The following is a 576,716-nucleotide window of genomic DNA, read 5'->3' as shown; positions in this document are numbered from 1 at the left end:
TTGCCTGTCACCACACAACGTCTAAATGCCAACGAATTGTTTCCTATCGGTCGCTGGTCGCTGCCTTCAAGGCTTGTTGCCTTACACAGCACATAATAACTACCCGCAGTCGTTTCGGTTCCATGTGTATCCAACCGTATGCATATCGCCGTCCAAGAAACAGCATAGCAGCAGCATAATAAATAAACTGTCGACATACACACGATGAATAAGTAAAAAGTCATCCGAGACGCGAGAGCTAAAACAGTAATTGGAAACCATACGGCACGTGAGCGTGATATGCCGAGTCGATCGGTGGCAGGAATGCTAAATCGATGACTGGACACTCGTGGGATGTTATATAACATCTGCATCGAGCAACAAGAAAAAAAAACATTCACCTCCCTAAAAGCTATTTGACCGCGGAACTCCACCGCCCGAGTTGGGTCACCGTCCGATAGTGGTCCCACGAGCATAATATCCCGTTTTGCCACACGGCGGCCAAATCGAGTGCGATACTTTGTTTCACGATCCATGCTCAGTTCCACAGCTATTTGTGGCCGCACCGCGGGATTCCCCCTGCGTCAATACCTTCAGAATGCGTTCACATGTGCCGTGGTTGTGTGAGAATTTTAAATTAAATTAAAATACCTTCCGCCGCTTCCGACATGCCGACTTTGAAACGCTAGGGTTCGCCTGGTGATCGATCGGAGCGCACTAATTAGAAGGGTTCCACCGTTAAAGCCCAAACGATAGTGACGGCGATGGCGATTCGAAATTAGAGCACTGTCCGATATCCGATACTCGGAGGGAACCCAGAGCAGTCAGTCAGTGGCCGGGCCAAACAGGTCAAGCTAATCAAACGCTTATCGTTCGTTAGATTATTCAACCCCACATTAGCATAATCGATTGACAAAACAACAAATATTAACTGGCTCGCGAGTGGGATTAACCTTCGCGTGTCCGGACTATGGATGGTTGATTTGGAATCGATCTATGAATGAACAAGTGAGACTGAACTCTGTGTTTTCCGAGCTCTTCGAGATGGATAGAACAATCTACGCGTAACCCAAAACAACGCAACGTAAAGGTTAATATGGCTTCGTGTTCAAACAAGAGCAATGAATTTGTGTTCGAAGTTGAACGCGCTCATGTCGAGAACCGTAATTTGAATTGACATGAATTATGTTTAACATATAGCAGTAGTCAAACATCGAATTATTATGCGGCTGCGGTGGCAGTGTTAGGCACACATTATTTTGTGCGTTGTTGGAAGTCTTGTATTGATATCCATTTATAGAAGTGAAATGAGCTGTATGTAATGTAATTTATTCCGAGCATCGAATCGCAGCATTATTGGTCCCTTGGGACATTACAGATTGGTCGTTGCTAGGGTTCGTAAGTACTGTGCTGACTCATTGCCCCATTACATTAGAATATTATTATAATTAATTGGCTGTCTCTTTTGTCAGCAGGACTGTTTAATTCAATCGAGCGAGACCTAATTAGGAGCGCTGTAACAAAACATTATGAATTGCTCGTTTGTTATTCTACACGATTTGCAATACATTGCAATTGCCCAAATTCCAGGGTACGTAAAATGCATTTGAACACATGACATAGAAAATATGTATCGGAATTATTTTGTTTTACAAATTCATTTCCTCCAGTGGAAAGCTTATCTATATATATATATATATATATATATATATATATATATATATATATATATATATATATATATATATATATATATATATATATATATATATATATATATATATATATATATATATATATATATATATATATATATATATATATATATATATATATATATATATATATATATATATATATATATATATATATATATATATATAAATGGATGTCTGTCTGTCTGTCTGTCTGATTCTTATGGACTCGGAAACTACTGAACCGATCAACATGAAAATTTGTATGTAGGGGTTTTTGGGGCCGGGGGCTGCCATACAGATTAAACAAAAATTTCTACATTACTCGGGAATCAATCAAGCAAATGTAACAAAATTTGGCACATGGAGGTTTTAGGGTGTAATAAATGATTCTATGGTGCTTAGACTTTCCACCCCCCTCTCTAAGGGGGGACTGCCATACAAATGGAACATAAATTTCTGTATTACTCGAGAATTATTCAAGCAAATGAAACCAAATTAGGCATATTGGGGTATTAGGGTGTAATAAATGTTTCTATGGTAGTTAGACTCCCCACCCTCCTCCCTATGGGGGAGCTGCCATACAAATGAAAAACAAATTTCTGCATTACTCGAGAATTATTGAGGCAAATGAAACCAAATTAGGCATATTGAGGTATTAGAGTGCAATAAATGTTTTTATGGTGGTTCGATACTCCTCCCCTCCCTCTTAGGGGGGGCTGCCATACAAATGAAACACAAATTTCTGCATTACTCGAGAATTATTCAAGCAAATGAAACCAATTTGGGCATATTGAGGTTTTAGGGTGTAATAAATGTTTCTATGGTAGTGAGACTCTCCATCCCCCTTTCTATGGGGGGGGGGAAGCTGCCATTCAAAAGGAACACCAATTTCTGCATTACTCGAGAATTATTCAAGCAAATGAAACCAAATTGGGCATATTGAGGTATTAAGCTGTAATAAATGTTTCTATGGTGGTTAGACTCTCCATCCCCCTCTCTATGGGGGAGCTGCCATACAAATGAAACACAAATTTCTGCATTACTCGAGAATTATTCAAGCAAATGAAACCAAATTAGGCATATTGAGGTATTAGAGTGCAATAAATGTTTTTATGGTGGTTAGATACTCCTCCCCCTCTCTTAGGGGGGGCTGCCATACAAATGAAACACAAATTTCTGCATTACACGAGAATTAATCAAGCAAATGAAACCAAATTGGGCATATTGAGGTATTAGAGTGCAATAAATGTTTTTATGGTGGTTAGATACTCCTCCCCCCTCTCTTAGGGGGGGCTGCCATACAAATGAAACACAAATTTCTGCATTACACGAGAATTAATCAAGCAAATGAAACCAAATTGGGCATATTGAGGTATTAAGCTGTAATAAATGTTTCTATGGTGGTTAGACTCTCCATCCCCCTCTCTATGGGGGAGCTGCCATACAAATGAAACACAAATTTCTGCATTACTCGAGTATTTTTCAAGCAAATGAAACCAAATTGGGCATATTGTGGTATTAGAGTGCAATAAATGTTTTTATGGTGGTTAGATACTCCTCCCCCCTCTCTTAGGGGGGGCTGCCATACAAATGAAACACAAATTTCTGCATTACACGAGAATTAATCAAGCAAATGAAACCAAATTGGGCATATTGAGGTATTAAGCTGTAATAAATGTTTCTATGGTGGTTAGACTCTCCATCCCCCTCTCTATGGGGGAGCTGCCATACAAATGAAACACAAATTTCTGCATTACTCGAGTATTTTTCAAGCAAATGAAACCAAATTGGGCATATTGTGGTATTAGAGTGCAATAAATGTTTTTATGGTGGTTAGATACTCCTCCCCCCTCTCTTAGGGGGGGCTGCCATACAAATGAAACACAAATTTCTGCATTACACGAGAATTAGTCAAGCAAATGAAACCAAATTGGGCACATTGAGGTATTAAGCTGTAATAAATGTTTCTATGGTGGTTAGACTCTCCATCCCCCTCTCTATGGGGGAGCTGCCATACAAATGAAACACAAATTTCTGCATTACTCGAGTATTTTTCAAGCAAATGAAACCAAATTGGGCATATTGTGGTATTAGAGTGCAATAAATGTTTTTATGGTGGTTAGACTCTCCATCCCCCTCTCTATGGGGGAGCTGCCATACAAATGAAACACAAATTTCTGCATTACTCGAGAATTATTCAAGCAAATGAAACCAAATTAGGCATATTGAGGTATTAGAGTGCAATAAATGTTTTTATGGTGGTTAGATACTCCTCCCCCTCTCTTAGGGGGGGCTGCCATACAAATGAAACACAAATTTCTGCATTACACGAGAATTAATCAAGCAAATGAAACCAAATTGGGCATATTGAGGTATTAGAGTGCAATAAATGTTTTTATGGTGGTTAGACTCTCCATCCCCCTCTCTATGGGGGAGCTGCCATACAAATGAAACACAAATTTCTGCATTACTCGAGTATTTTTCAAGCAAATGAAACCAAATTGAGCATATTGTGGTATTAGAGTGCAATGAATGTTTTTATGGTGGTTAGATACTCCTCCCCCCTCTCTTAGGGGGGGCTGCCATACAAATGAAACACAAATTTCTGCATTACACGAGAATTAATCAAGCAAATGAAACCAAATTTGGCATGTGGAGGTTTTAGGGTGCGATAAATGTTTCTATGATGGTTAGACTCTCCACCCCCCTCTCTAAGGGTGGGGGGTGCCATACAAATCAAAACACAAATTTCTGCATTACACGAGAATGAATCAAGCAAACGAAAACAAATTTGGCATGTGGTGGTTTTAGGATGCAATAAATGCTTCTAAGGTGGTTAGACACTCCTCCCGCTCTCCAAGGGTGGGCTATCATACAAATTAAATACAAATTTCTGCAGAACTCGAAAACTGATCAAGCAAATGGAGCCACATTTGGCATGTGAAGGTTTTACGGGGCACGAAACGTTTCTATGGTGAATACACTTCTCCCCCTCTCTAAGGGGGGCTGCCATACAAATGAAACACAAACTTCTGCATAGCTCGAGAGTTAATCAAGCAGAATTTGGGAAGTGAGGGTTTTTGGGTATGAGAAATGTTTCTATAATGGTATGACACCCCTCTAAACATGACAATTTTCGGAAAACTCTGAAGGAAAAAGGGAAAATTCGGAAAATTAAATTCCCATATGGTCAATTAAAAGATGAACCAATGCACAGTTCGGCGATTGGACGCATGATCGTAAGTAAGAAAACGTGAATGTTTGGAGGTATTGATAACAAAAAATATATTTTGGGTGGGACGAAGTTTGCCGGGTCAGCTAGTTCGTTATAAAGTGTTTTGAGATGGAGAGTTTCAGGAAGTCAACTCGTTCCAAAGTGGCACCTTGGGCAGCGATGCATAGCTTCAGATGTGAGCCCCGAATTAAATGACATTAATTTAAATTGGTCATATGGGTGCGAAGTCGAAATTTTGAGGTGATTTTTGTAATTCTGTAACTTTGTTAAATATCAACGCATGGAGATGGATATGCATCATTTCGAAGCTTTAACTTTTGGAACATTCTGCGAACACATCATTATCTTGGTGTTTAGATACGAGGGTCACTATTTATATTTCGGGAATAGGAACAAAAACAAATAGTCAAGCTGCGAATATATTTTTATTGTTTTTCAAAGTACTCGCCACGATGATCGATACACTTTTGCATGCACTTAAACCAATTTTCAAAGCATTTATTCCAATCGATACGAGCCTTTTTTTTTGAGCGATTGTCAAATTATGTGGGATCCAACGTGAACATAATTTTCGCACAACTAAGTGTTCATTGGTTCGACAACTCGCAAGCAGATCGGACAAGTTTTTAATCGATCCAACAAAGGTGTTTTTTTCACATCGAATAATAGTGTTCTTTTTCACCGGTTGCGCTTGCGAGTGGAGCGAAGTTTAAAGTGGTGCGCGCTGAGGATCCAAATCAGACACATTCATCACACACGCCACACAGCCGCGGCAAGTAGAAATTTATTTTTCTTTTGTTTCCCTATCATTCCTTCTACCTTCTGTGCACGATTTACACCATTGTTCAACTTTGTGTTAACCAAATCGGCAAACGTTGGCATTAGGGGTGATCATTATTTCTTATATACCGTTGAACTTTTATTGGAATTTTTTTTTTTTCATTTTATCATTTTATTTAACATAAAATAAATTGAATTTAATATTCGCATCATAATCCTATAAAAAATATTTTTTTCACTCATTTATTTATTTTGATTATCATTATATTCTGTTCATATCGAACAGTTGACCGATTTTTTTGATATGGCTGAGGGCGGGAAGGATCCCCCATCGACGCCATTGAATATTTCCGATACCGATCCTCCTCCTGAAGAGCAGGAAGATTTTAGCAGAAGTTGAGGAAGAAACTTCTGTATATGAAGTAGGAAGTTCCGAAGATGAGGACATTGACGAAAAACAGGATTTTCGTCCAAAAGAATACCATGAAGGCTCCAAAGGCCCATTCATTGTATACTTTAGACGAAAATCTAAACCTCTCAATGTCATTCGTATCTCGAAGGAACTTACTCAGAAGTTTTCTGCAGTTACCGAGATTACACGGATGGGGCCAGACAAACTACGAGTTGTCGTCTCAAGCAGGACCCAAGCGAACGAAATCACGCGCTGCGACCTCTTTGCGATTGAGTATCGCGTATACGTGCCCTGTTGCAACGTCGAAATAGACGGCGTAATAACCGAAAAGGGTTTGACTCGAAAAGAGATTATCGATGGTGTCGGTCGCTTCAAGAACTCTTCACTAAAAACTGTGAAGATTCTTGCATGCGATCGACTGAAATCTGTGTCACAAAAAAATGACAAAAGGGTTCTCAATCGGACAAACTCTTTTCGTGTGACTTTTGAGGGTTCCGCCCTTCCAAACTACGTTGCAATAGGTGCACTTCGTTTACCTGTTCGGTTGTTTGTACCCCGGGTAATGAAATGCAATAAATGTATGCAACTCGGTCACACGGCCGCCTATTGTTGCAATAAAAAACGTTGCGCAGATTGTGGAGAGAGCCATGATGAGAATCCTTGCGCGAAAGAGCACAAGTGTCTTCATTGCGGCGGGACTCCTCATGATATTATTCAATGCCCGGTGTACAAACAACGAGGGGAAAAAATCAAGCGTTCCTTAAAGGAACGTTCCAAGCGGACTTATGCAGAAATGCTTAAGAGTTCCGTTCCAACGACTCAGGACAATCCCTACTCCATTCTGCAGAACGACGAGCCTGTTGCTGACGCTCCCAATGCAGGAAGTTCCGGTACATCGCAGGGTGCCGTCAGGAAAAGAAAAATTACTTCTTTTCCTTCACTCCCCAGAAAGACGACAGAAACTTCCCAAGTTGGAATGAAAACTCGAATTGAACGTGCTGAGAATAGACCGAAGCAAGTACCTCCTGGTTTAAGCTGTTCTTCCACGCACCAGGGGTCCTCAACACTTCCCGGAGCAGCACCCACCCGGTCTGTTCCATTTTCGCGGTCGAGGCAACAGCCACAATCTGGTTTGCTTGCGCTTTCTGACCTGGTGGACAACATTTTAAATGCTCTAAATATAAATGACCCTCTTAAAAGCATAGTATTATGTTTGCTTCCGATTGTGAGAACATTTTTGAAAGAAAAATGTGGTTTTTTAGCAGCGTTCATTTCCCTCGATGCCTGATTCAGTGCAAGAGGTCAAGGATTTGACCACTGTAATACAATGGAATTGCAGAAGCATCATCCCTAAACTAGATCAATTTAAATTTTTAGTTCATAATTCTAACTGTGATGTATTTTCCCTCTGTGAAACATGGCTTTCTTCAGCCGACGAGCTGAATTTCCACGATTTCAACATTATTCGCCTCGATCGAAATGACTCGTTTGGTGGCGTACTTTTGGGGATCAAAAAATGTCACTCCTTCTATAGAGTCACTCTCCCATCGATGATAGGCATTGAAGTTGTCGCTTGCCAGACACAAATCAATGGCAAAGACTTCTGCATTGCCTCGATATATATTCCTCCAAGAACCATGGTCGGCCGCCATCAGTTTTTTGATATCATCGCGGCATTGCCGGAGCCGCAGCTAATCTTAGGTGACCTCAACTCCCATGGAACAGCATGGGGGTCATACTATGATGACAGCCGTGCCACGTTGATTTATGATCTGTGCGACAACTTCAACATGACAGTTTTAAATACAGGGGAAGCAACTAGGATAGCCAACCCTCCTGCACGGGCAAGTATGCTAGACATATCACTTTGCTCTTCTTCATTATCCCTGGATTGCACGTGGAAGGTAATCCAAGATCCCCACGGTAGTGATCACCTGCCAATAATTTTATCGATCGCCAATGAATCAGGTTCTCGTGAGTCAGTCGATATTGCGTATGACCTCACGAAAAATATTGACTGGAGAAAATTTGCAGAAATAATATCTGAAGCACTTGTTTCAATGCATGAACTTCCTCCACTCGAAGAGTATAACTTTATATCGAGTTTGATTTACGAAAGCGCACTTCAAGCTCAAAAGAAACGTGTTCCTGCTACCACTTTCCGACGTCGTCCTCCATCACTTTGGTGGGACAAGGAGTGCTCAAAGGTAGACCTTGAAAAATCATCCGCTTTCAAAAAATTCAGGAAAACTGGATTAGTGGAATGGTTTCGAAAGTACCAAGCTCTAGAAGCCAAACTAAAAGGTTTGATTAAAGCAAAAAAGCGTGGATATTGGCGGAAGTTCGTCAATGGTTTGTCAAGGGAGACAGCTATGAGCACTCTTTGGAATACGGCTAGGAGAATGCGTGGCCGGAACCATACAAATGAAAGTGAGGAATACTCTGACCGTTGGATTTTCAAATTTGCAAGAAAGGTTTGTCCCGATTCCGTTCCTGCACAAAACGTCGTACGCGACATTCCGCTCCAAGGCGATTATGAGAATTTTTCGATGGTAGAATTCTCAATTGCACTTCTCTCATGTAACAATTCAGCTCCGGGGTCGGACAAGATTAAATTCAACTTATTGAAGAATCTTCCCGACTTGGCAAAACATCGTTTGCTGAACTTGTTCAACAAGTTTCTGGAGCTGAATATAGTGAATATAGTCCTGAATATAGTGAATATATATAGTTTCTGGAGCTGAATATAGTGGAGACAAGTGAGAGTGATAGCCATACGAAAACCCAACAAGCCGGCTTGCGATCACAATTCGTATAGGCCGATTGCAATGTTATCCTGTATTCGTAAATTGTTAGAGAAAATGATTCTACTTCGTTTGGACAAGTGGGTTGAAACGAACAATTTGCTGTCAAATACGCAGTTTGGCTTCCGCCGAGGTAAAGGGACGAACGATTGTCTCGCGCTGCTATCTTCTGAAATCCAAATCGCATTTGCTCGCAAAGAACAAATGGCTTCCGTTTTTCTCGATATCAAAGGGGCATTTGATTCAGTTTCCATGGAAATTCTCTCAGAGAAACTTCATAATCGTGGACTTTCACCAATTCTGAATAATTTCCTGTACAATTTACTCTCAGAAAAGCACATGTTTTTCAATCATGGCAGCTTGAAATCTTCTCGTTACAGTTTTATGGGCCTCCCACAAGGCTCCTGCCTAAGCCCCCTCTTGTACAGTTTTTACGTCAATGATATAGATGATTGTCTAACTAGAGATTGCACGTTGAGACAACTTGCAGACGATGGAGTTATTTCCATCACGGGTACTAATCCCGCCGTTCTGCAAAATTCCTTGCAAGATACCCTGAACAACCTGTTCACGTGGGCTCTCAAGCTGGGTATCGAATTCTCTACGGAGAAAACTGAAATGGTCCTTTTTTCTAGGAAGCACGAACCCGCCCAATTCCAGCTTCACCTATCCGGCAAAACGATCAAGCACTCGATGTTTTTCAAATACCTTGGAGTATATTTTGACTCTAAATGTACCTGGGGAATACACATTGCGTATTTGAAACAGAAATGCCAGCAAAGAATCAATTTTCTCCAAACAATAACCGGAACATGGTGGGGTGCCCATCCAGGAGACCTCATTCAGTTATACAAAACAACGATATTATCAGTGTTAGAATATGGCAGTTTTTGCTTCCGATCAGCTGCCAGGATTCATATTCTCAAGCTGGAGAGAATACAATATCGTTGCTTGCGTATAGCCATGGGGTGTTTGCATTCGACACATACGATGAGTCTCGAAGTTTTGGCAGGAGTACCCCCGCTTACTCTTCGGTTCACAGAATTATCCTCCAGATTTCTCATTCGTTGCAAGATCATGAATCCATTGGTGATTGATAACTTCGAAAATCTACTCCAACTGACTCCTCAGTCAAGTTTTATGTCTCTATACCATGAGTACCTTACCCATGAAGTGCACCCTTCACCGGGCATCTCCAACCAAGTTTGCTTCCCATACTTTTGCAATTCCTCTGTCAATTTTGATCTGTCCATGCGACAAAAGATCCATGGAATCCCAGATCATCTACGCTCCGATTACATTCCGGAGATATTTTCGGCAGAATATGGGAAAGTTAGATCTGATAAAATGTTCTTTACTGACGGTTCATGCATAAACGGGTCTACTGGCTTCGGCATCTTCAATGAAAATTCCAGTGCCTCTTTCAAACTCAAAGATCCTTGTTCCGTGTATGTCGCTGAACTGGTGCGATATATTACGCATTAGGGATCATTGAAACATTGCCCATCGACCACTATTTTATTTTTTCAGACAGTCTCAGCTCAATAGAGGCAATCCGCTCAATGAAAGTTGATAAACGCTCATCTTATTTCCTAACAAGAATAAGACATCTATTGAGTGTTTTGGTCGAAAAATTATTCAAGATTACCTTAGCATGGGTTCCCTCTCATTGCTCGATTCCGGGGAATGAGAAAGCGGACTCGCTAGCTAAGGTGGGCGCTTTAGAAGGCACACTTTTTGAAAGGCAAATTGCTTATAATGAATTTTTCCACATTCCACGTCAGTACACGCTCGTAAGTTGGCAGCGCATGTGGAGTGAAGATGAGTTCGGTCGTTGATTACATTGGTCTCGACGAGGGCATGGTTCAAGGGATTGAATGTAGGTCGTGATTTCATTCGCGTGATATCTCGGCTTATGTCCAATCACTACAACCTAAACGCGCATCTCTATCGCATTGGGCTCGCAGCAAACAATCTTTGTGATTGTGGCGATGGCTACCACGACATCGAGCATATTGTCTGGTCGTGTATCCGGTTCCATGCTGCTCGTTCTCAGCTCTCTAGAGCACTGAGAGCAAAAGGCAGACAATCGGATATCCCCGTCCGGGATATCTTAGGTAGCCGTGATCCTGATCTTCTGCTTCATCTATACCTGTTCCTCAGGAACGCCGATGTCAACGTTTAATGATTTTTCCTTCGTTGTGTCCCTGTTTCGTATCCCTCCTATTCGATCTATAAACTTTTACTTAGTCGCGGCAATACATACACACACTCTTTACAGATGCACGGGCCGAAGGTTGTGCAGTCCACTGATTATTCAACAAAAGCCAAAGGTTGTACCGCTCATGACAACTCTACACGAGCTGATGATTGCGCCGGCTAGTGACCATTCTATCCTGGATTCCTCGAGAAGACGCACCACGCTAGATATGGGGTACAGACTAGGGGGCGTTGCTGATTAATGGTCAGCTGCATCCCAATAGGAAGTATCCCGTGTCGGGCACAGGTACAGATCATTGAAGACAGCAACATCACAATTACGAAAACACTTGTAATACTAACCTCGAGCCAACCGCGAGTAATCGGTTACATATTACTAACATAGTTATAAGGCAAACATTGTCGAAATATTGAACTCCCGGCCCCGTCAGGTTGACGCCATATGAGCCTTAATAAAAATATATATTTTGGGTAAAAAAAAAAAAAAAGTGTTCATGTAAAATCGCATATATGCTGGTGGAACTAATGCTTAGGGATGCCTCAATCTCACAATAGGTTACATGACGATCTTGCTTAATCATTTCGTGCACAGCATCGATGTTTTCTGGCACTACAGTCGATTTTGGACGACCTTCACGAAACTCGTCGGACAGCGAACTACAACCACGATTGAATTCACTATACCAGCGATACACAGTGGTTTTTGATGGAGCTTCATAGCCAAAAGTCAAATTAAGTTGATTGACGCACTCTTGTTGTGATAATCCACGTCGAAAGTCGTAAAAAATCATCGCACGAAAATGTTCACGATTCAGTTCCATTTTTTTGCCGAGACCAAACTTTCAACTAAATATAAAATAAACAAATAGCGTCCGTATGACAAAATGTTCTGAGTACGTATATCGTCAAAAATGTCAAACTTTACGATGGAACCGTCAGATGGACTCACATGACATCAGTGTTGCCAATTACCGAAATATAAATAGTGACCCTCGTATAAGAAATGTAAAAACATTAAAATAAAAGCATACACAGCTTGATAGCTACAGTCCTTTTTTGAAAGATTATATTGCCCACCTATCACAAATCCTCCGTTAGAATTGAACGGGTCCATATATTAACTATTCGTCGTTAGATTCATACGTTCAAAAGCAAAATATAAATGTTTGAAATTCGTATAGTTATTCGCTAAATATAATGATCATACATATACACACTTGTGATAGAATTTCACTTGTGGAAAAATTGTGAACAGTAAACTAATCGGTAGCTTATGCTAATTTTTGACAGTAACAGTTTCGGGGATATTTTTTTATAATTGACAATATCGACATAAAAACAAGAAAAATAAAAAATAAAAGAAAGTTACTAGAAATCCTTTTACATCATCTTTTTATGCCAAAAAATCCAAAAACGGCATTAATTCTTAGTTTACCAAGAAAACAGAGACAAAGAATATTAGAATTATACAGACTTTATATTCCAGAACCTTTATCGTCTGGTAATTATCTAGAAGGTCGTTATACATTCTTCTCTTCGATAAAAGTCCCGAAAAACACGCAACAATTGCATGAAATGTAAAAAATATGTTTGTTTCGAGCATGCAGTTATGCTATGTTCTGATTTTTACTCCAATGAAACCACAATCAATTAATACGTTTTACTGTTATTTTAGAGCTCTTTATACTTCCATGAATTATATTCAGTTGCTTACTTTTAATTAATAACAGAGAAAAATTCGAATTTCGTTATTTGTGTTGTAGTATCAAAAATTACTCTATTTTGAGGAGACTGAATTAGATGGCTATTAAACCATAATAAAGACGAAGAAAACATATTTTTCGGAGTTTTTTCATTCAATCATACCCTCTTCTTCAAATAAATGCCAATAAAGCCTAAAAATACACAATGGCAACATTACAGAGAAGTTCAATTTTCGGTCTGTGACACCGTGCGCGAGTATACGTGTTATGATTTTGCACGCGAGTACAGGAGGGTTAAGTTTTCGAATTTTGTAAACAAAGTATGACATGACAAACTGCGTGATAACTGATGCCTAATCATTAATTATTAAATATAATATACATGCGGTCCATTTTTGAGATAAAATCGCTGAAATCATTTGATAGACCAAAGTTAGACACATTGGAAACAAAACCAATTGAAGAACAAACGTTTAAGAACCCAATTAAAAGTTGGCAAAAGATTACGGTGTGACTTTATTGGTCAGGCTGGCACCGGAAGTCCACTCCGGGACGCGATCCCACTACTGCTTACCGCGGAGACTTTTAGCTGCTGGTTTTCACCCCTCGCTCGGTCCATCTCTCTTTAGCCAACCTGAATGCATCGGGCTCCCCCGTTGCACCCATATTGACGGTTAGCTTAGTGCGGACGTCCCGTCAACATGGACTTACCCGGCACACAGTGGATCCCAACCTCAGATCAGCCCGTAATCCGACCCGTGAGTAGCCACGTTACAGGTGATGCCAAGCACCCAGTCGAAAGCAACTGTTATGAATGATGTTGTGTTTCGCTATGTTCATCGTTTCGAATTTCGACAGGCAAGGTTTATTGCTAGAGTATGAATGGAGGTAACATGAAAAAGAAAGAGGACAAAATAAAATCGATCGTGTCTCATACACCTATGAATGAAGCATAAGCTTTGTTTAAACTCGTTTGTTTTTTCAAAGGAAAATAAATCTATTTTGGTCAACAGAATGAGAAACTTGCTCAACAAACTTCAACTTTGGCAGGAGTAAACTCGCTGGCTCCATAGCTCAGTTGGTTAGAGCGTCGTGCTAATAACGCGAAGGTCGTGAGTTCGATCCTCTCTGGAGCCATTCTTTTTTTTAAAATTTTTTTGCGCGAGTTTATTGGTTCTCAATTATATAGTTTAGTTTTTATTTTTTTTTTTTATTTATCGATTATTTTAGGCAAGCTAGTGGAAAAATCAATTATAGCTTGGGCGTGATTCTTTTTTCGGACGAAATTTTTTATTCATTTTCAAATGAAATTAAGAAAGGATTTTGGATTCACGATATGCCACAAATTTTGAATATTAGTTGGATCAGTTTTCGGTTGACCAGATCATTATCTTGAAGTTTTTGTCTTGGGATCACTGTTTGACCACGCGAACGGTGTGCTTGTTGTCATTATATTGTCGAAAAATCAACCGTTTTTCGATTGGAACGTCGGCTGCAGTACATAGCTTAGTTTCAGTTTTCTAGAATTAATATTCAATAATCAAAATGATTTTTTGTTCTAAAACAATTACAAATTCTTTGTTGAACACTACATGTTCTTCTATAGCTAAACGAATATCGTTTGTAGCTCAACTTCATTTCATAACAACTTCTTCTATATGACGAACATAAACTTTTTATCAGCACACCGAAATAGATTTCGTTCACTTTGGATGACAAAATGCATTGAAGCAAAAATTTATTTTGTTCTTTTCCTTTTCTCGCGTTGCTTCAATTCATACTCTAGCAATGCAATTCGTAACACAGACGATCATGTTTGAATGTATGAATGAATGAATGTATACAAGTTCAAAACGATGAACATAAAAAGACACAACATCCATTCATAACAGCCCTTCGCATTGGATGCTTTCGACTGGGTGCTTGGCATCACCTGTAACGTGGCTACTCACGGGTCGGATTACGGGCTGACCTGAGGTTGGGATCCACTGTGTGCCGGGTAAGTCCATGTTGACGGGACGTCCGCACTAAGCTAACCGTCAATATGGGTGCAACGGGGGAGCCCGATGCATTCAGGTTGGCTAAAGAGAGATGGACCGAGCGAGGGGTGAAAACCAGCAGCTAAAAGTCTCCGCGGTAAGCAGTAGTGGGATCGCGTCCCGGAGTGGACTTCCGGTGCCAGCCTGACCAATAAAGTCACACCGTGATCTTTTGCCAAAATTGTTGTTGTGTGTAACAAATATTCGAGTTCTGCTAATTGCCGTTTGTTCTTTAAGTGGTTTTAGAAAACAATGAACTAGAAAAAAGACTCTTCTATTTTACACACAAAAGTGTTACCGCGAAGACCCATAAACACAGTTTTTCAGCGTGCTAATCAAGCAGCTTCAAAGCTGTAATTTATTAATTCGAATTCAGTTTTTTTTTCATTTCAATACAGATAAATATTCTTACATTTTCAGTGTTGTTTTTTCTTATTTTCACTGGGGTCTACCCGGCTCTAACCCTACTTTGGGTGATAGCAGGAAGGTAAGTATGGTAAGTATGACCTAAACATAAATTGAATTGATCAATCAAACCATAATTGTAATAATAAAGTACTCACTACTTTTCTTGCAGATTCCAACTATAAATAACTATAAGTTTCTACTAATATTTTTAATAAAATGGATTTCTAAATACAGACACTTCGTTTTGTTTTCAATTCCAAATACTAATTGTTCCCTGTTCTCTCCACGCATTTAGCTTGTTCGAGGGAACGGTCAGTGAATTCACTTCACTGCAGTGTGCCCAGTATTCCCCGCAACATCCCCCGACCCGTGAATCACTTCCGTTTCCGATGCTTTATCCGTAGCGCTGGTCGATCTAATAACGTCCAGAACGGCCAGCTTTACAGCGGGTCTGGCGAACACTCCTCTGGCAGTCTGAACCTTAACTCGTCTAACTTGGCCATCCTTACCTGGAAACGTCTCAAGAACACGTCCTCTCTCCCAACGATTCCTCTGGTCATCGTCTATCACGATCACCACATCTCCTGGTTTCAGCGGTTTAACTGACTCGAACCATTTCGTTCGTCGTGTTAACATCAGCAGATATTCGCGAACCCACCTGCGCCAGAATCCATCTACCATATGCTGAGCCAGTTTCCAACTGTCTCGCAAAGCACTCATGCCGTCTACCGGAACCGTCACAGGCTGTTTGATTCCATTTGAACTATATAGGAGGAAGTGGTTTGGTGTTAGAGCCTCTTGACTATCGACTTCCAGGGGAACGTACGTCAGTGGTCGAGAATTAATAACTCCTTCTGCCTCCAATAATATTGTCTCCAACACTTCGTCGCTTGGATGACGAGAACAGCCCGTAATAGTGCTCATAGCTACTTTTACCGATCTGACCATACGTTCCCAGGGTCCCCCCATGTGTGGAGCGGCTGGAACGTTGAAAAACCATGTCGGATAAAATGACGTGGTCCAGTTCTGTACCGTCAATCCGTATACAACGATGGAGTGGAGTTTATCGGATTTCGGTGGTGTTACATTACGAACCCGCTTGAGCAACGTATTAATAAGAAGTTCTGGTCTACCATACAATCTGCGTAGTGTCTCCAAGACGTATGGCACAGAAGCTGGTAGTAGTAAACGGCTCCTAACAATTTCCAAGGCATTTCCTCCAAGACTGCGCTGCAACCTGGCCAAATTCTCAGCGTCTGTGTAACCACATACTTCTGTTGAATTTTTAAATGAACTGATAAAGATGGGCCAATCCCGAGGGTCACCGGTGAACTTCGGCAGTTCCTTTGGCATAACCTGCCGAGCCGCCAACTGAGCGTTTGTAGGCCCAGGTAGAATATCATTCCCGACCCGTACGAACTCTGTCTCGGCGGTATTGTCTCTATGACTGGTGGAAGATTAGCTGACGCAGTGAGAGCGACTCGCGATATCAAACGGGGATGTAGACTGGATATTGACGTTGTAATTCCTGTGAGCATCGATGCGACGGAAATTACAGGTCCTGGTGGCCATAACAGCGGATGAGAGATGGTATTGGTCTCCGTAACAAAACAATTATTCGACGCTGCTACCGAAGTGCTCATTCTTGTCCCTGTTGCACCGACACAGTTCGATGATAGGCGTGTAACATTCGGGATAGAAATCACGCCCGGATTATCCGTAGCTGCAGGATTATTTATTGTATACATCGGAACTACATCACGATAGTGTATGGGATTTGTTGTTTTTGCTACAGCTATAGATCCCATCGCTCTATCCGCAATGATGGCTGGAGGTAGTTTTGAGAATTTTTCCAATGTGGACTCCTTCTCAGACACTGACAGCCCTACCAGGTTTCGGTTTAATTCTATTCGCTGAGACTTCCGACTAGCTTTGCTGATAGAAGTTCCGTTGAAGGAGACCGTTGATTTTGCTGCTCCTTTCGCTTCAGTGTTCGCTCTACAGCGTTCACACCTCCAGCTACGATCTTCAGCTTCGATCGATTCACTAGCACCTGCACATTGATAATGCTCCCAGGTTTCACAGGCATCGCAACCCACCATGTTATCGGCGCTGTCGGGACGGGTACACTTTTTACAATTCCGATTTCCTTCCTTAGCCGACGTACCGCCGTTTCGAATCTGTTTCGACGTGGAGGCGATCTGGCGTAGTGGTAACATCCATGCCTCTCACGCTAAAGGTCACGAGTTCAATTCTCACTCCCGACATTCTTCCAAAAATGGAAGTAAAAGTGACGAACCAGCCAAATGAGTTGAAAGTCACTATAATACAGATAAAAAAAAAAAAAAAAAAAAAAAGGTTCTCAAATGGGGATCAACACTAGGGTAGGAGCCTACCTGTTGGTCTCAAATGTTCCTATCTCACGCCTCCACGAAGATCATATGACGACATTTTTAGATCGGGCGTGAACTGGAAACACACACCTGGTCTTGGCTCCGAGAACGGGTGTCGAAAGTGGCTAAGTGAGGGGGTGCGAGCGAGTCAGAGCGCTATATCTCTCCCGGGGAAGGCCTCCCGGGTCATGGAGGCCTTGCCAACCCGCTGTCTCCCGGGCAAAGGAGATACACCCAGAAAATGGAGCTACGTTCACGAAGAATACTCAGAATGCGATCGCCCGAGGAGGGGGTCCCCGAACTGGAGCTGGTCCTGGAACGGGCGTAAGAGCGAGCGGCCAGCGGCTGGAGGGCGATGTGCAAGAGCGGGCCACCAGCCGGGTTCAACCCGAAGAGCTACCGCCACACGGAAACAGCAGCCATCGACATCACCAACGAAACGCTGCGCCTACGAGGCGTGTTGCGACTGTCAGACGACAGTCGTCCACACTTGTGGGTACTACTAGGCGACGGATCATGTGGACACATGAAATGAATGAATTCGTGATCCGCGCCTATTACATCTGCACTGCTTTGGAGACGGACATGAGCGGTCGCCCTCGAATACTCGCAATGTTCGAGGAAGCGTATCCAGAGTTCGTCGGGAGGCTTGACCAAAACGCGATGAACGCGAGGCGTAGAGCGATTGTACGCAACAATATGCTCTCCCAAACGCAAGTCCACGAGATCAAGCAGCAGGTGCAGAGAGAACTAAGCTCCAGAACAAGCAGAGCAAGCGATGTGTCGAGACGAAGTTCAGTACGGCTGAGCAATTCATTCGCGAGTGGGGCACGCGAATCAGCACCAGTGGAGGCCACAGTACAACAACCCCCTGAGCCGGAAGATCCACAGCCAGATCAACAACTACTACGTGATCTGGTCTTCCATTACGACGAGGCGATCTCACAGTTCCGCGACACGGACCCTTTGTCGCGCCCCAGGATCCCGAAGTTGCAGCATTCCCGCAGGCTGACAAGTGCAGTAAAGCTCATGAACGAGCACGTTCTTCCGCTGCACTTGGTTGATGCTGAGAACATGGAGGAGCTGCAACTGAAAGTTTACTGTGCTGCTGTGGCGACCGCCAAAAGTTTAGGATACCGTATTAGGCCAAGAGGCGGACTGCTCCAACATCTCCGTGAAAGGCGTGAGCCTCCATGGCGAAGGAGATTGGAGCAACGGATCCTAAACAAGCGCGCCGCAATTGGAAGACTGATGGCGTACAAAAGAGGCAGCAGATCGGCGAAATTATGTCGCCAAGTTGCTGTGATCGTGCGGCCTACTGAACTTCGCCAGCTGGGAGCTCACCAGCTGACGGAAAAACTCGACACACTGGTACAGCAATTGAGCGTCCTTACAAAACGGCTGAAACGTTACTCTGACTCTGCAAAGCGCCAGGAACAAAATCGGATGTTCAGAGATAACGAAAAAGCGTTCTACGACCACATTAGCGACGAGAAGCCCGACTACCGCGAAGGTTTGCCAGATATTAGCGATGTGACGAACTTCTGGGCTGGTATTTGGGAGACCCCAGTACAACATCGCGACGGGCAAATGTGGTTAAGACGGGAGGAGGAGAGTTGTGGTGAAATTGGAGAGATGCCAGCTATCGTCGTCGAAGAGAACGATGTCCGCGAAGCCTCGCGGTACCTGAGGAACTGGGCAGCACCGGGCCCCGATGGTGTTCAGAACTTCTGGCACAAGAAGCTGACCGTCGCACATCAAAAGATAGCTGAGTGCTTCAACAAGGTGCTACGTGACCCACACAACCTCCCTGAATTCGCCACCCGTGGCGTCACATTCCTCCTCCCGAAAGACAGCAACACATTGAACCCATCAAAGTACAGGCCGATAACGTGCCTATCGAGTCTGTACAAGATATTAAGCAGCATCATAACCGCCAAAGTTTCTGCCCACTGCGAACAACACCATATCATCGCAGAAGAGCAGAAAGGATGCAGAAAAAATACGCATGGCTGCAAAGACCAGGCCATCATCGACGCAACCATAGTCGGCCAGGCGGTTTATAATCAGCGGAACCTAAGCATGGCCTATATCGATTACAGGAAGGCTTATGACTCCATACCTCACTCGTTTCTCGTCCGGGTATTGGAGCTCTACAAAATTGATCCCGTCGTCGTTAGGTTCCTGCAGCATGCGATGAGGCAGTGGAGCACGTCTCTGCACCTTAGTGATGGGGAAAATGTGTTGCAGTCTAGAACGCTGCAGATAAAGAGGGGGATATTCCAAGGCGACTCTTTCAGCCCGCTTTGGTTTTGTCTGGCACTGAACCCCCTCAGTAGGACGCTCAATAGAAACGGTCATGGCTATAAAATAAGGTATGGCGACGGCGCCCACGAAGAAGTGACCCATACCTTTTACATGGACGATCTCAAGGTCTACGCTGATTCACGTCAGCGTCTAGGTGTAGCTATCCGGGTTGTCGAAGACATAAGCAGGGACATCTGTATGGAGTTCGGCCTCGATAAGTGTCGCTGTGTCCACCTGCTGAAAGGACAACTTACCGAATCCGGAGGCTACGAGGTCTATGACGGCGAGTTTATAAGAGACATGGTTCGTGGCGAATCCTATAAATATCTTGGATTCCGACAGCTCACCGGGATTCGCCACTCCGACATCAAGACGGAGCTGCGAGACAAGTTCTTGAGTCGAGTGAACTGTGTCCTGAGGACTTTCCTCAACGCGGGGAACAAGGTACGCGCGATCAACACATTCGCGGTTCCCCTGCTGACCTTCAGTTTTGGTGTAGTCAAATGGAGCAAAACTAACCTAGAGGACCTTGAGAGGAGGATGAGGAAAGCATTCAAAGAGGCCGGAATGCACCATCCTCAATCGGCACTGGAGAGAGTTTCACTACCACGCAAAGAAGGGGGACATGGAATCGTCGACATTTCTGCACTGTGTGTTGCCCAGGTACAACAACTGCGCGAGTACTTCGCAGAACGCGCCAACCAAAACGCGCTATACCGGGCTGTCTGCGCCGCCGACAGAGGATACAGCGCTCTGCACTTGGCGCAAGCGGAGTACCAACTCAACTGCAATCTGCAGACAGTGGAGGAGAAGATTGCAGCTTGGAAGCAGAAGGCAGTGCATGGTGCCCACCCCCATCAACTGGACCGGCCACACGTCGACAAGGCCGCATCTAATCTGTGGCTAACGCGTGGTGAACTCTCTTCAGTAGTAGAAGCCGACATGATAGCCATCCAGGACAGGATAATGCCGACGAGAAACTGCAGGCGGTACGTCTGGCATCAAGACGTTGATGACATTTGCCGGATGTGCCATCAACCAGGTGAAAACATAGAGCACATTATGGGAGGCTGTCCCGTTTTGGCCAACGCAGCCTACACCGAGCGCCACAACAACGTGGCCCGTATTGTTCATCGACAACTGGCGCTCCAATGTGCTCTACTGGAAGACAACGTACCAAACTACCGGTACCTGCCTGCACCTGTCCTGGAAAATGACCGTTTCAAGCTGTACTGGGATCGCACTGTTCTGACCGACCTCTCGATCCACCACAACCGCCCAGATATAATGGTTTACGACAAGAGCGACCGCAAAGTCACCATCATCGATGTCGCTATTCCACTGAACCAGAATCTGGAGGAGACCCACGGTCGCAAAATCTGCAAGTACCGACCATTGGCCGTGGAGCTCAAGGAACTGTGGGGGCTAAGGGAGGTCCCAAGAATTGTTCCAGTCGTTCTCTCTGGAACTGGAATTATCCCGAAGACACTTCTGGAAGCGCTAAAGGTGTTGAACATCGAGAAGGAATTGGCCGGCATCCAAAAGTCGGTCATCCTTAGCACCTGCGCGATTGTCCGACAATTCCTCGGTCAGGACTAAAACAGCACGAGCATGCAGATACGTGCATTCCGCAGAGCCTAGTCCCCCTTTGGCATTCAGAAGCCCGGGGGCAGGTGAAAATTCTGGCTAGGTTCGCCTAGTTAAGAAGTGAGATAAGTCTGCCTAAAAAAAAAAAAAAAATCTGTTTCGACGACATTCTGTCCGACGTTAGCTCTATTTTAATTGTTAACGTCGTGTCTACTAAACTCAATCAACGTCACAGACCGTGATAACTGAATGAAACTCCTTCAGCGACTATCAGCGATGTCTTCAAAACAGAAGTGTTTTAGCTATACTCCAGCGGATGTTATAGATGCAACTTAGCGAATGAAAATCTTTGAAGTTTGTTACCGCGAAGACCCAAAAACACTGTTTTTCAGCGTGCTTATCTAGCAGCTTCAAAGCTGTTATTTATTAATTTGAATTCAGTTTTTTTTTCATTAGAATACAAGTAAATATTCTTACATTTTCAGTGATGTTTTTTCCAATTTTCACTAGGGTCTACTCGGAACTAACCCTACTTTGGGTGATAAAGGGTGTGTCACATCAAATTGCATCACGGAAAAAACGCTGTAGAAATTCGCCCAGTAGACCGATCCTTTTGAAAATTTTAGACAGTAAAATAAAAACTATTAAACAACTTTTGGCATTTGTAGTAAGCAGTGGTAGTAAGCGCTTCTGTAGGCACTCCTTAAGGTAAACCTGCCCGTTTACCGTGCCGGTCATCACGAAGGGGGCGCTCCGCTTTCCGCAAGAGCAGATCGCTTGCCACACCATGTACTTTTTGGCAAACTTGGATAGTTGCTACTTGCGAATCTCCTCCGGAACGCTGAATTTGTCCTCTGCGGAGAAGAACAACAGGCCCGGCAGCTGACGAAAGTCCGCTTTGACGTAGGTTTCGTCGTCCATTACCAGGCAATGCGGCTTCGTCAGCATTTCGGTGTACAGCTTCCGGGCTCGCGTCTTCCCCACCATGTTTTGCCTTTCGTCGCGGTTAGGAGCCTTCTGAACCTTGTATGTACGCAGGCCCTCCCGCTGCTTGATCCGCTGGGCGAATGAACTTGACAAATTCAGCTTATTGGCGACATCCCGGACCGAACTTCTCGGATCACGTCTAAACTGCTTAACTACGCGCTTGTGATGTTTTTCACTGACGGAGCATCCATTTTTGCCGTTCTTCACCTTCCGGTCGATGGTTAGGTTCTCGAAGTATCGTTTTAGTTCTCTGCTGACCGTGGATTGGACGATTCCCAGCATCTTACCGATGTCCCGATGTGACAACTCCGAATTCTCGAAATGAGTGCGCAGGATTAATTCACGACGCTCTTTTTCGTTCAACGACATTTTTCCAAATTTACGAAAAATTGACAGTGAAGCATGGCCAACGTGATCTATACACTCTTATCTGATTATAAGCGAAAGCTGAAGATATAATTCTTAAAAATTAAATTTCTACAGCGTTTTTTCCGTGATGCAATTTGATGTGACACACCCTTTAGCAGGAAGGTAAGTATGGTAAGTATGACCTAAACATAAATTGAATTGATCAATCAAACCATAATTGTAATCATAAAGTACTAAAATAAAGGAATATTCTGTATATATGGCAACCCTGCATTGAAACTCAATTGCTTGCGAAACAACACTACTTTGTCATGAATGACGAGACATTTGTGAGTGTGGACTTCAAGTACACTCAAACTAGCGTTGGCTGAAAAAATGCGCAATAATGAGCTGTTTTAAAAGCTTAAAAAATGGTTTGTATGTATGCGAGCAGATATCTCTTCCTGTTTTCTTTTCTCATTCCATTTGGGATTGAGCAAAAAAAGTCCATACGACGTCAATGAGAATCGAGCCAAGGCCGGTTGGAATGCAAAGCTATTTCACACGACTACGCTATTCATATAGCTGCCAGTACTGTTATTTAGAAGGGTGATAATATTACACATCATGATAAAATGAAGTTGGAAAGTATTTTCTAAAAGAATGAAGGAGAACATGTCTGAGCCGTGTATTTGGCAAACTATACGAAAAGCTTTCATATGATTTCATTTAAATGTGTCTCCTGTTTCGCTCGCTCATATTGACTCTAGCATATATATTATACCAATGATATACATGTATTGGGAAAAAAAACATTTTCTATTATTTTTCCGCTCATTTAATGTAATTAATCGGGATGCCATAACATGTGCTAAAAACTAACTTTGGGTGTATATTCTAGAGAATCAATATTTCACTGCTAGAAACAAATTTGATGCTTCAGAGTACCTCAGGAAACAGAAATTGTCGGAGTTTGCCAAGAAAGTCTAATTTAATGAACAGAGCTTTTTGATAGAATGTCTCAAAATCGACTTCACTTCTAAAGTAACACAACAATCCTACAGCTTTCTGACCAGATTCAAGTTCATGCCATTACGCAAAGGACACATTGAAGTGGTACAAGACAAATGATGTCGGTTTCTTGTCGGAAGATCCGACTAAATCATCCAAATAATTAAATATTTTCATAATGTTTCATGCATTGATACCCTTTCGCGATGGGTCCCGACTATATACGACAATCACTTGGTGCATCATAGTGGCCACTTTTTTGTCCACAGAGGTTCACACAATATGGAATAAATACTAACGGGTGTTAAATAAAAAATGAGAATTTTTTCAATATCTTTCAGTAACTCAAATAAAGAGCGTAAAATTTTCTTTCTCCAAGAAAATTGCTCTTTGGGCTCCCTAGAAACAGTAGGCGTGTTTGGTTTTGCTAGTTTGAATTAAGTCGAAGTAAAAATGGCGTCGAAACAGCACGTCTCCGCGAACGCATTGTACGGTTCTACGAAACGCATTTCCAGCAAGGAAAACAGTTCACGGTGGCACATTTTAAGGAAGAAAATGTACCTGTCAGTACGGTATATCGTATCCTGGGTTCCCTCAACGTAGAGCGGAAAGTCGGAAGTGGTCGTCCGGTGACGATAATGACGAAGCAGAGGAAGACATCGCTAAAGAAGCTGTTTGACAACAAGGACGCAACCAGCCTGCGTGACGCCGGTCGGAAAAATGGCTGCTCCCACGTATTGATCCATCGGGCCCTCAAGATGGAAGGAATCGTCTACAGGAAGAAGACGAGGTCGCCGGAGTACACGGAGGAGCAGATTGAGACGGTAAATCACAGTGTCGGTGGATGACCAAAAAATACCGCGGGACACATGGCACGAATCATGTGTAATCTGTCAAGAACAGTGCGCTGAAAAATCGAACAGCAAAATCTCCCGTTGCCATAATGAAATTTTTGACGTAGGACTACGTCTAACCGGAAGATATAGGGGTGAAATGGAAATCTAGGCACTGAACAAGTAGGAAAAAATGCAAGATTTGGAACGCTTATAACTCGAGCATTTCTCAATAGATCGCAAAGGTTTTTGCATCAATTGATAGGAAATATATCTACGCATCTATCATAATGAATAACATTTCATTTTTCTTGAGATAAATAATTGAATAATTGTGAAATATCAAGCATTGTCCAAATGCACTATGTGCCCATTTTTGATTGGTCCATTCTGAGCTCCTCAAATCGTACCGACCAAAACGGGCAACCAGAGCAGCAGCGAAATAGAATGAAGCACGATTGGAAAGGAAAAAGAAAAAGACGGGTGGGTAATGTCGGGGACATAACCGGAGTGACGTAGGACTATACTAAGGGGACAGCTTTTGTTAAATATATATTTTAAATATATTGTTTCATTTTCATCTCCTACGTGAATATCTACCTATCTACCTGAAAAATGGATTAGTTCACTGTTTACTCTTTATGAATATGTTGATGGTTCTGAAAAGAACCTTTGGTGTTGTGTTTTTGTTATCACTCGATATTCCCATCTTGTTCGGTTAAACCTTCCTGTTTAGCTATTGCGTTTGCCACTCGCCACAGCTTTCACAGTTGGAAAATTTCTTCCCATCCAGCTTGTGACATGTTGTTCAGTAAATTACATTTAATGCGACGTGCCGGAGAAACACTTTGCCACTCACTGAAACTAATTGTTGCCTTGATGAGCGCCGAACCGAAGCTGCTCTGTTCTTGATGCGGGGTTTCTGATTGTCGTGAGCAGCTTTGCAAGCCAACTCGAGCACTCCGACGGCCGAAACTCGCTGTTAGGTATACTGGTGCTCCGGCACCAATCCGTTCGGCCTAGTTACCCTTGCGGAGCAATCAGTGAATGCGACCAACAGGGAACTGGAGACCCTACATTCATTACGATTCGTTCGCTCGTTGGATTCACATGCAGGCTAAAAAGGGTCCTTTTCAGGATCACAAAATTATCTTCAATGTAAAGAGTTTATTGTTTTGTTATCACTCGATTTTCCCATCTTGTTCGGCTAAACCTTCCTGTTTAGCGATTTGTTGCCACTCGCCACAGCTTTCACAGTTGGAAAATTTCTTCCCATCCAGCTTTGTGACATGTTGTACAGTAAATTACATTCAATGCGACGTGCCGAAGCGCCACTCAGTGTAGCATTGGAGGCGATTTTAACCTGTAATTGAACATTTGCGATGACAGTGGTACAGTGTCGACTTTCAATGTGAGGTCATAATTTGGATCTCTATGTTTACAAAAATGTCCAACTAAATAAATCGCATTGCATGTCCGTCCAATTAGCTAAATGTCGAACTAATTGTAAATTACTGTACTTTCAACCTGAAAACAATTTAAGAATTGGTGAAAATTGAATAATCAGGAAAGTCCCTGTGCTTATTGATAGTTAGTAAGCTCAGAACAACTGCCAAATTCACATACTCATCAGATCCTGGCAAACAAATTATGAAAAAATCAATTTATGTTTTATTATTATTTTGGAAAATGTTTTAGAAAGCATTGAACTGTATTTCCTAAACTCTTTTTTGGAAGGTTTAATGGCCCTGAAAAGCGCATTGTTTTATTGAATGGTTCCAATTTAGAAAACTTAGTACTCGTGGTTTTGAAAAAAAACCATTTCGAACGCCCTCGATGCCGCCTTGTTCTGGATATGCCACCAAAGCAGTTTGTATAAAGAACAAACATTTTTCTTCTGCTACCTGATGCCGTTTTGCGATTGCGTTTGCCACTCGCCACTCGCTGCAACTGCCTGTTGTCTTGATGTCCACCGAACCGAATGTGTTCTGTTCCGAATGCGGGTTTTCTTATCGTCGCGAGCAGCTTTGCCAGCTAACTCGATCACTTCGGCGGCCGAAACTATATAACGCCGGCTAGGTGGACTGGTGCACTGGTACTAACGCGCTCGGCCTAGCTACCCTTGCGGGGAACTCCAGATCAACACGGTTCGAGCGGGATTTTGCCTTTCCCTTCACTTTTCCTCCTTTACCATGTCCAGACATGGCTGCTTGGGTTGGTTTGTTGATGTGTTGTGATGCGAACCGCTATGGTGTACGGTTTGAATGAGAATGATCGTTACGGCAGCGGAGCGGGGATTTTTATGCTGACTGGCTGGCTCGAGAATTACGGATGTGTGAGACTGCGACCAATGTTTCGTTCATTTTTTTCTTTTTCCTTCCCAATCGTGCTTCATTCTATTTCGCTGCTGCTCTGGTTGCCCGTTTTGGCCGGTACGATTTGAGGAGCACAAAATGGACCAATCAAAAATGGGCACATAGTGCATTTTGACAATGCTTGATATTTCACAATTATTCAATTATTTATCTCAAGAAAAATGAAATTTTATTCGTTATGATAGATGCGTAGATATATTTCCTATCAATTGATGCAAAAACCTTTGCGATCTATTGAGAAATGCTCGAATTATAAGCGTTCCAAATCTTGCATTTTTTCCTACTTGTTCAGTGCCTAGATTTCCATTTCACCCCCTATATCTTCCGGTTAGACGTAGTCCTACGTCAAAAAATGAACGAAACATTGGTCGCAGTCTCACACATGCGTAATTCTCGAGCCAGCCAGTCAGCTTAAAAATCCCCGCTCCGCTGCCGTAACGATCATTCTTTGTGTGGACACCGACTGGACAACATCGTTGCTGGACGAGCTGGACGGCGAGGGATCGAGTGCCTTTCTCAAGGCAAGAGGGTGGAGGTGGTAGCGCTGGAGTAGAGTAGAGTAGAGTTTTCAAAGGGCCTTTCTCAAGACTAGAGACGAATGAACTGCAAAAGTTTAAAGTCTCTATAATACAAGACCTTCCTTCCTTCCGTAACGATCATTCTCATCGAAACCGTACACCACATCATTTCGCATCACATCACATTAACAAACCAACACAAGCAGCAATGTCTGGATATGACAAAGGAGGAAAAGTGAAGGGAAAGGCAAAATCCCGCTCGAACCGTGTTGGCCTGCGATTCCCCGTAGGTGAATTCGCCAATTGCTCCGCAAGGGTAGCTAGGCCGAGCGCGTTAGTTCCAGTACACCAGTCCACCTAGCCGGCGTTATATAGTTTCGGCCGCCGAAGTGATCGTGTTAGCTGGCAAAGCTGCTCGCGACGATAAGAAAACCCGCATTCGGAACAAAACACATTCGGTTCGGTGGACATCAAGACAACAGGCAGTTGCAGCGAGTGGCGAGTGGCAAACGCAATCGCAAAACGGCATCAGGTAGCAGAAGAAAAAAAGTTTGTTCTTTATACAATCTGCTTTGGTGGCAAATCCAGAACAAGGCGGCATCGAGGGCGTTCGAAATGGTTTTTTTCAAAACCACGAGTACTAAGTTTTCTAAAATTCCATAAAACACGGCGCTTATCAGGGCCATTAAACCTTTCAAAAAAGAGTATACGAAATATAGTTCAATGCTTTCTATAATAATATCCAAAATAATAATAAAACACAAATTGATTTTTTCATAATTTGTTTGCCAGGATCTGTATGTGGATTTGGCAGTTGTTCTGAGCTTATTGATAGTTGGGGACTTTCCTTATTATTCAATTTTCACCAATTCTTAAATTGTTTCCAGATTGAAAATACAGTAATTTACAATTAGTTCGACATTTAGGTAATTGGACGGTCATATAATGCGACTTATTTAGTTGGACATTTTTGTAAACATAGATCCAAATCATGACCTCACATTGAAAGTCGACACTGTACCACTGTCATCGCAAATGTTCAATTGCAGGTTAAAATCGCCTCCATTGCGACACTGAGTGGTGTTTCGGCACGTCGCATTAAATATAATTTACTGTACAACATGTCACAAGCTGGATGGGAAGAAATTTTCCAACTGTGAAAGCTGTGGCGAGTGGCAAACACAATCGCTAAACAGGAAGGTTTAGCCGAACAAGATGGGGATATCGAGTGATAACAAAACAATAAACTCTTTAGATTGAAGATAATTTTGTGATCCTGAAAAGGACCCTTTTTAGCCTGCATGTGAATCCAACGAGCGAACAAATCGTAATGAATGTATTTTTTTTGCCATCGCTGCCTTTTAACGCTCATTCGTTCGTCTCGTTGGACTCGCCCCTTTGGCTGAGTCTACCGATTTGTCTCTATCCAATGAGCATGTACCGCTAGAGTACAAAAGGCGCGGATCCGCTGAAAAATATATCATTCTCTTTCAAATCGTAAATCAGTGTGGTTGTATGGCATCGTTTCACATCACATCGCATCAACGGATTGGTGCCGGAGCACCAGTATACCTAATAGCGGTTATAGAATTTCGGCCGCCGGAGTGCTCGAGTTGGCTTGCAAAGCTGCTCACAACAATAAGAAAACCCGCCTACAGAACAGAGCACATTCGGTTCGGAGGCAACAACTAGTTTCAGCGAGTGGCAAACGCAATCGCAAAACGGAAGCAGGTAGAAGAAGGAAAAAGTTTGTTTATACAGACTGCTTTGGTGGCAAAACCAGCCACCGTAAAACATGGCGCTTTTCAGGGCCATTAAACCTTTCAAAGAAGAGTTATTGAAAGTTTTTCACCATACCAATGCATTCTAAAGTGACATAATATGACATATAATATAAACTGATTTATTTTGTTTATGCTTGTTCTTGAACTTATTGGTGGTTGGGGTCTTTTAAATTGATCATTCAGTTTTCACAAACCCATGCATGGTTCCCGAATTGAAAGTGGCTTCAAATTACAACACATTGTATGCAGGATTGCATTCACGAATTTGCTCGGTACCAAGAACTGCTTTCTTTGGTTGATAACTGATGTTGAAAATTGACTGACGTTATATCTGCATTGTATAGAAACATAACTAAGGAGCAACATGATGAGCTATGTATTTCCTGCTGCTCTGTTCTTATTTTAAAGGACTTTAATCCGAAGGTCATCCGTCCCTGTATTTACTGTTGGTTTTTCAGAACGCTTATAGCTCGCTTATTTCTCGACGGATCGTAGAGTTCGTCTCCAAAACCTCGGTTCTTTTTCATGTTTTATTTACTTTGTTTGCGGAAACTACAAATCTTACAATTCATTCGTCTCCGAAACACGGAAACAGTTTAAGGTACGGTAATGTGCTCAATAGTGAAATATATGATAGTGAATGAGCTGATGACCACCTATGCAGCCATCATTTTGATTGTACGATATGTGCATACGCCGAAAGATGCCCGGCGTTGAACATTTAATAAGTACAAAGTCTTCGGAAAAAAATCAAAAATCAACTATAAGACAGTGAGAAAAAATTGAGAAAGTTTGTAAAAAAAAACGCAAAAACACAACACCAAAGATTCTTTTCAGAACCCCCAACATGTTCATCAAGGGGGTCTTCGTAGCCACTTGGTTACGCGTTCGCTTACTAAGCGATCGATCGTGAGTTCAAACTCAGGGCCCTCAATTGACCATCTTTGTGTTGTTATAGAATAACTACATCCACGCAACCATCATCAGCTATGGAGATCGATCCACGGTGGAACAAAGATCGATTCATCCATACAACTGCTCTGCTCTGCAAGAAACATCGGGCTGCTGTTCTATAAAAAACCCAACAATGATCAATATCAACTGTCTCCGCTGTCCGGTCTGCTGAACAATGGAAGAACAGATAGAATACCCTTACGCCTAAATGGCTACTACAGTGTAATTTACCATAATGTAATGGAACAGGGAATCTAACGCCTAAATGACTACAACTTCTACTGTGTAATTTACAATTTATAGAAACATAAACATATGTACATGTACACGATAAAAAAAACCCGTCTCTGTTCAAGATAAAATGCTAATGAGCCTGATAAATAAATAAATGGGATAAAAAAAACATGTTCATAAAGAGTGAACAGTAAACTAATCCATTTTTCAGGTAGATAGGTAGGTATTCACGTAGGTGAAGAAAATAAAACAATATATTTAAAATATATATTTAGCAAAAGCTGTCCCTTTTGTATAGTTCTACGTCACTCCGGTTATGTCCCCGACATTACCCACCCGTCTTTTTTTTGTTCAAAAAAATCTTTCATCTTAGTATTTTTTTCCAGCAAATCTGTATCATCTGTATATACAAATTATGGGTTCGACTTTTGAGCATACACCCAACATAAATTTTCAGCACATGTTTTGTCATCCCGATTTATAACATTAAATGAACCAAAAAATAACAGAAAATGTCATGACTCACAAATACAGGTATAGCATTTGTATAATATATCAGTCATTTCATATCAAACCGATATAACGGTTCTCAGATTTTTATGAAAATTGGCAGTTTTGTTCCTCATCGCAAAATATCAGACCCGTATTTTTAATTTTTTTCATTAGTATGCCCAGTTCCTCTTTAGGGTGGTCCGAAAAATCTCTTTTCCGCCTTTTTCCCCAAAAATGACTTCTTTTTGAAAACTCATACCTTTTGAACTACTGAACCGATTCAGAAGATCAATATATCAAATCAAAGCCAATTACTTAGTCTTTTTTTGGAAAATGTCATGCTTGCCAAAAATTTAGATCTTCTTTTCGTAATTATTGATTTAATTTGTTTTTTGTTGTTTTCATGGCTTCGGATTAGAAGGCGCTTTTTTCAAATATTTTTTTTCTTGAAAGCTGAGGATTTTTAAGATAATATATATAGAGATAAGAAATTACATATATGGATAATATATGTAATTTCTTTCGTTTTTACGTTATGAATTTTCAAAACAAAGCGATGGTCTAAAAAATCAAAATTTTCCTCGTTTTTCCAAAAAAGACTTTTCGATTGACCAAATTGAAGCTAATGATCTAGTCTTCTTTTGTCGGTTTACAGATACACGGGCCAAAGGTTGTGCAGTCCACTGATGATTCAACAAGAGCCTAAGGTTGTACCGCTCATGACAACTCTACATGAACTGATGATTGCGCCGGTTAGTGACCATTCTATCCTGGATTCCTCGAGTCGAGAAAGACGCACCACGCTAGATATGAGGTACAGACTAGGGGGGCGTTGCTGATCAAGGGTCAGCTGCATCCCAATAGGAAGTATCCCGAGTCGGGCACACGTACAGAGCATTGGAGACAGCAACATCCGTCTTCTTTGAAAAAAATACTAAATTTGCGAAAAATTTTGATTTTCGTGATTATAATTATTGATTGTGTTAATTTTTCATAGTTTTCTCGATTCAAGATAGAGGGCATTATATTTTTTTTATATTTTATACCTTGTTACATAAAATACCAGAATTGTCCATTTTATTTTTTTCATGATTTTTCAAATTTAACTTGTTTTTAGTCTTCGTTGAACATTCCTATGCAACTAGCATCCAATTTTTTCGCAAGTGTTAGGAACTAGAAACCTAGGGCTTTTCAACAAACCCAAAATCGTTTTGATTATATGTGATTTTTATGACGAAAAATCGATTTGCACTTTCTAGTTGCTTGAAAACACCTTAAATTAGACAAACCAAGGTCATTTACCCTATCATTAATTTGATACGTCGATCGTCTGAATTGATGCGGTAGTTCAAAAGTTATGAATTTAAGGGAAAAAAAAGGAAAAACCAAACAAGTTATTTTTTTGACCACCCTAGAATGGGAATGCCCCCCCTAATGAAGAAAATAAAAAATACGGGTCTAATATTTTGCGATAATGAACAAATATATCACTTTTCAGAAAAAAAATTTAAATCACTATATCGGTTTGACATGGAATAGCTGATATATGGTATTGCAATATAAGATCAACACGAGCGAGCGAAACAAGAGACACATTGCAGAGTAGCACGCATTAAAGCTTTTCGCATACTTTGCCATATACACGTCCCAGACCGAGATAGATATAGATTCACGCTAAGCTCTCCTTTTTACTCTTTCCAACTTCATTTTATAATGAGGTGTGATATTATCACGCAATTACACAACAGCATCAGTAGCTATGTGGATAGCGCAGTTATGTAAAACAGCCTTGCATTAAAACAGCCTGGCCTTGGTTCGATCCCCGTTGACAATCGTTTGGCCTTTTTTTTGTTTTGGGTACAATACTAAAGAGATGAAAAAAGAAAAAAAGAGTTTTTCTACATGAAAAAGTATTTAAAGTAATGATTTCATATAATGAAAATAATGTTTGTAAAATTTCACGAACATTATATAAAATGGATCATATCTCGAAAACGTCCGAGAACGTCGAAACGACCTAAGATTAAACGTTATATACAGTTTTACATGTAGAATCGTATATAGATTCGTTTTATAGTATTACTTTTCATAAATAGTAAAGTATTGATATTCCAGATTTTTTTTAAAAAATCATATCTTCGTTTTGAAGAGTTCGAGACCGCACCACTATATTTCAAAATTTGTCGAATTAAAAGAGTTTACTAATAAAAATATATTTCATAATATTGAAGGGGAGATATCTTCAGATATGAGATTTATCAATATTAAATTAAATTTTTGAATAGGTTTTATCAACAGGGTATTTAAAAGGGTTTTTTTTTATCCAAAATGTATATTTTATTAAGGCTCATATGGCGTCAGCCTAACGGGGCCGGGAGTTCAATATTTTGACAATGTTTGCTTAGACTATGTTAGTAATATGTAACCGATTACTCGCGGTCGGCTCGAGGTTAGTATTACAAGTGTTCTCATAATTGGTATGTCGCAGTCTTCGATGCTCTGTACGTGTGCCCGACACGGGATACTTCCTATTGGGATGCAGCTGACCATTAATCAGCAACGCCCCCCTAGTCTGTACCCCATATCTAGCGTGGTGCGTCTTTCTCGACTCGAGGAATCCAGGATAGAATGGTCACTAGCCGGCGCAATCATCAGCTCGTGTAGAGTTGTCATGAGCGGTACAACCTTTGGCTCTTGTTGAATAATCAGTTTGTTGTTGTTTTACTCTAAACAGTTCAATAATTCCTCAACGACTTAACCATACATAATATTTTAATCGGATATTTTTATTTTGAGTTACGCTTTTTTGAAAAAAAGTTCGATGTTTATGCACACGCCCTCATAAAAAATCTGTCCTAATTAAAATTGGTCATATGATAATGAAAAATATGATTTTGGGTAGTTGCCACCATATATAGAAGGTCTCAAAAACATCAGAGAGGGTCGCGTTTAAATTTTCCGGTTGATTTGGCGTGGAATTACTCTATACATATTTTTAGAAGCTTTTTTTATCGCATAGTTTTTGTTCCTGTAATAACGGGTGTTCATAAAAATAAAATAAAATAAAGAATGATTTCAATAACTTTCTGTAATAAAAGTTAAGAGCGTAAATTTTATTCTCACCGAGAGAATTACTCTCTGAGCTCCCTAGAAACGGGTGATTCGTTACTTTTCGCTGGGGCGCTATCAGTTCGATCAAAGATGGCGTCGAAACAACAAGCACTGCGCAAGCGCGTTGTACGGTTTTCGAAACACGTAAAAGTCAAGGAAAAAAGTTTACCTTCGGGAAGAAAATGTGCCGGTGAGCACTGTTTACCGGATCCTGGCATGCCGGAACGTCGAGCGGAAGACCGACAGTGGCCGTCCAGCGAAGATCATGACGATAAAGAAGAAGGAATCTCTGAAAAAGCTGTTCGACAACACGGACGGTGCGAGTTTGCGTGACGCCGGCCGAAAATTTCGCTGCTCCAATTTCTACATCCACAGAACCCTCAAACAGGAGGGCATCGTCTGTCGGAAGAATACTAAGTCCCCAGAGTACACTGACGAGCAGATAGCGACAGTGAAATCTCAGTACCAGTGGCTGACGAAGAATTATCGTGGGACGTTGTTCGTGTTGAACGACTAGAGTTATTTTCCGCGCTGTCAAAGTACCACGTTCCCGGCAATGACCGGTACTATACCAGCGACAAGGCGTCCACAGTCACAGCCAGTGAAGTACAAATACAAGCATAATATTGAGAAGAAAGTTTTGCTGTATGTTGCAATATCCGACAAAGGGATTCCAAAGCCCTGGATTAACAAGCCGAGCGGACTTGCCATCAACCAGAAGATGTACCAGGAGGAGTGCCTGGAGAAGATTCTGGTTCCGTTATTAGAGGAACATCATTCTAATGAGAAGTACGTCTTCTGGTCGGACAAGGCATCTTCCCATTACGCCAAGAAGACGTTGGCGTACTTCGAGGAAAAACAAATACCGTACGTACCCAAGGAACGGAACCCGACCAACTTACCCCAGTGCCGTCCGATCAAGGATTTTTTCGGCTTCCTCGGTGCCCTGGTGTACAAGAATAATTGGCGAGCAACGGACACCAAGCAGCTGAACACGAGGATCCGGAAGATGGATGTCAGTGCCGTCCAGCGCTCTTGTGGGTGTTTGGGAGCTGGTTCGATGCCTTGCGCAGGACCCTATCCTGCGTTTCTTCGACCTGGGACTGTCGGTGTTTTCTGTCCTGGGTTTATAATTTTGGGGTGAGTAGTCACCAAATAAACACAGAACCAACTTGATAATGCACCACAGTCCGTTTATTTTACTTTAACAATCCATATATTAATAATTCATTACAACACAATATATTTACAGGTAATTTAAACAGGACATTAATAATTCCACCGTTGCAATGACCGTATTCCTTCCAATTCTACTTCTATAAACCTTCTATATTTCATCGTCCTTCGTGTTTCTTGTGATTTCTTGTTTGTCTTCCTTTTTCCTATCTCTTTCTCTCTCTGTTTTGTATCATGGTTTTTTTTGTGTTGGTATATTTCAGGTTTCCAAAGCCTACGAAGGTCACCCATGCAGCAAATTATAAAAGTGGGGGTTTACCGATGTAAAATATTCTCGGGTTGTTCAGTAACCAACAGTGGTAGTATCTCCACCAAGTTGCGTTGTACGGCTAAGCATGGCCCTTTGCCAACATTCGCTGATTGTTTTTTTTTTTTAAAATCAACCGTTATGTTTTAAAAAAGAAATACAGAATTGCTTGAAATATTTTTTTACAATACCACTGAAGAAATTCTCATTTTTTGTTCAACAGCCGTTATTACGTTTCAGCTTTAACAAATGTCAAAAAAGTTGTAACGAAAAGCGGACGATTTCCCACAGATTAATTGAATACGCTTAGACGAGCTCAAATGAATAAGTTATTAATTTATTTCATTACTTGCAATAAAGTCACAATTTAGTTCGTTGCGGTTACCGAATTAGCTCTCTCACTTTCAGTAGGGATTTTCTCCATGGAAGATTGTTTGTTCGTCTCCCACTTCTAACAGCATATGTGTGCAAAACTTATTATGCAGTGCAATAGAGAACGAGAGAGTAGAAGTGGAAAGTTGGTAGTTCGATGAACTTACGCAGTCAGCATCCTTCCGTCGGGACTTTCCTCGGGGGCACATGGTCTTCCGTGGTATCATATGCATTCTATTTTCTTCAAAACAGCTTAACACACAGCCTTGAAGATACACTCCACCATAGTTTTACTTTCTGATCAGCTAATGTCAGCTATTACGACCGCAAAGACATCGTTTCCGGGAAATATTACCCCGATGACATAATTAATTATGAGACTGTGGAATAGTTTTCTGTGTCATTTAGTATATGGTGTATGGGTAATTATCACTGAACGGGTTTAACTTGTTGATGTTACTATTATTGGAACCAATCTCATTATGAAAGAACTGATGATTTCTGTTCGTAAGCATTATTGTCAATCTTGTTAACCACATATTGTGATTGCATATTTTATTTTGGGGTAGAGAACAGTTTGTAAAAACAAATACAGTCAACTCTCCCTAACTCGATGTTCTGTATCTCGATATTTTCCTTAACTCGATGGATTTCATGGCACCTTCGATTTTACAAGCATTCTTCTCTCCATAACTCGATACCTCCCTTACTCGATGTGTTTTGATTCATTTTTCCATGGATTTTCACCTCCCTAACTCGATTGATTTTCGCGTACATGGTTTGTGCGTTATTACCGAATTTCAATTGCTCTTGAAAGTGAAGACGGAGTGTTAGTGTCATCAAACAATTTTTTTTCGAGTATGGAAAACCACGAGAAACCTTTCAAGCGAACAATCAAAACGCTAACCATTGCGCAACGTTTGAGCATCATCGAGCAGGTCGAAAAGTATAGACGGAAGGGGTCTGAAGCTGCAAATAATTTCAGTATTGCACAAAGTACGGTATCAATACTATTCAAACCAAAGTAAAAATGGAATCGGAATAGAACATTAAAGCTAGACCAAAAGTGTATAAGGTTGGTCGGAATCGAAAAGCTGGAGCAGTCAATGAATTTTTGTCTTATCAAGCCAGAGAGAATAATTTATCTCTCTCAGGTTCTATTCTTCGGGATATGGCTTGCGAATTTGTCCAAAAACTGGGAATTCTCAACTTTAAAGAACAACCAATATGGACGGAAACGATAAACTACCGTTGCTGATCAATGGAAAGACTAAAAACCACGTTTCAAAAAGAAGAAGTCATTACCAGTGATATACGAGAGCAACACCAAGGTCTGGATGGCCTTAATGCTTTTTGAGGAATGAATCATGCAATTTGACCAAAAAAATTCCAATGGAAATAGAAAGGTATTATTTCTGGAATTATGTGTTATGGTAATGTATCATACTTTTATCTATTTCTTCTCAAAGGTGGTCATGTTCGTTGATAACTATACAGCACACCCAAAATCTCTCCGACCAAAGCTCAAATCGATAAGTTTACATTTTTTTCCACAAATCTTTACTTCCGTAGCTCAGCAGCTGGACTTCGACATAATCAAGAACCTGAATCAGTACTTTCGCCATCTTCGATTAATTAAACGAAGATTGCAAGAAATGGAGGATATTTGTTCTTTTCAACCTTCATGTTATTCAGCATTCTTACTGTATTTTAATGCACTCTAGGACCCTTAAGATATACCGGTATTGGATGCAATTGAAATACTTTCACCCTCTCAAATCAATAAGGTTAAATCTGAGACTATTTAAAATTGCTTCAGGAAGCCGAATTTTCATGATGATGTTGATATTCCGCTGGCATAATTAATGCGTCGTGAGCTTGCTGATGTCGACAGTACAATACCGTTCGATTGCTCAATGTCTTTTCTTTTGATAATTAGTGCAAAAAAAAACAAAACGTGATTCGCTGTGATCTGATGTCAGATACCGATAGACAGGAAAGTGTTCAAAAAGCTGAGAAAAACGCTGAAGATCGTAGTTCTATTGAGATGGAGAATATTCAGGAAGGTTCAGATGATCGTGTCGAAATTAAATCTTCGAACGTTAAATCAAACCTGAAAAATATGTCCGGAATATTGAAATCAACCGAAAATGTTCCTGTGAAACATTAAATCTAGACCATTCGAACATTTCTTTGTGATTGAACATTTTCTGCGTGATCTTTACAATTTATTTTGAATAACATACTTAATCAATATTTTCTTTGTTAACCTAGTTCCTTATGCAGGTCGGTCTCGATTATATACAAATTCGATTATATATGATTCGATTATGTAAAATTTAGGACTCGATTGTATAGGGTAGGGCGGGGCTAGTTGGTCATAGGGGTAAGTTGGTCAGTGACGATATCTTGGAATCTGAGCGTCCAAAAAGTTAGCGATCTATGGATGAAAAATAGTGAATTGCTGATACAAAAAAAAATAAGCAAATTGTAAAAACTTTTTATTAAGAAGGTTAAAAAATACGGAAATGGTTCCGGATCATTCACGAATTTTCATGAATATTCTTTTTCATATAGAGTGGGGCTAGTTGGTCACACAACGCATATAAAATTTTCAGGTATGCCGTCTTTCATTACGCAAGCTATAAACAAATATAGAAAGCATATGTTTTACTGCTGTATTTGAAACGAGACAACCACCACAAGAACCACTTGCAATATAATTGTCATATTTATATTTTTTTCTGTTAAATTTTCATTAAATATAATAAACGCAAACATTGAATATCAGAACTCACAATAATGCATTTAGTAATGTGGCATACCTGGAGGCTATTTCTATATACTTTGGGGCGAACGGTACAAATGTCATCAAAACAAATGCAAGCAAGAATGCAAGCGGTTGTGCGTCGTAGGGATACCAGGTGACTTTTGACGTAGGACTACGTCTTTCATTTCTGTACCGGGGTATAAGTTCAAAGTTTCGAGAACGAGAGAGTGACGCTGGACTGCATGGTTTTGAACGTTAATACCTCTTTACCGGCTGAATGGAGTGGTATAATAATCACTTCATCCAAAAGATAAAATGTCAACGAATTATATTATTGTCACTTACTGGTCCAAAAAATCGTTTCGATAGCTTAAAAATATTGAAATCATAACAATCTAGCTCATTGATGATGATTGATGATCGCAATGTGTTCCCGAAAACGGACGCAAAATATAGGCACCTGGAGAAACCGTCATAGCGAACAATGCAAGCTGTGATTTGTTTTACTCGCTTGCATTAGTGTTTGGGATACCATAGCGGACACAGGTATGGCGTGAGTACTTTCACTCGCATCAGTTTCCGTTCTGCTTTCGCATGGAATAGCCATGAAAAATTGTTTGGGTGTGAATACGTCCGAGCGAAGGAATATTCGCACCCATTTACTAATTCGGCTTGGTGTTCCCGTGATGCAATCCAATAACATCTAGTGATGTCTAAATTTTTCATTTATTCGATTATCGATTAATCGAGCGAATATTTATTTCTTGTATTGATCACGTATCACATTCTGGTCGCGTGGTCTATCGGGTTGTCGATGTTAGATGGTTTGATGAAAAAATGTTGGATAAAAAAATTATATAGCCCAATTCTTAACCTAAAAATGCATTAACCTTAAGAAAGATTCCTTCTTTCATTAATCGCGATTGCAGTGACAATTATTCGATGTATTCATCTTTTGATTTTGAATTGTTCGATACATAATTACTCGATTAAAATTTCTGATATATCTGATATTCTGATATTAATCGAACGATTAACCGACGTCTCTAATAACATCAGCTTCTGTTCTACTTTCGCATGGAACAATCGTGAAAAATAGTTCGCGTGTGAATGCGTCCGAGCGAAGGAATATTCGCACCCATTTACTCATTCGGCTTGGTGTTCCCGTGATGCAATCCAATAGCATCCGTTTCTGTTCTGCTTTCGCATGGAACAGTCATGAAAAATTGCCACATCACAATAAAAACGAAATCAATTTTATGCGAGGTTATATAGACTTTATTTCGTTTTCACTGTGAAATGGCGCCCTCAGTTTCTATTCTGCGTATGGAGTGGTCATGAAAAATCTCGTGTCATTCTCACGAAAACAAAAATGAATCATGTATCAAGCATCTTCAGTTGTTTTTACAAGGCCACTGGATGTGAGAGGCCAAATTCAATCGGTTCGTTTCGGGACCACTAACAAGTTCGAAAGAGTCGAATTTTATGTTAATAACAATTCCATACTTATACTCATCCATCCACACACTAACAAGAGAAACTTTCAGCAATGTTTCAAAGTATTCATTCATTCATGCATTAAGAATTGATTCAGATCCAATTTCAAATAGATGATTGCCGAGCCAACGGTAGTCCTACGTCTATCTTGCGGTTTTATCACATATATAACCTACTTCTTGTTTTTTCAAAAGTTTTGACATGGTACGAGAAAATGTATTCACCATAATATCGGAGGAAAGTTCTTCACACAAAAACGGAACTGTGATAACTCTATTTGTTTATTTCAGCTTCGAAATTTTGGTTGTAAAAGGTATGTAACCGGAAAACCTTTGATTTGTGAAATGGTCGTTTGAAAGATTTAGGTTAATCTATTCTATAGTAGGGCATCAATAAGAGAAATTCAATGTCACAATCATTCGAATTTTCGAGCGCAAATGAACTAATGTCTTCTAGTGAGAATATGTATTCAAACCGCTTCGTTCGCTGAGACTAAAGACCTATTTTTTTGACGATATTTTCGGTCAATAGTTAAAATTTCATGAAAATAATATCTTTTAAAAAATCCACGTACGCTATCATACTGAAATGTCTTCACATATTTCATAATGTCTTTAACACTTTAACGCTCACGAGATTTCTCGTTTACGCGTTCCTTCTTCACGGACTTGTGTGAAATTATCGGATAAAAGTTTTTGTTGCGTGCACGTCTTTTTCTTTCAATTTTCTATCTAATGATCATGATTTTGAAGGTTGTTACTTGATAAACAATCAATTTATTTCAATTCAAATAATTCATTATTCATTAAATCCAGCAAGACGTTGAACAAAAACTTGCACGCAACAAAAACTTTTATCCGCTAATTTCACACAAATCCGTAAAGAAGGAACGCGAAACACGAGAAATCTCGTGAGCGGTCCGCAAAGTGTTAAGAGGGTTTGAACTTTTCAGTTCATTCGCCTCCAATATTATAATATGAAATGTCTTCAAAATGAAGACAGGTCTTCAAACCTGTGAAAGTGAAAGAGAGACGAAATCGCTAGAAAAGATTGTCTGACTAATTTTCAACGATGATAATTTGAAATTTTCATTAATTTGTTTTTTTTTTACTTGCTCATGACTGTTTTAACGGTTTTTGTTTTGATTTAATTAATTAATGTATAATGAAGAAAACTTCTAATGGAAAAACGCTTATTATTTGCTCAAAAATAACATGCCTATTATTGACCAATTTACCCCGTGTGTGGGGTTAGTTGGTCAATTTATTCTGAAATATAAAGACGTCAAATAAAAGAAAAATGTTAAATAATTGATTCTCTGGTTATTTTTCATTGAAAGGGTAGAAGGTAAGCTTCATTGTGGTACATAACATTCTAACGCAAAACTTCGTACTACAAAGTTATAACCAAAAAATGATCAACTAGCCCCGCCCTACAGTTTGAAAAAAAAAAAAATTTTTATAATTCAAACATGAATAATTTCAAGAAAAAAAAATTAACCTTTCAACATTAAAGTGAAATTTAAGTGGCTTTTATAAGTACAGTGGGTTAAAATTTGAGGATATTGATCGGGTGGCGATTTTTGAAGATATTGATCGAATTTTCATCAGGAATAGTTTATATCGATATTGCAGCGAAATTAAGAGAGATAGAAGTTGGGCGTCAAAGAACAAATTGTAGAGGGGTTGGAGAGCTTTAATTTAATTGATAGAAACAATCAAATTTAGTATGAATTTTTAGGATAAAATTAATAATCACAAATTAAAAAAAAACTTTCAAATTTTCCGCTTCCAAAATGTTTTTTTAATCCACTGATTTAGATGTTCCACTACTACATCCTGTGCCGAATTTTCTCATCTTTCAAATGAAAGTAACAGAATCGGATTACGTAGCGTACTTTTCTATGTTTGAGCCAACATAGTCCGAAACAAAGAAAAAGTTCTATAGCTCTGTCATCGTTGAAATTGTACATATGCGTAGAAGGATTTTTTTCGTGAAATACAACCGTCTATCACCTCCTGAGAGATACTAGAAAAAAATATTTTTTTTTATTTGAGAAAGGTGTTTTTTCACTTTAAGGGAATGAATAAAAAATTCAAATTCATACCATAATTGGGACACTTACCCTAATATATGACAATTTATGACATAAAAAAGTCACAGGAGGGTTGTGTCCGAGACACGACCGCATAATTGACGTAGGATTCCGTTAGTCTATATGATTTTTGATATGTTGGAAAATTAACATCGGCAAACTCTTTGATAATGATTTGGTGGCCCTGAAAAGAGCCGTTTTGTTTGGTTGTTTCGGTATTGTTTGTTCACTCCACCAGTGTTTACCGAGTGATGATGACAGAAGTATGGCAAACAGTCGTTGGATAGTACGTATCACATAAAAGATGCTGAAGTGGAACGAGATATGATGAAAACCGCCCTCTGTGATCCTAGATTAGATGCCGCCTGTGTTATGTATGGATGAGAAAAAAAGACTCACTAATTTATAATAATTAATTACCAATACCGAACACAATTACCAATTTTTCACATCAGTAAAAACATGTTACTTTAATGTAGAGAAAAATATTTGAAATGGAAAAGGTAATTTTCTTTTATAATTTTTAGTTTCTGAATGTTTATTCAACTCAATGTGAATTTTAATTGAACTAACAACACCAACACCTATACTATATATAGAGCATGTGGGAAATCACATTTTCTAATATTTCTTCACTTTTCCAATTTTTCTCGCCGTATGAACATAACAAAACAGACAGCTTAAACCGAACGACCCGTTCTCGAGCGGGAACACACCTTGGTTTTTATTTATGAAAATTGAAATAAATCGTTCCATATATCAAGTGATTTTTAACACAACAATTTTACACTTACACTTGTGCTAAATTTTTCACAATACACGATCGATCATTGATATGAAATTTCACGAAGCAACCAACACTAAAGTTCCAGATTAAAATTTTATTTGCTAGAATTAATCGTATCCCTCACCCAACCTGGAATATAAAAATGCCCCCGACTTGCATATATTGGCAATGCCGAGTACACTCAGGCAGCTTGGTTTGGATGTCTCTGTTAGGGAACACTTCTCGGTGGGAATAAAAGTTCCCTCTACTTTCATGTATTTGCAATGTTGATTTCCTCCAGGCAGCTTGGTTTTGATGTCTCTGTTAGGGAACATATTTCGGTGGGAGCAGATGCTCCCCCTTCATTCTTGTATTTGCAATGCCGATTACCCCCAGGTTGCTTGGTTTTGATGTCTCTGTTAGGGAACCGCCACATGTATCGTCAATTTCAACCAACCAAAAGAGAGTATTTCCGTTAGGATAGGGTTTGAGATTTTTCAATAGCTGGATAGTTAGTTTCATGACATATATTATTTTCTTCAATATGAAAAATTGTTACGGAGTGCCAGAATCGATTGACGCAAAAAATCATCAATCCATCATGAAATGACTGAGCAATAAGCGTTTGAAATTGGACCCCTCATAAAAAATCGAGGGGTTGTATCCGAGAAATGACCGCTTAGGACGTAGAACTACGCAATCTTTTCTTTTTTAATTTGTTGGTGTATCATTTCGTTTATCATTTGTTGCGAAAACGTCGGAATTTCATAAATAACTCTTTAGTGAAAAGTTCCGGGGACCCTGAAAAGGTTTAATGACTTGCGTAGTTTTGTTGAATCATTTCAAGAAGCAACGATTCTTGCTTGCCTTTGTGAGAACAATACACTAATTGGTCATATGTCGCAATTTGTTTCTTTAAAGCAATGCACGCATTACACTGAGTATTTAACGAGAGACATCATCAGTGCATCGCCATTAAACAAGGATTAAAAACTCGTCTAACAGATGCACACAGTTGTAGCGATAAAAATGAAACATCGCGAGTATGACCGTTTATGAAAAATCGTTTCTCGACTCTCGGTCAAAACCGTCAACAAAGCTAGTAGCTTTTTGCATCTGAACAGAGCCGATGCGCACGGTAGCAAATACGAATGGCAACTAAAAGTATCGAAGGTGTGCTATTTACATGTACAGGAAATGAACAAGTTCTAAGTTTCGCGCAACGAAAACAAGCAACACACACAAAGCCATGGCAAGCTCGGATGGTTGTGTTAATTACTGAACGAACCTGGCCGGGCAGCCTAGGGCACTGTCTTTTAGTTATGAATAAAACACTTTCTGGATTTTCTACTCCAGGAGATACTACCGTCCGCCTCCCTGGCTGACGATTGACTCCCCTTTATTTTTCTGATTCATCCTAACGAAACCTAATCTACCCTAATTCCTACCGACTGAACTCTCAGGTAGAGTTATCCGATTTTACTACCTACTCTACTTATATCTCTACCTATCCTATGATTCATTGAATTTTCCATTTGTATGGAAAATTCCGACATTCTTTTTTGAAAATCCTTATTGGATTCATCTTTACATTCTAGTTGGCAATGTAGTATTAAATTATTTATAAAGGGGCGCTGCATTACAATGCCAGTGCACTTCAAGTGAAATATTCGCTAGCGTTCACAGCTCGAGGGGAAACATAAAACACAAAGCGAGCAGGATAAACGACCTTTGTTTTTTCGGGCAAAGAAAGATTCTGAGAATTATCCTCAGATGAGATGCAATACTTATACGCTTTCGACAGCTAACTTACTATGCAAGCGTGGAGTTTACTTTACAAATATTCTCTTTTCGCTATCCCGCTTCGTTGTTTCTATTCTAGCGGCTGCATAAGTTGCCCGTTATTGACAGCTCTGTTCTGGAAAGCACACAAATGGACAGAACAAATGTATGGGGGAATGGGAATGCTTCCAATTTTCATCAATTTAAACCATTTGCAGGCTATAGGATTGTAATGTATAGCATATCAAACCAATCTTAGAAAAATTCTGATTCGATTGGTGTACAAATCGTTAAAATCCCTTCGCAGCAAAAATAGTTATTAACGTTAACTTTATTTCATAAAAACGTGACCTGTTTTCTGATTTGGCACCCTTAATGTAAGACGTAGTCCTACGTCAAAAAATGTTCTGTATTTCGATATCTCCCTAACTCGATGTTCCGTTTGGATATCGAGTTAGGGAGAGTTGACTGTAATACAGCACTGATGATGACCCAATTGAGACACGCACCAAAAATAATCCTGGCAACAAATCACGTGAATTCGCATCGATTCTAAAACCTCCGTGAAGGATGATGAAAACTAGATCATTTACAACAGGTCCTTTGAGGTCCGTTGAATGAAACAAGCAAATTGTAAACTCATATTCATACTCTCTAATAATGCTACAAATAGGATTAAATTTGCTTTCGGTGTTACGAGAACAACAACGGTGGAAAACTCATGGAGTGAAAATTGCACTGTACTGTACTGGCATAAATATTTTAAAAGGTTTCCACCAGAACAATTACGCAAACCAATAATTATTGATTTTCATGATGAAACTTCACCAACTTTTGTGCTATTTTGCGGTTTGGGAAAAGTTAATGATGAATGACTAAAAACAAAGCGCATAGCTTGGATCAATCTCTCCGCACATATGTTTTGTTCCACCCTCATACGACACGCCGCTGCTATTAGCGAACCTAATGCTCAACGAAAAGCGTTGCCATTAAAAATTGGACCCATTCCTACATGGTCGGGTTTTTTATTCGCGGTCCACACTCCGCACATCACACATTAGCGCTTACCATATCAGCGGTTAGTAGGAGTTCTTGCCTCATTTTGTCGTGATTTGGTTCATGATCATTCAATGCATCGTGAAATTAACGTTCTTTGTACCGCAAACCGTTAGCAAAGAGAAGGCATGGCACTGGCGGAGTTATCCATCAGAATACCTCAACTTTCGCCGCCCGGTGGTACCCACTCATTCATTCGAGCGTATGGTCACGAGGCCACAATGCAACATGTCCCGTGGCCCGATCCCCGGCGTTCGGATTGATGCCAACGACGCGCGCGAAAGGGGTTGAAAGTATGCCGGACCGAGAATGCCAATGAAACGGCTTCCTGTTTCAATTACACGTTGCTGGCAGAGAGAGAAAAAAAGCCCTGTTTACCACCCACCCATCAGAAGGGCACGGCGAAGTGAGGAAGAACTGGTGAAAGCGCGGAGGGATGACCACACGGAGGCGTGCGGACATGTGCCTCTAGTTTTAAAACGGTATTATTTCGTAATTAGCTGGCTGATTATCGGTGGTTCTGATTGTTTTTTGTCGTGTTGGAACCGCCATCCACTCGTTTGTTGACGTTGAGTTTTTTTTTGCCTCAACGCGAACCGACGTTGTTATAGTCTTATAATGCATTCAACGAACGTTCTCCTTTATTTGGTTTCCTCGAAGTCCGTCATGGCATGACAAATCGCAGGTGGTTCTCAAGCGAGCCGCCGTAGTTCACTGCCAGAATGGATAGAACGATAAACTCTGCCAGGAGCTGGCCGGTGGACAGTGGTATGCCAACTACGTATGGTTTGATGAGATGTTCGTATGCCAGTCACAGTGTAGAAGTTGGACGATCTGTAAACTCGAGTGTTAATTGCAGGGATGTTTTGAACGCTTCCGAGATTTGTATCGAATCACTATGAAATAGGTACACAGTATAACAGGCCGGCAAGTGGTGTTCATGATTCTTATTCTCTTGTCGTTCCAACAGTTCTTAATATGTTACCATCGGGTATATTGGGTCAATTTTTATACATGCAAAAACAGACAGGGTGCATGCAGCTAATCTATGGTGTATAGTAGGGTGCCAATGAATGTATGGGAAAAAATCGACCCTAAAATTTCAAAAAGTTACCCTATACAAAATGTTTAACACCTCGAAAAAACACCCTATGCCAAATACCAGCTAGGGGGGTCTTCGTAGCCACTTGGTTACGCGTTCGCTTACTAAGCGATCGATCGTGAGTTCAAACTCAGGGCCCTCAATTGACCATCTTTGTGTTGTTACAGAATAACTACGTCCACGCAACCATCATCAGCGATGGAGATCGATCCACGGTGGATCGATTCATCCATACAACTGCTCTGCTCTGCAAGAAACATCGGGCTGCTGTTCTACAAATAACCCAACAATGATCAATATCAACTGTCTCCGCTGTCCGGTCTGCTGAACAATGGAAGAACAGATAGAATACCCTTACGCCTGAATGACTACTACAGGGTAATTTACCATAATGTAAAGGAACAGAAAATCTAACGCCTAAATGGCTACTACTACTACTGTGTAATTTACAATTTATAGAAACATAAACATATGTACATGTACACGATAAAAATCCGGCTCTGTTACAGATAAAATGCTAATGAGCCTAATAAATAAATAAATAAATAGGATAAAAAAAAATATCCGCTCAATCGGACTTGAGGAAGAGTGGCGCAAAGCGCTCAAAGTTTTTTTTGAAAATCGAACAATCACCCAAGGGGGGAGTGCTTTAGGAAATCGGGTTTTTCGAAAAAAAATATTGATTTCAAATGTTTTAAAATTGCATAAAACGTCGAGATCTAGTGTCATCTCGAAAAAAAAATATCAAAAATTGACACTCTGGGACGTTTTTTTCAGAGTACGAGACGAAACATAGGGTTTTAAGTGCCAATAAAAATAAGTATCTCGATTTTTCATTCGGAACTTGTTGCGAAATGTTGATTTGCACGATAATATACCCTATGCAAAATATTAGCCCATACGAACTTCATTTATTAGTGTTGCAGACGTGAAAATTTGAGTTTTTTGAAAACCGAAAAATCACCGGAAATCGGGGTTTTCAAAAAGTTATTTTGATGCCAAATGTGTTAAAATTGCATGACACATCGAGATTTACAGTTATCTCCAAAAAATATTTTTTGTCAAAAATCGACTTTTCAGACGGAAAAACGACCAAGTGCCAAAAAAAACTTTTCTTACAATTTTTTCGGTATAACAGTAAATCTCGATGAGTTATGCAATTTTGAGATATTTGGCACCATCATTTTTTATGAAAACCCCGATTTTCGGTGATCTTTCGTTTTTCAAAAAAACTCATATTTTTACGTCTGTGACACTAATAAATGAAGTTCGAATGCACTAATATTGGGTTGAGGAAAAAGAAATGTCGTATATTGTCATTATATGGCAACACTTAAACATATCTTGTGTTGTACTTATCACATCGGGTCATACTATACGGCTATTTAAAGACGACAATCTGTGCTGCAAGTGTCGTTTTGACAGTGTTGTGATTGTCCTTTTCAGTCTCAAGTTATAGCGCGTCAAAGATGGAGTCCTCCAACCAAGAAATTCGCCATAGTTTACGTTTTTACTACCTGCGAGGTAAAACTGCAACGAAGGCGGCCGAAAAAATTCGTGTAGTTTATGGACCCGATACTGTAGCGATTCGCACAGCACAGCGTTCGTTTGATCGATTTCGTTCTGGTGTGGAAACCGATAAAATCGTTGAAATCATCCAAGTAGACCAGCATGTGAGGACTCGCTAGATTGGCCAGGAACTGGGTATAGACCATAAAACCGTTTGGAACACGAGTTGATGCAAAAAAATCTTTTAGACCGAATCAACGCCTGCGATGCACTGCTGAAACGGAACGAACTCGACCCATTTTTGAAGAAGATGGTGATTGGTGATGAAAATGGGGTCACGTACGACAACCTAAAGCGAAAAAAGTTGTGTTCGAAGCGCGGTGAGCCGGCCCAAACCATTGCCAAGCCCGGATTGACGGCCAGGAAGGTTTTGATGTGTATTTGGTGGGATTGGAAGGGAATCATCCACTATGAGCTGCTCAACTATGGCCAGACCCCCAACTCGGTTATCAACTGTGAGCAGCTCGACCGTTTGAAGCAGGCGATTGACCAGAAGCGGCCAGAATAATTAATAGGAATGGTGTTGTTTACCACCAGGACAACGCTTGGCCTCTCACATCTTTGATGACCCGCCAGAAGCTACGGGAGCTCAGATGGGATGTCCTATTGCACCCACCGTATAGTCCGGACCTGGCTCCAAGTAATTATTATCTCTTCCAGTCCATGCAAAACGCTCATGGTGATACTAAGTTGGCCTCAAAAGAGGCTTGCGAAAACTGGCTGTCTGAGTTTTTTGCAAATAACGAGGGGGGGTTTATAAGGGGGGGGGAGGGGTGTGGGATAATGAAGTTGCCTTCTAAATGGCAACAAGTTTGCGAACAAAACGGTGCATATTTGACTTGAATTGGATAATTTTAAGTATGTTAAATAAAGCGTCAAATTTCGATCGGAATACGACATTCCTTTTTCCCCAACCCTATATTTTTAAAAGGGTATATTATCGTGCAAATCAATATTTCGCAGCAAGTTTCGAATGAAAAATCGAGATAACTATTTTTATTGGTACCCAAAACCATACGTTTCGTTTCGTATTCCGAGAAAAAAAAAGTCCAGAATGTCCATTTTTGACTAAAAAAATTTCGAGATGACACTAGATCTCGACGTTTCATGCAATTTTAAGACATTTGGCATAAAAAAAAAAGTTTTTTCGAAGCGGTGAACATTTTTTATGAGGTAACTTTTTGAAATTAGAGATTACCATTGTCATTGGCACCCTAGTGTATAGTGACCGTACCTAAGGATGAATGACGGTATAAAGACGAATCTGAGAACGTTACCTGTGGGATACCAAGGCACGGGGACCCCAAATATACATTTGCTCTGACTGATTCATTACAAGGCGCCGGTGGACCGTTTATTCCCTTAGCTATTCGTAAAATATACATAAAAATGGCCTATGAAAATTCCAGTTCAAAACGAATGCACTAAGGCCGTTTTATATTATCCAGCACGTACCGACACCGGCAGACAAATACATGATGTATTCATATATGGCTGTCAAACAAGTCCTACGGTATTTTTTTTTTAAATTTTCATTTGTTCATAAAATTAGTTACAATCATCTGTTTTAAGTCAAATATGCGCCGTTTTGTTCGATGACTTGTTCCCAACGAGATGCCAACTTCATAATACCCCTGTTATAGAAGCTCGCTTACTTATTGGCAAAAAACTCGGATAGCCAATTTTCACAGGCCTCTTTTGTGGCTAACTTCTGACTACCTAGCTCGTTCGCCATGGACAAAAACAGGTGGTAGTCACTTGGTACAAGGTCCGGACTATACGGCGGATGCAAAAGAAACTCCGATCCGGAGCTTCTGGCGCGTCACCAAAGAAGTGTGTGGCCTGGCGTTGTCCTGATGGAAGACAATGCGGCCTTTGTTTATCAAAGATGGCCTCTTCTCCATAAGTGCTACCTTCAAGCGGTCCAGTTGTTGGCAGTACAGGTCCGAATTGGGCGTTTGGCCATAGGGAAGCAGCTCATAATAGATTATTCCTTGACAATCCCACCAAACACACAGCAGAACCTTCCTGGCCGTTAATGAGGGCATGGCCACCGTCTGAGCCGCTTCAGCGGGCTTCGACCACGACCGTTTGCGCTTCACGTTGTCGTAAGTGACCCACTTTTCATCGCCAGTCACCATCCGCTTCAGAAACGGGTCGATTTTGTTGCGATTCAGCAGCGATTCACATGCGTCGATACGGTCAAAGATGTTTTTTGCGTCAACGTGTGTGGCACCCATACATCGAGCTTCTTTGTGAATCCAAGCTTCTTCAGATGGTTAATAACGGTTTGATGACTTATCCCCAGCTCTTGGCCGATGCTACGGCTGCTACTATGCCGGTCTTTCTCGGCTAATTCAGCGATTTTGTCGCAATTTTCGACGACAGGCCTTCCGGAGCGTAGCGCATCTTCGACAACCTCTACACCAGAACGAAAACTTTGAAACCATCGTTGTGCGGTGGAAATGCAATCTGTATCGGGTCCATAAACTGCACAAATTTAATTGGTAGCTTGAGATGCATTTTTGCCTTTGTCATAGTAGTACTGTAAAATATGTCGGATTTTCTCTTTATTTTGCTCCATATTTGCGACACTATAACTCACGAACGACTTAACCAAACAAAACACTGTCAAGGACTATATTATAGCGCGCAAAAATACCTTTCCAACAAGCTATAGTATGATACAATGAATACAACTAGAACTACGCGCTTACAACGACACCTCGCGGAAATACCGCAGGACTTTTTTGACAGCCTAATATATTGATTAAACATTATTGATTAAGAGAAAACAAGTATAGCTCAGTGTTCAATGTGCCATTTTTGACGTAGGACTACGTCTAACCGGAAGATATAGGGGATGAAATGAAAATCTAGGCACTGAACAAGTAGGAAAAAATGCAAGATTTGGAACGCTTATAACTCGAGCATTTCTCAATAGATCGCAAAGGTTTTTGCATCAATTGATAGGAAATATATCTACGCGTCTATCATAACGAATAACATTTCATTTTTCTTGAGATAAATAATTGAATAATTGTAAAATATCAAGCATTGTCCAAATCCACTATGTGCCCATTTTTGATTGGTCCATTTTGTGCTCCTCAAATCGTACCGACCAAAACGAGCAACCAGAGCAGCAGCGAAATACAATGAAGCACGATTGGAAAAGAAAAAGAAAAAAAAAATGAATGAAACATTGGTCGCAGTCTCACACATGCGTAATTCTCGAGCCAGCCAGTCAGCTTAAAAATCCCCGCTCCGCTGCCGTAACGAGCATTCTTTGTGTGGACACCGACTGGACAACATCGTTGCTGGACGAGCTGGACGGCGAGGGATCGAGTGCCTTTCTCAAGGCAAGAGGGTAGAGGTGTTAGCGCTGGAGTAAATAGAGTAGAGTTTTAAAAGGGCCTTTCTCAAGGCGAATGAACTGCAATAGTTTAAAGTCTCTATAATACAAGACCTTCCTTTTTTTCCGTAACGATCATTCTCATCCAAACCGTACACCACATCAGTTCGCATCACAACACATCAACAAACCAACCCAAGCAGCCATGTCTGGACATGGCAAAGGAGGAAAAGTGAAGGGAAAGGCAAAATCCCGCTCGAACCGTGTTGATCTGGAGTTCCCCGCAAGGGTAGCTAGGCCGAGCGCGTTAGTACCAGTGCACCAGTCCACCTAGCCGCCGTTATATAGTTTCGGCCGCCGAAGTGATCGAGTTGGCTGGTTAAGCTGCTCGCGACGATAAGAAAACCCGCATTCGGAACAAAACACATTCGGTTCGGTGGACATCAAGACAACAGGCAGTTGCAGCGAGTGGCGAGTGGCAAACGCAATCGCAAAACGGCAGCAGGTAGCAGAAGAAAAAAGCTTGTTCTTTATACAAACTGCTTTGGTGGCAAATCCAGAACAAGGGGGCATCAAGGGCGTTCGAAATGGTTTTTTTCAAAACCACGAGTACTAAGTTTTCTAAATTGGAACCATTCCATAAAACACGGCGCATTTCAGGGCCATTAAACCTTCCAAAAAGCGAGTGGAAAACGCAATCGCAAAACGGCAGCAGGTAGAAGAAGGAAAAAGTTTGTTTATACAGACTGTTTTGGTGGCAAAACCAGTCACCGTAAAACACGGCGCTTTTCAGGGCCACTAAACCTTTCAAAGAAGAGTTATTAAAAGTTTTTAACAACACCAATGCATTCTAAAGTGACATAATATGACATATAGTATAAACTGGTTTATTTTGTTTATGCTTGTTCTTGAACTTATTGGTGGTTAGGGTCTTTTAAATTGATCATTCAGTTTTCACAAACCCATGCATGGTTCCCGAAATAAAAATTGGCTTCAAATTACACCACATTGTATGCAGGATGGCATTAACGAATTTTCTCGGTAGCAAGAACTGCTTTCTTTGGTTGATAACTGATCTTGAAAATTGACTGACGTTACATCTGCATTGTATAGAAAAATAACTAAGGAGCAACATGATGAGCTATGTATTTCCTGCTGCTCTGTCCTTATTTTAAAGGACTTTAATCCTGTGTTAATTTACTGTTGGTTTTTCAGAACGCTTATAGCTCGTTTATTTCTCGACAGATCGTAGAGTTCGTCTCCAAAACCTCAGTTCTTTTTCATTTTTATTTACTTTGTTTGCGAAGACTACAAATCTTACAATTCATTCGTCTCCGAAACCACAGTTTAAGGTACGGTAATGTGCTCAATAGTAAAATATATGATAATGAACGAGCTGATGACCACCTATGCATTCCCTATCACATCCATCAATTTGATTGTACGATATGTGCATACGCCGAAAGATGCCCGGCGTTGAACATTTAATAAGTACAAAGCCTTCAGAAAAAAATCAAGAATCAAGTTTGCAAAAAAACGCAAAAACACAACACCAAAGATTCTTTTCAGAACCCCAACATGTCCATAAAGAGTAAACAGTGAACTAATCCATTTTTCAGGTAGATAGGTAGGTATTCACGTAGGAGAAGAAAATAAAACAATATATTTAAAAAATATATTTAGCTAAAGTTGTCCCCTTTGTATAGTCCTACGTCACTCCGGTTATGTCCCCGACATTACCCACTCGTCTTTTTTCGACCGTGAATCGATCTCCATCGCTGATGATTGTTGGGTGGACGTAGTTATTCTGTAACAACACAAAGATGGTCAATGAGGGCCCTGAGTTTTGAACTCACGATCGATCGCTTACTAAGCGAACGCACAACCAATGTGGCTACGGAGACCCCCTTCATTTTTGATTCATCCCCTTAAAGTCAGAAAACACCATTCTCACATGAAAAAAAAATTATCCAGATTATCTCAGGAAGTGATAGTCGATCATATTTGATGAAAAAAACCTCCTACGCATATGTTCGAATTTCAACAATGACAGATTTATAGAACTTTTTTTTTTGTTTTGGACTCTGTTGCCTCAAACTGGCTCTACATTAAAAATTACGGTACGGAAGTGAATTCTGATGCTTTCATTTGAAAGATGAGAAAATTTAGTACAGGATATAGTAGTGGAACAACTACATTAGTGGATTTTAATAACCTTTTGGAAGTGAAAAACTTAAAAGTTAATAATTTTGATTGTGTTATTATTAATTTTATGACCAAAATTATAGGAGGTTGTGTCCAAGATATGACCGCATTTTTGACGTAGAACTACGCTGTTATTTTTTATAAGTCGCTTGTTTATACCTTCGGATATTATTCTATAATGCTGTGAAATTTTAGAAACAACTGCTTAGCAAAATAATCTCATTTTCGACCGACGCGCCGAAATCGCCTACTTCGCTGTTGTTCGATGCGGTGTCACATTCGCGAAGGCTCGGTTCAGTGCGAGCGCTTTTCACTGCACCAACATCGCGTGCATCATTGGATGACGCTTGCCTCGAAATTTTATTGCCCCTGGCAATGCGTTCGTTTTGACGTAGGACTACGTCTTTCATTTCTATACCGGGGTGTAAAATCAAAGTTTCGAAAACGAAAGCGTTACGCCGGAGACCGAGATTTTGAGCGTTAATAGCTCCTAAACAACTGTACGAAATGGTATGATAAACACTTCATTCGAAGGATAAAATGTCTACGCGTTCTATACTTGTTACTTTTTGATCCAAAAACTTGTTTCAATAGTGTTAAACTTGCTTTCAAAACAGGCTATTGAAATCACCAATCGGTATATAAGCGAGCGCCGCTCGGAAATCCACTCAGTTCTAATTGAACAGCGATTGGAGCATGTTGTCGCTGTTGTTGTTAAGCTTTTCGTTTATCACGAAAGCGCGGATGAACGGTGTCACCAAGAGCCTGTTTGTGCACCTTAGGCCAGACATGAATCCATAAGGAGGAGAGTGAACGGTTCCCCGGGAAGACCTCGAAGCAGCCGCTACACACACACACACACACATACACGCGCGGAATTCTTTCCGTTTGGATGCCATTCAGCATCGAGAAAGATCCGGAAAATAATCTGCCAGTTCCTCTGGGAATTTAAAAATACATTCATGTGAAACAGTTTATTTGAATGTTTTCTATCCATGTAACACTGTGACCAAATACATTTGGTTTTGTGATTTTTCAATTAATCGCAATTAACAGGAAAGCTTCTGAAGATTATTCTTCCCCATCAATAGGATATTTCCGTATCCAATATTGTATGCGCCCGCAATCGATTATTGCTCAGTCGCCGAAAGTTCCGAGCTCAGAGAGTTCATTCCCCTCTAGTTTGCCTTCATACTTAAGCGATATTCTGGTGGTGAAACGCATTCATTTTTCGTGAGGACATCGACAAGACAATATCGTTGCTGAGGATGCTGGACGGCGAAGGATCTCTGAAACGCAAGCAGTTTGTTTGAAACTGTGAGGGAGCACAGAGAAGCCGATCCTTCAGGAGAAGAGAAGGTGGCCATCGAAGCAGCCGCTACACACACACATACACGCACGGAATTCTTTCCGTTTGGATGCTATTCAGCATCGAGAAGGATCCGGAAAATAATCTGCCAGTTCCTCTGGGAATTTAAAAATTTCAATCAAGTGCTATTAACAGATGGTTATCGAGTTAGCATTAACCACTGGTGGGCTTCCAGTATCGAGGAAAATGTGCAAATATCTAATCGTTACTGAAAATAATCTGCCAGTTCCTCTGGGAATTTAAAAATACATTGTGAATACATGTGAAAGAGTTTATTTGAATGTTTTCTATCCATGTAACACTATGACCAAATACATTTGGTTTTGTGATTTTTCAATCAATCGCAATTAACAGGATAGCTTCTGAAGATTATTCTTCCCCATCAGTAGGATATTTTCGTATCCAATATTGGATGCATAAAACCTTGTACCTCCAACGTAACGCTCTCGTTTTCGAAGTCCCCCAAATATTCATTTATTCATTCATTCAGAATGGATTCAGATTTAACTTCAAACAAAGGATCACTGAATCAACGATAGTTCTACGTCACCATTGCGGTTATACCATAGATATAACCCACTTTCTGTTTTTGCAGGGCTCGAGCCTGCCTTCCTCTTCTTCTTGCTCATCACACACTACGCGAAGCGTTCAATTTATGACGCGAAAAGAAAAACACACGATACGAATAACGCGAAAAACGAAAAGAAAAAACCACACGACGATATCCAAGTTGGATTACCACTGGTGGGGTCCAATCTTAGATCGAAGCGCAGCGAAAGCAAAGTGAACTGGATTGCTCAACAGTTCGATGCCGAATGAAAGTTTGCCTCAGCGAGATTCACTGTTTATACTCTAGGCAAGTATTCCCTTCATTCTTCTACTTTTCCTTTGTTCACGGAGACCTTAAATCCTACGATTTCCTCTTCGTTGGTCGTCGATAAGTTGCTCGTTATTAGCAGCTCTGTTCGGGAAAGCACACAAATGGGCAGAACAAATGTATGGGAAAATGGAAACGCTTAAAGTTTTCATGAATTTCAACTATTTACAAACCAGGGGACTCTAATGTATAGCATATTAAACAAATCTTAGGGAATTTCCGATTCGTTTAGTATGTAATTTGGCAAAATCCGTTCGCAGCAAAAATAGTTATTAACGTTAACTTTATTTTATAAAAACGTGACATGTTTTTTGATTTGGCACCCTTAATGAAAGACGTAGTTCTACGTCAAAAATATAATAAACTAGATTGTTTCTATCAATCAAATTGAAGGTCTTCAACCGCTCTACAGTTTTTTTCTTTGACGCCCAACCTCTAGATTTCTTAATTCGGCTGCAATATCGGTATAATCATTTCTTGGTGAAAATTCAAGCAAGATGTTCAATAATCACGATTTTTACCCCACTGTACTTGTAATAGCCACTTAAACTTCACCTTAACGTTGAAAGGTTACATTTCTTCATGAAATAAGCCATATTTGCAATATTAAAATTTTTTTTTCCAAACTGTATATAATCGAGTCAAAAATTGTATATAATCGAATCACATATAATCGAGTCTGTATATAATCGAGTCCGACCTGTATTACATTGGTGAGTTTTTTTTTGACGTAGGACTACGCCTTACATTAAGGGTGCCAAATCAGAAAACAGGTCACGTTTTTATGAAATAAAGTTAATGTTAATAAACATTTTTGCTGCGAACGGATTTTAACGATTCGCGTACCAATCGAATCGGAAATTTTCTAAGATTTGTTTGATATGCTATACATCACAACCCTATAGTATGTATATGGTTTAAATTGATGAAAATTGGAAGCATTTCCATTTCCCATACATTTGTTCTATTCATTTGTGTGCTTTCCCGAACAGAGCTGTCAATAACGAGCACCTTATGCAGCCGCTAGAATAGAAACAGTCGGAAACGAATGAATCGTTCGATATAAAGTCTCCGTAAATAAAAGAAAAGAAGAAAAAGAAGAAGATGAATAGAAACAACGAAAGGGGATAGCGAAAAGAGGTATTTGCGAAGTACGTAAGCTGTCGTTAGCGTATAAGTATTGTATCTCTTCTGAGGAAAACTCTCAGAATCTTTATGTGCTTGAAACAACAAAAGTGGCTTATCGTTTTGTGTTTTATGTTTCCCCTCGTTCTGTGAACGCTAGCGAATATTTCACTTGAAGTTTATCGCTGCAACTAAGTGCATCTGTTAGACGCGTGTTTGATGCATGTTGAATGGCGATGCACAGAAGATGCCTCTCGTTAAATACTCAGTTCAATGCTTGCATTGATATGAAGAAACAAATTGCGACATATGACCAATTAGTGTATTGTACTCGCAAAGGCAAGAAAGAATCGTTGTTTCTCGAAATGATTCTACAAACCACGCAAGCCATTAAACCTCTTCATGGTCCCCGGAACATTTTACTAAAGAGTTATTTATGAACTTTCGATGTATTCGCAAATGATATCCGATTGCGTAGTCCTACGTCCTGAGCGGTCGTGTCTTGGTCGTGTTACAACCCCTTGAATTTTTTCTTTATTTCATCCATACATAACACAGGAGGCATTTCGTCACACAAGGATCACAGAGGGCGGTTTTCATCATATCTCGTTCCACTTCGGTATCTTTTATCTGATACCCACCATCCAACGACTGTTTACCATCCTTCTGTCATCATCACTCGGTCAACACTGGAGGAGCGCACAAACAATACCCAACAACCAAACAAAACGGGCCTTTTCAGGGCCACCAAATCATTATCAAAGAGTTTAATGATGTAATTCTTAAAACATCAACAAATAGCCTAACGGAATCGTACGTCAACTACGCGGTCGTGTCTCGGACACAACCCTCCTGTGACTTTTTTTGGACAAAGATCTACAAAAACTGCTATAACTCTTACAATTTCGTTATTGTTTATTCCTCATATCCATATCCTATATTTTCATGACTCCCCCTCCTAAAAGTCAAAATACGTGACTGAATCTACGCTCAATAAGCATACTTTGTGCGTTGTCTAAAATTTTCGAAAGGATTATCAAAAACCAAATCTGCACTCATATTAATCAAAATAATTTGTTATGTACAATTCAAGCCGGATATCGGCTTAAACACAGTACGAAAACTGCTATGCTGAAGAAGGTATTAAATGACATCGGGTTGATCTGAGATAAGGGACGATCAGTTGTTCTATTACTTCTCGATTTTTCTAAAGCGTTCGATACAATTTCCCACAAAATTCTATGCAAGAATTGACTCAAAATTTTGATTTTTTTAATCATGCAACCTAATTAAATCAATCATATTTAACAGGCCGAACCCAGACAGTTTTTTGTAATAGCGTGTACTCTAGATTCCTTCCTATACGCTCTGGAGTACCTCAGGGCTGAATTCTAGGACCAATATTATTCACCTTATATCCAAATGATCTTCCTGGGGTATTAAAACTCTGTAAAATTCGCATATTTTCTTCTTCTTCTTCTTCTATCGTGATAAGCACCATCCAGCGGCCAATTACCATTCTTCTATCATCATCACTCGGTTGCAATACTAATGGAGTGAACAAACAACACTCAACAACCAACCGAAACGGCCCTGAATTTTTTTTTCGAACATATCCAAAATCAGCATACTACAAGTTCAACGGAATCCTATATCAAATATGCGGCTGTGTCTCAAACACATCCCTCCTGTGACTTTTTGTTCGAGTTTAGATTGGTTGAACGAGCAAATTATGAAAACTGTTGTAAACGATGATATCGTTTTATGTTGATTGCCAATCGCTGTTCAAATTGTTGAACTTCGTAATAGTCCCAAGTTTTTTTCATTCGTTAGAACTCGATCCTAAGCCCATTACATACCAAATAAAAGCTGGAATGTGAAAGCTTGAAATTGTTAGCGGAAAAGAGGCAACTAGCATCGTGTGGTGAGCTCGGGAATGAAAGGAATCAATCACTCTGAACCATAATTTCAGTCTCAACAATGGAAGGAGGGACGTAATCTCTATTTCATTATGCTCGTCTTCCTGGCACATCTATTGACATCGGAGATGGAATTTATTTCTATTCTTTCTTCGACTGTTAACAGTCAGCATTTTCTCTCTTCCAGACGATACGATTGTAATCTTCCGGCAAGCAGTAAAACCAAGACATAACATCGAGACAGTTTATGAGCGCCGCTGCTGCAATTTGCGCGATTTTTCGATTACAACAGGCGCGGATTCAATGCTCGGCACAATTCCACTGCCGAGTGCTCGGGTATGTTAATAATGCCAAATCTCCTCAGAAGATTCCTTATTCAATGAATACATCGTCAACGTCAATTTAGGGTGTCAAAAGTGATTCCCAAGCAGCAAAAATTCATTTGCAAAATTTTCCACTATAAATTATTAGTATCATACTGAACCGTTTTTTCGTGTAACATAAATGTCTTAATGACAATCCAAATGAGTAGAATGGTCATAGGCTTCCGAAAATGAATTGCGGGTGAATGAATTATGCACAGCTCAAGACGACAGTCCAAATTTGGCCGACAAAGACTTCTTTAATTTTTACGATTACGATGAGTCATTTGTAGAGTGCGTAATTTTACGAGCTAAGCAAATGGGATTTTGTTTACTTTTCAGTGCAATACAAGTGGTTGATTGTTTCGGGATTGGTTTTATGGTTTTATCCAAGGCAAAAGGCTTTTAAATATATGTGTTTCCTCTAATCAAACAATCACACTCAGAAAGGTTAATTAAACAGAAACGCTGGTGGTTATTATGCTCATCAGCATGGAAACATGCAGTCAGCAATGTTATCATTATACTAGATAAATAATTGTAATTTCGCAGTGAAAATAAACTTGTGAAGCGACGCACGCTGCGGGCGTTTATGGAGTAAACATTGAATGATGCACTGAGAGCACAATGAGATGAGCTGATGTCGTCCGAGTCGACTGACTGAAATAACACATTTGATGATGCGACACAATTACTGTCACCACGGCTATCGTCAGCCATTAGTCGCTTAATCGGAAACCAAGCAAATATGACACAGTTTGATTAGAATTCAACCAACTATCGAAGAACGCTATTATTTAGTTTCCGCAACAGAGAGTTATGGTCCCGGAGAAAACCAAGTTTTTTTTACAGCCCAATCGCTACGCTTCATGAATTTATCATCACCTGTTATCAGGTTACGAAACTAGTTTCCCACTCCGTGGGTATTAATCCATCACCTCCATCGTTCGATTGAGCAATCCGACCAGCGACATACATAGGTGATAGAATGTTTACTCGATGATAAGATATCGGTAACAGCAATGGGGATAGCGTTAGTGCGGGGCCCACCTTCTCAGGTTGGGGAGTAACCGCTAACGACATCTAATAAAAGGGGCACAGTAAAGTTCACATCGATTTGGGAATGTGAACCAGAATACTAATCAGGGCGAACAAACGCTGAACAGACACGTGCCACAGGATCGACCCTGTGGAAATGGGTTATACTTCCTGAATTCAAAGCGCCCACGTTCGCACTTTGATTTTCCATTAATTGCCATTTAGGGTTTACTCGTTTCTAGCGGAAGTAACCATTCTTATGTAGATAATTAGTATTCTTCTGCAAATCTTACCATCGATCTCTTTCCGTTTGGGTGCTTTTGCAACCTTAATAAGGAGAAGTGTGGGAAAACGGGACAATTCTATTGGTTTGAAGAATAGTAGAACGTTTGGAAGTAGAACGCGTTGTACGTGGTTTTAAAGATCGGAATTATTACAGGGACATCGGTTCATTATCAAGAGACGAAGGTCATTTAATTTCTAACAAATTAGCCCAATGCAGGGTGACTTATTTGAAGTATTTCCAATTTCGGCTCTACCTTTGTTTTATTTATTTATTTATTCACTAGCTGACCCGGCAAACTTCGTCCCGCCAAAAATTTGTTTTGTGTTATCAATACCTTCAAACGTTCACGTTTTCTTACTATGAGCAAGTTCATCCAATCGCAGAACTGTTCGTCGATTGATTTTCTATTCGTCTCCGATGAATTTACTTTTTACTATAAAATTCCTAGTATTTCTAACAAAACTCATCATTATAATATCAGATTATTTTCAGACACAATTCTCGTTCAAAATTTTTCAACCACTTGTAAGTAGCATGTTTCTCCGTTACATGGATAAAATGTTTTATACAGAAAATATGATATTTAGTATAAAGAAAGCCCTAAATCGGACAATTCCTTCTTCGAGTTCTGCTCTTATCAACACATCTGGCGATCTTTTTTTTGTATAGATAGAAGAAGATATAGGAGTGCGTTTCATCACATTAAAATCCATTTCCAGTTTCGAACAAAGATCAATTTCGCTAGCGCAAACTTCAAATGGGCTAACAGCACTTGTCGCTATGTAATTGTAGAACATATGAGTATTTAATTTTCCAAATTTTCCCTTTTTCCCTCAGAGTTTTCCGAACATTTTCAATTGTCTTTTTTGGCTGGAATATTTTTGGTTGAAATATGTGTAATATTTTTATGTGACCACCTCTCCATTCCAGAAGAGAGAGGGTGTCATACCATTATAGAAACATTTCTCATACCCAAAAACCCTCCGATCCCAAATTGTGCTTGATTAGCTTTCGAATTATGCAAAAAATCGTATAATTTGTATGACACCCCACCCTTAGAGAGCGGGAGGAGTGTCTAACCACCATAGAAATATTTATTGCATCCTAAATCCTCCACATGTGAAATTTGGTTTCGTTTGCTTGATTAATTCTCGAGTAATGCAAAAATTTATGTTTCATTTGTATGGCAGCCCCCCCTTAGAGAGGAGGGTGGAGAGTCTAACCACCATAAAAACATTTATTGCACCCTAAAACCTTAATATGCCTAATTTGGTTTTATTTGCTTGATTAATTCCCGAGTAATGTAGAAATTTGTGTTTGTGTGTGTCAACGATGAATTCCAGATTATTGTTTTTTCTTCACATTAAATTTCTCGTGTCACCGTGCTATCATGATTCCAGCAGCGCTTGTGCTTTGGATCTACACACGTGCTCTCCAGCTGATGTTTTATCAGGGTTGATGGCAATAGCGTGATTGTCATTTTGTAATACGAGCAAATGTGATTTGAAGAATTTCGATAACTCATTGTACTCATTCAAAAAGGCTTCCAGCTCGTCGGAGATGCTCCCTGCTTTAGATGAATTGATGTTACTTGTGTATTTGTAGATGTTCAATGAAGCGGGCGTTACGCCATCAGTCATTGAACAACTTAAATGAATTCGTTCTGTTGAAAAAACGAACAACGGTTAAATTAAAGGGTGTATCACATCAAATTGCATCACGGAAAAAACGCTGTAGAAATTTAATTTTTAGGAATTATATCTTCAGCTTTCGATTATAATCAGATAAGAGTGTATAGATCACGTTGGCCATGCTTCACTGTCAATTTTTCGTAAATTTGGAAAAATGTCGTCGAACGAAAAAGAGCGTCGTGAATTAATCCTGCGCACTCATTTCGAGAATCCGGAGTTGTCACATCGAGACATCGGTAAGATGCTGGGAATCGTCCAATCCACGGTCAGCAGAGTACTAAAACGATATTTCGAGAACCTAACCATCGACCGGAAGGTGAAGAACGACAAAAATGGATGCTCCGTCAGTGAAAAAGATCACAAGCGCGTAGTTAAGCAGTTTAGACGTGATCCGAGAAGTTCGGTCCGGGATGTCGCCAATAAGCTGAATTTGTCAAGTTCATTCGTCCAGCGGACCAAGCAGCGGGAGGGCCTGCGTACATACAAGGTTCAGAAGGCTCCTAACTGCGACGAAAGGCAAAACATGGTGGGGAAGACGCGAGCCCGGAAGCTGTACACCGAAATGCTGACGAAGCCGCATTGCCTGGTAATGGACGACGAAACTTACGTCAAAGCGGACTTTCGTCAGCTGCCGGGCCTGTTGTTCTTCTCCGCAGAGGACAAATTCAGCGTTCCGGAGGAGATTCGCAAGCAGAAACTATCCAAGTTTGCCAAAAAGTACATGGTGTGGCAAGCGATCTGCTCTGGCGGAAAGCGGAGCGCCCCCTTCGTGATGACCGGCACGGTAAACGGGCAGGTTTACCTTAAGGAGTGCCTACAGAAGCGCTTACTACCACTATTGAAGCAGCACGAGGGCCCGACCATCTTCTGGCCGGATCTCGCTTCGTGCCACTATTCAAAGGACGTGTTGGAGTGGTACGAAGCCAACAGGGTCACCTTCGTGCCAAAGGAAATGAACCCGCCCAACGTGCCGGAGCTTCGCCCAATAGAGAAATATTGGGCGATTATGAAGCAGGCCCTCCGGAAGAACCCAAAAGTTGTCAAATCGGAGGCGGACTTCAAGAGAAAATGAATTTCTGTTCAAAAAAAAACTACAACCTAACGTTGTACAGAACCTTATGAACGGGGTAAAGAGGAAGGTGCGAGCATACGGGCTTGGGCTCGAAGTATGAATAAAAAGAAAATGCCAAAAGTTTTTTAATAGTTTTTATTTTACTGTCTAAAATTTTCAAAAGGATCGGTCTACTGGACGAATTTCTACAGCGTTTTTTCCGTGATGCAATTTGATGTGACACACCCTTTATTAGAATATTTTTGACACAAAAATAATAAAATCGCAATTAAAAATAGGGAATTGGAGTCAAAATTTAAGGTTATATGTATGGTATGAAGTCAAATTTTTGAAAAAAAAAATATCCAGACCTTTTTTTTCTGCATAGAGCCACCCTATTCGGTATTAAATGTATGGTTATCGGTATCCTACCGGTATCATATATAGTTTACAACCTATTCTCATACCTACCAAGTATTTTGAGTATAATTTCATCAAAATCGGTCGAGCCGTTTCGGAGGAGTTCGGTAACAAACACCATGACACGAGATTTATATATATATAGATATATATAGATTTTTGTCAAACAAATGTAGACTACACACCCAAACTAGCGTTGGCAGAAAACATGTCATCTTTGGCAGAAATTATGCCAATTAGTGTGCTGGAGAGTCAAAAGCTCAAATAATGAGCTGTTTTGAAAGCTTAAAAAAGGTTTGTATGTATGCGTGCAAACATCTCTCTCTGTTTTCTTTTCTCATTTCATTTTGGGATTGTGCCAAAAAAAAGCCCATATGACGTAAAGGGGGATCGAACCAAGGCCGGCTGGGATGCAAAGCTATTTTACACGATCACGCTATCCACATGACTAATGATGCTTCAGTAGTAGTCGTTCAGCAAATACGTGATAATATTGCACCTGATTATAAAATGAAGTAGGGAAGTGTTTTCTAAGAGTAAAAAAGGAGCGCATGAAGGAGAACAATATCTATATCGGTTTGGGCCGTATATGTGGCAAAGTATGCGTAAAGCTTATTTGTTGTTTGTTTCGCTCGCTCGTATTAGTCTTATATTGCTGTACCCAGAGTTGCCAATAATATTTTTCAAAAAAACTGGAAGATTGCTCCTGAAAAAACTGGAAGAAAACTGGATCCTGAAAAATCGTTTTATCTTAAGAAGTTCGGCTTTGCGTTATTCAAAACATTTTTTCGAGCAGATCAAAACAACGTTTCCCACTACTCGAACATTACTGTGAAACAATATTCGAGGGACTTCTACAGGGAAACTTCGATATAACGTCACTCGATATAACGTACATTTTACCTCGATATAACGTACACCTTTGCAAAGTGTAAAGGAAAATTTTTTTCGATATTTTTTTTCTGATAGAACAATGAATTATCTGTATTGTGATGCTAAAACAAGTTTTGTACCTTCAATCAATCACGCTGGTTTGGTGATTCCAGATTCTAAATGAATAAAGCTTTAATCAACAGTACGAAGGGAAACATCATGAGAAAGGCTGGCTTCGTCTTCTGATTGAAGTTATTAATTAACTTGACTAAAACAGCAACTCAATAATGTATTATAGACTACGTTTGTGAGTACTTTATTATGCTTCGAAATAACGTACAATTCGATACAACGTACAATTTTGAAATTGAAATGTACGTTATATCGAAGTTTACCTGTATTGGTTTCAGAGGATTTCTCTCGGTAACCTTCTCAGGTTACCTAAAGATAACTCTCCTCCGTCGCGATTTAATTTCTATAAAGCTTACGCATAATAGAACATAACTCCGGGACAATTGTTTCTAGAGGAGTTCTCTCGGCTTCTCAGGCTTTTGAAGGATAACTGTGTCCCTTCGAGATGGAAGTTCAATATAGATGAACGGAATATAACGCCGGTCCGATTGATTTTAGAGTTCTTCCGGTTATCATTTCAGGTTTCCCAAAGATAACTCTCCGCCATCGCGAATGGAGATCTATGAAGTTATGATTAACGTATCGCCGGTCCGATTGATTTTAGAGTTCTTCCGGTTATCTTTTCAGGTTTACCAAAGAAAACTCTCCGCCATCGCGAATGGAGATCTATGAAGTTATGATTAACGTATCGCCGGGACTATTGATTCTAGAGAAGTTCATGTTTTGCATGTTTTGAGCATATAATATGTATATAAACTCGAAGACAATATAGTACGACGCTGATTGGGTAGGCACGACACGCTCTGCGCACTAACCGTATTAAATTCGGAAGTACAGGGTTTTCCATTTCGGGTTTCCGAAAGTATACAGCCCTGCGCTGACAACCGTTTGACATAGCTGTCAACCAAAGCGTCATATCGTAAGTTGAATGTCTGCCATTTTACAATATGGATCGTTTTAGCATCGCACAACGTGTTAATTTTGTTAAATTATACTATAAAAATGATGAAAACCCCGCAAATGTTTTTGTTTGTTTCGAGCATTACGGTCATGGTCGATTTTGGTCGTCATGGACGGCCTACAGAGCACACAATCGCTAATGTAGTCCGTAAATTCGAACAAACTGGATCCGTAGCGGATATTGTGAAACCTGTGCATCATCGTAATGTGCGTTCGGCCGAAAATATTGCTGCCAGTGTGGAGGATGACCCGAATGTTTCGATTCCACGGCGTGCTCAGCAATTGGGCTTGTCAAACACATCATTGTGGCGAATTTTGCATTTGGACTTGCACCTACATCCATATAAAGTCCAACTGGTACAAAAATTAGAGCATACGTCGATTGGGTGAACGAACAACAGCAGCAAAATGCTGAATTTTCGCATCAAATTTTCTTCAGCGATGAGGCACATTTCGAGCTCGGTGGCCATGTGAACACCCAAATTTCCGTATATGGGGCTCAGAAAATCCACACGTGATTGTTGAGAGGCCATTGCATCCGCCAAAAGTCACTGTTTGGTGCGCATTATGGTCTGGTGGAGTCATCGGGCCGTATTTCTTTGAAAATGAGGACGGCGAGACGGTAACTGTGAATGGTGAGCGCTATGGCCGCATGTTAACCGATTTTTTTGGCCACAAATTGAAGATATGGATACGGATGACATGTGGTTTCAGCAGGACGGCGCCACGTGCCACACAACACGACCGAACATGGCCATATTGCGAACGAAATTTGAGGGACGCATAATTTCGCGTTTTGGTGATGCCAGTTGGCCGTCCAGATCATGCGATTCAGACTTTTTTTGTGGGGTTATGCGAAAGACCGTGTTCAACTCTCCGCAAACTCTTGAACATTTGAAAGACAACATTCGTGAAGTTATGACCGAGATATGTGCCCCATATGTGCCGAAAAGTCATCGAAAATTACCTGTTCCAGATCATGGTGTGCGAGGAAGCCCTAGGTGGACATTTGAATGATGTTGTATTTCACACATAATGGCACAAACCAAACTTTAATTTAAAATAAAAGTTTCATCGAAATTTGAATTCTAAGTGTGTTTTATTTCAATTTACTTTCGGAATTTAAAGTTGGAAAACCCTGTATATCGACCACTCGATGAAACGAAAATCTCATATGTCACAACACGCGGTATCCTGAGAAGGAAAACCTGTAAAACTAATTGAACTGTCTATTTATTCCATTTTTTATCACATCGGCCCGGCGATATATTCTGTTATTCCTCCCGCTTGCGCTTTAGAGAACTCTAATCTCGACGGCGGAAGGTCTAAACTCTACTAAGAGTCTACCCCCTTATTAAGCCTATCCCATTTGTAAACTCTCTAGGATTTTCTCCCTATAATGCTAAGGTTAAGTTTATTTGTTTCAATGCCTACAACAAAATCAACAAATCAAATCATTTTTAAAAGGAATACTACTTGATCCACTATTATTTTGACTTATACTGTATATACGAAGTATACGGAAACACTGAAAATAATTTTACTAAAAGTTCAGTTGCTCATATTGGACTCATCAAAGGAGGCAAACTCTGGCAAAGCAACGAATGCGGCAATCAATCCTAATGCGAGCGCAATTTAAATTCAATCCGTCCGAAATTTGATTTAGTGTCCGAAGTTTGATTCTTATTCGCTCCAATTGAAAAGCATTTTATTCGACGATTTCTTTGTGTTTTCAATAAAATAGGTACCAAAGTAGAAAGCTTAAAAGCATATTGAACTAATTTATTGAAAATATCAACCAAATAATACCTGTGCATAAAGTTTAGATCTGTTTTCTGCATCATATGCCTTAAGTGTCCGAAATATGATTCAGAACGGTATATAGTCAATGTTATATGTTGCACATAAAAATTTCGATGATGCTCCTCTATTTTTTATAGATTGTAAAACATCAATTAGAAACAAATTACCATGAAAAAACAGAAATTGAGTTATATCTATGGTATAACCGCAATGGTGACGTAGGACTATCGTTGATTCAGTGATCTTTTGTTTGAAGTTGAATCCATGCTGAATGAATGAATAAATGAATATTTGGGGGACTTCGAAAATGAGAGCGTTACGTTGGAGGTACAAGGTTTTATGCATCCAATATTGGATACGAAAATATCCTACTGATGGGGAAGAATAATCTTCAGAAGCTATCCTGATAATTGCGATTGATTGAAAAATCACAAACCAAATGTATTTGGTCACAGTGTTACATGGATAGAAAACATTCAAATAAACTCTTTCACATGAATGTATTTTTAAATTCCCAGAGGAACTGGCAGATTATTTTCAGTAACGATTAGATATTTCCACATTTTCCTCGATACTGGAAGCCCACCAGTGGTTAACACTCCTATACTCGCGCATTGGTCTGTCAGGCCGAGAAATCAATAATTCGTTCATTTCTCAGAAAATATCAACACTACGACTTTGCGATTGTCTCTAGCTTCGTTATTCGTCGTTCGTCATCATTTAGCGTATCGCATGTGTTGGTACGAAGGGGACATGTGCCACTTTTTTACACATTCGGTCTGACACACCGACGCGAGTATAGGAGTAACTTTTTTGGACAAGTGCCTTTTTTCATATTCTGGAATATTGTTGAATGAAATGTATAGATTAATGTTAGTGGCGTGGAATATTTATTGACGAATTAATGTTGGATTTACAACCAGATGGCGCAGCGAGTGAAATGAGGATGTTATGTTTTTTTGGTATGAAAATCGATCAAATTTTCTAGAAAAATCAGAACTTTTCTTCAAATTTCCCGGTTTCATGTATTCTTTCTGCATTAAAAGGTTAGAAAATCGCCATTTTACAATGTGATATACATATTTTGAAGAATGGCTTGGTATAAGTATCATAACTTTATTATTTTTCAACTAGGTAAACGATGAGTAGCATGTGTTGCACTAAAAATACTGCAAATCCTTCTCTTATCGGCCCCTACATAATCTATTATATCGGCCAATTTGATATGATATCGATTTCATCGCAATTATCCATAGTATCAATAACCGTTATGTATTATCAAACTTAAAATTTTCGAAGATTATCTATGATTTTGGTCAAATCGCGTGTTGAAACCATCGTAAATATACAAAACTCCCACTTTCTTACCATATACTGACGACATTCAATGGCTAAAATGAATCTAAATTGAAATAAAATGAATAATCACAACCGAATCTTGCTTTTCAGTGCGTAAAATAAACAAACACCCTCACTTTTGTGGTTCTGAGCTCTAATGTAGATGTCGCATGAGCTGATTCAGCTTTGCGTAAATTCGTCAATTGAATATAATGCATAAGATTATTACCGGACTATTCTTATTTGATTCCAGTCCTTTTTGTAACTATTCGTCGATATATTCGTCGTTAGATTCATACGTTCAAAAGCAAAATATAAATGTTTGGCTTTCATGTAGTTTATTCGCTAAATATAATGGTCATACATTTACACACATGTGAAAGAATTTCACTTGTGGAAGAATTGTAAACAGTAAACTATGAACTAATCGGTACCTTATTATAATTTTTAACAGTTACAGTTTCGGGGATATTTCTCTTATAATGGACAATATCCACAAGAAAACAAGAAAAAGAAAACGAAATTCCTAGAATTTTATGCCCCATCTAAAAATTAGCATTAATTCTTAGTTTACCAAAAAACAGAGACAAAGAATATTAGGAATATGCAAACTTTATTTTCCAGATTCTTTATCATCTGGTAATTATCTAGGAGGTCGTTATATATTCTTCTCTTCGATAAAAGACCCGAAAAACACGCATCAACTGCATGAAATGTAAAAAATATGTTTGTTTCGAGCATGCAGTTATGCTATATTCTGATTCTTACTCCAATGAAACCACAATCGATTTATACGTTTTAATGTTAATTTATAGCTCTTTATACTTCCAGAAATTATATTCTGTTGCTTATTTTTAATTAATAACAGTGAAAAATTCGAATTTCGTTATTTTTGTTGGAGTATCAAAATAACTCTATTTTGAGGAGGCTGAATAAGATGACTATTAAAACATAATAAAGACGAAGAAAACATATTTTTTGGAGTTTTTTCATTCAATCATACCCTTTTCTTCAAATAAATGCCAATAAAACCTGAAAGTTACACAATGGCAACATTACAGAGAAGTTCAATTTTCGGTCTGTGACACCGTGCACGAGTATATATGTTATGATTTTGCACGCGAGTACAGGAGGGTTAATGCTAATTCGATAACCACCTGTCAATAGCACTTGATTGAAAAATATTTGGTCACAGTGTTACATGGATAGAAAACATCAAAATAAACTCTTTCACATGAATGTAATTTTAAATTCCCAGAGGAACTGGCAGATTATTTTCCGGATCTTTCTCGATGCTGAATGGCATCCAAACGGAAAGAATTCCGTGCGTGTATGTGTGTGTGTAGCGGCTGCTTCGATGGTCACCTTCTCTTCTCCTGAAGGATCGGCTTCTCTGTGCTCCCTCACAGTTTCAAACAAACGGTTTACGTTTCAGGGCAGCTCTCGATCCTTCGCCGTCCAGCATCCTCACCAACGATGTTGTCTTGTCGATGTCCTCACGAAAAATGAATGCGTCTCACCACCAGAATATCGCTTAAGTATGCTTTTTGTGCGGGATTGAAATCGAGAGAAGGCGTGGTTTACGATGGCAATTTGGAAGGCAAACTAGAGGGGAATGAACTCTCTGAGCTCGGAACTTTCGGCGACTGAGCAATAATCGATTGCGGGCGCATACAATATTGGATACGGAAATATCCTTCTGATGGGGAAGAATAATCTTCAGAAGCTATCCTGTTAATTGCGATTGATTGAAAAATCACAAAACCAAATGTATTTGGTCACAGTGTTACATGGATAGAAAACATTAAAATAAACTCTTTCTCATGAAGTATTTTTAAATTCCCAGAGGAACTGGCAGATTATTTTCAGTAACGATTAGATATTTGCACTTTTTCCTCGATACTGGAAGCCCACCAGTGGTTTATGCTAGCTCGATAACCATCTGTTAATAGCACTTGATTGAAACATATTTGGTCACAGTGTTACATGGATAGAAAACATTCAAATAAACTCTTTCACATGAATGTATTTTTAAATTCCCAGAGGAACTGGCAGATTATTTTCCGGATCTTTCTCGAAGCCGAATGGCATCCAAACGAAAGAATTCCGCGCGTGTATGTGTGTGTGTGTGTGTAGCGGCTGCTTCGAGATCTTCCCGGGGAACCGTTTGTGGCATCACTATCCTCCTGATGGATTCATGTCTGGCCTAAGGTGCACAAACAGGCTCTTGGTGACACCGTTCATCCGCGCTTTCATGATAAACGAAGAGCTTCACCACAACAGCGACAACATGCTCCAATCGCTGTTCAATTTGAACTGAGTGGATTTCCGAGCGGCGCTCGCTTATATATCGATTGGTGATTTCAATAGCATGTTTTGAAAGCAATTTTAAGACTATTGAAACAAGTTTTTGGATCAAAAAGTAACAAGTATAGAACGCGTAGACATTTTATCGTTCGAATGAAGTGTTTATCATACCATTTCGTTCAGTTGTTTAGGAGTTATTAACGCTCAAAATCTCGGTCTCCGGCGTAACGCTTTCGTTTTCGAAACTTTGATTTTACACCCCGGTATAGAAATGAAAGACGTAGTCCTACGTCAAAAAAATTTAAATCATTTTGCGAGTGGATTTTGCATTCATGCTTCTGCTTTCGCCTCTCTCACACTGCGTCGTGATTATTGAAATAATACTTCCCCACGGATCGTCTACATCGCACGTGAAACTTGCTCCATTAGGTCCCCATCGTGTCGGGTCAATCCCAGCAGGAGGCTGTGAATCAGACAAAACTGGGGGATCAACAGATCAAAGACAGTGCGACGCGTTACGGCATTTGGTGGTGTGAAATTAAATTAAAGGCAGAGGTGTGTAGAACTGGCGCACGATCGGCACCATCAATATGAATCGATTATGGTTCCAACGCCCGACTAGCAACCAATACTCCATATCGACGAACATAATAATAATAGTTTGAATTGTCTGCCAACACTCCACCGTCGCTAGCCGACGCAGACGAAGGCTCCCAATGATGACCTACTGTACAAAACGGACCGCCGATTGGAGGCGCGAAAACATCGATTATTCCGAACCTTCACACACACCCGCCGGTCAAATCGGATCCCCCGCCGAATGGCGCAACGCGTGAGCATTACGAACCCACCACGGAGATAGTGGATTAAAAGCAAATCATCATAATTTATTAAGCTGACCACTCCGGACTCCGGACTCCGGACCGCCAGCTGTTGTGAATCGTGCCCAGATTGAGTGACTTTCGGCAGCCTCCCGATGGATAGACGATTAATTGCTTAATCAAGCTGTGTGCTCCGGTGGGATGACCTTTTACCAGTCTATCAACCGACACATAGTATCGCATGGTGGGCGCCTCTTTGGTTGGCATTGGGCGGACTCCGTCGCTGGATTTATGTCTCTTCTGCATGGTGGAGTTCTGTCATTGGAAACGTATCAACGTAATGGGAAAAGTTTTGAGACGGTATAGCTAAAATATAGGCCGGTTTTTTATCACTCAACACGACAATATTACAAATCAATTCGACAGTGCCATCCTCTCGATGCAATGGTAGATCGTCGAGGAAAGTGGTTTAGAACGTATCGATTAGAAATGAGTGCGAAATGGTTCGGCAAAGTGTATCCGAGCTACTTTTTGACATAGAACTACCTCTTTAATTTCTATATAATGTCACTCTACAGAATTTGAAATGAGACATGAAATGATTGGTTGGTAAACGACCGGCGACACAGGAGGATGGTGCATGCCCTGCAAACCATCCGTAAAAATGAAACTCATAGGGAAATTCACGAAAAAAATCGAGAATGAACAATCGTACTAGACTAGGATTGGGCAATTCTTACAAAAAAAATCGATTTTGACGAATCGATTTTCTAAACGGGCAGGGATCGATTCATTGATTGAATCAATTCCAGAGAATCGATCTTTGAAAAATCAAATACCTTTTTCTAATTTTTCTACTTGTTCTATATGAATGTTGTTTGTTCTTCAAATAGGTAATAACAATTTCATTCAAATAATAACAGCCAAAACAAACTTTCGAGCCCTAGAAAAAGGACATTCATCTTGTATCGTCATGGGATTATTTAATTAAGTAAATTAATTGATTCAGTTGGAAACACCAAGCATACAATTTCGTCATAATTTTCACTGTCAGCCTAGTGAATGTGATGGTGTGAATATAACTTGTGACTACATGTTTTGTAATGACCAAACTGACACAACTGCTTCTGCTAGATTTTAGCTAAGACAAGACGTGACAACTGGCTTCTTACTCTTCTTTCTACATTTTCGTCGACCAAGTGCTAGATAACAGGGAAGCAAGATTTGAGGTTGCCAAATGTCATCAAATTACGGGAGATTATTGACGTGGGACTACGTCTAACCGGAATATATGGGGGGTAAAATGAAAACCTAAACACAGAACATGCAGGAAAAAATCAAAGATTGCTTATAACTCGAACATTTCTTTTTTTTTCGATTAGATAAACAATTCAACAACTGCAAAATGTTAAGCGTTATCCAAACACCCCAACTGCCTCGTTTTGATTGGCCCGATTTACGGTTTCCCCAACACAGACTTCAAAACCAAGCAGCATTGGAGAAATCGGCATTGCAAATACTTGAAAGTAGGGGGAGCTTTTGTTCCCACCGAAATGTGTTCCCTAACAGAGATTTCGAACCAAGGTGGCTGGGGGAAATGACATTACAAAAACATGCAAATTGGGGGTATTTTTGTTCCGACTGAAATGTGTTTACATTATACAGTCTTCTAAACAAAGGTGTCGGGGGAAATCTGCATTGCAAATACATGCAGGTCGGGAGCATTTTTGTTCCGACTGAAATGTATTTCCCTAACACAGACTTCAAAACCAAGGTGTCTGGGGAAATCGGCTTTGCAAATAAATGCAAACAGCGAGTACTTTTGTATTCGTTTGCTTTTGTGCAGACTAGAGTATGTTTCCCTTACACCGTCTTCTGAACTTAGGAACCTGGGAAAATCATGCAGCCACTAGAGGCGAATGAACCTTCAAGTTAAAGTCTCTATAGAGTAATTCCAAATGAAATCGACAAATGACCAAACATGAGTATTTTTGAAATTTTATGAATTTGCTTATAATTTCTAACAACTTTTCCAAATACATCATCATGGTTAATTTTTTGACCTAAGCGTAACTTTTGAAAAGGGCGTATCGATTTGAGTAAGACAAATCTTTGATAATTTATATCTCAAAAACTATGAGTCGTACCGAAATAGTGTGTTATAGAGAGTTATAGAGAACTGTTTGCTTAATTTGAAAAAAATATTCACTGAGAAGAAAAATTAGTACTATTTTTTTTATTTACAAAATAAAATTTTAATTTGCGATATCAAAAAATATGTATTTTTTTATATATTTTTCAATTTTTTCGTATAACATAGAAGTCATGCAGAAAATTTAAAGAATGGACCCAAGATGGTAAAACTATTTTTGACAAAATTTGTGGAACATCGAATTTTTAGGAATTTTCGAAACTTCGAATTTTTGTATGTTAGCAATCATTCTTAGCCACAAAAAAATCATAAAATTTCATGAACATCACGGTATAACACAACAAACATATTAAAAGGAATTATTCACTATAAAAAAGACAATAAATTAGAAATATTTTTTTTAAATATTTCGTGAATGGCTACATTTAGAAGGAGATTGATAATAACCCTTTTTGTTTTAAATCACATCAGGATTCATAATTTGTGGGTAAAAATATGTATTTTGGATATTTCAAATTGAATTTTTATTTTGTAAATAAAAAAAAGAGTACTAATTTTTTTCACAGTGTACATTTTTTTCATTTTCAACCATCAATACTCTATAACTCTTTCTAAGACACTATTTCGGTACGACTCATAGTTTTTGAGATATATCAAAGATTTCTCTTACTCAAATCGATACGCCCTTTTCAAAAGTTACGCTTGAGTCAAAAAATTCCCAATTGCTGTGGAAAACTCATATTTCCTCTATCCCAAACGGAATACACACTTTCATTAGAATCAAAAATACAAGTTTTTAAAATCTGCACTTTTAGGACGATTTCATTTGGAATTGCTGTATAGTATAAAAAGTAGAAGTTGACGTTGTTGATTCACGCAAGCCCACGCATACGATGCACAATGATTAGGCAAAATTAGGCAAAATGTTGAGCACATGATTAGGCAAAATGTTGACATCCATTTTCTGCGATAACGTCGATTGATGCAACAATATGTGTTGGACGTGCATGTCAAAAACGAAACTGAAATGACTGAAGATGAAACAAATTCGCGGTTCGAGAAGATGTTGAAAGATGCAAACTTCAGAGAAAAATGTAAATTAAAGAATCGTTTGATAACTCTCACATATTTTGTCTCAGGTAGTCCCACGTCAATCTTGCGGTTATATCATAGATATAAGCCACCCATTTTTTCCCATGAGAGAAATAAGTGTTCTTTGTATGATGTATTTTCTGAGCAGTCCCTTTTTTTGTATTAAGTATTCAACCGAATGTCACATATATGAAACAATCAGTAATGTGGAGAGAGCAAAGAAAACTAGGAAACGTAGATTTGATAGCAGGAGTATGATATGTTGAAGTTCATTAATTAAATGCATGGTTCATTTTATTTATCGAGAGACTATGGGCCTTATTCCAGTATATACTTCACAATGAAAACGAAACGAACTACACGTCATCGTTTTACGAGTTAGCGTCAAAGATAATAATGTTTCCAGGCAGAATGAACATTTTTAAAATAGAAATTATAAATGAAATATAACTTCTCCGTATCAAATTAGTGTTCAATGTGAATGGAAAACTTGATTTTTTTGATGTGGTAAAAAATCTCGTACAAAAATTGTATCCGAAGATAATTTTATATTATAACTCAAACTTCAAACATTCACGTTTTCTTACTATGAGCAAGTTCATGGATCCAATCGCAGAACTGTTCATTGATTGATCTTCTATTCGACCCCGTTGAATTTACCTTTTACTATGAAATTCCTAGTATTTCTAACAAAACGCTTATCAGATTATTTTCATACATAATTCTCGAATAAATTCGAACAAAGATCAATTTCGCTAGCGCAAACATCAAATAGACTAACAGCACTTGTTACTATGTAATTGTAGAACATATGGGAATATAATTTTCCGAATTTTCCCTTTTTCCTTCAAAGTTTTCCGAAAATTTACAATTGTCATGTTTGGTTGGAATATTTTTATTTGCAATATGTGTAATATTTTTATGGGATCCCCTCTTCATTCCAAAGGAGAGAGGGGTGTCATACCTTTATAGAAACATTTCTCATACCCAAAAACCTCGAGTTATGAAGTTTGTGTTTCGTTGGTCTGGCAGCCCCCTTTAGATAAGGGGGGAAGAGTGTATACACCATAGAAACGTTTCGTCCCCCGTAAAACCTTCACATGCCAAATTTGGCTCCATTTGCTTGAATAGTTTCCGAGTTATGCAGAAATTTGTGTTTCATTTGTATGACAGCCCACCTTTAGAGAGCGGAAGGAGTGTCTAACCACCATAGAAATACTTATTACATCCTAAAACCTCCACGTGCCAAATTTGGTTTCGTTTGCTTGATTAATTCTCGAGTAATTCAGAAATTTATGTTTCATTCGTATGGCAGCCCTCCCTTAGAGAGGGGCGTGGAGAGTCTAACCATCATAGAAATAGTTATTGCACCCGAAAACCCCAATATGCCCAATTTGGTTTTATTTGCTTGATTAAGTTGCGAGTAATGAAGAAATTTGTGTTGCATTTGTGTGGCAGACCTGGTGCTCCGGCACCAATCCGTTCGGCCTAGTTACCCTTGCGGAGCAATCAGTGAATGCGACCAACAGGGAACTGGAGACCTGCACGGTTCGAGTGAGACTTTGCCTTTCCCTTAACTTGTCCTCCTTTGTTACGTCCACGATGCCGATGCCGTACAACCACACGGGTTTACGGATTGAAAGAAAATAAGATATTTTTTGGGGTCCGCGTGTTTTATACTCTAGCGGTACACACTCACAGGATAGAGACAAATCGGCAGACTCAGCCAGAGGGGCGAGTCCAACGAGACGAACGAATGAGCGTTAAAAGGGAGCGATGGCAAAAAAATACATTCATTACGATTTGTTCGCTCGTAGGATTCACATGCAGGCTAAAAAGGGTCCTTTTCAGGATCACAAAATTATCTTCAATCTAAAGAGTTTATTGTTTTGTTATCACTCGATATCCCAATCTTGTTCGGCTAAACCTTTCTGTTTAGCGATTGCATTTGCCACTCGCCACAGCTTTCACAGTTGGAAAATTTCATCCCATCCAGCTTGTGACATATTTTACAGTAAATTACATTCAATGCGACGTGCCGAAGCGCCACTCAGTGTCGCATAGGAGGCGAGTTTAACCTGAACAATTGAACATTTGCGATGACAGTGGTACAGTGTCGACTTTCAATGTGGGGTCATAATTTGGATCTCTATGTTTACAAAAATGTCCAACTAAATAAGTCGCATTACATGTCCGTCCAATTAGCTAAATGTCGAACTAATTGTAAATTACTGTACTTTCAATCTAGAAACAATTTAAGAATTGGTGAAAATTGAATAATCAGGAAAGTCCCCAACTATCAATAAGCTCAGAACAACTGCCAAATTCACATACTCATCAGATCCTAGCAAACAAATTATGAAAAAATCAATTCGTGTTTTATTATTATTTTGGATATTGTTTTAGAGAGCATTAAACTGTATTTCCTAAACTCTTTTTTGGAAGGTTTAATGGCCCTGAAAAGCGCCTTGTTTTATGGAATGGTTCCAGTTTAGAAAACTTTGTACTCGTGGTTTTGAAAAAAACCATTTCGAACGCCCTCGATGCCGCCTTGTTCTGGATTTGCCACCAAAGCAGATTGTAAAAAGAACAAACTTTTTTCTTCTGCTACCTGATGCCGTTTTGCGATTGCGTTTGCCACTCGCCACTCGCTGCAACTGCCTGTTGTCTTGATGTCCACCGAACCGAATGTGTTCTGTTCCGAATGCGGGTTTTCTTATCGTCGCGAGCAGCTTTGCCAGCTAACTCGATCACTTCGGCGGCCGAAACTATATAACGCCGGCTAGATGGACTGGTACACTGGTACTAACGCGCTCGGCCTAGCTCCCCCTACGGAGCAATTGGCGAATACACCTACGGGGAATTGCAAACCAACACGGGATTTTGCCTTTCCCTTCACTTTTCCTCCTTTGCCATGTCCAGACATGGCTGCTTGTGTTGGTTTGTTGATCTGATGTGATGCGAAACGATGTGGTGTACGGTTGAATGAGAATGATCGTTACGGAAGGAAGGAAGGTCTTGTATTATAGAGACTTTAAACTTTTGCAATTCATTCGTCTCTAGCCTTGAGATAGGCCCTTTGAAAACTCTACTCTACTCTACTACTCTACTCCAGCGCTACCACCTCCGCCCTCTTGCCTTGAGAAAGGCACTCGATCCCTCGCCGTCCAGCTCGTCCAGCAACGATGTTGTCCAGTCGGTGTCCACACAAAGAATGCTCATTACGGCAGCGGAGCGGGGATTTTTAAGCTGACTGGCTGGCTCGAGAATTACGCATGTGTGAGACTGCGACCAATGTTTCGTTCATTTTTTTTCTTTTTCCTTTCCAATCGTGCTTCATTCTATTTCGCTGCTGCTCTGGTTGCCCGTTTTGGTCGGTACGATTTGAGGAGCACAAAATGGACCAATCAAAAATTGGCACATAGTGCATTTTGACAATGCTTGATATTTCACAATTATTCAATTATTTATCTCAAGAAAAATGAAATGTTATTCGTTATGATAGATGCGTAGATATATTTCCTATCAATTGATGCAAAAACCTTTACGATCTATTGAGGATGCTCGAGTTATAAGCGTTCCAAATCTTGCATTTTTTCCTACTTGTTCAGTGCCTAGATTTCCATTTCACCCCCTATATCTTCCGGTTAGACGTAGTCCTACGTCAAAAATGTTAAGTTAGAGTAAGAAAGACGTGCTTCAGGTAAATAAATAACTCCAAGTAAAAATATTTCATTCAAATTCTAGAAATTTAAAACTGCATTCGGGCCGGGTAATCTGACAGAGATTAGTAAGCCTTGTTAAAAATTAGTTTCGTATCCAGACGTCGACATCGTTGACATCGACATCGTATCGTTGTCATCGCGAATACACTTCATTTCGTTTTCACCGTGAAGTGCATACGAGAATAAGGCCCTATAATTCAATCGGTCCAAAATCCTGATATCGTTTAAATACTATCAGTACTGAAGTGTTGATGAGATTATACATTCCCAAATTATAACATAGCCTTTATTCAGGTTTTTTTATATGAATGTATCATTATATGTTTATTCAGGTTCAAACATTCAGTTTGAATATTTTTTCTGCTTCCTAGAATGTTATTTGCTATTTGGTCCTAATTTTATTGCTAACTGATTTAAGGTTGAAAAAAAATAGAATGCTATTCTCTGCTAGGCCTCTACTATTATGCTATGCTGGATGGCAAGAGAATCACACAAAGGTGTAGAGTGGAAATTCCGATGCAATGTTTCCCTCTTTTCGGGTACTAAACACAGGACGTAGTAGAACAAATATATACAAAGAATCGATAATAAAAATGTTCACTAAATTGAAATGTGGATGTAACTTTTAATCAATTTTGAATATATTTGGCAGCACTGTAAATATGTTGGAAACCCCATTTTCGTATATTTATCTTTGTTAATTATTTTCCTCATCAACCAATCAGGAGTCGAGCTGCGAGTGGTCCGAGTTTGACAGAAAAAGTGGTCCGGACTCGGCCCCCTTTTATAATGTCTCGGCTCAGGATTTTAGTGGTAGTAAACAACATTGACAACCTTAAAAAAAATCGAATGTTGACATTTTGTTTATGAAATTTGTCATAAGGTTTTTGGCGAGATTAAAATTGATGTACACTGAAAAACAATTTGACAACAAGTTTTTCTACGATCGAAAAGAAAAGATTAGGTTTTTCGAGTACAAAGAATCGATCAAAAAAATCGGAAATCGGAGTGGAAAAAAACAATCTTCTAAACATCGATCCAAGATCGCCCAATCGTAGACTCGACCCAAGCAAAGAACGCGGACTGGCGATTGGAAACTCAGGACATGGAACTGCAAGTCTCTCAACATTCTTGCGAATTCTTTCGGAAACATTGAGAGCCCGCAATTTCAACATCGTAGCGCTGCAGGAGGTGTGCCGGAAAAGTTCGATGGTGCAAGCGTTTTAAGGTGAATATCCCGTTTACCACACCCAAAATTAAATTGTAGCACAGCTTTTGACATCCTTATTTATAACATTAAATGAGCTTAAAAATGTGTTACCCTCCCATACTGGTACAGTATTTTTATAATATACACTAGACAAAAAAATTACCGGTACAGAGTGCGAAGTCGGAAATTTTAAGTGATATTTGACATGCTGTAACTTCGTGAAAAACATATCATACATATTTTTATCTTGGTGTGTGTAAATGTAATGGGCAACAATATCGGGAAGAAATGAAAAATCGATTTTTCTTTGTTTTTTCAAGAATATTCTGGACTAACAAATTTTTTTGCTAACCAACTCAACAGCAAATCCAATCAACCTTATCAATCAGTTGTAGGTGTAGCTTCAAAATGATGCGCATCTCATCAATATGCGTTGATTTTTCACGAAGTTACAGCATGTCAAAAATCATTTAAAATTTCGGACTTCGCACTCTGTTCCTCCAATTTTTTTGTCGAGTGTATATGTCATAAAAAAATAAGAGCAATATGAGAGAGCGAAACAATAGAAACCTTACAAATAAGCAATCATCAGCCCTTTTCACATATTAGGCCGTCAAAAAAAAATCCTGCGGTATTTCCGCGAGGTGTCGTTATAAGCGCGTAGTTCTAGTTGTATTCATTGTATCGGGTCATACTATAGCTTGTTGGAAAGGTATTTTTGCGCGCTATAATATAGTCCTTGAAAGTGTTGTTTGGTTAAGTCGTTCGTGAGTTATAGTGTCGCAAATATGGAGCAAAATAAAGAGAAAATCCGACATATTTTACAGTACTACTATGACAAAGGCAAAAATGCATCTCAAGCTGCCAATAAAATTTGTGCAGTTTATGGACCCGATACAGTTTCCATTTCCACCGCACAACGATGGTTTCAACGTTTTCGTTCTGGTGTAGAGGTCGTCGAAGATGCGCCACGCTCCGGAAGGCCTGTCGTCGAAAATTGCGACAAAATCGCTGAATTAGCCGAGAAAGACCGGCATAATAGCAGCCGTAGCATCGGCCAAGAGCTGGGGATATGTCATCAAACCGTTATTAACCATTTGAAGAAGCTTGGATTCACAAAGAAGCTCGATGTATGGGTGCCACACACGTTGACGCAAAAAAACATCTTTGACCGTATCGACGCATGTGAATCGCTGCTGAATCGCAACAAAATCGACCCGTTTCTGAAGCGGATGGTGACTGGCGATGAAAAGTGGGTCACTTACGACAACGTGAAGCGCAAACGGTCGTGGTCGAAGCCCGCTGAAGCGGCTCAGACGGTGGCCATGCCCTCATTAACGGCCAGGAAGGTTCTGCTGTGTGTTTGGTGGGATTGTCAAGGAATAATCTATTATGAGCTGCTTCCCTATGGCCAAACGCTCAATTCGGACCTGTACTGCCAACAACTGGACCGCTTGAAGGTAGCACTTATGAAGAAGAGGCCATCTTTGATAAACAAAGGCCGCATTGTCTTCCATCAGGACAACGCCAGGCCACACACTTCTTTGGTGACGCGCCAGAAGCTCCGGGAGCTCGGATGGGAGGTTCTTTTGCATCCACCGTATAGTCCGGACCTTATGAACAAATGAAAATTCAAAAAAATACCGCAGGACCTTATGAACAAATGAAAATTCAAAAAAATACCGCAGGACTTTTTTGACAGCCTAATACTTTGTCACATACACGGCCCCGTCCGAAATGGATATAGATTCACGTTTATGCTTTCCTTTTTGACGTGGGACTACGTCTAACCGGAGTATATGGGAGGTAAAATGAAAACATAAACACAGAACATGCAAGGAAAAATGAAAGATTCCGAATGCTTATAACTCGAACATTTCTTACTGTATCGGAAAGATGTTTGCATCAATTGATAGGGAATATTTCTACGCATCTATCGCAATTAATAAAATGTTATTTTTCATTATATAAACAATTGAATAACCGTAAAATGTTAAGCGTTATCTAAACTCCCTAACTACCTCGATTTGATTGGCCCGATTTACGGTTTCCCCAACACAGCCGTCATAACCAAGCAGCCTTGGGGAAATCGGCATTGCAAATACATGAAAGTATGGGAATTTTCGTTCTCACTGAAATGTGTTCCCTAACACAGACTTCAAAACCAAGCAGTGTTGGAGAAATCGGCATTGCAAACACATGAAAGTCGGGAGTATTTTTGTTCCGACTGAAATGTGTTTCCCTAACATAGACCGCAAATCCATGGAGCATGGGGAAATTGGTATTGCGAATTAATGCAAGTCGAGGGTATTTCTTGTTCCGACCGAAATGTGTTTCCCCAACACAGGCTTCTGAACCAAGGTGGCTGGGGGAATTGGCATTGTAAATACATGAAAGTATGGGGATTTCTGTTCTCACCGAAATGTGTTCCCTAACACAGACTTCAAAACCAAGCAATGTTGGAGAAATCGGCATTGCAAACACATGAAAGTCGGGGGTATTTTTTTCCGACTGAAATGTGTTTCCCTAACAAAGACTTCAAATCCAAGGAGCGTGGGGAAATCGGTTTTGCAAATAAATGCAAACTGCGAGTACTTTTGTACTCGCTTGCCTCTGTGCAGACTAGAATATGTTCCGTTAATACGGAAAATCTAGCAGACATTAGAGGCGAATGAACTGAAAAGTTTAAAACCTCTCTCATTCATCATCAGTCATCAGTCAGTCAGCATACATTAAAGACGAATTAACTATCAAGTTTGAAGGCTCTATAATATATATATATATAGTATAAGTTGAAGTTGTTGATTTATGCAAGCAGGGGGTATTTTCCTCACCCGCATGTTTTTTTTTGCGCTCCGAAATGTGTTTTCCTAACACGGACTACAAAAACGGGTACGAACAAAACGCTCGGTTATTCAAGATTGCATTGAAGGACACGCCTTCATATCTTCTGCTCACTGAATTTCTGGCACTAAGTGCCTGAAGTTCATCAAATCAAGCAAATTCGCGGTTCGAGAAGTACGTGCACTTGAGAGATGCAAACTCCAGAGGGAAATGTAAAATGCAATAATCGTTTGATAATTCTTCCGTTCACATATTTTGTCCTAAGCATCATACCAAACGTGAAAGGACTGTCATTAACTTTACTTGTAACGAAGAACATAATCTATCACAATGCATGAATTGACCTTACATGGCTTTTATTCAATCTCTCTACTCACAAAGCAAATATATTAAATTCGATTGAATTCGGAAAACAAATGATTGCTAGGCTAAGCTAGTCCCACGTCAACTTTGCGGTTATATCATAGCTATAACCCACCCATTTTTTACTCTTAGAAAACACTTTTCATGCATACTGTTAAGATCCAACTTCATATTACAATGTGGTGTAATATTACCACTCATTTACGCACCAGCAGCAGTGGCTATGTGGATAGCGTGGTCGTGTAAAACAGCCCTGCATTTCATCTGGCTTTGATTCGATCCCCTAACTGCCGTTCAGTTTGACAGAAAGAGATGTTTGCTCCCATACAAACGAACATTTTAAAACCTTTGAAAATGGTGCTTTTTTGTTCATTTCAGCCTTCAGCACACGAAAAGCATGTTTTTATGCTGAAGATGATATGTTTTCTGCCAACGCTAGTTTGGGTGTATCCTCTAGTGTTTCGCTTATCAGCACATTTAGCGATCCAATTTGTTTTTTATACATAAAATATATGCATCTCTTTCTCTCAGACCGAACGTCAGCTTTGGATTGTTCCCAAAAAAGCCCAAACGATGTCAAGCGGGGATCGAATCAAGGCCGGACGGAATATAAGTTCGTTGCGGTCGTGTCCTAGATACAACCCCTTACAATTTTTTTTCTAAACTTGAAAAAGTTACTCGCCGGGCAGAACTTCGAGTCAAATGAGATGGTCATCGCCGTCACGGAGGCCTACTTTGCAGACCTCGAGAAAACGTATTTTTCAGATGGATTAAAGAAGTTGGAGCATCGCTGGGTCAAGTGTATGGAGCGAAAAGGAGGTTATCTGTGTTTCCCTAACACGGACTTCAAAATCAATGTGCCTGGGGGAATCCGCTTTGCGAAAACATGCAAGTCGGGGGTATTTTTTGGTGTTGAGTACTTTTGTACTCGCTTGTCGTTGTGCAGACCGGAATGTGTTTTCCTAAAACGTACTTTTAAACTGAGAAGCCTGGGAAAATCGTCATTTCAGATACTTGAGGTGAATGCACTTTCGCGGTTCGAGAACTACGTAAACATGAGATGTGCAATAATTTCAGAGGGAAATGTAAAATAATATGATCGTTTGACAATTCTTCCGTTCACATATTTTGGTAGCCCTAGGCATCATATCAAACGTAAAAGGACGTTCATTAATTTTATTTGTAACGAAGAACATAATCTATTACAAAAATTTCGATGCATTCTAAAATAATATTCGAAGTGGTAAACAAGTGGATTGCATAATATAATTGCGTAGTTCTACGTCGACAATATACGGTCGTGTCTTACTTACTTACGGACCCCTTACTTTTTTTGAATGAAAACAACGTACGTTTACTCTTAGCGGAAATAGTCTCATGCGCTCAATTTATTTTCAATAGAGTTTAACTATATAAAGAGCTATGCGTCTTCTATGACAATGTAATCGAAATCAAATTAGTATGAAAAAATAGTAGGATAATGATCTTGGTTTGTCCAATTTGGGGTGTTTTTACGCAACTAGTAAATGCAAATCGATTTTTCTTCATGAAAATCACACATAATCGATACGAGCTTGGGTTTGTTGAAAAGCCCCAAGTCTCTAGTTGCTAATACTACCATAAGGTGTTGAAATTATTCAAATTTTTATGTTTTTTAACGATTTTCCTCAAAGAAGAATTATGATCATGGTTTGACCACCTCTGATCATGGTTTGCCCAAAAAGTGATCATGGTTTGTCCGGTTTTAGAAATCTCCATTTTTGAATGAAAACATTCGAATTCACAATTAGATGTTGCATTTATCATTGCTTGAGTTTACTGTCATCATATTGATTCATTCATAATTTAGGCTTTCGTCAGAATATTGCCTTTTCTTGGGCATTTTAGAAGTGTTCACCTCAACACAATCAACACAGAAAAACCATACTTCTGCTATGCGCGAAGCACACCATAAACAAACATAAACAAACTGCAGCGCGCTAAGTGGTTGCCATAGAAATCATGTGGACAAAACAACATTATTGAATTGGACAACTCATGATCAGAATTGATTTCATCAAAATGCGTTAATTTAATGGTTTAGCTATGTAAATCCGATACAAATGGTGAACAAGCATGATGTTTACAATATTTATAAGTGTTGTAATCCAGAAAAGGTCTGAATACGTTACAAATAATCATTTGGTGATCGATTAAAAGTTAGCTCGAATGAGGGGCGCATTGACACAAATAGAAGGTGTATTTTATAATCCTTTAAAACATGTGATTTCGTAAAAATATACTATCAAACTACTATAAATCATGTAAGAGGCAATTTCATTTATATGTTTCGAAACATTCGAAGGCCTTAGTTGACACAGGAGCGCTGAATTAGAGCATTCAAAAAAGTGGGCAAACCATGATCATATTTTCGACTGGACAAACCAAGATCATTTACCCTACTGTATCCATTAGATATCAATTGGAAAAATGTGTCCGTGACTGTAATCCCTCGAATCAGAGCATCACCACACCTTCCGAGAATCGAGTTATGTCACCGCTGGATCTCAATTCCAAGGATGTCATCCGCAAGTATCCGGACAATTCCGAACGAATAAATATCGCCATGAATAGAAATATCATTTTATTCTTTCGCTCCATTTTAAATCAAGAATACCAACATAAAAATGGAGTGATGAGAATTTAACTATCACAAAAATCGAGTTCACCCAATATATTATTGCACTAGAACGAACGATGCATTGTCTTACATCAATAATCCGTTTCCACGCAATCGATATAAAGCAGCATTGGCAATTAAATTGTTTCCTGGCATACACGTAAACACCATTCATAGTTTGAAAAGTCGTGAAAATTTTACGGCCAAACAATGGCAAAACACATCCATTGTATTGCGGAAAAGTTTTTTCATCTTTCTAGTTTTGCATAGTGAAAATCTATGCTTCAAAACAAAATTCGATCTGCGTAGGTGTGGGGGAAAGGGGTTGTAGCCAGCGATTTCCTACTGTCCAAATCAATACCCGCAATCACTGCGCCCTGGTGGGAACTCAATTATGCTAATGCCACGGTTAGGTGTGGAGTAATTTAATTATGAATTTAATTTTCGCGGCAAAGTGGTTGATTAAATTCCGTTTTTCGAATTAGCCTCCATCGGAGGCAGTCTCCGAACCGAAGGGTTGTTGGATGGTGTAACCTTGTGAGCAGTCGTGAGACATGCTATCAAACATTGCACTTCAGAAACTCAATTGAGCTGAATGTTTTTTGCGTAATTAAAAGGTGAAAGTAGCAACAAAATTCAGGATTTTTATTCAGTTCCATCATATGGTTAATCGATACCACATTCAATTTGTCCTAATTTCAATGAAAATGTGTTAAAACTTTTTCACCGCAAACCAAGCCTATCCCTGACGGCTGCAGAAATTGTCGGCGCGTGCCATAAACTGAACTCACTTACCGAAATATTTTCTTCTTTCTTTTCGTAAACATTAAGCCAAACGTGTGCCAAAAGAGGAACGGAAATAGCACTAAAAAGGGAGTCGTAGGAACAAAACGAAACATTATAATTATTGCCGCTATCTTTCGCCCTCACTGAGCAAGAAGACCCAGTCGAACGCATACTGTACCTATGGCTGTTCCATTCCGTCAAGGTGGCACACGGCAGCGCAGCCGTGCTCATATCTCCAGATGGAACAGATGGTAGGCCCCTATGCCAGGGTGGTAAAATATGCCGCAGCAAGCTCCTGAAAGGAGTTTTTGGTGATGTGGTATATGTGTTTGTTTGTTACTTCTTCAGACGTCTTCAATTTTATCAGCTGTTCAGCATCGCCAACGGCTTTTAAAGGCGCTTTCAACTTCTGGTATCAGACTGACACATTGCCCTTTAAATTCTTTCATATTTCTGATTTTTTGAACATTTGAAATTGAACTTAAGCTTGTGTAGGCTGTATACACAGCAGTGGAACTCCATACAATTCACTAACTAAAAAGTGTCCACATTTTCATCGCTTGTTTACGTGAAGAATATAATTTTTTCAGGCACACTTGATTTGAGAGTGTATCGATTTCTAGCTGTCCTGACACAAGGTCTTTAATGAAGAATGAGAAGATGGGAAGGTTCATATAAACATGTTTATAATTACATAAGTTTATTCAAATATTAATATTGCCCTTATTTAAACATTCAGTGCAATTTTATCAAAATTTGAAAGAGAAATTAAAATTATTTTTTTTCAATATTTTGCTGAGATGGTTATGAAAAATCCATGATTACCCTTGCTTTATTATTTAACCCCCCCCCCCCCCTTATTTGTTAATTCTTCCTGCTTTTCGTTCTTTGACCTATCATTTTGACAATTCAATTTGAGAGGTTTAAAATTGCGACAAGATAGAAATTTGGTGTGAAAGAGCGAATTGTGGAAAATGAAGTCGCAAATTCTCTAAGCTTTATAATTAAAGTTTTTCTGTAGTATGAAATTTTTGAGTTTGCGTGAATGACAGATTGAAGTTGATTCATAGAAGAATAAGATTTCATTTGATATGACGATTTTTGAAATCAAAATTAATCAACAAAAGGCCCCAGTGGCATGTGCTGTACACAAAAGTCGTCTCCATTCACTTGAATTTCATATTTTTTCCCAATTCTTTACTTTCAAACTTATTTCAAGGATCAACATATCATATTTTTCCATTAATCCGCAAACATGCCTAGTAGTAACTTAAAAAGACCAAACTCATAAACGACAAAAAGTATATTTTTTTAATTGTATATTTTTTATATATTTTTCACAGTTTTACAGTACCATTTGCTTATTGGCGCTTTTTTAGTTGGAGTGCCTTTTGATTGGCGGTTCGCCAGTTGGAGCACGCGCCAATCAAAAAGCAATCCTCCGTCATAATTGTATGTCAGTTTTACTCTGTTGTTCCAATACCATTTTTATTGAAGGGTCTTTGCACGTTAAACTCAAAAAATGAAGGCACTGTATAAAAGTATTTAGTTTTGCATTATGTTTTACAAGGTGCTACTGACACTCGACCGCAACGGTTATGTTTTTAGCGCCATCCTAAAAGAGAACAATAGGAATAGAAGTTTTCTCCTACTACCGAATGCAAAGCTTTTTTCAAAGCTAATTTCGGTCTTAAATAAAGCGTTTTTTGCAGCAACAGTTGTCCGGACATCAGGAAAGGAGGAAGCAGCCGAGAAGCCCCCAACGGCCATTCAGGAAGTTGGTTCGGTCGGATTGGCCACTTTGACCGGCAGTTTTCACTGCCCCTTGCGTGTCCCACTGTTTGCACCCGTCTCATCTGCATCGTTTTCCTGCCAGTGACGCGCGATTTTGGCGCAATTTCTGCTCTTCAACCATCAGCAACTCAGGAGGTGTGAAAGGAGGTCTTCTTCGCTTCGTCGCTTCGAACCGCTGCGGCGATTGCCCTGCCGTCGGCGATACCCGGTCCCTTCCCCGCTACCCCACTACCATTAGGTGGTGAATTCGGAGTGGTTCTTCGGTACGATCGATGAGTGATAAAAACCCTTTCATTATCAGGAGTTAGAAAGAACAGGACGCCCATAGGGCATAGGTTAGATAATTTCTAAAACTTATCCCAAGATTTCCATAAGTGATTGCAATTTCTCAAGTGACATTTATTTAGTGATACTTAAAAGGTTTTCAGCAAGTGTTTTTCAGCCAGTGAATTTATCCGCAAGTGTTTTTTCCGCCAAGTGATTTCGGTGTTAGTTTTTTGTAACTGCGTTGGCATTGTCCCCCGCCGTTACTGTCCTCCGCCGTTTTCGTCCCCCGTCGCACGTCGTATATTCTACCTTGGTTCTTGAATATTTTTCCGCGCCTGGCTGTACTTCGATATAGCCAGGCCAGATCATGGCTTCCAGCAGCTCCGGCGCCGGAAGGCCAACCAATATTTATAATGGTGTTCCCACCACTCGTACCTCGCCCAGATGGGCGGACCCTTTTGGTGGCAATTTACAAATCTTACTTTTGAGAGCCACTGAAGGCAATCTTCTTCCATCGAATCCTTTTACTGTTTCCAAATCGATCCAAGGAGTGATCGGTAAAGAATTCAAAGATGCTAAACCTCAACGCGACGATAAAAATCGCCTTCAATATGCGCTACATCTACGAGATGAAAAACTCGTTCAATTGCTTCTGGGTACAAAGTCGCTGATCGACGAAACACCCATTGAAATTATTTACCATCCCACCTTGAACCAACGCAAATGCGTTGTGTCCTGTCGTGACGTAATGTTTTTAAACGAAGATGTCCTCCTATCTGAACTAGCCGACCAAAATGTGATCGGTGTTAAGAAAATTTTAAGATTTGACCCAGTCATGAAGGAAAGAGTTCCTACTTCTACCATGATCCTTACCATAAACGGAACAGTTATCCCTGAAGCAATTAACTTCGGATTCCTCCGTGCTCCAACCAGAAATTTTTACCCAAACCCGATGCAATGCTTCGGATGCTTCGCTTTCGGCCACACTTCCAAAAAGTGCGCTAAAAAAATCCAACTTTGTCGTAACTGCGGTGTAGCCCACCCCGAACTTAACACAAATACTAATGATAAAGACAAAATAAAAAAATTTATTTGCAATGCACCTGCTTCAATCAGTAGGAAGTGCCCAGCGTGGATCGCAGAGGATAACATCACCAAAGTAAGAATTGACCAAGGTGTGTCATATAAGGAAGCTAAATCCATTTTTGAGAATAAAAATGGTCCTTCCTTTGCTAGTAAGCTACAAGAAAGACTAGAGAAAATTCAGAATACAGGTTGTTCTCAATGCAAGTGCAACTGCACTCAGGCTAAGCCAATTTCTTCCGTAAAAGCAGTTCCAACTCCGTCCAGTAATCCACAGGAATCGGAACTCAGCACCTCCTCGTCAGATTCAGAATCCGACACAGATATTTCAATGGAAATTGAAACTACTCCCTCCAACAAGAGGAAGAATACAAACAAAAGGTCAACCTCAGATGAATTCAAATCATCAGAAGAGGAAATTTTTCGAGGAAAAGAATCCAATAGGAAGAAATCTAAGAACCAAAAATTCAACTCAACCCAACCATCCAACCCATCCAAACCATCCACTACCCTCCAACCATCCACTTCCCTCCACCCATCCACTTCACTCCAACCAACCACCGCATCCCAAACTAAAACCTCCAACCAATCCAACCATTCAAACAAACCCACCCCACTTGCCAACAAACCAATTGCCAACGTTTCCAAAAATGACCCTAGACTAAAGAACAAATCCGGCAAATCTACCCATTCCTAATCTCATAACCTTCTCCCATCTTCGAACCCTTATTTACTTACCTTAGCCCACTTACCTTCTTCTCATTTTTAGAATTCACTCCTCTAGCTAGTAACAGCAACCCTTAGTCCTGTAACCAAACACCAAACCGAAAACTTACTATTCAATGGAACTTCCGTGGGCTATCCACTTCCATGAACGAAATTAAGCTAATGTTAGCTGAGGAACAACATCTCCCACTAGCACTGGCTTTTCAAGAAGCTAAAAAAATCAATGTATCGCTCTTAGAGCGGGCGTTTGGCGGCAAATTTTCATGGTATTTCAAGGAAGGGCTATCCTCGGGGCTTTGTGGAGCCTGCCTCGCTGTCCTGAGTGACCTTCCTCATACCGTCATCCCCATAGCATCATCATTACAAATATGTGCGATACAACTGAAGGGACCTCTACAGGTAACCCTTGCTTCCATTTATATTCCCCCATTGCACAGTAATGACATTGAAACGCAACTTACGGATGCCATCAAACAGTTACCGCACCCATTCGTCCTGATGGGTGACTTTAACGCCTCCCATTCTTCATGGGGAGGAAACAAATGTGACAAAAGAGGTAAAACAAAAAGCTAAACCTCATCATAGTTAACGATCACCGTCATACCAGGATAGATATCCATCGCGGATCATCATCGGCCATAGACATCACGATTGCTTCCTGGGACCTCGCCCCCAGGTTGAGCTGGATCGTTGATAGTGACCTCAGAGGTGAGAGAGTGATCATTTTCCCATCCACATCCGAACCCTGTCAAGAAACCCAAACATTCGTTTGCGCAGGAAATGGATATACCAGTCGGCTGACTGGGAAGGCTTCGAATCCACAATCAACAGCTTACTTTCTGAACATGAAAGCTGCTCTGTGGAAGAATTTACCCACGCCATTATTTTAGCGGCTGAACAAAATATCCACCGTACCAGTGGGAAACCCGGCCGAAAGGCTGTCCCATGGTGGAACGATGCAGTTGCACAGGCCATCAAAAGGAGAAGAAAATCCCTCCGTATCCTACGACGCCTTCCTGATGGAAGCGCTTGCAAAATGATTGCCCTAACAAACTTCCAAACGGCTAGAGCTCTAGCTAGGAAGGTAATAACCGAAGCCAAGCAAAACAGTTCGATGGAATTTCTTGATGGTATCAACCCTAATACTTCGACATCTGAACTTTGGAACAAGGTCAACTTACTTAGTGGCAAGAAAGCTTCAAACTGCTATTCCCTCGAGATTAATGGCACCTTCACCGAAGATCCAGGCATCATAGCCGACCACTTTGCCACTATTTCAGCCACCTCCAACTACACTAACGAATTCAAGGCTATTAAGGCGGAGGCGGAACTTAAAGTTTTTCCTCCTGCTTCGGAACAGGTCCACAAATACAATGATAAGTTCTCTTTGGACGAGTTGTTATGGGCAATAAAAATATCCAAAAGCAAATCAGCTGGCCCAGATGGAATCGAATATCCGATGATCAAGCATCTACCTCTTCATGCAAAAATTCTACTCCTTCAGATATACAACGAATGTTGGGCTAACAGCTATTTCCCAGATGCATGGAAAACGGGCTTGGTAATACCTATCCCAAAAGTAAAGGAGAGTAAACGGGCCGCGAATATCTTCCGTCCCATAACCCTCCTCAACTGCTTAGGGAAAGTCTTCGAAAGAATGATCAATCGAAGACTTAGGACGGCCCTTGAAGAATGCCAACTATTAGACCCCAGACAGCATGGCTTGCGCCGAGGTAAAGGTACGGGCACCTACTTCAGTCAACTCGATCATTTCCTTCAAGAAACTATCGAAAAGGGCCACCACAGCGAAATTGCTTCACTCGATCTAGCCAAAGCCTACGATACCACATGGCGCCATAACATTATCGATCAACTCCACCGATGGGGTTTTGAAGGCTCCCTCTTCAACATTCTTCGCTGTTTCCTCACCAATCGAGGCTTTCAAGTTTACTTTGGAGGAGTACTTTCGGATCACCGTTGCCTAGAAAACGGAGTACCACAGGGTTCGGTTCTATCAGTTTCCCTCTTCCTCGTTGCTATGCAGTCGGTTCTAGAGGTTATCCCTAAAAACACCGAGGTACTGGCCTATGCAGACGATCTACTGCTGATGGCAAGAAATCCTTTCCCAGAAATGGCCCGCAGAAGACTGCAGGAAGGAATCTCGGCTGTTAGTAACTGGGCAAATTCCATTGGGTTTAAGTTTTCGGCAGAGAAGTCTAATATAATGCACTGCTGCAAATGTAAAGGTCATAGGTTTAGAACATGTCTAATCAATGGCAGGCCTATTAAGAGAGTCAGCTCAGCCCGAATTCTTGGAGTGCTAGTTGACAGTAAACTATCCTTCGGACAACACCTCAGAAATGCTAAAGCTAGTATGAAGTGCCGCCTGCGGCTGATGAAAGCTTTAGGTGGCCGATGCCGCTTAAGTTCTCGTAAAACCATCTGCAACATAGGCAAAAGCATTATCTTCTCTAGAATTCGTTACGGCATCGAACTTTTCAGCCGTGCCTCTTGGGCTCACTTGAATTACTTAAAGCCTGTCTACCATAATGTGATTAGATATGCATCAGGAGCCCTTCAGACCAGCCCAATAAACGCTCTGCTTGTGGAGGCTGGCGTAGTTCCTTTCGAACACTTCCTCACAAATATCCTAGCCACTGAAGCCATCCGGACGTCCGAGAAATACCCGGATCTTCTATCCATTTACTCCAGAGCCAACATTTGGCTGCAAAATATTAGCCAAGTCACCCTTCCGACAATTGCCCTATTAAGCAGAGTCGGTCAACGCCCATGGCACGCACATCCGCCAAAGATAGACTGGTCAATCAAAAATGCTGTCAGGGCTGGGGAAGCCAGAAGCATTGTTACGGCCTGTTTTAATAACCACCTTCATAACAAGTATCACACCCACCACAAAATCTTCACAGATGGGTCTTTTGATGGAAACCTAACAGGGTTTGGAGTTTTTGCCAATAACACGGAGCTAAAATTCCAACTGCCTTCCATATGTTCGGTATACTCCGCCGAAATTGCTGCTCTCCTTGTCGCGACATCACTCTGTGATAACGACAGTAAAGTGGTGATCTTCTCGGATTCCTATAGTGCTTTACGGGCGCTACAAAGTGGCGATAGTAAACACCCTTGGATACAAAGCATTGAGGAACAAATTACAGGGAAGAACATCACTTTCTGCTGGGTCCCAGGGCACTGCGGAATCCAGGGTAATGAACAGGCTGATCGTCTCGCCAAGGAGGGTAGGCTCTCCGAACTATGGACCACCTCCCCCCCAGCAAAAGACACCATCAGATGGGTCAGTCAATCCCTCAGATTGAGCTGGGAGAACAGTCTTCTTAAGAAGGATCAAGAATACTACCCTTCCCTGGAAGGATAGTATTCTCCGATCTACTCAAGTATGTCTGACACGTTTACGTATCGGGCATACATTTTTAACACACAAATTTATCATGCGTAGAATGGAACCAACACTATGTGAGTCGTGCAATGTAAGACTCACGGTGGAACACATATTAATCACATGCCCTAAATTTAATGCTTCAAGAATAAAGTTTCAGGTTGCAGACACCATAAGGACAGCACTATCGGACGACGCCGTCGAGGAAAAAAGGACCATCGATTTCCTAAAGGATACAGGTTTATTTGACCAGATCTAATGTCTAATTACTACATTTACCTATACTGATAAAATTTTGTTTGTCTTCTCTTCTACTTTCAGCAAAAGATGAGCAGGTTTTTTACGCCCCTTTTAGAAGCGAGCTCCTCAAGCACACTAAAAGGGGCTTTTTCCCTGCTCCAATTGTTTGGTTGTGTTTTTGACCCCGGGGCCGTGTAGGGTGCGGCGATACGACATACATCCATAGCGGTTACTAGGACTGGGTCGAGCGAGAATAACGAATTTTGCAATAGTTTTCTTAGTTTTCTTTCCAGTTAAATTTCCCGCCCTCAAGGGCAAGAGACGAATGAACTCTCAGAGTTTAAAGTCTCTTTAATTCAATACCGTTACCGTTATGTTTTACAAATTTATTCGTTTGAAAATATTTATTAATATATATACATATATAAAGTGAATTATATCACATTCACTATTCAAGGAAGTTAATGATATTTTGTAGCATCAATCCAAATGCAGTAATCCTAGTTATTATGGCCTCACTAAAAGACATGAAAAACAAAAAGAAAACGCGAACTTTGAAATTTGTGAACTATTGCAATTTCATGCCAAACTGATATAGTGGTTTTCAGATTTTCGTGAAAATTGGTAGCTTGTTTTCGTTATGGTAAAACATTGAACCTGTATTATTTTTTTTTTGGGTGATTCGATTTTGTTCACTTTTTCCCAAAAATGACTTTTATCAAAAACTCATAACTTTTGAACCACTAAGCCGATTCAGATGATCAATACATTTGAAGTTAATTAGCTAGTCTTTTTTTTTTTGGAAAATATCAAACTTGCAAGAAATTTGAATTTTGTTTTCGTAATTCTTGATTGTATCCGTTTTTATAGTTTACATGGTTTCGGCACCAACGGCGCTATATTTTTCTATATATATATATATATTTTTTTTTTTTAAACAGAAGATTTTTTTACACATTCACATTTTTTATTAAAAATTAGATATGTTCTTTTTTCTTTTTTGAGTTATAATTTTTAAAGTTAACCGATAGTTCGGAATATTAATTTCTTCCCCTTTTTCCTATTCTCAATAACACTTGAACTGCTAGAGCGATTCAGATGATCGATATATCAAATTAAAGCCTAGAATTTTTTGGAAAAACATTGCACTAGCGAAAAAAAAGTTATTTTCGTGATTAATAATTGTATCTGTTTTTTTTATAATAATAAAAAAAATTTTTTGCAAGTGTGAAATTATTGACTTAAATTAACTATGTCGATTATCTGAATCGGTTCAGTAGATCAAAAGTTATGTATTTTTGAAAAACGTCATTTTTGGAAAATAGGAGAAAAATTATTTTTTGAACCATCAATTAAATTTGAAAAATTATAATTTGAAAACGAAGAAGAACATTTTTGGATATGTTATCTACAAAATCCTCAGCTTTCGAGAAAAAATATAAAAAAATATAGCGCCCCTGAATGAAAACTATAAAGAACAATTACGATCAATAATTAAGAAAACAAAATTATTTTTTGTTGCAAGTATAGTATTTTTTCAAAAAAAACCTAGCTAACTGGCCAATTTAATATGTCGATCATCTGAATCGGTTTAGTAGTTGAAAAGATATGAATTTAAAAAAAAATATTTTTAGAAAAAAGGGGAAAAACTAGATTTTTTGAACCACCCTAAAATGGAATGGAATCTAATATTTAACGATAAGGAACAAAACTACCAATTTACACGAAAATTTGAGAACCACTATGTCGGTTTGGCATGGAATATATATAATACTAAAAAAATATAGTTGGTTAATTTCACCTGCAACTAAAAAGCTGATTACTAGAAACTAATTGACGTTAACGTTTCAATGCCTTGTAAATTCTGGATACAATACCAACAGAGGGTATTTTAAAAAATATAAATGGCTTTTTACAGGGTGTGTTCGAAACTGAAAAAAAAGAAATTAATTCAGAAATAATATTTTTATGTTGTTTTTAAGCGAAGTTTTATATTTCAACTGATGATTCCAGATGCCGCTGAATTACAAAAAAAAAGGATGGAAGGACAACTTTGGAAGAAGGAAGAGCTTGAAAGAGCAACGCAGGCCATCAAGAACGGATTTTCTTTGACCAAGCATCGAAAGTGTTTGAAAATGTTCGAAAAGCAGTGAAAATATCCATGCAGAATCCAAGATGGTCTCAATCTAATTTTTCTGGTCTGGAATCTGGCCAAGACACCTGGTATCGATCCCAGAACACTGTTACTGATTGTAACGTTATCCCAAAATGGTGGAGGCGATCTGGCGTAGTGGTAACATCCATGCCTCTCACGCTCAAGGTCACGAGTTCAATTCTCACTCCCGACATTCTTCCAAAAAATGGAAGTAAAAGTGACGAACCAGCCAAATGAGTTGAAAGTCACTATAATACAGATAAAAAAAAAATATCCCAAAATACTTTACATAAACATAAGTATGTTTTTTTCGATGATACACACACTGGACCAAATCACCCTGCATCAAATTTTAATGTCCAAAAATCATCTCTTTCATTTTATGATATATATGGTAATTTGAAGCTTGATATAATGATTAAACATTATTGAATAAGAGAAAACAAGTGTAGCTCAGTATACAATGTGACATTTTTTATTTAGACCGTATTGGTTTGGAAATATTAGGCGATTTGCTTAGGTGGTCCAAATTCCCCCCTTTTTCCCTACTGATGATTTTAATATTGATTGGGCCGAGCATAGATAGAAAATCTCTCGAATTGAAATCAATTACCCAAGCCGCTGGATTTAAACAAAGAATTATTGATCACACCAGAGTAACTAGAACTTCGACGACCATTGACATAGTTTTTACAAATTTTGACGATGGTGTGATAGAGATTGCTTATGATAGCAAAATCTCGGATCATGGAACGATTGGTATGATCTCCATTTTTTATTAAATGGTTTTATTTAGCTTGCCCTGTAATTTGTATGTTTGTAACATGTTTGTCTGTAGCGATTTACCACATCAATAGAAATTTAACCCCCTTCCTGTTGACCGATTGATCTGAAATTTGGAACACACCTTTATCTCTGTAGCAATTATAAAACTGCGTATTTAATGATTTAAAAAATCCAAGATGGCGGACGCTACAAAATGGCGAATTACATATTTTCTCTAAACTCCATCAATATGAGTATCAAACGAAAGGAATTGACTAGAAGAACACAGTTATTTTTGAAAAATGCGAATCAAAAATGACCACCACAACAAAATGGCGATATACAGGGTTTTCCAACTTTAAATTCCGAAAGTAAATTGAAATAAAACACACTTAGAATTCGAATTTCGATGAAACTTTTATTTCAAATTCAAGTTTGGTTTATGCCATTATGTGTGAAATACAACATCATTCAAATGTCCACCTAGGGCTTCCTCGCACACCTTGATCCAGAACAGGTAATTTTCGATGACTTTTCGGCACATATGGGGCGGTATCTCGGTCATAACTTCACGAATGTTGTCTTTCAAATGTTCAAGAGTTTGCGGAGAGTTGGACACGGTCTTTCGCATAACCCCACAAAAAAAGTCTGAATCGCATGATCTGGACGGCCAATTGGCATCACCAAAACGCGAAATTATGCGTCCCTCAAATTTCGTTCGCAATATGGCCATGTTCGGTCGTGTTGTGTGGCATGTGGCGCCGTCCTGCTGAAACCACATGTCATCCGTATCCATATCTTCAATTTGTGGCAAAAAAAAATCGGTCAACATGCGGCCATAGCGCCCACCATTCACAGTTACCATCTCGCCGTCCTCATGTTCAAAGAAATACGGCCCGATGACTCCACCAGACCATAATGCGCACCAAACAGTGACTTTTGGCGGGTGCAATCGCCTCTCAACAATCACGTGTGGATTTTCTGAGCCCCATATACGGAAATGTTGGGTTTTCACATAGCCACCGAGCTCGAAATGTGCCTCATCGCTGAAGAAAATTTGATGCGAAAATTCAGCATTTTGCTGCTGTTGTTCGTTCACCCAATCGACGTATGCCCGACGCATTCCATGGTCACCACGCTCTAATTTTTGTACCAGTTGGACTTTATATGGATGTAGGTGCAAGTCCAAATGCAAAATTCGCCACAATGATGTGTTTGACAAGCCCAATTGCTGAGCACGCCGTGGAATCGAAACATTCGGGTCATCCTCCACACTGGCAGCAACAGCAGCAATATTTTCGGCACATTACGCACATTACGATGATGCACAGGTTTCACAATATCCGCTACGGATCCAGTTTGTTCGAATTTACGCACTACATTAGCGATTGTGTGCTCTGTAGGCCGTCCTTGACGACCAAAATCCGTCCGTAATGCTCGTAAAACATTTGCCGGTTTTTCATCATTTTTATAGTATAATTTAACAAAATTAACACGTTGTGCGATGCTAAAACGATCCACATTGTAAAATGGCAGACATTCAACTAACGATATGACGCTTTGGTTGACAGTTATGTCAAACGGTTGTCAGCGCAGGGCTGTATACTTTTGGAAGCCCGAAATGGAAAACCCTGTACATGTCGAAAGCGAAACTGAGTGCCTGATGTTCATCAAATCAAGCAAATTCGCGGTTCGAGAAATACGTACACTTGAGAGATGCTCAGACGGAAACGTAAAACAAAATAATCGTTTGATAATTCTTCCGTTCACGTATTTTGTCCTAGGCACTAAACAAAACGAAAAAGAACTGTCATTAAATTTACTTGTACCGAAGAACATAATCTAGCACAATGCATGAATTGACCTTATACGAAATTATACAATATTTTTACTCACAAAGCAAATATATTGAATTCAATTGAATTCGGGAATTGTTTCATTCAATCAAAAATTTAATCGAAACAAACGAATGATTGCTACGCTAAGGTAGTCCCACGTCAACCTTGCGGTTATATCATAGATATAACCCACCCATTTTTTTTCTCCTTTAGTCGTAGACTTAAATCTAATTTAAACAATAGTTTGAGCCCGCGTGCGTTGAAACACATAGAAAAGCATGAGATTGAACGTAGGCAAAAGCAGTTTTCCGCGAATAAAATAAAAGCATTCCAAGGGGTTCGATGTGGAAACCGCAGTGAAGCTAGCGATAGCTCGACCAGAATACTTGTAAATTCATTTTCTCAACAGATAAATATAACAAATTTTCTCTGTGTTCTGGCAGATCTCATTGCAGATTCAGGTTGACACGTTTCACCCTAGGTTGAATGTAGGTCCTGAACGTTGTCAGGTACCTAGTAAAGCGGGAATTCCTTTGTAAATTCAAGGTTAGGGACGAATGCCCTTGAGGTCAAGTTCCTTTAAAAACAAGAACCGAACTGTAAATTCAAGGCTAATGCTGACATAGGTATTGGGCTCAATTCCTGATCGGTCAAGGTTTTTTTCGGGTAACTTTCTTGACATGCCTTGGGATGAGTAATGGGCCTGAAGTATCGACTAGAAATAGGCTTGGGTATGCTCAGGTGCTCGAACTAGGAAACGATAGCAGCGTGGCCGGCGATCTGATAAAGCGGGAATTCCCTTGAAAATTCCTGGCGTATACTGACATAGGTATTGGGTTCAATTCCCGATCGGTCTGGGGTCTTCCCGGGTTGGAAATTCTCTCGACATTCCATGGAATAAATACGTTTAGATAATGGCTTAAATTGTTTATTCGTTTAGTAGTTTTGTTCAATTTAATTTGCACACTATTAGTACCGTAATATAATTATTATCATTATTATCAATAAGAGGAAAATTATTTTGATATTTGCGGTATGCCTAATTTTCCTGGAAAAACCATTCCATAACACCTAACATAGTTCCGGATCAAGTGAATGCATTCCCCGGTTTAAAGCGTCGCGCTGTATGCGCCCGTGCAGCCATTGATTAAATTATTTTAATGAGAGGGAATTACATTTTCCAAACTCTCCCCTCTTCTCTGATTCATCATAAACAATTTCCACGAACTCACATCTGCCACACCGAGCATCCTTTTCGCTTGCTCGCTTCCCCATTAGCTGAAGTGCATTAGAAACAATATTTCTCGTTCTCGTTCCAACCCTCCGATCAAATGAGTGTTCAACAAACAACCGTTACTTATTCTCTATAATCACTGTTCCAACTTTTTTCCCCTATTACTAAAGCAACTTCACTTCACTGGAAAGGACTCGGTCGGAAGTTGGATATTGATCATTTAAAACGCTCTCGATTGTGCACTCAACTCGCATAAATTTACTGCGGACGACCGCATTTCAGTGGCCAGGAGTGTGTCATCCGAATCATGGAGGTACCTAATTAATATCCAGTGAACACCGCGAACAGAGTTTATTTTAGCTATTGATGCAAGTATCGAAGTAATGTTTGAATTACTATTTCATCTCGTCGAAGGTGAAATATTCGATAACTTTTACTAATTATTAAAATAGGAATTTCGGCCAAGAAATCGAGAACCAATGATAATTATTGTTGTACACCAGAAGCTTTATTTAAATAACACGTTTCTCAATATATTTGCTAATAATAGTTATAATGATTATTTTCTCAATGAATGAATTTGAACAAATTCAAATACCAAACCAAACTTCCTAATGTTATCAGAGATGGCGCCACAGGCTCCCATATAACAGTTATTATACTGTTGGTAAACATTGTATACATCCACTTCACACACCCTTTTGCTTGCCATTACTGATTCTCACTATTCGACGATAGAGGGTCTCCGTCGTCGTCAATCGGATATAACACATTCGAACTAGTTACCACCACGGCAGCAGCGGCAGTAACATCATTTTAAATTCGAATATGAAAGGTGGAAATAAAATCAGGCGCTCGGGTAATCACGTGTTCGAACTCCAAATAGGACAGCTTCCCGTCACCATCGACATCCGCCTCTTCGATCACTTTCTCGGCGATTTGCTGGTGCTCCTCCACCGTTAGGTCGTTTCTGGTTAGTGCAGTGATCACGTTTAGCAGGTCGGACTGGCCGATAAAACCGTCCTTGTCGTAATCTAAAATGGGCGCGGGAGAAATTAATTCCGCTTTTGCGGACATAATCAACAGACGGAAATGGATGTTGCGATTGTGATCTCAACCAATAAATGGATGATAATAGATTATTACTTAAATAGTATAATATTATCGGCAAAATTCTGAATGATTTTGTGGAGGACAGAAGCGACGGGAAGCGGTAAGACGGATTTTTTACTCCAGTTGCACTAAGAACCGGACACGATGACCGGATCGAGTAACTAATGTTCTAGGGTCGTCTCCTGGATGATCCAAAATGCTTTAATCGCAAGTAAACGCCGGTTTTAATCTGTCTACAGATATAGTTTCCTTTTTTCCATTTATGATTGCAGCGACCCCATAATAACAGACGGGTTCATTTACCCAAGTTTACGATAGGGCCCGATTGATGCAAAATATATACATCTTTATCGCACGATCCTTATTGCGGATCGTGTAAATAAGTTTCCGATAAGGTCGGGTCGATTCCGAGCCTAAATAAATACATCTCTCCTCGCACGATCCTTATTTGCGGATCGTGTGATTCATAGTTCGTTTTGACGTAGGACTACGTCTAACCGGAAGATATAGGGGGTGAAATGGAAATCTAGGCACTGAACAAGTAGGAAAAAATGCAAGATTTGGAACGCTTATAACTCGAGCATTTCTCAATAGATCGCAAAGGTTTTTGCATCAATTGATAGGAAATATATCTACGCATCTATCATAACGAATAACATTTCATTTTTCTTGAGATAAATAATTGAATAATTGTGAAATATCAAGCATTGTCAAAATGCACTATGTGCCCATTTTTTATTGGTCCATTTTGTGCTCCTCAAATCGTACCGACCAAAACGGGCAACCAGAACAGCAGCGAAATAGAATGAAGCACGATTGGAAAGGAAAAAGAAAAAAATGAACGAAACATTGGTCGCAGTCTCACACATGCGTAATTCTCGAGCCAGCCAGTCAGCTTAAAAATCCCCGCTCCGCTGCCGTAACGATCATTCTTTGTGTGGACACCGACTGGACAACATCGTTGCTGGACGGGCTGGACGGCGAGGGATCGAGTGCCTTTCTCAAGGCAAGAGGGCGGAGGTGGTAGCGCTGGAGTAAAGTAGAGTAGAGTTTTCAAAGGGCCTTTCTCAAGGCTAGAGACGAATGAACTGCAAAAGTTTAAAGTCTCTATAATACAATACCTTCCTTCCATCCGTAACGATCATTCTCATTCAAACCGTACACCACTTCGGTTCGCATCACAACACATCAACAAACCAACCCAAGCAACCATGTCTGGACATGGTAAAGGAGGAAAAGTGAAGGGAAAGGCAAAACCCCGCTCGAACCGTGCTGATCTGGAGTTCCCCGCAAGGGTAGCTAGGCCGAACGCGTTAGTACCAGTGCACCAGTCCACCTAGCCGGCGTTATATAGTTTCGGCCGCCGAAGTGATCGAGTTGGCTGGTAAAGCTGCTCGCGACGATAAGAAAACCCGCATTCAGAACAGAATACATCAAGACAACAACAGGCAGTTGCAGCGAGTGGCAAACACAATCGCAAAACGGCATCAGGTAGCAGAAGAAAAAAGTTTGTTCTTTATACAAACTGCTTTGGCGGCAAATCCAGAACAAGGCGGCATCGAGGGCGTTCGAAATGGTTTTTTTCAAAACCACGAGTACTAAGTTTTCTAAATTGGAACCATTCCATAAAACAAGGTGCTTTTCAGGGCCATTAAACCTTCCAAAAAAGAGTTTAGGAAATACAGTTCAATGCTTTCTAAAACAGTATCCAAAATAATAATAAAACACAAATTGATTTTTTCATAATTTGTTTGCCAGAATCTGATGAGTATGTGAATTTGGCAGTTGTTCTGAGCCTATTGATAGTTGGGGACTTTCCTGATTATTCAATTTTCACCAATTCTTAAATTGTTTCTAGATTGAAAGTACAGTAATTTACAATTAGTTCGACATTTAGCTAATTGGACGGACATGTAATGCGACATATTTAGTTGGACATTTTTGTAAACATAGAGATCCAAATTATGACCCCACATTGAAAGTCGACACTGTACCACTGTCATCGCAAATGTTCAATTACAGGTTAAAATCGCCTCCAATGCGACACTGAGTGGCGCTTCGGCACGTCGCATTGAATGTAATTTACTGTACAACATGTCACAAAGCTGGATGGGAAGAAATTTTCCAACTGTGAAAGCTGTGGCGAGTGGCAAAAAATCGCTAAACAGGAAGGTTTAGCCGAACAAGATGGGGATATCGAGTGATAACAAAACAATAAACTCTTTAGATTGTAGATAATTTTGTGATCCTGAAAAGGACCCTTTTTAGCCTGCATGTGAATCCAACGAGCGAACAAATCGTAATGAATATATTTTTTTTGCCATCGCTCCCTTTTAACGCTCATTCGTTCGTCTCGTTGGACTCGCCCCTCTGGCTGAGTCTGCCGATTTGTCTCTATCCTGTGAGTGTGTACCGCTAGAGTATAAAACATGCGGACCCCAAAAAAATATCTTATTTTCTTTCAAACCGTAAACCCGTGTGGTTGTACGGCATCGGCATCGTGGACGTAACAAAGGAGGACAAGTTAACGGAAAGGCAAAGTCTCACTCGAGCCGTGCAGGTCTCCAGTTCCCTGTTGGTCGCATTCACTGATTGCTCCGCAAGGGTAACTAGGCCGAACGGATTGGTACCGGAGCACCAGTATACCTAACAGCGATTATAGAGTTTCGGCCGTCGGAGTGCTCGAGTTGGCTTGCAAAGCTGCTCACGACAATCAGAAAACCCGCATCAAGAACAGACCAGCTTCGGTTCGGCGCTCATCAAGGCAACAATTAGTTTCAGTGAGTGGCAAAGTGTTTCTCCGGCACGTCGCATTAAATGTAATTTACTGAACAACATGTCACAAGCTGGATGGGAAGAAATATTCCAACTGTGAAAGCTGTGGCGAGTGGCAAACGCAATAGCTAAACAGGAAGGTTTAACCGAACAAGATGGAAATATTGAGTGATAACAAAAACACAACACCAAAGGTTCTTTTCAGAACCATCAACATATTCATAAAGAGTAAACAGTAAACTAATCCATTTTTCAGGTAGATAGGTAGGTATTCACGTAGGAGAAGAAAATAAAACAATATATTTAAAATATATATTTAACAAAAGCTGTCCCCTTTGTATAGTCCTACGTCACTCCGGTTATGTCCTCGACATTACCCACCCGTCTTTTATTTATTCTAAAAGAGTTTTATGATATAAAACGAAATAGATATACCAAACTTGGGTATAGAGAGATAGGCAGAAATAGAATAAAGTACAGGGAGTTCGTTTTTGGCTGTTAGAGGAAGAACATCGTCGCGTTTGTGATCGTCCGAAATTCCTGTTGTCTAGACCGCTAGGTTCACACGAGAAGTGAAAGAACGATTTATTGACGTAGGACTACGTCTAACCGGAAGATATAGGGGGTGAAATGGAAATCTAGGCACTGAACAAGTAGGAAAAAATGCAAGATTTGGAACGCTTATAACTCGAGCATTTCTCAATAGATCGCAAAGGTTTTTGCATCAATTGATAGGAAATATATATACGCATCTATCATAACGAATAACATTTCATTTATCTTGAGATAAATAATTGAATAATTGTGAAATATCAAGCATTGTCAAAATGCACTATGTGCCCATTTTTGATTGGTCCATTTTGTGCTCCTCAAATCGTACCGACCAAAACGGGCAACCAGAGCAGCAGCGAAATAGAATGAAGCACAATTGGGAAGGAAAAAGAAAAAAATTAACGAAACATTGGTCGCAGTCTCACACATGCGTAACTCTCGAGCCAGCCAGTCAGCTTAAAAATCCCCGCTCCGCTGCCGTAACGATCATTCTCATTCAAACCGTACACCACATCGGTTCGCATCACAACACATCAACAAACCAACCCAAGCAGCCATGTCTGGACATGGTGAAGGAGGAAAAGTGAAGGGAAAGGCAAAATCCCGCTCGAACCGTGTTGATCTGGAGTTCCCCGCAAGGGTAGCTAGGCCGAGCGCGTTAGTACCAGTGCACCAGTCCACCTAGCCGGCGTTATGTAGTTTCGGCCGCCGAAGTGATCGAGTTAGCTGGCAAAGCTGCTCGCGACGATAAGAAAACCCGCATTCGGAACAGAACACACTCGGTTCGGTGGACATCAAGACAACAGGCAGTTGCAGCGAGTGGCGAATGGCAAACGCAATCGCAAAACGGCATCAGGTAGCAGAAGAAAAAAGTTTGTTCTTTATACAAACTGCTTTGGTGGCAAATCCAGAACAAGGCGGCATCGAGGGCGTTCGAAATGGTTTTTTTCAAAACCACGAGTACTAAGTTTTCTAAATTGGAACCATTCCATAAAACAAGGCGCTTTTCAGGGCCATTAAACCTTCCAAAAAAGAGTTTAGGAAATACAGTTCAATGCTTTCTAAAACATTATTCAAAATAATAATAAAACACAAATTGATTTTTTCATAATTTGTTTGCCAGGATATGATGAGTATGTGAATTTGGCAGTTGTTCTGAGCTTATTGATTTTCACCAATTCTTAAATTGCTTCTTGATCGAAAGTACAGTAATTTACACTTATCTCGACATTTAGCTAATTGGACGGACCTGTAATGCGACATATTTAGTTGGACATTTTTGTAAACATAGAGTTCGGGGTCCAAATTATGACCCCACATTGAAAGTCAACACTGTACCACTGTCATCGCAAATGTTCAATTACAGGTTAAAATTACCTCCAATCCGATACTGAGTGGTGGTAATGCAACGTGCCATTGAATGTAATTTACTGTAAAATATGTCACAAGCTGGATGGGAAGAAATTTTCCAACTGTGAAAGATGTGGCGAGTGGCAAAAAATCGCTAAACAGGAAGGTTTAGCCGAACAAGATGTTGATATCGAGTGACAACAAAACAATAAACTCTTTAGATTGAAGATAATTTTGTGATCCTGAAAAGGACCCTTTTTAGCCTGCATGTGAATCCAACGAGCGAACAAATCGTAATGAATGTATTTTTTTGCCATCGCTCCCTTTTAACGCTCATTCGTTCGTCTCGTTGGACTCGCCCCTCTGGTTGAGTCTGCCGATTTGTCTCTATCCTGTGAGTGTGTACCGCTAGAGTATAAAACACGCGGACCCCAAAAAAATATCTTATTTTCTTTCAAACCGTAAACCCGTAAATCGGCATCGTGGACGTAACAAAGGAGGACAAGTTAAGGGAAAGGCAAAGTCTCACTCGAACCGTGCAGGTCTCCAGTTCCCTGTTGGTCGCATTCACTGATTGCTCCGCAAGGGTAACTAGGCCGAACGGATTTATGCCGGAGCACCAGTATACCTAACAACGATTATAGAGTTTCGGCCGTCGGAGTGCTCGAGTTGGCTTGCAAAGCTGCTCACGACAATCAGAAAACCCGCATCAAGAACAGAGCAGCTTCGGTTCGGCGCTCATCAAGGCAACAATTAGTTTCAGTGAGTGGCAAAGTGTTTCTCCGACACGTCGCAATCAATGTAATTTACTGAACAACATGTCACAAGCTGGATGGGAAGAAATTTTCCAAATTTGAAAGCTGTGGCGAGTGGCAAACGCAATAACTAAACAGGAAGATTTAACCGAACAAGATGGGAATATCGAGTGATAACAAAAACACAACACCAAAGGTTCTTTTCAGAACCATCAACATATTCATAAAGAGTAAACAGTAAACTAATCCATTTTTCAGGTAGATAGGTAGGTATTCACGTAGGAGAAGAAAATAAAACAATATATTTAAAATATATATATTTAACAAAAGCTGTCCCCTTTGTATAGTCCTACGTCACTCCGGTTATGTCCCCGACATTACCCACCCGTCTTTTTACTTCAAAAAGAATATTTCTAAAGATGTTGCCGAATGGAAAGGCAAATTTGCTCCAACAGTACAAGCTGATGATAAATTACAGAAACTTATAAGTACGATCGAAATTTGCAACGAAATTAATAATAGGATAGAATCTAAATTCCTCGCATTTGAACGAAGAATTATAGAACTAGAAAATGAGAAACAGCAGATGAAGGTGGATATAAAAAACCTTCAACATGAAAAATGCCAGTTATTAAACAAACGCTTTTGTTAAATAAAAAAAAGTTGCGTTACTTTCTCATGCTCGAGAGAAGCGCAACTGTCACCCTTAGTGGAGGAATTTTTGCTACTGGTAAGCGAAACCTAATCACATACAACACTCCAGAACTACATTTACTTTCTTGATGACTAAACAAGTGAAATAAACTCTTTTTGTTAATATCAACAACCTCGAAAACAGTAGCAATGCTTCATTATGATCAATATTAGCGCAAATGCAATCCTAGTTGACCTAAATCTAAATAACTTATAATATTCCAGTAATACATTCAAGATGCTTGGTATTCCCCAAATATTTTTTTGGAGCATAACCTTAACGCCTGCTTCGCCATAGCGTCAGTTTAATGCATTCTCAAAAGCACCAAAGAAGCCGTTTACATTTTCGACCGACGCACCGAAATCGCCTATTTTGCTGTTGTTCGTTGCGGTGTCACACTCGCGAAGGCTCGGTTCAGTGCGAGCGCTTTTCACTGCACCAACATCGCGTGCATCAATAGACGACGCTTGCCCCGAAATTTTATTGCCCCTGGCAATGCGTTCGTTTTTTGCAGGGCTCGAGCCTGTCTTCCTCTTCTTCTTGCTCATCACACACTACGTGAAGCGTCCAATTTATGACGCGGAAAGAAACGACAATATCCAAGTTGGATTACCACTGGTAGGGTCCAATCTCAGCGAAAGCAAAGTGAACTGGATTGCTCAACAGTCCGATGCCGAATGAAAGTTTGCCTCAGCGAGATCCACTGTTTATACTCAAGGCAAATATTCCCCTTCATTCTTCTACTTTTCCTTTGTTCACGGCGACTTCAAATCCTACGATTTCCCCTTCGTTGGTCGTCGATAAGTTGCTCGTTATTGACAGCTCTGTTCGGGAAAGCTCACAAATGAACAGAACAAATGTATGGAAAAATGGAAACGCCCAAAGTTTTCATGAATTTTAACCATTTACAAACCAGGGGATTCTAATGTATAACATATTAAATGAATCTTAGGGAATTTCCGATTTGTTTAGTATGTAAATCGCTAAAATCCGTTCGCGGCAAAATAGTTATTAACGTTAACTTTATTTCATAAAAACGAGACCTGTTTTCTGATTTGGCAACCTTAATGAAAGACGTAGTTCTACGTCAAAAATAAAGCAACAGAGAATCAACTGGAACTGTGCGCTAGTAATAACGCCGAGTTAAATAATAAAAATGAGCTTTTGGACAATCGATGTCGATGTCATTAAAGAACGAATTGACAACTAAGGAACAAGAAAAACTATGTTTGATTGACAAAAACAATTGCTCGATGGACGAAATAATGGGATTGAAAAACTCGATTGAGGCACTGGAAAAGAAATTGAAAAATTACAATGAAATCAAAATAAAAAACCATCATCTGAACACATTGATTGGACAGTTTCAGGTAGAATTGAACACTTTGGAAAAAGAAAAAACGGATCTTATCGTTGCTGCTAAAAAGAAAAAAATGGAAGATTGGAAGAACAACGATATGGAAACAAAGAAGAATAATGAACCAAAGAAATCAAAAAACAGCAGACAGGAGTCATTTATAAAAATAAGATGGTAATACCAAACAAGCTATCAAGCTAAATATCCCCAATATTTGGATATTTTAAAAAGGGGAAATGTGGGAAAATTTTCTAATTGATGTGGCTTTATTATTTTTTTTTTCTCTTCTCGAAACATAAAGTGGAATCAAAGAGGGAACAACTATTATTAACAGTATTCCATCAATTCTGTAAAAAAAAATGCTTATTTCGTTTGAAAAAACATTTCTATCTCCCATACTTCAATAGTATGATCAGGGAAATATGGGGAAATGCACTTATCGAATTTTAAATGTGTGATTTTGAAATTTAAACAACCACACTTTGGAAGTGGGATTTTTATAAAATGCAAAATTTGCAGTAAAAATTTATGAGTAATTAGAAATGTGGGTCAAAATTATATTATCAAACATATAAAAGAAATCAAATAGCGCGACAAATGCGAAGAAAATTAATGGAAGAGGCATACAAACCTTTCAAATATATGAAAAAAGAAATAAAAGAGTAAACAAGGGGATGTCAATAAACATATTATACAAAGAAATATTTTTCATGTAGCTGTAAAAACTCAACAAGGGTGGGCGATGGGAAATTTTATGGAGACATGATAATTTTTTTTTTTTTTTCATTCAGAATTGAAGGAATTAATTTTGATTCTATGAAAATTGCGAAAGTTGTACCATATTTGTCTACAGCCAATTTATAACAAGAATGTGTCCATCAATCGCAATAATAGCTTTTGAATGTACCGAAGGGCTGGAAATCCAGGATTTAACCCCTGTAAAGACGTTTATATTCAATAATTGCAACTAATTCATAGAAACTAGGAATGTGAAAAGCCAGAATAAAGAAAAGTATGTGTTGTAGAAAAATACAAATATTTAAAGAGTTTATATATCCATAATAAATAAAGTTCCAAGTATTTTCACAGATCCCACCTAGAACCTACAAAAGGAGGGGGGAGCGACCACATCCACAGTTTATTTTCAGAATCGGAGTCGGAGTAACGTCCCACATCCGTCAAGAAGAGGGATGGTAAGAAGGAACGGTAAGAATGGAAGGAATGGATGGTAAAGAAACAAAAATATATAATAAATAAATAAACGAAAACAACCATTTAAAAAAAAAAAAGAAGAAGCAAAGCATCATGAAAACGCAAAATTTGGCGTGAAAAATAGAGAAAAAAGGCATGTAAAACACATTGCTCTTGTGTTAATAATTCACCTGAAAAAAAAAATTTTTTTTTGAGAAAAAAAGGAACGTTATACAAAAAGAGAATATGTATGTAAACTGCATGAAAATGTAATCGAAATATATATAAGGTGTTGTATATAGAATGAATAAATATCACACGATGGTCGCTCTGATGGTGTGACGATGGACTTCCAACTAGGTGCAAGACGTGGCCAGGAAAGGCAAGGACAACACTCAGCATACCGCTGAAGGGAAGAGTAATGATTCGGTATCCCAGCCGGATTGTCAGGATGGATGGACGACGAGTCATGCGGAAGGTCGATGGTCAACGGTGTTGGGTGGTGTGAGACGATGGAGCCAAAACAACTTGGAGCAATTCGAGAGTCGAGGAAAGCGGGAATCGTGATCACCATCTGATCCTAAGGACACTGAAGTGAAAGTAGTAGAATTCATGATGGAACTGGATTCCATAATTGAAGTAATGACTTTGTACACTTTACGGTGAAGTAAAAGATTACAACAGTCTCAAAAAAATGATTATTTATCGCCGGAAGCTGATAATACTGTTAAAATGAACAGGAGGCACATGATGTTTAAAGTATTGATGAAAGATGAACGAAAAGCCATTAAATGAATGGAAAAACTATATTGCAAACATTACAATTGAAAATGCAAATGAAATTCCAAAAAACTGATAAACAAAATTAATTTCAATCAAACGATGGGAGGCGTGGTGGACTTATAAAGGTTGTTCAGGAACAGAACTCGGGAACACGAATCAGGGAGACAACGCAACGCGGAAGGAAGCAAGCAGTAACTCACACCTAGTATCAGAGACCAACCAATTGATAAGTCACAAAGAGAAAAAGCAGCCAGTCAGCGGAGTGCCTGTAAGAACGAGAGACCACGGTTGGTGGCGGTGACCACGGACCGGCGGGATTTGGTGCACAAGATTCTGAATGAAGGCGAAGTATTTAGATATGTTACCAACAAAAAAAAAAAAAGTTTGGATCCTTAAAAAAAATTATAGGAGGTTGTGTCCAAGATACGACCGCATTGTTGACGTAGAACTACGCTGTTATTTTATATAAGTCGCTTGTTTATAGCTTCGGATATTATTCTATAATGCTGTGAAATTTTAGAAACAACTGCTTAGTAGAATAATCTCTGGAATGGTTTTTTCATTGTAGAATCAGTTGACGATAATTGATTGATGATTCATTCTTGCCCTCGCAAAACAATACACTAGCTGATCGCAATTTATTTCATGTCAATGCATTGAAAATTTACCTCGAATGCTATTCCGGTGGCCTTTTTCGCAATTGACATAGACTCGGCTACAGTCGATTATATACATGTTGCACCAGTACCATTATTCCACATCTCATAACTACATAAATATATCGTTGGCACCGCATGGAAACAACAACAATGGAAAACAAGCGTTCGCCATAGCATGCATACAGAGCCATACATCACATTGGTGGCTTGAAACTACTAGGAATATAACCACTTCTCATCATTTTGCGCTATTCTCAAAAGAAACGCTTCTGTTAATATTACTGGCCTCGAAAAAAGTTGCATTAATTTGTCATGCTTGAGAGAAGCGCAGCTGTAACCCTCAGTGGAGGAAGTTTTGCTACTGGCAAGCGAAACCTAATCACATACAAAATTCCAGAACGACATTTACTTTCTTGGTGACTAAACAAGCGAAATAAACTATTTTTGTTAATATCAACAACCTCGAAAACAGTAGCATTGCTTCATTATGATCAATATTAGCTCAAATGCAATCCTAGTTGAAGGCAGTTTTGCGACTGGCACGCGAACCCAAATGATTTATAACATCCCAGTAAGACATTCAAGATGCTTAGTATTCCTCAAATAATTTTTTGGCGCACAACCTTAACGCCTGCTTCACCATAACGTCAGTTTAATGCGTTGATGCATTCTCAGACACCAACGAAGTCCTTATGATGACGGAAAACTAACAATGTTAACTGCTTGGAAAAAGACTGAATTATGCCATACAGCTTGTACTCTGCTGTAACACCCATCGATGCGAATTTGTTTGAGTTTGATGAGTTTGTCAAGAACGACTGCATTCACCACCAGCGGGGTGGTTGCTGCCTGGGTAACGGCGTTTACATTTTCGACCGACGCGCCGAAATCGCCTACTTCACTGTTGTTCGATGCGGTGTCACACTCGTGAAGGCTCGGTTTAGTGCGAGCGCTTTTCACTGCACCAACATCGTGTGCATCAAAAATCATAACCATATGTCTAATATATACACAAAAAAAAACTATACATTAGGGAATTGATACAAAAACAGTTATTTGAGCAAACGAGGATATATTTTTTTTATACAATTGAACACACTTCTATATGAGAAAAATATAAAATAAAACATTTTGAAACATTTAGAACCTTGAACTATTGAAAACTAAAGATGATAACAACATATTAGCAGCTATATAGGAAAACTAGCCTCGCGAACCTATTTTAGGAAAACTCTTCTAGTTTCCCCTAAAACTCATTGAGTAGGGGGATATGCAGCAACCAAAAACCAGACGGGTTTTGTATACCCAAAATTATCAATAGGCTCGAGCCTAAATAAATAGATCTCTCTTGCACGATCCATATTGAGGATCGTGTTAGTCATACATAGATAGGTCGGGTTAATCCTGAATAAACGCAAACATCTTTATCGCACGATCCTTATTGAGGATCGTGTGAGTCAGTTTTATGATAAGGTCGGTCGAGGCCGGGCCTAAATAAATACATCTCTCCCGCGCGATCCTTGTTTGCGGATTGTGTTATTCGTAGTTCGTTTACGATAGGGCTTTTGTTTATGCTCTGGTGTTACGATAGGATCGTGCTTATCTCAAGCTCGCTTAACATATTGTGATAAGCCCCTAGATGTAAGAAACATTTATATATATTAGGGATTGAAAAATAAAAGGTGGTGGTCAGTTGGTATCTAGACAGATTGAAGAACGGTCGTGTTTTCCGTTAATTGAAAGAAAAAGCCTTGGACCGCTCGGTCCGTCGCATGATCACCTCGAACTGCTTCTCGTTGCGATTAACCACCTCGTAAGGTCCCTCGTATGGTTGCTTCGAGGATATTCGGACAGCATCGATGCGAACGAAGACATGGGTGCAAGTTTTCAGCGCACTGTGTACAAAAACTGACGGCTTTGAAGTTGTTTGGCGAAATCCGTTCGATTCACGTCCTGCTGGAGGGTCAAAGAATTCACCTGGCAGCAGCAACTGCTGACCGTAGATCAGCTCGGCAGTAGAACATTTAAGGTCCTCGCAATGGGCACTTCTCAGACCCAACAGAACCAAAGGCAATTCTTCGCTCCACGTTTTGCTCTTCTTGCACATCAAAGCTGCTTTCAACGTACGGTGAAACCGCTCCACCATACCTGCGGGTGGTATGCAGTACGGTGAGCAAGTATCGGTTTCCGTTTGCAGGTGGCAGTGGACCGACCAAGTCGATATGGATGTGTCGGAATCTTGATTTCGGCGGGTCAAAGGCAGCAAACGGTGCGACTGTATGGCGGTTCACCTTCGACGATTGACAGTCCACGCATGCTTGAACGAACCGATTGATGTCGCGGTTCATGGAAGCCCAGACGAACCTTTCGGAGATGAGTTTACGAGTTGCTTTAGTTCCAGGATGAGCTATGCCGTGAAAGTGCTGCATCACGGTCATGCGATGTTTCTCTGGAACGAAAGGACGAAGACGATTTTGAAACGAAACATCGCAATACACAGGTCTAGAGACATTCGGAATGCGGACTGGTTCGATCGACGATGTTTGAGCGACGATGACGTCATCAAACTCTTCAACTCCTCGTCGTCGGGCTGATCCTCAGTGATTTTGGAGAGATTGATGGCTTCCACAGCTTCCACTCTGGACAGTGCGTCGGCCACAATGTTCGTTTTACCTTTGATGTGACGAATGTCGACAGTGAATTACGATATGTATCGCAGGTATCGCGCCTCTTGAGGAAGTCTGCTTGCAGAATTTGTAGTCATCGCGTATGTAAGGGGCTTATGGTCGATAAAAATGACAAATTTTCGACCTTCCAAAAAGTAACGAAAGTGCTTCACTGCCATTTTCATGGCAGTAAGTTCCCGACCGAAAGTGGAGTAGTTCTTTTGTGAGTCTGAGAACTTCTCAGAGTAGAATCCGAGCGGTTGCCAGTAAGTACCAGAACGCTGCTGAAATACTGCGCCGGCTGCGATACTCGAAGCGTCAATCATCAACGCTAACTCCTTGGTTGAGCCGGGATAATGTAGCAGAGCAGACTCAGCGAGCGACTGTTTGCAACGGTCGAAGGCTGACAACGACGAATCGTCCCACTGATGCTTTCTGCTGTCGTTCTTACGGTTTTCGGGAATCAGTCAACGCAAGTCCAACCGTTTCTAAACATTGACTAACGCTAAGAATCTGCGGAGTTCCTTGACTGTTGTAGGGCGTTCGAATTCGGAGACAGCTTGTATCCTAGATGGAAGCGGCTTGATGCCTTCACGGTTTACCAGGTAACCAAGAAATTCAACTTCAGTTTGTGCGAATTTACATTTGGAGACGTTGATAACTAAGCCATTTTGTTTGAGTCTCTTAAACACCACTCGCACGTGTTCTTCGTGTTCCGTTAGGGACTTCGACGCAATGCAAATGTCGTCAATAAACACCGCCACAAAGTCGAAATCACCCAGTATTTTGTGCATGAAGCGTTGAAATGTTTTTCTGGCGTTGCACAAACCGAACTGCATTCTGGTGAATTCGTAGAGGCCAAAGGGCGTTATCACCGCAGTTTTTGGGATATCGGCTTCCTCGACCGGAATCTGGTGGTAAGCTCTCTCTAAGTCTAAAGTAGTGAACACGTTCTTACCTTGCAGTGCGCTGAGGAGGTCGTGCACGTGCGGAACCGGATAGCGATCGGGGACTGTTGCTTCGTTCTGGCGTCGATAGTCACCGACGAATCTCCACTGTCCGTTTTTCTTGGCAACACAGTGGAGTGGACCGGCCCAGCTGCTAGATGATGGTCGACAGATACCAAGCTCGGACATCAGCGCGAACTCCGCCTTGGCAGCTTGCAGCTTATCCGGATGCATTCTTCTCATTTTCGATGCCACAGGTGGTCCTTTGGTGACGATGTTGTGCGTTACATCATGCTGCGTCGCTGTTTGCACTGTAGCCGGAAGTGTTATCTCTCGGTACTCCATGAGGAGTTCGTGGAACGGATGATTTAAGCTGACAGTGGTTATGGAATGAACGCGTGTTATCATCACATCACCAGATGATCGGAGATTCGTTTTGACATCGATCAGATTGCTGTTCTTCATATCGACGAGGAGCCCGAAGTGAGCTAAAAAATCAGCGCCGATTATCGCGTGGCTGACGTCCGAAACCAGGAAGTTCCACGCATGTAGCACGAACGGAATCGGTCCCAGAAGTTTCTCTTGTTTTGTCGCAGGTACAATCGAAACATCAGAAACGGTGTCGATTAGGAAACGCAGGCCACTTGTTTTGTCGAACAACTTTAATCGTCGGCTTGAAAAAACTCCACCCACCTCAGCCGAATCAGGTGGGTTGAGATTTAGTTTTTTGAACTGTTGTACTGGCACGGTTCCTTGCAGCGCTTTGCTGGCCGTACTTCCGATGGTACCAACACATTTCATCTGCTCCTCGCGTGCGAGATGCAGAGCGACTGCGACAACGGTTTCGATCTACCGCAGCACCAATTTTGAAACGACGAAATTCTGCCGAAAGAACCTCGAGCTGCTCCTTCATGTGTTCCAGTTCGTTTGCCGCAGGAGAGGATGACACTGTCGCCGACTGCGGGGTCTCCACCATCTTGTCGGCCATTTCCGCCAATTTGGCAAGGTACCGTCACTAATTGTTAGAATCGGTGTAATGTGTGATGGCATCCGCTGCAAGAACAACATCTTCAGTAAATTGTCGTTAACGTTAAGACTCGTTGCCAGCTCCTGTATCTTGGCCAACAGATGTGTGGGGTGCATGTCGCCGAGATCGAACGATCCAAGGAGCCGTTCCAGCCGGGACTCGGGCGAGAGGGCGAAGCGTGCAATCAAACGTTCCTTCACTGTTTTATATGTATCTTTAGCAGGAGGAGTCGATACCAAGTCAGCGATGTGGCAGATAACTGACTGATCCACCTTCGCCACAATGTGGTAAAACTTAGTTTCATCCTTCGTGATGTTTGCTAGGACGAACTGCGCTTCCGCCTGCGCAAACCACATCTCCGGGTCCGATTTCCAGAATTCTGCAAGTTTCACTGAAACTGTGGCAGCTGCGCGTGCTTCTTGATTTCCATCAGTCCACCATGTCGATTGAGGTTAGAATCGTCGTAATCGAGCCGAACGAGAAAACTCGACCGTTTTGCCACGCACAAACAGGAATTTATTGACGGATACCGCGAAATCACGTCGGGGTAACCTCTGTGGAGGACGGAAGCGACGGGAAGCGATAAGACGGATTTTACTGCAATAAAAATAACTTTAATTTCGAGGAGGCGATCTGGCGTAGTGGTAACATCCATGCCTCTCACGCTAAAGGTCACGAGTTCAATTCTCACTCCCGACATTCTTCCTAAAATGGAAGTAAAAGTGACGAACCAGCCAAATGAGTTGAAAATCACTGTAATACAGATAAAAAAAAAAAAAAAAAACTTTAATTTCTCGAACGGTTTACAGCGTGTATTTTCTCTTTCTTCGCAAGAGCCAACTGACTCTACACTCTCCCTGTGACGTTTCTCCTCTACACTGGGGTGCATCATAAATTACGTCCCCTAATTTTTAAATAATATAAGTTCTCCATGGCCAGACATTTTGACGTAGAATTACGTCTTCCAGGAATACACTGAGGTTTCAGACTGAAAATTGTTCGCATCGCGAAGAATTGTCAAATTTTGAGCGCTTATTGCTCAGTAAGATCATGATGGATTTACCATACTTTCACACCAAATGGTTCTTCTTCTTTTCTTCTTCAAAATCGAACCCGAAGCCTCCATCTTGGTAACCACTAACCACCAACCACTTGGGCATGGGATGCACATTGATCATGGGACCATATTGGAGGTGCAAATTGAAAAATGGAAAATAGGTCGCATCTCGAAAATCATCCAATTTCGAGTGCTTATTGCTTAGTCAGTCCCTGATGGATTTACGTAATTTCTGCATTAAACGATTTGGGCACACCCTAACAATCCATTAGAATGAAAAAAATCATATATTTCATGAAACTAGCTGTGCTATTGAAGTTGTTTATTCAGTTGCACTTCAGAAGAATAAAAATATGGAACTTCAATGAAATATACTATGTGACACTTGATTTTCTGCTGTGTTGAATCTCACATTGTGATTGGTCCAATTTGTGCTCCCCCAGTTTTGCCGTCTAAAACTAAGAAGTGACGATTAATTTTGTCCGGCAGCAAGCATAAAACTAATTTCCGCGATTTCAGTGTTCATTATTTATTATTTGACAACGTTGTCTACAAGTGTTAGGTTGTCAAAGGGACGAATATTATTTGAAATGATGACGCGAACAACATCGAATCGGTTTAGTGTTTGTGCTGTTCTTAGTCGCCGGTAAATCGCACATTCGAAATGCAGTACAGGAGAAAAATTTACACCTTTCAGGCGCAGCGCAAAACGAAGGGTAAGGGTGTCACAATATTTGGCCACGCAATATAATGGTTCTTTCCAGGTTGATGGCCCTGGAAAGAACCATTATATTGCGTGGCCAAATATTGATGGAATTCTAATATTAATAATGAAATTTTAAGAGAATACAGTTCGGACTCGATTATCCGGAGACTCAATAATCCGGAGACTCGATTATCCGGGATTCGATTATCCGGAATTTTAGACTCGATTATCAGGAGTATTTTATTTTTGATATTCGGAAATTTTGAATAATTTGTATACTAATTCCATAGTGAATAGCTAATATGGGTATCAATTTAAAAAAGTTACCCTATACAAAATGTTGACCACCTCGAAAAAACACCCTATGACAAATTTCAGCTCACTCGGACTTAAGGGAGAGTTTTCTGAAAATCGCAAAATCACCCAAGGGGAGAGTAAAGGAAATCGGGGTTAGTTTTTTTCGGCATGTGAAACGAAAAGTATGGTTTAGGGTGCCAATAAAAATAGTTATCTCGGTTTTTCATTCGGAACTTGCTACGAAATGTTGATTTGCACAATAATATACCCTATGCAAAATATTAGCTCATTCGGACTTCATTTACTGGTGTTGTAGACGTTAAAATTTGAGTTTTTTAAAAATCAAAAAATCAGCAGAAATCGGGGTTTTTAAAAAAAAATTGATGCCAAAAGTCTAACAATCTTACAACGTGCATGACACGTTGAGATTTACAGTTATCTCAAAAAAATTCTTTTTTTCAAAAATCAACTTTTCAGACGAAAAAACGACCAAGTGCCAAAAAAATTTTTTTTTTGATAAAAAAATAATTCGAGATAACTGTAAATCTCGACGAATAATGCAGTTTTAAGACATTTGGCATAAAAAAAAAATTTTTTGAAACCTCGATTTTCGGTGATTTTTCGTTTTTCAAAAAAACTCAAATTTTAACGTTTGTGACACCAGTAAATGAAGTCTGAATGAGCTAATATTTTGAGTAGGGTATATTATTGTTCAAATCAACATTTCGTAGCAAGTTCCGAATGAAAAATCGAGATAACTATTTTTATTATCACCCTAAACCATGCTTTTCGTTTCGCATGCCGAAAAAGTCCCAGAGTGTCGATTTTTGACAAAAAAAATTTTCGAGATGACACTAGATCTCGATGTTTCATGCAATTTTAAGACATTTGGCATCAAAACAAAATTTTCGAAAACCCCGATTTCCTTTACTCCTCCCTTGGGTGATTTTTCGATTTTCAAAAAACTCAAACTTTGACCGCTTTGCGCCAAAGGTCCGATTGAGCTGATATTTGGCATAGGGTGTTTTTTCGAGGTGGTGAACATTTTTTAAAATCCATTAAAACATTAAAAAATCAATACTCCGGATAATCGAGTCCGACCTGTATAATGAAATTTTTTAAACAAATCCAAAACCAACATGCAACATGTAGCCTAACATAATCCTACGTCAACTATGCAGTCGTGTCACGCACACAACCCCCCTGTAACTTTTTTTCAAATTTATCTAGATAGCAATCAACAATTGTGAATTTATTCAAATTATAAGTAAATCCATCGGGTAGAGCGAGGATTCTTATTAGGTAGGATAGGGTAAATTATGTTGGTTTGTCCGATTCAGGGTGTTTTCACGCAACTAGTGAATTCGAACCGATTTTTCTTCGTGAAAATCACATTTCATCAAAACGGGTTTGAGTTTGTTGAGAAGCCTGAAGTCTCTTTTTGCTAATAATACCATAAAGCGTTAAAATTATCCAAATTTTTATGTTTTTTATCGATTTTCATCAAAGAGAAAATATGATCATGATTTGTCCACCTCTGATTATGGTTTGTCCGAAAAATGATCATGGTTTGTCCGGTTTTAGAAATCACAATTTTCGAATGAAGATATTTGAATTTTCAAGTAGATGTTGCATTTCTCATTGTTTGAGTTTACCGTCATCATATTGATCCAATATTGCCTTTTCTTGAGCATTTTGAAGGTGAACAGCACTCAACACAGAGGAACTTTATTTCTGCTTCGCGCGAAGGACAACAGAACAAAACAAACAAACTGCAGCGTTAAGTGGCTGCCATAATAAACATGTGGGCAAACCAACATCAGTGCTTCGGACAAACCATGATCAGAATTGAGGTCATCGAGATGCTTTATTTACATGATTTAGATATATAAATCTGATACAAATGGTGCGCGAGCAAGATATTTACAATATTTGTAAATCTGAATACGTACCAAATAATCATCTGGTGATTAAAAGTTAACTCAAATCAGGGGCGCATTGACACCAATAGAAGGTGAGCTTTATAAACCATTAAAACATGTGAATCCGTAAAAATATCCTATAAAACTTCTGTGAATAATTGAAAAGACAATTTTATTTATATGTTTGGAAACATTTGAATACCTGATTTGACACATATGCGCTGTACTTGAGCATTTAAAAAAGTAGACAAATCAGGATTTTCCTTACTTGAAAAACATTCTTCGATTGGTGGTGCATAAATTGACTGGAGCTTTTGAGGAAATACGAAACTGAGTTCAGTCGTCATTTGCCTCAAAAAGTGAACGTTTCCTTAGCGCGAAATCGCCATTTGGTCGAAAATTTTAAAAAATGTATCGAGAAAACCTGCATTTCTATGATATAGAACTTAAATCTTTTACATCAAAAAAATCTAGGGTTTGTATCCGAGACACGACCGCTCAGGACGTAGGACTACGTAATAATTTTTTTTAAATTTGTTGGTTTATCATTTAGGATATTATTTGCGAATACGTCGAAATTTCATAAATAACTCTATAGTAAAAAGTTCCGGGGACCCTGAAAAGGTTTAATGGCTCGCGTGGATTTGTAGAATAATTTCGAGAAGCAACGATTCCTTCTTGCCTTTGCGAGAACAACACACTTATTGGTTATATGTCACAATTTGCTTCTTTATATCAATGCACGCAGTGCACTGAGTATTTAACGAGAGGCATCTTCCGTGCATCGCCATTCAACAAGCATCAAACACGCGTCTAACAGATGCCCACAATTGCAGCAATAAAAATGAATGTTCACAGCTCGAGAGGAAACATAGAGCACAAAACGAGGAGAATAAGCGACCTTTGTTGTTTCAGGCACAGAAAAATTCTGAAAATTTCCCTCACAGGAGATGCAATTCTTATACGCTAGCGACAGTTTACTTACTATGCAAGGGTGGAGTTCACTTCGCAAAATATTCTCTTTTCGCTATCCCCCTTCGTTGTTTCTATTCTAGTGGCTGTATACGTTGCCCGTCTCTGCTCATCTCATCTCTGCTCGGGAAAGCACACAAATGGACAGAACAAATACATGGGGAAATGGGAATGCTTCCAATTTTCATCAATTTAAACCATATACAGACTATGGGATTTTAATGTATAGCATATAAAACAAATCTTAGAGAATTTCTGATTCGATTGGTATGCGAATTATTAAAATCCGTTCGCAGCAAAAATAGTTATTAGCGTTAATTTTATTTCATAAAAACGTGACCTGTTTTCTGATTTGGCACCCTTAATGTAAGACGAAGTCCTAAGTCAAAACAAGTATTTCCGTTTACACTCAAAAATATGCCGAAAATTCTGACGCACGAAAACAATCAGACAACACTCAAAAATCATGATCAACATTATTCAATTAATACATCTTCAATCTCACCATAAATCTTGAACGCGTAGAACACTTTTATATCCCGGGGAGCCTGTTCACTGAATACCGACAGTAAATCCAAGAAATCCTCGAACGTCAGATTTCCGTCCCCATCTCGGGAAAACGCTTCGCACATTCTAGTTTTGAATGGGTTTTCCACCATTTCCGGAAGCTTCTCGATGTTCTCCCGTGGCACCTGAATGGTCGAAGCTTGCCCCTCGGTCATCACATCGGGCACAAGCTCCGGACAGGTTTCCCGGAATCGTTTGTGAACTCGCAGGATTTCCTTGCGCGTGAAAAATGTGCAGTCCTGATAGTCCTCCAGCTGCTTGTCGGAAAAAGTGACCACCTTGTTGCCCATTGTATGCTACTACTATCAGGGAGAAGAAGTACTTTCCACCTTGACTGCCCACAATCAACTGCTTGTGGCGCGTTATCACAGACAACAGGAAAATCAAATTGTTAAAACGGAAGTTCGAAGGAAGACCAAATTGTGCAATTTCCACTCAACTAGTCCTTTAAGTGTCCGAAACGCGTGAACAACTGGTAAACGACAAAAATAATGTGTGGCCTGATAAAATACTTCGCGATGATCCATCGTGGAATTCCAAGACTGACTGAGGGTGTGTTGACGGGGTGCGAAATTAATGCCAACCAGCATGTTAGCAGACACTCCCATATGATGGGCGTTGAGGGTGGAGCAGCAGTGGGTGGCATCTTGTGTTTCGCATATACGTGCACACAGCATGTCTACTCGCCGTTGTGTTCATTCATCTTTCGTTTTGGTGCAGTTCGTTCGAATGGGAATCCAATCCACTTGTTACTGGAAATAACGTGTTATTTTCGATACTCGGTAAATTTGTCTCTGTTTGTCGGGGAAGGAAGCAGATGGGTGTATATCGTTTCAATAGTTAGACTTCCCTAAACATTTACACGTTACAATATATCGCCGTGTTCGTCACAATGAGGCCACAATATTATACACTACCATTTTGTCTCAAATTCCGAACACTGATGCTTTGATGGCCATTAAACAGTGTCTCATTACTCAAAATGGTACTTATCCGCGAAATTGATTTGATTTTTGGATACAACAGAGCCTTATTTTTCATTTGACTTCAAAAAAATTTACTCACAAATATATTTTCATGGTGAAAAACTAAAAATTACATTAATCAAATTTGTCTCAAATTCCGAACACCATTTATGTCACTGATTCATATTCCGAACACTTTAGTCTCAAATTCCGAACAGCAAAAATGCATTTGTTTAAAAAAATTCATAACTTTTGAATTACTGGACCTATTCAGATGATCGATATATCAAATTCAAACGTATAAGCTAGTCTTTTATGGAAAAATATTTCACTCGCAAGAGAATGAGATTTGCTTTTCGTAATTATCGATTGTGTTCGTTTTTTCTAGTTTACATTTGAATTTTCATTTGTTCATCGAATTAGTTACAATCATCTGTTTTAAGTCAAATATGCGCCGTTTTGTTCGATGACTTGTTCCCAACAAATGCCAACTTCATAATACCCCTGTTATAGAAGCTCGGAATAATAATAGGAATTAGGAATTAGGAATAAGGAATTATTGGCAAAAAAACTCGGATAGCCAATTTTCATAGGCCTCTTTTGTGGCTAACTTGGTGCAAGGTCCGGAATATACGGCGGATGCAAAAGAACCTCCGATCCGAGCTCCCGGAGCTTCTGGCGCGTCACCGAAGAAGTGTGTGGCCTGGCGTTGTCCTGATGGAAGACAATGCGGCCTCTGTTTATCAAAGATGGCCTCTTCTTCATGAGTGCTACCTTCAAGCGGTCCAGTTGTTGGCAGTACAGGTCCGAATTGAGCGTTTGGCCACAGGGAAGCAGCTCATAATAGATTATTCCTTGACAATCCCACCAAACACACAGCAGAACCTTCCTGGCCGTTAATGAGGGCTTGGCCACCGTCTGAGCCGCTTCAGCGGGCTTCGACCACGACCGTTTGCGCTTCACGTTGTCGTAAGTGACCCACATTTCATCGCCAGTCACCATCCGCTTCAGAAACGGGTCGATTTTGTTGCGATTCAGCAGCGATTCACATGCGTCGATACCGTCAAAGATGTTTTTTTGCGTCAACGTGTGTGGCACCCATACATCGAGCTTCTTTGTGAATCCAAGCTTCTTCAAATGGTTAATAACGGTTTGATGACTTATCTCCAGCTCTTGGCCGATGCTACGGCTGCTACTATGCCGGTCTTTCTCGGCTAATTCAGCGATTTTGTCGCAATTTTCGACGACAGGCCTTCCGGAGCGTGGCGCATCTTCGACGACCTCTACACCAGAACGAAAAGTTGAAACCATCGTTGTGCGGTGGAAATGGAAACTGTATCGGGTCCATAAACTGCACAAATTTTATTGGCAGCTTGAGATGCATTTTTGCCTGTGTCATAGCAGTACTGTAAAATATGTCGGATTTTCTCTTTATTTTGCTCCATATTTGCGACACTATAACTCACGAACGACTTAACCAAACAAAACACTGTCAAGGACTATATTATAGCGCGCAAAAATACCTTTCCAACAAGCTATAGTAAGACTCGATACAATGAATACAACTAGAACTACGCGCTTACAACGACACCTCGCGGAAATACCGCAGGACTTTTTTGACAACCTAATATTTATATATTTTTGCTTGAAAGCTGAGGATTTTTTTACATAACTTTTCCAAAAATCAGAGGGGTGCATTCCATTTTTTTGCAAATTCAATATTTTTCCAAAGATGATTAAAACGTAATTTTTGGAAAAAAAAGATTTTGATTTTTAGACCATCGATTAACTTTGAAAAATTATAATTCAAAAACTAAAATAAACACATTTCTGATTGTTGGATATGTTGTGTAAAAGCTTTCAGCTTTCAAGAAAAAATAGAAAAAGAATATAGCACCCTCGGTCTCGAGACCATGAAAACTATAAAAAACAGATACGTATAATGAAAATAAAATTCAAATTTTTCAAAATTTGCAGATGTAGTATTTTCTCAAAAAAGACCAGCTAACTAGTTTAATTTGATATGTCGATCATCTGAATCGGCCCAGTAGTTCAAAAGTTATGGTTGTTTGAAAAAGTCATTTTTGGATAAAAAATGAGTTTTTGGACCACCCTAAAAAGAAAATGGTCACCCTAACAAAAAAAAATATAAAAAACCGGGTTTGATATTTTGGGATAAAGAGCAAAACTACAACTTTTCACGGAAATCGGAGAACCACTATATCGAGTTGGCATGTAATGGCTGTATAATCGAATCAGTATATACAGGTAAACTTCGATATAACGTACATTTCACTTTCAAAATTGTACGTTGTATCGAAGCATAATAAAGTACTCACAAACGTAGTCTATAATACATTATTGTGTTGCTGTTTTAGTAAAGTTAATGAATAACTTCAATCAGAAGACGAAGCCAGCCTTTCTCATGATGTTTCCCTTCGTACTGTTGATTGAAGGATGATTCATTTAGAATTCGGAATTACAAAACCAGCTGTATTTCGGGATTGATTGAAGGTACAAAACTTGTTTTAGCATCACAATACAGATAATTCATTGTTCTATCAGAAAAAAAATATTGGAATTTTTTTTCCTCTACACTTTGGAAATGTGTACGTTATATCGAGGTAAAATGTACGTTATATCGAGTGACGTTATATCGAGGGTACGTTATATCGAAGTTTCCCTGTAATCGAATTCGACCTGTTACTTCAGGACCCCGGTTTTAGTTGAAAACCTGGCTAAAAAAATCAATTTTACTCTTGTTGGTTTGCACCTGCGACCCTGGTTTTGCAAGGAAAGAGCTTGCAAACATTTGTTACAAAATGGTCTTTCTATATTGTTGTTCCAGAATTGGATTGTCCTTGTACCTCAATTTGTGAACTATCGCTGTATTTGCCGGAAAATAGTGTGTTCAAACATTTTCTTTCGGAATTCTATTCATGCGTCGAAACTTGATTCAAATTACGAACACTACTTTAACGCTAATTTTAATAAAGATTTCTGCATTTAATTATTTTTTTTGGCAATTTATAGTAGATTCGTAACCAGATTCTTACCGAACGAACATATAAACAGCAATTAAAATAGTTTTAACTACAAAAATTGAAAAATTCAGGATGCCTGCCTTTTACGGAATTTGCTAACGCAAACATTTTATCGTTGGTTTTGACTCTTACTTTCTTTGCAAATGCTTAATACTATAAATAATATCGATACCTGTAAATGATGTGAAATTGTAGCCAATAACCCAAAGAATGTCAAGGCTCTCATTATTGAACTATTTATAACATTGAAGTACTAATAAATATCTCTGCATAAAATATCATTTTTTCATCCATTTATTATGGTCCCTTACCTTTTCTAGCACTTAATGTGAAAACAGCAAACAAAATAGTTGAAAAAACTACAAAAACTGAAAAATTAACGATGCTTGTTTTTTACGCAATTTGCTAACGCAAGCATTTTATCTTTGGTTTTGACTGTCACTTTTTTGCATGTTTAATATTTCAAATTATAGGGTATATCAATGCCTGTAAATGATGCTAAAATGTAGCTTATATCGCAAAGAATATCAGGGCTTTCATTATTCAATTATTTATAACATAAAAGCGTAGTAAATTTACATTTAAAAATAAAGTGTTCGGAATTTGAGACTGTTCGGAATATGAGACAAAACGGTACTTCAGGAGATAAGGAGATTCAGGAGATTCTCTGATAAAAAAGTCACAGAAGGTTGTGTCCGAGACACGACCGCATAGTGGACGTAGGATAACGTTAGGCTATTTGTCGCATGCTGATTTTGGATGTTTGAAAAAATATATTGTTAAACTCTTTGATAATGATCTGATGGCCCTGAAAAGGGCCGTTTGGTTTGGTTGTTGGGTATTTTTTGTTCATTTCACCAGTGTTACAATCGAGCTTTCGGTATCAGTGATAGAAAGTTGTTTCAGCTCCGAGGCACGTTTACGAGATTGGCGCTCATATTGCGTGAACATATATTCCGACATATTTACTCGCGTAAAACTTTATGGAGCAACAAAAACAACAATTCACTTCTGTTGTTTTTTTGGCAGCGGTAGCTTTTTCGGAGCCGCTGCTGCTTATTTCTGTTTTTATTTTAGTGGTTTTCGTTGAAACCATCACGTCGAGCTAAACGGCGAATAGCGAGTTTGATACACTGGATATTGTCATGTAGAACCTTGCGATACGCTTCGATCCTCCTTTGCCTTCCTTGCCGCAATGAGTCATGTTGGTTGATGTTGATCTGATGTGACCACACTTAAAACACTAAAAACATATATGTTTACCGATCTGAGTGTCGAACAAAATGAGAAATCTGACTGAGCAGCAGCATCAGCAGAAAGAGAGAACATGCCTGAAACTTTCTGCTCATGATGTTTGCTGTTGCCATCAGTACTGGACCGATGCGGGACACAGCTCGATTGTTGATGTTAGGCCTCGATGTTTACCGCCGCTGCTGCTGCTACTGCCACTTAAGTTGGATATGAGACACAGCTCAATTGTTGGCCGCTCAGATTCGATGCTTCGATGTCTTGAAGTTCACTGCTGCACTTTCACGATTCCAAGAAGCGTGTGCTCGCACTTCTGATGGAGAGAGCGTGCCCAAAATGCTCCGCTCGCGATGTTTGCTGCTGCCACTAGTAGAGTAGTAGTAGTTTGCCGATGCTTATACTGCCATAGAAGCTTGATGTGAGGCACAGCTAGCCTATTGACCACACAGCTTCGATGCTCGTCTATATATTAGCCGCGTCCACTGCTGCTGCTCTCCACTGTTGTCCGTTCCACGTCCGTTGTAAAAATGAATAAAATCCACGAACGCTCCATCCTTTTATATCATTCGGTATGTGTGAAGTAGGCGCCTCCTACTCGATTGTCATGCAGCTTGCCGGTGAACGAACGAATCGGGCGCGAAAAAGAAATGACGTCAATTTCGATCAATCAGGCCTAGGTATCTTCTGTTTGGATAGTGGTTGAGATTTTTTAATTGTTCGATTATTAGTTACATGATATATATTATTTTATTCAATGTGAAAACTTATTATGGAGTGCCGACAACGTATGATGCAAACATCTAATCAATCCATCATGAAATGAATGAGTAATAAGCGTTTGAAATTAGACGGGTCGCTCATTTATTTTCTAACCGGGAAGCAGTTGAAATACTACGCTGCGCTTTTATGTACATGACAAACCACTTTTAACATGCGGGGGAAAAATCTTATATGAAAATTGCCAGATGTCAATGTTGCCAAGCGTAGTTATTGATGGTTAACCCTTCCGTTGCGAGCGTCGTCTATAGACGACATCCGCGCGACGAGCTGTGTATACGAGCGTCGTCTTTAGACGACATGAAATTCATACTGCTCTTCGATCACACCAGCGCGATGTGCATACTTTTCGGCGCAGTGCTTCGTACAGGGGTAGCACTTCGGCGGAGCACACTGCCGTAATGAAAGGGTTAAACCGACGCCGAACCGAATAGCGATGAACGCACCCATATCACGAACTTCGACATTTGATTTGCTGTTATAGTGCTACTCGCCCGTGTAGTTCGCGCAAAGGCATCGGCAAAATATTATTTTAGAAAATTCCTTGAGGCATGACCGGAGCCGTTTCGCTATATATATATATATATATATATATATATATATATATATATATATATATATATATATATATATATATATATATATATATATATATATATATATATATATATATATATATATATATATATATATATATATATATATATATATATATATATATATATATATATATATATATATATATATATATATATATATATGCATACATATGTCATTGGCCTCCCTTACCGCATCCAGTCAGGTTGGTTGATGGAAAGTATGTTTCTGACGTGATAAGTTTCCTGTTAGTTGCACATGATCAAAGAAAATGTAAAAGTAAACAGTATTTTTGATCGTAGTTTTATATCATTTTTATGATAAGTGGAAAACAATAAATTAAACTCTTTCGTTTCAAAGCAATATCGAAAGTCCTGAAAAGGACTGGAATGGTTTAATGGGTTGTACGGAATCTGCTGCGTGCTAATGTGAGGTTTCAGTCGGATGTAGCAATTGTTAACTTTTTGGCAGCGGTAGTTTTTTCGGAGTCGCTGCTGCTTTCCTTGGCTTTGGCATCTTCGGCTTCTGTGCGTCGGTTTGCAAGGGTTTCGTTGACACCATCACGGTGAGCTAAACAACGGATAGCGGGTTTGATACACTGGATGTTTTCATGTGGAACCTTGCGATACACTCTTCCTCAACCGGATATTTTGTCTCCTTTACCTCCATAACCGCATCCAATTGTATTGGTTGATGTGAACAGGAGTACCAGCAATGCACACTAGAAATACATATGTTTATCGATCTGAGCGTCCAAAACAAGAATGAGAAATCTGACTGAGTAGCAGCAGCAGCAGCAGCAGTAGAGAAAGAGAGCATGCCTGAAACTCTCTACTCATGATGTTTGTTGTTGCCAACAGTAGTGGACCGATGCGAGACACAGCTCGATTGTTGAGGTTCAGCCTCGATGTTTACCGCTGCTGCTACTGCTGCTATTGCCACTTATGTGAGACACAGCTCAATTGTTGGCCGCTCAGATTCGATACTGCACTTTCACGAGGCCAAGAAACGTTCTCGCACTTCTGGCGGAGAGAGCGTGCCTGAAACGATCCGCTCGTGATGCTTGCTGCTGCCATTAGTAGTAGACCGGTTTCAACAACCGTTGCTACTGTTTGCCGCTGCTTATGCTGCCATAGAAGCTCGGTGTGAGACACAGCTCGCATTTTGACCGCTCAACTTCTATGCTTGCCTATATATTAGCCGCTTTCACTGCTGCTGCTCTCCACTTGTTGTTGTCCGTTCCACGTCCGTTGTAAGAATGAATGAGATCCACGTTTCACGTTTCTTTGTTTTTAAGAGGCTTTAAACTTTGCAGTTCATTCGCCTCCAGCCCAGTGAAGAGCCACAATAAAACCAGTCCAGAGGGGACTGGCGAAAGGGAAACCAACAAAATCACTCATCAGACCCGTCCGCTCGACTCTCGGTTAAAGAAGAAGGTAGGAAGGGATCCTATGCTTCATAAGATATTTAATATATGCTGTAAAGAAAAGTAAAAATTTACTGATCCGAGGACCAAAGCAGTAACGAAGCACAAGTGACCTAGCGAAAGGCGTGTTCCAAAGCCAAAAAACAAAACGGCCCCTCTCAGGAGGATAGGAAGGAAAGGAGTGGAAAGGATTTAGGTGGGATTAGTGGATTGGGAGGGGGTGGGAGTGGTATGGGAAGGAAAGAGGGGAGGAGTAGGTGTGGGGTGGGGTGAAATGAAATGAAATACAGTTTGAATAGATAATAAAATATAGTGGTTTTGAATTTAATGGTATATAGTATAGCTGAAAAATGGAGAGGTTTATTTAATGAATTTATTCTCCTTGGTGAGTGTGGCTGTAGGAATAGGAAGTTGATTAAAGTATAATGTAATGGATAGAAGATAGATGTGGGTATGAAAGTATATATTATATTATTTGTTATTTAATATTATTGAATGCGTGTATATACATGTATGAATACCTTCCTTCCGACCCGTACATACATGTGTATACACACATAAACACGCATACATGACTGTGAAGTGGCGAACTTTAATAAGCACTTTCCAAGGTATTTAGTATTTCGGTTTAGATTTTACCAAAGAAGTCGGTTTCTTTCAGAAACGCAATTAAATTGGTTTCTTGGGTCTCGTCTCTACTGAGGATATCTCGGAGACTCTGACCTATGTTGTGTCGGACTCGAGCATCTTTGGTATGTTGACATTCAAGTAAAAGATGGCTAACGGAAACCGGAGCTTCGTTGCAAGCACATTGGGGTTTTTCGGCTCTGCAGAACAAGTGTGAGTGGGTGAAGTTAGTGTGCCCAATTCGAAGACGGGTAAGGACTTGCCTTTCCCTACTATTGAGGCGGTCATCCCAAGGGAGAGTGGAATTTTTAATTTTATGAAGATGGGTGGGACGGCTGTTTATCCAGCCTATGTCCCAGCTTTCACGGACTTGCTGTTTTACCCAGCGGACAATGTCAGATGGAGGACAGGGCATGTCTGGGGGATCTATTTTGCTGCCCTTGCCGGCCAGTATGTCGGCGGCTGTGTTTCCACGGATTCCTGAGTGACCAGGAACCCAGCAGAAGGAGATGTTTTTATTTGAAGCAGCCTCTTCTGTTTGCTTAATCCATGGGTGTTTGCTGTTTCCACTCAGAAGATCGTGGAGACAGCTAGCTGAGTCTGAGAATATTGTGGTAGGAAGAAACTCATGGGTGCATTCTTGGGTAGCTATTAAAAGGGCGAAAGCTTCCGCACTGAAGATGGAGCATTGCGGTGGAAGAGAAAAGCTACCAGTGTATCTACTCTCAAAGACTCCACATCCAACTCCATCGGCACTGACTGAACCATCTGTGTATACCTGGTGGTTGATTTGAAAATTGGATGCAACGAGGTTATTGAAGCAGGCTTTGACTTTTGGAGAAGGGTCTCCCGCTCGAACTGTCTTGAGAAGTTCAAGGTTAATGTTCGGCGGTTTGACGTTCCAATTTCTTCCCGTCGTAGATGAACGTTCACATATATCGGGAAGATCTTTGTTCGTGAGATTTTTGAACCATGTTTTAGCTCTATGTATTAATGGGACATTGTGGTCGCTTTCGGGGAGTGACAAGTGACGGATGGCTTTATTGGTGATGGCTTTTGTTACCAGGTGGGTGAAGGGAAGTTGCCCACTTTCTGCCATTACAGCAAGAGTGGGACTGGTGGAAAAAGCGCCAATTGCGAGCCTAATTGCTTTATTGTAAATTGGTTGAATGGTGTTTAACACCCTGTCCCCTCCACGGCTGAAGGTGCCTATTCCGTAAAGGATTTGTGGGACCAACCAAACATTTACAACATTTAGCAACGTCTTTCTATGACCAGAGGCTAGGTTGCCTGCGATAGACTTGATGATGTTCAATTTCTTTCTGGTGGCTATTTTGGTCTTTTGGGAATGTGATAGGAAGTTGAGTTTCTTGTCGAAAGTAACCCCTAGTATTTTCAATGTCCTCATTGTAGGGATCGGGATTTTGTTGAGCTGAAGATAGGTTCTCCTTCTGAGAGCTTTTCCGATATGTATGTGTTTGGATTTCTCCGGGGAAATTTTAAAACCTGTTTTTAGAGCCCAGTTTTGGATGGAGTCTAAGGTTTTTTGAAGCCTCTTTCTCTGAATTAAGCCGAAGCAGCTCGTAGAGATAAGAGTGATGTCATCTGCATAGACTAAGACCTTTATATGGTCCGGGATAATCTCGAATAGAGATTGCATGGCAATGTTGAAGAGGGTTGGTGAAAGTGCTGAGCCTTGTGGGAAGCCGTTTTCTGGGATTTTTAGAGAAGATTGGTGGTTGTTAATAACGGTTTTGAAAGACCGGTTTTCTAGAAAACTTTTAACGAAGAGACCTAATCTCCCACGAATCCCCCAGTCGAAAAGGCTTTTCAGCACTGGGTACCTCCATGCCCGATCGAAGGCCTTGGATAAATCCAGGGAAACAATATCAATGTGGTGTAATTTTTCAGTTGCGTCGTCTAGGATTTTTTCGATTGCTACAAGGCAATCTTCTGTACCTTTTCCCGCACGGAAGGCGAATTGTCTGGGATCAGTTTTTTGACTCTAGAAAAGTCGTTAAGCGTCGATTGATCATTTTTTCCAAGACTTTCCCAACACAACTTAGGAGAGTGATGGGGCGGAAATTGTCAAGAAGATGGTTGTTCATGTCTGGTTTCGGGATACAGATCATTAAACCCTCTTTCCAGCAACTGGGGAGGGTTCCACTGTCCCAGACTTTGTTGAGGAGCTTCAGAAGTGCTTTTTTCCCGAGATGGGGTAGATTCTTAAGCATAGGGTAGCTGATGTCATCGGGTCCTGTGGATCCTTGTTTGACTTTGTTCAGTACCCAATCGAGCTCTTTGAGGGAGAGGTTTTTGTTGAAGTCAAATTCCACATCGGTATGAAAATCGATGGGAATTCTTTCGCATTCCGTTTTGTGGGTTAGAAAGGTTTGGTCGTAGTTTTGATTGGAGGAGGCGGAAGCAAAGAAATCTCCAAACGCCTCGGCGATGATTTTCCGGTCATTGGTGTATTGACCGTTAATTAGAAGATTATATTCTTTGCTTCTTTTCTTTCCATGAAGCCTGCCAATCTTACTCCATAAATCCTTTGTTGACGCGTTGGGATTAATTTCGCTGACGAATTTAACCCAACTGTTGTGCTTGGCTGTGTTGATAGCAGTCTTAGCTTCTTTGCGAGCCCTTTGGAACTCTGCAAGCAGAGTGGGTCTCAGTGGGCTGTCCGGATGGGCCTTTCTTAATTTGCGTAGGGCCTTACGTCGACCTTTGATCGCTGCCTTCAGCTCAGGCGACCACCATGGGACACATTTCCTGCCAGGGATGCCACTGGTTCTGGGGATGTGCACCATTGCAACTTCTAGGACAACTTTGGAGAATTCCTTGGCTGTCCAATCTCGTTTAGCGGAGAGGCGGTTTTCAATGTCAAACTGATAGCCAGCCCAGTCAGCGTATTCAAATTTCCATCTTGGCCTTGTTGAAAACTCTGGAGAAGTTTGGCCGAAGGAAGTGAAGATTGGAAAATGATCGCTTCCGCAAGTATCATCGTGGATGTTCCAAGAAAGTTTTGAAGATAGTTTGTCTGATACTATAGTGAGATCGATGGCTGAAGTAGTACCAGAATAATGGATTCTGGTGTGTTGGCCGTTGTTAAGAAGGAGAAGAGAATGGTCGGATATGAAATCCTCAATGATGGATCCTTTTCGATCGAGGTATGCACCTCCCCAGGCGTATGAGTGGGCGTTGAAATCACCCATAAGCATGATTGGGGCGGGAAGTTGGGCGAACAGATGGTCCAGTTGGCCGCGTAGAGTGTTCGGATCGGAATCATTAGTGATGTAGATGCTAACGACGGTGATTGGAAAGGGGTGTTTAATGCGCACTACCACTGCCTGAAGATCAGTGGTAATGGGAAGAAGATCATGTGGAGTGCCATCTTTGATTGCGATTGCAACTCCGTTTTTTGAGGGGTTGGGACCCTCTTTGAAATATGTGATATATTTTGAGATGAAGTGTTTATCGAAGTTGTTTGGAGTCATAGTTTCTTGAAGGGCTATGACTGTGGGATTAGAGTTTGAAATAAGCATTTTCAGTTCTAGAATATTTCGTCGGATACTTCTGATGTTCCATTGTATCCCGAATTTCTGTGTTGGAGTGAATGTGTTGGTGTTTTTAACTCTAATTCCTAAGTCTTAATTGTGTGTATGTTTGAACTATTCAAAGAGAATTAGTTCGATGGTCCTTTACCCTTGGAAAGAGAAGCTTTCTTTGAGGTATTGGTGTTGTTTTTGTTTGGTGTAGAAGTCTTTGGAGTGTTTGTTGTGTTTGTGTTGTTTTTTGTTGAATGTGCGTTGCTGTTGTTGTTTTTTGTTTGATGTGTGTTGTTGTTGTTGTTTTTTGTTGGTGTTGTGTTGTTATTTGTTGGTGGTGTAGTTCTTTGTTCGTTTTTTGTTCTTTTCTTGTCCTTGTTATTTTGGATTTCATCTTCGGATTTTTGATCAGAATCAGAAGATGATCCTTTCGCCATTTTCCGTTTATTTTTATTTTTGTTTGGAACATCAGAAGTGTCCATTGAAATGACTGATTCGGATTCGGATTCCGTTGTTGAGCTGTCGGTTGTCGACTCTGTCATAGAAGTATCGATTGTAGTGTCAATTGGGGGAGTGCTTTCGCGGCTAGAAGAGGCCGAAGCGGCCGAGGCGCAGTTGCATTTGCAGTTGCAGCTGGGTGTTGGTTTTTGCAAGTTGGAGAGTCTGTCTTGCAGAACACTTGCAAAAGTTGGTCCATTATTTTGACCGTTGTATCTTTCTTTCGCCTCTTTGTGGGAGATACCATAGTCAATTCTTATTTTTGTGATGTTGTTCTCAGTTTGCCATACGGGGCATTTCCTATTCGAAGAGGAATGGTCCCCTTGGCAATTCAAGCAAAATGCTGAAGCATTGCAGGTTTTAATTCCATCCTTTTGTTCTGGATGTTCCTGTCCACAATTTCGGCAAAGCGGGTTCTCGCGTTTGCATCGTTTGCTAGTATGTCCAAATTTGTAACACTTAAAGCATTGCATTGGGTTGGGGTAGAAATTTCTAGTCCCAGCCCGAATAAATCCAAAATTAATGAAATCGGGAACAACAGTTCCACGAATCGTCAAAATAAGAGTGGCAGTTGGTACAACAATATTGTTCTCCTTTCTGGTGATGCGCTTGACATCGATCACACCTTGATCGGAAAGCTCTGTCACCAGTTCGGATTCTTTGATGTCCATGACATCACGACAAGTAACAACACATTTGCGTTGGTTAAGGGTTGGGTGGTAAATCACTTCAATAGGGGTTTCATCAATTAATTTGTTGATTAAGAGGAGCTTACCAATGATATCTTCGTCCTTGGCCGTAAGGATATATTGCGTCCTCTTCTTGTCGTCTCGTTGCGGTCGCGCTGTGTAGTACTTCTTTCCTACAGCGTTGGCGATCGTCTTACTCACGACGAACGGGTTAGCCGGAATCACGTTCTCTCCTGTGGCACGTAGTAACAGGATCTGTAGGTTGCCGTTCAGTGGATCGGCCCATCTTGGAGCAGTACGTTGGGTAGGTTTACCCTCGTACAAATTTGTAGCCCGGCCTCCCGGAGGCCCGGAGCTACTGGAAGCCATGCTGTTGTCAGGCTATCCCCTAGGTATAGCCGACAAGTGGGTTAATCTTCAGATGAAAACACTGAGAAATTTTGTTGGGTCTTTACACTTGGGGATATGTGTCCAGAAATTCGCACTTTTTTAGCAAGAGCACAAAACCACCAATTATCGCGAATAAACTTCCAAAATTATTTTAAAACTGTTTTTCCTACTGTCACTTCACTGTCCGTATGCGCGTGTTATTTCTTTTTTTTTTTTTCTAATTATAACTAGAGATCACTACAATCACTACAAAATAATTGGCAACACTCCCCGGAAAAAGGGGGCGTGGCGTCAGTGACGCCGTAAAAAGCGCGCGCTTTTCCGGTTTGCCGGTAAGCGCCCGCTCTCCACGGTCGAAACGAGCTATTGCCTTTTCCCGCTCTCCTTCTGCTGCCACTTAAAGATAATTAAAAATAACTCCTTCGGAATCGCCAGGGGGAGACGTCCTAGTCCGCTGTCCAAAACGCCAAACTGCCGAGCTGAAAAAAACGTGACCTTCTCGGTCGGAGGTTAGAATCAGTATGATGAGATCCACGAATGCTCCTTCCTTTTATATCATTCGGTATGTGTGAAGTAGGCGCCTCCTACTCGATTGTCATGCAGCTTGCCGGTGAACGAACGAATCGGGCGCGAAAAAGAAATGACGTCAATTTCGATCAATCAGGCCTAGGTATCTTCTGTTTGGATAGTGGTTGAGATTTTTTAATTGTTCGATTATTAGTTACATGATATATATTATTTTATTCAATGTGAAAACTTATTATGGAGTGCCGACAACGTATGATGCAAACATCTAATCAATCCATCATGAAATGAATGAGTAATAAGCGTTTGAAATTAGACGGGTCGCTCATTTATTTTCTAACCGGGAAGCAGTTGAAATACTACGCTGCGCTTTTATGTACATGACAAACCACTTTTAACATGCGGGGGGAAAATCTTATATGAAAATTGCCAGATGTCAATGTTGCCAAGCGTAGTTATTGATGGTTAACCCTTCCGTTGCGAGCGTCGTCTATAGACGACATCCGCGCGACGAGCTGTGTATACGAGCGTCGTCTTTAGACGACATGAAATTCATACTGCTCTTCGATCACACCAGCGCGATGTGCATACTTTTCGGCGCAGTGCTTCGTACAGGGGTAGCACTTCGGCGGAGCACACTGCCGTAATGAAAGGGTTAAACCGACGCCGAACCGAATAGCGATGAACGCACCCATATCACGAACTTCGACATTTGATTTGCTGTTATAGTGCTACTCGCCCGTGTAGTTCGCGCAAAGGCATCGGCAAAATATTATTTTAGAAAATTCCTTGAGGCATGACCGGAGCCGTTTCGCTATATATATATATATATATATATATATATATATATATATATATATATATATATATATATATATATATATATATATATATATATATATGCATACATATGTCATTGGCCTCCCTTACCGCATCCAGTCAGGTTGGTTGATGGAAAGTATGTTTCTGACGTGATAAGTTTCCTGTTAGTTGCACATGATCAAAGAAAATGTAAAAGTAAACAGTATTTTTGATCGTAGTTTTATATCATTTTTATGATAAGTGGAAAACAATAAATTAAACTCTTTCGTTTCAAAGCAATATCGAAAGTCCTGAAAAGGACTGGAATGGTTTAATGGGTTGTACGGAATCTGCTGCGTGCTAATGTGAGGTTTCAGTCGGATGTAGCAATTGTTAACTTTTTGGCAGCGGTAGTTTTTTCGGAGTCGCTGCTGCTTTCCTTGGCTTTGGCATCTTCGGCTTCTGTGCGTCGGTTTGCAAGGGTTTCGTTGACACCATCACGGTGAGCTAAACAACGGATAGCGGGTTTGATACACTGGATGTTTTCATGTGGAACCTTGCGATACACTCTTCCTCAACCGGATATTTTGTCTCCTTTACCTCCATAACCGCATCCAATTGTATTGGTTGATGTGAACAGGAGTACCAGCAATGCACACTAGAAACACATATGTTTATCGATCTGAGCGTCCAAAACAAGAATGAGAAATCTGACTGAGTAGCAGCAGCAGCAGCAGCAGTAGAGAAAGAGAGCATGCCTGAAACTCTCTACTCAGGATGTTTGTTGTTGCCAACAGTAGTGGACCGATGCGAGACACAGCTCGATTGTTGAGGTTCAGCCTCGATGTTTACCGCTGCTGCTACTGCTGCTATTGCCACTTATGTGAGACACAGCTCAATTGTTGGCCGCTCAGATTCGATACTGCACTTTCACGAGGCCAAGAAACGTTCTCGCACTTCTGGCGGAGAGAGCGTGCCTGAAACGATCCGCTCGTGATGCTTGCTGCTGCCATTAGTAGTAGACCGGTTTCAACAACCGTTGCTACTGTTTGCCGCTGCTTATGCTGCCATAGAAGCTCGGTGTGAGACACAGCTCGCATTTTGACCGCTCAACTTCTATGCTTGCCTATATATTAGCCGCTTTCACTGCTGCTGCTCTCCACTTGTTGTTGTCCGTTCCACGTCCGTTGTAAGAATGAATGAGATCCACGAATGCTCCTTCCTTTTATATCATTCGGTATGTGTGAAGTAGGCGCCTCCTACTCGATTGCCATGCAGCTTGCCGGTGAGAGAACGAATCGGGCGCGAAAAAGAAATGACGTCAGTTTCGACCATTCAGGACAGGGTATCTCTGTTTGGATAGGGGTTGAATTTTTTCAATTGTTCGATAGTTAGTAATATGATATATACTATTTTATTCAGTGTGAAAAATTGTTATGGAGTGCCGTAATCGTTTGATGCAAAAATCTCATCAATCCATCATGAAATGAATGAGTAACAAGCGTTTGAAATTGGACATTTTTCACGATGCGATCGATTTTCATTTTTCAATTTGTACCCCAATATGTTCCCGAAAGACGTAATCCTACGTCAAAAGAAATTCAACTTAAATAGAATTTCTTCATACTGGAAGGACTAAAGGAACGTGTCATGTAATTTCAACTCTTTCAACTCGTAAATTTGCAGGCGGCAGTTTGATGGTTTGAGGAAAATAGTTTCAAAGCGGCCTGATTCAGATAGCTTCAGACATTGGTGTTGATGTACAGTCAGCAGTGCAATGAAGTACTTCAGAATCATTTACTACAGTTTTTGCATCAAAACACCGTGACAATTGGGTAATTTGGCATCAATCCATCACATCCAGAAACTCTAGGCATGGTTTATTGAATAGGGGCTTCAGATTCTGGACTGGTCAGCTTGTTTACCTGATCAAAACCCTATCAAGAACTTATGAGGAGTGATCGTACGAATAGTAGATGCAGCTTACAAGCAGTATGGGTGGCTCGAAGAGCTTGAATGAGCAGTATCCTCTGCGTAGAACGAGATACACATTGCATCATGGCGCAGCTTGGTCAAAGCCACCTCGAATTGGTTATTTGAACTGATTGAGAAATAAAGATGACCCACGAATGTGAAACTTATTGTAATCCATGTGAAATTGTTCATTTTGTAAACGAGTGAGAGTCTTTCCATTTGGTTATATAGTTATGAAACACTGAAATCTTTGTTTTTTTTTTTAAATGTTTCGCGCCTGAACGCAACAATGAAGTTCAAATGGCCAGTCCTTTAAATGAAGATAGTTGTTATATCCTACACTATGGCCCTGATTCTCGAATACACTTCACGGTGAAAAAGAAAAGAACGGCACGCCATTGAACTACGTTTTACGAGTTAGTGAAGTGTCGAAGATAATGATGAGTTTTCAGGCAGAATGAGCACTTTTCAAATAAAAAATCATTAATGAAATTTATCTTCTTCGTATCAAACTGGTATTCAATGTGAGTGGAAAACTTTGTTTTCTTCATGTGGTATAATAATCCCATACAAAAATTTCATCTGAAGATAATTTGATATTATAATGATAAATTTAGTGGGAAACTAATCTCGCATCCAGATGTCGACACCGTACCGTTGTCATCGCGAATGCGTTTCATAACGTTTCCACCGTGAAGTGTATTCGTAGTGTATTCGAGAATCAGGCCCTATATATCTCAATTCAACCGACTTCTTACGACATCTTTTCTTGAGTCATTTTATCTAGATCAGCTTGGATGTTAGTAATTGCTACACTCAAACTTAATTTTTAGCACATTTTTTGTCATCTTCATACATCACTACCCATACTAGTACAGTGAAAGGCGAATTTCTGTATAACATATATGTCACAACAATAGAAGAGCAATATAAGAAAACAAAATAAAAGATTCTTTGCAAATAACTACGCATCAGAGAATGTTGAAGTTTCACATTGAAATAAGCTCTCCGTGTTACTCACAACAAAAAAGACGGGTTGGTAATGTCGGGGACATAACCGGAGTGACGTAGGACTATACAAAGGGGACAGCTTTTGCTAAATATATATTTCGAATATATTTTTTTATTTTCTTCTCCTACGTGAATACCTACCTAGATATCCTGAAAAATGGATTAGTTTACTGTTTACTCTTTATGAACATGTTGGGGTTCTGAAAAGAACCTTTGGTGTTGTGTTTTTGCGTTCTTTTTACAAACTTGATTCTTGTTTTTTTTTTCTGAAGGCTTTGTACTTATTAAATGTTCAACGCCGGGCATCTTTCGGCATATGCACATATCGTACAATCAAAAAGATGGCTGTGATAGGGAATGCATAGGTGGTTATCAGCTCATTCACTCCGGCACCAATCCGTTGATGCGATGTGATTTGAAACGATGCCATACAACCACACTGATTTACGGTTTGAAAGAGAATGATATATTTTTCAGCGGATCCGCGCATTTTGTACTTTAGCGGTACACGCTCACAGGATAGAGACAAATTGGCAGACTCAGCCAAAGGGCGAGTCCAACGAGACGAAATACATTCATTACGATTTGTTCGCTCCTTGGATTCACATGCAGGCTAAAAAGGGTCCTTTTCTGGATCACAAAATTATCTTCAATCTAAAGAGTTTATTGTTTTGTTATCACTAGATATCCCCATCTTGTTCGGCTAAACCTTTCTATTTAGCGATTGCGTTTGCCACTCGCCACAGCTTTCACAGTTGGAAAATTTCTTCCCATCCAGCTTGTGACATATTTTACAGTAAATTACATTCAATGGCACGTCGCATTACCACCACTCAGTGTCGCATTGGAGGCGATTTTAACCTGTAATTGAACATTTGCGATGACAGTGGTACAGTGTCGACTTTCAATGTGGGGTCATAATTTGGATCTCTATGTTTACATAAAAGTCTAACTAAATATGTCGCATTACAGGTCCGTCCAATTAGCTAAATGTCGAACTAATAGTATATTACTGTACTTTCAATCTGGAAACAATTTAAGAATTGGTGAAAATTGAATAATCAGGAAAGTCCCCAACTATCAATAAACTCAGAACAATTGCCAAATTCATATACTCATCAGATCCTGGCAAACAAATTATGAAAAAATCAATTTGTGTTTTATTATTATTTTGGATATTATTTTAGAAAGCATTGAACTATATTTCGTAAACTCTTTTTTGAAAGGTTTAATGGCCCTGATAAGCGCCGTGTTTTATGGAATGGTTCCAATTTAGAAAATTTTGTACTCGTGGTTTTGAAAAAAAAAACATTTCGAACGCCCTCGATGCTGCCTTGTTTTGGATTTGCCACCAAAGCAGATCGTAAAAAGAACAAACTTTTTTCTTCTGCTACCAGCTGCCGTTTTGCGATTGCGTTTGCCACTCGCCACTCGTTACAACTGCCTGTTGTCTTGATGTCCACCGAACCGAATGTGTTCTGTTCCGAATGCGGGTTTTCTTATCGTCGCGAGTAGCTTTGCCAGCTAACTCGATCACTTCGGCGGCCGAAACTATATAACGCCGACTAGGTGGACTGGTGCACTGGTACTAACGCGCTCGGCCTAGCTACCCTTGCGGAGCAAAGGCGGATACACCTACGGGGAACGGCAAACCAACACGGTTCGAGCGGGATTTTGCCTTTCCCTTCACTTTTCCTCCTTTGCCATGTCCAGACATGGCTGCTTGGGTTGGTTTGTTGATGTGTTGTGATGCGAACTGATATGGTGTACGGTTTGAATGAGAATGATCGTTACGGAAGGAAGGAAGGTCTTGTATTATAGAGACTTTAAACTTTTGCAGTTCATTCGTCTCTAGCCTTGAGAAAGGCCCTTTGAAAACTCTACTCTACTTTACTCCAGCGCTACCACCTCCGCCCTCTTGCCTTGAGAAAGGCACTCGATCCCTCGCCGTCCAGCTCGTCCAGCAACGATGTTGTCCAGTCGGTGTCCACACAAAGAATGACCGTTACGGCAGCGGAGCAGGGATTTTTAAGCTGACTGGCTGGCTCGAGAATTACGCATGTGTGAGACTGCGACCAATGTTTCGTTCATTTTTTTTCTTTTTCCGTTCAAATCGTGCTTCATTCTATTTCGCTGCTGCTCTGGTTGACCGTTTTAGTCGGTACGATTTGAGGAGCACAAAATGGACCAATCAAAAATGGGCACATAGTGCATTTGGACAATGCTTGGTATTTCACAATTATTCAATTATTTATCTCAAGAAAAATGAAATGTTATTCGTTATGATAGATGCGTAGATATATTTCCTATCAATTGATGCATAAACCTTTGCGATCTATTGAGAAATGCTCGAGTTATAAGCGTTCCAAATCTTGCTTGTTCCAAATTTTTCACGTTGGTAAATAAAGCTGGGAATGTATTTGCAGCTAAGTTATGACCCAAAGAGAGCGTCGATGTGGAGAAATCGATCCATTCACTTACACCCCTTTCATTCTAAGCCCCTCAACTCTGCTCCGAGTACACTTGTAACGGGTATTCAATAAAAAAAGAGAATTTCTTTAGTGATATAGTAAAAAAATAAAAATATTATTTCAAGCAATTCAGTATCTTTTATTAAAAGCATAACAGATGTTATTCAAAAAAAAGTCGGTGAATGTTAGCAAAGGGGTCGTCACCTCTACGGCGCAACTTTGTGGAGATGCTCTCACAATTGCGCTGGACGACACTGACATCCACCTTCCGGATGCATTTCTTGATCCTCGTGATCAGCTGCTTGGTGCCCGTGGCCCGCCAATTATTCTTGTACACCAGGACATTGAGGATGACGGGGAAATTCTCGATCGGGCGGCACTGGGGCAAGTTGATTGGGTTCCATTCCTTAGATACGTACGGTATCTGTTTTTCTCTCGAGGTTCGGCAACGTCTTCTTGGCGCAATGGGAAGACGCCTTGTCCGGCCAGAAGACGTACTTCCCATCGGAATGATGCTCCTCCAAGAAGGGAACCAAAATCCAGGGTTCTGTGGTTGTAGGAATGGGAACAGCGAAATTTTCGACCGGCGTAACGCAAACTCGTAGCGTCCTTGTTGTCGAACAGCGTTTTCAGAGATTCATTCTTCTTTTTCGTCATGATATTCGCCAGACGGCCACTACCGTTCTGGTATGCCAGGAACCGGTAAACAGTGCTCACCGGCATGTTTTCGTCTCGAAAGTGGACTATTGTAAACTTTTTTCCTTGACTTTCACGCGTTTCAATGAACCGTACAACGCGCTCGCGGAGTGCTTATTGTTTCGACGCCATCTTTGATCGAACTGACAGCACCCGACCGAAAAGAGACCCGTTTCTAGAACAATTCCCTCGGTGAGGAAAAAATTACGCTTTTTACTTTTTTTACAGAAAGGTATTGAAATCATCCTCATTTTTATATTGAACACCCGGTAAGATTAAATTTAATTTTATAATTTGGGGGATATTTTCACACGCATATATGACGGAACCAGTGATTATGTGGATGCGTGGTTGCAAGGAATAGCGTTACAACCCAATCCGGCCTTGGTTTAATACCTGCTTGGCGTCGTTTGGTATCTCATTTTTTTTAACAATTCCAAACTGACATTCTATCTGAGAGAATGACAACTCTTAACATACATGACCATTAAAATAGACTCATTTCATAAGGTTATGCAACGAAGCAGTAGATTTCAGTTCACGTTTTCTTTTGTTCGTTTGTATTTGATATCACCCGAGAATTTACCGAAAAAAATTAGTTGTACAAGGAAAAAATATTAAAAACAAATCCGACACCACTGAAAATGTAATTTTTTTTTGTACTTGTCAGCATCGACGCTAAGGCACAACAAATTATTTATTCTACCCAATTTGACGGAAAAAGTATTGCAGATCCGAAATCATCCGAAATCAGTAAGTTTTAAGTTGTGCAATACATGCCGATATTTGCAAGGTTCTTGCGACTTTTTTGAAAAAATGAATATACTGGAATCTAACGGGTGTTAAATAAAAAATGAGAATTTTTTCAATCACATATAAAAAAAAATTTTTTTTTCATCGATTTCAGTATTTTTTATTAATAACATAATGTATTTTCTTCAAAAAAATGTCAGTGAATGTTTGAGTAAGGGCCGCGGTCTGCTGTTCGACGCAACTTTGTCGCGATGCTCACAAGAACGTTGAACGGCACTTACGTCCATTTTCCGGATACAATTCCGGATTCTTGTAGTCAGTTACTTCGTGTCCTTGGCCCTCCAATTGTTTTTATACACTAGGGCACTGAGTGAGCCAAAGAAATCCTCTATTGGGCGGCACTGGGGCAAGTTTGTTGGGTTACGATCTTTCGGCACGAACGGTATCTTTTTCTCCTCAAGATACGGCAGCGTCTTCTTGGCGTAATGGGAAGACGCCTTGTCCGGCCAGAAGACGTACTTCCCATCCGCGTGATGCACGTTCAGGAACGGCAGCAGGATTTTATAGAGGCACTCTTCTCGATAGATTTGTTGGTTGATTGCCAGACCTCTTAAACCAAGGCTCTGAAATGCCCCGGTCGGAAATGGCGATGTACAACATAACCTTTTTTTCAAACTTGAGCTTGAACTTGTATTTCACTTCAGGCGGTGTGGATGAGTTGTCGCTGGAGTAGTAATTATCATTTCCTGGAATATGCGTTTTGGACAGCGGAAAATAGCTTTTGTCGTCCAGAACGAAAGACGTCCCGCGGTATTTTTTGGTCATCCACCGACACTGTGATTTAACCGTCTCAATCTGCTCCTCAGTGTACTCCGGGGACCTCGTCTTCTTCCTGCAGACAATTCCTTCCATCTTGAGGGTCCGATGGATCAATACGTGGGAGCAGCCATATTTCCGACCGGCGTCACGCAGGCTGGTTGCGTCCTTGTTGTCAAACAGCTTCTTTAACGATGTCTTCATCTGCTTCGTCATTATCGTCACCGGACGACCACTTCCGATCTTCCGCTCTACGTTCAGGGTACCCAGGATACGATATACCGTACTGACAGGTCCATTTTCTTCCTTAAAATGTGCCACCGTGAACTTTTTTCCTTGCTAGAAATGCGTTTCGTAGAACCGTACAATGCGTTCGCGGAGACGTGCTGTTTCGACGCCATTTTTACTTCGACTTAATTCAAACTAGCAAAACCAAACACGCCTACTGTTTCTAGGGAGCCCAAAGAGCAATTTTATTGGAGAAAGAAAATTTTACGCTCTTTATTTGAGTTACTGAAAGGTATTGAAAAAAATCTCATTTTTCATTTAACACCCGTTACGTTCATCTATTGTTGACAAATCATAGAACAAAGTACATTTGTAAGTTTTGAAACGAAACTGAAAGTACAACAATAATGTTCAATAGTCGAAAACCGCAAAATGACATGTGTTGTCACGTCATAAAAGTATTGAACTGACAACAAGCGAATTCAACTATAAAATATCCTCCAACTAATTATTCTTGTAGGAAATTTTCGCAATTTTACTTTAACATCGTATACTTTTTGGAAATCATGTGATTTATACATGAAAAATATCAGTTTTCAGGGAGTCAAAACGTTGTCACATCCCGTTGGGATTGGTCAACAGTTCAGGCAGAGAATAGATCCCGTAACGACATTTTTAAATTTCACAAAAATTTCGGTTATAGTTTTCTGGATAACACGTAACCGCAATAGGCCAAAAATTGGATTGAAAGCAACTGAAAACCATTTTTTGGATTTGCTTTTCCATAAGAAGACTATATGTTTATCTAATTCGTGAATTATCTCAGCTTACTCCAGTTGTTTTTGATAAACAGAAATTACATAAAAATTACACACGAATTGAAAAAAATAGGAAATAAATAAATTTACAGCTGTTTCGAAAACTTAATTTATTTGCAATGATGAAACGAATCCTAGCTTTGAGTTCAAAATTAAATGTACAGCAACGAAATAAGCCGAGCGTTACATTCACTGCAGTTTCAAGACATTTGATTTATTTGTTCACAAAGTACAGTTGTTTAAGTGTCCTATAGCTCGTATAGAAAATGGAAAAAGAGGAATACGGTATTTTGATGAAACATTGTTTTTTCATGGGAAAAACTCCTGAAAATTCAATGCAGTGGTTGACAAAATGATATTCCAGTTCTGCTCTTTCGAGAACAACAGTTTATCCGTGGTTCAGTGAATTCAAAATGGGCCGGATTTGCAAAAAGGATGGATTTTATTTTCGTAATTATTGATTGTAACGGTTTTTTATTGTTTTCATGGCTTTGGACTTGAGGGCGCTATACTTTTTTATATTTTTTCTTGAAAGCTGAGGATTTTTACATAACATATCAGATATCAGAGATGTAATTTTTTTCGTGTTTGAGATATGATTTTCCAAGGTTAACCGGTTGTCCGAAAAATCATTTTATCCCAAAATAACGATTTTAAAAAATTCATAACTTTTGAACTACTGAACCGATTCAGATGAACACCATATCAAATAGAAGCCAATGAGCTAAACTTCCTTCGAATAAAATAAATAAAAAAAACTTTTTAAGATAAATCGTTTCTTTGTGATTAAACATAATAATAATACATATAATGTAATAAAAGCTAGAATATAATTAGGTAAGTAGCGTCTTATGAGTTGGCAGCACCATCTCAGATAGTAGTGAAACGTTGTGACTGTTAAGACATGAGTCATTTAAGCAACTTTGCGTACATGAAATATTCGAAAAAGAATTACACTACTTTTTGGAAAACAAAATTCTTAATTTTTTATAAAAATTTATAATTTAAGAACTAGGATACCTACAAAATTCTTGTCAAGTGACGAAATATAGGAAATTGTTTAAATTTTCATTAAAAAATGCGCTGAGAGAAAAATTATTTTAGAAATTAAAATACACTTTTCTCAAGAAAAAATATATGTGAATAGCATTTCTCGTAACATTTTTGTGTGTGAATTCTCACGTTTGACATGTTTCTAAATAGAGAAAAGTTAGCAGAGCATGTAAATTGCGATAATTTATACATAAAAATGTAACAAATTAAACATTGATAGTATCTTTCAAAAAATACTTTCAATTCGTAACATTTTTATGTATAAATTATCGCAATTTACATGCTCTGCTAACTTTTCTCTATTTAGAAACATGTCAAGAACATGTCAAACGTGAGAATTAACACACAAAAATGTTACGAACAAAACATTTTTTTCAGGAGTCTCCATACAAAAAAACTATAAAAGATAGAAAGTTCATGTCTTCGACAAAAGTTTATATTTTAACGTCATCATTTGTAGTCATATGACTACAAAAATATATTATAGATAAAAAAATAGAATTATCTCCTTCGTTACCAAGTTGTTCGGAACATTGTTTGTAATAACTTTATAGCCATGTAAGATCGCGACTACTCAAGCTATCATAATCTAATTTACGTGGGTATACCCTTTCGATCTTCTAAATCAGCAGCCATTTAAATTCATTTATTGCATTTTTACATAACCAAACAACATAATCGATATTATGACCTGAACCACAATTACACAAATTGTTAGTAGTGAGACATACACGATAAAAACATGAATTGAGCACAAATTGATTGGACAACATACAATATAACATAAAATTAATGTCTATGATCGGTAAATGGAGAATAATTCATTTTACGCATCGACCCACATTATGAGCTAACGCTAATAGAAATCAAAGACATTGTCCTATGTCAAAAATATCACACTTGCGGGAAAATTGGATTCTGGTCGCATAGGTCTAGTCTAGTCACTTAGGAATATTGAACGAAGTCTTAAAACATGTTAAACTTGAAAAATCATGTCTCAAATACGAAAAAAATAGCATCTTTGATATCGACATTTATTATGTAAAAAATCTTCAGCTTTCCTGAAAAAATATTTAAAAAATTTGCGCCCTCTATCTTTAACCGAGAAAACTATATAAAACTAACTCGATCAAAAATTATGAAAACGAAAATCCAAAAAATCGTTAAAATAGTATTTTTTTCAAATAAAAGTAATTCATAAGTTTCAATTTGATATGTCGGTCATCTGAATCTGAATAGTTCAAAAGTTAGGAATTTTAAATAAAAGTCATTTTTGGGAAAAAGTAAAAAAAATATTTTTTGGACCACCCTAAAATCAAAATGGTCTCCCTCATAAAAAAAAAAAAGATGCGGGTCAAATGTTTTGTAATAGAGAACAAAATTACCACTTTTGACGAAAATCTGAGAACCGCTATATCGGTTTGACGTGGAATGGTTGAATAGTTAGCGTACCGCATTACTAATTCTACTACTTAAAATTGCTATATATATGAAGGATTTCTTTTGGAGAATGTTCCAGAAATAAACACTAAACGCGGTGAAGGTGAAAAGAAATGTGCCTAAGGCTAGTTTAAAACGATTTAGTGAATATATCGTACATTTATGTTGCAGCAAAGTCAGTATTTCGATTCAATAATTACGTATTATTGTTGTTTTTAGCTATCGCAGTGTTACGCTCTGTTATTAACTAATTTCACGTCTTTTATCGATAATATTCTTTCACATCAATTTGTTGTTTCCCTAGGATTGAAATAAATTATGTCTTACATAGTTAAAAAAGTGGTTCAAAATGATCGGAATATAAAATGCTATCTGGTACAATTGAGATAAATAAAACTTGTATTGTGTAGACTCTATTAGAAATAATTGGAATACTACTTAAAACCTATCTGAACCCTGTGTAAAAATTTCTACGAACACGATCTGATAAATAGGAGTATTTCTAGCAATTTTAAATATTTATAAAAAAAACTTGTACATATTACTAGCTAGTATTGCAATATCATCAACCACAACTTTTGCGCTTTATCCTAGCCATAAACTCCCGATAGGCTCCGGCAGAGTCCCGCAGCTGCTTGAGATACTTTCTGTGATGGTCCAGCGACTTCGGGTCGAGATCTGTGATGGTTACATTAACGAGGAACTGCATGGATGCGATGTCGACGATGTGATTCTCGGCCGCCGGTGGCAATCTACAAGTGACAGACAATTGAATGTAGTTCTAGGTTCCGAGTTGAAATAATGTTTCTGAATGGTTCCTGAGTTATGTTGAATATCGCCCAATTATAGTGACAGAATATTTTCCTCTATCCACTCAGAGTCAAACAAACTTCTTACCTGATTTCTTCTCGATCAGTCAACCTTCGAAAAGTGATCATAACGGAACAATCCATAGCGGTGGCACCTAATTGATAACGTTCTTCCTCACTCAGGTACGTGTCGGAGAAATTGCCATTTCCTTCTCTTTCTCCGCAACAGGGGCAATCCTCAAGGTAGTCGACATATTTTTCGAACAGCTCATCGATATATACGAAAGAGTCAGCAGTACTGTTATCCTGTCGAAACGTGTCCGTGTGAATCTTGAGCAGGCTTGACTGAAAATCGTAAAAACAAAATCGTTTATTCCATCCACGCGATATCCAATATATTAAAAAACTGTTTCACCTTCACTAAAAGTTGCGCATCCAATATTTGCTTGAGCGCACAGTTTTTCGGTAAAAACTCGTAGTTAATTGGACTGCAGGATCGCAGGTGAATCAGATTTGTATCCTTCTGTGAAGACGAAAGAGAGAACCGTTCAACGAAAAAAATTCGATGCTAGGTGATATCCGCTCAGCTGGTGGATTTTGTACCTTTTTTCTATTCTTTCTAATCGATAGCAGTCTTCGATCACAAGTGGGAGCCTCGTCGTAGGTAGTAAAATCCTTCAGCAGAATCTCTTTTATAAGGTTCATAAAAATGGTTTTCCGCCTGAAAAGAAACCAACAAAAAAAAGGATGTTAACAATTCATAACCTATTGAATACCGTTCAACGAACTCTTCTTTCGTGCGTCCATCCCGCGAGAAGATTTCTTTGAGCACTCGGTTGAAGACCGATTTGTCCTGTTTCTCATCATAAACGATCCGTCCGTTTCTGAGCAGTTTGAAGTTGTTCTGTGGTGCCCCGATCAGACCCTTGATGGCGTGTAGCATTCGAACGGGTTTGCTTAAGTTATATAAAATATTTTATTGAATGATAAAGCGAGAAGCGTTACAACTTACCCAGAGTACAAATCTAGCGGACAATATTTGCTAACCTTTCCAACGGTATTTTTCTGGAGCTAAACCGAAAAAAAGTTGGTGTTTAAATTAATATCAGATAGTGAAACACAAACCTTCAGATACTGGTATAAACAGTATCGACATTTCCGAACTCCCATCAATTCCGGCAGTATGCTTTTCTCATAATCTAGAAATGCTCTTTGGCGGTCCGGATCATCTCCATGGCATTCGTCCAGGAAGGACCATCCTTGTTTCGGTTTGATTTCAACACAGTACGTGTTAAAAGATAACCCTTTGGCATCCTACAACAAAAAGAGGAATGAAAACACATCAGCAAATAAGCTAGTAATCGTGCTCCGATGGGTTTATAGTCGCGCAAAACTGTGCGTTACTTGGCGGTGGAGTAAATATTGACAGCGAGCATTCCGCGCGTACCGTGTGCTATTTTTACCCGCGGAAATATCCGCCGGAGACACTGCTGCCGGGGTGACACCGGGGAAGCGGTGCTCGTGTGCGCCGGTATTCCGTTGAATAGTTAATTTACAGTAATAACAATCTCTGCTGTTTACTACTCTCTATTTTCAGTATTTTGTCTTGCTCGAATCGCGCGGATGACGCGCGCGCTCTCGTAGCGCTTACCTCGGGGCAAGTGTAAGTATCGCTAGTTTTGTTTGCCTGTTTTCAAATAACACCCCGAGTGGTGTGGGAAAAGGGGCCGCGGAAGTGGAATGTAAAGGTCACCTCGAATGGTTCATCGTAACCCGGAGGGGTCAAAGAATGGTGTGATGTTCTGAGCGAATCTAATAATAAACCGAGGAGAACAATTTCGTTCTACCAGAAGGTTTACGCACTCATGATGATTAGAGTGCAGTACAAGGAAAAGTTTTTCTGAAATACCTTTTCATTTTATTCAACTGGATTTATGATCGAATCATTTCATAGAAATAACTCCAGAAAAAAAAGTATGAAAGGGTGTGAAACAGCCCACATGCTTTGAAGGATGTTCTAACCACTAGAAGAAGTTCGAAATATTTTTGAGAATTATTTATCATTACTCATGAACCCTTGAGACATATGTTTTATTTGTTAAAATTATATTTCAAGAACGAAAAGATATATTTTTTCATATTCCAAGTCATGTGAAAAGTCTCAGCCTTTCAAAAATCATATCGAAAGCTAAGCTCTCTTTGGTCTCCGCTTAAGGGGGTAGCACACTATGAACATGATAAAAAGTATGCGATTTTCGCGATTTTTTTCAACGGGAAAAAATTACTATGATTAATCTGATGGCACAGTTTCATTAGGTATTCACAAACAAAAAATAAATTAGTCATTCGGTAATCGGTAGTCATTCGGATCGGATGTATTTATTGATAGCTCCTACGGTGGTTAGAACGAAAACGTCCATCATTCTTCCACAAGTCGAAGTGGTTTCTTTTGTTGTTTTCTTTTCTTTCGCATCAGACTGTGTTAGAACAATTCTCGCGTAACTTTTGAAAAGGTCCTATGTAACAAATGTAAACAAATCGAGTTAATGGATGCACGCTATTAGTTTTCAATCATTGAATGTATTACAAAAACAATAGTTCACGTATCTATCTTCTTCATCTTTTTGTCGCCGATACAAAAAATATCCAATGTACAGATTCGAATTTTAAGCACCCGGCTGTTACTTCGGACGCCACTTTCCTCCGACGGCCGAAACGTCCGAAGTAACAAAGCAGTCAATACAACTCGCAGTCGTACTTCGGTCGTTTTGGAATTTGTTTCTTACAGGTGTTGTTACGAAATGCTGATATTTGGATTGTTGTTTATTAGTTAGTTTCAAATTTTTATAGTGCAACGTAATATGTCCAATGTGCAAACACGGGCAGTCAAAACGTCCAATGTAACATTTTTCGCTCCGAGGCTTCAACCTTAATCTCAAATCACGGAACAATAGTTACGATTGGTTTTACGGAGTTATTCTTGACAGCTAGTGGTGAAAACAGTGATAAAGACTGATAGCTTTTAAGACAATTCGCGAAATAATGTTCGGGTCTTCAACTACGTTTTTCTCGAGTTGGCGAAAATGTTACATTGGACCTTTTCAAAAGTTACGCGAGAATTGAGTGAAACGGGTCTGACGTGCGAAAAAATTAGAAGTGAAGGAGTTGGCAAGTTCAAGAAGCTCCCTTCGGCGGAAGTCAAAATCTTGAACTGTCACCAACTCGGTAAGGTCTCCCAAGAAAAAAGAAAACAAAATTCACGCCGTCCGACTCGTTTCGAGTTACTTTTGCTGGTTCCGCTCTCCCGGACTACGTTATGGTGGACAAATTGAGGCTACCGGTGCGACTCTTCGTGCCAAAGCCCATTACTTGCCAAAAATGCAAGTCAGTCGGCCACACTTCAGCTTATTGTGGCAACAAGGAGCGCTGTGCAACTTGCGGAGAGCAACATGTGGGCGAATCCTGCAGTGCGACTGAGCATAAGTGTCCATATTGTGGGGGAACTCCACATGTGCTCTCAGCTTGTGAAACTTACAAGAGTCGCTGGGAGAAACAGAAGTGCTCTTTAACGGAACGCTCGAAGTGCACTTTTGCGGAAATTTTGAAGGGCGCTTCTCCACTGGCCCAACAACAACAACAACCAATATCAACACACAATACCTTTTCCACGTTGCCAGTTGACGAAATGGAAGCGGACACAGCTAGCGGGGGCACACCGTGTATTTTCAAAGGGAATCCCCGGCGCAAAAATGTGACCACTCCCAAATTTCAAGAACAAGTCCTCCCGGTGAAAACCCCTGTTAGCTTGCCTAAAAAATCGAGTGCAGCGGACAAGCCAAATCAGGTTCCTCCTGGCTTCTGTGGGAACAGCTCACCTTCGAACGACCCAGCACTTGAGGGGACATCAAAAACCCCAACTGTCCCTATTTGTCCGTCCAGCTCAACTTCCCAATCGGGATTTATAAAGTTGACTGACCTTGTGGATCAAATCTTCACTTGTTTCAATGTTTCCGACTCTATCAGAACCATTGTCATTTCAATGTTTCCAGTCTAAAAGACAATTTTGCAACAATTGATGCTAACATGGCCCCTCCTTGCGATGATTATCTCTCTTGATGTCTAATTCAAATAGAGAGGTCGGAGATATCACTGTTTTACAGTGGAATTGTCCTAGTATTATCCCTAAATTGGATACATTCAAATTTTTAATTCATAACTTCAACTGTGATGTTTTTGCTCTGTCCGGAACTTGGCTCTTTTCTCAAAATGATCTCTCTTTCCACGATTTTAATATTATACGCTTGGACCGTGATGACAGATACGGAGTGGTACTATTGGGGATCAATAAGTACCGCTCATTTTTTCGACTTGACCTTCCATCTATTTATTTATTTATTCATTTCGTCAAACAAATGTAGACTACACACTTATACACTAATGTTACAATGTTTTCTCAGGTTAAATATTATTTTTGCGGTACATGTTTCTTTTTAGCTGTATTTTATTCATTGTTGTGTCAATTATTTCGCAGTGCTGATTGTATATACGCATCATGCGATTGATAGGGGCGTTATTTGAATGATTTGTTCTGGATGTTTTGGTTAGAAACAAATTTCGTGTTCTTAGTTGACGCCCAGATATATAGAAATTTAGTTTTTCTTGTAATTCAGCTGACTGTACTCGTTGCGAAATTAGGTCATTAACAAAAGAAAGCACCGCAAATTCACGGCGTTCTTTTAGTGTTTGGATGTTTATGAGCATGCAGCGTGCTTCATATGAAGGAAGTGGAAATTAGGTCCAGTCGAGTTTACGAAGTGCAAATAGAAGAAACTGTTTCCGAACTGACTCAATGCGTTCTTCATGTACGACCATATACGGGTTCCAAACGATGTTACAGTATTCCAGAATAGGCCCTACATATGTAATAAATATTGGAGGGATCGAAGCTGTTGCTTGTCATGCAAACATTAGAGGCAAAGACCTCTGTATTGTCAGCTTGTATTGGCCTCCGAGAGCTGCGGTTAGCCGCAAGCAACTTGTTGACATGTGCTCACATGTGCCTTCCTGAGCCACGATTGATCTTGGGAGACTTCAACTCTCACGGAACTGCCTGGGGAGAACAGTACGACGACAATCGTTCATTGTTGATATATGACCTTTGTAACAGCTTCAATATGACCGTTTTGAACACTGGGGAAACAACACGTGTACCTAAACCTCCTGCTAATCCAAGTGCTCTTGACCTCTCGCTTTGCTCGAATTCACTATCGTTAGATTGCAAGTGGAATGTAATCCAGGACCCCAACGGTAGTGATCACTTGCCAATCAAAATTTCCATCACCATCGGGTCGAATTCGTCTGAATCTATAAACATGGCATATGACCTCACAAGGCACATTGACTGGAAAAAATATGCGGACGCGATTGCTCTAGCCATCAATTCCAGAGATGGTTTGCCTCCTGGAGCATAATATTGTTCCAGATGATTGGAGACAAGTGCGAGTTATAGCTATTCAAAAACCCGGAAAACCCGCGTCCGACTTCAATTCGTACCGCCCAATAGCAATGCTGTCTTGTGTACGGAAATTGTTGGAGAAAATGATCTTGTTTCGCCTTGATCGATGGTTTGCAACGAATGGCCTCCTCTCAGATACACAATATGGGTTCCGCAGGGGCAAGGGGACGAATGATTGTCTTGCGTTGCTTTCTTCAGAAATTCAAATGGCTTACGCCGAAAAAAAAACAAATGGCTTCAGTATTCTTGGACATAAAGGGGGCCTTTGATTCTGTTTCAATAAAGGTTTTGTAAGACAAATTACACTCTCGGGGTCTGCCGCCCCTATTGAATAATATGTTATATTGCTTTGCTTTGTGAGAAACATTTGTACTTGGGGGGCCCATATAGTAAAAAATAAACAAAGTAAAAAATGCCAACAAAGAATAAACTTTCTCCGTACAATTACCGGCATCTGGTGGGGAGCCCATCCCGAAGATCTTATAATGTTGTATCGAACAACTATTCTGTGATGGAGTATGGCAGTTTCTGTTTTCAATCAGCTGCCAAAACACATCTCATTAAACTCGAGCGAATTCAGTATCTTTGTCTCCGTATTACGTTGGGATGTATGCCCTTAACACATACCATGAGTCTCGAGGTTTTGGCAGGCGTACTCCCACTAAAAGATCGTAACAGATCGTACTCCCACTAAAAGATCGCTTGATCCTTCTTCGTATATTCCCAACCGTGTTTGTTTTCCTGACTACATCAATTCCTCTGTACATTTTGATCTGTTCATGATGGAGAAAATCCATGGAATTCCAGATTATCATCGATCGGGGATCGTTCCTACGATCTTCAATGCAAAGTATGGGCGTATCAATTGTGATAATATGTGATAATATCTCTATGAATGAGTCCACAGGATTTGGAGTGTTCAACGAATTTTTTAGCACCTCCCACAGTCTTCAGAATCCTTGCTCAGTGTATATTGCTGAATTGGCAGCAATTCATTGGGCGCTGAACAGCGTCGCCTCACGACCTGTTGAACACTATTACATTGTAACGGATATTCTTAGCTCTGTCGAACCTATCCGTTCAGTGAGGCCGGAAAAGCACTCGCCGTACTTCCTTGAGAGAATACGAGAAATGTTGAGTGCTTTATCCAGACGCTGTTATGTCATCACCTTTGTCTGGGTCCCTTCACATTGCTCAATTCCTGGTAATGAGAGGGCTGAGTCATTAGCAAAGGTAGGTGTAATTGAAAGCGATATTTATCAGCGTCAAATCGCCCTCAATGGATTTTATTCTTTAGTCCGCAAAAATACCATCGCTAACTGGCAACGCAAGTGGAATGAAGATGAGTTGGGCCGGTGGTTTCACTCGATTATCCCTAAGGTTAGCCTCAAACCGTGGTTCAAAAGTCTGGAATTGAGTCGGTACTTTCTTCGCACCTTCTCCCGACTCATGTCAAATCACTGTTCGTTAGATGCGCTACTCTTCCGTTTAAATCTTGCCAGCAGCAATCTCTGCGTTTGTGGCCAAGGTTATCGCGAAATCGAGCACGTTGTTTGGTCGTGCGAGGTGTATCTGGTCGCCAGATCGAATTTAGAAAACTCCCTTCAGGCCCGAGGAAGACAGCCCAATGTGCCGGTGAGAGATGTGTTAGCTCGGTTAGACCTTGATTACATGTCCCATATATATGTTTTCCTTAAAGCTATCGATCTTCGTGTGTGATTGTCCCTATATCCTTATACCCTTCTTTCCTTACTTTGCGCGTAATTCGTCCCCTAACTATACATAGTAGAATAAGTTGAAATGTAAATACACTATAGATATACGAATAGATTTAAGAATTGAGTGTTCATCAACATTGTTACGATTTCCTTATATCCCATGCTTCTCCTAAAAATATGTCACCCTTCTAAACTCGAGTACACCGCGAGTAATCGGTTTTCCACCTTACTAACCATAGATGTAAGAAAATTGTTTATATATATATATATATATATATATATATATATATATATATATATATATATATATATATATATATATATATATATAGTTTTAAAATTATATTTAAGAATTCGGCTCCTTTAAACTTAAGTAACTGAGCCTGTAAAAATAAACGAATTAATAAAAAAAAAATTATAAATAAATAAATTGGTGTCAATTGGACTGTCTTCTGAATAGCCGCAACCCTTGCAACCATAACCTTGTAAACTGGTGGGAGTTCTACAAGTTTTTCTAGTGGACCAATTCCAACCAATGATTTTTTATGTAATCTTGGATATATTTCCTGTCATCGTACACGTAGGATATTTTCAAAATATTGATTTTTGACGGAATGGAAATGGCGAATTTTGTGAAAAAATTGCGTTTTTGTTTCAAAAATCGAGACAAAAACATTAACCAAAATTTAATTTTTTTAAATATCAAAAAAAAATCCTACGTACGATGACAGGAAATTTTGTAGAGAATCTGGGAAAAATGATGGGATTGTGATTTGATGAAATGAGAAAACGCGTTTTAAATTTTGTACCTATGTTCCTTACGAAAAGACTTAAGTCCAATTGGCTTGTAACTTTGGAACGGAGCATCGGACAAACCTAGGACAAAAACTAGAATAAACTAGACATCCCAGAGAACATTTTAGGGTAGAATTTTATTTTCTATTTTTTTTTATTATTTCAAGTTTCCACAGCGTACTACCCCATTAAGACAAACCACAAAAATCTTTCATTTATTCAATGTTTCGGCTAAAAATAAACGTTTTATATGGAGTTCAGTTTTTTGGTATAAAGTTTATTCGAATACAGTAGAACCTCGATTATACGCGAATGCTAATTTCATTTCACTCCGGACAATCGATTTTTCCGGATAATCGAATCATACAAAAATTTCAAAAAGTAGTTATTACTTGGGCTGAGGAAAACGGATTGCCAATGGAAAGACAATTCCAGCTGCGAGAATTACGTAAAAATATTTAGAGAAAAATGTTAAGTTTTAATTTTTGCTTTGTTGCATATTATGCACATTATAAGTGCCAATAAATTTATGGGAGAATAGTGACCCTTGAATTTTTGAAAGGGACTTCCTGCAAAATGTTGATTCCCGCTAAAAAATACCTTATGCAAAATATCAGCTCAATCGGACTTTATTTACTAGTATCGCAGGATATTACCAAAAATCGAATTTCGGGATTTAGATGGCAGAAAAATCGAGATGACAGTAGATCTCGACGCTTCATGCAATTTGAAGACATGTGGCTTCAACTTTTTTATTTTCAAAGCACCGGTTTCATGCACTCCCCTCTTGGCCGATTTAACGGTTTTCGGAAGACTCAAATTTTAGCGTCTTTGCGACAATAGTACATAAAGTCCGATTAAGCTGTAATGTTGTATAGTGTATGTTTTCGAAGACATCAACATTTTTTCAGGAAGTCCTATTCGTAAATTTGAGATGACCATTTTCGTTGGCACTCTAATTCACATCGTTAGTCATGAATTTGTTTCTAAACTGAAATAAATAATAATTTGCCAAACAAGTTTTATTGGATTTGTTCTGCGATAATATCATAACATATGAAGATGCTAATTAGACATCTTTTGAGAATCCACTAAATCAAAGGACTATCAAAGAAAATGTAAAGGTTCACCTATTTTGTATTCTTTGCAACACTCCTACCCCAACTTTTCCTTTTCTTACTACGTCCATTATTGTTCGAATGATCATATTATATATGATACACTGTGGATGGATAACCGAATTTAAATACACTAAATGAACCCTGCTCATCTTAGCTACATCCATGTCTCATTATACTATGATATTAGGTATGTTTAAATTTTAAATCAATGTATTCATTCAAATTTGGAATTTTAAACGTATAAAAATCTACTGCGGATAATCGAAACTAGTTGTATAGCAAAACCCCTATTCCAGACCCCTCCTCTACCTAGCTACGTACAATTTTGTTCTAATACACCTAGGTTTTTTTTTACGCGGGGGATACGTACCTCGTAAAAAAAACCGCGTAAAAAACCTTGGTATAATCATATTTATAAAGTAGCTAGCTGACCCGGCAAACTTCGTCCCGCCCAAAATTTGTTTTTTGTTATCAATACCTTCAAATAATCACGTTTTCTTACTATGAGCAAGTTCATGGGTCCAATCGCAGAACTGTTCATTGATTGATCTTCTATTCGTCCCCGTTGAATTAACTTTTTACTATAAAATTCCTAGTATTTCTAACAAAACTCATCATTATAATATCAGATTATTTTCAGACATAATTCTCGTTCAAGATTTTTAAACCACTTGCAAATAACATGTTTCTCCGTTACATGGAATAAATGTTTTATACAGAAAATATGATAGAATACTGACATCCCTAAATCGGAAAATTCCTTCCTCGAGTTCTGCTCTTATCAACACATCCGGCGACCCTTTTTTTGTTATACATAGAAGAAGATATAGAAGTGCGTTTCATCACATTAAAATCCATTTCCAGTTTCGAACAAAGATCAATTTCGCTAGCGCAAACATCAAATGGACTAACAGCACTTGTCACTATGTAATTCTAGAACATATGGGTATTTAATTTTCCGAATATTCCCTTTTTCCTTCAGAGTTTTCCGAAAATTTTCAATTGTCATGTTTGGTTGAAACATGTGTAATATTTTTATGGGACTCCCTCTCCATTTCAGAGGAGGGAGGGGTGTCATACCATTATAGAAACATTTCTCATACCCAAAACCCTCACATCCCAAATTGTGCTTGATTAGTTTTGGAATTATGCAGAAATTTTTGTTTCATTTGTATGACAGCCCACCCTTAGAGAGCGGGAGAAGTGTCTAACCACCATAGAACTATTTATTGCATCCTAAAACCTCCACATGCCAAATTTGGTTTCGTTTGCTTGATTAATTCTCGGGTAGTTCAGAAATTTGGATTTCATTTTTATAGCAGCCCCCCCTTAGGGAGGGGGTGGAGAGTCTAACCATCATAGAAACATTTATTGCACCCTAAAACCTCCATATGCTTAATATGGTTCAATTTGCTTGATTAGTTCTCGAGTAATGCAGAAATCTGTGTTTCATTTGAATGGCAGCCCCCCCTTAAAGAAGAGGGAGAAGTATCTAATCACCGTAAAAACATTTATTGCACCCTAAAACCTGCACATGCCAAATTTGGTTTCATTTGCTTGATTGATTCTCGAGTAATGCAGAAATTTGTGTTTTATTTGTATGGCACCCCCCCCCCCCCCTTAGAGAGGGGGGAGAGGTTTCAAACTATCATATATATATATATATATATATATATATATATATATATATATATATATATATATATATATATATATATATATATATATATAGATTAACAAATTATTCAAAATTTCTGATTAAAAAACAAAACCAAAATTATCAGGATAATCGAGTCCGACCTGTCATTCTATTCGTCTTCCCGGAATTGGTTAGTGATTGGTAAGATCTTGCTCTTTCGTTTTGGTCATGGGTTACACATTATTTGACCGTTAGTGTTCAACGCTTGCATTAAAAAAACATTATGGGTGAATTTCAGAGTTGCCACATACAAAATTACAGATTTTCAGCTTTTATTTACAGATTTTAAAAAAATCAATTTTAAATATTAAGTTTATTACAGTGCATTTTTATCACCTTCTTACTATATTTGGCTGCCTCAAGGCTGCTTTTGACAGGGTTGATTACATCATACTGCTTGCTAAACTTGAGAAGATTGATGTATCCCCGAGACTCACTCGTTGGTTCAGGTCTTACCTCACCAGTCGAAAAAAAATGTGTACGATTTGGATCTGATTTTTTGAAGAATCTCAGCTCAGGAGTACCTCAAGGCAACAACCTTGGACTCCCAGCTGGTAGTCGATCATTCTATGCGGATGATGTTAAAATGTATACGACAGTTCGAAGCTTAGCTGATTGCTTACGGCTACAGCATCTGATAAACACTTTTGTAGAGTGGTGCACAAATTATCTCAAATTAAGTGTTCCAAAATGTAACGTTATAACATTTCACCGAAAACTGAAGCCAATAACGTTTACATATGCAGGGTTTTCCATTTCGGGCTTCCGAAAGTATACAGCCCTGCGCTGACAACCGTTTGCTGTCAAGCTGTCAACCAAAGCGTCATATCGTTAGTTGAATGTCTGCCATCTTACAATATGGATCGTTTTAGCATCGCACAGCGTGTTAATTTTGTTAAATTATACTATAAAAATGATGAAAAACCGGCAAATGTTTTACGAGCATTAAGGACGGATTTTGGTCGACATGGATGGTCTGCAGAGCACACAATCGCTAATGTAGTGCGTAAATTCGAACAAACTGGATCCGTAGCGGATATTGTGAAACCTGTGCATCATCGTAATGTGCGTTCGGTCGAAAATATTGCTGCTGTTGCTGCCAGTGTGGAGGATGACCCGAATGTTTCGATTCCACGACGTTCTCAGCAATTGAGCTTGTCAAACACATCATTGTGGCGAATTTTGCATTTGGACTTGCACCTACATCCAGTGTTGGAAAAATAAAAATTATTTTGAACTTAAATTCACTGCCAGAACGAATATCGTTTCGGATGTGATGAATATCAATTTGTTGCTTTTGATATCCAAAGTATAAATAACAGCGAAGTTTTGAACCCCACTCAATGTCGCATTCATTCATTATAGCAAATTTGTTCAAGCAACAGCGATATGAACAAAATGAACTCGTTTGTTATTGTCATCAATATAATGAGGGCAGTGTATTTCAAGCTGAAAAAACAGTCATCTACACTGAAATAAAATCATGTTCGTTACTCGTGAATACTTGTTGATGTTCTAAGACACTGCCTACAGTCCAACTGGTACAAAAATTAGAGCGCGGTGACCATGGAATGCGTCGGGCATACGTCGATTGGATGAACGAACAACAGCAGCAAAATGCTGAATTTTCGCATCAAATTTTCTTCAGCGATGAGGCACATTTCGAGCTCGGTGGCTATGTGAACACCCAAAATTTCCGTATATGGGGCTCAGAAAATCCACACGTGATTGTTGAGAGGCCATTGCATCCGCCAAAAGTCACAGTTTGGTGCGCATTATGGTCTGGTGGAGTCATCGGGCCGTATTTTATTGAAAATGAGGACGGCGAGACGGTAACTGTGAATGGTGAGCGCTATAGCCGCATGTTAACCGATTTTTTTCTGCCACAAATTGAAGATATGGATATGGATGACATGTGGTTTCAGCAGGACGGCGCCACGTGCCTCACAACACGACCGAACATGGCCATATTGCGAACGAAATTTGAGGGACGCATAATTTCGCGTTTTGGTGATGCCAATTGGCCGTCCAGATCATGCGATTTGAACCCGCTAGACTTTTTTTTGTGGGGTTATGCGAAAGACCGTGTCTATGCCAACTCTCCGTAAACTCTTGAACATTTGAAAGACAACATTCGTGAAGTTATGACCGAGATACCGCCCCATATGTGCCGAAAAGGCATCGAAAATTACCTGTTCCGGATCAAGGTGTGCGAGGAAGCCCTAGGTGGACATTTGAATGATGTTGTATTTCACACATAATGACATAAACCAAACTTTAATTTGAAATAAAAGTTTCATCGAAATTCGAATTCTAAGTGTGTTTTATTTCAATTTACTTTCGGAATTTAAAGTTGGAAAACCCTGTATGATCGATTTTCAACCTTTGCTACGTGTGGAAAAAATACGTGATCTTGGAATTACGCTTGACTCTGCCTTAACGTTTAAGTCGCATTACTCGGACATAATTACCAGGGCTAATAAGCAACTCGGATTCATGTTCAAAATCTCCGATGAGTTTCGCGATCCAACCTGTTTGAAAGTGTTGTTCTGCACGATTGTTCGATCAGATCTGGAATTCGGCGTGGTTGTCTGGTGTCCTTATCACACATTATGGATTGCTAGGATTGAATACATTTAAAAGATATTCGTCCGTTATGTCCTGCGTAATCTTCCGTGGAATGATCCAATCAATCTTCCACCCTGAGGTAGTACTTATTTCGAATGAACAAGTGGGATAGATTTTGCACGAAATTTTGGACATGAAAAAACTATCCGCGCGATGGGTGCCGCGTTTGTAGACCGTCGTCCGGAAACAGCGGCACGTTAATGATCCAACAGACGATTTGGCGTTATTGAAACGTAATCGAGTGGACTTCCTTCAACGTTTGAAAAGTGAAATGAAAAGTGGATCCATTACCATACTCCTGAGTCCAATAGGCAGTCTTCAGAGTGGCACTGAGGCATATTGCGAATTTGATCGAGTGGACTGTTCAATTTCTACCGGATTAATCCGGTTGTTGATGAGTTTACTACGTCGAATATTTACGAAGAGATCGTGTTGTTTCAGAAAATCGTCGCTGATTATAAGCGTTTGGTTCTGCAAGTATTGATGGGGCATCCATGCAGATATTTATCAAAAATCGGAATCTTTTTTTTCGAGAAAATCGCTCCTTCTTTAAAAAAGATGATGGGTCTGGGCCTAGATGCACGGACGCGATCTTGACATAGGACTGTGATTGTGTGTAGCAACTGAACTTGAATTGAGTTTTTTCGTTGTTCAAAATCTGTATTTTTGTCTTTTTTGATAGATCAAATGGAAGTCATGAACATATGCGTGAGTATACCTTTTCGACCTTCTAAATCAGCAGCCGGTTAAATTCATTAATTGCATTTTTTACATAACCAAAAACATGCTCGATATAATGACATCCTGGACCGCAATTCCATAAATTATTAGTAGCAAGACCTACACGTTGAACGTGAATTGAGCACGAATTGATTGGACAACAACCTGAACTTCAATCTAATAAAATTTCTATCGACGTTTAGCCTTTTGGGCCAGGCTCTCGTCAAATCTTTGTTGAGTATAGAGTGAAATCATCCAATATCATCTTCAAGATCATTCCTAAATAATCCCTCCATTGATTCTGACAACTGATAAATGCCTATTATCGGAAAATCGAGAATAATACGCATCTAATCACATTATGAGCTAACGCCTAAATGTAGACAAAAAGATTGCTCGTTGCGTTGTGGGGGAAGACGAGGATAGTAAAATCGAAAAAAAAACATACTCATTTGAATTGTCAAATTGTTAACTATTTTTACTATATTCACTGTTCATGTCTTGAGCCAAAAAAAATCTGGATAAATTTCCTGTCCAATGCACCAGGATAGATGCATTCAAGAGGAAATTAGCATTTAGAGCTCGACAGTTATTCGCTAGACAAAAACTGTCTTAGACAAAGTTGTTACATTTGATAGAGCGCTCATTTTTATGTTTTCGGGTGACCAAAATTGTGGATGAAATAAAAAATATAACTTCAGAGATAGAGGTAAACATAGTTCGACAATGTTGTAGTCCCAGTTATTTGAGACATCTTAGTAGAACAAAGTTTTTCTCTATCTCTTAAAATAATCGATATAGCGTCTTTTTTCTATGTTACGTTAGGGTTACCATGAAAAAAACTATTTTGACGTAGGACTACGTCTAACCGGAAGATATAGGGGGTGAAATGGAAATCTAGGCACTGAACAAGAAGGAAAAAATGCAAGATTTGGAACGCTTATAACTCGAGCATTTCTCAATAGATCGCAAAGGTTTTTGCATCAATTGATAGGAAATATATCTACGCATCTATCATAACGAATAACATTTCATTTTTCTTGAGATAAATAATTGAATAATTGTGAAATATCAAGCATTGTCCAAATGCACTATGTGCCCATTTTTGATTGGTCCATTTTGTGCTCCTCAAATCGTACCGACCAAAACGGGAAACCAGAGCAGCAGCGAAATAGAATGAAGCACGATTGGAAAGGAAAAAGAAAAAAATGAGGGAAACATTGGTCGCAGTCTCACACATGCGTAATTCTCGAGCCAGCCAGTCAGCTTAAAAATCCCCTCTCCGCTGCCGTAACGATCATTCTCATCCGAACCGTACACCACATCGTTTCGCATCACCTCACATCAACAAACCAACACAAGCAGCCATGGTTGGATATGGCAAAGGAGGAAAAGTGAAGGGAAAGGCAAAATCCCGCTCGAACCTTGATCTGGAGTTCCCGCTCGTGTTGATCTGGAGTTCCCCGCAAGGGTAGCTAGGCCGAGCGCGTTAGTACCAGTGTACCAGTCCACCTAGCCGGCGTTATATAGCTTCGGCCGCCGAAGTGATCGAGTTAGCTGGCAAAGCTGCTCGCGACGATAAGAAAACCTGCATTCGGAACAGACCACATTCGGTTCGGTGGACATCAAGACAACAGGCAGTTGCAGCGAGTGGCGAGTGGCAAACGCAATCGCAAAACGGCATCAGGTAGCAGAAGAAAAAAGTTTGTTCTTTATACAAACTGCTTTGGTGGCAAATCCAGAACAAGGCGGCTTCGAGGGCGTTCGAAATGGTTTTTTTCATAACCACGAGTACTAAGTTTTCTAAATTGGAACCATTCCATAAAACAAGGCGCTTTTCAGGGCCATTAAACCTTCCAAAAAAGAGTTTAGGAAATAAAGTTCAATGCTTTCTAAAACATTATCCAAAATAATAATAAAACACAAATTGATGTTTTCATAATTTGTTTGCCAGGATCTGATGAGTATGTGAATTTGGCAGTTGTTCTGAGCTTATTGATAGTTGGGGACTTTCCTGATTATTCAATTTTCACCAATTCTTAAATTGTTTCCAGATTTAAAGTACAGTAATCTACAATTAGTTCGACATTTAGCTAATTGGACGGACATGTAATGCGACTTATTTAGTTGGACATTTTTGTAAACATAGAGATCCAAATTATGACCCCACATTGAAAGTCGACACTGTACCACTGTCATCGCAAATGTTCAATTACAGGTTAAAATTACCTCCAATCCGATACTGAGTGGTGGTAATGCGACGTGCCATTGAATGTAATTTACTGTAAAATATATCACAAGCTGGATGGGAAGAAATTTTCCAACTGTGAAAGCTGTGGCGAGTGACAACAAATCGCTAAACAGGAAGGTTTAGCCGAACAAGATGGGAATATCGAGTGATAACAAAAACACAACACCAAAGGTTCTTTTCAGAACCATCAACATATTCATAAAGAGTAAACAGTAAACTAATCCATTTTTCAGGTAGATAGGTAGGTATTCACGTAGGTGAAGAAAATAAAACAATATATTTAAAATATATATTTAACAAAAGCTGTCCCCTTTGTACAGTCCTACGTCACTCCGGTTATGTCCCCGACATTACCCACCCGTCTTTTTTTTGCTCTAACTTTTATATTTCAAATTTTACAGACAAACTATCTTCGAAAGACTATTAGAACATACTAATACAAACATTTTTCGATGCAGAACTTGTCGATATCTCAACTTCACTCAAAGTTATTGACATTTCTTCCCAAAAAATACGCTCTTTTCAATTGTTTGGCATTCTTTCTGGGGCAAACGTAAACAAAGTTTATTTGCGGAATTTGAAAGAGCACATTTCACTCTACATGATGTGTGATTTTCAAAACTATGTTATTTTTCGTGTTCGAGTAAATTAAAATGGAAATCATGTTTGGGTAAAAAACCATTAATAAACTTGAGTAGTATTCAGATATAAACAAGTTCAGCATCGCAAAATGTTGGTATCGATAAGCTCTAAAAGTCGTACGAAGACACTTTTGATGTAGAATTTGAAATATAAAGGTTAAGGCAGAAAAAAACACGTTTTTTCATAGTCACCCTAATGCAACTTAGTTAAAAGCGCTAAATCGATTATTTTGAAAGATAGAAAAAAGCTTTGTTCTACAAAGTAGTTCAAAATAACTGGGGCTACAACATTGTTGAACTATGTTTATCTATATCTAAAAATATAAGAATGTTAGATTTCCATTTCATCGACAATTTTGGTCACCCTATTTTTGATAACATAAAACTGAGCGCTCTATCATATATAACATCTTTGTCTAAGACAGTTTTTGTGTAACCCTCCTGTACTCGCGTGCAAAATAATAACACGTATACTCGCGCACGGTGTCACAGACCGAAAATTGAACTTCTCTGTAGTGTTGCCGTTGTGTATTTTTCAGGCTTTATTGGCATTTATTTGAAGAAGAGGGTATTATTAAATGAAAAAATTCCAAAAAACATGTTTTCTTCGTCTTTATTATGTTTTAATAGTCATCTAATTCAGCCTCCTCAAAACAGAGTAATTTTTGATACTACAACACAAATAACGAAATTCGAATTTTTCTCTGTTATTAATTAAAAGTAAGCAACTGAATATAATTCATGAAAGTATAAAGAGCTATAAAATAACATAAAAACGTATCAATTGATTGTGGATTTATTGGAGTTAGGATCAGAGCATAGTATAACCGAATGCTCGAAACAAACATATTTTTTCACATTTTATGCAGTTGTTGCGTCTTTTTCGGGTCTTTAACGAAGAGAATGTGTAACGACCTTCTAAATAATTACCAGATGATAAAGGTTCTGGAATATAAAATTTGCATATCTCTAATATTCTTTGTCTCTGTTTTCTTGGTAAACTAAGAATTAATGCCTTTTTTTAATGGGGCATAAAAAGATGATATAAAAGGATTTCTAAGAACTTGCTTTTCTTTTTCTTGTTTTCTTGTCGATATTGTCCATTATTAAAAAAATATCCCCGAAATTGTTACTGTTAAAAATTACCATAAGCTACCGCTCTGTTTATAGTTTACTGTTTACAATTCTTCCACAAGTGAAATTCTTTCACAAGTGTGTATATGTATGACCATCATAATTAGCGAATAACTATGCGAAAGTCAAACATTTATATTTTGTTTTTGAAGTATGAATCTAACTACGAATATATTGACGAATAGTTAATATATGGATCCGTTCAATTCAGTTATAAAAGGGACTGAAATCAAATAAGAATAGTCCTATAATGATCTTATGCATTATATTGTATGAATATTCCTCGCCACTAACATTATTTTATTCATTTCATTCAACAATATTCTAGAATATGAAAAAAAGCACTTGTCCAAAAAAAGTTACTCAGGGGGTCTTCGTAGCCACTTGGTTACGCGTTCGCTTACCAAGCGATCGATCGTGAGTTCAAACTCAGGGCCCTCGATTGACCATCTTTGTGTTGTTATAGAATAACTACGTCCACGCAACCATCATCAGCGATGGAAATCGATCCACGGTCGAAATAAGATCGATTCATCCATGCAACTGCTCTGCTCTGCAAGACACATCGGGCTGCTGTTCTATAAATAACTCAACAATGATCAATATCAACTGTCTCCCTTGTCCGGTCTGCTGAACAATGGATGAACAGAAAGAATACCCTTACGCCTAAATGGCTACTACTGTGTAATTTACCATAATGTAATGGAACAGAAAGATTAACGCCTAAATGGCTACTACTAACGACTGTGTAATTTACAATTTATAGAAACATAAACATATGTACATGTACACGATTAAAACCCGTCTCTGTTACGGCTAAACTGCTAATGAGCCTAATAAATAAATAAATGAGATAAAAAAAAAGTTACTCCTATACTCGCGTCGGTGTGTCAGACCGAAAGTGTTAAAGAAGGGGCACACGCCCTTTATACCAACACATGCGATACGCTAAACGATGACGAACGACGAATAACGAAGCTAGAGAGAATCGCAAAGTCGTAGTGTTGATATTTTCTGAGAAATCAACGAATTATTGATTTCTCGGTCTGACAGACCAATGCGCGAGTTTAGGAGTGTTAAACAATAAATATCTTCCACAAAGTGGTTTTTAGCGCTTTCTATCTGAGTTACATCAGGATAACTATGAAAAAACGGTTTTTTTACTCTAACTTTTATATTCAAAATTGTACATCAAAATGGTCTTCGTACGACTTTTAGAGCTTGTCAATATCAACATTTTGCGATGCAGAACATGTCAATATCTTAATCCTGCTCAAAGCTCTTGATGGGTTTTCATAAAAAAAAACTCATTATTTCAATTTTAATTTACTCAAACACAAAAAATAACATTGTTCTGAAAATCACATATTATATACAGTGAAATATTTTCTTTCAAATTCGGTCAACAAACATTTTTTATGTTTGCCCCAGAAAGAATGACAAACAAATGAAAAGAGCGAAGAGGTATCAATAACTTTGAGTAAAGTTGAGATATTGACAAGTTCTGCATCGAAAAATGTTTGTATTAGTATGTTCCAAAAATCTTTCGGAGACAGTTTGCATGTAAAATTTGAAATATAAAAGTTAGAGCAAAAAGACATTTTTATTTAATGGTGACCCTAAAGTAACTTAGAAAAAAGACATTATATCGGTTATTTCAAGAGATAGATAAAAACTTTATTCTACAAAGATGTCTCAAATAATTGGAGCTACAACATTGTCGAATTATGTTTACCTCTATCTATAAAGATAAGAAAGTTGATTTTTTTTATTTCATCGACAATTTTGATCACCCTATTTTTTACAACTTAAAACCAAGCGCTCTATCATGAGTAACAACTTTGTCTAAAACAGTTTTTGTCTAGAGAATAACTGTCAAGCTCTGAATGCTAATTTCCACTTAAATGCATCTCCTGGACCATTGTGCAATGGTATATAACGCAACATATGTCGCGATAACGATTTTGAGTAATATGCGTTTGAAAACTCTTAATGAATCGTTACATTTTTCGTAGAGTTACCCCCGTATATAGAAATCAAAGACATAGTCCTATGTCAAAAGAGTCGTTTTTCAAAGTTGTTCAAAGCTTATCTCATATTTCATAGCAGATTCGACAGAAATCATAATACCGTATTTTGGAAATTGTTCGTCTTTATCTGAATAAATTTTACAATCGGCCCACTGTATGTCGGAAGGATGTCATTCGTGTAGAAGGGCAACACGATTGGGGTTAATTCAAAGAATATAGTTAAGAGACAAACGTATCGAGGTATCGAAACATATGTACAGAAATATTCGGCGACTGCGTAAATACATTGTGAATATCAAACTCACCTGGGCATCTCCTGATTGAGCCAATTCTATTGGATACAGTTTCTCCGGCAAAAAAGCTACATCCGGATATAGGATGCCATCACACAGGCGAATTTCCTTGTTCAGTCTGATAACTATTAAAGAAGCGAATACGCTGATTAGGATTTCCAATGTTACTGCTACTAAACTAATCTTACCCGGTCGATATTTAGTTAAATTGGCGTTGAACTCTTCGAGACGACGGCAGCTGAGACGGGCTAGCTTTGGTTCAGGTACGTACCGGCGGGAAAACAGACTTGCGGTCATAGTCGAGTATTTCACGAATCGTCGGAGATCTACATTCGAGTCTGAAATAGAAAGCAAAGGTTAGACTACGTTAATTGTTGCTGTATACACTAATACACACCTTTTCTATTATGTTCATCTACGGCTGATTTTCTCAATCTAAGCACCTGGCGACTGTCCGACAGTGACAGCACAATATTGGCATTGCCTTCGGCCCGATAACACAAGCGATTTTCGTCGATCAGTTCGACACTTCCTTCGAACTCGTCCTCCTCACTCTCGGAACATGTAGTTTCCTCCCATTTTTGATTCGATCTTCCATATGCTCCATTGCAAATGCTTCTTTCCACATCCAAGGTGCCATTTTCACCACTGCTACTACCTCTGGACGATTCCGATGAATCGTTCCGGGCCCCACAATTTCTAAAATATTTGCTCACAGCTCGGTTGAAGAGTATTCCACTATCGTGACAGTAGTTGCTGTAGCTGATGGTTAACCGTCCCATGCTGATATTCCAACGCGCGTGCACGCGGCCGAATTAGTGGTTCCAGAAATTGTGCAGCACACAGAAAAAACCGCAATACAGTCCCGCTTTGGCCGTTGATCAGCTACAACTGCATCCACCCGCAACGGCTTGATGAGTGTCAACTGAACTGAGGGTGCCTGTCTCGGGGAAGCAGCAACTTCTGGCGCCACCAATGGACGAAACTGTTTCCAACTGTGGTGACCGCGATGATATCATGTTTATGTGCATTGTTGGCACTCTCACCACACGAACCAATCCATTAGATCCACGAAATTTGTCTGCAGACGGGTGTAGTAAGTATGTGGGTGCACGTGCGGTGCACTGTAAATAAAGAAGTAAGATAAAAACCGGCGTGAGTTAGGTGAGACAGAGAGAGAGAGTGTGTACAGGTGTGTACAAAGTGTGGGCCAAGGCGGTATAATAAGGTGGAACGTTATGTCAGAACTGCTGTTCAGCCATTACTTGAGTTCGAATTGACAGCGACAAAACGAACGGCTAGAGTTTTCCTAGAAAGAGGATAACAAATGACATGCAATGATGAGTGCATACCGCTATGTGTTTGCTGCACATAAACGTTGGTTTTGTTTACGCTGTTGGCATCATTGTTGTGTTTCAGTGACTGCTGCAAGTTGTTGTCTGCATTGCTGTTTTACGGAACGTGAGGGTTGTTGCTGTTGCTGCTGGGATTGGCAATTCAGCGATTGTGGGAGCTTTGCTAGTGGGTATATGAAAGGGTCACTACCGACGGGCTTGTGCCGTACTGCTCTAAGTTCCATTCGCTTTGGTGGAATTAGTCGTTGGCGACCTATTAGGATTGAGTGATAGCGATACGCTGTGGATATCCATGCATATCGTTTCCCGGCGACTGCTGCTTTAGCTGGAGACTCACCTGATCGTGCGGGTTTTGTTATTTTCCTGCGAGACTCGAGCGCCTGTTGCGTCAGGTGTCAAGTAATCGACTAAAAGCCGATGTCACATATTGGTATTTCGTGGAAAGCTGTAACCAGGGCTAATACCAATGACAAACAAAACATTCAGCTACTGGCATTTGACCACTGCATGGCCCATCTTAACAGTGGACCTCCCGTTGCCCGGTATTATTTTCAAATGTCTCTTCCTAGGAGTTGGTAGAGAAACGTTGTGGATGTAAAAACATTGATTGTTTCAGCAACTTTGAATACTTATTTTTTTATTATTTTTAATATTAAAAAAACTACACGCAGGTTTTTCACGCGGATTTTCCAATTAACGCGGAAAACCGCGTTAAACAGCGTAAATATTACATCTCCTCTCAGTTCACATGTTTCTCTCATGTTCCCTTAGAGCAAATTACGGTAATTAGTGCTTGTAACGGAGCTTAACGCTTAGTGCCGCACCTTATCACGATTCTTATGTGGCTTTTATGTGTTAGGTAACGGGGAGCTCACCGGGCGGTACAACGGGACAGGGTTTTTACGGGCAGCGATTTGTGAATGTCTTTTCCTGTCTACTTAGCTCTGGACGGTCCAACGGTGGTACTGCATGTGCATCGGTAGAAGAGTGTACAAATTACTAGGGAATCTTCTAGCAACAGCAGATGACCTCATTCGTGAGGAAAACCGAACTATAGCTACCAATAACCAACGAAATTGCAGGAAAAAACTACGGGTTTTCGGCAGCGAGCAACACTCAACTTTTTACTTCCGTTCTACGTAAAGATAGTCCCATTTGATATCGATCATTAGTTGACATGGTTTTTTTTCTACGCGGATTTTCCATTTAACGCGGTTTTTTTTACGCGGCTTTTTTACGCGAATATTTCAATTAACGCGGTTTTTTACGAGGTACCTATCCCCCGCGTAAAAAAACCTACGTGTAAACTACTTTTAAGAAAAGGCCAATATTTTTTTCTTGAATTTTTACACAAAATTTAAATTCAAAAACTTCGATTTTCGATTTTCGTTTTTCCAAAAAAACTATTTTTTTTTAAATTTTCGAAGAAATTATGAAATAAAATTATTTAAAATTTGAAAAAATATATAAACAGCCCATACAATAACCAACAAGTCATTCATACATTGGAAGAAGGACACTGCTACAGGGAAAAAGTTTTTCTTTTCAGTGTAAATTTATGATTTTTTTTTGTATTTTTGGCATTTGTATTTGAAAATTTCTTTTTATAGCATTATGTTGCAGGCTTCACAGTTTTTGAGTTAGAAATTGTTTGTAAAAAATTAAGGAAAAAAACTTTGGTCTTTTCTAGAAAATAGTCTATTGTTTTCAAATATTTGAAGTGTGCAAAGTTGCTTAAACGTCCAATGTATTTACACCCACCACGTTTCACTACAATCCGACATGGTGCTGCCAATAACCAGTCAAGTTGGTATGAAAAACATATATTTTTTTAAGCATACTGGTTAGTGTTTCTGATCCTTTTTGCATCAAAGTGATGTATCTTCATCTGTTTTGAAGCGTAAACTCGTAAACTTTATGAATTTTGCTTCTTCTTTTTTCTGTTCCATAAAGTTCTCAGTTGCTAGTATTTTATTTATTGTTCATACTCGTAGTGTTTTTTTTTTTGACTTGCACTGTGATCACGCGTATTCTAGAGCTTGCCACTCAGAATGCATTCAAGGCGTGTTATTTGGCATAGAAATGTCAACTAAGTTCTAATGAAAATGACGCAAGTAATACTACGTTGAGACGGCGGAGTTCCTCTAGGAACGTTAGTGCCATATAAGAAGAAGAAGAACTATTTTCAGTGGGAACGAATTCTTATGATTTGCATACCAACCGAATCGGAAATTCTCTAAGATTTGTTTGATATGCTATACATACGCTAATCTCTAAACGGTTCAAATTCATGAAAACTGGAAGAGTTTCTTTTTTCCCATACATTTGTTCTGCCGATTTGTGTGCTAGTCCTACCCGTAATTCGAATGCTAATAACATTTCTTAATAGATCGGAAAGATGTTTGCATCAATTGATAGGAAATATTTCTACGCGTCTATCACAATTCATAAAATGTTATTTTTCATGAGATGAACCATTGAATAACTGTAAAATGTCGAGCGTTATCTGAACGCCCTAGCTGCCAAGTTTTGATTGGCCCGATTTACGGTTTCTCCAACACAGACTTCAAAATCGATGTATCTGTGGAAATCCGCTTTGCAAATATACATGCAAGTTAGGGGTATTTTTGTTCCCCCCGAGCTGTGTTTCCCCAACACGGACATCTAATTCAATGTGCCTGGGGGAATCCGCTTTGCCAAAACATGCAAGTCGGGGGTATTTTTGTTCCCACCGAGCTATGTGCTGTGAAGGGGCAATCTTTTTTACGCGATTTGCTCGAATTTACGCGATTGTTTTGCGCACAGAATTTGATCGTTCAAGCATGGCAATTTTCCGCATTGATCAAGAATTATTTAAGAAAATGAAACCAAATTGGGCATATGGAGATTTTAGGGTGCAATAAATGACAACTCGAGAACTAATCAAACAAATGGAATCAAACTTAGCATATAGGGGTTTCAGCGATCGATAAACGTTTCTATGATAGTCCGACACTCCTCACCCTTCTCTAAAGTGGGCTCCCATACAAATGAAACACAAATTTCTGCATAACAATAGAATTAATCAAGCAATTTGAGCCATATCTGGCATGTGGAGGTTTTAGGGGGCACAAAACGTTTGTGGTACGACATACCTACCCCCTCTCTAAGGGCATGGTGGCTGCCATACAAATGAAACACAAACTTCTGCATAACTCGAGAACTAATCAAGCCAACGGGGCCAAATATGGGATGTGAGGGTTTTTGGGTACGAGAAATGTTTCTATGATGGTATGACACCCCTTCCTCCTCTGAAAGGAAGAGGGGGTCCCATAAAAGTAATGCACATATTTCAACCAAACAACCAAACATGACAATTGAAAATTTTCGGAAAACTCTAAAGGAAAATGGGAAAATTCGAAAAATTCAATTCAAAAGTCTTCTATCTATAGAAATAAAAATGGATCGCCGAATGTGTTGATAAGAGCAAAACTCGAGAAAGGAATTGTCCGATTTAGGGCTATCATATCTTCTGTATCAAACATTTATTCCATATAACGGAGAAACATGTTATTTGCAAGTGAAAAATCTTGCACGAGAATTGTGTCCGAAAATAATCTGATATTATAATGTCGAGTTTTGGTAGATGTATTGAAATTTTCTAGTGAAAAATAATTTCAAAGGGTAGGATCAATCAATGAACAGTTCTTCGATTGGACCCATGAACGTGCGCTTAGTAAGAGAACGTGGATGTGATAACGAATAAATAATTTTTGGCGGGACGAAGTTTGCCGGGTAAGCTAGTGTAAAATAATTATTCAGTTATCCTAGAATAACATGCATCAGGAGCACTCATCAACATAAATATTGAAATTAAGAGTGAACTAAAGGATGTACCGTTTAAAATCCGAACACACTCAAATTTCTCTAACTTTTGATCCGTTGGGTAAAATTAATTGAAATTTTGCGTAGACATGGTTTGATGTGTATTGTTTTCACAGCTTTCAAAATGACGACAAAAGAACAGTGGGTGCACGAAAAAAATTTGCACTAGTACTTCGAGAACATCGTGACGTCGGGAAAAAGTTGGGAATTGCGAATTCCACGGAGTATGGTATCATAAAATGGTTCGAAGAATGTCTGACTGTTGATCGGAAGCGAAGATACGGAAGAAATCCGTCAGGTCAACAAGAACGATAACAAACGCGTGGTTAGGGCCTTTAAACGGAAATCGAACGCATCAGCTCGAAAAGTGGCTAAAAAGTTGCATGTGAGCAAGACTTTCGTGCAGAATACCAAAACTCGAGCTGGACTACGTACGTTTAAGGTTCAGAAGTCCCCAAACCGTGACGAGAAAAAGAATATGGTAGCAAAACGACGTACCCGGAAGTTGTACGACCAGAAGTTAACGAAGCTAACACTGCTGCGTAATGGATAACGAGACTCATGTGAAGGTGGACTTCAACCAGATTCCAGGAAACATTTATGTGACTGCCAAGGATAAGTTGGATGATCCCGAGAACCTTCGGGCACAGAAGATGTCGAAGTTCGCCAAGAAGATCGTAATTTGGCAAACGATTTGTACCTGCGAAAAGGGTAGTACACCTTTCGTTACCACATGCACCATGAATGGACAAATGTATTTGGAAGAGTGTCGCCAAAAGCGGCTTCTCTCTCACCTGAAGGGTCACGACTGTCCGACGATCTTCTGGCCGGATTTAGTATCACTCCACTACACGAAGGACATGCTAGAGTGCGCCCAATAGGGAAATAATGAGCCATCATCAAAACGACCTAAAGTGGTGAGAAATGTAGAAGAATTGAAGAAAGCATGAGTTAATATGCAAAAAAAACTGTCGGTTCTGAGGTCGTGCAGAACCTTACTACTGGGGTTAAGACAAAGGTTAGCACATTCGGATATTAAGGTAAAATAAATTAAATGAATGGTAAAATGAAAGTTCTGGGTAAAAAAAATGAATTTTATATTATGTATACGTTTGCTGCCGCAGCTTTACCGCTGAACATTTTCCATTTTTTCCAAAGTTTGTACTACTGTCAGTCAGGGGAGACGCGTGACCAATTGAACTATCGTTTCCATCGGCTTCATTCAGCGAAAAATTTTGAACCTCAAATTTCATTTTACGCAAGGCAGTGCATTAGTAGTAGTGATCGCTTCACACATAGCTGACTGCGTTTACCCTGTCGCACTTGAAAATGCAGAAAAAAGTTTGAGAGACGGCGGGTTCAGATGAAAGGTTAGCACCCGGTTGTCATTACTGCTTATTTCGTAATGTTGTGTTGCGTTGCGTGGGGGCTGTGTGGTGTAGTCAAATGTAGCCATCAGATGACTTTCTTCACAGTGGAGAAGTTTCACCAAAAGAGAAAAGAATATCCTCATTCATGCTACAAATCTGAATTAATATTTTTTCTGAGATTGCTCACCTGCTTTATGAACAATTTGAACAGGCGGACACAGTGTCAATTTTGGGCGCGATTAGTTTGTTTATAACGTCATTAAAAACAAGTTAATTTTTTTTTGCTCGACGATTTTCGATATGTATAATTCTATTGGTCAAAGATATTGTGCGAAATATTGTGTTGCAAACAAAAGTTATTGTGCCAAAACAGTGAAAATGTTGCAGCATACATTTGGTGATTCAACTATGTCAAAAACACAAGTTTATGAATGGTATAAGGCATTCAAAGACTGCCGAGAAGAGGTGAACGAATGTCCGCATATTGAACTGATGAAAACATTGGCAAAACACAAAGAATGGTGCTTGAAAATCGTCATTTAAGTTTGAAAGAGCTAGCCCGTGGATAAAATACGATGGTTCGTCACATTTTGGACAAGAGAAAAGTCGCAGCACGACTAATGCCAAAGAAACTCAATTTCTTCAAAAAATTCTACGCAACCAAGTGGCATGATTAAATATGATTGAACGATCAAATTCTGATTCCAGGTTCATTCAACGCATAATTACTGGCAACGAGACATGGGTGTACGAATATGACATGCAAACGAGTCAACAATCATCAGCATGAACCGCAATCTGCAACCGAGTCGTTTTTACGTCAAAGCCGATCAAAAGTGAAGGTTATGCTAACTTTTTTCTTCAATATTAATAGTGTGATCCATTCGGAGCTCCTACCGGAGAGCTAAACGGTCAATAAAAATTATTAATATTATTATTACAAAAAAATCGTCACAAATGGCCAGATTTGTGAAAGGATAACACTTGAATTTTGCACCACGATAATGCACCAGCTCATCGATCGATCATTGTGGACGAATTATTCACCAAAAGTGACACGAATGTGATTGAACAAGCACCGTTCTCTCCAGATATGGCCCAGTGTAACTTTTTCCTATTTCTGAAACTCACCAAACATACCTAGAAACAGGGACAACAACAATAAACTCAACTCACCGAATATTGAAGACACCGATAATAGGGCATTTGGGTGAAAAATTTATTGAAAAGTAAAGAGATTTGCAAAAAGAGCCTTCACCTCTGTAAACCCTATATAACAAAGGCTGTCCCATTTGTACACAAACTAGAAGACAGAAACAACTTGGAGCGTCAATTTTCCAACAATCCATGGAGCAAATCCCAGAAAGTAATCTCATTTACATTCGAACAACTATTTGTAATACCTAGTTGTTCAACTGATCATCGCAATAACGGAAACTATTTCCGGTTTTGCGTTTACATTGTAACAAAATATGTACATATAAAAGTGACAACTCACACGCACAGTTGTTTACAGTTGGTTGTGCCACTGTGCGCAAATGAAACGTGATTACTTATCCGCACTTACCACCATTCGGTAGCAAAACCACAGATTGGAGCAATGCCAGCCTTCGGACACGTACTCCAGCTATGGTTATTTTTAACCTTCCTTCCAAACGATCTGCTAGGCAAATTTGTCTTCGACATCCAGGACAACTTCCTCCAGTGCAATCCAGACACCCCGCTTCCGGCGGTCAATCTGTCTGATTTCCAGTTCACCGAGATGGAAGGTGGGGATACAATGCAAGTTTCCGGGAACGTCCTGTTCGTCAAAGAGTACGGTGGATTTGTTCGGGTATGTTGTCTACATTTGTCTCTGTTTCGCCAAAAGTTCACCCAATTCTCGATCCACAGCTCGACCTGCACTCGCAACGATTGCTGCGGGGCACTTGGGGCGAGGGCGAAATCTCCCGCTCCGAGGCCAATCTTTGCGCCAAACTGCAGTTTCCAATGGAACCATGGTACCCCATTACCAAACACTTCCAGCAGAAGAGTTGCCCCTTCAAGGCAGGGGTAAGGTGATGCATATGAATAATGTACACTGATGAAGATCATTACCAACCTCCCACTCTTGTCTAGCACCTGGAAACACTTCCCCTTGTGGAGCTGGACGATTTCGGCGTAAGACTGCCAGCCCAGTTTGAAGGCGACTGGAAGTTTTTCTTTGAGTTTTCCCTGAACAGACAGGGGAAAGCAGTGAAGGAGTGCGTTCTCGTTCAGGCGACCGTTGTGGAGGTTTGAGAAGGTTTGGGGACATTATGGAATGAACACACATTTCTCTTGAACGCGACATTCAATCAGACTTAAATATATTTCTTCAAGAACAGTAAGTAATTTACTTGGTTTAGTTACATTGGAGACTATACCACAAAAGTACGATAAAAAAAACGATTAAAGCTCGTCTTCCAGTTCCGAAACATTGAATCAATTTGAAAGAACATTGTGTGTTACTCACATACCCGAAATTAGTGGATTTTATTTGAGACTTTACAACATTCCTGAAAACCTCAAACAAAAAATCCGAAAGAGTAAAACTGTTGAGCTGCTGAGAGATCCAATTTTTGTTGTTCTCACACAAATCATGAACTTCTCGGGGCTATGTGTACTAGATTTTTTGTGGCGTTTTGTTGGTACGCATGTATCTTAGCTACAGTAGTTAGTTATGTAGTTAGTTGTTAAGAGTTAGAGTTAGCTCCTTAGCAATGATAATGTGACGCTTTTTTGTCAAGATTGAGTAGTTTTTGTACGAATTTCGCGGCGACCCATCTCATGCCCGAATTATTGGTAAAAATCGAATGACACGAGGCAAACATTATGTTTAGGTTCTCAACAATTGTGATTCGGAGATTGATGGAGAGAAGATTACACTTTAAGCTCCGCCCGTTTTCAACTAATTCACAACTCAAATCACAATTTCACTCCAGCTAGCAAGCTTACTTTCTTAATGCTGGTATCACAACAACGATTTTGCTCGATACAAAGGAAGAATGGAAGATATCGCACACATTGATATAATTTTGTTCGGTGGAGACGCTGTATTGATTTTCATGCAATCTGGTGCAGGGTGCTTGTATATTTTTGCATCACACGAGCACATTGTTTTTTTTTTAAAGAACAGTGTGTGTATTTTTTCCGCAAAAAATGAATCAACCATCTTCAACTGTTTCCACAAAACCACGCAAACCATCAGCTCCTTTTGTTCTTGTTGTTCTTGTTGTTCTTGTTGTTCTTGTTGTTCTTGTTGTTCTTGTTGTTCTTGTTGTTCTTGTTGTTCTTGTTGTTCTTGTTGTTCTTGTTGTTCTTGTAGTTCTTGTAGTTCTTGTAGTTCTTGCAGTTCTTGTAGTTCTTGTAGATCATGTAGTTCTTTTAGTTCTTGTTGTTCTTGTAGTTCTTGTAGTTCTTGTCATGTAATTTTTGTAGTTCTTGTAGTGTAATTCTTGTAGTTCTTGTAGTGTAATTCTTGTAGTTCTTGTAGTGTAATTCTTGTAGTTCTTGTAATGTAATTCTTGTAGTCCTCGTAGTGTAATTCTTGTACTTCTTGTAGTGTGATTATTGCAGTTCTTGTAGTGTGATTCTTGTAGTTCTTGTCATGTAATTTTTGTAGTTCTTGTAGTGTAATTCTTGTAGTTCTTGTAGTGTAATTCTTGTAGTTCTTGTAGTTCTTGTAGTGTAATTCTTGTAGTTCTTGTAGTTCACGTAGTGTAATTCTTGTAGTTCTCGTAGTGTAATTCTTGTAGTTCTCGTAGTGTAATTCTTGTAGTTCTCGTAGTGTAATTCTTGTAGTTGTCGTAGTATAACTCTTGTAGCTCTCGTAGTGTAATTCTTGTAGTTCTTGTAGTGTAACTCTTTTAGTTCTTGTAGTGTAATTCTTGTAGTTCTTGTAGTGTAATTCTTTTAGTTCTTGTAGTGTAATTCTTGTAGTTCTTGTAGTGTAATTCTTGTAGTTCTCGTAGTGTAATTCTTGTAGTTCTCGTAGTGTAATTCTTGTAGCTCTCGTAGTGTAATTCTTGTAGTTCTTGTAGTGTGATTATTGCAGTTCTTTTAGTGTGATTCTTGTAATTCTTGTCATGTAATTTTTGTAGTTCTTGTAGTGTAATTCTTATAGTTCTTGTAGTGTAATTCTTGTAGTTCTTGTAGTTCACGTAGTGTAGTTCTTGTAGTTCTCGTAGTGTAATTCTTGTAGTTCTCGTAGTGTAATTCTTGTAGTTGTCGTAGTATAATTCTTGTAGCTCTCGTAGTGTAATTCTTGTAGTGTGATTATTGCAGTTCTTTTAGTGTGATTCTTGTAGTTCTTGTCATGTAATTTTTGTAGTTCTTGTAGTGTAATTCTTGTAGTTCTTGTAGTGTAATTCTTGTAGTTCTTGTAGTTCACGTAGTGTAATTCTTGTAGTTCTCGTAGTGTAATTCTTGTAGTTCTCGTAGTGTAATTCTTGTAGTTGTCGTAGTATAATTCTTGTAGCTCTCGTAGTGTAATTCTTGTAGTTCTTGTAGTGTAACTCTTTTAGTTCTTGTAGTGTAATTCTTGTAGTTCTTGTAGTGTAATTCTTTTAGTTCTTGTAGTGTAATTCTTGTAGTTCTTGTAGTGTAATTCTTGTAGTTCTCGTAGTGTAATTCTTGTAGTTCTCGTAGTGTAATTCTTGTAGCTCTCGTAGTGTAATTCTTGTAGTTCTTGTAGTGTGATTATTGCAGTTCTTTTAGTGTGATTCTTGTAATTCTTGTCATGTAATTTTTGTAGTTCTCGTAGTGTAATTCTTGTAGTTCTCGTAGTGTAATTCTTGTAGCTCTCGTAGTGTAATTCTTGTAGTTCTTGTAGTGTGATTATTGCAGTTCTTGTAGTTCTTGTAGTGTAATCCTTGTAGTTCTTGTGGTGTAATTCTTGCAGTTCTTGTAGTGTAATTCTTGTAGTTCTTGTAGTGTAATTCGTGTAGCTCTTGTAGTGTAACTCTTGTGATTCTTGTAGTGTAATTCGTGTAATTCTTGTGGTTCTTGCATTGAAATTTGTGTAATTCTTGTAGTTCTTGTAGAGTAATTCGTGCAATTGAACAAGCCAAGCGTTCGAGTAAATTTTGTAGTTCGTGAAATTTTATAGTTCGTGTGGTTTTGTAGTTCTTTGAGTTTTTGTAGTTCTTTTAATTCTCGAAGTTTTTGTAGTTCTTAAAACTCTTGAAGTTTTTGTAGTTCTTAAAACTCTTGAAGTTTTTGTAGTTCTTCTAGCTCTTGCAGTTTAGATGTAGGACTACGTCTTACATTAAGGGTGCCACATCAGAAAATATGTCACGTTTTTTATGGAATAAAATTGACGTTAATAACTATTTTTGCTGCAAACAGATTTTATATATTTACAGACCAATCGAATCGGAAATTTACTAAGATTTGTTTTATATGCTATACATTACAATCCCATAGTCTGTATATGGTATGTATTGATGAAAATTGGAAGCATTCCATTTCCCCATACATTTGTTCTGTCTATTTGTGTGCTTTCCCGAACAGAGCTTTCATGCAGCCGCTAGAAAAAAAAAACGAGGGGGCATACCACGCACGCCATTAGACCTTTTCAGGGTCCCCGTAACTGTTTACTAAAGAGTTATTTATGAAATTTCGACGTATTCGCGAATAATATCCAAAATGATAAACCAACAAATTTCAAAAAAAAAAAAAGATTGCGTAGTCCTACGTCATAAGCGGTCGTTTCTTGGATACAACCCCTCGAATTTTTTGTAGTTTTTTTAACTTTCAGAATTTTTAGTTCTTTTTTCAATTCTTGAAGTTTTTTGTAGTTTTTTTAATTATTGTAGTTATTGTAGTTCTTGCAGCTCTCGTCGTTCGAGCATTTTGTAATTCTTTTTTTCTCGTATCTTTTGTAGTTTTGGTAGTCATTGTTGTTCTTGTTTATGTATTTCGTGTTATTATGTAGTTCTTGGAGTTTTTGCAGTTCCTTCAATTCTTTGCAATTTTTGTAGTTCTTCTAACTCTTGAAGTTTTTGCATTTTTTCTAACTCTTGGAGGCATTGTTTTTTTAAATTCTTGGAGTTTTTGTAGTTTGTTTAACTTTCAGAATTTTTGTATTTTTTTTAATTCATAAAGTTTTTTGCAGTTCTTTTAATTATTGTAGTTATTGTAGTTCTTGCCATCGTCGTTGTGCAGCATTTTTAAAATTCTTTATTTCTCGTATTTTTTGTAGTTTCAGTAGTTATTGTTTTCTTGTATTTCTTGTATTTCTGTATTTCTCTGATTTCTTGTATTTCTTAAATTTCTCATACAGCAGAGTCTCGATTATCCACAAGACCGAGTTCTGTAGTAAATTTATAGGCCTTCCCGAAATTTGTCAGTGAGTGGCACGCTCTTGCACTTTTGTTTTGGTCATGGCTTTCACATTATCTGACCACCAATGTATACGACCTAACAGACGGATAGTTGAATTATTTATGTATAGTTTTCATGCTGAAATATCTTTTTATTCGTATTTGCACCTCATTTTTAGTCCTTTATTGCATCATCTGCAATTTTCGTTATCCAAGGTAACCTTGCCATTCAATTCCGCGAATAATAGGGCTTCTACTGTATCTGTTGTATCCGTATTATTTGTTGTATTTGTGGTATTTGTTGTATTTGTTGTATTTGTTGTGTGTGTTATGTTTGTTGTGTTTGTTGTATTTGTTTTTTTTATCCCATTTATTTATTTAAGGCTCATTAGCATTTTAACTGAAACAGAGCCGAATTTTAATCGTATTCATGTCACATGGTTATCATATACCTATAATTAGCACATTACACAGTTGCCATTCGCCAGTATTCCTTCTATATCATTACATATGATACATTCACACAGTAGCCATTTAGGCGTAAGAGTATTCTTTCTGTTCTTCCATTATCCAGTGGGACCACCGGACAGCGGAGACAGTTGATTGATCATTGTTGAGTTATTTATAGAACAGCAGCCCGATGTGTCTTGCAGAGCAGAGCAGTTGTATGGATGAATCGATCTTATTTCGACCGTGGATCGATTTCCATCGCTGATGATTGTTGCGTGGACGTAGCTATTCTGTAACAACACAAAGATGGTCAAATGAGGGTCCTGAGTTTTGAACTCACGATCGATCGCTTACTAAGCGAACGCGCAACCAATGTGGCTACGGAGACCCCCTAATTTGTATTTGTTGTATTTGTTGTATTTGTTGTATTTGTTGTATTTGTTGTATTTGTTGTATTTGTTGTATTTGTTGTATTTGTTGTATTTGTTGTGTTTGTTGTATTTGTTGTATTTGTTGTATTTGTTGTATTTGTTGTATTTGTTGTATTTGTTGTATTTGTTGTATTTGTTGTATTTGTTTTATTTGTTGTATTTGTTGTTTTCAGATAATTATATATAGCTTGAAAAACAATGTTTTTTTTATTTTATAGAATCATCATTTAACCTAGCTCGTTCAAATTTGGAAAGGTTGTTTTCTACGTTCTTGTAAATTGTACATCTTGACACTAAAAACCATCCGATCAGACTGAACGAGTAGCCGAATATTATCGTCCCGAAGTGGGGAATGCAGTGTTACCATCGACGGAGCGAAACATTTTTTTTATAAGGAGCTATTCGATTTTTTTTTTGCGTGAGCGTTTAATCTGAAAGACCCTGTATGACAATAGTTTTGTCTTTCCCAAACTGGCAAAAATTAATTGAACGGTTGAAGGTTGTTTTTAGAATACGAATTAAGAAATATATCAAAACCGAAAACTTTTCGAGAAATTATAGCTTTCAAAAATTATGATTTTTAAAAAAAGAAAAATCGATACTTCCCGGCTTTTTCTTGTTTTTTGTTTTTGGCATTTTCCAGTTGCTTAAAAAATTTAATTCGCATCTCTGATTGCATCCGACATTCATTTTACAAACGGTTGGTAATATGTACAGAAAAAATATGATCATTCCCCTAATGTTTGCGTTACCCAAAATTTTGTAGCTGCTTTTACCAAGGATTTTTATGGGTGTATGAGTTGAAGATTATCATCATAGACTTTTATTCATGTTGAATGTTGTTGAATGTTTGTTTTTTCTCGCGTTATTTATTTTACTTCGATGCAAATAACACACTGACACTTATGTACAAGGTAATAACTCAATTGCTACTCTCTTGTTATTCATGATGTTTCGAAAGATCGTTTATTTATCTTGTGGGCCATGCGCGTATGTTGTATTTGTTGTATTTGTTATATTTGTTGTATTTCTTGTTTTCGTTGTATTTGTTGAATTTTTGTTTGTACAAAACATTTGCATCTGAGAATTCGCGATCCAGGAATTAGAAACTAGGAATGTAGTTTTTTCAGTTACCGATTAAATAACTGAATTTTTTTTATTAAGTTGATTCATTAATATCTTGTGCTGTTTCATCCCGATTTTCGTCGATACTTTATTCAGACATATAAATTCATACTTCCACCACCAGAAAATCCGCCATTGCGCATTCTTTCTCGTGGGCTAATTTCCGAATTGTTCCAAACTCTATGAAAAGTTTCCACTGGCCTTGAAGTGACGGTGGAATTTTCATGCTATTCACCATGTTCCCTATGTTCGTGTGGTCAAAGTTCTCCGTGTGCTTCATTTGGATTGAAGAGATAAATATTATTTTCTCACCGAAATTATATTTTAACGAAACCTACCCCTGCCAGGAAAGGACAGCTCTGCTGTTCGAAGGCAGCCATAAATGGCGTCCACATTTCATTCGGTGCTTTGAGCACCTCGCAAAAATTAGGTATGAAACGGTTCATCGATGGGACCCAGTTGCCACTGACCAACCGCTTGGTATACACGTTTACCTGATCGAGTGGAGGAGGCAAAAGCAAAACAGTCATAAACTCTCCTCAATTGAAACCAAGCATCACATCTTACACTCAAGGGGTTGTTGTAATCCCTGGTCGTTGACAGCTTACCGTTGATAGTGACGTTCTCATCGTCCAAAAGAAGCACATCGAAACGAGAATAATCCAAACCTGGCAGCTCCATCCCATTGTCGCAGGTTTTAAACTCCCCGTCGAAGTTGACAGTTACTAAGGCCTGAACATGAATATGACTTTTGATTATTTTAATATTATTTTAATTTTTCTTTTGAGTTACCTGCGCCCATCGGCAGGCAAGGATTGTCCAAACTCCAATTATATTGCCAATGAACATGACTAGACGAAACCTTCCAGATTTGCAGACACATACATTATGACTGTCGCCGCTGTTTGGTGGTAAAAATACATTGCGATTTTTTGCGATAGCTATCGACTTGTTCGTTCGATGTTCCACGGACCTATGCGTGTTCGTTTGTTGCTATATATAATTTTCTTGTTCGATGGTATCGGGCAAAAACTACAGGTATCGGGCATGGAAGTTGACCACTGTATTTCCGGCTGAAATAAGCCAGAAATTTCCATAGTGCCACTGGGCTGTTCATTAGGTTTTGTTCTTCGGAGAAAACACGATTCTTTGGTTCTGATCACAATTTATTTTTCAATGAAAACACCTTGAACTGGAGTAGAATTGTTCCAGTGATGTCCTAATTTATGACGGGTACTTCTGAAGTCAGATCCTGGAAGATTGTCGGAAGACGCTTCCATTTCTTTTACCACTCCGTTTACTGAAATTCATTTTCAAACAATTATTCCTGAACAGCCAGAAGTCATAGGGTGCTATATCTTGCGAATATGGAGGGTATTAGATAAATTCGAACCATAGTACGAATAATACTATAAAATATTATAGTACTAAAAAGGTAAGTTTTATGGGAAGAGAACTCATGGATCGAAAAGTCAAAACTTAACCAAGCTCACCATCTCACAAGGCAAGTCAAAACTATACACCAGTTTTGGTTCCGGTCGACACTTTTTCCTAGAATTAAATTACCACTTCGAGGCACTCAGACAAGAGACTAAAAAGATAATTAGGAGACATAAAAGACGATTATGCATTGGCATAAGACTATTACTTCTGAACCACCTTAATGACGACTCAAATTGAAGAAAAATTTATGTTTTGTATTTTATTGATAATTGGCTCAAAATGAGACTTCGTATTGTAACGGGCTCAATCACCTTATCAACCGAATGAACCACGCACATGAATGTGTGTAAAAAAAACTAGCAGATGTTCCACACGAGAAGCCTGTTTACTTATAAATCATTCATTCTACAATCGACCGCGGCGTTGAATTCCTTGCGTTATCAGGAGGAGCTCGTCTTAAATTGCAGCCATCAACTAGTTAGGAGTAAACAAACTAAACGACGAAAAAACAATCCAGTGAAATAAAGCATACACATCGGGCAAACGGGTACTAAACTGACAGGATGACGGAAAAGCTGCAATCGACATACATGTAGGGCATTGACGTAGTTGAGGCTCACCGCGAGCGTCAAGTGATGTCCTAAATTACCGATGAGACATGACTTTCTCGGCGGAACATGTTCATGTGCTCTGGTGGTGGCGGAATCAGAATGCGATTTAATTCAATCGACAAATCATTCACAGGGCAGCCTTGGAGGCGTTTGCAATATATGGTCGATTGAAATTCAGGATTTCGTTATACAACGTGAAACGATTACTGGAGAATATTCAATCATCTTAATGTTTTGAAGCGATTGATGACCAGAATCCGAAAAATTTCAGCCTAGAAAATTAGGCTGAACTAAACGATATTACGACAAGAATTCGTGCAACAATTTTTGGCTGGATCTCGCGACTGTGTTCTAAATCATCCTTCGTATTCACCTCGATTGGTGGCCGCCACTTCACTCTTGAGCCAAAACTCAAAACAAAACTAAATTAACATTTTCTATCTGTAGGAAAACAGGAGGAAACCAGTCACGAAAATGAACAAACCAGCCAAACCTCTTTTTGTGCGATCCTATTTTATTTTTAAATCGGAACATAAATCGCACAAATAATTTAATCGCATAAAAAAATATTTGACTGCACTACAAATTAATGTCAGATACACCTGCACGAGTCTTGAATTCGGATAATTACACATTCAGATGACGAAAGGGATACACTATGAAAGTATTTAGAATATCAAGACAACTGTTAAGTGTTGTTGTGATCGTTCAGTGGCACCTCGGGCAACAATGTAGAATTGCGGGAAAGCATTCTAGCTCATCGTGAACGAAGAAGAAATATAAACAAAAACAGATTTACTACTGAGGGTCAGCAAATAAATCTGTGCTAATTCTACGCTAAATACGCGCATGGCCCACAAGATAAATAAACGATCTTTCGAAACATCATGAATAACAAGAGAGTAGCAATTGAGTTATTACCTTGTACATAAGTGTCAGTGTGTTATTTGCATCGAAGTAAAATAAATAACGCGAGAAAAAACAAACATTCAACAACATTCAACATGAATAAAAGTCTATGATGATAATCTTCAACTCATACACCCATAAAAATCCTTGGTAAAAGCAGCTACAAAATTTTGGGTAACGCAAACATTAGGGGAATGATCATATTTTTTCTGTACATATTACCAACCGTTTGTAAAATGAATGTCGGATGCAATCAGAGATGCGAATTAAATTTTTTAAGCAACTGGAAAATGCCAAAAACAAAAAACAAGAAAAAGCCGGGAAGTGTCGATTTTTCTTTTTTTTAAAATCATAATTTTTTAAAGCTATAATTTCTCGAAAAGTTTTTGGTTTTGATATATTTCTTAATTCGTATTCTAAAAAACAACCTTCAACCGTTCAAATAATTTTTGCCAGTTTGAGAAAGACAAAACTATTGTCATACAGGGTCTTTCAGATTAAACGCTCACGCAAAAAAAAAATCGAATAGCTCCTTATAAAAAAAAATGTTTCGCTCCGTCGATGGTAACACTGCATTCCCCACTTCGGGATGATAATATTCGGCTACTCGTTCAGTCTGATCGGATGGTACAATTTACAAGAACGTAGAAAACAACCTTTCCAAATTTGAACGAGCTAGGTTAAATGATGATTCTATAAAGTAAAAAAACATTTTTTTCAAGCTATATATAATTATCTGAATATTTATTTTCATATATTTTATTATAATATAATAATAATTTATTTGAATCTGAAATTGAGGATAAACAGGACTACTGCTTTGCCTTTTTGTGAGCAGATCTCAATGATTATTATTTTTACATAATGAGAAAGCAAATTTATTCTCGATGAACAGGGTTGGTACGGACTAAAGCGTAATTCCAATGCTAAGAAATCGCCCCCAACAATAAAGCTTTAAAATTTCAGTAGTCCACGTAGCATATTTGAGGTAGAGATTTTGTTGTTATTATTCATTAAATTATTTATATTTTACATTTAATATTCTACTGAAGCGCCCTTATTTAATTTATAAGTTCCGCTTATGTCGAACCGGCCCCACTTTAGTTTTTGTTTATTCGCCAAATTTCCGGGGGGCAAGTTCCACATAGCGGTTTGATTGTACAACAGGGGTTCGCGCAGAGTCAGCACCACGGAAACGTGTGCGTACGATTCTAGCGTGACCCGAAAAATTCAGTTAGTAAATAAGAAATTGTGATTGTAAACAAAAGAAGTTAATAAAAAGTACTGAGCCAGTCGGGCGCGGTAAGCAGTGCGCAGTTGGTCAGAACGCTAGATATCGCGTCGTCTTTTCCCTGACTAAAAAGAAAAACCAGCGCTACACTACTTATTTGTTCAACATCTGATCGAGCATATAACTGTTAAGGTAAATAAATTAAGGGTTTATGCCTACAGGAGAAGAGAGAGAGTACTCTCACTCCCGCTGGTTTTTCCCATCCATAAAAAAGTATCAAATAACAAAATTCTTCTTAAAATAAATTAAATAAAATTAATAAATCTCATAAATCCATTCATAAATTAAAATAAAACTTTTTTTTTCTTTTTTAGGACAACGTTGGGAAGGGCGGAGCCCATTTGTAGCATTCTATAATTAGACTAACCAATTCCCCCAGCAGCTACACTTTGTACCAAGAGATAGTAATAGTAATAGTAATAGTAATAGTAATAGTAATAGTAATAGTAATAGTAATAGTAATAGTAATAGTAATAGTAATAGTAATAGTAATAGTAATAGTAATAGTAATAGTAATAGTAATAGTAATAGTAATAGTAATAGTAATAGTAATAGTAATAGTAATAGTAATAGTAATAGTAATAGTAATAGTAATAGTAATAGTAATAGTAATAGTAATAGTAATAGTAATAGTAATAGTAATAGTAATAGTAATAGTAATAGTAATAGTAATAGTAATAGTAATAGTAATAGTAATAGTAATAGTAATAGTAATAGTAATAGTAATAGTAATATTAATAGTAATAGTAATAGTAATAGTAATAGTAATAGTAATAGTACAATAACAAGCTGTGCCTGTAACACTGGCTGAGTGTATCCTATGGCATACCTTCCCTATTAACACATTCCTAAATTCCCGAGACATTCATGAGAGGTCGTAGAGTTCTCTGCATCTCTCTTAAGTAAATGTCGAACTATCATTCCTTCCCTTTCCTTAGCAGTTGCAAGGACGCGGCCAGGACAATTCTTAACGGTTGGAGAAAACATGCCTTCATTTAAGAGATATTACCAATCATCAGCAACGGATGGAGGCGAGTTTTTACCTTAACAGTTCTGAATTCGTACCACCCACGATATTGTGCAGCTTGCTCTATGCTAATGTTAATGCTAATGCTAATGCTAAGATGTACAATTTACGAGAACGTGTATTTGTTAGTGAAATCGTATTACTCGAGCAACCGGAGCCTTAATGAAACTTTGTCCTCTTATGGTAACAATTTCAAAATTTCTCGTCGTGGATTACTTTCTTTGGGGGTTGCTATGTAGCCACAAAATTTGGATCAACTTAAAGAAGAAATAACTCGGATTTTCAACAGCATCAAAGTTGTAACGTTAGAGTTGTGCATGAAAAATTTTGTTCACCGTTTAAAACGCTTAATCGAAAAAAGAGGTGGTCACATCGAAAACGTCCTAAAATAAGCTTTATTTTGGTGTTTTGAAAATAAAAATCGGTTCACTCTTGAAAAAGTTATTAAAATTTTTTGCTTAAGCGTTTAATCTGAAAGACCCTGTACTTTTGACGTAGAACTACGTCTTTCATTAAGGGTGCCAAATCAGGAAACAGGTCACGTTTTTATGAAATAAAGTTAACGGTAATCCAACTTGGATATCGTCGTTTGGTTTTGACGTAGGACTACGTCTTTCATTTCTATACCGGGGTGTAAAATCAAAGTTTCGAAAACGAAAGCGTTACGCCGGAGACCGAGATTTTGAGCGTTGATAGCTCCTAAACAACTGAACGAAATGGTATGATAAACACTTCATTCGAAAGATAAAATGTCTACGCGTTCTATACTTGTTACTTTCTGATCCAAAAACTTGTTTCAATAGTCTTAAAATTGCTTTCAAAACATGCTATTGAAATCACCAATCGGTATATAAGCGAGCGCCGCTCGGAAATCCACTCAGTTCAAATTGAACAGCGATTGGAGCATGTTGTCGCTGTTGTGGTGAAGCTCTTCGTTTATCATGAAAGCGCGGATGAACGGTGTCACCAAGAGCCTGTTTGTGCACCTTAGGCCAGAAGGAAATCCATCAGGAGGAGAGTGATGCCACAAACGGTACCCCGGGAAGATCTCGAAGCAGCCGCTACACACACACACACACACACACGTGCGGAATTCTTTCCGTTTGGATGCCATTCAGCATCGAGAAAGATCCGGAAAATAATCTGCCAGTTCCCCTGGGAATTTAAAAATACATTCATGTGAAAGAGTTTATTTGAATGTTTTCTATCCATGTAACACTGTGACCAAATATGTTTCAATCAAGTGCTATTAACAGATGGTTATCGAGTTAGCATTAACCACTGGTGGGCTTCCAGTATCGAGGAAAATGTGGAAATATCTAATCGTTACTGAAAATAATCTGCCAGTTCCTCTGGGAATTTAAAATTACATTCATGTGAAAGAGTTTATTTGAATGTTTTCTATCCATGTAGATTAAACAGGATAGCTTCTGAAGATTATTCTTCCCCATCAGTAGGATATTTCCGTATCCAATATTGGATGCATAAAACCTTGTGCCTCCAACGTAACGCTCTCGTTTTCGAAGTCCCCCAAATATTCATTCATTCAGAATGAATTCAGATTCAACTTCAAACAAATGATCTCTAAATCAACGATAGTCCTACGTCACCCTTGCGGTTATACCATAGATATAACCCACTTCCTGTTTTTCTGTTCGTTTTTCGCGTTATTCGTATCGTGTTTTTCTTTCCGCGTCATAAATTGGACGCTTCGCGTATTGTGTGATGAGCAAGAAGAGGAAGGCAGGCTCGAGCCCTGCAAAAAACGAACACATTGCCAGGGGCAAGAAAATTTCGAGGCAAGCATCATCTAATGATGCACGCAATGTTGGTGCAGTGAAAAGCGCTCGCACTGAACCGAGCTTTCGCGAGTGTGACACCGCATCGAACAACAGCGAAGTAGGCGAAGCAGGCAGCAATCAAAATCAAGCTCCCCCCGCTGGTGGTGAAGGCGGTCGCTCTTGACAAACTCATCAGCGAATTCGCATCGATGGGTGTTACAGCAGAGTACAAGCTGTGTGGCATAATTCAGTCTTTTTTCAAGCAGTAAACATTGTTTGTTTTCCGTCATCATAAGGGCTTCATTGGTGCCTTTGAGAATGCATCAATGCATTAAACTGACGTTATGACGAAGCAGGCGTTAAGGTTGTGCGCTAAAAAATTATTTGGGGAATACCAAGCATCTTGAATGTTTTACTGGAATATTATAAGTTATTTGGGTTCGCGTGCCAGTCGCAAAACTGCCTTCAACTAGGATTGCAATTGCACCAATCTCGATCACAATGACGCAATGCTTCTCTTTTCAAGGTTATTGTGATTAACAGAAAGAGTTCCTTTTTATTTATTGAGTCACCAAGGAAGTAAATTGTTGAAAAAGGCCACTGGAATAGCGTTCGAGGTAAATTTTCAATGCATTGACATGAAATAAATTGCGACATACGATCAGCTAGTGTATTGTTTTGCGACACAAGAATGAATGATCAATCAATTATCGTGAACTGATTCTACAATGAAAAAACCAATTCAGAGATTTTTTTACCAAGCAGTTGTTTCTAAAGTTTCACAGCATTATAGAATAATATCCGAAGGTATAAACAAGCGACTTATTTACAAAACAGCGTAGTTCTACGTCAACAATGCGGTCGTATCTTGGGCACAACCTCCTATAATTTTTAAGTGATAAAATATTTCCCCAAAAGAAAAACGCATCCTCGTTTTCGTTTACAGTGAAGTCAGTATCAGGTTCCCGATCTCCCTAATTTCATTATTGATACCCTGAATATCATTTCAATTGCAAATATTTGGAAGACTTTTTAGAAGAGCCAAACACTAGAACGAACGAATGTCAATAAAAGGGAGGTAAATAATTATAGTAAATAGATAGATATGGATGAAAAATATAATAAACGTCATAAAGATCTCCGATGTGAGTGGAGCGAAATAGGATTTTCATAAATGGGAGGAAATAATATAATTTTGGGGAGTAGAAACTTGAAAATGACAAAAATAAAAATTAAAAAGCAAGGTAAAACTGTTAAAACTATAAAAAGAACTGGCGATTTTTTACCATTGACTGTTTCGCTGGCATGCTTCAATAAAACCAGCAATAACCAGGAAAAACTAAGAGGTTGGCAACTCTGGATGCAATGACATTGACATTTGATTTCTAGTTCTCAAAAGGGCTTCAAAATAAGAGGAGAAACGTATAAAGTTTTCACTAAAGTGACAAAGCTAATTGCTCGCTGGCTCGAGTAGGGTAAGGCGGGGCTAGTTGGTCATTTTTGAATAAATTTGGTTATAACTTTGTAGTACGAAGTTTTGCGTTAGAATGTTATGTACCACAATGAAGCTTACCTTTTACCCTTTCAATGAAAAATAACCAGAGAACCAATTATTTGACATTTTTCTTTTATTTAACGTCTTTGTATTTCAGAATATATTGACCAACTAACCCCATACACGGGGTAAATTGGTCAATAATAGGAATGTTATTTTTGAGCAAATAATAAGCGTTTTTCCATTAGAACTTTCCATCATTATGAATAAATTAATTAAATCAAAACAAAAACAGTTAACTAATATCATGTAGCAAGTAATAAAACAAATTAATGAAAATTTCAAATTATCATCGTTGAAAATTAGTCAGACAATCTTTCCTAGCGATTTCGTCTCTCTTCCACTTTGTGGCGAACCAGAAATGGCAGGTTTGAGGACATGTCTTCATTTTGAAGTGTAACCGGTAACACACCCACATCACAACACAACAAACTACACACACAAAAACTGCGCACAATGCGAATACTGCAGCGTGTCATTCCCCTGGTAATCGAAGGCAGATGGCTGCGTCGGTTTGAGCTGTAGTAAGAACCGCATTTGAAGTGTTCTACACACCGCTCACTAGGCAGGGCTCTCAGCCAGATAGCGAAGGTACAAACCAATGGTCGGAGTTGGGTTTTTTTCCGCTTCCCTCCAACAATAGGCTTGAACGCTAGGCTAAAGGCGATGGTCAGGCTTTCTGCCTAAAGAACTATGAACGGGAGTAGAAGTGCGCGTCGTGTGAAGCATAAAAGAAAAAAAGAAACAGTTGGTGGAAGGAATTGTAGAATAATTGAGTTTGTGAAAAAAAGAAATAGGAACCTGAAAAATAATTAATTATACACTTACCTGGAAAACCTGAAAAAGGAAAAAAAAAACTGAAAAACAGGTCCGCACAGTGGGCTTTTTTTTTATGTATTCTCCAAAATAGGCATCAACCACAACTTTCTAGGCAGAAAGTGTAGAGAGCCACCAACAAACTCAAGCGATTGGCTTACAGCAAGACCGAGCACTCTAACCGCAACTTTTACAACCGATTGCGAAGGACAATCGAACCTGGACAGACGTGTCCCAGAGGACGAAACAGGAAGACATATTCACACAAGGATATGGATAAACAACGTATCATACCAAATTAAGGACCACACCACATTGCTCAAATACATAACGATTGCGCAAGTATACAAAACCATAAACTGTGACGTCACTAATAGTAAAGTACATCAAAACACATAGAAAAGTATATGTTTAGAATTAAATTAAAAGTAAAAGAAGTATTTACACATAGAATTTATATAGTACGCCACTACAAACATAATACGCGTGTAATAAATTAAAAGTTTTGTTTACATAAATTTTCGTTTGTACACATATTTCCATATTTCTGTTTGTCGTTTTCCCGAACTCAAAAGGAGTTGTCAGGCCTCGCCCGTTCTAGTTTGGTAGGAAGCGTGTGCCATCGTCAGCCTTTGAGGAAGTTGGAAAACGGCTGAGGGTTCTGTCCCTTGTTGCTTGTGTATAACACTTTTAGGAAATTAAACCCGAGCTCCCGATTGACAGCTTGATGCTGCCGGTGAGTGCTGGGAGAACGACCCTATGGTTTTCTCATCGTGCTCTTTGAGCTAGACACTCATAGTCACTCCCGAGTAACGGACAGGGAGTTACAGAAGACATTTGATTTTGTGAAGACATTTGATTTTGTGAAGACACTTTGAAGACATTATGGAATATGTGAAGAAATTTCAGTATGATAGCGTACGTGGATTTTTAAAAGATATTTTTTCCATGAAATTCTAACTATTGACCGAAAATATCGTCACAAAAGTAGGGCTTTAGTCTCAGCGATCGAAGCGGTCCGAATACATATTCTCTCTAGAAGACATGAGATCATTTGCGCTCGAAAATTCGAATGATTTTGATATTAAATTTCTATTATTTTGGCCCTACTATACAATAGATTAACCTAGATCTTTCAAACGACCACTTCATAAATCGAAGGTCTTCCGGTTACATACCTTTTCTACAATTAGTTTCATGGATATGTCAAGACCTTAGAAAAAAATCACCTGGCATCCCTGCGATGCACAACCGCTTGCATTCTTGCTTGCATTTGTGTTGATGACATTTGTACCGTTCCCCCAAAGTATATAGAAATAGCCTCCAGGTATGCTACATTACTCAATGCATTATTGTGAGTTCTGATATTCAATGATAGCGTTTAATATATTTAATGAAAATTTAACAACAAAAAATATAAATATGACAATTATATTGCAAGTGGTTTGTGTGGTGGTTGTCTCGTTTCAAATACACTGGGTTTAGCAGTAAAACATATGCCTTCTATATTTGTTTATAGCTTGCGTAATGAAACACAGCATACCTGAAAATTTTATATGCGTTGCTCTCAAACGATCAATTTGTGTGACCAACTAGCCTCTCTATATATGAAAAAGAATATTCATGAAAATTCAACAAAAATCATTTTAAAAGCGATTTTCATTAACACTTGAAGCTAATACGTACAATAAAGCTTTGTTTTACGTTTGAGCCGATTTTTTTCATGGTTATTAACCAGTTTTAGAACACACGCTCCAACTTACCCATATGACCAACTATCCCCGCCCTTCCCTAATACTGAAATATAAATAGCAGTCCTACAATCAATTTTATTTTTAGCACACCTTTTGATATCATCATTATAACTATAAATGAGCTTGAAAACAACATAAAAACAACATTTGTATAATATATATGCCATAGCAATACACTCTGTCTAACTTCTATAAGACCACTCTGATTCTATTTCGTTGGAATTTCAACAAGATACATTCATACACTGTAAACTGCTTAGAATAAAGTATATTTAACGTCAATTTCATTCAAAAGAGTTGTTTATTTATTTATTGTGCTTAAATATGATAATTTCAGCTCTCCAGTTTCTATAAGACCAATTCAAAATTCATAAGTATTATCAATGAAAAATTCAAAACGATAGGCTGATTTATATGTCAATAACTCGTCTTATAGAAACTTGACAGTTGAAAATACGGAAACATTCGTTTACGCTCAGCGCTTGCACACACATATATGAAAATCATGCAGTGTATGGTAAGTCACCAATACCCACACACTAGAATATAAATTGAAGCATTGTTTGTTCACAATGACACAAAGCAGCAAGATTATACCCTGGTCTTATAGAAGTTGGACAGAGTGTACAAGAGCAATATAAGAGAGCGAAACAAGAGACACATTGCAAATAGGCACGCATTAACCCTTTTCGCTTACTTTGCCACATACACGACCCTCGTTTGAAAAGGGTACAGGTTCCCGTTTATGCTCTCCTGTTTACTCTTAGAAACACACAACTCCGCCTGCGAATGATGGAACTCTATAGTAGCATGTCCGAAAACGAAACTATTGAGAACCAGAGCAGAGGGCCCAAAGCACCTAAGGAAGACGATTGTAATACCCGTTATCCATGGTTATTATGCAAAGAAAGAAACAAATATACTCCTAATCACATCTGTCACCGCTCAGATAGTTTCTGAGCAGAGTTCTAGTAGATGAGTGAGAGTAGACTGACTACGAGATGAGAACGAATAAGCTGATTGGTTTATACTGGTCGATAGTTTTATAACGACTGAACGATACTGAACATGCGTTACCCTATTTATATGATTACTCCTCAAGTCATTTGAATGGTGTAATTGTTTGGGTTGCGTCTGGAATATTCGCTATAAACAATTTGTCTTTACAAAGCGAATCCGTTCTCCACATGTTCCTATTCCATGACAAGTCTCTTGTGATTATTATGATTGTTTAGATGTTGCTTTGTTGTGATGTCATGTTGTGTTTTGTGAGCGGTGAGTAGCATGTCTTGTGATTGTGATTGATATAACGGTTAATTTGTTTGCAGGTAATTGTTGTTGAATGGTAAGTGAGAACAAATATTTTGATATATAGTCGTACTAATTATTATCCTTTTCCAGGAGCGCATTCAGGTCTGGAATTGCAGGCTTAAATGTGTTTATTGTATTTAGTGTTAAGTGGCGTGTAGTTTTTTTTGGCGTAGAACTACGTATTTCAGGAAGGGTGCCAAATCAGAAAACAGGTCACGTTTTCATGAAATAAAGTTAACGTTAATAACTATATTCACTGTGAACGAATCCTCATGATTTGCATACCAATCGAATCGGGAATTTTCTAAGATTTGTTTGATATGCTATGCATTACAGTTCGCTAATCTCTAAATGGTTTAAATTCATGAAAACTGGAAAAACTTCCTTTATTCCCATACAATTGTTCTGCCGATTTGTGTGCTAACCCTACCCGTATTTCGAATGCTTATAACTCGAACATTTCTTAACAGATCGAAAAGATGTATGCAATCAATTGATAAGAAATATGTCTACGCGTCTATTACAATTAATATAATGTTATTTTTCATTAGATGAACAATTGAATAACTGTAAAATGTCAAGCGTTATCTGAACGCCCTAATTGCCAAGTTTTGATTGTCTCGATTTACGGTTTCCTCAACACAGACTTTAAAATCGATGTACCTGTGGAAATCTGCTTTGCAAATATTCATGCAAGTTGGGGGTATTTTTGTTCCCACCAAACTGTGTTTCCCTAACACGGACTTCCAAATCAATGTGCCTGGGGGAATCCGCTTTGTCAAAACATGCAAGTCGGAAGTATTTTTTGGTGTTGAATATTTTTGTGCTCGCTTTGTCGTTGTGCAGACCGGAATATGTTTCCCTAAAACGTACTTCTAAACTGAGAAGCCTGGGAAAATCTTCATTTCAGATACTAGAGGTGAACGAACTTTCGCGGTTCGAGAACTGCGTAAACATGAGATGTGCAATTAGAGGACAATGTAAAATACAATGATCGTTTGACAATTCTTCCGTTCACACATTTTGGTAGTCCTAGGCATCATATCAAACGTTAAATGACGTTCATCAAATTTATTTGTAATGGAGAACATAATCTGTTACGCAAATTTCGATGCATTCTAAAATAATATTCGAAGTGGTAAACAAGTGGATTGCATAATATAACTGCATAGTTCTACGTCGAAAATATGCGGTCGTGTCCTAGATACAACCCCTTACAATTTTTTGTCAATAAGCTTAAAAACAAGATGTGTTTTCCTCTATGGCTTTCCGCCTGGGTCGTGACAACATCGCTCACCACAGTGAATCCCGATTTTTACCTCCCTCCACTAACAGCTATTCCTTCCTTGATAATCGCTAGGGAGCCACGCTATAGAGACGACCCTTCTGGTCTTCGGGCGGCGAATATCATATTAACATTCCTTCTTTTGCCTGGTGACTATAAGGACGTGGCTGGTGTCGTTATTGACTATTTAAAACTTGATTCACCGAAATTTGCACAATGCAAATGATTTGCTACTCCCGAGCGTCATTCGGTGTGTTCTTTGTGCAATTTCGCTGGTTCAGGTCAACCACGGAGAGCTACTACGTAGTGTACAGTCTGCACAAACCATACCCCCTCCACCCTCCTTTCTAAGAAAGTTACGTTACGTGCTTATAATTGATGGCACGGCTGGAGGAGCACATATTACTGGTGCCAATGGATTAATCAGAACGTAGGATTTTCTTGCAAAACTTGGAAAGGTGGATACATGCAGATACATTTTCCGCTAACGAGGTACCGGTTTTCAGAAGTCTCTTACGCACACAGCTACCAGTGCTCTAATAAACAATATTTTTAGTCTCATTTTTTTTCAAATGTATCATCGAATATACCCTTAACACACCACAAGAGATTCGAAAACTTGATTAAATCTCAAACGTCATAATAGATCGTCAAAAGCCTAATTTTTTGGCACTCCAGGTCCGGTTACCCCTCAACTTCGTTCACGCCCAAAACGGATAATATTACCAACGGATTTATTACAAAAAATAATGAACAACTCGTTTTCAAAAGTACTACGTAGTACTACTGAATTTTACTAGCGCTAATGGTTTCATCGTCTTCGATTTTTTTATGGACTTTTTTCATTTGGCTATCGGGTCGCAGGGATATTGTCGATTCCCTAACTCGATCGGAACTCAACTTGCTAAAATTTGATGAAATTCATAATTGAGGGGCTTAGAATGCAAGGGGTGTAAATAATAATTTCTCTCCATCGACTTTCTCTTTTGATCATTACTTAACTGCAAACACATTTCCAGCTTATTTGACAATGTGGACGATAGGTCAGAACCTCAATTATCGGATTCTATAGCAATACCAAATTGGAACGTTTTTGTGTGCTGAGTTATTCACGAAAGAAAAAGTTGATGAAGAGAAATCGATCAAGTCGCTTACACCCCTTGCATTCTAAGCCCCTCAATTAACCTGAAATATGTAAGCCTCTACATTAAATTTCATCAAATCTCTATGTCCACACCCAAAGTTAATTTTTAGCACATGTTATGACATCCCGATTTATTACATTAAATGAGGTGAAAAATAACAGAAAATGTGCTTCTCCACAATACATGTATATCATTTGTATAATATATATGCTAGGGCCAATATGAGCGATCGAAACAGGAGACACATTTTAATGAGAGCATATGAAAGCTTCTCGTATCGTTCGCCAAATACAGGGCCCAGACAGAGAAAGATATATTCTCGTTCATGTTCTGCTTTATCCTCTTAGAAAACACTTTCCAACTTCATTTTATTTATTTTTTTTATTTAAATCGTTTATTTTTACAGGCTCAGTTACATAGGTTTAAAGGAGCCGAACTCCTTACTGTATTGTTACTAGTATATATACATTTTTCCTTAATTCTAATGTTAATAATATATGAAACCGATTACTCGCGGTCGACTCGAGTTTAGAAGGGTGACATATTTTCTTCAGGAAAAGGAGGGGATATGAGGATATGTTGACAATGATCACACTCACACTCTCAATCACACTCATCACACTCAATTCTTAAACCTATCTTATATCTAATATGTATTTACATTTCATCTTATTCTTAAGAAGGGATCCGATCTCTCACAAAGGAAAAGGAAAAGGAAAAACTATGGGTATAAGGACAATCACACACGAAGATCGATAGCTTTAAGGAATACATATATTTGGGACATGTAATCAAGGTCTAACCGAGCCAACACGTCTCTCACCGGCATCATGGGCTGCCTTCCTCGGGCCCGAAGGGTGACTACTAAATTCGATCTAGCGACAAGATACAGCTCGCACGACCAAACAACGTGCTCGATGTCGTGGTAACCTTGGCCACAAACACAAAGATTGTTGTCTGCAAGATTAATACGAAAGAGTAGCGCATCTAACGAACAGTGATTGGACATGAGTCGGGGAAGGTGCGAATAAAGTCCCGACTCAAGTCCAGACTTTTGAACCATGGTTTGAGGCTAACCTTAGGGATAATCGAGTGGAGCCACCGGCCCAATTCATCTTCGTTCCATTTGCGTTGCCAGTTAACTATGGTATTTTTGCGGACTAAAGAATAAAATTCATTGAAGGCGATTTGACGCTGATAAATATCGCCTTCAATTGCACCTACCTTTGCTAATGAGTCAGCCCTCTCATTACCCAGAATTGAGCAATGTGAAGGGACCCAGAGAAAGGTAATGACATAACAGCGTCTGGATAAAGCACTCAAAATTTCTCGTATTCTCTCAAGGAAGTACGGCGAGTGCTTTTCCGGCCTCACTGAACGGATAGCTTCGACAGAGCTAAGACTATCCGTTACAATGTAATAGTGTTCAACAGGTCGTGAGGCGACGCTGTCCAGCGCCCAGTGTATCGCTGCCAATTCAGCAATATACACTGAGCAAGGATTCTGAAAACTGTGTGAGGTGCTAAAAAATTCGTTGAACACTCCAAATCCTGTGGACTCATTCATAGAGGACCCATCAGTAAAGTACATATTATCACAATTGATATCCCCGTACTTTGCATCGAAGATCGTTGGAACGATCCTCGATCGAAGATAATCTGATGTTCCATGGATATCCTGCTTCATGGACAGATCAAAATGCACAGAGGAATTGATGTAGTCAGGAAAACAAACACGGTTGGGAATATACGAAGAAGGATCAACCTGCATGGAGATGAATTCATGATATGGACTCATGAACCCAGATTGAAAATTTAGCTCGATCAGCTGTTCAAAATTTCCGATCACCAACGGGTTCATAACCTTACACCGGATGAGGAACCGAAGAGATAATAAATTGAAGCCATCTTTTAGTGGGAGTACGCCTGCCAAAACCTCGAGACTCATGGTATGCGTTGAGGGCATACATCCCAACGAACTTCATTTTATGATGAGGTGTAATACACTGCGTTTCACATCTATAGAACCACTCATTTTTTCTGAGTTTCCAGATACATAAGTCAGATGAATTGAAGTATATAGTGTAGGATATAACAACTATCTTCATTTAAATTACTGGTCATTTGAACTTTGTTGTTGTGTTCAGGCGAGAAACATTAAAAAAAAAAAAACCAGTGTTTCATAACTATAGAACCAGATGGAAAAACTTTCATTCCGTTACAAAATTAACGTCAATTTCACATGAATTACAATAAGTTTCTAATTCGTAGGTAATCTTTAGTTCTTCATCAGTTCAAATAACCCATTAGGGGTGGTTTTGACCAAGCTGCGCCATGTTGTAGTGTGTATCTCGTTCTACGCAGAGGATACTGCTTGTAAGCTGCATCTACTATTCGTACGATCACTCCTCATAAGCTCTTGATAGGGTTTTGATCTGGTAAACAAGCTGACCAGTTCAGAATCTTAAGCCCCTATTCAATAAACCATGCCTTGAATTTCCGGATGTTACGAATTGATGCCAAATTACCGAGTTATCACTATAGATATGAACACTGGAATTTTTTTTGAATGTTTCGCGCCTGCACACAACAATAAAGTTCAAATGGCCAGTCTGTTAAATGAAGATAGTTGTTATGTCCTACACTATATACTTCAATTCATCCGACTTCTTACATATCTCTGGAAACTCAGAAAAAATGAGTGGTTTTATAGTTGTGAAACGCAGTGTATTATCACGCTTCAATATTACAGCACTGGCAGCTATATGGATAGCGTGGTCGTGTGAAAAAGCTTTGCATTCCAGCGGACCTTGGTTCGATCCCCATTGACGTCGTATGGACTTTTTTTTGGCACAATCCCAAATAAAATGAGAAAGGAAAACAGAAAGAGATGTCTGCTCGCATACACACAAACCATTTTTCAATATGTGAGTAGAATGAGGTTTTACTTCTAATTAACATTAAAAGAACTCTTGCTTCTTTTAAAACTTTATGTAGGATAATGTAGGATTTTGTGCATTGTATAGCTGATTATGTCACATTTCGCTTGTTCTCATTCACCCCTTTTAAAACAGATAATATCTCAGTTTGTGGGGAACTACACAACATACACAACAAGCCGTAGATTGTATCAAATTCCGTAGACTTTACCTGCGGATCCGCATTTCCGTGTAAAAACGAAAATCACACGTAAAATTTTTGACGTAGAACTACGTCTTTCATCAAGGGTGTCAAATCAGAAAACAGGTCACGTTTGTATGAAATAAAGTTAACGTTAATAACCATTTTTGCCGCGACCGGATTTCATAAATTGAACGCTTCGCGTAGTATGCGATGAGCAAGAAGAAGAGGAAGGCAGGCTCGAGCCCTGCAAAAAACGAACGCATTGCCAGGGGCAGTAAAATTACGAGGTAAGCGTCATCTAATGATGCACGCGGTGTTGGTGCAGTGAAAAGAGCTCGCACTGAACCGAGCCTTCGCGAATGTGACACCGCACCGAACAACAGCGAAGTAGGCGATTTCGGCGCGTCGGTCGAAAATGTAAACGCCCAGGCAGCAACCAAAATCAAGTTCCCCCTGCTGGTGGTGAAGGCGGTCGCTCTTGACAAACTTATCAGCGAATTCGCATCGATGGGTGTTACAGCAGAGTACAAGCTGTATGGCATAATTCAGTCTTTTTCCAAGCAGTTAACATTGTTTATTTTCCGTCTTCATAAGGGCTTCGTTGGTGCCTTTGAGAATGCATCAATGCATGACGTTATGGCGAAGCAGACGTTAAGGTTGTGCACCAAAAAATTATTTGGGAATACCAAGTATCTTGAATGTCTTACTGGAATGTTATAAGTTATTTGGGTTCGCAAAACTGCCTTCAACTAGGATTGCATTTGCGCTAATATTGATCATAATGAAGCATTGCTACTGTTTTCGAGGTTGTTATTAACAGAAAGAGTTTATTTCTCTTGTTTAGTCATCAAGAAATTCAATGTTCTGGAATTTTGTATGTGATTAGGTTTTGCTTGCCAGTAGCAAAACTTCCTCCACTAAGGGTGACAGTTGCGCTTATCTCGGGCATGAGAAAGTAATGCAACTCTTTTCGAGGCCAGTAATATTAACAGAAGCGTTTCTTTTGAGAATAGCGCAAAATGATAAGAAATGTTTATATTGCTAGTAGTTTCAAGCCACCAAAATATGGCTCTGTATGCATGCTATGGTGAACGCTTGTTTGGCGCTTGGTTTACGCTTAGTTTGTACGAACGATATCTAGAGGTGCGATTCCTTTGAGGCAATACTAAATAACATGTAACATGATATTTGATACTTGCAAGTGTTGTCATTGTTGTTGTTTACATGCGGTGCCAAAGATATATTGATGTAGTTATGAGATATGGAATAATGGTGCTGCTGCAACATGTATATAATCGACTGTAGCCGAGTCTATGTCAATTTCGAAAAAGGCCACCGGAATAGCCTTCGAGGAAAATTTTCAATGCATTGACATGAAATAAATTGCGACATACAATTGTTTTGCGAGGGCATGAATGAATCATCAATCAATTATCGTCAACTGATTCTACAATGAAAAAATCATTTCAAAGATTATTCTACTAAGCAGTTGTTTCTAAAATTTCACAGCATTATAGAATAATATCCGAAGGTATAAACAAGCGACTTATATAATATAACAGCGTAGATCTACGTCAACAATGCGGTCGTATCTTGGACACAACCTCTTGTAATTTTTTTCAATGCTCTTGGCCGGTGCCCGGTGGAGCTTGCGATGCAAATTTTCTCTTGCGCTTCGCTTTGCATCTACGCGTCAATGCAAGCACCATACTGAGCATAATTCTGCATATTCTGGAAATGCATTCAATAGCGAACTTTTTTTTTCTTCACTTGGGTATCATGAGTCACGATGACAGTATAAGTAATATATGTGGAATTGAACATCTCCAAAGAGAATCGGTTAGTTTGGTTCTTCTGAAAATCTACAGAGCACGATAATTTATTCCTGCATTTATTTTTAACAAGTTCAATGAATTGTGACCAATCCATGTTTGAGAGCTATTTATGGCTTAAAAAATACACGTCCTGAACGATAGTTGAACCCGAAGATTCCACCACTATCTATGCGATTAACATTAGTAGTCAATCAAATAGGTTATCTCTTCGTACAAATGTAGTAAACAGATAAATATTTACTCATCATTTCAGCCAAAGCAACATTGTCGTTGATCGGACAACGCTCGATTCATTTCATGCGTTTGGTACAAAAAATCTCCTTGTCTCGAGTGCAGTTTTTGCTTATCGCTAAACGCGAAAATTTATTTGTTCGATTCGTTGTCTTGAAATGTTTGCACATTATCTGAGTAAAATCGTCCGATATTTCTATTGCATCGTACACATTTCATTGATCAGTATAAAAACTATTGAATGTATCGGATTCATCAATATTCTCCATCGATTCTCTTCCAAGAAGACAGCAAAAGAAATCTCCATATAATAAAATAATCGATCCAGCCTTGGCACAGTTGAGAGCACAATTCGCACAAAACACAATTCATCCCAGCAGTAGCAGCAGCGATATCAGCTCCGACTGCCAATTTCCTTGTGTTTGGTGACCCTGAAAATCTCGTACTAAATATGTAATGAGAAACTTATCGAGTTCGCCCCGAGTGGCTGTAACAACAACAACAACAATCTAGGCGTAAGATGTTTTTAATGGATGTGGCTGCCCTTCGAGAGATTTCTCAGCATCATCAGCATCACCAACATTTTCCAGCCTCCGTCGATGGAGGGCAGAAACGAGACCCAAATCATGCTTTTTCTCGTCTCTGCAGACGAACTGTGTATGGATGAAGGACCAAGACGAGAAGAAAATAGGACACCGAATTCCGTTCCCTCGGCTGATCGGTCCCAAATGCGTCACGCAGTCGGTTCAGGAAGGAGGGGTGGAGCCGGTGGGAGTTCGCTTTTTTTTTTTGCTGTTGTCGCTTTCTCGCAATTGCTCGCTCGGCACGTTTTCCACGTTCATATCTATCCTTGAAATCCCTGGAGCAAACACTGGTGCGGCTGCTGATTCGCAGCAGTTCTGCTCTGGCTTATTCCAGTTAACAAAAATTTGCCTCGGGAGGATATATGTATTCCCCCGAACACGTCATTTGACCTTTGCGTGGGAGATGATTCGCTCGCTCCGTTCGTTTGCGTGTGTCTTCCTTGTATCAATGAGAAGGATCGAAGATAAGAAAAAAATAAACGTCACACTCCTGCTGCCGTATATAACCGAGGAGTAAATAGGTCGATGTAATTTTTGTCCCAAGTAAAAGTATTGTTTAGAGAGGATAATATTTTATGAAATTTGGGATATATTTGAATACTTTTGCTGGCACAATCTATAGGCTATTCTGCTGATACTTTCCCGTCGTGCGTAAGGATTTCGGATTGCTTCCTGTTGTAGTTTCTGTACTTTTGTACATTTGGTAAATAAAAGTTGTATTGAGCAAAACTAGAATGGATAATTTAGCAGAACCAATGGGTAGCCTTCAACACGTATTAGTTTATCATTTTGTCACTTTTCACCATTGGTCATTGGATGTGCGGAGGTGTTCACACACTGTAGGGTGACATATATAGGACTGTAAAGTGGCATGTTGTGATCAAACGAGTCATCAAGGCAGACAGCAACTGTTCAAGACACGACCGCATTGTTGACGTAGAACTTCGCTGTAGTTTCATCCAAGTCGCTTGTTTATAACTGCGGATGTTTTTATAATGCTACGAAAAATTTTGTTTTCGTAGTCTGGTCGCCCTGAAATGTTTTTTTATTGTAGAATCATTTGACGATAATTGTTTGATGATTCATTCTTGTGTTCGCAGAACAATACATGCTCGGGATAAGCGCATCTGTCATCTTTAGTGGAGAAAGTTTTGCTACTGGTAAGCGAAACCAAATCACACACAAAATTCCAGAACGACATTTACTTTCTTGGTGACTAAATAAACGAAATAAACTCTATCTGTTAATCCCAACAACCTCGAAAAGAGTAGCAATGCAATTATGATCAAGATTAGCGCAAATGCAATCCTAGTTGAAAGCAGTTTTGCGACTGACACGCGAACCCAAATAAATTAATAACTTATTATGGCTTATTGGATTACTTGGTATTCCCCAAATAATTTTGAGAAAAGCGCAAAACTTATCTCCGTTTCGCGCTTTTCTCAACAGAAGCCCTTTCTGTTAATATTGCCAGTCTAGATTAACTTAGCTGTAATCCTTTGTGGAGAGAGTTTTTCTACCGTCATGCGAAACCAAATCACTGACCAAATTCCAGAACATTTATTTTCTTGGTGAGCTGACGATAGCATAGCTTAATGATTCCCCACACAATTGTGTAGCTCACAATCTTAATGCAATGACGTCAGTTTGGTGCAATTATTGCAATGCCAGAGACATCAGCGAGTGAGTAATTTGGTCGCGTCCACAGCTCAATCCGAAACGAAGACATGTGATGACGCAAAACAAGGAAGGACAAGCGATATCCATTGCTTTGAATACAGAACGAGACTGAAAGTTTACCTTCCTTCCTTGCTTGAGACCTTAAACTTCTTCAGTACATTCGTCTCTAACCTTCAAAAAGGCCCTTGGAAAACTTTACTTCATCCATCATATTACTCCTCCACCCCCATTGCCTTGAGAAAGGCATTCGATCCCCCGCCATCCAGCTCGCCCAGCAACGATGTTGTTCAGTCGATTTCCTCACGAAGAATGAAAGTTCACCTCAGCGAGATCCACTGTTTATACTCTAGGCGAATATTCCCCTTCGTTCTTCTTCTTTTCCTTTGTTCACGGAGACTTTACATCTTACGATTTCCTCTTCGTTGCTCGTCGATAAGTTGCTCGTTATTGACAGCTCTGTTCGGGAAAGTACACAAATGGACAGAACAAATGTATGAGGATATGGGAATGCCAATTTTCATCAATTTAAACCATATACAGACTTTGGGATCGTACTGTATAGCATATCAAACAAATCTTAAGGAATTTCCGATTCGTTTGGTATGTAAATCGCCAAAATCCGTTCGCGACAAAAACAGTTATTAACATTAACTTTACTTCATAAAAACGTGACTTGTTTTCTGACTCGGCCCCCTTATTGAAAGACGTTGTTCTACGTCAAAAAAAGTTCAGATATGTGTTCTTGAATTGTATGTATCCCATTTCAAACAAAAAATATTTTGGCAACTGTCCGGTAGAAACATAATTTTCACGTTCACAAAACGTCTAATTATTGGATATGAATTGAAAAGCCTAAAATCGGTTGTGTCACGAGCGCTTATTGCGTTATTTACTCATGAATTTGCGGAACTTTTACCTCAATGGATTTGAACTTTCCCTTCAATACTTTATAGAAAAAAAGAATACGGAACTATGCGACGAAATATGCGCTTAATGCATGAATTTCTGTTGATGTGTTTCTACATGTGGCATGTTTCTGGAAGCTTTCTGGAATAAATCTTTCTTTTTCAAATTGTTGTTTTTTGACGTAGGACTACGTCTTTCATTTCTATACTGGGGAAACGGCATCCCAAGCCCCACCCCTTAGTAATTCATGAGACAGCAGGAAATGCAAAAAAAAGTGTTGCAAATGAAGCATAAATTTCTGCATAACTCAATAAATAATCAAGTAAATAGAGCAAAATTTGGCATTTTGAGGTTTTAGGGGGCAAGAAACGTTTCTATGGTATACAAACACTCCTCACCCCTCTTTCTCCGGGGGGCGGGGTGGTTGGTGGGTGTTCTGTAATACAAATGAAGCATAAATTTCTGCATAACTCAAGAACTAATGAAGCAAATAGAGCCTAAATTTAGCATTTTAAGATTTTAGGGGGCAACAAATGTTTCTATGGTGAATAGACACTCCTCCCCCTCTCTAGGGGAGGGGACTCTCTAAGGGGGGGGGGGCTGCCATACAAATGAAACACAAATTTCAGCATTACTCGAAAATTAATCAAGCGAACGAAACCAAATTTGGCATGTGAAGGTTTTAGGATGTAATAAATGTTTCTATGGTGGTTAAACATTCCTCCCCCCTCTCTAAGGGGGGGCTGCCATACAAATGGAACACAAATTTCTGTATTACTCGAAAATTAATCAAGCAAACTAAACCAAATTTAACATGCGGAGGTTTTAGGATGCAATAAATGTTTCTATGGTGGTTAGATACTCCTCCCCCCTCTCTAAAGGGGGGCTGTCATACAAATGAAACACAAATTTCTGCATTACTCGAAAACTAATCAAGCAAATGAAACAAAATTCTGCATGTGGTGGTTTAAGAATGCAATAAATGTTTCTATGATGGTTAGACATTCCTCCCCCTCTCTAAAGGGGGAGGGGGGGCTGCCATACAAATGAAACACAAATTTCTGCATACTCGAAAATGAATCAAGCAAACCAAACCAAAATTGATATATGGAGGTTTCAGGATGCAATAAATGTGTCTATGGTGGTTAGACACTCCTCCCCCTCTCTAAAGGGGACTGACATACAAATGAAAAACAAATTTCTGCTCACTCGAAAATTAATCATGCAAACCAAACCAAATTTGGAATGTGGAGGTTTTAGGATGCAATGAATGTTTCTATGATGGTTAGACACTTCTCCATTTCTCAAAATTTATTTCTTCATGCAAATGAAGCATAAATTTCTGCATAACTCAAGAACGAATCAAAAAAATAGAACTAAATTCGGCATGTGAACGTTTTAGGAGGCAATAAATGTTTCTAAGGTGGTTTGACACTCCTCCCCCTCTCTACAGAAGGGGGGGGGTCTGAATAACTCGAGAACTAATCAAGCAAATGGAATCAAATTTGGCATATAGAGGTTTTAGAGTTTGATAAACGTTTCTATAATGGTTCGAGACTCCTCCCCCCTCTCCAAGGGGAGGCTGCCATACAAATGAAACACAAATGTTTGCGCTAACGATATTGATTTTCGTTCGAAAATGGAAATGGAATTAAATGTGATAAAACACACTATTATATCGTCTTCTATCTGTATAAATATGAATGCACCCCTACGTAACGCAATTTCCTATATCTAATACACAGAAAGTAACGCAACCTTGACCACGCTTCAGAAATTTAACGTTGTTACCGCACGTTAAATTTCTGAAGAAATTTATACCATTATATAACAACGAGTTCTGCGACCTACTAAATATAAAGTGGGGTGTTCTTGCCTCATTCACGTTTCTTGTATTGTATCTATGAACATCACTTTCTCTTTCGATTCGATCACACAAATATCGAGACAGCATATCGTTTAAAATTTTGAGGATGAACACCATTGTTAAGTAATAAATTCTCTGCTTCACAGATAGCCACTGTAGCAATTAAGGCTAGATTTGATGCAGTGATCTAGAATCAGAAACCGTGTCCCCATGTACCTCAACTAATCATATTGTAGAGCAATAAATGCGAGATTTTTCAAATTTTATCAATATAAAACCGTATATTCTAGAGGTGTTCTAAAACAAAAGATCTTCAAATATTGTTTCACTGTAATGTCCGAGTGGTGGTGGTTATTTTCATTTGCTCGAATGATTAATTAATGGTTTTTTTTATAAGCTACAAATAAATACTACACGAAGCATCGAAGGAAATTTTTTTTTCTCAAGCATTGGGATAGGTAAAAAAACATTTTAGATAGATCATAGTCGAACTTCTTAGAATAAAACGATTTTACAGGATCCAGTTTTAATCCAGTTTTCTAAGAGCAATCTTCCAATTTTTTCAAAAATATTATTCGCAACCCTGGACATGGGTAGGTAGCTCACAAATGAACAGAACAATTGTATGGGAAAATTGAAATGCTTCTAGTTTTCATCAATTTGAACCGTACACACATCAGTAGGGAATTTCCGATTCGCTCGGTATGTAATCCATCAGAATCGGTTCGCGGCAAAAATAGTTATTAACGTTAACTTTATTTCATAAAAACGTGACCTGTTTTCTGATTTGGCACCCTTAATGAAAGACGTAGTTCTACGTCAGAACAAAATCAAGGATATAAATCCGTGTTTAAAATCTTTGTTCTTCTATTACACGTGAAGTTTTTGTGTGGTATTAAATTGTTTAAGTCATCTTATCGTTACTAAACATACCAATTCCCTCTAAAGGGTGTGTCACATCAAATTGCATCACGGAAAAAAAGCTGTAGAAACTTAATTTTTAAGAATTATATCTTCAGCTTTCGCTTATAATCAGATAAGAGTGTATATATCACGTTGGCCATGCTTCACTGTCAATTTTTCGTAAATTTGGAAAAATGTCGTCGAACGAAAAAGAGCGTCGTGAATTAATCCTGCGCACTCATTTCGAGAATCCGGAGTTGTCACATCGGGACATCGGTAAGATGCTGGGAATCGTCCAATCCACGGTCAGCAGAGTACTAAAACGATACTTCGAGAACCTAACCATCGACCGTAAGGTGAAGAACGGCAAAAATGGATGCTCCGTCAGTGAAAAAGATCACAAGCGCGTAGTTAAGCAGTTTAGACGTGATCCGAGAAGTTCGGTCCGGGATGTCGCCAATAAGCTGAATTTGTCAAGTTCATTCGTCCAGCGGACCAAGCAGCGGGAGGGCCTGCGTACATACAAGGTTCAGAAGGCTCCTAACCGCGACGAAAGGCAAAACATGGTGGGGAAGACGCGAGCCCGGAAGCTGTACACCGAAATGCTGACGAAGCCGCATTGCCTGGTAATGGACGACGAAACCTACGTCAAAGCGGACTTTCGTCAGCTGCCGGGCCTGTTGTTCTTCTACGCAGAGGACAAATTCAGCGTCCCGGAGGAGATTCGCAAGCAGAAACTATCCAAGTTTGCCAAAAAGTACATGGTGTGGCAAGCGATCTGCTCTTGCGGAAAGCGGAGCGCCCCCTTCGTGATGACCGGCACGGTAAACGGGCAGGTTTACCTTAAGGAGTGCCTACAGAAGCGCTTACTACTCCTATTGAAGCAGCACGAGGGCCCGACCATCTTCTGGCCGGATCTCGCTTCGTGCCACTATTCAAAGGACGTGTTGGAGTGGTACGAAGCCAACGGGGTCACCTTCGTGCCAAAGGAAATGAACCAGCCCAACGCGCCGGAGCTTCGCCCAATAGAGAAATATTGGGCGATTATGAAGCAGGCCCTCCGGAAGAACCCAAAAGTTGTCAAATCGGAGGCGGATTTCAAGAGAAAATGGATTTCTGTTCAAAAAAACTACAACCTGACGTTGTACAGAACCTTATGGACGGGGTAAAGAGGAAGGTGCGAGCATACGGGCTTGGGCTCGAAGTATGAATAAAAAGAAAATGCCAAAAGTTGTTTAATAGTTTTTATTTTACTGTCTAAAATTTTCAAAAGGATCGGTCTACTGGGCGAATTTCTACAGCGTTTTTTCCGTGATGCAATTTGATGTGACACACCCTTTATTTTTGATGTCAGCATGGGTTTCTAATTGAATTTAAAGTATTTACTAGCAATTTCAAAATCATGCAGCAGCAATGAAATGTAACAAGCTGCAAAACGCACGGCGTGATTCAGCTCTAAGACGCAATCGCTTCTCGTCTTGGTGACGGCTTCACAGTGGAAAATGTCTGTAACAGACTAAGCCAAAAATAGCGATACCAGGAACGGTCGGTTGACATCTCGTTTCGTTCCGCACGCTTGTTTCGCTGCTGACTGCAATGTACAATTTTACCCCCTAAACCTCGAGCTCTGCCATACGCCGTGGTCAGAAATGAGATTTGCATCATCATCAAGTCCTACGTCTGGGAGTCGTGCCATTCCATAAGTTCATCATCCTTGCCCAATGCCCCTATAGCGCATCGACGAAATAACAGTTATGTTTCACACCGAGCACACACTCTGTGTCTGTTGCTACCCAAAACTAGCCGTCGTACGCGGAAGACTTAAGCACATACTCTCTGTGAAATGGCGATGACGATGTGGTGCAAAATAAACCCAACAAAAAATGATACATTAACCGCACGTCATCATCACTGCTGCTCCGACGCTACTTCTGATCACGCATCGACCGCTCGCCGCTAGTTAGCTTCGTCGAAAGGCAGAATCGAATTAACCAATCACAGCTAACCAATGAAATGATTGCACAAAAAGCATTCCACGCCAACGCTAGCCTCCTTTACGCTGAAATTCGTTTGGAAACGGTGATTTTTTCAAAGTCGAATTAACCCCAGGTGATCACTTCTGGCTCGGTGGTAGCTCAAACGCCGTTCGTAAACTCCCCGATTGTGTTCTCTAGCCTGCCGGAAGAGTGCGCTTATTATAATATCGCTTTTATTAGCAGTACAATAGCGTCTTATCCTTCCATTTTGCGTGGCGGCAAAAAAAAAAGATGTGCGTTAGCCACTCTGAAAGACGTTCGATGGGTAATCTTCTTACTTTATTCGGGTTGTTACGTGTGGAGCTCGCGTTGGCCTCCCCCTTCCAGCTGAATGGACGGATTGGCTGTCGAACAAAACAGACGATTGTTTTCGTGGGTGCTTCAAAACAATAAGTTGTAAAACTACGTACAAAAACAGACTGGCCTCTACTCTGTGGGTGGAAGGAAACCCCGAAAAAAAACATTCGCGATGGAAATGATGGCGACACAATCAGGGTCAAGTATTGAAACCAAAGCTCTTCACGACTAGTGTGGATTCATAGTTGGATACTATTTCAACTTCATTGCATTGTTATTCCAATCAGTTCATGTATATTTAGGGTACTTGAATTTTCCTGACAATATAATCAAAAACTGCAATCAGAGCTGCGATTTGTCGTGAGAATCAAGTGATGGTACTCACACAAAGATAATCAACAAATTTTGTACTACGATTATCTTTGGTGACCATCCCAAAGCCAGTCCAATAGCGCGAGAAGAGTATTATCACAACACTAACACATCACAGCAGTGGAACTCCATACAATTCACTAACTAAAAAGTGTCCACATTTTCATCACTTGTTTACGTGAAGAATATATTTTTTTTAGGCACACTTGATTTGAGAGTGTAGGATTTTTAGCTGTCTTGACGCAAGGTCTTTAATGAAGAATGAGAAGATTGGAAGGTTTATATAAACATGTTTATAATTACATAAGTTTATTCAAATATTAATATTGCCCTTATTGAACTATTCAGTGCAATTTTATCAAAATTTTAAAGAGAAATTAAAAAAGGATTTTTTTTCAATATTTTTCTGAGATAGTTATTAAAAATCCATGATTACCTTTGCTCTGCTTTATACCCCCCATTATTTGTTAATTTTTCCTGCTTTTCGTTCTTTGACCTATCATTTTGACAATTCAATTTGAGAGGTTTAAAATTGCGACAAGATAAAAATTTGGTGTGAAAGAGCGAATTGTGGAAAATTAAGTCGCAAATTCTTTAAGCTTTATAATTAAAGTTTCTCTGTAGTATTTAATTTTTGAGTTTGTTTGAGTGACAGATTGAAGTTGATTCATAGAAGAGTAAGATTTAATTTGATATGACGATTTTTGAAATCGACTCAATGGTTGTAAAATTATGATTATTATTATGGCCGCACTAGAAGACATGAAAAACAACAAGAAAAACGCGACCTTTGAAATTTGTGAACTATTGCAGTATTACTTCAGCCATTCCATGCCAACTGAAATTGTGGTTTTCAGATTTTCGTGAAAATTGGTAGATTGTTTTCGTTATGGTGAAACATTGAAGCTGTATTTTTTTTTTGGGTGATTCGATTTTTTTTTCACTTTTTCCTAAAAACAACTTTTATCAAAAACTCATAACTTTCGAACCACTAAGCCGATTCAGATGATCGATATATATGCCATATCGATATTAGATAATATGCCCTTATGGTTATTGTTATATGGTTATGCTTATATACATATGATACATCAAATTGAAGTCAATTAGCTAGTAATTTTTAGAATAAAAAAATATCAAACTTGCAAGAAATTTGAATTTTGTTTTCGCAATTCTTGATTGTATCCGTTTTTATAGAGTACATGGTTTCGGGTCCAACGGCGCTATATTTTTCTATATTTTTTTCTTGAAAACTGAGTATTTTTTACACATTTACATTTTTACTCAAAATTAGATATGCTCTTTTTTTTTCTTTTTTGAGTTATAATTTTTTAAAGTTGACCGATAGTTCGGAATATTAATTTCTTCCCCTTTTTCCTATGCTCAAAATTACACAACATTTGAAATGCTAGAGCGATTCAGATGATCGATATATCAAATTAAAGCCTAGAATTTTTTGGAAAAATATTGCACTTGCGAAAAAAAAAATTTTGTTTTCGTGATTAATAATTGTATCTATTTTTTATAAATAAATAAAATATTTTTTGCAAGTGTGAAATTATTGACCTCAATTAACTATGTCGATTATCTGAATCGGTTCAAAAGTTATGAATTTTTGAAAAACTTCATTTTTGGAAAAAAGGAAAAAAATTATTTTTGAACCATCGGTTAAATTTGAAAAATCATAATTTAGAAATGAAAAAGAACACATTTTTGGATATGTTATCTAAAAATACCTCAACTTTCGAGAAAAAATATTTCAAAAAACTAGCTGACCCGGAAAACTCCGTTCCGCCCAAAAAAAATTCCCATCTGAGAACCACTATGTCGGTTTGGCATGGAATATATATAATACTAAAAAAATATAGTTTTGTGTTAATTTCCCCTGCAACTAAAAAGCTGATTACTAGAAACTAATTGACGTTAACGTTGCATTACCTTGTAAATTCTAGGTACAATACCAAGAGAGGGTATTTAAAAAAATAAAAATGGCTTTTTACGGGGTGTGTTCGAAACTGAAAAAAAGAAATTTATTCAGAAATCCTATTTTTATATTGTATTTTAGGCATACATACATTATTTAGTCGTATAATGAATGTATCATTCAATTTATTCCGATGAGAATGTTTTAAAATATTTCAACTGATGCTCTTACCACATTTTAATTTTTTTTATTCAATGTTCAGTTTCTATGGCGAAGCTTCATTCGTAAATTACACATTTGTCATCATTGGTGGAATACAACCATAAATGTAGTTATGAATAGCACAGCAAGTTATGATTATAATACATATGGGTTTATTTTGATAATGCATTATACATAAACCAATAAAAATGCATTATAATATTTGTCCACAGCGTTTCAGCGTCTATATGTATATTTTATTCAAATTTTAGTTCGTAATTTCTATCCCATTCGCCGTGTTTATCATGATGATGATAACATTAATAACATTATATACGAACCTCCCACCTTATATATGAAGTCTCCCACCCTTTTAGAGACATCTTAACATTATGTTCAATTTTTAGAGCGTAAACCATCTGTCAATTTTTTCATTGTTTACATTTTCTTGCCACAATTCGTTGCCACTTTTTTCTCTCAAGTTCCACTTCTCTGAACACATGGTGTGCTTCTACTTGACAGCAAAAATCCGAGCTCCTTGGTGAGTGTCCTGTTGCTGAAATGTCAGAATAGTGCGACACTCAAAAGTCTAGCTGATGGTTTGGTGTTTGGCGATATTCACAACATTCGCCTCTTTGTGTTCGTTCTTCACGACCAGGGATGCCAGATGTAAATATACAGTTTCATTTTAATTACAATTTGAAGAATTTTGTATTTTCAGACATGTATTTTCTTTTCATCTTTTCAGATGGCCTTAACGTTTTTAGTGGCACTTCGCCAACTCTACGTAGTATTACACATGTCATTCGTATTAGTACTTAGTACTTATTTTGAAACCCGTTCGACTTCGATTTTTTTTTACCAAATTTGTTTCTCATCATTGCAAGGATGCTAAATTTGTAGACATGTTCGCAATTGATTCAACACAATCCTGTCTATCCTGTTGCAGACTGCAGGGATATGGTATTTCTTCTCTTTATGACTTGATTCCCTGCGCTAACAACCCCTTTTTTCATACATTACTTTGCTATTCTCGCAGTTACAAAAATATCTGCCATTTAGACACATCAACGTTTCAGATTTTTGACGAAATCTGAAACGTTGATGTGTATAAATGGCATCTCTGGAGGTGAGGACATTTGTTCTGACAAAGGCCAACACGAAAGCTACCAGGGAGACTTCCCGCATGTTCTACGGTCATTCCAGGCCAGTAAGAAAACTCGCATCATGTGTCTGCTGCGGAAACTTTACCAACCGGCCGCGGAACGGCTACGCAATGAGATAATGAACTTCACAACGCCCTCGAACCGGATGATGGAAATCAGGACCATCAGCAGTAATTACCACATGGAGTTCAATTAATCGGTTGTCGGGATATATAACAGGGTGGTCGTGTCGGAAGCAAATTGATCCCAGTGAATATGAGACTCGTCTTGTCCGAGGTGGATTAGTTGACCAAAGATACTCAGGATGCGCTGAGAAGAACCATTGAAAAGTATTTGTCTACATGCAGATTGATTTTGTGCGCCAATTCTTCTCCACGGGTTATTCCCGCGGTTAGGAGTCGTTGCTTGGGAATAAGAGTGCCGGCTCTATCTTAGGAGGATATTCCTAAAATTTTAAATGTAAGATTGTCATTTGTTCGTTTCATGAATGTAACAACACTATTTGCATTTCAGCACATTCCTTCGGAGCTAGCGAAAAGAATTATGCTATCCTCATGCTGGAAGCTTGCAAGGTACAACACTAACCGTTCATGGTCAACTAAGAGGTGCCGGGAATCGACTGGCCAATATTCCATCGAGAAATCGCCAATCAGATTTCCCTCGAACAAAGTCCACAGAAGCTGGAAGTGGTGAGGGAACAGCTATACCAGCAGCTATCACAAGGCGTTCTATCGAATTTTATAATCTGTGGATTGGTACCGAATCTGATTAAAAATTGCGATAAAGGGTGTGTCTCATCAAATTGCATCACGGAAAAAACGCTGTAGAAATTTAATTTTTAGGAATTATATCTTCAGTTTTCGCTTATAATCAGATAAGAGTGTATAGATCACGTTGGCCATGCTTCACTGTCAATTTTTCGTAAATTTGGAAAAATGTCGTCGAACGAAAAAGAGCGTCGTGAATTAATCCTGCGCATTCATTTCGAGAATCCGGAGTTATCACATCGGGACATCGGTAAGATGCTGGGAATCGTCCAATCCACGGTCAGCAGAGTACTAAAACGATACTTCGAGAACCTAACCATCGACCGGAAGGTGAAGAACGGCAAAAATGGATGCTCCGTCAGTGAAAAAGATCACAAGCGCGTAGTTAAGCAGTTTAGACGTGATCCGAGAAGTTCGGTCCGGGATGTTGCTAATAAGCTGAATTTGTCAAGTTCATTCGTCCAGCGGACCAAGCAGCGGGAGGGCCTGCGTACATGCAAAGTTCAGAAGGCTCGAAAGGCTCAGAAGGCGAAACCGCGACGAAAGGCAAAACATGGTGGGGAAGACGCGAGCCCGGAAGCTGTACACCGAAATGCTGACGAAGCCGCATTACCTGGTAATGGACGACGAAACCGACGTCAAAGCGGACTTTCGTCAGCTGCCGGGCCTGTTGTTCTTCTCCGCAGAGGACAAATTCAGCGTTCCGGAGGAGATTCGCAAGCAGAAACTATCCAAGTTTGCCAAAAAGTACATGGTGTGGCAAGCGATCTGCTCTTGCGGAAAGCGGAGCGCCCCCTTCGTGATGACCGGCACGGTAAACGGGCAGGTTTACCTTAAGGAGTGCCTACAGAAGCGCTTACTACCACTTTTGAAGCAGCACGAGGGCCCGACCATCTTCTGGCCAAAGGAAATGAACCCGCCCAACGCGCCGGAGCTTCGCCCAATAGAGAAATATTGGGCGATTATGAAGCAGGCCCTCCGGAAGAACCCAAAAGTTGTCAAATTAGAGGCGGATTTCAAGAGAAAATGGATTTCTGTTAAAAAAAACTACAACCTGACGTTGTACATAACCTTATGGACGGGGTAAAGAGGAAGGTGCGAGCATACGGGCTTGGGCTCGAAGTATGAATAAAAAGAAAATGCCAAAAGTTGTTTAATAGTTTTTATTTTACTGTCTAAAATTTTCAAAAGGATCGGTCTACTGGGCGAATTTCTACAGCGTTTTTTCCGTGATGCAATTTGATGTGACACACCCTTTAAATGTTGTTAGCCAAAATAATGTAACCAGAAATATACAAAGGCTCAGAGTACAGATTTTAAAGTTCGGAATTCATAACTTAAAGTTCTAAGTTCAAACTTCAAAGTTCGGATAGTCGAGTGAATTCAAAGTTCAGAGAGTTCTGAATGTAGAGAGTTCAAAGTTAAGAGTTCAGAGTTCAGAGAATCTAGAGTTCAGAGATCAAAGAGTTCATAGAGTTCAGAATGTAAAGTGTTCAGATTTCTCTCTTCTTCTTTCTTCTTCTTCTTCAATGGCACTAACGTTCCTAGAGGAACTTCGCCGTCTCAACGTAGTATTACTTGCGTCATTTTTATTAGTACTTAGTTGAGATTTCTATGCCAAGTAACACGCCTTGAATGCATTCTGAGTGGCAAGCTCTAGAATACGCGTGATCACAGTGCAAGTCGGAGGAAATTTCTTTGACGAAAAATTCCCCCGACCAGAACGGGAATCGAACCCGAACACCCGGCATGTTAGTTGTGACGCTAACCACTCGGCCAAGGGAGTGTTCAGATTTCAGAGAGTTCAAATATCAGAGTTCAGAAAGTTCGAAAATTAGAGAGTTCAGTGTTCAGAGAGTTAAAAGTTCAAAGAATTCGGAGTTCAGAAAGTTCAAAGTTCAGAGTTCAAAGAGTTCGAAGTTCAGAGTTTTCAGAGAGTTAAAGTTTAGAGTTCTTGGAGTTCAGAGTTCAGAGAGCTCAAAGTTCAGACTTCAGAGAGCTCGGATTTCAGAAAGTTCAGACTTCAGAGAGTTCAAAGTTCAGAGTTCAGTGAGTTCAAAGTTTAGAATTCAGAGAGTTTAAGATTCAGAGCTCAGAGAGTTCGGAGATTAGAAAGTTCAGAGTATAGAGAGTTCAAATTTCATAAAGTTCAGAGTTCAAAGTCCAGGGGTTCAGAGTTCAGAAAGTTCGGAGTCCAGAGAGTTCAGAGTTCAGAGAGTTCGAAGTTCAGAGTTCAGAAAGATCTGAGTTCAGAAAATTCAGAGAGTTCAGAGTTCTGAAAATTCAAAGAGATCAGGAGATTTTAGAGAGTTCAGAAAATTCAGAGAGTTCAGAGAATGCAGAGAATTCAGTGCTCAGAGTTAAAATTTCAAATTTTGCCACTATCGACTATTGGTTAAACGTGAAATTATTCATGAATTCGGAAATACAAAAAAATCAGAAATAACTTTTCGTCTATTACAGGAACTTATATCCGTTACCCGCTATGAATTCAAACATTCGCAAAAAAACTGGCTCGTTAATTTGTTAGCAAAAAATATAATCCCCAGCCGTGTGTAGCAATAGAAGACAGTGAACAACAATTTCAGAGGAATTCCTTATTACAAAAGTTTTGATAAAACCGATTTGTACTAGAATACGCGTATTAATTGATTCAATCAAGACGTGTTCTTTACCGACGGGTTCGAAATGAAAAAAAAAGAAAAAATAGAAAAGAGATCTGTTATTTGGAAACTACAGTACAGTAAAAATGGCGAAGCTCCTTAGGAATTTTAGAACAATTGAAGATGTAGAAGAATAAAAATAAAAAGATGTCACAAAAGAAAAAGAAAACGAAGAAAAAAATTTAAAAAGGGTAAAAAAACAAAAAGGAAGAAGAAGGAAAATAATTCAAAATAAGAACACGAAAAAAAAGGGAAAAAGAAATGAAGAAACAACATTGTTTAAGCAAGCAACACATATTAATAGACAATCTTACTATCACGATTGTGAGATTGCGTTTGCGATCTATTGCTATCTCGATCATAAACACAGGTCCATTTCACGTCTCAATGGATCTACTAGCTTCCGCAGATACAATTATAATTCTTGCAAATCCTGTAGGTTACAACTACATTACTCTGCAGATGTTGCGATAATCCAATTTCACTGGACCGTTTCCCCAAGAATGTTACAATTCTAAGCTCGGATGAACCGCGAGAAAAACAAGTAAAAGAGTAAAACTGACGAAGTTCCACAGGAATTTTAGCACAATTGAAGAATAGAAGAAAGATGATGTATAAGCAGAAGAAAAATAATAGAAAAAGAAAACGAAGAATCAAAAAGTAAAAACGAAGAAAAATACAAGAGTAATAAGAGGAAAACGGAAAAAGCATTTGAAAAAGGAGAATAACGTAGAATAAAAGTAATTAAAAGAAGACAATGAAAAATAAAAGGAAAAACACGAATGAACCGGAAAAAAAGAAAGAAAAAAAAACAAGAAAAAGAAGAATGAAAAAGTAGAAAAGAAATCTGTTATTTGTAAATTACAATGAATAATTGTTTGCCCCAAAACGTTAACCGTACCATACAAATAATCGATAGAAGAAAAATGGCGAAGTTCCTCAGGAATATTAGCACAATTGAAGATGTAGAAGAATAAAAAAAAGATGTAGAGATGAGAGTAAAAAGGAGGAGAAACAGGATACAGAGGAATTTTAGCAAAATTGGAAAAGTATAAGAAAAAAAAGGCATAATAGAAAACGAAGAACAAATATAACGAGAAGATTAAAAAGGAGAATAAAAAGAAAAGGGAGAAAAAAAAATAATGGGTCGAAAACAAAGAGAAGAAGAAAAAAAAGAAAAAATATTTAAAAATAAAATTAAGAAGAAAAAGGAATTGAATTGAAGGTAAATGAAAATAAGAAAAAACATGCAAATGACAGGAAAAAAGAAGAAAATTAACAAGAAGAATTAGAGGGAAAAAAGGTTAAAAGAAAAAAGGCGAAGAGTTACGGATCATATGGGCACTTCATTTGCACAGCAGATATTGACAATTGGAGTTAATGCAACGACGTGTCACTCATTCATCTTTTCACTATATTGAGATGGGATGAAAAACCGACATTTTAAATTGTCAAACAACAAAACCATATATTTGGAGACCCAATGCCAGATATGAAAACATGAGTTAATAATTTGAAATACTCTTTATTATAACAAATAAACAAATAAACAATGAAAATGTCCCTGAATGTTCCAGTCATCTTTTCATTTATGAATTCTATCCCTGGATAGAAGTATTAACCACAGGAAGTTAAATTTGACAAATAGGATGGATGTTACAAATCGTACTTTCGCGATGGCTTTTTGAGTGATGTGAAGTGCGCGTAGTCTTGATTTTCATCAATGATTTATTTTGCTGTCCTATAAGATTATATTTACATACAACTGACCCGAAACAATACAATAATAATATAAGTTAATTCTATCAGAAGTTTAGGAGTAATATATGACTTCGACTCTAACTGACTTTGGAGCCGAAGAACAGGGTTCACACGTTCAAATCGAGCAACTTTTTCTCTACTGTTCTAATTAAGAACACTCTTAACAAGTAGTTCTGACAAGATTTTTTTTTTTCTCAGACCCTCAAAGTATTAGATGACTTTGAAGATTGTATGATGAAAATTCAACCGATAGTTTATATAAAACTATTTTCGGATCCTTCAGGGTCGTGTATTTTTCTGTCCATTTGGTAGAATGTCATTCGCCAGTCTTATCAGTAAATTTTTCTGAAGGTCTATTATGAGCCGGAAAATATGAGGAAAAAAAATCGACGAAAACCTTGGATGAATGCCTTGAACGCCCAAGGCGAACATCACATTTTACCATAAAACTGACGTCCCCATTATCATACCGGTATTTCAGGCGGCGGCTCAGTTTGCGCATTTCAACCTCAAGGATGATATCCACGAGCAGTAAATTTCCAATAATATTAACACAAAATGAAGAGAGAAACAGCGAACGGGTTGGTTAGTGGAACCGGTCGACCGACGACGTTTGCTAAATTCATGCCAAGCTCATACGCATTTGCGAAAACAATTTTAATTGATACAGTTCTCGGATCGCATCTGTAATGCGAAAAAAAAAGAAAACTGAATCACTCCTTAACGCATCTGCTATTCATTCAATTCAGTTCGAGTTCTACATTCAACCACCAGACCGACATATGTGCATACATGATTTTGCGCATATTTGACTACATTATAATACCATTGTCATCTCTTCATCATATTTGCATCGCACATGATACTTGCAAATGTTGGAGGAAAAAACAGAACGACGAATGACAAAAAAAAGAAGAAAAAAACAACACGCGGGGATAGATGGAATTGAATTCAATTAGGCATTGTTATGCAGAAAATTCATTTAACCTACACAGACCGGCCGGCCCCGTTTTGGGATCTATGGAAAGTTGTGATCCGATTTGCATTTTCCGCACACAATGAGTCACCCAGTTCATACCGTGGTTCGAAACTTCACGATTTGCGTCCGTTGAAATGTGTACTCAAATGCGTTTCTTCTACATAAACAACATCCAGCAAGTCAATCTGTGTACTAGTGAGCCATCTAGCAGAGATAATCAATTAATTTCATTAGCGAGTTGGTGATAATTAATGAACCAACAAACATGAATTCATCAGCCACCACCAGGATCCTGCATAAACCCGCTTCGAAGTCAACGCCGACGCTGAGTTGTTATTATTGCATTCCATTAACAACAGGCAGTAAGTTTATACTCAAATCAGTCGATAATAACCTCCATGAACTGAATAAAACTGCGAAGGGTGACACTCAAGTGTGATTGGCTGAGACCCACTTTCCAGGGACTTGGCGACTCCAGGAAAAGTGTGCGCGATGCCTTCTCATCCGAGCGTCGGTGAAGATGAACGCGCGGCAGCGCTCGGCGGGTTGTCTTACCGCCATCTTTCATAATTAAATTGACGCTATTAATCACCAGCCGAGCGCGTTCGTTAACTGCTTCCTATATGGATGCCGGTAGCGGCGCTCGGCCTGTGTGGATTAGCGTGGTGTATTAATAGTAGCATCTTACGGCCTCACGACCGAAAGAACCAGCACAGGAAACCAACACCGACCGAATGGCGGTGCACCATTTGCAGCCGGTGCGGAGTCCATAAGACTCCGATGATCTGTGTGCTCGGTGCGATGATGGAACCCGGGATGGGAGGAGTACGGAGGCCCCGGCCAACGTGGCTATTTCGGACGAGGTAAATGTATACCTGCTAGGAAGCGAGCAGCGAGAGCGAACACGTTGAGAAGAAGGGCATAAATCTGCCCAGGGAAACATTAGAGGTTGCAGGAAAATTGAAAATAAATCTAATAAAAATTTTATTATGAGGAAATTTTATTTCTCTCACGCGACGGAGCATCTCTAGTAGTTTGGCTCCAGCAGCGAAAAGGCGAATGGGACATGGGGCAAAGAAATATTCCCTTCGGTACTTTGTATTTACATTAAGATTTTTAAATCTAGATGAAAATTGAATTGGAGCAACATTAATTTCAGGTGTTTTTTGTTTGCTTTTTGAGAAGACTAGCGAAAGTGTTGCGACAGATCATTCAAATGTAAGTCTGTATACTTGTTACAGTAATACAGGAAGTTTTCAGAGGTATAGAACTGAAGATCGAAAAAATATATAGGAGGTTGTGTTTAGGACACGACCGCATTGTTGACGTAGAACTACGCTGAATTTTAATTCAAGTCGCTTGTTTATAACTACGGATATTATTTGATAATGCTACGAATATTTTAAAATAGCCATTCTACCAGTTTGGTAGCCCTGAATATGTTTTATTGTAGAATCACTTGATGATTCATTCTTGTGCTCGCAGAACAATACATGCTCGAAATAAGCGCAGCTGTCATCATTAGTGGAGAAAGTTTTGCTACTGGCAAGCGAAACCTAATCACATACAAAACTTCAGAACGACATTTACTTTCTTGGTGACTAAATAAACGAAATGAACTCTATCTGATGAATTTCATGCCAACTCGACTGGCCGTTGGCAGCACCATCTCAGATAGCAGTGAAACGTTGTAGGTGTAAAGACATGGGTCATTTAAGCAACTTTGTATACTTCGAATATTCAAAAAATAATTAGATTACTTTTTGGAATTTTTTTTTACAAAAATCTATAATTCAAAAACTATGATACCTACAAGATCTGCCGAAGGATGAAATGTAGGAAATTTTTCAAAAAAAAAACCAAAAAAGTTATTTTAAAAATTAAAATTCATTTTTCTCAAAAACGTATTTTTTAAAATTCCCAAAAATATCTATATGAATAGCCCTTACAATTTCCAACAAGTCGTCCATACATCGGAAGATAGGCACTTTTACAGGGAAAAAGTTTTTCGAACAACAACTTTTTCAAGTTTTCTTTGAAAAAAATACAACTTATCCTAATTTTGTTTAAAGTCAGTATTTGAGTATTTTAAGTTATTAATTTATTAGGTATCATTAGGGCACTCATGTTCAGGCCTGTTGATAGTAATGAATAAACAAGATAGCGATATAGTGTATTCGACAATGTTTTAGACCTTGTTAAAATATAAACGTTTGTCGAAGACATCAACTTTCTATATTCCATAGGTTTTGGAGTATAAATCATTTTTGTATGAAGACCCCTGAAAAAAATAATGTTTTGCTCGTAACATTTTTTTATGTGAATTCTCACGTTTGACATGTTCTTGACATGTTTCTAAATAGAGAAAAGTTGGCAGAGCATGTAAATTGCGATAATTTATACATTAAAATGTTACGAATTAAACAATCATAATTTTTTTTCAAATAAAAAAAAATTAAAAGTTGTTATTCGAAAAACTTTTTCCATATAAATGTGATCATCGTCCGATGTATGGAAAACTTGTTGGAAATTTTAAGGGCTATTTATATCTATTTTTTCAGAATTTTGAAAGCATATGCGTTGAAGAAAAAATGAATTTTAATTTTCAAAATATTTTTTTTTCAATGATTTTTTTTCCGAAATATTCTTTGTAATAAGTAATTTCCTTCATTTCATTCTCTGACCAACTTTTTGTAGATCTTATAGTTTTTTAAATTAGGATTTTTCGAAATAAGTTGATAATACTCAAAACTAAAAAAAACTTTTAAAAAATCCATCAGACCTACAAGATTTTAGTCAAAGAATGGAATGTAGGAAATTATTTTGGTTTTCATTAAAAATTATCAAAGATTTTCTTGGAAAAAAAAACTCATTGGAAAAAAAATATTTTGAAAATTAAAATTCATTTTTCTCGAAAACATATACTTTTAAAATTCTGAAAAAAAAATTTCTTTGAGAAAATACTATTAATATTCAATTCGTTACATTTTTATGTATAAATTATCGCAATTTACATGCCCTGCTAACTTTTCTCTATTTACAAACATGTCAAGAACATGTCAAACATGAGAATTCACACACAAAAGTGTTACGAGCAAAACATTATTTTTTTCAGGAGTCTTCATACAAAAATGACTTATATTCCAAAAACTATAAAATATAGAAAGTTTATGTCTTCGACAAAAGTTTATATTTTAAAAGGGTCTAAAACTTTGTCGAATACACTATATCGCTATCTTGACTTTAAACAAAATTAGGATAAGCTGTATTTTTTTCAAAGAAAACATGAAAAAATTGAAAAATTGAATTTTAAAACAATACGTTTTTGGGAAAAATGAATTTTAATTTTTGAAATAACTTTTTTGTCAGCGAAATTTTTCTCCAAAAAATTTTTGGCATTTTTTAATGAAAATTTAAACAATTTCCTACATTTCGTCCTTTAACAAGAATTTTGTAGGTATCATAGTGCTTAAATTATAAATTTTTGTAAAAAATTAAGAAAAAAAATGTCTTTTTTCAAAAAGTAGTCTTATTCATTTTCGAACATTCCAAGTACGCAAAGTTGCTTAAATGACCCATGTCTTAACACCTCCAACGTTTCACTACTATCTGGGATGGTGCTGCCAACTCCTAAGACGAGTTGGCATGAAATTCGTCATCTGTTAATCTCAACAACTTCGGAAAGAGTAGCACTGCTTCATTATGATCAAGATTAGCTCAAATGCAATCCTAGTTGCAGGCAGTTTTGCGACTGGCACGCGAGTCCAAATAAATTAATGCTTTAATATAACTCATTGAATAACTTGGTATTCCCCAAATAATTTTTTGGTGCACAACCTTAACACCTGCTTCACCATAGCGTCAGTTCAATGCATTGATGACAGAAAACAAACAATGTTAACTGCTTGGAAAAAGGCTGAATATTTTCCTCAGCAGAGATTCATTACCAATACATTACAAGCGATATTAATTGCTTTGAATACAGAACGATACTGAAAGTTTGCCTTCCTTCCTTGCTTGAGACTTTAAACTTCTTCAGTTCATTCGTCTCTAACCTTCAAAACGACCCTTGGAAAACTTAAATTTATCCATAATATTACTCCTCCACCCCCATTGCCTTGAGAAAGACATTCGATCCCTCGCCGTCCAGCTCACCCAGCAACGATGTTGTTCAGTCGATTTCCTCGCGAAGAATTAAAGTTTGCCTCAGCGAGATCCACTGTTCATACTCTAGGCAAATATTCCCCTTTGTTCTTCTTCTTTTTCTTTGCTCACGGAGACTTTATATCTTACGATCCCCTTCGTTACTCGTCGATAAGTTGCTCGTTATTGACAACTCTGTTTGGGAAAGCACACAAATGAACAGAACAAATGTATGAGGAAATGGGAATGCTCCCAATTTCCATCAATTTAAACCATATACAGACTATGGGATTGTAATGTATAGCATATCAAACAAATCTTAGGGAATTTCCGATTCGTTTGGTATATTAATCGCCAAAATCCGTTCGCGGCAAAAATAGTTATTAACGTTAACTTTATTTCATAAAAACTTGACCTGTTTTCTGATTTGGCTCCCTTAATGATAGACGTAGTTCTACGTCAAAAACCGCAGATGAATTATGTTTGTCGTTATGAACGTGGATTTACTGTATTGTTATTCTATTGTCATTTTAACGTTGATATTATTTACAGCATACCGCTACTATAGCTGGATCGGAGGAAATTTAATCAGGAAGTGTAATTTTCGAATAATTTTCGCAGCAATGAAGGCCGTTTATCAATGGTAATGTGGCGTCAATCGTCTATTGATTATCGGTGTAGACCAGAAACTTCACACAGCACTCCAAAGATGGTCCAACGATGTTGATTCGCGTGATCCTGGAGACCAATTCACGGGTCTCCAATTAACCAGTAAGCATTGCAGATCATTCAACGAATGCTTGCAAAATGCTAATATAAGCGAATATAATGCTTAAACGGCAAACTATAAGGCTCTTCAAATGCTACAGTTATAGCTTTCAATAAGCATTGCTAGTGCTTATACTGAGTGTCATAGAAATGTCGAACTGTTTTGCTCTTGTTTATTCAAAAAAGAAACAGGCTATCGATGTAGCCTGGAAATCGCCATACATTTTATAACCCGCAACACTTTGTGGCTGGTAAGGCTTCAACAGGTTTGTTTATTATTTGATTATCCGGAACATTGTACGAAATGAGATGTAAGTGTAATATTTTTTTTTTTTTTTTTATCTGTATTATAGTGACTTTCAACTCATTTTGGCTGGTTCGTCACTTTTACTTCCATTTTTGGAAGAATGTCGGGAGTGAGAATTGAACTCGTGACCTTTAGCGTGAGAGGCATGGATGTTACCACTACGCCAGATCGCCTCCCTTAAGTGTAATATTTGAATCAACTTATGAAGACTCGAACCAAGATACTCTGCAAAATTTGTTTCTATCGTGCCTTTGGTATCTGGTCTTTATTTTATACAGATGAATGAGCTCAAAATAGTCGCATTTCAATCACCAGTTACAGACAGACTTCCAACAGCCTGTAAAAGCCCTAAAGGGGACCCGCGGGTGTGCTCCCGTGGCCGAGTGGTTAGCGTCATAACTAACATGCCGGGTGTTCGGGTTCGATTCCCGTTCTGGTCGGGGGAATTTTTCGTCAAAGAAATTTCCTCCGACTTGCACTGTGATCACGCGTATTCTAGAGCTTGCCACTCAGAATGCATTCAAGGCGTGTTATTTGGCATAGAAATCTCAACTAAGTACTAATAAAAATGACGCAAGTAATACTACGTTGAGACGGCGAAGTTCCTCTAGGAACGTTAGTGCCATTGAAGAAGAAGAAGGGACCCGCGGGTAAGACGGACAATGGGGGTATAATGGACAGGTGGTTAATGTCTATAGTTGCATTATGAATTTCAAATTTCTGTTGATTGGAACCCCTTCTACATGCTATTCTATAATATTTAAACCATCCTATGACAATGAATACTGATCAAAAGTGAAATAAGGAAACAAAAACCGAAAATCAAACATGATTCCGCGTATGGATGTATGTATGTATGGATGTAATATTATGCATTTTGAGTGGTTTAATTGGAAAATTTAATTCGCGTTAAATTTCGGTTTGTGATTTGACAGAGAAGCGATATTCATTCGTAAGTGGTAAATTTAAATTATTGAAATAATTGCACTGGTGGGGTTGAAATGGACAGTCACATCCATAATCACATCCAATGCATGATGGAAAGTGAAGGGAAGAATATTGAACCTTTTTTGTATTGGTTCCTCTTTTGGGGGTAAGACGGACATGTTAAGAAGAACTTCAATTGTATCCTTGGAAACTCATGTTTTCCAAAACATGAAAAGTTTTGATCGAAAAATCAAAACTTTGAGCGCTTTGAGGAACCCCTAAATCATGTCCGCTCGAGCTGAAACTTTGTACAGATCTTTTTTTTTTTGGCAAATAAACAAAGTGTACATGGTCGGTTTTTGAAATTTGACATGACCATTTTCACTGCCACCCTAATATTCATATATTGACTACCTTTCCCTTAGCCTCTTGCTAGCTAAATAATCATATGGTTTGTACTCTCTGAGACTTAAAAATCAGGATCTGCTACATTAGCTGAATGTGAATCATTCGCTTTGCGTAGTCCGTATGATCTTGTTGTTTCATGATGCATTGAGAGATATGTATATGTTAGAGGCAAAGAAAAAAATAAACATTCTGCACCAAAACCATACATGACGGTTTTGGTGTGTTGGCTCGTATGTCATGATATTTTTTTTCAAAACTCCATCAATATGGGTTTCAAATGAAAGGGCTTGACTAGTAGAACACATTTATTTATGAAAAATGCAAATCCAAAATAGCGGCCACTACAAAATGACGGACTACACATTTTGTCAAAACCCCATTAATATGAGTATCAAATGAAAGGGCTTGACTAGTTCTTCTTCTTCAATGGCACTAACGTTCCTAGAGGAACTTCGCCGTCTCAACGTAGTATTACTTGCGTCATTTTTATTTGTACTTAGTTGAGATTTCTATGCCAAATAACACGCCTTGAGTACATTCTGAGTGGCAAGCTCTAGAATACGCGTGCTTGACTAGTACAATACGGTTATTTATGAAAAATGCAAATCCAAGATGGCTGCCACTACCAAATGGCGGACTACATATTTTGTCAAACCCCCGTTAATATGGGTATCAAATGAAAGGGCTTGACTAGTAGAACACGGTTATTTATGAAAAATGCAAATCCAAGATGGCTGCCACTACCAAATGGCGGAAATCATATTATGTCAAAACCCCATTAATATGGGTATCAAATGAAAGGGCTTCACTAATAGAACATAGTTATTTATGAATAATGTCAACAAGCAAACCAATCGTAGTTACCGTGTATTACTAAGTACTAGAATAAAATCATATTGAATTATACTGTCAACCGAAGAAGTCGTCTTTTCTTTGTACTCTGTAATCAAGACAGGTTATGGGCCCAGATAACCCGTAACCCGGAGACGAACATTGTTGATTTAAAAAAAATGCAAGCGGAAACTCAAAAAGTATATTTTTTCGATGGGAAGAATTACCCGAATTGTAGTTTTCGTATGGAGACATTACTGGAGGAGAAGCAGTTGATTGATTACATCCGGAGAGAAGCGGACGAAATTGCGGAGTTCCGGGAGGCAGACACGGATTCGGAGCAGGTAAAGGCTCAAAAGGGAACCAAATTGGCGGAGCGGAAATTGCAAGAAGCAAAATGCAAGTCGTTGTTGGTGGAAAAGATCGCGGATTCACAGCTGGAGTACATCAAGGGTAAATCCACTCCGAAGGCGATCTGGACAACGTTCAGAATCTTCTCAAGCAGCTGGCTGTGATGAAGTACGTTGAAACGGATCCGATGGAGGAGCACTTGCTACGATTCGAACGGATTATCAGGGAGTTGGCCACCGCGGATATAGTCATGCCCGATCGGCTAGTTGTATTCAATTTGCTGCAAACCATGCCAAGGACATTTCAACAGTTGGTGACGGTGCTAGAAACTCTTCCGCCGGAGCAATGCGATCTGGATTTCGTCAAGGCCAGACTATTGAGCGAAAGTGTCAAGCGGAAGAACAACGGGGAGTCGGACGTAACGCTGGACAGCGAGTCGGCCTTCTACGGAGAGCGGTTCAAGATCAAGTGTTTCTCTTGCGGAAAAGTGAGTCATAAGAAGTCAAACTGTCCCACGACAAAGGAAACGAATCATCGAAGGACCGAAAAACCAAAGAAAAAGGAAAAGGCCAATTTTGCTGGTTCTGAAGTGGCGTTCGTATCAGAATCAGGAAGTGCTGCGAAGAAAGAAGGCGGGAATTCTAACCAGTTTAAGTGGATTCTCGATTCAGGTGCATCGGAACACATGGTTCAGACTAAGAACTGTCTACGAAACATTGTGAAGCTTGAGGAGCCTGTACCAATCGTTGTCGCTTCTGGGAAAGTAGTGTACAGTCATCACTCTGGAACGATCGAGATGGTGTCGATCGTGGGCGAACGTCGAATTAACAGCGTGGTGAACGATGTCCTTTATGTGCCGGAACTACAGTACAATTTGTTTTCCATTCGGCGCGTGAGCAAGCTTGGAATGCGTGTAACGTTTGAAAACAATATTGTGGAGATCAAACGAGGCAACGAGGTGGTTGCTACTGGGAAACTTACTGGAAAGCTGTATCTGCAATCTTCAAGAATGGACCAGAACAGGCGTTGGCAGTTCTACCGGTGAACGAGTATGAGCTGTGGCATCGGAGATTCGGTCACATTGGCAAGAGTGGCCTGAAGATGTTGGTTCGGAACAACATGGTCAACGGAATGGTTCTCAAGAAGGACGCATTTAAGGACACCGAATTATGCGAACCTTGTGTGCTAGGAAAGCATGCGAGACAACCATTTGGAGACGTTCCGATTCCAAGATCCAACAGACCATTAGAGCTGGTGCAAAGCGACGTTAGCGGACCTTTCACCCCGGCGGCCTGGAATGGTAAAAGATTCTTTGTTACATTCACCGATGATTTTACCCATTTCAGTGCCGTATACATCCTAGCGTCGAAGGATGAGGTACTGGAAGCTTTCAAATACTATTCAAGCATGGCTGAGGGACACTTTGACAGCAAGATCGGTCGCCTCAGGTGCGATAACGGCGGAGAGTATGTGAATAGTGAATTCGGGCAGTACTGTAGAGATCACGGGGTGCTGATGGAGAATACCATTCCATATACGCCACAGCAGAATGACGTGAGCGAACGTCTTAATTGGACGATTCTGGACAAAGCAAGGGCGATGGTGGAGGATTCGAATATGCCGAAGAAGCTCTGGTGCGAGGCGATTCAATCAGCGGTGTACATCATCAATCGGAGTCCCACGGTGGCGTTAGACAAGAAGACACCGTATGAGATGTGGTTCGGACACAAACCGGATGTGTCAAAACTTCGGATCTGGGGTAGCAAGGCCTATAGTTTCATTCCCAAGGAGAAGCGATCCAAGTTGGATGCACGTAGCCAGGTATGTTACTTCGTAGGCTACGGGTTAAACGGTTATCGGCTGTGGGATGGTCACAAGAAGAAAGTTTATCTTGCACGGGACGTCGTCGTGAATGAGATGAAGTATTCGGCCACTAGCGATAAAGTGGAGCAAAGTAACAAGAAGAGGAGCAATTTTGGACTCCACCAGAACAACGGATGGAGGAATCAAATGAACCGGTAATCGAGCCGATAATTCCAGCTGAACCAGAGATCGAAGAGCAAATCGGTGAACCGATAGGCGATCCTGAAGATAACAGTGATGGGTTCGTTTCGCTGGACGATGAAGAAAAAGTCGAACCTAGAAGAAGCACACGTGTACGTAAGTCTCCGACCAGGCTGAACTACCATTCTTGTCAGGCGTATGCGTTGAATGCAGAAAACTATGTGCAGGACTTGCCAGATAATGTTGAAGAAATGAAGTCAAGGGACGACTGGCCACAGTGACGCAAAGCCATCGAGGACGAGTTGAATTCGCTAGCTGAGAACAACACCTGGGAACTCGTAGATCTACCGGTAGGAAGAAAGCCTGTGGATTGTAAATGGGTTGCCAAGGGTTTCACGCAGCGGTACGGATATGATTATACCGAGACTTACGCGCCTGTGGTAAAAATGACCACGGTTCGTATGACGCTGGGATTGGCGAACAAGGAGAATTTGCTGATTCACCAGATGGATGTCCGAACGGCATTTTTGAATGGCAATCTATCGGAAGAGATCTTCATGCGCCAGCCTCGAGGATTTGAGGAGGGGAATAAGGTCTGCAAGTTGAACAAATCCATCTACGGTTTGAAGCAAGCTTCGAAGGCATGGAACGACCGATTCCACGAGTTTGTGTCCCGGATGAAGTTCAAAAGGTGTGAAAGTGACAGTTGTCTATACTACCGTGAGCAAAATGGCGAGAAGTTTTTCCTGTTGTTATATGTGGACGACATCCTCGTAATTTCCCGGAGTCTTTCTGTGATCGGTGTTATCAAGAAGCTACTGAAGTCGGAGTTTTCAATGCAAGACATGGGTGAAGCTGAAGTCTTCTTGGGCTTTAAAATTGAACGAGATATACTGCGGGAACGTATGCGGCTAAGCCAAGAACATTACACCAGATCGGTTCTAAAGCATTTCGGAATGGAACAGTGCAAACCAGTATCAACTCCCATGGAAGCTGGACTTCAACTTCTGAAGAGCGAAGCCGAGGAGAAGCCATACCGAGAGCTGATAGGATGCCCAACGTATTTAATGGTCACGTCTCGTCTGGATATCAGTGCAGCGGTGAACTATTTCAGCCAGTTCCAGTGTAATCCGTCTGAAGAGCATTGGGTGCACGCCAAAAGGATGCTACGTTATCTACGTGGGACAGCAGACCATGGATTAGTCTATGAGAGGTCATCGGTTCCCATTCGTCAGGTGGTTGGTTTTGCGGATTCAAACTGGGCTACTGATGTGAATGATAGGCGTTCAGTTTCGGGAATCTTGTTCAAGCTGTATGGAGCTACGATTTGCTGGAGCACCAGAAAGCAAAGCACCGTATCGTTGTCATCGACCGAAGCTGAATGTTCTGCTCTAGCTGACGCTGCTTGTGAAGCCATTTGGATTCAAAAGGTCCTGAATGAGTTGGGATTGCGAGTAGCAAAGCCGTCATTAGTCTATGAAGATAACCAGTCGACCATTGCGATTATGAAGTCAACTGGACCTTCAAAACGACTGAAGCACACTGATTTTTTTTTATCCAAAATATATATTTTTATTAAGGCTCATATGGCGTCAGCCTAATGGGGTCGGGAGTTCAATATTTCGACAATGTTTGCTTACAACTATGTTAGTAATATGTAACCGATTACTTGCGGTTGGCTCGAGGTTAGTATTACAAGTGTTCTCATAATTGGTATGTTGCAGTCTTCGATGCTTTGTACGTGTGCCCGACACGGGATACCTCCTATTGGGATGCAGCTGACCATTAATCAGCAACGCCCCCCTAGTCTGTACCCCATATCTAGCGTGGTGCGTCTTTCTCGACTCGAGGAATCCAGGATAGAATGGTCACTAGCCGGCGCAATCATCAGCTCGTGTAGAGTTGTGATAAGCGGTACAACCTTTGGCTCTTGTTGAATGATCAGTGGACTGCACAACCTTTAGCCCGTGTATCTGTAAAGAGTGTGTGTATGTATTGCCGCGACTAAGTAAAAGATTATCGTTTGGATAGGAGGGATATGAAACGGGGACACAACGAAGGAAACATCATTAAACGTTGACATCGGCGTTTCTGAGGAACAGGTATAGATGAAGCAGAAGATCAGGATCACGGCTACCTAAGATATCCCGGACGGGGATATCCGATTGTCTGCCTTGTGCTCTCAGTGCTCTAGAGAGCTGAGAGCGAGCAGCATGGAACCGGATACACGACCAGACAACATGCTCGATGTCGTAGTAGCCATCGCCACAATCACAAAGATTGTTTGCTGCGAGCCCAATGCGATAGAGATGCGCGTTTAGGTTGTAGTGATTGGACATAAGCCGAGATATCACGCGAATGAAATCACGACCTATATTCAATCCCTTTAACCATGCACTCGTCGAGACCTTAGGGATAATCGTGTGTAACCAACGACCGAACTCATCTTCACTCCACATGCGCTGCCAACTTACGAGCGTATACTGACGAGGAATGTGGAAAAATTCATTATAAGCAATTTGCCTTTCAAAAAGTGTGCCTTCTAAAGCGCCCACCTTAGCTAGCGAGTCCACTTTCTCATTCCCCGGAATCGAGCAATGAGAGGTAACCCATGCTAAGGTAATCTTGAATAATTTTTCGACCAAAACACTCAATAGTTGTCTTATTCTAGTTAGGAAATAAGATGAGCGTTTATCAACCTTCATTGAGCGGATTGCCTCTATTGAGCTGAGACTGTCTGAATAAATAAAATAGTGGTCGATGGGCAATGTTTCAATGATCCCCAGTGCGTAGTATATCGCACCCAGTTCAGCGACATACACGGAACAAGGATCTTTGAGTTTGAAAGAGGCACTGGAATTTTCATTGAAGATGCCGAAGCCAGTGGACCCGTTTATGTATGAATCGTCAGTAAAGAACATTTTATCAGATCTAACTTTCCCATATTCTGCCGAAAATATCGGCGGAATATAATCGGAGCGTAGATGATCTGGGATTCCATGGATTTTTTGTCGCATGGACAGATCAAAAATGACAGAAGAATTGCAAAAGTATGGGAAGCAAACTTGGTTGGAGATGCCTGGTGAAGGGTGCACGTCGTGGGTAAGGTACTCATGGTATAAAGTCATAAAACTTGACTGAGGAATCAGTTGGAGTAGATTTTCGAAGTTATCAATCACCAATGGATTCATGATCTTGCAACGGATGAGAAATCTGTAGGATAATTCTGAGAACCGAAGAGTAAGCGGGGGTACTTCTGCCAAAACTTCGAGACTCATCGTATGTGTCGAATGCAAACACCCCATGGCTATACGCAAGCAACGATATTGTATTCTCTCCAGCTTGAGAATATGAATCCTGGCAGCTGATCGGAAGCAAAAACTGCCATATTCTAACACTGATAATATCGTTGTTTTGTACAACTGAATGAGGTCTCCTGGATGGGCACCCCACCATGTTCCGGTTATTGTTTGGAGATTCAGGGTATCTTGCAACGACTTTTGCAGAACGACGGGATTAGTACCCGTGATGGAAATAACTCCACCGTCTGCAAGTTGTCTCAGCGTGCAGTCTCTAGTTAGACAATCATCCATATCATTGACGTAAAAACTGTACAAAAGGGGGCTTAGGCAGGAGCCTTGTGGTAGGCCCATAAAACTGTAACGAGAAGATTTCGAGCTGCCATGAGAGAAAATCATGTGCTTTTCTGACAGTAAATTGTACAGGAAATTATTGAGAATTGGTGAAAGTCCACGATTATGAAGCTTCTCTGAGAGAATTTCCATGGAAACTTAATCAAATGCCCCTTTGATATCGAGAAAAACGGAAGCCATTTGTTCTTTGCAAGCAAATGCGATTTTGATTTCAGAAGATAGCAGCGCGAGACAATCATTTGTCCCTTTACCTCGGCGGAAGCCAAACTGCGTATTTGACAGCAAATTGTTCGTTTCGACCCACTTGTCCAAACGAAGTAGAATCATTTTCTCTAACAATTTACGAATACAGGATAACATTGCAATCGGCCTATACGAGTTGTGATCGCAAACCGGCTTGTTGGGTTTCCGTATGGCTATCACTCTCACTTGTCTCCAGTCATGCGGGACAATATTCAGCTCCAGAAACTTGTTGAACAAGTTCAGCAAACGCTGTTTTGCCAAGTCGGGAAGATTCTTCAACAAGTTTGATTTAATCTTGTCCGACCCCGGAGCTGAATTGTTACATGAGAGAAGGGCAATTGAGAATTCCACCATCGAAAAATTCTCATAATCGCTTTGAAGTGGAATGTCGCGTACGACGTATTGTGCAGGAGCGGTGTCGGGGCAAACCTTCCTTGCAAAGTTAAAAATCCAACGGTCAGAGTATTCCTCACTTTCGTTTGTATGGTTCCAGCCACGCATTTTCCTAGCCGTATTCCAAAGAGTGCTCATAGCGGTCTCCCTTGACAAACCATTGACGAACTTCCGCCAATATCCACGCTTTTTTGCTCAAAACTGGTCATTTGAGCATCCTGAATCTCTTACCCGTTGGACCAACCTCAGAGATGAACAGCGATTGGATGGAGCCAAGACCAATTATGACATTCCATACACAGTGATCGAACTTTCTCGTTCAGTATGGGATGAGGGTGGTCCCGATGTTCGTAATGGTTCAATCCTGTTCTATACCGATGGGTCGAAAATGGGTAACAGAACAGGTGCTGGAGTGTATGGTCCCAGAATAAAAATTTCTGTAGCTATGGGGAACTGGCCAACAGTGTTCCAGGCAGAAGTAGCTGCAATAATAGAATGTATAAATGTCTGCCTTAAAAAAAATTATAGACATGCTAACATTTGTATCTTCTCAGACAGTCAAGCAGCACTTAAAGCCCTCAATGCTTTCAAGTGCTATTCAAAAATTGTCTGGGAATGCATTTGCCTTTTACGACAACTGTGTCAGAGAAGTTCGGTACAACTGTACTGGATTCCTGGCCATTGCGGTATAGAGGGAAATGAACAAGCAGATGAACTCGCAAGACGCGGCTCAAGCTCACCCTTCACTGGTCCAGAACCATTCTGTGGAATTTCTGAATGTGTGTTGAAGAGTGAGCTGAAGAAATGGGAAGACCGGGAAGTAATGGCCAACTGGATGGCTGTACAACTCAACCAGTCAAAAAAATTTATCACGCCGAGTATTAAAATTACTCAACAATTGCTGAGTCTTAATAAGAAAGACTTCAGCACATTCACTGGTCTTATAACAGGACACTGTCCGAGTAAATACCATCTCAAAAACATAGGTTTAGTGCAAGATGATATTTGTCGCTTTTGTAATGCCGAAAGCGAAACCTCGGAACATTTGCTCTGCAAATGCGGAGCACTAACAAGACGCAGACTTCAACACCTTGATAAGGCTATTCTGGAGCCCAAGGAAGTTTGGTCTGTGTCGCTGATCAGGACTATAAATTTTATCAAACAGATTATTCCTGATTGGCACCTATCTCGCTATAGCTTTCAGTCTACTTCTTCATCAATAAGCAGTAGATAAGCTTGAAGCGTAGTACAAAAAATGGGGCATACCACAATAGTTCAAACTAATGGACGCAGTGGTTCACACCCAACAAGGGAAAAAAAAGCTGATCTGCTAACGAAAGGTTTGTCAGCGATACCGTTCCGGAAGCTTTGTTGTAATATCGGAATCTTTCCACAAACTCAGAGCAAAGTTTGAGGAGGGGTGTCAACAAGCAAACCAATCGTAGTTACCGTGTATTACTAAGTACTAGAATAAAATCATATTGAATTATACTGTCAACCGAACAAGTCGTCTTTCCTTTGTACTCTGTAATCAAGACAAATAATACAAAACCGAGATGGCTGCCACTACAAAATGGCGGACTGTATGTTCTCCCAAAACTTCATTAATATGGGTATCAAATGAAAGGGCTTGAATAGCAGGTCATAAAAAAACAAAAACCCAATTCCAAGATGGTCTCAATCACAAAATAGCAAATTACTTTATTAAACGGTTTTATTTTGTTTGAACTATTTGTATGTATGTTTGTACGCCTGTAGGGTTGTCCCATATTAATAGAAATTTAGTAGAACACCTTTATCTCCGCTGTCATTTTAAAACTGCTTATCTTGAAAAATCCAACTTGGCCGCCGCTACAAAACAGCTGATTCCATACCATCTCAAAAAACGGTTGATTGAGATATGTGTATCAAACGAACGGACTTGACTTGGAGAACACACTATGTATTTTCTGCAATCCACTCAATATCGGTATCAAATGAAATTATTTGACTGATAGAATACAGTACAATGGTTTTATTGTAGAGAAATATTCTAATGAAACAGATAATGTACTAAAACCTAGAAAATAAAATAAGTAAAATAAAACTTTTTAAGTTAAACGGTTTAATTGTGATTAAACATAATAACGTACTAAAAGCTAGAAAATAATTAGGCAAGTAGCAGTTAGCAGTTATCACACCTCTCCTTCATTAGTCTAGGGCATTGATAAGACTAAAATAAAATCGTGGGGCACGTTGGATTTCCATTATCCTCAATTAGTGACTTCATGATATGTCTAGTCATATAGATAACGCTCTCTAGCGAAAAGGTGTGGTGTTCGTATGCGATTTATCAATTGTACACTCTCGTGATTAGTTCCCACAATCTGGCGAATTGACAAATTGCGAAAAGTGACATCGAATGAAGTATGTAGTGAAACAACTATCTCTGTATGAGACTGAATAATCAAAATCAAATTTAGTGTAGGCACAGTGTTTTGCATACTGTTGCACAAAAGAATGGTAGGGGGAAAGGGAGAGATTCGCCATGTACTCCGAACTATGCGGGTCGCACTCGTCTCGGCAAACAAATCGCTTTCAATCTCAATCCCAGCCGGGCAGAGCATATTTCGGTTGCCAAGTCGTCGTCGCAACGAAGCGCAACGCAGCCTCCGCCCGCGATGACTTTAACAATCAATTTAGCAAACAATAAAATTGCAAATTTCACTAATCAGAATGTTTATTGACTGAGATGTGTGTGTTTATTGTTTTCACCCGGACCTGGGATTGGAGTTGATGCGTTCGGTGGTGAGGGCCGACAATGTGTGTGCTTCAATTTGTGTGTTGTTTTATTTTTTTTTGTTTTCACGACACAGTTTTTTTTGTTTTGAACCACTTTGTGTCACAATTCGATAATGCGCGACTGATGCGACCCAATGTTGCGGCGAGGTGACATATTGCTACGAATGGTTTTGCGCATGATGTCACACTCTCACACCTTCCAAATTGAGGGCTGTTGCAGGTTGTCCTTTCCCACGACTCGAGTCGAATACATAGAGAGAGGAAACAAACAAATCGTCATTAATCCTAATCTTTGTGTGGATCTCCAGCGCGGTACTGAAAACCAATGACAAAATTTATGTACCTTTTCGTGGAACTCAGGGTGGATGTTTGTGTACTTTGTAGCGAGCGTCAAAAGTGTGAGCGTTAGCAACCCTAATGTTTTCTCATTGCGCTATTCGTTTCAAGGTACAAACAACCAAAGAGCGAGCAATAAATTTCACATTTAGAAATCCTCTACAGACCAATGGATGCCAGCTTGAATTAGACAAACTAACCATAATAATGAAAAAACACAACTAGAGAGAACGCGCTTGGATTTCACGTTGAGGTAAGTAACCATTGGAGGTCGCTTTTAATCTAGTTTATTTCCTCGAACATCATGTGTAATGTTATTTGTTTCCAGTATCTAGCAGTTAACCAGTTGCTCTCGGTGGGCTTCTTTGTTACTATGCAAATGGAACATCACTAACGAATTCAGCTTAGATGGAACGAGATGAACTGTTGGCAGTTCCTTTTTCGGTGGAAGAAATTGCTTTGCAAATTTCATCCATTCAGTACAAACTATGTTAGCAATTCTAACGAACGTTTGAATATTCTTGGAAGCGTTCCATCGGTCTCCGAGCAACTACAACTGGTAGTCATCGACAATTGGTCTTGACCCGACCTTACTTCGATAGCGTGTGGGACTATGAGATTATCTTCCATTTCGAATGAAAAAAAAATGCAACCAGCGAAGAATTCGTTATGTGTGCAAAACAGAAACAACAACTGATAACGAACGTTTCAAGCGATTTCAGTTGAAATGACTCGCGCTTTCAATAAAATCATTCTTTGAAATGTTATCACTTTCGTTCATTTTTTTGTTGTCGGGTAACGTACGATATACAATTGAAGTGCATCATGGAAAGTTTCTCTCAAGAACAAAATAAAATAAGTAAAAAATTATAGGAGGTTGTGTCCAAGATACGACCGCATTGTTGACGTAGAACGACGCTGTTATTTTATATTAGTCGCTCGTTTATACCTTCGGATATTATTCTATAATGCTGTGAAATTTTAGAAACAACTGCATAGTTGAATAATCTCTGGAATGGTTTTTTCATTATAGAATCAGTTGACGATAATTGATTGATGATTCATCCTTTCCCTCGCAGAACAATACACTAGCTGACCTTATGTCGCAATTTATTTCATGCCAATGCATTGAAAATTTACCTCGAACGCTATTCCGGTAGTTTTTTTTTCGCAATTGACATAGACTCGGCTACAGTCGATTATATACATGTTGCCCCAGCACCATTATTCCACATCTCATAACTATATCAATATATTTTTGGCACCGCATGGAAAGAACAACAATGACAACACTTGTAAGTATCAAATATCATGCTACATGTTATTTAGGATTGCTTCAGTGGAATCGCACCTCTAGGCATCGTTCGTATAACGTTAACCAAGCGCCAAACAAGCGTTCGCCATAGCATGCATACAAAGCCATACATTGGTGGCTTGAAACTACTAGGAATATAAACACTTCTCATCATTTTGCTCTATTCTCAAAAGAAACGCTTCTGTTAATATTACTGGCCTCGAAAAAAAGTTGCATTACTTTCTCATGCTCGAGATAAGCACAGCTGTCACCCTTAGTGGAGGAAGTTTTGCTACTGGCAAGCAAAACCTAATCACATACAAAATTCCAGAACGACATTTACTTTCTTCTTGGTGACTAAACAAGCAAAATAAACTCGGTATTCCCCAAATAATTTTTTGGCGCACAACCTTAACACCTGCTTCGCCATAACGTCAGTTTAATGCATTGATTTCCATTATCGTTTAATTTCCATTATCCACAGTTAACGATTCCATTATTACCCCACGATTTTATTTTAGTCTCATCAATGCCCTAGATTAATGAAGGAAGGGGTGTGATAACTGCTACCTGCTACTTGCCTAATTATTTTCTAGCTTTTAGTACTTTGCTATGTTCAATCACAATGAAACCGTTTAACTTAAAAAGTTTTTTTTTGAAGTGAATATATCTCGAGAATAGCTGCATTTAGAAGGAGATTGATAAAAAGCTTTTTTGTTTCAAATCACATAAGAACTCATAATTTATGACTAAAAATGATTGTTAACATACGATGTTCCACAAAGTTCGTCAAAAATAATTTTAACAATTTAGAATTATTTTCTAAATTTTCCTCATGACTTCTATTTTATATGAAAAAAAAAAAAAATAAATATATATATATATATATATATATCTTCTTCTTCTTCAATGGCACTAACGTTCCTAGAGGAACTTCGCCGTCTCAACGTAGTATTACTTGCGTCATTTTTATTAGTACTTAGTTGAGATTTCTATGCCAAATAACACGCCTTGAATGCATTTTGAGTGGCAAGCTCTAGAATACGCGTGATCACAGTGCAAGTAGGAGGAAATTTCTTTGACGAAAAATTCCCCCGACCAGAACGGGAATCGAACCCGAACACCCGGCATGTTAGTTATGACGCTAACCACTCGGCCAAGGGAGCACAATATATATATATATATATATATATATATATATATATATATATATATATATATATATATATATATAAATTAAAAAAATAAAACTCGAAAAAACAATAGATTAGAAATGTTTTTTTCAAAAATCTCGAGAATGGCTGCATTTAGAAGAAGATTGATAAAGCACTTTTTTTTATTTTGATTATTGACATCCAAAAATTCGAAGTTTCGAAAATTCATACAAATTCGATGTTCCACAAAGCTCGTCAAAAATAGTTTTACCATCTTGTACCCAGGTTTGATATTTTTAACATGACTTCTTTTTTATATAAAAATTTAAAAAAAATAAAAAATTGATATTTTATATATTGCAAACTAATGTTTTTTCTCGGTGTATATTTTTTGACATCAATACTCTATAAATCTTTCAGTATTTCACACTATTTCAGTAGGACTCCTATTTCTTAAGATATAAATTATCAAAGATTTCTCTTACTAAAATCGATACGCCCTTTTCGAAAGTTACACTTGAGTCAAAAAATTCCGAAATGCTGTGGAAAACTCTTATTTCCTCCAACCCAAACGGAATATAAACTTTCATTCGAATCAAAAATACAAGTTTTTAAAATCTGCATTTTTAGCTCGATTTCATTTGGAATTGCACAATGATATTCGTTTCATTTTTCTACCTTACAATAGCAGATGTACTCAATACAGCGTAACTTTTAGAAATGTAAAACTATCACACTGCATGTTTTAAAGAATGTCGATGACAGATGTGCCAACCTACAAAAAAATTAAAAGCAAAAACGGGGGACTGAGAGCGCCACACGGTGGTGATTCCGGGAACATTTTGATCAAGGTAGTGCAGTCAACTCTCCCTAACTCGATATCCAAGGGACCATCGAGTTAGGGAGGTATCGAGATACAGAACATTTTTTCCGATTCCGACCAGAACGGGAATCGAACCCGAACACCCGGCATGTTAGTTATGACGCTAACCACTCGGCCAAGGGAGCACAATATATATATATATATATATATATATATATATATATATATATATATATATATATATATATATATATATATATATATATATATATATAATTAAAGAATTAAAACTCGAAAAAACAATAGATTAGAAATGTTTTTTCCAAAATCTCGAGAATGGCTGCATTTAGAAGAAGATTGATAAAGCACTTTTTTTTATTTTGATTATTGACATCCAAAAATTCGAAGTTTCGAAAATTCATACAAATTCGATGTTCCACAAAGCTCGTCAAAAATAGTTTTACCATCTTGTACCCAGGTTTGATATTTTTAACATGACTTCTTTTTTATATAAAAATTTAAAAAAAATAAAAAATTGATATTTTATATATTGCAAACTAATGTTTTTTCTCGGTGTATATTTTTTGACATCAATACTCTATAAATCTTTCTAAGACACTATTTCAGTAGGACTCCTATTTCTTAAGATATAAATTATCAAAGATTTCTCTTACTAAAATCGATACGCCCTTTTCGAAAGTTACACTTGAGTCAAAAAATTCCGAAATGCTGTGGAAAACTCTTATTTCCTCCAACCCAAACGGAATATAAACTTTCATTCGAATCAAAAATACAAGTTTTTAAAATCTGCATTTTTAGCTCGATTTCATTTGGAATTGCACAATGATATTCGTTTCATTTTTCTACCTTACAATAGCAGATGTACTCAATACAGCGTAACTTTTAGAAATGTAAAACTATCACACTGCATGTTTTATAGAATGTCGATGACAGATGTGCCAACCTACAAAAAAATTAAAAGCAAAAACGGGGGACTGAGAGCGCCACACGGTGGTGATTCCGGGAACATTTTGATCAAGGTAGTGCAGTCAACTCTCCCTAACTCGATATCCAAGGGACCATCGAGTTAGGGAGGTATCGAGATACAGAACATTTTTTCATATTTTTTTTATGCCACAAATTGCAAATATAAGTATAAGTATTTTAAGCCCTAATATAGGGTAAGTGTCCCAATATTAGGGCTTAAAAATATGACCCAATTAGGAATAAACCAATTATGGTACATGGGGTTTACTATAATTGGTACCATTGCGTATACAGGATATTACTATAATTGATTTGTTTTTGTGCATTAGTACATTTACCCTATATGTACTAATGCGCATGTACTATTATACATTCTTTTCTCAAATTTTAATATAAATATAAATTTAAAATACATAGGATGTTTGTTTAGTAGGCCAATTTTATTGTAAAATGGAATTGGAAATGGAAAAGGAACTAGGTTAACAAAGAAAATATTAATTATGTATGTAATTCAAACTAAATTGTAACGATCACGCAGGAACTACTCTGGTCTCTCTTCAACTGTCGAATAAATCTTTCGCCTTTTACGCAGGAACTGTTCAATCGCAAAGAAATGTTCAAATAGTTTCACGGGAACATTTTCAGTTGATTGCAATATTTCGGACATATTCTTTAGGTTCGATTTAACGTTCGAAGGTGTAATTTCAAAACAATCAGCTGAAACTTCCTGAACCTCCTCTAACTCCATAGGACTACTATTTTCAACGTTTTTTTCAGCTTCTTCAACACTTTCCAGTATATCGGTATCAGTCATTAGATCACAGCAAATCACGTTTTGATCCATTTCGCAATATTCATCAAATGACGATGAACAATCGAATGGTACTGCACTGTCGACAGCAGCAAGCTCACGACGCATTAATTCTGCCAGCGGAATATCATCATCATCATTTATGGAAAATCCGGCTTTCCTGAAGCAATTTTGAACAGTCTCAGATTTAACCTTGTTTATCCAAGAGCGTGAAAGTAATTCAATTGCATCCAATACCGATATATCTGAAGGGTCCTAGAGTATATTTGAATACAGTATGAGTGCTGAATAACATGAATGTAAAAAGGAAAAAAATACCGTTGTATCCTCCATTTCTAGCAGTCTTCGTTTTACTAATTCATGGCGATAGTACTGTTTCAGGTTCTTGATTATGCCCAAGTCCAGCGGCTGAACTACTGAAGTAGAGTTTGGTGGAAAAAACTGCAAATTTATCGATTTAAGCTTTGGTTGGAGAGATTTTGGGTGCGCTGTACAATTATCAACGAACATGACCACCTTTGAGGAGAAAGAGATATAAGTATGATACATTCCCATTACACATAATTCCCGAATCAATACCTTTCTATTTTCTTTGGAAAATCTTTCGTCAAGTTGCATAATCCATTTCTCAAAAAGAATAGAGGTCATCCAGGCGTTGGTGTTACTCTCGTATATCACTGGTAATGATTTCTTCTTTTTGAAACACCGTGGGTTTTTACTCTTTCCAATGACCAGCAATGGTAATTTATCGCTTCCGTCCATGTTGGTTGCACACATGACTGTCAGACGTTGATTCGAATATTTTCCTCCGTGGCAAGTTTCTGATCGAAATGCAAATGTTTTGTCTGGCAAACATTTGTAGAAAAGTCCTGTTTCGTCTGCATTGTAGATATCACGTGCATCATACTCGGCAATTATACTGGGTAGGGTTTGCGAAATCCAGTTGTCCATTACACTGAGATCTACACTGCCACTCTCGCCACATAGCTTCCGAAATGTCATCTTTTGCCGTTTTAAAAATTTACTTAGCCATCCAGAACTTCCTTTAAAATAGGGAATTCCCAGTTTCTGGGCAAATTCGCAAGCCTTCTCCCGAAGAATAGAACCTGAGAGAGGTAAATTATTCTCTCTGGCTTGATTGACAAAAATTTCCATTGACCGTTCCAGCTTCTCGTTCCCAACCAACCTTATACGCTTTTTGTCCACATTCAATTTTCCCATCCGATGCCATTTTTCCTTTTGCTTGAATAGTGTTGACACCGTACTTTGTGCAATACTGAAATCTTTTGCAACTTCAGACACCTTTCGCCCATACTTTTCGACCTGCTCGATGATGCTCAAACTTTGAGATATGGTTAGCGTTTTAATCGTTCGCTTGAAAGGTTTTCCCTGGTTTTTCATACTTGAAAATAAAAATCCTTGATAATACGAACACTTCGTCTTCACTTTCAAGAGCAATTGAAATGACAGCTAGAAACGCACAAAAACAAGTACGCGAAAATCAATCGAGTTAGCGAGGTAAAAATCCATGAAAAAATGAAACAAAGCCCATCGAGTAAGAGAGGCATCGAGTAAGGGAGGTATCGAGTTAGGGAGAGAAGAATGCATGTAAAATCAAAGGTGCCATGAAATTCATCGAGTTAGGGAAAATATCGAGTTACAGAACATCGAGTAAGGGAGAGTTGACTGTATATGAAATTGTTCAAATTTCCATTTAAAAAAATAAACAAATTTTACACTGAAAAAAAAATTCATAAAATCAAAATTATTTTTTCTTAAAAAAGTTTTTTTTAAATTCCAAATCCGAAAATTCTACGAATATTGTAGGGCCAACATGTCATCCATATATCGGAAGATGGGCACTTCTTCAGGGAAAAAGCTTTTCTAAAATCAACTTTTTCATGTTTTCTTTGGAAAAATTACAAAATTTTCTAATTTTGTTTAAAGCCAAGACAACGATATAGTGTATTCGGAAAAGTGTAAGATAGTATGGAAATGTGGACTTTTGTCCAAGACGTCAACTTTGTGACTCTTATTACTTCCAAAAAAAATGCCGTTTTTTGCATTGAAATTGCAGAACAACTGATGTTTTACTCGTTCTTGCGATTGACATGTTCTTGACATGTTTCTAAAAAGAAAAAAATGTTCGCAGAACATGCCAATCGCGAAAGTACAAAAATGTAACGAATAAAACATTAGTACTTTTTTTTATTTTTCCGATATAAGGATGAGTTTTTGGTTATTGTATGGCCTACGCATAGAATTTTTTTTCCAGAAATAAAAAAAATCCGGCACATTTTTGGAAAAAAAAGAATTTGAATTATTAAATTTTTTTTGTGTAAATTTTTCTAAAAACATGTTTGATATTTTTTAATGAAAATATAAACAGTTTCCTACATTCCATCCTCTGACCACAATTTTTTAGGTTTTACAGGGAAACTTCGATATAACGTACCCTCGATATAACGTACATTTTACCTCGATATAACGTACGCATTTCCAAAGTGTAAAGGAAATTTTTTTTCAATATTTTTTTTCTGATAGAACAATGAAATATCTGTATTGTAATGCTAAAACAAGTTTTGTACCTTCAATCAATCCCGAAATACAGCTGGTTTCGTAATTCCGGATTCTAAACGAATCAAGTTTTCAACAGTACGAAGGGAAACATCATGAGAAAAGCTGGCTTCGTCTTCTGATTGAAGTTATTCATGAACTTTACTAAAACATCAAAACAATAATGTATTATAGACTACGTTTGTGAGTACTTTATTATGCTTCGATATAACGTACAATTCGATACAACGTACAATTTTGAAAGTGAAATGTACGTTATATCGAAGTTTACCGGTATAGTTTTTAAGTTGGATTTTTTGTAATATTGCTTTTTTAACTTTTTTAGAAAGAATTCTAACTCTTAAACTAGAAGACCCAAAAAAAAGTTTGTTCAGAAATTGAAATGAAGAAAAAATGTAGGTTTGATTTTTCATTAAAAAAATCTTGATAATATTTCACTACAAAAATTTAGAGATTCATTTCTCTCAAAACGTATGTCATAAAACTCAAAAAAAAAAGGTTTTTCTACCAAAAACTTTTCAATGATTTCTTTGAAAAATTACTACTAATGTTTAACTCGTAACATTTTTGTGTGTAAATAAAAAATCTGTAAATTTTTTTTTATTTAGAAACATGTTCAAGAACATGTCAATTGTGAGAATTTACACACAGAAATGTTACGAGTAAAACATTACTTTCTCAGGAGTCTCCCTGTAAATATGCCATATATTTTAAAAGCTATAAAAAATAGAAAGTTAAAGGCTCGGACAAAAGTTCATATTTGAATATTATCTTGTTTTTAAGTTTTTAGTCGTATGCAGGTCATGTTAATAGTGATCTCATCGCAAATCGAGAGGCAATTTTAAAAACTCCAATAAATATTGTACACTGATAATTTGCTACATTGACGAAAAAAAATTTATTCAAATTTTTTGCACCAAAAAACATGCCAAAAGCTTTCGATTTGCGATGCGATTATTATTCATTGAATGATTAATCATCAAAGACGAAGGGAAATTTTTTCATTTAAACAAAAAAAAACTCTGTATTGAAAGATCCTACAAGAAGTTTATAGGAATCAAATGAAAGCTAGTTAATAAGGCTAATTGGAGTTGCTATCGTATCGAATTAGTTGACAAAAATTGTGTTAGTCCACAAAATCTTGGAAAAAACAAAACGATTAGATTTTTATTTTTTCCCGATATTTCTGTCCACTACATTTGAACACATCAAAATAAAAAATTGTTCGTAAAATATTTAAAAACTTGAGAGCTTAGGCTTCAAAATGCTGTACATCTCATCTGATCAAAAATTTACACCCAATGTTTATTGCATTAGAAATACTGGATAATATTGAAGAATGTGCTACGAATTCAAATAAAATGTTACGACGAAAGTTTGTGAATGCAGAATTACTAATTTCTAAATCACTTCATTCATGAAGTAATAACTACTCGGAACTATAATATATTTCTTTGTGTTGCATATTTTTTATTTATTTTCGCAGAAAGAACAAACGATCACATTGGTAACCACAGCACAAGCCCCAAGGAAACATCGATTATGCAATTCTCCTCATCATCCCGCATCCCGAATGTTTTGTTTTCTTCCACAACTCAATCCCAAACAAACAGAAAACCGGTTGCTGCCGGCTCACCGAACCGGTATTCGATTTTGATCTTCCAGAACGTTTGTTTTCTCGGGAAGAACCAAATTTCAGAAATAATAGCTGCCGACACACCTACCTCATCCACTGCCCCACGACCGGAGCGACCGGTCTTATCCAAAAAAGGGGGGTTCTGCGTCGTTCGTTCGCTGTTGTTGTTGTTACTCCAGGAGAAGGGCCGTGTTCGCCGCAGAGCCGATCTCCGAAAGGTTCAATAAACCGTTGATGGCGCTGCTGCAATCAATATTCTGCAAAAGAAAATCACCCGAGAGGTGGAACAGGAATACCAAATTAGTGGGGCTGAGAACCGAGCATGATTCAAACAGAGAAAGAACAGAACCGAAACGCCAATATAAAAACAATCGCTTCGGTTATATCCAATCTCTCGGTAGCAGGGAAAAAAACAATGGTAACGTAGAGAAAAGTTCATGAATTTTGAGCATCAAGGGCTCATCTTTTCTGTTGGCTACATTTGGAAGAAAATATCTTCATATATTAATTTTTAATCATAAGTTCATCAATTCATTGATAAAAATATATCAAGTGTTGAACTATTAATAATGCCAGAATTGGAGCAAACTGTGAACTCAATGATCGATTTTTATCACGTATCAATGAAAAAAAATGGAAGCGATTTCGAGTAACCGATATAATTTTACTTTTTTTCGAACCGGCGAACCGCATGGAAACCGAAACGGTGCTGTCTCAGTGCCGAATGTCCAAACCCGAAACCAAAAGGCAATAATCTTTTGAACTTGTTTTCTCCTTGGAAGTGAAAGAAGGAACAGACAAGCCGAGAGACCAAAATCGTTTGGCAAAAAAAGTTCTACTACGCAGTTTACAAAATTACAAAATTGCTGTGGTAGCGAACAACCAAAGCCAGATTATGTTTCAAGCCGATTTGTTTTTTTTTTGTTTTGTTTGCGGATGGAAACCTGTATCTAGAAGAGCAACTCCAACACACGGATAGTCATTTCCGACGAAGGTTGCAAACGACGAAGAGAGGAAAGTATTGCTAATAAGAAGACTACAGGAAATAGTCCCGTTGACAGGTTCATTCGTGTGTTACCTTTCGCGATATAGGGGATGCAATTAAGAAAGTTTTCGAATGCATCCGTCGTCGGTCACAATAATGGCTCATGTTTTTCATCTCCAAACAAGATTCGTGACTCTTCCGTCAGCACCGCGAATGGTTGAGATATTTTTTCTTCAGAAAGCGTTGCTCCAAATGGACCCCGCACAGATTGATGATTTCATTTGAATTCGAGCAACGCTACGTTGCACCACAACACCATAACACAAAATCTTGCGAGCGACGGCAGAACCAATTTTCCAGGGTATCAAGTTAAACTTTTTGAGCCGCTAAACCGGGTCGAATTTCCAGACAAAATCTGAGAGCTCCAGCGAATGTTGAAGCGTAGAAAAGTGTTCACACATGACGGGATTTGTTTTTTTCTTTCTTCAGGCTTTTCCGTTTGACAACTACGTAAACCCGTTGGAAATATGAGTAATAATAATCTTCATTTCTTGGCAATTATTTAGTATAACGAGTTCCAGGTTCTACTTAATTTGTACACATAATTATTGGATAACGAGTGGTCACATCTCAATGACACACCATTCACATACGAACCAATGAAATTCATTCCAATTATGAAACTACACATCAAAAACTGTCCATTGCAGCTGGTAGCACAAGAGAAAGGGCTAGTGCACTAGTATTGATCGAATGCATCTGCTGCACCCATCGTTCGTTGCAGCAGCAGCAGCAGCAGCAGGTTCAATAAACTTCGCTGCGTGACAAAGTGGTACTCTAAAGGGTGTGTCACATCAAATTGCATCACGGAAAAAACGCTGTAGAAATTTAATTTTTAGGAATTATATCTTCAGCTTTCGCTTATAATCAGATAAGAGCGTATAGATCACGTTGGCCATGCTTCACTGTCCATTTTTCGTAAATTTGGAAAAATGTCGTCGAACGAAAAAGAGCGTCGTGAATTAATCCTGTGCACTCATTTCGAGAATCCGGAGTTGTCACATCGGGACATCGGTAAGATGCTGGGAATCGTCCAATCCACGGTCAGCAGAGTACTAAAACGATACTTCGAGAACCTAACCATCGGCCGGAAGGTGAAGGACGGCAAAAATGGATGCTCCGTCAGTGAAAAAGATCACAAGCGCGTAGTTAAGCAGTTTAGACGTGATCCGAGAAGTTCGGTCCGGGATGTCGCCAATAAGCTGAATTTGTCAAGTTCATTCGTCCAGCGGACCAAGCAGCGGGAGGGCCTGCGTACATACAAGGTTCAGAAGGCTCCTAACCGCGACGAAAGGCAAAACATGGTGGGCAAGACGCGAGCCCGGAAGCTGTACACCGAAATGCTGACGAAGCCGCATTGCCTGGTAATGGACGACGAAACCTACGTCAAAGCGGACTTTCGTCAGCTGCCGGGCCTGTTGTTCTTCTCCGCAGAGGACAAATTCAGCGTTCCAGAGGAGATTCGCAAGCATAAACTATCCAAGTTTGTCAAAAAGTACATGGTGTGGCAAGCGATCTGCTCTTGCGGAAAGCGGAGAGCCCCCTTCGTGATGACCGGCACGGTAAACGGGCAGGTTTACCTTAAGGAGTGCCTACAGAAGCGCTTACTACCACTATTGAAGCAGCACGAGGGCCCGACCATCTTCTGGCCGGATCTCGCTTCGTGCCACTATTCAAAGGACGTGTTGGAGTGGTACGAAGCCAACGGGGTCACCTTCGTGCCGAAGGAAATGAACCCGCCCAACGCGCCGGAGCTTCGCCCAATAGAGAAATATTGGGCGATTATGAAGCAGGCCCTCCGGAAGAACCCAAAAGTTGTCAAATCGGAGGCGGACTTCAAGAGAAAATGGATTTCTGTTAAAAAAAAACTACAACCTGACGTTGTACAGAACCTTATGGACGGGGTAAAGAGGAAGGTTCGAGCATACGGGGTTTTTATTTTACTGTCTAAAATTTTCAAAAGGATCGGTCTACTGGGCGAATTTCTACAGCGTTTTTTCTGTGATGCAATTTGATGTGACACACCCTTTAGTAGACATACATGTATGTTTGTTTTCCACACGTTTTTCCCTATCTATCATCCATTTTATCGGCCATCCACCCGCTGAATGACTGCCGATGACGGCAGCTCTTCAAGTGTACTCCACTTTTCATTATCTATTGACGAATTGTTGATCTGATATGGAGGAAAGCAGCGGAATGGTTCTGGTTGACCCGATTTCATAATGATGGAAAATGTTTATTGGACAAAATAAGGCATTGAATTAAATTTTATCTATGAATCATGGTAAATAATTAGTAACTTTAAGGACTGAGAAAATTTTGCAAATTGATGAAATTATTTAAAGATCGAAGTATCTTAACGATTTGAGAAGTTCTCAGTCAAGGGATTAAGCTTTTTTTTTCATTAAGAGATTAAGTTAGAGAGATAAAGTATCTTGGTGTTACTATAGATGACAAACTGCTTTTGAAGTCTCACATAGATAATGTCATCAAAAAAATTGCAAAAAAATACGGTATCATGTGCCATTTAAGAAGTGAGTTGACAATTTCGAGTAAAATTCAATTATATAAATCAATAATATCGCCACACATAGACTTCTGTTCATCCATTCTTTTTCTTGCTAACGAAACACAAATGTTGAGGTTACAACGTTTACAAAATAAAGTAATGCGCTTAATTTTGCGTTGTAATAGATTCACTTCCTCAGCTTTCATGCTAAACACGCTTCAATGGCTATCTGTGAAGCAAAGGATTGTATATTTAACTATGGTGTTCGTTTTCAAAATTATAAATGGATTGCTGCCTCGATATTTGTGTAATCGAATTGAAAGAGGAAGTGATATTCATAGATATAATACCAGAAATGCAGAAGAAGCACGAACGCCTATCTTCTTAAGTAGAGTGTCACAGAACTCCCTAGTTTTTAAAGGTGTAACTTATTACAATTCGATGCCTAGGCACATTAAAAGAGCAACCACATTAGTGGATTTTAAACGACAGTGTATTTCACATAACAAAAATGTAATATAAATGGTTAAATTGTAATGAACGAAGTTGTTTTTAACGAATTGTGTTTGTGTATGTGTATGAAAGAATGAACTGTCATCTTCGTCCCAATGATAATGAAGGATTTTTTGTATGTTTATAGAAATGAAAAGAGAAAAAAAAAGAAAATAGAAAGTAGTCTACATAAGTTTGAGCACGCGCGCGATAATGCAGCCATGAGAAATCTGAATTGTGATAGCAATTCGAACATGGTAGAGTTTGTTCTTATTGTGGAATTGGATATGTTAGTTTCGTTAAAAAGAAGCACAGCTATGATTGGGGTTCGTTTAAGATCGAGGGAACGACTGTTGTCAAGTAAAGAAGGCTCAATAGCTATTTCTGAAGGATCAAGCAGACAACCGTCGGAATGAAGGGATAGGCTACAACCTGAAATTCATCCAACGGGTCAAATGTTCGATTAATCTGAAGATTTAATAGTCTGACAATTTTGGCAGTCAGGTTACAGTGAACTCAAAAGATGCTATGGGATAGCTTGACGGGACAGCAAGCGTTTCTTCTTGAGATTTGTGAACTGAACTGAAATATTTGCTGTAACTTCTTACAAACATGTCCGAAGAAACTTTTGAATAGACCCACAAATCACAAAGAGGTGATTTCATATCTGCAAAATCAATCAGTTCGATTTTATTTGTAAAACTGGTTATGTATTAATTAATTATCAACTAGATAATCGACCAACTCAAACCTATGTAGGGGAATGAGGCGGGAGCTTCATTATTTAAAAAAAAAAGTGGGCTGAGCGAAAAATTGAAAAAAACCGCTTTGTTGACGTAGTACTACGAAATTAGTTAATTCAATTCGCTTGCTCATCACTTCAGATATTATTTTAGAATGCATCGAAATGTTTAAAATATTTTTTTTAGTAGAAAATACTGGTGACCATGAAAAGAGCTGATGGTTCATGTGGTTTTTTAGAATCAGCTGAAGATGCATGATTCATTCTTTCTCTCACGAGAGTAATACAGATCGGAGTATTGATTTTTTTTCACTCCGGATAATCGAATCCTCCGGATAATCGAGTCATAAAAAAAACGAATTTTCTCTCGGTAAACGTTATATAATTATGATTTGCACTTATTTTATTTTAGTTTTATCTAGGTTGACCCGTTTGTATGTTTGTGACTTTGTAACTTTGTAACGTTGTAACTTTGTCTGTAGCACTGTACCACATTAATAGAAATTTAACCTTCTTCTTGTTGACCGATTGATCTGAAATTTGGAACAAATCTTTATCCCTGGTGTCATTATAACACTGCGTATTCCATGATCTTGAAAATCCAAGATGGCGGCCACTACAAAATGGCGGATTATGGACATATTTTCTCATAATCCCATCAATGTGGGTTTTCCCAAAACCCCATCAATATGGGTATCGTGAAAGGTCTTGACCAGTGGAACACAGTTATCTAGGGAAAATGAAAATCTAAGATGGCGCTCGCTACAAAATAGCGGATTACATATTTTCTCAGAACCGCTTCAATGTGGGTATCAAATGAAAGGGCTTGAATAGTAGAACACTCTTAACTATGGAAAATGTAAATCCAAGATGGCGGCTGCTACAAAATGGCGGATTACATATTTCCTCAGAACCCCATCAATATGGGTTCTCCCAAAACCCCATCAATATGGGTATCGAATAAAAGGGCTTGACCAGTAGAACACAGTTATTTATGATAAATGTAAATCCAAGATAACGACCGTTACAAAATGGCGGATTACACATTTTCTCAGAACTTCATCAATATGCATATCAATTGAAAGAGATTGACTAGTAGAACACAGTTATTTATGAAAAATGCAAATCCAAAATGGTGCCATATATATTTTTTTCAAAATCTCATCAATATGGGTATCAAAGGAAAGTTCTTGACTGGTTGAACATAGCAGATAATGAAAAATCGAATTCCAAGATGACCGTAGTCCCTAAACAACTAATTACTTTTTAAATTGTTTCATTCCGCTAGACCTGTTTGTATGTATGTTTGGGTGTCTTGTAGGGTTGCCCCACATTAATAGAAAATTGACCCCGTTCCTGTTGACTGATTGATCTGAAATTTAGAACATACATTCAATTCTACTGTCATTATGAAACTGCGTATTCCATGATCTGAAAAATTCAATTTGGCCGTCGTTAAAAAATGGCTGAATGATTTGACTTGAAGAACACGAAATATAATAAACAACATAAACTTACTTAACGTTCTTCGGAATATTTTGATGATATACTGTATTCTATTAGTCAAATCAATTCATTTGATACCAATATTGAGGGGATTGCAAAAAACACATTTTGTCGACCATTTTGTGGCGGCAACCTTAACGAATTTATGTTGTTCAGCCATTTTTTAGCGGCGGCCAAATTGAATTTTTCAAGACCATGGAATACGCAGTTTTATAATGACAGTAGAATTAAATGTATGTTCTAAATTTCAGATCAATCAGTCAACAGGAGCGGGGTCAATTTTCTGTTTATTTGGGACAACCCTACAAGACACTCAAACATACATACAAACAGGGCAAGCTGAATGGAACCGTTAAAAAGATATTGTTTATTTGGGAACTGCGGTCATCTTGGATTTGCATTTTTCATGATCTACTGTGTTCTACCAGTCAAGCCCTTTCATTTAATATCCATATTGATGTGGTTGTGAAAAAAATATATACGGCCCAATTTTGTGGTGGCTGCCATTTTGGATTTGCATTTTTCATAAACACAGTTATTCTACTAGTCAAGTCCTTTTATTTGATACCCATATTGATGAGGTTCTGAGAAAATATGAAATCCACCATTTTGTAGTGGCCGCCATCTTAAATTTGCATTTTTCATAAATAACTGTATCATACTAGTCAAACCCTTTCATTTGATACCCATATTGATGGGGTTGTGAAAAAAATACATATGGCGCCATCTTGTGGTGGCGGTCAGTTTGGATTTGCATTTTTCATAAATAACCGTGTTCTACTAGTCAAGCCCTTTCATTTGATATCCATATTGATGAGGTTCTGTGAAAATATGAAATCCTCTATTTTGTAATGGCCGCCATCTTAGATTTGCTTAGATTTACATTTTTCATAAATAACTGTGTTCTACTAGTCAAGCCCTTTTATTTGATACTAATATTGATGAGGTTCTGAGAAAATATGAAATCCGAAAATTTGTAGTGGCCGCCATCTTGGATTTGCATTTTTCATAAATAACTGTGTTCTACTAGTCAAGCCCTTTCATTTGATTTCAATATTAGCTATTCAATATGGAAATATTATACAAATTATTCAAAATTTCCGAAAATCAAAAATAAAATACTCCGGATAATCGAGTCTAAAATTCCGGATAATCGAATACCGGGCAATCGAGTCTCCGGATAATCGAATCCGACTTGTACTGCGATCACGAGACTAATGAGCAAGCATCGCAAGCGTTATTCTTCTCATTAATGCCCAAAACGAATCGCTTAGCAATTTCGAATGGATGGTCGTTAATGAGTTAATGCCAACCATTTCAATCTACATTTGCCAATGTATACAAACAAAAACAATGTGTACGTATTGAATCGATAGCACGAGAGCGGAGGCTCTGGTCAGGTGGTGCACTTTTTCGCTTAGGGAAACGTGCCTCTGGACGCTCGAGCTTCTTCGGAAACTTCTTTGAACATTAGTTCTGAAAAGAACCGATCATTTACTTTTTTTTGTGGAAGAAAAACAGAACCCGAACAGCAGAAATACACGCTGTGACATGAACGAAGCAAACACATGCGTTGTCCTTTAATTCACGTCGTCATAGGAAATGAACACGCTCTTTCTCTCCTGCTGCCGTTGTTTTTGCTGCTGTTGATTTTGCTAAGGTTGATGATGCTGTTACTGATTTGGTACTACCTATGTTGCTGATATGGCTATTACTTATGCGGTTTCTAGTCTGCTTCTGGTTTTCTCAATTGAGTGACATCCGCTTTACGGTTGGTTGTTTCTCTTCAGAAACTGAACAGTGCCTGCGATACAAGAATACACCAGACGGTATGAAAACTGAAGCTTTGCATCATTTCATTGAGTTGCGCATTAAATTAAAAGTTACGAAAAAAATCGCACCGTAAAATCGCATTTGATGCTGACAACTCACTGGAAGGGAGTAGGACTGTGTAATAGAATATTCTATAGTCTTGATTTAAAACTTCTTTAGTCTAACCGCCTCTATTCTTGAAAATGGCCGATTTTGCAAACTAATCTTAAACTATAACGACATTGAGAGAGACCATTTGGATGATTCCGGATGAGCGTTGAAGAATGTAATAAAATATGAAAATCCTCTGCTTTTATTTATAAAATGTTTGAATACTTTGTGAAACTGTACCATTTCAAGAAGAGCAATATGTAAAATCAAATCTCTATTTTTATATGAAAAAAATTATATAAATTCATGATTCGATTTTTGACGTAGGACTACGCCTTTCATTCCTGTACTGGAGTTTAAGTTCAATGTGTTGAAAATTCAAGTTTTACGCCGGAACAATAAGATTTTGAGCGTTAACACCTCTTTGCTGGCTCAACAAAATGGTATGACAGCCATTTCATTCGAAAGATGTCTACGCCTTATATGCTTATTATTTGTTGATCCGAAAATTTGTTTCAATAGCTTAAAAATTGCTTCTGAAACAGGCTAAATCTGTATATCAACTGGCACTCGTTCGGTGATCATTTAATTGTGATCGGAAAGTGACGCGAAGATGGTCTCGCTCGCTCGCTCGCTTAAACACTATGCTTTTCTCTCCCAATTCCATTTATTTTCTGCAGCCGAACCGAATGGAGCCTTTAGTGAAAAACGAAATTCGGATGACAATTCGATACAAATTGTTACATTGAGTATGAATTTGATAGCGAATAAAATGATATGTTTGATATGGTGTAGATAATATTCCACCATATCAAAGAAACCATATTGCCAAAATCGATCGAAGATTCTAATTGGCGGGGGAGTGGTATGATAATCACTTTGTTCGAAAGATGAAATGTCTTAGAACTATATCTCGGCGTATCAAAAATGTCGAATTTCGTTCCGAATAAAGAGCATTTGCGGCATTCACTACCTTTGGTTTGGTCGTAGTACATCGTTCGCTGGTGGAAGCTTATGGTGAACATGCTCCAGTAGTGAAAACAAACCACCATGGGTAACAGGCTTTCCTTCTCAGGTTATCTAAAGATAATGCTTGCCGCTTGCCGAGTATTGTGACATATGAGATATTTGAATTTACCTTTCGTCCAGTGATTGACAGTTCGTGTTGAAGTGTAGTCATCCAGTCTAAGCAACCCTACGTTTATTTGTACCGACTACCAACCTTAGACCCCTAGCAACCTAGTTTGTTATTTTATTTAAATGTTCACTTCACTAGTTTCACTCCTCAAGACTAGTCGTCTTTATTTCAAGCTTCCTGAAATCTTCCAAATCGTTACCACTCAAGAGGTTATGGGTACTTCAAGCAAGGATTCGGTGCACGGAATACCCCAGTTCAGCGGAGGTCCTGGATTTCACAACTGGAGTTTCCGAGGACGGATGTTCCTGGACGCGCAAGATGATCCCCCAGAGGACACTGCGGAGGCCGCGGTGAAGACGAAATTTGACGAGACGGACAGAAAAGCGAAGTCACTGTCGATCGGTTTCCTTGGCGATGACTGCCTGGAAATCGTTCGAGATAAAACTTCTGCGAAAAAAATGTGGCAAGCTCTCGAAAATTCCTTTGCTAAGAAGTCTCTGGTGACGCAGAACCTGGTTCGGAAGCAGATTGGACGGTTGAGGATGAAGGAAGGCGATTCCATGCGTGGTCATCTGGTGGTTTTCGAAGACCTGATTCGGCAGCTCAAACAGGCAGGCGGAGAGTTAGCTGAAGCGGATTTGATCGTGACGCTGTTTGGGACTCTTCCGGAAGTTTTTGATCCGTTAATCATGGCGCTTGAAAACCTAGGCGACGAAGATTTGAAATTCGATACCGTCAAGCAGCGGCTCCTGGCAGAGGAGGTGAAGCAGCGTGACCGGCACAATGATGTGGTGGAGAAGTCAACGGCGTTCATCGGCGACAAAGGTAAAGTTAAACCGAAAACGTTCCGGTCACAAATGCGGCCGGAAGGGACACATGCAGAAAGATTGCCTCCAGAGGAACAACGGTGAGGCCAACGTAGCTTCAGGAAGCGGTTCTGTGAGCTTTATGGTCAACCGTGAAAAATCTGGCCGGCGGCAGAGCGAAAAGGTCACCTTCAAGTTGGACTCTGGATCAAGCGAACATTTGATTAATGATGCCAGGGTATTTTCGTCGTCTTCAAGACTGGCTGAGCCAATCGTTATTCAAGTTGCCAAGGACGGCGAAACACTCGTAGCGAGAACGAAGGGCGTGATCGATGGCTGCAGCAACAAAGGTGTTCGGGTAAATATCAACGAGGTGCTGTATATCCCCGACCTACGGGATAACCTGATGTCCGTTAAACGACTGGCAATTGCTGGAATTTCGGTGCTGTTTGATGGTCGTCAAGCAGTGTTACAGAAGAAGAACCAAGTGATTGCCACGGCCCATTTGAAGGGCAGTCTGTACGAGCTGGAAATCAACGTGGATCCACCGGCAGCAAACATGTGCGATGCAGAGGCGAGCAGATTGTGGCATCGTCGACTTGGCCATCTCAATGAAAAGGCGATGGCAAAACTGGTGCAGCACAACATGGTGAATGGCATCAACGTGAAACCAAAGGCCATTGAGTTCTGTGATCCCTGTGTACAAGGTAAGCAGTGCCGCGAACCTTTCAGCGGAACTAGACAGCGAGCAACCCGGATGTTGGAACGAATCCACTCGGACGTCTGTGGTCCTATTGATCCACCGGCGTGGGACGGGTCGCGATATTTTGTTTCCTTTATCGACGACCACACGCACTTCATGGTTATCTACCTGATGAAGAAGAAGTCCCAAGTTTTCGAGAAATTTCGTGAGTTCGAAGCAATGGCTACAGCGGCGACAGGCAAGGCGATTTCCAGACTGACCGTAGATCAAGGAAGGGAGTACTGCTCCAACGAACAGAAGGCGTGGTACAGATTCAAAGGCATTCAAGTGGAGCCAACGGTCGCTTATACTCCCCAGCAGAACGGTGTAGCAGAACGTTTCAACAGGACGCTCATCGAGAAGGTACGTGCTATGCTCTTCGATTCACAGGTCCCAAAGAATTTGTGGTCTGAAGCCGCCTACACCGGTGTATGCTGAACCGAACTCCTACGGCATGCTTCCAGTGTGAAAAGACGCTAGCTGAACTGTGGTTCGGTACGAAGCCAAGTGTAGAGAAGGTTCGCATATTCAGATGCAAGGCATTTGCGTGGATTCCAAGCCAGACAAGGAAGAAGCTCGATCCGAAAAGCGTGGAGGTAGACATGATGGGGTATGCCCCTAATGACTACAGGCTCTGGGACAGAAAGCATCGGAAGATCATCGTAGCCCGAGATGTCAAGTTTGACGAAACACGTTTTCCTTATGGTGCAGAACCAGATGAATCATCACAAGCTCCCCTGGTCGTCGTATTCCCGCTTGAACAAGAGGGGTAAGCTGAAGATGTACAAGCTGACGTGGCAGAACCAGGTGACGATTCCCAAGAAGAAGAAGATCCGCAGTCCGACGACGAAGCTCAACCAGACGAGCCTGACGATCCGACACCACCAGCGCAACCAGAACACTGCGAGTCCGACGGACGGAGTTCATCATAAGTATCATTTTCATCAAATGGATGTACGGACTGCTTTCCTGCATGGAAGTTTGAAGGAAACCATCTACATGGCCGTTCCGGATGGAGTTCAAGCGAAGCCTGGTCAAGTTTGTCGATTGGTCAAGTCGTTGTATGGCCTAAAACAATCCCCGAGATGTTGGAACGAGCGTTTCAACGAAGAGCTGCTAAAGATGGGCTTCATTCGGTCCAAGCACGACTATTGCCTCTACACGAAGCTGGTTCCCAATGATGAGCTGATCGTGATTCTATACGTGGATGACCTTCTGGTGGTGGGCCGGAATCTATCAACGATTGCGCAATTGAACCGTGATCTGACCAAGCTGTTCGAGATGTCCGATTGTGGTGACCTGCGCCATTTCTTAGGCATAAAAATCGACTACAACAATGAGGCTGGGTAATGAAGCTGTCGCAGAACGCAGGCATCAATCGGCTGATGAAACGCTTCGGGATGGATGACTGCAATCCGGTCAGAGTTCCGATGGAGAAAGGCCTCTCACTGGAACCGACAGGCCAACGCACTGACGAACCATATCGCGAGCTATTGGGATCCCTGATGTATCTCATGCTGTGTGTTCGACCTGACGTATGTTTTCCGGTTGGATATCTGGGTCGTTTCCAGCAAAACCCTAAGACTTAACACTGGCAAGCACTGAAGCACGTGGTCCGGTACATCCAAGGAACTAGAGGTATGACGCTACTATTCCGGCGAGAGGAATCGAGCGTACCATTGGTCGGGTACGCGGATGCGGATTGGGCCTCGGATGTCACCGATAGGAAATCTGTCAGCAGTTACCTGTTCAAGGTGTTCGGATGTCCCGTCTCCTGGTGTAGCAAGAAGCAGCAGACAGTAGCAACATCATCCAGCGAGGCAGAATATGTAGCTCTGAGTCTGGCGGCGACTAAAGCGATTTGGCTGAACGGAGTTCTGGAGGATCTGCAAGAAGCTAGCGCACCGGTTACCATCTACGAAGATAACAGGGGCTGCATCTGCATGGCGAAGAATTTGGAGATGAAGCGCACCAATCATATGGACGTCAAGCATCACTTCTTCCGTGATCACGTGGCGTCTGGATCCCTGAAAATCGATCCTATCAAGACCGAAGATCAGATAGTGAATATATTTACCAAGCCGTTGGAGTCTACCCGTTTCAAGGCTCTACGGTCAAACCTAGGATTAACAGTTTGAGAGGGGGTGTTGAAGTGTAGTCATCCAGTCTAAGCAACCCTATGTTTATTTGTACCGACTACCAACCTTAGACCCCTAGCAACCTAGTTTGTTATTTTGTTTAAATGTTCACTTCACTAGTTTCACTCCTCAAGACTAGTCGCCTTTATTTCAAGCTTCCTGAATTCTTCCAAATCGTTACCACTCAAGAGTTCGCGTTTACATAATCACGTCACATACCTCAGAGAATCCTGATTCTTACCTCTATCCACTAACAACTATCTCTTCCATAATTATCTCAAAGGAGCCACACTTTAGAAGCGACCCTTCTGGTCGCAAATATCATACTAACGTTTTTTCTCTTCCCGTGGTGACTGTGAGGACGTGGCCGGCGTCGCTATTGACGGAATCTTACACAATGAGAATAGATTGCTACTCCCAAGCGTCATTCAGTGTGCAATTTCGTGAAAATTGAATGATCGATCGTTAAGTCACCAGCCACCAAAACACCCTAAAACACTCCTAAATTCACACAAACTCTCCCCCGGCAAAATCAAACTATAAAAATAAATTTGCTTTTCATTGTTTCGGATATTACTTTGGAATGCATCGAACTGGGCGAATCGGGTTACGGTTCTCCTCTGGATGCCAGGAATTAAAAATCGTTTGATGCTGCTATTGTTATTTCTACTGAATATATTGGTGCTGTAATGTTCTCGCTTCTTCTGGTATGTTTTGTTTCTAGGTTAAAAATTAAGTGATTGGTACGAAACGGAGCGAGTGCAATTTACTCGAATTGACTTGCTGTATATTCACTTGCTGTATATTCCATTGTATGTACCAGCAGCCATAGAATAGAAAAGAATGGCAGACAACAGCCTTCGGGCTTGAATAGATGATATGCAAGATGGATAGCTACGTTTATTTTCGTAATAGTATTGATGTACACTCTGTCCAACTTCTATAAGCCCACCCTGATTCTAGTTCGTTGCAACACAAACAGTTAGAATTTTAACAAAATACATTCATACATTGTAGACTGCTTAGAATAAAGTATATTTAACGTCAATTCCGTTCTAAAGAGTTGTTTGTTTATTTATTGTGCTTAAATTCGATAATTTCAGCTGTCCAGTTTCTATAAGACCACTTCAAAGTATTATCAATGAAAATTTCAAAACGATAGGTTGATTTACATGTCAATAGTTGGTAACCTTACCATTTCGACTAATAACCTTGAAAATTCGTGTTGGAATACTATTTACCAAATTATGCTGAACGGATTTCTCGATATTTTTTCCATTTTTCCGAAATTGCGACCTTGAGTTCTTCAATCGTGGTGTACCGTTTTCCCTTAGTGTAGATTCTGCGTACAAGGATCTCCCCTAAAATGTTCAACAGGATTCAAGTCTGGAGAGCGAGCCGGCCAGTCCAAAAAAATAGGTTTTTGGTTTACTTGCTGGTATGGATAGAAGCATTGTTTTGCTGGAATGTGATTTTTTTGTGAGGATATCCACGCAAAAAGGGTAGGAGAGAGGATTCCAGAACGTATGTGTAATCCTTGAATGATGTGAAAGCTATTTTGAGCTTTCCGGTTGCGCAGAATCCCACCCAAACCATGCACGAGCCTCCACAAAAATTCCTGGTTGAAAAATACTGTTCCTTCTTCCGTAAATCACACCAGTACCCGTTGAAACCATCAGGACCATCCAAATTGAACTTGTTTTAGTCAGTGAAGATAACCTATACAATGAAGAACTCTTCGTTATGATATATAGCAATAAGTATTCTTTTGGAAACATGTTTTGTTACAACATACAATGTCCCACTGTCGGTTCATGTGAGCTTTGGCAAAACTCAGACGTCTACCGAGGTGAGATGGTGTAAGATGAGGAGTTTTAACCTTTTAAGCTCACCTTATTTGAGGATTTTTTACCAAAATTTGATGAATTGTCACCCGAGCAGTTAAGTAGTTGAAATATTGCTTTATTTGCACATGCGATTGTGAGGTATTCCAACCTGTTCTAGCTATTTCCCGCTTATCCCGGTCAGAGAGCTTCGATTTACGTGGAGCTCTCTTCTTCTTACCGTATCCTTGAGGATTCGCCTAATAATTAAGCAATACTTTTTTTTTCCAAAATATATATTTTTATCAAGGCTCATATGGCGTTAGCCTCACGGGGCCGGGAGTTCAATACTTTGACAATTTTTCTTATTATCTATGTTAGTAATATGTAACCGATTACTCGCGGTTGGCTCGAGGTTAGTATTACAAGTGTTTTCGTAATTCGGATGTTGCTGTCTCCAATGCTCTGTACGTGTGCCCGACACGGGATACTTCCTATTGGGATGCAGCTGACCATTAATCAGCAACGCCCCCCTAGTCTGTACCCCATATCTAGCGTGGTGCGTCTTTCTCGACTCGAGGAATCCAGGATAGAATGGTCACTAGCCGGCGCAATCATCAGTTCGTGTAGAGTTGTCATGAGCGGTACAACCTTTGGCTCTTGTTGAATGATCAGTGGACTGCACAACCTTTGGCCCATTAGTCTGTAAAGAGTGTGTGTATGTATTGCCGCGACTAAGTAAAAGTTTATCGATCGGATAGGAGGGATATGAAACGGGGACACAACGAAGGAAACATCATTGAACGTTGACATCGGCGTTTCTGAGGAACAGGTATAGATGAAGCAGAAGATCAGGATCACGGCTACCTAAGATATCCCGGACGGGGATATCCGATTGTCTGCCTTGTGCTCTCAGTGCTCTAGAGAGCTGAGAGCGAGCAGCATGGAACCGGATACACGACCAGACAACATGCTCGATGTCGTGGTAGCCATCACCACAATCACAAAGATTGTTTGCTGCGAGCCCAATGCGATAGAGATGCGCGTTTAGGTTGTAGTGATTGGGCATAAGCCGAGATATCACGCGAATGAAATCACGACCTACATTCAATCCCTTGAACCATGCCCTCGTCGAGACCTTAGGGATAATCGTGTGTAACCAACGACCGAACTCATCTCCACTCCACATGCGCTACCAAACTTACGAGCGTGTACTGACGAGGAATGTGGAAAAATTCATTATAAGCAATTTGCCTTTCAAAAAGTGTGCCTTCTAAAGCGCCCACCTTAGCTAGCGAGTCCGCTTTCTCATTCCCCGGAATCGAACAATGAGAGGGAACCCATGCTAACCCATGAACCCATGGTAATCTTGAATAATTTTTCGACCAAAACACTCAATAGTTGTCTTATTCTTGTTAGGAAATAAGATGAGCGTTTATCAACCTTCATTGAGCGGATTGCCTCTAATGAGCTGAGACTGTCTGAAAAAATAAAATAGTGGTCGATGGGCAATGTTTCAATGATCCCCAGTGCGTAGTATATCGCACCCAGTTCAGCGACATACACGGAACAAGGATCTTTGAGTTTGAAAGAGGCACTGGAATTTTCATTGAAGATGCCGAAGTCAGTGGACCCGTTTATGTATGAACCGTCAGTAAAGAACATTTTATCAGATCTAACTTTCCCATATTCTGCCGAAAATATCGGCGGAATATAATCGGAGCGTAGATGATCTGGGATTCCATGGATTTTTTGTCGCTTGGACAGATAAAAAATGACAGAGGAATTGCAGAAGTATGGGAAGCAAACTTGGTTGGAGATGCCTGGTGAAGGGTGCACGTCGTGGGTAAGGTACTCATGGTATAAAGTCATAAAACTTGACTGAGGAATCATTTGGAGTAGATTTTCGAAGTTATCAATCACCAATGGATTCATGATCTTGCAACGGATGAGAAATCTGTAGGTTAATTCTGTGAACCGAAGAGTAAGCGGGGGTACTCCTGCCAAAACTTCGAGACTCATCGTATGTGTCGAATGCAAACACCCCATGGCTATACGCAGGCAACGATATTGTATTCTCTCCAGCTTGAGAATATGAATCCTGGCAGCTGATCGGAAGCAAAAACTGCCATATTCTAACACTGATAATATCGTTGTTTTGTATAACTGAATGAGGTCTCTTGGATGGGCAATTGAGCACTACTTGATTGTATCGTCCAATCCGACGAGAAATTTTTCTGATACCAACATTTTCTTGGTGAAATGCATCGATTTGATCTATCTTTGCGATCTATTAAGAAATGCTCAAGTTATAGGCATTCAAATTCTTTCATTTTTCCTACATGTTCAGTGTTTGGATTTTCATTTTACTCTCATGACGAATTTCATGCCAACTCGACTGGTCGCTGGCAACACCATCTCAGATAGTAGTGAAACGTTGTGGGTTTAGAGACATGGGTCATTTAAGCAACTTTACATACTTGAAATATTCGAAAAACAATTAGACTACTTTTTGGAAAAGGCCAAATTTTTTTTCTTAAATTTTTACAAAAATTTATAACTTAAAAACTATGATACCTACAAAATTCATGTCAAAAGATGAAATGTAGGAAATTGTTTAAATTTGAACCAGAAATACCAAAAATTATTTGGAAAAAAAAATTTCGCTGAAAAAAAAATTATTTTAAAAATAAAAATTCATTTTTCTCGAAAACTTATTTTTTAAAAATTCAAAAAAAAAAATGTACATATATATATATATATATATATATATATATATATATATATATATATATAAGTTAAATAGTGAAAGAATTTCGGATAATGAAAACTAAAACTAGTGAGCTATGTTGCTCCTGTTAAGGTTACGACAAGACTCATCTTTATTTTCTATTTCATGTACAAAGCTAGCTTATAATCTACCCTATCTGCCTATCTCTATGTTTCCCTTCTTCCTTCTTCTCAGAAAGAATGTTTAACCGTTTTATGGTGTCGACTCGAGTCCTTATCTGTGGCTGCATAATTGTTCGTCGGTCGCATTTACCACATGGCGTTATTTATGCTTAAGTGTTTACTTAAGCGCTAGAACATTGATGCGTGATGTTTGCTCTGTCTCCTGCTGATAAGTAATGTTGGCGTTGGTCGATACTGAAGATTGGTTGACTGTGTTGATAACTGCTCCCTCTTCAAGAGTGGACCGTCTCGGTACACTGGGCTCTGCACTCTCCTTGGTTGTGGATCTGAAGAGAGTTTTCAAACGATTCCTCAACAGATAGATTGCAAGAAATGATGAAATAATTATTGCTGGAACTCCTGTCCCGAGGGTGAGTGAGAGGTGTCTTCTGTTTAATAACACCAGATGTTCTCTGGTTTGTAGATGAATTTCGTCTAGTTTTTTCAATGTCAGAGTTGCTTCGGTGTTATTTGAGAATATTTGGATTCCGTAGAGTGGGATGAGTAGTGGTGGATCTTCATGATAATATTCTACATTACTAAACTGCGTGCCGTTAATTGTGACTGTACAGTTGCGAAAGTAGATGATCATTGTTCCAGAAATGTATCTGGAAGGTAGCCCACAGTTTGTTTGCATTAGTGTGGCGTTTCCTCTGATTAGCAGATGGTTACTGCTTATTTTCTTCGTTTCTTGGGTGTACCTGTCTTCTGTATAATCGCAGCTGCCCGAGACTCCTCTGAGAATTTTGGAGTAACAGTTGTCTTGGGAAACGTCTTCTAGTTGGTTTTTGTTACATAGGGTTTCCTCTCCAATTTCCTGGCAATCGTTTTTAATGAGGTATGTTTCTAATTCATTGAAGAGTGCTCTGTTCGTTGGCAGTTTCAGGATTTTTCCTTCCTTGGGTATCGGTTCCATGATGATATGTGTAAATGTGGATGGTTTGAGATTTGGGACTGAAATCACAAATATTATTTTCGTATCTTTGTGTATTACTGCTAGATCAAGGTACTCGTAGGTTTGGTCGAATGTGTTGATTGTAATGTTGCTGTTTCTTAAAATTGTGGTCGCTTCATTTAGTTCCTCTGGTGTCAGTACGTTCAAATGGATAACCTTTGCTTTTGCTAGTTGAATGCTTTCAAAAATATTTTGTATTTGTTCTCGTAATAAATCTAGTGCCATGTTCAGGTTCATGACTTCTTTAATGATTGTAGCCTGTTCTGCATAGCCTTTATTGTTTACATAAGCGTCTCTTGATTTTATTAGGTTTTTCACTAAAATATCTTGTTGCTCGTTAACCTTTTTGATTATTCTATTCATTTTGGTTTCAATTTGTTTATTGATTTTTATTTGTTCGTTGTTTTGTGTAACAATTGTTTCTTCGTTTTTGAATAATGTTTCCAACTGATTGTTGATTTCGATTAGATCATTGTTGTCTAGATTGCCTGTTATTAATTTTATGGTGCTTCCTAGGATGTTGATTAAACCTCTTTTGTTTCTTTGTTTTGGGATAAGGTTGTTATATGTGTTCTTGATTGAGTTATATTTTAGATTAACAAGGTCTGTAGTTTCTTTTAGATTAAATATGGTAAGGCCTTCAATAATTTTCTCTAGTTTGTGAAAGGTTGGCTCGAAACTTTTTAATTCGATTACATGGAATATTTTGTGTGATCCTGTCTTTATTCTTCCTTCGTTCAGGCTCAATGTCACGAGGCCGGGATTGTTGCTGAGGTCGTAGAGTTGTATGGATGTTTGTTGCGGAAATGCAATCGATTTTGGTAGATACATTGACAGGAATGCGATGGCAAAGGCCGAATACAGGAATGGTATCCACGCCATACTGAAATGATTAGGAAAATAATTTCATTTGATTATTAGTTTCGTCGGATGTTTTCTTTGTGAATCTCTCGGCCGGAGTGATCTAGGAAGGTTTTGTTTTTATCCCGGATAACTCTGACTGGAAGATATTTTTCTTTTGCTTTGTTTCGGATGCCTTGTATTTTGTTGTATACGATGCTTTCTTCCTGTAACGTTGGTGGGTCTTCTCTTTTCTTATTATGGTATTCCAAATTGTATTCTTTTGTTTTATTTGACTGAAGCATAACGTCTTCATAGAGCTTGTTTCTGTTCTCTAGAATTTTGTTCATATCGAGATGCCTTTCTTCTCCTTCTCTGAGTCCATAGAATATTTCGCGAGGTTTGAATTTAGTTGTTGAGTGTACTGTATTGTTATAGGTAGTGCATGCGATTCGATATATTTCTTTATCACTTAGGTCGATGTAACTTGGTTTCGTACAACGAAAAATTTCCCCTAGAGTTGAGTGAAATCTTTCTACCGTACCGTTACTTATGCTATGGTTGGGTGGAGTGAAATGAATCTCGATATTTAAATTTTCCAAGAGGGCTCTGATTTCGATGGACCTGAGTGCAGGTTCATTGTCTGAGATTATCAATTTTGGAGTACCATACAGTGAAAAGTATTTTGTTAACCCCTTTCTCACGTCGTGGATGTTTCTGGATTTAATTGGGATTATCGATGCGTATCGCGAAAATTTATCTAAAAAGGATAGAAATATATTAGGTTTATGGATAAATAAATCTAAGTGTACTATTTCTAGAGGCTTTGCAGGATTTGGCGTAGATCCCAGTTTAATTTTATACGGATGTCTCTCGTATTTGTTTTTGTTGCATGTGCGACAAAGCCTAATGAACTGTTGTATCTTACGTTTCATTTTCGGAAAGTAATATCGATTGGAAATCTGCCTGTTGTTTTCCCATATACCTCGATGTCCACTTTCGTGTGTTTGTTCTATTATTAGGTTTTGTTCTTCAGCGGTCTTCAAATCAGTTAAACATTTTTGAGTAATAAATATTTTAAATGGTTTCCCTCTACTAAAGTAATTTTTATAAAAAATTTGGATTGTTTGGATCAGATTTTCTGGGCATAATATACAGTTTGATCGTTTAGGATCTATGAACTCTTTGAAGAGTTTGGTGAGATAAGGGACGTTGAAATTTGATTTCATTATGGTTCGTCTGTACACACGCGGAAATATTTCTTCGAGTGTTTCCTCTTCTTCCGTTCCCAATTTCAGAATTATTTGGTTACTAAAACTATTTAACGGCGATTCGGTGCATGGGATAAATGCTGAATCGTCGGTGTCGGCGGAGTGCATTGTAGCATCGTCTGAAGAAGAGGTTTCATCGCTTACTAACTTCACTGAAGTTTCACAGGTACTAACTTCAGCGTCATTATGGTTTATTTCCTGACGCATCCTGGAGAGACTATCCGCTACTATATTCTGTTTTCCAGGTCTATATTTTATCTCAAAGTCAAATTCTTCTAAATAGAGGCGCCAATGTATAAGCCTGCTGTTGGAGTCTTTTAAGTTCAGACTATATGTCAGAGGTTTATGGTCTGTATAGAGTGTGAATTTTCGTCCGTAGAGGTACGGTCTGAAATATTTACAAGCCCACACAATAGCCAACAATTCTTTCTCAATGGCGGAGTAGTTTTCTTCCGTTTTATTAAGTGTTCTGGAGGCAAACGCGATTGGTTTGTCGCTACCAATTTGTCCTTGAGACAAAACAGCGCCTACGGCATAGTTAGAGGCATCTGTTGTCAAAACAAAAGGTTTTTCAAAGTCAGGGTATTGCAGGATATCGCTTGATGTGAGGATGTTTTTACATCGCTCAAAAGCATCTACGAAATCTTTATTGTGATCAATTTTTTCTCCTTTTCTCAACGACTGAGTAAGCGGTTTTGATATTTTTGCGAAGTCCCGAATAAACTTGCGATAATATCCTAATATTCCGAGAAAACCACGCAACTCTTTTTCGTTCTTTGGTAGTGGCCACTCTCTGATAACTCCGAGTTTTTCTGGATTAGGCTTAACTCCATCACGTGTTACGATGTGGCCAAGGAATGCAACTTCTTTATGAAGAAATTCACTTTTATCAAGTTGGATTTTCATATTGTATTTTTGTAGTGTTTCAAAAATTTTCCTCAGATTATCCAGATGCTCTTGTAGGCTTGTAGAGAACACGATTATGTCATCCATATATACTAAACATCTGGAACCAATATGCTCCCTTAAAATATTATCCATTACACGCTGGAACGTAGATGGGGCGTTTTTTAAACCGAAAGGCATCCTTAAGAACTCGTAATGCCCGTTTTCGACACTAAACGCGGTTTTTTCGATATCATTTTTGTCTAGTTCGATCTGATGGAATCCAGATGCGAGGTCCAAAGTAGTAAAGTACATACAGCGACCTAATTTATCTAGAATATCAGTGATGTTAGGGATGGGGTAACGATCATCAATCGTTTTATCATTCAATTTTCGATAATCTATTACAATCCGCCATTTCTTCTGTCCGGATGCATCCAATTTTTTTGGGACTATCCAAACGGGAGAAGTCCATGGGCTGATCGAAGGTCGAATTATTCCTTGTTCGAGCATTTTCGAAACCTGCCGTTGAGCTTCTTCTTTATGGCAAAAAGGGTAACGGTATGATTTTGTGTGAATAGGAACATCGTCTGTTGTTGTGATCCTATGTTTGATAGCACTAGTGAAGGTTAACTTCTGTCCTTCCGTATAAAATATGTTTGTGTAATCCGCGACTAATTTAATTATTTTAATTTTCTCTTCTTGGTTTAAATGGTCTAGTCTGATTTGGTTGAAAATGTTTGATTTTGGAACATCCAACGTTTCTTCGGGCGTGGTTAGTGAAAAGTTATTCACTTCTACTATTAGAGGTTGCGCTGTGTTAATTTTTACTGGTTTATCTGATAGGTTAGTTACTGTTACGAAGACGCGATTTTCTGAGCATTTGTATATTCCAGAAGGTATCATTATGTCTGGTGAGATTAAAACATCATGCTCTAGATAGAATTCGCCGCTGGATTCATTGGTTGGGAGATGTACAATTTTTGTTTCATTCGAATTCATGTGTATTGTTTCAGACTCAGGATATTTTCGGTACATTTTTATTATATTTGAAGGAAATTTGAGTTCATTCTCCGCCGTTAAAATGTCAGCTTTCAATGAGCGTAATGTTTCATATCCTATCAGACCATCAAAATAATTATGGAAATCGAAAATGTAGAATATTTGGTTGCTTGCATTTTTTACGCTTGGAAACGGGTTAAAGTTGACAAATCTATCCACGGAATGTGAGCCATAAATGTTCTTAATATTCACTGTTTGTGTGAAGTGACATTTGTCTAAGTTGACGTGTTTTGGGCTAATGTAGTTTTTATTAGCCCCTGTATCTATCAGAAACTTCAAGGATCCTTTATTCGTAGAGAGTTTTATATATGGAAGAAAATTGTTTAATCCTTTGTTTTCGATTCCTCTACTAGGTGAAAATTTAGTTCGTCATTTTCTTCATTGTCATTTTTCAATAGTGCTAGTGGTTCTCTAGATGTGTTAGGTGTAATTGATAACTGTGGTTCTCTAGACGTGCTAGGTGCCGATTCATAGTATTGGTGAAAATTAAATGAATCATTTGCATAATGAGGGTCGTACAGTTCTGTTCCCTCATGGCAATTTATTGATCTGTGTGAATAATTGAACGGTTGTTTTGGCCTATTCATGTAATTAACGTGCCTTGATCTTATGGAAGGATCAACTTCCATGGGAATGGGTTTTGACACTTGTATCGGTCTAGGGGCAAAAACATTTTGCGGAGGGATGTTATTGCTATTGTGGTGGAAATATTTTGGGGAAATTTGTTGAAAATGTTGTTGGTGGTATTGTTGTTGTGGGAAACGTGGAATTGATCGTGATTGGTGGGAACGTGTAGTGAAAAATTGTGGATTCCTAATTTGATTATTTGTGTATCTTGTTTTCGGGGGAAGTTGCGGTGCCAGTGGAAATATTTTAGCGGGTCGATAATGTTCAGTTTTGTTTAATCCATGTCTGTTTTGGAAATTTCTTTCTTCCACGCAGGCGTCAAATGCTTCTTTCAATTTTGACAGTTGTCGGGCTCTAACATTGCCCCCTATTGGTTCTTTAAGCCCTGCTAGAAAAACTTGCAACGCATTTTCCTGATGTGTTTTTATACGGTCTTCTCGCAAGCTCGTGACTGCTGTTGAGATGCTCGTGTTGTTAATTAAGAGCGATAAAATTTGTTGGACTGACCCATAGAATTCTTCTAGGGTGCCCGTTTGTTGGAGTTGGAATAGCTCCCTTGTGAGTGTGACAGCATCGCGCTTGTCACTGTAATAGGCAATCAAGTTTGCCTTAATTTCGCTCCATTTAAGCGGAGTGCCATATATTTCTAGAGCTTGGTCTGCGTCTCCTGTGATCTTTGCACGAATAGATTGCAGCCAGATCTCTTCGAAAGGTGTGTCTTTCATAATATTTAAGAAAGGTAGTAGATTTTCTACTGACCTTATAAATGAATGTAATTTGACGGGATTCCCGTCGAAGGATGGCAAATTATTTATGGCTTGAGGCGTTTGCATCGCCTTCAGCACTTTTTCTGCATTGCAGAACATTTCGTTCGTTTGAGCAATGCAGTCACTATCCTGAGTATTTACAGGAATTGTGAAACCTGCCAATTCAGGGTTCATTTTTCACTATTAAATCACTATCTAATCACTATCACCTTTTTTCAGGGTTAGAATTTTAATTGTAATTCGATAATTTAATTTATTTTTGTTTTATGTTAGCTTTGTGTGTTTCTTGTGATATACAGTGGTCCGGTTACCTCGGGTAGGGCCTCGCCACTCTGAATTAGTACTTGCTTTAATTTTTGTTTTCGGGGACGGGCTTTTATTTGTTTCAGTAAAGCGCCGATCCGATTTATGAGTTAGAAAAAAGAAAAATTTTGTTACTTACGATTTTTAGAGCTGGAACTAGTGTTGCGTCCGGTTTCGTCAGATTAATCACCACTACACGATATTCGTTCGCGCAGGCGCAATTGCTGAAATTAAACTAACGTTTCGCGAACACTTAAAACACTATCCTACCGACTGCGCCAGTTAAATAGTGAAAGAATTTCGGATAATGAAAACTAAAACTAGTGAGCTATGTTGCTCCTGTTAAGGTTACGACAAGACTCATCTTTATTTTCTATTTCATGTACAAAGCTAGCTTATAATCTACCCTATCTGCCTATCTCTATGTTTCCCTTCTTCCTTCTTCTCAGAAAGAATGTTTAACCGTTTTATGGTGTCGACTCGAGTCCTTATCTGTGGCTGCATAATTGTTCGTCGGTCGCATTTACCACATGGCGTTATTTATGCTTAAGTGTTTACTTAAGCGCTAGAACATTGATGCGTGATGTTTGCTCTGTCTCCTGCTGATAAGTAATGTTGGCGTTGGTCGATACTGAAGATTGGTTGACTGTGTTGATAACTTATATATATATATATATATATATATATATATATATATATATATATATATATATATATATATATATATATATATATATATATATATTAAAATTAAAATTTAAATTTAAATTTCCTTAAAATTTCCAACAAGTCGTCCATACATTGAAAGATGGGCGCTTTCACTGGGAAAAAGTTTTTCTAACAACAACTTTTTTTATATTTTCTTTTAAAAAAATACAACCAATCCTAATTTAGTTTGAAGTCAGGATAGCGATATGGTGTATTCGACAAAGTTTTAGATCTTATTAAAGTGTGAAGTTTTGTCGAAGACTTCAACTTTCTATCTGTTATAGTTTTTGGAATATAAGTCATTTTTGAATGAAGACTCCTGAAAAAAATTATGTTTTGCTCGTGACATTTTTGTGTGTAAATTCTCCCGTTTGACATGTTCTTGACATGTTCCCAAATAGGGAAAAGTTAGCAGAGCATGTAAATTGCGATAATTTATACATAAAAATGTTACGAACTAAATATTAATAGCATTTTTTCAATGAAAAAATTAAAAAGTTTTTGTTCGAAAAACTTTTTCCATGTAAATGTGTCCATCGTTCGATGTATGAAAAACTTGTTGGAAATTCTAAGGGCTATTTAGATCTATTTCTTTTAGAATTTTGAAAGCATATGTTTTTGAGAAAAATGAATTTTAATTTAAAAAAAAAATTTTTTTTCAATGAAATTTTTTCCAAAAAATTCTTTGATAATTTTCAATGAAAACTTAACTAATTTCCTACAATTCACTCTCTGACCATATTTTTGTAGATGTTATAGTTTTTAAACTAAGATTTTTCGAAAAAAAGTTGAAGAAACTCAAAATTTAAAAAAAAATCCTACAAAACATATGCCTTCAAAATTCTGAAAGAAATAGATATAAATAGTCCTTTCTCTATTTAGAAACATGTCAAGAACATGTCAAACGTGAGAATTTACACACGAACATATTACGAGCAAAACCTTTTTTTTTCAGGAGTCTTCATACAAAAATGACATATATTCCAAAAACTTTTTTTTTTGGTGATTTTTGTGAAGATTTAAACAATTTCCTACATTACATCCTTTGACAAGGATTTTTTAGGTATCATCGTTTTTGAGTTATAAATTTTTGTAAAAAATTAAGAAAAAAAATTTGGCTTTTTCCAAAAAGTAGTCTAATTGTTTTTCGAATATTTCAAGTGTGCAAAGTTGCTTAAATGACCCATGTCTTTACACCCACAACGTTTCACTACTATCTGAGATGGTGCTGCCAACTCCTAAGACGAGTTGGCATGAAATCCGTCCCATATATTTCTGCTAGATGTAGTCCTACGTTAAAAGTCTTACGCGTTGTTGAAACGTTAAAGGGCTCATATTGGAAAATGACAAACCTTGAACTGAAGTAATCCCAAGTTTTTTGACAGCTGTAAGATTTTCAGATCCACGAAATGGTAAATTGTTTTTTTGAAATTTTTATTACTTTAGAAAACAGTCGCTACACCAAGTTAGTCATCTTTTAAAATTAAAGGTTACGTTCGTTCGTCGAAGCCTACAGAAAGCGAGTTCGCAGCAAAACAACGATTCACAATCCAGTTTTGGGGGCATACTTCGATACACACAATGGATAGGTAAATTCGGATCACGCTCCACAAACACACAATGATGCGTATGCGTAGACAGAGGAGATCCTAGAAACGTACGCGTTTTGTGGCTTTGTTTTTATCCGTCGACCATCGACCAGATTCCGTGTATGTACGCGTTGTTTTTTGTCTACCAGTCCACCCCGTAAACGGCTGTCCATTAAAACTGGACAAGCATCTCTTTATTGCCCACATCACATGGTTTCATGTTTCTCTCCTCCGGATTATTATTATTATTACTAATGCACCGACCGACCCTTCCTCCCGCGGTCGCCAGTAAATAGAGACAGAGTACAACAACGATCAACCAATTCGAAGCCGTTAAGTCCATGAGGCGGAGAAACTCGTTTCGTCAATTGCCTCACTCAATTAAAGAGCTTTATGAAAACAGAGCGACTCCAGACTATAAACAAAAGGCCAAACAAAATCCATTGGTTGCATTTAATGTTTTTTTTTTTGTTCGTTTCGTTTCGTTCTGCTGCCTGCTGTTGTTTGTGTCACGCGAGCAGATCTCGGACAGCGGCGCGTCGGCCAACTTATGATCTGTGTGCCCAATTGGATTTAAGTTGATTCCGTTCAAGTGCAAAAGCGAGTTCGGGGTGCCAAAGGTAGCCAACCACCCACGCCACCGTCACCCCACCGAACTCAATTGCAGCGTTCGCACAGCATCCGCGCGGAGGGTATTGTTGCCTTTCGGTATTATATTGTACCGAAATGTCATCATATACGGCCCAAACGAAACGGGTCGTTAGGCCCGGACAAACCGGCTTCAGACTCGGGCCCGGTTAGTGAGCAAATTTGGCTCCGACAACAATAACAACAGCAAAAGCGATATGATGCGCAGTGGAATGGGATGGGATGGTAAATATAATGTTTACCAACCTTTTTGCGGCGAAACGATGCCATCAAAGGTTACTCTAGAGCTCGAAACAATAACTGGTAACAATGGGCGTGTGCTATAAAACAAGAAAGCAGAAAAGGTTAGTCCATTATACTAAAATCGATTTGCAACTTCGCAAATGACCTACTCGGGTAGGCAATGGAAAACACAAATTATGGGAATTCGGTGGAACACTTTCGATTGCTTTAGCATTAGCATGTTGAATATTAAAATGCGTTATTAAGATACACATACTTGGCGACAACGAAAGAAAAGTAAATCTCTTCCAAGAAACCCATTTTCGAAAGAGGACACCAGCTGCTCGCTTCGATAATGCGATGCCAGTCGCATAATAAAAACATGATCCGAAATGAAACTCCTGACCCAGCCTCCGAGAATGCTGCCACAGAGAGACGGAAGACCAACACACAGAAGTGCAATCGAAAACCAACAATCCCGAGCACAGGAAAACAGGGCAGCAACAAAAAACGCTAGCCTGCATTCTCTTTCATCACACACATCCTGCCGGTGGCAGCAGTGATCCAGCAGCCAGCAGCCAGCATCCCACCAACGTTTATGCCTCTACTTCTTCTGTGGTGCACATGAAACAGGCTGTTATTCGATCTCGGTGCACCCACAAACCACACACATATACTCGGGAATATCGGCTGGACCTGGATTCAGGAGTTGACGCAGCATCACTCGGCGGAACCATACGAGCAGCCATGGCATGGCAGAGAACATACGAGCGAATGACGGTGCACATTCCAATCGTCGCAGCATAAAAATCGAACAAAAAACCCGTGCAGTAGTGAAACGCTGCCGTGAAGCGCAAGACCTCGGTCAGACTGGAATTGCTGTGATGGAACATAGAAGTAGAACTGTATCGACAAATACAGTTTTTTTTTCGAAAATTGTCTGAACAAATTTATACAGCTATTTTGAAAAAAATAATTCATTGAAGTCCCAGCATTTAACAAAAAATCTATTGAAGTTGAAAATTGCTCCGATATGGCTCAAATCTTGAGTATCCTGAACTTGGTAGACTGCACACTTCGTGGCTACTCTCCATGCTTCGGCGTCTGATCGGCGGTTTGTACCTATCGAGGGTTATCTATATAGAGCAATTCCAAATGAAATCGACAAATGACAAAACATGAGTATTTTTGATTAGAATGAAAGTTTGTATTCCGTTTGGGTTGAAGGAAATATGAGTTTTCCACAGCAATTGGGATTTTTTTGACTCAAGCGTAACTTTTGAAAAGAGTGTATCGATTTTAGTAGGAGAAATCTCTGATAATTTATATCTAAAAAACTATGAGTCGTACCGAAATAGTGTCTTAGAAAGAGTTATAGAGTATATATGTCTAAACATGAAAAAAAATATACACTGAGAAAAAAAATTAGTACTCTATTTTTTTATTTACAAAAAAGAACTTTAATTTGCAATATCCAAAATACATATTTTTTATTTTATTTTTATTTTTTCGTATAAAATAGAAGTCATGTAGAAAATTTAAAAAATGGGTCCAAGATGGTAAAACTATTTTCGAAAATTCGAATTTTTTTATGTTAACAATCATTTTTAGCCACAAGTTACGATTCCTGATGTGATTTAAAACAAAAAAGGTTATTATAAATCTCCTTCTAAATGCAGCCATTCTCGAGATATTTTGAAACATATTTCTAATTTATTGTCTTTTTTATAGTAAATATTCCCTTTAAATATGTTTGTCGTGTTATACCATGTTCATGAAATTTTATGAATTTGCTTATAATTTCCAACAATTTTTCCAAATACATCATCATGGTAGAAATATATGTTTAGGAGTTACGTTGAAAATCATTTGAACACATGTGGGTTAATATAAAACGTAGTGATATTAAAAAATTTTTTTTTTATCTTAATACAAACTTTTAACATGTTGTACATGTTGCGCCAACAGAACACAACATTTATAAAAGGAAAAAATATAATTCTCTACAATTTGGTCAAATAATTCCTATATTTATCGGAGTTTAAGAGATACTAATAATAATACTAGAATTTTTAGCATTTATTTTTTATCAACTAACCATTTCGTTGTATATAATTTATTTTTTTCATTATTTTCTTATATTTCTATACACATTATGATAACTTGCTGCATTGTCGTTAGAGTACAACTTTACTGCTACTTCATTCTCGGATACAGGTACAAACGAATTATGCTTTTGGGTACCTGGAATTTGTTTGGTGTTAGCATACATGCTACTCAACTCTTCCACACCCTGATCATATTTTTTTTGTGACATATATGAAAATGACAATTTTGTAAGATAGTCTTCTTTTCGCTTGCTTGCCCAGTCAAATAACGTTTTTGCACTCGTAATCGGATGTTCATGCTCTTGTTGCCATCCGTTTTAATGTACCATCAATTGCATCACAAGGTCCTTTGCCGTGTGATGTTGCAAAAAAATGCCATTCAGCGTCAATGTCGTATTTCGATTTAAACTGACATAAACTCGCAAATTTTTTCCTATTTTTATACTGGGATGCAGCACCATCCGACATGAATTTTATCTTTTTTACCTGCATTTGTTGTTTCAAAAATGTTGCCAATTTAGAAATAAATACTTGCACAGCTATTGTGTCACGACTTAAAACTTCAGATATAACTACAAAGCTTAAATTTGCCAGAGAACCTTTTGACATGGGACTACGTCTAACCGGAATATATGGAGGGTAAAATGAAAACCTAAACACAGAACATGCAGGAAAAAATGAAAGATTTCGAATGCTTATAGCTCGAACATTTCGTACTGGATAGGAGAGATGTTTGCATCACTTGATAGGGAATATTTCTACGCATCTATCGCAACTAACAAAATGTTGTTTTTCATTAGATAAACAATTGAATAACTGTAAAATATTAGGCGTTATCTAAACGCCCTAACTGCATCGTTTTGATTGGCCCGATTTACGGTTTCCCTAACACAACCATCAAAACCAAGCAGCCTTGGGGAAATCGGCATTGCAAATTCATACAAATCGGGGGTATTTTTGTTCCGATTGAAATGTGTTTCCCTAACACAGACTTCAAAACCGAGGTTTCTGGGGAAATCGGCTCTGCAAATAAATGCAAATTGCGAGTACTTTTGTCCTCGCTTGCCTTTGTGCAGAGTGGAATATGTCTGTCCTAACATGATCTTCTAAACTTAGGAACCTGGGAAAATCGTGCAGACACTAGAAGCGAATGAACTTCCCAGTTTCAAGCAAATTCGAGATTCGAGAAGTATGTACACTTTTGAGATGTAAACTTCAAAGGGAAATGTAAAATAAAATAATCGTTTAATAATTTTTTTTTTGTCTTTATTGGAAAGATTTTCAGCCTTCCATCACTTATGCACAATGGATTTCTACTGATCGATGCGACGTAGAAACACTTGTAAAACCGGTGGAAGAGTTTGTATCGTATTTTTGCGAAAAAATAGATAAATTACTTACTCATGATTACATTAAAACACAACAGTCCACATTTCTCAATAATATAAAAGCTAATTTGCAAGAAAATGAGGTTGTTGTGATTTGCGATTTTTCCGAAAATTATTCATTTGTGCTTCAAGATGAAGTTCAAGGTCATCACTGGAACAATGGTCAAGCAACAATCCATCCATTCGTTGTTTATTATAGAGATGAAAAAAAAAATTAGTGGGTTATATCTATGATATAACCGCAAGGTTCACGTGGAACTACCTTAGCTTAGCAATCATTCGTTTGTATTGATTAAATTCTTGATTGAATGAAACAGTTTCCAAATTCAATTGAGTTCAATATATTTGCTCTGTGAGTGAAAAAAATGAACAAATGCCGTGTAAAGTCAATTCATTTATTGTGATTGATTGTTCTTTGTTACAAGTAAATTTAATGACGGACCTTTTACGTTTGGTATGATGACTAGAACAAAATATATGTACGGAAGAATTATCAAACGTTTGATGAACCAGCCTAAGGCTGAAAATCTTTCCAATAAAGACAAAAAAAAATTATCAAACGATTATTTTATTTTACATTTCCCTCTGAAGTTTACATCCCAAAAGTGTACATACTTCTCGAATCTCGAATTTGCTTGAAACTGGGAAGTTCATTCGCTTCTAGTGTCTGCACGATTTTCCCAGGTTCCTAAGTTTAGAAGATCATGTTAGGACAGACATATTCCACTCTGCACAAAGGCAAGCGAGGACAAAAGTACTCGCAGTTTGCATTTATTTGCAGAGCCGATTTCCCCAGAAACCTCGGTTTTGAAGTCTGTGTTAGGGAAACACATTTCAATCGGAACAAAAATACTCCCGATTTGTATGAATTCGCAATGCCGATTTCCCCACGCTTCATGGATTTGAAGTCTGTGTTAGGGAAACACATTCCAGTCGGAACAAAAATACCCCCGACTTGCATGAATTTGAAATACCGATTTCTCCAGGCACCTTGGTTTAGAAATCTCTATTAGGGAACACATTTCGGTGGGAACAAAAGCTCCCCCTACTTTCGTGTGTTCTTTTCCTTCCTTTTGGCTTTAAGAGGGTTTAAACTTTTCAGTTCACTTGCCTCTAGGCTCTTTCGTGTGTTTGCAATGCCGATTTCGCTGCTTGGTTTTAAAGTCTGTGTTAGGGAACATTTTTCGATGAGAACATAAGTCCCCCTACTTTCATGTATTTGCAATGCCGATTTCCCCAAGGCTGCTTGGTTTTGATGGCTGTGTTAGGGAAACCGTAAATCGGGCCAATCAAAACGATGCAGTTAGGGCGTTTAGATAACGCCTAATATTTTACAGTTATTCAATTGTGTATCTAATGAAAAACAACATTTTGTTAGTTGCGATAGATGCGTAGAAATATTCCCTATCAAGTGATGCAAACATCTCTCCTATCCAGTACGAAATGTTCGAGCTATAAGCATTCGAAATCTTTCATTTTTTCCTGCATGTTCTGTGTTTAGGTTTTCATTTTACCCTCCATATATTCCGGTTAGACGTAGTCCCACGTCAAAAGATTCACATTTTCATGGAATGTACAAACACAAACGTTATGATTTCCTGAACTACTCAGCAATTTGCAATGCTTCGGCCGCATTGATGCAAAAGAGCTAAATCCAATTTTGCAATTTGGATTAAGTTCCTCAAATCTGTTGAAAGTTTCCCGTAATGATGTTATTAATAACCTTTTTTGTATGTGTTGACGCTTCCCATCTTTGGCTACAGAAACATAGTCTCTTTCTCCGGGTATTGATCGACTGATATAGTCGTCATTATAAAATTCCGAAACATGATTTTTAACATCTTCACTTAAACTTGGTCCATATTTGCTATGTGGTGTCGACAATACACCTTTTTCATTTGCCAGTTTTTTTGGCTTGAATTGCCATATATTTATTACGCCAAATTCTTCTTCCATTTTTTGCACGGACCAAGACTTAGGCAAAACTGTTAAAATTCTAACTTTTTCTGATCTTGTTGTCTCTGTGTGGTCAAATTTCTCTTTGAGCTGATTGATAATCTCATCAAACTCTTTTGCCTTTTGTTTAAAGTTAAACTGAATTTTTGTTCGGGGTAACTAGCCTGTTCAAGTTTTTTCGTCATTATTGGTGAAACGTTAATACCGGCGATTCCCTTGTTGAATAGCTCAATGTTGTACGCTCGGGAATACTCTGGTATATTGCTGTTTTGGGAATCTTGCGAAGATGCTGAAACGACTGAAACTATTGATGGTACTTCTTCTAAAGTATTTCCTACTGCTGTACTGATCTGCTCCTCAGTATTACACTGCTTTGGTTTGAAAGAGTATACAGATAAACGGCATGATCCGCAAATTTTTGAAGATGTATCTAAAAGGATATTGCATCCCATTGACTTAAGTTTCTCAATCATTGACACGGTTAACAAACCTTTTTCAGATGAACATTTTTTACCGTTTTTCGGAAACGGTCTACAACACGAAAAAAAAATTTGTAGTAAATTGTGGTACACTGTTATTCACTCTATAAGAAAGATTGTTCGACTGATGAACGATGTTTGAATATGAGTAACTTTATATACCTGTACAGAGGTAGCTTAGAGATACCTGACTTCAGGTATAATCTAGACATAACGTAAACAAGTTAATTATAATTGTACCCATGACGTCCGGTTTAATCAACAAGGTGTATTTGTTGTTGGGATTTCAATTCTACTGTTCGTGTTTTGATTGTGTGACACGAATAATATGTTAAAAGTTTGTATTAAGATAAAAAAAAACATTTTTTAATATCGCTACGTTTTATGTTAACCCCCATGTCTTCAAATGTTTTTCAACGTAACTCCTAAACATATATTTTTACCATAATGATGTATTTGGAAAAGTTGTTGTAAATTATAAGCAAATTCATAAAATTTAATGAACATGACGGTATGACACGACAAACATATTAAAAGGGAATATTTACTATAAAAAAGACAATAAATTAGAAATATTTTTTTAAATATCTCGAGAAAGGCTACATTTAAAAGGAGATTTATAATGAGCTTTTTTGTTTTAAATCACATCAGAAATCATAATTTGTGGCTAAAAATGATTGCTAACATACAAAAATTCGATGTTTCGGAAATTCATAAAAATTCGATGTTCCACAAAGTTCGTCAAAAATAGTTTTACCATCTTGGACCCATTTTTTAAATTTTCTACATGACTTCTATTTTATATGAAAAAATTTTAAAAAAATTAAAAAATATGTATTTTGGATACTGCAAATTAAAGTTTTTTTTTGTAAATAAAAAAGAGTACTAATTTTTTTTCTCAGTGTAGATTTTTCCCTTAGACATCAATACGCTATAACTCTTTCTAAGACACTATTTCGGTACGACTCATAGTTTTTTAGATATAAATTATCAAAAATTTCGCCTACTAAAATCGATACACCATTTTCAAAAGTTACGCTTGAGTTTCCCCATTGCTGTAGAAAACTCATATTTCCTCCAACCCAAACGGAATACAAACTTTCATTCAAATCAAAAATACATGTTTTTAAAATCTGCATTTTTTGGACGATTTCATTTGGAATTGCACTATATATAGAAATCTCATGCAACGATGTTCGTGGCCGAACTCCTCCGAAACGGCTCGACCGATTTGTATATAATTAGGCACAAAAAACTTGGTAGGCATGAGAACAGGTCGTAAACTATATATGATACAGCTAGGGTTCCGATTATTTTACATTCAACACCAATTAGGGTGGTCCTATGCAGAAAAAAAAATCTGAATAATTTTGGCTTCCAAAATACATATAACACGAAATTTTCACCGCGATTCCCTATTTTTATCGCGATTTTAGTATTATTGTATAAAATATGTCCAAATAATTTAATCGTCGTTTGTTTTTCAAACAGAACAGATTTATATACGTTGTTAAATGGTAGATGGCGCAACGTCCGTTTCATCGAACTTTCATTCGCACATTTTATCCCTAATTAACCTAAAGCCAAGCGCATTGCCGGCGAGCTTCCATTTTTGAATGAGTACAATGAATTATTGAAATTTCTTCAAATCACACATGCTCGGATTGCAAAATGATAATCACGCTATTGTCATCAATTCTGATAAAATATCACGGTAGGCGATCGCACAACGACGCGAGAAATTATACTTCGGAGCGAGAAACAATAATCTGGAGTTCATTGTCGACACATACCGTTCATAAGACACTCTAACGTTCCAAATGCACGCTTTCTCAACGTAATATTACTTGCATCATTTTTATTAGTACTTAGTTGAAGTTTCTATGTCAAGAAACACGCCTTGGATGTATTCTGAGTGACAATTTCTAGAATACGAGATCTAGCGACAGTTATTTCATTCATTATGAACGTTATTTTTCATTATGAATTACTATTTATGAGCATGCGGTTAGAGGGGACAAAACAAACAAGAGAGTGGTGAGAGCTCGATGTATTTGTTATTCTGCGATGTTGTGAGCTGTTCCAGCGATCCATTATCGACGTTTACGCGAAGACAGAGAGCGAACGACAGCGGTTCCTATGAAGAATACATTATTTTGCGAGATGCTATCATGAGCAACGACGTCACAGTCTTCGCTATGGCCAGGCCAAAACGCAATGCATTTTTATGAATTACAGCACGTGTGTTCAAACAAAAAATTATGTCTTTAATCAGGTTTATTACAACATTTTTCAGATATTTCTGAGCTGCTTTGCAACGATATAGTGCTGCAACAATTTTCTTCTTGATAGAACACAATAGAAAAGAATATGATAGATGAGTCACGAGCGTTTCACGTTTCGATAATCATAGAACAAAAATGCGCACAGTCATTTCCGGCAGCACATCAAACACACTTTCATTCAAATCTTTTCATTCGTTATATTGTATCGATCACATTCGAATAATTTCATAGATAGTTAAAACATTTAAAAACACTTACCATACATTAGTTATTTTTAATTAACAACCAAAATATTCACTAGAAACAATTTATATGGCAGAACAACGTTTTCCGGGTCAGCTAGTAATGATAGATAAATGGTATTTTCAGAACGTATCATCAGTAGAAGACCATTTGAGTTTACTGTTTAACGTGGGAGAGGTCATAGTCAGGTCAATCGCAGTTTGGTATGCCATATGATTGACAAGTTCAACATGATTTCAACACCTAACGGGTGTTAAATAAAAAATGAGATTTTTTTCAATAACATATAAAAAAAATATTTTTTTTTCATCGATTTCAGTATTTTTTATTAATAACATAATGTATTTTCTTCTAAAAAATGTCAGTGAATGTTTGAGTAAGGGCCGTGGTCTGCTGTTCGACGCAACTTTGTCGCGATGCTCTCACAAGAACGTTGTACGGCACTTACGTCCATTTTCCGGATACAATTCCGGATTCTTGTAGTCAGTTGCTTCGTGTCCTTGGCCCTCCAATTGTTTTTATACACTAGGGCACTGAGTAAGCCAAAGAAATCCTCTATTGGGCGGCACTGGGGCAAGTTTATTGGGTTACGATCTTTCGGCACGAACGGTATCTTTTTCTCCTCAAGATACGCCAGCGTCTTCTTGGCGTAATGGGAAGACGCCTTGTCCGGCCAGAAGACGTACTTCCCATCCGTGTGATGTTCGTTCAGGAACGGCAGCAGGATTTTATCGAGGCACTCTTCTCGATAGATTTGTTGGTTGATTGCCAGACCACTCGGCTTAAACCAAGGCTTTGAAATGCCCCGGTCGGAAATGGCGATGTACAACATAACCTTTTTTTCAAACTTGTGCTTGAACTTGTATTTCACTTCAGGCGGTGTGGATGACTTGTCGCTGGAGTAGTAATTATCATTTCCTGGAATATGCGTTTTGGACAGCGGAAAATAGCTTTCGTCGTCCAGTACGAAAGACGTCCCGGGGTATTTTTTGATCATCCACCGAAAGGTGATTTAACCGTCTCAATCTGCTCCTCCGTGTACTCCGGCGACCTCGTCTTCTTCCTGCAGACGATTCCTTCCATCTTGAGGGTCCGATGGATCAATACGTGGGAGCAGCCATATTTCCGACCGGCGTCACGCAGACTGGTTGCGTCCTTGTTGTCAAACAGCTTCTTTAACGATGTCTTCCTCTGCTTCGTCATTATCGTCACCGTACGACCACTTCCGACCTTCCGCTCTACGTTCAGGGAACCCAGGATACGATATACCGTACTGACAGGTACATTTTCTTCCTTAAAATGTGCCACCGTGAACTTTTTTCCTTGCTGGAAATGCGTTTCGTAGAACCGTACAATGCGTTCGCGGAGCACGTGCTGTTTCGACGCCATATTTGCTTTGACTAAATTCAAACTAGCAAAACCAAACACGCCTACTGTTTCTAGGGAGCCCAAAGAGCAATTTTCTTGGAGAAAGAAAATTTTACGCTCTTTATTTGAGTTACTGAAAGGTATTGAAAAAATTCTCATTTTTTATTTAACACCCGTTAGGCTCGATAAACTCGAACTAATCGAGTTTTCTTTGAATCGAATGTCCTTTCGGAATTCCAAATGAAATCGTCCTAAAAATGCAGATTTTAAAAACTTGTATTTTTGATACCAATGAAAGTGTGTATTCCGTTTGGGTTGGAGAAAATATGAGTTTTTCACAGCGATTGGGAATTTTTTGACTCAAGCGTAACTTTTGAAAAGGGTGTATCGATTTTAGTAAGAGAAATCTTTGATAATTTATATCTCACAAACTATGAGTCGTACCGAAATAGTGTCTTAAAAAGAGTTATAGAGTATTGATGGTTGAATATGAAAAAAATGTACACTGAGAAAAAAAAATAGTACTCATTTTTTATTTACAAAATAAAAATTTAATTTGCAATATCCACAATACATATTTTTTAATTTTTTCATACAAACTAGAAGTCATGCAGAAAATTTAAAAAATGGGCCCAAGATGGTTTATTCGAAACTTCGAGTTTTTGTATGTTAACAATCATTTTTAGCCACAAATTATGAATCCTGATGTGATTTAAAACAAAAAAGGTTATTATCAATCTCCTTCTAAATGTAGCCATTCTCGAAATATTTAAAAAAATATTTCTAATTTATTGTCTTTTAAATAGTAAATAGACCCTTTAAATATGTTGTCGTGTTATACCATCATGTTCATGAGATTTTATGAATTCGCTTATAATTTCCAACGACTTTCCCAAATACATCGTTATGGTAAAGATATATGTTTAGTAGTTACGTTACGAAACATTCGAAGACATGTGGGTTAATACAAAACGTAGCGAAACTAAACAATCTTTTTTATCTTAATACAAAATCTAATCAAACAAAAAAATTGTTGGAAATTATAAGAAAATTCATAAAATTTCATGAACATGACGGTATAACAAGACAAACATATTAAAAGGGATTATTTACTATTAAAAAAGACAATAAATTAGATTTTTTTTTAAATATTTCGAGAATGGCTACATTTAGAAGGAGATTGATAATGAGCTTTTTTGTTTTAAATCACACCAGGATTCATAGTTTATGGCTAAAAATGATTGTTAACATACAAAAATTCGAAGTTTCGAAAATTCCTAAAAATTCGATGTTCCACAAAGTTCGTCAAAAATAGTTTTACCATCTTGGGCCCATTTTTTTAATTTTCTGCATGACTTCTATTTTGTATGAAAAATTTAAAAAAAAAATTTAATTTGTATTTTGGATATTGCAAATTGAATTTTTATTTTGTAAGTATAAGAGTACTATTTTTTTTCTCAGTGTACATTTTTTTCATATTCAACCATCAATACTCTATAACTCTTTCTAAGACACTATTTCGGTACGACTCATAGTTTTTAGGATATAAATTATCAAAGATTTCTCTTATTCAAATCGATACGCCCTTTTCAAAAGTTACGCTTGAGTCAAAAAACAGCTTCTTTAACGATGTCTTCCTCTGCTTCGTCATTATCGTCACCGTACGACCACTTCCGACCTTCCGCTCTACGTTCAGGGAACCCAGGATACGATATACCGTACTGACAGGTACATTTTCTTCCTTAAAATGTGCCACCGTGAACTTTTTTCCTTGCTGGAAATGCGTTTCGTAGAACCGTACAATGCGTTCGCGGAGCACGTGCTGTTTCGACGCCATATTTGCTTTGACTAAATTCAAACTAGCAAAACCAAACACGCCTACTGTTTCTGTTTCGTAACTACTAAAAATGATTGTTAACATACAAAAATTCGAAGTTTCGAAAATTCCTAAAAATTCGATGTTCCACAAAGTTCGTCAAAAATAGTTTTACCATCTTGGGCCCATTTTTTTAATTTTCTGCATGACTTCTATTTTGTATGAAAAATTGAAAAAAAATTTAAAATATGTATTTTGGATATTGCAAATTGAATTTTTATTTTGTAAGTATAAGAGTACTATTTTTTTTCTCAGTGTACATTTTTTTCATATTCAACCATCAATACTCTATAACTCTTTCTAAGACACTATTTCGGTACGACTCATAGTTTTTAGGATATAAATTATCAAAGATTTCTCTTATTCAAATCGATACGCCCTTTTCAAAAGTTACGCTTGAGTCAAAAAATTCCCAATTGCTTTGGAAAACTCATATTTCCTCTAACTCAAACGGAATACACACTTTCATTCGAATCAAACATTCTCATGTTTTAACAAAATTTGTCGATTTCATTTGGAATTACTCGATACCAATGCCAATACCGTTCCCACCTTTGGTAGGGTGTACTTTTTTAAAGATCCAAACACATTCTGTGATGCTGCGATGCGATGTATCCTGTGTTTACATTCGAAACAAGTGTTCCTAGTTGTAGGGGAACTATCACCGGAAAGAATCTCGATTACATTTCCCACATTTTGCCAGATCCATCTGACCTTCCATTGAATCATAAGATTATCTAGAAACCACTGCGAGACGGTGAAGATAGAGATTAGCTTATGTCGATTATATCTGTGAGAAACTCCATCGGAGCTTAAATTTGAACGGCTTGTCCTTAAGACTTTGCTTGCATTTCACGCCAGTCAACTCCTCCACGGGAGGCTCAGTTCCGGGAGTAGATATTGGTGTGGCTTTATCTTTATCTAGGGTAAGACCAGAGCTTGCACTAGGTCCCGAAACCACACTCTGAATTGATGCTCCCTAGGAGAGTTGGAGAACTAGTAGAGTGCTGAGCCTTGAGAGTACCGGTTTAAATTTAGTACCCGAGTTAGTATTACGTGCTAAACTGACCCGTACCTTCATAAGGAAGGATGCGGTGCCGGGCTTATGCTAGGCACAGAGCATGTCCCAAGCTTCGAGGCAGCGCTGAGAGCCCCTACCTTTGCAGCGAATACCCTGCTTAGGGATGGTTCCCCAGCTGTTGATTTAGTAATGGTCCACTCCTTTGCAGAGAGCAGGTGTGATCTTACGAGTGTTAGATGAGAGACCAATACAAGACCTCTCACTCAAACCGGTTGCCCTTTCATGTCCGCAAACCAATTTTCTGACGAGGTATGGGATATGATATATGAGATATGAGACATAAGATGTGAAATATGAAATATGAGATATGAGATTTGAAACATGAGACATGCGATATAAGATATGAGATATGATATATAAGATAAGAAATAAGAAATATGAGATATGAGATAACTGATATGAGATAGAGGATATGAAATATAAAATATAATCAGAAAACCACCCGTAGGGCGTAGGGTGAATTGAGTATTTTACCTCCGTATTGTCGATTAGTCGACTAACCTTAACTAATTTTCAGCTTAGTCTCTGTTAAAAACATCAAAATATTATATTAGATTGACCGTTCAACGGTCCTGCCTTCAACTATATGATTTTTGAAGTGACTTAGTAATAGTAAATGGTTTTCTAGGTAAATTCCATCTCACGCGACCTCTAGAACTAGGAAGAACTACTTGATCCCTATGCATCCATGCGGCGTTGATTTCATCCTTTTTCTCTTGGGAAAGATTGTCGTAGGTCTACTTTTCGAGTGTTTTGTTGGTTTTTTTTTATCCCATCCGTTTATTAGGCTCATTTAGCAATTCAGCTGTCACAGAGCCGAATTTATTCGTATACATTTTTTATGTTAAGATAACTATTGTTGTATATTATTTAGGCTTAAGATTCCTATCCATCGATAAACATTTGTTTTTTTTTATGTATAACACAGTAGCTGTTTAGGCCTAAGAATATTCCAATTCTATCGATACACAACACATGCCGATTATTCCATTTCTATCGATACACAACACATGCCGCCTTTTTTCGGCGTTAGAATATTCCTATTGTTCGAATGTTTACAGTTGGACTGTTCACAACGGGACTGCTGATATGAGGCTTCCATTGCTGTGTTAGAATTAGCACCAATTACCGATGCAGCAGATCGTAATGTGAGCGGTAAGCGACTGGGATTACCGACACATGATGATTGTTGCGTGGACGTAGTAGCTAGAATAACACACAAAGATGGTCAGTTGAGGGACCCTGAGTTGTTAGCTCATGATCGTTCGCTTAGTAGCGGACACGCAACCAATTAGGCTACGAAGACCCCCTTTGTTCGTTTTGTCATGCACGTATTCTATCTGTGCCCTGTAATAACACAATAACTAAGGTACTCCATCTCCATCTCCATCTCCATGTTACTCCATCCGTACACAATAACTAAGGTACTCCATCTCCATCTCCATCTCCATGTTACTCCATCCGTTCACGTTTATATCATCCTCTTCACCACCATCCCCGGCTAGTGTGCATCTACACGTATGATTCCTCCCTTTACATGCCTACCAAATCCTCTGGAAATCTACCCAAACTGGTCCTTTGGGATGTACCCCAGCTGGCACCTTCGAGTAGATAATGGGATAGGAGTTCTGGGAGTTTCCACAAGATGGTTCAAGGTGCTATAAACAGTCGACGGTGACAGCTGATTTTTGCTGAATCGTGAAGTGTGGACACCTGTCGTCCAGATATTGTTTACAAGTACTTGAGTGTTACACAAAAAGTTCAATTTTTAATGCGTTGAAAATGACAAGTTTCGTTGCAAAAAAGTACACTTTGCGAGACATAAAGGGCTCGGGTCAACCTAAAAAGTTTGAAGACGAAGAATAAGAGACATTACTCAATCAGGATTCGTTCCAACCGCAAATAGAGCTTGCAGAATCATTGGGAATAACTTGACAAACTGCTTCAAAACGACTCAAAACCGCAGGATATATTCAAAGGAAGGAAATTATGTTCCAAACGAGTTGAAAGTGAGAAATGTCGAACGGCGATTTTGCACGACCGAAATGTTGCTAGAACGGCACAAAAGAAAGTCTTTTTTGCATCGAACCGTTACCAGGAACGAAAAATGGATTCACACGACAATCCGAAACGCAAAATATCGTATGTGAAGTCCGGTCAACCAGGGACATCAACACCGAAGCCGATTGTCCACAGTACCAAAGTAATGTAGACATCTACATGCAACAATTGACCCGTTTAAAGCGAGCTGTTGATTTATCCAGATTACGTGACTACGAGTCAAAAATATTCCATCATGACAATGCTCGGTCTCATTTTTTGGCTCGAGTTAAAAAATATTTGGAAAATGGCAGATGGGACTTTCTAGTTTACCCGCCTTATAGCCCAGATTTTGCCCCCTCCGACTACCATTTTTTTTCAATAGACGCAGAACGCTCTAAGTGGAACACACTTTACTTACAAACGTGGTATCAAAAATTGCCTGGATTCATTCTTGGTTCAACAAGATGAATCTCAGATGAAAACTTTAATCTGAGTGCTTATCAGTCAGCAGCTAATGAATGATGCATGGTACTGTAAACCGGGGGCAAATTAATCACAATTTTCAAAAAAATCTGAATATTTCCGAGTTTTTTTGTTAGATTTATTCCCAACTATTTTTAAAATCAGTACTGGTGCTAAGGCCACAAAACGATATGGAAAATTTTGTTCAATAAACTATTTGGAAAATGTTTAGCGGAAAATTTCAAAATGTAGCTTCGGGGTGAAATTGATCAATCAATTTTTTTTCTGAATTTTCTAGTGTCATATGCACAGAAATGTATAGGAAATCAATTATTCCTTCACCTGAGGTCATTGATAATTCAAGGGTTTGAGGTGACAAAAACCTGATTTAATCCACCTAAAGGTGTCGTCATGCCTTTCCATAACTCGATTAAAGCACTGATCTGCAGGTCATCCGGAGACCATTCGAGTTATCCTCATGTGGCCAAAAGCCCTTGAAATGGACACAAATGAGCTAGTTTCGACAAACCAAGACGTTCGATATGTCGAATGATGGGATTCGGTTCTGGTCATTCGTGGTGCTTTTTTGGAAAATAGTTTTTTTTACTTGTTTGAATTTACTTGTTTGTTTGAATTGTAATTATAAGTATTCGATTACTTATTCAACTCATCAAGTATCGGCTAGAAGTGAATTAATATGTTTAGCTTCTATAAATATTGTTTTGATGTGTTGAAAATATGTTTTTTACAATAAAATGGAAACGAAAATGCTGTTCAGAAAAATAGTAATCTTTATGCAATTTAATAAGTGATTCGTTGAGAGCCATTAACAAAAAGAACCTTCAGATGAGTATTGAACATGTCAGATTAAAAAAGTTTAGAATTAAATTGCATAATACCTCTAAAATTTTATATTTGTTTTCAGTAATACGTTTGATCAATTTGCCCCCGGATGACGGTAAATTTTTAATAAGTTGTATAATAATTCTATATTGAATAGCTAATATGGGTATCATATGAAGGGGCTTGACTAGTAGAATACAGTTATTTATGGAAAATGCAAATCTAAGATGGCGGCCACTACAAATGGCGGATTTTCTCAGAACCCCATCAATATGGGTATCTAATGAAAGGGCTTGACTAGTAGAATACAGTTATTTATAGAAAAATCAAATCCAAAATGGCCACCACCACAAAATGGCGCCATATATACTTTTTCACAACCCCATCAATATGGGTATCAAATGAAAGGGCTTGACTAGTAAAATACAGTTATTTATGAAAAATGCAAATCTAAAATGGCGGCCACTACAAAATGTCAGATTACCTATTTTCTCAGAACCCCATCAATATGGGTATCAAATGAAAAGGCTTGACTAGTAGAACACAGTTATTTATGAAAAATTCCCAAAAATGTATCAAAAGAAATTTCTCGACTAGTAGAACATAGCAAATAATGAAAAATACAATTTCAAGATGGTCGCAATCCCCGAACAACTAATTACTTTTTGAATGGTTTCATTCAGCTTGACCTTTTTCTGTGTATATTTGAATGTTTGTTGGGTTGTCCCACATTAATAGAAAATTGACCCCGTTCCTGTTGAATGATTGATCTGAAATTTGAAACATACATTAAATTTTACTTTCATTATAAAACTGTGTATTCCATGATCTAGAAAAATTCAATTTGGCCGCCGCAAAAAAATTGCTGAATGGCTTGATTTGGAGAATACACTACACTATGAACAACTTAAATTCGAAAAGGTCGCCGCCACAAAATGGTCGACTATGTAATTTTTGCAATCCCTTCAATATTGGTATCAAATGAAATGATTTTTCTAATAGAATACAGTACAGGTCGGACTCGATTATATACTGATTCGATTATATGTGATTCGATTAAATACAATTTTTGACTCGATTATATTCAGTTTGGAAAAAAATATTTTATTTATATTTCTAATATGGCTTATTTCATGAAAAAATGTAACCTTTCAACGTTAAGGTTATGTTTAAGTGTCTATTACATGTACAGTGGGATTTTTGAATTTTCATCAGGAATTTTTATATCGATATTGCAGCCAAATTAAGAAAGATAGAAGTTGTGCGTCAAAGAACAAATAGTGGAGCGGTTAAAAAACTTCATTTTATTTGATAGAAACAATCTAGTTTGATATTTTTAGGATAAAATTAATTATTTTAATTATTATTTTAAATATAAAATATAATAATAACACATTAAAAATTATCAACTTTTAAGCGTTTCACTTCCAAAATGTTATTAAAATTCACTTAATTAATAATTTAGTTATTCCACTACTATATCCTGTACTAAATTTTCTCATCTTTCAAATGAAAGCATCAGAATCGTCTTACGTAGCGTACTTTTTAATGTAGAGCCAGTTTGAGGCAACAGAGTCCGAAACAAAAAAAAAGTTCTGTAACTCTGTCATTGTTGAAATTTGAACATATGCGAAGGAGGATTTTTTTCATCAAATATGATCGTCTATCACCTCCTGAGAGAATCTGGATAAATTAATTTGTTTCATGTGAGAAAGATGTTTTTTGACTTCAAGGAGATGAATCAAAAATCAAATTCTTCTTTTATTTTCAAAAAACGAAGAATACATGCAAAAAAAAAACAAATAAAGAAAAAAAATGTTTTGACTCGATTATCCGGAGGATCCGATTATCCGGAGTGAAAAAAAAAATCAATACTCCGGATAATCGAGTCCGACCTGTATTGCCACTAAAGCATAATTATAACATAAAAACGTGTTACTCTATAACATAGAGTACAGATTTGATACATAATTTTTAATTAAAAAATATGTGTATATTACACCTGACAATCTTTTATCATTTTCGCATCACAAACACACGAAGCTCAAGGTCGTCATTTCGATTAGAAATTCGGCCGACAAGAGCGAATGAACTGCAAAAGTTTAAAGCTTCTTCCATATTACTGTCTCCTTCTCTCCAATATACCCAAAATATGACTACGTAATCCAGCCGGCGGCGACGGTGAAGGTGTCCAAAATGGCATTACTCACTTTCTCAAGGCCGAGAGTTTAGTTCAAGTGTCCCTATTGGCCATTTTCAAAGCTAGAGGCGAACGAACTAAGAAAGTTTGAAGAGTCCACGAATGCATATGTAGCATGAACCGAACTTTGAAAGTCTCACTGCTACATTAGTTGCCCGTTTTGGCCTTCACAGTTTAACTCTTTGTGGTTGTTTGTCTGCTCTCAGCTACCATACCTTTTCACCGTTCTGGTCGTTTGTCTGCTCTCAGCCACCACAGCAAGAAACCATGCTAATCTTATATTTTACTGAAACAAGTATTAGTTTATAATATTCCTAAACGAAGCTTGATGTCTAGTGAACCTGTTCACGAATGAATAGGGTGCTACTATGAGTAATAGATAACGGTACTCGGTCAAACAAAGTAGTCACCCACACAAGACAACGCACAGTGCGTTGAATGCATAGGAATGTGAGACAAAAATCACAACAGCAGAATTTAGCCATTGTAACACTTTACTGTGATGGAAAAGATTGTTCATAAGTATCAGAACTACTGTTTGCATAAATGGCTCATGTTATTTGTATAATCGCATAAGTGTCTTAAGCGGCGAAATCTTTGTTCATCTAAAGTTCTGATCATTTCGGATACGTAGAAATCATTATTTGAGTAACTACTGGTTTAAATTATGTTGAAGGTGTTGTTTAAGTAGCAAAATAATGGTTTCCATAAGTGTCTTATGTCATCTGAATAATCTTTGTTTGTTAAAAGTGAAAAGTGCTGATCTTTTTGGATACACATTGTTAGCATTAATTACACATTTATTGCATCAATGACAAAAGTGTCTCATATTCAATGGATAATAAAAATAAAATTATGTATTGATTATACTTCATATGATTTACTTTTGAAGACTGTTTCGAAAGATTTCACACGAAGATGAACTTTAAAATATAATTTTTATATAAAAACTTTACATTAAAATACATTGTTAAATTAATAACATATAGTACATATAGTTCACAATAAAAATGAAAAATGTTTATTTTTCATAATCTTGCAGGTATCACTGCTTTTTCAAGGAAAAATAATTCCGACCAGTACGGCACCCATGCCCAAATTTAATACGACCGCAAAGGGTTAAAGAGGACAGACTGGACCAGTCAGAAGTGTGATTTTCGTTTAGATAATGATTTACATTTTCTAATTACTCAAAAGTTAGTGCAATTGACCATCTTGCGATATGGGTTATTGGATGAGCTATCCATATAATTTCTTGAAAAAAATGAAAAAATTAATCTGTTAATTACTTTTATATTACTGTTATTCTATTGTTTTTTCTGTTCATATCTAGAAACCTTATATCAATTGAACTGGTGTAATCCCAAGGTGACAGAAAAATAGATTAGCCAACACATGATGGTTACGCTAGAAGGAAAAACGAAAATTCTCTCTATTGATCGTAAAGAAATGGAAGTGGAAGAGTAATATAAGGACATATTCAACATGAAATTTTTCAGAAAAAATATCAACATGAAGCGTTGCAACTCTTTCGACTCGCTCTGTACTCGTCGCTGGGCACAGATTATGTCCAATCTTTCTGCAGCATTTATTCGTCTCTATTTCATATGTCGGTCCCCATCTCCCAGCAGCAGCAGCATCAGCACCACAGCACTCGGAGCCCTCACTGACATCGAACTGGATCTGCACGGAAGGCGAGTCCCGGCGCTAAATGCATAGGCTGCGCAGCACCGCCACGATTGTTAACAAACGATAATGAGCCTCTCGGACCGACTCGGACTATAAGCACCACTGACTGCTCCAGTGAAACGGCGATGGCGGCGGTCCGCTATGTTAACCTTCTTTGTTCAACCGAACGCGCGGAGTGAAGCTGCACGATCTTACTCCACACACCTGCGCCACTATACACTCTTGTGGCGGAATGGGTGTTCTAGATTTCACCGGTGCTGGTGTTACGGGGCTGGCAGTACATTACACTTAGTGGCATTTTAGCCCACGACCAGAACCAGATTGATGAATAGCTGTATTTCCGCGGTTCAAGAGGTGTGTTGGTCCAATGTTGCAAAGTAGCAGCTAGCTGCAGTACTCACGACTCTTTTTTCCTCTGTTAACTCTTTCCTAGGGACCAGCATGAACACCTTCGCATTCAGCATTCGGCTTGTCATCCATCAAACTTTATGAGCAATAACTTTTTCCTGGGTTGCCCTTCCAGCGCATGACTCAGTGCCTATTTTCGAACCAACGCGCGCGATCCTTTCTCTTTTGTACCGCTCGCGAGGAGCCGAAGGTGAAACGTCTCGATAACTGCTTCATAATTATCATCTGCTCGTTGTCTAATGGGGAAAAAGACCCCCTGAGTCGCGAATGGGACGTTAACATCCACTCACTCAATAGCCCAAAAAAAATAAACCGGAGATCTGGTCCTAAGGTTCTAGAAAAGATGCACATCACGCGATCGCGTTACTGTTGTGTTTCTCTTCTTCAACCCGACCATCTAAAATTGGAGAAAATGGCGAACGTCGTGCAAAAACGAACAGGCAAATGTCACAGTTACTTTGGTGCTCAATTTTGAAGCTAATTTGCCTGTTCGAGACACGAACGCGAGCTATAGGTATTGCAGACCATGACGGCTTTGGAAAGGTGAGCTCTCTTGTTGCAGAACAGCATTATATTGTGGAGCGGTCCTCTAAAACGACGACGAAGCCGTTGCCTGCCATTTCGGTTATGACACCGCGATTGTTGTAGACTCCGCACGTTTCGGTCGGATTAGTCATCTAATTAGGTGGATACTATCTGGGTTTGTGTGTAATGCAGCATTGCGCGCATTGCCCTCGTGACATTGATCGCCAACAAACAAAGCGCACTGCTGGAAGTTAGCAATCATACACGCTCTCTCCACTTTTGGGGCTAATTTCGGTGGTGCAGTTTAAATTGCAGTACACACATGTGCGTTACATTAATCGAGCACACACTGGTGAACAATTATGAGCAATTAGACAGAATTGGTGGGTTTTGGTGCGGTTGGCACGAAAATCCCGTTGGCCTGGGCTCGAAAAACCAACCGAGATAGTCGTGGTTTTTCCGAGATTTTTCGACCCATCAAAGCGATCTCCTACAAAGGTTTAAACAGTGTAATTTCGCCTGATACATACTACACCCAAACTAGCGTTGGCAGAAAAAATATCATCTTCGGCAGAAAAAATGCTTTTTCGTGTGCTGAAGGATGAAATGAACAGATAAAAGCATCTTTTTCAAGAGTTTGAAAATGTTTGTATGTATGGGAGCAGACCTCTCTTTCTCTCAGACTGAACGTCAGCTTGGAAAAAAAAAAGTCTAAACGATGCCAAGCAGGGATCAAACCAAGAGCAGATGGAATACACGACTACGCTATCTACATAACCACTGGTGCTGTTGTACAAATACGTGCGAATATTACGTTGGGCTTTAAAAGTATGCATAGAAAGTGTTTTCTAAGCGTAAAAAGGAAGGCATAAACATGAATCTGTATTCTTTTCGGTCGGAGGCCGTGTATGTGGCAAAGTGTACAGAAAGGGTAAATGCGTGCTTAATTGCAAAATGTCTTATATTGCCATGGCTTATATAAAGGGTGTGTCACATCAAATTGCATCACGGAAAAAACGCTGTAGAAATTTAAATTTTGGGAATTATATCTTCAGCTTTCGCTTATAATCAGATAAGAGTGTATAGATCACGTTGGCACTGCTTCACTGTCAATTTTTCGTAAATTTGGAAAAATTTCGTCGAACGAAAAAGAGCGTCGTGAATTAATCCTGCGCACTCATTTCGAGAATCCGGAGTTGTCACATCGGGACATCGGTAAGATGCTGGGAAACGTCCAATCCACGGTCAGCAGAGTACTAAAACAATACTTCGAGAACCTAACCATCGACCGGAAGGTGAAGAACGGCAAAAATGGATGCTCCGTCAGTGAAAAAGATCACAAGCGCGTAGTTCAGCAGTTTAGACGTGATCCGAGAAGTTCGGTCCGGGATGTCGCCAATTAGCTGAATTTGTCAAGTTCATTCGTCCAGCGGACCAAGCAGCGGGAGGGCCTGCGTACACACAAGGTTCAGAAGGCTCCTAACCGCGACGAAAGGCAAAACATAGTGGGGAAGACGCGAGCCCGGAAGCTGTACACCGAAATGCTGACGAAGCCGCATTGCCTGGTAATGGACGACGAAACCTACGTCAAAGCGGACTTTCGTCAGCTGCCGGGCCTGTTGTTCTTCTCCGCAAAGGACAAATTCAGCATTCCGGAGGAGATTCGCAAGCAGAAACTATCCAAGTTTGCAAAAAGTACATGGTGTAGCAAGCGATCTGCTCTTGCGGAAAGCGGAGCGCCCCCTTCGTGATGACCGGCACGGTAAACGGGCAGGTTTACCTTAAGGAGTGCCTACAGAAGCGCTTACTACCACTATTGAAGCAGCACGAGGGCCCGACCATCTTCTGGCCGGATCTCGCTTCGTGCCACTATTCAAAGGACGTGTTGGAGTGGTACGAAGCCAACGGGGTCACCTTCGTGCCGAAGGAAATGAACCCGCCCAACGCGCCGGAGCTTCGCCCAATAGAGAAATATTGGGCGATTATGAAGCAGGCCCTCCGGATTTCATCCTTACGGCCCAGTATTCAAAACAAGGATGATCTGAAAAATCAACTGTTCTGCCAATACTTCCAAAAAAATATTATACTGTACCTCAGAGTAATACTTTCAGGCGAAAAAATTAAAAATGTTTGTTTTTGTGGTTCTCGAGTTGTCGAGACTATTAGGTTTTCTATTGTATACTGGCTGACCCGGCAAACTTCGTCCCGACTAAAATTTATTTTTCGTTATCACATCCACGTTTTCTTACTAAGCGCACGTTTATGTGTCCAATCACAGAACTGTTCATTGATTGACCATCTAATCTACCTTATAAAAATATTTTTTACTATAAAATTTCAGTATTTCTACCAAAATTCGACATTATAATATCAGATTATTTTCAGACATAATTCTCGTGGAAAGTTTGTCCGTTGCCGGGAAAAAATGTTTGACAGAGAAAATATGATAGAATAAAGACAGCCCTAAATTCCATTCTCGAGTTTTGCTCTTATCAACACATTCGGCGATCCATTTTTATTTATATAGATAGAAGACGATATAGAAGTGCGTTTTATCACATTAAAATCCATTTCCACTTTCGAACGAAGATCAATTTCGTTACCGCAAACATCAAATGGACTAACAACGCTTGTCAATATGTAATTGTAGAACACATGCGAATTGAATTTTTCGAATTTTCCCATTTTCCTTCAGTGTTTTCCGAAAATTTTCAATTGTCATATTTGGTTGGAATATGTTTGGTTGGAATATGTGCATAACTTTAAGGGACCCCCTTTCCTTTCCAGAGGAGGAAGAGGTGTCATACCATCATAGAAACATTTCTTGTACCCAAAAACCCTCACATCCCAAATTTGGCTCAATTTGCTTGATTAGTTTTCGAGCTATGCAGAAATTTGTGTTTCATCGAACCACCATAGAAAAATGTCTTGCACCCTAAAACCTCTATATGCCTAATTTGGTTTCATTTGCTTGATTAATTCTCGAGTAATGTAAAAATTTGTGTTTCATTTGTATGGCTTAGGGAAGGGTCTTGAAGTATCGTAAGAACTTTCCCCGTCCCCAGAAAATCCCTTTATACCAATTTTCATGTCGATCGGTTCAGTAGTTTCCGAGTCCATAAGAATCAGACAAACAGACAGAAATCCATTTTTATGCATATAGCTACATTTTTTTTGAAAGCTGAGATTTTGACGTAGGACTATATCTTTCATTCCTATACTAGAGGGAAAGTTCAAAGTTCGAGAGCGTTACGTTTGGAGTGAAAGGTTTCGAGCTTTTCCAGCTGAATGAAATTGTACAATTATCAATTATTCATTCGAAAAATAAAACAGCCCACGAGTGATGTTTGTTGCTTATGGTACCCAAAAACTTGTTTCATTAGCTCAAAAATAAATTGCTTAAATTTCTGCATTACTCGAGAATTATTCAAGCAAATGAAACCAAATTAGGCATATTGAGGTTTTAGGGTGCAATACATATTTCTATGGTGGTCAGACTCTCCACCCCCCTCTTTATGGGGGGGGGGGGCTGCCATACAAATAAAACACAAATTGCTGCATTACTCGAGAATTATTCAATCAAATGAAACCTAATAATGCATATTGAGATTTTAGGGTACAATAAATATTTCTATGATGATTAGACTCACCTCCCCACTCTCTAAGGGGGGGAGGGGGGTGTAGTGTGCTGCTATACAAATGAAACATAAATTTCTGCAGTACTCAAGGATTATTCAAGCAAATGAAACCAAATTAGGCATATTGAGGTTTTAGTGTGTAATAAATGTTTTTATGGTGGTTAGACTCTCCACCCCCTTTTTATGGGGGGGCTTGCCATACAAATGAAACACAAATTTCTGCATAACTCGAAAACTAATCAAGCAAATAGAACCAAATTTGGCATGTGAAGGTTTCATGAGGCACGAAACGTTTCTATGCTGAATACTCTCCTCCCACTCTCTAAGGTGTCTGCCATACAAACGAAACACAAACTTCTGCATAACTCTAGAACTAATCAAGCACGTTTTAATATGTGAGGGTTTTTGGGTATGAGAAATGTTTCTATAATGGTATGACACCCGTCCCTCCTCTTGAATGGAGAGGGGATCCCATTAAAATATTACACATATTTCAACCAAAAATATTCCAACCAAACATGACAATTGAAAATTTTCGGAAAACTCTGAAGGAAAAAGGGAATATTAAATTCCAATATGTTCTACAATTACATAGTGACTGTTAGTTAATTTGATGTTTGCGCTAGCGAAATTGATCTTTGTTCGAAACTGGAAATGGATTTTAATATGATGAAACGCACTCATATATCTATATCTTCTTCTATCTATACCAAAAAAAGGATCGCCGGTTGTGTTGATAAGAGCAGAACTCGAGGAAGGAATTGTCCGATTTAGGGCTGTCTTTATTCTATCATATTTTCTATATCAAACATTTATTCCATGTAGGGGAAAAACATTTTATTTGCAAGTGATTGAAAAATCTTGAACGAGAATTGTGTCTGATATTATAATGATGAGTTTTGTTAGAAATACTAGGAATTTTATAGTAAAAGGTAAATTCAACGGGGTCGAATAGAAGATCAATCAATGAACAGTTCTGCGATTGGACCCATGAACTGGCTCATAGTATGAAAACGTGAATGTTTGAAGGTATCAATAACAAAAAACAAATTGCTCCATACAAATGAAATACAAATTTCAGCATAACTCAAAAATTAAGCAAACAAAGAACCCAAATTTGGCATGTGGAAGTTTTAGGGTCCAATAAATGTTTGATGGTGGATAGACACTCCTCCTCCCTCTCTAAAGGGAGGTTGCCATACAAATAAAACACAAATTTCTTCATAACTCGAGAATTGATCGAGCAAACGAACTCAAAGTTGGCATGTGGAGGTTTTAGGGTGCAATAAATGTTTCTAAGGTGGATAGATACTCCTCCCACCTCTCTAAGGGTGGGAGGGGGCAGGGCTGCCATATAAATGAAACACCAATTTCAGCATAACTCGAGAATTAATCAAACAAACGAATCCAAATTTGGCATGTGGAGGTTCTAGGGTACAATAAAAGCTTCTATGGTGGATAGACACTCCTCCCACCTCTCAAATGTGTAGGATTTAGAGGGCAGTAATTGTTTCTATGGTAGTTTGACAATCCTCCCCTCTTTCTGAAGGGGAAATGGCTGAATAACTCGAGAACTAATCAAGCAAATGGAATCCAACTTGGCATAAAAAGTTCTTAGGGTGATAAATGTTTCTATGGTGGTTTGGCACTCGAATCAATCAAGCAAACAAAGCCAAATTTGGGATGTGAGGGGTTTGGGTACGATAAATGTTTCTATGATGGTATGACACCCCTCTCTCCTCTGGAATGGAGAGGGGGTCCCATAAAAATATTACACATATTTCAACCAAACATGACAATCGAAAATTTTCGGAAAACTTTGAAGGGGAATGGGAAAATTCGGAAAATTCAATTCTCATATGTTCTATAATTACATAGTGACAAGCGTTGTTAGTCCATTTGATGTTTGCGCCAACGAAATTGATTTTTGTTCGAAAGTAGAAATGGTTTTTAAAGTGATAAAACGCACTCCTATAACTTCTCCTATCTATATAAATAAAAATGAATCGCCGAATGTGTTGATAAGAGCAAAACTCGAAGAAGGAATTATCCGATCCAGGGCTATCTTCATTCTATCATATTTTCTGTATCTAACATTTATTCCATGTAAGTGATTGAAAAGTCTTGAACGAGAATTGTGTCTGAAAGTAATCTGATACTATAATGACGAATTTTGGTAGAAGTCCTAGAAAATTTATATTAAAAGTAAATTGTAAAGATGAATCAATGAACAATTCTGCGATTGGACCGATGATCTTAAGTAAGAAAACGTGAATGTTTGGAGGTATTGATAACAAAAAAAAAAAATTCTGGGCGGGACGAAGTTTGCCGGCTCAGTTAGTAACCCAATGAAATCAAAATATTCAGCTAATTAAACAAAATTTTATTTCATGATAAGGAAACTTAGATGTTAATTTTGTTTATCATATCAAGGTTATCATGATTAATAATGCGAACCAAATGGGTATAATACTTTGGTAAAACACCGTAGAGCAGTAAAATTATCCACATTAACGATACACCCTTCCAGGGCCCGTCAGATTCTCTATCATTTTGATGACTGTAAGAACAGATAATGCCAGAATGCAGCTTTCGGACAATGTCGTGAAAATGAGACCAATCAATTTGGATATATTTTCCTGTTTTTCAACATGCACCCATTCAAAGGTAAGAGAAAGAGAAGCAACATCGAGATTCGAACCATAGACGTTGTGGTTACTGAACCTGTATTCTATCACTACTTCTTAACCCACTGCAGACATACAACAAATAAATAAAATTTTGGGTTTTGTTGTGATGCGTTACGACATTCACACCAGACAAACATCATAGTTAGGGGGCCTCCGTAGCCACATTGGTTGCGCGTTCGCTTAGTAAGCGATCGATCGTGAGTTCGAAACTCAGGGCCCTCATTGACCATCTTTGTATTGTTACAGAATAACTACGTCCACGCAACAATCATCAGCGATGGAGATCGATCCACGGTCGAAATATGATCGATTCATCCATACAACTGCTCTGCTCTGCAAGACACATCGGGCTGCTGTTCTATAAATAACTCAACAATGATCAATCAACTGTCTCCGCTGTCCGGTGGTCCAACTGGATAATGGAAGAACAGAAAGAATACTCTTACGCCTAAATGGCTACTGTGTGAATGTACCATATGTAATGGTATAGAAGAAATACTGGCGAATGGCAACTGTGTGTAATGTGCTAATTATACATATGATAACCATGTGACATGTACACGATTAAAATTCGGCTCTGTTACAGCTAAAATGCCAATGAGCCTAAAATAAAATAAATATAAAAAAACATCATAGTCGGAGCACAACAGAAGTGAATCGTAAATATAGAAAATACGAGGTATGGCTATTAAAAAACGAGACTGCGCGCCCCTAGAGGGGTGGGGGGAAAAAGAATGGTGCGTTCGGTAGCTTGAAGTGTCTAATATAAACGTACGAAAACACGTTTTTGTCACTATAGTAGTTTGCGAGCAGCAGTGGTTTGAATGGAACGTAGTTTGTAGTGCGCGTCGGAAATCATGTGTGACGAAAAACACGAACAACAACGCATCTGCCCATAACGCGCTGTCGGTGAACCAATTTTTAGCCGATAAGGGCATTCCAGTGCTCGAACATGCCCCGTACTCGCCAGATCTAGCCCCATGCGACTTTTTTCTATTCCCCAAGATCAAATCCGTGTTGAAAGGTACCCGATTTCAGTCCGTAGATGAGGCGAAGGAAAAAGCGACGCGGCTTTTGAATGCCATCACAAAAGAAGAGTTTCAGCACTGGGAAAAAACGTATGGAAAGGTGTGTGAGTAGCCAAGGGGAGCATATCGTTGAACCGTAATTTTTAAAATATAACTCTTTTTCGTAACCAGTCTCGTTATTTAATAGCCATACCTCGTATGACCGTCTTCATCATAATTTATGTCGTTAATTTACTAGCGAAAGCTGTGGTTGTGGGATGCAATAAATCAAAAAATATATATAAAATGTTTCAATGAAGAACCTGGTTACGAATTATTTCATGTTTAAGCAAAAGTCGGATTCGGAGTCGCTACTAATAACTTTGGGGAGTTGGAGTCAGAGTCGGAGTCATTTTTTTCTCCGACCACACAGCCCTGCTCGCAAGGCAAGAATGAATCATCCATCAACCATCTCCAACTGCTTTCTCAAAACCACCAAAATAATTGATCCTTTACAGATCCACCAAAACTTACTACTAAAAAGACATTTTGCAATTTCGATACATTCTGAAACAATTGTTGTACTTGAGTGGATTAATTTCGTAGTCCCATTTTGTCAATGCGGTTGTAACTACCTATATTTTTTCTGACCTGCAGAGACATTCTGCAAAAAATGCAACACTCCAAAACAAATTCGAACGACTGTTACATTAGATAAAAGAAAATGTGTAGACTGTGACAGACAAAATTGAGTGATTCGTTGTACCACTTCTGTTGTCTTCGATACCAGCTGTTACAGTCAGTACTGAAGGCTCTCAAAAAAGTTTGGCAACGGTAATGTGTTGACCTTCAGTAAAAAATGATCCTTGGATACCTTAGTAGAAAGTAAGCAAGTCTCACGAATTGAGAGTGAATGGCTATCCACAAATCAGTTCATAAAATACGTCGTGGAACTAATGTTGCATTGCTGGTATGATGGATTTTAGTTTGATTTTCAATACTGATTTAGCTTATTTTAGTATAAACACGGTGAAGCTTCAATTTGGTGTCTCCAAAATAAATAAATAAAAAACACCCAAACACACCAACATCGACCGATTTGCATTGACGATCGGAACCGGGAGGATTGATTGGAGTGACAGCACAATTCCCCCAGAACAGTCAATCAATCAGCCATATCGTTTGCAAGAGGTCACACGAAGCCAAAGTAAACCGAAACGAATTTCGAAAAAGATTAAAAATTGCCCATTAAAAATTGCTTCATTGCAAACGCGGGCCTGCATACACATTCATATCGGCAGCTCTTTCAATATCGGCGGCAGCGCTTGGCGCTGAACGCAACCCCGGTATGCTTTCTGGTAGGCGGCTGGTCGGTTACGGGCTTCGAACGCTACTTTCCCTCGATATAGGCTGCTCTTTCCGCCCCATCGATTGGCCCGCCGAAGCCAAATGGATATTTGTGATAATCGCGAAATATAGTGCAGGTAACGTGAACGCAAAAAAAAATCGCAGCTATTCGTGCGCGGAGGCTTTTTTTTTGCCAGTCATGGAAATCTGCCGACGCAGAGGGGGTGGTGGTGCTATGGGAAGTTGCCGAAGTGGTGGACCGCTAGCTACCGTACCAGGCAGCAGCCGGGTCACCACAAGCCCCACTGTGGTGTATCCATTCCGGGTTAGCTCGTTATATGGTATGAAATGGTGAACGATTAAGAGTGCATTCACCATAAAGCCGTTTCCTATGTTTCAGCGCTTTCCTCTCTATGTATCCCTTCCGAGATTGTTGGCACGGCGGATAAAAGGTGAAAAATCGATAACGTTTTTTTTTCTGCGGTTTAATTGATGGAGTTCAGCATGTTAATTGATGTGAGTTCAACATGTAATTTTTTTAAATTAAATCCACATTAATGACGATGTCAGTACATACATTGCGTACATGAATTGGATTGGTGGAAAATGTGTTATAACGAAAACTGTATATTCATGCGTGTACATTTACAGCATCATTAAACAAAAATTGAACCGTTGGATTTAACCTCTTTTTTGGGACATTAATGCATCTTCGATTTGGACATTTATATACGAGTTCCGGAACTTATGGAAAAGTGGAAACTTCAAGGCCCCTAACTCTGGATTCCTTATCTCGAAATCAAACTTTAAATCTAGATATCAGACTTCAGAGCCAAAATCTCAGATTGCAGATTGTATTCCCATTTCTTAGATTCAAAAGTTTCAATTCCTGAAAACGGGTTGAAATTCAAATTTATATTGAAAATCCAAAAATTTTCGATGTAGATTCAAAGTTTATGTTCTGTCCATATTCAGACTTCAGATATCAGATTAATATTCTCAATCCACATCACGATTACAAATTTTACATCTTTCTAAAAGTTTTGTTTCAGATTGCAGATCCAATATTCCTGTTTTTATTTTCCAGTTCCAGATTTTAGAACCCAGAATCTGTTTTGACGTAGGATTACGTCTTTCGGGAACATTTTGGGGTACAAATTGAAAATCAAAAATCGAACACATCGTGAAAATTGTCCAATTTCAAACGCTTATTGCTCAGTCATTCCATGATGGATTGAAGAAATTTTCCCTTTTTGTGTTCATTTTCACCCAAGGAAATTCCATACGGCGTGAAAAATTGGAAAAGTTAAGAAATATTCGAAAAAGTGATTTCCCATATGTTCTACATAGAGTATGTTGTGAGTCCAATTAAAATTCGCATTGGGTTGAATAAACACTCAGAAAGTCAAAATTATAAAACAAAATTACCTTTTCCATTTCAAATATGTTTTCTCTATATTAAAGTATTATGTTTTTACTGATGATAGAAATTGATAATTGTGTTCGGTATTGGTAATTATCTTATATTACAGTGGTGAGTTTTTTTTCTTTATTTCATCCACACATAACACAGGAGGCATCTATTCTAGGGTCAAATATGGCGGTTTTCATCATATCTCATTCCACTTCGGCATCTTATATCTGATACGCTCCATCCAATGACTGTTTATCATCCTTCTATCATCATAATTGTCATCATAACTCGGTAAACACTGGTGGAGTGAATAAACAATACGCAACAACCAAACAAAACGGTCCTTTCCAGGGCCACCAAATCATTATCAAAGAGTTTAATGATGTAATTCTTCAAACATATCCAAAATCAACAGATAGCCTAACGGAATTCTACGTCAACTATGCGGTCGTGTCTCGAACACAACCCTCCTGAGACTTTTTTTTCAGATTGCAAATTCTATTTCCATAATTGATATTCAAAAAGTTCCAGAAAATAGCTGAGATTTATATTCAGATTACATGTTTAAAGATTTTTGATGCATATTCCAGATTAGAATTGTGATACTATAATTTAGAGATTCCAGATCAATTATCTAACTCAATATCAAGATTCTAGCTTTTAATGACTTAAAAAATTTGAATTCCATATTCCAGATTAAGAATAATATTCAAGATTTCAATATTGTTTTTTTTGGGTTTCAATACGCGTAAGTTCCTAAAAAATAGTTGATATACAGATTCAAAATACAGATTCGAAGATTTTCGATCCATTCTAGATTTTTCTAGATTATTCTAGATAAACTTTCTGATACTTTCCAGATCCTCTATCAATATTATAATTCATACCCAGATTCAAGATTTAAAATTCTTATAAATAAGCTAAGATTGAGATTCAGTTCGTGGATCCTAATTCAAATTCCACATTCCAGACTCCAGATTCGTATGTCAAAGTCAAATTCCAAATCAGATTCCAGATTTCGAATCCAGTTCCAGATTCCAGAATCAGAACCCAATTCAGAAATCCAGAATCCAGATTCAGATTACAGATTCGAAATGTGTATTTCGAATCCAGATTCAAATTCCAGTATCCAGATTCAGATTCTAGAATTCAGATGTCAGATTCCAGATTCATATTTAGCATTGAGATTCAGAATCGAGATTCAAATTCGAAATCCAAAATCCAAATTCAGATTCTAATTCAGAATCTAGTTTACAGATTAAGATTCCAGATTCCGAATCCAGATTCAGTTTTCAAATTCAGATTCAGAATTTAAACCTGGAATCCAGAAACAGATTCCAGATTCATATAACAGACTTCGTATCCAGAATCTCATTCCAGATTCTAAATCAGAATTCTAACGCATGTTCAGGTATTCTGATTCGGTATCCATATGAAAATTCCAAATTTCGAATCCAGATTCGGATTGAAATTAAAATTTAAGAATCTAGGTTCAGGTATTCCAATTTCAGATCCCAGGTTTAAATTTAAGATTCAGATCTAGTATTTAAATTTCAGATCCAGTATTTCGAATCCAGATTCAGATTCTAGATTCGGATGCCAGATTCAAGCACAAGACTCGGATTCCAGATTCAGATTCAAAATTCTAAATCCAGATTCAAATCCCAGATTCCGAATCCAGATTCAGTTTCCATGTTTAGATTTTAGATTCAGTATTTAAATTCCAAATCCAGATTCAGATTCCACATTCAGAATTCAGATTCAGATTCTAGATTAAGATTTCAGATCCAGAATCCAGATTTCTAATTCAGATTCAGATTCCAGATTCAAATTCAGAAATCAGAAAAAAAATCCTGGTTTAAAAATTCAGATTTCAGATTCAAATCTCAGAATCAGAACCAGAATTCAGATAATCAGATTCCAGATTTAGGGTTTAAATTTAGGATTTAGATCTAGTATTTGGATTCCCAATCCAGATTCAGATTCCACATTCTAAATTCAGATTCTTATTCTAGATTAAGATTCCAGATCCAAATTCAAGAATCAGAATCCTTGTTTGGAAAATCAGATTTCAGTATTGGATTCAGTATTTAAGTTCCGGACTCAGATTCAGATTCCACATTGAAAATTTCGATTCAGAGTCTGGATTTATCCAGAATCAGAACCCAATCCAGAATTAGAACCCAAGTTCAAGAATCCGGAATTCAAATCTAGTATTTAAATTCCAAATCCAGATTCAAATTCCAGAATCCAGATACAGATTCCATATTCAGAATCCAGATTCCATCTTAAGACTCCAGATTCAGGAACCAGATTCAGATCCCAAATTCAAATTCAAGAATCAAAATCCTAGTTTAGAAATTCAGATTTCAGTTTCGGATTCAGTGTTTAACTTCCAGATCCAGATGCAGATTCCACATTCAAAATTGCGACTTAGATTCTGAATTTATCTGGATTTATCCAGAATCTAGGTAAAAATCCGGAATCAAAACCCAGGTTCACAGATTCAGAGTCCAGATTCGAATTACAGAATCCAAAGTCAGAATACACATTCAGAAATCCAAACATTCAGTCAGAAAGACTCGAATTCTAGATTCTGGATCCAGGCTCAGATTGTAAATTCCGAATCCTGATTCCATATTCATAATTCCGATTCAGATTCAGTTTACTGATCTCAGATTCCAAATCCAGATTCAATTTCCAAATTTAGATTCAGATAGAGTATTCGAATTCCGATTCAGATTCCACATTCAGAATTCAGATTCAGATGCCAGATTCCAGTTTTCATTTTCAAATTTCGGATTCAGAACCTAGGTTCAGGAATTCAGATTCCAAATTTAAATGTAAGATTCAGATCTGGTATGTTCCGAATCCAGATTCCAAATTAAAAATTCAAATTCCAGATTTTGGGTATCAAATTTCTGTTTTTAGATTTCTGATTTCTGATTTCTGATTTCTGATTTCTGATTTCTGATTTCTGATTTCTGATTTCTGATTTCTGATTTCTGATTTCTGATTTCTGATTTCTGATTTCTGATTTCTGATTTCTGATTTGTGATTTCTGATTTCTGATCTCTGATTTCTGATCTCTGATTTCTGATCCCTGATTTCTGATCTCCGATATCTGATCTCTGATCTCCTATCTGATCTGATCTCTGATCTCTGATCTCTGATCTCTGGTCTCTGGTCTCTGATCTCCGACCTCTAATCTGTGATCTCTGATCTCTGATCTCTGATCTCTGATCTCTGATCTCTGGTCTCTGATCTCTGATCTCTGATCTCTGATCTCTGATTTCTGATCTCTGATTTCTGATCTCTGATCTATGATCTCCGATCTCTGATGTCTGATCTCTGATTTCAGATTTCAGATTTCAGATTTCAGATTTCAGATTTCAAATTTCAGATTTCAGATTTCAGATTTCAGATTACAGATTTCAGATTACAGATTTCAGATTTCAGATTTCAGATTTCAAATAATGATATTCAAAGATTTAGTGATTTAAAGATTCAGAGAATCAGCTTAAGATTTTAACCAATCAAATTTAATTCGCCTAAACCTGTTTTTTGCTTACAATTCACAATATTCAGATAACTTTCGAAGTGACATTCAAAATTTCAGAGATTAGAAAATTCAGAAACTCAGAGATTCAGATTCAAAGTTCAAGATTCAGAGATTCAGACTCAGATATTAAGAGATTAAGCGATTAAGAAATTCAGATATTTGAAGAATCAGAAGAGATTAAAATAATTTTTTTAGACATTGAGAGATTCGAAGATTCGGAGATTCAGAGATTCGAAGATTCAGAGATTCAGAGATTCATAGATCCATAGAGCAAAGGCCCAGAGATTCAGAGTTTCGGAAGTTATGAGTTTCAGAGATTCAAGGATTCATAGTTTCAGAGTTTGAAAGATTCAGAGATTCAGGCTTTTAAAAATTCGTAGATCGATAGGTTCAGATATTCAAAAATGACGGAATTCAGAGATTCAAAGGTTCAGAGGTTCAGACATTAAGAGATTCGAAAATTCAGAGATTCAAATATTCGATGAATTGAGATTCAGCAAATCATAGATTCATAGATTCAGGAGTTCACAGATTAAAAAATTCATAGATCCATAAATTCAGAAATATAGAGATTCAAAAATGAAAAGATAAAGATATCCATAAATTGGGAAATTAAGGGATTTTGAGACTAAGAAAATCACACCTTGAGAGATTAATTGATTCAGAGATTCAGAGATTCAAAGACTCAGAGATTCAGAAATTAAGAAATTAATAAATTCAATTAAAGTATTCAGGGATTCACATTTTCAAAGATTCAAATATTCGGAGATTCAGATATTCAGAGGTTTATAGGTTTAGCCAAAGGTTTGAAGTTTCAGAGGTTCAGAAATTAAGATATTCAGAGATTCAGAGATTCAATGTTTCAGCGTTTTGGAAATTAAGAGATCTAGAGATTCGAAAACTCAGAGATTCAAGGATCCAGAGATTAAGAGAATCAGAGTTTCAGAGATTCCGACTTTCCGAAATTCGAGATTAAGAGAACCAGAGTTTTAGAGATTTAGAAAATATAAAATTCAAAGATTCAGGGATTCAGAGGCTCAGAGATTCAGAGATTCAATGTTTCAGCGATTCGGAAATTAAGAGATCTAAAAATTCCGAAACTCAGAGATTCTAGGATCCAGAGATTAAGAGAATCAGAGTTTCAGAGATTCCGAATTTCCGAAATTCGAGATTAGGAGAACCAGAGTTTTAGAGATTTGTAAAATAAAAAAATTCAAAGATTCAGGGATTCAGAGGCTCAGAGATTCAGAGATTGAGAATTCAGAGGGGCGAGGATTCAGAAATTCAATGTTTCAGATATAAAGAGGATTTGAGATTTAGAGATTAAGAGATTCGGAGATTCAGAAATTCAAAGATTGAGAGATGCAGAAGTTAAGAGATTCAAAGATACAGAGATTCAGAAATAAGGAGATTCAGAAAATCAGAATCATATTCCAGATTCCTGGTTCTCGGTCCCAAATTAGGATTTCAGACCGTTTTGGCCTCAATTAATGAAAAATGGTGGAAGTAATGTTACGTTTCAAAAGCGTCCTCCAGTAACGCTAATGCCGTTTAAGAGGGAAATAGTTTTAAAAAACCACGCTACTCAAGAACAGAGAAAATCAATTTCCATATTAAAATATTCATGTGATGAAACAGAACCGACCTAAATAAGAATACCTATGTTTAGCTAAGAAGTATCAACAATAATTCTCATTACAAACCGGTCGACATAATGCTTTCCTATTTTAATTTCCACCAGAAGCTATTATCAATGTGATTGGAAGCAAACACTCGTTAATATATTTTACTTCCAAGTGTGATATGCATTACAGTGAAACTTAAACAACATTTGGAAATATTCTCCTCGAATGAGAAACCAACATTACATATAAATAGAAATTTTGACAAGGGTACAACGACGAGGACGACGGCGGCAACGGTTAAAAATTTATCGTCGAGCCATAACACAGACGTAATCAATTTGAGTACCATGTCTGATGCATTTGTTTACATGTAATCTCTCTCGAACAGCGAACGGCTGCTGCTGCTGCAGTTTTGTGTGTCGGCGAGACCCCTATCGCTGCATAGGCTCACGTTACCCTTGTTGTGCGCGCCCGCAAGGGTCGAATGTTATCGCGCAACGGAAATCGAAGCAATAAAACCAGCCGACTGCTGGATGCGGGATCGAAAATTCCCACCCTCTTGCAGCGGGACACGCTATACGCCGCGAGACTTCAGGAAATTTGTCCTTTATGCTTGGGAGAGTGGAGAGGGGTGGTTCCATTATAGTTTTGCTTTCACGCGGCCGAGGGTCGGTTCCATTATAACGGTTCCGAAATAAATTTGGTTCACCACGCCAAACCAAACCAGACCGAACTTTCCCACAGCTGCCAAAATGTGTTTACTAGAATAGTCTGTTTTTCCACCGAAATCTAAGTCTAGCTCCACGACGAAACACTACTGAGTCAGCAAATGTTGTGCAATTCCAGCAAAAAAAACGTGTTATGTTTCTCTATTTCGAAAAGCTAGTTTTCTCGCGCAATCAACTGTGATTTTAATCCACTCTTTCGCTCCGGCTGGCTCTCGGCTGGATCAACGGCTGGTTCGCAAACAGCAAGACAGCGCGTTGTTGTACAATCAGACCCCCGTTTGAGAACAAGAGCACGCGGCGCGGAGTATGCGGGTGGATGAGGATGCATCGAGAACCAGTTCGATTGAACAAATCAGAGCTCCGATTGCAAGCTGCTCCAGAGCCGGTACAGAGAGTTCCGCGCGCCAAAGCGTCACCGTATTATCGCGAATGGCAGTGTAGACCCGATCTAACCACCAGTCACACCGCCATCGCCATCATTCGCGCGAACTCTCGCCGGGAGTCGTGCCTCGTTTTCCAGTCCAAATTGGAAACTCATTACATGACTCGCGGGTAAACACGGCCGCCAGGGTAGTGATATACATTGCAGCCAGCCAGCAAAGACTAGGCCGAGGGAAAGAGCAGCAGAAAGGTACAGCCAGAAAGAAGGTGCTCTCAAAACCAGATCAAGCCAGATCGATGAAACAGCGCACAGGGTTTGCAAGACGTGGAGTGCAGATTTGGGTGCCGTTCACTTGCAAACGGCGAACGAATGGTGAAGAAATCGTCCGGTTTGCTCTCTCCCAGGCTGGGCATGTCATTCCTAGCGCCGATCGATCGTTAGTTGGATCTGTCGCAAGAAAAACTCGACGGGTTGGTTCATTTCGATTGGTTTTTCAATATTGATGATAAACTGAGAATGGCCTGTACTACTTGAAACAATGTTTCATGTGATACTTGCATTTGTACCGATGAAATTTCATTTCAAATCTAAAAAAAAATCGGACAATTTTTCAAAAAAAGGGCCAAAGATTTTTTTAAATTTTTTTTTTCAATCGTTTTGAGTTTGAACAAAAGCTATAAGACCTGCATCATTTTTATCGAGGACTGAAATGTAAGAAAATAATAATTTAAATAACTTTTTACACTTTATTGTCTATTTTTTTAAATAGAATAGAAGAATAGAATAGAACAGATTAGAATAGATTGAATTTTTTCTAAAAAAGTTAGAAACAAACTCAAAATTACAAAAATTTTTGTCTGAAAAACTATATAAATTGTTCAGAGAATAAAATGTCAGAAATTTTTTAAGTTTTCATGAAAAAATATAAACAAATCAAAATTTGTGCCTAAAAAAAATATTGAAAAAAATTAATATTCATTTTTCTCAAAAAGCTATTTTTTAAAAATTCTGAATAAAGATGTATGAATAGACCGTACAGTAACCAACTTTTTTTTTCATGTTTTCTTTAAAAAAAATTCAAATACAAGATAGTGATATAGTGTATTTGGTATATTTGTATATTACCTAAAAATTACTTTAAAAATGAAATAATTTAAATTTTGAAATTATTTTGTGTAGATAAAAAACAGTTTTTTTAAATATTTTTTAAGAAAATGTCAACAATTTTCCACATTTCTTTCTCTGACCGACATTTTGCAGGTCTTATAGGTTTTGATTTAGAAATGTTTGCAAAAAAACATTAACCGTGAGTGTTTTCAAAAAGAACTTTATTTTTTTGACGTAGAACTACGTCTTACATTAAGGGTGCCAAATCAGAAAACAGGTAACGTTTTTATGAAATAAAGTTAACGTTAATAACTATTTTTGCTGTGAACGGATTTTCACGATTTCCATACCAATCGAATCGGAAATTCTCTAAAATTTGTTTGATATGCTATACATTACTACCCATTGTCTGTATATGGTTTACATTGACGAAAATTGGAAGCAATCTCATTTCCCCATACATTTGTTCTGCCCATTTGTGTGATTTCCCAAACATAGCTGTCAATAACAAGCAACGAAGGAGAAATCGTAAGATTTAAAGTCTCCGTGTAGTGATCCCCGATTTTTGAAATTAATCGTTCATCGGCTAATCGAATAGTTTTCAGCAGTTTGTTATTCGATACGATTAATCGGCCCAAATAATCGATTAATCGCCACACTGAGAGAAATAATTAGTTAGATTATTATTTCTCATTTGCTAGAAAGCCATATGGAATCAAAAAAGTGTTCATTCCTCCTGAAAATCAATTATTATCTTTTACTCACCCCTAAAGTCGTAAACGAAGCTCAATTCACGTTGACGGCATTGAGATTTGTTTACGAACTTAGGGGAGCGTCAAAGATAATGATTTGTTTTCAGGATAAAACTGCAGCGGCCGTACGTTTTTTTCTCTCTGAGTTTGGATCGATTAATCGACGCAAATTATTCGTTCGCTTCGATTACTGGTTGTGCAGTATTCGTTCGATTAATAATCGATTTCTGTAGGAAGTATTCGATTAATCGAACGATTATCGGGGATCACTATCTCCGTTAACAAAGGAAAAAAAGAAGAACGAAGGGGAATATTTGCCTACAGTGCCTATAAAGAGTGGATATCGCTGAGGCAAGCTTAGACGCGAATAAACTTTAAAGCCTCTTAAAAACAAAGAATTGAATTGAGGCAAACGTTCATTCTTCGTAAAGACACCGACTGGACAACACTGTTGCTGGGCGAGCTGGATGGCGAGGGATCGAGTGCCTTTCTTAAAGCAATTGGGATGGACGCGACCAAGTTACTCACTCGCATTGCATTACAATCATTGCATCAAACTGATGCCATTGCATTAATGTTTTGAGCTACACAATTGTGTGGGGAATCATCAAGTTAGGCTATCGTCGGCTCACCAAGAAAATAATTGTTCTGGAATTATGCCTCTGATTTGGTTTCGCATGGCGGTAGCAAAACTCTTTCCACCAAGGCTAACAGCTAAGCTAAAACAGCTAACTGCTAATCTAGACAGGCAATATTAATAGAAAAGGCTGTTGAGAAGAGCGCAAAACGGAGATAAGTGTGTGTATATTTAGATGCTTCAAGCCATCGATATATGGATATTTGTGTGCGTACGTGCGTGCTTCATAACCCGTACGTAAAAATAGTACATCTTCGCTACGCTGAAACCCTATTTGTATCTGCTCCCGTGTGCATTGGTGGTGCAAATTATGCAGCCGTAATGATAAATTTAAACAAGGAAGAAAGATAGTGGGAGGGAAATATATGCGAAATGGAAATATGAGAAAGTAATGCTACTTTTTTCGAGACCAGCCAATATTAACAGAAGCGTTTTTTGAGAATAGCGCAAAATAATGAGAAGTATTTATATTTCTAGTAGCACCAATGTATGGCTCTGTATGCATGCTATAACAAACGCTTGTTTGTTACTTAATTTACGTTGTACGAACGATTCCTAGAGGTGCGATTCCACTGAGGCAATACTAAATAACAGGTAGCATGATATTTGATACTTGCGAATATTGTTCTTGTTGTTGTTTCCATACGGTGCCAAAGATACATGGATGTAGTTATATGATGTGGAATAATGGTACTGGTGCAACAAGTATATAATCGACTGCAGCCGAGTCTATGTCAATTACGAAAAAGGCCACCGGAATAGCGTTCGAGGTAAATTTTCAATGCAATGACATGAAACAAATTGTGACATACCGATAGGATTAGGTATTGTTCTGCGAGGGCGATAATGAATCATCAATGAATTATCAACAACTGATTCTACAATTTAAAGTACCATTTCAGGGCGATCAAACCATTGTACTAAACAGTTATTTCTAAAATTCACATCATTATAAAATAATATCCGAAGTTATAAACAAGCGACTTGAATAAAATAACAGCGTAGTTCTACGTCAACAATGCGGTCGTGTCTTGGACACAACCTCTTATATTTTTTTTGAATTTTTTGTTTCAGTTTACATCGATTTTAATCTTATCTAAGAAATTTTATAAACATTATGTGTGTTATCGCTTCATCAGGTTTACTGACATAGTAAATATGATTCTTCTACGATTCACTTCCTACAAATGCCGTATTTTGTTTAACAATCCTATCACTCCACCCTAATATGTTCAATTCATAAGCTTCATATATCACAGCAAGTTACATCCGAGAGATGAAGCTCTTATTTTTCTTGTTGAATTATTTTTCATCTCGAAGAAAATATTTTTGAAGAAAATCAATGTTGTTGCTCAAGTAAATTTCGGTTTCTAACCTTTTCATAATTTCAGTTTGCTCTTGAATTTGTATATTTGTTGCTCAGCATCGGCCATGTAAAGACTTATTTGAGACAAAAAAAACCTTGAATGTTGGACTAACTCGATTCGGGAATTCGACTTTGCCACCTGCACAACACAATCCTCGCAAATGAAACTTCCTTCAACAACAACTTACGTACGCCTCTTCGTTTTATATGCAATATTATGAGTTTAAGTAGAAATATCAGGAAATTTATAGGAAAGTGGTTCATTAAAGCCAGGTCTATGATTTGACGTAGGACTACAGCTTTGTACAGAGTTGTAAATTCAATGTTTAGAGAACGAGAGCATTACGTTCGGGTTGCAATTTTATTTCAGCGTTAATACCTCTTCGTCGACTGAATGAAGTGACATGATAGTCACTTCATTCTAAAGATAGAAGGTGTGCGAGTTACATGTTTTTTAACTTATTGGCCCTTGTTTCAATAGCAGAAAAACTGCACAGAAAGTAAATTATGTTATTTCATCACAAAAATCTATTATTTTAGGTACCTGCTTGAAAATCCATCTCTGTCATGATCGGCAGCGCTTGATGCATGTCGTCGTCGATAAAATGTCAATGCATTCTAAAATGATATCTCATGGAATAAAAAGCGAATTGATCTCTAGAATTCTATACCGAAAGAAAGTTTGTGAGAATTTAGAAGTGTTCTCGGACCTTTTGGTAATGATGATGATGTTTTGCTTTATAGAGAGTTTCAACTAAACTAGACTCTCAACCTTGAGGAAAGTCATTTGGAAAACCTCTCTGACCTATCAGTTCTTTAGCTGGATTACTGACGAATCGCGAATGTTTTATTGACGACCTTTTTTCCGATCGATCATCAAACTTTCGTGAATTCAAGCATTGTTCCCGGCTTACCAATGGCGTAAAAGTGCAGCGCATTTCAAGCTGGATATGAAGAAAATATTTTTCAGCAGTGAGATCAGTGTTCTTCGGCGAAAAACTGAGATAAGAATTTGTTCCGCATCGGTTGGTGTTGCCGTTTCCACCATCATACCATCATATTGTTGTTTGGAAGCGCTGGAGATGTTATGTTTCAAAGAGATACTGAAGTTGGACATTCAATAAGTTCAGTGTTTCAGTGTCGCTCTGGACAGCGAGAAATCAACAGTACATGTTAATGTTGAGAATCGATTTAGCAATCAGTTCAAATGGACTTTTAATTGCTTTGCGAATCGCGTTCGCGTCCCTCACTCAGAGCAAGCATTCATTCATCGGTACTTGTTAGCGCTACCAAATACTTGTACTAAAGAGGTTCATACTTAAATTTTTATAATGTCTGTTCCCGCCGGTAACAGTTTCATAGGCCTACGTCAACAAAGCGGTCACCAGTCTAGTTTTTTTTAAATATTCAATAACGTCAGAAAATAAATTCCATCCGAATTCCAGCAATTTCAAAATGTCTTCGGGCCTGCTAACATGATAGCGAGTAAATTCTCATAACTTTTCTGTTATAAAAGAAGGTGCTGAGGACCAAGATAAACGAACCGAAAAATAATATTACAAATCAGTCAATGTTGTGATACAATTGATTTAGATGTTCCAAATGTGAGGATAGCCATGAAGAAGGCAACCATTAAGTCACTTGAGAATAGGTATATTATGGCTCATGTCCTTATATGCTCAAGGCTACTTCCACGCAGGTATCTCTGAGGTTTCATAGAATCAATTCTTTTTTAGCAAAGGATGACGAATTGTATACACCGTTTGCTCCAATAGTTACAGGAACAGAAAATTCATTTCCTTTGCCAAACCTTCTAAAATGAGTATTTAATGAGAACCAGGTTGACGTTATTCTACTCCTTCAAATCAGAACGCTTCTGGTTAGGGTTCCTCAAATGGATTCAAGTAACCTCTTCTCCATTAGCCTAGGTACAAACTTTATAGTCAAATGTGACACGCACATCTTATAGCCCCCGCATTAAGTTTGGTTGTTTTGAATTTATCTTTCGGAACACATTTATACAATTCGATTCGTTGGTCTGGCGTTTATCTGCCATATGGATATGGAGAAGAAGAAACGAAGGATTTTCATTTTTTTAAACCGATTCGCATTCGTTTCGAACCGATCCGTAACTGTCTAGGTCGATTCTGTCGCTAACTTGCACTGTGCAAACTCGTTTGTTAGCATTAAGAAATGCTGTTGACTGCTCGCTGACTAGAGTGAGACTAAACATAAAATCGTAGATATAATCTATTTTATGCTCGTGCCCGGAGCATGGCTTCTAATTAAGTTTTTTCGTGCATATTCTGAGAATAAATTCTGAAGTAAACAATTGCGTAAGTCCATTCAACGCAGCAAGACAGTTTTCAGTGAATTGCTTATTATTTTTTCGCTTGGAAAAGATGATACAACGGTTTTTACAATGGCATTGGTATATACTAAAATTGTGCTCCGCCGCAACGTTAGGTGCTCGGTTTAGTAAGCACAATTTTAAAGACATATATGGGACTAGGAAGGTATATCTTGAGTTTCCGGCCCTAAAGGCGTTCTCTACTTTATCCTGGCAATTCCTTCGAATGTGTTCTATCTCTCTATAATTATTGATCTGACCATGAATCATTATGTGCATGATATTTCATATCATCTCCGATTGTTCGTTATACCAGCTATCATCTTGTTAATGTATAAATATATTGACTCAATTGAACAATTTTACATCCTCAGCGGATCTACAGACTTTGGAGTGTTCAATATCAACGTCATCACTTTCCAAAACCTTTGTTTTGTTGCTACAATATACACTGCGTTGAAACACATTCAGATCATGCCACCTGATATTAGGCAGGTAGGACTACGTCTTTCAGTAGGGATTCCAAATCAATAAAAAAAGATCACAATTCCATGAAATTATGTTGACGTGAATAACTATTTTCGTAACATTTTTGTTGTTGTTGTTTTTATGCGTTGTCAAAGATAGTTTGAAGTGCGTTCAGTGCGGGTTGATGGTATGATTATTCTGCCTTTGCCCGCAGTGGGAAGCGGAAGAGGCGTTAAGAGTGGAATAGATCTTCATATATCTTGTGGTACGTGGCCTCGTTGGATCTAAGCAATTTTCGTATTGAGCGTGGTATTAGATGATCTCAACTTCTTATAATATTCCGCTTGCTTAGAACATTGGTAACTGGTTTACGGGTGATCTTCGCCGCAATGAATGCAGTGAGTAGTTGTGTTTTTGTTGTAGCCGTAACCACGGTGATAGACTGGTAGTTCGGAGTGACTAAACAGGTCTATTTTGCTTGGTGGTTGACTAACTAACTATATTTTAATCAATACATACAACTCATAGCCCTCTAAGGAAGCAAGGCCTGCTACATCTCCCCCTCTCAAAAGTAAGTAAGCCATCTTGGAAGTTTTGATACACGAGAAGAACGTCGCAGGGTTATTTCTTCTTGATCGGATGGCTCAAACGTTGGTGTAGCGTCGTTTTCAACTTCTTCAGTAATCGGACCAAGATTCGGGCCAGATGTACCTTCTGCTGGATCCAGAACCAGTTGCATCGGAATAGGAACAGGGCCATCGGATGCAGAGGGTGCTGGGTTGACGGGTGTAGAAGGTACTGCTGGAATAACTCGTGCAGGTGTTATTGGAGGTTGAAACTCATCGAATAGGATTTCGCATGGTAGTTGCTGCGTCCCTCCCTCAAAAGTGTCACAATCGTAGCGAGGGCGCATTTGGTTGATGTGCGACCTAACAAGCCTCGGTAGGCCTGTTGTGCCCAGAGCAACGATGTAATTTACGGAACCTTCTCGTTCGATGATTCGGCCCGGAACCCAGGACTTGGCATTTCTGCTATGCTGCTCAACGAAGACCAGGTCGTCACCTTCGAAATTGCGTTTGACAGCTCCATGTCGACGATTGAACTGCTCATCTTGTTTGTGGTTCCTTGCAGCTTGAGTAACGGGATCAGGTTTCTTAGCAGGTCCAAAGTGTTGCGTACTGGTCTCCCTAGGAACGCTTCAGCTGGAGACGTCGATTCCGGAGTATTTGGGTTTGGAGTAGAGCGGTACACCGAAAGAAATGTGTGCAGATGTTCCAGTGTAGGTGAACTTTCTCCATAACTCAGCTTCTTGAGGCCACGCTTGAGGGAATCGACAAATCGCTCTGCTTGGCCGTTGGACTGCGGGTGGTATTGAGCAGTACGGAGATGGTTGATACCATTTGCATGACAAAATTGCTGAAACCGCCCCCTGGTGCATTGCGTTCCGTTGTCAGAAACCAAAACTGAAACCTGAAACTGCTTTCGCTTCTGATTCCACGTGAACGGAGGCTATCACGTAGTCTTCATCCGGTCGACGCTGCGATGACATCAGCCGGGACAGGAAGTCTGCATTGGCGAATTTGTCCATAGGAACAGGTTAAATGTTGAAATCGTACAGTCAGTGTCAGGGCCCAGCGCTGCAAGCGGTTTGCTGTGTAGACTGGAATACCTTTCTTTGAGCCGAAAACCTTCAGCAATGGTTAGTGACCGTTTTGTAGGAGAAAATGGCGTCCATATAGCATCTTGTGGAAGCGAATAACAGCGAATATCAGAGCCAATGCTTCCTCTTCCACTTATCCGTAGTTCATCTCTGCAGGCATCAGTGAGCGAGAGGCATGAGCGATTGCCTTTACCTCACCGGTTGGGAAACGATGCATGATGACAGCGCCAAGCCCATATATTGATGCATCTGCTGCGACGATGATCTCTTTTGACGGGTCGTAGTGGGTGAGCAGCAGTAGAATCGATTTGAATTTCTCAAATGACTTCTGGCAGTCCTTGGTCCTGCACCAACGAACGTCTTTCTTGAGCAGATTGTCCAGGGGAGCCCTCAGTTGCTTCATCTGCTTGACGAATCGACCGTAATAGTTGATAGCACCAAGGTAAGAACGGAGTTGCCTGACGTCCTTCGGAGGCTGCATCTTGGTAATAGTTTCAGTTTTCGAAGGGTCGGGTCGGATACCGTTATTGTCTACGATATGCCCTAGGAACTCGATCTGAGGTAGCGCAAAACGGCATTTTTCGATGCGTAAGTGAAAACCATACTCACGCACACGTTCGAGAACAGCGTAGAGGCTCCGATCGTGCTCCTGCCTGGTGCGACCAGCGATGAGGATGGCTTGACTCCAGGGATGCCGGCCACCATGCTATCGATGATACGTTGGAATGCGCCTGGTGCTGATTTAACTCCTGGAGAAAGTCGGTTGTATTGGAAGAGTCCACGATGTGTGTTCACGGTGAGCAGCTTGCGGGATTCTTCTTCAACCTCGACCTACGAGTAGGCGTCAGACAAGTCGAGATGCGTGAAATACCGTGCACCAGCCAGTTCCGCAAAGACGTCGTCTGGGTGTGGCAGAGGATGCCGGTCACATTCCAGCGCTTTGTCAGCCCCGTAGAATAATCTCCACACACACGGACTGATACGTTGTCCGATTTGCGTACGACGACTATTGGAGCTGCCCAGTCTAAGAATTGAACTTGAGAAATGATACCACATTTCTGGAGCTTTTCGAGTTCTGCGTCTACTTTAGGCAGTGCAGCGTATGCAACGGGTCGCTTCGGACAGTAGACAGGACGTACGTCGGGCTTCATATACAGCTTCACTTGTGCTTTCGTGCACTTACCCAGCGAGCTTTGGAAAACTTTCGGGAACTGATGCTTGAATTGTTCTTGTGTCTGCTGGATGGCGTTGACGTTGACCAGGTTGCTAATTGGAACTGACCACAGATCAAACAGATCCATAGTCTCGATGCCCAGAACGTTGAGTTCATCGTTGTCCGAGGCAAAGATGCGACCAGTTTTGGTGACGTCACCGATGGCAATCTCGGTCTGGAACTCAGAAAGAAGATTTAGATTACCTCCAGAAGCAGTGATTGCAGACTCCATCGTCGGTTGAGTGGGTGGTTGTCCAATGTTGATCCATGTTTCGTTCGAGATAATGGTGATGTCGGACGCCGAGTCATGTTGAAGATTGACTGTTACACCGTTGAGCTCAACCGGAACGAACTTCCGCTTGCCTCCAATGTTGTAAACCGTAAAAATGCTTCTCGTCTTGTTCTCTTTGGGCTTTGATTGCTTCGATGGGCCAGGCTTGCTGCTAGCCTTCCTTGTGTCAATGTTGCTTGCATTTTGAGCAGGTGTGCAAAGCCAACGGACACTCACGGACATAGTGCTGGTCTCCGCATTTCCAACAGGGCGTTTTAGTAACTTTTTGGCGCTTTTTCGCAGCAGGGTTCTTCTGTTTGCGAGTAACAATGTTGACGTTGCATGCTTCTTTGCTCTGCACCATCAGTGTGTCTTGCTTGAGGTTGGCCACACGATGGCATTCTTCCTAGGGTTACTTTTCCTGCATCTTCTGCTGCGTTTTCGTCGGCTTCCAGCTTCAAAATCAATCTGGCCCGGGTGTCCGCATCCCGTGGCGATTGGAGTCCACAGACAAAACGGAGGGCTTTGAATTGATCCGGGGTGAGCTTGGAGAGTTGAAATGCTTCACAGTGTTTGTTCACCATAGCAGCATACGATGTGAAATCATCCGCATCGCTTTTTGAGTACTGCAGGCACCGGTAACGGCAATGGAAAACTGACTTCTGGCGACCGAACAATTTTTTCATCTTCTTGACGGTCTCGTCCAGAGTGTAGTCCCGAGGGTGCTTGGGAAGAATAGTATTCACGTACTTCTCGTGTAACTGGGTGCTTAATTTGCGTAGAAGCAATCCCACTCAGGCGACGTCATTCAGGGCTTCACCGTCCTTCGTGAAAACGTCCTCGTATCTCGCATACCAGCCGTCGAAGAAAACTCCTGCGTCCGGATCGTACTGGAAATCTTGAATGCCGTTGGCTAGGGATTCGATGATTTTCTCACTGCCACTGTCTTTTTTTTTTCAATTTTTTTTTTATTATTCCAAAACTTATTCTAGTACTAAAGCTAGATCATTTACATTTCTGTTGCCTGGAGCAGTTGTCACAATGTAATGCACGTATTTTCCAAAAACCTCTACGATTTTTCTTTTTTCTATTCTATTATAACTCACAAGTGTTGGAAATTTCAGACTATTAAAATTCAATCTCTCTGTTCTAATATTACAGTCATTTAGCCTTTGCATCATATATCGCCATAAACCTGCATTAAATTGACAATCCTTAACTTTGTGACATAAATCCTCCACTACTCCGATGCAGAATGAACAGAACGGCTGAGGTACTCTTCCCTGTCTATGAAACTGCTCCTTATTTGGTATTTTTTCATTAATAAAAAGATATAAAGAGGAGAGCTCATCCGACGTAAGATTTTTACTCCTCATATTTCTCCATATTGTTCTCCAATTATATTGTCTATATTTTTTCTCTATTTCTGGTGTATTTACTTTTTCTATGTAGTAACCGTATAATACATTTGAGGTCAAGAACTTGAGATGGCAACATTCTTAATTCATGGTTAATTTTTTTAAGGTAATCGTATTCATTGGGAATACTGGAAGCTGTATTTGAACCATTAAAGTTGTCTATAATCGTGTCATGAATGTAAAGGTTTATTTGTGTTCTTTTGAATCTGTTAACCAAAAATGATTTGCATTTCATTTCCACATCATGTAGCGCAAACCCACCTTTATTTTTAGGCAGAATTAGTTGCATATAACTAACCCTTTGCTCAAAATTTTTCCAAATAAAGCTACCAATGAGTGATTTTATTTTTGCTGCAAATTTGTTTGGTAAATTTAAAACAGATCCTATGTACCACACTTTGGATAAAGCGAAAGTGTTTAGGAAAATTACCTTTTGATTTTTATTTAAATTACGCATCTTGTGCAACCATATCAATCGAGAAAAGCTATTAGTAACATGAATCCAGTTTGTTTCAATCATGATTTTGAAATCATTACCTTAAAAAACACCAACAACTTTCATATTTCGTTGCACGGTTAGCCATCGTGGCTGCTGTGAATCGACATTTTCTTCTCCTACAATCATACATTCAGTTTTCAGTATATTAAGACGGGCTCCTGATACACTACCATATCTTTCGAAAATTTCTTTTATTTCGTCTAACTTTTGTACATCCTCCACTACTATGCAAATGTCATCTGCATAAACACTTAAAAGATCCGTTTCACTGGTACAAACTCGATTCAAATGCTGAATAAGGGGCTCCAAATACAACACGAACAAGTGCATGGACAAGGGATCACCTTGTCTCACTGATCTTCTAATCTGAATTTCATTACTCAATCTTCCGTTGATCAATATTTTAGAAAATGACATTTGTCTCATCAATCCAATCAGATTGACAAATCTTTCATTTATTCCCATATTTCTCATAGTGTCGATTAAAAAAGAATCTTCCACTCTATCAAACGCCCGTTCTAAATCAAAAGAGACCATGCAACCCTTCTTTTTCTTTGTTTTGAATTCTACAATTTTATCACGCAGTTCACACGTAGCATCATATATTGTGTTGTATATTAGCGCATTTTTGATTTGGAGAAATTAAATATTTTACTAATTTCGCCAAACGATATTTCAAAGCTCTCGAAAGAACTTTGTAATAAAAATTTAGCAAGGTAATTGGTCTAAACTGGGAAATGGACTCTGAATGATTGCTCTTCTTTATTAGAACAATCATCCCATCGAAAAACTTAATCACTTCAGTAAACTCCGTCTTAACAATATCCCAAAAATCCAGATAAAAATCTTTGGTTAAACCATCCATTCCCGGTGATTTTTTCGCAGTTTTCATTAACGTATAAATAAAATCTTCTTCGATTCTTTCCATCATTCCGTCATTTTCGACGCAGTTTTTAGGTATAGTTAAATTCGGGACAAAATCATTACTTTCCCCATTTCTCTCCGAAGTGAAAGCATTCTTGTAAAAATATACTATGTGGCCAACAATTTCCGTATGGTTTGTTGATTTTTGTCCATCAATTTCCAAACTTTTAATAATTCTTTCATTGAATTTCTTAACTCTATCATACACGTAAAACACAGAAGCTGGTTCTCCTGACAGATAAACTTCATTTTCTTTTACCTTTGTCAAAGAATGATTTCTTTGTAATTTCAACATGATACCTTTTATACGATTTATTTCAGCGATTTTATTTGGATTGATCAAATATTCTTCATGAGCTCTTTTCAAAGCCCCATACCATATACTCATCGAATCATAAAAAATGTTATTCGCTAGTTTAGTCTTCCATTTTAAAAAAGAAACAATTTTAGGTTTTGCGTACTCAATCCACCAAATTATCCATGTTCGGTAATAACGCCTTTGAGACACCCAATACCGCCATTTCATTCTAAACTGTTCTTTAACTTCATGATTTGTTATCATTGATTTATACTTCCAAACTCCTCTACACAATGTCCCACCCAATCTAGGTAGCTTTAGCCTCAAAATATACGCTTTATGGTCTGAGAATGAAACCTCGTTGAATCGTGCACCAACAATTTTCGTTTTAAGATCGTTCGAAACATAAATACGATCAATTCTAGATCCAAATCCAGCCCGTAAAAAAAATCCGTTGAATTCGTTGAAAATTCCGTTCTTGACGGGTTAATGACATTCCATGTATCTTGCAGTCTCAAGTTCTGTGTTAATGACCTCAAATTAGTACTAAAGTTTGCGCAATGCTCATTTGAACTGTCACAAGAATTCAAAATACAGTTGAAGTCTCCTCCCAGTATTGTACATTCTGAAATATTTCGCAAATAATATGGAACAGTCTCAGAGAAAAAAGATTCCCTCTCCGTTCTTCTGTGCGATCCCGAAGGAGCATAAATATTGCAAAGAGTTATTTTTTCATTCACTCTTATCTTAATCACTCGTGTGTCTAGACCCTTTTCTACCAGGTCATGCTTTATGGTTGATCTAATGGCTATAGCTGTTCCCTTCTTACAATGATCAATATTATAAATTAAATCATATCCGAACATCTCAAAATGTTCCCCCTCAACCTCTTGAAAACATATAATATCTCGTTCCATCAACCTTATAAATGTTCTCAATGAATCAATCTTTGTCATATTGGAAATTCCATTTACGTTCAATGTTGCGATCGCATAGGTAATGTCGACAATATCTCCCATTACTTACACTTGAATGGTTTTCTGATTTTGATTCCGACGTTGTCGCTTACGGCTATTCAAACTGCACGACGATGAGTCAGAAAGGAAACCATCCTCTTCACCACGTTCCATCAGCTCAGAGAACCCATTCTGTGTTTTTACAGCTACTGCTCCATCAGGAATCTTAAAAACAGCCTCCTCTGTCTCTTTCTTACTAGAGTTTGTCGGAAAACTCTTCGTATGCAGAGCAGCAGAATCCATCTTCTTACTCTCAATCAATCGTTGCTGCTTGTTTAACTCATTCAAATTTGTCATCTGTCCGAGTACCACGCTGCTCCCCTGTGTTGAGTTCTCTTCTCGCGTATCACGATTGTCTCTTGTATCTACTGGACGAAGTTGTCCGGCGTACGACGAAGTGGGTCTGCTCATTCGAGTATTTACGCTCGTTCTGTTCTTTATCACCTGCCCCGCTTCCGCACCGCTCATCCCAATGTGTACTGGCTTGCAGCAATGGCGACACGTGATAATCTGGTTCTTATGCGTGATCAGTGTGAAATGACCGGCAATGTTCACGTACGATGGTATCTGATCATGGATCCTGATGCGAATTGCTCTAATGCCATTCTTTATGCCTTTCAACAACGATGGAGCCTCCCAAAACTCTTCCTTGATCGCCAAGACCTCACCATATCGTGTCATCTCGTTTTTAATCGTTTCATTGTCCATTTGCGGTGGTAAGTCGTGTATTCGAACTTGTGTTGATCCATCTTCCATGTGTAGAGGTACCACGAACTTGTAATCGTTGTACTTGACCTCGTGTTTACGATCATTTTTCTCAACCACTTCTAGAGCATACTCTTCCGTATCTACCTCAACATATGTTATACCACGTGATAAGTTTGCTTGCACTGATTTTAGTCGTTCGGTTGGAATATTCAGTACTTTGAACATATAATCCGTTACCGTTTCGATCTTTGGCTTCTTCATGGCTTCGGAAAAGTTTCTAACAAATGTTCTTTCTCGCAGATTCCTTTGACTGACGGCCATGTTGTCTCTTGTTCGTGTGTTAAGTTTTTTAATAGAATTTGAAATTTACTCTCACTTTAATCGGGCACCCTTTCGGAAAAACGACCGTTCTGATCGGCTTCTCGATCGCGACTTTAATCGACCGGATTCGCACGGTTTTCAAGATTTTCTATCTGCTGCTGCTGCTTCGCGATGAGATTGGTGAGCTGCAGAATCGCGTTCTTCAGATCCGCATCAGACATTTTCTTCAGATGGCTTGAAAGTTTCGAGATGCTTGAGAAACTTCGAGATTCTTCAAATTTTTTTTACTCGTCGCCAATTGTTGTAGCCGTAACCACGGTGATAGACTGGTAGTTCGGAGTTACTAAACAGGTCTATTTTGCTTGGTGGTTGACTAACTAACTATATTCTAATCAATACATACAACTCATAGCCTTGGGGGTCTCCGTAGCCACATTGGTTGCGCGTTCGCTTAGTAAGCGATCGATCGTGAGTTCAAAACTCAGGGCCCTCATTGACCATCTTTGTGTTGTTACAGAATAGCTACGTCCACGCAACAATCATCAGCGATGGAGATCGATCCACGGTCGAAATAAGATCGATTCATCCATACAACTGCTCTGCTCTGCAAGACACATCGGGCTGCTGTTCTATAAATAACTCAACAATGATCAATCCAACTGTCTCCGCTGTCCGGTCTAACTGGATAATGGAAGAACAGAACGAAAACTCTTACGCCTATATGGCAACTGTGTAAATGTGTACCATATGCAATGGTATAGAAGGGAATACTCCAACGCCGAAAACATGGCAACTGTGTAATGTGCTAATTATAGATATGATAAACATGTGACATGTACACGATTGAAATTCGGCTCTGTTACAGCCAAGATGCTAATGAGCCTGAAATAAACAAAAGGGATAAAAAAAAGTCACAGGAGGGTTGTGTCTGAGACACGACCGCATAGTTGACGTAGGATTCCGTTAGGCTATCTGTTGATTTTGGATATGTTTTAAGAATTTAACTCTTTGATGTTTGGTTGTTGTGTATTGTTTGTTCACTCCACCAGTGTTTACAATCGAGTAATGATGACAGAAGGATGGTAATTAGTCGTTAGATAGTGCATATCAGACAGCAGAGGCCGGAATGGAATGGAATGAGATATGATGAAAACCGCCCTCTGTGACCCTAGACGAGATGCCTCCAGTGTTATGTATGGATGAAAATAGAAAAAAAAACTCAGCAATGTTATATAAGATCATTTTGAATACCGAATAAAATTATCAATTTTTATCATCAGTAAAAACATGTTACTTTAATATAGAGAAAACATATTTGAAATGGGAAAGGTAATTTTATTTTATAACTTTTAGTTCCTGAGTGTTTATTCAACCCAATGCGAATTTTAATTGGACTAACAACACCTAATACTATATGTAGAGCATATGGGAAATCACTTTTTCGAATATTTCTTAATTTTTCCAACTTTTCTCGCCGTATGAACTTTCCTTGAGTGAAAATGAACAAAACAAACAGACAGCTTGAACCGAACGACCAGTTCTCAAGCGGAAACACACCTTGGTTTTTATTTATGAAAATTGAAATAAATCGTTTCATATATCAAGTCATTTTTAACACAACTGCTACCATATACAATTTTACGCTTACACTTGTGCTAAATTTTACACAGTACACGACCGGTCATCGATATGAAATTTCACGAAGCGACCAACATTAAAGTTACAAATTTAAATTTTATTTACTAGAATTAATCGTATCACTCACCTTACTTGCAATATAAAAATGCCCCCGACTTGCATATACTTGCAATGTCGATTTCCCCCAGGCAGATTTGTTTTAATGTCTCTGTTATTGAATACATTTCGGTAGCAACAAAAGTTCCCCCTACTTTCATGTATTTGCAATGACGATTTCCCCCAGGCAGCTTGATTTTGCCTACGTCAAAAAACTCATAGCCTTCTAAGGAAGCAAGGCCTGCTCCAGTTTTCTTTAATACAAACATTTGTATCTCCATGTGAACTGTTTTTTTTTTGTGTGTTTACAAAACAGTGCAATTTCGCTCGGTGAAAGCACCATATCGATTTTCATGCCATCTGTAGAAGAGTGCACCTGTATTTTTGCATCATACGCACGTTTGTTTTCATACCAATGGTAGGGTCAAAGGTAGATTAAAGTGGTAAATAAATGCGAATAAGGGTGGGAAAAAACAATCGTCTGCGAAGTAATATTTTGTATCTATTTATTTTGCCAAATGACTCCTTAAGATCTAGGAACAGGCCACTAACAATCATTTTTTGATCAATTCCATCATTTTGGATTATTTCTTTAAGAAAATGTGTTTTTGGCAGAGTTGGAAATGTAATTTTTCTAATAGATTCTGAAAAATAACTTGGATATTCAATAAGTTCAGAGCTTCGGTGTCGCCCTAGACAGCGAACAATCAACAGTACATGTGAATGCCGGGAGTTAATTTATAACATGCTCAAATTGGCTTTCCATTGATTTGCGAATAGTTCGCGTCCCTCACATAGTACAAGAATTTATTCATTATTTTCGATGAACATTTGCACTTCGCTCGTGAGCGTGCAGTTAAATATTGACGGACAAAATGGATACGAAACAGGTAGTTGAATGATCTATCAACAGGCATTCCCTTTACAGCAGGGTTTCTCAAACTATTTCGGGCAGAAGACTCCTTTCCCAGAATGAAGCTATACCTCAGACCCCTATAGCCAAACTTCTTCAAGCATACGAAATACGTAACAATTGAAAATTTAACCCTTTAGAAGGCCGAGGGAACTAGGCAAGAAATCGACTCATACTTCAGAGAACGTAAACCTTTGATACAAAATAAACTATTGAAAAAGTTGAAAAAATGGTGGCAATATAGTTGCCACTACCCGTTAACCCCCAATACACTGATTGTCACATTGCTCACAGCTCACAGCTCATGGTTATTGGGCATTTGGTTGTGCAAAAATTAAAACAATATTTCTAGTGCAGCGAAAAAACATTTTTTATAGACTTTTTTATTATTTTTATGATTTTAGCTTTTCATCAAATACACCATTTATTTTATTGAATATCAAGTGTAATTAATAATTATATATAGGTAATTAGTTTAAAAAAAATCGCAAAGTAAATATAAAAAATATAAAAAACCAATGTGATGGATGAACCTGGTAATCTAAATCCGATTCAATATTGGTGAGTTGAACCCCTCGTTCGTTGATTTTCAAACGTTTTTTTTTGTTGTTCCAAAATGTTTGTAACCACACTGAATTCTTTTTAAAGAAGGAAAATCAATAATATATTTTTCAACAATGTTCCACATACAGGTAAACTTCGATATAACGTACATTTCACTTTCAAAATTGTACGTTGTATCGAAGCATAATAAAGTACTCACAAACGTAGTCTATAATACATTATTGTGTTGCTGTTTTAGTGAAGTTAATGAATAACTTCAATCAGAAGACGAAGCCAGCCTTTCTCATGATGTTGTTTCCCTTCGTACTGTTGAAGCTTGATTCATTTAGAATCCGGTATCACAAAACCAGCTGTATTTCTGGATTGATTGAAGGTACAAAACTTGTTTTAGCATCACAATACAGATAATTCATTGTTCTATCAGGAAAAAAATATTGAATTTTTTTTTCCTTTACACTTTGGAAATGTGTACGTTATATCGAGGTAAAATGTACGTTATTTTTTTTTTTTTTATCTTCGCTTATTTTTCGTCGGCCTATTTCCGCCACTTTAGTGCCAATCACCGACATCAGGGAGGCGACTCCACCTGTTCCTACCTATCAGACTCAACAACTCATGAGCCGGGCCAACTTCTTTTACTTCCGCTCCGAAGGAAGACGTAACCAGAGATTTTTCGCCTCAGAAAATCCCAACGACGCCAGCTGGGATTGAACCCAGGCCGATCGGATTGTGAGGCTGTTACGCTAACCATACAACCACTGGCGCCGTCAAAATGTACGTTATATCGAGTGACGTTATATCGAGGGTACGTTATAACGAGGGTACGTTATATCGAAGTTTCCCTGTATATGTTCCAATGTTCCACATTGTGCTGTATTTCAATGTTGCGTTGCAACCAGAACTTTTGATAGCATTGGTTGAGCTTCTGCTTAAGCTCTGTGCAGAGAGTAATGAACTTTTCTTACATCGTTGACATTGGCATCTTCCATTGTTGTGATTTATTGTAGGGATTTATTATTCATTGAGGAATTTGTAAATTTAGGATATCCTCAATCCTCTTAGGAAAATCCTTGTGTAATACGCCGCGAAAAAAAAGCAATATACTATTGACACTACGTACGTAGGTAACTATTTTGTAGATTTTTTTTCAATCACTTTGCTTTAGTTCACTTTATTTAGCTATGTAATCACTTTATAATCTCTTGAATTAAATTAATAGGTGAGTGTATTATCATTCAAGCTCCAATGCAATGCGTTCCCAAAATATGCACTAAGAAAACTGTACAGTACTACGCTTGCTTTCGCACGAATTTTGACTTAGGATTACGTCTTTCGTTTCTGTACCGGTGTGTAAGTTGAAAGCTTCAAAGACAAGAGGTTACGTCGGATGTGCAAGGTTTTGAGCGTGTATAACTAGTTGCCGGTTGAACGAAGTGGTATGATATGGTATGATGTGGTATGATTCGCAAGATAAAATGTTTACGAGTGAAGTTTATTTTCAGAACTTGGGACCTAAGTGCAAGCTTGTAATACAGTAAAACAACAGAAGCATGTTTGGACTTGAATTTGATCATGACTACATCTATTTAATCGTGTATATGGGCCAAGTATAGCACAAGTCAAAATGTGCCTGGAGGACTTGTACACTCAAACACACTATCTCGCACGAACTTGATCACGCTTTTTTACTTGCTGATTTTCTGATCTTTTATAAATTATTAAAATTATGTCGATGACCCTTGTTGAGGTTCTGAAAAGTGCAACAATAATATTAGGTTGAGGAAAAAGAAATCCATTATCTTATCGGTAGCTGGCTTTAGTGATCAATATCTCACGCTGTATCGATCATAGTATTTCAAGTTTAGTCTCGTTGTGAAGGAGACATTTCAGACTAAAAAAATCTTTTGCTGTTTTTCGTTTGTTCCATTCAGTTGTGAGTTGCATGGTGTTAACAATGAAGTAAAAAAAAACGGAACATTTTTCTAGTTTTTTATAACGGAAAATGCAGGCCAAGCCGTTGATATTGTAAATGGTGTTTACGGTGTCGATACTATAACAGCTACTTACGTGCTATTTTGATTTTGTCGATAACGTTCAGGATTTTTTGATGTTAAAGATGCACCTCGCACAAAGAGACCCGTTGTCGAAAACGATGATAAAATCGAAGTTGACCGGCTAAAGGAGCTAAACATCGACTATAAAACAGTTTTAAACCATTTGCTCAAACGGTGGCCAAACCAAGACTAACGGTCAGGAAGGTTTCACTGTGTATTTCATGAAAATTGAAGAGAGTAATTTTTTATGAGTTACTTCCATATGGCCAATGCTACATTTAGATGTCTACTATCAACAACTGGACTGTTTGAAGCTAACGATTGGCCAGAAACTGCTAAAATTGGGCAACAGAAGAGGAGTTGTTTTCCGTCAGGACAACGCAAGACCACACATGTATATAGTTACTCGCCAGAAACTCCGGGGGTTGGTTGGGTAGTAACAATGCATCCAGTCCAAACCTGGCAATAAGTTATTACTACCTTTTTCTCGCATTGCAAAACTTCCTGAGTGATAAGAAATTGGGATCAAGAGAATACAGTGGTAGACATTCGTTTAGCCGCACCCTATTTTTCCTCAATATTTTTAAAAATAAGTCAATTCTTTGTACAATTTTGTTCATAAAAGACTATTATTGTTAATTTTCATCGAATTCATTTAGAAAAAAAAAGTATAAATTCAGTTTTTGTTTTCTAAGTAATTCAAATATGTAGAATCGGGGTGGAAATTCGTTTAGCCGCATCCTAAAATTCCAATAAAGGGTGTGTCACATCAAATTGCATCACGGAAAAAACGCTGTAGTAATTTAATTTTTAGGAATTAAATCTTCAGCTTTCGCTTATAATCAGATAAGAGTGTATAGATCACGTTGGCCATGCTTCACTGTCAATTTTTCATAAATTTGGAAAAATGTCGTCGAACGAAAAAGAGCGTCGTGAATTAATCCTGTGCACTCATTTCGAGAATCCGGAGTTGTCACATCGGGACATCGGTAAGATGCTGGGAATCGTCCAATCCACGGTCAGCAGAGTACTAAAACGATACTTCGAGAACCTAACCATCGACCGGAAGGCGAAGAACGGCAAAAATGGATGCTCCGTCAGTGAAAAAGATCACAAGCGCGTAGTTAAGCAGTTTAGACGTGATCCGAGAAGTTCGGTCCGGGATGTCGCTAATAAGCTGAATTTGTCAAGTTCATTCGTCCAGCGGACCAAGCAGCGGGAGGGCCTGCGTACATACAAGGTTCAGAAGGCTCCTAACCGCGACGAAAGGCAAAACATGGTGGGGAAGACGCAAGCCCGGAAGCTGTACACCGAAATGCGGACGAAGCCGCATTGCCTGGTAATGGACGACGAAACCTACGTCAAAGCGGACTTTCGTCAGCTGTCGGGCCTGTTGTTCTTCTCCGCAGAGGACAAATTCAGTGTTCTGGAGGAGATTCGCAAGCAGAAACTATCCAAGTTTGCCAAAAAGTACATGGTGTGGCAAGCGATCTGCTCTTGCGGAAAGCGGAGCGCTCCCTTCGTGATGACCGGTAAACGGGCAGGTTTACCTTAAGGAGTGCCTACAGAAGCGCTTACTACCACTATTGAAGCAGCACGAGGGCCCGATCATCTTCTGGCCGGATCTCGCTTCGTGCCACTATTCAAAGGCCGTGTTGGAGTGGTACGAAGCCAACGGGGTCACCTTCGTGCCAAAGGAAATGAACCCGCCCAACGCGCCGGTGCTCAATAGAGAAATATTGGGCGATTATGAAGCAGGCCCTCCGGAAGAAACCAAAAGTTGTCAAATCGGAGGCGGACTTCAAGAGAAAATGGATTTCTGTTAAAATAAAACTACAACCTGACGTTGTACAGAACCTTATGGATGGGGTAAAGAGGAAGGTGCGAGCATACGGGCTTGGGCTCGAAGTATGAATAAAAAGAAAATGCCAAAAGTTGTTTAATAGTTTTTATTTTACTGTCTAAAATTTTCAAAAGGATCGGTCTACTGGGCGAATTTCTACAGCGTTTTTTCCGTGATGCAATTTGATGTGACACACCCTTTAAAAGAAAATTTGTGCGGCAAATTTCGTGTCCAATCGGTAGCTAATATTTAGTATGTCCACCTCCATTTCAGATCACTTTGAAAACTCGATTTGGCATCGAGTCAGACAGCTTTTAAAGTGTTGCCAAATTGATTATAGCCCAACACTCCTGAATTACTGCGTTGAGACTGGAAATGTTGTCAAATTGTCTTCCGTTTGCATAGACCCAAGATTCTCCATAGGTTCTCTATGGGATTGCAATCGACTGCAAGCAGGTCATTCAAGAAGCCGAATGTCCTTCTCGGCAAACCATGCCTTCGGTTGCTTGGAAACGTGGATCGATGAATTATCCTGCTGAAAAACGATATCCTCAGTAGCGTTATTCTCAATATGGCCAATCAAAACGTCCTCCAGTAATTCAAGATACTTTTCGGAGTTCATTCCGGTGAAAAGGAAACAAATGAAAGCTTGCTGTGATAGGAAAAGTCTCCCCACACCATCAAAACTTCCGCCCCAAAGATTCGCTTCGATCTCACGACATTCCGCTAACTTAAATCGTGCAAATAGCAACTGTAACAGTCCAGGCCATCCATTAAACTTTTTTTCGTCGGAAAACACAACATTTCGCCATTCTAGTTTCCATTCCATGTATTGCCGAACGAAATTTAGACGGTTCTGCTTATTAGTGGCGATCAGTTGAAGTTTGTTCTGAAGTTCTCTTGAAGTTTCTTCCACATGAAGTTTGGTCACTCATGCGCGCAATATGCCTCTTCGTTACTGGAACAACCGATTCTGCCTTAATGTATGAGCAGGGCATCGTTTCCTGGTTGCTTCGTGTCTTATTCGTCCTTTAAGGTGAAGGTGGAAGCTAGCCATTGTAGTAGTATAGGTAAACCCACGTGTAAAAATGGGGTAATAGTGTTTGTGAGAGAAGAGCGAAGCACATGTAAATAGATCAATTCACTTATCAGACTGTGTGGCGCTTCATTGACACTGACAATACTGATTATACGCGAGCGTAACATGAGCAAATTTATAACACATGCGAATTGGGCCTCTTTTGATATTAACAAGTTCTTCCGCATGCTGATAATTCCTTCATATTTTCCTTCGTTGGTCGTATTGTTTTCACATATTCACGTTGGAGAGCCTTAACTCTTCTCTTCGTTGGCCGAGACATTTTGATTGAATATGGTACTTTTCCGTTTATTGTTTTTGAAAGCATAGGCAACCGTGGCAGTGTTCCGAGCTCTGCAATACAATTTTCTTACCCAATGTTGAAGTTGCTAAAACTTACATTACAGACCCATTAAACGCAAAAATAATGATTGTATTGATATCAACACAATTTTATTCTATTGATTTTCATGATATGAAACGCTATGACTCAGGAATAACATTTTATTGAGTGGTTTTGATAGATGTTTCGATGATGTTGTCTGGCATCAGTGTCGAAAAAATAACGATGCTTTCACCAATACAAACAAAACCATTGTCGAAGATTGAAAAATGAAAATTTAACTTTCAGAGCACTTGCTCGAGTTTTCCGACGTTGTTCACTTTACAGTGCGACAGCAGATGAAAATTTAATATCTTGTGAGTAATCGATTAGAGTTTGGCTGATATTACTTCATGGGAAGTGTGCGAAAATGATCATTTTCTCCACACTGTTTCGCAAAATTATTGATTTTCGGGCGAAGGGTGAGGGAGGGAGATGAAAGAAATGAGCGCCATTGTGGCAGCCATTTGTGGCTAGCTTCCACCTTCACCTTAAGACGCAAAGTAACTTTGGTGTTCCCATTTGTTGTTCGTTATATCCCATATTTCTGGCACTATTTAGAGAAATTCCGTACCACTTTCTCAGATCGACCAATTTTTGTTACGATCGAGCGAATAGAAAATTCATACGTACGTTAAATTCTACGTAAATCACTAATCTGACCAACTTCTCACCTTGCACATCTAATATTTATCTTGTAAATTGAACATCCCAAGTAATTTTTCAAAAAACACAGATACAGGCTTGGTGATTATGCGAAAACTCGATTTTTATGCCCTGCGGCTAAACGTATGTCTTGGGAAAAACGACGTTTGAATGTTCGTATCCATCGATGCCGCCTTGTGTGTGTGTGATTGTGACGCACGTCCTGTCAATAAAATTGACCTCAATATACTATCACTACAGCAAATAAGTATCCCGATAAAAAGAACATTCCTAGTTGTTTTGTAAGTGTTTCAAGTTTTTTTTCAAGTGCGGCAAAACGAATGTCTATCACTGTATTGTGAAAATCGATCACTATAGTTTTTCGCCAATAAGAACCAAATCTTCTGTGAATGGTTCTCTCATAGAAGTCTTGGTTCTTCGTTAACTTTACCTTTAAAATGGCAACAAAATATAAAGCAAAACGGTGTATATTTGACCCAAATCGAACAATCCTGAATATCTCAAAAAAAAAATTTTTATTTCTTCCCTAACCTAATATTAGGCTGTCAAAATAGTCCTGCGGTATTTCCGCGAGGTGTCGTTGTAAGCGCGTAGTTCTAGTTGTATTCATTGTATCGAGTCATACTATAGCTTGTTGGAAAGATATTTTTGCGCGCTATAATAGTCTTGACAGTGTTTTGTTTGGTTAAGTCGTTCGTGAGTTCTAGTGTCGCAAATATGGAGCAAAATAAAGAGAAAATCCGACATATTTTACAGTACTACTATGACAAAGGCAAAAATGCATCTCAAGCTGCCAATAAAATTTGTGCAGTTTATGGACCCGATACAGTTTCCATTTCCACCGCACAACGATGGTTTCAACGTTTTCGTTCTGGTGTAGAGGTCGTCGAAGATGCGCCACGCTTCGGAAGGCCTGTCGTCGAAAATTGCAACAAAATTGCTGAATTAGCCGAGAAAGACCGGCATAGTAGCAGCCGTAGCATCGGCTAAGAGCTGGGGATAAGTCATCAAACCGTTATTAACCATTTGAAGAAGCTTGGATTCACAAAGAAGCCCGATGTATGGGTGCCACACACGTTGACGCAAAAAAACATCTTTGACGGTATCGACGCATGTGAATCGCTGCTGAATCGCAACAAAATCGACCCGTTTCTGAAGCGGATGGTGACTGGCGATGAAAAGTGGGTCACTTACGACAACGTGAAGTGCAAACGGTCGTGGTCGAAGCCCGCTGAAGCGGCTCAGACGGTGGCCAAGCCCTCATTAACGGCCAGGAAGGTTCTGCTGTGTGTTTGGTGGGATTGTCAAGGAATAATCTATTATGAGCTGCTTCCCTATGGCCAAACGCTCAATTCAGACCTGTACTGCCAACAACTGGACCGCTTGAAGGTAGCACTCATGAAGAAGAGGCCATCTTTGATAAACAGAGGCCGCATTGTCTTCCATCAGGACAACGCCAGACCACACACTTCTTTGGTGACGCGCCAGAAGCTCCGGGAGCTCGGATGGGAGGTTCTTTTGCATCCGCCGTATAGTTCGGACCTTACACCTAAGACTACCACCTATTTTTGTCCATGGCGAACGAGCTAGGTAGTCAGAAGTTAGCCACAAAAGAGGTCGGTGAAAATTGGCTATCCGAGTTTTTTGCCAATAAGGAAGCGAGCTTTTATAACAGGGGTATTATGAAGTTGGCATCTCGTTGGGAACAAGTCATCGAACAAAACGGCGCATATTTGACTTAAAACAGATGATTGTAACTAATTTTATGAACAAATGAAAATTCAAAAAAAATACCGCAGGACTTTTTTGACAGCCTAATATATTCTACTTCAATATCAGTCATTCTTATAACAAGTTGATTCACGTAATACAACTTAGACAGTATCTTGAAAGTTTCAAATGAGAACTTGTGTTAAAAATCAGATTCGGTTGTTTCGACCCCTGGGAAACCGAGATCGACCCCAAGGGGCCGATATCGACCACTTTGAGAATGTCGGAAAAGACGTATTTTTTTTCTTTTGCATGATGAGCATGTGAATACACGCAGAAATTGTGGATGTTGAATGCTGACTTCCTTATTGGTTAGAATTTTCAATTACCTTTTTCATTAGAAAATACTGTAGTAACGAGTAACAGATCTCCGATTAGAAATTAATTACGAAAACCAGCCTATCCTACCCATCCTCGCACGAATCAGAAATTTAGGCCCCTTCAACTACTTTCACTCGCGGATTGCTCACAAATCAGGTCAAAACTGCAACTTGAAAAGCTGCGCTTTTCCCTCAACGAGGTCAGCCACGACAGTAAATGCTATGCGATGCAGTTTAGAAAGAAGAAATCCACGCTGAATCTATTACGAGTTACTGACTGCCATATTTTTCGATCCACTAGGTGCTGCTGCCTGCATTACTGCCGCCGTTTTGTGCGGAAAAGCGAAACATTATTATTTAATAGAAAAGTACACAAACTGGCCCATTCGCGAGTTGCTGGCTTGCAGCCGTCAGTTACAATCGTATCGAACAGACACGGCGGGCAGCAACAAAAAAAAACCTTTGAAAATTCAATTAGAAAGCCAGCCTGACCTGCCACCAGCTATGGTATGGCATGACCCAACCTTCGATAAGAAAAACTGGCACTGGCGTTGACGGATGGTGAAATATCAATCAAAAAGTGGCAAACGAGCGTTGCCACTTTTCAAACTGGCACCGAGATAAAATTGTCGAGCACATTTCACCCGACTGTCAATCAACAAACAATTAATGATGCTTGATTCTAATTGATCTAATTGATTTATTCTTGGAAATAATATTCAGAATGAAAGAGATCCCTTCTATCTTCTACCGTGATAGTTTTTCACAGTGCACAACGCAAGGGACAAAGCAGCAGCTCGGATGCACCTGGGCTCGGATGGCAGTAATAACGATGATGAATAGATGATCTGGCGATGAACGCGCCTCCCTCTTGGGCCTATCATATTTTACCCGAGCAGACACTGAAGAAAGTTGATTGCAGTCTGCGCAAGGCGTTGCGAAAACTTGTAAACCAGCAGATATACACCTAAGCGAGCAATCGAAACGATGTGGCTTTGGGCGGCGACAGCTACTCTTAAATGTCGACCCAAACCCATTGCCAAGCCGTTGATATATTGCGTAGTAACTCTTCCGATGCGGTTTATTCGCTGTCGCGACACGCGGCCAAAAAGCGCACTTCTTGGGTGGAGATATAAAAACTGCAATTTGTTTTGTGAAACCGTTTTGATTGTATACGGGGGAACAGTGCGTAAATTTTACGACAGCAATCAATCCGGCTGTCGCACGAGCCGAAAGACACATTTCGCGTCGAACGGGTTGCAACGGTTTCGGGGTTATGGTTGGTTTCGGCATCGGATTAAAACGTTCATTATGATGGTTGATGGTTCGAGTTGAGTCTCTATTCAGCTTCGTGGTTTGAACTGTTTTATTGAGTTGTTCGGGAAGTCATCTGTTTTTTAACGTATTACTACGTTCAACAGAAAGGTATACGGTGTAAAATCTAAAAAGTAAACCGGTAACAAAAGAAAAGGAAGATGTGGAACGTTTACAACTCGACCATTTCTCGACAGAACGCAGAGATGTTTTCATCAACCGGTTAGGAATATTTTAAAGTATTTATAACAATAAAAAAATTAAAACAATTAAAAAATGTCAATGTCAGCCCTTACAATTTCCAACAAGTCGTCCATATACCGGAAGATGGGCAGTTTTACAGGGAAAAAGTTTTTCTAACTACAACTTTTTCATGTTTTCTTTGAAAAAAAATACAACTAATCCTAATTTTGTTTGAAGTCAAGATAGCGATATAGTGTATGCGACAAAGTTTTCAATCTTATTAAAATATGAACTTTTGTCGAAGACATCAACTTTCTATCTTTTATAGTTTTTGAAATATTAGGCTGTCAAAAAAGTCCTGCGATATTTTTTTTGAATTTTCATTTGTTCATAAAATTAGTTACAATCATCTGTTTTAAGTCAAATATGCGCCGTTTTGTTCGATGACTTGTTCCCAACGAGATGCCAACTTTATAATACCCCTGTTATAGAAGCTCGCTTCCTTATTGGCAAAAAAAAATACAGGAGGTAGTGTCCAAGATACGACCGCATTGTTGACGTAGAACTACGCTGTTATTTTATATAAGTCGCTTGTTTATACCTTCGCATATTATTCTATAATGCTGTGAAAGTTTAGAAACAACTACTTAGTAGAATAATCTCTGAAATGATTTTTTCATTGTAGAATCAGTTGACGATAATTGATTGATGACTCATTCTTGCCCTCACAAAACAATCGTATGTCGCAATTTATTGCATGTCAATGCATTGAAAATTTACCTCGAAGGCTATTCCGATGGCCTTTTTCGGAATTGACATAGACTCGGCTACAGTCGATTATATACATGTTGCACCAGCACCATTATTCCATATCTCATAACTACATCAATATATCTTTGGCACCGCATGTAAACAACAACAATGACAACACTTGCAAGTATCAAATATCATGCTACATGTTATTTAGTATTGCCTCAAAAGAATCGCACCTCTAGATATCGTTCGTACAAACTAAGCGTAAACCAAGCGCCAAACAAGCGTTCACCATAGCATGCATACAGAGCAATACATTGGTGGCTTGAAACTACTAGCAGTATAAACATTTCTCATCATTTTGCGCTATTCTCAAAAGAAACGCTTCTATTAATATTACACGCCTCGAAAAGAGTTGCATTACTTTCTCATGCTCGAGAGAAGCGCAGCTGTCACCCTTAGTGTAGGAAGTTGCAAGCAAAACCTAATCACATACAAAATTCCAGAACATTTACTTCCTTGATGACTAAACAAGAGAAATAAACTCTTTTTGTTAATAACAACCTCGAAAACAGTAGCAATGCTTCATTATGATCAATATTAGCGCAAATGCAATCCTAGTTGAAGGCAGTTTTGCGACTGGCACGCGAACCCAAATAACTTATAACATTCCAGTAAGACATTCAAGATGCTTGGTATTTCCAAATAATTTTTTGGTGCACAACCTTAACGTCTACTTCGCCATAACGTCAGTTTAATGCATTGATGCATTCTCAAATGCACCAACGAAGCCCTTATGAAGACGGAAAATAAACAATGTTAACTGCTTTGAAAAAGACTGAATTATGCCACACAGCTTGTACTCTGCTGTAACACCCATCGATGCGAATTCGCTGATGAGTTTGTCAAGAGCGACCGCCTTCACCACCAGCGGGGGGAGCTTGATTTTGGATGCTGCCTGGGCGTTTACATTTTCGACCGACGCGCCGAAATCGCCTACTTCGCTGTTGTTCGGTGCGGTGTCACATTCGCGAAGGCTCGGTTCAGTGCGAGCGCTTTTCACTGACCCAACACCGCGTGCATCATTAGATGACGCTTATCTCGAAATTTTATTGCCCCTGGCAATGCGTTCGTTTTTTGCAGGGCTCGAGCTTGCCTTCCTCTTCTTCTTGCTCATCGCACACTACGCGAAGTGTCCAATTTATGACGCGGAAAGAAGAACACACGATACGAATAACGCGAAAAACGAACAGAAAAATCAAACAACGATTTCCAAGTTGGATTACCACTGGTGGGGTCCAATCTTAGATCGAAACGCAGCGAAAGCAAAGTGAACTGGATTACTCAACAGTCCGATGCCGAATGAAAGTTTGCCTCAGCGAGATCCACTGTTTATACTCTAGGCAAGTATTACCCTTCATTCTTCTTCTTTTCCTTTGTTCACGGAGACTTTAAATCCTACGATTTCCCCTCCGTTGGTCGTCGATAAGTTGCTCGCTATTGATAGCTCTGTTCGGGAAAGCACTCAAATGGACAGAACAAATGTATGGGAAAATAGAAACACTTAAAGTTTTCATGAATTTTAACCATTTAATAACCAGGGGATTCTAATGTATGGCATATTAAACAAATCTTACGGAATTTCCGATTCGTTTAGTATGTAAATTGTCAAAATCCGTTCGCGGCAAAAATAGTTATTAACGTTAACTTTATTTCATAAAAACGTGACCTGTTTTCTGATTTAACACCCTTAATGAAAGACGTAGTTCTACGTCAAAAACTCGGATAGCTAATTTTCACAGGCCTCTTTTGTGGCTAACTTCTGACTACCTAGCTCGTTCGCCATGGACAAAAACAGGTGGTAGTCACTTGGTGCAAGGTCCGGACTATAAGGCGGATGCAAAAGAACCTCCCATCCGAGCTCCCGGAGCTTCTGGCGCGTCACCAAAGAAGTGTGTGACCTGGCGTTGTCCTGATGGAAGACAATGCGGCCTCTGTTTATCAAAGATGGCCTCTTCTTCATGAGTGCTACCTTCAAGCGGTCCAGTTGTTGGCAGTACAGGTCCAAATTGAGCGTTTGGCCATAGGGAAGCAGCTCATAATAGATTATTCCTTGACAATCCCACCAAACACACAGCAGAACCTTCCTGGTCGTTAATGAGGGCTTGGCCACCGTCTGAGCCGCTTCAGCGGGCTTCGACCACGACCGTTTGCGCTTCACGTTGTCGTAAGTGACCCACTTTTCATCGCCAGTCACCATCCGCTTCAGAAACGGGTCGATTTTGTTGCGATTCAGCAGCGATTCACATGCGTCGATACGGTCAAAGATGTTTTTTGCGTCAACGTGTGTGGCACCCATACATCGAGCTTCTTTGTGAATCCAAGCTTCTTCAAATGGTTAATAACGGTTTGATGACTTATCCCCAGCTCTTGGCCGATGCTACGGCTGCTACTATGCCGGTCTTTCTCGGCTAATTCAGCGATTTTGTCGCAATTTTCGACGACAGGCCTTCCGGAGCGTGGCGCATCTTCGACATTATGAATCCTGATGTGATTTAGAACAAAAAAGGTTATTATCAATCTCCTTCTAAATGTAGCCATTCTAATTTATTGTCTTTTTTATAGTAAATAAAGGGTGTGTCACATCAAATTGCATCACGGAAAAAACGCTGTAGAAATTTAATTTTTAGGAATTATATCTTCAGCTTTCGCTTATAATCAGATAAGAGTGTATAGATCACGTTGGCCATGCTTCACTGTCAATTTTTCGTAAATTTGGAAAAATGTCGTCGAACGAAAAAGAGCGTCGTGAATTAATCCTGTGCACTCATTTCGAGAATCCGGAGTTGTCACATCGGGACATCGGTAAGATGCTGGGAATCGTCCAATCCACGGTCAGCAGAGTACTAAAACGATACTTCGAGAACCTAACCATCGACCGGAAGGTGAAGAACGGCAAAAATGGATGCTCCGTCAGTGAAAAAGATCACAAGCGTGTAGTTAAGCAGTTTAGACGTGATCCTAGAGTTCGGTCCAGGATGTCGCCAATAAGCTGAATTTGTCAAGTTCATTCGTCTAGCGGACCAAGCAGCGGGAGGGCCTGCGTACATACAAGGTTCAGAAGGCTCCTAACCGCGACGAAAGGCAAAACATGGTGGGGAAGACGCAAGCCCGGAAGCTGTACACCGAAATGCTGACGAAGCCGCATTGCCTGGTAATGGACGACGAAACCTACGTCAAAGCGGACTTTCGTCAGCTGCCGGGCCTGTTGTTCTTCTCCGCAGAGGACAAATTCAGCGTTCCGGAGGAGATTCGCAAGCAGAAACTATCCAAGTTTGCCAAAAAGTACATGGTGTGGCAAGCGATCTGCTCTTGCGGAAAGCGGAGCGCCCCCTTCGTGATGACCGGCACGGTAAACGGGCAGGTTTACCTTAAGGAGTGCCTACAGAAGCGCTTACTACCGCTATTGAAGCAGCACGAGGGCCCGACCATCTTCTGGCCGGATCTCGCTTCGTGCCACTATTCAAAGGACGTGTTGGAGTGGTACGAAGCCAACGGGGTCACCTTCGTGCCAAAGGAAATGAACCCGCCCAACGCGCCGGAGCTTCGCCCAATAGAGAAATATTATGAAGCAGGCCCTCCGGAAGAACCCAAAAGTTGTCGAATCGGAGGCGGACTTCAAGAGAAAATGGATTTCTGTTAAAAAAAAACTACAACCTGACGTTGTACAGAACCTTATGGACGGGGTAAAGAGGAAGGTGCGAGCATACGGGCTTGGGCTCGAAGTATGAACAAAAAGAAAATGCCAAAAGTTGTTTAATAGTTTTTATTTTACTGTCTAAAATTTTCAAAAGGATCGGTCTATTGGGCGAATTTCTACAGCGTTTTTTCCGTGATGCAATTTGATGTGACACACCCTTTAATCCCTTCTAATATGTTTGTCGTGTTATACCGTCATGTTCATGAAATTTTAAGAATTTGCTTAGAATTTCCAACAACTTTTCCAAATACATCATCATGGTTCATTTTTTGACTCAGGCGTAACTTTTGAAAAGGGCGTATCGATTTGAGTAAGAGAAATCTTTGATAAATTATATCTCAAAAAATATGAGTCGTACCGAAATAGTGTGTTAGAAACAGTTAAAGAGTATTGTTGGCTTAATTTGAAAAAAATATACACTGCGAAGAAAAATTAGTAATCTATTTTTTATTTACAAAATAAAATTTTAATTTGCGATGTCAAAAAATTTGTATTTTTTTTTATTTTTTCAATTTTTCCATATGAAATAGAAGTCATGTAGAAAATTTAAAAAATGGGCCCAAGATGGTAAAACTATTTTTGACAAAATTTGTGGAACATCGAAATTTTAGGAATTTTCGAAACTTCGAATTTTTATATGTTACCAATCATTCTTAGCCACAAATTATGAATTCTGATGTGATTTAAAACAAAGAATTTTTAATGTTGACAATCATTTTTAGCCACAAATTATGAATCCTGATGTGATTTGAAACAAAAAAGGTTATTATCAATCTACTTCTAAATGCAACCATTCTCGAGATATTTAAAAAAATATTTCTAATTTATGATCTTTTTTATAGTAAATAATCTCTTTTAATATGTTTGTTGTGTTATACCGTCATGTTCATGAAATTTTATGAATTTTCTTGTAATTTCCAACAATTTTTTTGATTGATTGATGTTTGTATTAAGATAAAAAAGATTTTTTAGTTTCGCTACGTTTTGTATTAACCCACATGTCTTCAAATGTTTCGTAACGTAACTCTTAAACATATGTCTTTACCATAACAATGTATTTGGAAAAGTTGTTGGAAATTATAAGCGAGTTCGTAAAATCTCATGAACATGATGGTATAACACGACAAACATATTTAAAGGGCCTATTTACTATTAAAAAGACAATCAATTACAAATATTTTTTTAAATATCTCGAGAATGGCTACATTTAGAAGGAGATTGATAATAACCTTTTTTGTTTTAAATAACATCAGGATTCATAATTTGTGATTGAAAATGACTGCTAGAATACAAAAACTCGAAGTTTCGAAAATTCCTAAAAATTCGATGTTCCACAAAGTTCGTCAAAAATAGTTTTACCATCTTGGGCCTATTTTTCAAGTTTTCTACATGACTTCTATTTTACATGAAAAAATTGAAAAAAAAATATAAAAAATACTTATTTTTTTATATCGCAAATTAAAATTTTATTTTGTAAATAAAAAAAAGAGTACTAAGTTTTCTTCTCAGTGTATATTTTGTTCAAATTAAGCCAACAATACTTTATAACTCTTTCTAACACACTATTTCGGTACGACTCATATTTTTTGAGATATAAATTATCAAAGATTTCTCTTACTCAAATCGATACGCCCTTTTCAAAAGTACGCTTGAAAAAAATGAACCATGATGATGTATTTGGAAAAGTTATTGGAAATTTAAGCAAATTCATAAAATTTCATTAACATGACGGTATAACACGACAAACATATTAAAAGGGATTATTTACTATAAAAAAGACAATGAATTAGAAATATTTTTAAAATATTTCGAGAATGGCTACATTTAGAAGGAGATTGATAAGAACATTTTTTGTTTTAAATCACATCAGTATTCATAATTTGTGGCTAAAAATGATTGTCAACATAAAAAAATTCGAAGTTTCGAAAATTCCTAAAAAATCGATGTTCCACAAAGTTCGTCAAAAATAGTTTCACCATCTTGGACCCATTTTTAGAATTTTCTGCATGACTTCTATTTTGTATGAAAAAATTTAAAAAAAATTAAAAAATATGTATTTTGGATATTGCAAATTTTTATTTTGTAAATAAAAAAAATAGTACTAATTTTTTTTCTCAGTGTACATTTTTTTCATATTCAACCATCAATACTCTATAACTCTTTCTAAGATACTATTTTGTTACGACTCATAGTTTTTGAGATATAAATTATCAAAGATTTATCTTATTCAAATCGATACGCCCTTTTCAAAAGTTACGCTTGAGTCAAAAAATTCCCAATTGCTGTGAAAAACTTATATTTCCTCCAACCCAAACGGAATACACACTTTCATTGGAATCAAAAATACAAGTTTTTAAAATCTGCATTTTTAGGACGATTTCATTTGGAATTGCTGATATGATTCAATTGTACACAGTTTTGGAGTCGATTATACACAGTTTGAAAAAAATTATTTTAAAATTTCTAATTATTATTTCAAATTAATTTTTCAGGAAAAAATCAAATATTTCAACGTTGATATGTAATTTAATTGGCTATTATAAGTACAGTGGAGTTTGGACATTTTAATTGAATGCTCACCAGGAATTGGTTATAACGATATTACAGCGAAATTTAAAAAGATAGAAGTTGTTAAAGAGCTTTAGTTTGGTTGATAGAAACAATCAAGTTTGTTGTGAATTGTTGGGATAAAATTAATAAAAACACTTTCAAAACCACTATCTTTTAAGTTTTTCAATTCCAAAATGTTCCAATGTAAATCCACTGATCTAGACGTTTTACCACTATATTCTGAACTAAATTTTCTCATCATTCAAATAAAGGCAGAATCAGAATCGTCCTACGTTGCGTACTTTTTGAGAGAGAGCCTGTTCGAGGCAAACAGATCTCGGGAAAATAGAGAAACTCAATATCTCTGCCATTGTTCAAAATCGACCATATATGTAGAAAGACTTTTTTCTTCAAGTATGATCGTCTATCACCTCCTGATATATTCTGGATAAATTTATTTTTTCATGTGAGAAAGGTGTTTTCTAACTTTAAGGAAATGGATCAAAAATCAAATTCTTCTTTCATATTCAAAAGCGACGAAAAAATATGTATTAAAAACAATTGAAAAAAAATTTTTGACTCGATTATATACAATGGAAAGAAATCAGAATATGTATATAATAGAGTCTGCCCTGTAATTTGGAAACAGTAACTGGAATCTAGAAAAAGTCGAAAGTTTTTTTTTGTTTTCATCAAAGAAATTTTTTGTAACTTGCACTGTGGTCACGCATATTCTTGGTCTTGCCACTCAGAATACACTCAAGGCGATTTTTTTTGTTCGAGTCTGTCCACGCATCGCAACGCCTCATTATTGGTAACAAGACGATGGTTTATGAGTACAACACACAATCAAACATCAATGGAATCAATGGACGATTTCTAAGTGAACAAACACTGGAAAGAACAAATGGTTTCATCGTGGATTTCTTGAATTACAAATGGATTAGTTATCACTCGATTTTATCAGGATGATTAGACCTTTATTCAATTGAGAATATCGAGCAGAGTTTTTATTTTTTTTTTTTTATTTAAATCGTTTATTTTTACAGGCTCAGTTACATAGGTTTAAAGGAGCCGAACTCCTTACTGTATTGTTACTAGTATATATACATTTTTCCTTAATTCTAATGTTAATAATATAGGAAACCGATTACTCGCGGTCAACTCGAGTTTAGAAGGGTGACATATTTTCTTCAGGAAAAGGAGGGGATATGAGGATATGTTGACAATGATCACACTCATCACACTCAATTCTTAAACCTATCTTATATCTAATATGTATTTACATTTCATCTTATTCTTAAGAAGGGATCCGATCTCTCACAAAGGAAAAGGAAAAGGAAAAACTAAGGGTATAAGGACAATCACACACGAAGATCGATAGCTTTAAGGAATGTAATCAAGGTCTAACCGAGCCAACACGTCTCTCACCGGCACCATGGGCTGCCTTCCTCGGGCCCGAAGGGTGACTACTAAATTCGATCTGGCGACAAGATACAGCTCGCACGACCAAACAACGTGCTCGATGTCGTGGTAACCTTGGCCACAAACACAAAGATTGTTGTCGGCAAGATTAATACGAAAGAGTAGCGCATCTAACGAACAGTGATTGGACATGAGTCGGGAGAAGGTGCGAATAAAGTCCCGACTCAAGTCCAGACTTTTGAACCATGGTTTGAGGCTAACCTTAGGGATAATCGAGTGGAGCCACCGGCCCAATTCATCTTCGTTCCATTTGCGTTGCCAGTTAACTATGGTATTTTTGCGGACTAAAGAATAAAATTCATTGAAGGCGATTTGACGCTGATAAATATCGCCTTCAATTGCACCTACCTTTGCTAATGAGTATCGAGCAGAGTTAATCGAGATCAGTTGAGCTGCAACTGGCCTGGCCGATCTAGAACCATTACGCATTTCAGCAACCGAAAAGAACCAATTCTATAATCCAAAAAGGTCCTGATGGTTATATCGGAAGTTTAGCTTGAAAATCTGAACAACGTCTGGTTCGAACGCAGGCAGAAGAGTTCTTCGAAGAGAACAATTCACATGTTGACTACTAAACTTGTATTATGAATTTACTTCGTGATTTTTTGGGAACTTTTTGAACAAGATTGCATGTGTTTGAAAACTTAAGCTGTAAGCTGCACCAGAGATCTACATCTGAATTTGGAAATTTCCAATAAAATATTTTACATTCATACATTAACTCAAAAAAAAAAATGTGGATCTAGAAATTATAATATTTATCTAGAACCCATATCTGAACGAAACCCCCTTAATCTTGATTCAGAATTTTCAATATCAAATCTGGAATCAGTTTCATCAGGACGGTTTCGGCTATTCGATGCCACCAAGGAAACTCAATAAATCTAACATGGGGCAGAAAATAGGCTGACTAACTGTCAAGATTGTTCCTCGGATTTGTATCCAGTGGGAAATCTGTGTGGGTCTTTAACTCGAAGGATTTACGCCTAAAAAGCAGTATGTTACTGCAGATAAGCTCAGGACTTCGTTTCCAGAGGCATGGGAAAATAGCAACGAAACTGTTCAGCGAAATTTGCACTGTTTATGCCCACTCGAGTTTTTCAAATGCGAATTAATGATTTAAATTTCTAACTTAATTCCAGTTTCAGACCCAACTACAAACTGTCAAGTAGTTTACACTTGTGTTGATCCATGGGCTTTGTGTAACACAGGGAGTATTTACTCAGCTAAATACCAATTGAAACAAAACAAGAAAGAACATGTCAACCGAAAAATGACCTTCCGTAGAAAAAAATCACTTATTTATTTTTTATTTATTTTTTTTTATTTTTATTTATTCATTTCGTCAAACAAATGTAGACTAAACACTTATACACTAATGTTACAATGTTTTCTTAGGTTAAATATTATTTGTGCGGTACATGTTTCTTTTTAGCTGTTTTTAATTCATTGTTGTGTCAATTATTTCGCAGTGCTGATTGTATATACGCATCATGCGATTGATAGGGGCGTTATTTGCATAATTTGTTCTGGGTGTTTTGGTTAGAAACAAATTTCGTGTTCTTAGTTGACGCTCAGGTACACCGAAATTTAGTTTTTCTAGTAATTCAGCTGACTGTACTCGTTGCGAAATTAGGTCATTAACAAAAGAAAGCATTGCAAATTCACGGCGTTCTTTTAGTGTTTGGATGTTTATGAGCATGGAACTGTTTCTGGACTGACTCAATGCGTTCTTCATGTACGACCATATACGGGTTCCACACGATGTTACAGTATTCCAGAATAGGCCTTACATATGTAATATATAAAAGATTTATTGTGTATGGGTCCTGGAAATTATGTGAGAAGCGTTTGACAAAACTTAACACACTATTCGCCTTATTTATTACAGAGTAGTGTTCTATGAATGTGAGTTTACAGTCCAGGACGACGCCTAGATCTCTAACTATTTCACATTTTTCTACATTTTGATTTCCAAGACATATTACAATATTTGGTACATGTTTTTTTCTGCTAAATGTTATAGAGTTGCACTTTTTCACATTCAGTGTTAGTATATTTTTATCACACCAAGTATGGAATACATGTATTTCGTTTCGAATGCTTCGATGTCGTTTTCATTTCCAATTTCCGCCAAAAGCTTCATGTCGTCGGCATACACAAGTACATTGATACGCTTGAGAACGAAGGAGATGTCATTAACGTACAGAATGAAAAGAAGAGGACCAAGATGAGAGCCTTGTGGGACTCCCGAAGTGACTTTTACTGGATTTGAAAGAGAATTTTGAAAATGAACAATTTGTTCACGGTTTGTTAGATAAGAATTGAGCCAGTTTAAGAGTCTTTGTTCCATTCCTATTTTCTGCGATTTGAAGAGTAGTAATGGAATGTCGATGCGGTCAAATGCTTTACTGAAGTCAGTGTAAAGAGCTTCTACGTGTTTGCCATTTTTCATTGCATTCAAAATAAAAGTCACAAAAGCCAACAGATTAGTTGCAGTTGAACGGCCTTTGAAGAAGCCATGTTGCATACACGTAATTCTATTCTTTACTTGTTGGTAGACTTTTTCGTTGACGTTGACTATCGTTGACGAATAGTTTAGGAATGCAAGAGATAATGGCAATTCCACGATAATTACGTACGTCAGATTTAGCGCCTGATTTAAAGATAGGTACCAAAAAAGATTGTTTCCCTTTTTCTGGGAATATTCCAGTTTGTAGTGACATATTGAAAATGCAATGTAAGGGAAGGGTGAGTTCCTCAGCCAGGTTCTTTAGGAATATAGGTGCTATTCCGTCAGGTCCTGGTCCTTTTGTTCCGTCTAATTTTTTTAGTGCATGGCATATTTCCTGTTGTGAAAGATAGTTCACCGATATGTCATTTGGATATTCCGGTAAAAATGAAAAGTAGTTCCGATCGCGATTTTCTTCGGAAAATGTGGTATATACTTCCTGAAAGAAATTTGCAAAGAGATTACAAATTTCGTTCGAAGAATTCCTCACATCCTCATCGAGATGCATCTGCGATGGGAAGTTATTGCTTTTTTTATTTCAAGGCCTGAATGATCAAGCTTCATCAAGCAATTTGCAAGTACTTCTCTAAAAAAACATGCAGTATCGAGGTAAAATCAAGAAAATTCAATTTACACCGTCTAGTCAGCATTACCTCACTCTATCGAAATTAATTCCCGAAATCGGTTGCCCATGATAGCACATTCGCTGGCCTTGTAGGGTGCTCCCGCCTTTGGCTCCACCAATTATAATTTGTGTGCAGCTGTCCCAACAAATGCTCCGTTCGATAGCGTCATCTCCTCCTGGGGCAATTGTCTGTTCCAGTTGGTCGCCCATCAAACTGCTAACCGAACGTCGATATGTAGTAAGCTATTCGTCTGTCCGACCCTCGTTTGTGTCATACGTGTTGCGTTGGTTATTAAATAAACAATCATTAACACAAATTGACGACGCAGTTTGGCCTAGTTTAAGCCTAGTGACGAGACGACTTGCCGTGGCGAGAAGATAAGCGCCCCGAGTCACCTTTTACTTTATGATGTTAAGAATCTTAGGAAAAAAAACGATATTCTCAGACATTTTCTCGGAATGATAGCTTGCCGAGACGGTCATATTCAAACACACACAGCATATGCTCGAAAGGGCAGAAGATGGATCTGAACAAAAAAAAATGAATGAATAAACGAGTAAACGGCGATAAAACGCCTTTTTTCGAAGACCGTTACATAGAATCATCATCATCTGCCGTAGGTACTGCAAAAACATAAAACAGCAAACTCGAAAACACCATACGCTATCGAGGACCGAAAACAAAGGCCTCTGTTTTCGAGAGATGTTTTTGGATTAATGTCGGTTGGTTTCGCTTTTCACCGGATGTTTTATGCTGAGTGATGTTTCTTTGTTGGAGGTACATGAGGTCTGAAACGGTATCATCAGCCATCAGCACCACCCGTATGCGCTGTCATCGGCATTAGTTTCGGAAACGACGAAAAGCGGCCATACGCCAACAGACAGGCGAACAACGTGATAACGGCGACAGAGGGACTGTACCCCGTCAACTGCAGGTTTTCGAAACGTGTAGCTTAGCTCGTCAATTGGTACGAACGGATCCGATGAGGACGCACAAAGGGGATTAGAGGAAAATGATGAGAAGATCCGGTACAGGCATGAATGGTAAAAATCGATGCATCGCTAGATTATATTGGGTTTACTGAAGTTTAGAATAAATCCATGAATTTCTCCAGTAATGAAGCCTACCTAAGCAGGTCACTGTAATAACATCCAAAGCATAAAAATTTATAACCAGTAAATTTGAACGATATCCGAAAAGGAGGTTTCAAAGAAGAATCTAATCTATTGTAAAGTCTGGGAATTTCAATGAATCATCCAATGGTCCGACAATAAATTTAAAGGCAACTACAGGGCCATTATATACAGTCTCCGATTTCTTTTCATTTTATATAATCGAATCCTGTATATAATCGAGCAAAAAAATTTTTATTCGTTTTTTATGCATATATTTTTCGTTTCTTGATTATAAAAGAAGAATTTAATTTTTGATTCAAGTCACATAACAAAAATAAATTCAACTATGACAGAGTTATAGAACTTTTTTATTGTTTCGGATTCTGTTGCCTCAAGCAGACAGATGACAGATGAGAAAATTTAGTACAGGATATAGTAGTGGAACATCTAATTTACTGGATTCAAATAACATTCTGGAAGTGAAAAACTTCAAAGTTAGTAATTTTGAATGTGTTATAATTAATTTTATCCTAAAAATTCATAATAATATTGATTGTTTCTATCAATTAAATTGAAGTTATCTAACGGCTCTACAATTTGTTCTTTGACCCCCAACTTCTATCTTTCCTAATTTTGCTGCAATATTGATATAAGGCAAATGATTTTGGTTTGTCCAGTTGGAAATATGATCATGGTTTGCCCGCTTTTTTGAATGCTCTAATTCAGCGCTCCTGTGTCCAATAAGGTATTCGAATGTTTACAAACATATAAATAAAATTGTCTTGCACATGATTTATAGAAGTTTTATATCACATGTTTTACAGCATTATAAAATACACCTTCGATTTTTGTCAATGCGCCCCTCATTTGAGCTAACTTTTAATCAATCATCAGATGATTATTTGGCAGGTATTCCAACCTTTTCTGGGTTATAACACTCACAAATATTGTAAACATCATGCTTGCACACCATTTGTATCAGATTTGCATAGCTAAACCATTAAATTAACGCATTTTGATGGACTCAATTCTGATCATGAGTTGTCCAATTCAATAATGTTGTTTTGTCCACATGATTTCTATGGCAACCGCTTTGCGCGCTGCAGTTTGTTTATGGTGTCCTTCGCGGAGAGCAGAAATAAAGTTTCTCTGTGTTGAGTGTGTTGATGGTAACACTTTTAAAATGCCCAAGAAAAGGCAATATTCTGAAGAAAGCCTAAATTATGAATGGATCAATATGATGACAGTAAACTCAAGCAATGATAAATGCAACATCTAGTTGTGAATTCGAATGTTTTCATTCAAAAATTGTGATTTCTAAAACCGAACAAACCATGATTATTTTTTGGGCAAACCATGATCAAAGGTGGTCAAACCATGATCATAATTCCTCTTTAAGGAAAATCGTTAAAAAACATAAAAATTTGAATAATTTCAACACCTTATGGTAGTATCAGCAACTAGAGACTTGGGGCTTTTCAACAAACCAAAACTCGTATCGATTATGTGTGATTTTCATGAAGAAAAATCGATTTGCATTTACTAGTTGCATAAAAACAATTCGGACAAACCAAGATCATTTGTTACCGAATGTTCTTTTACTAATCTATAATGCATTTGTAGCCTTATGTATTATTTTATCTAAATGCGAGTTCCAATTGAGCTTGCTATCAAGTGTTACTCCTAAATATTTCACATTCGGAGAAAACACTATTTAGTTCCCAGCAAATGCAAATCTGGTATTTTCATTTTCCTTCTACGTGTAAAAGGAACAACAGTAGTTTTATGAGGATTTATAGATAAACCCTCATCATTACACCATGCTATAGTTAAGTTTAGAGCATATTGCAATCTGTCTCTGATTACATGCTCATATTTCCCACGAACTACAATTACAATATCATCTGCAAAGCCTATGATTTCAAATCCTATCCTTTCAAGGAGTGCCAGTAGGTTATCTACTACCAATGACCATAACAGAGGTGAAAGAACCCCTCCTTGTGGGCATCCTTTCACAGTTCTTATTGTAACTGTGGCCCCTCCCTGATTACACGTTATTTCTCTTTTTTGTAGCATTTGAAATATCCATTCTACAAACAGTTTCATCGAAATGACGCTGTATCATAACATTTCTCATTGAATTGTGGGATGCATTGTCAAACGCTCCTTCAATATCTAAGAACGCGGCTAGTAGCAACTCTTTGACTTCGACTTTGCTGTTACTGTTGATTTTCCTGGCTGGTATGCAAATTGAAGTTTACTGAGTGGTGTCGATTTCAAGTATTGCGATTTGATATAGTCATCAATTAGTTTCTCCATTAATTTCAGCATAAATGACGAAAGACTAATAGGCCTAAACGATTTTGGACTTTTTTATCTTAACATAAATAGAGGTTTTTTCGAGTTCCTCACTAGTTTTAATACTTTTTTCTGGAAAGCTACCCCCCACCGATAGATAGGAATAGTAAAGTTCCCAGTTTGATTTTCTGGGATCCCTGAAAGTTTCTCTAATAATTTTATTCACTTTATAGTCAAACATTAAAACACAGATCGGACAGCGATATTTCTTCAGAAACATGCCAATTAAATATGTTTTCAGAGAGAGAGTATTACTGCAAAATGTCAAATCCAAAACATCCTACCTTATGGGGTTCATAAAAGTACAGTTGGTACCTTCATTACAAATATTTATATTATTGGTTGTCAAATATTGTAATAAACACTCACCTCTTGTGTTAATATCTGTACTGTTCCATATCGTATGATGTGCGTTTGAATCGCACCCGATGATGGATGAATGCTTTATTCTGAGATCTACAGCTAGATACAAATGCTTGGACTCCAGGGGGAGGCACTTCGTCTACGTCTCCTGGAAAATATGCAGACGCCACGCAGATTTCTGTTCTTCCACGAGTAGTAGGAATTTCAAAAACAACCGCTTCAAAATCTCGTTGTATAAATTCTGTAATAGGTAACATTTTAACGTACCCGTTCACAAGGATAGCTGATCTTGGGAACTGCTGTGTTTCATCATATATGAACTTACACGATTTAGTTTCAATACCCAATATTTTTCGGTTATTTGTCCATGGCTCCTGGATAAAAGCAATATCCAGTTTGCTTTGTATAAATCTCTTGCAAAGTACAGCGCTTGCACCCTTTGCATGATGGAGATTTATTTGGATGAACTTTATATTGTCGTGACTATTGAATGTGATGATCATGTAATTGATCATTGGGTACTTCTTTCTGTTCCCCAGAAAAATCATTGCAGTCATTGATCATCCGATTTTTGGCTGCCGAATTGTTCTTCGAGATAGTCCGTCCAGTACTTTTGACCCTGATCTGCCCTGGGACATGTGATGTAGTGTCATTTCCATCCACCTCATCGTCTCCAGTTGTAGCACAGGTTCTTGCAATACTGTTAGCCTCATCAGTGTTATATTGAGTCCTTCCAGCACGCTGGACACCGCTTGGTCCTGGAATATAATGGACAGTGGTGTTCTCACCCACTTCGTGTTCTCCAGTTTCGCAGGTCTTTTTTACACCGGTGGCCTCTAAATTGCGATCAACCTCCATTTTTTCCAGTTCATTTCTTTTAGGGATTTTTTTCCTAATAGGAGCATTCCCAAATTTATAGTCTAAGACAAAATCGCCTTTTTTCAGTGACTGCATCGATATCCGATCGACACTAAAAACAAGTTCTACATGGCGCTTGTTGATTATTTTCCTCATAAATATTCGCCAGCTATCAACAACTAAATTTGCATTCTGAGCCTCTAGAAGAGCAAGAATTTCTTCATTGCTGTCTTCTGCGCTCATCGGAAAAAAGCCAACTAACGTCTCCGGTTGGGGGATTTGATCTGCAATCAATTGCAATAAGCTCTGCCCCCACCCATGGAACTATTCTAGAGATCACACCTTTGATCCAGTCATATGTTTCCTGGTTTTTACAAATCAAAATCAAATATCCTGGCCTAAACAAGCAATTCCCAAACTTTGGCTTCACCTTTTCTTTTCGCTGTTCTACTACTTTGTTGAGAACAGCTTTTTGCGTTGCAAGAAGCTGCTGCATTGTTAACTCTGAGTTAGGGTAATCCTTTGGAAGTATGCCTACCTTAACACTGTTGATCACATCCCTATACGATGGCTTGTCCTTACCCTCTGTTCTTTGAGGCTGTTCAGGGGATTTTGCTCTAGTCGGATTCAAGCGATGTTGGACTGATCCCCCATCAAGAGACAGTTCAGATCCCGGGACACGACCCTGTTTCTTTGAGCGCGGATTATCGCCGCTGCTATCACTATTATGATAGCGCTTGGTTGGGTTCGAGTTTGGTGTCACCAAAGGTAGCATAGCCAATCGCCGTGCCTCATCAGGAGTGATCCCGCTTTCAATAAAGCGTTTGAATCGCTTCTTCCCAGCCCCACTTAGAGGTTTTATTGACTCACTCTTCAGTTTAGTGCCTTTTTGGTCCTGCCTGAGTAGAGTAGTCGCAACCTCCAATGGTGGTTTCGAGATTATAGTGATTTGTAAATTGTTATCATCAGAGTCACTTACAGTTTTATCAGCATCATCTCCTTTCTTCTCCTTTTGAGGCGTATTCAGGATGGACGACGAGCAGGAAAGTATATCGTCATCCGACATACTCTGCATATTTCCCTCTTCTATATCCATAATTTTGTTGTATTCAACCTGTTCACAAAATAGCCAAATCTATTGAATCACTTTAGCAGGAAACCAATAGCAATGACAAGCCGAGCAGTTGTTTACTATTATCTACACACACATACACCGTTGATATGTGCGAGATATGATAGTAGTACCAAAAGGCCTTTTGCAATTTATCGAGCAGATCCACTAACAATAGGCATAGAACAAACGGTAGATGGTACCAGCCCCACCTCCCCCGTTTCTTGCTCTATTGTGTCACAACTTATCGTGCAGTATCACTACAACTTATGGTCGTAAATTTAATCAATCACTCAACTGATCTTCACCTGCTTGCACAATTCCCGTGACCTGTAGCACTTTTTCTTCTTTTCCGAATATCACGCGCGAATAGTATATTTCAATTGACACGGTTATTCGGTTAGTTTAAGCGAGCTCATATAGTCACGTTGTTATCGACCCGCAGTGATGCCATTTTATTATCCCCTATACCCTAAACCATTCATGGTGAAAATTCAAGCAAAATCTTCAAAAATCACGATTTTTACCCCATCGTACATATAATAACCACCACAACGTTGAAAGGTTACATTTTTTCTTGAAATAAGTCATATTTCAAATATAAAAAAAAATGTATTTTTTCAAACTGTATACAATCGAGTCCGACCTGTTTTGCGATTCGGATCGATTTGGTAAAACACTTCAAATAAGTAATGTCTAAAACAATTATGTTATGTTATGTTATGGTAATTATGTAAACTTACCTAATATCAAATCGATTTCAAACGGTTTAAAAGTAGTTGCAGTTAGTGATAATCTGTGGGAAGAGAAGAAAAAATATTGTTAATAACATTGAAAAAAAAATGTAATTTCAGTAGATGCAACTTAGCTTGGCATAAACTAAAGGGGGGAGGGGGGATTGAGAATAATTTCTGTTTTACATGTGTTTAGTGAAATCAGAAAACACGGTCCAAATGGACAAAAATTGGAAGCACTTCCATTTTTCCATACATTTGTTCTGTGCTTCTCTACCCGCACATTCAGTAACGAGCAAATAATGTACCTGCAAGGCACAATTTGTGTATGCAACTGCTGTCGTGAAACCTGCTGTGCGAATCAATCGCACGTAAATCGTTCGCTCAAAATACAAATACAGTGCTTACACTCAGTGTCACATATTTATTTATCTGTACTGTACTGTTTTTTGTGTTTGTTTGCGCCTGTGTATTTTTCTCGGAGATTCTAAAACTGGTATTCACTTATTTTTAGTTTTTCAGTAATTAGTTATTTTCAAAAAAGATAGTTCTATTCAACACAAGACGAAATGTCGGGATGGTAACTGGAGAAACGTAGTACTATACCCGTAGTATCTAGCCGGAAAATTAATTAGTTCGCTGGAAAAGTAAACTATTTATGAAAATGTTGGTGGTAATAAATACCTTCGAGAGAGAGAGAGAGAGATAGAAAGAGAGAGAGAGATAGAAAGAGAGAGAGAGATAGAAAGAGAGAGAGAGAGATAGAAAGAGAGAGAGAGATAGAAAGAGAGAGAGAGATAGAAAGAGAGAGAGAGATAGAAAGAGAGAGAGAGAGATATAAAGAGAGAGAGAGAGATAGAAAGAGAGAGAGAGAGATAGAAAGAGAGAGAGATAGAAAGAGAGAGAGAGAGATAGAAAGAGAGAGAGATAGAAAGAGAGAGAGAGAGATAGAAAGAGAGAGAGATAGAAAGAGAGAGAGAGAGAGAGAGAGAGAGAGAGTGGTAAGTGGTTTTGGTTTTGGTTTTGGTGGTAATGGAATATAACCTTCGAGAGAGAGAAAGAGAGAGAGAGAGAGAGAGGAGAGATAAAGAGAGAGAGAGAGAGGAGAGATAAAAAGAGAGAGAGAGATAAAGAGAGAGAGAGATAAAGAGAGAGAGAGAAAAAAAAGAGAGAGACAGAGAGAATAAGAGAGTAAGAGTGAAAGAAGAAAAGAGAGAGATGAAGGAGAAAAAGGATGAATAGAGAGAAAAAAGAGAGAGATAGGAAAAAAGAAAGAAAATTAAAAAGTGGAGAGAAATAGAGAGAGAGAAAGAAATAGAGAGAGAGAAAGAAATAGAGAGAAAAAAAAGAGAGAAAGTGAGGAAGAGAGATAGAACGAGAGTTACATTAGGTTTTCAACTTTTGCAATTCGATTCCCGTTCGGGCCTGGGATATTTCGCCAAACAATTTTTTTCCGACTTACTACTTACGACTCAGAATACATTCAAGACGTGTTATTTAGTCAAGGAAATCTCAACTAAGTACAAACAAAGCACAAACAAAAATGATGCTAATACTTGCATAATTTTTGTTTGTTTCTACATTGAGAGAACTGAATTTTCGCAGGAACGTTAGAACCATTAAAGAGAAAAGTTCATTCGAATCTAGCCCTAGAAAAGGGCAGTCTCAACAACTTATCACTAACTCTCAGCGTTGAGAAAGGCCATTTTGAATGTTAGCTGGATGACTACCGAATCGTAATTGCTGCTAAAAATTGAAACCACTGAACGGAGAGTTTTTACCTCTTCATTCTCTCGATACAACCTGATATGTCGATTCTCAAATCTCAAGATAAAAGCAGCAAACATATTCCGTGATACAACACTTTTTTTCGTCTCTTTTGAGGCCAACTTAGTATCATCAAGAGCGTTTTGCATGGACCGGAATAGATGAGAATCACTTGGAGCCAGGTCCGGACTATACGGTGGGTGCAACAGGACACCCCATCCGAGCTCCCGTAGCTTCAGGCTGGTCATCAAACATGTGTGAGGCCGAGCGTTGTCCTGGTGGAAAACAACACCATTCCTATTGATCATTTCTGGCCGCTTCTGGTCAATCGCCTGCTTCAAACGGTCAAGCAGCTCACAGTAGAGAATCGAGTAGGGGGTCTGGCCATAGTTGAGCAGCTCATAGTGGATGATTCCCTTCCAATCCCACCAAACACACAGCAAAACCTTCCTGGCCGTCAATCCGGGCTTGGCGATGGTTTGGGCCGGCTCACCGCGCTTCGACCACGACTTTTTTCGCTTTAGGTTGTCGTACGTGATCCACTTTTCATCACCAGTCACCATCTTCTTCAAAAATGGGTCGAGTTCGTTCCGTTTCAGCAGTGCATCGCAGGCGTTGATTCGGTCTAAAAAATTTTTTTCGTCAACTCGTGTGGCACCCATACATCCAGCTTTTTTTGGAATCCAATCTTCTGCAAATGGTTCCAAACGGTTTTATGGTCTATACCCAGTTCCTGGCCAAACGAGCGAGTGCTCACATGCCGGTCTACTTGGATGATATCAACGATTTTATCGGTTTCCACGACGATTGGCCTACCAGTACGGGGTGTATCTTCGACAGCCACCACACCAGAACGAAATCGTTCAAACCAACGCTGTGCTGTACGAATCGTTACAGTATCGGGTCCATCAACTACACGAATTTTTTTCGGTCGCTTTCGTTGCAGTTTTATCCCGCAGGTAGTAAAAACTTAAAATATGGTGAATTTCTTGCTTTGTGGACTCCATCTTTGACGCGCTATAACTTGAGATTGAAAAGGACAATCACAACACTGTCAAAACGACACTTGTAGCACAGATTGTCGTCTTTAAATAGCCGTATAGTATGACCCGATGCGATAAGTGCAACACAAGATATGTTTAAGTGTTTCCATATATTGACAATATTCGACATTTCTTTTTCCCCAACACAATATATAGCATTCATGAAATTAGTCAAGAGCTGTTACAAAATACTAATGTGTTGTGTAATGATATTATGTTAATAGTTAGCATGTACTTGGTTCACTCTGGCTGCAAAGAAAACGAAGTTTTGTGAGTCTAGCAGCAACATAATTTTGTTTTATCTTTCATTTTCATAAAGGTTCTGAATTAGAAATTAACGAAGACGTGTGATTACAGCATGAACGGGAGTGTTATGTTTGACATCCTGTTTGTAACACTTGAGCGATGAATTGATAGATTTGATCAGACATAGTCAATTAGTGGGAGCCCAAACTTCAAATTGAAATATCTCAAAATAATGTTCTTTCGCGACCGGCAGCGCGAATGTGTTTTGACGCTTGATTCGTTTTGGCAGAACCCCGACCATATGTCATAGGTAACAAAAAATGCTGAGGATATTTCCTATTAATTTGTGTAGTTCCATCCAAAATCCATCGATTATTTCAAGAGGTATTAACGTTCGGCCAGTGACCATTCTACTAAGGACACCTCGAGTTGAGAGAAACGCACCACGGTAGATCTGAGGTACTATCTACAGTGTTTGTGAGAAATGTAGAATCTCAGCTTCATAGAATCTGTACAATAAAACGAGAAAAAAGTACAGACGTTTCTGGATAAACCTATACATGTGACAACACTGCTTGTACTGCTTTTCTATGAAACAAAATATTACAATATGCTGAAGCTGAAAATTAACTTGAAAATTTTATTGCTTCGTTGCTTGGAGGATGGATTGTGCCACTCAGTATAAGTATTTAATTAGCTTACATTTAATCTACACTATATAGAGATATGAAATAGAAGTAACACAATGAACGATTTATTTACTTATGTATTGTTTTTCGGAACACTTATAGCTTGACCATTTTTCGACCAAAAAAGACCAATCCAGATTTTTTTTCTACATTCTCGATCTTGAAGAAAACCATTTTGGACGACCCCGTCGCAGCATTTTGCAGGAAGTCCCGTTTGAAAACGTTTGAAAATGATGATACATGCTTATTTGCAAAGTGTCTCTTATTTTGCTCTCTCATTTTGCTTAAAAAAGTCATTTTTGGCAAAAAAGTTAAAAAATGGATTTTTCGGACCACCCTAGAATGGAAAACCACCCTAATAAAAAAAATTAAAAATAGGAGCCTAATGTTTTGCGATAAAGAACAAAATTACCACTTTTGACGAAAATCTGAGAACCACTATATCTGTTTGTCATGGAACGGCTGATATATATTATACACAACCTCGCTTCTTGCGCGAGTGAGTGCTGTACCAGTATGGATGGATAGCGCAATTTTTGTTACTTTTAGGCTCATTGAATGTAGTGAATGAGGATGTCAAACGATGTCCTAAATATTTATATTGGGCGTACAAATTGAGCTCAGACAGTTTTTCCACTCAACCAAAAGCTATAATTTGTCATTAAACGTTTGTACACAAAAATAATCGTCTCTTTCAAAAAATACATTTTAATCAGAGTAAGCTATCCATCTGTGGAAAACACTCTCATATCACAGCATGTGTAAAATTTCATCGGAATCGAAGAGGCAATCGGGTAATCAGGATATTCCCAGCTCATTCCGGGTGAAATCACTTTACTGAGAAACGGTTTCCTTTAGTGTAGCACCGTCGAAACACTTTTCACAATTTCTGAAGAATCCCGACATTGTGAGATTGTGAAATTGTGAAAAGTGCATTTCATTTATTGTATTTTGACGTAGGACTACGTTTTTCATTTCTATACCGGAGTGTGAGCTCAAAGTTTATGAAACGAGAGCGTTATATTAGAAGAAGTCTTGGTTCTTTTCAGAACCACCAACAAGTGCGAAAGAACAAAATTTCATGTATAATGTATAAATGTATAAATGATTTCATTCTTATACTCATCCACTCACACATCGATTAATTTAGCAGATATTATTGAAAATCTGTATGATTTTTTGTCCGTAACAACCATAGGTGATGGCGGCCCGTAGAGTTTCTTTTGTGGGGGAGCTGGAGGAAATGATCAGTACGTGTAACGAGGATTCTAATGAGATTGTTTGTGTGGATATTCTTCCGCCGGACCGAATAATAACCTCCCAACCCTCTATGCCATTGTTTTTTAGCAATACTCTGGTACTTTGGAAAATGTTCAATTTTTTCGGGAAATGGATAATTGGAGAGACTAGTTTTTAAGCATTGACATTTCTCCACAGTTAACAATAAAAATAACAGCATATGCTTTCGTTTGAAAGAAAAAGCCTGTCAGTAATGAAATAAGATATGCCACATCTCAGCTTAGGTGTATTTTTTGGATTTATACTTACAGACCTCCACTCTACTGTTCTTGTTCTTCCGGGAATCCAAAATTGATGCATTTATGAATACTATTTGCTAATTGAAGTGACTTTTAGTTCGCAGTATGTTTGTACTTGCAAAAAAAAAGTACGGGTTTCGGCCAATGTTCGATTTTTCGAACAGTCATTTCCCGGAAAATGTAAGATGGGGGAAAAAATAATTCTTGAACATTGGAGTTCCATCAGCGTTAATAATTAAAATACAACAATGACTTTCGTCAAAAAATAATTTTTACAGTTTGGTCGTTAATGGGTTAATTCATTGAGACTTAATTCAGATGGAACTCCATACAAATGATTACCAATCATGGTCCTACATCCACCATGCGGTTATATTATAGATGAACCCTTCTTCTTCTTCTTCAATGGCACTAACGTTCCTAGAGGAACTTCGCCGTCTCAACGTAGTATTACTTGCGTCATTTTTATTAGTACTTAGTTGAGATTTCTATGCCAAATAACACGCCTTGAATGCATTCTGAGTGGCAAGCTCTAGAATACGCGTGATCACAGTGCAAGTCGGAGGAAATTTCTTTGACGAAAAATTCCCCCGACCAGAACGGGAATCGAACCCGAACACCCGGCATGTTAGTTATGACGCTAACCACTCGGCCACGGGAGCACACTATAGATAAACCCACTTCTAGTATTTTTCTCACAAATGAAAAAATGGTAATTAAAATATTATTTTTTATTTCAATTCGACGAAGATGACACACTTTAAATTGATTTCCGTTGAATGCTTGGCAAATGTAGAAATATTCGAGTGGAGTGTGTCGAATTATTATTCCACAATACGAAAATAATAAAAAATTGTAAGGGTTTGTATCTAGAACACGACCGCATTTTCGACGTAGAACTACATAATTATATTATGCAATCCACTTGTTTACCACTTTGAATATTATATTAGAATACACCGAAATTTTTGAAATAACTTTTTATATTGCTGCTACTGCAGTAGTAAAAATTTTCATTTGAAATTCGAACAATTCAAACTGGTAGGCCTGGCCTGGTAAACTGATAGTGAATAATATGGATATCGCTACCAGACTGTAGATTTACATATGATATATTAATATATTACATTTACGATTGAACAGCGCTGCCAAACCGCACCAGAATTTCTCATTCCCACTCTAATATCGATCACAAACTATAAACACTTTTGCTCCTATATTCCGCTTGAGGTGGCATCGAACCCCACAACCTGAAACAGTGAGGCTATCCTACGGGGATTTGAGAGCATACTTCCATTAAATATACGTTGTATCTAAATAAATGCAGTGTATATCTGTATTCCAAAATTCTGGATATCAAAAAATGTAAACGGAAGAATTGTCAAAGATAATGGTATTTCACATTTCCCTCTGAATCTATTGCACATCTCATGTTTACGTAGTTCTCGAACCGCGAAAGTTTATTCACTTCCAGTACCTGAAATGACGATTTTCCCAGGCTTCTCAGTTTAAAAGTACATTTTAGGGAAACATATTCCGATCTGCCCAACGACAAACGAGTACAAAAGTACTCAACACCAAAAAATACCCTCGACTAGCACGTATTTGTAAAGCGGATTCCCCCAGGCACATTAATTTTGAAGTCCGTGTTAGGGAAACACAGCTCGGTGGGAACAAAAAATACCCCCGACTTGCATGTTTTGACAAAGCGGATTCCCCCAGGTACATTGATTTTGAAATCCGTGTTAGGGGAACACATCTCGGTGGGAACAAAAATACCCCCAGCTTGCATGTATATTTGCAAAGTGGATTTCCACAGATACATCGTTTTTGAAGTCTGTGTTGGGGAAACCGTAAATCGGGCCAATCAAAACATGGCAGCTAGGGCGTTTAGATAACACTTGACATTTTACAGTTATTCATTGTTCATCTCATGAAAAATAACATTTTATTAATTGTTATAAACGCGTAGAAATATTTCCTTTCAATCGATGCAAACATCTTTCTAATCTATTGAGAAAATACGGGTGGGGTTAGCACACAAATCGGCAAAACAAATGTATGGGAAGAGAGAAACTCTTCCAGTTTTCATGAATTTAAACCGTTTAGAGATAAGCGAATTGTAATGTATATCAGATGAAACAAATCCGATTTTCCGAATTTCCGCTTCGAATGGTGTGCAAATCATGAGAATTCATTCACAATGAAAATAGTTATTAACGTCAACTTTATTTCATAAAAAAGTGACCTATTTTCTGATTTGGGACCCTTCCTTAAAGACGTAGTTCTACGTCAAAAGATCATCGGATATCGCTTTGTCACATTTCGAGTTATACGATTCTATGATTTCGGCCACCGGAATTGTGACTTTCTTGCAATGGACTACCAAACAAAAACTTTGGTAGAATACCATTCCAATAAGCGACTTCTGAGGAAACTTAACTATTTTTGAAAATGAAAATGAGGAAAAAGTGTTCGATCCTGCAGAACTATTATTCGTACAACCAAACAATACATCAGCGACTATTTATCATTGGCTATATATCTTGCTAATAATTCTAGACGATCGAAAAGGTCAAGCCAAAGTTTGAAGCTTACCCTCGAGCTACGATCATGTTAAGTGGGCCGGTTTCAAACAAACTTTCATAAAAAGTTTCAGACGAAGAAAAACCTCAACTGCCAAATCGCCCTATGCAATTTTATTTTCACGTTGACGAAAAGTGACAAGTTATGAGCGTAGAAAAAACAACCTTTTCTCGACAACACACCTTCGTAACTTGCTGAAGCCATTCAGCCATTGAGTTACACAAAGCAACAAAAAGTTATGAACCAACCCAGAGGCAGCAGCAGCTGCTGCTGTAAGCTAATGATGCAGCAGTTCGCGTAGAGCCCCTTCGGCTCCGAACCGGGGATCTGACCTTATTGACCAACACATGCGCGTCACGAAATCCAAATGAAATGAATGACGGTGGTGTGGCAGGCAGGCTGGGTTCGCCGAAATGTGAGCATAATTTCGTAACGAGCAGCAGCAGTAGACCGGTTTCGAAGGTTCCGCCCGATTCGTGTCCTTTTACGGCACTCTCATTGAGTGATTAATTTAAGGCTTCAAAAAATGAAGAAAAATAAACTCGACGGAGAAAAAAAAACAACAAGCATCTTACGGTGAATTTATGGAGGTGATTTCCCGTGACCGATCTGTGTTGTAGGGAAAGAGGGACCGAAAAAAACGAGAAATGGAGATTTGAGCCCACACGAAACTGAGGTCATAACAGCAGAAACCCAGCGGATGTCTACCAAGCTTTACTAGGGCTTTGGTTATATTCGACGACGACCGACGTAAGACCGTCATCAAAGGGGACTGCTGCTCGGAGTAATTACGCGTGTGAATTTCAGATTTATGAAATTTTATATATGTCGCCTTAGCTTTTTTTTGTCTACACATCCCGAAAACGAAGGGGAAATTTGACTACGAAGCCCGCTAAGAACGAGAGTGAAACAATTGATGGAAAATGCTACAGCGGCCGCTGTTCAAGAATGAAATTCCGACCCCGAAGGAAGATACACAAAAAAAAACAGACACAAACAGGCAGTGGAAATTGAAATTGGTTGACTTCCTCTTGAAAAGTGCTGCCTTCTCCGGGAGGAGCAGGTTTAACCGAGAGGCCACGGGAGGGTGCACATGGGAAAGTGCGGTGTCACTTTCTTCTATCCTGCATGGTGTGTCTGCTGACTTTCGTCTCATTTGGCGATTAGTGCTTTGTTTGTTTTTTTTTCCAACAATATATACGATTGTGCTCTTGTGATATATCTCTTTAAAAAAAACCCTTATATAGTTTGGAAAGTAACAATTTATTGCTCATGGCATTCAACAAAAAAGTGAACATCTGGAAAAAATAACAAATGATAAGCATAATAATTCATAATCACTGTTTATGACGATTGTTGAGGCATACATTCGTATACGCATGACTTTCCTTCATTTCGTCGGATGGGCCTAGCTAATCTCTTCAAGCCCCTCAGACTTTAATGATATTCAAGTTTATCCGGTTGTAGCATAGCAGCATTGTTCGTGTCATTCAAAACCACCGGATTTCACACGATACGCGCAGTGTTGGTGAGATCGCGGAAAATCTAAATGAAACAAAGGCTAACTTCCAACATGTAAATGCACTCGGGCTAGTGGGGCGTTTGGAAAATAGGAAATTCAAGTTCCATCCTTCCCTATGGGTCACAAAAGGGAAAGTGAAATGTGGAAACGTTCAACAGCGTGTTTCACGTTTTATAACTAATAGCGCGAAGAAAATAGTAAAACGGTTTATTTGGGTAGATTTTTCACGAGCAACACAATTTACCTCGACGCGCCAGATTTCGCTCCTAAACCGTCAGAAAAAGAACATATTTTTATTTTCCTCAAAGAGCCATATACTGTTTAGATCAGCCATGCTCAACCTGCGGTCCACCGGGCTCTTCTGGTTGGCCCGCCTGATTCGTTACATACAAAATGTGTAACAATTACGAAAAGTTAAGAACATGAGATGAGAATAATAGAGTTTGACACATTACACATTTACGCATCAGTAAGTTGTCTAGATAAGAATCCTGTATACACCCGCTATACGGCCGCTCTTCATACGGCTTTTCGCTATAACGACCCTCTTTAATTGAGGCACGTTTTCGATTTACGACCTAAAATGTTTCGTTATAACGCAAATTTTTTTTTTCAATTTCGATGTATGTATCTACATACAAACTCTTTTATGTAGATTTCTTGTTTACGAGCTTTATACAGTGTGTGGTTTAGGCTTGGCTGTGAATGTTTTACCTGGAAAAAATGGAAACAATTAGAGACATTTTTGGTAAGTACATATATATGTATGCACAAATTTGAAATTTTTAATATCAGGGTGGCCACTCAATTTCAATTATTGAATTCCCGCTTTTTCCCGACTTTTTCCCGCATGAATTCACGCAATTCCCAACTCTCAGAAATGAAAATTTAATGATATTATGTCGTTAGTTAAAAATTGAGTTTTGAAACCGGAATTGCGAAAACACGTTTACTTTATTGTTTCCAAGTTCCGCATGTGACAAAAAATTTAACGGTGTGTTATTCAGCAACATATTTTGAGTTGGCTGTAGGGTTCAGGGATGGACGGAATTGTTTCTGGAATATATGCACCTGATGTTGCGGACCTAGTTTAGATAGCAGGGCTAAAAATAAATTTAAATAATCAAATATCAAATTTGTAGCAACACGCGCGTTTGAAAAATAAAATAATGCCAGCAAGAGGAAACCACATGTTTCGTTTCCTTTTGTTCAATTGTTCAATACAGCTTCCAAGATAAGCGCGCCAGAGATAACGGATTAGACGAAGGAATAGAAGTAAATATTTACTACCGGCAATTAGCTAGATGTTTCCCACTTTAATCTTTTTCGTTGGAAGCATGTTTTGAAAAGACCCAAGGCGGGAGCGCTGTATGGACCACACGAGAGGTGATAAAAATTGTTTTGTTTAGGTGTCGCCCTTTATCGCGCATGGAATGAACGCGAAGTGCAAAGAAATGAAAATGTTTTTTTAAGATCCCACGCGAGTGACGTAGTGAAGGATAAGAACAGGAAAATATAAATAGAGATTCCTTTGCTGGCAATCAGCAAATAGTTAGGTCACCAAATTGAGCCCCTCTATCGATAGCGAAGGATGGAAACCCATGCGGTTTCGATTATCTGAGTAGGAAAGTAATTTCTCACCCTTTTTATTTTAAGCTAGAGTAAGAATTCGTGTATTTTTTTAAGGCAAACGAAAAGGTTCATGATAGCAAGGAAATAAGCAATTCAATTTCGGAAGCAAACCAGGAAGTATTTATTTCTCAACTAGCTGACCAGGCAAACGTTGTTCTGCCAAATAAATTATTTCTAGTGAATATTTTGGGTGTTGAATAAAACACACTAATGTATTGTAAGTGTGTTTGAATATTTTAACGACCTTTAAAATAAATGTGACCGATAAAAAAAACGAATTAAATTATTTGAACGAAAGGTTATATGATGTTTCTTGGTGTATTTCATTAACGTAACTGACATGTTTGATCTCTTAAAAGTTAAACGTCAACTGAAAAAAGTAATATAAGTTTGTCGTAAAGTAGAAAAAATTAAATATAGAAAATCAATATTTATTGCTGTCTCCTTGTTAGAAAATACGTACATGTGATTTTCAACATGGCTTAGTTTATAACAGCTTGGTCTCGTTCATAAATTGGAAAACAGCGATACGCCAGCTTACTTCAATGGAGCTGATTAATCGGCCTGTTTGGAATCGCGTTATTTTATCGTTGTCATTCAATCGAGGAGTATTCACATCGGTAATCTAAGTTTGAAACACAGCCATATTGCATGGATGTTTTTATTACTCTTCACCGATTTGTAGAACTCAATATTCATATATGCATATGAGTGATCGGATTTTACAATTCGATCGAAATCGACTTTTACACTCTTAAATTCGTTCGCCTTGTCGCGAAACAATGGTCAAAATAAGTCATCCGTATTTGTGGTTCAATTTACTCTCTATCTGATCGGCATAATTCCGGAAATAATTCTAAATTGTTGAAATTTGAATGAAAATTATTATTCGATTTCGTTTGGATGCTAAATTTGTTTTGAATGTGTTTGAATGCTAAATTTTGCGTGTTTATTCCACCCGAAAAACCATTACTATTTTTGCTTCATAGAAATGGAACATGGAGACCAATGTTGTTTACATCGAATTGCGTGGCAAGGTTGTCACATTTGCTCAACTCGATTGGACTTGAGCTTGAACAGAATGCAAAATTGCGCTTTTTCCATTCAACAGATTACAATCAACAATATGTGGAGACGAATACGATCGAACTTCATTTTGTGTTTGAACACACGCGCAATGTCATGACAATGCATTGCGCTTTGGCCTGGCTATAACTAAAGCTGTGTCGGCGTTGCTCATGATAGTGTCTCGCAAGTGAATGTATTATTCCTCGCACCGCTTTTGTTGATTGTGTAGTAAGAATTGCAGTCATTCACTCTCTACCTTCGCGTATATGTCGACCATAAATTGTTGGCACAGCTTACGATATCTTGAATTGGCGTTTCTTGACCATGTCAAATCACCATATGATAAACATAAAAATCCTTCGAGCGCGCCCTCTGTTTGTTTCGTCGCATGTTCTTAATATTAAATCAAAATGAGAAATGATGTTCATAATGAATTAAGTATCTGTGACGGGGTCTCGTTGGTCTAATGTTTATGCAAGAGATTTTTCGTTAGAGAAACCCTTCTGACTTGTACTGTAGTCACGCGTATTCTTGAGCTTGCCACTCCAGAATACATTCAAGGCGTATTGTTTGTCATCGAAATCTCAACTATTTACTAATAAAAATGACGCAAGTAGTACTACGTTGAGAAGGCAAACCTTGGGAACGTTAGTGCCATTGAAGAAGAACATAACGAGGGTCGTATGAACGGTGTGTGTCAACGATGAATTCCAGATTATTGTTTTTTCTTCGCATTCAATTTCTCGTGTCACCGTGCTATCATGATTCCAGCAGCGCTTGTGCTTTGGATCTACACACGTGCTCTCCAGCTGATGTTTTATCAGGGTTGATGGAAATAGCGTGATTGTCATTTTGTAATCCGAGCAAATGTGATTTGAAGAATTTTGATAACTCATTGTGCTCATTCAAAAAGGCTTCCAGCTCGTCGGAGATGCTCCCTGCTCTAGATGAATTGATGTTACTTGTGTATTTGTAGATGGATGTTCAATGAAGCGGGCGTTACGCCATCAGTCATTGAATAACTTAAATGAATTCGTTCTGTTGAAAAAACGAACAACGGTTAAATTATTAGAATATTTTTGACACAAAAATAATAAAATCGCAATTAAAAATAGGGAATTGGGGCCAAAATTTAAGGTTATATGTATGGTATGAAGTCAAATTTTTGAAAAAAAATATCCAGATCTTTGTTTTCTGCATAGAGCCACCCTATTCGGTATTAAATGTATGGTTATCGGTATCCTACCGGTATCATATATAGTTTACAACCTATTCTCATACCTACCAAGTATTTTGAGTATAATTTCATCAAAATCGGTCGAGCCGTTTCAGAGGAGTTCGGTAACAAACACCGTGACACGAGATTTTTATATATATATAGATATCAAGTTAATCATCAGGATTTCAGCCAGCCGAGTCCAACATCTGCAACGCCAGTATTCCTAACAGGGAAGGAGCTCGAAATAACAGAGCAAATTCCGAACCGAAAAGCAGACCACTTACATCACTCGGACGGACCGTTCTGGAGCCGTAGGATTCTGCAGGGTTAGTGGCTGCCCTAGTCGGATTTGCTGAAGCCTAGGGGCTTAGCCCATAAGAGAGCCCTTAAGACAATATTTCGAAATGTAACAAAAATCCAGGGAAATAAGCTCCCTGGTTAACACCTGGTACCTGAAGCGCTTTACCCTTTATAAGGCCGTGGCAACTATATTGCCACTAACAATAAATTTTTTTTTCGCTGCATTTGGAATATTATTTCAATATTTTACATTACCAAAAGCTTTCAAAGGTATCTGGCAATACCCTTTTTTTATGCTGTGAAAATGTACGATATAAATTTGGGAGTCATTTTCGTGTAACAAAACCGCAATTTTAGAGCACCGGCAAAATATCCTTTTTAAATTCGTTGAAAATGCAACAATTTGAGAAGTGCTCCACTGTAAGTACACTATTTAGGATCTACTATGTTAGATCATGCATTTTTAAATAAATTAAAAAAAATTAAATAATAAAATAAATGGTGTATTTGATGAAAAATTCAAACGTTCGATGTTACTTTGTAAATGTATGTAGAAAAATACTTTTTTTCGCTACTCTAGAAAAATTGTTTTAACTTTTTCATAACCAAAGGCGCAATAAAGTGAGTTTACAAGGCAGCATCAAACAGTATTTTTGGACGTCAGTGTCTACGGGCTGTGGCAATTATAATTCCACCAGGGATAACGGGGATAACGGACAATGGCAACTACAGGGAGCGTGGCGAATTTTTGCAGTAAATTTCAAATAGCAATTTCTCCAATGCCCGAATTTCAAGTCCGTGTTAGGAAAACGATCTTGTTGTCTAAACCAATTGTGAGACCAAAATTATAAACATTCATTTCAACGCTTCTTCAACATTTTAGCATAAACTTTTGAAATATTATATTTATTTATATAGCAACAGATTGTGAGGGATTGTTCAAATCGATTTGATGCAAAAATCTCCTAAACCCACAAAAAATAACGGAGCAATAAGCGCTCAAAATTGGATCATTTTCGTGACACGACCGATATTGTATAAAATGTACCGATTGAAATAACAGCGAAATACAATTTGAACACATCAACACCAGTGTGAGAACAATCGTAGCTATGCACCGTGCGTATCATTCTATCCAAGAGATATAAGAAAAAGAAGCCACCTTCATAGATATTTAGCTCGCTAAAGTCAACCTCAGTTTCTAGTTTGCTAGGGTTTATATTTTGCTTTTATGCTTCAGAACGCATTTTAAGAAAATGAATAAAGCAAGCGTAGTGCAGAGCTGGCACTGACGCACAGAAGCAAAGCTGTGAGGAATTATTAGAAATTACATTTACGAAACATTAATTCTACAACCAGCGAGCAGAGGTTTTCTCTCGACGCGAAATCGAAAATGGGAATGAAAATAAAGAAATTACTAAGTGGCGTCAAAGATCAGCGCAGCTCGAGCCGGATGTGAAGAAACATTTCCAGCGGTGAAAGTTGTGTTCTTCGGTTGAGAACTGAGGGTGAAAATTTGTTCCACTGCAGTTGCTTTCGCCTCCGACCCCACCACACAACTGTTTCTGTTCGTATTTTCAGTTGATGTTCTGCGAAAGGTGCTGCATAGTAGAATTTTCAGATTATTTCTTTCGAAATGATGTTTTTGGGTGCGTTGGAGATGTATAATATTTGCATCAATCGATTGAAAGTATTCCTACGCACCATAACGGAAATTATATACTTCTTGTAACAAACCAATGAATAATTGTGAAATAAAAAAAAATATAGGAGGTTGTGTCTAAGATACGACCGCATTGTTGACGTAGAACTACGCTGTTATTCTATATAAGTCGCTTATTTATACCTTCGGATATTATTCTATAATGCTTTGAAATTTTAGAAACAACTGCTTAGTAGAATAATCTCTGAAATGGTTTTTTCATTGTAGAATTTGTTGACGATAATTGATTGATGATTCATTCTTGCTCTCGCAAAATAATACACTAGCTGATCGTAAGTCGCAATTTATTTCATGTCAATGCAATGAAAATTTACCTCGAACGCTTTTCTTTTTTTTTTGCCTATTTCGCAATTGACATAGACTCGGCTAGAGTCGATTATATACATGTTGCACCAGCACCATTATGCCACATCTCATAACTACATCAATATATCTTTGGCACCGCATGGAAACAACAACAATGACAACACTTGCAAGTATCAAATATCATGCTACATGTTGTTTAGTATTTCCTTAAAGGTATCGCACCTCTAGGCATCGTTCGTACAACGTAAACCAAGCGCCAAACAAGCGTTCGTCATAGCATGCATACAGAGCCATACATTGGTGGCTTGAAACTACTAGGAATATAAAACACTTCTCATCATTTTGCGCTATTCTCAAAAGAAATGCTTCTGTTAATATTACTGGCCTCGAAAAAAAGTTGTATTTCTTTCTCATGCTCGAGAGAAGCGCAGCTATCACCCTTAGTGGAGGAAGTTTTGCTACTGGCAAGCGAAACCACATACAAAATTCCAGAACATTTACTTTTTCAATGACTAAACAAGCGAAATAAACTCTTTTTGTTAATAAAAACCTCGAAAACAGTAGCAATGCTTCATAGCGCTAATGCAATCTTAGCTGAAGGCAGTTTTGCAACTGGCACCCAAATAACTTATAACATTCCAGTAAGACATTCAAGATGCTTAGTATTCCCCAAATATTTTTTTGACGCACAACCTTAACGCCTGCTTCACCATAACGTCAGTTTAAACCAGAAGCCCTTATGATGACGGAAAACAAACAATGTTATCTGCTTGGAAAAAGACTGAATTATGCCACACAGCTTGTACTCTGCTGTAACACCCATCGATGCGAATTCGCTGATGAGTTTGTCAAGAGCGACCGCCTTCACCACCAGCGAGAGGAGCTTGATTTTGGTTGCTGCCAGGGTAGCGGCGTTTACATTTTCGACCGACGCGCCGAAATCGCCTACTTCGCTGTTGTGCGATGCGGTGTCACACTCGCGAAGGCTCGGTTCAGTGCGAGCGCTTTTCACTGTACCAACATCGCGTGCATCATTGGATGACGCTTGCCTCGAAATATTATTGCCCCTGGCAATGCGTTCGTTTTTTGCAGGGCTCGAGCCTGCCTTCCTCTTCTTCTTGCTCTTCATACACTACGCGAAGCGTCCAATTTATGACGCGGAAAGAAAAACACACGATACGAATAACGCGAAAAACGAACAGAAAAACCAAACGACGATATCCAAGTTGAATTACCACTGGTGGGGTCCAATCTAAGATCGAAGCGCAGCGAAAGCAAGGTGAACTGGATTGCTCAACAGTCCGATGCCTAGAGACGTCGGTTAAGCGTTCGATTAATTCAAATAATCGAATATCTGAAATTATAATCGAGTAATTTTGTATCGAATAATTCAAAATCAGAATATGATTACATCGAATAATTGCCACTGTAATCGCGATAAATAAAAAAAAGGAATTTTTCTCAAGGTTGACGCATTTTTAGGGCTATATATTTTTTTAATCGAACATTTTTTTATCCATCCTTCTAACATCGGCAACCCGATAGACCACGCGACCAGAATGACAACGTGATACGTGATTATTACAAAAATAAATATTCGCTCGATTAATCGAATATTGAAAAACAATTATTCGAATGAATCGAATATTGAAAAATTCCCCAACGATTAATCGATAATCGAATAAATGAAAAATTTAGACATCACTACCGATGCCGAATGAAAGTTTGCCTCAGCAAGATCCACTGTTTATACTCTAGGCAAGTATTCCCCTTCATTTTTCTACTTTTCATTCGTTCATGGGGACTTTGAATCCTACGATTTCCCCTCCGTTGGTCGTCGATAAGTTGCTCGTTATTGACAGGTCTGTTCGGGAAAGCACACAAATGGACAGAACAAATGTATGGAAACGCCTCAAGTTTTCATGAATTTTAACCATTTACAAACCAGGGGATTCTAATGTATAGCATATTAAACAAATCTTACGGAATTTCCGATTCGTTTAGTATGTGAATCGCCAAAATCCGTTCTCGGCAAAAATAGTTATTAACGTTATATTAACGAAATAAAGTTATTTCATAAAAACGTGACCTGTTTTCGGATTTGGCACCCTTAATGAAAGACGTAGTTCTACGTCAAAAATATTTTTTATCAATTTCTGTAGTGAGCCTCATTTTAAAGTACTTCCTTCAATGTGCTCGATATTGAAATCTGTGATAGGCAATTATTTGACAACCATGCTATTTTTGGTAGCGCAAAATGTGCATTAGGAAGCCATTAAAAATGATCATCTTGAATTTTCGAACGGGACTTCTTGATTCCCGCGAAAAAATCGTTTTTGCAAAATTTCATTTCAATCGGATTTTTCCGCTAATGTCACAAAGATGTCAAAGTTTAAGTTTTTTGGAAACCGGGGAGTAAATACGAAAAAAATCCTCTAAAAATTAAACCAGTTTGATGGTTTTGATCACAAAGAAAGTGAACGCTGATACGATAGAAATACGTTTAATATACTCAAAATCGCATTAATTTAAACTTATGAATCATTTCGATAAACTTTTTTTTTCACGCACACTTTTTTCTGCTCATGTGTAAATTGTTATGGATGAACTCATTCACGACACAAGTTGTGTGACCAATCGGCGTGCGTCCGTTCGTGCGAGTTTTGCGACATCGAACATACCAAAAGCAATCGAAAAGCGATATTTTTGCAGTAAACAACTTTCCGGTTTGTCAATATCTCTCCCTCTTGTCGTTGTCGCTGACACCGGCGGCGTCACCCCATTTCATGGACTCTCGAGAGAGACCTTCCGTGATGACCTCGACCACTGGCTAGGGTGAATATCGACGAGTGGTTGACTACCAGCGCCCATCTTATCTTACGCGTATTTTTAGACATAATCATACGATTTCCCCAAAATTGTCGAAACCACATATGTGATTTTTGTGGTCGACTAGGTTTGGTATCTGCATGTTAACATCCAAGATGCGGCTCTTTTGGCCGCTAGAGCTATGCTGTGCGAGAGGTCACAGCGGAGCATTTTACCCACATCAGCCCCGGGACCTTTGACAAGCGTGAAAGTTTTCTTTCGGATGAAAAACGCCACCACTTCCCTCCGGCGCTGATATAATGATTGAGGTGGGTTAATTTCTCTTTGTTTTGTTTTTTTTTATATTTCTTCTTCTTCGGTGCCCAAAACGCGCTCCATTGCGCCACTGAAGTGGAATGAAATTTTGTTCGGGGCGCCTCGTTTAGCATTCATCACAACATTATTCCAACTGATTGCTGCTGTTTCTAAATCTTGTCGGGTGGAAAAAGGATCGATCCGTTTGGTGAAGTTTAAGAAATTCGATGGAAAGCTGCTCTATCAACTTCCAAGATTGATTGTCCTGATTTGTGTTGGGTGCATCTGATGCCTACCTAGGGATTCGGGAACAAATTCAACTAGTGCTAGAGATTTTTCACGGTCTGACATGATCGATATGATTTTCTCGTTTTTTGTTTCCTTTTTTTCATTTTTTTTTATTTGTGATTTCCCCGTTAGAAACAAGGAAGAGCATGAGCTTTTTTCACATTTACGAATATTGTGCTAGTAATAAAAATCACCACGAAAGTATTTATTATACTGTACAAATTACAAAAAAATGAATAAACCGTTTGTTTCTCCGCATCATCAATCATTAGACTGAATGACAACCTATGCTGTGCTGTCTTGTATGAAGTGAATGGCTTCATCACTTCGCATATCAAGCTGTTCGTTGTAGTTATCGTAGTTTCTTCTGTTCTGAATTTACCTGCAATTGACGGCAGCGCAGCATGACGCATTGACTCAATTCCTAACGATGCAGAAAATGTAATTGTCAACTTTGTCCACCTCTAGAAGGCTTATTGGATTATGCTTTCTGGAACGAAGCTCTTGCAGCTAGCACGTCTTTAAGGGGGTACTGTCATACAAATGAAACACACATTTCTGCATAACTCGAAAACTAATCAAGCAAATGGAGCCATATTTGGCATGCGAAGGGTTTAGGTGACACGAAACGTTCCTATGGTGAATAGACACTCCTCCCCTCTCTCTTAGCAAATGGAACTAAAATTGGCATATGAAAGTTTTAGGGAGTAATAGATGTTTATGGTGGTTTGACACGCCTTTCCGCTCTCTAAAGAGGGTGAAGGGTGCTGAACAACTCGAGAACTAATCAAACTCTCACACAAATGAAATTTCTGCATAACTCGAGAACTAATCATGCAAATTGAGCCATATTTTGCATGTGGAGGTTTTAGGGGACACGAAACGTTTCTATGGTGGTTCGACACACCTACCCCCTCTCTATGGGAATGGGGGCTGCTGGACCCATGTACGTGCGCTAGAAAACGTAAGAAAACGTGGATGTGATCACGAAAAATGAATTTTGGGCGAGACGAAGTTTGCCGGCTCACCTAGTATCTATATAAATGAAAATGATTTGGTGTCCGTTCCTCATGATTTAAATCCAGAACGAAGCATCGGATTTAACAGTCAGTATCAGGATTGATGCGTCTTAGTCTGCGTCAGGTTTATATGCCAAAAAAGTTATGAAAACCATTCGGAAAATTTGAATGTGATTTTTTAGCAAATTTTGTATGGAAGTTTAAAAGTTTTTTAGCAAATTTGATGATTTGATATGGACAGTCAGTATCGGATTGAAAAATATGTGTCTTAGTCTGCGTCAGGTTTATATGTTAAAAAAGTTATGAAAACCATTCGGAAAGATGAAAAATCGAAAAGACATTTTTTAGCAAATTTTGTAAATCTATATGAATAAAAATGATTTGGTGTCCTCACGCTTTAACTCAAGAACGAATCTAACAGTCACTATCAGGGATTATGCGTCAGGTTTATATGCCAAACAAGTTATGAAAACCATTCGGAAAGATGGAAAATTTGAAAGTCATTTTTTTTAAAGCAAATTTTATATGGACGTTGAAAAACTGGAAAGTCATTTTTAGCAAATTTGATGATTTCATTTAAACAGTCAGTATCAGTCTGCATCAGGTTTATATGCGTAAAAGAGGTTATTTACCACGAATATAGATCACGTACAGAAAAATAATATCTGTGGGGACTTGAGTGTTCGAAATTATTTAAATGAAAATATCAATTGTTGGTGGGACGAAGTTCGCCGGGCAGCTAGTATTACATAAAAATGTGATTTCATGTTTGTTAACGTTACCCATTCAAACACGGACACCATATGAAGTTCCCAAATTCGGATGATGAATTGCGAATCTTCTAAATTAAGTCCCGATACGCAATTGCAAAAATATATGACAATATCTGAATTTTGCATTCCAAACTTCACGATTTTAATTACAGGTTCAAAATGCTAAATTCGTGCTCTCAAAACTATTATCCTAAATTTTACCCATTTGCGGAAGACTCACATTATAAATTCATTATAATAACAACTGGGGGTGTAAGTGATTTGATCGATTTCTCTACATCGACTTTCTCTTTTGGTCATAACTTAGCGGCAAATACATTCCCAGCTGTATTTGACAATGCGGAAGATAGGTCAGAACCTCATCTATCGGATTCTATAGCAAACTCAAATTGGAACGTTTTTGCAGTTGAGTTATTAACTGAAGAAAAAGTTGATGAAGATAAATCGATCAAGTCACTTACACCCCTTGCATTCTAAGCCCCTCCTTTTATATATTTTAAGATTTTAGATTTTTAGATCTGTCATTTAAGTTTTAAATATTTTATATTTTGATTCTAGATTATAGATAGATAACAGAAATTATAGATTTTGGTTTTTAATTCAGAATCTATATTTATGGATAATAGATTTTTGTATTTTAAATTTTTTTTTAATTTTAGAAACTATTAGTTCTTAGAGATATTAATTATAGATTTTTTTATTCTCAATTTTTCGATTTTAGATTTTCGGCTTCTGTATATTTGCATTATGAAATCTTTGAATTCTGTATTTCAGATTTTTGGATCTTAGATTTATGGATTGAATATTGTTGGATATTAGATTTTCGAATTTTTGAGCTTTATTCATTTGGTAGGTTAGACATTTAATTTTGAATTTTCAGGATTACTATAGCTTAGATGTCTGGTTCCTGGTTCCAGAAGTTTTTTGGACTTTGGATTATCGAATTAGCCTGCATAATGAAGCCTGCAACACATTTGAGAATAAAAAGTTTTGTTTTTTATTCTGAATGTTAGTGCAAGCTCTGCACTATGTTTGCTTTGTGCATACTCTGAGCATGAAGTTTTAAAAATTTGTGGAATTTCAATACTTTGTGAAATCGTAACCTTTTAAGAAAAAACAATAAACATATATAAAAAATATCGAAAGGAGGGTGCTTAAGGTGCTAAGTATTAAATGAAATTTTTGAGTAAGATTTTTTAACAGTGTATTTAAAATTAGGTCAATTTTGGTTATTCGTGAAGTAAAAATTTAAAAACCGAAAATCTCAGACCAAAACTTTTGTACCTCAAAGCACCCTCCCTTCGTTTTTTTTTTGTATATGTTTATTGGTTTTTTCTTTAAAAGTTACGATTTCACAAAGTATTGAAATTCCACAAATTGTCTAAAATTCATAGCTCCATTTTGGTAAGTCCGATACGGCAGAATTCATGATCAGAGTATGCACAAAGCAAACATAGTGTAGAGCTTGTACTAACATTCAGAATAAAAAATAAAACTTTTTATTCTGGAATCTGTTGCAGGCTCCATGAAAACATGTACTGGGTTGTTCATCATACCGTCAGGTGGATATTGTTAATGTATGATTGAATCATACGTTAGCATCGTTGATTCTATGCTTGTCAACATAGAAGAGAATGGTGGTGATTGGGATGGAATGTAGAACCGCATGTAGCTGTAGTTTTTATCCAGAAGAAGAGATGCGTACCGAGCATACATTGTGCTCGAGAAGCCAAAAATGAACCAAGAACCAACCGTTTTTAATTGCTTCTACTAAACCGCGCAAACTTTAATTTGAATTTCATATTTTTAGATTCTTGATATATGGGCTTAAGATTTTCGCATTTTACATTTATCAATTTTAGATTTGCTGGATTATTGGATTCCAGATTTTTGAATCAGATATTCATTAGATATTTGGTTAGATATTTGGATTTTAGAATTTTGATTTAATATTATAGATGTTTAGGATTATTGAACACCAAAATTTTTTATCCAATATTTATAAATATAGATTTTATATTTAGATTCTTGGTTTGAAATTTTTTAATTACAGGTCTTAGGTTTGGTTGTGTCCCATTCACCCGAAACACGTTTATCCGAAGCACGTGTACCCTAATTTAGCACATACCCGAATGTAACAAATGACGAATTTCATGCTAACTCGTCTTAGGAGTTGGCAGCACCATCTTCAATAGCAGTGGAACGTTGTGGGTATAAAGCAACGTTGTGGGTCATTTAAGCAACTTTGCATACTTAGAAATATTCCAAAAAGAACGTTGTGGGTCATTTAAGCAACTTTGCATACTTAGAAATATTCCAAAAAGAATTAGACTACTTTTTGGAAAAGCCAATTTTTTTTCTCAATTTTTTACAAAAATTTATAAATTAAAAACTATGATACCTACAAAATTCTTGTCAAAGGATGAATTGTAGGAAATTGTTTAAATTTTTACAAAAAAAATACCAAAAATTTTTGGGAAAAAAATTTCGCTTACAAAAAACTTATTTAAAAAATTAAAACTCATTTTTCTCGAAAAGGGATTTTTTTTAAATTCCCAAAAATACATATATGAATAGCCCTTACAATTTCCAACAAGTCGTTCGTACATTGGAAGATGAGCACACGGAAAAAGTTTTTCGAACAACAACTTTTTCATATTTTCTTTGAAAAAAATACAACTTATCCTAATTTTGTTTAAAGTCAAGATAGCGACATTCGACAAAGTTTTAGATCAAAATTAACATTAAAATATAAACTTTTGTCGAAGACATCAACTTTCTATCTTTTATAGTTCTTGGAATATATGTCATTTTTGTATGAAGACTCCTGAAAAAACTAATGTTTTGCTCGTAACATTTTTGTGTGTAAATTCTCCCGTTTGACATGTTCTTGACATGTTTCTTAATAAAGAAAAGTTAGCAGAGCATTTGAAATGCGATAATTCATACAAAAAATGTTACAAGTTAAACATTAATAGAATTTTTTCAAAGAAAAACATGAAAAACTTGTTGTTCGAAAAACTTGAAACGATAAAAAATCTTTTTCAGATGAACATTTCTTATTGTTTTTCGGAAACGGCCTACAGCACGAGACAATTTTGTTGCAGTCCATTGCCCAATGGTCCAGGAGATGCATTTAAGTGGAAATTAGTATTTAGAGCTCGGCAGTTATTCTCTAGACAAAAACTGTCTTCGACAAAGTTGTTACATACAATAGAGCGCTCATTTCTATGTCATAAAAAATAGGGTGACCAAAACTGTCGATGAATTAAATAATCTAACTTTCTTATCTCTATAGATAGAGGTAAATATAGTTCGACAATGTTGTAGTCCCAGTTACTGGGGTAAACATAAACAAATTTGAAAGAGCATATTTCACTCTACATGATGTGTGATTTCCAAAACTATGTTATTTTTCGTGTTGGAGTAAATTAAAATTGAAATCATGGATTTTTGGGTAAAAAAACATCAATAACATAGAGTAGGATTATGATATTGTCAAGTTCTGCATAGCAAAATGTTGGCATTGATAAGCTCTAAAAGTCGTACGAAGACAGTTTTGATGTAGAATTTGAAATATAAAAGTTAAAGCAAAAAAAGCGCTAATTCGATTATATCAAAAGATAGAAAAGAGTAAGAGTTTTGTTCTACAAAGTTACAAAGTAAAAAACTGGTGCTACAACATTGTCAAACTATGTTTATCTCGATTTCTAGAGGTAAGAAAGTAAGATATTTTATTTAATCGACAATTTTGGTCACCCTATTTTTGATAACATAAAAATGAGCGCTCTATCATAACTAATAACTTTTTCAAGACAGTTTTTGTCTAAAGAATAAATATCCTCATTGTTGTTTTAAGCGCTTTCTAACTAAGTTACATTAGGGTAACCATGAAAAAACGAGTTTTTTCACTCTAACTTTTATATTTAAAATTCTACATAAAAACTGTCTCCGTACGACTTTTAGAGCTTATCAATACCAAAGTTTTGCGATGCAGAACATGTCAATATCTTAATCCTGCTCAATGGGTTTTCATCCAAAAATTCATGATTTCAATTTTAATTTACTCAAACATGAAAATAACATAGTTTTAAAAATCACATATTATATAGAGTGAAATTTGATCTTTAAAATTTCGTCAACAAACATTTTTTATGTTTGCCCCAAAGAGAATGACAAACAAATGAAAAGAGCGTGTTTTTGGGAAGAATTATCAATAACTTTGAGTGAAGTTGAGATATTGACAAGTTCTGCATCGCAAAATGTTTGTATTAGTAAGTTCTTTAAGTCTTTCAAAGACAGTTTGTATGTAGAATTTGAAATATGAAAGATAGAACAAGAAAACAGAAAAAAGGCGCAATATCGGTTATTTCAAGAGATAGAAAAAAGTGTTGTTCTACAAAGATGTCTCAAATAACTGGGACTATAACATTGTCGAACTATGTTTATCTCTCTCTATGAAAATAAGCAAGTTATATTTTTTATTTTATCGACAATTTTGGACAATTTTATTTTATCACCCTATTTTTGATAACATAAAAATGTGCGCTCTATCATATGTAACAAATTTGTCTCAGTCAGTTTTTGTCTGTCGAGCTCTTAATGCTAATTTCCACTTAAATGCATCTCCTGGACCATTGTACATTGTGATATACTGTTTTTCACTCTATAAGGAAGAAGACTGATGAACGAATACTCATGTTTTGTCATTTGTCGGTTTCATTAGCAATTCGAAAATGAAACCGACAAATGACAAAGAATTGAATTGTTTTCTTTTTCTACTATTCTTCTGTTTATATTTTTATGAGGTGGCTTCAATGCCAAAAAACTTACACGCCACATTTTGGCGTAGAAACCATCATCACAATTTTACGATTAGACTTACGAACATTCTCTATAACTTTTGGGAATAGCACTTTTCTTTTTGGGAATAGCCTCTTCTTCGAACAATAAGTTTTTTCTTCTATATCTTGAGTTAATATCCCGTCGAGCTTATTGATGATCGAAATCTGGAACAACAATTGTACCTTGTAATATTTTCCCGTACACTCGTTGCCGATTTCAAAAGGAAACGTTGCCACTCAAGGCAATAGTTACGTCCCATGCGCACATGAGGTCTCACTGAAGAGAGAGAGAGCACTTCATAACAATAAGTCCCATTCAGTATCGCGCAGTCGCCGTTACTTTTTTTACATTTATATTTCGCATTCTGAGGGCCCAATTTCGTCAAGATTGCTGTTTTTCTCATGGTCATATAAGGGGGCGACCACGAACATCACATACTCACATACTGCCTGAGGAGACGTCGCAACGTCACCGCATCTAGACGCATGGTGGCGCAGAATGGTCCCCCATGAGTGAACGCGACAGTCTATAAAATGTATTGGGTCATTTCAAAAGTATCCGCGGTTTTTGTTCAATTTATGAATATATTTTTAACTCTATTTTAACTATTTTGACTTCTGTGATTTTGAATCCTTAGTTTAAAAATTGAATGAATGAACCAAGGCACTCGGTAACACTTCACCCTACCCACGACGAAGGCAATCGGCGAAGGGGAGCGTTCGGCCCGCCTGCATTCAGTCTGTGGTTTCGCTCGTTCTCTCATTTGTGCAAAGAGGTTACGCTTATTTGACGTAAGTAGTGCGAAAGTAGTACATATTGCGCGCCTCGCCAAGTCATGCGGGCTGCCACGAGGTTCGGACGGTACTGGCAGTTGCCATTTTTCGCAGCGCTAAAGTATTGCTGCTGCAACAGCTTCTACGGCCTGACCTGCCCATATCGGGGGGAGGCCCTCTATCGTCGTGGGACGTTGCACTCGCTCACTTCGCGAGGCTAATAATTTATGGGGCTTGCGTGTTCAGCGACGTTTTAGCACCATTTCGCGCGACGACGACGATTTGCGTGCAGCGCGCAAGCTGTGCTAAATTGTTTCAAAACTGACAAGCCGCTGGCTTTCACACGGTAATCACGGAGAAGGCTCTCCCACTGGATGCGGAGTGAGGTACGGTACGTATCATATCTGGAACGCAAATGTCCGCGCACACGGGCGTATATTTCATTCTTGGGAGATTGCGTTACCGCTGATGGAATACCCATTCATCCATCACAGTTTCACCCTGTCCCAACTGTATTACGGGTTGAGTATGAAATGCACCCAAATACAATATCCCCAGCGGGGTTCTGTGCATAGGGAAGAAGTCATCAGCGTAAAGGAATGCATTTGATTAGGAAATACATACATTTTAATGGACCTTTCACTCCGCTCTGCAACCGAACTCTGGCCCAGGCGAACGATGGGTTGGTTGCCTTTTGTCGAAATTATAGAACGACCCCTCCGCGTGTGACCGTTCGGCACCGTTTCCCATGTGTATAATTAACGCATGTAAGGACAAAAGGGAATATTACTCTGTGATGTTTCACTCGCAGGGATGATAAATAATGGAATTAAAATGTAACGGTTTTTTCGCGCAAACCTTTCATCAATGGTCCGTTGGTCCGCTGGACCCCGTTGTATTTTGTGGGAGACTAATGTTGCGCCCTGGAACCTGGATGTAGTGCGGTCCGTAAGTGGTCCGTCACGAGTTTGACTTTTGGCAATCGCGCTCTGTCGGGAGAAAAGCGAAGATGACGAGCCATCGAAACTAAAAGCCTATAATCGACAAGGTGAAATTAATGACGCTGGAAATGTCGAGGAGAGAAATTACCGACCCAACAAGGATAAATGTGTTCCGCCAGCGATAGCAATTTGAACCGTTACAATGTATGTAGAAAAGGTAGCTGGCACGACATTTTGTCCCTATATTTATTTTTTACGACCCAGTGACCATTGATGTGAGCTCTTTGGGTTTCAATAGTTACTCATGTTTTCAGTTGCTTCTTCGCAACATCGGTGTTTTTCCATGGTAAATAATGGTATCCTTTATCGTCGGTTCTAGTAATTCTTGTTCATAGAGCTCGACAGATGTTTTTTCCTAAACATTTCTTACTGTAGAATTTGTTTTTCCAAGGTGATCTGTATTATTTTAAGTGGAAGTTGAACTCAAGTGGGTTCATGTTAGAATACTAATATAAATCATACTTATAATTCTAGATCGTATACCCATCTTGTCTATATGACAGGTAATAGACTACTCATGCATTCCATCTTTCTAACGTAGGAGCGTCTCTCAGTAAGGGTACGATATTAGAATTATGATTTTATGTTATATAGTTTTTTAACGTAAATATATTTTAATGCTTTTGGGAACTGTCCTATCGCTTCTTAATCCGAAGTGAAATCATGAACCCATTAGTAATTGAGAATTGTAAGAAGCTTCTCGAATTGAACCAACGGTCGAGATCCATGGATCTGTACTCTCATTACATTTCTCAAGAAATAAAATCTTCAGCAGACATCTTCAATAATGCTTTTGGGAACTGTCCGAACTTTTGCAGATCTTCCGTTGATTTCGAGCTTTCTATGAGCTTGAGCTTGAGCTTGGATAGACTGTACAATTCGTAGTTGCTCTCCGTGATTAACCTGAACCAACCAAATTGCACAAAGAACACACATAATGACGCTTGGGACTAGCAAATCATTCTCGTTGTGCAATTTTCGGTGATTCGAGCTTTAAATGGTCAATAACGACGCCGGCCACGTCCTTACAGTCACCAGGGGAAGGAAAGGAATGTTAGTATGATATTCGCCGCCCGAAGGCCAGAAGGCTCGCCTCTATAGCGTGGTTCCCTAGCGTTTATCAAGGAAGGGATAATTGTTAGTGGGAAGTGGTAAGAATCAGGATTCACTGTGGTAAGTGATGTGATTATGTAAACGCAATCTATTGAATGGAACTAAATTTTGAAAATCTCATATCTCAACACGCGGCGGAGATCTTTAGGTATCCTGAGAAGGAAAACTTGTAACATTAATTAGATTTTAAATTTTTCTGCACATATTTGTTATCGAAATCCAACCGCAATTGCGAAGTTTTAACTGTGGGGAAACCTGAGAAGGTAACCGAGAGAACTCATCTAGAAACAATCACCCTCAATTAGAGTATAAATTAATACACTAAAGCTACTATATTCATACTAGTTCCATATTTTGGTTAAATTTGATGAACCTCTGTGCGAAAATGTGGCCACTCGAATCGTATGCAATCGCGAGAAGTAAACAGCTACACAGAATTGCACCGGTGCGGCTGTCAGTGTCCCCTCGCGCCACCCGAAATCGGCCAGACCAAGCGAACAAAATAGCTCGTCTCCTTACCTTAGCTATCATACAATCAAACCATATGTACTCGGATTCAACATAACTGCACTCAAGGCTACGTTGACAGTGGATCCGAGCTCACACAAAAATTTGACTGCACAACTGACGAAAAAAAAAAACAAACCACTCTGCCCGCTCGAAGCAGCGAGTCCGAATAAAGCGAGGGAAAGCAATGCATCCACACCAATATCATTCAATGCAGCTGCAATCCCACGACCTTAACATCTCGTACGGCCACACTCTCGCACACAGTCGCATCCACCATCACAGTACACGAGAGTGTGTGTGTGAACACTGAATCTGATTTTAAAATCCGAGTTCCTCGACCCTTTGAAAAAAAGGCTCAACATAGAATCGACGAGGAAAGACATTTAAAATTATAATTCTGTAACCACCTTATTTGGAATCCAGAATTTAAAAAAAAACAACATAGTTTATAGTACAGCAGAAACTCGAAAAAAAGAGAAAAAAATAAATACAAATACATACAAACATTTGCGAACAGTAGGGTTGAGTGACCAAATCCTACGCAATACGCAACACAAAGTGAATTCTGACAACTCCATAATGTGAGGCACATCCTGGAGTTCAGAGTCAGTCATTTCAAGATGAATTCAAATGGCAGCTTACATTGCAACTGCTGCAGCCCAGTTAACGAAACCGAACATTAGGACGCACTCGCTAGAGAGGATGATTAATCTCACTCTCCGGATCAATCCGCCACTCGCTCAGAAACACGCTACACACACACACACATTGATTTCGAGCTTTCTATGAAGGACGAAACTCGAGACATTTCAGATCATCTTCGATCATCGTTAATCCCTAATATTTCCGCTTCAAAATATAACCATATCAGTTCTTCAAGAATGTTTTTCACTGATGGTTCAAGAATCAACGGATCCACTGGTTTTGGTATATTTAATGAACATTACACTAGCATCCATAAACTTGAAGACTCTTGTTCAGTGTATGTTGCCGAACTGGCTGCAATATATCATGCAATTAGGACCATTGAGTCTTTACCAACTGATCACTATTTTATTTTCTCGGATAGTCTTAGCAATATACAAACCATTCAATCCTTGAAACAACAGACGAAAGCATCATATTTTCAAAATTATGGATGCATTGAATATCCTTGTTGATAAAAGTGTTCGAATCACTTTCATTTGGATTCCTTCCCATTGCTCTATTCCCGGTAATGAGAAGCGGATACACTCGCAAAGATGGGTAGTATGCAGAGCACAGTTTTTGAAAGACAAATAGCGTATCGGGAATTCTTCTCCATTTCCCGACAGCAGTCACTCACCAGTTGGCAAAACCAATGAAACAGAGATGAGCTTGGAAGATGGCTATACTCTATTATCCCCAAAGTTTCAACGAAGGCCTGATTTAAAGGGCTAGATCTTGACAGAAATCTCATTAGAACTATGTCCAGATTGATGTCCAATCATTCCGCGCTAAATGCGCATCTCTTCCGCATAAGTTTTGCTACTAACAATTTATGCAATTTTGGTTGAGCACGTTGTTTGGTCATGTAATGAATTTTGCAATGAAAGAATCAAACTGGATTTAGAGGCTCAAGGAGTACACTCACGCGAGCCAGTTCGCGATATCTTAGCTACTCGCGACCCGAAGCGCTAATATTATTATTTAGGTCGCATCTCCTACTCCCACTTGTCCATTCTCCCTTCCTTTCCTATTACATAAGTAGAATATAGTACCCGTTGAGATAAGATCATTACAGGAACTATAAACATAGCAAGGAGGCAGTCACTACCAAAGGATACCGTTGCTACATCAACTGGCGATGTATTTGTTACGGGCCACCACAGGCACTGTTCCAGACAAGGATAATTCCGACGAGGCAACGAAGGAATAAATTATATATTTTTTATATTGTTCTGTAGTAATTAGACTTAAGTAGCTAATTAGACTTAGGTGATTGATTATGTAGGGTACCTCGCTAATTGTTGAACACATTCCAAATGTTGAACAGTCTGAGGAATTCTAGCTAGAAATCCATTCCAATTGTTGTTCTCCAAACACTATCTTCCCCTCTGTTGTCACCGCTCCACGTGTCAGAGTTTATCCAGAAGATGCACCTGGAACTGGCCCTTGGGTTGTTTTCCTCCGGCCAAAACCGAAAGGAAAAAACCTTAACGTGATTCAGATCATGAAAGATCTGGCCAGATACACTTCTGTATCTGAAATTCGCAGGGTTATACCGAACAAATTGCGAGTTGTCGTGAATGAACGGAAACACGCAAACGAGATTGTTGCTGATCAACATTTCACTCTCGAATATCGAACATTTATACCCTCCCATAACGTAGAAATTGAGGGGGTGATAACTGAAACGGGTCTGACGAGCGAACAAATAAAAGCAGAAGGAAAAGGCAAGTTCAAGAAGCTCCCCTCAATGGAAGTGAAAATCTTGGACTGTCGCCAACTCGGGAAACTTTCCCATGATGGGGACCAAACTAAATTTACGCCGTCCGACTCGTTTCGAGTCACCTTTGCTGGTGCCGCCCTCCCTGACTACGTTATGGTGGACAAATTGAGACTACCTGTGCGACTCTTCGTGCCAAAGCCCATGACTTGCAACAAATGCAAGTCGCTGGGAGAAACAGAAGCGCTCTTTGAAGGAACGCTCGAAACGCACTTTTGCGGACATTTTAAAGGGCGCTTCTCCACTGGCCCAACAACAACAACCAATAAACACACAAAATGTCTTCGCCACGTTGCCCGTTGACGAAATAGAAGCGGACACAGCTATCGGGGGCACACCGTTCATTTTCCAAGGGAATCCCCGGCGCAAAAATGTGACCACTCCCAAAGTTCAAGGACAAGCCCCTCCGGTGATACCCCCTGTTAGCATGCCTAAAAAATCGAGTGCAGCGGACAAGCAAAATCAGGTTCCTCCTGGTTTCCGTGGGAATAATTCACCTTCGAATGGCCCAGCACTCGAGGGGACATCAAAAACCCCAACTGTCCCTGTTATTCCGTCCAGTTCAACTTCCCAATCGGGATTTATAAAGTTGTCTGACCTTTTGGACCAAATCTTCAAGTGTTTTAATGTTTCCGACTCCATCAGAACCCTTGTCATCTCAATGCTTCCAGTATTAAAGACAATTTTGCAACAATTGATGCAAACATGGCCCCTCCTTGCAATGATTACCTCTCTTGATGTCTAATTCAAATAGAGAGGTCGGAGATATCACTGTTTTACAGTGGAATTGTCGTAGTCTTATCCCTAAATTGGATAGATTCAAAATTTTAATTCATAACTTCAATTGTGACGTTTTTGCTCTGTCCGAAACTTGGCTTTCTTCGCGAGATGATATCTCTTTCCACGATTTTAATATTATACGCTTGGACCGTGTTGACAGATACGGAGGGGTGCTATTGGGGATTAATAAGTGCCACTCATTTTTTAGAATTGACCTTCCACCTATTGGGGGGATCGAAGCTGTTGCTTGTCATGCAAACATCAGAGGCAAAGACCTCTGTATTGTCAGCTTGTATTGGCCTCCGAGAGCTGCGGTTAGCCGCAAACAACTTGATGACATGTGCTCACTCCTTCCTGAGCCACGATTGATCTTGGGAGACTTCAACTCTCACGGAACTGCCTGGGGGGAACAGTACGACGACAATTGTTCATTGTTGATATATGACCTTTGTAACAGCTTCAATATGACCGTTTTGAACACTGGGGAAACAACACGTGTACCTAAACCTCCTGCTAATCCAAGTGCTCTTGACCTCTCGCTTTGCTCGAATTCACTATCGTTAGATTGCAAGTGGAATGTAATCCAGAACCCCAACGGTAGTGATCACTTGCCAATCAAAATTTCCATCACCATTGGGTCGAATTCTTCTGAATCTATAAACATGGCATATGACCTCACAAGACACATTGACTGGAAAAAATATGCGGACGCGATTGCTCTAGCCATCAATTCCAGAGATGGTTTACCTCCATTGGAGGAGTATAACTTCCTTTCTCGTTTGATCTATGACAGCGCGGTTCGCGCTCAAACGAAACTCATCCCAGGTTCCACTATTTCCCGAAGGCCTCCCAATCTATGGTGGGATAGCCAATGTTCCGAGCTTTATGTAGAACAATCGAATGCATTTAAAGCTTTTCGGAAACGTGGAACCCCTGAACATTTTCAAACGTATTTAGCCCTTGAAGATCAATTTAAAAACTTAATCAAAGGGAAAAAACGTGCTTATTGGCGAAATTTCGTGGGAGGTTTGTCACGAGAAACGTCAATGAAAAAATTATGGAAAGTGGCTCGAAACATGAGAAATCGCTCTTCAACGAATGAAAGCGAAGAATATTCACATCGATTGATTTTTAATTTTGCACGGAAGGTTTGTCCTGATTCCGCTCCTGTGCAAAAAAATTGTTCGAGATATACCACAAGATAGGTGCGATCTTGATTCCGAGTTTTCGATGGTAGAATTCTCTCTTGCTCTCCTTTCTTGTAACAATTCGGCTCCAGGAACGGATAGAATTAAGTTCAACTTGTTAAAAAACCTCCCTGATGTGGCGAAACATCGCTTGTTGAATTTATTCAATCGGTTTCTGGAGCATAATATTGTTCCAGATGATTGGAGACAAGTGCGAATTATAGCTATTCAAAAACCCGGAAAACCCGCGTCCGACTTCAATTCGTACCGCCCAATAGCAATGCTGTCTTGTATACGGAAATTGTTGGAGAAAATGATCTTGTTTCGCCTTGATCGATGGGTTGAAACGAATGGCCTACTCTCAGATACACAATATGGGTTCCGCAGGGGCAAGGGGACGAATGATTGTCTTGCGTTGCTTTCTTCAGAAATTCAAATGGCTTACGCCGAAAAAAAAACAAATGGCTTCAGTATTCTTGGACATAAAGGGGGCCTTCGATTCTGTTTCAATAGAGGTTTTGTCGGACAAATTACACTCTCGGGGTCTGCCGCCTCTATTGAATAATATGTTATATAACTTGCTTTGTGAGAAACATTTGAACTTTTCTCACGGAGATTCGGCAGTAAGTCGGTTCTCTTACATGGGCCTCCCCCAGGGCTCATGTTTAAGCCCCCTTTTGTACAACTTCTATGTAAGCGACATCGACAATTGCCTTACACAAAATTGCAGCCTAAGACAACTTGCAGATGATGGAGTGGTGTCTGTCGTAGGACCAAACGAATCCGACCTGCAAGGACCCTTACAAGATACTTTGAACAATTTTTCAACCTGGGCCATTGGGCTAGGGATCGAATTCTCCACGGAGAAAACAGAGATGGTGGTTTTTTCTAGTAAGCATAGACCAGCAAAACCAAAGCTTCAACTTTTGGGTAAACCGATCACTTATGCTATGTCATTCAAGTATCTTGGGGTCTGGTTCGACTCCAAATGTACTTGGGGGGCCCATATTAGGTATCTGAGTAAAAAATGCCAACAAAGAATAAACTTTCTCCGTACAATTACCGGCACCTGGTGGGGAGCCCACCCAGAAGATCTTATAATGTTGTATCGAACAACTATTCTCTCAGTGATGGAGTATGGCAGTTTCTGTTTTCAATCAGCTGCCAAATCACACCTCATTAAACTCGAGCGAATTCAGTATCTTTGTCTCCGTATCGCGTTGGGATGTATGCCCTCAACGCATACCATGAGCCTCGAGGTTTTGGCAGGCGTACTCCCACTAAAAGATCGCTTCAATTTATTATCTCTTCGGTTCCTCATCCGGTGTAAGGTCATGAACCCATTGGTGATCGGAAATTTTGAGCAGCTGATCGAGCTAAATTTTCACTCCGGATTCATGAGTTCATATCATGAATTCATCTCCATGCAGGTTGATCCTTCTTCGTATATTCCCAACCGTGTTTGTTTCCCTGACTACATCAATTCCTCTGTGCATTTTGATCTGTCCATGAAGCAAGATATCCATGAATATTCAGATTTTCAACGATCGAGGATCGCTCCAACGATCTTCGATGAAAAGTATGGGGGTATCAATTGTGATAATATGTACTTTACTGATGGGTCCACTATAAACGAGTCCACAGGATTTGGAGTGTTCAACGAATTTTTTAGCACCTCACACAGTCTTCAGAATCCTTGCTCAGTGTATATTGCTGAATTGGCTGCGATACACTGGGCGCTGGACAGCGTCGCCTCACGACCTGTTGAACACTATTACATTGTAACGGATAGTCTTAGCTCTGTCGAAGCTATCCGTTCAGTGAGGCCGGAAAAGCACTCGCCGTACTTCCTTGAGAGAATACGAGAAATTTTGAGTGCTTTATCCAGACGCTGTTATGTCATTACCTTTATCTGGGTCCCTTCACATTGCTCCATTCCGGGTAATGAGAGGGCTGACTCATTAGCAAAGGTAGGTGCAATTGAAGGCGATATTTATCAGCGTCAAATCGCCTTCAATGAATTTTATTCTTTAGTCCGCAAAAATATCATCGCTAACTGGCAACGCAAGTGGAATGAAGATGAATTGGGCCGGTGGTTTCACTCGATTATCCCTAAGGTTAGCCTCAAACCGTGGTTCAAATGTCTGGACTTGAGTCGGGACTTTATTCGCACCTTCTCCCGACTCATGTCCAATCACTGTTCGTTAGATGCACTACTCTTCCGTTTCAATCTTGCCAGCAGCAATCTCTGCGTTTGTGGCCAAGGTTATCACGACATCGAGCACATTGTTTGGTCGTGCGAGGTGTATCTGGTCGCCAGATCGAATTTAAAAAACTCCCTCCGGGCCCGAGGAAGACAGCCCAATGTGTTGGCTCGGTTAGACCTTGATTACATGTCCCATATATATGTTTTCCTTAAAGCTATAGATCTTCGTGTGTGATTGTCCCTACATCCTTATACCCTCCTTTCCTTCCTTTGCGGGTAATTCGTCCCTTTGCTATAAATAGTAGAATAAGTTGAAATGTAAATACACTATAGATATACGAATAGATTTATAAATTGAGTGTTCATTAACATTGTTACAATTTCCTTATATCCCATCCTTCTCCTAAAAATATGTCACCCTCCTAAACTCGAGTACACCGCGAGTAATCGGTTTTCCACCTTACTAACCATAGATGTAAGAAAATTGTTTATATATATAGTTTTAAAATTATATTTAAGAATTCGGCTCCTTTAAACTTAAGTAACTGAGCCTGTAAAAATAAACGAATTTAAAAAAAAAAAACACTATCTTCAAAAACATCTGCTTTTGAAAGTTACACATGTAATGTTGCCCAATTGATAACATTTACATAACCCTTACGTTTGAAAAATGCGATTCAAAATATTGTGTAATCAATGTTCATTTGGCACTGCAATCTTCAAAAAATAGAAATAAAAAAGTGCATCCTCAAAATAAGGTTTATAATAAAAAAAAAGCTGTGGATTTTTCACTGCCACTATTTTTTCAAAACGCCTGATAGAATGTTTTAACAGTTCTTCAATCATGCGGGGTCCTGTTACACTTAACTATTACATGAATAATACATTTTTAGATCCTGTTATTTTTAATTACATATTCCATTTGTCGAACACTCCCATAATCTGAAATTGTCTTTTCGATGAGAAGGGGAGCCAGAATTTTTTGATAAACATGATATAACGTTTTTGTTCAAAAATGTGCAAGTGTTAATAAAACTGTAGTTGAAATTTAATTATGTTGGTGTTTTCTAGTGTGCAAATCAACAAAAGAAAAAATATACCGAATGCAACAATCCGATGTAACCGAAACGTTCACTTTTGTAAACAATTAAATTTATGTGATAACTAGCTAACCCGGCAAACTTCGTCCCGCCCATTTACTTGATTAATTCTCGAGTAATGCAGAAATTTGTGTTTTATTTGTATGGCAGCCACCCCTAAGAGAGGGGGAGGGGTATCTAACCACCATAGAAACATTCATTGCACCCTAAAGTTTCCATATGCCTAATTTGGTTTAATTTGCTTGAAGAATTCTCGGGTAATGCAAAAATTTGTGTTTCATTTGTACGGCAGCCCCCTCTAAGAGAGGGGGAAGGAGTATCTTAACACCATAGAAACATTTATTGCATCCTAAAATCTCCACATGCCAAATTTGGTTTCATTTGCTTGATTAATTCTCGAGTAATGCAGAAATTTGTGTTTCATTTGTATGGCAGCCCCTCCTTTGAGTGGGGGAAGGACTGTCTAACCATCATAGAAACATTTATTGCACCCTAAAACTTTCACATGCCAACTTTGGTTTCGTTTGATTGATTAATTTCCGAGTAATGCAAAAAATTGTGTTTCATTTGTATGGCAGCCCCCTCTAAGAGAGGGGGAAGGAGTATCTTATCACCATAGAAACATTTATTGCATCCTAAAACCTCCACATGCCAAATTTGGTTTCATTTGCTTGATTAATTCTCGAGTAATGCAGAAATTTGTGTTTCATTTGTATGGCAGCCCCCCCTTTGAGTGGGGGAAGGACTGTCTAACCATCATAGAAACATTTATTGCACCCTAAAACTTTCACATGCCAACTTTGGTTTCGTTTGATTGATTAATTTCCGAGTAATGCAAAAAATTGTGTTTCATTTGTATGGCAGCCCCCTCTAAGAGAGGGGGAAGGAGTATCTTATCACCATAGAAACATTTATTGCATCCTAAAACCTCCACATGCCAAATTTGGTTTCATTTGCTTGATTAATTCTCGAGTAATGCAGAAATTTGTGTTTCATTTGTATGGCAGCCCCCCCTTTGAGTGGGGGAAGGACTGTCTAACCATCATAGAGACATTTATTGCACCCTAAAACTTTCACATGCCAACTTTGGTTTCGTTTGATTGATTAATTTCCGAGTAATGCAAAAAATTGTGTTTCATTTGTATGGCAGCCCCCTCTAAGAGAGGGGGAAGGAGTATCTTATCACCATAGAAACATTTATTGCATCCTAAAACCTCCACATGCCAAATTTGGTTTCATTTGCTTGATTAATTCTCGAGTAATGCAGAAATTTGTGTTTCATTTGTATGGCAGCCCCCCCTTTGAGTGGGGGAAGGACTGTCTAACCATCATAGAGACATTTATTGCACCCTAAAACTTTCACATGCCAACTTTGGTTTCGTTTGATTGATTAATTTCCGAGTAATGCAAAAAATTATGTTTCATTTGTATGGCAGCCCCCTCTAAGAGAGGGGGAAGGAGTATCTTATCACCATAGAAACATTTATTGCATCCTAAAACCTCCACATGCCAAATTTGGTTTCATTTGCTTGATTAATTCTCGAGTAATGCAGAAATTTGTGTTTCATTTGTATGGCAGCCCCCCCTTTGAGTGGGGGAAGGACTGTCTAACCATCATAGAGACATTTATTGCACCCTAAAACTTTCACATGCCAACTTTGGTTTCGTTTGATTGATTAATTTCCGAGTAATGCAAAAAATTGTGTTTCATTTGTATGGCAGCCCCCTCTAAGAGAGGGGGAAGGAGTATCTTATCACCATAGAAACATTTATTGCATCCTAAAACCTCCACATGCCAAATTTGGTTTCATTTGCTTGATTAATTCTCGAGTAATGCAGAAATTTGTGTTTCATTTGTATGGCAGCCCCCCCTTTGAGTGGGGGAAGGACTGTCTAACCATCATAGAGACATTTATTGCACCCTAAAACTTTCACATGCCAACTTTGGTTTCGTTTGCTTGGTTAATTTCCGAGTAATGCAGAAATTTGTGTTTCATTTATATGGCAGCCCCCCCTTAGAGAGGGGGGAGGGGTCTCAAAATATCACGAAAACCTTCCCCGGCCCCAAAAACCCCTACATACCAATTTTCATGTCGATCGGTTCAGTAGTTTCCGAGTCTATAAGAATCAGACAGACAGACAGACATCACTCCATTTTTATATATATAGATACACAATTTTATCCTTTTATAATTTTGAATATGCACTCTTCTTACATATTACTTGGAAATTCTTGCAGTACAGTAAACATTCACTAACTGGGCGAAAAGGGAAGACCAGTTATCGACATTCGCGTTTTAACTGGTCCGGCATGTTAAACGTCTAATAAAATCAAGGGGAACTTCAATGAATTGTTTGATTCGCATTGTCCATGTAATTGGATAAACAAGGAGTTGGAATTTCAATGGAAGTTTCGCATTGAGTGCGACAATAGGTATGAAATATAATTTAAGAAAATTATTTTTTTTGTAGTTTAATCAATGTTTTTGTCATGCGAAAATAATGTCAATTTTCATAGCATTTCAAATTACATTCGAATGCCTCTCACAGCAAATCTTCCATATGAATATGGCGTCGACTGTTTACGAAATTCTGCTTTTTAACTGGTCCAAGTACCAGTTAACGTTCGCCCAGATAAACAGGGCTAGTTAAGCCAGGACCAGTTAGCGAACGATTACTGTAATTGAAAAACTTCGAAGAAAAAATAGAACAAAATGATATTTGTCTCACGCAAGACGATTATGTGATACTAGGTGAGTCCGTTTTGTTACTAAGTTGGTTAGTGGAGCGGTATATAAAAACAGTACAGAAGAAAGCAGAAGGGAAATTATTTACCTGAAGCGTGAAAGAGACATGTTGATCACAAGCGAGGTTTCGCACAACCGTATTGTGATTTGTTTACAAACAAAACATAGTATACTTTTAAAATAGTTACATAATGGTTTTCACATATTGGCCCACCTTACGATATACTTCTAAGCGCCTTGGTCTCACGAACGAATGTTGTTGAGGTAAGAATTTAACTGTTCAACATCTAGCGAGGATCTTTAAAATTTTGGTTGAATGAATGAATATGTGTTCAACATTTGGGTGCCAGAACACCATTGAATAAAAATGTTTTTTCGAACAATGCAAATGGTCTAATACAATAAATATAACAAGAAATGATGCTTAATGATTGCTATAGAGTGATGCTAGGGAGGTTTCAATAATTTCATGTGTTATTACGAATAAATGAAGAATATATGAACATACCGAGCTTAAGCGTTCAACATTTGACTAGTTATCCTAGTTATAATATATTCAAATATGTAGTTTAAAAATGTACTGCTCGTTATCCACTTGAGCCTAATTAAATAAATTCAAAAAAAAATTTCATTCTGCGAAGGAATTTTGATGGATCGCGTACCAATCGGACTGAAAATTTGCTGAGATTTGTTTGATACGCTATACATAACGATTCCATTATCCATAAACGAAAATTGGAAGCATTCTCATTCCTCTACACATTTGTTGTGGGCATTTCTAAGCTTACTCAACCATGTTATCACTGATGAGCAACTAATGTGGTTCAACTGTTATATATCACTGCGAATCAGGCGCGCGGAAATTCAACGTTCGTTTTACGGACACATCGGAGAGAGGAAATATTGCAATTTAAGCTCCATCCATGTAAACATACAGGGTATAAATAAATCATTAGAGATTTCAGATACGCACATTCACGATTCTTCAGTAATCCAGCTATCCAACAGACGGCAGCGATGCTATCCGAATGGTCTTTCTCAAGGTCGAAAACCAGCTTAAGGGGGGTCCCCTGTCTGGAAGATCGGAAAATATGGAATTTTCGCTGGATGCGTGGATGTTGTCTGATAATCGGTACCTTGCTGGTGGTATCGGTTCTGAAGCAACGAGGTGTGGCAATAGGTAGGACAATACCTAAAGCGTTACATAGAGGTTTTTGAAAATTCGAAAAACTGCCAAAATGGCGGCCATTTTTGTTAAAAATGAGTTATTTTTCATGTAAAATCGTTGTTTAGAAGCTCATGAAAATCGAGAAAAATGCGATATAAAAAACGGCTGTGTGACGCTTTAGATAATTCATTTTTAACATGCTGAAAAAAAAACTTCTGATATGGATATCACCAGCTGAGAAAAAAACATGGTTTCGATAAAAACACGTTTAAAAAATCGTACAGCAATACTATATCCCTTGAGGTGACCTCATACTAGTAACTTTCCAATGAAATCAAATATCGAAAAATCCTTTTAAGACAACATTTCTGAAGGCATGAAACTCCCAAAAATGCAAAAAAACGGTCTGAGAAAGTTCAAAACCTCTGTAATTCGAAACGACATAATCTTCATTCGAAGAAATTGTCTCGCTCCAACTAGCGAGCAGAAAACAGTCTATTCTTATGCTGCGATTTACTACACATAGTGATTTTCCAAGAGCAAAATCAATTTAAAAGTCGATAAAATGGAATATAGCACACACACAGCAATGCAAATTGGTTCGGTGGAAGCACCGCGTCGATTTTCTGACCGTTTGGTGCAGAGTGGCCCTATATTTTTGCATCACACGCACACATTATTTATTGTTTCTATACGTTGCCGAAGGGAGATTGAAGTGGTTAAGAAATGTGGAATAATGATGCTGATGGAACAAATATTATATATAATATGTGTGACAGAGTGTGTGTGTGTGTGTCAACCACGAAAAAATTCACCACCGCGTGAATTCCGAAATCCGAGTAAAAACAAACCGCGAAAAAGAACCGCGTAAGAAACCACGTAAAAAGCGGCTTTAGTGTAAGTCAAAAAATTCATCAAATATAGATTCTAGTTTCTATTTAAAATTTTAAGATTGCAAATCGTGAATAAAAAATCCTGGACTTGAATCTTAGATCGTGAATTTAGATAACAGGCACAAATTTTAGATCTAGATTTCAGATTTCAGACTTCAGATTTCAGATTTCAGATTTCAGATTTCAGATTTCAGATTTCAGATTTCGGATTTCGGATTTCGGATCTCAGATTTCAGATTTCAGATTTCAGATTTCAGATTTCAGATTTCAGATTTCAGATTCCAGATTTCAGATTTCAGATTTCAGATTTCAGATTTCAGATTTCAGATTTCAGATTTCAGATTTCAGATTTCAGATTTCAGATTTCAGGTTTCAGATTTCAGATTTCAGATTTCGAATTTCAAATTTCAAATTTCAAATTTCAGATTTCAGATTTCAGATTCAGACACAGATTTAGATTTATTTTAAGATTCCAGATTCAGACTCAAGATTCAGATTCCAGATTCTGGATCTACCAAATTCAAATTCTCAATCCTAGATTCCAAATTCAGATTCTTGATATCAGATTCAGATTCTGAAATTCAGATATTTAGACTCAAATTCAGAGATTAAGAGATTCGGAGATTCAGATATCCAGATATTCAGAGATTCAGAGGTTCAGAGATTTAGAGATTCAGAGATTCTGATTCAGTAATTCAGATTTGGAGATTCAGATTCAGGAATTAAGGGATCCAGAGATATGGATTCCGAATCAGAGATTCAGATTCAGAGAGATCAAAAGAATCAGGAATTCAAAGATTTGGATTCAATTTAGAGATTCAGACATTCCAAGATTGAGAGATCCATAGATTCAGAGATTAAAAGAATCAGAAAAGCAGAAATTTAGTTTTAGATTCAGATTCAAATTCAGATTTAGATCCAGACTCAGAGATTCAGATTCAAAAACAGGGATTCAGAGCTCCAGAAATTCAGAGTTTCAGAGATTCAGAAGATCCAAGAATTCAGATACCAAAAGATTCAGAAATTCAGAGATTCAGATTCAAATATTCAAATTTAGATTCAGATTCAAGTTCAGAGGTTCAGATTCAAAGATTTAGATTCGAATTCAGATTCAGAATCACAGATTCAGAGATTCAGATTCATATTCAGGGATTCAGAAATTCGGATTTAGATTCCGAACTCCAGATATTTAAAGATTCAGAGATTCTGAAATTAAGATTCAAATTCAAAGATTCAGAGATCCAAAGATTCAGAGGTCAATGGATTCAGAAATTCAGAAATTCAGATTCCAATATTCAGATTCAAATTCAGAATCAGATTCAGATTTAGATTCAGATAAGATCAGATCAGATTCAATAGATTAGTTTCGAATTCAGAGGTACAGAGATCCAGAGATTGAGAGATTCTGAAATTCAGATTTAAAGATTCAAAGTTTCAGATTCAGACTCAGATTCAGTGATTCAGAGATTCAGGGATACAGAGATTCGGGAATTCAGAGATTCGAAGATTCAGAAATTCAGAGATTTCAGAGAGCTAGAGATTCAGATTCCGAATCTGAAATTCCGAATCAGAGATCAAGAGAATCAGAAATTCAGAGATTTAGAGTCAGATCAGATCAGATCAGATTCAGAGATTCAGAGATTCAGAGATTCAGAGATTCGGAGATCGAAAGAATCAGAAATTCAGAAATTTAAATTCAGATTCTGATTCAGATCCAGATTCAGAAATTCAAAGATTCAAAGATTAGGACATTCATATTCAGATTCAGAGATTCAGGTTCAATTTCAAAATCAGATATTCAGAAATTCAGAGATTCAGGAACTCAGAGATTAAAAATTAAGAGATTCTAATTCAGATTCAAAACCAGAATCAGAGATTCAAAATATCAGAAATTCAGAGATTAAGAGATTCAAAGATTCAGAGATTAAGAGATTCAGGTTCAAATTCAGAGATTTAGATTCAGTTTTAAAATCAGGGACTGAGAGATTCAGATTCAGCTTCAGCCTCAATGATTCGGAGATTCAGAGATTCGTGTGATTCAGAGATTCAGACGATCCAAAAATTCAGAGATCAAGAGATTCAGAGATTCGTGTTCAAAGATCTAGATTAAGCTTCTGATTCAGATTCAGAATCAGAGATTCAGATTCAGTATTCTTACCATGTCTGTATATGACTATAGATTTCAGAATACAGTTTTCAGATTTTATGATTCAGATTGTGTAGTTATTTCAAAATTTCAGGAGTCGGAATTGAATATGGTATCGCGCACGCTTCCACTTCCGGATTCTTGACACAAATTGAAAACACAAAAAATCATACTTTCACCAATAGAAATTAGAATTCAATTTCCAAATGTAGATTCCGAAGCAGGTTTCAGATTACAGAACACGAGTTCCAGATTCCTGATTTTCAGATTCAGATTCCACGAAAATTATAGCAATTCAAGATTCAAACTTAAATTCAAGAAACAGATATTTCAATTGTAGAAAATATGAAGTTCCAAATTACAGATTGTGAATAACACACTCTAGGATCTAGACTACAAACCCCACATTTAGAATCCCAAAAACTGGGTATAAATCACAGGCAGGAATTCAAATTGAAATGGTGAATGCCAGACTAAAGTATAGATTGCAGTCTCAATTCCATAGTTTTAGACTGCGAATTACAGGCTACAGTTTCATATGCAGCTTCCAGATAGTAAATCTAGAAGATCTAGTAAATCCAGGGACCAAAGTCAATTTCAGATTCGAGATTCGAATGGTTATTGATGGTGTTGGTTTAAAAATCAGAAACAGTAAACAAACTACTTTCCAATCGAATATGTGAACTTCATTTGTATTCGGGTCTTTCGAGGGTATTCGTTTCAAATGTCGTAGCATTCCATTCATCATCTTAGAATAACAGTTAATTGTATCAGACCTTTTTTCCTTGTAAACGACTGTGTTTCTAGAGATATATTCTTGAGTTTAAAAACCAATAAATGGAAAATAGATCTGGAGATCTATACGAAAAGACTTGTTTCAATAGTACCACCAATGTTTATTCAAGACTCGTGCTTTCACTTTGTATAAATAAACCCAAAAAAAGTTGCACAGTTGTGACAACTGTCGAATACTAGGGAAAAGAAGATTACAAGGTTCGGAACGAGGGCCTCTTAAATTATTTCTAAATCCACGATTTGTTATTGTTTTTTTTTTCATTCAAGCCGAATCTTTCCATCCAATCTTCACTCAAAAAAATTGCATCAAAATCGGTCAATGACTCTATTTTTGTAATACATTTGCATAATTTGTTACATCCCAAGGTGATAAAACATCCGAAGGCACAGATTGAAAAGATTTGAAATGCATAAGCATAAGCCAGTAATCCATTGGATTCACACAAATCATGTTCCGTTCCTTTTCTTCCCAGATATGGATATTTACGACATCCGCCGCATTCGTCTCCGCCAGAGAAAAAAACACCATCATATGGTCGTTTTCGTGACCCTATTTCTATTAACCAGTTTTCCCAATGGTTCTCCGAATGTGGGGGAAACACAGCAAGAACTTGTTCTGCTGTGGGAAAAGAGAAATGGTTTTGTTTGGTTGCTTAGAATTGCTTCGAGTGATTCATGCCCACACGAGATCAAACGCGAAGATGACATGGAAAGTGTATCGAAGTGAGATCAGTGTTTGAATATAAATTGAAAATTTCTAATGGAAAAGCGCAATAGTTTTGGAGTTATGTAATCTTTTCGAGCGAAAGTTTTAAAGAGCTCTCACCTCGGTTATTCCGGAGCCTTCATTTCTTCCTGGAGTATGTGAGATCACCTGAAAAAGTGAAATTATATTTATCATTAGTTGCACTGCGAATAGATTGGAGTTAGAAAAGTAATGAATTTGCCAACAAAAAGATTGAAGTTTATCAAGTTACAACTCGAATGGCATGGAATCGTCTTCATAACACTAGTTGCAAACATTTGTAAAATTCTAATAAAAATATGAATGATTTTTCTGGTACATCCCCGCTGTTAAATACACATCCATCGTCTGTTCCCCGTGCAGAAGATTCATATTTCTGTAACTCAACCGTCAACCGTCAAAGGAAAATTACAAAATGCACAGCAAGTGGGAACGAGGAAAAACACACAAGTCATGGGCAAGGATGAATGGGTTCATGGGTACATAAATATTAATTTGAATCGCTTTCCATCTCCACGCACTTCTCCCGGTGGTTCTCGCTGGGCGGAAGGGATCGGCGGTTTTGTTTTTTTTTGTTTTCTGTTCGTCCGTAACAATCCACCACAACCCGTCCTCCTACCAGTGGAGTGAATGAAGTTTCTGCCGGGAATCGCCGGGGTACCATCGCATCGATGTGGTGGCGTCGTCATTCCGTCGTTCCGCTTCAAGAGGCGTACTTCCTGGGCCGCTTTGTGTGGTATCACTTAGATAGAGCAGTATTAAGCTGTCTTCTTGTTCGTCGGTTTGATTGTGAGTTATGGACATCCTGTGTAACCGTGACCTGAAGAGATGGTGGTGGTATAAGAGTTGCGATGGGAAATGCAACCACGGTTTAACTTTCCAGAAAAAAAAATCAAATTCATTTTGTATCATCTTAAAGAAGAATATTGTTAATGTCGAGGTGCTGATCGTCTTGCACTATTTTCTTGTGTGAAATTTTGCAAACCACACACATCAACCCGTCGAAACTGACAGGCCATTATCGGCAGTGGCCATTATCGCCTAGAAAGTTATTTTCGTTCACTGTATGTTGTTTTGCAGTTTCAGTTCTTTGTTCCCGGTGCGATCTGTGGCGGATGACAACAGCCAGCGTCGTTACATTTGCGTTTCGCAAATAACAAGAAAAAAAAAACACATCTGCAAACGAAATGAACAAATAACTACGGATCGGATGGAAGAAAGCATGAAAACACTGCGATAGAGAGAGGGCCCTTCTTTTGCCGTTTCGCTGAGCAAAGACAATAACAACAAGTGGGGTAAAACGTTTCGATGTGTTTGCACTAATAATCCACGATACTAATCGCATTCAACAGCGGCAAAAAAACGCTGGGCGGTGCATTTTATTCCATTTGCATTGCAGTCCCAGAGTTCAACAGTGTTCTAGATTTCTAACAATTTCGTTACAGTCAGCATTTGTATTTTCAAAAACGGTAAAATACGATTGACTGGATTCTTTATTCTGTCCATGCTTGATATCAGTAAATTTGGGGTCAGTTTCAAAAATTCAGGAAGTTAGATCTTCCATCTTCTGTGGTAATTTGTGCTTAATGACTTGGCACTTATATTGTGGGTTTATTATCAAATCATTAACATACTATCAGCGTCAAAATAATATATGTTCCTAGAAGAACCTAAAAGTTGACAACCCATAACGACGATCGTAACCCATGGGTCACTTGTGTGGTATACGAAAGCGCTAAGCGCTGTCTCTCCGTCACGGCGGTCATGAAAACAACGCCAGCAACACCAACTGAGTTCATGCTATACCTAACTTTCAATAATGAGACTTTTCCGACAGTCCAAGGGCACTCGCGTCTCAAAATGTGTATCCAAAGTGTCATGAATCTTCGAGCAATAGACTTCTTGCCTGGCAGGGTAAACAAGTAAAAAGTAACCCCAAACCATATCTTCAAATTTTCAAATTCGAATTTTCATATTCAATATTTGAGATTTAATTTTTCCTTCTCCATATTTTTTCAGATTCAGATTGTGTTCCCCCATCTACCAAAGAGCCTGGAAAAATCGACATTTTAAATACATGCAAGCTGCGAGTAATTTTGCACTCGCTTGCATACATGCAGACCGAAAAGTGTTTCCCCAACACAGACTCCAAAACCAAGCAGCCTGCTTAAAATAGCCACTGCGGATATACACAAACTGGTGGTACTTTTATACCCGCATGCATTTTTGCACTCCGGAAAGTGTTTTCCCAACACGGACTATAAAAGCGAGTACGAACACAATGCTTTGGCTCAGGTTTCCTCCGTATGTTCAGCTCACTGAAGTAGTACACATAAAGGGCGAACACGAAATTATTGCGACACATTCAACAGGGCATAACTTTTTTACCATTGGGTAAAAATCAACCAAATTTTGCACACTTTCTCATTGATGTGTATTGTCTACATGCTGTCAAACTCGAAGTCGTGTTTTTCGATTCAACGAAAATGGAGGTGAACCAACGCGAGTCGAGAGAACAAATACTTTCCAAACACCTGGAATTTCCTGACCTGTCGTACCGGCAGTTCAACCGTCAGAGTGTTGAAGCGGTTCCAGGAGCGGTTGACGTTGGACCACGGCAAAGGAGCTGGAAGAAAACCGGGACCGGAGAACAAAAAGGCGGACGGAAAGGTGAAGCGGATGATTAAAGCAAATCCCAACGTCTCAAACCGCGATTTGGCTAAAAAGATCGGCATGTCGTAGAGCTACGTCCAGAATGCTGGAAGAGAGCTGGTCTACATACATACAAGGTACAGAACTTCCCAAACCGCGATGAGCGGCAACAATCGACGGCTAAAACTTGGGCACGGAAGCTCTACGAGAAGATGCTGACAAAATATGGCTGCTGTGTGATGGACGACGAAACGTATATAAAAGCCGATTTTAAGCAAATTCCGGAGTTGGAGTTTTTCCCCGGCAAGAGGAAGTTCGATGTGGACGAAAAATTTAAGAAGAAGAAAATGTTTAAGTTCGCCTCCAAATATCTCGTTTGGCAGGCCATCTGCTCTTGCGGACTGAGGAGTGAGCCTTTCGTGACAAAGGGCACAGTAAATGGCGAGATCTACAAATCTGAGTGCCTCGAGAAGCGTCTTTTGCCGTTCTTGCAGCAGCACGACGAAGCTCCGCTATTTTGGCCAGATTTGGCATCATGCCACTATTCGAAAAGTGTCCTGGAGTGGTATGAGGCCAATTCTGTCCATTTTGTTCCAAAGGACATGAACCCGCCAAACTGTCCGGAGCTGCGCCCGGTGGAGCAGCACTGGGCAATAATGAAGCGGGAACTTCGGAAGAGCAAGAAGACAGTCAAAGACGAGAAGGACATGTTAAGAAAATGGAAAAAAAAACTGAGAAACTGGTACCGGATGACATTGTAAAGACTTAGATGGAGGGCACCAAGCGAAAATGCGTTCAATTTTACACTCAAGGCTCCATCGAATAACTTTTCTTTTGATTTTTTAAGTAAATATATGTATAAAACTACCCTAAAGATTTGGTTTGATTCTAAACATTATAAGAAAATTGGCATGACATTTTCGGTGTCGCAATAATTTCGTGTTCGCCCTTTACTGTTCAATGATTAGGCAAAATATTGATAACCATTCGCTGCGATAACGCCGATTGACAACAACATAATATGCGTTCAACATGCATGTCAAAATCGAAACTAAGTGTCTGAAGTTCATCAAATCAAGCAAATTTGCGGTTCGAGAAGAGCGGACATCTTCAGAAGGAAATGTAAACTACAATGATCGTTTGACATTTCTTCCGTTCATATATTTTAGAAGTCCACGAAACACGAATAAAATGTCCAAAGCATCATTAAGAAGAAATGTTTAGAGCACTTTAACCGTTAAATTAGTAGAATTAGTCAAATTGAAATCATAAAAGTTATATTAGTGACGCACTGTTCTGTATACAAATCATTGTAGCATTTAAATGAGACCGAAGTCTCAAGTTACATAATACAAATTAAATAAATAAATAAAATCATACCATACGTAAAAGGAAAACGAACGGTCGAACTTATTAGATTTATTTTCAACGGAGAACGTAATCTATCACAATGCATAAATTCACCTGACATTTGTTCAAACTCTTTACATACAAAGTGAATAGATGGAATTCAATTGAATTTGGAAATTGTTTCATTCCATCATTAGTTTGATCAATAATTTAATCAATACAAAAAAATATTTCTAAGCCAACGGTAGTCCTACGTCAATGTTGCGATTGTATTTAACCCATCCCTATTTTTTGTACCGTGCAACTAAAATTCTGAAAAAAATCAGACATATCTAAAAAACATTAGTACTGGATCCTAAAATTCTACAGTTTTCCAAAATATCAAAATAAAATTAATATTTTGTATTAATTTTTTTTTTTTTTGACGAAATGTCACGCATTTTCGGTGGTATTTTCTTTTTAAACAGTTTTATTTAGCTTGCCCTGTTTGTATGTTAGTATGTTTGCAAAATGTTTGTATGTTTGTAACGTGTCAGTAGCGCTGTCCCATATTAATAGAAATTGAAACCCCTTCCTGTTGACCGATTGATCTGAAATTTGGAACACACCTTTATCTCTGCAGTGACTATAAAACTGCGTATTTCATAATCATGAAAAACCAAGATGGTGGTCGCTACAAAATGGCGAATTACACATTTCCTCAAAACCTCATCAATATGGGTTTTTCCAAAACCCCATCAATATGGGCATCAAATGAAAGGGCTTGACTAGTAGAATACAGTTGTTTATGAAAAATGCAGATCCAAAATGACCACCACCACAAAATGGGGTCATATACATATTTTTTCAAAACTCCATGAATGTGGGTATCAAATGAAAAGGCTTGACTAGTAGAACACAGTTATTTATGAAAAATGTAAATCCAAGATGGCGGCCACTACAAAATGACGGATCACATATTTTCTCAGAACACCATCAATATGGCTATCAAATAAAAGGGCTTGATTATTAGAACATTAGTAGGGTCTAATAATCGAAATCAAATCTCTTCCCCATCTGCTCCACTAACTCCACGTATTGTTGTAACTTTAACACTCTAAAAAATCTGTACTTATCTGTACTTTACAACAAAAATCTGTAACTTGTATCGTACGGAATTGGTACCAAAAAAATCGAAAAAAAATTTTACCTTTGCAGATAAGCCTGAATATGTGGCAACACTGTCTATTCTATGGAATATGTTTACTGTTTCTATCTTCTTCTTCTTCTTCCTCTTTTTCTTTCTTCTGATTTCGCACATGTTACGTTGCATCAAGAGAAAGACAGGTATACTTTGTTCGCTCCGTGGTTTTAATTTTTAGCAGCAATTACGATTCGGCAATTTTCAAGCTAGCAACCAGTCGGTGGCGACAGCGAAGGCGTTCAATATGGTCTTTTTCAAGGCTGAGAGATTAGATTAAGTTTTCTAAATAGGCTCTTCGCAACGCTATAGGCCAATGACTTGCAAAAGTTTAAAATCTCTACAATATTATTCTCTCCCTCTTTAATTTTTTTTAGTTTCACTCTAGACAGCCATCAGCCAACAGCATTTGTTCATTGATACAGTATTCGTTCGCTAAAAAAAGCAGAAAGTCAACCCAAATATCGAATTCCACTCGCCACATAAATGTATATACATAAATTAGTTGCAGCTCTGGATCTTATGAAAAATGCAAATCTAAAATGGCCGCCACCACAAAATGGCGCCAAATTTTTTTTCCCCAAAATTCCATCAATATGAGAATCAAATGAAAGGACTTGACTAGTAGAACATAGTTATTTATAAAAAAATCAAATCCAAAATGACAGCCACTACAAAACGGTGAAACGGTGAAACGGTGAAAATTTTTTTCAATTTTTTTCAATAAATATGGGTATTAAATGAAAGCGCTATTAGAACGTAGTAGATCATGAAAACTCCAAATCCAAGATGGCCGCAGTCCCCAAATAACCAATTACTTCTTTTAAATGGTTTCATTCAGCTAGACCTGTTTGTATGTATATTTGACTGTCTGTGAGGTAGGTACCATGTATTTTTGCAATCCCCTCAATATCGGTATTAAATGAAATGATTTGACTAATAGAATACAGTACATCATAAAAATATTCTGAAGAAAATTAGGTAGGGAATAAAAAATTTAAAAAAAAGTTTTATTATAGTGGAATATGCTAATGATACAAATAATGTACTAAAAACTGGAAATAATATAATACAGATAATGTACTAAAAGCTAGAAAATAATTAGGCAAGTAGCAGTTAGCAGTTATCATACTTCTTCCTTCATTAATCAAGGACATTGATGAGACTAGAATACAGTCGTGGGGCACGTTGTATTTCCATTATCCGCATTTAATGAATTCATCTTATGCATCGCGATTTCATTTTAGTCTCATCAATGTCCTTGATTAATGAAGGAAGGAGTATGATAACTGCTAACTGCTACTTGCCTAATTATTTTCTAGCTTTTAGTACATTATCTTTAATCATTATGTTTAATTACAAAGAAACCGTTTAACCGTTTTTTTTTTTACTTATTTTATTTTTATTCCAAAGCTATTGGCGTGATTGGCGTGAAAAGAAAAAGAAAAGCACGTTTTTAATCCTAGCTCTTCTGAATAAATTACTACTCTAAGGCGAAACATTGAAATACTAGATTTTTATGTTTTGAGGTGATGGGAAACCTTGCTTTTTATATGATTTATGGAAATCTGAATATTTTTAACATAACATATCAGTAACTATGAATGATTGAATTTTCATATCAATTTGTTGAGATGTATTTCAATTTTCATGGATCCCAATAGAATAAGCCAAGATTGCAATATAGTGTATTCGGCAAAATTTTAGATAATATTGAAATATGTCCTTTTGTCAAAGAACTTTCTATCTCTTATAGGTTTTGAAATGTATGGCATTTTTCAATCGAGATTCATAAAAAAACAAATGTTTCACTCGTAATATTATTGTGTTTAAATTCTCGCGATTCATATGTTTTTGACATGTTTATAAATAGAAAAAGTTTGCAGAATATGTCAATCGCGAGAATTTACACACAAAAAGGTTACGAGTAAAGGCATTAGTAATAATTTCTGAAAAAAAAACATGAAAAAGTTGTTGTTAGAAAATCTATTTCCTGTAGAAGTGCTCTCCTTTCGATGTATGGGTGACTTATTGGGTTTGGTATGAACTATTCATATAATTTTTTCATAATTTGAAAAAAACACGTTTTTGAAAAAAATTACTTTTTAAATATCTTATCTCTTAAATATCGTATCTCATGCTAACTAGTCTTAGTAAATTACACTGAAAAAAAAAATTAACAATTAAAATTAATTTTTCCCAAAAACGTATTTTTTTCAATTCTCGAAAAAATCTATGAATGTATTGAAAATTGTAAGGGCTATTCAAATTTTTTTTTCAAAATAAAAAAAAAATATTTGTGAGAAAAATGAACTTTTATTTTCAAAATATTTATTTTTCAATGAAATTTTGTTTACATATTTGTTTGATATTTTTAAATGAAAACGTAAATAATTTTCTACATTTTATTCTCTAACCAGCATTGTGTAGGTCTTATAGTTTTTGAGTTAAGATTAAAAAAAAAAGTTGAAAAAACACTGAAAAATAAAAAAAAATTACTCAAAAGCTATAAGACCTACAAAATGTTGGTTAGAGAATGAAATGTAGAAAATTATTTATATTTTCATAAAACTATATCAAACAAATTTAAAAAAAAATCATTAAAAAAATATTCTGAAAATTAAAACCCATTTTCCTTAAAAATATGTTTTTTTTAATTCTGAAAAAAATTATATGAATAGCCTATACAATTTCCAAAAAGTCACCCATACATTGGAAGATGAGCAATTTTTCAGGAAAAGAGTTTTTCCAACAACAACTTTTTCATGTTATTTTTGAAAAATTACTATTAATGTTTAACTCGTAACATTTTCATGTATAAATTATCGCGATTTACATGTTTTGTGAACATTTTTCTATTTAGAAACATGTCAAGAACATGTCAAATGAGGGAATTCACACACGAAAATGTTACGAGTAAAGCATTACTTTTTCAGGAGTCTCCAAAGAGCAATTCCACCCCAAATCAGCTAAAAACACGGCGAATTTTACGACGCGAGCCTCTTCGATTTTATTGTAACTTGGAACTCATGATGGGAACTACCTAGAATTACAATTTTCACAATCATATGACCACTTTATTACGACTGATTTTTTAAAAGGGCGTAATTAAAATCATGATCAGTCCAAGGATAGAACGTTATGCCTAGTTTGTTGTAAATAACATTTCTTATGTTACTTTTCTTAAAATGTTAGGATTTCGCAAAGTATTGAAATTCCAAAAAATTTAAAAAAATCATATGTTAATTTTGGTGAGCTTCTCACGGCACCATTATACGTCAAACTTTGTTAAATTGGAACGACTTTCCAATAAAAATATACACAAAAAATATCGAAGGGGGGGGGGTGGTGCTGTTTTGAGATACGCAGGTCGGACTCGATTATCCGGAATAATTTATTTTTGATTTTCGGAAATCTTCAATGATTTATATAATTTCATATTGAATAGCTAATATGGGTATCAAATGAAAGGGCTTGACTAGTAGATGAAGTAGATTATTTATGAAAAATGTAAATCGAAGATGGCGGCCACTACAAAATGGCGAATTACTTATTTTGTCAGAACCCCATCAATATGGGTATCCAACGAAAGGGCTTGACTAGTAAAATACAGTTATTTATGAAAAACGCAAATCCAAAATGGCGGATTACATATTTTCTCAGAACCCCATCAATATGTATATCAAACGAAAAGGCTTGATTAGTAGAACACAGTTATTTATGAAAAATGCAAATCTAAAATGGTCACCACCACAAGATGGCGATATATATATATTTTTTCACAACCCCATCAATTTGGGTATCAAAAAAAGGGCTTGACAGTAGAATACAGTTATTTACGAAAAACGTAAATACATGATGGCGACCATATTGTCTCACAACCCCATCCATATGGATATCAAATGAAAGGGCTTGACTAGTAGAACACAATTATTTATGAAAATTACTGGCAGAACACCCGCAGTTCCCAAATAAACAATTACTTTTCAATGGTTCCATTCAGCTTTCCCAGTTTGTATGTATGTTTGAGTGTTGTCCCACATTAATGGAAAATTGACCCCGTTCCTGTTGATTGATTGATCTGAAATTTAAAATATACCTTCAATTCTAATGTCATAATAAAACTGCGTATTCCATGATCTTGAAATATTCAATTTGGCCGCCGCTAAAAATGGCTGATTGGCTTGACTTGGAGAATACACTACACAATGAACAACATAAATTCGAAAAGGTCGCCGCCACAAAATTTTTGACTATGTATTTTTTTGTAATCCCCTCAATATTTGTATCGAATGAAATGATTTGACTAATAGAATACAGTGCATCATCAAAATATTCCGAAGAAAGTTAGGTTAGCGATAAAAGTTTTAAAAAACATTTTTTTTTTTGAATGGTTTTAATGTAGAGAAGTATACTAATGAGACAGATAATTTACTAAAAACTAGAAAATAAAATAAGTAAAAAAAACTTTTTAAGTTAAACGGTTTAATGTACTAAAAGCTAGAAAATAATTAGACAAGTAGCAGTTATCTCATCCATTTCTTCATTAATCTAGGACAATGATGAGACTAAAATAAAATCGTGGGGTATATGACTAAACAACTAACTGTGGATAATAGAAATCCAACATTTATTTCTTACCTAGTTTTCTTTGGAATATTTTCATTATGTACTGTCTTCTATTAATCAAATCATTTGAATGGGGACTGCTGCCATCTTGAATTTGGATTTTTCATGATCTGCTATGTTCTACTGGTCGAGTACTTTCATTTGATATTAATGTGGTTTTTGAAAAAAAAAATATGGCACCATTTTGTGGTGGCAGCCGATTTTGATTTGCATTTTTCATAAATAACTGTATTCTACTAGTCAATCCCTTTCATTTGATATATATATTGATGGGGTTCTGAGAAAATGTGTAATTCGCCATTTTGTAGCGGCCGCAATCTTGGATTTCCAAGATCATGGAATACACAGTTTTATAATGACACCAGAGATAAAGATGTGTTCCAAATTTAAGATCAATCGGTCAAGAAGAAGAGGGTTAAATTTCTATTGATGTGGTACAGCGCTACAGACAAAGTTACAAATTCACAAACATACAAGTGCAATAATCATAATTATATTATGTTTAATCATAATTTTATTATGTTTACCGAGAGAAAATTGTTTTTTGTTTGACTCGATTATCCGGAGGATTCGATTATCCGGAGTAAAATTAAATCAATACTACGGATAATCGAGTCCAACCTGTATAAGTTTTTAATATTAAATTCAATTTTTGAGTTTACAGCTTTTTTTAACAGTAAATTTAAAACTGTTATTTCTCCTAAATGATTCTCTTACCTTCCAACAACTTTGTCACACATCATATTTTAATCAGATATCTGGATTTCAATTTACGATTTTTTGATTTTTTTTAAACTGTATTATAGTAGCTTTCAACACTTTTAGTTTGTTCGTCACTTTTACTTCCATTTGTGGAAGAATGTCGGGAGTGAGAATTGAACTCGTGACCTTTAGCGTGAGAGGTATGGATGTTACCACTACGCCAGATCGCCTCCACTATGTTTTGAAAGAAAGATCAACGATTTTGATCACACCCTTTTAAAAAATCAGTCGTAATTAAAACTGGTCATATAATAATTAAAATTGTTATTTTAGGTAGTTTCCATCATAAGTTCAAAAAAATCGGAGGTCAGCAGCCGGCTGATTTGGGGTGGAATTGCCATGTATTCCAGAAAATATAAAAAATTGAAAGTTGATGTCTACGACAAATGTTCATATTTTAATAAGATCTAAAACATTGTCGAGTATGCTATCTTGAGTTTTAACAAAATTAAAATTAGTATTAAATTTAGTAGTATTTTAAAAAAGTTGTCTAATACTTTCTCGAAGATTTCAAATATACCAAGTCCTTTAAAAATTTTAATTTTTTGTAGGTCTTGAGTTGTTGTTAGAAAAACGTTTTCCCTGTAGAAGTGCCCATTTTCCGATGTATGGATGACTTGTTGGTTACTGTATGGACTATTTATATATTTGAGAAATATACAATTCTTGGGAAATAATTATTTATACAAAAAAAAAATTAAGAAAAAAAACAATCATCCTTTTCAAAAATTGAACCATGCTTTTTTAGATTTCAGGTATGCAAAGTTGCTGAAATGAAATGTATCTACATATCATTTCAATCTCAGATGGTGCCACCAACTTCTAAAACGGGTTGGCATAGAATTCTGTCTAATAAATATTATTTTCCAATAGATGGCGTTAGAAATATCACGTTGTGGCGTTGTCAAAATGAGATTCCATAGTAAATTGTGAATACTTCATCTAAATCTAGCTTTCTATCTATGCTAAATACAAGCTTCGATTTCATGCAAAAATATTAGTGTTTGTTTCCCCTAAACTAACATAAAATGATATCAGAAAGGAACAAAATACAAGAGGGTTGTGTTCGTGATGCGAACGCATAGTTGACGTAGACACGTTGACATAGACATAGTTGACATAGTTGACGCATAGACTGCGTTAGGCTATTTGTTGCATATTGATTTTGGATATGTTCGAAAAATTCCATTATTAACCCTTTGTGGTGAAATTAATTTCATTTGAAAGAAATCTGTTATTTTTCCACGCTAATAATCTTTTGTTTAAACCGAGTACCGTTAACCATTATTCATAAAAGCTTCGTTTTAATTCGCAGATTTCACTATGGCAAGAGGCTTTACACTTTGCAGTTCGTTCGCCTCTTCTACTCTTTTCTATTGAAATCACAAAAAACGGCTTTCATGCTTGCTGTGCGGGCACAGTCGATGTTTGGTCCTCAATAGTGAAAGCGTTAAAGACAGAGAGTAATTATGACTAAAACAATCCACTCAAACTCAAATTTATTCTCAAGTATCAATCAAGTAAGTATAACCGTATCAATGCTCCGGGTTCTCAATCCTGCGCGGATTTCAACATAGAAAAAAATAAAAATCAAAACATGGATCATCAGCGACGACTAAATAACATTGTCTCAGTTTGGAATTGAGCAATACGGGCAACGAAGAAATATGTCTACGAATGGCGATAAAATTGAGAGATAGTTTTTTATTGCACATTGTATCGAATTTAACGCGGCATGTGTTCCCCTTCAAACTGTAACAGAGACAAACACACATACTATACGCTTGACAAGGTAATATTGCGCCGTATGCTATTTTTGGCGGAATATTAAACGCTAATTTCTGGCCGTGCTATGGTTTGTATTTCAACCAAGGACTGTACCATCTTTGCAGAGACGTTTCGTTAGTGGGAACGATATTTATCATCCATGGGTGCGTGGAAGGTGTTGAGTAGATAAAAATAAAAATAAAAATCTACGAGTTCGGCAACGTTGCACGGTCTAACAGTTCGCCGGCTGATCGATCGACAGTCGGAGGTGACTCATGGAACAACTCGGCGCTGGCGGTGTGGTGGGACACTTGTGCGTTCTTGTTTGTTTCGTTCGTTCAGTAATGACGCGACGACGTACACAAGAAGCCCACCGTATGATGATGTTTATCTGGTCTTTTACTCATTCATTATTTATAAAACGAGCCACATGGTATGCTATTTTCCGAACGAGCACATAAAGTGCAGACAGTAAACAAAAGTGTACAGCGCAAAGATTGGAGCTCGCTCGAGCGGCAGCTGGCTTGCGCGGTGGGATGGTAGTTGCAAGAACATCCAACGACCAACGCTGAGTTGCATGAACATCCGTTCCGAAAACTTTGTAGTGGCACAACATTGTGAGAATTGATGGCCAGAAATTAGCTCCTTCCACATGACCCTATTGCAACCATTGCAGAACCATGCTAATGGGCAGCCTCAAGTGCAAACCGAACGCAACACAATGGCGATTCTGCCAGCAGCGGTGAGCAACGAACACGGTTGCGAAAAAAGAACTCTCGTTATGCACTCGTAATTTTCATGACCTTAAGATTACCCTGCGCTGCTCATCCACCCACGAAGCCCTTCTTTTTGTTTGCGCCGTGTGGGGCTACAGAATGTTCAAACTCTTCAAATTACACCACCATCATCAGAACTTTCCCGACAATCATCGCACGCAAGAGTGGGTCTATTCAGATTATGCTACGGCCACAAAGCACTAAATTTCCTCATTCGAGCCTCACCTTAAATCGCCCTACCTTGCGCGCCTATCCCCTGTTCGCACGACTGAACTTGAAAAACAACTCTCGGCCGGTCGAAGAAAGAGGAACCGAAACTAAAACGCAAAAGTATGTTTTATGTGCATCCGAAGAGCTGTAACACTTGAGGAGATGAACAGGAACAGACAGAAGGTAGATCCTCATGTGTAGTGACTTTTTTTTTCTTCCCATGGAACTGTTTTCCAAACCAAGCGGAACATCGAAACGTGATCCACAAATCCAAACAGTCGACCATCTTGTAACGCCGACCAGTCACTTATTCCCGCTAGTGAAACTTTGCATCAGTTGTGATGACGGTGATGATGATCTTTCAACCTGTTTCCCTCACTATTTCCTCAACAATTTCAAAGCGATAGTATGCGTGATTTCAGCACTCCATCCGTGGTTCCCCTGGCGATTGACATAGACCATTCGCGATTCTTGACGCAAATGAATAAATTAAATATTATGGATTAGGAAATTGAACGAACATACTAAACTGATTCCAATGATGATAAACAAATTGGACAACATCCGCTAGTGACTAAAATCTCGATCTCGAGCGAATCAAATAGCATCCAGTGGGATGCGCATACAACGGACGTACTCCCAATATAAATATTCAGCTCATTTTTTGACATCTTCATACTTTACATTAAGCTTAAAAGTTGCAATGAATATGCCTTCTTGGATTCTGGAGCAACTGGAAGTACCGTTCTGAATCATATTTCGGACAACATCATATTTCGGACACTTTGTTCTAATATCCTAAAATGCTTAATGCACTGATGATATAACTATAAAATTAATATCACAATTGCTTCTTTAGAGTAATCCTCCCTTGGTTTCACTATCATTTCATATGAGAACTACCTTAGAATTATAACATAATCGGAAAAAAAAACAGGAAGTGGGTTATATCTATGGTATAACCGCAAGGGTGACGTAGGACTATCGTTGATTTAGAGATCATTTGTTTGAAGTTGAATCTAAATCCATTCTGAATGAATGAATGAATGAATATTTGGGGTACTTCGAAAACGAGAACGTTACGTTGGAAGCTCAAGGTTCTATGCATCCAATATTGGATACAAAAAACCTTGTTCTGAAGAGTAATCTTCAGAAGCCTTCCTGCTAACTGCACTTGATTGACAAATCACAAAACCAAATGTATGTGGTCGCAGTATTATATGGACATAAAACATTAAAATAAACTCGCATGAATGTATTTTTCAATTACCAGGGGAACTGGCAGATTATTTTTCAGCAACGATTAGATCTTTCCGGAATTTTCTCGATGCTGAATAGCATCCAAATAAAAATACTCCTTTCATTTTGGCCTGCAAAAAACTTTTCTGAACTCTAATCCATCAAATTTGGAGCCCTGAAAAGGGCCGTTGATCATATGCTAAGCTAATATGGCACGCTCTCCTTGGATTCGACGGGCCAGCTGAATGTCCTTGGGCTTGATGTGACGCGTTTTGCGTGGATTGTACACAAATTGGTATCTTCGAATAGGCCTCCTGCAGCGTCATAACCGCGGAACTTTGGAAGCGCAAGTCAGTTTCGAAGTCCTGAGCAATTCTACGAACCAAATGTTACAAAGGTAGCTTGCGGATCAGTAATTCGGTCAACTTCTGATAGCGACGAATTTCACGCAAAGTTCCCGGTCGATAGCGATGTGGCTTCTTCACACTTCCTGCGGCTGGTGCGCTAATCCGAGCTGCTTTCGTGGTGCCTTACCACCGAAAGACTAACGAGCTGGAATTACTCAGGTCTTCAAAACCAACTTGCGTTTCCAAAGTTCCGCGGTTATGACGCTGCAGGAGGCCTATTCGAAGATACCAATTTGTGTGCTATCCATGCAAAACGCGTCACATCATGCCCAAGGACATTCAGCTGGCCCGTCGAATCCAATGAGAGCGTGCTATATTAGCTTAGCATATAATCAACGGTCCTTTTCAGGGCTCCAAATTTGATGGTTTAGAGTTCAGAAAAGTTTTTTACAGGCCGAGCTGAAAGGAGCATTTAGCGAAAATCGTGGTGTCGATGATAATTCGATACCAATAGGTGCCATGGATATGGATTTCATAATGAAGAATATGAAATATATGACATGATGTAGTGAATATATCCCCATATCGAAGAAATCATTTTGATGAAACTGCATTATAAAATTATTTGTGTACGAATGCCGCAATCGATAGTGTTCTCTAATTTGCGCTGGTTAATTTCCTCGGAGGACTCGATTCCTCCTTTGAGCATCAACAATCTCTTTCTGGCAAAACGAAGTGGTATGAATCACATTTTTCGAAAGATAAAATGAAGATGTTTTCTGCCAATTTCCTTCAACCTCCAAACATCTCTTTCTCCCGTTTGTCGTTATTGCGTTCGCTAATCCTTTCTCACAACACCCATTTCTCGTTTGAGAAATTGTTGAGTAAACATCGTTGGCCAGTGCGCGTAGAGCGGGAATTCCTAAAGATTCATTGCACCTCTAATAAATTGCCGAAAGCCGTGGTCTTTCTTTGATCGCACTTGATTGAAAAATCCAAACAAAATGTATTTGGTCGCAGCATTATATGAGTAGGAAGCAAATAATCGCTCGAAAATTACATGATTTTCGCGATTTGAAACATTTTCCGTTTTTCATGTTATGCATCCAATATTGGATACGAAACTTTTCTACTGATGGGGAAAAATAATATTCAGAAGCTTTCCTGTTAATTGAGATTGATTGAAAAATCACGAAACCAAATGTATTTGGTTGCAGTGTTGTATGGATAGAAAACATTAAAATGAACTCTTTCGCATGAATGTTTTTTTCAATTCCCAGGGGAACTGGTAGATTATTTTTCAGCAACGATGATAGCAACGAGGGTTCCGCGCGTGTATGTGTGTGTGGCAACTGCTCCGATGTTTCAAGCAGAACCGTGGCATCACTCTCCTCCTGATGGATTCCCTTCTGGCCTCAGGTGCACAAACAGGCTCTTGGTGACACCGTTCATCAGCGCTTTCATGATAAACGAAATTAGATTCACAACAACAGCGACAACATGCTCCAATCGCTATTCAATCATAACTGAGTGGATTTACGAGCGGCGCTCGCTTATATACCGATTGGTGATTTCAATAGCCTGTTTTTGAAAGCAATTTTAAGACTATTGAAACAAGTTTTTGGATGAAAAAGTAACAAGTATATGACGCGTAGACATTTTATCTTTCGAATGAAGTGTTTATCATACCATTTCGTTCAGTTGTTTAAGAGCTATTAACGCTCAAAATCTCGGTCTCCGGCGTAACGCTTTCGTTTTCGAAACTTCGATTTTACACCCCGGTATAGAAATGAAAGACGTAGTCCTACGTCAAAATCTATCAACACTACTCACTATCGTTTGTGATTGACGTTTGCTCAGCGTGAGCACGTAGAATTTACTCGTTCATCAATATTTAAATTTCTCCCGTGTTTCATCAGTTCTCATCATCGTTAACAGTTTACTATGATTGCTTGGTAAGTGTTTCGCAGTCGACTATTAAATATAATTAAGTGTAATGTAATTTTCGTTCAAAAAATTACGAAATAAAGTGTCCGAAATTTGAATTCAATCTGTCCGAAATTTGAATTCAGTCTGTCCGAAATTTGATTTAGTGTCCAAAGTTCGATTTTAATTCGCTTCATTTGAAAAGCATTTTATTCGATGATTTTTTTATGTTTTCAATCAAATAGGTACCAAAGTACAAAGCTTAAAAGCATATTGAACTAATTTATTGAAAATATCAACCAAATAATACCTGTGCATAAAGTTTAGACCTGTTTTCTGCATCATATGCCTTAAGCGTCCGAAATATGATTCAGAACGGTACCTATTAATGCCAACAACGATTTCTTCCGTTGCTCTTAGACCCCTCTCGGAGCTTTTTGGCACATCACGTTGCCATCAACAACTGTCAACAACGTCAAAATAGCCGATATCATACCGACCTTTGGTAATTTTTATTTCTCAATAAGTGGCCATGGATTAGTTTAATTGAGTAACGGCAAACTTCTTTCCAAAAAAAACTGCTATACTCTGCATTTCCATTACACCAACTCGTGCCTCCAACAGCCTTTCCAAAATCTTCGAAAACTTTGATTGCGCTTTACTCAGTTGCTGATTTTTAAACATCGGACAACTATGCGTAGAACGGCAGCCTACTGGTACAGCATTTTCTCAAGCGAGAGGCGAGTTTGGGTATAATATATGTCGTCCCGCTAAAAATTTATTTTTCGTTATCACATTCACGTTTTCTTACTAAGCGCGCGTTCATGGGTCCAATCGCAGAACTGTTCATTGATTGATCTTCCAATCTACCATTTAAAATTACCTTCTGCTATAAAATGTCAGTACTTCAACCAAAACTCGTCATTAAAATACTATTATTAGGGGATTATTTTCAGACACAATTCTCGTTCAAGATTTTCCAACCACTTGCAAATAACATGTTTCTCCGTTACATGGAATAAATGTTTGATACAGAAAATATGATAGAATGAAGACAGTCCTAAATCGGACAATTCCTTCCTCGAGTTTTGCTTTCATCAACACATTCGGCGATCCATTTTTATTTATATAGATAGAAGAAGCTATAGGAGTGAGTTTTATCGCATTAAAATCAATTTCCTCTTTCGAACAAAGATCAATTTCGCTAGCGCAAACATCAAATGGCCTAACAACACTTGTCAGTATGGAATTGTAGAATATATGGGAGTTGAATTTTTCCAAATATTCCCATTTTCTTCAGAGATTTCCGAAAATTTTCAATTGTCATGTTTGGTTGGAATATGTTCGATTGAAAAATGTGTTTTAATTTTTGGAAACCCCCTCCATTCCTAATCAGGGAGGGGGGTCATGCCATCATAGAAACATTTCTCGTACCCAAAAACCCTTACATCCCAAATTTGGTTCCGTTTGCGAGATTGATTCTCGAGTAATGCAGCCCCTCTACCTTAGGGAGGGGGAGAAGTGTCTGCTCACGATAGAAACGTTTCTTACTCCCTAAAACCTCCATGTACCGAAATTGGTTCCATTTGCCTGATTAGTTCTCGAGTTATGCAGAAATTTGTGTTTCATTTGTATGGCAGCCCCCCTTAGAGAGGGGGAGGAGTGTATTCATCATAGAAACATTTCGTGCCCCCTAAAACCTTCAGATGCCAACTTTGGCTCGATTTGCTTGATTAGTTCTCGAATAATGCAGAAATTTGTGTTTCATTTGTATGGCAGCCCCCCCCTTTGAGAAGAGGGAGGAGTGACTAACCACCATAGAAACATTTATTGCACCCAAAAACCTCCACATGCCAAATTAGGGTTCGTTTGCTTGATTAATTCTCAAGTAATATAGAAATTTGTGTTTTATTTGTATGGCAGCCCCCCTTAGAGAGGAGGGAGGGGTCACGAACTATCATAAGAACCTTCCCCGACCCCAAAAACCCTTTACATACCAATTTTCATGTCGATCGGTTCAGTAGTTTTTGAGTCCATAAGAATCAGACAGACAGAAAGATAGAAAGACAGACAGACAACATTCCATTTTTATATATTGGGTTGGGGAAAAAGAAATTTCGTATATTGTCAATATATGGCAACACTTAAACATATCATGTGTTGTATTTATCGCATCGGGTCATACTATACGGCTATTTGAAGACGACAATATGTGCTACAAGTTTTAACAGTGTTGTGATTGTCCTTTTCAGTCTCAAGTTATAGCGCGTCAAAGATGTAGTACACCAAGCAAGAAATTCACCATATTTTACGTTTTCACTACCTGCGAGGTAAAACTGCAACGAAGGCGGCCGAAAAAATTCGTGTAGTTTATGGACCCGATACTGTAACGATTCGCACAGCACAGCGTTGGTTTGATCGATTTCGTTCTGGTGTAGTGGCTGTCGAAGATATACCCCGTACTGGTAGGCCAATCGTCGTGGAAACCGATAAAATCGTTGAAATCATCCAACCGGCATGTGAGCACTTGCTCGTTTGGCCAGGAACTGGGTATAGACCATAAAACCGTTTGGAACCATTTGCAGAAGATTGGATTCCAAAACAAGCTGGATGTATGGGTGACACACGAGTTGACGCAAAAAAAATCTTTTAGACCGAATCAACGCCTGCGATGCTCTGCTGAAACGGAACGAACTCGACCCATTTTTGGAGAAGATGGTGACTGGTGATGAAGAGTGGATCACGTACGACAACCTAAAGCGAAAAAAGACGTGGTCGAAGCGCGGTGAGCCGGCCCAAACCATCGTCAAGCCCGGATTGAGGGCCAGGAAGGTTTTGCTGTGTGTTTGGTGAAATTGTAAGGGAATCATCCACTATGAGCTGCTCAACTATGGCCAGACCCCCTACTCGATTCACTACTGTGAGCAGCTTGACCGTTTGTAGCAGTCGATTGACCAGAAGCGGCCAGAAATGATTTTCCACCAGGACAACGCTCGGCCTCACACATCTTTGATGACCCGCCAGAAGCTACGGGAGCTCGGATGGGATGTCCTATTGCACCCACCGTATAGTCCGGACCTGGCTCCAAGTGATTATCATCTCTTCCGGTCCATGCAAAACGCTCTTGGTGATACTAAGTTGGCCTCAAAAGAGGCTTGCGAAAACTGGCTGTCTGAGTTTTTTGCAAATAAGGAGTGGGTTTTTATAAGTGGTGTGGGGGGCGGGGGGATGAATATTGAAGTTGTCTTCTAAATGACAACAAGTTTGCGAACAAAACTGCGCATATTTGACCTAAATTGGATAATTTTAAGTATCTCTATCTCTATATATATATATATATATATATATATATATATATATATATATATATATATATATATATATATATATATATATATATATATATATATATATATATATATATATATATATATATATATATATATATATATATATATATATATATATATATATAAATGGATTTCTGTCTGTCTGATTCTTATGGACTCGGAAACTACTGAGCCGATCAACATGAAAATTGGTATGTAGGGGTTTTGGGGGCCGGGGAAGGTTTTCGTGATAGTTTGAGACCCTCTCTAAGGGGGGCTGCCATACAAATTAAACACAAATTTCTACATTACTCGAGAATTATTCAATCAAATGAAACCAAATAAGGAATATTGAGGTTTTAGGGTGCAATAAATGTTTCTATGGTGATTAGACTCACCACCCCCCTCTCTTAGGGGGGGCTGTCATACAAATGGTACACAAATTTCTGCATTACTCGAGAATTATTCAAGCAAATGAAACCAAATTAGGCAAATTGAGATTTTAGGGTACAATAAATGTTTTTACGGTGTTGACACACTCCACCCCCCTCTCTAAGGGGGGGCTGCCATACAAATGAAACACAAATTTCTGCATTATTCGAGAATTCTTCAAGCAAATGAAACCAAATTATGCATATTGAGGTTTAAGGGTGCAATAAATGTTTCTATGGTAGTTAGACTATCCACCTCCTGCCATTCAAATGAAACACAAATTTCTGCATTACTCGAGAATTATTAAACCAAATTTGGCATCTGAAGGTTTAAGGGTGCAGTAAATGTTTCTATGGTGGTTACACTCTCCACCACCCTCTCTAACGGGGGAAGGGGGGTAGGCTGCCATACAAATGAAACACAAATTTATGCATTACTCGAGAATTAATCAAGCAAATGGAACCAAATTAGGCATAATGAGGTTTTAGGATGCAATAAATGTTTTTATGGTGGTTAGACTCTCCACCCCGCTCTCTAAGGGGGGGCTGCCATACAAATGAAACACAAATTTATGCATAACTCGAGAATTAATCAAACGAATGAAACCAAATTTGGCATCTGAAGATTAAAGGGTGCAATAAATGTTTCTATGGTGGTTAGACACTCCACCCCCTCTCTAAGAAGGGGCTGCCATACAAATGAAACACGAATTCCTGCATTACTCGAGCTAGCGAAATTGATCTTCGTTCAAAACTGGAAATGGATTTCAATGTGATGAAACGCACTCCTTCTTCTATCTATACAAAAAAAAGGATCGCCGGATGTGTTGATAAGAACAGAACTCGAGGATGGAATTTAACCATTTGAGGTTGTCTTCATTCTATCATATTTTCTGTATAAAACATATATTCCATGTAACGGAGAAACATGTTATTTGCAAGTGGTTGAAAACTTGAACGAGAATTGTGTCTCAAAATAATCTGATATTATAATGATGAGTTTTCTTAGAAATACTAGGAATTTTATAGTAAAAGTTAAATTCAACGGGGTCGATTAGAAGATCAATCAATGAACAGTACTGCGATTGGACCCATGAACTTGCTCATAGTATGAAAACGTGAATGTTTGAAGGTATTGATAACAAAACACAATTTTTTGGCGGGACGAAGTTTGCCGGGTCAGCTAGTGTTAAATAAAGCGTCAAATTTCGATCAGAAATACGACATTTCTTATTCCCCAACCCTGTATTAGTTTGTTGAAGCCCCAACAATTCTAACTAAAGTAACAATTTTCAATTCTTTACAATGCATGAATCAAACTCAAATGGTCATCCCATTATTTCCCATCCGAACGCGATGATGTTTCCCCACTAATTGATCTTGAGCCCAATTATGTGAGAGAAATATCAGATAGGGATAAATGACCTTCATTTCCACAACTTACAATTTTACGGTTGGTTTTTACCAATCTGTCCATATTATCGCAGACTGTATCTGTATCTCCTCTTCGGGTAAATGCGGCAAACAAATACTTCTCTCAGAAGCCGTCAGTGCTGAATTACATGTGCTTCAAAGAGGCCACCACCGTAAATGCTGAGCAAGAATATTCTTCGACTTGGTTGGTCTTGTATACTCTGTACTCATCGTCCGCACTCAGCTCCGCTTGATTGCTAGCTAGCAAGCCAGGGGAGGAAGGTAAACTTATGCTAATGGTACGATAGATGTTTGCTTCGCCGTTGTGTGAGTGTTTTATATCTCCTCCGGCGGACACCGTTTGTCTGCATCGAGGTTATGTTGCCGCACTTCAAGAGGTAAGTGGTAATAACTTCAACCCACTCATTTTGTGTCACCATTTCAATGGATATGTGTAACCCAGCTGTCGGTAGTTGGGGGACAGAGCAGTTTAAATCATTAGTTTATTACTGTATTTAATCAGTCAGACTCAGCCGAAGCTGTGCATCTCATCTTTGAGACTCGAATATATTCACAATATGCAAAGCATATCGCTTCTGTTCTGTATTGTGCGATTGATTAAAAAAAACTAATAACCTGTCCAAGGTAAGACTAAACCCATTCACAATACAATCCAGTTTCGACAAGTCGAGCCACGATGTAAATGCAAAATCATCAGGGTTATAGCGCAGATTCACCCCACTCGAACACCCCTGTCTCTGTAGCCAGGGACGAAAATAATCCTTTGCAAATGCCACGACGAGTTGCATAAGTTGGTAACTTCATTCCCGGCTTTACACACAAACAGATCGATGATGCGCTTTTTCTATTTATTTCACGACGAACCCTTTTTCCCCGGGACGCACAGAATTCCCTACGCTCGGCTTCCCAACCCAGCCAAGTGTAATGTGATGCAGACGAGAGATGCGAGAGATGGATTAAATAAATTATAACCCTGTCCATTTCCCACGTTGGACCACCGAATGGATGCATCCGGGTATGGTTTACCCGGTGAAGCCATCGTTCTGTTTGTCATTTTCAATGGTCGCAAGACCCAGCTCGCCTCTTACGAACGGCTATGGACACGATGGTGGTTACGACGAGGATGACGGACGGTTCCAGAATGCCTAATTTTGATGCTTACTCAGCCACATTCTGTTATGATCGTCGGAGCACTGTGTGCCCCGTCGCCGCCGTCCATCTGATTTGTTTGGTTATTAAATTCGAATCTCTTCCGTGCGGCCATAGAGCTCTCCTGCTGTATTGTATATAAATAGTGGCAACGTGGCTCCCGGTGCGGTTGACTATGATTATTTGTTGATTGTTTTAATTCATTGTAATTTGCATGGTACTGCCAGCGCAAATATTACACGACAAACAAAAATTTACAAATGTTCAATTTATACAGGACGGGTAAAACATCGAATGGGATATGACGAATTTAATGCCAACTCGAGTGGCCGTTGGCAGCACCATCTCAGATAGCAGTGAAACGTTGTGAGTGTAAAGACATGGGTCATTTAAGCAACTTTGCATACTTGAAGTATTCGAAAAATATTTAGACTACTTTTTGGAAAAACCCAAATTTTTTTTCTTAATTTTTTACAAAAATTTATAACATAAAAACTATGATACCTGCAAAATTCATGTCAAAGGATGAAATTGTTTAAATTTTCCGCTGTCATACAAATGAAACACAAATTTCTGCATTACTCGAGAATTAATCAAGCAGATGAAACCAAATTTGGCATGTGGAGGTTTTATGGTGCAATAAATGTTTTTACGACGGTTAGATACTCCTCCCCCTCTCTTAGAAGGGGGGGGGGAGGTGAGTCCTGCCATACAAATGAAACACAAATCTCTGCATTACATGAGAATTAATCAAGCAATTGAAACCAAACTAGGCATATTGAGGTTTTATGGTGCAATAAATGTTTTATGGTGGTTAGATACTCCTCCCCCCTCTCTTAGGGTGGGCTGCCATACAAATGAAACTCAAATTTCTGCCAGAGAAATGAAACACAAATTTCTGCACAACTCGAGAACTAATCAAGCAAATGGAACCAAATTAGGAATATCGAGATTTTAGAGTACAATAAATGTTTGGGTGGTCTCAACACTCCACCCCCTTCTCTAAGGGGGGGCTGCTATACAAATGAAACACAAATTACAGGGGGCACACAAACACAAACCTTTGCATAACTCGAGAATTAATCAAGCCAATTTGGGATGTGAGGATTTTTGGGTATGAGAAATGTTTCTATGATGGTATGACACCCCTCCTTCCTCTGGAATGGAGAGGGGGCCCCATAAAAATGTTACACATATGTCAACCAAAAATATTCCAATCAAACATGACCATTGAAAATTTTCGGAAAACTCTGAAGGAAAAAGGTAAAATTCGGAAAATTAAATTCCCATATGTTTTACAATTACATAATGACAAGTGCTATTGATCCATTATCCATAAATAATCCATAAATAAAAATGGATCTCCGAATGTGTTGATAAGCAACTCAAGGAAGGAATTGTTCGATTTAGGACTGTCTTTATTCTATCATATTTTCTGTATAAAACATTTATTCCATGTAACGGAGTAACATGTTATTTGCAAGTGGTTGAAAAATATTGAACGAGAATTGTGTCTGAAAATAATCTGATATTATAATTATGTGTTTTATTAGAAATACTAGGAATTTTATAGTAAAAGGAACATTCAACGGGGTCGATTAGAAGATCAATCAATGAACAGTTCTGCGATTGAACCCATGAACTTGCTCATAGTAAGAAAACGTGAATGTTTGAAGATATTGATAACAAAAAACAAATTTTGGGCGGGACGAAGTTTGTCGGGTCAGCTAGTTTATACATAAAAATGATACGAATTAAACACTAATAGTATTTTTTCAAAGAAAAAAATGAAAAAGTTGTTGTTCGAAAAACTTTTTCCATGTAAATGTTCCCATCTTCCGATGTATGGGTGACTTGTTGTAAATTCAAAAGGCTTTTTATATCAATTTTTTTCAGATTTTTAAAAACACATGTTTTCGAGAAAAAATAATTTAAAATTTCAAAATATTTTATTTTTAATGAATTTTTTTTCCAAAACTTTGTTTGATATTTTTTTGTGAAAACCTAAGTAAAAATCTACATTTCATTCTCTGATCACTTTTTTTGTAGATCTTATAGTTTTTAAATTAAGATTTTTCGAAAAAAAATTGAAAAAACTCAAAATTAAAAAACAAACCCACAAAAAAATCTGAGACCTACAAAATTTTAGTCAAAGAATGGAATGTAGGAAATAATGTTGGTTTTCATTAAAAATTATCAAAGAATTGATCGGAAAAACATTTCATTGGAAAAAAAAATATTTTGAAAATTAATATTCATTTTTCTCGTATTTGTATAAAATATGTATAAATTATCGTATTTTGAATGCTCTGTTAACTTTTTTTTATTTAGAAACATGTCAAGAACACGTCAAACGAGAGAATTTACACACAAAAATGTTGCGAGCAAATCATTTTTTCCGGGAGTCTTCATACAAAAATTACTTATATTCCAAAAACTATAAAAGATAGGAATTTTATGTCTTCGACAAAAGTTTATATTTTAACAAGATCTAAAACTTTGTCGAACACTATATCGCTAACTTGACTTTGAAAAAAATTAGGATTAGTTGTATTTTTTTCAAAGAAAACATGAAAAAGTTGCTCGAAAAACTTTTTCCCGGTAAAGTGCCCATCTTCCGATGTTTGGACGACTTGTTGGAAATTTTAAGGGCTATTCATATATATATATATATATATATATATATATATATATATATATATATATATATATATATATATATATATATATATATATATATATATATATATATATATATATATAATATATATATATATATATTAACATATATATATATATATATTTAATTGGCAGACTTATCTCACTTCTTAACTAGGCGAACCTAGCCAGAATTTTCACCTGCCCCCAGGCTTCTGAATGCCAAAGGGGGACTAGGCTCTGCGGAATGCACGTATCTGCATGCTCGTGCTGTTTTAGTCCTGACCGAGGAATTGTCGGACAATCGCGCAGGTGCTAAGGATGACCGACTTTTGGATGCCGGCCAATTCCTTCTCGATGTTCAACACCTTTAGCGCTTCCAGAAGTGTCTTCGGGATAATTCCAGTTCCAGAGAGAACGACTGGAACAATTCTTGGGACCTCCCTTAGCCCCCACAGTTCCTTGAGCTCCACGGCCAATGGTCGGTACTTGCAGATTTTGCGACCGTGGGTCTCCTCCAGATTCTGGTTCAGTGGAATAGCGACATCGATGATGGTGACTTTGCGGTCGCTCTTGTCGTAAACCATTATATCTGGGCGGTTGTGGTGGATCGAGAGGTCGGTCAGAACAGTGCGATCCCAGTACAGCTTGAAACGGTCATTTTCCAGGACAGGTGCAGGCAGGTACCGGTAGTTTGGTACGTTGTCTTCCAGTAGAGCACATTGGAGCGCCAGTTGTCGATGAACAATACGGGCCACGTTGTTGTGGCGCTCGGTGTAGGCTGCGTTGGCCAAAACGAGACAGCCTCCCATAATGTGCTCTATGTTTTCACCTGGTTGATGGCACATCCGGCAAATGTCATCAACGTCTTGATGCCAGACGTACCGCCTGCAGTTTCTCGTCGGCATTATCCTGTCCTGGATGGCTATCATGTCGGCTTCTACTACTGAAGAGAGTTCACCACGCGTTAGCCACAGATTAGATGCGGCCTTGTCGACGTGTGGCCGGTCCAGTTGATGGGGGTGGGCACCATGCACTGCCTTCTGCTTCCAAGCTGCAATCTTCTCCTCCACTGTCTGCAGATTGCAGTTGAGTTGGTACTCCGCTTGCGCCAAGTGCAGAGCGTTGTATCCTCTGTCGGCGGCGCAGACAGCCCGGTATAGCGCGTTTTGGTTGGCGCGTTCTGCGAAGTACTCGCGCAGTTGTCGTACCTGGGCAACACACAGTGCAGAAATGTCGACGATTCCAAGTCCCCCTTCTTTGCGTGGTAGTGAAACTCTCTCCAGTGCCGATTGAGGATGGTGCATTCCGGCCTCTTTGAATGCTTTCCTCATCCTCCTCTCAAGGTCCTCTAGGTTAGTTTTGCTCCATTTGACTACACCAAAACTGAAGGTCAGCAGGGGAACCGCGAATGTGTTGATCGCGCGTACCTTGTTCCCCGCGTTGAGGAAAGTCCTCAGGACACAGTTCACTCGACTCAAGAACTTGTCTCGCAGCTCCGTCTTGATGTCGGAGTGGCGAATCCCGGTGAGCTGTCGGAATCCAAGATATTTATAGGATTCGCCACGAACCATGTCTCTTATGAACTCGCCGTCATAGACCTCGTAACCTCCGGATTCGGTAAGCTGCCCTTTCAGCAGATGGACACAGCGGCACTTGTCGAGGCCGAACTCCATGCAGATGTCCCTGCTTATGTCTTCGACAACCCGGATAGCTACACCTAGACGCTGACGTGAATCAGCGTAGACCTTGAGATCGTCCATGTAAAAGGTATGGGTCACTTCTTCGTGGGCGCCGTCGCCATACCTTATTTTATAGCCATGACCGTTTCTATTGAGCGTCCTACTGAGGGGGTTCAGTGCCAGACAAAACCAAAGCGGGCTGAAAGAGTCGCCTTGGAATATCCCCCTCTTTATCTGCAGCGTTCTAGACTGCAACACATTTTCCCCATCACTAAGGTGCAGAGACGTGCTCCACTGCCTCATCGCATGCTGCAGGAACCTAACGACGACGGGATCAATTTTGTAGAGCTCCAATACCCGGACGAGAAACGAGTGAGGTATGGAGTCATAAGCCTTCCTGTAATCGATATAGGCCATGCTTAGGTTCCGCTGATTATAAACCGCCTGGCCGACTATGGTTGCGTCGATGATGGCCTGGTCTTTGCAGCCATGCGTATTTTTTCTGCATCCTTTCTGCTCTTCTGCGATGATATGGTGTTGTTCGCAGTGGGCAGAAACTTTGGCGGTTATGATGCTGCTTAATATCTTGTACAGACTCGATAGGCACGTTATCGGCCTGTACTTTGATGGGTTCAATGTGTTGCTGTCTTTCGGGAGGAGGAATGTGACGCCACGGGTGGCGAATTCAGGGAGGTTGTGTGGGTCACGTAGCACCTTGTTGAAGCACTCAGCTATCTTTTGATGTGCGACGGTCAGCTTCTTGTGCCAGAAGTTCTGAACACCATCGGGGCCCGGTGCTGCCCAGTTCCTCAGGTACCGCGAGGCTTCGCGGACATCGTTCTCTTCGACGATGATAGCTGGCATCTCTCCAATTTCACCACAACTCTCCTCCTCCCGTCTTAACCACATTTGCCCGTCGCGATGTTGTACTGGGGTCTCCCAAATACCAGCCCAGAAGTTCGTCACATCGCTAATATCTGGCAAACCTTCGCGGTAGTCGGGCTTCTCGTCGCTAATGTGGTCGTAGAACGCTTTTTCGTTATCTCTGAACATCCGATTTTGTTCCTGGCGCTTTGCAGAGTCAGAGTAACGTTTCAGCCGTTTAGTTAGGACGCTCAATTGCTGTACCAGTGTGTCGAGTTTTTCCGTCAGCTGGTGAGCTCCCAGCTGGCGAAGTTCAGTAGGCCGCACGATCACAGCAACTTGGCGACATAATTTCGCCGATCTGCTGCCTCTTTTGTACGCCATCAGTCTTCAAATTGCGGCGCGCTTGTTTAGGATCCGTTGCTCCAATCTCCTTCGCCATGGAGGCTCACGCCTTTCACGGAGATGTTGGAGCAGTCCGCCTCTTGGCCTAATACGGTATCCTAAACTTTTGGCGGTCGCCACAGCAGCACAGTAAACTTTCAGTTGCAGCTCCTCCATGTTCTCAGCATCAACCAAGTGCAGCGGAAGAACGTGCTCGTTCATGAGCTTTACTGCACTTGTCAGCCTGCGGGAATGCTGCAACTTCGGGATCCTGGGGCGCGACAAAGGGTCCGTGTCGCGGAACTGTGAGATCGCCTCGTCGTAATGGAAGACCAGATCGCGTAGTAGTTGTTGATCTGGCTGTGGATCTTCCGGCTCAGGGGGTTGTTGTACTGTGGCCTCCACTGGTGCTGATTCGCGTGCCCCACTCGCGAATGAATTGCTCAGCCGTACTGAACTTCGTCTCGACACATCGCTTGCTCTGCTTGTTCTGGAGCTTAGTTCTCTCTGCACCTGCTGCTTGATCTCGTCGACTTGCGTTTGGGAGAGCATATTGTTGCGTACAATCGCTCTACGCCTCGCGTTCATCGCGTTTTGGTCAAGCCTCCCGACGAACTCTGGATACGCTTCCTCGAACATTGCGAGTATTCGAGGGCGACCGCTCATGTCCGTCTCCAAAGCAGTGCAGATGTAATAGGCGCGGATCACGAATTCATTCATTTCATGTGTCCACATGATCCGTCGCCTAGTAGTACCCACAAGTGTGGACGACTGTCGTCTGACAGTCGCAACACGCCTCGTAGGCGCAGCGTTTCGTTGGTGATGTCGATGGCTGCTGTTTCCGTGTGGCGGTAGCTCTTCGGGTTGAACCCGGCTGGTGGCCCGCTCTTGCACATCGCCCTCCAGCCGCTGGCCGCTCGCTCTTACGCCCGTTCCAGGACCAGCTCCAGTTCGGGGACCCTCCTCGGGCGATCGCATTCTGAGTATTCTTCGTGAACGTAGCTCCATTTTCTGGGTGTATCTCCTTTGCCCGGGAGACAGCGGGTTGGCAAGGCCTCCATGACCCGGGAGGCCTTCCCCGGGAGAGATATAGCGCTCTGACTCGCTCGCACCCCCTCACTTAGCCACTTTCGACACCCGTTCTCGGAGCCAAGCCCAGGTGTGTGTTTCCAGTTCACGCCCGATCTAAAAATGTCGTCATATGATCTTCGTGGAGGCGTGAGATAGGAACATTTGAGACCAACAGGTAGGCTCCTACCCTAGTGTTGATCCCCATTTGAGAACCCCATCCCCCCATCCCCCCATTATTTTTTTTTTTTTTTTTTGGAATTTGAAAAAAGTACGTTTTTGAGAAAAATGAGTTTTAATGTTATAAATAACTTTTTTGTCAGCAAACTTTTTTTCCAAACAATTTTTGGTATTTTTTTGTGAAAATTTAAGCAATGTAGGTATCATAGTTTTTATGTTATAAACTTTTGTGAAAAATTAAGAAAAAAAAATTTGGATTTTTCCAATAAGTAGTCTAATTATTTTCCGAAATTTTTAAGTATGCTTAAATGATCCATGTCTTTACACCCACAACGTTTCACTTCCATCTTAGATGGTGCTGCCAACTCCTAACACGAGTTGGCATGAAATTCGTCATATTCTTTTATTGTTTTCCAGTTTCTAAATGTTTATATGGCGAAAACAGTAAAATATGTTAAAGTGAGAAAACCAATTCAATACACTGTAAACAAAAAAACATTGTATAGGATCTGCCGATTTGCAGGAATGCATGGAAGATGCAAGGAATTTAGCAACAAATGGATATAATTGTCAAAAAAATTCTACCGAATTGCTTGTTAAGCTTATGGTCTGCTCATGGAAAATCGCAATGCATTGAGCGATTCGGTTTCAGTTTCAGAAAAAGTTTGAGGACAATGAACAGCATGCACTTTTGGAAGAAAATGACACTTAAACGCAACAACAACTCGCGGATCAATTGAATGTGACTGAAGAAGCCAGACGTTTCCTTACGTTTGAAAGCCATAGGAAAGCCCAGAAGATCGAACAATTGGTTCCACATGAGCTTCACGCAAAACAGCGGGTAAACGGAAAAATCACATGTGAAATGCTGCTCACCAGGTACAAAAAGAAATCATCTCTCCATCGAATTGTGACAAGCGATGAAAAGTGGATTTATTTCGAGAATCCTAAGCGTCGAAGATCTTGGATGGGTCCAGGGAAACCATCAACATCCAACATCCGAGATTATACGTTATGAGCACAACACAAAAGTTTGGATTTGATCTACAATGAGCTTATCGAACCTGGCTAAACCGTTGATACAGAATGCAACCAACAAAAATAGATCAATTTGAATCGAACTTTGGGTGAAAAACGACTTCAGCTTCAAGATGAGCAACACAAAGAGCTTCTGTCGCATGATAGCAACCCTGCAAAACCGACCAAGGAAACGATGAGGCCATTTGGTTGGAAAATTCTTGCACATGCAGTTTATTCGACAGAAAATGAATGCAGAGAGTCCAACCTTCGATTTTTCAGGATTAACCAGACTTTCTGGCACGTTACCTGATATCAAGACAAACACACAATTTTGCCCGATTTTTCGGAAATCATTCTGATTTTTCCTGATATTTTACTGGTTTTGACGTAGAACTACGTCTTTCAGGAAGGGTGCCAAATCAGAAAACAGGTCACGTTTGGCATAGGACTATTTCTTTGATTTCTATATAGGGGGATCACTTTATGAAAAATGTAACGATTTATTAAGAGTTTTCAAACGCATCTTACTCAAAATGTTTATTACCACATATGTTGGGTTATATATCATTGGACAGGAAATTTATCCAGAATTTTTTTTTGCTTGAAACATGAACAGTGAATATAGTTAAAAAAAAGTTAACAATTTGACGATTTACTTGGGTATGTTTTTTTTCAATTGCACTATCCACTCGCTTCCTCCCCGACGCAACGAGTAATCTTTTTTCCTAAATTCGAGCGTTAGCTCATAATGTGAGTTGATGCGTAAAATGAATTATTCTCCATTTACCGATAATAGGCATTAATTTCATATTATATTGTATGTTGTCCAATCAATTTGTGCTCAATTCATGTTTTTATCGTGTAGGTATCACTACTAACAATTTGTGTAATTGCGACCCAGGATGTTATAATATCGAGTATGTTGTTTGGTTATGTACAAATGCAATAAATGAATTTAAATGGCTGCTTATCTAGAATATCGAAAGAGTATACCCACGTAAATCAGATTATGCTAGCTTGAGTAGTCGCGATCTTACAGGGCTATAAAGTTATTGCAAACAATGTCCGGACAACGTGGTAACGAAGGAGATAATGCTATTTTTATCTATAATATATTTTTGTAGTCAAAGATTGATTTGACTCAGGCTTATATTTATGTAGGTCTTAACTATTTAGACTTGTGTTTAAAAATGATACATTATGACTCTTTGTCTTCTTCTGCATGATTGAACAAACAGAAGAAAAGGGTAGTAATGGCTTTTATGGTATTTTTGTGTACTTTTTTGAACAGAATGTGGTACCGAATTCTACCACGTTATGTCATCTAACCCACTTAAAGGATACAAGAACATACAGGAAACGGTTTTTCCTGGATGCCCTGGATGTATCAAAAGAGAAACAAATACAGATATTGAACAATGAAAAACTCAATTTAAATGCAATTACTACACACAATCACAGTCCTATGTCAAGATTCCGTCCGTGTCCCTAGGCTCAGACCCATCAACTCTTTATGAAATAAAGTTAACGTTAATAACTATTTTCACTGTGAACGAATTCTCATGATTTGCATACCAATCGAATCGGAAATTCTCTAAGATTAGTTGAGCGGTTTAAATTCATGAAAACTGGAAGAACCTCCTTTTTTCCATACATTTGTTCTGCCCATTTGTGTGCTAACCCTACTCGTATTTCGAATGCTTATAACTCGAAAATTTCTTAACAGATCGGAAAGATGTTTGCATCAATTGATAGGAAATATTTCTACGCGTCTACCACAGTTAACAAAATATTATTTTTCATTAGATGAACAATTGAATAACTTGAAACGTTATCTAAACGCCCTAACTGCCTCGTTTTGATTGACCCAATTTACGAATTCCCCAACACAGACTTCGAAATCGATGTACCTGTGGAAATCCGCTTTGCAAATATACATGCAAGTTGGGGGTATTTTTGTTCCTACTGAGTTGTGTTTTCCTAACACGGACTTCAAAATCAATGTGCCTGGGGGAATCTGCTTTGTCAAAACATGCAAGTTGGGGGTATTTTTGTTCCCACCGAGTTGTGTTTCCTCAACACGGACTTCAAAATTAATGTGCCTGGGGCAATCCGCTTTGCAAATACATGCAAGTCGGGGGTATTTTTTGATGTTGTGTACTTTTGTACTCGCTTGTCGTTGTGCAGACCGGAATATGTTTCCCTAAAACGTACTTTTAAACTGAGAAGCCTGGGGAAATCGTCATTTCAGATACTAGAGGTGAATGAACTTTCGCGGTTCGAGTCCGTCCTAGGCATCATATCAAACGTAAAAGGACGTTCATCAAATTTAAATATTTGCAACGAAGAACAATATCTATTACAAAAATTTCGATGCATTCTAAAATGATATTCGAAGTGGTAAACAAGTGGATTGCATAATGTAATTGCGTAGTTTCACGTCGAAAATATGCGATCGTGTCCTAGATACAACCACTTACAATTTTTTTTTCTGAATGAAAATTAGTCGTAATAAATATGTAAAGTTTTACTAGTTGAAAATTATGACTGTCATTAATACATCCATTGTGTTTATAGATTATTGTTGGTTTTTATGTATGTATGTTGTATGTATTGTATGTTATATGTTTATGTTATGTATGTTTTTTGATTTTAATGAATTTAATTTTTGATTTAAATGAAATAACATAAAAAAACATAACATAAACATAAAATGTATTTTGAATGATAAACCATGTTACATATTTAACAAATTTGGAACCGATCTGATTGAGTTTGTATTAAAATACTTGATTCCTTTTACGGCTTTTCGCTTTGCGGCCAAATTTCGTGGAACGTATCGAGGCCGTAAAGCGAGGTATGGGTGTAGTACGAACAACCACCCACCCGAATCAGTGCAATGTGCGCATGTACTGATTAACCCATATCGTACATAGCTTTTTCTTCTTTACGAAAGCCATTGGTGTAACTCTGATCACTGGCGCTAATGAAAAAAAAATTATTAGGTTATGTGAAGTTATGCACTTTCCGCACATTGCTTTAAATCGAATTCGTTGCCCAATAAAGTTATATAAAATTGAATGGAATTGATAGCAAGTGGCAGATAAAAAACTAAACTATTATTTGATGTCCATCACTACCATATTGTTGCTTTTTAAAGTCATGAAACATTATCAAAGATTTTGTTCGATTTTTCGAACACTTGGTACGTGTCATGTCGAACTTATATGAAGACAATCTGTAGGCATCTCTCTATCGCATAAACCTCTAAAAAATGAAATTTTTAAAATTTTAATATTTTTTAAAAATCGGAAAACGTGATAAAAAACGTTTTAAACCGCATTTTGGTTTGCAAACACCCACCATTTTGGCAAAAAAGATGCTTTTCACTTGTCCGAGGTTCGTGCGATAGCGGCATCTTTACTGATTAAGAATCTGTTCGATTTGTTTGTTTCAGATAACCAGAAGGGCTGGAATCGGGCAACAAATAATAATATTATATAATGGATTGTAAAAATACTTTTCAATTTATTTTTACGGAACTCGAAAAAACGTCCGAAGTTCGTGGCTCTACACTAGAGTACCCCCTTAAAAGAGAACCTTGGTCTGGTAGGTCGAAAAAAGTCTAACAATTTTTTTGCATTTTTGGGAAGCTTATGCATTTAGACATGTTGTCCTAAAAGGATTTTTCCATATTTGATTTCGTAGGAAAGTTACATCCAGAAGTATGAGGTCACCTCAAGGGATATAGTATTGCTGTACGAATTTTTAAACGCATTGACCACTAGTTTATCACTTCAGTTATTCACCCCTATTCTGTATTTCGATCGATTCGAAATATTCCTAACGACTTGATAAAATTTCATTCTGTATTCCGTTCGAGCCATTTTTGCATTTCGTTCGATCTTTGAATGGGCAAAACGTTCGAAATAAGGAATGAGAAATTATAACTCGTACGGAATAACGGTTTCGAGTGAAATGGAAATCCGTCGGAATACAGAATAGGGCTGATTATCTTACAATGCGTAAACATTTAAAAAAAAAATTGCTTTGTAGAAAGTTTTGAAGACCCTAAAAAGTGCCAATGATTCGCAGGCGATTATATTTTGTCCCACCAGCACCATTACTCCACATTTCTTAAGAACTTCTATCCATTTTTAGCATCACAAAAAATAAAAAACGATGTGTACGTGTGAGGCAAAAATACAGAAGCATTCTCCACCAGACGGCATGAGCATCGTAGCGGAGTTTCCAACGTGCAAATTGCAACACTTTGTGTGTTAGATCGATAGCATGAAATCGCCGGGTCTGGTCGGCTGGTGTACAGTTCTCCGGTGGCAGCTTGTGTATCCACAGTGGAAACTTTTTTGGAAAAATAGTTCTGAAAAGAACTGATAAATTCTAAACCAGCTAAAATGTAACACGTAGTGACAAGAACGAAGCATTTAGGGAAAATTTCAATATTTCATCAGTTCATTCGCCTTTAGTCTTGAAAAAGGCCAATTTGGAAGACTTAAATTAAACTTTCTCAGTGTTGGAAAAGGTAAAATGCCTCGCTGCTGCTGCTAGCTGAACAACTGATGAATCGCGAATGAACGAAACAGAAACACAAATTGTCGTTCAGGTTGTGACAGGAAAATTGAATCTCGTCGAAACTGCTAAGGTTGGTACTGTTGGTACGAAATGCGGTTAATTTCTCTATCGAAGCAGCACGATGTGATAATCCGATCCGTTCAGTGGAATCTCGGCTTTAGTCTTAACAATTTCTGTTGGCTGCTCGATGGCGAGAGTAAGACTAGAATGCAAATGCAATTTCTTTTATGCCCCGGTGTCTGGTACGAAGGCGGAGTCTATGTTAACATTTCAACTTTACTTCTTCGCGTCAATGCAAGTTCTGCATTGAGCTTGTTTTGTGAATATTTTGAGAATGCTTGTTCAGCACGATAAAAAATCGTAAACTGATGATTTACCGGGACAGAGGCAATATTCATTGGTCTGCTTCTTTTAGCGTAGGACTACGTTTAATAGGAAAGTATGAGGTGTAAATGAAAATTGCATGTAACGAAAAAAAGAAACGTTGAAATTTTGAACGTTTATAACTTGACAATTCCCTGATCGATCATAGAGATGTTTACATCAAACGATCAGAAATATTTTCATTACAACGAAGACAATTACATAATTTTTTGAAACAAACTGTTCAATAATCGAAAATTATCAAACATTTTATGTGGTCATTTTTTTATCCCATTTGTTTATATATTTAGGCTCATCAGCATTGTAGCTGAAACAGAGCCGGATTTCAATTTTGTACATGTTACATGTTTTATCGTATCTATGCATTGTACATTACGCAGTAGCCATTTTCAGGCGTAAGAGTATTCCTTCAGTACAATTGCATATGATATATTACACAGCAGTCATTTAGGCGTGTGAATAATCCTTCTGTTCTTCAATTGTTCAGTTAGACCACCGGACAGCGAAGATAATTGATATAATCATTGTTGTGTTACTAATAGCACAACAGCCCGATGTTGCTAACAGAGCAGAGCAGTTGTATGGATGAATCGATCTCCATCGCTGATGATTATTGCGTGGCCTATAACAACACAAATATTGTTAATTGAGGGGCCCTGAGCTTTGAGCTCACGAACGATCGCTTAGTAATCGAACGCATAACCAATGTATCTACGAAGCCCCTCCCCGTATGTTGTCATTGTCATAAATGAAAATCCCACGTTCTGATTGGTATATTGGAACGATCAATCTGTGTTCCCCCCAGCTGTGCTATCAAAAACAAGGAAGTAACGCAGTGGCGAGGCACAATTCACCAGACGAGAATGTAAGTAATGGTTTTCGCTGGTTCACTTCCAGTTTCGCTCTAGACAGCGAACAGACAACAACATGATGATGAGATTCATGAACTGAACAAAATTACAGAAAAAGATGACGTCGCTGTCAAATTGACGTATACCAGATGGGCAAATTTGAGACCGATTTTTTTCTAGAAACCACCGATTTATTGTAATAAAATGAAAAACTCTACTCTCTTTAAAGTATTTTCCATTGATAGCTATACATTTTGACGAAGGATTACGTCTTTCAAGAAACTATTGGAGTACAAATTAAAAATCGAAAATCGTCCACATCGTGAAAGTTGTCCAATTTCAAACGCTTATTGCTCAGTTATTTCGTGATGGATTGATAAGATTTTTACGTCAATCGATATCTGTACTCCATAACAATTTTTAACATTGAATAAAATAATGTAAGTCATGAAACTAACTATCAAACAATTGAAAAATCTTCCCTATCCTAACGGAAATACCCACTTCTGATTGGTCGAAATTTACGACACATGCGGCGGCTCATGTACTTACAATTGTTGGTCAGTTATTTCCTGGTGGATTTGCGAGATATTTACATCAATCGATCAGAGTACTCCGTAACAATTCATCACAATGAATAAAATAATATATTATATGAAACTAACTATCAAACAATCGAAAACCCCCAAACGGAAATACCTCGTTCTGATTGGTCGGAATTGAAGGGGAACGGCATTGCAAATACATCAAAGTAGAGGGAATTTTTGTTCCCACCGAAATGTGTTCCCCAACAGAGACATCAAAACCAAGCTGCCTGGGGGAAATCGGCATTGCAAATACATGAAAGTAAGGAGAGTTTTTGTTTTCACCGACATGTATTCCCTAACATAAACTTCAAATTCAAGGTGTCTGGGGAAAACAGCATGTAAATACCCTCGTGGTCGATGGTTTGACAAGCGATGCGCACAAATGGATTGTGCTCATTGTAACTAGTGTAAAACTTCAGACTTTCTGTCAACCAACAGTTTAGTCGGGTCGGCCTTCTGGTGCAAAAACCGACCCAATTGAATCGGCGTAATGTGCGCACATGCATACCTCTCCGTACTGATTAAGAAGCCGACCAAACTATCGGCCCACAAAACAGTCTGCGGGGGCTCTAAGTGTAAAATTGTATATGGTAGCGGTTGTGTTAAAATGACTTGAAATATGAAACGATTTTTATTTCACCCAAGGAAAGTTTATGCGACTAGAAAAATTGGAAAAGTGAACAAATATTCGGAGCTGTTAGTCCAGTCTGTTAGTCCAAACATCGTGTTCCGTTGGGTCTAAAGCGTAAATGGAATGGGTCGAAAAAACACCGATTTTGTTCGATTGTGTTCGATAATGGTAGTTGTGTTATGTTACATAGGTGATTTTTTTCTAACGCACCATTTCATTCATGCAGAATACAGGAGCCATCTCATCCAGGGCCACAGAAGGTGGCTTTATCATATCTCATTCCTTTTCAGAATCTTCTATCGTGAAGCGCAACATACAACTACTAATCACCATCCTTCTGTCATCATCGCTCGGCTATAAACACTTGTGGAGTAAGCAAACAATCCCAACAACCAAACAAAACGGCCCTTCTCAGGACCACCAAATCATTATCAAAGAGTTTAACGATGTAATTCTTCAAACATATCCAAAATAAGCATGCAAGAGATAGCTTAATGGAATCTTACGTCTCGGACACAACCTTCCTGTGACTTTTTTCTCACATTTTTATGTTTTTGAATTTCACACCAAAAGAACTGTTCCTCATTAGAAGGAATCCATGGTTGCTAACTATAATTTTCAAAAATCAAGAATGAAATGAATGAATGAATGTTCGCGTCGAATTTTGTGGAGACAAAAGCATCATTTTTATAGACAGACATACAATTATTCAATTTTATATGCAAAGTTTCGTTTCAAAATCTTTCGCCATCTTTCAGGTAGCTCATAAATTACATTCTCCCTGCATTCTCGTCAAAAACGGTTCAAGGTATTTTTAATGCAATCCATAGTGTCGAAGTTTTTGCCCTTAAGTGAATTCTACAGGGGCCTGAATCTATGATAATCTGTAGGCGCAATGTCCGTTTAGTTTAGTTGAGTTGAAGAGCAAATCCCCGCCATGCTCCAAAAAATTTCGATACATTTTTGAAGCGATTCGTTTCATAAACGCAAAGGCGATTCATTTAAGGTTTTTCTGCCAAATTGCATGGCGCTGCCACAAATATTGACCGCTATATCTACCGCTTCATTTCGTCATCAGAATCGACACTTCTTCCGAAAACGACTGACTTAGATGATCTCCTGTGATTCGAGAATAATGAATGAATTCAGTTTCGGGAACAATTGCAAATAATTGTGCAGGGTCACCACATTTTTTTAAATACCTGCAATTATGAACCGTATAAGAATATTACATGAAAATAGGCTATAATAAAAGCTGCCAAGGGGGTCTCCGTAGCCACATTGGTTGCGCGTTCGCTTAGTAAGCGATCAATCGTTAGTTCAAAACTCAGGGCCCTCAATGACCATCTTTGTGTTGTTACAGAATAACTTCGTCCACGCAACAATCATCAGCGATGGAGATCGATTCACGGTCGAAATAAGATCGATTCATCCATACAACTGCTCTGCTCTGCAAGACACATCGGGCTGCTGTTCTCAACAATGATCAATCAACTGTCTCCACTGTCCGGTCTAACTGGATAATGGAAGAACAGATAGAAAACTCTTACTTCTAAATGGCTACTGTGTAAATGTGTACCATATGCAATGGTATAGAAGGAAATACTGTAACGCCGAAAAATGGCAACTGTGTAATGTGCTAATTATAGATATGATAACCATGTGACATATACACGATTAAAATTCGGCTCTGTTACAGCTAAAATGCTAATGAGCCTAAAATAAACAAAAGCGATCAAAAAAAGCTGCCAAATGGAAATCTGTTATTCTTGAAGTAAGATTCAGAAGTGAGAGAAAAAAAATCTCGTAGCACTGTAGCTGTACATTTATTCAATTCGCGTTGACGGCATTGAGTTTCGTTTTCTGCCATTGTGAAACGAAAATCTTTGAAAAATTTGCAGGTGGATTACGCACATTAAAAAAAATATATATGAAAATTTACTTTCCCGTATCGAATGTGTATTCTACGTTATGAAGGAACATGTTTTTTCACAAATGGTGACAAGTATTAAACAAAAACTTTATAGAATAATAACTTATATTAAAATGATGATTTTTTGAAAAAAAAGCATAAAATTTATGAACAAATGGTTAAGTAAGAGTTAGAACTACGTATTTTGAGTTTTCGAAAAATATCAAGTAATTATTTTAATTTAAATTATAACGATTTGAAACTGTCTTCGGGCATACTAATCTAATAGAGTATCTTTCTTCTACGCCAAATTCAAGCTTGAATAAACGTCGACAGTGCATTTTCGAAAACGCGAATCGCTTTGAGATAGATAAATAATAATCAAGAGAATGAAACATTATACACCCATACCTCGCTTCACGGCCTAGATATAAAACTTGGCCTTGATGCGAAAAGCCGTATAAATAATCACTTTTTTAATACAACTTTTCAATACAAATTCAATCGGATAGGTTACAAATTTGTTAAATATGTAACATGGTTTATCATTCAGAATGCATTTTATCTTTTTATTTCATTTAAGTCAAAAATACATACATAATGAGTACATACATTTGAACTTATAATGATAACAGACTTCAGAAACCAACAATAATCTATGAACAAAAATGGAACATCTTCATGTTACATAAAATGTGTATATAAATCAGTCTTCAGAATGCAACTCGGTGCTGATGCGCAACAAGATTTTTGTACCCAGTTGAGCTCCCACTTCTTGTGCACACATGCGCTCTGGCGAATAAGCATGCAAATGTTTGGTTGTCAGCGCCGTTCCTACGCAGAGATTTGCACCCAGTGCTAAGCTGAATTTTACACTGAAATTTGCGCCATGCTTGCGCGCTGTTGTTTTATGCTTTGCTTAGAACGAACGAAGACAAAGCGGGCGCAAGAATTTGATGTGTATGTGTGTGTGTGTATAGAATGAGACGCGCATCACACAAGTGAGAAGAAATGGTTAGTATCTGAGTTCTGCGCCAGGTACATTTTGCGCTGTCGTGCTTATGAATTGTGTGCTCTTCGCACCAAGATAGAATACGAGTTTTCTTTGAGCGCGCGCTGATGAAAATTAAACTCAGGCGCAGCGCTGCGTTTGTTTTCTGAAGACTGGTATACATACATTAGAGTGCCAATGGATGTATGGGAAAAAGTGACCTTGGAATTTTCAAACTTGATTCTCTTAAAATTGTTGATTCAGAAAAACTAGCCTACGCAAGAATTGGCTCTAGGTCTGAGATAACAGTAAATCTCGGCATTTCATGCAATTTTAATCATGCAATTTTAATTTTCATGCAATTTTAATTTTTTACTTCAGACTTTCTGTCAACCAACAGTTTAGTCGGGTCGGCCTTCTTTTGCAAAAACCGACCCAATTGAATCGGCGTAATGTGCGCACATGCATACCTCTCCGTACTGATTAAGAAGCCGACCAAACTATCGGCCCACAAAACAGTCTGCGGGGGCTCTAAGTGTAAAATTGTATATGGTAGCGGTTGTGTTAAAATGACTTGAAATATGAAACGATTTTTATTTCACCCAAGGAAAGTTTATGCGACTAGAAAAATTGGAAAAGTGAACAAATATTCGGAGCTGTTAGTCCAGTCTGTTAGTCCAAACATCGTGTTCCGTTGGGTCTAAAGCGTAAATGGAATGGGTCGAAAAAACACCGATTTTGTTCGATTGTGTTCGATAATGGTAGTTGTGTTATGTTACATAGGTGATTTTTTTCTAACGCACCATTTCATTCATGCAGAATACAGGAGCCATCTCATCCAGGGCCACAGAAGGTGGCTTTATCATATCTCATTCCTTTTCAGAATCTTCTATCGTGAAGCGCAACATACAACTACTAATCACCATCCTTCTGTCATCATCGCTCGGCTATAAACACTTGTGGAGTATATAGAATGAGACGCGCATCACACAAGTGAGAAGAAATGGTTAGTATCTGAGTTCTGCGCCTGGTACATTTTGCGCTGTCGTGCTTATGAATTGTGTGCTCTTCGCACCAAGATAGAATACGAGTTTTCTTTGAGCGCGCGCTGATGAAAATTAAACTCAGGCGCAGCGCTGCGTTTGTTTTCTGAAGACTGGTATACATACATTAGAGTGCCAATGGATGTATGGGAAAAAGTGACCTTGGAATTTTCAAACTTGATTCTCTTAAAATTGTTGATTCAGAAAAACTACCCTACGCAAGAATTGGCTCTAGGTCTGAGATAACAGTAAATCTCGGCATTTCATGCAATTTTAAGACATTTGGTATCTATTCTGTTTGTGGAACCCCTTGGGTAAATTTTCGTTTTCAAAAAAAAAAACTCAAATTTTGACGTCATTACTAAAAAAACGAAAAAAAGGCCTCTCTGGTTTTTGAGTATGTTGTGAAATATCCTCAGCTTTCAAGAAAAAACATAAAAAATACAGCACACTCTATTCCAAAGCAATATAAACAATTAAAAACAAATATAATCAAAAATTACGAAAACAAAACCTTATTTTTTGCAAGTGTAATACTCTTTCAAATATTCAAATTTAGATGATATGTGATCATCTGAATCGTTCCAGTAGTTCAATATTTTATGATAAGAAAAAAAAATGAGTGGGTTATATCTATGATATAACCGCAAGGTTCACGTGGAACTACCTTAGCTTAGCAATCATTCGTTTGTATTGATTAAATTCTTGATTGAATGAAACAGTTTCCAAATTCAATTGAGTTCAATATATTTGCTCTGTGAGTGAAAAAAATGAACAAATGCCGTGTAAAGTCAATTCATTTATTGTGATTGATTGTTCTTCGTTACAAGTAAATTTAATGACGGACCTTTTACGTTTGTTATGATGACGAGAACAAAATATATGTACGGAAGAATTATCAAACGTTTGATGAACCAGCCTAAGGCTGAAAATCTTTCCAATAAAGACAAAAAAAAATTATCAAACGATTATTTTATTTTACATTTCCCTCTGAAGTTTACATCCCAAAAGTGTACATACTTCTCGAATCTCGAATTTGCTTGAAACTGGGAAGTTCATTCGCTTTTAGTGGCTGCACGATTTTCCCAGGTTCCTAAGTTTAGAAGATCATGTTAGGACAGACATATTCCACTCTGCACAAAGGCAAGCGAGGACAAAAGTACTCGCAGTTTGCATTTATTTGCAGAGCCGATTTCCCCAGAAACCTCGGTTTTGAAGTCTGTGTTAGGGAAACACATTTCAATCGGAACAAAAATACCCCCGATTTGCATGAATTCGCAATGCCGATTTCCCCACGCTTCATGGATTTGAAGTCTGTGTTAGGGAAACACATTCCAGTCGGAACAAAAATACCCCCGACTTGCATGAATTTGAAATACCGATTTCTCCAGGCACCTTGGTTTAGAAATCTCTATTAGGGAACACATTTCGGTGGGAACAAAAGCTCCCCCTACTTTCGTATGTTCTTTTTCTTCTTTTTGGCTTTAAGAGGGTTTAAACTTTTCAATTCACTCGCCTCTAGGCTCTTTCGTGTGTTTGCAATGCCGATTTCGCTGCTTGGTTTTAAAGTCTGTGTTAGGGAACATTTTTCGATGAGAACAAAAGTCCCCCTACTTTCATGTATTTGCAATGCCGATTTCCCCAAGGCTGCTTGGTTTTGATGGCTGTGTTAGGGAAACCGTAAATCGGGCATCAAAACGATGCAGTTAAGGCGTTTAGATAACGCCTAATATTTTACAGTTATTCAATTGTGCATCTAATGAAAAACAACATTTTGTTAGTTGCGATAGATGCGTAGAAATATTCCCTATCAAGTGATGCAAACATCTCTCCTATCCAGTACGAAATGTTCGAGCTATAAGCATTCGAAATCTTTCATTTTTTCCTGCATGTTCTGTGTTTAGGTTTTCATTTTACCCTCCATATATTCCGGTTAGACGTAGTCCCACGTCAAAATTGCCACTTTTCGTAAATCTGAAAACTACTACATCGGTTGGGCATGGAATGGCTGTATATCGATGTCGAAAATAGTTTTTTTTGTCGTTATAGCGAAACATTTTAGACCGTAAATCGAAAACATACCTGCATTGCACAGGGCCGTTATAGCGAAATGTCGTATAAAGAGCGGCCGTATAGCGAGGTATGGGTGTATTCTGTATGAATCTCTAAAAATCTGAAATCTGAATCTACAGATTCTTGGTCTCAAAAAGTCGAAAAAATCTGTAGAAATACAGATTATTCTGTAGATATGGTAACCCTGCCCCCGACTTGCATGAATTTGCAATGCCAACTTCCCCACGCTCCTTGGATTTGAGAGTCTGTGTTTAGAGACGTCGGTTAATCGTTCGATTAATTCAAGTAATCGAATATAAATTATAATCGAGTAATTTTGTATCGAATAATTTAAAATCAAAATATGAATACATCGAATAATTGTCACTGTAATCGCGATTAATAAAAGAAGGCATTTTTCTCATGGTTAATGCATTTTTAGGTTAAGAATTAGACTATATAATTTCATCCAAAAATTTTTGTATCCAATAATTGAACATCGACAACCTGATAGGCCACGCGACCAGAATGATAACATGATACGTGATTATTACAAGAAAAAAATATTCGCTTGATTAATCGAATATTGAAAGACAATTATTCGAATGAATCGAATATTGAAAAATGCCCCAACGATTAATCGATAATCGAATAAATGAAAAATTTAGACATCACTATCTGTGTTAAGGAAACACATTTCAGTTAGAACCAAAATGTCCCCGACTTGCATTTATTTGCAATGCCAACTTACCCACGCTCCTTGGATTTCAAGGCTATGTTAGGGAAACACATTTCGGTGGGATCAAAAGCTCCCCCTTCTTTCATGTATTTGCAATGTCGATTTCTCCAACGCTGCTTGGTTTTGAAGTCTGTGTTAGGGAACACATTTCGGAGAGAACAAAAGTCCCCCTACTTTCACGTATTTGCAAGTCTTCTTCTTCTTCTTCTTCTTTTTCTTTGTTTACGGAGACTTTAAATCTAACGATTCATTCGTCTCCGATTTTCTTTTCTACTATTTTTATTATTTTTGTTTGAAATGTTCTATATTTTCTTGTAAAGTTCTGTTTCTTTCAAAAATTCAATAAAGTTATTCTCCTGAGTGTCATCATTACTTAATATGTCCCTTAGGTTCTGTCCAATATTATTCCTAATTCTAGCATCCTTCGTATGTTGGCAATCCAGTAGCAAGTGATTTACAGAGATGGGAGCCTCGTTGCAAGAGCATTGAGGTTTTTCTTTATTTCTTTGAAAAAGATATGTATGAGTTACCTTTGTATGGCCGATTCGAAGACGGGTGAGAAGCCGTCTTTCCTTACTGTTGTTTCAGTCATGCCATGGAAGAGTGTTGTTTTTAATTTTTTGAAGAAAAGTTGATCTGCTGTTTCTCCAGGCTATGTCCCAACTTTGGCGGATCTGTTGTTTTACCCATAGTTTCGCATCATAGCGAGGAATGGGTATATTAGGGGGTTCTTGGGTTCTGCCCCTACCGGCTAATTTGTTGGCGGCAGTGTTTCCAGGAATTCCGGTATGACCGGGAACCCAGCAGAAGGTAGTATTTTTGTCAGAAGCAGCTTCTTCTATTGCAATGATCCATGGGTGAAGGTTTTTACCTTTTTGAAGAGCCTGGAGACAGCTCGCGGAATCAGAATTTGCAATTCCGATTTCCCCAAGGCTGCTTGGTTTTGATGTCTGTGTAGGGGAAACCGTAAAGCGGGTCAATCAAAATAAGGCAGTTAGGGCGCTTAGATAACGCTTAATATTTTACAGTTATTCAATTATTTATCTAATGAAAAATAACATTTCATTAATTGCGATAGATGCGTTGAAATATTCCCTATCAATTTATGCAAACATCTATCCAATCTAGTAGAAAATGTTCGAGTTATAAGCATTCGAAATCTTGCATTTTTTTCTGCATATTCAGTGTTTATGTTTTCATTTTACCCCCATATATTCCGGTTAGACGTAGTCCCACGTCAAAATCATAGACAGCACACAGGGCACTATATGCGTTACCACTAATATGCGCAGCCAGTAATTGAAGAATACTGCCTGATTTAGAATCATCGATGGAAAAACGAATCAGCTGATTTTTTTTTGTGAAACCGTTCGAAATTCTTGGAAAGCTCGATATACCTTCATTCCTTGTTTATGCTGAAACGCCCGATACCCAGAAAGTAATCAAATCATATCATTTATATTTTCCATTGCCGTTCGACTTTTCACTAGAGCGAGCACCCTTGTGCTTTAGCTTACAGGATTCAATCGGCATGCAAAATAAATCCAATATGCAGTGCCCGATCAATTGGATTAATTGATCAGATTTTCTATCCCAATGCAATTACGGCTCTCTGTTTGTGTGTGTGTGTGTGTGTTTGCACACAAGGCTAGCTAATCAGCTCAACATGTGACTATTAGCAAACTACCTGCGCTATACTTAGTGCTGTCGTCGCCGGCACCGCCGTTTCGCACCGAACAGGAGGGCGCACGTTTTCCATGTTACATAAAGCAAATATGACATTTTCAAGCTCGGCTAGGTATCACGTAGATGTGGGAGGCTTGTCACGTTCTACACCACCGTGATGACACCCCCCACACGTACCATGGGCTTACCACTGCAACAGAGCAAAAAAAAAACGGTTTTCTATTTTCCCCAAACTCTGTCATTGGGGGTTCGCGCTATGTTTCACAATGGTTGGACTGTTGGATATCAGGCGGAATAGTAACACTGTTTTTTCCTGTCTCTCTTTATGTTTCGTGTTTCACGTACATGTGGGTCCTCTCCTGTAATAGCAGCAGCAGCACCAACAACAGCGATGTTTTCCAGCTATGTTAGTACATTCATAGTGTTGCTCAGGCCGATGGTGGGTGGTGCCACAATGCACGTACCAGAAGCGGAGATGAAAAGCGACACCATTTTTCGATTGCAGTTTTTGTTTGCGCTATTTTTTGATGTCTCGATTTCCACGAATTGCTGTATTGTAGTGAGTACATAAAAGGCGATACACTCCAGTTGCGGCGCAGCGCATGAAAAGTGGAAAAAGTAACAAAAAAAACACATTTCAAGCGGAGAAATGAAACGAACACATCGGAACATAATCTAGATCATAGCCGCCGACAGCTCATCATTCAGTTTGTTAAAATAGTTTTCCACTGTTTGCGATTCGCACAATTAACTTAGGTAGTATGTACTTTTATGTTGCGAATTCGACAACACAATGCAAATTGCTTTGACGTAGGACTACGTCTTTCATTTCTATACCGGGGTGTAAAATCAATGTTTCGAAAACGAAAGCGTTACGCCGTAGACCGAGATTTTGAGCGTTAAATAGCTCTTAAACAACTGACCGAAATGGTATGATAAACACTTCATTCGAAAGATAACATGTCTACGCGTATACTTTTCACTTTTTCATCCAAAAACTTGTTTCAATTGCCTGAAAATTGCTTTCAAAACAGGCTATTGAAATCACCAATCGGTATATAAGCGAGCGCCGCTCGGAAATCCACTCAGTTATAATAGAACAGCGATTGGAGCATGTTGTCGCTGTTCTGGTGAAGCTGACTTCGTTCATCATGAAAGCGCTGATGCACTTATTACCTGACCTGACCTGACCTGACCTGAACATCGGAGCAACCACCACACACACACATACACGCGCGGATCTATTTTCGTTTGGTTGCCATCCAGCGTCGAGAAGATTCCGGAAAGATGTCATCGTTGCTGAAAAATAACCTGCCAGTTCCGCTGGGAATTGAAAAAAAAACATTCAAGCGAAAGAGTTTATTTTAATGTTTTCTATCCGTATAACACTGCGACCAAATACATTTGGTTTTGTGATTTTTCAATCAAGTGCGACCAACGTAAGACCACGTCTTTCGGGATGTTTACTCAACAATTTCTCAAAAGAGAAATGGTCGTTCTGAGAAAGGCGAACGCAAAAATTATGTAGACTGATTTGATGCAACAGATATTTTGTCTATTGGAAATGGAATACAAATCATATCACAATACAAGCAATGTATAATGCATTATACAACTTTCGTGTGATTGCTTCTTTTTCTGAATATTGTGCCTTCAACGTAACGCTCTCGTTTTCCAAGTCCCCCAAATATTCATTTATTCATTCATTCAGAATTGATTCAGATGCAACTAAAAACAAATGATCACTGAATCAACGACAGTCCTACGTCACCCTTGCGGTTATACCACAGATATAACCCACTTCCTGTTTATTTTTTGTAAATGCTACCATCAACTCGAACGCATGTGTTCGGTTTGTTGTTGGAAGTAATTCTTCAAAATGTATTCTTGGATCTACTAAATGAATACCAACTACTTTATTTCATTGAATATATCCTTCTCAGAGAACCTTCCATCGTCGGATATCACCACAATATTCAAAAAATAACCAGGTCTATATTCTTCTTTTCTCTAACTATATCTTCTTAGTATTCCAAGTACTCATTGGATTCTGACTTTTCTATTTCTTTTAAATTTGAATCATTCGTGACAAGTAGCGGGTTTTGAGCGCCAGCAGCGAATTCGATTAAATTTGTAGAAAACTCAAACAGAAAGGGAGTTAGAGCTGAGCTGTGGGCTCCCTGCGAACCTCAATGTGTATGAGGATCAGGGCCAGAAATCTTCGAAGACGAAAAATGAAAATCGGCTCTCCTCTCAGTAGCCTCAAATCTGCCTCTTCATTCAACCTGACTTCAATCCACACTCAATTCTACTCCCCCTGACATGAATCTCGTTACCCGAGTACACAATCTTATTTTGAAGTCCATATAAAGTGAAACAAAAAATTAATTTCTGATGCAAAAAAGTAGTTACACCATTAATGGACAGTTTATTGTGTACCCACCATGAATTCAAACCAACGAACTTAGGCAGTTGTCAGATATAAAAAAAATAAGTAAAAAGAAGTCACAGGGGGTTGTGTTCCAGACACGACCGCATATTTGACATAGGATTCCGTTAGGATATCTGTTGATCTTGGATATATTTGAAGAATTATATCGTGAGGCTATTTGATAAAGATTTGGTGACCCTGAAAGGGGCCTTTTTGTTTGGTTGTTGGGTATTGTTTGTTCACTCCACCAGTGTTTACCGAATGAAGATGGTAAACAGTGATGGTAAAAGTGGAACGAGATATGATGAAAACCGCCCTATGTGATCCTAGACGAGATGCCCCCCGTGTTATGTATGGATGAAATAAAGAAAAAAACTCACCAATATAATATAAAATAATTACCAATACCGAACACAATTATCAATTTTTCTCATCAGTATAAACATGGTACTTATATATTGAGAGAACATATTTGAAATGAAAAAGGTAAATTTATTTTATAATGTATACTTTCTGAGAGTTAATTCAACCCAATACGAATATTAATTGGACTAACAACACCTAATAGTATATGTAGAGCATGTGAGAAGCATATGAGCATAACAAGTCGTATTAAACACAGCTGCTACCATATACAATTTTACAATTACACTTGTGCTAAATTGATATGAAATTTCACGAAGCAACCAACATTAAAGTTCCAAATTTTAATTTTATTACCTAGAATTAATTGTATAACTCACCTTACTTGCAGGTGAGTTGAGGTGAGTTGCACCTGTGCACCTGTGGCCGAGTGGTTAGCGTCTCACATTATCATGCCGGGTGTTCGGGTTCGATTCCCGTTCTGGTCGGGGGATTTTTTCGTCAAAGAAATTTCCTTCGACTTGCACTGTGGTCACGCGTATTCTAGAGCTTACCCCTCGGAATACATTCAAGGCGTGTTATTTGGCTTAAAAAATCTCAACTAAGTATTAATAAATGACGCTAGTTAATGCATACGTTGAGACGGCAAAAGTTCCACAAGGAACGTTAACGCCATTCAAGAAGAAGACCTTACTTGCAATATAAAAATGCCCCCGACTTGCATATATTTGCAATGCCGATTTCCCCCAAGCTGCTTGGTTTTGATGTCTCTGTTAGGGAATACATTTCAGTAGGAACAAAAGTTCCCCCTACTTTCATATATTTGCAATGCCGATTTCTCCCAGGCAGCTTGGTTTTGATGTCTCTGTTAGAGAATACATTTCGGTAGGAACAAAAGTTCCCCCTACTTTCATATATTTGCAATGCCGATTTTCCATAGGCAGCTTGGTTTTGATGTCTCCGTTAGGGAACACATTTTGGTAGGAACAAAAGATCCCCCTTCTTTCATGTATTTGCAATGCCGATTTCCCCCAGGTAGCTTGGTTTTGATGTCTCTGTTAGGGGCCCGCCGCATGTGTCGTCAACTTCGACCAATCAAAAGTGGGTATTTCCGTTAGGATAGGGGTTAAGATTTTCAATTTTTCGATAGTTAGTTTCATGAGATATATTACTTTCTTCAATATAGAAAATTGTTATGGAGTGCCGAAATTGATTGACACTAAAATTTCATCAATCCATCATGAAATGACTGAGCAATAGGCGTTTGAAATTGGACAATTTTCAAGATGTGCTCGATTTTCGATTTTCAATTTGTACCCCAATATGTTCCCGAAAGACGTAATCCTACGTCAAAAAACTTTTTATGTTGAACGGATTCTTTGTGATTAAACAGAGTAATACTACAGATAATGTACTAAAAGCTAGAAAATAATTAGGCAAACAGCAGTTAGCAGTTATCATACCTCTTCCTTCATTAATCAAGGACATTGATGAGACTAAAATAAAATCGTGGGACAAATTGGATTTCCATTATCCGCATTTAATGGTTTCATCATATGCCCCGGGTTTTTATTTTAGTCTCATCAATGTCCTTGATTAATGAAGGAAGAGGTATGATAACTGCTAACTGCTGTTTGCCTAATTATTTTCTAGCTTTTAGTACATTATCTGTAGTATTAAGGGGATTGCAAAAATAGATGATACCTACCACACAGACATTCAAATATCCATACAAACAGATCAAGCTGAATAAAACCATTTAAAAAAGTAATTGGTTATTTGGGGACTGCGGCCATCTTGGAGTTGAATTTTTCATGATCTGCTACGTTCTTATAATGCTTTCATTTGATACCCATATTGATGGAGTTCTGAAAAAATATGTAACCCGCCATTTTGTAGCGGCTGCCATTTTGGATTGGCATTTTTCACATATAACTGTGATCTACTTATCAAGCCCTTTCATTTCAATATTGCTTATATTGATGAGATTTTGAAAAAAATATATATGGCACCATTCTGTGGTGGCGGTCATTTTGGATTTACAGTTTCCATAAATAAATGTGTTCAAGTCCTTTTCTTTGATTTTATTTTCGATTTTTTTGGTACCAATTCCGTACGATACAAGTTAGAGATTTTTGTTGTAAAGTACAGATAAGTACAGATTTTTTAGAGTGTTAAAGTTACAACAATACGTGGAGTTAGTGGAGCAGATGGGGAAGAGATTTGATTTCGATTATTAGACCCTACTAATGTTCTAATAATCAAGCCCTTTTATTTGATAGCCATATTGATGGAGTTCTGAGAAAATATGTGATTCGCCATTTTGTAGCGGTCGCCATCTCGGATTTACATTTTTCATAAATAACTGTGTTCTACTAGTCAAGCCCTTTCATTTGATACCCATATTGATAAGTTTTTGAGAAAATATGTAATCCGCCATTTTGTAGCGGCCGTCATCTTGGATTTTCAAGATATGTAATAAAATACGCAGTTTTCTAGTAACTGCAGAGATAAAGGTGTGTTCCAAATTTCAGATCAATCGGTCAACAGGAAGGGGGTCAAATTCCGATTAATGTGGGATAGCGCTACAGACATGTTACAAACATACAAACATACAAACAGGGCAAGCTAAATAAAACCGTTTAAAAGAAACTGTAAAAGTCCTCGCGTTAATATAAGTAAATAGCGTGCAAAACTGCGTGCATTTTTGGAGAAATTCTAAACAAAACTTTAGTTCACTTTGTTTCCGAGCTCAATTTTGTGAAAAAAAACATACAGAAAAACGGGGTTATATCAACAAAATTCACAAATTTGTCAGCGTTTCTGAACAAAACATTGCACCCTTTTTCTATGTTTATTACTTCATAGTCCCGTGAACATCCTGAGTTGAATATGACTTTACCAATCTTGCTGAGGATGATCTAGAAGCAGATCAAGTGAACATGCCGAATTTCTTTTGCTACAAATGCTACTGAAGACGGTGGTACAGAATGGAATCTACCCATAAGTAAGGCACAATTGTTTTCTTCATATCTTCAGATTCGTAACCGTTCCAAAAGGTTTTCTTCCTAGTTACAATCAGCTATTCGAGCAATAAGTTACAGTGATATCCCTTGCATATGGTTCATCTATTAATCATCCATTGAGGAATCCAATTACACAAAAATTGATTTCAAATTCAGACGTGAAATAATTTGAAGCAGACCAATCAGACGACGATGAAGATAAAGAAAGCTAACTGGCCAGGCTTCGGATTGTCAATACAAGACCTGAAGCCACATTTTTTTTAAACAACATAACTGGAGAGTTCATATATAATTCATCAGTCATCCTCGCTCTCAACACTCCTCAATTCATTTCTAGTCAATTCAAGTCGTGTTGACGATGAATGCCGAAGTATTCCTAGTCGAAACGAATCGACTGAGAGGAGAGTCGATTTTCATGGTTCACCTTCGAAAATGTTGAACCCTGCCAGCGAGAGAGGCTACAAGGTCTGAACCAGAGCCTGGCTACGTTTTTTGGTTGGATATTTACACAGTACAACCTCGATTATTCGCGACAGCGAGTTTCATAGTAAATCTATAGGCCTTTCCGGAATTTGCCAGTGAATGATAGGCTCATGCACTTTTGTTTTAGTCATGGCTTTCACATTATCTGACCACTGGTGTACACGACCTTGTAGATGGATAGATGGATAGTTGATTTCCGTATTGATAAAACATAGTTTTCATGCTGGAATATCTTTCGACGTAGAACTAAATCTTTCAGGAAAGGTGCCAAATCAGAAAACAGGTCACATTTTTATGAAATAAAGTTAACGTTAATAACCATTTTCACTGTGAACGAATTCTCATGATTTGCATACCAATCGAATCGGAAATTCTCTAAGATTTGTTTGATATGCTGTGCATTACAATTTGCTTATCTCAAAACGGTTTAAATTCATGAAAACTGGAAGAACTTCCTTTTTTCCCATACAAGCCAAGTTTCGATTGGCCCGATTTACGGTTTCCGCAACACAGACCTCAAAATCGATGTACCTGTGGAAATCCGCTTTGCAAATATACATGCAAGTCAGGGGTATTTTTGTTCCCACCGAGCTGTGTTTCCCTAACACAGACTTCAAAATTAATGTGCCTGGGGCATCCGCTTTGCAAATACATGCAAGTCGGGGGTATTTTTTGATGTTGTGTACTTTTGTACTCGCTTGTCGTTGTGCAGACCGGAATATGTTTCCCTAAAATGTACTTTTAAGTCTGGGAAAATCGTCATTTCAGATACTAGGGGTGAATGAACTTTCGAGAACTACGTAAATATGAGATGTGCTATAATTTCAGAGGGAAATGTATAATACAATAATCGTTTGACAATTCTACCGTTCACATACAGGGTGGGCCATTTAAAGTGGAAGGATTTGTTTTTGCAATAGCAAAGTAAAGAAGTGGAATTTTATTTTTTTTTTAAATTCATTTATTTTGGTCCAAGGAGATTTGTTCTAACTACTTTTTGATTATGATATCTCGTAAATGACCGCCTCTGGCCTTGACCGCAAAATGTGCCCTTTTTCGGCATTTTCCATCACTTTGCCCAATGTTTCGGCCGATATGGCAGCAATTTCTTGTCGGATATTGTCTTTCAGCGCAGCCAGGGTCCTTGGTTTACCAGTGTATACCTTGGATTTTAAATATCCCCATAAAAAAAGTCAGGAGGCGTCATATCAGGTGATCTCGGTGGCCAGTCATAATCGCCGTTATTCGACATTAATCTTCCGGGGAACATTTCGCGCAATAATTTGGTCGTGGCAGCCGCTGTATGGCATGTAGCGCCGTCCTGTTGGAATCAACACGAATTATGCGTCGGAGAGTGGTTCGAGCGATGCCTAACTCTTGCGAACGATGGCGACCTGATGTCGATGGAGTCTCTGCAACACTGGCTCGAACGGCATCAATATTCTCGTCGAAACGTCTTGGTCGTTGTCTGGACAGATGACTGGCATTACCAACACTACCAGACGATGTTTTAACTTTATTTTTATTTTTCCACGCACGTTTAGTTAACACAATTGAGAAGTTATTTTGAATGTACAGCTGAACAATTTCAGCGCGTTGTTTAGGTGTGTATTGTTCCATGGTTAAAATTGTACTGAAATAACGCTTCCAACGCGGTATGACATTTGTTAATCTGACATCTCTGTCAAAAGTTATGGGGTTGCCAGATGCTTCCACTTTAAATGGCCCACCCTGTATTTTGATAGTCCTAGGCATCATATCAAACGTAAAAGCACGTTCATCAAATTTATTTGTAACGAAGAACATAATCTATCACAAAAACTTCGATGTATTCTAAAATAATATTCGAAGTGGTAAACAAGTGTATTTCATAATATAATTGCGTAGTTCTATGTCGAAAATATGCGGTCGTGTTCTAGATACAACCCCTTAAATTTTTTTTTTTGGATCCGCGATTTTCGTTATTCGCGGTGAGCTAGCCAGGCTATTCGCGGATAATCGGGGCTCTGCTGTATTGGCAAAAGTGAAGACAATGAAGGGTTCAAGGGCCATGTTACACTTGCATGATTATTCACGCCATACACGCTAACCAAACGTACCCTTTTGAACGGAACAGAACCTTTTTTTCGAACATTGTCCCATCTTCTTATCAATTTGTACCGTATTTTGAGTATACATAGAAAAAAACATTTGTAATTCTGTTCTAGTGTACAACGAATCTTCTTCATTTATTATCCTTGTTGAAGAGATGCTTTATATGCAACTAAAATTGATGTTAATTTTGATTATTCTATTATAATTCATCAACCCAAAAATTAAGAAGAATTTTTGATTAGTGAGGTGTAAAGTGTTCTCAAAAATTATATAGAAAGTTCTGTCCAAGAACGCGTTTTTGACGCAGGACTACGAAATTTTTATATTCAATTCACTTGTTTGACAGGAGGATCGGTGCAACGCCACTCTGTTGTCTGGAGATTCCATTTTTACTATAATAGTTTGGTCGGGTGAACACCTGGGCTTCGTCAAAACAATCGGTCAGTGATTCCAAAATAAAGAGGCTTCAGTCGACATTTTGACATTCCCCGCTCACAATCGGCTCCCTATGCATGAAGCAATTCGAACGTGGTTAACCCGAGGGCCATAGGAAGCACAATTTTATGGGGCACAATTGGAAGGCAAAGGAGTCGAAGAATATTTTTATTTCAATTCCATCAAATGGACAAATGGACGTGATCATGTCTGTCCCAAAAGGCTTTGTGAATTCTTCTCTACTCGTTTTTTATGAATAATTATGAGGATCGCATCCTCTGAGTGGGGAGCCCAAATTTATACACTCCAAAGGTTACAGTATACAGATTTTGAACCGTTTATGCAGCATCGAATGTTAATATATCGATAAAAGGCATTTTTGTCGTAATTGCTAACCAATTGTTTTGGATAAAGATTTTTTTTCGATTCTCCGAAATGAATTTGCTCTCGTACTATGCTGAACTATTGCTGATTGCTAATTGAAGGGAGAATGAGTACAATGAGTAATAAACGGGCGGAGCTAATTTGGTATATCTGTCTCTTCACAGTGTCCGCATGAACGGACGCTGCATTTGCAGTTCGAGCGAGCACTTTACACACGCCTTATTCGCAGTGTTAGAAAAACTGTGTAGCGAAAAGAGTAGCACTGCTGCATTATGATCAAGAATAGCGCAAATGCAATCTTAGTTGAAAGCAGTATTGCGACTGGCACGCGAGCCCAAATAAATTAATAGCTTTATATAACTTATTGAACAACTTGGTATTCCCCAAATAATTTTTTGGTGCACAACCTTAACACCTGCTTCACCATAGCGTCAGTTCAATGCATTGATGACAGAAAACAAACAATATTAACTGCTTGGAAAAAGGCTGAGTATTTGCCTAAGCAGAGATTCATTACCAATACCCTAGCGTAACTATTTCCCTCCCGCTATCTCCCCTCCTTGTTCATATTTATCATTACGACTGCATAATTTGTAACACCAAACAATCGTCAATCATAGCATAAAAAATTAGGCGATTGTTGCATCGTTACAGGGCCAATGCACACGGGAGCAGATACAAATAGGGTTTCAGCGTAGCGAAGATGCACTATTTTGACGTACGGGTTATGAAGCACGCTCGTACGCATACAAATATCCATATATCGATGGCTTGAACCAACTAAATATACACACTCTTATCTCCGTTTTGCGCTCTTCTCAACAGAAGCCCTTTCTGTTAATATTGCCAGTCTAGATTAGCTTAGCTGTCATCCTTCTAGAGAGAGTTTTCCTACCGTCATGCGAAACCAAATCACTGACAAAATTCCAGAACATTTATTTTCTTGGTGAGCTGACGATAGCCTAGCTTGATGATTACCCACACAATTGTGTAGCTCAGAACTTTAATGCAATGGTGTCTGTTTGATGCAATAAGTGCAATGCCAGAGACATCAGCGAGTGAGTAATTTAGTCGTGTCCACAGCTCAGTCCGAAACGAAGACATGTGATGGCGCAAAACAAGGAAGAACAAGCGATGTTCATTGTTTCGTATCTAGAACGTTACTGAAAGTTTGCCTTTCCTTCCTTTCCTTGTTGAATTAAAGAGACTTTAAACTTCTTAAGTTCATTTGTCTGTATCCTTCAAAACGGCTTTTGAGAAACTTTACATTATCCATATTATTACCCCTCCACCCCCATTGCCTTGAGAAAGGCATTCGATCCCTCGCCGTCTAGCTCGCCCAACAACGATGTTGTTCAGTCGATTTCCTCACGAATAATGCAAGTTTGCCTCAGCGAGATCCACTGTTTATACTCTAGGCAAATATTCCCCTTCGTTCTTCTTCTTTTCCTTTGTTCACGGAGACTTTACATCTCTTTACATCATCAACGATTTCCCCTACGTTGCTCGTCGATAAGTTGCCCGTTATTGACAGCTCTGTTGGGAAAGCACAAAAATGGACAGAGCAAATGTATGAGGAAATGGGAATGCTTCCAATTTTCATCAATTTAAACCATATGCAGATTATGGAATTATAATGTATAGCTTATCAAACAAATCTCAGAAAATTTCCGATTTGTTTGGTAGGTAAATCGCCAAAATCCGTTCGCGGCAAAAATACTTATTAACGTTAACTTTATTTCATAAAAATGTGACCTGTTTTCTGATTTGGCATCCTTAATGAAAGACGTAGTTCTATGTCAAAAGTGTGTTTTGGAAAGTGAATGGAAGGAGAATAACGGAAAATGGAATAAGTTCGATTTTAATTATGTTTATATTTTTTTGTTAACATTTTCGATGTTACTTTTAGGGTTAAAAAGACAAACAATCAGCAATTTGCTAGCCTTGTGGCTTTTATGGAGCAATATCCCGACGTGGCTAAAAAGTGTAAATTTGTTCCTCGGGTATCGTTAACTGCGCTATGGTTGACACTCAAGGATTCGCTGAACAGCTTGGGTCCTCCAACACGTTCCGTTACAGCATGGCAAAAGGTAAGCTGGTTAATCTTTGTTCTACTCGCTTTTCAATTTACCGCTTTTAATTTACTGCTTTCTGGTTAAAGGGCTACAATTAAAGCGGAAATTGCAGCATAAAAAACTGAAAAGTAAGTGAGTTCGGGAATAAGGTCCTTTGTGATCATCCGTCGCCGCGCAAAAAATGCGTTGGATTTCCGGAAGCTAGTTTCGTCAATTGGTTGACAAAACGCGAGCTGCATTTTGAGAATCACATCACATTCCGCAGTGAATCCTGGTGTTAAACTTCCTGCTCACTAACAATTGAGGGTTTTAGAATGAAAGGGGTGTAAGTGATTTCATCGATTTCTCTACATCGACTCTCTCTTTTGGTCATAACTTAGCTGCAAATACATTCCCAGCTGTATTTGACAATGCGGAAGACAGGTCAGAGCCTCATCTATCGAATTCAATAGCAAACTCAAATTGGAACGTTTTTGCAGTTGAGTTATCCATGACAATCGTCGAGGATCCACGCTATCGTAGAAACCCACGAAAATTATTTTGTCTCCAACGCGGACAGTACCAACCGATGTTGCCACTGCGATGTGATATTTCTAAGAAGTTCTAAAAAGTGACAACTAGAATTTCTTTCAGTTCAGTGACAACCAGAGATGCCAGATTTGAAGACATGTCTGCATTTTGGAGATATTTGGCTTACTGTGAAGACATTTTCGATACATTATGAAATATGTGAAGACATTTCAGTATGATAGCGTATGTGAATTTTTAAGATATTATTTCCATAAAATGTTAACTATTGGCCGAAAATATCGTCAAAAGAAGTAGGGCTTTTTTCTCAGTGTCATTCGCTCACTTTTCATCAGTGTCACTTGTTCACTTTTGCACTTAATAATCAACGGAGACTTTCGTCTCGTATTTTTTTTTCAACTAACCTAATTATAATAAACCTCATTGGTTACGATATCGCCACTGCGCAAAGCTAGTCTCAGGGTCATTGACACCTTTTTTTCAAATTTCTTTAAGCAAAAAAAAACCCACAAGTATGTAAAATGAATCCAACAACAATGCGACTTGTATTTCAAATTTTGGAGAACTTCGTGCGGTCCGAATACATATAAACAAATTGAGTTATCACAGTTCAGTTTTTGCGGAAGAACGAGGGCGATATTTGCTTTATCAAAGGTATATCAAGCCAATTATCATTTCTAAAATGAAATTTAGTTCGCAGTTGCGGAATATATTCTTTGTTCACATTTATGAAAAAAAAACTTCAAAACCTCAAGGTATGTTTAATAAAATGAACTGTATAACAAAGCCAATTAGAATAAACATTGAATAAGCTGTCAAACGTTGTTCAAAAATTAGTTATGGATTTTTGATTCCTTCGATATGATTTTGAAGACATTTGGAGACATTTTTTCGTACAATGTGAAGATCACCTGGCATCCCTGGTGACAACTAGAAAATTCATGGTGGGGAAACTTCCCGTTGAATTCCAACTCATGACAAGCAACTTCCAGTATGTGACAGCACCTTTGCTAGCACCTAACGAGACAATCGAACCACGAATCGACCAGATACCGGAATCTCAACCAAGCATAGCTGCAACCTAGACAAAAGAACAAACAGAACGAAAATGGCGGCTTTCTTTCCTTCGAAGTAAAGTACAGATAAATGAGAAGAACGGTTGCTTCATTTTTTCATCAAATGTTTGCTGTTTTTATTACTATCAATATATATACTTTTAATTATTTTCAAATGTTGTTTTTTCATCTTTTTTATCAGTAATCTCTGTACAAGTAATTTTAATTTTATGTCAATTATATATCCATATATTTATGTATAATATATTCAGTATGTGTGTAGTAGATTTTTTTTTCTTTCAATTATTAAATGTTACCATTAAAAACTAAGTCTAATAAAAAAAAGGAAAAAATAAAAAATCTATTTTCACTTGTTGCGAATCTTAACATTTAGTTATATTGTTTTTGTTGTTGTTTGTTGATGTTTTTTTTTGTTTTCAACTTGCTTCATCGCAAAAAAAACAAGTGAAGGATAGAATGTATATTTTCCGCAAAAATGAAAATCTAATTTATTTATTTTTCATTCGAATTAAATAAAGAAGAAGTTGAAAAGCAGAAATATGCTTCTTAGCTTGCTTGCTGTGTTGGGTATGTGTGTGTTGTAGCCGTAACCTCTCTCTACTACTAGAACAAAATCGTCATCACTCTCTCTCGGGCTACTCTGTTTCTTAACCATATGCAATGCATATTTGTGTCTCTGGGTGTTTATGTATTGATGTGTGTGTGTGTGTGTGTGTGTGTATGGGTGTGTCGATGTGATACAATTCGCTATTGCTTTCTGTTTTTACTTGTTGTTACATGTGTGAGTGTGTTGTTTCATACGAACGAAACAGTTACAGAACAGAAAAGCGCGAATGCGCTATTTGCGGTTGAATATATTTCTAACGTTTGACGACATTGTTATTGAAAAGTTGATTTGTTTTCTTCATTTTGTTTCTTTATCGACAGTACACAAATATATGAGTGGGGAGAGTGGTGATAAGCAGAACTTGCGCTCCTACATCTCGATAATTGCTACCTTCGCAAACAAAAAGAAAGGTTGCGCGCTTGCTCGAGAGACTCGAGAAATTTGAAAAGGAAAACTTCAGCGCGATGTTCACACTTATAATGCGGGTATGCGGGGAGAAACTGTCAACAGAAGGTTCAAACTCAAAGTTGTTCTCTTGCGAGGGAAATCATCCAAGATCTAGACTGCAGTGGGGGTTGTTATTACGATGTATGATTGGATCAAATGTTTGCATATTTATTTTTTATTCAAAGTTTTCGCGCTTCACATTTCCCGCCCTCTTTAGATTCGATAGAACCCATAGGGCTTTGCGTTCAACTCCGCACCCAAAAATGTGCGGGAAATATGAATCTGATTATTATTTTTTCACAAAAAAAAACAGTGAATGTGTTAATTCTCGCGAACGCAAGAGTGCATCTTTGTAATGTGAATGAACGTATATATCTATTTTATTCGGTTTATTTTTTTCTCAATTTACAATATACTTTTCTTTCTTCAAAATGTATATTCATAATCTTTGTTATTTCCACTAAGTTGCGTTTGCTTCTTTTTTTTTCAAGATAGAATAGTAAGTCACATCTAAACAATAGAGTATCGGATATTAAATTTTCTTCAATTTTGGTTTTTTTGTTGTTGTTTATAGGGTTCATTAGCGATAATTTTAAAATGTCTATTACAAAGATGAATACTCTAGACGTTTGGTGCTACAATCGACCGGATGACACCACTGCTGTTTTGATGCCGTGGTTCAACTTATCTGTTTAGTTAAAATGCTTTGTCTCCTCCTTAGGGGGAAAACGCGTGGCCTCATGTACCGACTGAATCCCGGCAAATGCTCGAAGCATCGCAACAGATGAATGTCGAGAGTACGGAAATGAGGGGGCGCGTGCATTACCGAGCGAACAAACATTTTATCAATATGTGTCGACGAGAGTTTCGGAAGTTTATTTGACCATTGCTTCGCTCAGCTTCTTTCGTACATAGCAACGATTCGGGTTTGTCGAAATAAAGAGAATAAATAGTAATAGTGAATCAATTTACATGGACCCCTAATCCTCAAAAAATTTACATTATACATATACACAGAGTTTTTTTCCTACTTCCGGTCATCATTTTTTATCGTTCTTACTTAGTTGTTTTGTTGCATCTATTTTACACGAACATCACTCTCGTCAGCAGCTCTTGTTGTTCGCCGCGTTCCCTTCAGTTGTAACTTTGATGTTTCAGTTTTAAATAATAAAAACTATAGGTTCCTATAAATTTAAATTACGTATATAAATGCTTCAACAACTTTCGGATAACTTTATATTTTTTCTCGTGCGGTTTTCTTATAAAATTTTACTCTTTTTGTACAATTTTCAGTTCATTTTTCATTTTTTCACGTTGCTTCTTTTTATTACAAAAAAAATACTGCAATTTCATATTATTGTTTTCCATCAACGCTCTCTCGCTCTCTCTCTCTCTCTCCGCGGGTTGATAGAGGGTGAAACCCCTTCCAAGCTTTGCACGATGAGTGGGGTTTTATGGGTTTGCTGGCCATTTTAAAACTACTAAATGAAAGTTACGCAGGTGGAAGTTATACACTAAAGGGGCGTAAAACAGCTCTATTGAAACGTCGTTAAACGTCACAGGTCCTTTGTGACCCAGCAAAAACGTGGACACAGTATAGGGACCCCTTCGTCACTCGTCTTCGTCACGCTCGCACATACACACACTCGACAGGCACTCGGAAAAATATATAAGAAAAACCCCTCTCGACACAACTTGGAAAAGTAGCTCCGCTCACTCCCGCGGCGGAGGAGATGCGATTGAGTTTTGTTGTGTGTTTGTGTAGTTCTTCTTTTTACATCTCTATACATATATAACATTTTCTCGATATTTATAATATTTACACATGTACTCTCTTGTTGTTTTGAATCTTCTTCCTTCTTCCTTTTGCATCTCCCTTAAAAGTTACGGTGTTCACAGTTTGTAAATGTTGTTTGTGTGTCTGTGTGTGTGTATTTAGCTGATTCTTGTCTGCTTTTGTTATTTGTTGTTGCTTAATGAAATAATTAAAAACCAATAGCAATGATTTTGTTTTGTTGATTTTTCTTTTTAATCGATTATTTATAGTATAAATATTCGTGTTCATTTTTCCACTAGATCACAGTTTTTTTCATAGTTTTTTTTTGTTCTTCTTAATTAGTATTCAGTGTTTGTCGGTGTTTGTTTCTGTTCTTTTCAATTTTGATGAGAATCATGAATGCATGAATGTTTCTTTTTTGTTTGTTATTCAAAGGTTCATTCATTTTTCGTCATTAAAAGTAGCAATTAAAATTTGTACATTTCTAGTTTGCGTTTTTCCTTTTCTTCATTTGCTTTTCGTCTTAGCGACACACACGAGAAATTAATGTGCTCTTCCCGGCGTTTCCCAGAAAACTCTGAAAACTCTATCTAAAACTAAAAGAGAAAAATAAACAAATGCTGCAGTCTAGCTTTTTTTTGTCTGCTTGAAAACATCCACACAGCCGAAAGAAAATATTCCTAATCCAAAACACGTCTTTTGAACCACCGCCACCACCCCTCATAAACACCTCACAACCCTTGAAATCCCATCGTTAGCGCTTGGACTGACCTCCTTCCTGAATGAAGCGCTCTTGTTTTTCTGTCCCCGCGCGCAACCCATAACACAACTGGTCATTCGGGGGTGATATCCAAACCCATGGAAAAGAAACCCATCCAGCACCAAAACAACTCCCGCAGCGATGGATGTAAAAGCTGGTCGAAAAAGTTGTTTTTCCAGTTTTTGTTTTTCTCCTCCTCCTTCGCTTCACGGCGTAGTTTCTTCAAACCAGCTATCCCACGATACGGAGAGAGGAAAAAACAACAACCTCTCTCTTTCGACCCGCTGCTGCTGCTGCTGGTAGCAGGAAACTGGTTTCACACATACATAGACGCGCACTCTCTCGCTGCGGCTGCGCGTTGGATACTCCTCTCTTTCCCATTATCGGTGGTCGTTTTGCTTTGTGTGTTTTTCGGGTTTCTGTTTCTCACGGCGTCCAGCCAAGTCCGGGGGCGTGAGCGACAGGAAAAGTAGAACACAAAGGGACACGACGGACACGGAAGAGAATCGACGACATTTTGGATGATAACGCTGGTGTGGAGTCGCGTTCTCACTAAATGCAAAACAAATCGGCCTGTTGCTAGTCGAAGCGCGGCGCAATTAATGAGTTCTAAATCCTGCGAGAAGTGATGATGATGGTGATGGTGGTGGTGGTTTTATATCTCGCCTCCTCTGTCCGCGCTTACCTAGCTGTTCAGTAATCAGTACCTCTGTCTGTGCTCATATATATGTTGTTTTATATAAAACGAGTTACCTATGTAATTTGTACGTTTGCTTAAAGTCTTTTGTTGTTCACAATATACATAATCTAGATGATCATTCTGCTCTGCTTGTTGTTGTTGTTCTTGTTGTTGTTGTTGGTTGTCTTCCTCCACTCTAGTGGGTTTTTGATTCGGTGATTACTAAATTTCCCTTCGCGCTTGCGTTTGTATAAATTGTTTGTGTTTTTTTGTTCTTTCTCTCACCTTTGTATGCTCTGTATATAAATATTATAAAAGCCTACACATGTCGTCCGCTGCGTCGCACTCAGCTCAATATAGATATATCATATATGAATCAATCTTTCGGTTTAAAAATATTTAAAACAATATTTTCATATCTCGCGCCTAGCTTCTCTCTCTCTTTTGTGTATGTTGTATTCAAGCACACGTACAGCCTTTTTTTCATTTTGTATGTTTTGGATTGTGAATAGAGTTCCTTTCACCCTCGACATCTCGACATAAGTAAAGCAAACACATTACAGTTTCTCTTGGCAAACTCTTCTGTTTGTTTCTACCCGTGTGTCCGTATAGTAACCGATCAAAATGGAACCAAATCTCTGAGATCTAAGATGAAGAGTACAACAAGACGAACCCGATAACGGTCTATGGCGACAAATGGCATCTCTTCTAGGAACTATGTACGCGAGCGCGAATTAAAATTTTAAACGTATACCTAACATACGAACAGCTTGACTAGCACACAAAAGAAACAAAAAAAAACTAATGAAAATTGGAAAAGCATGGTTGAGATGACTTCCCACCAGTAGGGACCACCACAGCAAACCCGAAATGGGATGCGCACATCCATCGAATGCGCAAAGGGGTGTTGTGTGAGCGTGACCATTTGCGCAACCGTTATCTACCGGGTAGTGTGCGTGTCGAATGACACAGGGGTGGGATGAGAGGAATCCACAAAGTGTCAGGCAGAATGATATGCAGGCCTGAAGGCATCGCGAGGACACCCCCTGTCGAGTGAGTGTGTGAACACGACTGTCAGGTGGCACTTGGGAAGCGGCGTCACGATTTAGACAGGGTTGTACAAGGTTGGCCCCAATAACCTATGCATCTGTAGTCGAAACTGATCATTTCGCGTATCAACACAAGAGGAGCAGCGAGGAGAGGTGAACTACAAACGGATTCGACTTCTGAAGTTGCATCTGTGAGGTGAAAAATCTTATCAGATATTGACGACTACAACGAACGAAGGCCTCAAAGATGTTGCGATCTAAATTGGAAATTTTAGGTATGAGACATTTTTTGCGAGATCTTTCGATGTGGTCAAATCAACAGTCACCAATCCACGATAAAAATGTTCGTGGAAGGTTTGTGGGTTTCTAATCTGGATTATCATACGACAATCGGAAGGGAAAAGGTAGCATACATTTGCAAGCATGTAGAACTGTCGAAGATCGCTTAGACATAGCTGATTTGACAGGCTACCTATATCTTTTCTGAAGCATCACGATTGCATCTTGCCATTACAGAAGAGGCCATGGAGTGGTATGACGCTAACAACGTGCAACTGGTATCCCTCCCAACGCGCCAAACCTCCGGCAAATCGAGTAATGTTGGGTAATCTTCATGCGGAACCTGAATAGGACCCAAAAAACTATTGAAATCAGGAAGTTGAAGAGTACGAGATGGCTTGTACACAATCTACTTCTACAGAATCTTATGGCAATTCGAATCTGGTTGACTGGAAGCCTAGCTTTATATTTTTGACGTAGGACTACGTCTTCCAGTAATGACACCCTCAGAAAACCGGTCACGTTTTTATGAAATAGTTTTAACGATAAGAACTATTTTTGCTTCAAACGAATATTGGTGATTTACATGCCAATCGAATCGGAAATTAATTATAGAACTTCGATGCATTCTAGAACACTATCGGAACTGATAAATAGCCGAATTATATAAAGTTATTTTCAGGTTCTACGTCAATGGGTGCTACGAAAAATAACAGGATCATTAGACGTCGAGAGCTTCTCCGCCGAGACATCTCAATCTTCAGAGCGATAAAAACCGAAGATGAAGCATAAATTCAGGAGATAACCATGTGTTCCGCAAGTCCCGATTTTCCCCACAAGACCAAGACTACTCTACGGGCTCGAAGCATAGGCTCTGCTCGAAGAGAGCTCTGAATTTTCAAATGAGCTCAGAACCAGAGCCATGACAAAGAAACTCATGGACAACTCGTCACTCGAGAATGAAACTACCGCATTTCAAGTTGCACCTTATTCACGTTTCTTTCCAAACTCAACAAAAAATGCTCTTCTCCTTTCGCTTCACACTCGGCCCCTTTCGCGGCGAACTCAGAGTCCAGAAAACCGTCACCAGGCCGAACGCGTCGAATTCGGTTGGGCAATGAATGAAAGAAACCCATCGAACGAATTTGTTGAATCAGATGGAGCACAACTTACCGAAAATTTAAAAAAGCACAAAAGAAACTGAAACCAGAAAATTTATGGATACAGCGCTGTATATAAAACTACGGTGATTTAGATGTCAGACATCGCGTCCGCGTTAAAAAAGGCCAAAAACCTCAGAAGATGCTGAGTTGGAGACATTTACAATACAAGAAGAGCTTGCGAAGCCATTTCCGTACTATAAACATGCGCTGGAAATGGTTCAAAGGGAAGATTTCAGAAATTCGGGATATTGAAACCGGACGAAATCATCACTGAGCAGGAGCGTTATGGAATTCAATCAATGCGATTGAGCTGAGCACTGCGTGAAAAAAGGTCACGCAGAGGCTTAAAAAACGTGATACTACAACATGACAACGCTCGGTCTCATGTTGCCAAACTCTTCGAAACCTACTTGAAAGCACTCAAAAATCCTACCTCGCCCGCCATGTTCCCCAGATCTTGCGCCATCCGATCATTACTTGTTTCGTCCGATTTCGTACACGCTCTGGTTGACCAGTTGTTCCGCGCTCGAAGGAAGACTTCAAAAAATGACATGAGTCGTGGATAGTATCAAAAGACGAGACGACTTCAACCGTAACCAGAAACCAGAAAAAAATGGAAAAGCTCTAGCTAGTAATGGACAATACTCTGGATCAATCTTTCTAACAATTTTTTCACAATAAAGTTTATAGCGATAACTAGTGCTAGTTTTTTTTACTGCACTAGTTTCTAGTGCAGTAAAAAAGACACAGTAGATGTGGTGTTACATTGATTTACCAAACATCATCCCAGAAGAATTGTGACCGATTTCTTTGTCAAACCTAGATGTAAAAAATACAGGAAATGTTCAAGAACGCAAAACTGAAAACATTCCCGAACGTGAGGTGGAGCATTGACGCTTGTAATGTTTTTCCGTTGAATCTATTGAGCTGCGTAAGATCGCCCAGAAATCACCAACTGCTCACGCTCATTCTGATTTCATACAATGAACTTTTATTTTGACGTAGGATTACATTTTTCAGGAATATATTCCGGATACACAAACTAAATTGTCCAATTTTGACGTAGTCATGTTTCGATGGACTTGCATGATTTTTTCAGCAATACAATTGGACACTGTCTGTTGACAATGCTGTAACCTAGCAATCTATAGCAATACAAAAAATGTAGATTTTTCAATAGTTGTGTTTTGAAATAGCGTGAGAGCTTTCTGTACAGCAAATCCACAGTTATTGGGCTGGTCCTTCCCATGTTAGACCCATGGTCCAAAAAATCATAGCTTCTCAACCGCTGGGCCGTTTTCTGTCATTTTCCCCGAAAATTTGAAATTTTGATTTGGTTTACAAAAACTTTCTGTTCTTATAGTGCAATGGTCTGCAACGACTACTTGTTTTAATAGTTTTAAATGAAAAGTAATTTAGTTTTACAATTTACAAAAGGACCTCGATAAAAAAAGACCAGTCTTTTCGATAAGGAACGATCCCACCAAATATTACGAAATTTGGAGAAATCGTGTAACTTATTTCTGTGGAATTGCTGTTAAATTCGTGCAGGCCGGAAGATGAATCGTAATGGAACGACTGTGGGTTCCATACCAGAACCCTCAATTGGTTGATGTTAAAATAGTCTTCCTCAAGTCTAGAGGCGAATGAATTTTGTAGTTTGAAGCCACTACAATAGAAAAATCGTCAATCTGACGACACAGGCAAGCACTGCGGGAACTCTCTGGGGTATGAGAATATGAAAGAACTCACGCCACAGGTAGGATGGAGGCAGTAGCGGCCCTTTTCTAGGCCTTCAAATTTGTATCAAACAGTTTATTGATGGAATTTTTCATTCTTCAATTATTTTGCGGTTGTGTACAACTTTCTGCTTGACTTTTTTTGGGCCAACTCTGTAAACCGTGACGTGACACAGAAGAATAGCAACACGAAGGAACCGAAGAAGCGAGCGCTTATCGGCGCGCTACACGAGCAGAAACAAATGAAGAGTTTTTCCACCATTATTATCACGTGAACATAACTGATACTTGTTTTTTTCTGTTTTTTTTTTGCTTTGCTTTGGTTTTTTTCCCTCTTATTCAAAAAATGATTACTGATTAAAAATATCAATGAATGTGATAGTATTTTTTTATAAATAGTTTTATTTTAGCTCTGCTCAATATATATAAAAAATGTAACTGATATCTCTCTCTATTTCGTATGCTCTCATTTTGTTAACATCACAATTGTATTTTTTTGTTTACCCATATTTAGCCGAACATGATCCAATTGTTTCGATTCTTATGGATGTGGGTGAGTGTTTGTAACGTTTTTTTTTCTTCTTTTGTGGTTTTGTGTGTGTAATCACTAGATACTCGCTAAACTGCCGTCAACACTATAGAAACGGGTTTTTTTAATGGACTTTGTTTTTCTCTTGTGCCTTATGTTATTTAGCGCATAGATGGTACTTATTTTTTTCTTAGCTATTGTTTTCATGTTCTTTCTTTCTTTCGATTTTTTGTTTATCCAAATATATATAAAAATATATATTATCACATTCAAATATATTCATTAAGCGTTCGTGGGTGTCATCATCATTTTTCTACTAATCGGTTATATTTTATTAATCACAACAAATTACTCCTGCCTCCTACACCTTGATTTTTCCTAATAACTGAACGAACCTATAAAATTTTCTCAGACTTTTCATGGGGGCTCTTTTGCGTGCCGCGTTTTTTTTTTGTTTGTATTCTTCTTCTAAATTGTCTGCCAGTTTTATTACGATTAGATCTCAGTGGTCGTGGTCAAATCAACACAACTAATTTGCTACAACACAAACATTAGGTGTCTCACAGTAACGTATCCCCGCGCCGTTTTTTTGGGGACTTTCATGGTTTTTTGGTTAAAACTAAATAAGTATGACTTTCAGATATCACCTTCGTAGTGTTCGTTTCCTTTCTTCGTCCCCACGCGCGCGCTCGGATCTGTTGCGCCCGGGGGGGACTCAGCTAAATCACGTTTTTTGTATGTTTTTTTTTCTTCTTCTTAAAGCCCAGGTACCGGAAAATATTCACACCGTGTCTAAATCCCTTTCTCTCTCTCTCGCCTATCTCGATCCTATCCTATTCCTATCATCTATTTTGCACCCCGTGGTATTTGTGTGTCTATGTGTGTTTTGTTGCTACAGTCAGTCCATGTTGAAAGAGAAAAATTAAACTCCCAATCGTTCATAACTTCGGAAAAGGGTTCTCCCACCAAACCATACCTGTAGGTTGGGAGGGAGGCAGCCCCAATTGACAATCAATCAATCTCAACACAATCGTTACATCGAAGAAAGGAATCACAGTTCGGTTTTGCGGGTTTTGCTAATGCTTTTCGGGCTGTGCTTCCGGTCCCGTTTGGGACGCGCGAAAAAAACACAGTGCCCCACAAGTAAAAGCAAACCGCCAGAGCACGCTTTTGAAATTGCGTTCCTACGAAATCTCCCATAGGCACTCTCGCTCGTTTTTCCCTTGATCCTACATAAACCGTTTACCACTTTCGCGGCAGCTGCGAGCGAGACGCGCGGCGAGATGCAACGTTGCCGCAGTATTTGCTACTTTCTAAAAACTCGCAGCAGCCGCCTGCCTGCCAGGGTACACCAAATTTAATACACAATCTCTAATATCACGCGATCCCTCTCTCAGCAAGGAAGAAAATGCAACCAGCGACGACCATTTTTTTTGACTAGGGGGTTGCTTTTGACTCGCCTCGACGGCTTGTGTCTGGCAAAAACAAAATTATGCATCATGCAGGATGGCAAAGGGTGACCGGCAGGACAACGAGAGTGATCCCCTTCGAAGGATTTCGTAGGAAAAATTGCTTGCATATGTGCATTTTTTTTTACAAAAATCACAGCTAGGTTTTTTTTCAAATGTATCAATCGGCGTTTTGAAAATGAATTTAAAAGTTAAAATACAAAATTAAAGTGTTACAATGGCCAGAAGTGCACAAGTGATAGAAAAATTGTCCCATTTATTTTTTTTCCGCGGTCTGTGGATGTAGGAGATTTGCTGACTGAGGAACAATTTTTCAACACGTCAAGATCGTGATCTTTCCTCCGCGTTCCGCGTCCGATCCCCGCGTAATGTTTTCCGATAGATGGGCCCGGCGAAAGGCTGTAAATATGTATATTTCACAGCACGGGAGGTGCTAAAGCAATGAAGTTGATGTTCGCATTCATTGGTTCATCATATCAAACACGGTTGAAGACGCGCGCTTGTTTGATTTTTTTGTTTGTTTCGCATTTTTTTTTCTCTGCGTGTGTGTGTGTTTATTGCAATCGTAAAAATGTCAATATATGTACAACAAACGTAAAAGTTATGAACAGAAAAATAAAATCCGTTCCATCATCCCTTGGTGAGTGTCCCTATCCTCCTACCCACCCATTTCGTGTGTTATCATCTGCTGGGTAGGCTAAATAGCTTTCACCATATGCTTAAAATGGCAGTCGTTAGTAAATTAACGAAATGTTTTCCGGTGTTACTCTTTTTTTCCCTCCCTCAAAGGGGGGATGATGGTTGTAATGAGTGTTTATTTATTTGTGTTTTATTTGTCTTTCCACTTTTTTCTCAGATCCATTTTGTAAAACATTTACATACCTAATATAAACATATAAGAACTTAGAGCTACCCCTTCACGCACACACACACACTCGCGTCCACACAGTCTCATGCTCACACAGTCACACGAATACGGTATTCTTTATCCAGTCAGAACATACAATTACAAGCATTACAACACGTGCGCGATACAAAGTCAATTATAGTGTGTTCATTAGAACTTGCAGACAAACTTCAGGAACTTCAAAACAGTTTGACAACTGATATTCAGCGTATTCTAGCTACTATTATTTCCAGAATTGAGCTCACGAAACACATCTTTCTTACTTTCACGGCGACAAATCGATTATCTGCCCTTTGTCAAAATTCTGGATTTGATGTTACCAAACGACACGATCTGAGGCAGCGTCTTTCCCAGTTGAGCCTAGCGCTCGCTACTCCAAGGAACTTCAACCAGCCATTCAACCTTGGGAAACTTTTCAAAGATATTCAAACCTATTCGCGATCAACCATAATCCGACCACGCCATGAAAGCTTACTAAGGCTTACTTTGTGAACATACGTCTAACAAGATCTGGGGCCTAAAAAATCTCTCTCATTGACGAATTGTCACTCAATAATGGGCCTCCCGCACTTCAAGTTGCACCTTATTCACGCTGGCACAATGTACAGAGCTGCTCTCTTTATCCATGCTGAATAGAACAAATATCCCTTTTCCTTCCAATCATCATTTTCAGAGCGAATCGAAACATTCACTTATTCGTGTAATATTTATTTGTTGTATTTATCGGTGTAGTGGTAAACGTGACTGCTATATGTCCTCATATGTCTCTTTTAATACCACTTTTTTTTAAGACGGTCTGGGACAATCAAATGAAACGGATGATCCTCCAATACGTTCGCATGGGGACTTTGACACATTACGGAGATCATCACTGAAAGAGCTTCTGCTTCCCAAATTGGAGGAAAACGACAGCACAAATGAACGAAACAGAAGAAAAGAATGCTTCAGTATGCGTGAAGAATATACCGATTCCACTTCACCCCGATAAACTAGAATGAGTCAATCGGAACTGGCTTTGGCTGGTGTGGAAGGAACAAGCGGAAAAAATATTCTCATTTCTTCGCTTCGAAAATGACAAAACCAAAATAAGATAACAAATCCATCGATCACTTCAACTCCATCCCCATCAACGATCATGATCGCAGTACAGACACCCGATTGACTGTACCACGCCACCAAACCTGCCATGTACTTTGCATTGATACGAATCTATGATGAGCCCACTTCTTACTGCTTATTTCCTCTTGAACGACCGGAAAGCCTCTTCCAAGGCTTTGTGATCAATGCCGGTTATATCGATGTAGTTCGGGGAAACAAAAAAAAGTATGTGACTCCGTATTGATGGTGCAACAACTTCCCTGTATTCCGTACACCATTTTCCAAAACCCTCCAAAACCAGTTTTCAGTTTCTTCACGATCGGAGCCGTGGTCATTATTATCGCCCTATCTTATCCAAACGGAAAAACCTACGGAAATCATCCTCACGGACTCGACCAGTGTCATCTTGGCACTCAGCAGCCAGGATAAGACGATCGGTCATGCCTCGCTGCCTCGGGATGAGCTTGGGTAGACTGTACACTTCGTAGTTGCTCTCCGTGATTGACCAGAATCAGCGAAATTGCACAGAAAAACACATTGAATGGCACTAATCTCGCCGCCTCGGGACGAAGTGCGAAAAAGTAGATAAAAAAAAGTGCATGCGAACGATCTCGATGAGTGGACTACTGACCTCATATGGGACGCATGGTCGGAAGAACGGTGAAGAGTTCGTAGAGCGGGAATTCCGTGAGATCATTCTTCGAAAAAAAATGGATGCAAAATTATCGAAGGTAATTTATTTGTAATTTCCATATTATCTCGAATTATCTTTCCTGTTTGGGTGAAACTTCTCCACCGCGAAGAATGTAATCCGATGGCTACACTTGACTACACCACACAACCCGCACGCAACACAACACTACGAAATAAGCAGTAGCTACTACCGGGTTCAAACCAAACCCACTTCTCTGCATCTTCAAGTGCGACAGGGCAAATACAGTCAGCTATGTATGAAGTGATCACTATTACCTACTAATGCGCCGACTTGCGTAAAAATAACATTTCAGGTTCAAAGTTTTCTGCTAAACGAAGCCGATGGAAACGATAGGAAATACACACACGAACACCATATTAATTGTTAATTGTTGTTGATAGAACACAGAGCAGTATAATCACCACTGGAAGCTTCTGCTTTCTAAATCAAAGATGAACGAAACAGAAGAATCGACTTTTCAGCACGCGTGAAGAATATTCCGTTTTCACTTTCACTAGGTTTGGCTGAAGTGAATATGCTAATAACCATATTCATTTCAAAGCTTCGAATATGACAAGCCCTGACTAAGATGTTACGAGTTTTTGATGAGCCCAATTCTTGCTGCTTACTCCCTTATTAATAGTCCGAAAGCCGTTCTACGATTGACGCTGGTTATATCAGTGCAATCTATGAAGCCTTAAAGCATGATAGACTGTGCAATTATGGTGGTACAACTTCTGTGACCTTCGTACACCAATTTCCAAACTCTTACCAGACCAGGACGACCAAGTCGTGAAGCAGTACCAAATGATCTGCTTCACGACAGTATTCCAAAGGATGACCTTCATTTTCCTATGACAATCATTATCCGAGGTATCTATTTGCGAAAGCTGCACAGTGAGAATGTCATGCGGCATACACAGTTACCGTCGTGTACGGTATACGACTATGTTTTCATATACAAGTATTACGCTCAATCAACTACAACAGCCTCGGTTGTTCAGTTGTATTGCTTTTGAAGATTCAGTTTGAAATTTTGTCGATGAGCACTGTGCGAAAAACGATCATAGTGTACAGAGGCATAAAATAGTGATTCTACAGCGCAAACCCCTTAAGAAAAACCTGGAACCACCCAAATGGGGAGACCTATCCCATTAGCCATATTCTCGAATATATTGCAACATCCGATCATGATTTGTTCCGTTAAATGGCACATGGTCTGGCTGATCCGCAGTTCCGTCTTATGGAGATATCAAAAAATGGCTTGCTTCCTGGAAAGCCTCAACAGACATATTAGATGTGCGGTTCAAATACGCACTAACTGCTCAAAAGCATACAAGACTTCTGGTGCATACGAACTTCGACGCAACTTAAAGAATGTATTCTGATGGTCCTGGAGGACCAACACAGTAAACGGGAACACAAATTGATCACGTTTTGATCGATGGTCGGCAATTCTCAGACATCATCGACAACAGAAGCTACAGTGTTAGTGCCACTCTGACCACTATCTGGGGATTATCATCATGCGTTCTAAACTATCATAAGACATTAGATCTTACCACGGTGTGTCACCTACGACGATTGCAGCGACCGAACGTTACTGCAAGATATGCCCAGCGGTAGATGAGCTAACTGTTGCTATCCTTGAGAAATGCTCGAGTACCTTGAAGACAGCTTAGCAGAGATCGTCATCGGGTATCAACAAAGAGGTCAACGGAACGATTGGTTTGATGACGACTGTCGAGCGAGACAGAATGTGGAACCAATACCGACCGAAATTAAGACAGCAAACACATCTCTTTCGAGAAAAATCACCACCTGGAAGTATTCGAAGATGGACCAATTGCAACGTTCCGAAGAGGCAGCACGGTCACGGCGGCGTTGGAGAGGACTACACTAGTACAGTGAACAATAAACACACAATTCGATGAGTGAAGATAAGATTAAAAAACCACAAAGCAACTTAAAAGGAAGCGATCGAAGAGGAGCTCTTTTTGGGAAGCCCGGCAAAACTTAGACAATGTATGCGTCGGTTGATATCCAGGGTCTGGACCGCTGTAATCTGTCCCATCTATTAGTAATGCCTACAAAATTCAATGCAGATTTGTGGGAAATTTCAGACCGGAATCGCAACCGGGCATGCGCGATGACGAGTGACAGATTTCAACCCAGTGATGGATTCTCCAAAAGATTTGCGAGTATCAAATTCCAACGCACCACGCTACTTCGACGACTTCGAAGCCGCATAGTGTACCATCGACGGACGACAGCTATGAAGAGTATCATGAACAATGGGGGGTTTCTCCAAAAGCTGCCAAGACATGTGCGAACTATCTGTCGGAAACGTTATGGGGCTGTCAGGGACATCACAACAGGGCGATGGACTCTGCACTGTGCATGTGGGTTCTCGCATGCGCTCTATTAGCTGGTCTCAAGATACTTCAGGCTCTCTATATCCCAAGCTTGTTCGCTCATCGATGAATTTAGATGGAATACAACTTTTGGATGACTATATCACAGCAGGGCTGATTCAACTCAACTCTAACGGTCCTCAAATCGTCTACTCGGCCTATGCTTTGTTAGCAGCATCCCACCTTTCCTGTTCATAGATGAATGTATTCCTGAATGAATTCACATCAGCCACTGAAGTAACTCGTTAACCTCAGGGAAACGGACCCAAAAAGAATTAACACTACTCTTCTATATTGTTTTCAAAAGGTTTTTAAGGGGGGACTCTTGTCTTGAAGCAAAAAAATGAATTTTCGTGATTTTTTTCGGATGTTAGAAATGAAGTGAAATTTTCGGGTATTTTGGTTATTGTTTAAGGTATAGTTGAAGATGTGTTTTCCATTTTTTGGATGCAGTAACAATGATTATTACGCTGTTGACAGCGTAAAAATGCTGTCTAAAAATCGGTCTTTGCTGGTGGTATCGATTCTGAAGCAACGGGGTGTCGCAGAACGAATTCCAATGAATGTTATGAAATTTTAGGATAATGCCCAGAGCGTTATTGGGGTTATTGAAAATTTATTCGACAAATAGCCAAAATGGTGGCCATTTTTGTTAAAAATGAATTATTCATCATGAAAAATCGCTGTTTGAAAGCTCATAAAAAATCGAAAAAATTAGTTATCCAAAAACGGGTATGTAACGCTTTAGATAATTCATTTTTACATGCTGATAAAAAATTTCAGCCAAATCGGTCGAGTAGATTCTGAAATATTGATACCACCAGATGACAAAACATGGTTTTGAGAAAAACGCGTTCTATTCACTTGAGGTGACCCATAGACTCCTTAAAATCCTTTAAGGACAACATTTCTGAGGGCATAAGCTTCCCAAAAATGCAAAAAAAAATCGATTCTTTCGACCTTCCAGACCGCGGTCCCGCCTTAAGCTTTGCAGCTTATTGGCATCTAAAGAATGAACCAGCTTCTGGCTTCTGTCGACTAGGAAGACTTACTGCGTGACCTATTTGTAGGAGAATCGGTTGAAATTTCAATTTCCGTCCTACTCTATGCCTTTGACCAATTCATACACAACCTAATTACTAAAAGATGCGTATCCACTCTTGTCCAACGCCGATCTTGAAGGCTGAAGCCGATTAAGAGATCTACTCTTTTCGTTTTCCCAGTGTATTGAGGAATGTTCAGTCCGTTGTGGAACGTTCCTCTCGAAAACCTTGCTGGTACTTGGCAACAAAATTTCCTGCAAGTGTCTCATAACTCGATCGATTGATTTTTTCTATTATAAAGGCTTTAGACTACAAAGTTCGTTCGCTTACAGTCTTTTAGATCAATCAATCTAAGGAGGGTCCTGGGAGTGACCTTACGATAGTTCGCTTGGTAAGCGGACTGCGCAGCCATCAATCCCCATGCCCTTCATCGTGAAATTATTGAAGATCACAGAGCAAGTTGCCTTCGATAAACTCCATCGTGGAATCTTGATAGCAGAACTGGAACGTCTCGATTGTTCTTGTACATTACTGGCATGGCTCAATTCCTATCCGGTTGTGTTTCAACCTTCGGTGTGCGCCGATGGCTTCAAACTTTAACTCTCGATAATCTACCTAGAGATCTCTCAGATCTCCAAGCTTCAAAGCATAACCACCAATGCCTCAAAATGTCTTGGCTTCATTTCTCGTGCTGCAAAACAATTCACCGATGTTCATTGCCTGAAGGTTGTGTATTGTTTGTTGGTACGATCTTCATTGGAGTGAGCACCCGCTGCAAGGGCACTTTACTACCAAAACGGTACACAACAAATAGACGCAAATCATCGCAAGTTTTCCCACTTCGCTCTTAGACGACTACATTGGAACGACCCTTCCAATCTCTCACGGTATGAGGATTGTTGTTAGCCAATCGAACTTGAACCTTTCTTAAGCCGAAGAATTGTTTCCAAGGTTTCGGAGTTTCTAATGTCCCAAATCACACATTCTCTGCCCTGTTTGGTCGAACAAGTTTAGTGTTGATATTACCGAGGAAGGCGAATGATTTAACACAAGTTCAAAAAAAACTTCTTTTCATTGGATACTTTAGAGAGGATTGAGACGAAGAGCCACATCGTACAGTTTGTACAACGATTCTGGAATCTTCGATTGACCTGACAATCGAATACTTCAATCGCATTTCCTAGTATGGTAGTGGTGGTAGGTGCTTTTTGCTCTGGTCTACACACACCTTCGAAACAACAACCAACCGGAACTGATAGCAATCGCGCGCGACGATGACGCGCGGCCATTTTTCCCACGCGCAATTCCCAAGGCAAAACAACATTCGGGAGGACTGATAATGAAAAAAAAACTCGTCGCCGCCACCCTATTAACGCGCAATCAACACCACAACACGCTGCTGCTGCTGCTATCGTGGCTTCAATTGTAATCAGAATGTTTTGTGCGGTTCTATACTGATTGTGCGCGCGCGAAGGGCATCCGAGTTTGACATTTATGCCAAACTCTGATATGCGGTGTCTCAATAAAAGCGAAGCGAAGAGGAGAGCGCAGCTGCAGAAACGCGGTGCTGCGCACTCACGCAACGCTGGCAGCTGCAGCTTTACGACGCGAAGCCGAGTTGAAAAGGTAATTTGAAATTATAATTTGCCCACCGTGTTGCGCACGCTGCGCAGTCTACCAATCGACGCCATTTTCATTTGGGAATCAATTGAACTATTTGAGCTTTCTGTTAGAGAACAACAACTAGTCGGATTCGAACAGGGATCCTAGAGACAACTTCAAAGATTGGTTCATTGTTCCTAACTGCGCACGAAAAACAAAACCGGTACACATTTTCTCGATCGTTAATACAGCTACGAGGTGTCGTCAATTGCGAAAAATATCGAAGCGAGGGGGAAAAAAGGCGAACAGAGCACGAACTGGTCCCGACATGTTTTTTCACGTTCCACGCGTTTCAAACGAGTTCCTGGGTGCAAACAAATGGATGAAAAAAACAACCACCGACATCACTCATTATTTTGTGTCTCCTCTCTCTGGTCGCCCATGTTCCGCGAGACACGATTTCTAAACTTTCTACAAACACGACGACCAACTACACCGAAACACACCTTTGCGCCCAAGGCCCATATCTGGAGAACTCGGTTCCGAGCTTTAGGGATGTTGAGCTGGATAGACATTCAAATTAATCACCCCTCGCTTCGCGCCTGTCAGATATGGTTTCCTCATCGATTTCGCTCGTCAAACGTCAAACACATCGTGTCTCTTCCCTATTGGCATTTGATAGCCTCCTCTTGACCGCTGTCATATCGGAAGGAGATTGTCTGTCATGCGGAAGAAGACTACCCAATGAACAACTTTGTATTGCGCATTAATAACACACGCAAGCGCACATTCATACACTTATTCGCAATCACACTACAGAATACCGTCAACACTGTTAAAATGCACACAACGTCACACACGCTGTAGCTTTCAAACCAATCCTCATCGAAAAGGGACATAGGAAGTAAAACCTAAACACACCATTCTCTCGTGTTTTGAATGGAGATCGTAAACGATTAATATATATATATATATATATAAAAAAAACTATGCAATATACATATAATGTATAGAATTTGTTCCATGTTAGGTTGCCTTCCTTGGTTTGCTCTTCCCGCCTATATCACACACACTCTCTTTCGATTCGCGATTCGCCTCCCAATAGGATTATTATTGTTGGACGGTGGGTCTTTGTATTCCTTGTAATTCTCGCATCAATTAGTACGTCTCGGTAATCGTTTGTCCCTAGCTCCCCCTACTAGATCCCAGTTTCGGAATGGATCTCCCAACCCACCCCCGATTCAGGTATGATCTTCATCTTCGAAGCGTGTGTGTGTGTGTTTCGAAATACTACCTCATCAACAGGCGCGCGGATGACTCATCCGCGCGATTGCGAATCTTCATGAAACCCACTCGCAACAACACGGGGGTAGCCACCAGAAAATAGTCTGTCTGCCTGTTTTTTTTTGCTGTGATCCACGTCGTGGTAACTAAAATGCGAAAGAAGTGGTCGCGATCGCCGCCGCGTTGCCGTATTTTGCGCCTCGCGCTTATACAACACAAACGTGCTGCTGCTACTGCTGCTAGTGTGATCTAGGTGTTGGGTTCCCGTCGCGCTAGGGTTGTGTAGACGTCGTGTGTTACGATACCACATAAAACACGCAACATGCAAAAAAAAAAAACACAACGCACCACTCGAGCGGTTTATCGTCAGCATATTGCACACACAGTGGGAGCGTGGTGTGTGTGGGTGTTAAATTGAAGATTGTGCCACAAATAAGAAGCAGTGGCTCTTTGTTGAGAGTACACCTATACAATCGTAGCTGACAGACGACGCAGCCATGTGGTCTTCGATCGAGACATCGTCGTAGACTGATCACGTCGATTGTCCGAAGGACAACAGATGGGGTCGAACCAAAATCTAAATTGTATCTCTTGTCTGATCACGTAGACCATACGCAGTTCACGTTGTGCGAACGAAAAATGGCGATAGCATTGGTGTTGTGTGCCAAGACAAATTGCACCTATGAAAAATGCAACTTTGAATATTTGCCTCTAGCGATTCTGGGGACCTACGGAGAATCAGAAGGTCTACCAAAAATTAGTAGATCAACGGAAAACCAGCAGATCTACGGAATATCAGTTGATCTATAGATAGGCATACCATCTGATCGGAGTTGAAAATCAGAACACCTGTCACAGTTACGATCATGACCAAACCATTGTGATTGTTGGAATTATGAATAAATAAGAACACGTGAAATTTATTTAACATATTGGGCGATCCATTCGGTGAAACTGCTCCGGAGATGATGGCTTCTGTCTTCTTACGAGCACAGGAAGCACGGTTTCAGAGTCATAAAACATCAAGTGCAATAGTACCGAAGTACGAGGCACATGGTATGAAACGCAAGAGCTCCTTCTGCAACCCAAATTTTCTGAGCGGTTGGATTTCTGCACCACAAAGCTCAGCATGGATTTGGAAGTGGACTCCAATCGAATATTCTGGCAATGTTTAGGTGCTTGGGTATGCTTTTCCTAATCAGATCTACCTGTAATGTTTCATTGCTGATTTCAAACTTCGGTTTCAACAAAATGGCTTAATCGAAATACCGCTATGAGCCACCGACACTTATGAATATGTAGCGTTGGCCTCATGATCCTTAAGTACTTTTGTGAGAAAGGGGCGCAAGTCGTCGGCAAGAAGACACTTTTGTTTAGACATTTGAAAAACATTACTTTGAAATATCGCGACAAAACACCCAAACATCTCCGTGACCAGTGGAGCAAAATCTCTAAATGAAAATAGTTGAAAAATCTCGTGGAAGATCCAACTGCTACTCTTTATATGCTCACAGAACTTTGGTCTTCATTTAAAAAAAAAGTTTTCACTCAAAAACATAATACAATGAAAATAATTCTGATTCCGCAACAAGGTTGAATTTTTCATGAAAATCACAACAAAAGCTAAATTGTGAAAAATAAATCGGGACGGTCCAAATAGATCTCAAAATCAGGACATGTCCTGCTAAATCGGGAAAGATGGTAACCCTATTTATAGAGAGCTAGTAGATCTACGGAACACCAGAAGATTCACGGAAAACGAAAAAATCTACTAGAAATCAATAGAGCTACAGAATATCAGTAGATCTGCGGAAAATTAGATCTACAAAAATTCAGTAAGTCTACTGACTGACAATCAGCAGATCTACGGATCCATCTGATTTTTACGGAAACACGGAAGCCAGCCTTTGCCAGTTTCCTTCTTTTTTCGAGAGATGTCAGTCCTGAAAACTGATAGCGAGTTTCGCGCAAGGCGATATATTTTGCGGGTTATTCCAAGGTAAGGTCTGTCTGACGGTGTACTGAACAAATTTACGCTGAATGTCTTTCATCCGATTCGTTCAGTTGCTGTGATAAGACGACCACACAATTGGGGATTGATTGATTGATTTTCTGTATTCTAGAGGCTTTAAACTACAAAGTTCATTCGCTACTAGCATCGAAAAAGACCAATCACGCAATTGAGATAATTTCTGGGATAGAATGAACGTGCGTACAATATGAAGAACGAAAGTAATGTGCGGATTATCAAACTCATCTTGAACATAAATCCACGCTGTCGGTTCGCTTTGTCGATTACGGTTGTCAGACTGATGGTAGTAAAATGTCTGTCTGAGCTAAAAAATACCGTAAACAACAAAAGAACGAGATTGCGCTGTCTTGGGGAACTCCAATTTCGTTAACGAAAATCTCTGACAGGGAAGAACCTATTTTGATTTGCGACAGTTTACCCTCCAGGTACGATTCCAAACAGCGACTGAAACCTTTGAAAATCCGAGTTCAATTCGATCAAAAAGCTGATTTCAGATCTGCGACGAGGGGATTAACTTGGTTACCGAATCCAATTGTTATCAACGCAAAACGTGATGAACTCCATCAGATCTGTATCAACAGATATGTCTTGTCCAAAGCCATGTTGTTCTTCTCGAGCGATGTAGTTGAAGCAGTTGAAGCGAAATACTTCACTCACAATTATTTCCAGCAATTCAGAGCCAACGCGAGGACATGAATGACTGATGCTGATCCATCAACACTTCGGCGACATCTGGCGAACCGCAACTTTTCCGACCGATTGGATGCAAGACATCCCGGTGAAAGTTGCCAAAAAAAGGAGACTTATCAAATGTGTACAATTCTCAAAACACACTTTCAGAGTGGAAGTATCTTGGCCGCACACAATCATGGCAATATCTTGGCCGCACTTAGCCATATAGGGGGGAGTCTGAAGGTGATCTGGCGTAGTGGTTAATATCCGTACCTCTCACGCTAAAGGTCAAAAGTTCAATTCTCACGCCCGACATTCTTCCTTCGGTCCAGAAAAAAATTAAAAATTGTCATTTTGACGTGTGGGAAACGAAGAGCGTGGAAACTTCCGAAAAAGTTTGAGGACAGTGAGCTAGTCATCTTTGTGCGCTTGGGAAACCTTAATCCAGAGGATCGGCGAACTAGTTCCGCATGAGCTGAACCCGCCAGGTACAAAAGAAGGGCAGTTTTCCATCCAGTTCTCCATCGAATTGTGACTGGCGATGCAAAATGGATTTATTTCGAGTATCCAAAGCATCAACGACATCTTGGGTAAGTACAGGGGAGCCATCAATATCGGTTGCACGACCAAAACGTTATGAACGGAAGACAATGCTCTATGTTTTTGATGGAATCAGAACAATTTGATCTTCTGTGAGTAACTCAAGCCTGGCGAAACCATTAATATTGGATGCTACTAACAGAAAATGATCAATTTGAATCGAGCTTTGGGTGGAAAATAACCGGGATACCGAAAAAAGCCAACACAAACTGATTTTATTGCATAAAAATGTTCCATCACACATTGTAAAACCGATCAGTGAAACGATTGAGTCATTGGATTTGGAAGTTTTTTCACATGCGGCTCACTCTCGCCAGACTTACAGACTTACTTCCGACTCTAGCACCTATTTGCATCGATTGGACACGCACTTACTGAGGAGCGCTTCAATTCTTACTAAAAAGTGATAAAATGGCTCGATGAATGGTTTGCTTCTAAAGAGGAATGGTTTGCTTCTAAAGTGGCCTCTCATCCACAAATAGCCAGACGAGATGGGAAAAATTCACAGCTATCGACAGAAAATACTTCGAATAAAGTATATTCGAGACGGCGCCAGTGGTTGTATGGTTAGCGTAACAGCCTCACAATCCGATCGGCCTGGGTTCTACCCAGCTGGCGTCGTTGGGATTTTTTGAGGCGAAAAATCTCTGGTTACGTCTTCCTTCGGAGCGGAAGTAAAAGAAGTTGGCCCGGCTCATGAGTTGTTGAGTCTGATAGGTAGGAACAGGTGGAGTCGCCTCCCTGATGTCGGTGATTGGCACTAAAGTGGCGGAAATAGGCCGACGAAAAATAAGTGAAGATAAAAAAAAAAAAAAGTATATTCGTGTTTCATACCTTGGCCAACTGGTAATTTGAGTATAGTAATGAGATATGTATTTAGGCTGTCTGTGGTCACGAATATATGTTAGATCACTAATTTTTACATTGTATAATTTAGAAGAATGAGCCGTTTTACATATTACTCATTAACACAAAACTGGCTGTTTATTCGCCTGTGAGCGCTCAAAAAACGTCCGAAAAATACCCAACAACTCGATTTCAGACCAAGATTAGATCTGTTTCACAATTTTCTCCAATCGAATGGATGTTTATTTTTCAGAAAAATTCAAACCAAACTTGAACATATTTACAGCTCAACTTTTTTTGTATAGGTTTATATTGAATTTCAATTGAGCTTTACTACATTTGCATCAGCATTAACAGCTCGTCTCCATCAGTTGCTGATGAGATACTGACTTGAAGATCAGCGATATCTGTGAGATAAAGGCATGTTCTCATCAACAGTTAAGAATTGTTCTGGTCACGTCTTCACAACGTGCTAAGGAGAGTGGAGGGTTGTCAGTTCGACATTCTCTTGAGACTTTTAGTCGATTCGGTCCGTAGAAATCGGTAGACTCAAAAAAAATTCATGGATGATCATACAAAACGAAACAGCCAGCTCCGTCTGGGAGTCACAGTTCTGAGAGATCGTTATCTCGTCCGCTTTTACGTTTCATTTCTCCCGTGGTAGTAAATCAGTGGGATACGTATTTCGAAACACACGTCCAGAAGACATTAAAATATATATATATATATATGGCTCAGTGGCTCAATTCCTTTGCTTAGATGACCTTACCGGTGTGCACATTGTGTCTCTTGTTATTCTTGCTTTCCGCGTTTCATCGCACCTTCCAAGTTCGTTACCGAAAACAACGGACAACAGGTGATCCCAATTTTAGGGTCTGTAGTGGAAGAAGACGGAAGAGCAAACGATCCCAATTTCCGTCACGGATAACACAAACACACACACACATTGTGCACAGAAGGTGTTGTCTGTCAGTCAGGACTTTCAGAAGCAAAGGAAGTAGCACCGCGGAACCGCATTCTTCTTAATTTGGGGAGATCCTGAATCGAGGGCCTATACTCGAGGCTTTTGCCTCGCACTGCGCTCTACTCGCGCGTTTTCGATTTGGCAACAGGGGCCTGCTGTTCCCTAACATATATCCCTTCCCTATCTTCGTTCATCTATCGTGTCTAATCGTCTCGAACCTTATTATATGTACTGCATATCTCCTGGCTATATACCTCGTCTTCTCGCGAGAGCACACACCACATCATGATCGATTTCATCGTACGTTTTTTCTGTTCTTTTTGTTTTTCGTTTTGCGTTTACAGTCCCTTCCCTTCTCCTTTTTTTTCGGGACTGTTCAGAATATTTAGACCCCTCTAGCCTGCACGCTTTAAAGCTTCCATCCGTTACGTTACATTCTGTCTGCTGCTGCCGCAGCAGCTCCTACACAGTTCCCTCAACAACTCTGCTAGCAGCTTTAAAGCTATATTTCTACTCATAATTATTATATGTGTGTGTTTATATAGATTTCCTGTTTCAGGTTTCCATTCATTCGTTTTGCCTTGTGTTCATTCCAGTTTTTCTGGGTGTTCCATGATTGTGTTATGTTCTGTTAAGGTTTAAAAGTAGTTTAGTAAGTATTGTTCAGCAACACTTGCAACGCGCCTGGTTTTCGCACAATGGGAGATGTTACAAATTTTGGATTCAAAAGTTGTCTTCCCTGACTTAACCTCTATACTGATGATGCCCGAGTGGGGGGAGGAGCCCGGAAGTTGTCCCCACCCCCACCATGTTACCTTTAATTCCCGCGGAAGTGTCACTGTTGTTGTTGGTGGTGGTGGCGTTGTCCAAGTTGCGCTCCACTGCTCGTCCCTTACTGCGTTCTAAGGATGTGGAAACCGAAGGCTTTTCCCACACCGAAGGATTGGTGATATGAATGGTTTTGCTGCTGCTGCTGCTGCTGCTACTTGTTGCAGCGGCTTGCTTCTTGAACGGGAAGGAGCATGAAATCAACTGGATACGACGACAAAGACAGTTGGGAGTTTAGCACTGCGTGCGCACTTTGTTATTAACGAACTGGTTGTCCCAGTGGAAATATTGTTGATGTTGCTGGTGGATCGATGGCGAGTAGTAGTTGCTTTGTTGATACCGGTTGTTAGTGTTGTAGTTGTTGTTGTTGCTATTGTTGTACCCATTGAATGGTGGACTAAGGGGTGGACTATTCTGTCCACTAGACGACGACGAACTCACACTGTTATTGTGACGCTTCACGTAATGGTGGTTATTATGATGATTGTTGTACTTGTGCAGTTTGCTGCCACCGCCGCTGCTGCTGTTGTTGTTGCTACCGCCCTGCGATGGATTGGCTTCCACAAAATCTACCATAACACCACTATCGGCCGACGTCGACAGGTCCAGCCGGCCAAGTCGTCCCATGATAAACTCATCACAGCTACTGCTACCCGTCGAATCGAGATCCGACGAGGGGCTGTCCCGACTCAGATGGTCGTACAGCACACAGATCGTACCGTTCTCCCCAATCCGATACGAAACCTCCTCCGGATCGATCCAGATCGTCAGCTCCAGTGGCAACATCTTCCGGAGGGCGATCGCATTCAGACCTACAACGCTGCCTGCCTGCTCGATTATCGGATCCATCTTGCCGTTGATGCGCAAACACCGGAATCCCGAACCCTTCGCCGGAACATCTGGATACCAGTGGCGCTGGAAGTGACGGGTCAGAATCTGCTCAAGCGTTCCTTTGAAGTGCAGCAGTTGACTCTCGGACAGGGGAGCTGACTTTCTCACTCGCAGCAAATTCATCAGAAAATCCGCAGCCGAATGAACTTCTAGTCGCATGTTTTCAGAGTTTCAGAGTTCTACGAACAAACAGCACTGTTTTCCGCTCGGAGTGATACACTGTGTTGAAGCTCTCCAACATTCAACTATGAACGAACTTCTTGGTTCGGATTGTGGATCGATTTGTCTTCACTCAGCAGTTGCAATAGCACGATTTACACACTTTTTTTTTGTGATTCCTTCTCTGTTTTACACTTTTTCACACCTCGAACTGTAAAATACGATATGTTTAGTTGTGGGGAAAGTCACGACGCACTTTTCGCTATGCATTTGATATTCATCTGTATAAAGTAAGGAGATTAATCACTGATCTGTCTAATTGCATTTCTAATTCTGGTAAATTGGTAAATTGAAACGATTAATGCGCGAAATGTGAAAAATTACACGCGCTCTCAAATGATCTTTGATTTTCTTGGAATCCCGAAAATAGATCTCACTTGCGTATTCTTAATGGTCTGTTGGGCACGCATCGCTTGTTTACATTCGTAACTTCGCAGCAGCATGAACTTTGTGAAACAGTTAGGCAAGCCTTCTCCCGAACAAGAAATTTGGTGTAACGCATATTAGGGGAAGACGGGGTAAGACCGGCCAGCATAGAGTACAATCAAACAACAATGCATACAAAATTGAAGCATTTAATTATGTCAGCATCGATTTTTACGATGTTTTCCGCAATCACGTCATTTCCTAACATTATATGATAAATTATAAAAGGTATGAAAATGGTGCCCCCCAAATAATGACGGGTCAAATTGGCCACCACTAAGGGAGAGATGGCCACATGGAATGACTCGTAAATCTAGGGGTATAGAGGATGATTGTAGCTTAGGCGCGTTCAAAGGTGCGTTTATGGCAAATCACATCTCTTACAATGGTGGCAACCTTGACCTACGCTATGAGTCAGGCAAAAGTGTGTCAATAATTCTATGAAATGCTTTAAAAACGTACCGTTTTTTATACAAACACACTTAACAGGCCTGTGTGTTTACTATTCTAACATTGGTTTCACAAGACATGTCCATATTTACCACTAAAACACTGAATTGCTTGCAAGCAAAATAACAAATCGCCATCTGAGCAGTTTATTTTGATTCTTTATCATGACGTTTCACCTATACACACGCCAAAATGGGTATACATGACTGAGTGTAGTGCAGTACACCAAACTAATGTATTGTGTTTGTCCAATAATTGATTGTTTCAATAATCTAGAGAGTGGCCATCTTACCCTGGGTGGCCGTCTTCCCCCGTCCTCCCCTACTTAATTTACTAGCACCTATATCACGAAGTTCGTTGAAAGACTTTTCCACAAGGTTTTAATTGAAAAATTAACAGGAAAGGATTTTCAACATATTCGGATCAAAATCAAAGCCACAAAGGCTCGAGTTAACGTTCGAATGCTTTCTTTTACTTTTATTTTGTTCATTTCCGATCAAATTGCTTATAAACATGTTTGACTTCTTCGCGGAGCATTCAGGTACCCGGAAATTATAACTGAGAGTTGTTTGATCTTTCTGGCTAAACATGTCCTTAAGTTTAACACAATCAACCGCTTCATTGAAGGAACTAACCACCGAATCAGGATATCTGTACACTAATGTTCATTATAATAAACTATTACGCTAAAATAATTATTTAAACAAAACTCAATCTTGTCGATCACTTGCATTCTATGCGGCTATCACTTTTGCCTGCCCAACAGATCGCTAATGCATATGCAATCTGCAAGTGCCCTACAAGACCATAAAGAATCTCATTACTCTACCAGAATTCATTCAACTGTTTTCCTTTAGAATTCAGCCAAAATCATCAATCAAAACACATAGCAAAATTAAACGACCGAATGGGCCCCTCTTCTAGTACCTCAAAAGTGGCCTATTCCATGGGCGTCGTGACTTTTCCGACAACTCGATTAATTTTCATACACACATGCACACGATGCACTCATCAGTCGGTCGGTTGATCGGTTGGTTGTTATTTGAACCCCAAATTGACGAATAATTGCTCATCCACACACTTTCTGCCAGCAGCTGTGTGCTAATTTCGCCCAAAAATTTTCAGCACCTTCGTGTCGCAGCAATTGATTCCTTATTTTATTTTCTGCTTCTCTATTTCGAAACACGGTAGAGGGTGGTTCGCACACAAAGCACACACAGCACTTCTCGTCGTCGACGTCGCGTAGAACAAACTTTCACAAATGATACGGCACAGCACGGGTTTTCAACCTTAAGCTCTCTAAAGATACTCCTTAAACTACTTCCAAATCACACAATCAGGTTTCGATTCGAGGATCGCGACGAACAAAGATCACACACTACGCAATAATTCACTGCACGAAAATTGGATTCGAACGATTTTTTCCAAGATGGCTGGCTGGCTGGTCTTGCTCGTTTGCTGCTGCTGCTGGCGTTTTTTTCTACTATTATTCACACACTTGTCCTTTCTCACTCTCGACGACGACCCTCAGTTTGCAAAACACAGTCTCTCGCTCACTACACCCAGGTATGCTCTCTCTCTCTCGACTCGCTCGCTTTCATCGGCTCATCACTCCGCTGAGGTTCAACTTCGATTGAAAATGGGAACGACAGCTCGCAGCACGATAACCCTCCGCGATGAGTTTTTTGTTTTGCGGGAATATGTATTGGTGACGTGACGGGCACACTTTCGGTGCGGATGTGTGCGTGCATGCGGCCATCACTAGCCAGCAGACGGCAATGTAGTCTCGGAAGGTGTGGTAAATTGAATTTTTAAGCCACTAATAAATTTTGTTTTTTCTTGCAGAAATGAGATCTAACAATATTTTTATTCAAACCCGTAGCTTGAATTTCCAAAAGTTTGGACCAAATGCAAACGCTTCGATGTGCCAAGCATCGGATATTTTCACTACTCTGCTAAGTGTACCTGCTGATATGCGAGTGCAGCACGAGTGAGACTCGATGTTGTAGATTTTACACCGAGTGAGATTCGATGTTGTAGGTTAAAAGGTCAGTGAAGCAGGAACAAATACAGAAATCAACGCTCTACATTATATCGTTGTTTACATTCTATCAATAAACTTATTAATTTCCTAATGGAATCAAAATTAAATGTGAATGATGAATTTTCAAAAACTAAACATTACAAACAAACATTACAAGACAATAAGTTAATAAGTTGACTTTCAATCTATTATTTATTAGAGCATCTGAAAAAATACCCTCAAATTATGAACTAGTGTATCATTAGTGATGTATGATTTTTTCAATTAAACGTTCATTAAGGAATCGGATATTTTCCAGCTGTTTGTTGTTCGATACCACTAATCGCCTCGATGTAATCTATTATTCATTCATTCAATATAAAAATACAAAAAAATATAATATAATAAAATAATAAATAACAAAACTGAATAAATCCTTTTGTGAAATGGAATAAATTTTCAATTTGGAAAATTATACAGCATCTTACGCAGCACAACATCCGATTTAGCCTTTTTTTTCTAAGTTGCATTAGGATCACCATGAAAAAAGTGATTTATTTTCTCTAACTTTTTAATTATACATGAAAACGATCTTCTAACGACTTTTAGAGCTTGCCAAAACAAAGACTTTTCGATGCCAAACCTGTCAATATCTTGGTCCTACCCAAAGTTAATGATGTTTTTGTTTCCCCGAAATACAGTTGTGGAAATCGCTAAAAAGCGGTTTTAGGATAACTAAATGTCACGTACATGAATAAAACCAATCAATCGATTGCAGGAGCGAGGTTGTGTTCCGGTTAAAATAGACAGCCGGACAGCCGGCTCCTTTTCCTAGTGATGATCTGCACTGTTTTTAAAAACAGATATTCTAAAGAACTGAATCTAGCTGTATTGCACAGAAAAAAAGGTGTGTTCATAGGGGAAGGGATGAAAGCTTGACAAAAGAATATGATTATTGTGTAAAAATTTAAATCTTTACATTTTTAAATGATTATTCCAAACCAGATCAGCTTTCCGACAGCCACTAGTGGCGAAGGTTACTTGACATGCGTTTCTTTATCTTGATCCCAAATTTTAGTGTCACCGTCGTAAAATTATTCAATTTAAGTCAAATATGCGCCGTTTTGTTCGCAAACTTGTTGCCATTTAGAAGGCAACTTCATTATCCCCCCTTTATAACCCCCCCCCCTCCCTCCTTATTTGCAAAAAACTCAGACAGCCAGTTTTCGCAAGCCTCTTTTGAGGCCAACTTAGTATCACCAAGAGTGTTTTGCATGGACCGGAAGAGATGATAATCACTTGGAGCCAGGTCCGGACTATACGGTGGGTGCAATAGGACATCCCATCCGAACTCCCGTAGCTTCTGGTGGGTCATCAAAGATGTGTGAGGCCGAGCGTTGTCCTGTGGAAAACAACACCATTCCTATTGATCATTTCTGGCTGATTCTGGTCAATCGCCTGCTTCAAACGGTCAAGCTGCTCACAGTAGAAAACCGAGTTGAGGGGCTGGCCTTAGTTGAGCAGCTTAAGTGAATGATTCCCTTCCAATCCCACCAAACACACAGCAAAACCTTCCTGGCCGTCAATCCGAGCTTGGCGATGGTTTGGGCCGGCTCACCGCGCTTCGACCACGACTTTTTTCGCTTTAGGTTGTCGTACGTGATCCACTTTTCATCACCAGTCACCATCTTCTCCAAAAATGGGTCGAGTTCGTTCCGTTTCAGCAGAGCATCGCAGGCGTTGATTCGGTATAAAAGATTTTTTTGCGTCAACTCGTGTGGCACCCATACATCCAGCTTTTTTTGGAATCCAATCTTCTGTAAATGGTTCCAAACGGTTTTATGGTCTATACCCAATCCCTGGTCAATCGAGCGAGTGCTCACATGCCGGTCTACTTGGATGATTTCAACGATTTTATCGGTTTCCACGACGATTGGCCTACCAGTGCGGGGTGTATCTTCGACAGCCACTACACCAGAAAGAAATCGATCAAACCAACGCTGTGCTGTGCGAATCGTTACAGTATCGGGTCCATAAACTACACGAATTTTTTCGTCCGCCATCGTTGCAGTTTTACGTTCGAGCGTATTGGAACGTCTTACCCATAACTACCGTTATGGGTAAGACGTTTCAATACGTCTCTCTATATAATGGCCAGGGATCAAAATTCAGAAAATACGGTGAGTACATATGAATTATAAAAATAAAGATTTCATATATTGTTTCGTTTAAGACAGTGAACATATTTAAATTTTCTAACTGCAAGAAAGATTATTCAATTTTGATGATCGAAATAAACAATCGTTAAATTATGAAAAATAAATTCAAAATCATCTCAATTCTTCGAACAAAAAATGATTGGGAGTGAAGAGCACTGCAGAAAACATAGCCTAATCCTTCTCATTCCACCGTAATTGTCTCAAGTAATTTTGTTCGATACAGGAAAACTGGGAGGAAGCCCCGAGCCGGATTGGTATGAACGATAAAATATATTTACTGATAATGGACTTTAATAGTTCCATATTGTATTTACTTGTAGTTACTATCAGACCTGAACAGGACAACACTCAATAATAAAGAGACACTATATCTACAAAAGCCAACCAGCAATAGGAAGTTAAAATTATTTGAATTATTAAAATAAAAAATGTTCGTTCAAGATCTCGTTTACATTTAGCATATACTACATATAATACAGTCGTGTTATATTTTTGTGACTTTCGTATATGAGCATTCAGCGTTAATCACACTTAAATTACGAATAGATGTACCAATGAGAGTAGAGACCTTCCCTTTTACAGAGAAATCTAATGAATAGATTCTTCAAAAATACGCAAATTATTCAATTTTGAGTTTCCCGATCCCACTGCACAATTTCAACAAAATGAAAATAAAATCACAAATCTACTTATTGGAGATTGATTTTTACATTCTTCTTCTTCTTCTTCTTCTCAAATGGCACTAATGTCCTTAGAGAAACTTTGTCGTCTCAACGTATTATTTATTGCGTCATTTTTGTAAGTACTTAGTGGCCAGCTCTCGAATGTGACGATCAATTAAAAATTGATCATTAACAGTTTGTCCATCATGACACGGGTCAAACTTTTTGAAACAAAAATATTGTACTCATGGCTGGACGAGTAATCCGCGATGACATATGTACATTTCGACGTATGGTGGTGACATTCAAGATTGCGATCCAATTTATATTTCATCAGAGTAGAAGGCCCAAAGACAGTTTTGACATGTTAAAATTCATCAATCAGATTTAGTTTTCGTTGAAGATTTTTTCACAATTTGCGAAAAAACGTGTTACTCAATATATAATCTATAATTGGGTAAGAAAAAGTAATTTTTCATCCACAATATCTATTTTAAAAGTTGGATCATTCCAGTTTGAAAATCCATTAATTGTCATTTGCGCTTCCGAATGACGCAACACGCAGTCAGTGCCGTCAACGCGAATTCCTGTCAACGATATTCGGCTGCTTATACAGTGTACCACACCACTGTATAGAGCACATAGCAAAAAAAAAACTCAGGGGCTTGCTTCCGTAGTTTTACACACTAACACCCACATACGCTCGCTCACGACAAAGCCCTGAAGTGTGAGTTAGCGGTTTACAACGTAAACAGAAGAGAAGTACTTCACTGAATAAGTTCGCAAAAAAAACACTAGCGACGAGGGACAACAAAGTGCAATGTGGACGCAAATTCTTATGAATGGAATGGTTCTGCTTGATATAGCAGTAAGTTTTCACAATTTGCAAACAGCGAACATGGTTTCACATAAAAATGTTATAATATCTGCTATCTACGTTGCTGTAGAAAGATGAAATATAGACTTCCGTAATAGTACATAATACATACAACCGCAGTGTTGCCAAATATTCCATTCGATCGTCAAGAAGCATGAATTAAAAAAACTCAGAAAATAATCACTCGATTTTTCGTTTTTATTTATCCTTTTTATATGCAATATTGAAACAATAAGTGTTGAGGGAGACTAACTTCCACTGTGGCTGTAGTGCGTTTCGAGACATTAAAATCATTCCTTGAGGTTACAGCGATACAAGCTGGCTCTGTCGCAATGATGTTTATATAGTGGCAACCAGTAAAGTCTATAAGACTGCTTTGTTCCCCTACTTGTGTTGGTATGGCGCTAAACATTCTTTTTTCTTTTACTAAATCGGATGTTTTCACCGTTAAGAACGAGGTACAAATTTCTATATTCCGTAAGGGGCTGTCCACATACCACGTGGACAACTTTAGGGAGGGTAGGGGGTAAGAAAATGTCCACTCTTGTCCACGGAGAGGGGAGAGGGGGTATAGACTGAGTCCACGTGGACAGGAAGAATTTTCTCTCCGTATTTATCAATAAACGGATTGAGAAGCCTGAGAGTGCTGCCCAGGCAAACGTTCATATATTTTCTCTCATATCATGGATCTTCTTCAGTGAAATCTGTATTATAAAAATATCTCACGTAAATTGTGAATGACCAACTATTTCCTATGATCGAACTTTTATAGTTACGGGGTATGCATAGCCCTCATAGCCAAAACTATAAAAATTAAACGATTCCATAATGGTTGAGATTCCATGATATGCGTAAATGATTTTTATCAATTATAATTTTCTATACGTTTTGTTATATCTCGAGAAAAATATATGATAATAACGTCTGTATAGTTTTTCATACAGAATTGCGTGTAAAATCATTTTTCCAAAGTATTTTCATTCCATTAATTTCTAGGAATAAATATTTACATTTGCAGGAGATTGTATATGCATCACTAGTCGTCAACTTAAAACAATTGAGCCAGTGTTCTCATAAATTATAGAATATTTCAGGAGGTGACAGAGGATCATATTTGATGAAAAAATCCTACGCATGTAGTCAATTCTCAACTAGGACATTGTTGAATTTTTGTTAGGTCTAATTTTATGTATTGAACTGAACTAATTTAGAAAGTACGCTCCTTAGAATAATTATACTGTTCATTTGAAAGATAAGAAAATTTTGCATAGAATGCAATTGTAAAACTTTCAAATTAATAGAACCCAAGATCAACTTTTAAATGTATGGAACCAACTTCAAATTTTGTGTTTTTAATTAATTTTCCAAAAATGCATGACAAACAGGATTGTTTCTATCAGCCAAATTGGAGCTCTCCAACCACTCTACAGTTCCTTCCTTGACACCACACTATTATCCTTCTTGTTATCTTCCACTAATTTAAATGTGTTCACAACACAATTTTATGCAAATTTTCCTCAAATGAAAGCATCGTGCGCATTTTTTGAATTTTCAGTTCAATCATTTTAAGGCAAAAAACCGGTCTCAAGGAAAAGTTCAATAATTCTTTCGTAGTTAAGATTTGATCATCAGCGTGGAAGATTTTTTATGATCCCCTATCTCTTAAAATTTTTCGGATCAGCTACCTAATAACCTATATATAATAATATTATTTCAAACAGATATAATAGTTTTCATTCAATTTATGAGAAAGTTTTCTCAATAGTTTGAACATTTATAAAAAAAATAATAGAAGGTTAATAAATTTCTCAAAAAAAAAGTTTCAATCGGGCAACAGGCTTCAGGGCCATTTTTGGAAAAAATGAACGAAATTTCAATAAAATGGGGAGGATTGGGGCAGCGGAGGATGAATTTGGCGTTGAATTGCTCTCTGGTAAACTGTGACGTTTTAATAAGGATTTAAGTGGAGGAAAACTAAAGAGCAATACAAATAACTTATCGTGCAAGATTAGTAAAAAATTATTGAGTTGTGAGTTTTCTGATGTTTTTTTCCCCACGGGCATTTTGGAAGCTATTTAGACACTCAATGCTGGATGGTCAATAAGCAGTTGAAAAATTTAAAAAAAATATAGATATTGAAAATATGTTTAATAAGGTATTAGTACCCTTTGAAACTATTGCGGAAAAGGTTTCTATTGCGCTGATGACTAAATGTGAATTGAACGTGTGAATGAACAGACATTTCCTGTGGCGAAATGTCGAACATGTTTTGAGTGATCTTTGAAACGCTGTAACTCTTTTATAAAATAATGCATTCGTCAAAGAATCAACTGGACCATGTATTAAATATTTCCAAGATTGCGATGAGTAGATTTGACCATGGATTTGATGTGCGTTCATTATTTCATGAAATATTCTTAATTAGAAATCAAAGGATAATTTTTCATTCGATAGAGAATACCTCTGTAGTAAATAGTTCTACTGAAACTCTCTATGAATCAAATGGACGCGAAATAATCATGTTGATTGGATTGGAACTATAAACGCTTTATCTTTTCCTGCAAAGTATTTTATCTACAACACATATACACATCACACACTAGAAATTTGTAGCTTGAAAATGCTGTATTTTTTATCTTAATGTCATCGTTTATATCGAAGATACAGACGTTCCAAAATCTCTGAAAAATTTCGACCTTTTACTCCTCATCCTTTGTCAAGTGAGGATCTATAGATATCAGTACATGCTTCCTACTTTATCTTTTCTTTTTTGAAATTCTTTTTAAATGATAGAAAAAGAGATAGTATATAAAATCGTTCTGTTCGTTTTTGTGCGCTTCAAAAACTCGAGCTCTGATGGAGCTCATATTATAACACAACATACGAGCCACTTCAAAAATTCTTGTTGCTACTGCCAACGCCTCAAGAAGCTTCAAGATTTTCAGATGAAATAAGCACACTTCTGAAATAAATCTGTGAAAGTAAATTAACTTTCTAGTATTGCATATGTATTCTATGTGACAGCAACACAATTCTTTGCATGTGTTCAAAAATCGTGAGCTTAAATTGTATCTGATAGTGATTTTAAATCTATTTAATTTTATTCGATTGGCTTTGCTCAAGATCAATCCTTGGAATTTTGTAATTTATATTCGGATGCGGATTGTTCAACTGGATATTGCGCGTTTCCGTGTTGACAAACCAGATAATCTTTATATCTTCGAAGATAACAGAAAAACAAAGTATTACAGGTATTTAAATTAGAGGCGAATGAACTGCAAAGTTTAAAGCCTTTTAAAAACAAAGAACAAAGAACATACAAGTATCTCAAAGTTAAACTCATATGGAATATTTGCTTTGTTTTACTACTCATTTTTCTGTCATAAAACACCAATGAGCCACGGCAAACGTGCCAGGGTTCAGCAAGTAAAATTTGAAACAAAATAAACTTAAATGGAATTAAAATTTAATTCATGCGCAATTAAGTTATTTCCTGAATTATTCTAATAAAATCAAGAGAAATGTCCACGTGGACAACAGGGGGAGGGGGGAGTTTAAAATCGTGCTTTTTCTGTCCACGTGGTATGTGGAATGTAAGAATGATTATGAAAAATAGCTCAAAATGAGAATTAGACTCAGAAATATTTGAACTATGAGGAAACACGAGATAGTTCAGTCAATCCACTAAAATTGTTAGATAAAAAACAATATTCGAGTACTAATTAACCCCTTTCTTCTGCAATGTTGAGCAGAAACTTATCAAACGCTACTGTCTATAACTGATCTACAATTTGTTTTTAGACACCAAACTCCTATATTTTTAAAATTTCGATGCATTATCGTTATAAATAATTCCTGGTGACAATTCAATCAAAATTTTCGAGAATCGAGAATTTTACTCCACTATACGTATAATAGCCAATTGAATTTCACCTTAACGTTAAAATACTATTTTTTTTTCTTAAAATAAGTCATATTTGAGATATAAAAATTATTTTATATATAATCGAATCATGAGTATGGAGTCTGTCATCTAGTCCGACTTGTACTTATGTGTATGTTCAAAAAAAGACTGTGGAACTTGTAACACCCGTAAATTAAAATCAATGCAGGCAAAAACAATTGGAAAGAGTAAATGTGTATAACGATTCTTCACACAATTCAATCGATTCCCCAAAATAAATACAACCGAGGAGTCCCTCAGCATTTGATACATGCATATAAAAAAAATCAAATAAGATTTCACTAGAAATGTGAACATTCATAAATACTGTTACGATACGATGCATAACAGTATTTTTAAAGGCCCATTCGTTACGCTATAACACTACAGTGAAGACCACTACTCACCAACAAATAAGAAGGACACGATGCATGCCATTCATAAAGGCCGCGGACTGACACCTAACACCAAACACTAGCACATCAATTTCCAATAAGAATATTTCCAGAATGCAACAGAAAATAGCGATGGACTATATTTGCTTGCTAACAGATGTATTGGCAGTGCAACAGCCTGATAAGCACACTTGTAACCATATCGCGGAGCCACTACTAGCTCTAACACAAATATCACACAAAAAGAAACACCGTATTGCACTTTGGTATTACACAACTTCTCAGCAAGAGGTCATTATTTGCTTGCCGAAGAGAAATTGAAGCATTGAAATTCGATGAAGTGCTATGCACTTTCTGAGGCTCAACAACACTCACTTTTGCGTTTCGCTGACACAATTGCTTAATTCACAAACAAGAACTATGATTTGATTTTTCAAATAAGATATAAATCACATTTAATCTCCAGCAGAATGCAGTCTTCTGCTTCACTCAACAAAACGTAAACACGACGACGTATTGATTTCCCGCGAATGGTGATCGGTAATTGACACTGAACGAACAGCGCACACACGCGACACACTTAACTAACGGGACTAGAATTCATTCATAACACACAATCAGCAACCACTAGAATTTATTACATTCGCTAGTTATCCGATATACCGCGCGCGATGTAAATAGTAATTCACGGGGCGCGATGGAAGGCGTCGCGGTTTTTCGCTTTTACGACAGCGAAATCGACAGAGCGATCAATTGACAGCTTGGGCTGTCAATGTTGTGCAACGCTTCCCACATTCCGTTTTGCCTGCCAAGATCGGGTCGATGAAATGTCAACAATCGACCTCAAATGCTGCCACCTTGCAATCGAGTTATCGACCTTTCATATGCATTCATCGAACAACTTCACGCCACTTTTTCGCCAACATGTGCAAGGCGTCGACCTGCTTGCAGCGCTGCTTCCAGCACTGCTTGCTGCATGTTTGTATTGGTTTGTTATTGAAAATGAAAAGGAAATACATTGATCGATTTTAATCATTTTATTGAAAAATAATAATAAAGATCCATGTATAATAAAAATAAGGTATATAATGGAATCGGTGCATCCGGGTTGTCTGGATTGACGATTCAAATCCGACTGAGTACATTGATGAATACCTCCTTGCCCTTGATGACACAGATATGTGGCTGAGGAGGATTCTTCAATGTGCGTGAAGCACGAGATCTCCGATGGGGAAGATTGCTCGAAATACTATCGATGGCCAGGTCCTGCTGCTGTTGCTGTTCCCCGGAATAGAACCCTGGACTTAAAGTATACTGCTGCGGGAAAGCTGATGCTGTTGGCTGGTGTGACAGAAGTGGAAATAAGCAATGTGGTGATGAGGGAAATCATCTTTCTCATTCGCCGATTGATTGAGTCGGATGTATTCATAGCTGAAACAAAATAAAATGATTAGTACGTGAAAAGCAGAAATGAATTCCCTACTCACCAGTTATATGATCCGGATAAAAATGCGAACATTAAAATATCATGCGATTACGTTCGCTAACCTCGCCTATTTTCATTCTACTATACTACGGAATCAGTGCATTCGGGTTCCTCCGGGGTGGTAATTCAGCTGAGCAAGTTGATAAATATCTCCTTGTCGTTGAGTTTTCGTATCTGAAGAGGATTTTTGAATGTGCGCGAAGCACGGAACCTCTAATGGGGAAAGTTCTTCGCGATACCATACCATGGTCAAATTCTGCTGTTGCTGCTGTTGATGCTGTCCCCCGGCATTGCCAACAGGGGTTGGAGGTTACTGCTGCAGGAAAACGGATGTTGTTGGCTGCTGTGATAGAAGTGAAAATCCGCACTGTGGTGATGGGAGAAATCATCTTTCTCACTTACCGATTGATGGAAGCAAACGAGTCGAATGTATTCATAGCTGATAAGACAAGATAAAATAATTAATAATTAAAAAGCCGAAATATATTTCATACTCACCAGTTGTATGATCCATTTGTTTTTGTTTGAGATGACAGTTTAGCGGAGTGGAAAAAAGAACCACCAGTGATGCCATTTGGTTTGTTTAATTATTCAGTATTTTCGACTAACGAACTATCCGCGTTGGCGATATTGGGGAATAGGCATGACAGTATGGATTTGCAGAAGGAATGAATACAATTTTAAAATGAAAATCATGAATGAACATGATTTTTCCTTAATCAAATTAATACTCTATGTAAGTGAAAATCATCATTGCCTGCAAGTGGTGAAAAAACGTCATAAAAAATATGTTTTGAGATAATTTTATATTATAATGACAAGTTTTTTTGAGAATATCTGAACGTCTATAGAAAATAATTCAAATTAGGGTCATGACAACGTACTTTAAGTAGAAAAAATTATGCCAAGAAAAAAATTTCATACAAATTTTAGCAAATATAAACTGATTCGGGCCGACTAATATGATAGAGAATAGTTTGCCTCATACAAACTAATGCCGTATCCAGATGTCGATACCTAATCGTCGTCATCGTGAATAGGTAACAGCGTTACGGTCGTTGATAGGTCGATGTTTTTTTCGTCGATTTGATTGTGGGTTGCACCATCCTGTACCGTAACGGAGTAATGCTTTTATGCACTGAAATAAAGTTTGCTTCGAATGAAAACATTTAACTCAAGATGCTGGAATAAGCAAGTGGAATACTGGCACAATAGACAAGTATAGTGATTAATCGGGGTCAGGCGGATAGATTGAAATTGTTTGTCAAAACAATTCAATAAAAATGTGAAAAAAGATCCAATAATCAGGAGGGAACAATGTTACTTTTCTTATAATAATCCACTACATAGCGAAAGTATTTTATTTAAAGGCAAAAATAATCGAATTAATAAAAATGAACGAATTACATTTCCATCAATTAATGCTAGCGTTCAAAACGCTAGCATCAATTAATGCTAGCGTTTTCCATCAATTAATGCTAGCCCACCAGACATTTCAAGGCAGATACTGAAATTTCAGAATTATTTGCTTCACAAATTCTCTAAACTTAATAAAATTTCAATTTTATTTTTCGTCAAATATTAGTTTTTATCATTCTGAACGTTAAGCGGCTCATACACGCTAAATATTACTGTACAAATGTATGTACAATATTATTGAAGTCTTCCCACAAACGTACCATTTTATTGTGTAACAGTTGGATTTATGAGGTTCAATGCATAATACTTAAATAAACATATTTCAGATGTAGTGCTTTGTCCTGTTCCTCATTTTTGTTATTTTGCAACGTTCAATCTGTATCAACGATTTGATGAAAAAATCATGGCAGTTATGTATTGTTGGAAAAGCAGACCTTATAGTAAACCAACCTTGATTTGTTTATGTAACCACCTCTCTGTACTCACCTTGTTGTAACGATCCATACCCTTAGAAAAATCCTCGGTCGAAAACTACTAAATACATTTGATAATGCAAAATTAGTAGAATGTACAAATTTTTTGTACATATTGTCAACAAACCCGCATCCCTACCAGAGTTAAGTATATTTTACTCGATAACATTAGTAAGCTTGGATATTGTCATATCTGAAAATTGGTGAGAAAAGCGCGTATTAACCATTTTCATTGTTCCCATAAGGCAATACGGAGGTATAATAAGGATATAATTCTGATACGTGCATTTTCGGCGAGAAAATGTAGCCGATATTGGGCTTCCGAATCATGGTTCTGCTTGACATATGTGTTTATTAGTACGGTCGAAAATGACTATAGATTGGTAGTATTTACCAAAAAATTCGTTATATTTACTAATTATTTCTCTAAGTGTATATACTTTGCATACTCTACTCCAAGGCGCGTAGAAGTATATCCTAAGGTGGGCCAACTTGCTAAAACCACTCTTCAGCCATCTTGGAAGTCTACTGTGTTTTGTTTGTAAACAAAACACAATACGCTAGTGCCGAAGCTCGTTCGTGATCAGTCTGTCTCTTTCACGCTTCAAGCAAATAATTCCCCTGCTGCTTTCTTCCGTACTGTTTTCATTTACCGCTCCCCTAACCAACTTAGTGGCGAAACGGCCTCACCTAGTACCATAGACCCGTATTGCTCTACTCCACGGCTTACAGAGACAAGGCTAGCTACTCCGGATCAGTCATTTTTTAGTGACGTCATCTGAGTCGTTGAAGTAAACAATTTGTTCTTATTTTTTATTTTTCGTGCTTTGTAAGTTTGTGCGTTGATAATATAGTTGATTATATTTAACACCATGAATAATTTGATAAAACATTTATCCACAAAGAACATAATTCTCGGTTTTTCGGAAAGCGAAAGAATCTCTTTTTTGGCCCGATAATGTCATTTTCATAATTTATACACCCGCTCACAGCGCATTGAACCCTTTTCGATTTTTCATTTACGTCGTCGTCTATAGACGACATCCGCGCGACGAGCTGTGTGTACGAGCGTCGTCTTTAGACGACATAAAATTCATACTGCTCTTCGATCACACCAGCGCGATGTGCATACTTTTCGGCGCAGTACTCCGTACAGGGGTAGCACTTCGACGGAGCACACTGCCGTAATGAAAGGGTTAATTGAAAATCTTTATGTAATATTAAGATTGACTACATCCGAGCGAAAACGGAGACCAGTCCTTGAGCATCCCTTCAACCTCGCACTGTTAGCCTATATCTATCTATATAAATGAAAATGGAAGGCCAAATCTGTTCGTAAGCGGGCTTCGAAAAAGGGATGATCCGATTTTAGCCTTCTTTATTTTGTTGTATTCGTCTCTTCCCGTAGATCAATATAGTGGAGAGCAAAATCGGAAAGTTTCCGGAAAAATCAGAAGGAATATCGGAAAATTCGGAAAAAAAAATCCGATGAAGCAAAGGTCCCTGAGCTGTCTTCATTTTATTGTATTTGTGGTATTCTGCCCACAGAACAATGTTATGATGAGAAAAAGTTTAGTTCGTTCTATAGAATTCATATCAAAACAATAATGATATGACATGTACTAGATGACCCGGGACGAAGTTCGAAGTTCGGTCCACCGGTTAACTTTAAAAAATCATATCTCAAAAACGAAAAAAATAGTATGTTATGTATAACATCCGCAGCTTTCAAGAAAGGTATAAAAATATATATAATAAAAAAAACTACAATCGATAATTACGAAAACAAAATCCTTTTTTTTCTTTGCAATTTCAATATATTATATTTTAATAAAAAGCTAGCTTCAATTAGATATGTCGATAATCTAAATCGGTTCAGTGATTCAAAAGTTATAAATTTTTGAAAAAAGTCAGTTTTGGGAAAAACTGGGGAAAATGATTTTTCGGACCACCCTAAAATGGAAATGGTCACCATAACGAAAAAATAAAAAAAAATCTAATGTTTTGCGAAACTACCACTTTTCATCGAAATCTGAGAACCACTTTATCGGATTGGCATGGAATGACTGTATATATTAGGCTGTCAAAAAAGTCCCGCGGTATTTTTTTTAAATTTTCATTTGTTCATAAAATTAGTTACAATCATCTGTTTTAAGTCAAATATGCGCCGTTTTGTTCGATGACTTGTTCCCAACGAGATGCCAAATTCATAATACCCCTGTTATAGAAGCTCGCTTCCTTATTGGCAAAAAAACTCGGATAGCCAATTTTCACAGGCCTCTTTTGTGGCTAACTTCTGACTACCAAGCTCGTTCGCCATGGACTAAAACAGGTGGTAGTCACTTGGTGCAAGGTCCGGACTATACGGCGGATGCAGAAGAACCTCCCATCAGAGCTCCCGGAGCTTCTGGCGCGTCACCAAAGAAGTGTGTGGCCTGGCGTTGTCCTGATGGAAGACAATGCGGCCTCTGTTTATCAAAGATGGCCTCTTCTTCATGAGTGCTACCTTCAAGCGGTCCAGTTGTTGGCAGTACAGGTCCGAATTGAGCGTTTGGCCATAGGGAAGCAGCTCATAATAGATTATTCCTTGACAATCCCACCAAACACACAGCAGAACCTTCTTGGCCGTTAATGAGGGCTTGGCCACCGTCTGAGCCGCTTCAGCGGGCTTCGACCACGACCGTTTGCGCTTCACGTTGTCGTAAGTGACCCACTTTTCATCGCCAGTCACCATCCGCTTCAGAAACGGGTCGATTTTGTTGCGATTCAGCAGCGATTCACATGCGTCGATACGGTCAAAGATATTTTTTTGCGTCAACGTGTGTGGCACCCATACATCGAGCTTCTTTGTGAATCCAAGCTTCTTCAAATGGTTAATAACGGTTTGAATTCAGCGATTTTGTCGCAATTTTCGACGACAGGCCTTCCGGAGCGTGGCGCATCTTCGACGACCTCTACACCAGAACGAAAACGTTGAAACCATCGTTGTGCGGTGGAAATGGAAACTGTATCGGGTCCATAAACTGCACAAATTTTATTGGCAGCTTGAGATGCATTTTTGCCTTTGTCATAGTAGTACTGTAAAATATGTCGGATTTTCTCTTTATTTTGCTCCATATTTGCGATACTATAACTCACGAACGACTTAACCAAACAAAACACTGTCAAGACTATTATAGCGCGCAAAAATACCTTTCCAACAAGCTATAGTACAGACGGCGCCAGTGGTTGTATGGTTAGCGTAACAGCCTCACAATCCGATCGGCCTGGGTTCAATCCCAGCTGGCGTCGTTGGGATTTTCTGAGGCGAAAAATCTCTGGTTACGTCTTCCTTCGGAGCGGAAGTAAAAGAAGTTGGCCCGGCTCATGAGTTGTTGAGTCTGATAGGTAGGAACAGGTGGAGTCGCCTCCCTGATGTCGGTGATTGGCACTGAAGTGGCGGAAATAGGCCGACGAAAAATAAGCGAAGATAAAAAAAAAAAGCTATAGTATGACTCGATACAATGAATACAACTAGAACTACGCGCTTACAACGACACCTCGCGGAAATACCACAGGACTTTTTTGACAGCTCAATATAAAAGATGTACATATACAAAATATACAATAATGTACAAAAGACAATCTCACGTGCATCGCGATGTACAAAGTATCAATGAATCCGGAAAAATTAACGTTAAAAAAGATTTCTACAGATCCGCACACTTTTACAGACATTCCCACATTTTTAGCAGACTTTCACATATTTTTACAGACTTATTTTAAAAATAATCTGGGAACTCTTCGTTCCACTTTTCATCGAATGTTTTCAAACTGCAGGAGTAAACATTTACGTGACTGTGACTTCGTTTGTTTTTATTTCGTTCGGAGAAATATTATATCAGGGAAAGTGGACATTAAAAATGCGTTGCTCACTGAAAGGCTGCCCGAATACGAGTGAAAATGTTCACGTTAGCTTTTATCGTATTCCTTCGGAAACGTATTTACAGACGCGCTGGGTCGATTTTTTCAGAGACGACAAACTAATTTCGAATAAGGATTCGCGTATCTGTTGAGTAAGTACGATGTTTTAATTATTGAAAACCAAAAGTGTAGCAAACCTTTCATTACACATTTTCAGGATTATTTTTATAGCTTCTTAATGCAGTGGACTGTAAAAACTGCAACTTTTATGGCAGCCTTTATGCGGATTGCCCAGCGTGAGAAACTAAATTCCCCCCGTGGGCGCGATGCAGACTGCCTTCATTGCAGTGATGCAGCGGGGATTTTCCATTCGCATGGAACTTCACATCACTGTGGCAGATTGAGGGACTCGTTTCATCGGAGACAAAACACAACACACGCTTAAACTATAACTATGTACATTGTATTTTATTTAATACTATAGAAATATACACGAAATTATACAGAGTTATAAATTGTACAAGCACTTAAGTTTCTTCTTAAAATCTGCTTCGAATTTGCTGCTGTTGCGTACACTCTGCTGTCTTTAATCGAACTGGTGTGCTGTCCTTGTACAGCAAAAACTATTATCCAATCCGTTGGCGGAACATGTTCGATTCTTTTTGCAGGAGAGCTGTGGATTACACTTTAGGGTCTGGCGTCGAGGTATGTCATCGCATGCATCTGTTCTCTCTTCAGTGCGCTCGCGACTGTACAATTTTGATAGATATACATCGTTACATTTCAACCGGAAAAGAAACCTCGTGAGAAACCGTAATGCCTTCTCCACAATTAAGCCGGTAGTTGACCCAGAAGATTACGTCCATCATCAACATGAAGCGCAGATGGCTTCACCGTTATATTCATAACCAGTACTAGCGGATCATAATTACGCGGATTTCATTCAGCCAGCTTCACTAGCAAAACTGTATTCACCGACGTTAGTAAAAAACGTCCTCAAAAAATTTCATTTTTGCTATGTATGTACGTATCAAAATTCGCCAATGTCGAATTTCGCTCCCACACCAAAATCTTGGAGTGAACTAAGCGTTATTCGTAGTTTGTTGATATTCGTTCAGGTTCTGATACCTTGCAATATGAGATTCTCTTTCAGGATTCAATGGCCAATTAAACAATTGACGGAAAAATGAAGTTCGTTAATTTTATTTTTATTTAATTATTTTTGCCTTTGATAACAATACCTTTTTTATAGTGTTGATTATCATAAGAAAAATGACACTCCTGATCGTTGGATCTCTTTTGACATTTCAATTGGATCTTTTTTGACAGCCGTTTTAATTCAGTCCGCACCTATCCGCACTACCTAGATCAAAACGACAATCCCGACATCTTATTTTGTTATTTCATGGGGCTATCGTTTGTTTCCATTCGTTAACTTGAGGACTATTCACCTTTCAGCAGCATTTATCTACCACTCGTTCGTTCGCCTTCCTCTTATACACCGATCACCATACACCGTTCGTTCTGAACTGTATGCACAGTTCAGCCAGCGGTCAGTTCGTTCTGAACTGTATACACAGTTCCGCCAGCGGTCATCATCCACAGTTCGTTCTGAACTGCATACACAGTTCATCGTTCACCGTACACAGTTCGTTCTGAACGAACTGTATACACAGTTCAGCCAGCGGTCTTCGTACACAGTTCGTTCTGAACTGGGTAAGTAGTTCATGTGAACTGTTGCCCAGTAAAAAAGAACGACCGTTCGTTCACTCTTTTTGGTGAACTCGTTCTTTTGAACAGTTCATGAACGGTTTGCCCATCTCTAGTCAGTACTCCAAGAGGAGCGGCCCAAACAAACAGCGTCTGCTGGCATCCAGCGGCTGAATCTAATATGGCAGCCCCATCGCGGGATAGGGACCTTAGGCTAACAACCTACTGTTCCCGTAATACCTACGTTACAGAAACCAATAATGAAAGGTCACGAACTGATCTTACGGCAACGACTTTTAGCGCAAAACAAAGGACAAGAGCTGGAACATGGAATGTATTAACGTTAGCTCAGCAATGAAAGCAGGCACAACTTGCCAGCGAGGCGCGACACATGAAGCTCGAAATCCTGGGGTTGAGCGAAATCCGTTGGCCTAACTTTGGAAAACACAAGCTTCCGTCGGGACAGGTACTATTATACAAGTGGGAACGTATCAACGGGAGGATCATCGTTGCCAGATTCAAAACATGGGTTCGGAACCTAACCCTAATTCAATGTTATGCGTCAACCGACGCTGCCGAGCTACAGGATAAGGAGAACTTTTACAGTCAACTGAATGCCATCGTGGATATGGTTCCAAAGAGTGACATCAAGATCTACACCGGCGACTTCAACACGAAGATCGTTGCTTGCAGGATTTTGTGGCAACAACGACATGATCATTGGGGGTTCGCTCTTTCCCCATCGACCAGTACATAAACCTCTTTAGGTGATGGACATACCGAAAATCAAATCGACCACATTTGCATCAACCAAAAATGGAGACGGAGCCTTCTTGAGGTTCGGAATAAACGCAGCGCCGACATCGCGTCTGACCATGGCGAGATCCGCCTGAGCATAGCCCGGATCTTGCGACAGGTGGAGAGGCTAGGACGGCGATACAACATACACCGACTAGAAGATCCAGCTGTGAAGAGGTCGTTCGTTGAAGAGCTTGATACTCGAGCAGAGGATATTCCGAAAGGTGGCAACATACAAGAATAGCGGACGGCCATCGAGAGAACACCTTCATCGAGAGTAGTGAAAACAACCTGGGCCAGCTGCGCACCCGGACTATGTAGTGGATCATGGATCGAACCTGGCGGAAGATTGAGGAGCGTAGGGAAGCTAAAGCCGCGATTGAGCGGGCGAAAACCAGAGGAGCCAAGAACGAACCCCGTCAACGGTATGCGGTTCTGGAAAAGGAAGTTAAACGCTCCTGTAGGCGGGACAAGCGAGCGTGAGTGGACTCCTCGGATATGCGCCTCCTCTACGATATCTCGCGACGCCTGAGCGGAGCTAGGATGAATCCAAGGATGCCTGTGAAAGACATGACTGGACACCGACCCCATTGACCAGCTGATACGCTGGTTTGAACACTTCAAACAACTTCTTCAATTTTCGACGTCCAATCAGCCATCAACATCTCGGCAGGATCCGCCAACGGTTCGGTGCATTACTCGTGTCGTATTCGAGCCCCCATCGCTGCACGAGATCGAAATAGCCATCCGATGTATGAAATCCAACAAAGCTCCCGGGGTCGATCACATATCAGCCGAAATGCTCAAAGCTGACCCCATGCGATCCGCACGAATGCTGCATCAACTAACGGGTGTTAAATAAAAAAAGAGAATTTTTTCAATCAAATATAAACAAATTTTTTTTCATCGATTTCAGTATTTTTTTTATTAATAACATAATGTATTTTCTTCAAAAAAATGTCGATGAATGTTTGAGTAAGCAGACGAGCGCTCGTCTCGTTTGTTTTCATATTCCAGAAGCCGAACTCGACTAAAAACAGACGAGTAGCTCGTCTGGTTCGACGACCGTTTGGCCGCGCTCGTCAATGAATCAGTCGAATCGTCTAGTTTGTTTGATGTGTTTGTTCACCTTGTTGATTGACAGCATCGGTATTCTTCTGCTCCGCCTTTATCTTCAAAAATGGTTTCACTAGTATTGCATAAGCCATGTATGTTTTAAGATTTTCAAATGGACCTCTTCCAAACAACACAACCAAATGTATACATTGAACTCATATCCAGGGATGCTAGATGACTGTTTTGAATATACAGTAATTTACATTTAATGCGACATGTCGAGGCACCACTCAGTGTCGCATTAGAGGAGATTGTGACCTGTAATTGGACATTCACGCTGACAGTGGTCAGTGTCGACGTCTGGTGGCGACTTTCAATTCGGGCTCCGAACTAGATAGTATAATCTCTATTAGATTAGAAGGCACGAATGCAGTTTTAAAATGTTAAAATTTGAATGAAAATTTCTACATTATGTTATTTAATTACTTGAAACACGTATTTTTTACTCTTATTTAACCGTTTGTCCATACATTTCTGATATTTTGACTGAAACTTTTCATTAAAATTGAAATTGTCTTCAAACACAATTTTCGTATGAGATATTTTCACCACCTGTAAAAAAAAGTGTATTTTATTTAAATAGAATGCTAATTCGATACGGCTAGGTTAACTTTTATTCATAATTGTAATTTTGAATACGTGTTCATTCCGCCTGAAAATTATTTACTATCTTCGACGCTCCCGAAATCGTGGAACAAAGCTCAGTGCCGTCAACGCGAATATCAACAAACACAGCACAAACGAAAAACAGAATGTGAAAAACAAGTTAGAACCAGAAAAGAAAAACAGCAAAATGGACTCAATTTTCGTAGACATTGGTGAAGGATACATGCAAGGAGAATATTTAGATGAACATTTAGAAGATCTACTACCGGCCAACATTCATTCGAGCTGTTCTATTGCTTTAGAACAAATCACCGTCAGCGAAGCTAACAGCAAGCCTGATCAAAATGACCGTCCAGTGAAATACAAGAGACGAAAGTATAATGTCCTCACCATCAAAGATAAGAACATAGTCTGTGAAAGCCTTGCCTACAAAGTCATTGGTTAGTTCTAGCGAAAAAACTGCACCCGGACGCAAGTCGTTGAAGGAGAGACTGACAATTACACCTTGCAGCAATGCAAGTGGTAGCCACAAATTACCATTACAAGTGCTTGGCCGCGCATCAAATCCTAGGTGCTTTAAAACGCAAGGTGTGCCTGATGGGATACACTATTTTTCAAATAAGAAAGCGTGGCAAACTAGTGCGACGTTTACTGATTGGTCCTACTCCGTTTTCGTTCCTGAGATCAAACGGAAGGCAGCTGCACAGAATAGACCGACTAATGCGCTTCTAATTCTAGATAATTGCACCGCACATTGCAGTAAAGATATGTTTCAAGTGGATGACGCAGAAATTCAGGTGATCTTTCTTCCTCCAAATGTGACAAGCTTTCTTCAGCCTATGGATCAAGGAATCATCAATGCTTTTAAGGGTAATAATGTCATTACATTTTCGAGTCCAAGTTAGTGAATATTATTTTTATTTTTTAGTTATCTATAAATCGAATTTTCTGCGCCGTGTTCTGTTAGAAACTGACAGCGATCGCCCAGTTACAGAAGTTATCAAATCATTTAGCCTTTATGATGCTATTCAACTAGCGACTGATGCGTGGGCCACTGTAACTCCAGAAACGATTGCTAACTGTTGGCGCAATCTCTTAAGTCAAGATCAAAACTATAACTCGTTCAAGGATTTCACAATTTCTTCACCAACAAGTGACCCCCGCGTGTTGCTTACTAAAGTAGTGCAACTCGTTGATCCAAACTACGAACTGACCGAAGAAGAAGTTCAAGAGTGGCTAAGCAACTCAGACAACATAGATGTAGCGCAAATATATACCGACGAGCAATTGGCCAAGCCTCTGGTGGTGACTTTTTCGAGGCCGACCATGAAGAGCAAGATTGCGATGCTAACGAAAGTGCTGAGGGTGATCTTAGTACTTCGGTTATATGTACTCTTGGAGCAGTCAATCCGAAAAACGCAATGATTATAAGTAGGCTATCAGCATCATGGATGTACTCCAAAATGTTCTTATTGCTGTTGGTGATGACCGTAAATTAGTGGAAGCCGAAAAATGAAAAAACGAATATGAAAATGAAATTATTCGCCTTCTTGACGAATAACAATAGTGAATTTTAATGAAGTATATGGCATGATAACAAAAATACAAAATGATTGATTGTAACACCATAAATTGTTTTGATTGGAAAAATGGTTGAAAATACTCCTAAAAATTTATCGTGTTGTAAAAACTCGCACAATGGTATATTCGTGTTGACGGCATTGATTCTTCACTTTTAGTTTATCGAACTGTTCCTGATAATCGGGCTGCTCTCGGATTAGTATTGCGACTGTGCCTCATTTCACACCCACTGCTGCTCCCAAGTCTTCCGACTCGGCGTATAGCAATATGGGATATTGCGTTTCTCACAAACAGATGGCAAGTGACACATGATTTCCACTTTTCTGCAGCGAAAATGACAATCCTGTAAAAATTGAGATGCGAATTAGAGACTTCCGATTAGATATTTGACTTTATTCAACTTTTTTATAAATTGCAACCTCCATTTCAACGCACAATATACACATTGCTTTCCCTGTTTCATTATTCCGCGGACGCACTTGAACATCCTTTAATCCATATCGTAAATAATATTTGTGTTTTGATGCTGCAATTAATTAATATATATAAGAACATGCGGAAATAACATTAAAATATCCATCTAAACCTTTTTTGATAAGTTTATGAATGTTCTTGGTTAATTTCTTCGGCGCCATGGGCTGAGTGATTGCATTCGTATTTTTAAGTTTCACATCATATTCTTCCTTAACGATAGTTGTGTCGATTTCGGCATCTGGTTTCTCTACCTTTATATTTCCTATTATTATCTCGAAATCAGGGGATAGTTTAGTTGACCAACGCCTTGCAATACCGCAATGCTATTTCTTGCTTCTCGATTCCGTAAACTGTCGACCGTGGAAGGCCCGTTTCGTCAGCCACTTGTAGAACACTCTCACCACGATTTATCAAAATGTTATTCTGAGTCCATTTTGATGTTTTTCTTGTCTGGTTCTAACTTGTTTTTCACATTCTGTTTTTCGTTTGTGCTGTGTTTGTTGATATTCGCGTTGACGGCACTGAGCTTCGTTTCATGATTTTGGGAGCGTCCAAGATAGTAATTAATTTTCAGGCGGAATGAACACGTTTTCAAAATTAAAATTATGAATAAAAATTAACTTATTCGTATCAAATTAGTATTCTATTTAAATGAAATACACTTTTTTTACATGGGGTAAAAAACCTCATACGAAAATCGTGTTTGAGAACAATTTTATATTATATATAATGAAAGGCTTCAGTCAAAATATCAGAAGTGTATAGACAATCGATTAAATAAGAATCAAAAGTACGTGTTTCAAGTAATTAATTAACATGGTGTACAAATTTTCATTCAAATTTTATTATTTCAAAACTGGCTTCGTGCCTTCTAATCTGATATAGATTACACTATCGAGTTTTGTCCCAAATTGAAAGTCGCCACCAGACGTCGACACTAACCACTGTCAGTGCGGATTCACCTCTGTCCAATTAGATGTAAACATGTCCAATTAAACGTGTCGCATTACAGGTATGTCCAATTAAAAAAATGTCGCATTAAATGTAAATTACTGTATTAACACGGCATGAAAAGGGTCTCCACATATTGAATGAAAATGAGTAATTCAAAACAACTACTTTATTTGAAATACAGATATATAGATTTAAAACTTTCCTTGATAAATCGTTGATTAGGTGAACAAACATTGCCCCCAATAAATCCATAATAACAAAACGTCTGAGTGATGAAACCATATACTCGAGGAAAAATATTAATGAAACCAGAAGATATATGAAACTTATTCCTTTTTGTTATGTTTTTTTAATATTTTGGCACTGAGAAAAGAGTATCGATTGATCTATTTTAAAATTGTTTGTCGTTTTTCTCAAAACAAAAAACATGTCTTCTCATCTGACATCACTGATCATACCGAGAAAAACTGACTGAAGTCTCTCCAGTCTACCAAATAAACCATTTCAATGAAACTCGTGTACTAAAATGGGATATTTTGCTCGTCTCGACAGTGACTGAAGCCGAGACGAGACGAATTGCTCGTCTCGTTTTCTGGAATAGGGCCCTTAGTGAAGGTTCCCAAGAAGGGGGATACGACTGTGCGCGACAATTGGCGAGGCATCATGTTACATTGTATTGTTCTGAAAATTATGTGCAGAGTTATCCTAGAACGGAAACGAGAGAAGGTCGACGTAGCTCTATGACGGCATCATCCTGGGGCAGATCAACGAATTCCTAGAGTTCTTATATTTGGTTTTCATTGACTACGAAAAAGCTTTTGAACGACTCATCGACGGAAATTTGTGGGGCACCTTGAGACGCAAAGAAGTCACAGATAAAATCGTTAACCTCATCGAAGCGAAGTACGAGGTTTTCACGTTCCGAGTCCTGCATAACGGAGCCTTGTCCGACCCGATCCGAGTAGTCGCCGGTGTGAGGCAAGGATGTATACTATCACCGCTACTGCTCCTCATCGTAATTAACGAGATCATAGTGAGTACAATTGACCACCTACTTGGCAGCCTGTTACAATGGAGCATCTGAACGATCTCAAGCTGGCGTTGTACTACTAGCACAACGGCGCTCCGATATGCAGAGGAAGCTGAATGACCTTCCCGACAACAAGACCAAATCCTTCGATGTAAACGTGGACAATCGCCCCAACTTCACAGTAGCGGGGCAGGCGTAGCAAGCATACAATATCATGGCAGCCAGACAGCGTCGGATGATGACACCAAAATCGGCATAATAAGTGTACGGATCAAGAAGGCGGGGGCTGCTTTTGCGAGTTTACGAAATGTGTGGAAATCCTAATCTGGTTGGATTTTTTTCGCACCAAAATCCGAATCTTCAACTCGAAAGTGAAATCAGTATCGTCAGCGAGACGTGGTGTGACCGTCAACCGATGCCTGCTGTACATAATTCGTGCCTGGTGGCCTCACAACTGGATCTCGAACGTCGAGCTCCAGATTCGAGAATGCAAGTGGAAGTGGGTCGGCCACACACTACGAAGGAGCGGAAACGAAATCTGCAAACAAGCGCTAGATTGGAGTCCGGCAGGACATCGCAGCAGAGGCAGACCCAGGGCCTCGTGGCGACGCAGCCTCAACAAGGAAATTAAGGAAGTTGATGCGGTCAAGGCTTAAAGCAAGCAGCCGCCCAAGATGGAGATCTTCCACGTTCGCCCACCACGCCACTAGGAGTGCGCACAATTACACGAACAAACAGATTATGGACATATCGGATCGAAATAAATAGTGGCCACATATGATTATTATTCATTTACTGATCCAATGTTTATTCATTGAAATCGTGCATTTGCTATTTAGAGCTAATAAGCATTTGCTTCGAACGAAATTCAAGTTGTTGAGTCTTGAGATTTACCGCCGCTTTCTGTAATACAATTACAATCACGCTGACTTCCACCGTCTGCTTTAGCAGTGTTGTTTTGGTGGACCGAACCAGACACCACCCAGCTCAAACGCAAGATTTCGCCAGTTTTCAATTTTAATTATGCCTCCAATCTATCTTATGCTTATAAATAAAAATATACTTGCTATCGACAATTGGTTGGTATAAATTAAAATATCGTAGAAACTAACTTTCTACCCCTATGAACGACAGTTGCCAGTCTTCTTTCGCGCTCACAGTTCTCACATGATTTTTTGTTGCATTCCTAGTTTCACTAAATCGTGTCATTATCCTTATTGCGAATATTTTTATTCCTTACAGCCTATCTCTTTTTTACAAATATTTTTACAAACGCAGCAATACACAACGGCTCTTTAACTATCTCACCATCACATATTATCTGCATCAAATTCTGCGTTGACTTTTAGTAATGTACGATTCGAAATTATTTACAGCATGTGTGTGTGTACGTTGGAGCAAAATGCATTCCATTCCTCTAGTGGATTGGTTATATCTTTATTTGAACAACTTAAAAGAAGGGACGAAGTTTGGAGGTATAGGGAATTTGTGAACATTCAATGAACCCCGGTTCGTGGATGAATATGTGCATTTTCTTCTGTAATGTTGATGGCTCAATAAATTATTACAACGATTGTTTAAAATCTTAGCATTTTGTTTCTTGTAAAAAAAGAAGAAAACTATTTCCAGGAGCGACAGGTAACAAAAGTACCGAAAATTGGTTACTATATATAGTAGTGGTTATATATAGCATTCACAGTTGCGTCTAATTGTTGTTCCAGATAAACCTAACCTATTGTTTCACAAATACCGAACTGCTCTTTTTTCACTTTGTTCTCCCGCTCCAAATTCCGTTTTCAGTTAGTCGATGGTGGAGGCCTCCGGTCATAATCGCCTCGTCCACCACCACCACCGCTTCCCCGATAGTCCATAAAATCTGCACCAGGGGCGCCGCCTGGTGGGCCTCCACCTCGGTCGTAGCCTGCGGCATACCGATAGGGATTATCTCCTGGGGGATAATAGCTACCGGGGGGCATTCCATAGTGGTTGTTTGGGTATCCTCCAGGTGGGGGTGGGTACCTGACGATGGTGTAAAGAAAAACAAAATTGTATTGCTACCAAACGTTTTTGTGCGAGCACAGGAAAAAACATACCTCCGTTTGTCTTTGTATGATCGATCACCTCGTTCCCGGTCTCGGTGATCGCGATGGTAGTTTGATGGCGGGTGTCGGTTATAATTGTCATATCGATCGCGCTTGTGGTCACTGAACCTGGTAAAATATTTTGAAGAGTAAAAAACTGACCTTCATTTAACATTTTCTAGAGCAATTCCACGCCAAATAAGCCGCCGCTGGTCCTGACCCTCTCCGATTCTTTGAAACCTTGTACATGCAGTTGCAGCTACCCAAAATCGCAATTTTCATTATCATATGCCCAATTTAAATAACGACTGATCTTTAACAAGGAGGTATACAAAAACATTTATTTAAAAATAAAATCGTTCAGATGTCTGATTAAAATTTCTGGGCCTAATTCTAATTCTGAGCTATTTTTTAGTCGTGCATAGTTATATGTTGTTGTAAATTCAACAAAACGTTGCATATGTTTAGATACGCAATGGAATGTGATAGGATGTTTCTTAAACATAATATTACCATCTTGTTTTCGGGGACAATTTGTTTTTGAATTAAATTTTTAATAGCAATACAGTAATGAACTTTTTCGTTCTGTGCGATGGACAAATCGGTCTACTAGACTTTCCAAAAAATTGCATTTTGTTCTCAACAGACATAACGAAAGCTTTCCGAGTCGCTCCTCTCCCATCGTTGATCAAATGTCTACAAAGTCTACAAAGAACTGAGAAACTTCCTTCGACCGTTGCTATGATATATGAGGGGCTTAGAATGCAAGGGGTGTAAGTGACTTGATCGATTTCTCTTCATCAACTTTTTCTTCAGTTAATAACTCAACTACAAAAACGTTCCAATTTGAGTTTGTTATAGAATCCGATAGATGAGGTTTTGACCTATCTTACACACTGTTAAATACAGCTGGGAATGGGTTTGGAGCAGTGCCGAAAATATTCACGTTCACGGCATTCAAATACGGCGAATTTCAGCCTGCCTTGTATTGACAACCTACTGCTCAAGCGAGAGTCGATAAATATGGAACAACACTATCAATGAACACCAGTGCAATGAACATCAACATCAGCTTGCCATAAAGTTCATTTTTCTTTTGCATATTCATTTTCGCCATGACATTCGTAACGTCGAAATTGAATATCATTGCGTGTTAGTGAAAATCAAAGCATAAAATTCAACGTCAACTAATTGAGAGTAAAATCGATTAATGGTAAAGGATAGCCATTTATTATACAAAATTCTTGTTTTTGGCGACATTGGCAATGAAATGTATGGCATAACTCTAGCTATACTTTATGAATCTACTCCCGATTGCCCAGAAATGGCGTACACCCCAATTATATGGGCAATGGGTGACAATAACAGACGAGCGAAAAACGAACATAATCTTGTTTTGATTTCCGGTTTAATGATACTGGCTATAAATGACTAGCAATCATATAAAACCCCTACGATATGGGTATTGGATGGAAGGGCTTAAACAGCGGAAGTCGAATATCGTATTCCGGTGGCTTCCGGTGCATTGAAAACCGCCCTAGGAGACCGAAAATGGAGTTAGTGAAATGGAGTTAGATAAAGAAAGTGTTAGAAACTAAGATCGTGTTAGAGCGAAATGGCGATAGTAAAAGATCAAATAAAGCGGAAACGGAAACGGGAACGGACCGTACCCTTCACGGTAAAGATCGCGAGTAGAATTCTCACTCCCGACATTCTTCCAAAAATGGAAGTGACAAGCCAGCCAAAAAAGTGTTGAAAGTCATTATAATACAGTATAAAAAAGAAAAAGAAACGGAAACGGAACGCTCAACGCCGTTCAACGCAAGATGTCGCTCAACCGCTCAACACCGCACAACGGTCAACGCTCAACGAAAGCTAATGTTGCCTTCTCCGGATTCCTTTGTTTCTAAATATGGAAATCAAACACGTTTTCAATAAAAATTCACTGCAAGCGATGAGGATCAACTTAACGTTCGTGATAATCACCTGAAATTATTGACAGTAATGGAAGTGCCTGAATGCAGGCTTTCCGAAATTCGTTCATGCTCTATTCGTTCAATATACCAGACAAAGTTCACGCGTCTCGACTCTTGTGTTATACTTATTATGATAGATATGGCGTTGAGTTTCAACAGAAGAAAATTCATCCGACACTGGGAAAAAGCTAATGTCTTCATTCGTGAACAGATTTTTATAATTTGTGGCACTGGTTTGGAGCTAAGTTATGACCGAAAGAGAGAGTCGATGTAGAGAAATCGATCAAATCACTTACACCCCTTTCATTCTAAGCCCCTCATAAGAAAGCCAGTATTTCTTCATTGTCAATTGTCTGGCCTAAAGGGGAGTCATGGACTCATTCACACAAACGTTGTCGGTGATGTTAGTGAACAAAAGGTCTAAATGAATTTTTTGGGATTTTTCAATTAAGACCGAGATGTGCAATTCCGTCAAATATAAAATGTAGGGGTTCATCCAAGCCCCGGGCAAGGGGATATGATTCGCGAGTCAAGATGTGCTACAAATTTAGCTGTCATTGCCAAACCTATCAAATTACTCGGCGAACTCAAGGCAAATCTATGGAACAAGGTGCGCCCATTCGCTAACTAAAAAAAGAATTGTTTTTTGAAAAAAAAATTTATGTGAAATGTAATGATCATGATGATCACAAGGGTCTGAATGATAATATAAAACGTAGAACCCTAGGTTGATCACTTGAAATGTAGTATTATATTATAATGTAAACCAACTTAAGAAATTGAAAGAATTTAAGTGAAATAAAAGGGTTTGAATTAATTCTGCATTATTTCAATAATTTCAGTTGTATTTAGCTGCTGCTCATGCTTTATTCGAAAATTTGCGTTTTCCACAAATTGTGCTCAATCGTCTTAATTTACTTTTGTGTATTTTTTAAATGGCTGCAGAAAACCACTTCACGTTTTGACCCACCTGGTAGTATGTTAAGTGCCTTGTTTTACACCAGCTTGAGAGTTTGGCAGTTCTCGCGAGTGACAGTGGTCGCAAATTGCATTTGCGACCCGGACATGTTTGACGCTGTCAAATCCTATGTGCTAGTATACGGATGCCCTCAGGCTGGGTTCATCAAATCCAGGGGGATATTCTAACCTCCGTACCTAGCATCATCATGGCTGGTGAAAATCTGATGGAACAATGAATAGATTTTCTGTACCCTATCAAGAAAATAGCTATCAAACCATTCACACTTTGGCTCCCTGTTTCCCACGACTTTAGAAGGAATGATTTGAATGATTTTACCACATTTCCAACCGCACCGTTAGTGGAAGGATGGCCCGAACTTGTCAAGCATTGACGAATACCATTCGCTGGTGAAAGCTTACAAACCTCTGAAGATACAAACATCATTGTCGCTTACCACTTCATCAAATATTCCAAATCGCGCTACGCATTCAACCAACTTCTCTTTCACAAATCTGGTGTTGCATATTTTTGTTGGGAAAATCTTCACCCATTTTGACAAGGCATCAACCACAATCAAAAAATTCCATTCTTTAACGGGACCCGCAAAATCGACATACACTGTGCTCCAAACCTTCTCCGGCGGATTCCACGAAGCCAGCTTTGCCTTCGACGGCGATGAACTTTGTAGAAGACATGAACTACAATTATGGGTGAAACTTTCAATATCCGCATCTATTGTAGGCCACCAGACACAACCTCTAGCGACACTTTTACTCTTAACAATTCCCAAATGTGATCCATGGATTTGTGTGTGAACATTACATTTTAACGCCGGTGGAACCACCACTCGATGTCTCGTCATAATTACCCCATCTTCCAAGGACAATTCCTCGACAAAACTTCCATATGGGGTAAACTCCAAGACACTGACATTTTCATCTCCTCTCAAAACCTTAGTAACCAACCTTACCTGATCATATTTCTGAGAATCTTTCACCACTTTCCTTACATTCACCATTTCAAATTTTTCATTTAAATGTGGGTCTTGCTTTTTCCAAATTTTCCAAGATTCCACTGGAAAGCGCGAAGGGAAATCATCCACATTCTACTGTGACTTGACGTATCCGATATCGTTACTGAACCCTTACAAAAATGCGTCCAACGCAGGGCTCTGCATAGTATAGTCAACTGAGGATAGTTAGCTGACTATCTGATTGACTATATCCGTATTCAGTTAGTACAGTAAACATTCGCTAACTGGGCGAAAAGGAAAGGCCAGTTATCGAAATTCGCGTTTTAGTTGGTCCGGCATGTAAAACTTCAAATAGAATCTACTATGCGACCTCTGCCAAATCCACAACTCCGTCGAGCACTTCTTGTGTGGTTGCCCGAAATTCGATGATCTACGAAACCTGCATGGAATCAGCGGGAGTGTAAGGGACATCTTGAAGGACGATCCAGCAAGAGTAGCAGCGCTTGTCTGCTACCTAAAAGATGCCGAACTATTTTTTAAGATCTAGCGTCTGAACAATGGATCAGTCAAGAAGATCCTTGTTCCTTCCCCTCCACGATGAAGGGGAAATAGAACACGCCGGCATCTTCAACGGCACGGCTTCCTCTCCACTGGCCTGGAGCCATGGTCCGAGGACATCCATGCCATCTGGTCCAACAAGCAAACAGCAAGTTCTTTGTTAAGTCATGTCTCGCAAAAGGATTGATATGTGTTAAATTTTTACGTCCAATTTTTATGTAATAATTTTATGTGCAATCTGTTTCCAACGAAACCTTGCGGCAATGCCGTCGATAAAGAGGCGAACCAGCCCAGGTGGCTGAAAACCTCTCAAATAAAGAATAAAAAAAAAAATTCAAATAGAATCGAGGGGAACTTCAATGAATTGTTTGATTTGCGTTGATCATGAAATTAGATTACTCAGAAATTCGCATTGAGTGCGACAACAGGTATGAAATATAATTTGAGGAAATCATTTTCCTGTAATTTAATCAATGTTTTTGTCATGCGAAAATAATGTCAATTTTCATAACATTTCAAATTAACCTGGACCAGATAACGAACGATTACTGTAATGACTTTTGGCTTCTTCACGCAGTTTCTCCGCCAAAACGACTAAACGACTAAACAGTTAGTCGGGCGTTTAGTCGCTATCTCCCTAAATCATTTCATTCTTCCCAGTCAAATTGTCCTCATTGTGACTTCCCCCGAAACGAATTCGTTCCTCTCTTCCCACTCCCATGTACGTGGGAATGCATCGATGTTTGAGTTCGCGCTATTCTGCACGTTATTTACTTATTACTAACGCGAGAATCTTTTTAGTGTGCTCCCGTGGCCGAGTGGTTAGCGTCAAACCTAACATGCCGGGGGTTCGGGTTCGATTCCCGTTCTGGTCGGGGAAATTTTTCTTCAAAGAAATTTCCTCTGACTTGCACTGTGGTCACGCGTATTCTAGAGCTTGCCACTCAGAATGCATTCAAGGCGTGTTATTTGGCATAGAAATCTCAACTAAGTACTAATGAAAATGACGCAAGTAATACTACGTTGAGACGGCGTAGTTCCTCTAGGAACGTTAGTGCCATATAACAAGAAGAAGAGGACCTTTTTAGCATACTTGATATAATGTCGTTGGTTTGAGTTCACGTTAATTGATGGGGTAACTTCTTTTTTGCATCAGAAATCATGTTTTCGTTCCTCTCTATATGGACATAAAAATAAGATTACGCACGCGGGTATAAAATTGGTGTCAGAGGGAAATGGAAGTGTGGATTGAAGTCAGATTTGTATTCATTAGTCGAGTCAGTTAAAATAACCACTGTCTGAACTAGTCCACCAGTCATCCTCGCTAGTCGACGCTAGTCAATTCATTTCCTAGTCAAGTCACTTTTTGTTGTGGGCGATTGCCGAAGCAGTTCTAGTCGAAGCGAAGCTATTGAGAGTAGAGTCGGTCTTCATTTTTCATCTTCAAAGATTTCTGGCCCTGATGTGAAGAATACCTTTCCTTGGACTGAAAATACCGAGTAGAGGTTTATGGTCCGTTTTCATTTTAAATCTATTACCGACTAAGTGGAGAAAAAACGCTATACATAACCGCTAATGCTCGATGCGAATGCTACGGGCCGTTCTCTACCACTTTCTTTTTGACTTAGCACCACCGAAATATCGACGTTGGATACATCACGAGTAAGAAACAACTCCGCCTTCGGATTGAAGGGAACTGAGGTTACATCCTTGCCAATTTCTTCTTTAATCTTCGAAGGCCATGAAGGCCATACACGTTTCATCCCAATCAAATGTTGCACCCTTGCGAAGCAACTTATACATAGGGCTCATAATTTCCGCTAAACGAACAATAAATCGCGCATAATAATTTACAAGCCCCGCAAATACCCTCACCTCAGTGATTTGGTTTCTGGAGCTTCTTTAATCATTTGGTCTGCCTTGCTTAAACCATTTTTCGAAATAGCATACCCTAAGAAAGTCACTTGATTCTTAAAGAAATCGTACTTCTCCTTATTGAGCTCAATACATCGAACACCTGTTGCAGCCGATCAAGATGCTCTTCGTCTGTAGAGTTCAACAATTCCTCTACGTTTTCGTTTTGGGGGAAGTCACTTCAAAATGCAATGAAGACAATTTGACGGGAAAGAATGAAATGAAATAGTCGGGTCGTAGAGGGGGAAAGCGATTAAACGCCCGATTGACTGTTTAGTCATTTTGGCGGAGAAACTGCGTGAAGAAGCCAAAAGTCATTTCTAACTGAATACGGAGGGGAATTTCCCTATAGTCAGCTGACTATCCTCAGTTGACTATGACTATGCCAAGCCCTGATCCTCACTCTACACTTACTTTACTCTCCTTTATTCCGCGCGGCGAATGAGGTGAGATGGCTCAAGTCACTGCATTCCCGTAGGCGATTGACGTGACTATAATTTGTCACTAAGTGAGATTTGAAGTCGTGTCCTCATATGTTATCGACTCAGGTATCAAAAAGAAGTTAAAAGTAAGGTAGCTTCCACAATGAAGCGAGGAACTTTGCTATCTCACGTCACTCGCCGCGTAGAATAAGAGGGATTCCCAATTCTTCCTGTACTTCCAGTAAAAATTTACGCAAAAGACTTGTGCCTGTTAGTACACCTTCAGCGGCGAACATTACCGATGCACTAGTTTTCGTGATTCCACGAATACAAACTGCAGTTCGTTTTGTCGTGGAAGGAGGGAAGATACGTTCTCACTGTGTCTATTATTTTAGAGTCCCGTAGGCGTGCCTTAGAAAAGCGTCTGTCGCCGGCTGCAGATTGATTCGTAAGTCTGACTGAAGGATCATTGGCATTGGGTCCAGGAGGGAATGCGATTTGCATTTGGCACTGATTGGATACAGTTGTTATGTGTTTGGTTTTCTGCTCGGTACGGGTTGATGGCTCAGACATATTGATTTTGAGTTATTATTTTTTTAAATTCAATGTTTCTGCATAAGTCTTTATAAAAAATCAGTCGTAATTAAAATTAGTTATATGATAATGAAAATTGTGATCTTGTGTAGCTGCCACCATTACTATAAGGTTTTGAAAAAATCTAAGAGGGTCGCGTCAAAATCGACCGCATTCAGCTGAATTGGCGTGGAATTGGTCTATACAACAAATTACCTGTCTCGACCGCTCCATCGATCGTCTGGGTACGATATACCACGTCCTCCCCCATCGGGGAAGTTTCGCGTTCCTTGGGGCGTTCCAGGTGCGCTACTGCGAGCGATCCCTCCTCGCATGCCGCCACGATCCCGCTCGGAGTATTCGTCCCATTTTTTGTCCCGATCTCTACTGCTCCTGTCAATTGAGAAAAAAAAAACCATGAATCACCAGTTCTTTAATTGATAGTGGAAAGCTCTCACCTTCCATCACCGTGCAATCGTTTATATTCCTTGCTATTCTCGTCAAGTTCCCCTTCCTCGAGTCTCCGCTTGACTGAACTGAATCCATCGTCCTTGCCTCCATCAGTGCCGTCCTGTCCGAGATATTTGTCTCTCTCCTTACGTTGGTGGGGATCACCATCCGCGGTTAGTCCCCCTCGATCGGGAGTGCCGGTTCCTCCGTGAAGTCTCTTTCTTTCCTTTCGTTCTCTCCGCTCGCTACTGATAGGCTTCTCCTTAATCGGATCCGCCAGAGGCGTGCTAACGACCGGCGGACTGCTATGCCGATGCTGACCGTTGTCTTTTTTGCTAATTTTCTTTATTTTACCCAACGTTTGCAGGGCCTGTGGGGTGCTAGGCCCTTTTTTCGGAGTTTTTTCTTTGGCATCTTTGACTGGAGAGCTGTGGACGGAACCACCCTCCTTCGAGTGGTGATGATGATGATGGTGGTTATTATGATGATGATGTTCCTTCTTCTTTTCCGTCGAAGAAGTTCCACTCACGCTTCCCGTTTCGTCACCTTCGCTCCGTTTCAGCGCGTGTTTGTAAAGCTTGAAAAGTTTCTTGGCGTCGAATTCGGTGAATTTGGAAACGAAGTACCACAGATTACTTCGCCATTCTTTGATTTTCTCCGGATCCTTGTACACCAGCAGACATTGGTTGATTTGATTCCCGATGCTGAGGAGACATGCTCGTGTCTGGTTTACCTGTTCGTCCGCCGAAAGCGTTTGATCTGGGTTATCCAACGTTTTGAGGGCTTTTTTAACGGGTCGCATCTTTTCCTTGCATTCGTTGAAAACGCTCGGATCCAAATCACCGATGATGTTCAACGCACACGGCTCGTTGTTCGCCGTGAAATGCATTGGTCCAGTGTTTTTCTTTTTGTCTTTCTTTGTCTCCTTTGTCTTTTCCTTCTTTTTGCGCTCTTTCTTCTCCTTCTGCTCCTCCTTGGTGGGACCATTCGAGTTAGCGTCGTGATCGTGAACGTGGCTATCCGATTCGGATAGCTTTTTTATCTTAGCTGATATCGGAGTCAGCAGCTTCTTTTCCTCGTTGGAAGATCCTTCCTTTTCGTCCAGATCATCCTTCACGGTTCCGGTCGACACGGGTGAGTGCACTATCGCAGCCGAGATAGCTTTACCTTCTCCTCGAGGCTTCCGCTGTTTGCGTGGTTTTTTACCGAGACCCTTTTTCAGTTCGAGATTCTTGCGAATAATTTTCAGCAAATACTCCGCCCGAGACTGGAGATGTTTCGCTTGAGGCTTCTTATCGGCGTCGTTTGAAAGTATTTTGTCCGCTAAGTTTAGTGAGTCCTCCATTTTCATTGCTTCCCAGGAACCAATTCCGAACTGATAGATACCTCGCAGCAGCCGAGAATCGTCGTCACCACTCCATTCGACGTCGAAGTTCGCTGGTCTGGTTTTAATCTGTAGAACCCATTTCGCCCGTTCCTCAGGGTCCAGCGGAAGAACTTCATCCAACGGTTGCAGCTCTTCCACGCATTGCATCAGGGTTTTCACATTGAAGGACACACCGCCGAAACGTATGGAGAAAGCAGCCCGGGGACCCCGTTTCGCCTTCTCGTCTGTAGGATTGTTCTTATCTTTTTCCTCGTTTTCTTTCGAATGTTCCATGAATTGCACGCAGCGTTCCTGCAACAGTTCTGCGACTCGCTTCAGCTCCGACAATGGTTTCTCCTGCAGTTCGGCATCCATTGCGATCGCTTCCAATCGTTTCAGTGGAGCCGGGAACTTCTTGTAGCTTTTGATGAGCCTCCTCAGCTCGGTGTCTGTGAAACCGGAGATTTTCTCCTTATTCGAAGGTCGTCCTCTGCCGCTCGCCTTCTTACCAGGTTTACCTTCCTCGCTAGCCTCCGATTCTTCATCGCTTTCATCTTCAGCTCGTCGTTTTTTACGTTTCTTCGCGGTTCCATCCTCGTTGGCTTGATTCAACTGCTGCAAAGTTTTTCTCCTCGGAGGAAGATACAGATCATTCAACTCTTTGTTTCGTTCCTCGGCCTCCACCAGCTTCCGATAGTTTTGAGGAATTATCTCATCCCAGTCCTTGGTGTCACCGTCCTGATCCGCGTCTGTGGGTGGTTTCGTAGGTTTCCTTATAGCGGATGTTTCCTTCTCTTCATCGAAGTCAAACGTCGTAACGTTGAACGCCGACAGTAGCTCATCGCCGGGCATCTCCGGAGCTTCGTCTCTAGTCTCCGCTCGCTTCAGTATCTCATCAATATCACAAACCAACTCGTCATCTCCATCTTCGTCCTCTTTGAACAACTCTTCCGCCCCAAATTTCAATATCGCTGACAGCTCATCCTTGTTGAAGGGATTGCTTGTGTTATTACCCCCGTTTTTGTCCAAAACTGTCCGCCCCGTGGTATCCATCCGTTGGATAACCAAATGGTCCAGCACCATCTTTTTCTTCGCCCGTTCCACAATGTCTTCCTCCACGGACCGCGCCGTCACCAACCGATAAATGTTAACCTGATTCTTCTGTCCTATCCGATGCGCTCGTGCTTGCGCTTGCAGATCGTTCTGAGGGTTCCAGTCGGAATCGAAAATGATAACCGTGTCGGCAGTGGCTAAATTGATACCGAGCCCACCAGCCCGGGTGGACAGCAAAAAGCAAAAATCGGTCGATCCTTCCGCGTTGAAATGATCCAACGCCTGCTTTCGGAGCTCCCCTTTGATGCTACCGTCCAGCCGTTGGAAAGAAAAGTGCCTCTTCTGGAGGTACTCGGCCAAAATATCCAGCATCCGTACCATCTGGGAGAAAATCAACACCCGATGGCCAGTTTCCTTAAGTCGACACAGAAGCTTATCCAACAGCACCAGCTTCCCCGATCCCTTCAGCAGCTGCACAACAATGTCATCCTGATTGGTCTGAGTTTCGAACTCGATGGGCCGAGTCAGGAGCGCGTGGTTGCAGCATTTCTTCAGTTCAATCACTATATTGAGGAATGTGTTGATGGAACCCTTCATTCCTTTCCGTAGGGCGTCAAAATTTTTCGTTAGGATCCATCGGTAGTACTGCCGTTGGATCGAGGTCATTTCCACTCGCAGAATTTGCTCTACTTTCGCCGGAAGACTCTTTTCGACGTCTTTTTTAACCCTCCTAAGAATGTATGGCTCCAGCTCTTTGTGCAGTTTGGTGTACGATTTGTCATTGGTAGTGTTACCGTAATTTCGCTCGAACGTTTCCCACGAATCAAACCTATTCGGCATGATGAAATGAAGTAGCGCCCACAGCTCTTTCAACGAATTTTGCAGTGGTGTACCAGTAATAAGCAGCCGATAGTTTGTATCGAATTCCTCTAGAGCTTTGTAGAGTAACGAGTCATCATTTTTCAATCGATGTGCTTCGTCAACTAGTAACGCGGCCCAGCTGATGCTGCCGAGGAAAGTTTTGTCTTTGAGAAGAATCTCGTAGGTGGTGAGAATGGCGTTAAATTTGAGTTTCTTGCTCTCAAAGCACCACTCATATTGGCGAATTATTTCACGCGAAGGTACATCACCAAGATACGTGACAACGTTCATTTCAGGGGCCCAAATGGTGAATTCCCGCTGCCACGCTGTCATCGTACTCAGCGGAACTACACACAGAAACGGTCCGTACAGCTGTTGTGCTTTAAACAGATAGTACAAAAAACAAATGGTTTGGATTGTTTTACCCAAACCCATTTCGTCTGCCAAAATGACGGAGTTTTCTTTGCACCAAGTCAAAATCAACCAGTTCAGTCCATCCATCTGATAATCTCTCAGCTTCAAGCCCCGATCCTCACCGAGATAGTCCGGCTGCGCCTTCAAGTGATGAAATTTAGGTCTACTCCTAATAGCTCTACAGTGCTTAGACGGTGTCCGTTTGCTGTTCTCCCGATCCAAAAACTCTTCGATTTTCTTCTCCCACTTTCTCGATATCAAAATAGCATCCTCCCAGGTGGAATCCGCGTACGGAAGGGATTCCCATTTACAAAGATAATCCGTACCGCCTTCTGGCTTCTCCACCTGCGCTATCACCCTCTCAACATTGTAGTAGCTCTTCAACAGATCCTGATGCAGTTCCTGCTGACATTCGTAGTAGTCGATGTCCTCTGGCCCCGCTTGATACTTTCGCCAGTACTCGATGTCGCGTTCTCGCTTGATGTAATTTTCCAACTTCTTCATCCCCTTGACTTTCTGTTCCTTCAGAGTTTCCTCCGACTCCCACGTACAGTGCAGATAAGACCAACCGGTCCATTTGATCAAATACTGTGGCTCGGTGTTTTCGGTACCATTTTCATCCGCCTCCCCTCCTTCATTAGGATCACCGCTTTCCTCTACGGCGTAGCAAGTCGTTACCGCTCCCGTAGCGGACTTCTTGCCCACCCGCTGGCCAATTATCCGCTCGATTGTCTCGGTTTTCTCGTCTTCCGCTGCCGCGACCGCAGCAGCCTCTTCCGCTTCCGGATCTACTTCCAGCAAATCCTCGCTATCGGTTTGTTCCTCTCCGCTTTCCTCCTTATAACTGACGGCCGTTTTCCTTCGGTTTCGGCCCTGACGGGAATGGTCCTCTCCGCTGTCACTAGCCTCGTCCGAAGAGTACGCAGCCGGTTTCTTTTTCTTCGCTTTCGTCCTTGGCGGTGGCGCAGAACGCTTCTTGGGTGCCGCTTTCCGGCCACCGTAACTGCCATCCTCATCCGAGCTATCCGGCTCGCTAGCGTCGTCACTCCCTCCCGAAGTGTCCGATTTCCAACGGCTGCTGAGAAATAAAGTGAAGGGAAAAAAAAAAGAAAAAAATTGAGACCGTCAAAAATGTTTTGCTCTAATCAGGTTTTCAACTACTTAATCACACACAAAAATAACGCACGACAGGTTTGTTAATTATAACCGCATTCCTCTCGCGTTTTGTAACGATTTTCCTCCCCCCACGATTCTGCGCAATACACACAACAACGTTGGAATATACTAGAAGGTTGCGAAATTACGCAGTAGCTATTCAGCTATTTAACAGCTGGTCCGTAATATTGACGAGTCTCGACGACATACGCCAGAATACTCGGAACTTTCCAGCAAAAACGAATGAAAAATTCGGTTCAAATTTCGTTCCATTATTTGTGTCTATAAACAAATCATTTTAAAAACTTATGTTTATAACGCTAAAAAGTTCCCGGGGAAATATACAGTTGAGTGAAAAAATTGCTCGCCTTGACCAACATTAAATTCAACGCATTGAAAATCCCACGATCATACAACGCCATAAATGAAAGTTCCTGACTCTTACAAAATTTACAATGGAGTAGAACGCAATGGATCGAAGATTCCCTGATATCTGAACCTGTTAAAATTCTTCAGTATTTCAACAAGAAGCCCATTAGATGAATATTTCAAAGCCAAGTACTACTTTTATGGTTGTTACAAAATCTGATTCAAGAAACTTTTTGGATGTTCCACTTCTAACCAGTTCTGCTCCATAAGTTTTGGGACTACCAAGTGCATCTTCTGGCATGATAATCGATGAACACGCATTCTGACCTTGATTCACAAGCGGTTTTAAGCCGATGTTTGGGAGCTTGCATTGTCATGGTGAAGAATAATTCGTCGTCTTGAGTTGCCTTTCCTTATTTGACCGAATACGTCTGGCAAAAACGGTTGACTTTCGAACAACACACTCACAAACATCTTGGACATTCTTCTTCTTCTTCAATGGCACTAACGTTCCTAGAGGAACTTCGCCGTCTCAACGTAGTATTACTTGCGTCATTTTTATTAGTACTTAGTTGAGATTTCTATGCCAAATAACACGCCTTGAATGCATTCTGAGTGGCAAGTTCTAGAATACGCGTGATCACAGTGCAAGTCGAAGGAAATTTTTTTGACGAAAAATTCCCCCGACCAGAACGGGAATCGAACCCGAACACCCGGCATGTTAGTTATGACGCTAACCACTCGGCCAAGGGAGCACTATCTGGACATTCTAATGAACGAATACAATCGAATGTGAAACGAAATCCTATCTTTTAGGACTTTGTTAGAGCACAAGGAATTGTACAACGTTTCATCTCCAATCATCTCCGATAGCCAGCACGACATCATGAAGCGCAACTATCTATCGCAACTAACCTGTTCTATTCAAGGGATTGCTAAGATGGCCGCCATTCTGTAGCCAGCATAGAAACTCATGAGCATAGAAATCATAACCTAAATTTAAAAATGAAGTGCTCCACGCGATCCTGTAGCAGTGATTTTAATTGCAAATCGCCATGAAAGCTTCCGGGTGGGTATAAAAAAATTGCTTGCCAAAGGAAACTATCCAACGTAATCAAATATTAACATATATGACTCCAAACAGTAAACAAAACGTGAGCCCCCTTAGCGCGAGCCCTGCTTTATGCTGCCTACGCTCAATTTCAATTGGTTGGGATAGGGTTGCCAGAGCCCCGGTTCTATTACGTCACCGCTCGCTCTGTCTTGTGAAATCGAACTCAGGCGACAAGTAGACTCGGTGTAATTTAATTTTTCGAAGAAATTAGTGACTGTTCCGCTTATTACTACCATAAATAAACATCAACACATGGGATTTCTCGATCGGTTTATGGAGTGGCTAGTCATACTTGGCGAATCGCTCGGTCCTTACGTGGTGATTAACTCTACACATTCACCTTCTTTGGCCCTCTGAACTCCAACCTCTTTGCTACATCTGAACTTCTAAATACTGAGCAATACATGGTGTGACCATAACGGCGTACAATGGTAGAAATAACCATTGCACTAAAATCAGGTTCAACGAACACGTAGCATTCACGACCACCAAATCTTTCTCAGCTCTATGATTAATCCGTCAGCATGCTTTCGATTCCATCGATGTTCACCCATTGAAGATGATCTACTGTTCTTTTAAGTAGAAGTCTCCTGGAGTACGCTGCTCCTGTCTGGTACCCGTATTCAGGGTTCAACATTCTCGAAGAAGAAACATGAAAATCGACTTGCTTAGCAGGATTCGTTCGGCATCCGCTGTCAACATGATCAGTTATCCTCGCTCTTTACACTCGTCAATTCATTTCTAGTTAAAGCAAATGGTTATTCTAATTGGTGTGGTGAATGAATACAAATCTGCCTATTCATTCAACCTGACTTCACTTCACCACTACTACTCCACCCCGACATGTACCTCGTTGCCCGCGTACACAATATTTGTTCAACGTCCATATAATGTGAAGCGAGCATTTGATTTCTGATGCAAAAAAAATCGTTACTTTATTAATGGATGGCTCCATTGTTTACTCTCCACCGTGCCGCTGAACGACGTGAAGTTGTGGATCATCAACTCTTCTCGCACTTTTTGAACCGAAAGGTGGTTAGCATAGAGAGGGCAGTTTCTCAGAAAAATCAAGGGCTCGACTGTCAGGTTCAACGACGAGAAAAACATGAGAGAACAACGAAGAACACTGTGGACCGGTCACTGCTCGGGCTCACATGGATTCAACAGAGGACCTTTCCATCTACTCTGAGACCGCCGCCAAGTTCACAACTCCGCCGAACACTTTCGAACTCCGTGAACACTTCCGAACACTCCGTGAACCCATCCACAATTTTCGAACAAGAGAGAGAAACGAATTCAATCTGGGAGAGGGACAGCAGCAAACATAACTCTTGAGAGAAAACTGAAAACTGGAGCTGCTCCATCTTTCCGAGAATCGCGGAGATACTAAAATAAGCTAAATCCCTCGCATAAAATCTTTATGCCAAGAGTCGAAATGTTCAGTAACGAAGAGGGGGCATTTTGACAAACAAACGCGAGATGGTCGAATAAATACACCCAGGTTTTTCTTTACGCGGGAGATACGTACTTCGTAAAAAACCGCGTTAATTGGAAAATCCGCGTAAAAAACCACGTTAATTCGAAAATACGCGTAAAAAAAAGCATGTCACCCAATGATAGATGTCAAACGGGACTATCCTTGAACCGCTGAAATGTCTTGTAGCGCAAGTTAGTTGCGCTTTCTATCTGTTCAAAATATTCGAATTGGAATTCTATTATTCATGTCCTCTGTATTTTTTTTGTCATACCCATTATAAAATTCATGTTCCGTTTTGGTGTGAAGCGAAAATGGCAATACATTTTCAGGTGGTGTAAATCGGTTTGAAATTTTAAATTCACCTTTCTGTATCAAACATGTATTCCATGTAACGGAGGAACATCTCAATCTCAAGCGAGAACTTTGTTTGAAAATAAATTTACATATACTGTAATGACGAGTTTTGGTAGAAGTATTTATAGTCAAAGAAAATGGTAAAGAACCAATATGATTATCATTCAATGAGGAAGCACACATACGACTTTAGCAAACTCGTATACCATATTGAAACAAAAATCAGTGCTGATTGAGCTTAAGATCAATCGAAAACGAAAAAAAACTTAGGTTGCAAAATTCAAAAAAATCCAAATTCGAGCGTTTTTTGGAAATTGTTTGTTGAGCTTGCAGCAATTCGCATTGGGGATGATTTCAGACAATCTTGCAGATCTTTTCACCATCTTTCGAATCTATTCGATGAATCTTAGTAAACACTCATCTTATTCCAACACAAAAATGCAACAGCAGGTGAGTGCAATGATCGAAAGATCTCATAAGATAATCTTTGCTAGGGTTTCCACACATTGCCCAATTCCTGGCAAAGCGGACTTCCTCGCAAAGGTGGGTGCGATTTTATGCTATGATTTTTCTTACCAATTATTGCGGTAGAGTTCTCTTGTGAGTCGGCAAAACGGTTGAAGGACATCGTGTGGGTGCTTATCTCGGCACCATACGATTGGTGTAAAATATGCCATTTGCGCTAGTCGTGCTTGTTTTGTACAAAAAGGATGCAGCTAGTACTCACAATTTCTACAATCGAGCCAAATTGCAAAATATAGAACGATACGTCGTTTGCATAATTTTCAAGAAAAAAGATCGTGTAAAGAAACTTTATTGAACAATGAATCAAACCCATGAAACATGGAAATAGAGAGCGAATTGCGAGGTAATAGGTAATATTCTAAATAATTGACTTGACATTGGAAGACATCAGCCAAGAAGTCCTCGAAGTGATCTTAGGAGGCTCAACTACTGGAATTATACGATCCGATTTTCTTTACATAAACATTTTCAAGTTGGAGCGCGCGAACTCATCAAACTCCGAAAAACGTTAAAATTGTGGGAAAAAATATATCAACAAAAGGATTAAATCCTACAAAATTGAATTCGAAATAAAATAGAATCTGAATTTATATTCAATTTCATTTTCCGATTCTCGAAGTGGACGACCCTGTACCAACTATAAGAAATGATTACAATTTATATTCAGGCATTGGGAATCGTAAAGTACTTTCAACACACGTTGACAACTGTTCTCATATTCGCAAATATGAAAAAGCAGCTGTAAGTTATATTTTGATGACTCGGTTTGGCGCGTTTATAGTGGAAAACAAAACATCAATGGAATTTAAAACAAAAACAAAAAGTTGAAAAGTGAACGAAAACTCACCTTCTTTTCTTCTTCTTTGGTTGCGACGCGGTAGCAGTCTTGCGTTTAACTTGCGCCGCCGCCGCCTTTTTGCGAGCATTATTCCGTCGTTTGTTGGCAGCGTAGTCCTCATCCTGAACAGACACGCACACGCAGCAACAGCAAACGAACAGCGGCACAACGGAAGAGACACAAGAAGAGAAGAAGAAGAAGCGGACAAATGAAGGAAAAGTAACAATTTAATACAACCAATGATCCGAAATGGAGGTAAATATTACATCGTAACTACTTTTTGAAGACTGGTCGTGCTGCTGTTCCTCCTCGTCGTCATCGTCATCGTCATCCGAATTATGGCTTCCTGATCCGCCTTCGTCGTCCTGGGTTTGACTGGCGTTACTAGGTTTGCCACTATCTTCCGAGTCGCTATTGTCCCTTGTCTCATTCTGCTCTTCATCGCTTGCGTCCGACCCGGAACCGGATTGGGCACTACTCCTTGACTTGTCATTCGTTTCTTCGTTGTTGTTCATGTGTCCGCTGGTGTCATTGTCGGATTCATCGTGAGATTTGCTCTCGTTCAAGTCATCACCATCTTCCGAAGCGTTACCGTTCTCCTCCGGCTTGGAAGACGAAGGCTCATGTGTGCTATTATCATTGTTATGCGAAACGTTCACACTGCTGTCCCGCTGCTCGCTGTTGTCCTCGTGATCACTGGAACTCGAGGAGCCACCGGATCCACTCTCGCTCTCCGAATCCGACGAGCCGGACTCGCTTTTGCTATCGCTGCCAGATTCATTTTCCGAGTCGCTTTTGTCCTCCTTCGACTGTGAATGAAACATGAAAGGAAGGTCAAATTGGTGAAGGCGTTTATATCATACACACGAATGCGCGGTCTATATACTATTGTAGTGACCATGAGACTAAGTTATTAAAAATTGCTAACTCAATACAACTGTTTCCTAAAGTGGTCCTCGTTAGGTTCACGTTCCCATCAATAATATTTCCAAAAACGCTTAATTATTCTGGGGACTCATGAATTGGATAAATATTACCACTGAAAAATGCAAGACAATTTCCATTCCTAACTATAATTCCGTGCATGTGAATGATCTGTTCAATGCTTATAATCAACTCAAATTGTCTAGCTTTTGTCAATCAACTGATTCGAACCATCTCTTAGTTTTTATACTCTTCAAACGAAGATTTTATTTCCACCCGTATATACTCAAATCGAATTGGCTTTAAGCGGCAAATTTTTGAATTCAATCTATCCCTATCGATCTTGATAGATCCTATCTATATCTTGACACCCACATTTTAAATTTCATAATTCTATCGATTATATTCCTTAACTAGCTGACCCGGCACACTTCGTCCCGCCCAAAATTTATTTTTCGTTATCACATCCACGTTTTCTTACTAAGCACGTTCATGGGATATGTAACTGTAGAACACCTGCGAATTGAATTTTTTCAAATTTTCCCATTTTCCTTCAGAGTTTTCCGAAAATTTTCAATTGTCATATTTGGTTGAAATAGGTGCATTATTTTTATGGGACCCCATCTCCTTTACAAAGGTGGAAGGGGTGTCATACCATCATAGAAACATTTGTTGTACCCAAAAACCCTCACATCCCAAAATTGACTCCACTTGCTTGATTAGTTCTCGAGTTATGCAGAAGTTTGTTTCATTTGTATGGCACCTCCCCCTTAGAGGGGGGGGGGTTGCTTGAAGCGATAGTGTCTAACTACCGTAAAAACATTTATTGCACCCTAAAACCTTCATATGCCTTATTTGGTTTCATTTGCTTGATTAATTCTCGAGTAATGCAGAAATTTGTGTTCCATTTGTATCGCAACCCCCCCTAAGAGAGAGGGGAGGAGTATCTAACCACCATAAAATCATTTACTGCACTTTAAAACCTCCATATTCCAAATTTCGTTTCATTTGTTTTTTGATTTGATTTTTATATTTCTCGATTTAGCGATACAAAGTATTTAAAGTACATCAGTTGAGATATGGAATACCTTTCAACAACTTAATAATTCTAATAGCACTGAGTTGGACCTTTGGATAAGCTATTTATCATTTGAAGGAAAATTTACAAAAAACCTTCGATTATTGCGAAAGGGTTAGGGGACAGTATGAGGAAAAATAAAATTTGTTATCCTAATATCACAGTTTTACTGCGCCAGCCGCTGCAACAGTGGATTTGCTGAGGTAGTGCATCCAGTCCAAAATTTAGGAAGTATTCGCTGAAACCATTTGTCGAGTTCTTCCATATCTGCAATCCTGTGGACGTCCTCGGTTGGATGGAATGGGTTCAAATTCAACATCATTTTTAGGAGCCGGTTTTGCTTCACTTGTAGCTTCTTCCTGTGCGAAGCAGCACAGTCATGCCAGGCAGGAAATCCATACGTCATTGAAGGTTTGAACACCGTTTTGTACAGCAGTAACTTCGAGCGTTTGTCGAGACGCGAGCGCCTTTTTATGAGCGGGTAAAGGGTTCTTGTGAGCTTGTCGCATTTGCTCAGGGTGTCCTTTATATGGATAGCAAAATTCAACTTCCGATCCAAGGTAAGACCTAGATACTTCACGTTATCCGACCATGGAACTTGTTGTCCACATGCGGTGATCTGACTGAGAGGCAGGTTCCGTGGGCTTCGTTTCCGCGTGAAGAATATTGCTTGAGATTTATTAGCGTTGATTTTGATTTTCCATCGCTTTTGATAGTCTTCAATAGCTTTTTGAGCCGTTTGCAGTTTGGTGACAACTACCACTGGGTCTGAGTCCGACGCAATGAACCCGGTGTCGTCGGCGAACAGAAAATACTGAACATCATCAAGCATCACAAGGTCGGCTGTGAAGATGTTGTACAGTGTGGGGCTAAGAACAGCCCCTTGTGGAACTCCGAAGGGCACGGTTTTTGATTCTGATGATTGGCCGTTAACCACAACATGGAATGAGCGGTTCATCAGAAAGGAACGGATGATTTTTAGAATAAACAAGGGAAAGTTTCCTTGAAGCATCTTATGCAAGATTGCTTCCTGCCAAACGGAGTCGTATGCCTTCTCAACATCTAAGAGGACCATTCCCGAAGATCTGCCATGTGCGCGGTTGCTTCGAGCCTCCCTTACTAGTCTAACCAGTTGATGATTTGTCGAGTGCCCTCTCTTGAAGCCAAACTGCTCATCAGGGATAATTCGTGCATTTTCCAGGTGTAGTTCAATACGAGTTAGGATTATCCGCTCGAGTAGTTTGCTGAGCGTAGGCAATAAGCTTATCGGCCTGTAGTTCGATGGATTCGTTGGATCCTTGTTTGGCTTTGGGATAGCAATGACCACCGCATGTCTCCAACAGGAAGGGAAGTATCCTAATCGAATACACGCGGAAAAGATTTTGGCAAGGAACACGTGAGCCTTTCGAGGTAGTTTCTTCAACATACAGTTACGGATGAGGTCCTGTCCAGGCGACTTCCTGGATTTTAGTTTTTTGATAGTCCCGACAACTTCCTTCGGGCGAATAAGCCAAGAATGTGCGTCGGTAAGGTTGGCCTGCTCTATGCGGCTAATCGAGTCGTTTACCACTGCAACAGTGTCAGCATCATCTGTCATTTGATTGCTGTGCGCCTGAGCAAAACTCGTTGCCAGTAATTTCGCTTTCTCGGATGAGGATGCTACTATCGTTTCACCTTGACGTAAAGGTGGGCTACATTTAGAAGATTTACGCATCGCCTTGGAAATTTTCCAAAGCATATCGCGATCACCTTCCATTGTTTGCAGTGTTTCCTCAAACTTGTTGAAACGGGCTTCATCGCATTCTGCCCGGATTCTACTGTTTAAAGCTGACATTATGTCCTGGTAGATAGGGTCTCTTCTTCTGTACCACTGCCGTCGGCGCTTGTTACGTAGTGCAATCAACCGTCGAGTATGGTCGGGAATCGTCGCTGTCTGATAGATGCGTTGCTGCGTTTCCGGAACTGACACAGCTTCTGCCTCCAATATAGCAGTCGTCAGGAGTTCAATTGCACCGTCAATATCGGTGCCGTTTTCCAGCGTGGCGAGGTTCGGGTTCAGCAGGTCTATATTTAGGTTTACCTCCTGCTGAAAACGGGACCAGTCAGTACGTGCATAGCAGCGAAATTTTGGTACTGACTCTTCGGTTTGAGCTGTTAAGCTAATGTTGAACGCTACTGGGAGATGATCCGATGATAGCTCGTTTAGCGTGACTGGTTTCGTCATATCTAGCAGGTTATTTGACAGAACCAAGTCCAACGTCGAAGGGCGCCCACGACCGTAGGGACAGAATGTAAATGAATCTGGAAAATGAATGAAAAAGTTTCGATTGGCTGCTTCCTGAAACAGTACCGTTCCAGCTTTGTTGGCTCTAGAGCAGTTCCAGTAACGATGGCGTGCATTCAGGTCGCCCACCACGAAGAAAGGTGCAGTCCTTCTGGTGATGGTGGAAATATCTCGACGAAATTGAGTCCAAGTCGAGCATCGTCTCTCACCGGGAAAGTAAGCGGCCAACAAGTGTAGCTCTCCATCCGCAGTGTGGATCGAAATGCCTACAGTTTCAATTACCTTCGATGAAATATTGAGCTCAGTGAATTTTATCCCTTTGCGAACGGCAATCAGCACTCCCCCTCCTCGTTCTGCATCATTCGGAGTACGGTCAAAACGAACACAAGAAAACTTGGGGTGAATAAATGAATGCTTATTCTGCAACCAAGTTTCTGTTACAATTCCTACATCCACACTGTGTCGTTCTAAAAAATCAAAAAATTCTAACTTTTTGTTGAACACGGATCTTCCGTTCCAGTTTATCACATGTAAGCTGTCTACATTAGGCATTGTAGACATACTTGATCATTAGTTCCGAAATGGCTAAATATTGCTGCTGCTTGTTCTGGCAGTTCGATAACCGAGCAAACAGTTCTCGGGCTAGAGCTAGAAATTCTGTCATACTGAAAAGTTCTGTATTGCTACTCACTTGCCTGTTCAGAACGGAGGCATACGATCCTGACGAAGGGTGATCTGAGTTTCTGGATGGAACGTTACTGTTTTGTGTGAAAGTAGTAGGAGGATGATGTGGAAAAGCAGTTGTTGCTGGTGTTCGCTGCGATTTAGCCTTCAGGGTTTCCAGTCTCATAAGATAATTCTTACGGGATGGGCAACCACGGTAGTTTGCAGTGTGCTGCCCGTTACAATTGGCACATCGTAACGAACCGCGTGTTCTTTCCTGCTGCTCTATTTGTAGATCTGCTTTCTTGGGGAGTGAGCATGACGTCGATAGGTGCTTCTCGCCGCATTTCACACACATTGGTGCAAGATTGCAGTTCCGCATGCCGTGGCCAAACTGTTGGCACCGGTGACACTGTACTGCATCCGAAGCTCGTCGTTCGTAGTAACGCCATTTCACGATAATATTGAAGATCGCCTTCACCTTCCTCAAATCCGCCAACTTGACCGAGCCTTTGGGGAAGTGTAGCAAGTAGAGCGCACTCTCTTCTAGATCTGCAGTCTTTCGGGAGAAAAGTTTCGTCTCGGTAGGCTTGACACCGTGTGCTGCCATTTCCAGCTCCAGTTCGTTGATCTCGTACACTGATAATCCCGAGAGAATGACTTTGACTGGTTGCTCGGCAGCGGGTGTGTATGTATGAAACTCGATGTTGTTCGACTTGAGTGCGCCCAAAGCACTGCGGAAGCCATCCTCTTCCAGGCAAAACAACTGAACGCCCGTTTTGGTCGCTTTCATGTTGTATTTGTCCTGGCCAATATCAATTTTAGCCATGAATTCGCGCACCTGCTTTGTGGTTTTCTTGACGATGGCGATCGGAGGAACACGTACCTTTTTTGCTTTGGGCAGCGTGGTTGTCTTCGGGACCCGAAAGGATACTGAAAGGTCGTTGGGAGTGTCATTGTCGTCACCGTTATGGCTCAGCATCTCGAAGTCGTTCCTAACGGGAATATTCGCTTTTACGGAAGGTTCGTCGCTGGTGGAAGCTATATCCACGAGAACTAAATTCGGTGAAGACATCGATTTCATATTGGCCAGATCAGACAATTTCTCGCGGGAGCGAGTACGATAGGGGCTCTTCGCACGGGAGGCACCGTCTTCGGGGTTATGTGCGACTTCGAGTCGGTGCTTCATATTTTTACGGATGGCTAAGTGCGGTGTTTTGGTGGCCGCATTTTGACCGGCCGGGTCCCCGGGGGTCTTAACTCGTCCCAGGGTGATGACTCACGAATTGAACCGTCGAATATATAAAAGAAATCGATAAGTTTGTAGCGCGGAAAAAAAAACTCGGTTTGTTTACTTGACAGCAAGGTTGCCAGCGTTTCATTTGTTTGATTCTCTTTTTTCGCCTCTTTTGCAATGGCTCGGATGGTTGTGTTAATTGCGATGCCAGATACACTTCAAGTGAAATATTCGCTAGCGTTCACAGCTCGAGGGGAAACATAAAACGAGCAGAATAAGCGACCTTTGTTGTTTCGGGTACAGAAAGATTCTGATAATTTTCCTCAGAGGACATGCAATACTTATACGCTAGCGACAGCTTACTTACTATGCAATGGTGGAGTTAACTTCGCAAATACTATCTTTTCAGCTTATTAACAGCTCTACTCGGGAAAGCACACAAATAGACAGAATAAATGTATGGGTAAATGGGAATGCTTCCAATTTTCATCAATTATAATTATAATTTATGTATATATAACAAATCTTAGAAAATTTCCGATTCGATTGGTATGCAAATCATTAAAATCCGTTCCCCGTAAAGATAGTTATTAACGTTAACTTCATTTCAAAACGTGATCTGTTTTCTGATTTGGCACCCTTAATGTAAGACGTAGGCCTACATAAAAACGAATACCAATGTTGAATTTCCTGGATTCATCGCAACCACCGATACGGAAGCCGCAAACATTTTGGGCGATTGCTTCCAGAGTGTCTGAAGCACTTTGTTTTCAATGGTCAACTCCGACTAAATTCGGAGATTGCACGTATCCTAGTAACTATTGATCGATTGAAACTTTATCAGCGCTGAAAAATTTCTTACTGTAAAATTTATTGATTTTCTTAATACAAAAATATATTTTCTATGATAGTTGGGACACACTTTCTTGATTTCAAAACAACCTTCAATACAATTAATCATAAAATATTACTGGATAAATCAAATACCTTTGGTATGCGAAGAAGACCCAGCTACCTTGTACATTAGAAGACAGCAATATGTTGCATTGAATACTGTCAGAAGTACTCTGTATCCAAAAAGTATGGGTGTACCTAAGGGTAGTAATATTGGACCTCTGTTGTTTCTAATGTACATGGCTTTTTTGTCTCATCTGTTTATTTTATTAGGCTAATTTAGCACTTCAGCTGTAACAGCGCCGAATTCATTCGTGTGCATTTATTATCTTTATCAATAATGTTTGTAAATAATACAGAAGCCTTCTAGGCGTAAGAGTATTCCTATTGGTCGAATGTTTACAATTGGACAGTACACAGCGGGTCAAACCCGGATTTTGGACCCCCTCTCCCACCTTACGTAACGCAATTTCCTATCTCTAATACACATTAGGTAACGCAACCTCAACCCCCCTCCCACCCCTTCTCGCGTAACGTAGAAACAATCAAGTTTACCATGAATTTTTAGGATAAAAATTAATAATAACACATTAAAAATTATTATTAGTTTTTCACTTTAAAATTGTTATTAAATCCACTAATTTTGATATTCCACTGCTATATCCTATACTAAATTCTCTCATCTTTCAAATGAAAGCAAGACTCGTCTCCCGTAGCGTACTTTTTAATGTAGAGCCAGTTTGAGGCAACAGAGTCCGAAACAAAAAAAAGTTCTATTACTGTCATTGTTGAAATTCGAACTAGTAGAAGGATTTTTCTCATCAAATACGATCGACTATCACCTCCTGAGTGAATCCGGATATTTTCTTTCATGCGAGAAAGGTGTTTTATGACTTTTAGGGGACGAATCAAAAATCAAATTTTACTTCTATATTAAAAGAAAAACAAAAAATACATGCATAAAAAACGAATAAAAAAAAGTTTTTTTTGACTCGATTATATACAGTGAAAAAAAAAATCAGTGACTGTATATAATCGAGTCCGGCCTGTATTGAAGAATGTTCATGGGGTCCTCGTAGCCACATTAGCTGCGTGTTCGCTTACTAAGCGATCGATCGTGAGTTCAAAACTCAGGGCCCTCAAATGATCAATCTTTGTGTTGTTATAGAATAACTACGTCCACGCAACTATTATCAGCGATGGAGATCGGTCCACGGTCGAATGATCGTTTCATCCATAGAAAACATCGGGCTCTTGTGCTATTAATAACCCAACAATGATCAATATCAACTGTCTCCGCTATCCGGTTTGCTGAACAATGGAAGGACAGAAAGAATAGTCTTACGTCTAAATGGCTACTACTGTGTAATTTGCAATTTGTAGAAACCATAAACATGATTAAAGCCCGGCTCTGTTACAAACAAAAGGCATAAAAAAAGAAAGTTCAGAAAGCGTTGATATTTTTTTTCATGAATACACTTACTACTTACTTACATGGAATAATAGTATTTGGGACATGCATGTTGAGCAAAACTGGGGAAAAAACTATTGCATAATAGGTGTTGTTACGGAATAAGCGAACGCGTGTCTGTTACTTTTTTTGAGCCCTAAACTCGTCGCCACTGACACAGACAAATAGAAACGAGTTTCACAATGGAACAAAATAATGCGAACACTTATTATTGAATAGTTGAACTCAATGCTGCATTCTATAGATCTTCCTTAATTTAATCCAGAATTTAAAAGAGACACTAAATATTATATTATTGCTATATAAAGAAACATTCTTTACCTGCACGGAAAATTTAACAACTCAAACGTTCAATAAGAAGTCTGTTCAAGTTTACGGAAATTCGTCTACAATCTTGTTACCGGTTTCGGATACAGGTGTCAAAAACGGAGAAATAATGGGCCTGATCACGAACGCCACTTCATATGCACATAAATGAAGTGCATATAATCATGCATACAATTCATTTCGTTTTCACCTCGAAGTGACGTTTGTGATCAGACCCAATATACACACTACCAATCCGACTGATTGAATTTCAGATTAATGAACTCATCCATTACTTTATAGGTGACATTAATATTTACCACAAACTGACAATACTTATAGTAAATTACCAATACACCACACAAAAACCTCAGAATTTAATGCGAACCAACGACCAGTAATTGTCAGCAGCACATTATATTATATGGGCTAACTCGTTTCGATGCTTTGGCACATGAAATCCGAATGAACACACGTTCAAATTTAAACACCTTTAAATTGAAGCTCTACCCCAATTCGCTTGATTTTTTTATAGTATAGAGAGCGATCGCCCATAATAATCCATCCCTGTTCTTGATTTTCTTTCTTGGATGCTTGCCAGTGCTTCTCTCATAATTTTGTGATCTTTTTGTTTTGTGTTAAATTATGTTATCTATTTGTCTATTTTATGTTATTTTGGATTCCTCTAATGTTCCTTCTAGCTTTCCTTGATATTTTTTTCCACTGGAATCCATACATAGTTGCCCATCTGTTTTTGTGCGAATTCGTCATCAACAAGGCGAGGTTATAGCCAACGCAGCCTACACTGAAATCCACAACGTGACCAGAATTATCCATCGACAATAGGCACTCCAATGTGGTCTATTGAAAGATATCCTACCCAACTACTTGTAGCAGCCTGCACCTGTCCTAGAAAATGATCGTTTGAAGTTGTGGATCGTACAGCTCTGACAGACCTTTCGACCCACCACAATCGTCCACGACAAGAGCGATCGACGAGGTACCATGATCAATGTCGTTATCCACTGATCCAAAAGGTACTGAATATCGGGAAAGAATTGATCGGCTTTCAAAAGTCTTCGATCCTTAGCACCTGGGTGATTGTGCAACAATTCCTTGATCAGGACTAGGGAGCACGATCATGCAGATACATGCACACCGCAGAGCTTAATTTCTCTTCGACATTAAGAAGCCCGAAGGCAGGTGACATTTCTTGACTAGATACACGTAGTTAAGAAGTGTGGCAATCCTGTCGAGAAAAGAAAATCGAGTAGAATAGAATTTTGCTCGTAAGCTCTAGCTTTTATGGATACCGAGCCAAATGGATGGATCGACCAAGTGAAAGCTATCGATGCAACTGTCACAATTTTTTGACCATATTGGTTCCCTTGTTGCAAACCTTATATTTTGCTTTGAGAATCATTTCAAAAACGTTCCAAAATATACCAGACCCAATATGCTGACATTCGAGCAAGAACATCAAATCGATCAGAATGAACCGAATATTGTAGTACAGTATTTCACACGATGCGACAATTATTGAGATCGCATCGGGCGCTCAATGGAAATTGGACAATAGGCCCCAATATCGTCAAAGTTGACCCTTTCACTAGGCCTATTTAAGCAATAATCCGAAATTCAATCGCAAACCCTAGGAACCGACGCTGGACTTAACGTGTTAAATAAGATCTTCCCGTATTGATGCACAAATATTACTATTGGCAAAAAAAACTCTGGTTTTAAATAGGTAGACCACAATATTTTCTCACAAGCTAACCCTTGGGTTTGTTCCGACTGAAAAGATTAAACTAAACCTGAATGGTAATAGTATTGTATGATTCCATCCTTGTACCCTATGATTTAATGAGTTCTCTTGGCTGCCTCAACTATTTAATTCAATCGCTTACGTATGTAATGATTGTTCGAAGATATTCAATTTTCTATACATCTAAAGTCAAATTTTTTGTATGATAATAAACAACTCTGTACTGCAGAATACGGAAGTACATCTACAGAACTGGATCGATATTTTGGACGAGATTATCAATGAAATTAAATTTGCTGAAGATGTTTCCAATCGCTACAAACATTCACAAAAAATTGCATGAGCATGCAGTAAAAATTTCTAAAATGTAGCTCTAAAACGATGTAAAAGGTTCTGGATTACAAAAGCTATGATTTTTTTTTTTTGAAAAATAGCTATAGGTAATGAAAAGAAAATTTTAAAAGATGTAAAAAGTATGGTTACACACTTTGCTATAATTATACTATGATATAGTCGAAATACTGTTATTATTTCTATACAATGAAGCAAATGATCCGTTTTCTCATTGCTTTTGGGAATCATTTGCAATTCATCAACATTTCATGCTCATCCTTTTGTGCCGTTAATAATGATAGCAGATGGGTCGGAAGGTATTTCATCGTATTAAATAAAAAAAATCCAAAGGTCAATATATATTCGAAGTACATATAACGATTTACTGAAGAACTGTCATACCAAAAACCGCACGATCGCGATAGAGAAACTCTTAAGTGTAGGAAGCGAAGCTCGGCTGAACATTCGTGGAAATGTTTCTATAATTTCAATAGAATATTTGGACTATGAAGACATTGTTCATTGAAGCGTAATATGATTGCACGATGATAACCTAATAGTTTTGCGCGCAGTTGGAGAACATAATCACCGAAGTTTCTATTGTTCAATAAATCATAGAGCGATTCGAAGTGAAGAAGCTAAGGTTCTAGACAGAACCTAGTTTGAGTCACACATATGATGTGGGTAGCGAGTTCTGTATCTGTTCTGGTTTCGGAATTTTTACGTAAAAGCAAGTTTCTTGGACTTCCACTGGTATACTCATACCTTAGAGTTTTCTACTCAAAAATACATTCGTTATAAGGTATTGCAATCTAAGTACTAATTATAATGATGTAATGAGTACTACGTAAACGCGAACTTCCTTTAGGAACATTAGTAATATTGAAGAAAAAGAAGAAAATGCAACCCGAAATTACTTTGAAGTTCCTGAATTAAACTACAAAGGGAAACCTAATTGATAGTACTATAGAATCTATGATGTATAGACCTATAGGAGTTCAAACTACTGATACTGCAAAAATCTAACTTGTTGTTGGTTGGACAAAGTCAAACTTAACAAATGTTATAAACGACTAAAGTCACAGTCTTACAGTAGACAATTGAAGCAACTTCGAAATTGGAGTGTCTCTCCATTTTAATCAATGACACATAGATAACTAATCCAAACAAAGCTGATTCTTTGAACTACTCAACAAGCTAAAATAGAGAGTGCATTGTAATGTCTACTCTCGAACGTAAACATTGGTTTTACTATGAATGTCACACAACCCTGGCATGGTGTACCAGTCCTTGTCATCACCAGATTCACCCCAATATACCTTCTTTGTGAACTATTGATTCCTGTGAACACCGATGGATATCATACCTCTACTTACCTTCAGAGAACCACCCGGAAACCATGAACTTCATCGATCCAATAGTTTTTATTTCTTTAATTGTTCTACTAATAGACTTGAAACAACTATCGAATTTAAGTTAATTACCACGAGTACAAGTGAACTTGATCCAAAACATTTCCTTATCACAACTGATGCAAGGTCTTTCGTTGTAGTTACCACGTTAATACGACATGCTTGTAACCTATTTCAATGAAGAGAATATCTACAAAACTAAATGTATTCCAAAACATCAAGATTAGGTTTCGAATTAAAGAGACTTTAAACTCTGAGAGTTCATTCGTCTCTAACAAACGGAATGACTTATGTATAAGCAATGAAGCTGGAACTACAAGATTCCGGCAAATGATGCATTTCCATAAGAATATTTTATTTAAATAAAAAAAACAATTGAACAAGCTAATGTAATACCCTAAATAAACTTTTTATGTAAAGACAATGCGATCTGCGGTCGGTTCTACCATGAATGAAGTCCGGGTGATATTTGACCTGAAATGTGTTATATCTTGATATTGGAAGTCAGTGTTATATTATATATACGTCGAAAAATAACAGGTTTACTGATCTAAATCCCATGAACAAACCAAACAAAACCTTTTCCGTTCTTATATTAAAAAAATTAAAATATTTATCGTACAATAAGCATTTTTAAACAGCTTATCGTAAAGATATGAACTAAATTAGCTGTATTATTCAAAATTCGAGCAATTAGCCAAGTTTCCGGAAGCAAATACCGTTTGCCTAATCATGTTTCCTGCTTACAATGGATAATTTTTAGAAAACTTTCAACCTAACTGCAGCAATATCATTCAACATCACATAATATTATATGCATTGGCTCCCAAAAACTGCTTATTTCTATGGAAATGTATACAATTGTTCAACTTTTGTTAAGAAAAGTTTAGCTTTACCAATTTTATGAACAACTTCCGTCAAACAATAGCCTCCTAGTGGACACTTGGTTAAGTTTTGATACATGGCTTACACCATCGAAAGCGAATTGCATTGTGCGATTTAAAATTACGGATATTTCGGATACGGGAACCAGCAATGTTTCACGCCAATGCACCAGTTTTTTAAACAATTCAATCTATTTATACAACACTAGATGCTAACATTCTATGACCATTATAGGAAACGTTACAGATAATCGCTGGCTGGATAAAAGCGGCTTCTCCGGGCCATTTGCACAACCCGCTCTGTGGGATCAGCAACATAAAAGCGCCGGGAGTCTTCTACAGATTTCTGGCCGTCTATCATACAGGCCAGTTACGACGCAATAGATAAAATATCCATGAAAACCGATCAAATTCGTACGAAATCCACCGAGATACACCCGGAACATTCTGCTAGCCACTAAATCATTCCAAAACTCCAGAAAGTCCGTTCAAATCGGACACCTTTGACCACTTCCAGAAAATTTTCACCACAAAGAAATCGATTACGTAATCGTGAAAAACTGCCAAAAATCGTTGAGAATCACTTTTCGCGGTCTGATACCGGAACTTTATCCGGGAATTGATGTTCCGTTGCGTTAAAACTTGGTAAATTTACAAGAAATCCCACTTTTTCAGGGGCTTTGATTTCGACCGCGTGCTTCTCGAACTTTCCACGTGACGTGGCACTTTTCAGGGACGAAAAAGTCCCTCGAAAAGGCCAGAAAATCGCCGAAAACCGACGGATACGTTACTGGAACCGCTTTTAAGCGCTTATACCGACTTTCTGGCACAAAAGGGCGATTTGCGAAAAAGGGTCCCCCTTGGATTTCGGCGATTTTGGTGTCGTTCGAAAGAGCGGACTTTCTGGAAGGTTAGCAAGATGTTTCCAGGGTGGAACACGGTCTGGTTCCGGACTAAAGTGGCCACTAAACCTGGGGAAAACCTTTTTAGGTGCGTTGTTGCATGAGGAGACCTAGACTTTTCAAGCCAATATGTGCACTTTGTCTGAGGGCAAGCCACGCCCTGATGCCGTTTCCAGACAGCGGAATGACCCCAAAACATGAAAAACGGATTATTTTAACCGGAAACTTCCTATTTAGCGAATAAACAAACAATTTACCTGACTCATGTCGATTTTCCAGCAGTTTTTCTTTATATTCACTACTAAAACCGCAATTCCGATGCGGGGTTTTCTGTTGAAAACTTTTCACACGGTCTAATTCATCCGAAAATGTGAAAATCCAATGAAAAATTGGACTACTAATGCCGAAAAACTGAATTTTCAATCACTAAATATTTTTCATCTCTTGAACCCAGACGCCATTTTGAATTACATCTGGTCTAGGGCAACGTAGCTAAGGAGAAAATTTCACTTCACCAAATTGAGACTAAAATCGCAAGCGAAAATGAAGGGAATTCCACTAAAATGCACGCAAAATACTTCTTAAATTATCACGATTGTATTCGCGGTCACCTATGTTTTTGTTTTGGGGATGGCTAGGGTCCCGTTGCCTTTGTGATTGCACACTGATCTTCTTGGCAGTACACAGCACAGTTTTCGCGTTGCAGCTCTCTTCAATGCGCCATCTTACAATGGCGAGCTTGCTGCGAGATCGTCCCACGGCCGTTTGCGAAAATGAAAAGTTCACACGCACACATACGGGCTACGGGCGGGGAAGACTTTGCCCGCCCGAGCGCTGAACTGAATTTTCACAGTCGAGGACGTATGCGTGGATCATGGTGTCCAGAATTACTGTCTGTCCGTGAAAATGTCACAGAGCTTGATGACGAAAAATAACAGAAAAAAACAATTTGTCAATTTTTTTTTCAAACTTGTACTATGCCAACCAAATATAACTATTCAGAGAACCTCGTATTGGAATGTGTGGATGCTGTGATGTTACGTAAAGAGCAACTTTTATAAAAGTTGAGGGCAGTCAATGTTGCTGCGCAGTAGGTTGAAGATCATCATTTGCTGAGTAACAGTGCGCCTCATTCTCTATGTTTCCATACGAGTCAACATGCAGCATATGAATTAATCAGGCAGGTTAGAAGCGTTAGAAGGATCGTTCCACGGGTGATTGCGCAAGGCAAATCAAATGAAGCACTTCTGAGTACGTTCGATTCTGATGATCAGCGATGCGTAGTAAGGTGCTCACACAGGCACAGCGTATTCCAGGATGCTTCGGACTGAAGCGTATAACAAAGTTTTATGGGCGTAGATGTCGGTAAACTACCATGTAGACTGTTGTTTGAAGACAGGAACCGTAGCAGCTTTTGCCGTTATAGGAGCAACATGTTGCACCATAGTAACAGCTCGTCAATGATTTTTTGAAGCACGAAGCGGTCGAGCGTTGTCACGATTACTCGATACATCGTCAGTTCATTAGCAAACATATGTTTGATTGATGAAATTCGGTGGCACAAATCGTTCACGAACAGAACAAATAACATAGGGCCGAGCACACTTCCTTGTGGAACTCCTGAAGTGATTGAGAAAAGTGCCGAGGATTGATCGACACAAACGATTGGCGGCCCGCGAAGTAGGAAAAGATCCAACCAACCAACCAAACTGCGAATTCCACAGCACTGAATTTTTCACATGCTTCGGGTGCGGCACGGTATCGAACGCTTTCGAAAAATCAACGTACATAGATAGAGCCGACCTTCGACTTCGCAAAACGGTATGTTTGTATAGCACAGTAGATTCGTTGTGGTGGACCTATGCTGAACGAAGCCATGCTGGAACTCCGATATAAGTGGATGCACCACATTATAAAAAGCGTTGTAGACTAGTGTTTCGAAAACTTTGTTAATGCAGTAGATGCGGTTCTTATTACCCGCTTTGTAAATTGGGCATATTAAAGATTTTTTTCCAAACGGTGAAAGAAAATATTTTCATCAATGAAAGGTTCAATAAGCAAGAGACGGGAAACTTGACAGTGAACGAGCCCTAGAGACACGAATTTCGGACGTTTTTTCGAGCTCCGTAAAAATAGAACGAAAACTATTTTTTTTTATACAAAATATATATTTTTATTAAGGCTCATATGGCGTCAACCTGACGGGGCCGGGAGTTCAATATTTCGACAATGTTTGCCTTATAACTATGTTAGTAATATGTAACCGATTACTCGCGGTTGGCTCGAGGTTAGTATTACAAGTGTTTTCGTAATTGTGATGTTGCTGTCTCCAATGCTCTGTACCTGTGCCCGACACGGGATACTTCCTATTGGGATGCAGCTGACCAATAATCAGCAACGCCCTCCTAATCTGTACCCCATATCTAGCGTGGGGCGTCTTCTCGACTCGAGGAATCCAGGATAGAATGGTCACTAGCCGGCGCAAACATCAGCTCGTGTAGAGTTGTCATGAGCGGTACAACCTTTGGCTCTTGTTGAATGATCAGTGGACTGCACAACCTTTGGCCCGTGTACGCCAGTTTGAAAAAACTAGTTTTGAGAAAAACGCGTTTGAAGTTCATTGTTATGGCCGTACCAGGTTAGATACCGCATCGCTAAAATGGCTCTAACTCGGTAAATAATAGGATTTTCGATAAGTCCTATCTAGAGTATATTCTTGAATGTCTTAACTACAGAAATATGAAGAAACTTTTTTTTTTTTTAATTTCTAGACTAGAATGCTGCCTTAAAACATTTTAATGATCTTTCAATGTCAAAACGTTAGTCAAAATCAACATTTTCATCATTGTGAAGTACACGAACGAGCAACGCTTAATAATCCATAGTTTAGTGACTAAACTTGAGTATACATTTTCGTTGTTGGATGTTCCCGTGCCAACAAGAAGTCGCTCTCAAGAATTGGGCATCTCCTAAACCTCATTGTGGCGTATTTTGCGACAAAAAATTTTGGGCTGCATCCTTATAACATCAAACTGACTCAGGAACTAAAGTTACTTGACCATATAAAGCGTCGAAACCTCTCCGATTGGGCTCTGGAGAATCTTGAAGAAAATTGTGATTTTCATCACAAAATCATCTTCAGCGATGAGGCTCATTTCTGACTGAAATATGCGCTATTAATAAAATTACTGTTTGGTGTGATTTTCATTCCAGAGGAGTGATTGGGCCGCATTTCTTCGTCGATGAGAACGACCGTCATGTTACCGTCAATGAAGAGCACTATCACGACATGATATAAGACTATTTTTGGCCAGAATTGAAAGATCTTAACATCAATGATATGTGGTTTCAACACGATGATGCCACTTGCCACACAGCGCACGTTAGAATGGATTATTTTGAAAAGTAAGTTTGGTGAACGTGTTATTCCGAGAAATGGGCCTGTCGATTGGCCGCCTCGTTCACGAGTTTTGACGTTATTGGATTTCTTTTTATGGAGCTATGTCAAGTCACTGGTCTATGCTAACATGCCAGCAACTTCTGAAGAGCTCAGATACAACATCCAACGCAAAATTCGTAACATTTCGGTCGAAATGTGTGGCTGAGTAGTGGGGAATTGGATCCAACGAATCGATCGCTGTAAACGGGCCCGTGGTATTTTTTGAAAAAAGGTTTTTTGTTTTGTTTTAAAAAATCATCTGTAAATATGGAAATATTGTGGTAAGTTTTAATTTTAGTAGGCAAATTTTTTCAGCCTAGTGCATCACCAAAATACCTGTGAACATTTCACATTGATACGATCACCCTTTTTTAGCTGGTTTGAAGTAAATTAGAGAAGCACTTAGTCGCACCAGAAGTACCAGAAGCACAAAATGCTACGCGATTCTCAGAATGAACGATTCATTCATTCGTTTTCATGCGTTCGTAGGTACGACCCAGTAAACATTAAATTGTATGAATATTTATATATTCCGTATATACCCAGCAAACATTAAATCGTATAATTTTGCACGTGCCAAGTCTTACAAGAAATCCGAATAAATCATAATCGCATATAATATCAATCAAAGTATGTATCGTGTATATTTGAAATCGCATAAAATGTAAAAACTCGATTTTATATACCATTATCAAATTAAGTCGCATATCGGTATAATAAACATCAATTTTATGATGTACATTGTCGTAAAATATATTTAATCCGCATCATATGCGTATATTACGCTGATGCAGTTTGTGTGTCGTATAAGCGTATAATTTAAATCGATTCAGTGCTGTAGAAAATCGTGTTGCATGCTGAAAAAAATCATGAAACAGTAAATCATATTAGATCATAATAAAGGACATATATTACATCATATTGAAATGTCAATGAAATGCTGATGCACTCGAAAGTTTTAACCGCTGTTGAATTAAATTGCAGATAGCCGCGCGAGATAGCTGGTGGATGATAATCCAGACGACCGGAGTTCGAACCCATATCGGAGCAGTTTTCACCAAACAATCTGTGTCATTTTAAACATTCATATTCCACTCCCAACACAAGTCAATCAAACAATTATTATTTCTACAAACATAAATACTCATATATAAAAATGGCGATTCGTGAGGCTATAATAAACATTTCACGAAAATATTTTGCGCCATATGTTTTTTTTTCGATGTCTGTAATAAATCGTATATGAGTATGGTAAAAGTCGCTATTATAGCCGGTCAAAGTTGCATATTCATCCAAACAAATTCGGTAAGCATTTGCCATGTATGTATATGGCCTCCACTTTTGCATGCATATGCCAGTTAGGCGCATTATATGCCAACCAAATTTTAGGGCATATGATGTTATATATACGCTTGTTATGCGATTTAATGTTTGCTGGGTAACGATATTCATTTTTTTACACTGATATGCGATTTGACCTAATAATGCTATATAAAACGAATAGAATGTGCGTATATAATACTGCATATCGCGATACTAGGATGATCGTTATACCAATATACGACTTAACGCATCAATGATAGAGGAGATCGTGTTTTAGCATTTTATATGATCTCGGATACATATGATACATCCTTTGATTTATATTTTATACGATTGTTGTTTGATACGAATTTATATGCGACCTAGCATGTGCAAAAGTTATACGATTTTATGTTTGCTGCGGAGGATTGAAAAGAGTGATGATAATCATACGTATACATATGTATTCTCACATATACACGCAGTCCTCCCCCAGGAACTCATAAAAACGAAAGTTACGAATTGTTTATTCTGAGAGTCGCGATACACACCACATTGACTTATGTTTCTATAATATTACGTTGACCGACGCCTTCTAATATGGTCGGTGTTAAGTCAAACCGGACCATGTGAAAAACGAGTTTGAAGTTTGGTGCTATAAGGGGTTTTCATTGAGCGTTCAAAACAATTTCGATAAGTTATTCCTGCTGTACGCGTGATTTTCCAAATCTGAAAAATGTGGAATGTAGCTTACAAAATGTTTAACATAATGCAATCAAAAACTCGAAATGTTTAATTTTGCGACTTGGTCCGCTCTGACTTAACACCGACCATATCTGTGTCGATTTTATCACTTACTCTTGTAGACTTTTGTAGGAAACCGATTGAACAAACGTTTCAAACCTGGTATGATCGAATATTTTTTTTTATTCCATTTATTTATTTAAGGCTCATTAGCATTTTAGCTGTAACAGAGCCGAATTTTAATCGTGTACATGTCACTTGGTTATCATATCTATAATTAGCACATTACACAGTTGCCATTCGCCAGTATTCCTTCTATACCATTACATATGGTACATTCACACAGTAGCCATTTAGGCGTAAGAGTATTCTTTCTGTTCTTCCATTATCCAGTTGGACCACCGGACAGCGGAGACAGTAGATTGATCATTGTTGAGTTATTTATAGAACATTAGCCCGATGTGTCTGGCAGAGCAGAGCAGTTGTATGGATGAATCGATCTTATTTCGACCGTGGATCGATCTCCATCGCTGATGATTGTTGCGTGGACGTAGCTATTCTGTAACAACACAAAGATGGTCAATGAGGGCCCTGAGTTTTGAACTCACGATCGATCGCTTACTAGGCGAACGCGCAACCAATGTGGTTACGGAGACCCCCCGATGATCGAATTTTGTCATTCATAATTTTGTGTACCTTCAATTTCATTAAATGTTAAAGTCCCAATTCGGTTACACAACTACTGTATAATAATTCGGCCTCGAAATCTGGCATCACTGCTCCCTAATGTTTTTCTTTGCATACATCTGCTAGTTGGCGCAAAACTGTAACTTGTAGGAATAATCCAAAAATTTCTTCTCCCATCTGGTGTGCACTCGAATCACAGTGAATTGTATACTTTCATAAACAATAAGTACGAAGTTCAGTTGATAGAACTAAACAGAATGCAGCTTTTATCGGAGATTCCGGTTATCGACACCGAAGCAATTGATTTTTTCATGGAACGAAATGCTACCGCTAGTGACAATGATCGGAACAGATCTACGCGCAAAACACGATCGTACGTGAGCTCGGTGACGATTCAAGTTTGGTTATTTATTAAATTCCTCCATGGTATTGCAGGTCTGCGAAGAAGTTGATCAGCAATGTTACTGTTGAGGAGCTCATCGTGGAAAAGTCTGAGAATTCTCCAGCATGGATCGTGAAAGGTGCACTGCGAGAAGACTCATCGGTCAGTACTGCCAAAAACAAAAAGAAAGCAGCTGCTGAGGACAAAACTACCCTCAATATTCACTTTCTCAGACTGCAAATTAACGATACCGATTGCGATGACGATATCAAATCGGTGGATTGTCAAAATTGTGATAAAACTAAAGGTAGTTATTGGAGAGAACACTACTGATTTTATTAATACAATCTTTTATTGAATTCAGAAAATTGCACAAAAATCTACCCATACCTATTATGGCTGCAACAGAAACAAAAAGAGATCCTGCAAGATATTGAGAATATGACGCTTACTGCCCCGAAAAAAATAAAACGTGAGCTTAATAGCGACACTGCTCTCAAGCCAGTCAATTTTGAAGCCGAACTTGTTAAAGTAGAACTCCCATCGCTGACAAAACTGAAGAAGGAAGTCGCTCAAATCTCTCCACTGGAATTAGAATCGGCCATGAGATTGTCCTTGTTTAATTTGATTCGTGAATATCAGGGCAACGATCCAAACGATTTCCTCCAGTTTTGTGGAAAACGCATGCGAGAGGAGAACTGTTCGACTGCACAAATTCTGACTGTTGAACAAGCTGACACCGATTTGTGGCACGAATTGAGAAAAGGTCGTATCACAGCGTCTCGAATTCACGAAGCTTCACGCTGCACTATGACAAGCGGTTCGTTGACGAGCAAAATCATGGGCCTAAGCTCGGGATTTTCTTTTGCCATGAAGAGGGGAACTGAATTGGAAGGACATGTTTTCGCCGTCCTGCAGGAAGAGTATCCATCCTTGAAGAACACAGGCCTGGTACTAGACCCTCAATTCCCCTGGATGGGAGCCTCTCCTGATGGACTTGCCGATGATTTTGTACTGGAAATCAAGTGTCCGTACACCCCGAAGACGTATGAGTGTTACGTAGACGTTAAAAAGCTATCCAAGAAATACTTTGCCCAAATTCAGCTACAAATGCACATGACCCATAAGACAAAGGCGCTACTTGGAGTAGCAGCACTCGATTTCGAAAAAACGCGGGGCGTTACCAAAGTGTGGATTGATTACGATAAAGATTACGTTGACAACATTATGCAGGAGGCATTCGAGTTCTGGCAGAAGGGCGTCTTTCCCGCACTTTTAAAAAAGCGCAAGTCAAAGAAATAATTTTTAATTTTAAATAATTCGTTGATCGTTATTTTTCTTATTTCAATGTTATACAAAGGTGTAACAAAAACTGATAATATAATACTTTTGTATAAACTAAAAGAAGTTTTGATATTGGGTCCCCCGTTCGACAGCAATCGCACTAATTGTAATAAATCATTTTCGTTGAAGATTGCTCATGTCTTTCTCAATTACGTCTAGTTCGTTGTCGCGACGTTATCACTGTTGGGCACAAAACTTGACGGTACCCCAGTGGGACCTCGTGAACGACAATACTTTTTTTCTTCAGACATTCGTTGATGTAGAGCTGTCCTTTCATATCTATCTATATGTATATAAAAATGAATTTCTGTCTGTCTGATTCTTATGGACTCGGAATCTACTGAACTGATCGACATGAAAATTGGTACGTAGGGGTTTTTGGGGCCGGGGAAGGTTTTCGTGATAGTTTGAGACCCCTCCCCCCTCTCTAAGGGGGGCTGCCATACAAATTAAACACAAATTTCTACATTTCTCGAGAATTAATCCAGCAAATGAAACCAAATTAGGCATTTGGAGGTTTTAGGGTACAATGAATATTTCTATGGTAGTTCGACACTCCACCCCCCTCTCTAGGGGGCCTGCCATACAAATGAAACACAAATTACCGCATTACTCGAAAATTAATCAAGCAAACGAAATCAAATTTGGCAATGGAGGTTTTTGGGGTGCAATGAATGTTTCTATGGTGGTTAGATACTCGCTACTCGCTGACATACGAATGAAAAAAAAATTTCTGCATAACTCGAAAACTAATCAAGCAATTGGAACCAAATTTGGCATGTGAAGATTTTAGGGGGCATGAAACGTTTCTATGGTGAATGGAGTTTTAGTAGAAGTACTAGGAATTTTTTAGTAAAAGGTAAATTCAACGGGGTCGATTAAAAGATCAATCAATGAACAGTTCTGCGATTGGATTCATGAACTTGCGCTTAGTAAGAAAACGTGAATGTTTGAAAGTATTGATAGCCAAAACAAATTGTGGGCGGGACGAAGTTTGCCGGGTCAGCTAGTTACTGATGAAAATCGGAGTCTTTCGGCCACAGCTGCGGATTCCCAAATCATCATCCAAATCTTTGAGGGTGACACCCACGACCGTAATAACTAAATTGTTTCGGAAAAAAATTCAAAATTTTGAATCAACGTGATTCTTTTTTGTTCATTCATAGAGGCTTTACACTTGAAAGTTCATTAGGTTTTCCTCAGTGGTTGGTGGTATTTTTTAGTTAGAAATTTCAAAATGGAAATGTTCATGTGAAACAATCACTTTTGGGTTTTTTTTTCGTTTTGGATGGGTTGATGTCACGAGGGAAAACATCCGTTATCAAATGGAGAGTGATGGTTCAGGTTTCATGTAGTGCTTTTCCCATTTTTCAACAACGCTCCAACCATGTCGAGTTTAAATAGAGGACCTGATATTGGAGACCCCCCCGTCGTTGTTACGTGAATCCACCCCTACAGTATGCGCAGGAGGTGAACCCACCCCTGATGATGTTAGGAGAACAGAAAACGAAGAAACAATTTTCATTCCAAAGTAACGCTCAGTTTAATAAAGACGTATAAAATAGTCTCCGCGTTTACGTTTAATTATATTCGTTTTTCCCGTTTCCGCTGCGTAGTTGTTCCTACTCTGCCATTGGTCCGCCAATAGGTTATGGGCCCAGAGTAGAAGAAGTGAAAATTTAGATAAATTGCGGTACGGAAGTCGCGTTCTTCGTCGCGAGTGTTTAGTCGTTTACCCGTGAGTGCGGAAGAAAAAAGAAGATGGCGGACGGACAACGTTTCGCGGTGCCAGAGCTAACGAACCACAACTATCAAGCGTGGAAATTTAAAATGGAGATGCTTCTCATTCGGGAAAAGCTTTGGAGTGTGATTGTGGACGCGAAACCGGAGCCGGTGACAGAAGCATGGACGGAAGCGGATTCGACAACTCGTGCTACGATTGGTCTGTGCATTGATGACAGCCAAGCGAGCTTAGTTCGTGCGTGTACCAGTGCGAAAGCTGCCTGGGAAGCCATCAAAAATTACCACGACAAAGGGTCGGAAGTGTATTTGTTGAAGAAGTTAACCCACTTGGAGCTAGCGGAAGGAGGTAACATGGAGAACCACTTGCAGGATTTCACCGATTTGCTGCAGCGCATTGCGGACATTGGTGATCAGATTCCCAAAAAGTGGCAAGTTGCGATGCTGCTATGCTCGTTGCCGGAGTCATACGATGCTTTAGCAACTGCCCTGGAGCAACGGCCTGCCGACGAGCTGACGCTAGAGTTAGTGAAATCTAAGCTGCTGGCAGAAGCTGAGAAGAGACGCGAACGATCCAAAAGGTGCTGCGGCTGGTGGCGGAAAAGCATTGCTAACGGAGCATCATCACAATCGTCGAAGCTGTGGTGGTGGAGGTAGCGGTGTAAACAAAGAAAGTCGTGTGTGCTACCACTGCAATAAACCGGGTCATCTGAAGAGGAATTGCCGTCTTCTGCAGAAGGAATCCGGAAAGAAGAAGGAAAATACCAGTCAGCACAAGAAGGAAGAAGATCCCAAAGTGAAGAAAGTGCAGAGCATGGAGGGACCGGTTGCATGGATCGTCGGTCAAGGTGAGCCGGCTAGTTGGTTCGTCGACAGCGGTGCGTCGCGCCATATGACAGGCGATCGGAACTTCTTCAAGATTATAAAGCCGACGAAGGGAATGAACGTAACGCTGGCTGATGGTGAAAAGGCGGAAGTAGCAGGTATCGGAGATGGGACGATCATTGTTATCAACGGACACGGTGATGCGGTCGAAATTGCCGTGTCGGATGTGCTGTTCATACCGAAGCTGACGAGTGGACTTATTTCAGTGAGTACCCTTGCAAGTAAAACTTTTCGAGTAATGTTCAGTGAGAATGACTGCGAAGTACGGAACAAGAACGGTGAAATAGTGGCCGTGGCCAGTCGCTATGGCAGCCTGTACAAGCTGTGTACGCCGGAGCAGGCATTGATAAGTTTACAGCCATCTCATACGTTAGATTGTCAGCATACATGGCATCGCAGGTTAGGCCATCGTGATCCCGACGTGGTCAAGGCGATTTCTGCGAATGGACAGGCACTTGGGTTGAAGATAGTGGACTGCGGTATCAGAACGACATGTCGTTGTTGTCTAGAGGGCAAAATGGCGCGAACCCCTTTTCCGAAAACGGCCGATCGTGGATCGAAGGAGCTCTTGGACCTGGTGCACACTGACATCAGTGGTCCGATGGTGAGCACGCCCAGTGGGAATAAATATTTCCTGACATTGATAGATGATTTCACTCGGATGGCATTTGTGTTCCTTCTACGACAGAAGTCTGAAGCTGCTGACAAGATACGAGAATTTGTGGCCTTTTGCAAAACTCAAGTTGGAAAGACGCCACGCCTGCTGCAATCGGATTGTGGAGGTGAATACATCTCGAACGAGCTACAAAGTTTCCTGAAGAAGGAAGGAATAGCGAGCCAGTTTACCGCGCCATACTCTCCCCAACAGAACGGTGTGGCAGAGAGAAAGAACCGCTATTTGAAGGAAATGGCCTTGTGTATGCTGCGAGATACAGGACTGGAGCAGAAATTCTGGGGCGAGGCGGTCCTAACCGCCACGTACATCCAAAATCGTGTGCCGTTTCGGTCAATTGGAATGTCGCCGTTTGAAAAGTGGTATCAACGGAAGCCGAATCTCGAGCACTTCAAGATATTTGGTTCAGAAGCATGGGTGCAGATTCCCGCCGAGAAGCGGAAGAAGATGGATGTTAAGGCTCGGAAGCTAGTATTTATCGGCTATTCTAACCAACAAAAAGCATACCGATTCCTTGATAAAGAAACCGAACGCATAGTCATTAGTCGGGATGTCAAATTTGTGGAAGATGTGAACATGGACAAGGAAACGCCGTCAAAGACCGATAAGTCGAATATAAAAGAATCGACAGTTGTGTTGGTGCCACCGAAGCCTGATAAGAAGTCGGATGATGATGAAGAGAATTTGCTGGGGTTCGACACTGCCGAAGATATTTTTTACGGACAGGAGGAGTTAGCCGAACCCATAGAGGACCAACAACAAAATGAAGCGGAAGCCGAACGCGGAGAGGTTCCCCGTCGTTCGACAAGAGGTGAATTACCAGCGAGATTTAACGATTACGTGCTTGGTTTGGCTACGATAGATTGCGGAGAACCAACAACATTCGAAGAAGCTACGACGTGCAAGGAGAAGAATGACTGGATGAAGGCGATCAACGAGGAATACAAGTCTCTCATTTCCAATAACACTTGGGAGCTAGTAGATCCACCGGACGGTTGCAACGTCATAGGCTGCAAATGGATTTTTAAGAAAAAGTTAGATGCGGCTGGGAATGTCGACAGGTTCAAGGCCAGGCTTGTAGCCCAAGGATTTGGTCAGCGCTACGGTTGGGATTACGAAGAAGTTTCAGCCCCCGTTGCTATGCAATCTACATTTCGTGTATTACTTACCATAGCCGGACACCAGAAATTACAGGTTAAACATTTAGATATAAAGACCGCGTACTTATACGGAACGCTGGAGGAAGTGATTCACATGCGCCAACCGAAAGGTTTTGTAATTCCCGGGAAGGAGCACCAAGTTTGTAGGCTTCACAAAAGTATGTATGGTTTGAAGCAGGCCGCGAGGGTGTGGCATAAGACCATGACTGCAATCCTGAAAGATTTAATTTTCGAGCAATGTTTGTCGGACACATGTTTGTTTCGGAAGCGTCTGGAAAATGACCAGTGGATATTTCTGCTAATATATGTGGATGACATCGTGATCGTTTGTAAACACAGTGAGGAGATAAGAAGAATTGAGTTGGCTCTTCGTGACAAGCTGGCGGTGACAACACTCGGGGACATCATCAAGACATCAGCGATAAGATCATTTGATTCTCTGTCTCCAAATCGTTTTACAAGACCACTATGTAACTCATCAACCAGCTTTTTGACAATTGGTGGAAGCGAATCGGATGATTGCTGTTTCAGTTTAGTTTGATCAATCATCATTCGTGCAAGTTCTGCACTTTTGGACAAGGTGACGGATTTTTCAGCAGATATTTCAACAGTTACTTCATTGAAAGTACGAAGAATGTCCATGCTTGACTCGATGATTTCCCAGTCTTCATTATCCAGCGTACAGCGTTTCGGATCCAGTAAGGCCAATGTTGAAATTACACTCTTTATTCACCATCATTCGCTCTAACATATCAAATGTGTAGTTCCACCTCGTTGGAACATCCTGCTTTAGTTTTAGAGTCGGTTTACCAAGCTTTTCCTGCATTTCGGTCAGTTTTGAGGCAGCATGGCTACTTTTTTTGAAAAATTGAACGATAGTCTTGCACTTATCGACAACTTGTTGTATGGAGTTTTTAATCGCGTTCTGCACAACTAAGCTCAAGGAATGTGCAAAGCAGCCCAGCTGTCTCATGTTCAATATTTTTGCTGCTGACTTCATATTGGAAGCGTTATCAGTAACAATTACAATCGTTTTACTTTCAATCCCAAACTTACGAAGCACATCACTCACCCACTTCGCAATATTCTCACCGGTATGCCTTGGCGTGAACTCTGAGCACTCCAGCAGGTATGATTTTAACGTACCATTTTTATCAATAAAATGTGCAGTGAGTGCATGAAAACCAGTGTTGGTCATGCTGGTCTAACCGTCACAAGTTACACAGACAACCGGAGCTTCCAGCACCTCTGATTTTACTTTTGCTACCAACTCTTTGAAGTAGCAAGCATAAGCCCAATAGACAAAGTTTTTCTGCTTGGAAGTGTGTAGGACGGATTAAGAAGATGTATAAACTTCTTGAATTTCTCAACCTCAACAATTGAAAAAGGATGGAATACCTTACAAATCATTTTTAATAGCTGGATGTCAATAAGCCGGCTTTTGTGAAGTGATATCGGTTTAACGATCTCGACGAATTGTGTCATCGAAGACTGCGGGATGAACCGCGTAAAGTTTGACCCAGAGGTACTAGTGTCGGATGTCGTTGCAGATTTTCGGTCTTGATTGCTGGGAAGAGGTTGAGTTTGTACATCACCTGAAGTTTCAACAGCTTCTGCTGCGAGTTCAGAACGTGGCTCCATCTGCTCTTTTGATGCAAAATCTACTCTTTTCAGAGGAATCATGTGGTGCTTCGTTTTAAGGTGCCTCTTTAAGTTGCTTACAGATCCCGCAGACATAGCGACACGGGCTTTGCAGTACCGGCATAAACCTTTACCGTCTTCCTTAGAAAAATGGTACCAAATATCACTCTGCGTTCTTCCTTGCGGTAACATTTTGGCTAAAAAAAAGAATATAGATGATTACTAATGAATCGTGCTCCGTTTTTCTGTTTAAGCTTACTATTCAGATAAACGGAATATCCAATTTAATTTTACTGTCAAAACAGCAGAGCAAACTCAAGCGTGGATACGTACCACCAAACTACGAGATTGAATGATTTTGCAATTTCATTGTTGACAGAAAAGCATAATCCGAGCAATAATCAATGATTTCGGTTGTTTGTGTTTGTGGGCAAACCGTCCCGCTCTCAATACCACTCAGTACAACTCTCGTTCGCTCAATTTTCGCTCGCTGCCACGGTCAGTAGTCAGTACTCAGATCAGTGGATGGAATACATACAGCAAACAGCACGTGGCATGCGCTTGCAAGCGCTTTCGCTCTCGCTCTCGCTCTCGATCAGCTCTATCTTGGTCGTTCGTATGCCAACTGCCAACGCCCAGCTCCCATTCAGGGATCAGGGGTTCTAGTTCAGTAGCTCGCGTGGCTTGGCTGGCGCGCGGTAATGCTAAGATCTTTTACATAGCTCTCGCTCGCGCTCAGCCTAATCAACAAATTCATGTATCAGTTTTTTTTCCTGAAGTGAGCGGTGAGTTACCGCTCTTTAAAAAAGAGTGGTAGATCGCTCACTCACTTTAAAGAACCAGCTCTTTAGATCAGTTCGCGTGCGGATCGCCCACCTCTAATACATACCCTTATAAAATCACCTTTTATGATAATATCCTTGAATCTGAGTTTCCTGGATCGGTAAATTTGATTTTTCATTAGAGAACGAAACGAAGACTTGATAACAAGATTTGGTTGGAGGGGTGACTTGGAGTGGGATAAACGTTTAGGCTAAGCTTAATAATTTCTCCCAATTGAACAAGGCAAGGATTAAATGACAATTAGTTCAGGCATCATTAAGCATAGAGGTGAATAAAAGCAATAGTGTGGATGGGGAATTGTTAGTTGGGGAGCTACTTAAAAGTATCTATAGAAAAGAAAGCTCGATAAAATATTCATCAAAAGTCCGGAGATTTTATATTTTATCAGCGTTCGGAGTCTCCACGTCGTGTCGTAAGTTTTGAGATGTAAAGGTAGATGAATTCTATGAATCCATCGTTTCCAAGAGCAATGAAAGCAATTATGTTAGTATGGAAAGCATTTTGGTGTGAATCAAGTTTTCTCGAAGGTTCCCGCTCAGTGATAAGTAGACATGTTACCGGTCTTTCAAAAATCTCATCAAAACAGCGGCCTTCAGGCAGTTAACCGGAACATTCACCATGGCGGACGAAAACATGCGTGTAGGTGTCTTTTTGAGTTCTTCCTTCGTTTTATTTATCAACTCCTCAGTTTTCGCGACAAAATTGTTGGAGTAGATCTTACGCTTCAGGTTTGCCCAGAAATTCTCGATGGAACGCAGCTGGGGGACGTTGGGCTGGTTCACCGACTTGGGTACCATATCGATATCCAGCCGCTCCATCCCCTCTAACGATCGCTTCGAGTAGTGGGCCGACACCCGATCCGGCCAGAGCACCGCAACTTCCGGCTGGTACTTCGTACTATAAATTTCTCCGTTCACGGCCAGTTCGAAGCTAAAGAAGAGTGGCTTTGACATCCCCTTCTCGCTAATTATCAGCTACAGAAGCACCTTTTTGGGGAACTTGGTGTGTGAAATAAACTTCACTTCGAAGCTCACTTCCTTCGTGGGGGAAGTAAAATACGAAGTGCTCTACCAGTCGTTGCCATACAGGGTGAGATAGGTCTCGTCGTCCGTCACCACCGCCACAAACTATCACTTGTTTTTGAACGATTTTTGAGAAAATTTAAAATGAATGTCATAGAACAGAGCATGAAAGGATTGTACGAGAATGATCATTATGTGTTTCAGCAGGAAGCTTCCTTCTAAAGGTGGCCGTACACTGTTTGCCCGGAGGTCAAATATTTGTTATTTTTTGACAGATAAGGTTTGATTTGATATTTGTACAAACACTATTTTGTTTGCCACTCTTCAATTTTCAACAGTAGTAAACAATATCAAACACCGAACATGGAAAAAATCAACTGAAATATTCAAGGTAACCTAACCATGTACCGACAGGTTCGAAGAACAGACTGCAAAAATATTTTAGGCATCCAATAATTGAATATTTGCTTGTCGTGTTTTGTGTAGAATATATTTGATCAGTACACGTTGACCAAATTTTATCTGTCAAAAAGAGTCAAATATTTGGCTTCGGTCAAACAGTGTATGAGCACCCTAATACTAAAAATCTGGTTCAGAATTGGCGTCGGGAAATTTTACTAACTTTTAAGATGAATGACCCCCTAGTTCACCAGATTTGAATCTCTTGAATTATTTCATTTGACCGTTGATGCTAACAAAGGTAAACGAGCAAAAGGTATCTACTTCTGCCTAGTTTAAGGCCGTGATGATCAGAATTTTGGACGCAATGTCTATGGAAGTCGTGCGTGCCGTCTGGGGGTTTCAAAAACTTTTAAAGCTGCTTGAATAGCGAACCGCGAACTGAAATTCTGCCGGGGACGTGCCGTGGCTAGGTCTCAATCGCGAATGGAAAGGCAGCTAAGTACCTCATCAGAACCTGGTCATATAACCTCCGATCGCAGGATTTGGTCTAGAGTTTGCTTCAACACAACACTTCTAACGTCTTGCTTGCTGTGTATGGACGAAATCCGCTCGCAGATGGACTGTTCGAAAGGTACTACGAGCGCACTCTATTTCATTGTTAATTCATTAACTGATAGTTCAAGGTTTGCTTCTCAAGTCTTTCTAATCCCGCTGACGATTGTAAACTTCGTTTGGGCCGCTTAGACTACGTTGACACCTCAATAAACTATCAAGGCATGGTCGAGTTATTAGCGTTCAAAATTTATATTTTGGTAGGGGAAGGGGTGGTAAAGACGGACTGTTCACAAAAGTTCAAGTCTCTTTTTGTAAATAAGAATGAGTCGGGAAAGACGGACACTTGAAGGGAAAGATGGACACTAACTGAAAAGTTATATATAATATGAGGCTGTCAAAAAAGTCCTGCGGTATTTTTTTTGAATTTTCATTTGTTCATAAAATTACTTACAATCATCTGTTTTAAGTCAAATATGCGCCGTTTTGTTCGATGCCAACTTCAAAATACCCCTGTTATAGAAGCTCGCTCCTTATTGGCAAAAAACTCGGATAGCCAATTTTCTTTTGTGGCTAACTTCTGACTACCTAGCTTGTTCGCCATGGACAAAAACAGGTGGTGGTCACTTGGTGCAAGGTCCGGACTATACGGCGGATGCAAAAGAACCTCCCATCCGAGCTCCCGGAGCTTCTGGCGCGTCACCAAAGAAGTGTGTGGTCTGGCGTTGTCCTGATGGAAGACAATGCGGCCTCTGTTTATCAAAGATGGCCTCTTCTTCATGAGTGCTACCTTCAAGCGGTCCAGTTGTTGGCAGTACAGGTCCGAATTGAGCGTTTGTCCATAGGGAAGCAGCTCATAACAGATTATTCCTTGTAAATACCACCAAACACACAGCAGAACCTTCCTGGCCGTTAATGAGGGCTTGGCCACCGTCTGAGCCGCTTCAGCGGGCTTCGACCACGACCGTTTGCGCTTCACGTTGTTGTAAGTGACCCACTTTTCATCGCCAGTCACCATCCGCTTCAGAAACGGGTCGATTTTGTTGTGATTCAGCAGCGATTCACATGCGTCGATACGGTCAAATATGTTTTTTTGCGTCAACGTGTGTGGCACCCATACATCGAGCTTCTTTGTGAATCCAAGCTTCTTGAAATGGTTAATAACGGTTTGATGACTTATCCCCAGCTCTTGGCCGATGCTACGGCTGCTACTATGCCGGTCTTTCTCGGCTAATTCAGCGATTTTGTCGCAATTTTCGACGACAGGCCTTCCGGAGCGTGGCGCATCTTCGACGACCTCTACACCAGAACGAAAACGTTGAAACCATCGTTATGCGGTGGAAATGGAAACTGTATCGGGTACATAAACTGCACAAATTTTATTGGCAGCTTGAGATGCATTTTTGCCTTTGTCATAGTAGTACTGTAAAATATGTCGGATTTTCTCTTTATTTTGCTCCATATTTGCGACACTATAACTCACGAACGACTTAACCAAACAAAACACTGTCAAGAACTATATTATAGCGCGCAAAAATACCTTTCCAACAAGCTATAGTATGACTCGATACAATGAATACAACTAGAACTACGCGCTTACAACGACACCTCGCGGAAATACCGCAGGACTTTTTTGACAGCCTAATATATTCAAGTTGATGTACTCAGTAAGTGGAAGACTTCAAATAGGCCTTAAAAATGATTTAAAAAAAGGGTTGACTAAAATCACCTAGAAGTGTCTCGTAATTTTTCTCATTTTTTCAAGTCTAAAATAGATTTTGAACTCTGAAATGACAGATTCTTATTACGTATTAGGCAATCTGAGTTGGTTTATTGAACGAATGTTTCAATTCGTTTTTTAGCCAGTTCGAAAGCCAAATTTCTGACTTCCGTCATGGATTTCTCATAGAATCTAGGTCAAGGAGATGTCGCACTAGCTCTTGTTCTTACTGCTGATTTCAAACTGTCGAAAGTGGTCCTAGTTGTGGTGCAAAATTAGAATTTTTGAGGTGCCGTATTAGTTTTGTTTTTGGATTGTTGGAATTCAACGCAGCTGTGTTCAAGGAGGATCCTTCATCAACAGCTTTTACAGCCTCTTCCATAGTTCGTCCATAACTCCCGGTTTCTCTTACAAACGCAGTTAGTGGGCATTTATTAAGGGGGTATTCTAGTGTAGAGACACGATTTTCGGACGTTTTTTTCGAGCTCCATAAAAATAAAACAAAATATGTTCTGAACGGAGAAAACCAATCATAACTAGAATAGTTAAGAGCTGATGAAGTGAGAGGGTTCAAAAAAGGTTGTGCCATGGCGTACACGATCTGGTTAGCCCTTCTGGTTATCTGAAACAAAAAAATCGAACACATTCTGAATCAGTAAAGATGTCGCTATCGCATGAACCTCGGAAAAGTCAAAAACATGTTTTTTTTGGTAAAATGGCGGGCGTTTGAAAAACAAAATGCTTTAAATGCGTTTTTTCTTACTTTTCCCGGTTTTTTTTAAAATAGTAAAATTTAAAAAATATTATTTTTCAGAGGTTCATGCGATACAGAAATGCCTGCAGATTGTATCCATATAAATTCGACATGAATCGGTTCAGTACAACTTGAGATATCGTGTACACCAGTTTGAAAAAAATAGTTTCGAGAAAAACGCGTTTGAAAGTCATTGTTATGGCCATAACAGGTTAGATACCGCATTACTAAAATGGCTCTTACTCGGTAAATAATAAGATTTTCGATAAGTCCTTTCTAGGGTATATTATAGACTAGAATACTCCCTTAAGATAGGAAGGACTCCCTTAAGAAGGAGGAGATAATCAATTTGTTTTAAAAAAAAAAAATGTTCGTCTTTCCCTTCGATGAAGTGCCCGTCTTACTCGACTTGATTAATATTTTTTGACATAGGACTATGTCTTTTATTTCTATATAGGGGGGGGGGGGGGTCCTTCTATGAAAAATGTAACGATTCATTAAGAGTTTTCAAACGCATGTGACTCAAAATTGTTATTGCGACATATGTTGTGTTATATACCATTAGGGCATCCGCACCAATGCGTTGTTACAGACATTTTGACAACCCTCACCATAACGCAGCAACCCCACTGGTGGTTGCGGTGCAGGTGTGGGAAATAGTAATCTTCCTCTCGGTGAATAGTGAGTCAACAAATTTGGCAACGCGATAGCAACCAAGCCAAGTGTTGCTATTTTCAATAAACGTCAAACATGGTTGTGGGTTTCAATCGTCTTGTGTTCGTTTTTTGTGATTTTGCTCTGAAATATTATTTCGGAAGTGTATATATTACATTTATCTACCAAAAAATGAACGCGACGAAAAAAAAAGAGAATTAACTGACATTTGTCATTTCTTCTAGTAATAGAAATCGTATTTAGCAACCTGCGGTCCGAAAAAGAAGTGATACTATAGCAACCGCGATAGCAACGACGGGTGCGCAAATCGACGAGTTAATATTGTGCGTCGCGCTTCAAACGGTCGTAAAAATAGTCGCGTTTGCATTTGACAAATAATTTTGTCATATGTGACAAATCATATTATCGTGTTTGCTTATGTTTTTGCAAGCAAGTATTTTCGTGAAATTTAAATGATTGATAACAGCATGCAAAAATTTAATTCTTAAAAACGTTCAGCATCGTCGGGCTAATATAAACACAAAATATCGTTGCCCATGCGGCTACTACTTCCTGGGATTATCACGATTTACGATTTACATTATGATCAATGTTATCTTTATTTTATTCATCGAATAAATCCGTGCAAGAAAATCGGTACTAAAATTAGTGATTAACATTGTTGGCATCAGTAATTTTTGATACTAAATGCTCTGAATTCGTTTTTTAGCACTTTGAGTTCTTGTATCTGTGAATGAACATAGGAAGCTTTCATAACGAGGGAGTCAGTTCGTTCATAAAAAGTATCGTTAGATGACAAAATACTCTCGGTAATAGCTGAAATGACCTCAGAATCCAATAGTCAAGTAAATTCACAATAAATTGGCAACGGCTAAAACTCGAGACTAAAAACCTTGAATAGTAACGCATTGGTGCGGATGCCCTTATGTGAAAAATGCAATTAATGAATTCTGGCTGCTGATTGAGAAGATCGAAAGGGTATACTCACGCATATCAGATTGTGATAGCTTGAGTAGTCGCGATCTTAAGATTATGCTCCCCATATATGTCTTCCTAAGAAACCCGTTTCACTTCCCCGAATGCGCATGCCCGTTATTCTTTTCCTTTCCTATACATACATAAGCAGAACTACGCACCCAATGAGATCAGTTTACTACAGCAGCAATTTTCTTTGTAGGTGTCTACTTATTCGTTATTTTGTCAAAACGAATGAATCGTAGGATTTTCTACACCTTTTCTGGAACTACTTTTGTGAGTATAAATAAACCAGTTTAATTTTTTATTTTGCCTTGTAAGTTCCACAAGCATATAAAACTCCAACATATGCACGTATTTCCGGTATTACTGTTGTCCAATCGTTTCTCAAAATTCGACAGCCTTCTTTTTCTGTGAATTTTCTAATATGTTTGATATGATTTTTATATATTATCAACAAGAATGCAACAACAAGATAAGATTACCTAACATAATGTTCGTTTTGCGCAGCCTGACGACCCTTTCACATCCTTGAAAGTAGATCGAGATTTCGTTACTTAATGTTACATGGGGGGAGGGGGGTGGTTAGCCGTGATCGTTACGTAACAAAATTTCACTTTTATTCCTGAATAAATTCACGCGCCCCTGGCTTTGATTCTGAGACCAAAAGAGGTGTATTTCCGTTAACCTACCGAATCATGATTTTGTCATAGCTGGAAAACATCGGCTTATTCCGTCTATTATCGCAGGATGCAAAATAAAGCTAGGGCTCGGGGGTCTTCGTAGCCACTTGGTTACGCGTTCGCTTACTAAGCGATCGATCGTGAGTTCAGTTCAGGACCCTCAATTGACCATCTTTGTGTTGTTATAGAATAACTACGTCCAAGCAACCATCATCAGCGATGGAGATCGATCCACGGTCGAAATAAGATCGATTCATCCATACAACTGCTCTGCTCTGCAAGAAACATCGGGCTGCTGTTCTATAAATAACCCAACAATGATCAATATCAACTGTCTCCGCTGTCCGGTCTGCTGAACAATGGAAGAACAGAAAGAATACCCTTACGGCTAAATGGCTACTACTGTGTAATTTACCATAATGTAATGGAACAGAAAAACCTAACGCCTAAAAATAGCTACTGTGTAATTTACAATTTATAGAAACATAAACATATGTACATGTACACGATTAAAACTCGGCTCTGTTACAGCTAAAATGCTAATGAGCCTAATAAATAAATAAATGGGATAAAAAAAAGGCTAGGACCCCTCGATCATGCTGAAGTAGTTCTATGCAGTGTTCCAATATACGTTGCAGTTTGTTCAGGAAGGCACTGTTCTTCGAACGCATTTCTTCATGGGATCGATTTTCAAAGTGTGTGCGAGCTGCCTGAATTCGAGATTGTTCGGTACCAAAGAATAATCAAGCCAGTAACCATAATAAATGTGAGCGGAGGACCAGACGCGAACCCTCGTATTAAAAAGGTCATAAATATTTTCGATCTATCATTTTAATCAATTGAATCTTGATGCAATATTAGTTGCTACAAATTCTCCAGCACGTAGTGCATTCAACTGAGTTGGATTGTCCCTCTTTCCCGGCAGGTTAAATACTTCCTCGTGATCATGAGGGATCTCACTTGGATGAAAAACTCGAAACAAGGAACCCGGAAATGGAAACAAACCATTTTTAGCAATCGATGAATATCCCGTCAAAGCAGAATACAGGGGAAGGGTGGTGAAGACGGACACCTTAAGTAAACGTTGATTTTTTTTCGTGAATTTCACGAAAAAATATTTATATATTTGTGGTGAGATTTAGCTATCTCACCACAAATTGATAGTCTAGGTCTGTTTTTATAATAAAATTTGTCTTTGAGGCAGATATTTGGCAAAATGAATGTGTCCGACATTTAAAAAAATATAAGATTGAGTCGGGAAAGACGGACACCTGGGATTGGAAAGATTGACACTTTCTTCAAATTCAGGTTTATGTACTCGATAAATTTTGATGGTCTTCAAATAGGCCTTAAATTGATCGAACAAAAAGACTAGACTGAAATCACCTGAAGGACTTGCAATTTGTCTAATTTTTCCATGTTTTTACATTACAGGTATTGATACACTGTATTGCAAGTTTGTACATCATTTGAATTTAGAATAAAAAAAGTGATTTATTAATAATACAGGGGTGTCCGTATTTCCAGACTTTCCCATATTAAGTCCGCAAACTCCCAAATCGACGAAGCGGAAACAGAACAATATAAACTCGAGTTGTTTGCTCGTCACGTAAGGACATCCCAAGACCTTTTGCAAGGAGTGAAATGTAACGACAAGAAACTACTGCATTGAACGAAGGTGTAGTTATTTTTGTGTAAATCAACATCAATTTATACCAGTCCATGTTCCTCTCAGCTAAACGCCAGATGGTTTGAAAGCACCAATCCCAACAGATGTGAGCATTAATTTTCCGTTTCGGTTTGTTCGAAATTCTATGAACTTGTCGAAAGTTCTTTCAAAGTCTGTAACCCGAGACGGTCGGGTCTGAAGGAATGGGGGAGTTGCTAGTGAACGGCTTAAGCGCCACTCCCGAAGGAGGCCGTTCACCACTGTTTCGGTGCCCAGCTGAGACTCTGCCAAAGGGCAGGTTTTTTCCTTTGAACCCCCAAACACAGAAAGGTTTCAGGTTCGACCGTCCCAAGCACTTTGGGAAACGAACTGATTGTTGTGGTAATTGTTGCGTCCAACAATTGACCTCAGAACGACAAAACAGATCCCACTTTTGCCTGTGTTACCATCACAGGTAATATCTCATACGATCCACGGTTTCCCTTCACGCTTGGGAAACCAGAACCAACATAACATCAACCTAAAACCAATGGGGAAAGCGAGGCTCGTAAATCGTGATCCCTTCACAAAACCAGCTTCAGGATACTCAACAAAAAAATAAATAAACTGAATTTTCAAATAATTAAAAAATATATCTATTGATCTCAAAGTTTTTGTTAATAATTCATAAATTCAGATATACATTTTATTCGCAAATTTTATATAAACTTACTTCCCTTATATATTCTTACTTCCTAACCCTATTACTCTAATATTTTCCTTCATTCGTTTTCCCCCTTAAATGTTCTTCTCACTAATTCGTCATCACTCACTCTTCCATTTAACCTCTCTACCTAAAACTCCACTACACTATCCTTCAAATTGGTTCTTAAATCCTTCTTCTATAAACTACCCTAATAATCTTTCTCCATCACATAACTATATAACTTTCTCAGGTGTTCCGTTTAATCGTGTGCTCATTTCCCCTCTCGCTCTACAATTCCACCAACAGTATTCGGTTGTATCACTTTATTCGTTCATTTATTATTTTATAATCACAACCAGCGGAAAAAGGCATCGCCGGGACCTAAGGTTTTAAGGATACCTCAATATTCTTATACAGTTTTTCTCATCACGTACGTGGAAAATAATCTCATTTCACTATGTGATCATATATATATATATATATATATATATATAT

General features: G+C 38.9%; 8 protein-coding genes, 1 long non-coding RNA gene and 1 other non-coding gene across 18 annotated transcripts; 4 read left to right on the top strand and 6 right to left on the bottom strand.

The window, feature by feature from the left end:
• Positions 1-13,893: 13,893 nt before the first annotated feature.
• Positions 13,894-13,967, top strand: Trnai-aau (transfer RNA isoleucine (anticodon AAU)). Its single transcript has one exon. It is a non-coding gene; the product is annotated as a tRNA-Ile (tRNA).
• An 87,584-nt stretch (positions 13,968-101,551) lies between these two features.
• LOC129779932 (calcium and integrin-binding family member 2) lies at positions 101,552-122,696 on the bottom strand. Its single transcript, XM_055787716.1, has 2 exons — positions 122,306-122,696; positions 101,552-102,011 (listed from the first exon to the last, which is right to left on the bottom strand). The coding sequence occupies exons 1-2, from the start codon at positions 122,655-122,657 to the stop codon at positions 101,794-101,796; spliced, it is 570 nt and encodes a 189-aa protein (XP_055643691.1). The 5' UTR covers positions 122,658-122,696; the 3' UTR covers positions 101,552-101,793.
• Positions 122,697-148,544: 25,848 nt separating this feature from the next.
• LOC129776910 (inositol-pentakisphosphate 2-kinase) lies at positions 148,545-503,843 on the bottom strand. Of its 5 annotated transcripts, XM_055782846.1 has the most exons (15): positions 503,120-503,843; positions 406,201-406,248; positions 360,811-360,863; positions 249,793-249,961; positions 176,130-176,244; positions 170,514-171,240; positions 170,305-170,454; positions 170,129-170,241; positions 150,697-150,885; positions 150,584-150,642; positions 150,360-150,527; positions 150,175-150,292; positions 149,987-150,094; positions 149,660-149,916; positions 148,545-149,514 (listed from the first exon to the last, which is right to left on the bottom strand). In XM_055782846.1, the coding sequence occupies exons 6-15, from the start codon at positions 170,896-170,898 to the stop codon at positions 149,328-149,330; spliced, it is 1,734 nt and encodes a 577-aa protein (XP_055638821.1). In that variant the 5' UTR covers positions 170,899-171,240; positions 176,130-176,244; positions 249,793-249,961; positions 360,811-360,863; positions 406,201-406,248; positions 503,120-503,843; the 3' UTR covers positions 148,545-149,327. The 5 variants fall into 5 exon arrangements, with proteins under 5 accessions (XP_055638821.1, XP_055638820.1, XP_055638823.1 ...); XM_055782845.1 differs by lacking the exon at positions 176,130-176,244; XM_055782848.1 differs by lacking the exons at positions 176,130-176,244; positions 503,120-503,843 and adding an exon at positions 494,117-494,629.
• On the top strand, positions 178,236-179,097 carry LOC129776912 (uncharacterized). Of its 2 annotated transcripts, none has more exons than XM_055782853.1 (3): positions 178,236-178,539; positions 178,599-178,757; positions 178,824-179,097. In XM_055782853.1, exons 1-3 carry the CDS (start codon positions 178,306-178,308, stop codon positions 178,983-178,985), a joined length of 555 nt encoding a protein of 184 aa, XP_055638828.1. In that variant the 5' UTR covers positions 178,236-178,305; the 3' UTR covers positions 178,986-179,097. The 2 variants fall into 2 exon arrangements, with proteins under 2 accessions (XP_055638828.1, XP_055638829.1); XM_055782854.1 differs by having other exon boundaries at positions 178,599-178,762; positions 178,824-178,926.
• On the bottom strand, positions 184,883-186,927 carry LOC129776913 (uncharacterized). 2 transcript variants are annotated; one of them, XM_055782856.1, is made up of 7 exons: positions 186,715-186,927; positions 186,549-186,646; positions 186,242-186,355; positions 185,848-186,183; positions 185,623-185,787; positions 185,394-185,549; positions 184,883-185,329 (listed from the first exon to the last, which is right to left on the bottom strand). In XM_055782856.1, the coding sequence occupies exons 4-7, from the start codon at positions 185,902-185,904 to the stop codon at positions 185,162-185,164; spliced, it is 546 nt and encodes a 181-aa protein (XP_055638831.1). In that variant the 5' UTR covers positions 185,905-186,183; positions 186,242-186,355; positions 186,549-186,646; positions 186,715-186,927; the 3' UTR covers positions 184,883-185,161. The 2 variants fall into 2 exon arrangements, with proteins under 2 accessions (XP_055638831.1, XP_055638830.1); XM_055782855.1 differs by having other exon boundaries at positions 185,848-186,355.
• LOC129776911 (protein BTG1) lies at positions 466,218-494,123 on the bottom strand. Of its 2 annotated transcripts, none has more exons than XM_055782851.1 (2): positions 493,916-494,123; positions 466,218-492,263 (listed from the first exon to the last, which is right to left on the bottom strand). In XM_055782851.1, the coding sequence occupies exon 2, from the start codon at positions 492,050-492,052 to the stop codon at positions 491,237-491,239; it is 816 nt and encodes a 271-aa protein (XP_055638826.1). In that variant the 5' UTR covers positions 492,053-492,263; positions 493,916-494,123; the 3' UTR covers positions 466,218-491,236. The 2 variants fall into 2 exon arrangements, with proteins under 2 accessions (XP_055638826.1, XP_055638827.1); XM_055782852.1 differs by having other exon boundaries at positions 493,982-494,123.
• Positions 503,844-504,137: 294 nt separating the features above from the next.
• Positions 504,138-505,249, bottom strand: LOC129778861 (uncharacterized). Its single transcript, XR_008743509.1, has 3 exons — positions 505,092-505,249; positions 504,595-505,032; positions 504,138-504,538 (listed from the first exon to the last, which is right to left on the bottom strand). It is a non-coding gene; the product is annotated as an uncharacterized LOC129778861 (long non-coding RNA).
• An 8,986-nt stretch (positions 505,250-514,235) lies between these two features.
• LOC129774714 (tigger transposable element-derived protein 1-like) lies at positions 514,236-516,521 on the top strand. Its single transcript, XM_055778606.1, has 2 exons — positions 514,236-515,488; positions 515,547-516,521. The coding sequence occupies exons 1-2, from the start codon at positions 515,386-515,388 to the stop codon at positions 516,041-516,043; spliced, it is 600 nt and encodes a 199-aa protein (XP_055634581.1). The 5' UTR covers positions 514,236-515,385; the 3' UTR covers positions 516,044-516,521.
• Positions 516,522-519,438: 2,917 nt separating this feature from the next.
• LOC129774713 (chromodomain-helicase-DNA-binding protein 1) lies at positions 519,439-552,984 on the bottom strand. Of its 2 annotated transcripts, none has more exons than XM_055778603.1 (7): positions 552,502-552,984; positions 538,358-538,900; positions 538,101-538,213; positions 528,574-533,337; positions 528,332-528,508; positions 520,751-520,867; positions 519,439-520,676 (listed from the first exon to the last, which is right to left on the bottom strand). In XM_055778603.1, the coding sequence occupies exons 1-7, from the start codon at positions 552,508-552,510 to the stop codon at positions 520,454-520,456; spliced, it is 5,946 nt and encodes a 1,981-aa protein (XP_055634578.1). In that variant the 5' UTR covers positions 552,511-552,984; the 3' UTR covers positions 519,439-520,453. The 2 variants fall into 2 exon arrangements, with proteins under 2 accessions (XP_055634578.1, XP_055634579.1); XM_055778604.1 differs by having other exon boundaries at positions 528,574-533,334.
• A 5,545-nt stretch (positions 552,985-558,529) lies between these two features.
• Positions 558,530-560,137, top strand: LOC129775655 (uncharacterized). Its single transcript, XM_055780637.1, has 3 exons — positions 558,530-558,789; positions 558,852-559,105; positions 559,163-560,137. The coding sequence occupies exons 1-3, from the start codon at positions 558,674-558,676 to the stop codon at positions 560,098-560,100; spliced, it is 1,308 nt and encodes a 435-aa protein (XP_055636612.1). The 5' UTR covers positions 558,530-558,673; the 3' UTR covers positions 560,101-560,137.
• The last annotated feature ends 16,579 nt before the right edge of the window (positions 560,138-576,716 follow it).

Source organism: Toxorhynchites rutilus, chromosome 3, assembly GCF_029784135.1.
Source record: "Toxorhynchites rutilus septentrionalis strain SRP chromosome 3, ASM2978413v1, whole genome shotgun sequence".
Taxonomy (NCBI): Eukaryota; Metazoa; Arthropoda; class Insecta; order Diptera; family Culicidae; genus Toxorhynchites; species Toxorhynchites rutilus.
This window is presented reverse-complemented; position numbering and strand designations above follow the sequence as displayed.

Coding starts and splice junctions, on each gene's coding strand:
- LOC129774714 (XM_055778606.1), top strand. CDS start 515,386: ATGTTTCAAGTGGATGACGCAGAAATTCAGGTGATCTTTCTTCCTCCA. Junction 515,489..515,546: donor AATCATCAATGCTTTTAAGG/GTAATAATGTCA, acceptor TTTATTTTTTAG/TTATCTATAAATCGAATTTT.
- LOC129776911 (XM_055782851.1), bottom strand. CDS start 492,052: ATGCGACTAGAAGTTCATTCGGCTGCGGATTTTCTGATGAATTTGCTG.
- LOC129774713 (XM_055778603.1), bottom strand. Junction 538,214..538,357: donor CTTCAAAAAGTAGTTACGAT/GTAATATTTACC, acceptor GTGTCTGTTCAG/GATGAGGACTACGCTGCCAA. Junction 520,868..528,331: donor CGATGGAGCGGTCGAGACAG/GTAATTTGTTGT, acceptor ATATTTTACCAG/GTTCAGTGACCACAAGCGCG.
- LOC129776910 (XM_055782846.1), bottom strand. CDS start 170,898: ATGGGACGGTTAACCATCAGCTACAGCAACTACTGTCACGATAGTGGA. Junction 150,886..170,128: donor CTCAATCAGGAGATGCCCAG/GTGAGTTTGATA, acceptor TTTTTGTTGTAG/GATGCCAAAGGGTTATCTTT. Junction 150,528..150,583: donor CCGCTAGATTTGTACTCTGG/GTAAGTTGTAAC, acceptor ATATAACTTAAG/CAAACCCGTTCGAATGCTAC.
- LOC129776913 (XM_055782855.1), bottom strand. CDS start 185,904: ATGTTCATTGGCAATATAATTGGAGTTTGGACAATCCTTGCCTGCCGA. Junction 185,788..185,847: donor TTGCCTGCCGATGGGCGCAG/GTAACTCAAAAG, acceptor ATTCATGTTCAG/GCCTTAGTAACTGTCAACTT. Junction 185,550..185,622: donor ATTACAACAACCCCTTGAGT/GTAAGATGTGAT, acceptor CCACTCGATCAG/GTAAACGTGTATACCAAGCG.
- LOC129779932 (XM_055787716.1), bottom strand. CDS start 122,657: ATGGGCAACAAGGTGGTCACTTTTTCCGACAAGCAGCTGGAGGACTAT. Junction 102,012..122,305: donor CTACGCGTTCAAGATTTATG/GTGAGATTGAAG, acceptor CGCCCATTTTAG/ATTACGACAAGGACGGTTTT.
- LOC129776912 (XM_055782853.1), top strand. CDS start 178,306: ATGCCAGCCTTCGGACACGTACTCCAGCTATGGTTATTTTTAACCTTC. Junction 178,540..178,598: donor AGTACGGTGGATTTGTTCGG/GTATGTTGTCTA, acceptor CTCGATCCACAG/CTCGACCTGCACTCGCAACG. Junction 178,758..178,823: donor GTTGCCCCTTCAAGGCAGGG/GTAAGGTGATGC, acceptor ACTCTTGTCTAG/CACCTGGAAACACTTCCCCT.
- LOC129775655 (XM_055780637.1), top strand. CDS start 558,674: ATGCAGCTTTTATCGGAGATTCCGGTTATCGACACCGAAGCAATTGAT. Junction 558,790..558,851: donor TCTACGCGCAAAACACGATC/GTACGTGAGCTC, acceptor ATGGTATTGCAG/GTCTGCGAAGAAGTTGATCA. Junction 559,106..559,162: donor AAATTGTGATAAAACTAAAG/GTAGTTATTGGA, acceptor TATTGAATTCAG/AAAATTGCACAAAAATCTAC.